Below are 576,716 nucleotides of genomic sequence, written 5' to 3'. Positions count from 1 at the left end.
CAAGAAAAAATATCTAATGAAAATATTTGATTTGTTTAAATCCTGTAATGGACTGATAAATAATTTTTCGCGGGGAGAAATCCCAGGCGAGAACCAGGGTTCCATAGAGAACCCTTTACAAGTTTTAATATTTCACCTGAACAACTCATTTACGAAATTTTCACATGAAAATGTGTTTTTGTTGATTGAGTGCTTTACCCCAAGGCTCCCTAATATTTTAATCATATTTGAAAGTAACTGGTATTAACGTTTATTCCAAAGCAAATGACCGTCATTAAATTCTAAATAAACACAATGAATAGATAAAACACCAAAAAGAAACAGTTTTTAATCTAAAGAATGTTGTTATTGATGAGTTTCCATTGACAGGAATGGTAATTTGTCATTCTCGATAACGCTTAAACTTCCGGAGGCTTCATCCCCGCTAATCCACTACCAACAGGTTATTTTGCCTGGATCCGCTTGGGCCTTCAGGTCCCTCAACAAGGTTCGGGCATACACGTAAAGATGACCTAGCTACGCCACTGATAACATTAAAATGACAACATAATAATACAGGACTACAATACAAATAAGTAGGAGAACGTATTAGGTAAAGAAACACATGAATAATAGATAACAAAAGGCATCAGGTTTAAAATTAAAAAAACAAATATGTCAAAAACGCGCCTCGTCCACACAAGACTCACCAGTGACGCCCAGATATAAAAGTTCGAAAGTCAAAAAAAGGGTACAAAGTTGTACAGCTCTGAGGATCAAAAGTTGAAAAAGGTTGTGCCAAATACGGCTAGGGTTTTCTGCTTGTGATAAGAACATCCTTAAGATATTAGTGTGTTCATGTTGGTCATTGCAGAATTTCTTATTTGTCTGTATTTTTCATGATGGTATACTGTAGGAATTAAATCTTATTAGAAGTGCTACTGTTGATTTAGTACTTTATTTTGTTTTTAGTAAAAGAGGGACGAAAGATACCAGAGGGACAGTCAAACTCATAAATCGAAAATAAACTGACAACGCAATGGCTAAAAATGAAAAAAGACAAACAGACAAACAATAGTACACATGAAACACCATAGAAAAACTAAAGAATAAGCAGATCCTGCTCCACATGTGGCACCCGTCGTGTTGCTTATGTGATAACAAATACGGTAAATAGTATAATTCGGTAGGTCACATTCATGAAAGGAAAGGAGATTGTAGTTACGACGTAAGTAATATATCCGATATCATTTGTGAAACGGTTATTCCATAACGTTTAACCAACTCGTGATGGCGTCCGTAACATTTACGAAGGGATGATTTCAACTTCACCATTTGAAACTCTTGGTTTAATAGCTTCCTTGTGAGCAGAAACCCTCTATCAAGAAAATCATGATAGGAAATGCAAGCACGGGAATATCGTATCAATTGGGAAATATATACCCCGTATGCATGTGCTGCTGGAATGTTGCTACTTAGAAATGGAAAGTTCACAATTGGAAAGCTGAAATCATCTCTTTTGTGGTAATGTTTTTTTCAACCGCCCCTCATTGTCAATTTCTAGATGTAATTAAAGATACAATGCCGACTTAACTGTATCTGTAGTATCCTTTATCTGTAGCTCGATGGGGTAGATGTGTTCAACATAGTCACCAAATTTTGAATTATTTAGTGAGAGAACATCATCTATATAGCGGAAAGTAGAGTTAAAGGATATTGCTAACTTCTTGTCCTTCTTCCTAAGAAATTCCTGTATGAAGTTAGCCTCATAATAGTAAAGAAACAAGTCGGCAAGATGAGGGGCACAATTTGTACCCATTGGGATGCCGACAGTCTGTTGAAAAATACGTCCTCCGAACGTAACAAATATGTTGTCAATCAAGAAATCAAGCATCTTGATAATGTCAGTCTCAGAGAATTTTTTGTTTGAATCAGAGTGATCCTTTACAAAGCAGGATTTATCCCTCCCTAAGACAAGATATATACTTGTATCTACGTTGGCCTTTCTTTTCTATGAAACAAAGCAATACCAACTCTTTCAATTTGTCTTTTAGTTTGGAATGTGGGATACTTGTGTAAAGTGTAGAAAAGTCAAATGTTTTAATACTATTACAAGATGAAAGACAGTTAGATTGTATGTACTCTAAAAGATCTTTGGAATTTTTAATTATCCACATCTGATTCACGCCACCTCTAGAATAGGCAGTTTCACAATAACTTTTAAGCCCGTCTTTGATTGCTGATAAAATAGATGTTAATAATTTAGAAAGAGGTTTCGTGGAGCACTTGCACCCAGCAATATACCGTTGTTTGTAAGGACACTTATGTAGTTTATGTATCCAATACAGTGATGGAAGATCCAGTTCTTAATCTTTGGTTGAAATTCCAAAGGAACATAGAACAGACCTATGATTATCCATGATTTCCTCTTTGGTAAGTGTCGTGAGGGTATATGTTGAGTTTCCAAGTGAATTGTCAATACCAAATTCGTTTATCAAGCAGTTAATGTAATGAGTTTTACACACAAAAGCGATGTTGTTTGGGGCTTTATCTGCGGGGACAACAACTTATTTGTCATGTAGGTAGAATAAGTGTTTTGCAACATTTTGGTCTTTAAAGATTGACGTAGCATGGGCATCGATAGACCCATTCAGTTTCTTAATTCTGATTTGTATCAACGACCTCACTGCCTTAATCTATTCTGAAAGAGTGTCTACGTCTTCCTTCTTGTGCTTAGCCCATTGCAGGCATAATCCTCGACTGAATCCATCAAAATTTTAATTATATTTCCAATTGATTGATTAAGGCTCACGATATTTCGGACCTTTTGATAACACATTTCGTAGGAAAGTGTTATAAACAATGTTTAGGTCACCGGTAATAACGTGGCCAGCCGGAATATATGTGAATTGGGAACTAGCGCAAGTGCAATCAGGAGGTTTAGACTTGAAATCGTCAATATTGAGATCCTCCAAAAACTGAAAATTTAAGTTGCAATAGGTTTGGTATAGGTAAAAGAAATGATTGGTACAGACTGATCTTTGAAATGAGGAGGTATTTTCGATTGAACTAATTTATGATGAAGGATATTGCCTAAGTTGACGCCATCGAGACCTTTGTTGGCAAAGGAAAGATTAAGGAAAGATCTTTTCTCTTTTTCATCTTTAGTAAGTGTTCTTTGGTGTGTTGTATTGTGTCACTTTTTTTCATTGTCTATGATACCGATTTGAAGAGAGAAGTGTTGATTTCATGACCTATACCCATGGCCGATAAGTTTCAAAGTTCTCACAAGAATGGTTTTTATGAAAATGAGATCAAGGTCAAATAAAACCTGCGCAACTGACATATAAATCATAAAATGTTTCTATACACCAATTACAGTTGACCTATTGCATATAGTATTAGAAAAAAAGACCAAAACTCAAGAACTGTGAAAATGATGTCAAGGTCAAATAAAAAAACCTGCGCAACTGACATATAAATCATAAAATATTTCCACAGTTCATTGCTCAGTGTAAAGTTTTGGTCTTTTTTCCTAAACTATAAGCAACAGGTCAACTATATTTGTTGTATGGAAGATTGTTAGCTGAACATTGGTCAATGTTTAGTTTTCTTGGTTAATGTTAAGTTCATGTGACAGTCTAATAAAGCTTTATATTTAGGACTATCAACATAATATCAATGATTAGTAAAGAAGGCGAGACATTTCAGTGTGTGCACTCTTGTTTTATATTTGCTTTATATTGTTAAGTGCAAATGACATATTCGAACTTTACAAACTTATTATTTCTTTTCAATTATCTTTTTACTTCTCGTTAAGTGCTAAAACATTTAAAACACAATAAAGGTAAATATGATAGGATATTTGTATGTCAGTTATATATTTGTTCACGTGCCGATTTAGAAGTATAAATTAACTACGATGAGTTTATTTATAAATTCTGTAAATTTTCATAAAGTGTTCTTTAAAATTTGATTTAAAAAACTTTTTTGTCAATATAATGGAATTTTGTGTAACTGTCATACAAGTGAGAGGTTTAGCTACCTATAAAACAAGGTTAAATCTACCTTCTTTTACAAAAGAACATGCCTGTACCAAGTCAGGAATATGACAGCTGTTATGCAATCGTTTAATGTGTTTGAGCTTTTGAATTTGCCAGTTGATTACGGATGTTCGAAATGTGCTCAGAGTTAAGTATTTTTGTGATTTAACGTTTTAGTGTTATTGCCAGTGACTAGGATTACTGATTTTTATCGAGACAATTCAGGTTCGATCCTGTCAACAGAGCCTTTACTTCATCTCAGTTTATACAGCTGTACGTGTCATGAATTGCTGGTAACTGTGGGAGGGTTTTTCACTTGAAATTACTCCATCAACGTTTCAAGTCAATACATTACTCATGTAGTTTGTTTCCTTGTACGTGGGTGCTACTGTTCCACGCTGGTTTGTATATGCGATTATGGGTCCAAAGACGTTCGAGGCTCATATATCCGAGATGTTGTACAAAAAGATTTTCAAAGATTCCTGAAGTTATCTCCGACTCTGTCATTGACTCATTCTACCAGTTTGCTTCAACGTGGTTAGTGACTGCCAAGCTGATTACCGTGACCCCTAAAATAGCCGTTTTTAAAATACCGACAAGGGGGGTCGAAGATACCGTGCTTTTGATTTGTAGCGCGAGATGCGTATTTCGTCTTCATAATATTTATCAGTGGAGCTCGAATCAAAAAGAGTTTAAATGTCGTATCAAACATGAAGCTGAAGAACCTTGCAATCCAAAGATATAGACAAGTAGTGCCAAATACAACTGATGGCGTTTGTGTTTCTCAGTCAGTCCTTAGTTTTCAATGTTGTTGAGTTTTTTTGTACTAATGTTTGTATGTTGGTCTTTTTCTTTTTAAGCCGTAGCGTTGTTTACATTTATGAGTTTGAATGTCCCTCTGTTATCATTTGCCTTTTTTTAATTATCAAAATGAAATTGATAACTGTCCGACTTAGAGGATCGGGTTAATGTGTATGTCGTTTAACAATCCTTATCGTCAAGTATCTGGTTATCTGGTTAGGCAAAAAGTAAAATCACAAAAATACTGAACTCCGAGGAAAATTCAAAACAGAAAGTCCCTAATCAAATGGCAAAATCAAAAGCCAAAACACGAATGAATAACAAATGTCATATTCCTGACATGGTATAGGTATTTTCTTATATAGAACATGGTGGATTGAACCTGGTTTCACAGCTAGCTAAATCTCTCACTTGCATGACAGTGAGAAGCAACAGAAGTTTACCGATTTTCGAATCTCATAAATCGACCAAGAAGATACAAATAAATGAATAAAGGGAAAGTTCGGTTTAATGAAAGTACGATTATGTCATAGATACCAAATGCTGTCGATTTAAAATATTTTGTTTGCATTACATTGTGCAATTTATCCTCACGAATGAATGACAAAATAGCCAGAGTGTTGTAATGATGCTTGTCATACGTATATAGAATGTCTGTTATGTCCAAGAAAAATGCCACAACCATATACATTTTTCACAATGGTAACATTATAAATTCATATGTATGTCGTAAGTTTGAGAATTCTAATACATGTAATAAAAAGTATATGGGCCTAAGCAAATTTCTTGATAACAAGCTATTATCCAAACAACTGTTGAAACTTGAATAACAAGTATATATATAGGGAAGAACAAAAAAATTGCGAAAGCAAATTTACAGATCAAACATCGTTGGGATGATGTTTAGACGAGTTATATATACTTGTATATATATTATGATGTGCATCTGACCATAAGTGTTGTTATTTTTATTTTATCCCTTATTGTTTGATGCTCAGGGGTTCTAGGAGCAGAATGGTGATTGTCATTCTTGAATTCCTCTCCGACACCATATAAAGTAGGACTACTAGTATATGATTGTCTAAATTTTTACTTTTCGAAATACTTAGGGTTTTGTACCCGAGGAATAGATAATGGTCCTCAATGTTCTTCAAATTCGCACTTAATATAATCCTATTTACTGCTTTGTAATCAAAACGCGCGTCTATGATGAAAGTGTTTGTATATGTAAGTTTTTTGGATTGAATTAACCAGTGAAGCAAAACGATTCTGCTGTCAGATCAGCCTTAAAGTTCTTTTGCTAAAACTGAAGGTTTCCTTTCGAACAAAATTTAATTTGGAAGTGGTGTTTACCATCTACCTCAATATGATTAAAAGGATAAAATAAACATCTCCAGATGTCGGTCGAATATGTTCTCAAAAGCATTGAGTTCGTCAGTAAACGAAAAAGGTTCTTGTTTTCCAGATAAAAGTTGATAAAAAAAAGTATCTTGAAAATATTAGGAAAAACGAGGTGCATGCAATCATCGAATAAACTTTGATTTTAAATGTTTATCGGCACATGCTTTTATTCGTCTGAAAGGTTTTTCAGTATCCAGGGAGATTTTATTATTCTTTCATACTCGCAAAAAGTTTGGGACGTGTCTGAAAAGATAATTTTAAGACTATTGAAAAATCACCAATATGCTTGTGTTTTTTCGCCTTAAACAAGGATTTACTACCACCTTCAATCAATGATTCTCTACTTCACTGATTATTCTTTAAAATAGTTTTTAGTTGAAAGGAAATAATTTAAAATTCTGGTACAGATGTTTCACACCTAATGATCGTAGCACTTTCAAACTTAAACGTGTCGCCGTAAATTGATGACTTCTATTATAATGAACAAATTGAGTTTCATAAAGCGCTCCATCGACCTGGAAAGTCACTCATTGACACTAACTTCAATGGATTAGCAGGCCAGACTTCGCTTTCTTAGCATGACTTGTTTCTATATTAAGGGTAATTCTAATACATGTCAACGCCTGTTTTAGACATAATAAATCCATTGAAGCGATATACGAAGACGCCTTTTCTCGATTCTACAATGGATAGTATCCGATACAGACTTGATCTCAACCTGATTGGATGCTTTTTTTGACCAATTGTATTCTACAATGATTCTAAAAAATCATCAATCCCCAAATGGTTATAATCAGAAATTGGGGCGTGTTGCTTTTGAATAATTTTGTCGAACAATAGTTACTCAGCAGTGAAAAACCCATATTCACTGTATAAGCTGACAGTTGCTTTAAATTTGCCCTTGTGATTTTGAGGGCTTTATACAATGAATGTGGAATTTGATATTTTTAATGATATCAAAGCCTCTTTTGTGCTTAAACGCGGATATGAATTTAAATTAGTGTGAATTTGAGTCGATAATTTTATGTTTACGTATGGTTGTCATTGTGCTGCCTGGAGATTACAACCATGAGTGGCATTCTCATGGAAATAAGTAGGCGAATCGTTTTTGAAACTAAATATTCAAAAATGCTTTAAAAATATTTGTATACTGTTCAAAGTAATACAACATTAAGTACAATATATAACATGCACTCATACACCTTCCAGAATCTCTCTCACTCTCTCTTTCCCGTGCACGGCAATAAATCAGGGAGTTGATTTACAAATACAGTTTTAAAGAATACATTTACCTTTGCAATTTCCCAGCAAATAATTTTGTTCAAAGAAAAATCGTTGGAAGTGACATTTCAAACATCTACTAACTGCTGAGAACTAAATGTGTCTTGTCTGCAATTCAATGTATATTGATTTTATTTATTAGTTAAACAAAAATGCAGTAGTCATTTGATGAAGGTAATGTATGAAATGAACTTCGAATACTCGAATTTGTACAAAAAGTAAAATCACAAAAATACTGAACACCGAGGAAAATTCAAAACAGAATTTCCCTTATTAAATGACAAAATCAAAATCTAAAACACATCAAACGAATGGACAACAACTGTCATATTCCTCACTTGGTACAGGCATTTCTTAAGTAGAAAATGATGGAGTAAACCTGGTTTTACATAAAGCTAGATATACCTCTCACTTGTATGACAGTCGCATAAAAAACAGGCTTATAAAAACAAAAAACTCAACTAAATTTCTTAACTCAACTTATTTAAACATATGTTACTTCTGTAGTATGTTTTGCTTAAAATGATTGATAGAATATTCTTCTGTAAGTTCCTTTGTTATTTTGTATTTACATACATCGATTGATCCTGAGGTTAACCTGTAATTGTTTATTAATCTAGATTCTAAGTCCTTGAGTAGGTTGCTTTCAAATAAGCTTAGAACGAACATGTTTGCTTTTTTCTCGTCTCTATATTATATATTCGTCTATATTGGTTTATATATCTTTATAAAAGGAAGTGATTTGTATGAAAGTCACATGACTTCGTATTAACGCGCTTATTTCATTCAATGAAGTCATTCTGATTCTTTTGTGGAAAGCAATTGTTTTGTCAGAACATGAGCGGAAATTGTCGAGAAAGAAGAGAATCCTATTATATGCAGACATGAAAATCAAATTATAACCTTGCATTTGCCGCTAATTCAAAATTCAGTGTTTGGCAGCCGACAGGGAAAATCGATGAGGCAATTCCAAAGGATGAAGTACAATTCACAGTTCAAATTTGTAGCTGAAGTGTGTTTCTTCTATTGCATGAATCGATTTTAGCAGATGTAATATATTTCTAGCACTTAAGGGCTTTCCAACATGAAAGATTTACGGCAATATTGAATTAGATGTTGATGGCGGGTTATCCAATCCTCTTATGACCATTTTCACCTCCAGCGTTGGAGAGTGAAAGTGGATTGTTATGTTGACTTTTGAATCATCAATGGCCCTCGACAAGATAATTACCGGAAGACTAAATACTTCAATTGAAAATTGGATGTCGGGTGAATACAATGAGGCTAAACTTAAAGATTTGCTATTACTGCACTGGCGTTGATGGTGTGCTTGAGATCTGTAAGGTCATCGGTGATATTAGGGCTATATGATAGTTTGCGATCTTTTTTATATTGATTTAGCAAAGCTTGTCATTACAATAAATATGCATATTAAATGCATAAAGGTGTAAGAGTTACTTAAAACAGTTGGACGAAACTGGCGATGGTATATCATACGCCACGTAATTGTTGACCAAGGATTCAGAAATATGAAATGATTAAACACGCCCAAATAGATAATAGATTAATTTTGTACAAAGAAACTAACTTGTCCTTCATTTTTCCTTAGACGCCAGTAAAGAAAATGCATAAACCAATAAGAACGTTCGAATTATTTCATTTTGTGGTGCGAGAAAAACCATCCAGGCAAAGCACAGGTGTTTGAACAAATTTGCTCCAGGTAACAATTGGTTTACCTTAAAGATTTTATTGGGGTTATTTGATCCGACTTAATGGGACGTCATGGGTACTTAAATACAACTTATTAATTGCAAAGATGGATTCACACAGCTCTTAAAAAGATAACAGAGTCTGCGTAGTGCCTCATGCGTAACCACCCGAATCCAAATAGATTTAAATTACTTCTAGTTGACGGTAAAAAATTATATGCTATGATAAGTATTTTAAATTATGTAAAAGCACCGCGTATTTCTGGCGTGTCCAAACGTTTCATTTCATAGTAGAAGGCTTTAATTGACAACTATTATTTGAAATTTCCCTAGTTTCTAGTCACATTCGAATGACGGTAGATTGGCTAAAGCATACACAAATGTTGGTTATCTTCTCAACCATCAGTCTGATATTTCACAGTATATTTCATTTAACAACCTGCCAACTACAGTTTTATTAGAACAGTGATCATATCGATTACAAAATACTTTCTAGTTTGATTGACTTTAGTTATATATTTTCTCCAATATTATTACGAGATTTCTTTACGCAAGTACATGCACGGACATTTTCTAGCTTTAGATTTAATATGACATGTAATACTTTCTTAACTGTATTGTTTATTGTGTAAGTGTCAGATTGCAGTGCAATCTACGAAGAAATTGAATGTACGACTTTATTTAAGTTGGCATTAAAATTGAGCGCCAGTGAAATTCATCCGGCGTCAGACTTGTACCCAGTGGTATGACATTGGACTGAACATGCCTTTTGTTGTACACTGTGAAGTTAATTGGTCTGAACGCTATCTGATTGTTAGATAAATTGGTGTCGAAGGTATGGCGATTGATTAGCTGAGAGATTATTCTCTGTTATATTAGATGGTATCCTTAATTGACAATGAAATGAGAGATTTGCATTACTTCTCATAAAACTCTTGGCAATAAATTAATTTTCCTTTTCTATTGCTTAGAGACTTGTAGACGAACTCTAGAGTTGAACTCTCATCGATTTCTGTAATTACACGCGGTCATATCAGGACCAGGTTTCTGTATCTGGGCTAAACATATAAATTTTGTTCACGTTACACAGGAAATGTACTTTCTCTTAATACAGACTTCCAATTCTTTTCTTCAAATATTTAGAATCTTGTAAAGGTTATTCTAAAGATAATTATTACTACTGGATCGAATGCAGTGGATGTTGACTATGAGTTCCTTACGGTACCGTTAACCCTTTGATTATCTCTTCACTGACATGATTGAAAGCGAATATATAGGTCTATGTATCAAATTTTCAGTTTCATACAGTAGCTGATCTTTTTAACCTCTCAGCACTTATGGGATTGCAGCTCTTGTAATAGTTAGTTAATTCGGCTTCCTCAGCATATGGTCGCAACTCGGTTAAACCAGAAACACATATCATATGCACTGAAAACAATCACACATTTATGATAACCATCAAATAAATATGTTTGTCGAAGGATATTTCTGATTGTAGTCAAAGCTCTCTGCAAGCAAGACAATAAAACTTCTGTCTTTAGGTGGATTGCTCATCAGTGCAGACGCTTAAGTTTATGAACGTAGCCAGCAACATAAGGGTGGAGCAATGGATTTTCTGATTGGTCTTTCGTAAAGCTAGTTTCATACAGACTGAGAAAATATCTATCAATCAAGCTAAGTGATTACTGTGGCGTGCTTTAAACATTTTCCCATATCTTTGATTTTCTCCTTCTCTTGATTAGATCAAATATGAGTCAGATCGGACATTAAAGAAGAATCAACGAAGCCAGAAAATGTCTTTTGTATGATGACAACTGTGATTTTTATCAAGCTGATCATATAATGATGACGGATAAGTCATCAGTGTAACACAGACAACAGTTAGCTGTCGTACCTATCATTAAAGTTTCACAAACCTGTGTTTTCGTAGTGAATAATTTACAATTCACTTTGATTAGTTTCTTGATTTGAGAAGATATAATTTCACTGAGAAATTGAGTATGTTGAAGCGATTGTTGTAAATCAAAATGGAGAACCGGTAACATACAGTTTTTATAAACAAAACTTAATTCTGTTTGCTAAAACTTTCTTTGAAGAACCGTTGATCTAGTTTAACTGACGGGCTGTTGGTATTCGTTGTATAGACAAAACGTTGTATGAAGCTAATATTTGTTTCAAATGACAGTGAAAAAAGTTATGTTAATTTCTGTTTATCATCTTCTTTAATCACTTAAGGGAATTGAATGACGGTAAAAGAAAGAGCTCCCAATAATAAACTGAATGTTTTACATTTTGTATCAAATATTCACGTCGAATATATTTTTAAATCTGTTCAATCCAAAATCGAAGGAATCTCTAATTTTAACAGGAATTGTCACGAATGTTAAATATGCTACATCTGCAGTCTCCTGGCGTATAGTGCCCATGGATGGGCTGAAACCAATTACAAACAACGGTATATTGCTGGGTCTTCCAAGTGCTCCACGAAACCTCTTTCTAAATTATTAACATCTATTTTATCAGTAATCAAAGCAGGGCTTCAAAGTTATTGTGAAACTGCCTATTCTAAAGGTGGCGTGAATCAGATGTGAATACTAAAAATTCAAAAGATCTTTTAGAGTACATACAATCTAACTCTCTTTCATCTTGCAATAGTATTAAAACATTTGAGTTTTTTACACTTTACACAATATTCCACATTCCCAACTTAAAGACAAAATAAAAGAGTTGGTATTGTTTCATAAAAAAAGAATGGCCAACGTAGATACAAGTATCTTGTCTTATGGAGGGATAAATCCTGCTTCTGATTCAAACAAAAAATTCTCTGAATCTGACATTATCAAGATGCTTTTTTTCTTGATTGACAACATATTTGTTACGTTCTGACCCGTCCCCACTGGGGACGTGTTTTTCAACAGACTGTCGGCATTCCAATGGGGAAAAATTGTGTCCCTCTTCTTGCCGACTTGCTTCTTTATTAATATGAGGCTGACTTCATACGGGAACTTCTTAGGAAGAAAGATAAGAAGTTATCAATATCCTTTAACTTTACTTTCCGTTATATAGATGATTTCTCTCAGTAAATAATTCAACATTTGGTGACTATGTTGAATGCATCTATCCAATCGAACTAGAGATAAAGGATACAACAGATACAGTTAAGTCGGCTTCATATCTTGACTTGCATCTAGAAATCGATAATGAGGGTCGGTTGAAAACAAAAATTTACGACAAAAGAGACGATTTCAGGTTTCCAATTGTGAACTTTCCATTTCTAAGTAGCAACATTCCAGCAGCACCTGCATACGAGGTATATGTCTCCCAGTTGATACGATATTCCCGTGCTTGTATTTCCTATCATGATGTTTAAGATAGAGGGTTGCTGCTCACAAGGAAGCTATTAAACCAAGAGTTCCAAATGGTGAAGTTGAAATCATCCCTTCGTAAATTTTACGAACGCCATCACGAGTTGGTTGACCGTTATGGAATAACCGTTTCACAGATATATCGGATATGTTCCTAACGTCGTAACTACAATCCCCTTCCCTTTCATGAATGTGACCTACCGAATTAGACTATTTACCGGATTTGTTATAACATGAGTAACATGACGGGTGCCACATGTGGAGCAGGATCTGCTTACCCTTCCGGAACACCTAAGATCACCCCCAGTTTTTGGTGGGGTTCGTGTTGCTTATTCTTTAGTTTTCTATGTTGTGTCATGTATACTATTGTTTGTCTGCTAGTCGTTTTCATTTTTAGCCATTGCGTTGTCGGTTTATTTTTCGATTTATGAGTTTGACTGTCCCTCTGGTATCTCTCGTCCCTCTTTTATTTGTCCGAGTATACTGATATCGGCTGTTAATTCCGATTGAATTACTCGAAATGTTGCTATAAATAGAAGAATTTATTTCCATTAAATGGGCTTACAAGCAGCAATAGTAGTATACATACAAAGAAAAGAAAATACGCAGTTTAAACACCATGAACAACACATATATATAAATATGCACGGAAATGCAGGTGCTGGACGATGATTGACATTGTTGATAAACCATGATTAAATTTGTTGAATTGAATAATTGAAACAGTTGACATTTTTTTCCAGTTGTTTGATGTTTTCATTGAAGATAATTGAAAATACTGTTGAGTGTCAAGTTGGTTTTGGTTTAAAATCCCTTAAAGGAAATGTATGTTGATATTTTGTCAGGATTGATAAAAGATTTGAACAAAAATTAAACCAGCCTAGATTAACGGCCATATGTGACAGGGTTTTCACATTAAAAAAAATTAAAATATAAATATTAAAAAATTATACTTACCTGAATCCTAATATCTGAGGTTTATGTTAAATAGATTATTATAATGTCACATGACCTTTTCCCTCAGTTTTTTCCATATCAAACGATTACATCCCTCAACCATGCACGCCCAGAGGTGAGTAACCAACCAAAATGGAAAAGGTTGCATTAAATTGTATTTATCAAAACAGGACGTTTTCATCGACTTTGGTCCATACCTTGTCTATAATAAAAAAAACTGAGCTCTATTACAAAGTCGATCATGTTCTATTGAAATATTAAAAGTGTAGCAGTTTTCATGACAGCTTTTTTTTTTATACTTGGACGTTCATTGATCAATTCTGCTGTCAGATATCCACTTCGGCATTATATGTTTACAACCCCGGTCTTTGCTTGAAAAAAAGTATAAATATCCCGATTTAGTTTCTACCGAAATTTCGCCATAAATCCTAGAAAGTAAAAAAAAATTGCTTGTCATATGAAGTAGAAAAATAAGTCTACAAATCATTTGGTATATTGTTCATTTCAGTCTACAAATCATTATGTATACTGTTCATTTCATTAAGGATGTCAGGTTTTGTTCTTTTTTTTCTCTGTTGAGTATAAAGCCCTTCCCACTTATTTTCACAGTTTGTTCTCCTAAGAACTATAAGAGTCAGTGATTTATCCAGCGGTTTGACGCGGCGACAAAAATCTAAAAAAGTTAGAATTATCAATATTATGTAAATTTATGTATTTCATTATAATAATCAATGATATCAAATTGTTATTCATATAGTTTGATTGATTCAAATATATAGGAACTATACAGTAGTATACCAGATAGAAAAAAAATTAAAATAGGTACCAACACTATTGATAAATGAAAACCCACAAAGTACTAGTAGTGCATACACATTAGTTGGAAATGTTGTACACTTTCCCATAGATGCCAACTGTGCTCCTCTTCTTGACGACTTGTTCCTTTATTGATATAAGACCGACTTCATACATTGAGAATGAAAAGAAGCTAGCATTCACGTTCCGCTATATAGATGATATGCTCTCATTAAACAACTAAAAGTTGGTGACTATATGTTGAACAAATCTATTCCATCAAACCTGGAATGAAGGATATATCAGATACTTGACATCTGCCTCATACATTGATTTCAGTGAGGTTCGGTTGAGAACTAAACTTCACAGCAAAGGAAATTACTTCAGTGCTTCCCTATTGTTAACTTTCAATTTCTAAAAAGCAACATTCTAGCAGCGCCTGAAGTAAATATTTCCTAATTGAAACGATATGCATAACATGAGTTTCCTATCATGGTTCCTTGATAGAGCATTTCTGTTTACAAGGAATCTATTTAACCATGGTTTCCAAGAGGTGAAGTTGAAGCCATCCCTTCGTAGATTTTATCAACGCCTGCGCGACTTGGTTGATCATTATGGAATAGCTGTTTCCCAGATAATTGATTTGTTCATATTGTTATAACCATAACCCCGTCGCATCTTTTCTTGATTGTGCCATTACCGATTTAGAGCTAGGGTCTGTTGATTTTTCCGGAGCACCTTAGATATCTTTGGGTTTGGTGGGTTCCACTCTTTATTTTTCTATATTAGGTAAAAACGTGTAACAAAAATATCGAACTCCAAGACAAATTCAAAAAGGAGCAAGTCCATAAAAACTGGTATTATCAAACGCTATCAATCAATCAAATAAAGGAACATGTGAAAAAAAACTGTCTTATAACTAAATACAGCAATTGTTATTATTAATTATGCAAAGTGAATCCACTCAGCAGTTTGGTATGTGCATGTTTTGCTGCAATTCAATTTCAGTTTATGGGCATGGAGTTGTTATACAAGTTTTATTTATCAGCGTTTTAGTCTAAATTTGGTAGTATGTTGTCCTAGGACACATTTATCTCAAAATAAGGTTGTATTTTTGTTTTATTTCCTACAAGGTTCTAGACTAGTAATTTGATAACATCGAATTAAGTAATGTACATGCATTTCCAATGTAGAATGTAAATTATGATGCGGAAACCTAGATAACACAGTTACAAACACTCATTGTAACTTTGCATGCATCTATATATGCGTTCACATGCACCTATATATGCGTTCACATGCAAAGTGTATACATCTAAATGTATTTCTGCATATGTATTGAAATCATGTGCTTATAAGTGCATTGAACGGGGCCTTAAAAATTTATAAAGTCTCGTTCATAGAATGCACATGCATAGGTGATAATTCGCCTTTACATGCCCTGTGTGCACATGGTTTTAATTCTAGGGTGTATTTAAGTTATAAACCCCATTAACATAACAGATTCTGTATTTTCAAAGATTAAATTCAATAATCGAATGATGGAAGGGGCAAATTTCGCCTTTGATACTGTTTTATCTTTTGCACTACCTCTTGTCTTGTTCAAAGAATTGGATTTATAACATGTCATACTGTATATATATTAAATGTCACTTGCCAGGATGACAAATATATATATAAAGGCAACAGTAGTATACCGGTGTTCAAAAGACATAAATCGATTGAGAGAAAACAAATCCGGGTGACAAAATAAACCCATGGGAAACACACCAATTATATAAGAGGAAAACAAAGGAACAACAGGAATACTGAAGTGCAGCAAAAACAAACGCAAACGTACAGAGAGAGAGAGAGAGAGAGAGAGAGAGAGAGAGAGAGAGAGAGAGAGAGAGAGCGATCTCACGATATATGAAATTAACATGCACAAGCAAGCTCTGGAATAGTGTATACCTACTGGTAGAAGTATACTACACATGCAGGAGCTACTGGATTGTTGCTACACAGAAATGGAAAGTTTTCAAAAGAAAATTGAGATCGCCTCTAGACCTTAAGTAGTAAAGTTAAGTCTCAGCCGGTCATTATGGTCATTTTCTAAATGCAAGTCAAGATATATGACGCAAATTGTATGATATAGTCTTTATCCGGTCTTTTTTATTGATACAATTAATAACAATAACGGTACCAATTTTTCTGCACCAGATGCGCATTTCGACAATACATGTCTCTTCAGTGATGCTCGTGGCCAAAATGTTTGAAATTCTAAGCTTATATAAAAGATAAGGAGCTATAATCCAAAAGTTCCAAAAAGTATAGTCAAATCCGTGAAAGGAATCAGAGCTTTGCATGAGGGAGATACATTCCTTAATTTATAATAATTTCTAACATTTTGTAACAGCAAATGTTAATAAAACAAAAAATCCGTATTTTCATGCCAGTACCGGAGTACTGGCTACTGGACTGGTGATACCCTCGGGGACTAACAGTCCACCAGCAGAGGGATCGAGCCAGTAGTAGTAATAACAATAACGGTACCAATTTTTCTTTTTGTAAAATAGGCATTCATTCATCTGCGAATCATTCGTGCAGTGAAAGAGCGTTCTTTTGTTTTGAGAAGTGTCTTCGTAAATGAATTCTGGCTTATAAAAATAAAGGATGAAGACGGAAAACAGAGGGCCAAAGATAATTAAAAAGTATTTAAGAGAAAATATAAGAAGAATATGTCCACGTAATAACACCCATGCTTGTAAATATGCATGCCTTATAGTTCTAATTCACACCTGCTGTCTTCTGAATGGTGAAGGTGGTGCTTTCTAAATTAGAACTAATTTCACCTGTCCAAACTAAAATAAACATATCAATACTAAGGGGCAATATCACACAAATCGAAGAAAAACGCAACATCGTGACCAAAAGAATAACAAACATGAATAACTCTAAAAACTAAAGATTGAGCAACACGAACCCTGGCACAAACCCTGGGATGAACTCATCATTCTACCCCAGCACAAACCCTGGGCTGAACTCATCATTCTACCCCGGCACAAACCCTGGGATGAACTCATCATTCTACCCCGACACAAACCCCGGGATGAACTCATCATTCTACCCCAGCACAAATCCTGGGATGAACTCATCATTCTACCCCAGCACAAATCCTGGGATGAACTCATCATTCTACCCCGGCACAAACCCCGGGATGAACTCATCATTCTACCCCGACACAAACCCAGGGATGAACTCATCATTCTACCCCGGCACAAATCCTGGGATGAACTCATCATTCTACCCCGGCACAAATCCTGGAATGAACTCATCATTCTACCCCGGCACAAACCCTGGGATGAACTCATCATTTTACTCCGGCACAAACCCCGGGATGAACTCATCGTTCTACCCCGGCACAAACCCTGTGAATAACTCAATCATTCTACCCCGGCACAAACCCTGGGATGAGCTCATCATTCTACCCCGGCACAAATCCTGGGATGAACTCATCATTCTACCCCGGCACAAACCCTGGGATGAACTCATCATTCTACCTCGGCACAAACCCTGGGATGAACTCATCATTCTACCCCGGCACAAACCCTGTGAATAACTCATCATTCTACCTCGGCACAAACCCTGTTAATAACTCATCATTCTACCCCGGCACAAATCCTGTAAATAACTCTTCATTCTACCCCGGCACAAATCCTGGGATGAACTCATCATTTACCCCGGCACAAACCCTGGGATGAACTCATCATTCTACTCCGGCACAAACCCTGTGAATAACTCATCATTCTACCTCGGCACAAACCCTGTGAATAACTCATCATTCTACCCCGGCACAAATCCTATGAATAACTCTTCATTCTACCCCGGCACAAATCCTGGGATGAACTCATCATTTACCCCGGCACAAACCCTGGGATGAACTCATCATTCTACCCCGGCACAAATCCTGGGAAGAACTCATCATTCTACCCCGGCACAAATCCTGTGAATAACTCATCATTCTTCCCCGGCACAAATCCTGGTTTCAACTCATCATTCTACCCCGGCACAAGCCCTGTGATGAACTCATCATTCTACCCCGGCACAAACCCTTGGAAGAACTCATCATTCTACCCCGGCACAAACCCTGTGAATAACTCATCATTCTACCCCGGCACAAATCCTGGGATGAACTCATCATTCTACCCTGGCACAAACCCTGGGAAGAACTCATCATTCTACCCCGGCACAAACCCTGTGAATAACTCATCATTCTACCCGTGCACTAATCCCGTGATGAACTCATCATTCTACCCCGGCACAAATCCTGGGATTAACTCATCATTCTACCCCGGCACAAACCCTGGGATGAACTCATTATTCTACCCCGGCACAAATCCTGGGATAGACTCATCATTCTACCCCGGCACAAATCCTGCGATAGACTTATCATTCTACCTCGGCACAAACCCTGGGATGAACTCATCATTCTACCCCGGCACAAACCCTGGGATGAACTCATCATTCTACCCCAGCACAAACCCTGAGATGAACTCATCGTTCTACCCCGGCACAAACCCTGTGAATAACTCATCATTCTACCCCGGCATAAACCCTGTGAATAACTCATCGTTCTACCCCGGCACAAACCCTGGGATGAACTCGTCATTCTACCCCGGCACAAATCCTGGGATAGACTCATCATTCTACCCCGGCACAAATCCCGTGATGAACTCATCAGTCGACGTGTTACTCCTGGCAAGTATGAATATGCGGCGATAAGTCTCGTTCGCTGACAGATGGCAAAGTGAAGGACAATAAGACGGGAGTGCGTCAACAAATATTCACTCGGCGGTTAATAACGATTTTGAAATTGTAACAACTTTTTTAAACTATCCTGTAGTTTTACCAAATTTGGACAGAAGCATGTTTGTTATCATAAGATAGTATCCAGAAGTAAATTTAAAAAATAATTCCTGTTTATCCGTATTTTTGAGACAAAGATGCTGTGAAATGTCTATTATATCATGATAAGTATGTTGCTGTTTCTGCGGACAAAGCTTCAAATAATATTTCTGTGTTATTATGTTAATCGTACTACTACGTGTGTCTTGTAAAAGAATTAGCACTATATAAGGTATTTCCACGTACAAAAACATATCATTTAACAAGGATGAGATTTTGGCGAATCATTAGTCCTTCATTGCTTCAATGAACATTACATTGAACAACAAATCGGAGGACTTGCCATTTTTTTTATTGACTACCTAAGCTTCACAAAATTCCGCAAAAAACAACGGTACATTAGCGGTTCATCTGCATGTTCGACTAAAGAATTGGCCATTAGATTGACAAAAATTATGTCCGCAGTGAAAGAGGGTCTTCATAAATACTGTGAGAAGTTAAGCAATGCACAAGAGGACAATGATTGTGATTTTGTAGATGTTGATAGAAATACTGTTACTAATCTGAATATTAATGTAAATGCTGTTATCACCGAAAAAGAGGTTGAAAATGCAATTAAGAATTTGAAAAATAACAAATCATGTGGTACAGATTTAATTTTGAATGAATTTTTAAAGTATTCAAGCCATAAAATGCTTCCTATATTTGTGAAGCTGTTTAATATTATTTTTGAAGCTGGTATTGTGCCAGACTTATGGTCGATTGGTGTTATATGTCCAATTTATAAAAACAAAGGTGATGTCACTAACCCTGACAATTACAGGGGGATTACAATACTTAGTTGTTATGGTAAACTTTTTACAGCTGTACTAAATAACAGACTTAATGTTTATCTTGAAAATATGAATGTTCTCTGTGAAGAACAGGCAGGTTTTAGAAAGAATTATGGAACTTATGATCATATATTCAATCTTAAATGTTTAATTGATTTGTACTTACACAAGAATAAACCACTATATTGTGCCTTTATTGATTATCGCAAGGCTTTTGACTCCATTAATAGAACAGCTTTATGGAATAAGTTACTGCAAAACTGTATTGATGGTAAAATGTTTAATATTGTACATGCTATGTATGAAAATGCTAAATCTTGTGTACGACAGGGTAGTCAAATGTCAGATTATTTTCAAAGTAATGTTGGTGTTAGACAGGGAGAAAACCTGTCGCCTGTACTTTTTTCGCTGTTTCTTAATGATTTAGTCCAGTTTGTATCTAATGCATATGATGGGTTGTCAGATGTTTGTAATGCTGTTCATACTGCTCTTGATACTGATGAAATTTCTGTCTATTTAAGATTGTATATATTATTATATGCTGATGACACTGTTATACTTGCTGAATCTAAGGTTGAGTTACAAGCTGCACTTAATTCCATGTATTTATATTGTAAGACTTGGAAACTTGAAATTAATGCTACAAAAACAAAAGTTGTTGTATTTAGGAAACGTAAATCCCCTGATAAACCTGTATTTACACTGAATGGGGAGGTTTTGAATATTGTTGATGATTTTGCTTATTTAGGTATTATATTTATGTATAACGGTTCCTTTAAAAATAACCAGAATAAATTGTTAGAACAAGGTAGAAAAGCCATGTACAGTATGTTAAGAAAATGTAGAAGTCTAGGATTGCCTATTGATTTGCAATTACAAATGTTTGACACAATGGTAGCACCTATATTGTTATATGGGTGTGAAGTGTGGGGTTATAGTAACAATAATACTGTTGAATCTTTATTCTTACAATTTTATAAGATTATTTTAAATGTTAAGAAGTCAACTCCAAATTGTATTATATATGGAGAACTAGGTAGATATCCTATTGATGTATTTATTAAAAGTAGGATGATTGGTCTATGGAAAAGATTCATGTGTAGTAAGCAAGATAAGATTTCATCTATTTTGTATAAATTGTTATACACCATGCATAACAGAAATATGTACCATTCAGAATGGATACGTTGTGTTGAAAATACTCTAAATGAATGTGGTTGTTCTGAATATTGGTTAACTCAAAATGTGTCTAAATCTGTCAACCTAGCTAAGATTGTAAAGCAAAGGTTATGTGACCAATTTAAGCAGAAATGGTGTGCTACTGTGTATGAATCACCTAAATGTCTCAATTATAGAATTTTTAAAAGAAAGCATTGTTTTGAAAAATATTTAATAGAACTTCCTACAGATTTAAGGAAATCTTTATGTAATTTTAGATGTGTTAATAATAAACTGCCAGTTGAAAAGGGCAGGTTTTGGGGAATAGCAAGAGATGATAGAATTTGTGATATTTGTGACTGTAACTCATTAGGTGATGAATTTCATTATTTATTCCAATGTTCTTATTTCAAAAACGAGAGGAAAATGTTATTGCCAAAAGAATTCACTACAAATCCAAATGTTGATAAATTTCATGCTTTGTTTAACTCAGACAATTATAATGTAATATTCAAAGCTGCAAAATTTTGTAAAATCATACTTTCTTTAGTAAAATGATTGAAGTTACTGTTTATATAATATGTTCGTCTTCCATATATTTGGAAATGTATATCATGTATATATGTTAACTTGTTCATTTAATCAACCTATTTTGTTATATTGTGTTAAATTGTATTCAATTGTATTTGTTCACATACCCTGGTTAAGGGTCTTGAGAAATAAAAAACTTGAAACTTGAAACTTGTGAAACTGTTTACTCGCCTATAGTGGTATTAACCATATATATATATATATATATGTGGATTCTAAAACAATCTAAAGAACTTTTTAAATCTCGATGTTTTTCGGAAATAGTTCTGTCAAAACTTTTGCTTTTTTCAACCATGAACAGCGCAACTCCCAATGTGAATTTGAAAAATCGACTGAAAGAAATAATCCGTGACAATGCTTTTCAACATAAAAATGGTAGTATACGCTATAAATTTATCACTTTGTGATACCACACTTCATAGTTTGCTAATATATTGAACAAATAGGTAAAACACGCTACACAGAGCAACAAGTGATCAGTATGTTGGAGTTTCTTATTCATAACATACTTGTTGGATTTGCCTCTCCTTGCCGACCTCTGTTTATTTTCATATGATTGGAGTCCCTTCAGACAATTTTCAAAAACAAAAAGATCCAAGGTCGTTTAATTTCACATTCACAAATATTAATGATCCTCTTTCCATTAACAATCCAAACTTTTCTGATGGGTTCCATTAATGTGTCCCATGGATTTAGAAATTAGATAATAAACAGACCCGGCTTCATCCGTCTCATTTTTAAACTTTGAATTTGACATACACTGTCATATCAGTACCAGAATCTATGGCAATGATTATCAAAGGTGCCAGGTTTATGATTTGATATGCCAGACTCGCGTTTCGTCTATTTAGATTCACCAGTGACGCTCAAATTCAAAATAGTTAGAAAGCCAAAACAAGTACAAAGTGGAAGAGCATTGATGACCCAAAATTCCAAAAAGCCGTGCCAAATACGGCTTAGGTAATATATGCCTGTGATAAGAAAATCCTTAGTATTTGAATAATTCAAACTTTTGCAAACAGTAAATTTATAAAAAAAAAATAAATACCATATAATTGCTATTCATGTCAAAACCGAAGTACAGACTACTCGGCTGGTGATACCCGCGGGGACGAAACGTCCACCAGCAGTGGCATCGACCCAGTGGTGTTAATGATTATCAGAGGTACCAGGCTTATAATTTGATACGCCAGACGCGCGTTTCGTCTACTAAGATTCATCAGTGACGTTCATATCAAAAAAGTTAGAAAGCCAAAACAAGTACAAAGTGGAAGAGCATTGAGAACCAAAATTCCAAAAAGCTGTGCCAAATACGGCTAAGGTAATATATGCCTGGGATAAGAAAATCCTTACGGTATTTGAATAAACGAGACGAATTTAATTTTGAAATTATTAATTTCCCCCATCTTAGTAGCAATATACCAACTACACCTGCATATGTGATATCATTTCCCAACTTATTCGGTATGTATACAAGATCTTGCAGTTACTACTCAGACTTTGTAAAACGTCACCAGTGTCTGAGTAGAAAGTTGTTGAACCAGGGGTATGTCAAAAAACGTCTCGTCCTTTTTATATAAAAAAAAGTTCATCGGAAGGTACCCAGACCTTGTTGATAAATATTCCGTATCAGCTTCACAAATAATACACGAGTTGAACTTAAGTATAGAAATTTTCGTTTAAAAAAATAATCGTCCTTACTGAACGCAAGCAAAAAGTACAAACCCTGCTAAAAAAGAAATAATGTTGCCAAAACAGTGATCTCTGTAGCCTGCATGGTATCCTGGCTCACTGCTCGACAGGACTGATGGGAAGAGAAGGTTTGGCCAGAACGCTAAGCTACTATCTGAACTTCCGAGTAATGCGGCAGCTGTTTCTAAATAAGTGATTTGGATTTTTTTTTCGTTTAGGTATATCATTGGTATGCAGCTAAAGACTATACTTAAGACGTCTGCTACAATGGGAGATACTAGAAACCAAATATAAGGTAAGCTGAACACACATTTACAGATTTACTATACCTAAATTGTAGTCTTGAATCATCTATCATATAACATGTCTGTGTATGTTCTTTTTAAATTAACACTAAAAAGAGGATTGTGGTTGGTTTCTTCTTGTTATTCAGTTCTGTTTTTTTTTTATAATTTGAGTTTTCCTATAGAAACAAACATATAAAAAGGATAAATTGTAATTGTTGTTTTTATCAAAAGTGAGACGGTTTTTTACTTCGAACAGTGGAGATTCGAACGTGCAATATCCGCTAGTGTTAGTTGTTTCCTTTGTGACATTGCTCTTAAACTATTCAACTGAACCCAGGTAATACTATAGTGGTCAGACTTACATGTTGTGCAATGCATATATAATTTTAAAAATGTTCACAAACTTCAGATCACATCATTATTTTGTTCACATGAAATAGTATGTACCCTGCTACTATTCTTGCTGAAAAAATAGTTTTATCCTTCCAGATGCCTATAATAAAACCAAAGAGAAGTTGGTCCATTCCAATTTTACCGATCAATTCATCAGATAAACCAAAAAGCTATATTATAAGAAGCATTGGAATATCTTCATATATATATCCTTGACCATATTTTTTTTAATTTCTGTCAATCGGGAAAAGTGTAACTCGTCTGCGTTTGATTTATGTGGTAGATTTCTATTTCTTTTTCTTATGTAGTTGTGTTGTTTCCTTGCAGCAATCTCTTGAATTACTAAGGGTTTTCTACATCAGGAATAGATTACCTTAGCTGTATTTGGCAAAACTTTTAGGAATTTTGGTCCTCAATGCTCTTCAACTTCGTATTCGAGCGTCACTGATGAGTCTTTTGTAGACGAAACGTGCGTCTATATATCTCTATTCTCACAAACCAAATTACAAATGTATAGAGATAATTATACATATCTGGCGTAAATACAAAATTTAATCCTGGTATTTATATGATGAGTTTATTGTTTACAACAATCCACAACAATTTGAATGTTTATCCTTTGCAAAAGCCTACCTTTTTTCTATTTTTGTTAATTTTATATCTTTCATCAATCGGACCATATTGGGTAGTACCAGAGACATAAAATACATGTTTCTAGTAGTATTAAGTTTATAAGCATAAGCATATTAAATTTAACATTAAATGTTTCAGGTTCCGTCAATCAAGGATTGAAAAGTGAAATAGATAAGATAAGATATTTTTATTCCAATTAAAGGACCCATGAAGAGCAAAGCGATTTATTACAAAGATTTTTATAATTGTAACAATAATGAAACAATAATGACACAAATCATAAACATGAAATTAACTATTTCTTAGATGTTAATCTACAACCAGATCAGAGCCATGTACATGAAAATATACAAATTCCTGCGTTAATTTACATAATTTATTCACACAAATATGATATTTTTTTTTATAATAATTTTCGTCAGATATCAAACAAATGCAAAATTAAGATGACAAATATAAGAAATATCGCTAAACTGAATGAATATAAATCGTCACGTGGTAAGAAACGCCCACTTCTGAAAGTTTTTTTATCGTTTCTTTTTTTTGCGGTCTTTTAAAATGATTCCTTAGTCGCCTTATATTTATTAGTATATTTGACAATTGAACGTTGTTTAGTTTTAACTATTGATGTGATATGTCCTTGAAATATTCAGTTAGGATTTTATCAATTTGAAGCACGTGGGTTTACTTATTTGATTGACAATATAATTTCTGCTAGGATAATTAATTATTCACATTCACTCATTACATATGCACACTTGAGGCGGGATGGATTTAAAAATGAGCATCGATTGGATAGTTAAAGTGTGAAAACTTTAATAATCCATTAAGCACGTGGGTAGTTAGACAAGAAATATACCTCAGTTCAACCAATCACAGTCATCCTAATAAGGCAAATGCTTTGGCAGATTGTGTAGAATAATAACTTGTGTTCAATTGTACTGTGTGTGGCATTTTATATGGGCAGTTCACACGGATCTTGCAGTGGATACAAAAATACAACGTTGAATTCTGTTCTAATTTCTATTTTGATTATAAAATTTGAGGTTTTCGCCTCCTTGGATTAAAGACTTTTGCTTCCAGTGTCTTGTTGTGCATGTGGGGATTGAAGGACCAGTAATATTTCACTAGAAATGGAATGTAAACATTAGACTATGAAGTTCGCGTCAGTACAATAGGAATTTCCTTTGTGATAAGTGTGTCTTGTTGTGTCACCGACTTTTTACCTAGGATTAGATTTACATAAGCCTCCATTCTGGATCTTAAAATGTACCCTAACAGACATCCTGTAAGTCCATGTTTTAGTTTTCTTTGTCTTATACTGTATAACCACTTGAATATAATGGCGGGTAAACTATCAATTCGAAGATTTTATGATTTTCATGGAGCCTTGTCTCCTGCTAAACATGTTTTAAAATTGTTTATTTCTATTTTTTCCTAGGGTCCACACCAGACGGGGCAACCTTTCAAATTTACAGTGTCTGAATCTTGCGACAGAATAAAGGAAGAATTTAGCTTCCTACAGGCTCAATATCACAGGTAACATAGCTAGGCTATTAAATCTTTAATGTCAAATTTTATACCAAAACGGTAATGATTTTGTATACCATGATCAGTAGACCGTAACATTTTCTGACAGTAATTTTATGATAATGATTTATGTTTCAATTGTAACTTGTTCATATTCATATTGTTTTATAGACAAATAAAATTGTTTATTATCCCATTCAATCAGTTTGCATTGACAGCAAATGTTTTGGTCTTCTGTTTATTTTGGTATTTTAAAGTAATGGATTTTTTTTTACAGCTTAAAAATGGAATGTGAAAAACTGGCTCAGGAGAAAACAGAAATGCAGAGACACTATGTTATGGTGAGTGACTGTTTAGTGATGCATGAAATTGACAGGATAATTGAAATTGCATTGATTATGAATTATGAATGTAATTTAACAGATGCAATATTGGTGATTAGGATAATTTCAATGTGTATTTTTATTTGTATTCACTTGTCACTCAAACTTTTACACTTTACACTATGTCATTATCATGTGTAACTTATATCCATGAAACATTATAATGCTTTTCAATTATTTTTTTTCAGTACTATGAGATGTCATATGGACTTAATGTAGAAATGCATAAACAGGTAAATAATTTCCATTTGACATTTAATTTATTCTAAACTTAAATTTGATAATTTCCTTGACAGTACAATGCAGGTGTATTATCACCCTTTATACCTACAGGATATATATATATATCATAAACACACTAAAACATGATAATATGTATATGGTAAGGAGTGGGGGTCAGTTAATAGTGAGGGTCACACATTGAATGATATTAATGTTGGGAGGTTCTACATATATTCTTCTAAAAAAAAACTGAAGTCTCAGCAGTAACATTCAAAATAATAGTACTAAGACATTCCGTGTTCTTTGCAATGACCCTAGAGAGGAAACATGGTCATATTCTACGAGATATGAATATCTCCAAACAATACAGTATCCATCTATGACTTTTGGAAAAGAATAAGAGAATCCTGAATACAAATAAGTTAATTGTTTTATAGTTTGAGAAATCCATTTTACATGATTATCTTCTCAGATTTGTCAATTTTTTTTATGGTGAAAAATGCTTATTTGTCAAAAGGATCAAATATCTATAAAATGTGGATCATCAACTGTGGAGTCTAATGAAAATGGTGTCTTCTGATTGGAATGTCAATCTTGCAGAAATACTGAATAAGCCCCTCCCTCAATTGAAATGTAAAAATGATGGACATTGATAAGTAAAAACCTGTAAAGATTTATATTTTGATTGGGAGTTGATGTAATATCTCCAGTATTAAATTGGATTATGTCTTGCAGGCAGAATTATACCTGAAGCAGTGTTATATTGCTTTTGGCAAAGTGCCAACTCTGTACTGAATTAAATAGTTAACAACAAGCACATTTTTGTGTATAATAGTTCTGGGGCTAGTAATTACTCACTGGTAAATAATTGGAGTGAAAAAAAGCCTGCTGTTTCACATTTATGAGCATAGAATGGCCTAAAGGTTATAGCTTTATTTGTTGTCAGAAAATTAAAATACTTGCAAGTAGATTTATGGATGAAAGGTGTCTCTAATTTGTTTTAAATGATAATTATCTCACTTTCTTTTCTTCTCGTTTATGTTCACAAAAACATGTCAAAATCATTTGAATTGAAAAGATATTTGATAACATGAAACTATTAAAAATTTATAACATGAATATCTTTAACTTTGAGACAGACAACTTTTATATATTTGCATTATTTATCAACATTGTTTTTGACAGAATTTCAATTTTCTACAAATTGCTAGAAATGTGTTCTCCTCTTAAGTTGAAATACAATTAGAGAACAGAGGTTTAGTCTTCTCATAGTTAATAAAATCAACCTTACCCAATCAATATAAATAAATACATCACTTTGAACCAAATTGATAATCTGTTCAAACCAAAATACTGTCACCATGGAAACTCTTTAGACAAGAGTCTTAGATGATGATCAGTGTTGGGAAAAGAAAAAAATCTCTTCACAATGATTGTAAGAGAAAAAGCTTTTTGGTCAATAACTTTATTTAATGAAACTCTTAATGGATAATCAATAAAAGTTTATTGCTAATATGCAATCCAACTTGCTCTGAGTTTGACATGGCTTTGTTGAAGCATACATTGGCAAACACTTGAGACAAGAAGAATAGTGATAGGTTGGGATCAATAGGAAAAGAAAACAATGGGGAATCCTTTATCTTATTGTTAACTCTTGCCACTTTTGTTTACATAGTCAACAGAAATGAAAAACTGACAGTAAATATAATCATGTTAATAAATGAAGGAAATCAATATCAATTGCTGTAATTTAATAAGTGGTAAAAACAGAAAAAAATCATAACAAATTGTTTTGAAAAGATTGATTGAATAATTTTCCTCAACTTCTAATTGAATGTTAACATTATAAGATTAACATCTTCAGATTACTTAAATCTTCCTGCACTTTGGATCTTAGATTGTGGATTAAACAGAAAACTACATGTAATGTATTTTGGAATTATCCACTAGGTTGGCTATCCTATTGATCTTTGCATCACAGATTATGAAACTAAGGCATATTTCATTTGTAATTGAAGAATTAGAAGTTGATGAAAATTATTCAATCAATCTTTTCAAAACTACAATCCCCCCTTAAATGTTAGGTGTATATATATGTGGGAGAACAATCGACAGACGACTGAAAAAATCTAGTATACACCTAACGTTTGAGGGGGGATTGTAGTTTCCTCTTTTTTCTGTTCACTGTCCTCCCACCTATTCACCTCAGTCTCTGGTACCCTGACATGTGGGGGTTGGGGGGTTGGGGGGGTAGTGTACAAACTAGTTTTCTTCTGTTGTCTTTTGACTGTTCTCATACCTATTAACCTCAGTCTCTAGTACCCTGATATGGGGGAGGGGGTGTAGAAACTAGTTTTCTTCTGTCGTCAGTTGACTGTTCTCACACCTATTCACCTCAGTCTCAAGTACCCTGTCCCCCATCACTCATAAAAGGTGATATAAAGCTACACCAGACATCCTTATATTTACCAACTGAAGAAAGTGTAGCCAGATGTAATTTGTGTCTATGCTATAACTGACAAAATATGTTATAAAAAATAAGGTTAGCAAAGAGTGAAATGATATGCATGTTAATTACCTTGCCATATGTTGTCGCTTACCAAGGATCGTTAATTAACTTGGAGAAAGGGAAGTGTTTTATAGGAATACCAGATGATGTGAGAATAGGACATAGCATTTCTTTGTAATCAGTGGAAAATAGAATGTTTGATAGCAGTTAAGGGTCTGTGAGGAAGATTGATGGACATGTTTAACATATAACATTAGATACACATATGAGGATTGAAATTCCATAAAGTTTACTTCACACTGAGGTCCCCTTGTGAAGGAACTAAAAATGTTATTTATAAGGACCAGGCAACTTTACCAGATGATTTTTGTCACTGGCTGTTTTACTGCAGTTTTCTGTTTTTTTTTTTTTGTTGTGTATAATTTTGTATATGATAAGAATTCAGCTCCTAAAATTGGCTTTCAGATAATTATTTGTCTTTGAGACTTCTTGATCTCACTGTTGTGTGTACATGTATCTTTTAACAGTATTTTTTTATGTGACCTTGTAGAAGTATAAATATATGTTTTAATTGTTGGTTAGTGTTATTATGATAACTTTTTTCCTACATTAAACCCATATCCTGTCTTTCAAGGAAATCTACATCAGATACATAGAGCTTATCAGATTTTAGGTTATTATTGTACATAATTATTTTCAAATTGGTCTTCTGTACTCAATTTCACAGAATTTCCTCTAAATTAAAACCTGCTTTGAAAATTATAATTGCATTCTATGAATGTACAAGTGTGTTTTGACACTAAGCTGGAATGAAATTTTAGAAAAGGGTATATTAATACTAACAATTATGATATGTAATGCTTAATCATGTAGCCTTTGGAAAAAGATACTTTTTACAAATATATATATACAATGTAACAAATATACACGTAATCCATAGAAATATATAAACTTTCATTTTTATTTTCAGACTGAAATTGCCAAAAGATTGAATGCAATATGTGCTCAGGTCATTCCATTTTTATCACAAGAACATCAACAACAAGTTGCAGCAGCTGTAGAAAGAGCAAAACAAGTAACAATGACAGAACTCAATGCTATTATAGGGGTAGGTGTCAACATGAACAAGAACTCTATTATGGGGGTAGGTGCCATCAAGTATAAGTATAATATTGTCTAATGTCAGCTTCAGTTTTAACTTTAAGTGTCATTTGGTAGTTATGTTTACAGTATCAATTTTCATTTTGATTTAAATTAAAGATTTTTGTTTTTAGTTCTTATTGTTGAAAAGGGAGGGAAGGAGGGTGGTAGTCAAAGCAAGCATAAAAAAGAAGTACATACAAACATGCCAACAAAAATATTTTGTTATTGAGAAAAAATCATGTATGATGAAAAACACAGCAAAATTAAATAAAAAATCTAGATTCAACCTGTCACATGTACATGTAGCTATAAAGTGTTGATATTACCACAACCTGACAATCATGTGATAGTTGTACAAAGATACACCATCTGCTTTTATCAGAGGGGTGCATTTTTCTTTTGTTTAAAACATCCCACTGCTAAAGAAAATCCCATTGCTTTGTCAGGTGTCCAATTAAATGTAATACCAAAAGATTGTGAATTTTTTTAAAACGAAGGTAATTAAATACTTTGTTTATTTCACATTTCCCAAAGATAAAAGCAGTTGGTAGACCACAATTTGACAGGATTACTCAAACTTATGGTTTTATAAATGTATAGCCTTACAAACCACAAAATATTAATTTAAAACCAGTCCATCCACAGATTACTCACACCCATTACATTGTATGTATCACCTGTATATAGGTGAGAGCAAAACAATCATCTCACCTGTTACAAACTAATTAGTAGAAATTATTTTACATCTGGGAATGCTTAAAATGTTTATAACCTGTAAATAGTGTAGAAGAATAAAATTATTTCAAACTATGAAATAAGCCTTTAGATTTCGCTTTGAAATTGCAGATCTTCTTTGATATTGAAGAAAATACAGTTTATTACTTTACCTAAGAAGAGTTCACCCATACATCTTTGACAGAATTTTATTAATCAAATTCATCATCATGCAGAAAATTATTAAGGCTTCAGGCTCTACTTAAACCTCAAATTGAAGAACCTGTGGCAAATAAAGACCATCAATTTTATATATATGTATATTTGTCGAGAGGCATTTTTGCTGCTAGTTAAGAACTTATAAGTAGCAAATTATTAATTTCTTTCTTATAGTATCTTATGTAGACATAATAAGCACTTCCAAACACTGAAATATCACAAGTGTGATACTTCAAAAATAGTCATTAATAAAACCTTTGCCAAAGGACATTGCCTCATATAAAAATGAGTCACCAAAACAACTTAATCCACATGATGAATTTCTTTTTTATAGCAACAGATGCAGGCAGGACAGCATTTAGCTGGGGCACATGGACATGGTGCCCCACCCTTCCCCATGCCTCCTCATCCTCCAGGCTTACAACCCCCAGGGCTGCCAGTATCAAGTGCAGCTAGTTTATTAGCACTAGGTCATGGACTTGGAGCCGGTGGTCATTTACCTGGCCTTAGTAAAGATATTGAAAAAGGTGAGAACTGTCTTCATTTTAAAATTAAACTGTTGTCTGACATCTGTCTCCATGTCAATCAACAATTAATATATATACAAAAATTAGCCATTATATATGAGCGTTTATTTTGGTTATACCTTGGGTTTAGTAAATTTCTCTTCTTGCTCTTTGAATCCATAAAAACCTTACAGAAAATACAGTGTAATTGCTTTTCAGAAATGTATATTGCATGGTACAATTTTTAAAATGTCACATGTTTAAATTAATTTGACAATGGATGACACAAGTATTGAATTGAGAAGTCCTTTGTTTGGAGAGACAGTGGGCTCTTTATATTTAGTGCGATATTTAGTTTCAAAAGACAATGACCTTAACTGAATCATGATTACATACTTAAACTGTTAGTTTTCCCTATTGAAGACTGTACCTTGACCTATAATGGTTTACTTTTATAAATTGTGACTTGGATGGAGAGTTGTCTCATTTGCACTCATACCACATCTTCCTATATCTATTAAGTAAGTAATCAAACTCATGATTCAATAGGGAAGACTTATTTTTGCTAATTAAAAATAAAGTGAATTACAGAGTGATAATTTAACAAGTCACAAAATCTGATAAGACATAGTCATTAATCGAAAATTTGAAATGTTCTCCGTAAGAAAATTGTTTGGCTGACGTAACTTGTTTTCTACTATTCTAATTCCGCTGCTATCAGTTGATTGAGATGCATTTCCTGGCTCTAAGAATTTATTTTTCTCCGATATTGATTTTACATTATTTCGCATGGAAGCGATTAGATTTATTTTACTCTCGGGTCAAAACTTCCATTTCTTATGGGTAAACTATCCAGATTTCATGTATTCAGACAGTTTTATGAAAAATTAATGTCTGTATTGATTTTCCCTCCCTTCAGTTGTTTCAACAGAATTGTCTAATCAGAGGACAATGTATTATAGTCCCAGTGTTGTATGGAGAATTCTGAATTATAGATGTACAAGATAATGATATTGACAAAAAACATTTCTATATAGTATGGTGTCCAAACTGATGGACTTAATTAACAGTGTTGGAAAATGTCCAGATGTTTAAATACTTTTTCTACTGGGGAAAAATATCGTATGGAAATCTATCACTAACTGAAACATAAAATAATGAATTAAACAAACACATTTCCTTTGGCTACAATTTAATGACCAAATCTTATAATTTCTTTGTTTCCTTTTCTTTTCATATATGGTTACAGAAGAGAAAAATGTAAGTACATGTACTATAATTATATAATTGTTGAAATACTTCATAGATTCAGATGTTTTTGGAAGGGTTGCTATAAATTAAACACTACTTATGCCACATCCTGCCATCCACATGCTTGTTCTCAACCTGAACAAAAGAGTATACAATAACATGACCACAAACCAGGATTCACTTAAAACAAATAATTTCAATGTGGTTGATTATTCTTTTATACATGAATATTTTGTGGTTTTTGATCCATGCATGCATGCATGTACATATGAAATAGTATTGTGTAGAACACTTCAATTCTTAAGTTCACTTTTTTATAAAAAAATCTCAGAAAATCTGAAAAAAGGTTATAACTGCTTTTCTTCATGGTCAACATCTTTATAATGCCCCTTTATTAAGGTCCTCTTGTTTATCATGTTTCTGTAAAGCATGTGGTTGTTGTCAATGCTGACATTTTACAGGTATAAAATTTCAAATGGTCAACCAATGAAAACAAAAAATCGTAAGTAGGGGCAAGAGAATTTGAGATGGGAAGTGTATTATGTTACAAAGATGGATAATGAGATCTTGTGACATGTATAGACCTAAGCTTGTTCAAGTAGGTATTTGTGATCACTGAGGCGAGGAGAAAGTTGTTAAAAATTGTTGAATTGTACTTAAACATGTTAAACTCATTTAAACACCATTGTTGATCTTACTGTCGAAAAATCTATCCATTAGTCATCCCCATTATCACCGGAAAATGCAGTCAGCCAGCAACTTTATACCATCCATATTAAAGGAGTTGTGTTTAAACATCATTTTTAAGTTTGAATTTCAATCTAACGTCATGTAAAAAAAAATTAAAATCTAATGTGGTGAGATAAATAGATCATTTTTTGGCGACATAAATTTTCATGATCGTTAATTTAATTGTGTTTAGGTTTTTCCCATACCTTTACTGAATATATGTCTATTTTATTGATGTGGTATAGGATTTTGTGGTTTGAATAGGTGTGAAAATGTTGATACATTGTACAGAATTATCTATTTTTGTCTCTGTGTCATACTGTTACCTTCAAAGAACAAAAGTATATGGAAACCAGTAGTCCACATGAATTCTTTATTAACAGCGTTTATTTGAATGGGGGCTAAATGACGGAAGTTCAAATAAATAAAAGCAAACCTATCTTTCTATTGTAATGAAGATAATGCTGTCTTCCATTGTAATGAAGATAATGCTGTCTTCCAAATAATAAAAACGCTGTACTTCAAATTCAACATGTTTAAGTTGTTTGTTGTTAAAAAGCTTGCTACATTTACTCTAAATTAAGATAAATCAGAAACCAAATGAATCCAGGTGTATTCAGATATAAGTGCTAACAGTATTGTGTCTACCTAAAATAACCCTATATACATCTGCAAGTTTACTATTGGTAATGCAAATAGACTAGAAAACTTGAAAATGCACAGTTTTTAGAGGTTATTGAGAATTCCAGGGCAGCATTTTATTTTTACAGTACTGCTACAAATTTCAGATTCATTAATAATACATTTTCACATATACCGCAAGCTATTTCCTCACTAAATGAAGCTAGAACTATATTTATTGGAGATTATGCCTTAAGTAGTATAAAAACCTTTGAGGAATTATAAACGCATGAGAAAACCAAAACACTTTTGCAACCCCGATTTTAATTTGATCGTAAAATGTCAACTTAGCCATAAAAAGCATACAGTAATATTGTTCATGTAGCTTAAAGGGCGACATGCAGATCGGATCAGTTCTTATCATTCAAATGGAATTGATTCGGTTTTAAAGTAATTCCGGGATTAGAAGAGATTTATTTAAGAAGGAATTCTTACTGTTTTTATGCTGTGATATTGGGGTTGTTGAACCGTTAAATACATTCAGATATCTTTTTCAGCTTTATGTTTTCAGTGTGCGAGTTCAGTTTTTTGCTTCAAGTCTCAGACAAAAATATTTTAATCAGTATCAGAAAAAAACCTGCTGAGGTGTCCTTTCTTAAGCCGCTTCAGTTTTGATCTTTAAGTAGGAGTATAAAAAGGTCATTTTGGGGATATTTTTACATGTTTTTTCTTTTTAATAACTTTATTTTATTTTCATTATCAATGATCAGGAAAAATTGAGGTATTTAACTGAAATGTGAAAAAAGGTGAAGTACTATACCGGTACATTATATCTATACACCATATTTTGTGATAAGGTTTCGTGAAAACAATTCCATTTAAAAAGCATTGAAAACATCCTTAAACTGTCTTCAACACCCAAGAGTAAGATATAAGGTTAAAGGTCAAAGATTAAATAGCAACCTAAGTGCAAATTGACTTTTTTCTCAACCTCTGGAACTTTGTAGTATAAAAATCCATCATTTGAATGTGTGAAATACAAACACAGACAGTGGGTAATATAACTTTGTGATGGGATATTAGCTACTTGTCTTCATAATGCTTTAACAATATTTACATTTTATAATATTGAATGTTAGCCCATGGATCATAATATTTCAAAAGCTGTTACTCAGAGGCCGTAGAGCAAACACAAATATATTCATCATTATTTGTCCTTGTTTACTTCTGCTCTATGAAAACACTAGTTAGTGTTTAGTTGTAAATAAGTGTATTCATATAGATTTTCCAAGTCAATTGAGAACTTGTGTACATTAGAGTCTCTGCACACACTATTAATGGATTGCTTCAGGGTTAAAAACAATATATTGTTGACATAGTAATGTTTCCTTCTGGGGCTTTTTGAAATTACGGAATTTTTCGTTGTTTAGATTGTTGAGGAAAAATTGTTTGATCAGAACATTGAAAGTGGTTCTTCAAATAAATGTTTAGAATTACTTGGTGTGTCAACATAAGAAGATAAAAATCAATCTTAAGAAGAAATTTTTATCAAGAAATTCAAAGATTTCTGTTTGTTGAAGTGAACCTCATTTTCTCCAAATGACTTTTTTCTCGCCATGTTTATTGAGTTCAATGAGTGAATCAATTGTAAATCTAATGACATGTGCCTTGAAGTCTAAACCATCCTGGCACTGGGTGGAGGATACAAAGTTTCATTGTGAGCAGGACATTGAATTGTAGATTGAAAAGTTTTCAATGGTCAAAAATCAAGACTTCACTCATCTGCACTTTTATCCTTGGTTTTCTTAAAACTTAACTTGAAATCTTCTTGAGATAAGACATTTGTAAGAAGTAAAGCTTTTAAATTCTTTTAAAATAATCTGTCAATGAGAAATGTGTTAATACCGATAATTAATTTAATTGGCAAATTAAGAGACGATTAAGATATTAGGATTATAATGTGTTGTAGGCTATATTATCCTTTAGTAATAAAATGAAATTAAAATTTTAAGCTTATTATAGATTTTAGCAGGATTTTCTAATATAAATTTTAATCTAATAACTAAATAATTTAAATCTGAGGGTTTGCAATCTTTTACTATACTGTAATGTTTGGCAAACTGACAGTTGAACTAACATAATTCTCAATGGATTATCTGATTATATTGAGAAACTTTAATATTATTTCTTTGCACATAATAACTTTAACAGCCTTGGGATATATTGTTTAAAATGGTCTATTACAAATGGATATTGAAATCCAAAGGCACAATATTAAAAGAATAAAAGAGTGTTGTGATTCATAACTTGAGAAAAAACATCTTGTTATCGTTCTCTTGTCTCAGTGGATTGACAATTTGACAAAATCAGGCATGAAATTTAAATGATGTAATTGGAAAAAACTGCAGACTTTATTAATAATTCTGACACAGAAAGACAACAATCTGGCACTTGAAAAACAAAATCGTCAAAAGAAAATTAAAAGTTTTTATTCAGAACATCTTCTTCCCCAATTAGCAAAGAATATCTAATAACCAAAAATCAGAATTTTTAAAAATGCAATTATACCATCATGCAGTCATTGATCTTTGATATAATTCACAAGTTTCCACATGCTTAACTTTGAATTTGAATTGACTGAAAAGTGTTTTAATTTCATTGATCATGTTATATAGATACTTCTTTATCAGTGTTCAAATTGCATTGAATCATTTTGTGTAAAAGGATATTTTGCTTTTATGCCTTGTAAGCAAAATCTCAATAACATGCTACATAAAATCTTAGATTTAAATTTTACTTTTAGAGAAAAGTGTAAAATATCAATTTAAAACTGTAAATTACATTCATATAAATGGCTGGTTACTTCCATTTTGCATAAAAAGCATAAAGAAACCATATTGAGTATCATTTAAAACAGTTTATAAAGGCAAAAATAACATGCTTTTAGATATTTTCCAAATGTAATGGACTTCTATTTTTCACAATTTAATACTTAGGTTTCTTGTTTTAAAAGCAGTTGTAAGGTTTCTTCTGTTAGGTTTCTTGGGTTAAAAACAGTTTTAAGGTTTGTTCTTTTAAAAGCTGTAGTAAAGATTCAATGTCTCAGATCTATAAAGATAAGGAGGAATGGTATGATTGTCTATATATAGATATACATGGAGAGATAATAGACTTTTAGATATTGGGTTTATTTGTTTCATTGATTTTTAATTTCAGTTTATTTTAAATTAAAAATAACCTTTTTTTTTAAACAGAGGTCATCAGCATCTCCTGGAGATAGAGAAAAATATGAAAAATATTCCTCACATCCTCACAGAATACGAACTCCTGACAATCCTCCAGAATCCTCAAAGAAAAGACCAAGAATGGAGGAGAGCAAAGCCAATGTTAGCAGTATACATGAGGTAAGAATCTCTAATGTTGGAGTGTTATAAATAAATTAACAATGTCACTCTTAGCATAATGTCATGTAAATCACAACATCCTGTTTATGCAGATATAGAGAAGAGAATATATGTGTAGGAGGTACAATCTGGTATTGTTATCACTGTTAGGTTAATGCATCAACTCTGTGGATCATAGAAATAAAAGCCTTATTTTTGTGAAAAATAACCATTACAGAAATAAATAAAGGGAAATGCAGTTTAGAAATTATTAGGATTGTGATATTAGTCACTGACTGACTACTCATATGCATGTTGATACAAACACTTCTAGCTAAATCTTTCTTTTAACTTGTTCTTTTCTAATAAATAAAATTTTGACCATTTCCAGAGCAGTGAGGGTGAGAAATCAGATCAAGACGAGCTTGTGGTTGATGTCGGTGAAGATGCTACTGGACCAGCTGTTAATGGAGATATGTCTCCAAGAGAAAAATCCAAAGATCTGTCAACAAAGAAAGATGAAAGAATTAGTCCCAGAAGTGACGCTTCATCTCATGCTAGTTCTACATCTCACAAACACAGAGAGGTAATGCACACACTAAATACATATCCCGTCCTTCAAGACAGGACAGGACACCATTAAACTAGTGTCCTTTCTTTAAGAACAAACAGAAGACATGACACCATTAAAAGAGGGATCCTCCTTTTAAACAAAAGACAGGACACTGTTACAAGTGTCCTTCCTTAAAGACAGGACACCATTAAAAATAGAGTTTTTCTATCAAGAACAATCACAAGATATGACATCATTAAAACAAATTTCCTTCCTCCCAGACACAAATAGAAAGAGAACACTATAGAAACAAATGTATCTTCTCAATGACAGAGGCACAGGAAGATTAGTCATTGTACACAAAATAAAAATAATATTTTCAAGATTACATATAAAAAGTAAGATTCCTGAATTTCACCTTACTTTTCTGTATGTCAATCACACCTGGAAAAGTTCTTAACTAGAATTTAATTAATTTTACAGTTTGTCAAATTGAAATAGAGTATTTTTTTCATTTGCATATTTATAGGTAGGGTAACTCTATCAGCTTCTTTAAGAAGCATCTTTATTCATTTTCACTGTTGAAATTTCAATGCAATGGTCTTATTTTTTAGTCATTACAAAATGAGAAGTCAACAACTCCTGTGTCAAAACCAGCAACCCCTACTAGTTCAGGAAACACAACTCCGGGTCCCTCTAGTGGTAGTGCTATGAAAAATCCAGCCAAATATCCTTTAGGTGGTAAGTGTCTCATTGTGGTGATGTTAGGTTTTATTGATGTCTTATAATTGCTTCTTACTGTTCTTCTTTGGAACAGCTGCAGTATTATATTATATTCTGCATCAAATATATATATATATATGTATGTCTGTCATAGAATTTTAGGTGAAGCTTTGGGTCTTTGGACTTAAACTTGCTAAATAATAATAAAATATGTCTGTAGAAATTTAGTTTCAAATTATTGATATGTTTTCCTAATGTAGTTTGTATTTGAAAAGTGGGAGGTTTAAATGTGTGTAGGTGTTTTAAATAGGCAGGATCATTTTAACAGTAAACCTTTTGAACCATAAATTATTTAACTGTAAACTAAAATTCATTTTAAATGTTTAATTTGTTTACAAGTTTTAAAACAATGTAGGCTAGATGTAACCAGAAATTATTTACGCCCAATTTAACCACATCCCTTTTAACATGGCAATCCATTTCTGTCAAAAAAATTTATAGAAATTAGTTCATGACCAAAAGTATTCATACTTAATTTGTGGTTTGTATGACTAATCGTTCTACTTTTTTTAATGCACCACAAGTTTTTTTCACACAGAAATCATCTCATGGATGAGTAAATTTAATCAAAAATGTTATAAAATTGCTTTTAGATATGTTGTATAATTTATTTTAGATGTAAGCATGTTTAGCTTTTTTCATTTTATTTAGCTTTCATGGGTTTGCAAATAAAATGCCAAAAAAAAAATTGTTTACGATGTGTATTAAGACATCTATTAAGAATTTGATATATAAGGTATATACTGAACACCTGTACACAAGGTAAAAGGTAATTATATAAGGAACTTTTTTTCCCCATATAAGTGTTCATTTTCCGAATTAATTTCACAGAAGATTTAATAAATATGCTATAACTTACGATACTTGTCATTGATAAATTCATAATAAAACCAGTCATTGAAGAAACCTATTGAAATACATGTAGTTCAAAATGAAAGAATTAATATGACAATCAATTATCCCATCAAAATTTTTTATGTATGTATGTTTTATCATACTAATGTTGATGTTGTGGACTAAGGAAATGATTTTGCAAGTTTGGACCTTCCCTTAAAAACGGAGTCTTTAATAAACATTTTTAATTTGGAAAGTGTTTAAAGTTTAAACTTTGGTTCAGTGTATAACTCAAATTTTAGGAATCTGCTTTTATTATCTCATTTTATACTTACAATTCAGATTTTAGCTAGTTTGTCACTATGAAAATCACAAATAAAATTATCATTAAAATAGTTCCATGCATGAACATATTACTGGTTCATTGTACAATTTATTTTAGCGAGGGGATGGGGGTAGGGATGGTTGGAGGGGTTGAAATTTGATGTTGTTTGCATTGCTTTTGTTGTAAACCTGTAATAAAAACATAACATACTTTCTGTTGTATAATGTACAACTTAGAAATCATGAGTTATGTGTGTATTCAATTAAGTGTTGTGTAATACACATTAGATGTTGTAGAACACGTAAGACTTTGATGTTGTGTAATGCCTGATTACAGGTGGTTATCCTCCCTTTATGCCTCCAGGAGCTCACGGATTACCAGCAGAGGTCCCTAGCAGTGTATACAGTAATGGTATGCCCTACAACAACATCTCACCTAATGCTATAAATAGCTATAGATCCTCCACCAATCCTTTGTTTGATCCACATGCTCATATGAGATCAGGAGCAATCGGAAATATTCCTGGTGGAAAACCGTAAGTATTTATATGATTAACGTGCCATGCAGTGTTTATCAAGTCTATCAAACTAAAGCCTGAAAACATGAAAGAAAAAGTTCTGTGGAATAGTCTATTTACCAATAATAGGAGTTGTTTCCCTTAGAAGGGGCATACATTTTCAGTGCCATAGAAAAGATATAACAAATCTGCAAATGGCAAAATAGACTACTGCAGTCTTATACTTCATTACATTTCTAGTTGGGCATCAACAATTGGTAGGCAAAAAATCTGGGAAATCTGGTACTCCTCTGAAATTTGATAAATTTATTGACACATTGCTTCACTCTGTGCCATGGGTTTTTTAATTGTTAATTAAAATTGCCAAGTAGAAGCTGTCACAAGTAAAAAAAGGTTGAAATAAAATTCTCACTTACAAAATCTTTTGTTACAAGATTTAAAGATTTAAAGATTTTTTTTAATAATTAAAAAGTTTATGAAGCCGCTGTAATAGTAGTTTATGTAAAAAAAAACTGCACTTATACAACCAAAAGTACTTATATTATAATGTCAAACACATTATGTCTTCAATATTATTTTAATCTGAAAACTTTATTCAGGTTACAACATCTTTTTACTTATTAAAGATGCATAAAGTATAGAGAAAAACATATCATAGTACATGATGCATTGTTAACATGGAAAAATTGTAACACATGCATTGTTAATTTAACAAAATATGTTTACATCAATATGCTTATAACATACATTTAAAATCGATAAAACTTAAAACTACATTTTAAGTTTTATGTTTTTGCACTTACATTACACGAAAGATACATCAAATAACACACACACTTGTATGTTAATTTTCATGTAAACATTGTAATTGTTTTCTCACTGCAAGTACGTTTAATGTGCCCTAAAGCATTATGGGTAAAACAACGCACATTATGCATGTTGTAAAACATCATTTCCACTGTCACGAAGGGAGTTACATGTATAACATATGGTTAAATCATGTAATTATCAATGTCAAAAGCAGTTAGTATTTGGGAATTATAAGTCATGTTGTTATCGTTATACAAACATAACAAGTTCGTTCCTCCTTATTTAAATGGCTACACATAAATGATAATAATTGGATGGATAACGTAACTGTATGGTTATAAATAATTGTTGCATGAATTAAGCAAAGATAAAAAACAGATCAAACACATGCAATTTTTTGTAAATTATAGCAGTTCTGGTTTTAAGTCATATGATCCTTCAAATTTAACAAAAAAGAGGAATATGATTTATATAGTTGAATGGCTAATTATACGTTAAAACATGTGTACAAAACCTGGCTAATTATACGTTAAAACATGTGTATAAAACCTGGCTAATTATACGTTAAAACATGTGTACTAAACCTTTCTTTATAATCCATGGCTAATTATACTATAAAACATGTGTACAAAACCTTTTTTATAATCCATGGAAAACATCAAAAAAACCACTACTTCACATCATTCTATGGATGAGCATGCAATCAGTTTTATACCCTTTTCTGATTGGTCCCTATTCATGGTTTGTTGATTTTGTAAACAGAGCTTACTCATTCCATGTTAGTGCTGATGGTCAGATGCAGCCAGTTCCATTTCCACCAGATGCTTTGATTGGTCCAGGAATTCCACGTCATGCTCGACAGATCAACACATTAAATCATGGAGAAGTTGTCTGTGCTGTAACCATTAGTAACCCAACAAGACATGTTTACACAGGGGGCAAGGTCAGTAATATGCAATAGTCATATGTAGAAAATCTATAGACACTAAAATGAACTAAGAAATAAGTACATGTGTTCAAAAGAAGAAAAAAACTTGAGTAACCTTATTTTGCCTAAAAATTCCAGCAAGTTTGAAAATAATAATTTGGTGCAGGGTATTTGAGTTACATGCACTTTTAATTTCTTTAATTTAACATAGATTTTAGCCTTGTTCAAATTTCTTGACCAAATATGTGTCTTTATAGACATCTTTTCCTCTTCTTATAAAACTGTTTACCATTTGAATTTAATATGAAAAAAACAGATACATTTGATCAAACATTATGAATAATAGTATCCATGTTTTGTAGGGCTGTGTAAAGGTGTGGGACATTAGTCAGCCTGGTAACAAGAGTCCAGTTTCACAACTTGATTGTTTAGTAAGTATAACTCTCCAGCATCAAATTTATTGTTACTACTAATCTGAATAAGAAAATTATGAATAATGGTCAGTTGAATATGCAAAGCAATTTCACAGAATGCTATTCAGACAGGTTTAAATTGATGGTTCTATTTTGGCTTTGTTAGGTTTTGAATGCACTATATTTTAGAACAACTGTATTCTTAAGGCAGCAGTCCGTTTAATACAAGATATGTCAAAAGAGAAGAAAATAGAAGCTTTTGCTAATTTCGTTTTAGCCACATATGTTGTTGACACAGTGCTTTGTTCTCACCATGCGTATGAACTGTAACTATCTACCCCAAGACGTACCAGTAATGGAGCAGAAGCATTCCACAGGAATTATAATGAACTATTAAATGCATTTCATTCTTCAATGTTTGTGATTTGGACATTTGCTGTGTAAACTGTCGGTTCCAAGTCCGAATAAAGGAATAGGGAAGTCATTTTTCTTCTAATTGGCGCAAATGATACCATGCAATTTTAAAACAAGTGGCGCAAACATAGCACTGGAGGCGCAAAAGGACGCATTTTTGGCACAAACAGATCTCTCCCATTTTTAAGACCCATCATTGAGTGTTGTTTTTTTTCCGGTATGTATATTATTATGGTAAGGATGAAGAGATATGTGATAACTGTTCTTAGATGGCAGATTCCTAAAAATGATTATTTTTTTATTTCAGCAAAGGGATAACTACATTAGATCAATCAAATTACTACAAGATGGCCGAACTTTAATAGTTGGAGGAGAGGCCAGTACTCTATCTATCTGGGATTTGGCTGCTGTAAGTAATCCAGTCAGACATTTTAAATGGAATTTGTTGTCACAGAAAATTTGTTGTCATGTTATTTTTGCTTAACAGTCTCTTTTCTTGTGCTTGTTGCTTAAAAGAGGGGCAAAAGATACCAGAGGGACAGTCAAGTGCATAGATCGAAAATAAACTGACAAAATCTGGCTAAAAAAGAAACAACATAGAAAACTAAAGACTAAGCAGCACTAACCCCACCAAGAACTTGGGGTGATTTCAAATAGTATTTCCTTCTTAGAACCAAGTTTTCTTAACACAATAAAAAGTTTTTTGTGAAGTATTCAATGATAAATTGATCTATTAAATAAACATGATAAATAGTTAATAGACATATATTTATATAATGCAAATCTACTAGCACTACAGATCGACTATGAGCTTATTCCAAGCATATTTCTTTTTGTATCTTCAAGTATGATTTTGGTTTGTGTGAACTTGACTGATGGAATTATTTATATAAATTTGTGTAGTAATATCCACGTGTATTTGATCACCAGGCTCCTACAGCTGTGACTTAACAAATCTGTTATATAATAAGGTGAACTTTCAGCTCAGTAAATTTATGCATACTTATGTCTTTTTATCATTTGTCATCCATTGTAACAGCCTGGTGTTTTTCGAAGTAAATGAAACTTTTTATTAGAATATTCTCATTTGTTCTGATGTTCTGTTTCTTGATATTTTTTAACCATCAAAGTGTACATTCCTGTGTAATTTTCTATAATAGAGACCGTTTATCATTATAAACATTGGAACGAAAGATATATTTTATTTTACAGCCAACACCTCGTATTAAAGCAGAATTAACATCTAGTGCTCCAGCATGCTATGCCCTAGCTATCAGTCCAGATTCTAAAGTGTGTTTTAGTTGCTGTAGTGATGGTAACATTGCTGTGTGGGACTTACATAATCAAACATTAGTCAGGTAGGACCATTTACATGTATATTTAATGATGTTATATTCTAATAGAAAGGGGTACTGGAAAAATAAGCTTATTTGTTTGATTTCATTTTTTTGTCCAGGGGCCTTGGTGGCCAAGTGGTCTAAGTAGTAATTACTGTAATCACTAGCCAGTCAACACTCAGGTTGTCAGTTCAAACCCTGCTCTTGCAGGTGCACTCGACTCCCATGTTCACTTTCTGGAAACGTCAGTTTTCCTATTGAAGGTCGTTGGTTTTCTCAGGGCACTCCAGATTCTTCCCCAAAATAAAAACTGGACAACCCTAAAGTGGTGCTTAAAAGTGGCGTTAAAACACAGGAAATCAAATCAAATCAAATCATTGTTTGTCTCTTTCCCATTTTCTAACTCAGTTGTAAGGAAATATAGTTTTATCAACGTTCCTGCTTTTGTTCTTTTGATTGGTTAAAATGTTAGTGAATTGAGAAATCAGAAGCCTTTATAAAGCTTGTAATAAGGTTGAACATTTAAATTCATGGTTTATGTATACCCAGGAAATCAATAAAAATTGGTACACCATAAAAAAATAAAATGTTTTTTAGAGAGATTGAAAGAAAGGGGAAGATGATTTGGTATAAATACCTTATTATAACCATAATATCTAATTTATGCATTTGACTTTCAGACAATTTCAAGGTCACACAGATGGTGCAAGCTGTATTGATATCTCACCGGAGGGTACAAAACTGTGGACAGGTGGATTAGACAATACAGTTAGATCATGGGATCTCAGAGAGGTATGTTTACATGGTTATAGATAAGTGGATAAGATATGGAAAATAAATATTAAGGGTGTCACATGTTCAATTAAATACACAAACAAAGTTTATGTACATACAGTATATAGAAGAATTGCTACATAAACTTTCAATATATCTTTCTTATAAATGTTTTTTTTTTTGTCAATGTGTAGACAGCTTGTTACAAAAAAAATGAATAATTATCAGATTTATGTTAATATACACAACTTAAATCAATTCTTGGTTGAACAATTGGGAAGAATAGAGATTGATCAGTGTGATTTCTGAAATTGCTACATATAAATAAAATCAAAATTTTGATAGTTAATTTCTATACAATGCAATACTGGCCTTGGCAACATATTGTCAGTAACTGAACTCCACTCAAAATATGAATTAACAGAAGCATATCTTAGATTGTAATATTGAATCATGTATTTTGTAGGGAAGACAGTTACAACAGCATGACTTTAGTTCACAGATATTCTCTCTTGGTTATTGTCCCACTGGGGAGTGGTTAGCTGTAGGGTAGGTATTTGAACAAAGTTATGCAAATACACACAGGTAACAAGGTTATTATTTGACAAATGTCTACCCAATGAACAGAATTGATAGCAAATTTTGGAAAATTGCAGAAAAATATCTCCCTTTGATGGGCCGGGCCGTTGACCATCTGCTAAACTTTCAATTTTCTACCACAAACTTAAACATATTTCATTAAAATTATTTTTAAAAAGTCCTCTATTTTAAGGAGATTATGCCACACAGAATGTTTTAAAATACATATCTACACATGATTGTCCTTTATCTTAAGCAATAAACATGTTAAAAACACAATAAATTATCACCTTTAAATGACACATAGGCTTAACAAAATGATAAATATTGTTTTCTGTGAGGAGATTGGAGGTACATGTAAAATAACATCAAATACCATCTTGAGGGAGTGTTAATATTGGTATGTCCCAGTGTTTAAAGGTCGTATAGAAAGATCATCATCAGATGGTATGTTTTCATACCTCCAAAGGCTGTGATCTCCTCGAGGGAAATGTTTCACAGTGAGATATGTGGAGGAATCTATTTTCATTCACATAAAGGTCTTATCTAACTTTTATATATGAATCAAGTTAAAAATGTTGCATGGACTTTGACATTTAGTAAACAAACAATATCGAACAATAATTTGTCGTGTGTGAATACTTGTGAAAGGAGGCAACTTTTAATTAACTCCTGTTCAGTAAGGGTGCTTAATTTACAAAATGTGCAGAAAAGATACCATGAATTTTTCAACAAACTCTTTTAGGACATATCTTGATCTAATTATCTCAATTAAATAAAGTTAGTGTTAATAAAATATAATTTGATATATCACGACTTTAAGAATGTAAATAATTTGTGTTACAGAATGGAAAGCAGTAATGTTGAAGTGTTACACTGCAGTAAACCAGATAAATATCAGTTACACCTTCATGAGAGCTGTGTTCTCTCACTTAAGTTTGCTTACTGTGGTAAATGGTTTGTCAGTACAGGCAAAGATAACCTCTTAAATGCTTGGAGAACTCCATATGGTGCTAGTATATTCCAGGTAAGGCTTAGTTAATTATATGATTTGTGTCATAAAAATCCTGGTACCAAAGAAAACAAAAATTCAAACTTAATATCCTTTCTGTCCGTTTGTTTAATTTTTTTGTCTGTTATGTGTTACATCAATGTGTGAAGCATTTATGTAATAGTTTCTCTAAAGGAACAGAAAAAAATGACAAAAAATAAAATTTCAAGCAGGGTAAAAACCTGAAAAGAAAATGAGAAATATGTCTATAATTACTTCTTCAAAAGTTTTCTTGATTAATACTGCACTAATGATAAATGCAAGTTTACAAACTTCTTATGTTATATTATTTATGAAAAAAAAACACCAAAAAAACACCATTGAAAATGCTAATAGAGTTACATGTTGCAATACAACATTCTTTCATGTGTATTTTTTATTTGTAGTCAAAAGAATCATCATCAGTTTTGAGTTGTGACATTTCTACCGACGATAAATACATTGTGACAGGATCGGGAGATAAGAAGGCAACATTGTACGAAGTTATCTTCTAATGAGACACTACCGAAATACATGTGAGGATGAAAAAAGTTTATGTATGGAATAATTAAGAGAAAGATGTTTTTACGTAAACAGAATTTAATTCTCTTGTATTGAAAGGGCTATTCTGATCGGAAAATTGTACAAACTGTCAAAGGATAACCTATGTTAGGTAGTGTCCATTGGAAAAAGAAGGTTGATGCAAGATTGTTTAAGATGCAGTTGCATGGAAAGTCAAATATTTAGTGTTAAATTGTCTTCGTAAATATACAATTAACACATAGGGTAGTTAAAATGGCAATTACATTTCTCAGAACCTGTAAATAACGTGTAAATTATGGAGGGCAGATGCAACATTCATTCCTGGACAAGTTACAAACTAGAAAATAGACTATGCTAGTCTGTAGCAGATCTGAGGAGATTTCAGTGCTAATGTGTCTCAAAGAGTGAGACTTTAATCCAACTCTGTGAAAAAGATTGTGTAAATGGAACTTGTTTATATGTATATAACTGTAGATAGATGTGTGAAGTGTTGTTTAATAGTAGCAAAGAAATACAATTTCTTGCCCAAGTTAGTCCCTGTGATTTTTGTTTCCATGGAAATACTCCAATTATCTATTCAGGGTTTGAGTTTTATGGTATGTAAATTTCTCATCTCATTTCCTGACTATAAGTGAATAACTTTGGGAATCTTTATGTTTATTGCTGCCATGAATGTAAACATTATATGACCCACAAGATTTTTCACAGTGATCATTTGATGTTACAAAATGTGAAGCTAATCATGTGATCAATGTCATGTGATCATCATCATCAAATCATTATAATGGTAGCACATTTATATGTTGTGTGTTTCCTTGGATGTATACTAGTGACTACAATGTGAAGTTTACTTTACACAAATTACATAAATTGTTTATCTTTATCATGTGTTTCGAGTTTTTATTTAAGTGTACTATTACAATTTAGTTTCAGATGCCACTATGGTTATCTGTGTGATTTCTGTTATATATGTACTAAAGCAATTTCAAATGTTCATTTTTCGGATAATTGTGTCCCCTTTCTGATATGACATCTGAGCATGAACATGAATGTGCCACTTGACACAAGCAAATATATACATTACATCACCTGACATGTTAATACAATCATATAAAAAAAGTCTAAAAATAGATCACAGTTGATATGTATTTCATTCCAAATTCTGTGCTGCTTTTGCCTTATTGAGAATGCTTCCTCTTAGTTTCTCAAATAAAAACATTGGGCAAAATTTGTGCACCTCTTTTCACAAAAATATTATAGAAATACATTAATTTACATGCATGACTTGCAAGTATTTTTCGCTTTGTGAAAAGGGTAACCATGTTAACTGTAATTTTTTTTTATTTTGAATATCTAATAAATTTTAAAATAGTCAAAATTTTCTGCAATATCTCTTTTATTATATTCAGTGTATTTCTTGTCCTTAAACATTCACTTCTAAGATATCATAATGTAAAGAGAAGATGTAAAATAAGGAGATGTGGTATGGCTGCCAATAAGTAGACTAGCAACAAGATATTAACCTAGAATTGATAGACTACTGAACATACTAGAAATACTCAAAACTAGAGATTCTAATGAGTATGTAGACTGGTAGAACTCTTTTATGGAATTTTAATCATTCGATTTGGTGTGAGCATGCATATGTTGAACTAATGGCCTTAAATCAAAATAGGTGACTGTGACCAACATTTTATGAACTCAGATTTAGTTTAATGTAATGTGTGATTTATAATAATAATCTGAGTATGAATCCCCCCCTTTGAATAAAATGTGACAATCAAAATCCATACAAGTTGAAGAAAAATGGACAACATTCTGGAACCAGTCCACTAGTACTACACAGAAAACTGAAAATGAGAAACAAACAAACCAGTCCACTAACACTACACTGAAAACTAAAAATGACCAACATCAATTGGAACATTAGAGAAAAAACACACAAACCAGTCCACTTATACAATACACAGCAACTAAAAATACCAACATCAATTGGAACATGAAGAAAAACACACAAACCAGTCCACGTACACTACACAGAAAACTAAAAATCACCAACATCAATTGGAACATAAGAGAAAAACACACAAACCAGTCCACTTATACAATACACAGCAACTAAAAATACCAACATCAATTGGAACATGAAGAAAAACACACAAACCAGTCCACTTATACAATACACAGCAACTAAAAATACCAACATCAATTGGAACATGAAGAAAAACACACAAACCAGTCCACTTATACAATACACAGCAACTAAAATTACCAACATCAATTGGAACATGAAAAAAAACACACAAACCAGTCCACGTACACTACACAGAAAACTAAAAATCACCAACATCAATTGGAACACGAGAGAAAAACACACAAACCAGTACAATAACAAGACATGTACACAGAAACTAAAAATCACCAACTTCAATTTTGAACATGAGTGAAAAACACACAAACCAGTCCACTAACACTACACTGAAAACTGAGAATGGCCAACATCAATTGGAACATTAGAGAAAAACACACAGACAAGTTCATGTACACTACACAGAAACTGACTTAAAATCGCGAAAATCATTTGGAACATCAGAGAAAACATACAACATAGCCCTCAAACACTACTCACAGAAAACTATAACGATGAAGATTTACGTCTAAAGATTAGTTTAGGAATCTAATAGACATACAGCCAAATCACTGCTTCCAAAAAGAAAAAAAAGTGATTAATTTTTGACTGGGTCTATACATGTGAAGTTTGAAAATATTTGATAATTCCAGCTTTGTAACTTGATGTAAAGATCAAGAGAATCAGAGCAGGCTCCTGTGTCAAGTTTGTCTCTGGACTGTTTTGTCATAGATTAAGTTGGATCATGAAAAGGACAGAAAATGTGTTGACCTATTACAGTTCATGTCTTTTCTGTTTTTGTCTAGGAGACACTTATACATGTGAGATGTTTTCAACACCTTATTTGAAGTTTCCCGATTAGATCCATACCAAAATAAGTGCCTATTATACGTCACTGAAATGTATTTGCATGCAGTGTATTATGTATGCCCTTTAGCAAAGTTTCATGTCAAATTTTGTATTTCGAAGTTTAATAGTACAATGTGTTTATGAAGATATTTTAATGATATAGTGTATGTTGTTGCATCAGAATCCTTGTAAATCAGTTACAGGAACAATTGGACGCTGTTCCCCTTGGTCGTGTTTCAGAAACTCAGAATTTTACGTGGTTTTAATTTATTTCATTTGTTTTATTATGCAATGTGTTCGCGGTATTTGGTTTGACATACAGACTTTTCTAATTTTTAAACTTGAATACGTGTTGTATTTTTGTTTTTTAACAAGAACGTATTTACAATTATTTTTTGGGTCAAGTGCATGATGTATTGACATTATTTTGTAATTGCATCTAACATACTTTGCTTGAACATTACCTTGAAATAATTCAAAACAGTGCAACAGACGAAACCATTCAGTGTGTCAACTCATCTGGAGTCAACTCGTGCGATTATACATATGAAGTATGAACAAACACTTCTGTTATTAGCAACAGCCGTCCCCAACGTATTTTAATGACAAACATTGCTGGGGTATGGCTTGTCACAACCTTCCATTATGTAGAGCGAACGTCTTAAAACAAGGTGATCGTATCAGAAATTGGAAAAAAGATTGTCCCTATCCTGTGAAAAGAGCCTGTGAATGATCAGTTCTCTCTTATTAAAGAATACATTTAAATGTATGCTAGTTTGAGTTTTATTTTTTCGATGTTGTGTTTCGTGTACTATTTATCTGTTTGTCTTTTTCTTTTTTATAAATTGTATATCAGTTTATTTTCGATTTATGATTTTGAATGTCCCCCCTGGTATCTTTCGCCGCTCTTTCAAGAACGATATTTAAGAAAAAGATCATCGGACGGCTTTCGACAACGACCTAAACCCATCCAGCATAGTCAACGATAAAAGACTTGAAAAAACAAATAAGACAGACAGCAACCGACAATCACTGAATTATGATAAAGGCACAAGACTTGGGGAAAAGCAATGTATAGAAAAAATAATCCAAATCTGACTTTAATCTAGGTTAAAAGACCATAGAAGTTTGAAATTGCAGATTTAAGCAAGAAATAAAAGGGCTTTTGAGAAGGCATACATCCGCTTGATTCGTCATGTATGAAATAAAGCAGGAATAATAATAAAAAAAGAACTACATTGCGAAATTACCCTAACTTATACAAGACTATATATGATGCCATCTTCAAGAAGAGATGTTTTACCTTATAAATACGAACTAAATTGGAATCCAATTCAAGGCATGTTTATTGAAAAAAAATACAATCTAAAATAACAAATTAGCCAGAAGATCTTAATGGTTTTACTGTCGACGGATGAGAAACTGCAATATGCCTAATGGGGTTCCGTAAATGCAGCTACCATATTCATCAAACATACAAATTAGTCCATGTTTATAAGTTCTAGAGTTATTTAAAATTTGCAGATGGCGCATGGTACTTGTGTGATAAGATTAATGTGAAGGAATAACCATGCTTTTAAAAAAAAGAAAATGTTTTTAGAAAGTGGCCTGACAAGGCAGTGGGATTTATAGATGAACCAAGAGGGGCTCGAAACAAAACCTTTAATATAAGACCAGCAGCTCAAATACACTTAGTTGCTGTGGAGAGAAGCTCTACCTTATTTTCTTCACTAGTGATGTTTATAAACAAGAGAAATGACATTTCCATTTATATCTTAACAAGATCGAAATTTGCAATTTTCCAGGAAAAAGATATACGACCAAGATAAAAATATAACAATAAAAGTAAAACAATGCAACCCAAACCAAATGCGATTGAAATATTCCACTAGACGAATAACTGTCTATGATAAACATCTGGAAGCATTTAATAAAATAACAAGTAGAAACCCGACAATATTGAGTTTAATACAATAAATCCAATAAATTAGCAAGATCAGAAATTATGGAACAATATTATTGCTTTGTCAGATTTGTGATAGATTGCAGCTGTCCTAAATTGGCAAGAAGTCACAGATTCCAAAGACATCCTTACAGACTTTACAGAATAAAAAAGGGGAGCATCAGTCTAGACCTCTCACTTAACTCAAGAGATATAAATCAATAAACCAGTGATAGAATCAGTTTACTAGCAGGTGGTAAAAATACAAACAACTTATGATAGGAATGACATCCATAAAAAAATGCCTAAAAAACAATGAGCAGGGTAGCGAACAACTTCTGGAATGGCGAAAGAAGCGATATACTATCCTTCCTTTGAACCGAGGTTTGATACTTGTGCCACAGATGGGTCTTACATTTATGCTTGTGCAAAGACCATCACATTTAGACAGCTCTTAGTCAAGATATACAGCACACACGAACAAAATAGTGACATTTACATCCCGAGAGATAGGCTTGTATATGTTATACAAAAAATGTTCTGCAGCTCCAGTATATATATACAAATTCCATTTTTTAGCGGGGTTAATCCAATCTTACTAATCTAACTTCCACCTACCCTTGTCTTGGAGTTCTACATAACAGAGCACATGTACGGGGCATCGGATTTAAGATGTCCATTCTGAGTGGACGTGACAGCGTATTTCTATATCACTCTCGGTCAAACGGACGCCTGTGATTCGCATGCATGGTTTTGACTGGCGTTCTGTACTTAGTCAACCTATGCAATAAAACCAACAAAGAAACGTAAAGGCAGTTAATGGAGTCAAGGGAACATCAACATTCAGGAAAGATGGACCTGTATGTCAAAAATGTCCTATTGAATATTGAGTTTACCCTGCATATACATAGTTATCAAAAGTACCAGGATTATAATTTAGTACACCAGACGCGCGTTTCGTCTACATAAGACTCATCAGTGACGCTCATATCAAAATATTTATAAAGCCAAACAAGTGCACAGTTGAAGAGCATTGGGGATCCAAAACTCCAAAAAGTTGTGCCAAATACGGCTAAGGTAATCTATGCATGGGATAAGAAAATCCTTAGTTTTTTTTCGAAAAAATCAAAGTTTTGTAAACAGGAAATTTATAAAAATGACCACGTTATTGATATTCATGTCAACATCAAAGTGTTGACTACTGGGCTAAAAAAGTGAGGGAGGTACAGTTGTTTTATGTATAGCTAATGCTTATTGGAAAATTTGTAATTTTAGATTTTAAACTAATAAAAAGTAAAATATCAAAAATACCGAACTCAAATGAAAATTCTAAACAGAAAGTTCCTAAGCAAATGGCAAAATTATAAGCTAAAACACATCAAACGAATAGAGAACAACTGTCATATACCTGTCTTGGTACATGCATTTTGGCTTTATAGCCAATTTTTACAGTATTTTTTGTTTTAATCAGCGGTACAAACACACATGTACACAAAATCCCGTTTGTAGGGTCAGATATTTCAATGACACAAATTCTGTAATGTGTAATTGTCTAGTTTTATATCAATATTACTGACAATATAGGTGGAATGTTGTTCTGAAATCCAGTAATCCGATAAATATAAGAGGACTTACTTTTAAGTCCCTCTCGGAAATGTAATTGGGTGGACATTTTTTTTATTTAATATTGAGTAAGGACAACAAAAGTTTGTTGAATGTTTACATTTCTACACAAACACAAACATTGCTTACTTAGTTTCTTTGTTGTAGTTAAATATTAGTTTAAGCTGGATCCCAAGTTATATTTGCCTATATTAAGGTTCCGTTTGTACAAATGCCTTTTATCTGTTGAATCATGAAAAGAGAAAAAGATAGTAGACGATCTATGTTGACACAAACGTCCGAAATTCACAACTCTCTTATCATTTTACAACAGATAGCGTTTTTCCGGACGTCTCTTGTGTAAACAAAATTAATTAATTTGCTTTAAAGTTAATAACTAATTTCGCCTTGTTACATAGAAATTGAGATATTTTATTAAATGACCATTGATAAAATTTGTTTCGTTCAAAGGTTATTAATTTCAGTATCAAAGACGGGGATTAAAGTTATTCAAACACAGTTTCTAAAATTTTACTAATGTTTCTTGTGTAAAGAACTTGGGAAGTAAATACAGTTTTGTTTAAATATTTACATAAGGTTTGGAAGTTTTTATCACTAATTGTATAACAAATAGCGTTGGACGTATCGTTATTAAACACGGCCAACGGAGCGACATAATTTTTCCGACGCTGCACTCGTTTCCGCTTTACTAAGCTACTTATGCCGATATTTCAATAGTCTAAGTACCTTTTATCTGACCAGAAGATCCATTTATTGCTGGGTTATTGTAAGATTAATAAATATTCCAAACTTTCATACCATATATCATAAATAGTTTACAATTGTTTGCTCAGAATGTCAATAAATCTTTACACAGGCTCTTTTAATTTTAAACAAAATGATATTCACTGAATTTAATGAAAATTTATAATCATCGAGAAACGAAAAAAAAGATAAAAAGATTATTTGTATTTTTGTAAGGAGAGATATAATCATTTTAGACGGTACATCTATACAAATAAAAACATAATGTAGCAAGAAAGTATACGTGAGCATGTGACAACACCTCACTCAGTGGTGGATCCAGGATAGGGCGTAGAGAGCAAACGCCCCCTTCTGAATCGCATTTTTTTTAATCTCCTGTTTCTCATCAGTTATTGAATTCTAATATAATATCGTCAATCTTTTTGATATCGCCTAGATCTATCCTAGCTCTAATCTGTTTTTTTTTTTCTGGAATTTCGTCCCTTTAAAATCCTGGAGCCGCCCCCTGTCGCTTGCAACGCCTCTATTTGAAACAAAAAAGTGTATTCAAATCAAAACAATAAAATGCTTAATTCTCAATAACATAAAATAAGCTTTTACATAAATTAATTCCAACTTTTTCAATTTTGGAATAAGAATAAAATATCTCTGTATCGACTTAAAACAATTCCACCATGGCCAACACCTGAACTAAAAAGAGATATCAAAGAACTAAAGGATATTTCACCTGTTCCAATAGTCTTGTCTTGATTGATCATAATGAGGAGAATATCAATGCAGGATTATTTGGCTTTAAGTTGACTTATCAATATTTTATATATTCACCTTTTGTACCTGTTCAATTAGCCTTAGATACAGGATACGAAATACAAAAAAAAAACATCACAGACATTGGTTAATTTCGGTGCAGAAAAATAGCTAAATGCATTAAAAACATGTACTAGAGTCTGTGGTATTTCCAAGCATGGATTCATTGGGAACGTTAATTTAAAGGTGTTGGGTAAATAAAACTAAAATTGCAATATTTGATAGCAAAGTTCGATTGCCTATGTCAATATTAACAGATCGAGGAATAAATTGATCGCCTGTTTAATCAGTAAATGACAGTCACTAATAACGATGTCAAGTTCAAAGTCTGTCAAACATAAATATTTACCTGGCAAATATATACATTATTGGATAAAAGTTTGTAATTATAGAATATTATACCAGTGAGAGAATCAAAGATTATTGAACGATCTTTGTTTGAATATTAAATTTGGAAAAAAGACAGGTGCAAACAAAACGATTTTGTTTGTTGCAGTTGACATATGAAATTTGCGAAAACCCGAACAAACTGAAAATCTCATGGGAAATGCATGAGTGGCACGTCTAAGACCAAAAGATGGGACAATATTTAATATATGTCACATGTTTAATATAGAAGAAGAAGAAGATGCTTTATTTCCATAGAATGGGCTCACAAGGAGCATAATATAATATCATTATAATATTATTATTTTCAAATATAATAAACAATACAGTATAAATAGTTACAAACACAAATAAGAAACAACAGTCTTCATGTAATATATGTCTAATACAAATTAAAATTGATGGTCATGAGCAGCCTTCTTCGATATTCAGGACTGTGACTTTTAGGACAATGAAGCTCCTAAAGTAGAAACACTTCTCCTAGTTTTCCAAATGAAATGTCAACATCTACTGCAAAAGAATTCATTATTGACAGATGTCGGTTTAACTGTATTAACCAATAAACGCACGACTAACACCATTGCCGGTCAGCAGCAACTAGCGTTTCGAGTTTGACTACAACCAATCAAATTCCTTGCTACCCTGGCAATCAGCTACAAAGTAAATCAAATACTGCATGCATAATACGGATCATTAGGACTGATGAACGCAAATATTGTATTTCACATCCGCCTGCCGCTAGCAGACGATCAATAAGTCTGTACACAAAGGAGTTTGAAACGTTAATCTAATTTTCGCCACATGAGATAGGACTCCTAATTAGAGGCAGACATCGACGTGTTATATTTATTATTCGTTACTTTCTGATGAACTGTGAAAACAAATGTTGACCCTTCATTATCCGCGTTTAATTATAGCAGTTGCATATTTAGAACAGAATGTTTTAGATAAGTTTGTATGGTAATGGAAAACTGCTATTGAGTGAATCACAGCTCTATCGTTTTAATTATTGAAACATGGACAGTGTATTCACACTATTTATTTGTTCGATGATTTTCTATTTTCATCATTTTCCATGAAAAAAACATTTTGAATTTCCGCATGACACTTACGGGAAGGAAATGCTATGGGCGCCCATGCAGTGTACACACCTAACCTCGTGCAGCACGTGATCAATTCCAAAAAACTGACAATAAATTTAACAATTGGCCTATAAACAAGCGGGTGCATAAATAAACGTAACATACGCTAAAAAATCTTAAATAATTTAAACAGAATAAACGCGTAATTTCAATCATCTGTTATCTGTGAAATATCTCAATTTATAATAACTATCAGTGTTTAAAACATCTGCCTTCGGTTCATGTTTCTTCAGTCAAGTTAGTTACGAGCAAAGCATAAATCAAACAACCCATGTAACCATCGATTATATCAAAAGCAAGAGTTATATCATTTATTTAGAACAATCCATCGCATGACAAAAAGAAGTGTGTTTCAAGTTCTCAAAATTGATCCTTACATTCATTTAATTTGAACTCTACAGAAAAAATGGTTATTAGATGTGGTTCGAACTTTCTAATGCGGAAAGCAAGAACTCAACAAAACACGTTTGTTTGTGTTTGTGGGATAGGGGCAGCTTCTATTTAATATTATCTACAGCAATAGAATTACGTATTCCGACGAAAATTCAAAACGGAAAGTCCCTAATCAAACGGCAAAATCAAAAGCTGAATTACATTAAACGAATGGACAGCAACCGAAACAATTAAGTGACTGGTGGAAAATAAGAATAATCAATTTCTTGAACCAATGCATGTATAGATCATATGTCATTACTAAATCTTCTGTGCACGATTTTATCATTATTTACGCATCTATATCGTATATTCGTCAAATTGTGTTTTCACTCGGTCTGTTTAGATATGAAAATAGTGTTTGAAGCCGAAGTTTACCGATTGCCCCCACCTCAGTAAACAATCAACAAAGAAGCATAAACATAAAGGTCAACACGTGTAAAAAATGTACAATAAGATTAGTTTATTTCGATGACGATGATGGAGCGATGGGTATTGCGATCGCTAGAATTTTGCGAGAAAGGTCATGCTGAGGTCACTGCATACGGAAAATAGGTCGGCGAATTATTGTCTGGTAAGCCAATAATTCAACAAAAGTAAATTTCTTCTAAATTCGGACAAATTTAACCAGAAACATATACTGCATAAGTTACTACTTTCTCTGGTTCATCATGTATCTTCAGTTTGTCATATGGCCTATCTAACATATAGGTATGGTCTAGTTTCATGAAAAAATGTCCCTTGGCAATAAGCTCTGATAAGATTCTCATTTAATAGGACTTTCGTGAAATTAACAGGCTGCCGTTTCAATTAGAAACCTATATACATTTTATATTCATACAAAAAAGATTATATTGATCAGCAATTTGGTGTCAACAGGCCAGAACAATAAAGTTAATATTTAAAGGACTAGCAATCCATAAAAGCAATGAATTGATATTAACTGTGTGCATGACAAAAATTGGGATGTCACATAAAAGCACAATTTCTATTATATCAGTAAGCCATTTACCCAACACGTGCATGATGATAATTCACTACACGTGCCAAAAGCAACGACCAAAGCTAAGCACACGTCGTAGTTATATTTATAGCAGAAAGCGAAATTGCAAGTCGTTGATAATTTATAACACAGCCCTTATTCATTTGTTTTCCTTTTGCGACAGATGATAAGATTTTCTCTTTCTTTGTTCCATGTTTTGAAAGTCTTATTAATAAATAATTTGTAATACAAATGTGACCATCACGCTGCGTGTTCTAAAAGATGTCCACAGTTAATCCTAGTAAATGTAACGAATTTTTCATTATTGTATTTTCTTTCTCTCTGCACTTGACATTTTCCGGTACATACTATGCAAGCGTATGCCAAAGTCATAAGTAATTGGTGAAACTAGTAGCCAGTTCTGCGGTTTAACCGGTACTAATCAACATTATCTGACTATGAGGTGAAACACACTCATGTCTTATATAAACCGTTGTATGGTTGATAAAATTGAGAAAAAAATCAAAACTTAAATCAAACGATTTTGAAATCTGTTGGTATAAATCAACTTCATCAGATAAAAAGAAGGGAAATAATAACATGAACCAATGATCACACTGAGTACGTCTATCACGTGACGTTATTTCTTCATCTCGACATAATTGTCACTTATCAGCTGACAGGAAACGATGCGAAAATAATAGTAAATTGATTTTCTTTTAGCGATAAAATGAATACGCGGCTGACTCTACATGTATTTATTTCTGCATTAACGGTACAAACAATAATTATATTTAATGCACTTGAATAAACAATTGCTTGCTGGTAAAGATAATTGTAGATGCCGAGGTGAATTTATTTGGCAGAAAATCAACTTGTGTTTTCTTCTGTCTTTATAAATGACAGATGTCCAGGTATCTTCCATCAATCAACACATTTGTTTGTTTAAAATGAAGGAGCAGGAAATAGATGCAAATGCTAGTATTTATTGCAATCGATGTTTTTATTTAAATACACATTATGTTTGAGTTTATGCACAATGGTGCTTCCAATGAATTCGAAATCATGAATACAAAATCACTCAGTTGATAAAGTTGATGCATCAGAGGCGCTTTTCTGGATCTAGCTTCATCTGGAGCAAGATAAGAACACTGGTAACCCTGATCGACAACAGTAAAAGTTTCTTCAGGACGACAAAAACTTAACGAGGGAATTAAATAGTACCAATGATCAAACATATTGGCTTGTGGTTTCACCCTTTTCCCTTTACCATTTCATTGAGTCAATTTTCACTTTTAAGTTTCAAACGAAGTTTATAGATATAAAATTCATAGCCAATAAACAATATAAACGAAGGGATCAATGTTTCAACAAAAAAGTATATTGTTTGATATTAAACATTCAATAACTAACAACATAATAACTTCCTCAAATAAAATGTAAAAATAATGGTCCGGCATCCGAATCCCAGTCAAATGAACAATGACCGTCACATACGCCTAGCCGCTTGGTGCTGGCAGTTTGGTGCTGGCAGTTTGGTGCAGGCCTGAATTGCAATGATAAAGTGGTGGTTTGAACTAGGTTTTACAACGTGTTAAACCGCCCACTAGTATAACAGTAAATGCGTTCAAATTTATTCATGTCCGTTCGAAAAAGTCGGACTGAGTTTATTAAGTTAATATCAATTTTGTTTTCCCTTGTCTCAAAAGTGACAAACGGTGTTGAATTTGACATCCATATAAAGAGAGAATAAGAACACGGTAATGCAAAAATTAAATTGAATAGATTGTAATTCCAGTGAAATGAAAAATAATTTAGCTTCTATAGATAAATTGGTGGGAGATTGCCTCCACTGACAATACTTTAATATCAGATTATTCCCTTAACACAAATATTTGACTAAATTGTCAATTGTTATATGATTTGTATGTACAATATTGTCTCAATCGATACTATTATTGATATAATAGGGCAAAGGTAATCAACCTATCATAAATTAATAGTTTTAATCAATAGAATCAGTTATACAATGTTTACTTTTTGTACCTTCAATCTGAAGAACGACCGTTATTGTTTACAAAATGATCCGATTTCCGGTATATGATATTACAGAAGCTGTATTTTATATGATAAGGGTAAATTGATTATTTTGACAGTTTTCTGATTAATTACAAACAGACAACATATAGATTAGTTGTCATAGCAGATACTTGACACACTGATCACGTTTCTAGATCAGGTGGAAATCATGTGCTCCAAATTACTTAATAGTTAATTACTGATCATCATCAGAATTACTTTTACTTTGATCTTTTTATTTTTTTTCCAAGAAATTTAGGCGTAAACCCAGAAAACTCAAAGTCTCTGTTTACATTGTTTATGTATCTTTTTTTCTTATGTACATAACTCCACGGTCCTCCTAGCTAAATGTGTATTGTTCTTTAACAACTGTTACCCCGATTTTGTTTTTTGTCCATAGATTTATGAGTTTTGAACAGCGGTATACTACTGTTGCCTTTATTGATCTTTATTTGTATATAAATATTTGTAAATATATGCATATTTCAAGTTGTAAATATTTTACATCTTCTCTGTACCTATATAGGGTCATATAAACTCATTAAAGATACCTGGCTTAAAATGTTGTACGCAAGTTTCGTCTACAAAAGACTCCTCAGTGTCTCTTAATCAAAACCAAATTACATATGCAGTTGAAGAGCATCGAGGACCCAAAATTCCGAGATGTTATGCCAAAAACAGCTTTATTTGAAAGAAAATTCTTTATATTATCCACATCTTCAGAGATGTGCTGTTATCTTATTAATGTCTTCACATAAATTCTTCTGTTAGATATTCGGCAACCTCACAGCAAAAGATTTTTTTTTAATGTTATGACAAGGTTGTTTTCCATTCGTTTAACAAATGTCTGTTGAGTTTGAGCTTTTGATTTGCCATTTGATAATAATCAAACTTATGCATAGAAATAGATACCAGAATTCAATTTTTTATTTACGCCAGACGCGCGTTTAGTCTACAAAAAGACTAAATAAAGTACGAAGTTGAAGAGCATTGAGGACCAAAATTCCTAAAATATTTGCCAAATTCAGCTAAGGTAATCTATTCCTGAGGTAAAAAAGCCTTAGTATTTAAAAGAATTAAAAAGTTTTGTAAACAGTAAATTTATAAATATGACCATATCAATGATGAAGGACTTCCATATATTTATTTTCCATCAGTATTTTTGTGATTTTACTTTTTAAGATTTTATATCTCCGTTCTACTACAGAAATGACCTACTGGTTATGCTCCTTCTTGTCTAGTATGACGACAATCACACTTGATGTTCATTGACATTAAAAGATCAATGTTCAACAGCTGCAGTTCAATTATAGGTATACATATATTGAGATAATAATTAACTTATATGGCATCATGAATTTTAATGAATGCAATTAAACTGTATCAGTCACTAAAGATGTGTTTATTGTTCGCTAGTTGGCAGTCCCCTGTTGATTGTAAGTTATAACTAATGTTTAACATTTTCCTATAGTCAGATAGTCAGAAGTTTAATTTGAAAACTAAAAAAATAATCAAGGCAAAAGGCAAGACAAGTTTGCGTTATGTTGTTTTTTCTTAAACTTCTGGAAAAACATTGGATCCTTCTTTTTGTAGGACATTTAAATGTTCTTTTGAAGGAGTAGAATACATGGAGTATTTGTATATAGTTGCCTTTCTTTTTTTATTTAGCTTAAATAAATTGATTGCAAGATTTTACTCTGTTCCTCATGGTTTCATATCCAGCATGGTTTATTCTTTATATACTTAGTTTTTTTCCTTTTGATATTAGAAGATGAATAGTTTTTCCCAAAACCAGATGAAAATGTAGAATATTCGGTCCTTTAAATAAACTCATCATAGATACCATGATTAGTTTTTGTATTTACGCCAGACGCGCGTTTCGTCTACCAAAGACTCATCAGTGGCGCTCAAATCCAAAAAAGTTAAAAAGATCAAAGTACGAAGTTAAAGAGCATCGAGGACCAAAATTCCTAAAAGTGTTGCCAAATACAGTTAAGGTAATCTATTCCTGAGGTAGAAAAGCCTTTGTATTTCAAAAATTCAAAAGTTTTGTAAACAGATAAAATGACAGTACAAAACAAATTAAAAAAATCGACATGCCCCAATGTGCTCAAACCCAAAACCTACAAAATCAAATTGCAGTTCTCATACGTTTAAAAAAATGAACTTTGATTATAAACACGGGTATGAATGCCACCTTCATCGTTTTTCATGATTCAGATGACGGAGACTATTAAAGTAAGTTTATTAGTTTTGTCGTATTGAAAAAAAATATACACTCAGTTACATTTTAAATATCTTAATGATTAACACCATCTTCATTTGCAGGAACTATCTATGCACAAAGCATTCAATTTATTGACAGTCATACCTTATAAAGACTATATTTCCAGACTTTCTACAAACTAATGATTATAATTAAATATAAAAGATATGAATCATGAAAATTTCTCAAATTTCCTTGTTACTTTGATGTGCATGAACTATTACTTTTTTTCATCTTATCTTTGCTTTTTCTCCCTGCAGTTCTAATCTTCTTATGTTTCTTGATGCATATGACTTGTTAATTTCTTGATAAGAAATTAATGATCTCTAGAAGAAACCTTATCAAATAATCTGTACCATTAAATCTTCTAAAATCGATATGAAGAAATTACAATAATTATAGCATAGCAAATTCCCTAAGGCATGGCAGGAGTACTTATTGTTTTGATTCATACGCCATTGAACAGACTTTTATGAAGACACAATTTGCGTCGGGCGAACTAAATATAAAAACTCATCAAATATACCACATTTATAACTTGACATACAAAATACAAGCGTTTCTTCTACAAGACTCATCAGTGGCGCTCAAATCAAAACAGCTATAGATGTCCATATCAAATACAAGGATGATGTTGAAGTACATTACAATAAAATCCGAAAAGTTGTCCCAAATACGGCTTAGGCAATCTTTCACTTGGGTAGAAAAACCTTGTAGTTTTTTCGAATAATCTTACTATCTATTAAAGAACATTTACAGAAAATGAAAATTTCAATGATATTTCATATCAACACAAGGGTGCTGACCTGTGTTAGTCAGTTGACATACATGGATCGGCCCTAAAACTCATAAAAGTTTTCTTTTGCTTTTGGAATACATGAAACTAACTAGAGAGGCGAAAGATACCAAAGGGACATTCAAATTTTTAAGTCGAAAATACACTGACAACGACATGGCTAAAACAGACCTACAGACAAACAATAGTACACAAAACATAACAACTCAAAAACTAAAGACTTAACAACTGGAATCCTTACAATACCTTGAGATGATCTTGGTTTTGTAGCTTCCTAGTGAGCAATAATCCTTTATCAAGAAAAACATGATAGAAAATACAAGCCTTGGAATATTGTTTCAACTAGGACATATATACTCCGTATGCAGGCACTGCTTGAATGTTGCTACATAGAAATAGAAAGTTCATAATTGGGAAGCTGAAATCATCTCTTTTGTTGTTACGTTTTGTTTTCAACCGACCCTCATAGTCAATTTCTAGATGTAAGTCAAGTTATAAGGGAGACTAAACTGTATCTGGAGTATCCTTTATCTAAGTTCGATAGGAAAGACGCGTTCAGCATAGTCACCAAATTTAGAATTATTTAGTGACAGAACATCATCTATATAGCGGAAAGTAAAGTTAAAGGATACTGCTAACTTCTTTTCTTTCTTTCTTTCACAAAAGTTCCTGTATGAAGTCATTCTCATATGAATAAAGGAGCAAGTCGGCTAGAAGAGGAACACAGTTGGTTTCCATGAAAATGCTGATTATTTGGTAAAAACAGGTCCTCCAAACGTAAAAAATAAGTGGTCAATAAAAGGTCAGTTTCAGAAAAAAAATTATTTGAATCAATTGTGTTTTTAAAAAAATGGAGCAATTTTCACTAAGACAAGATACTTGTATCTATTCTTTGGCTATTTTTTTGGACACAAAGAAGGAGCAACTCTCTCAATTTGGTTTTTTTTTAGTTTGGAATGGAGAAAACCTTTGTACAGTGCAGACTACTTGTAGTAAAATATTTAAATATTATTGCAAGATGACATAGACTTAGACTTTATGTTCTCTTTAAGATCTTTGAATCTTTTTTAGTATCCGAATCTGGTTCACGTCACCTCCAGAATAGGTAGTTTCACAATAACTTTGAAGCTCGACATTGATTGCTGATTAAACTTATGTAAATAATTTAAAAAGAGGTTTCGTTGAGCTCTTGGAATCCTGCAATTTGTAAGGATACTTATGTAGTTTAGGTACTAATATCTAATGCAGTGATGGAAGATACATTTCTTCATCTTTGTTTGAAATCAGAGGAACATATATAACATTGCGATTAGCCAGAATTCCTCTATGGTAAGTGTGTGGGGTTATATGCAGATTTCCAAGTGTATTGTCAATTTCGAATTCATTTATCAAGCAGTTTATGTAACGTAATTTACATACACAAAAAGTTATTGTTTGGGCTTATCTGTGGGGACAACAACACATTTTTTACGGAGGTAGAACAACTGTTTTGCAACATTTGGGTCTTTAAAGATTGACGTAGCTGGGTATTCTGATTTGTATCAATGACCTGACAGCATTATACCATAGGAAACTACGTCTTCTCTCTCGCTTTTAACCATTTGCCATGCATAATTCTTGACTTAATTCATCAGTAAGTTGCGTTTCATATCGATGGATTTACGATAACGATATTTCCTTTGGATAACACATTTCGCAAAGAAATGTTAATGTAAATTTTTTTTACCAAGTCAGGAATATGACTGTTGGTATCTTATAATTCGTTTCTATGTATGCTGCATTGTCATTTGTGTTTGGTTGCACTTCAGTGTTCTGTTGTTTCGTAGTTTTCCTCTTATAGTTGATGTATAACCCTCATTTTAGTTTGTTACCCGGATTTGTTGTTTCTCTCAATCGATTTATGACTTTTGAAAAGCGGTATTCTACTGTTGCCTTTATTTAGGTCACCAGTAATAATTTGCCAAACGGATCATATGTGAATGGGGAACAAGCGCAAGTGCAGTCTTGAGGTTTTAGACTTGAAGTCGTCAACATTGAGATCCTACAGCATGGACGTGTTTGTAATTGAATATTTTAGTTGCAAATGGTTTGATAAAGGTATGAGAAGTACGGACTGATCTTTAAAATGTGTTGGCATTTTCGAGTGAACTGGTTTATGATGAAGGATATTGCCCAAAGTGATAGCACGAAGACCTTTATTGGCAAAGACAAGTTTAAGAAAAGATCTTTTCTCCTTTTCACCTTTTCCAATGCGAGATGATTTGAAAACTCTGTGACTTGCAATATCAGAAAGCATATAGATGTATGTTTATATTGGTTTGAATGAGGGTTTGTAACATTGGTTTTCTAACAAAAGTTGTACAGAGAACGAGGTTTTGAAAGGTGTAATGAATAGAGCTTCACGGGAATGTGATGACGTGCGGCTTTTGTATAAATGGCAGCAGGTCATGAATAGAGCATAATGGGGAGAAGGTGATGTATGATAACGATGACCATGTCTACGTCAAGGAGAAGAGTAGAGTTGAAAATGTTCTTGATATTAACCGAGCTACAAGAACTATATGCAACATACCTATATCATTCATTTTGTCATTAGAACACATATGGTGTCGCAGTTCCAGTAGTCTTCGTTGTATCTATAGAGTTGTGGCTAGATGAAGATTATTAGTCATGTGGTATATTTCATGCGTTTGATGATTCGAACTTGCATAGAAATGATTGAATTATCAGGCTGGTTAAAATGCAAGCATAAACAAAGTCGCTAGCTTTGTTGTTGATATTCTAATCTATGGCCTCAAACATTTATTTAGAGTCCTTTCGTTTCACCGATCAGATTAACCTAGCTCTTTTATTTAAAAGATAATTGTCTTTGGTCAGGATGGTCTTTATTTGCAATTGAACCTAAAACTTCTAGAATTTTATACAAAACTCCTAAACTAAAAAACAAGAATGTGTCCATAGAACACGGACGCCAAACACGCACTCTCATTTTCTGTGTTCAGCGGAACGTGAAATTGGAGGGAGTCCAAAACCTTGTTTGTCATTAAATTCAGTAAGATCATATTAAAGGGAACATGTTTAATAAGTTTCAATTTGATTGTTCTTCGACTTCTTTAAAACTACTTTGACAAAAACTTTAACCTGAAGCAGAATAGACAGACGAACGAACAGACACACAGACCGAAAAATACAATGCGCCTAAGTGGGGCCTGAAAATAATATTATTTGGATCTAAATTGTGATTTACATTGAGTCAACTTATTAGAGATAAGTCAAGACTTTGTCTGAAAAGAAAGTTTGCTACAAAATGTATTTTAAAAAGATGTTTATGAGTGCATGTATAAAATATTTTTTTGAGTATCAAACCTTCGGTAAAATCTTTTGTCGCAAAATGTACGTGAAAAATGATTTTTTTTTCTCAAATATAGACTTAAGAAAATGTGATTTGAGTGCCAATGAGATAACTCTCTATCTAAGCCACAATTTGAAAAGTAAACCATTACAGGTCAAAGTATACGGCCTTCAACACTGAGCCTTCGTTCACATCGTACAGCAAGCTATAAAGGGCCCTGGAATTAATGAGTGTAAACCATTCAAACAAGAAAACCAATGATCTACTAAATCTATATAATAACATTAGATGTATGTTTCATTATAATACGTGATTCTGATTGGCTACTCTGCAATCTCGCGTTATTCCTTAAGTAACTTCATTGCACAATAAAATTTATCATTCATGATGACACGAGGTCCCACAATAAAGTGCACAGGTAAATTAAATAAAAACTTGATAAAAACCATGTTTTCATGAATACTAGCTAAAAAAATGTAATTATAAGTATTGAATGCTTCTTTTTGTAACTTCATAGGGTTGTAAAAGCGTTAACCGTGCGCACATTTTTAGAACGATGTGCTTCCGCGCTTCATACAAATGTACTTCGGTCAACACTTTTACACTCCAATGAATTTACAAAAAGAAGCATTCAATTCTTAAATAAAAACTGAGAATAACGTAACATTATCCAACAAAGAAAGACACACTATAAAGTATCAATTGAAATGGCTTAACTCTGCATGGGAACAGTATATCTAATATATATATATATATATATGTTCCTGCTTAACTTAATAAAAAGACATATTAACAAAAACTAGTGAACATACACTGAACGAATAAATGTTTGAACGTTGTTTTCAATTTAGACTTGTTTATATGTTTTCGTTTGGGCTTGTATTATGCTTGCCTTCGGGTTTATATGATATTTTCATCTTATTTCGATTTTTCGAAATTCAAGAGTCTATTCTAAATGAGGGAAATTGTGTGGCCTTTCAAACTGTTTCGATTTCTAACACCATTGAAGAGATTGTAGGGATCCAGATATGTGTACTAATGTTTGCACCTTTTGTTTGCGGTATACAATCTTTTCCGAAAAGTTATTGTTTTCTGTTAAGTATTTAATTAAATCGCTGAAGTGTTCGCTTTGCATGTTCTTTGTGGTATCTGGTTACTATCGCATTGATGAATATTCCATTATTCTATTGGAACATATCATCATTATTTGCCGCTTTCCTCTGTATATTGTTTCTATTCGTTGTTTTGTGTTTTCTTGTATATTGTACTATTAATGGTCTGTTATAGTGAGATATCTTTTTTTTTATATATATAGATAGGATAACGCAATATACGGAATCCAAACCATGTTAAAAAAGAGTTATAAGGTTCTCATTCCACCATACAGATTATACCAACATTTTGCTTATAATAAATGTATTTGGCACCAGCAAAAAAAGCTATAGACATTCTTTTAAAATAGATAAGTATACATTCGATATCACAGTTATCCTTAAAACATACATTATAATGTTCTTTGGTCAGCCATCCCCTTTAAATACGGATGGTTTACATTGAGATAAGTTTGCTTTAATAGACTTAATAAGCATAACAAACATCCGAATGAATGATGCTTTAATAGACTTAATAAGCATAACAAACATCCGAATGAATGATGGTACTGATTGCGAAACGAAGGAGGACCAATTCCTGTACACGTCCCTAGTGAATCAATAGTACAGAAAATTACGAGAGCATTGACTAAAATGCATGGCTTATCGAATACATACGATAAAATGAATTTAACACCGAAAAGATTTAAATTAAAGTGATAAATATAGTTTCAGTATTTCAATCTTTTGATTTCCCTGCAGAGTTTTAGTTGTGTTTTCGTCATAAATTAGGTATTCTCGAATGGCTGTTATAATGAAGACGCGACGCTGTAGTCAGTTACAATAGGTGTCTCTAGAGATATTACGAACTGCTGTAGATCTGGAATAGCAATGGGATAGATATACGCAAATCTATTGATTACTCCGTACCATCAAGCCAACAGTTTTTTGGTTAGGATCGTAAAGTAGTCATTTGTATATTTGTATGTTTGTTGCTTCATATCATATAGAGTACACAGGACACGGAAACGGTTTCTTGCGTTGCAGTCACTTTTAGCAGTGTCAAATCCAGGGGAGGGGGGTCCGTGTATATGGACGATCAATGCATTTGAATGGGGACATAAGGTTGGAACCAAACCTCCACCCCAACCCCGCTTATCCTGGGTTGGAAAGCTCTCCTTTTTAAAATGGGTGGACCCGTCCCTGTTTAGAATATATCATTGAAAAGGAGAGAAACAACAAAACAATGGTTGAAAATTAAGTATTCGCGTTATGAATGATATAACATACATTTCCAATCGACCGGTCTCTATATGAATGCACATAGCGCAGGTGCTTGCGACGGTTTTATAGGTCTAATATGATATCATTAACCTTTTAAAAATGATACGGTATTTAGATATCGTGTTTAAATTTTCATCTTTTTATTTCCGAGGGTACCTGTAAAAAAAGTCATTAATGATTGTTCGTGTGTCTGTACCACCGCATTGAAATATAAATTAATTATAAAATTATTATTAAAATATGAAAATGAATTCTCATATCATTAAAAGATTTCAAATAATACGACAATAATGTGTATGACAACCATGAAATATCTGTTTATTCTCATTTACATACTTTAGTATATTTGAAGTCCATAAAATATCTAGTTTCGTGTTAAAGTTATAACATTTATTCTACTCTCAAGTTTTTAACACCAGTAAAGTTGTAAAAGGAAATGTTTACACATTGTTGTTATATGTATTATTATCATTATCTTCTTATGTAAAACACGCACGGCTAAACGTTCCACTGTATTAGACTGGCCAGAACTGCTCCTATGTCATTATTATTGGTAATTTTTTCTACAAAATAATGGAAATCTGGGACTATTACACTTACAATAGTATAATGGTCCCAGTGGAAATGCATATGCAAATAATCAATACATATAGTACTTGTCAACTAAACAAAAGGTGCTAGGAATGCCCAATAGACTTTTTTTATATTACCAACTTATTTTACATAACACTGCATAGCTCACTTATAAATGACCAACGCGAAACCCAACTAAAGTCGGATGTGACCTAAGGTGCTACGGAAAGGAAAACAAACCCTGCTAAAACAATTGACAAAACTGTAATGAAATAGAAGTTCTTTCATAATATAAGTTCCAAGTGAAAACAATATTTTGTTATAATATTTCCACTGGAACAAATATTACAGTATTTGTTCGTTATGGAATAAGGAATGTAGAATAATTCTTTCAACAGTATGCATCATATATTATATATGGCATTGTTTATATAAAGTTTTCATGGGAACTTCTTTAAGATGAAACAATTATACGGCAATGTTTAAATCGAGGAAAAGAGGTTGTTATTGTGGCTACTTAACTGCAACATATCTATGCTCATCTGTGATATAGACATTACATAACGGATTGGAAAGGGGGAAATGTTCGGCCAGTAATGAACTTTTATATCATCCCAGTAGCCATTCCATCGGTACTGGCATGCACAAATATACGGATTTTATGTTATTGAAATTTGCTGTTACAAATTTTTTGAAATGTTTTGAAATTAAGGAATGTATCTCCCTTATGCAAAGCTATGATTTCTTGCCTGGATTTGGCTATATTTTTGTCCTTTTTGGTTTACAGCTTTTCATCCTTTAAATAAGCTTTAGATTTTCAAATATTTTGGCCTCGAGCATCACTCAAGAGACATTGATTGTCGAAACGCGCATCTGGTACAATAAATTTAGTACCGTTTATGTTATTACTACCACTGGGTCGATGCCTCTGCTGTTGGACTTGGAGTCCCCGAGGGTATCACCATTATAGAAGCCAGTACTTACGTAATTTGTGTACCGTTTTTGTAAATATAGTCCTTGAAGAAAAACGCTCAGCTGCACCTGTTTGGGGCTTTTGTTTGCGGCGTGTGTGATAAACATACACACAAACTAAACATACGCACAAACACACAAGCACACAGATATTAGATGACAAACATTCAATATTTAATAAGGGTTAGAAGGGCAGCGGGACTTCTTTTCGGATCACTTAAGTTTCATCTATTTCTAAGCATGCTTATTTTTCGATTGGCAGCTCAAAATTTTATTTGCAGTTTTGTTCTTTTGATTGAATCCTACATGTCGTGTTGCAAACTACCAGTATTCTTGTTTATCTGTCTTGTGCATGGCAATTCATTTTCAGCTTTTCAGGTTTTAAAAGGCAAGGATATTTATTTTACATCCCAACCCACCCCCACCCCCTTATCCCCAAAAAATGAAATGGTCATATTTTCAAGTGCTATGATTAGGATAAAAAACGACCTGAGATACTAAGTGAACCTTAAAACTCATAAGTTTAAGAGATACTGACAAGGCCATAACAAATAACAAAATTCGAAAAGTAAAAAAAAAAAATCCACACACCTCTCTATAAAACTAAAGACTTAGTAACACGAACCCAACCAAAACCCGGGTGATGAACGTATGAATAAAACACTTAGTATTATATTTTTCGTAAATTCTTCACTTTCAACGTATTCAAGTGAAATTTAATGGAGAACTAAAAGATTGAAAATCCAGCGGTTTATCAATATTATTTTTGAGCTCCCATTGCAGCCTTTGTGTAGTAAAATCCGGATGTTATAAGATTAATTAAATCTTTTCTAAGAAGGTTTGAATTCATTGAAAAGTTTTGAAATATTGCCTTGTCATGAAGTAGATAAAATTTATCCAGCTTATAATAATCCATTTCGTTTATTACATGATTAAATCGGATGAAATAGTAAGCTTTATATATACTGTTGACCAAGATATATTATATATACTGCTAAGAAGGATTACCCCATATTATCATTGAGTGTGTGGCTGACTCCCGGGATTGACACTATTCAAGGCAACTGATGTACCCACGTGGATCATTTGTTATGGTTGATCAAGTGTGTACCGCAACCAATCATAATTCAAATATTCATTGATAAGCACATAAGAAATATCGCTGTGCATAATTTTCTCAGTCAGTCACTAAGAGCTGTAAAAGAAACGCCCATAAACGTTCGTAGCTTCGTATATTTACCAGAAGGAACCACGCCGCCTTATCTGTCAATCATTATAATTGACAGTCGTGTTTGACAGATGTTTTATACCTAAGAGAATCATTTTATCGCTTGAGTTGGCCTGTTGTTAAGATAGGTATGTGTGTGTATCTGATATTGGCTAGATAAATAGTTGTGGTATCTTTGTGGAATTTCAGCTTATGCTGATCAGATAACCCAACATAGGCGTAAATAACATGAAAATGATGGCGTTTCTCCATATCCCATCCTATCTAATTCGATTTGTTAGATACATCAGCCTCCACAAACATTGTTGCAAATGTACAGGCACACATTTCGGTTGAAGATCTTAGAAGATAAATGTAAGTTACTACTTTGACTGCCATGTAGGTTGTTGCGAGGCATACGTGAATGTATAAACACTTGAAATGATCTGAAGATGATAGACCTTTAACACACCAAAGATATTATACCGAAAAAGATAACACTTTAAATGTATTTTTATAGATGTCTAATTCACCCTGAACTTCAACAAGATCAGTCAAACGACGATATTTTCCCCGGGGATCTGTTTTCTTGTGTCGGCTGAATGCGTATGTCAAATGAAAGAGACAATTTTGAAAATGTATTACTGAGATAGGGGCTCTGTAATGAAGCGTTAGCAATCTTGCTGAATATCTAATAGCAATTTTCTATAATAGCTATTGATTTGTGGTCAGACTAGCCTACGGCTGGATCGATTTTCCTGCACATTTCTAATTAACAAGGACCTATAGATCTTCAAGTACATGGAAAATGTAGTTAAAGGCAAAACTATCAATTATGACATTCTTTTTACGTTTGTGTTGTGGATGAATAATTTTAGAAACGCACTCAGTCGTTAAAAAGCTTTCGGGCCAAATCGGTGAGAGTTCTTATCAGTTTGTAGTATGATTGGAGAACATCAAGCCAGAAAATTATGGCAAAGAACGGAATATGCCCCGCCTTTTGTGCATAATGGCTTGTCATGATAATGACTGACAGTATCAGCCACATGACGATATTCTGGATTTGTAATACGAAAATATATCCAATATTTAAATCGGTATGTTCGCATTTTAAAGAAGTGAAACTTCGTGCAAAGATTATGCGTATTGAACAGACTTTTGAAGGTCAAATCTTTTATTTATTATTCATTGAAATCAAAGTCACGACCAGAGCTTGGCATAGCAATACAATTATTGATTGGAAACCAATCAAATTACCCAAATATTGATTGCAGGACTGGCGTCTTCCGTGCGGAATTATGAAATTTAAGTGATGTGGAAGCAGACTTTAGTTAGTAATTACTCCCAAGCACGGTACATCTTTTAAATAAACAAGAAATGAAATACAGTTTTTGTTAGAATTGTAATTTAAGTATTGCATGTTGTATGGTAGAAATTCATACTTCATGAAGATCAAAATAGATGAAGGAAGCAATTTTCTTAGGCTGTCTTGTGATAGGAAGTTGGAAAATAAAAAAAACTTTTATGAACGCATTTGTGCTGACAATTTTAAAATTCTAATTGACAGAAACATAGTTAATTGGGTTTTACATAAGATTGATCACAAAGACACAAGTTCATTATTTCAGGAGTATAACTTGTTCGAAGTAAAACGAACAAATATCCATTCATAATTTTACATGGCTTCATCATTTTACATTTCATATCACCACCAGTGACTTATTTCACAAAAAATCGACGAGAACAAATAATCGTAAGTCACGAGCATTTTATATATATGCGTAATACTTTTTTTGAAAAAAAACCCTGTATATATATATTGTATGATTGTAGTCATCATATTAACGTCTGAAAGGCAAACATATGGATATTCAGCAAATAGTACATTTCAGTGCTATAACTTTCTTAAACGGCTACGTTGAAGTTTATCTTCGAATATATACACACAGATGCAATTGTAAAAGACAGAAAATATATATATGTCATAACATGTTGATATCATTTAGTATTGTGTTTATTATGTACCATTAATGGAGAAAAAAATGCAATTATACGTATTAGACATACAATGAAAAGTACCGAATACCCCGGCTTAGCGATTTATATTATACATAAAACTTATAATATAAAGAATCAAGGTTACAAAAGGAGCTTTATACAATACTGTCGATAATATCAGTAAAAGGCCTATAAAGAAATGCATGTCAAATGTGGCGTGCACCGAACATGTAAGGTGATCTGAAACATAACACTTTAGGCGTCAATTCTTTCTATTTGATTTGCTGCATTAGGTACCATTGATCGCGTTAACGTGCTTTATTGGTAATTTAGTAATCACGTGACAGGAAAATAATTGTCCATCTGGCAAAGAAGTAACGTGCTTATTACTAGACTTTTCTTTCTAATGTATACATCGAGAATTATTAACCGAGATAGGATTTTTGACAATTTGATTATCAGGGAAAAGGTATTCTTACATAAATTACACATATATATATCTACTGATCATATGGCCTACTCCTGCACGTAAACCCAAAGAGCACAACAACATTATTTTCCCAAGAATATGGAAATTTGCATTGCGTTGAGTTGCTTCTTAAATTCATGTATAGAAAAGTAAAACAGTTTCTCATAGTTTCGTAGAGTAATTTGCAATTTATTTATTTTTTAATATGCACAAAGTATATGAATGTCGTACATTTACATGTACTAAAATTTGATTGATGCTTTTGCAACTGAAAAGTATAATCCAATGTTAATTTGGCATCGTAAGCATATTCTAACATCTCGTGCTTCAATATATTCTGTCTTATAAATGCAATCCTGCAAGTGAGGGTTAGAGAATGTTCCGGAAGAATTTAAATCAAACTATAGTTTTGCCTGTCTGAATACTATAAAGACTATATAAGCTTGGTTGTGCCAATATACTTAATGCAATAAATCTAAGAGTTTTACTTTATATCTGTCAATGAGCCATCATCATTGATTTTTTTATGGAAGCGAAAATACGTTACTGTGTCCGTAAATGACTCTGTTTATTACAGTCTTTATTGTAATGGCGGATGGCTGCAATGCTTCCCGCAAGTTTCAACCAGGAGAGGAAGTTGTTCGCACGCCATGGAATCACGGATAAAAGTTGAATGCTCCATTAATTCGTTGAATATCAATAATGAATGACCAGCAGATTCACATAAAGTAAAAGTATCAAGTTATGAATTTACAGGGAAATCAAACACAAAACGGCACCATAACACGTGCAAAAATGAAGGACTGTCAATGTTATTTCGAAATTAATAATACTGAGTGTTACCGAAAATCGAGACAAACTTTTTTCATAATATCGAACACAATTAGCAAATGTATGCGACAATAGTTTCCGGATGTTAAAATTAAGAAGACAAATCGAGAAAACAAACAAAATTTTGCATATAATCCAAAAGAAACAAAGCCATTTTTATATATGAAAAAGAAGCCTATTACAAACAAGGCAACAAATGTTTTCGTATACGAAATGACAGAAAATACAAAATAAAAGAAACAATGATCCAAATGTTACGGTAAAAAAGCAAAAACGTACAAATGCATGCACAACTAATATAATGCGAAAGAAATGATTAAAACGATTCTACAACAAAAAATATACATAACAAGAACCATCATAATTTGAAAGTATTCAACTTTTTTGCGATTTCAAGGACAAAAATATAATTTGTGTCTTTGGAAAGCCAAAGTTATAAGAAAAGTGGCCATGATAATTGCATCACTGACGAAAAGAATACGTTTTTAGTCCATATAAGATACGGTTTCATATAAAGAGATAGATTCACTTTTATCTTATCTACAATTAAGAGCCTTAAAACAAATGAAATTTCCTAGATAACCATATAATGTGTCCAACAATCACCTGCTAACAGCTACTGATAATCTAAGATATTGCTCTGCTGGTGGACTGTTAGACCCGAGGGTATCACCAGCTCAGTAGCCATTACTTCGGTACTGGAATGAAAATACGGATTTTTTTGTGGTATTAAAATTTGCAGTTACAAAATGTTAGAACTTATTATAAATTAAGGAATAAATTAGGGAATGTATCTCCCTCATGCAAAGCTCTGATTCCTTTCACGGATTTGGCTATACTTTTTGAACCTTTTGGATTATATATATAGCTCTTCATCTTTTATATAAGCCTTGGATTTCAAATATTTTGGCCACGAGCATCACTGAAGAGACATGTATTGTCGAAATGCGCATCTGGAGCAGGAAAATTGATACCGGTAATGTTATTATATTGTTCATCGAGTCAGACATATCAATAAAACTATGACTATTTTGTACGTTACTTATAAGTATATACAGTCATCTGGTGCAGCATTTGCTTGAAATCTAGCCAAGACAACAAATCAGTCTAGAGGATTTACAAATGTCAATGGATTGCTTTGCTTTCCAAAAATAACCACAAAAACGTTTCTCATGATCGAATTATGTCTTAGAACCTTAGCTTAAGTTAAGACCAGAGCTGGGTTATTTTTTCTCTCTCTGAATTCTTGGCAGTAAAACGTACCACTATATTGTTGTTAAGTCCTGTGGGACTTCTTCAGCCGAAGTAAAATTGATTTGTTATATCATAAAAACATTATTATAATTTTATCACAAAATGTTCGAAGTAATGGGCAATCGGTTGGCATCCCATCCATTAATCCCTCACATGATAGCAATTCAATGGTGGATTAATAACGCCAAAGTGCGCAACTTTATTAATTTTTCTACCAAAATGTAATTATTCCATAAAGCGAAACGGAATGTGTATATATAAAATAGATTTTATTAGGTCGTTTCACGTCATAAAATTTGTACAGATCAATAGGACGAAAGATCAAAAATGCATACCTGCGATTTTATGCAGCATATGCATAACTACACAACAGAGATCATTCCGAAATAAAGAAAAGCGACATTTTAATTGCCTTCGGGTCTTCCTAATTTTTGTTGTCATGGCGGAAATGATCTGACGGAGGCAGATGGGAAACAAGAAAAGTTACTCTGATTAGAAGAAGCCATCGATTTGTATCAGAAAATATACTGTGATTAACATGTTCAGGCGTCTTGTTATTGGAAAAATTCTATGTCGGTTTTTGATAACATTATTCAAGCTTGACAAGCTTCTAAAGAATAATTATGCAAAAATAATGGATCGAATAATCCGAGAAAATCCTCTTAGAATTTCAATAGTAAATGGCTTGCAAACTAAGTACATGAACAAGATTATTGGAGGAACACGGGGAAACTAAAGCACACCCACTTCCATTCGAAGAGCTTCGATTCGTTAGTTCTGAAGAAAATTGATTCCCGCCTACCTATTGAAGATAACGAAATCCATTGATCATCCTGGCGTGAAATTGATATTAGCCTGTTTAAAATGTATCTATTCATTAACATGGTTCGTCAAGTAGCGAGACCTGAGTTTATCAGTCAATATTCACAAGGGAACAATAACTTATCAGATAGTCGGAAAGGCGTGACGAAACATAAATGTCAGCCATTTTTATTTTGTGTTTGTATTCTTAGCGGTCACCTGATACGTGTCCTCGGCTCTTGTTATGTTATGAATCTTTTTAGAGGTGAATAAGTTGACGTCTTATGCTTTGAAGGGTTTGATAATTGTTTCTGGTCCGTGAACATGGCTTTAAGCACATAAGCGTTGAAATGTAAATAAAGACTATCTACGGATGTCGTTCAGGTCTGAAAATTTGTGCCATGAAAATAAATTAACATTCCTGAGGCCTTAACTGTAGTTTAAATTAGCTTTATCATACTCTAGTGTTTACGTTAGTCATCAATAAAGCTTTAGGTTTTTAAATCATTTTTATTCCATTTGGCAAGGCAATTAAACCGTACTAAATACAAAATTGGTGTAAAAGAACCAACATGTGCAAAGGCCATGTCACTGAAAGCGTAACTTTAAAAGGGATAATTTAAAAACACAATTATGTATCGTACTTGGTACATATTTAAACGATTTGCGGTTTATTGAAAAGGATTAATTTTCCGTAAATCCTTCACATATTGATTAGATATTACACATGCTGGAAACTCGAGAATATATATTTAACAGAAACATGACTTAATAGTGAGGTTCAAATTCACTTTTACCCATCACTGTCTTAGATCAGTGGCAACTTATGTTCTGCCGTCTTTCTATTTGATGACTTTGGTTGAGGGATGTCTAGAGGAATACAATTTCTTAAACTGGCTCTTTAAGATCATGCGAGGATACATGTGGTATAATACATTGTCAATTGATAAAGTAAATATTCGGTCATGGAAAAACCCTCTAATGATGATTAGAATTTCTTCGATTCCTGTTCGATTTGTACGGGTATTATAGTCCTCTGACAATGAATTTTGAGAAGACAATTGTAATTAGGGTGTAATTGTTGTAGTTGTCAGAGAGTATAATAATGTTTTGTTGCCCCTTTTTAGGCCAGGAAGGCGAGGGGTTCTGCAATGCATTAAGGCCACATAAAAGGGTATGATGTATCCAACAAAATCAGCACACACAAGAAAAACCCCAGCAAATCGAGAAATAAATCTGACCTCACTGCAAGTTATTTTTGATAACCAGTTTAAGCTCGATAATTAAAAAAACTCAAAACAATCAGAGGAAAAAAGTAAAATATCAAAAATACAGAATTCCAAAGAAAACTAAAATGGAAAAATACTTTATCAAATGGCAAAAGGAAAAGTGGAAACGCACCAAACGATTACTTGGCAAAGGCATTTACTTATGTAGAGAATGGTGGATGAAATGATATAGCTCCTCACTCCTAAAAATACAAAGAATAAAATAGATAAATAAATAAAAAAATACTCATACATCTGAATATCTATATGGTTGTGTCTGACAGGATATCGCTGACACCAAGCAAAGAACAATAACTCGTCGTCGACTACAGTATAAATGTCTTCTCATTTGTCTTTCTTTCGATATATCAAACAAGCTTCAAATTTGATCAAAATGAAAAGTACAAACACATCAAACGAATAGAAACCAGCATTCATATTCCTGACTTTGCACGGGCATTTCTTCATGTGGAAAATGGTGGATGAAATGATATACCTTACTCTTTACTCATAAAAAACCCCAAAACAAAACAAAGAAAAAGAAGAGAAATACTCAGACATTTGAATATCTATACCCGCTCCACTTTCTACAAACTCGGATGGTTTATTGACTGGATATCGCAAATATCAAGCAAAGAAAGATAACTCGTCATATACTTCATTGTGAATGTCCTCTCAGTTGTCTTTCTTTTGATATATTTTAAATCAAACCAGACATTTATTCATATTGGATTCACATTGATTTTTTTCAAACAACACCATTTTTCCATCAAATAGTTTCATACAAGTTTTTGAGAAAATTACATTGGTTTCCTGATTCAGTTCCCTGTTTTCTTAGTAATTCAATTTTTCCATTTGAAATTAAAAGTAGTTTAATATTTTGCGTATACTTCAACAATGCAGTTAATATAGTATTACATTTGCATGATTAGTGAAAAGTTCATTTTTTATATTCTTGTACATGTATATGTATTTTATGTTTATTGGTTAACCCATATGGGTGCAATTTTGCAATAAAGATATCACTATATGTTGCTTTATTTTTTAATTGCCCTAATTCAACGAAGCTTGTTTCTGTGTTTCGAACTGTCCAATAGTTACCATTTACATCACCTTTTACTTATTCACAATAAGTTATTTAGCTAAATTGATGCCAGCTTAAAGGAAACGGTGTTTTAAAAAAAAAGAAGATGTAAAGCTCGAAACCTCGAAAGAACTTCGAAACACGGAAAAAAATAGTCAGTTGAATGGAGATAGATCGATTTGGATTGCAACAAAGTTCGCTCTTATGAAGAATACGAACGCTCAACCGTGTTCATTAAAAACAACTCTGAAACGTGTCAAAATGAGAACGGAATGTCTACCTTATATAAACACTCAATCGTGTCCATATTTTGAAATGTAAAATATCGAATTTCAAGGAAAAATGTCAAGCAAAACCCCCCAACATAAATAACGATCAACACAAAGGCAGGATGTATAAATAACGATCAACACAAAGGCAGGATGCATAAATAACGATCAACGCAAAGGAAGGATGTATAAATAACGATCAACGCAAAGGTAAGATGTATAAATAACGATCAACGCAAAGGTAGGATGTATAAATAACGATCAACGAAAAGGTAGGATGTATAAATAACGATCAACGCAAAGGCAGGATGTATAAATAACGATCAACGCAAAGGTAAGATGTATAAATAACGATCAACGCAAAGGTAGGATGTATAAATAACGATCAACGAAAAGGTAGGATGTATAAATAACGATCAACGCAAAGGCAGGATGTATAAATAACGATCAACGAAAAGGAAGGATGTATAAATAATGATCAACGCAAAGGTAAGATGTATAAATAACGATCAACGCAAAGGCAGGATGTATAAATAACGATCAACGAAAAGGAAGGATGTATAAATAATGATCAACACAAAGGTAGGATGTATAAATAACGATCAACGCAAAGGTAAGATGTATAAATAACGATCAACGCAAAGGCAGGATGTATACATAACGATCAACACAAAGGTAGGATGTATAAATAACGATCAACACAAAGGTAGGATGTATAAATAACGATCAACGCAAAGGAAGGATGTATAAATAACGATCAACGCAAAGGTAGGATGTATAAATAACGATCAACGCAAAGGCAGGATGTATAAATAACGATCAACGCAAAGGCAGGATGTATAAATAACGATCAACGCAAAGGTATGATGTATAAATAACGATTAACGCAAAGGCAGGATGTATAAATAACGATCAACGCAAAGGCAGGATGTATAAATAACGATCAACACAAAGGTAGGATGTATAAATAACGATCAACACAAAGGTAGGATGTATAAATAACGATCAACGCAAAGGAAGGATGTATAAATAACGATCAACACAAAGGTAGGATGTATAAATAACGATCAACACAAAGGTAGGATGTATAAATAACGATCAACACAAAGGCAGGATGTATAAATAACGATCAACACAAAGGTAGGATGTATTAATAACGATCAACACAAAGGTAGGATGTATAAATAACGATCAACGCAAAGGAAGGATGTATAAATAACGATCAACACAAAGGCAGGATGTATAAATAACGATCAACGCAAAGATAGGATGTATAAATAACGATCAACACAAAGGTAGGATGTATAAATAACGATCAACACAAAGGTAGGATGTATTTTATCAACGCAAAGGTATGATGTATAAATAACAATCAACACAAAGGTAGAATGTATAAATAACGATCAACGCAAAGGCAGGATGTATAAATAACGATCAACGCAAAGGCAGGATGTATAAATAACGAGCAACGCAAAGGCAGGATGTATAAATAACGATCAACGCAAAGGTATGATGTATAAATAACGACCAACGCAAATGTAGGATGTATAAATAACGATCAACGCAAAGGTAAGATGTATAAATGACGATCAACGCAATGGTAGGATGTATAAATAACGATCAACACAAAGGTAGGATGTACAAATAACGACCAACGTAAAGGTAGGATGTATAAATAACGATCAACACAAAGGCAGGATGTATAAATAACGATCAACGCAAAGGTAGGATGTATAAATAACGATCAACACAAAGGTAGGATGCATAAATAATGATCAACGCAAAGGCAGGATGTATAAATACCGATTAACGCAAAGGCAGGATGTATAAATAACGATCAACACAAAGGTAAGATGTATAAATAACGATCAACGCAAAGGTAGGATGTATAAATAATGATCAACACAAAGGTAAGATGTATAAATAAAGATCAACACAAAGGTAGGATGTACAAATAACGATCAACACAAAGGTAGGATGTATAAATAACGATCAACACAAAGGTAGGATGTATAAATAATGATCAACGCAAAGGAAGGATGTATAAATAACGATCAACGCAAAGGCAGGATGTATAAATAACGATCAACACAAAGGTAGGATGTATAAATAACGATCAACACAAAGGTAGGATGTATAAATAACGATCAACGCAAAGGAAGGATGTATTTTATCAACGCAAAGGTATGATGTATAAATAAAAATCAACACAAAGGTAGAATGTATAAATAAAAATCAACACAAAGGTAGAATGTATAAATAACGATCAACGCAAAGGCAGGATGTATAAATAACGATCAACGCAAAGGCAGGATGTATAAATAACGATCAACGCAAAGATAGGATGTATAAATAACGATCAACACAAAGGTAGGATGTATAAATAACGATCAACACAAATGTAGGATGTATTTTATCAACGCAAAGGTATGATGTATAAATAAAAATCAACACAAAGGTAGAATGTATAAATAACGATCAACGCAAAGGCAGGATGTATAAATAACGATCAACGCAAAGGCAGGATGTATAAATAACGAGCAACGCAAAGGCAGGATGTATAAATAACGATCAACGCAAAGGTAAGATGTATAAATAACGACCAACGCAAATGTAGGATGTATAAATAACGATCAACGCAAAGGTAAGATGTATAAATGACGATCAACGCAATGGTAGGATGTATAAATAACGATCAACACAAAGGCAGGATGTATAAATAACGATCAACACAAAGGAAGGATGTATAAATAACAATCAACGCAAAGGCAGGATGTATAGATAACGATCAACGCAAAGGAAGGATGTATTTTATCAACGCAAAGGTATGATGTATAAATAACGATCAACACAAAGGTAGGATGTATAAATAACGATCAACGCAAAGGTAGGATGTATAAATAACGATCAACGCAAAGGTAGGATGTATAAATAAAGATCAACGCAAAGGAAGGATGTATAAATAACGATCAACGCAAAGGAAGGATGTATAAATAACGATCAACGCAAAGGAAGGATGTATAAATAACGATCAACGCAAAGGTAGGATGTATAAATAACGATCAACGCAAAGGCAGGATGTATAAATAACGATCAACACAAAGGTAGGATGTATAAATAACGATCAACACAAAGGTAGGATGTATAAATAACGATCAACACAAAGGTAGGATGTATAAATAACGATCAACACAAAGGTAGGATGTATAAATAACGATCAACACAAAGGTAGGATGTATAAATAACGATCAACGAAAAGGTAGGATGTATAAATAACGATCAACACAAAGGAAGGATGTATAAATAACAATCAACGCAAAGGCAGGATGTATAAATAACGATCAACGCAAAGGAAGGATGTATTTTATCAACGCAAAGGTATGATGTATAAATAACGATCAACAAAAGGTAGGATGTATAAATAACGATCAACAAAAGGTAAGATGTTAATAACGATCAACACAAAGGTAGGATGTACAAATAACGATCAAGACATAGGCAGGATGTATAAAGGCAGGATGTATAAATAACGATCAACGCAAAGGAAGGATGTATAAATAACGATCAACACAAAGGCAGGATGTATAAATAACGATCAACACATATATATAAATAATTGACTAAAAAGTAAAGGTAAAAAGGACAAATAAAAACAACATTTTAACACGTCATTAACATGACAACCAACGTCAATACTAAGAATAATCATGCTTTATTTTTGAAGTTGATACGAAATGTTTTTCAGCAAGGTCTTTGTACCATCCGATGAAGTTTTTCAGCAAAAGGATAACTTTATGCCCAGATACTGATAAAGTCTGAGTAGCAGCTGCAAGCTCTTGAATAACGAGTGAGTTGAGAAATGTTTATCCCATATGCGGGTATATAAACGGGTGAGTTTGGTATATTCCTGCTAAGGTTGATATTTATAATTCAAAATTAAGATCGTATCGGTTGTCATAGATTCTGGTACTAAGATTACCACTTAAGTCAAATCCGAGGTTCACGTCTAAAAATGAGGCAGAGGAAGCCGTGTCTTTTGTTTCTTTAATTTGTAGTTCTAGAGGATATATTTATGTAACCCAATCAGAAAAGTTTGAATTGTTAATGGAATGAACATCATCACAAAATCTAAATGTGAAATTCTCCTTGTTTTGACAAGTGTCTAAAGGAATTCCAACTTTAAGAAAATAAGAAAAGGTCGACAATGAGTTGCACACAGTTCGTTCCCATGGGAATGCCGACGATTTGTTGCAACAAGTCTACCTTCAAATTCAATAAATATGTTGTTCATAAGAAACGAGTGAATTCCATACTGCATAAGGGTATGTCTCAACTCAGTATTGCTGTCTTAGATGTTTAGAATCCAGAATAGTCGTCTGATTTGTAGTTTTACCGATTCTATCCTATTCCTGATTGAGACTTTTTGAATGAGTGTGGAGTCACATGGCGTATGATGCATACACAACAGGTGACGATAACCATGTTGGCAAATCCCCGCTCGCTCCTTGTGATGTTCATACAATTCATGTAGTTATTGTTTTTTACCTTCAATTTATCTTTGTAATCGATTTCTAAGATTTAAACATCGGTATACTACTGTTGCATAAAAAGTAAAATTATCAAACATACCGAACACTAAGTAAATTCAACTAACGGAAAGTCCCTAATGGCAAAATCAAAAGTGCAAACACATCAAACGAATGGATAATATACTGCTGTTGGAAATAACCATTGCTGAACAAATTCCGAGCCATGTGAATTTAATTATAAATATATTTTTTATTGAACCTTAAATTTTCGATTTGACGGAAACGCCTTAAATATATTCTATCATAATAGTAACAATAATAGATTCATTTTAAAACATTTTTTTGGAAGTATATATGTTATACTCAGATCGACGTCCGGTCTCTAATATGCGTCTGTTCCTAAAATCGACGTTCAAATCTGACGTCACAATGAAATGACTTTCCAAATCAAATTTGTAAACTTGTAGTTATATATTGATGAAGGTAAATCAAAAAAAGCGCTTCGGATGTTTTGAATTTTTAACGTGTCATTTTCATTTTTTTTTCTCACAAAAAAAAAGAAAAAAGATATAGATAATATTATATAAACAACGATCAATTTAAAAAAAAAATAATTCAATGAAATTTATAGACATCGCAATGAGAGGAGACTCTCATCGATCAGATGTTGTTTTAATAATCCTTTCCGTCACGCTGGACGTCGATTAGAGGGTAAAAATAATGGACATTGATTTGAGAATGTTACGTCAGATTTGGACGTCGAATTGAGGAACGGACGTCGATTAGAGAACGGTCGCCGATCTGAGTCTAACATATATAAGAAATAAGGACACAGGGGGGGGGGGTAACTTCGATATTTTTTTGGTAGGGATGTGCCATTTTTGCCTCAAAAAAAGTACCCATTTTAATATAACATTCACTGAAATTCAGTACCTATAGTTATATAAATATTTAAGAAAGAATGACCTATACTTATATACAATATTTAGAATATGACCCATTGCTTAAATATAAGCACTAACTCAGCATCACTCATAATTCATATATATACCAGCTACCCTTAAGTTTTTATATATGAATTGACATCGTTTGGTGCACATATAGTTTATCGTTATATATTGACATTAATAATGTAAGATTCTCAATAGCATATTTATATATGATATGTAGATCATACCCCAAATCAATATACAGTTATCAACCGTAAATACATTTTAATATAGGATGTCATTAAAAAGGAGGGTCATTTTTATATAAAATCTCGCAAAATTATGACCCATATTTTTGGCACAACCCTGTATACCCAATAATAGGAAGTTACCCCCCCCCCCCCCGTGAATAAGGAGATATGGTATGATTGCCAATGTATATATGTGTATGAACAAACTCATCATAGATAACAGGATTAAAATCTTATATTTACGCCCGACGCGCGTTTCGTCTACAAAAGAATAGCACACATTGTTTGCAACGTTTAAAGAGGGGGATTAACACTGTACTTTGATTTTCAAACATTAAAATGTCAGAAACTTATTTGAATAAACTATAAGTACTATAATGCTTTTTTAATCATGTGTTGAGGGGCCAGCCGAAGTACGCCTCCGGGGTGTGGGATTTTCTCGCTGTATTGAAGACCTATTCGTGGACTTATGCTGTTTTCTGCTCTTCGGTCGTGTTTTCGTATCTTTGACACATTCTCCATTTTTATTTTCAATTTTAGTATCTCGTTTCACTCACAAGTTTACCCTCGTTGTGAATAACCTTTGTCGACTAGTCGTGTGTACCTCAGGCACTTCTAATTGCTAGCTGGACTAACAGGATCTTCTGAAGTCCAAAGGTAAATGACGCGAAAACGTCGGTCTTCGAAGGTATTAGTGTATAAATAGTTATCAAAGGTACCAGGATTATAATTTAATACGCCAGACGCGCGTTTCGTCTTCATAAGACTCATCAGTGACGCTCATATTAACATATGTATAAAGCCAAACAAGTACAAAACTGAAGAGCATTGAGGATCCAAAATTCCAAAAAGTTCTCAAATACGGCTAAGGTAATCTATGCCTGGGATAAGAAAATCCTTATTTTTTCGAAAAATTCAAAGTTTTGTAACAGGAAATTTATTTAAATGACCACATTATTGATATTCATGTCAACACCTGTGAGTTGACTACTGGGCTGGTGATACCCTCGGGGACGAAACGTCGACCAGCAGTGGCATCGACCCAGTGGTGTAAATAGTTATCAAAGGTATCAGGGTTATAATTAGATACGCCAGATGCGTGTTTTGATGTTTAAACTAAATTTGATGTAATATCTTGTATTCTAGTTTTCTTCTTTATTTGCGTCTGACTTAACATTGCCATAAACACGTCTTACTAGTATACTTAGTCAGGAAAATAGCAGTTGTTATTTTATAGTTCGTGTCTGTGTGTGTTACATTGTCGTTTGGTTTTGGGTTGCACTGTTTTTTCTGTTGTTTCGTTGTTGTTCTCTTATAGTTGATGTGTTTCCCTCGGTTTTAGTTTGTAACCCGGATTTGTTTTCTCTCAATCGATTTATGACTTTCGAACAGTGGTATACTACTACTTTTGCCTTCATTTGACATAAAATTCAGCGAAAAAGATTGAAATATGGAAAAAAACATTTTTGTATTGTAATTTTTTGTAGTGATTGTAAATTGTTTTCCATGTCATGGCTGCTGTTTTATCATGTTCGTGGATTTTGTGCAAACTGTATTATCAGGAACATAAATAAGTACAAGTAAATATTATTTTTGATTGAAATTCTAGAGCGTGAGAGAAAAAGGTGCAATATATGCATTAGCTGTGGATAAAGAAAACTATACACATGAAAATAAACTTTCCATTTCAAGATGAAAATTAGTTTAGTATTGGCATATTTTTTCAAATAATGACTTTCTTCTTAATAGACTATTAGTATCAAATATATGCATGTTAAAATTTGCTGATTGGCCATAGTTTCAGAGAATGTATATCCATGACATAATTGGTTTGGGACAATGGTATTCAGTTTATGCAATTAAATATATAATTGTCATATAATCAATTTCACTCATTAAAATTCACATTAAAGCTCAAACAAATTCAATGAACAGAATCAATAAAACACTTTGATTTATGTTTGTACAAGTCAGTCGGCATATAAACAAAGCAAGTATCTGTAACATTGTAAGCAATACATTGGGTTGTTGTCTCTTTGACACATTCCCGATTTCCATTCTCAATTTTATTTTCAAATAAGACGAAACATGTGTGTTGAAAAAGGCTGAAAATCACTCCTTAGACTTGAATTTGTTTGTAGATTTTACAAAGTAATTGACCTTAAGAATTTTCTTTCTCATTTTTCTCCTATAAATACTTGCAAATATTATCAGAAGAATTGGAATTAATAATATATTTTTTTCAAAAGAAACACTGAAGTTCGTAGAATTTGTTTGAAACTTAACTCTAAGCATTATATGTGATGCCTTAATGAAAGAACAAGACTGCAGTTTTGTAGGACATCCCCGGATTTGCAGATATTCTATCATGCATAATCTTCATCGCATTTCCTATTCTGATATTTACGTTTATAATAAAAAGAAGTTTGTTCAGTATCTAAACATTGTGAATATTTCAGTCGTATTAAGTAGATTAATTTACTTTTAGATTTCTTGATACTATAATGGTTTTAGGTTAGAATCAGAAGACGACATGAGTCACAGGGTGCCATTATTAAACTATTCGTTGTTAATATAATTTTATACTTCGATTGATTGCTTTATATTATTTTTTCTCATGATAATGACAGTATTATATTGATATTATAAATGAATTTCATTGTTCAACTCGCTGAGTTGTACAGAGACGAGAAACGGTTTCACACAAAATCTAGACACTAAAATGATGATTAAAAAATACGTAGAATCTTTATGTTCAAGCAAACTTATGAAACAATAAAAATAAATCAAAAGGTTTTATATCATATTATTACAAATATCACGCTTACTACACACATACACACATAAGAGTATGAAATGACGACTATTACTCGTAGAAAGCATGGTCCGGCTGTTTGAAATAATGAACACTAATTTTGCCGTCTTTGCTACCTATCCATAAAAGACCATCCCGACTTATTGCAATCGACCATGGTTTATAAATGCCATCATTGGTTGTCAGTACCTCATGTAACTCGCTGTCGTTGTCCCGAATTTTTAGAATTCTACTGTTCATATAATCTGCTAAATACAAACTTCCATTTTGATCAGTGCAAATACCACGAGGACATATTTTATCCTTCTTGTTATCAATTCCAGCAAAGAAATACTGCTTTTCAACATAGCCTACTTTGTTTAAAATTGTCAAACAGTTTCGTTTCCAGTCAGAGACTGCTACCAATCCATCATTTTTAATCACAACTCTGGCAGGATATTCAACTGTTGGATTACCAGCATATATTTGAATATCAGGAATTTCATACCTTGCTCCTGTCGGCATGATACGAACAATTTTATTACTGTGTGTGGAATCATGATCAAAGAAAGCGTTTTTCTCCGTCAAGCATACGTATATTGAGTCATCATTCTGATCAATAGCAACACCACGACAGCAAAGCTCTGTGTTAATGGAAGCAACTTCTTTTATATCTCTGTCAAACACTTTAACCATCTTTGACGCGTTTCCACTTATGATGATGTGTTGTTCTGTTGAAATGATATCGTCGGCTTGAATTCCCACACTGACCTGCTTATGAACTCGACCAGAAGAGTCATACAGTTTCATATCCCCTTCTCCGTCTATCACCCATAACCTCTCATCTTCCAATGGAATCATTGATAAAATAGTAGTGCTTTTCTCTGTATAAAAGTCATATATTGTTAGGTTTGTTTCATCGTCGAGCCCATCGCCCACATGAACATCTCCGAAAAAAGGTAGAAGTTGATCGGCCGTTGCTTTTCCTGGTTTGAATACTGGATATTCATAAATATGAGATAATTTAAACTGAGCGTCATCTTTTTGATGTTTTAAACTCTCGAGAGATCTAGTGAGGAGATCACATGTATTTACGATTTCAATATCATCTGCTTTCTCATAAAGATTGCGCGAATGAAGTAAGAGCTCGGCGAATGATAGGATGTACTTTTCAAAAACCTCCATCTTCTGCTTTAATGGTTGGATCTGTTTTTTTGTTATGTCACGTGTTCTCTTAAGAAGTATATTTTTTATTTCCTCGACTATTGCTATAACTTGGTCTGCCATTTCTGTTACTTTCTTTACGGTGCGCTTTTCGCATTTTCTATTCTTTTCTATTTCATTGTTGAACATTTCCCTCCTCTCTGCTAGCCATACGAGATAGTTCTTATGTTCTCCGTGTTCTGATTTCCTTTTAAGTTTGTTTCTTAATTTAGATGCTACTTCCGATGCGTGTTTAGATGCATGATTTTTATGAGCTGTTAAATTACAGTGTTTGCAAATAAGTTGATTACATTCAACACAGTAATATACCATTTTCTCCTCAGGGTGAACTTTACAAAATAGATCCCTTGATACTCTTCCTGGTTTGCGTTGCTTATCGAAATCAACCAGATGGTGCTCCCTAGTGGTTGTGATTCCACCATGTGATCTTATACAACTTCTACAGAAATCTTGGTCACATTCAATACAGTGAGATTTGGCAAATTCCCTCTCACCACAAATTGAGCAGTGAGTGCCAAATTTAACAGCAGAAAAGTCAATATAAATATTCTTTTTTAGATCTTTCACTTTTTTTGGTCTTTCTGTTTTTTTATCACATAATGGACATTCAATGTGTGTTTCCTCGAATGTTTCAGTATATGCTTCCAAACAATCCAAGCAAAATGAATGACAACAGTCTAACAGTCTTGGATCTTTAAACGGTTCTAGACAGAGAAAACATTTCACATTCTTCAATAACAACTCCGTTACACGATCTCTAGCAGACATGGTGCCTTCATACACAAGTTAACACAAATGACAAAATTTTCTTATTATTCATTTTCATTTTCATTTTGGTTGCTATCATCTGTAATCAATGACCATCCTCTTTCCATTTTAAAGTAGGATGGTTAAATATTTAATATTTGATCTTCAAAGTATGTAAATATGAACTCGAATTTGTTCTATTTGATGAAGGGATTGTATTTCAATTGTCCACATGAATTCTCTACGAGGAAAAAGTAAACATGGTCCGAATTTATTCATCTGCCACTGTTCCTTTTTTTAAATCCATAAATTCACATATATCGTGCTACTATTTTTCGTAAACTTCCAAAAACTTCCGCTTAATTAGTCTGTAAATCATATTGACTGAAATTTTTTATCATTTATTAAACAGAATTTTCTATTTTAAATGAAATAGGCACGTTTAAATTGTTTACAATCGATGTTACCATGGACAAACAATATATCTGGAAAATAAATGCACTTTTTTATATGATATTGCAATACAATTTCGTTGAACAAATATGTCAATTATTCATTTCAATGGATTTTTCGCCGTTTTTAATTAATTGATGTTTTATTTTTCATATAAAACCCTTTCCCTTTGTTATACCTTTTCAACATCAGCGTTTGTTTCATAAAATTTGACCCAACAATTGTTTTATTGATGTTTTGATCTAATTTGAAACACATTTTAGATCGTTGTTGTGGTTAATTAATTCATTGTGATATAATTTGATTTTCATCAGGAACTATAATCAATAATCAGACCAACAGACTTTAATATACTTCCTCGTATACTTTCATTTGATAATGAGGTAGTATGTATGTTAGTTGTATTCCCTGTTCTAAGAATCTTCTGAAGGAAACGAAAGTTTTTTAAACAGTTAATTTATAAATATGACCATATCAGTGATAATAGTTATCAAAGGTACCAGGATTATAACTTAATACGCCAGACACGCGCGTTTCGTCTACATAAGACTCATCAGTGACGCTCATATCAAAATAGTTGTAAAGCCAAACAAGTAAAAAGTTGACATACGCAAGAATGAAGGACATTTAATTTTTTACATTAATCAGATCACGTGATATCTCATTGATAAATCGTGGGGCGTATGTCATTTGCGGCGATTTCATTTTTTCATTTGCGCCGATTTTATATTTATATAAATAGTTATCATTGATTTAAATGAGAAACACTTATACCCTGTTATAATTTGTAATATATCTTTTTTACCTTAAATGTGATAAAAAAAAATTTCCATAGCAAATGAACATTAAGAAGGACTCCAAATATTATTCTTCAAAACAAATAATTTTAAGTCAGCGTTTACTGTTGTCAATGGCCATTTGAAAATAGCATATATATGTTTTTCTTTTTCCCCTATGTTTCCTTGTGGTTATTGTACTTTTGACTTTAAAAAAAATAATTAAAATTTCATTTTTCGTCGCAGTTAATTTTTCCATAGCAGATAAGATTGAAAAATGATGAGACAATCTAATTATCAAGACATTTCTTTTTTAAATCAATGTTTCTGTTGTCAACTGCATTTTGAAATGTATATTCCAAACCTCCGTTCGACAGATGTCGTATGTACATTATACAAATGGATCGACATAATAGAAAGGTTGACTTTAAAAAGGTTATTTCTTTGCCCACTTTCATTATTTAGAAATAAAAAGTTGTAATTGTTATTGAAAGTTCCATCGAATTTAAGAGATTTAATACAGAAAAGTGTATCAAAATGACGTATTTTGTTGATGAATTTGATATACTGTGCCGGCCATGATATATTTCGATAAATATTATAGAATAACACAGATCACTGAAAACCGAGGTTATGTCAATTTACCAAAATTATGCAGACTTAATTAAAATACACATACGAGATTTCATGTGTCATAATAAATTATGTCTCGGTTAGCAATTTAAAACTATCAGAGTCAACAAATCTTAAAAAACTTGGGTTATCTCGCTTGGAAATGTCCAATATTCTTGAACATGAAAGCATTGAAGACACAAAAATCCTAAAAGTTGTGCCAAATACGGCTAAGGTAATCTATTCCTGGGATAAGAAAATCCCTAGTTTTTGAAAAATTCAAAGTTTTGCAACAGGAAATTTATAAAAATGACCATATAATTGATATTAATGTCAACACCGAAGTGTTGACTATTGGGTTATTCATGTCAGCACAGAAGTATTCATCCAAGTGCACTTTCTCCTCTCGCTGTAACTTAACAATTTTTTTTTTAATTCTATAGTATTCCGTGCACAGAAAACCATAAAGAACTTTCTTTCATTATCATTGTCTATTTTCACTATACATTTGCTCAACGATTATTTTTTTTGTTAATATGTCTTTCGATAAAGTAAAGCCATTTCAATTGATATGTATTTCTACATGTGTTTCAGCTTTTGATTTTGCCATTAGATTAAGGACTTTCCGTTTTGAATTTTTCTCGGAGTTCGGTATTTTTGGTAATTTACTGTTTTCTATGTTGCTATATTCCATTCGTGTTTAAATTGGGTGAAGGTTGGTGCCTGTTAATAAAACTTGCTGCATTTGTTTGCACCTGTTCTACGTCAAGAACACTTGTTCAGTGGTTGTATTTTTTGTTGGTGTGGTTCATATGTGTTTCTTGTTTTTTACATAGATGTCACCTTTGGTTTTCAAATTTGAACAGTTTCTATTTCACAAAAGTTCATCCCACCGATTTTTTTAGCAAATTGACCAATAGTTCTGAGAGTATGAATCATTATTATATGACTGTAGAAACTTTTCTCTTGCATTTTTCAAATTTTGACGTGTAACATGTTTAACAAAAATCAAAATTTGGATTGACACTAATCAGACTAATCGCGAGTTTTTGAAAATCGGTGTCACATAAAACTGAAAGAGTAAAATAAAGCTACATGTTTGAGGAATGCATTTTTAAATGTTTTATTCAAACATTACGAAATGGAATTTGGAATACGGCGCGTTCCTACAATTGAAAAAATAGAATTATACAAATTTTGTTCTTTTTTTAAATGACAAAAGTGTGGAATTCCTCATCCTGTCATATTATTAAATCAAAAACTGTATCGACATTTAATTATTCTGAAGACTATCAGATTCGTATAAAGTAAAATCACAAAAATACTAAACTCAGAGGAAAATCTTATCGGAAAGTCCGTAATCACATGGCAAAATCAAATGACAAAACACATAAAAAATGAATGGACAAGAACTGTCATATTCCTGACTTGGTACAGGCAATTTCAAATGTAGAAAATGACGGATTAAACCTGGCTTTAAAGCGCTAAACCTCTCACTTTGATGACAGTCTCATCAAATTCCGTTATATTTACTATAATGCGTGAACTAAACAGACATAACAAATAAAATAGTCAAAATATGGGTACAGCAGTCATCATCGTGTAACAATTTTAAAAGGAATAATTTAACAGAACACAAAAACATCTATCTTCATACACATTCATTGATTCGCGTGTCTGACGTCAGAGAGTTGTATACGTCTATTGGTGTCTGTTACCACTACACATATGTATATTTTTGAATTGCATGCACAGGAATATGTCATTAAAGTGAGAGAGTTAGCGCTATAGAACCAGGTTTAATCCACCATTTTCTACATTTGAAAATGCCTGTACCAAGTCAGGAATATGACAGTTTTTGTCCATTCGTTTTTGATGCGTTTTGTTATTTGATTTTGCCATGTGATTATGGACTTTCCCAATTGATCTTCCTCTAAGTTCAGTATTTTTGTGATTTTACTTTTTGTTTCATATTGTGCATTGAATATTTTACGTTAAATATTTAAGCCTTATCAACTATTGTAGAAGACGTACCTGAATGATTAACTCACTTTAGATTAATATATTGTTATTAGAATTAGTAAAATCATATAATAGTTATTATCCTTTTTCACTCAGAACTCATGTAAAAACCGTTAGTTATGACAATAATAATATGTTTGTTTGCTATTGAAAAATTCGAACTCGAAAACAATGAAAACAAAAATATTTTTTACCAAGTAAGGTTTGGCTAGCCACATAACCAGGTTAAACCCACCATTTTTTCTTAAAATGTCCTGTACCAAGTCTGAAAAATGGCCATTGTTATGTTATAGTTCGTTTCTGTGTGTGTTACATTTTAGTGTTGTGTTTCTGTTGTGTCGTAGTTCTCTTAAATTTGATGTGTTTCCCTCAGTTTCAGTTTGTAACCCGAATTTGTTTTTTTTCTCAATCGATTAATGAATTTCGAACAGCGGTATACAACTGATGCCTTTATATATGGCAGTTGATTTGATCGATAGCATTGGTCATTGTGGACTGATTTGATCGATAGCATTGGTCATTGTGGACTGATTTGATCGATAGCATTGGTCATTGTGGACTGATTTGATCGATAGCATTGGTCATTGTGGACTGATTTGATCGATAGCATTGGTCATTGTCACTGGTGATAAGCGGATGGTCGTAACTAAAAGTTACGACCATCTGAATATGGGAGACAACTCTAGGGATAAGTTTTTCTTTTCCGATTTTCGTGCAGTAAAAGGTTCATTTGAGTAAAACCGCTTGTGTCATATACCCATATCGTGAGTGCGTTGTTTTTGAAACCAAATTTGACGCATAAAATCATTCCAATTTTCGTAAAATAGTCATTCAAAAATTCGAGCATGATGGTCGTAACTTTAACTTGTGATGGTCGTAATGTCAACTATAGTATTTTGGATGATGGTCGTAACCGACAAAAGATTGTTGTAACTTTGAAAGATGACCGTAACTCAAGTATTTAGACGAACTTTTATCAAATTATTTTAAAAGTACTGTGCACATGCATAACCATGTTAATAAACTCAGTTGTTATATAAAGTTTACTACAAAACATATAAATTATTGAACGTACAATTTTTTTTATTCTAAACCAATAATTAGAACAAATATCAATGATATACCGCAAGATCGTCATGCAATCGATAAAAAATAAAGACAACACGTTAAAAACACCAGGCATTTGTGGATTTTCATTAATCATGATTCACCAAAAGCCAAATATTTGAAAGCCAATGGTTTATGAAAACTGCAATAGCTGATTAAAAATCAAAGAAGATTGTTCAAAATTGTACGTTCAATAATTTCATCTGCCGACATGGTTGCCAGTAATAAAAAGTCGTAAATAAAAAAAAATCTGAAAGCAAATATTCAACAATTTTATGCCTTAACGTATAGTAAAAAATATATTTTTAATTAATACTCAACCCTGACATACTATTTGGCTTAACGCGAGTTGATTAGTTTTCAATGTTTCTCCTAAATTATGGTCGTTTGGAACATATCAAAAATGCATGTTTGATAATTCTTTAACTTAATTTCTGAATACCATTATCAGAGTAACAAATGAAATATATATGTTTTGTAGTAAACTTTATATAACAACTGAGTTTATTAACATGGTTATGCATGTGCACAGTACTTTTAAAATAATTTGATAAAAGTTCGTCTAAATACTTGAGTTACGGTCATCTTTCAAAGTTACAACCATCTTTTGTCGGTTACGACCATCATCCAAAATACTATAGTTGACATTACGACCATCACAAGTTAAAGTTACGACCATCATGCTCGAATTTTTGAATGACTATTTTACGAAAATTGGAATGATTTTATGCGTCAAATTTGGTTTCAAAAACAACGCACTCACGATACGGGTATATGACACAAGCGGTTTGACTCAAATGAACCTTTTACTGCACGAAAATCGGAAAAGAAAAACTTATCCCTAGAGTTGTCTCCCATATTCAGATGGTCGTAACTTTTAGTTACGACCATCCGCTTATCACCAGTGACAATGACCAATGCTATCGATCAAATCAGTCCACAATGACCAATGCTATCGATCAAATCAGTCCACAATGACCAATGCTATCGATCAAATCAGTCCACAGTGACCAATGCTATCGATCAAATCAACTGCCATATATAAAGGCATCAGTTGTATACCGCTGTTCGAAATTCATTAATCGATTGAGAAAAAAAACAAATTCGGGTTACAAACTGAAACTGAGGGAAACACATCAAATTTAAGAGGAGAACTACGACACAACAGAAACACAACACTAAAATGTAACACACACAGAAACGAACTATAACATAACAATGGCCATTTTTCAGACTTGGTACAGGACATTTTAAGAAAAAATGGTGGGTTTAACCTGGTTATGTGGCTAGCCAAACCTTACTTGGTAAAAAATATTTTTGTTTTCATTGTTTTCGAGTTCGAATTTTTCAATAGCAAACAAACATATTATTATTGTCATAACTAACGGTTTTTACATGAGTTCTGAGTGAAAAAGGATAATAACTATTATATGATTTTACTAATTCTAATAACAATATATTAATCTAAAGTGAGTTAATCATTCAGGTACGTCTTCTACAATAGTTGATAAGGCTTAAATATTTAACGTAAAATATTCAATGCACAATATGAAACAAAAAGTAAAATCACAAAAATACTGAACTTAGAGGAAGATCAATTGGGAAAGTCCATAATCACATGGCAAAATCAAATAACAAAACGCATCAAAAACGAATGGACAAAAACTGTCATATTCCTGACTTGGTACAGGCATTTTCAAATGTAGAAAATGGTGGATTAAACCTGGTTCTATAGCGCTAACTCTCTGTTTTCTATTGAGTTTCTTCGAGTTTGTACCCAATGGATAACGGGCTTTAAAATTGTAGATTTTAAATCCTTTTATCCTCGAGGCCCAAAACATAACAAATAGATAATAAGGTTTTGGCAGTATTTGGCCACAGCTTTATCTTGAATAAAATATAACATATATGATATATAATATGTATTTAAATTGGCAATCTTGCTCTGAAATATATTTATCAATGTCTGTATTTAATATATATGTAAATTATAATGTGGCTACCGCAAATTATGGCAGACCACTAATATAAATATATTTAAGTAATATGTCTGGTACGAGAAGTTGACTGATGAGCCCTGGACTAATCAGAGGCTATCATTACTGTTCACTGAATATATGAATGTTAAATCCAGCGCAGCGAAATGTGCCAAATTGTCCGATAAGATCAGGGTAACAACTTGATCTGATTGGACAACCGCCACTGAAAAGAGGGGGTGTAGCTGCGCGAAGCTGTGCCAAATACAATTTAATATATTAACTTTCAAGTTACTTCCTAGTAACTTACTTGAAACGTCAGATATAAAATGTTAACATAACAGTTGTATCTAATTACAGTCGGGGAAGGTTAAATTAATGCCAAGATTCCTGATGATCATTTCTAATCCTCCCTGGAGGGTATTCAAAAAAATGTTATTTCCCAAAGACGTCAAATGCACTCCATCTTTCATTAAGAATAATTCATTAGCCTTTATATCAGGATAACGGAGGTAACAACCATCTGTTTTGGTTAACATATTTATCTTGGAAAACAACACAAACAAAAGACAACAAATGCTGAATTATATCTTTTACTATATACAAGATAATAAATTCAAAATGTTAAGATGGAAATTTCTGCACTACATTTTACCAACCAAACAATTACTTTTCTCTTGGAAAATAACTAAAACTCCGCTATGTAATATTTGTGATGTCATCGAAGATTAAAGCACTACTTTTTAACATGCAAATTTCTGAAATCATTTTGGAATCAAATAAAACTTTTACTTGATAAACTTAAAATAGGACATCACATCATATCAATTAAATCACTTTTGTACGGATACAAAATAAACGATACAAGTTACTACAGTATTAATGACTTAATTACAATTATTCTTTTTACTGTATACAAAGGATACTATATATCCGAACAAAAAACAAAACAAATTAATATGTTTGAAATTTTCAAAAAAGAATTTCTTCAATATCATGAAATATTGATAAATAAAGAAGGCAAATACGAAAAATTCCATAATCTGGTTGCAGCAAAAATTAAATTAATTTCATAAATTAGAATTTATTATACATCATGTTATCATATTTCTATTCAGTTACATACATGTCATTATTACTATATATACATATTGTGCACTAACAAGTACTAACTTATCAATAAAATGCTATATACTAATGTAAACGAGGCCGGGATAAGGTACGGTACTTCTTGTATCTCTAACAAATGTAAAATTCAAATAAAATATTATAACATTTAAAAAAAAAAAAAAAAAAAAAAAATGATGCTATAGAGGTATTAACCCTCATTCTACATTTTTCCATGGCATTAATATTGTCAGAGTAACGCCAACTTGATCTCGGAATAATTTGAGACCAGACAAAAACTGTGTCCAACATCAGTTGACGCATCCAACTGAACTGTTTCCTTATTAGTTCACAAAGAGTTTTTGCACTTTTTCCCCCTATATCATTGCCTCCAATATGTAAAACTAATATAGTTGGCGGATCTTCATATTTTAACATGGTTCTTATTTGTTGTTTCATGTCCAGCACTTTACCTCCACATTTTCCCTGCCACCAAATATTTACTCCCATCCTCTGCAGCCCCAAGTTTACCCCTCCCGGTCTTCCTCTGGCTTCCCCAAAAGGCATGCTTAATAATCGAGGATCCAACGATCCAAACTGTAGCATGTCCTGCAATTCTTAGAAAGCAATTATTACTTGCTTATATTGATGCAGGACATACCATTTATTTACATAATACAATATTATTTAAATGCCAGCTCAAGACTGCATTACAAAATAAGCAAATATAGAAACATATTTACACAAATAAATGTACATATATGATGTTCAGGCATTTAAATCCTAATGTAACGCAAAAAGGCCTGTGACTTCCAACGTCCCATTTCTTTAATTTGTTCATCAGAAATACCTTCTAATGCGCATGTAGTTGCCATGCCAATTCTAAAGGAATGGGACTTAAATCCATTGTTTTCTATACCAATTACTGACAGAGACCTTTTTAATAATGCTGAAAACTGGTATCTTGTAAGGGGGGGGTCCATCAAAATGACAAAATAAAGGTCCCAGATAAGGTGGGCGAACTTTAATAAAATTAGCCATTATTTGTACTGGACATACATTTTTGTTTTTCTGCTTAGAAATAACGATTGTTGTTCCAGAACCAAACTGATCAGTTTTAGATGACGTCAATAAAACCTCTAATCTTGCATCACAAAGCTTTATATTTTCAAATTTTACAGTATGCATCTGCTTATTTTTACAATCAACTGTTATTTCACCTACTCTCATAAAACCATGAAAGGCTAGCGAAAATGAAGCCATAAACAGTTTTGTCTCATACCCGTTTTTGCAAATCACCGCCAGTGACCTCAATAATTTTTCCAATATATCTCTCGTTATGGGTAATCTAGTGTCCTTTTGATTTGGGCCCCCCCAACCTTTTTATTCCTTCAATCAATTTTCTGACAACAAATTTCTGTGTATTGTCTTCTAAATTGTTGATTTTATTAAAGTAACTTAAGCCTGAAATATAGCCAGATACTGTTGAGTGGGACAATTTCTTTCTAAACATATAAACAATGAATGATGTCAAGTCATCAAGCGGAATAGGCCAGACATCAGAAAAACCATGATTTTCTCTGAATTTAACAAATATGTCCATGCTATGCAAATATGCTTTCTGTGTACTGGGTGCTAATGAATTTATAAGTAAATGATTCATTTCAGTTCTGAAATCATCGACAGGAATTCTTGTGGGATTGCTGCTGGAGAACCGTCTGCATTCGGGACCAAGTCCATAAAACGTTGTTCCTGAAATCGAGAAAGAGCATCTGCGATTGCATTATGCTCACCCTCAATATGTTGTGCCCTAAATTGTATGTTATTGTTCATAGTGAGAAAAACTAGTTGTCTTATCAATATCATAACTCTCTTTGATTTTGATGTTCTTTTGTTCACAATGCTTACTAATGCCTGATTATCTATTCTCAACAGAATCTTTTTATTTCTAAATGAACGACCCCATATCATGAACGACAGCATGATGGGAATAAGCTCCAAACATGTTATATCCAATAAAATGCTAGTATCAGCCCAACTACTTGGCCACTGGTATTGTACCCAGTGACCTTGAAAATAAGCTCCACAACCTAATAAAACATTACCTGCACTATCAGTGAATAATTCCAGACTTTCATTAGTCGACCAAAATCTATCAGGAAAATAACACTGACCATTGAATTGATCTAGAAAATTTAGCCAAACTCTAGCATCTGCTTTGACCTCTGAATTCAATCTGACAGTATAATAAGGCTTTCCATTCTTAACTGAAGCTATCAAATCGTAAAAACGACGAATAAAAGCACGGGCTGATATAATAGCCCTTGAACAAAATGCCATTAAACCAGTAATTGATTCAAGTTCCTTCAGTGCCATTTTCTTTTTCGACAAGACCTGATCAAGCATAAATTTAAGTTTATCCAGTTTTTCAGGGGGGATTCTAACCAACATAAGTACTGTGTCAATTTCAAGGCCTAAAAATGTGATACATGTGGTAGGACCTACTGTTTTATTCTCTGCTAGTGGAACACCTAGCTGCCTACATACTTCATTAAAAGTGTCCATCAAAATGGTACAATTATCCGTTGAACTTTCACCAGCAAAGAAAAAGTCATCCAAATAGTGGTCTAAAGTCTCAATGCCAGCTTTCAATGCAACTGTTTTATGCAAAAAAGTGGCAAATTTTTCAAAGAGGGCACATGATATAGAACAGCCTTCAGGCAGACATTTATTAATATAATATTTCCCATCAAAGAAAATTCCCAGAAGGTCAAAATCAGCTGGGTGAACCAATAAAATTCTAAAGGCCTGACTAATGTCCATTTTTGCGCAAAGCACGTTATTTCTTAATTCAGAGATCATCCCAACCACTTTATCAAAAGAAGAATACTTTACTTTACAAATTTCTGGATCAATGAAATCATTCACACTCCAGTTTAGAGGATATGACAAGTGAGTTATAAGACGCCATCCACCGTCATTTTTTGAAACTACCCCAATAGGAGATATTCTTAAAGTTGAAATTGGTATTTTTGAAAAGGGGCCCAACATTCTACCAAGATGCACTTCTTTTTGTAATTTTAAATTCGTTTCAGTTTTGTGAACTTCTGCCGAAATGAGATTGCTTGCAAAACTCGAGATCCTTGGACCAGTATAGTTTAATCTAAACCCCTCTATAAATCCCAATAATAACATTGCTGCATCAGTTTTGTTTTCATAATTTGACAGTAATTCTCTTAAAGATTTAATTTTGACTGGGGTTTTGCCTTTGTCCCATAAATGCTCCAGGAGAACGGAATCTTGTGTTATTTTGCATTTGCCTAGGTGCAAAGGGTTGAAAATTAGATGCTGTTTTTTTGTGGTGCTTGAGGCCGGGCTGCTCTGAATCTCTGAACAATCCCAGGTGACTGAGGATTATTAGAGTTAGTCACTTTGCTATTAGTGCAATATATAACCGGATGTACCCCACTGCATTTTAAACAAGCATGTTTGTATGTGCAATATTGTTGGGTGCACGTCCCATTATAATTATATGCATAGCATTTAAGAAAATTGTTTGTTGGTTTTTGTGCAATATTGAACTCTGGCCCATTAATTGGACCTGCTGGTTGCATATACAATAACCATAGCTCAGTGTCTATGACAGACCAGGATCCAGCAGGCTCCTGTGATCTACGTAGTCTAAACTGTTCATCATACAATTTCCATCCCAAACCTGCATAGCGTTTAGCCCCTAACCTGACAGTTTGCATATACTTCAACAGTTCTTGGAACTGAGATGTATGTATAGTACAATAAATACTGATATATATTAAAAAGGCATCCGTCCGTATACCTATTGTGTTAATTCTTGTATCCTGTTGCTTAGGTTGTAATATAATCTGTCCCTGATTAAATGTAAGTGTTTGATTCACTCCTGTTATGTTTTGTGAATTATTTAACAAACTGCCCATATCTACATATTCCCCATTTATTACTTTTTGTTTGACATTTTGCGATACGTTTCGCGCTATGTCATCTGACGCCTTAACCGTTTCAATGGGTAAGGCATAACCTGTGTTAATTAGGGGTTGGTGTAATGTTGTATTACCTGGAGCAGGGTAAATTGTTTCTGCTGGCAGTGTTGCTGGGATCATTATTGGACTGTTTGGTAGTACATTAGTTGTCACTGTGTTTGAGCCGAGCTGTACAGGTGGTGTTCCACTTGTTCTAGGTAAATTCCTAGGTAATCTATCTGCAATATTAGCAGTCGCCTCTTCCTGTTGCTGTTTCGACTTCTTTGCAGCAGCCGCTGCGCCTCCATTATTTGCCCTGCTTGTCGGCACCCTTTTTCTGCCGGACCTCCTATACATGATCTGAAACTTAAAGTGTATGTGTTATCTTCATTCAAATAAATACATGTGCTTTACCTTATATATATATATAAAATATTAAAAGTGAATATCCAAAAACATACGTATTTCACAAATCTCTCTCCGATTATATGCCTATAGTTTGCTCTTTCGTGTTATTCTCAGGATATATAACTAAGAATCAATTACTACTTACTAAAATGATTGTTTTGCCATTTGTGCAAATCCGAAACATACGAGTTTATCAAAGCCGGTTCCGGTTTTTATGCCCACCGTTTACCGGAAGTTTGTCATTACAAGTCAATAAATAGAGTCGAAACACTGAACTTTTTGCTCATTTTTGTCCTGTATTTAGATGAACTAAGTTATCGATTTCATCAATTTATATGCTGACAATAAACTATTTCAAAATTTCATTGTGAAAATAATTGGTTGATTTGAAAACCCTTTATATCACTAAAGTACGGCAATAACAGTTATAAATTCCTTCACATTTTCAAATTGCATAAAAATATAATGTCTAACACAATCTTGGTTTGATTTATTTTTGGCTGTGACCGTTTACTTAAATTCGACATTCATTTGCACATTAAATTTTTGTATGTTTTTAAATGTCGTTTTTAACTAAAATTTCAAGACATCGGGATTAAATCGATATCAATCCGTCTTTATCGTATATCAAAATAAACTTATAGCCCTTTATCAAACCTATTTCAGGTGTTATTTCAACTTTTTTAAGAAGATTATTTTCTCGTCCAATTTTCGTCTGCTGCAATCTTGCCGACGTATTTCGAAAAGACCAAAGCGAGGTTGCGATCAAACTAATCAACACAAATGTTAAATACCCAACAGTGAACCACCACCTGCCCAAATTAAAATCTTCGAGTTTGTACCCAATGGATAACGGGCTTTAAAATTGTAGATTTTAAATCCTTTTGGCAATCATACCATATCTCCTTATTTTTATATATGTTAGACTCAGATCGGCGTCCGGTCTCTAATCGACGTCCGTTCCTCAAATCGACGTCCAAATCTGACGTAACATTCTCAAATCAATGTCCATTATGTTTACCCTCTAATCGACGTCCAGTGTGAGTGACGGTATGGATGATTGAAACAACATCTGAACGTACGGTAAATTCCTGGTAAACATGCGTTTACATGCGTTGCAATTTTGCCTGTGATATAGTAGGCTTTTAACGCCTTATCCTAAAATTCTCTCCGAGCGAAGGAAAAAAATCCAGATGCACTTAAAGTTATTCCTTAATATTTACAATGTTGAGCACAATCAATAAGTCTGTTATTAAAATAAAAATCATGTTTGATATGTCTGCCTGTCTTGTTAAGTGCAAGCACCTTGGTTTTAATGGGATTCATTTTCAAACACCGATCTTAATCCATCAAGTTTATTTTGAAGTCCTTTTGCTGAAGTTGAAAAAATGGCAATATCATCAGCATATATATATAGTAAAGAATAAACTGGTCGTGAATAAACAACAGCCTGATCAGGGGAACTTTTAATACAATCAGGAAGTTCATTCAGTATACAAATTTTAAACAAATTTGGAGTCAAATTGTCTCCTTGTTTTACTGCAACTTTAGTTCTAAAAAGATCTCTTACCATACTCTTTAACTATATTCAATAGCTTAAGTTTTATCCCTGGGAGAATGACAGTATCAAAAGCCTTTTGAAAATCAACAAAGCAGGCAAACACTCTACCTTCTTTTGTATTACAATACTTATTAATAATAGTTTTTAGAATGAACATGTGGTCAGGTGGTCGTGTTTTTTTTTGGTAAACCTAATTTGGCTATCACCAATTCTATGATATTTATCCAAGAATTTACAAAGATGTGTATCTTATTAAAAAAACTTCCCCAATGAATCAGTAATTGTAATTCCTCGATGGTTATTAAGATCGGATGCATCATTCCCTTTGTGAATTTGGAATAAAAAAACCTGTGGTCCAGGGTTCATGGTATTTTCCATAAGAAACACAAAGATGTATAACGGATAGCATGGTACCAATAGGCGTATTCAGAAGTTAACTTTCTAAAACCACGGGTAATAATTATACCTGAACTTCGAAATTGCACCTTATAATCAGCTTGACTATATACCAAATGACAATACGACTTCTCAAAATCCAGACTAAGAATAAGATGTACATGTATGTTCTTTAATTCGATTACGGACCTGTGAATTCGCGGATATGGTCTTGTCTCGATAACGACCCCCATACCATTATTTTGATCCCTTACTTATGCTATCTCGACTTAAAGTATCAATTTTAAATTGTCGATTTTTCTTTTGAATTCCACCTAGTAAGTACATACTAGTTTTTAAAAAAGTTTATCTTTTCAATACATGCAAAATATAAAGAAAACAAATCAGGATACTGTTATTTCATGTGATGTCAAATTTGTTAAAAGCGCCTTTTCTTAATTCGTAACTAAGAATGATCATAACCAGAGCTGTGTTTTAAAATGAATTCTCCACTTTTGAGAAATTTATATTGTTATTAAACTTTACCGCTTATAATTAGTTGCCTCTTGGTCGATTTTATACATTATATTTTTAAAAAGTAACAGTGACTGGTCATTTCATTTTGTATCGGTTTTTTTTTATTCATTCCAAATTTCTTTCCTTTCGCACTTTACAGGTATCCCTCTCTTCAACCCTTTTAGTTTTTATCATTTAGTGAAATCAACTTCACAAATATATCATATAATATATTCATATAACAAAAGACACATTTAAAACTCTTGACTTGTCTTATTCGGTCCTATTTAATAAAGAGTAACGACCATCACAAGTTTAAGTTACGACCATCCTGAACATTTTTGTTTTTTTAGTTACGACCATCGTGCTCGAATTATTGAATGATCATTTTACGAAAATTGGAATGTTTTTATGTATCAAATTTTGTTTCAATATCAACGCACTGACGATTAGTATGTATGAGACAAGCGGTTTGACTGAAACATTTTTTTTTACTGCACGAAAATCGGAAAAAAAAATTTATTACTAGAGTTGTCTCCCATCTTCGGATGGTCGTAACTTTAAGTTACGACCATCCGCTTACCACCAGTGATTGTGGACTGATTTGATCGATAGCATTGGTCATTGTGGACTGATTTGATCGATAGCATTGGTCATTGTGGACTGATTTGATCGATAGCATTGGTCATTGTGGACTGATTTGATCGATAGCATTGGTCATTGTGGACTGATTTGATCGATATCATTGGTCATTGTGGACTGATTTGATCGATAGCATTGGTCATTGTGGACTGATTGGATCGATAGCATTGGTCATTGTGGACTGATTGGATCGATAGCGTTGGTCATTGTGGACTGATTGGATCGATAGCATTGGTCATTGTGGACTGATTGGATCGATAGCATCGGTCATTGTGGACTGATTTGATCGATAGCGTTGGTCATTGTGGACTGATTTGATCGAAAGCATTGGTCATTGTGGACTGATTTGATCGATAGCATTGGTCATTGTGGACTGATTTGATCGATAGCGTTGGTCATTGTGGACTGATTTGATCGATAGCGTTGTAGTTTAGAAAGCTTTAATAATAGAACGAACGGATATTCTATCTATAGATAAATATGTTCTATACCAAAAAAGGAAAGGAGCAGTTTTAAACATTTGTCAAAATACAAAAAATATCAGAAAAGAACTTTATTTTAACGTTTGAACCGAACATCTTAGATAGGTATCCCAAAGCTCAGGTATATATAAATGGATTTTCAGTAGAAAGAAGCACAGACGTCTATACAACTTACATAACGCTTGCTTTCAAGTTTATCTCTTGTAAAAGTAAGGAGTAAATTTAAAGGAAACAAAAATAAAAACCTGAGAAAATCGTATGATGTTAAAAAGAAGCAAAACCATATGCGTCTACCGTTTAATTATCTCATGCTATGCATGCATTACCCTCCGACGTGAAACAACATTATGTCAAAGATATTAAAACATCAAATGTATGCAGTGTTGATTACAGTAATTCTTCATCACAACCCTGTAGGGTCAGTTAGTTTTATAGTCAGTAACTTTCTTGTTTAATATAAAAAAAAAGAAGATGTAATATAACTGCCAATGAGTCAACTCTCCACAAGAAACCATAATGACACAGACATTAACAACTATAGGTCACCGTACGGCCGTCAACAATGAGCAAAGTACATACCGCATAGTCAGCAATAAAATCCTCGAAATGACAATGTAAAACAATTCAAACGATAAAACTAACGGCCTTATTTATGTACAAAAAATGTAAGTCTCTTTTGTAGAAATATCTATGGTATCACTGTTGGAACAAAACAACAACCAACGTGGCTCCTAACCACCATCATTAACCTTACTGAAAGAAAATTAAAATAGATGATATTACCTTAGCCGTATTAGGCACAACTTTTTTGGAATTTTGAGTCCTCAATGCTCTTCAACTTTACACTTGTTTGGCTTTTTAACTATTTTCATCTCAGCGTCACTGATGAGTCTTATGAAGAAGAAACGCACGTCTGAAGTATCAAATTATAAGCTTTGTACCTTTGATAACTATGTACTCCAACACATGAAAACGTTCAAAATTTCAAGGATAAGCTTTCTTCAATACTTGCTATTATGACGAAGAGGAAAGAGAAACTTTGTGACCATGAAAATAGGAATTAACACTACACAACCTGTAAGCACAAATTACCGTATATTCATGCAAAGACACAATGCATTTCTCATACTTACACTATCAATAGTAAATATTGAATATATGGCAAGTTTACACCAATGCCACACAACTGTTCTTTCTTATAGGTTACACAACCAATGGTCGAATGCTTGTCTTCAGTAAACAACAAATCCTCACAATTTCGCTAGCTGCAGTAGACATTATCTATTGTAAAGGTCGTTCCATGTATGTCCAATACTATTTTACCAGGCGTTCACATTCATGATATTGTTGCATGTTGATGTCCTTTATTTTTCTTAGAAAAGGTTTATAAAGTGTTTAAACATTTGAATCATAGAAAGCCTTAGCCGTATCAGGCATATCTCATAGAAAATGTTGGCTAGGCAAACCCCTCGCGTATATGGCAATGTTAGAATACCGCTTAAATGACAACATTACGTGACAGGAAAACAGTAAAAATAAACGAAAGAACACTCAGAAGATAAAATTGAATAAATAAATAATATAAAAGTACATTACAACATGTAAACAACAAAATAACAACGGATACCTTCGATTAGTTTACAATAGTTATCAAAAGTACCAGGATTATAATTTTATACGCCAGACAACAGTATTCCAGTACACCAAAATAGAATTATGAACTAAATAATAAGACTGAAACTTTACAATTTATGGGATCTTGAGTCCATAAAATCAAAAAAGACGCAAGAAAACAAACTGACATACCTACGTTGTTTTATATTTCTAATATTTCCAAAATTGAATAAATCTTTGATTATAGATATTCTTAGTTATGGAATAATTCCTCAGTTAGACACACGAACATCATATTACTCATGTATATATTATAGGATTGACATTGAAGCTTCATCTCCAGATGAAGTTAGTTTTTCAAATACTGGTCAACTAATTCGTGATGACGAATAATCGTATTGGTTTGCCTTTCTCTTCAGTTTAAAATCATTTTGAATAGTTATAAGGTGCAAAACAATATTTATATTTACTACATAGTCGACATTGTTTATACAATAAATTGAATATATCTTCCAATAACAGGATAATAAAGGCTCGTAAAAATTATATACATTAAAATGTAAATAACTAACCAATACTTCTGAAATAATATTTTTAATCGTTGACGATAAATTCGGGGAGACAACTACGTTCTAATCTAAATTGGATTTCATAGTCAAAATTATAGTGTAAAAATGAGATTATGATTGATATTGTTGTAACATAATTTTTACCATTTAACTGAGGTAAATCTAGGCAAAAAACATTAAAACAATACTGCGTTCAATTTAGCAGTGCATGGTAAGCCTGTATGACTGACAGTAATTGAATATTATACTAATATGTATTTGATATATACGTACAGGAAAACGTAAAATTAAAAAAATACCGAACTCTCAGTGATATATTGCATGAAAACAAGTATACCACTGTTCAAAAGTCATTAATCGATTGAGAGAAAATGAATTCGGGATACAGACTTTCATTCATTTATTAATTAAATTTAGTTAACACTTGTTCCATAGTATGATTTCTGTTCTAAATGTTCTTCACATAATTTGCAACATACTTATATGAAAAAAAAACACATTCAAAACTTTCTATCTTTTGATATACCTTGTATACAAATCTGGGGTGATCAGATTTTTTTTATTCCAATTTGCTTTTAGAAGACGGAGCTCGACAAATCTGTAAAATTTTGTAAACAATCATATGCAAAATAATGTTCATGCATATCAAAGACAGCAACTACAAAATATTGTATATAAACATTTAGTTCAAAATAATATCAAAGGTACTGAAAAGGTTTTATGATTTCAGTCACCAATGTATTAAATTGCAAATGTATGAATTATTCGAAATAATAAGGATTTTCTTATCCATGGCATAGATTACCTTAGCCGTATTTGGTACATCGTTTGGCAATTATGGGTCCTCAATGATCTTCAACTTGGTAAGTGTATTAGCTTTCTAAAAAGTAAAATCACAAAAATACTGAACACAGAGGAAAATCTAATTGGAAAGTCCATAATCACATGTCAAAATCAAATGACAAAACACATAAAAAACGATTGGAAAAGAACTGTCATATTCCTGACTTGGTACAGGCATTTTCAAAAGTAGAAAATGGTGGATTAAACCTGGTTTTATAACGCTAAACCTATCACTGTGATGACAGTCTCATCAAATTCCGTTAAATTTATAATTTAACTTATTCGATCTGAGCGTCACTGATGAGTCTTATGAAGACGGAACACGCGTCTAGCGTATCAAATTATAAGCCTGGTACCTTTGACAACTATTTACACCACTAGGTCGATGCCACTGCTAATGGACGTTTCGTCCCTTAGTGATCACCAACCCAGTTGTCAGCACTTCGGTGATTTTCTTATCGCAGACATACATTACCATAATCGTATTTGGCACAACGTTTTAGAATTTTGGGTCCTCAATGCTCTTCAACTTTGTACGTGTTTTAGCTTTCTAACTATTTCGATCTGAACGTCGCTGATGATGAGTCTTACGTAAATAAAACGTGCGTCTGGCGTATCAAATTATGAGCATTGTACCTTTGATAACTATTTACACCATTGGGTCGATACCCTGCTGGTGCACGTTTCGTCCCCAATGATATCAACAGCCAAGTAGTCCGCACTTCGGTGTTGACATGAATATCAATTATATGGTCATATATGGTTTTTTTTAAATTTATAGTTTGGAAATGTATGAATTATTCGAAATGATAACGATTTTCTTATCCAAGGCATAGATTACTTTAGCCGTATATGGCACATCTTTTTGCAATTTTGGGTCTTCAATGCTCTTCAACTTTAATTTGTAAGAGTTTTGGCTTTCTAACTATTTCGATCTGATCGTCTCATATTCCTCTTTCCTGCAGCATTCTCCAGAATAATCTATAAGTTTTCTTTTACCACTATTCCTTGTATGTGGTCTTAGTCCAACCAATAACCAATGTCTATTTTGCTTAACACATGGACAACAAAAACATTCCTGCATCGTTGAGAGAATCAGAATGTGTATTTATTGTGTTTTCAATTATAAGAGCATTTTGAGAATTTAAGTAGAAAAGAATAAGCACCTAAGTTACAAGGATAACAGAAGATTCACAACCATTCGTCCAACGAAACTGGAACAATCCTTCATCATTTTAACTATTTGCTGTTTCCTTTGACACCAGTTTAGGTCCTGGCCCACCACCTGTTTGCTTTGAATATGTTTTCTTCATCACCATAATGCTTTTTGGCCTGTGTTTGTAAATTCTGCCATTAGTTTTAACCTTTTTGTCTGTTCGACAGTGTAAACTTAGAGCATTGGTTTGACATGGTATGCTCTTCCAGACCCCGTTCGTCTTTGAATTTGTCACAGAATTTGTAAACTTGTTTCTTAAGATGGATAGGTTTTCTTGAACAAGTTGCTGCAGTAAAGAAAATTCTGATGAATTCCAGTTTAATGATATTTTTTTCTTCCGGCATCTACTTGGTTCTCCATTTTGAATCTGTACAAAATTCGCCAAAATGCACGTGAATGAGAGAACGGTATAAGAACAAGTTGATTCTGGATTCAATAATACTTAAAATTGTTAAATGACACTTAATCAAAAGTGGGCGTAATCAAGCTTTGAGCAACGGATTTTAAACTTTTGTTTAACTAATTAATATTTAAGAAGTTAAGTATCATTTATCTTTTAAATAACGTTTAACTTTAATGGCGTGTGTGCAACCCAGTCTTGGTGCATATCTTTATCATTGAATTAATTTCCAATACTGTGTTGGTCTGTCCCGATTTGACCATGGAGCTCAATTTTGTCGGTTGGGTTTAGGTTGGTTTCTGCATTATCATCTAAATAAAGTTTACAATAAGTATAGCAGGTACTTGGTGACGATATTTCATTAAATTCCAGATCAAAGTATATGAATATTGTATTTATTCATTAAATAATATATAAAATACTGTTTTATGCTTTAATGACCTAGTTGACTGGATTGGCGAAAGTTCTACATTCTGTAATCTTTTTTAACATTGTTGCAACTCTTTGGCCAACATTACCACCAGTTGTATATCATGTATTGAAGAATGTATAGAGTTAATGCATCACAAACGCTTTTGTAAATTGATAAAAAGAAATGTTTAAAACAGGCTTATAATTTTGTGCGCTTATTGAGGATCAAAAATTCAAAAGGGGTTTTAAAAACAAAATTTCCTGCTATTTTTGTGTACTTGCCTTAATTAGTTTAGGTATTCGTTCTTATTATCATTTATGTGATTATCATGTCGGAATGTACTACTATATTATTTATTTATTATCAATTCAAATTTAATTTATTGATATTGATTTCCATATAAATGATTAGACTCGTCAATACATAAGTGATGTCTGCTAAATAAAGGCAACAGTAGTATACCGCTGTTCGAATGTCATAAATCGATTGAGGGAAAACAAAATAGGGTTACAAACTAAAATCGAAGGAAACACATCAACTATAAGAGGAAAACAACGAAACAACAGAAACATTGAAGTGTAACAAAAAACGACAATGTAACATACACAAAAACGAATTGTAAGATAACACCTGCCATTTTCCTGACTTGGTACAGGACATTTTAAGAAAAAATGATGGGTTGAACTTGGTTGTGATACCCTTGGGTAGAACCTCGACAAGCAGTGGAAAAGACCAGTGTGTATCAACAAATTAAAAGAAAATTGTAATGTTCTTTAATCAAATACGTGTGTAAATACCAACTGCGAAATCAAAAATTCAAAAACTGATGGTTCTCAAATGTTCTGACACGTCATTATATAACAAAAGTATGCTTTATGCATGATAACTTTTACCAATACCATTACCATACGGAATTGTGTTAATGTATGTATACAAATATTGTTTAATATAGTGTATGGGATTGGTAATGTTTAAATGTACTTGTTTGTAATGTATGAAGAAAGCCATCAGAGGGAGACTGTCTGAAAATGTTTGTAATGGAAATAAACTCATCATAGATACCATTCAGGATTGGAATTTTGCATTTGCGCCAGGCGCGCGCTTCGTCTACAAAAGACTCATTATTGACGCTCGAAATGTGTTCTCTCAAAAGATATTATTATCAGTACACAGGGAACTCGAGACATCACTTTTCTCAGAAGTTAAAACAAATGACAAAATTTTCTTATTATTCATTTTCATTTTGGTTGCTATCACTTGTAATCAATGTAGGATGGTTAAATATTTAATATTTAATCTTCAAAGTATGTAAATATGAACTCAAATTTGTTCTATTTGATGAAGGGATTGTTTTTCAATTGTCCACATGAATTCTCTACGAGGAAAAAGTAAACATGGTATGAATTTATTCATCTATCACTGTTCCTTTTTTCAAATCCATAAATTCACATACATCGTACTACTATTTTTTCTTAACTTCCAAAAACCTCCGCTCAATTTGTCTGTAAATCATATTGAGTTATTGTTATTATTTATTAAACAGATTTCTCTATTTTAAATGAAATAGGCACGTTTAAAGCCATTACAATTGTTCACAATCGATGTTACCATGGACAAACAATATATCTGGAAACTAAATTAACTTTTTTATATGATATTGCAATACAATTTTGTTGAACAAATATTTCAATTGTTCATTTCAATGGATTTTTCGCCGTTTTTAATTAATTGATGTTTTATTCTTTATATAAAACCCTTTCCCTTTGTTATACCTTTTCAACATCAGCGTTTGTTTCATAAAATTTGACCCAACCATTGTTTTATTGATGTTTTGTTCTAATTTCAAATACATTTTAGATCGTTGTTGTGGTTAATTAATTCATTGTGATATAATTTGATTTTCATCAGGAACTATAACCAATGATCAGACCAATAGACTTTAATAAACTTCCTCGTATACTTTCATTTGGATGATGAGGTAGTATGTATGTTACTTGTATTCCCTGTTTTAAGAATCTTCTTAAGGAAACGAAAGTTTTGTAAACAGTTAATTTATAAATATGACCATATCAGTGATAATAGTTATCAAAGGTACCAGGATTATAATTTAATACGCCAGACGCGCGTTTCGTCTACATAAGACTCATCAGTGCACTCAGAGCAAAATAGTTATAAATCCAAACAAGTACAAAGTTGAAGACCATTGAGGACCCAAAATTCCAAAAAGTTGTGCCAAATACGGCTAAGGTAATCTATTCCTCGGATAAGAAAATCCTTAGTTTTTCGAAAAATTCAAAGTTTTGTAACAGAAAATTAATTAATGAAAATGACCATAGGTATACCAGGCTTATAATTTGATAGTTCTACAAATAATATGTATGCGTTTTTACGATGTATAAAATTTATTTTAACCAACATCTTTAAAGATTGATTTTGCTATTGGCTGTTTTTCATGTTTTCAAATCATATGAAAAATATATGTTAAACATATGAAAAACATATGTTAAACGTATGAAAATATATGTTGCAATTTTTCCTTTTGGGTTCACTTTGGGTCTTCTTTAGAATTCAGTTATCGTCGCCACCATGTGTTGTTATACTGGTAACATTCCTCTGTTATTTATCTATGAGCTGAAACATAGAGATCATATTTGGGAACTAGTACGTTAACAAAACAAAATATCTATGACTATTATATATATATATATCTCCCCAAAAGAGACGTGGCTTGTGAAACAGCTGTAACAAAGTGTAACCTTACAAAGTCCAAATCCTGAACTTCAAAAGCAGTATCAGGATACAAATAAACCAATAGAACGAACATTTCACTGGCTCTTTCTTGCTAAATAATTGCCTTTATTTATAAACCAAGAATGAAAACATAAACATCTTAAACAGCTACAATAGTATCAGAATTCAATAATTGTCAACAACCGGTAAATAATGGATGCAACAACAACTACTCATCTGTGTACTAAATAAAATGTATGCCATCAACTAGGAGACAATCAATCACATTACCAACGACATCAAATGTGAAACAACATCTCACTATACTTGTACCTATACTAGCAGGCTTTATTGAACTAAACCCTAGACCTAAACGGAAACAACTATGAAAGCGTGTACCCATGCAAATAATGCTATTGCTAAAACATGAGAGTGCGATGGTATGGTATATAGAGCATCATAGATCATGTATTAAACTATGTACAATTGATAACAAACTCATTCAGAGATCAAACATACAATGACTCTGCTGAAAATTCGAGTGCATAAATGTGTCAACATCGAAATATGAAATGCCTTGATGAAATACATTTTTTACACATGACAGCAGGTAAAACAAATTTATTAAGCTAATTGCATACATTAACAGCTCAGATATACACTGGAAATCAATGTCAGTATCAAACAACACAAGCGACAAGGAAATCCAAACTAAATAAAGGCAACAGTAGTATACCGCTGTTCAAAACTCATAAATCCATGGACAAAAAAAACAAAATCGGGGTAACAAACTAAACCCGAGGGAAACGCATTAAATATAAGAGGAGAACAACGACATTTGGGATAGACAAGAACCGTAACACGTCTTATAGTAATGCGAATTCACACTCAGCAAAACAGTCACAATCGGGAATAAGTCACGTTTGGTAATTAAAAAAATAGACGACATAATGACAAACCACAATCTACCATGTGGTAAAAATCGTGAATAAAATGCATTCTTAAAACTCACTATACTCACTGAATTACCAATAAGAAGAGACTACCTCTTTGAAATGGTGTTGGCAACAAACCCATCACTGGTCAAAATATCGAAAATACACACCTGGAATATCACAGTATGAAATGTTTGTCACCAACTACGACACTAAACCATACTGCCAACATAGCACACACCGGAAGAGTTAATTGAACAGCGATATACTACTGTTGCCTTTATTTACTCAAAGGCAAACTGGAGCATCATAACAAAAGAGATTAAAAATAACGAAATCAGTAAGATGGCATCATGCAGGACAAAGAAATAAATGTACAAGAAATAGTGAAACCTTCATGAAAACACGTTTTCAAAGCATGGACAAACATATACAATCTAAAGAAAACGCTCCAAAAACAATGTATTTTGGATAAGCCATAAAAAAAAATACATTTTCCTAGCATTAGGTTGGTCTTTTGTGTACCCAAGGCAGGTGAAGGAATTCAACATAGGAGCGCTTTGCTAGGATCTAGAGAGTGTAACTTGATGCACAAAATGCTACATCATGATCACAAATAACAAGAGCCAGAGATTGTATAATACGAGCAATGGTGCCCATGATATACTCATCTAAATTATATGGTTCAGATAAACAATCATGATACTACTTGGCTTCAATGTATGAAACAGAATAATGAATGTTAATACCACACATAACTGTTTTGTCCAGGTTTTTATCATAAATAGTGGTAAACTTAAAAAAAATGCTAGTATTGTCGCCTATGGCAGAATAAATAGTACCAGGGCCGTAACTAGTCTCTTTTAATAGTGAGGCAAAATATATAATAAAAAAATTTCGGCGATGGGTCTGGGGACCGCTCAAGGCCCCAGAAGCTCTGAGAAAAATAACGCAAAATCGTGCATTCTGAGCATTTCCCGGACTATTTCTTACATAGAAACGCAAATAGTTTTTAGCTATTTTTTCGACAATATTCTGGTCAAATCAAAATTATAGATTTATTGTAATTTAACATTTTTTTCGGTTTTAGAGACAAGATTAAAAGACAAATATGTCGGCTAAAGCAAAAATCGTAATTCTCATAATCATTAATACCGGTCTGTCAGTTCTTTTTTTTGTATTGTGCTGACTTTGGTGATTTTTTATGACTAGATTTAAATATATTGAGAGGGCACTATTATACTTTAAGTTCTAGTCCTTCTTAGGTTGACACTATAGGGACCATATTGACACTAGGGACCAATTGTTAAACGATGATGACTGATGTACCCATATTTTGACTATTATATTTATTGTGTCTGTTTATTTAACGCATCAATGTAAAAATATCGGAAATTGATGAGACTGTCATTAAAGTGAGAGGGTTAGCGCTATAGAACCAGGTTTAATCCACCATTTTCTACATTTGAAAATGCCTGTACCAAGTCAGGAATATGACAGTTTTTGTCCATTCGTTTTTGATGCGTTTTGTTATTTGATTTTGCCATATGATTATGGACTTTCCCAATTGATCTTCCTCTAAGTTCAGTATTTTTGTGATTTTACTATTGACCTTGTTTTACGGTATTAATGATTCTTTTATTATTGAAGACCCTTCAACAACTATCAAGATGGAGAACAGGAATAAAAGCTTTGACCATTGATTTGTATTTTTTCTATGCATTGACTCTGTGTGCAATTAGGTTCCGTGCACGTTTACTCCATATTCCTTTATTTTCTGTTAAAGGGTCTCAACACGACTTAATGCAAGTTTCACCCTCCAATGTAAAAGGTCATATGCCAATACATTGGTATTTTTTTCAAATGATTTGATACCGGAAAATTGGTGGTCTTACTTTAATTTAAACCATGGCAGCTGTCTAGTTTTATCCCTAGGCACATGGGTATATCGGCGTTTTGCATTTGCGCCGATCTGCATTTCATTTGCGCCGATTTTTTCTTTCATTTGCGCCTATTTTTTTTTCATTTGCGCCGATTTTTTTTACAGGTAAATAACAGGTAAATTACAGGTGAAATGATATAAGAAGATGTGGTATGAGTGCCAATGAGACAACTCTCCATCCCAGTAATGTTATTTTCATTTATCATTAAAAAACTCTTCCGTTAGCCAGTTGTACATATGTTATGAATTGTCAATCATAACATGTATATAACTTGTCTCCTGCTTAAAATCAAGAAATAAAAACCTAAGATAAAAGCACTTTGTTTATACTAAAATGACGAATTAAAAATATATGTACCGCATTCAAATCCATAAAAACGGAATACACTTATGATTTCGTCTCTTTTATATTTGGCGTAATTGTCGATAACGAAGGCCATCTTTTCTTTGTCTGGCATACGTACTGGTGGGGGCATTTCTAGAGTTCGCATTTTCTCGCAAGGAAGCTATTAAACCAAGGGTTCCAAATGGTGAAGTTGAAATCATCCCTTCGTTAATTTTATGGACGCCATCACGAATTGATTGACCGTTATGGCATGTGTACTTGAACGTTGTTTAAGAATATATGACATTTGTCATCAGAAGGAGCGTCAGACAATGTCAAAAGTGAAGCAGTTATCGACTTCATTTAGGGAAAGGAATGGTAACCTGAAACATTGGGATAGCCATTTACCAATTGCAATGTTACTTGATTTGTCTTTATACTCTGTGATCAGTCAATGTAAAAGTATGAATTTACCTGTAACTTACCTGTAAATCCAATTAGGAAAAAATATAAAATCGGCGCAAATGAAAAAAATAAAATCGGCGCAAATGAAAGAATGAAAATTTTCAAAATCGGCGCAAATGTCATACGCCCGGGTATATGATACAGATATTTTTTTTAATTTTTATTTTGCTGATTAAAATATTCGATATTTATAATACATATCTATCACTTCTGTGCATCTCTCGCCTAGTTTCGAGTGATTTAAACGACTCAGAGAAAATACCCAATTTTACAACCCATACTAAGAAAAATTGGGTATTTCCTCTGAGTCGTTTAAACCCGGGACACAGAAGTACATACAATAGACCATCTACTCTGAAAACCAAAAGTAAATGAGAAACATGGATCACGAAAAACATGCAGGGCGACACCAGAGAGTGGAGAGAACTTGCTTCTTGCAAGACACTTTCCGTGTAAACAATTTGATATGAAGACAATCTTTTGTTTCAGTTTTTTTTTTTTTTTTTTTTTTTTTTTTTTTTGAAATTTCCAACATGAGGCATTTGCCTCATTTGCCTCAATGTAGTTACTGCGCTGAGTACCGTTTTCCCTGGTAAAAGAACAACACTCCGAAGAAGTTTAAATGGACTTAGGAGTCCGACAATGAAGAGTACTGGGACCGTAACTTTTTAATGACCTCTTAGACATCGTCAAATTATAACTATTGCTAGCCTGCTCACTGATGACTGTTTACTATTTACTCTACAGAACACTTGAAAAGAAAAAGCCCCCAAAACACTGCAAGGAGATTTTGTAACTTAGAAGTTTAGGCAAACAACTAGAGAGTCAAAGCGGCAACTTCATGCAAAAAACCGCAATTTTTATACGTGTGCATGTAAAACAAATTTCGTTGTAGAAGGGTCTAAAAACAGCACAAACAACATTTTCCAAAAGACCAAAAAAGTGAAAAAGTATATTTAAACAAAACGCATTTGACTAACAGGTCGAACAACTGATGTTCTTTAACCCTGCTGACTGCCATTGGCGATTGCCAAATAACATTGATCACAAGATGTAACAAAATGGATCTTAATAAGATAATGTAAGATAAGAATGTTATTAATCTAATCAAGAACCCATAAAGGGCATCATTTAAATATAACGTAACGGTACCCAAATTGCACCTTTTTAGCGAAAATAGCAGCGGAAATCTTACAAGATTTAAACAATTTGTATTTTATAATTAATTTTGATACTATGCACATCTTTCAACATAGGTAAAAAAAAATTAGATATGCACAAATTGTTCATAGTATTTATCAACAGATGAAGTGTTTACTGAAAAAGCAAAATCTACTCAAAACGTCATCTTTAAAATGAGCAAATACAATATGTTACAAGTATCATTTTCTTAAAAAACGAAGAGTAAGCCAATTGTTCAAAATATTTGGGAAAAATTATACAAAAGCTCTGTTATTATACTTTTGACGATGCAAATTTAAGCATGGATGCAATTTGGGTACTCCTCATTTCAGAATCATTGATGGTTTGGAGGTCAGTTTAGACCAATTTGTCTATGATTCCATATGGATTCAAAATTAAATTGGTAAAACCATATAATAAATAATGATACATCTACAAAATAAACATATAATGAAAACTTTTGTCTGAAGTATAAATAAACGTAGGTTAAAAAACTGTCAAAATAGTCAAGGATTTGTATAGTCTTACTATACAAATCCTTAATTGAAATAGTTAAATATAATATAAATTTAATACTAAACAGAAAAACATTTGTTAACTTGTGGCCACAATATAATATATAATATGTGGTCCTTGTCAAGTCTTTTCTTATTTGATATGTAATTTTGATAATTAATTTCAATAAAATTTCAATAAAATTTATAAAATTTAAAATTTAACAGCCATTCTAGTTTAGATTTGTGTCCCTTGGGTGAAGATCACTCTATAACTTCCTAATCTTCTTTTGCAACAGTATTCTATGTGTATGTAGTCCATAGCATAGATCTCTGCTAAGATTTTTTATTTCAGTAATTGTCTTTGGACTTAAGTTCATTATATGATGGCGACGGCTAGATTCTTTTCGGTTCTTTGTGATATCGAAATGACAAACGCAACTAGGGTTTCACTCCCTTTTCCTAAAAGTACCCTTTTCCAACGTAACAGGGGAAAATAGATTTATAACTTTTCCTAATGGAAGAAGAAAACTTTGTAGAATCTCTTTTTGAATTGGCAGACAACTTAGAAAAACCAAAAATAAACAAAAGAGATGTTTGTTCTAGATGCAGGTAGAAATATATTTAAAATCACATCACATTTGAAAAAGTTAATTTCTGGAACATATGTGAAATACTTCAAATACTAACTTCGTCACCTGACGTTGAGCTAACAACTAGCTGCGGAACCGTAGACGTAGCTTTTAGGTCCTCAAAATTGTCTGCAAATAGTAAAAAAATAACATAAGGACCTAAGAGCTACGGTTTCACAGCTAGCTAACAACAATCAATCAATTCTTTTTTCTCTCTAAATTTATCACACATTCAGTAGATTTTATTTTTTATTTTGGTTTCTTCTCGACTCTTGAGTACAGGTAATTAGCATTTACATTTAATTTGTCCAAATAATTATTTAGCTGTCTTTAAAGTTGAAACATTTGAAAGGCTATTTTTTTTGCTTTGACACCTTTAATACTGCAACTGTGTATACGTAAAAACATTGGATTTATTTGTGAAATACTAAAGGAAATTTTATTCTAATTGTGAATTTGCATGTAAACTGGTGTTTTTGTAACAATCTTAAATTTAACTGGTTATGTAACTATGGTTAAGGATATTTAGTCAGTCTCAATTAATTTAGAAATTGTTTTATTGATCAACTTATAACTGCAAATATGTTATGATGTCATATTGGCCCAAAGAACCTACCCATGTTTTATATTAAAAAAAACCCAAACAGTTGAGATTTCAAAAGACTACAAAAGTCTCCCATTGATATGTGTAAATTACCCTTCCTTGAAGGGTTCACACAATAGACAGGCCACATACTGTAGCCAGGAATTTCCAAGGGGGGTTATTTGGACCCACGAACTCGACTTTAACAGTCACAATTCGAACAGAATGTTTACTTTAACAGTGCTTATTTGTTTTCAAAGGGGGGGGGGGGGGTTCCTCCGAACCCCTCGAACCGCCTGGCTACGGGTATGATAGATGCAAAATTGTTTAAAGGTTACTGGTTTTATTTTGAAGTTATTAAATATCAATATGATTTATAAGGCATCTTTGGATCATAAACCTTGGCTAGCATAGATGTTTATGAAGTTGCTAAGGATACATGTAGTTTTAGTAAATGACAGAAAGATTCATATTAAACATGTTCAAATGTAAAACTAAACATGCTAAAAAAAAGCTGATTATGCACAAAAGGATATAAATAGTGCTGACATAGCAAATAGATATTGGGCATGATTTACAAGTACACAAAACTTGAAAATGCAAAAAGAAAAATATATTGAATCAGATTAGGTGGATTCATATCTAATACGGTGCAGTCCGGTGTATCCGCGCACCCAAGACTTATGACGTCACTTCATTCAACTGATAAAACCAATATTTGGATGATTTAGTGTGAACACATTCATAATATACTTTTATTTTATAAAATCTTCTGTTTGTATGGTTTCATCCTCTAGATTTTGAGTAATATGTGTCCAAAATTAGGGAAACCCGTGTTCTGAGAGTTCCTCCAATGTCCGGTGATTTCGCGCATGCCTTCCAAAAAAAGCTTATTTGGAATAAAGGAAAGATTTTATACTACGAAATTTAGCTCAGTTTGTACCAAACACACTTTCAAGGATGCAGAGCAAAAATTATTTCAATCTGATATTAATTTGACTTAAATAAAACTAATTTTATCTGATGATGTAATTTTTTTAATGGAAATTGGCCAAATATGGTAAATCACAGGATTTCAGTTATTAATTAATTCTTGAACTTATCAATTTTATTCTTTTTTATCCCTTCGGAAGGCTAAAACAATAACAAGAACGATTTTGTATGTGTAACTGTGTTGATATGACGAAATCAGCTAATGCGCGATAACACGGGCCGCGCGGACACCGGGGACTCCACTGTACTTTTCTAAATTGTTCAAAATTGACCAAATATTCTTATCTTGAGATCTGATATAAAAATAAGAAGATGTTCTGTTGTAAGATTGCTAATGAGACAACTCTACACACAAGACTAAATTACACAGAAACAACTGGTCACTGAACAGTCTTTCAAAATTAATAAAACCAATACTGCATAGTCAACTACATGTACATGTATAAAAGCCCCACAAATGACAAATGTATAACAACCAACAGCATGAATGTACAATATAATGATTCAAATGAAGTACAAATATGTTACACAGTCAAAGCAAGCATTAATAGCTTTCCCATGTTTTGGAATAGAGATCTTATAAATGCTTATTTATGAATATTGCCAGAAACAAATAAATGCAAAAAAATTGTGGTTTTGAAAACAAAGAAAAAGAACAATAAAGTAAGGTCCAATATTTTCAAGGTTTTATCAAATGTTTGAATTATAATTTCAGGAGACCAGCCACTGTTTGTTGGTGTCCATTTTTACCATCAGAACCTATACAAATATCAACAACAGTATTTATTTTACAACACCCATTTGAGGTAAATTTTAAAGATATGAATGTTTTTTTTAAATTAAATATGCTTGAATGAAGATAACTATTTTAAGAGAGTGAAAACTGTACAAGACTTGACAACAGGTATTTTTCTCAACACCTCATGAATTTTATACATGAGCTGTAGAAATGTAGATCTTCTTTCACCAGGTCTGCAAATTTTCAAAAAAATATCATAAGGAACAATAGAGCTACGATCCTGCAGCTATCTTTTTATATAAAATCTTTAAATAAACTACATGTACTAATATATAATACACATATGGTGACTTTTTTTTAATCAGTTATAACATTTATTCCAGGAATCAAGAAATTTAAAAACTGCTCCAATGTTAAATCTGAGTCTAGCACCAGAAAAGTGTCATTTTTACAGATCCAAAAAATTTCCAGAACACAGGTAAAATTATATTGAATAAGTTTATTCTGACTTTTATACATAAATTGTCATCCAGCCTTTTTTTGCTAAGTTGCTCATCCTGCTGTGCCTTTTTCAAATTTCATCCAATATCCCCCCTAAAAATTAAATGGTATCTCCCTAAATCTAGTTTTGATGTCATTTTCATTGCACTGATTTTTGTCCAAGTGCCCCCCCTAAAAATTAAATGGTGTCTCCCTAAATCTAGTTTTTATGTAATTTTCTCTCCACTGATTTTTGAACTGATGCTGTTGTAAAGTTAATGACACATTTGTTTCTGTGGAAACTGAGAGACTAAGAGCTGAATGTAAATATGTACGTACTTGAGTACTTTTTAGTAAATAAAATTGTAAATGCCATATTTTTTTTTGTAGATTTCCAGGACTTTTAGAGCTAATGAAACAACCCAACACCTTACTACTGTTTCCAGGCCCTGGGGCTGTTGATATATCTGAGTTACCACCAGTAGGGGATGATGTGTCATATAACTTGGTGCTGTTGGATGGAACCTGGGGACAAGCAAAGAATATGTTTATATCAAATCCTATATTACATTTACCAAAAAAGGTAACATTGGGATGCAAATGTATAAATAGTTGTAAAGTTTGGTTAAATTGTTGCTACTTTGTATGATTGTTCACTGTAACTAAGGTACATCAATCAAAAGGTTGGGATTTCTAACTTGATTGTCAAAGTCATAAACTGATTTAACATAGCAGATCCTAGCTGCGGAACCGTAGCTCTTAGGTCCTTATGTTATTTTTTGACTATTTGCGGGCCATAGAGCTACGGATTTTTCCTATTTCAAAACGTTCGGATTAATTGCGACCCAGGTTGAGGTCGCACTTATTTCTCAAAAAAATATTGTTTATAATCCATGCAAAACTTGTCAATATGTATGGTTCGTTTCGTTAGATATTTTTCTAGGATATGACGTACCTATTTATGTTTGAATATTCATTTCCTTAACACTATTATCTAATTATTTCCATTTGTATACATTCTCCGCCTATTTTATTCGGCCATATTGAATCTCGTCGTGACGTCACGAGAATCAAGAAAAGATAACTCAAATGTCCTCGATCTGCTATGTTGGAGGTGAGGAACGCCCATGAAAAACAAGAACAGACAACTCTTTTAGAAAAACACGTGTTGGTTTGTTTACTTATTTCTAAGCGAGAATCGAGTGTTTTCAAGACTTTACAACATTAATTCATTCGAAATATTTAAATAGCTTGAAAGATTTATTATTTCCATTAGTATTTAACCTTAATTAAACGTACTTTCATTAAAAAAGTCATGAAAATAAAATAAAAGACTACGTAAACAAACCAACACGTGTTTTCCTATAAGAGTTATCATTTCTTGATTCTTGTGACGTCACGGCGAGATTCAATATGGCCGAACAAAATAGGCGGAGAATGTATACAAATGGAAATAATTAGATAATAGTGTTAAGGAAATGAATATTCAAACATAAATAGGTACGTCATATCCTAGAAAAATATCTAACGAAACGAACCATATATATTGACAAGTTTTGCATGGATTATAAACAATATTTTTTTGAGAAATAAGTGCAACCTGAACCTGGGTTGCAATTCCGAACGTTTTGAAATAGGAAAAATCCGTAGCTCTATGGTCCGCAAATAGTAAAAAAATAACATAAGGACCTATAAGAGCTACGGTTCCGCAGCTAAGCAGATCCTGGCTTCTTAATCACATAATTTAGTGTTGCAGACAAAACTTTAAAATTCATACTTACAAATGTCACATCATATTCAGTTCTGATGTCAGTTTTGGAAAAAAGAACTGAATACTCTTGTTTGGGTCATTATAGACTACTATCTAAAGAAAATCAGATTAATAATTGAAGTTTTCTAAACTAAAGTTATTTAAGTGACAAGATAATTGATAAATATAAGCATGGTTAAAATCTTTAATTCATTGTAATAGAAATATTGTTCAAGAGATGCAATAGTTCCAATTTTGAATATTTTCACACAAAAATTACTATAATTTACTAGTGGAAAATTTTGAGCACATACATGTACATGTATCACAGAATATTTACATGAAAAGTCTGTTCATTAGACAAACATTGTGGTAAATATTTAGTTGGTACTTGCAGGTGCTCTACAGTTACAATCAATAACAAACATAGTGGAAAGTAAACAAACCTTGGGAAAACTAATACCTCTTCTTTTTCTTGCTGATTGTACTCAGTAATCTGCACCCTTGTTGGGTAGGTTCAATTTTGTAGAATAAGAACTTTACAAGCCTGAATTTGGAAATAATGTCATCAAATACAAAAAAAAATGTTTGAACATATCCCATCACAATAATAAAAACCTGTAAAATTAATAGAATATGGATTTCATTAAAAAAGATAACAACTGCAACAAAACCAACAAATTTAAATGCCACTAGATAGGTTTTAGACTGGACAAAAAATGGCATCTTCATGATTGCTCCTGGTAAAAAGAAAATCAAGTTGGCCAAACCAGCATTTTTATTGTTGATCCTGACTAACATGACTAAGGTAAAAAATTGAAAAAGTGAAAGAAATCATGTTTTTTTGTAGCTTCTTATTTTTCTTTATTTCAGGTGCAAATAAACTCTACTATAAAAAGTAAATATGTGATACGTACTCAGCCAGATGATGGTTCCCTGTCTACCCTGGAAACAGCAGCTTTTGCTTTATCTGTGTTAGAACAGATTCCAGACTTATTTGATGTAAGTACTTTGTCAAATTTGTTATAGCGGAATGAGGTCTTAAATACAGATGTATCTAATGCATCTTTAAAGGGCAAGATATTATATGAACTAGGCGCTGTCTTCAAATGAATTACCAGCTGTGTGGGTTGCTCAAGCTAATTTCTCCATTGAGCCACGAAATTGGTATAAAGTTCAAGTTTAGGAAACACAATAATATAAAAAACATTAAGTGTCATAATGCTTAAAGAACAAGAAAAGAAAGTCTTCTTTAAGAAGATATTTTCCATGTACATTAAATGGCTGTTTTACCAATTCACATGCAACATGAACACATTGAATAATGAAGTTGATGCATAAATAAAAGTGAAATGTGAAATAAAAATTACAATCAAGTTGCATGAAAATAACCCTTTACTAACTGCATTATTTATGGATTTAACATGATATTGACTTTTAATTGTGTTTACAGGTATTGACCAAACCTTTAGAAGCCTTGTGTCAGTTCCAGCTAAATCATGGAGCCTGTACTCACCACAGTAGATCATATAAAATAGAAAATGGATTGTGGAAGAAAAAACTGTCTAAGAAAGCTATAAAAAGGCTGGAAGAAAAGAAGAACCAACAAACATCAGATGGAAATCAGCAAAGTTGACAAACATTTTTTTATTTTATTTATTTTAGTGTATGCAGAGATTTATTGCTTTATTAAAAATTGTACATGAACAACTTTATTTCTTTCAAATCAAAGATATTAAAAACAAATAACTTGTCTACATGTCTGTCAGACAAGGTTCACCTGACCTTGACCTCATTTCATGGATCAGTGATGATTGTTTAAGTTATGTAATTAAGGTTAATTTCTTAAATACTATAAGCAGTAGGTCAACTATAAGTGGTGTATGGAATGATTGTATGGGGAACAATGTCATCCTGCATGTTTAATCTGACATTTACCTAATTTTTATGATCATTGGTAAATTTTGATTTCTTTTGTGTTTTCACACACGTAGCCAAGGGGTGGGGTTTGAGTGGTTCGTATGAAACCCCTCTTGAAAACTAATAAGCATTGTATAAGTCGGCGCTCTGTTTGCATTGTAACTAAAGTTGAATAGGATTGTATCGAACCTCTCCTTCCTCCTTGGAAAATGCTGGCTACAGGCCTGTTTTCAGTCTGTTTTTCAAGTACTGTAAATTTAGAAATTTTTGAGTGCGTTCAAAAATAGACAAAAATGATAGATTATTTATTGTGATTTAAGGGAAATCTGCATACTGATATATGTACAAGATATCAAAATGCGATTCCTTATTATTCTGATACTCACCCAGTCAAATTATTTGCATTAATAGAAAGCTCGCAATTATTTCAGAATTTACAGTACTATCAGCAATAGTAAACTATATTTGGTGCATTGAATGATTGATAGGTGAATATGTCTGTCTGTTATATCATCTGACCTTGACCTCATTTTTATGGTTCATGAGTCAATATTAAGTTTGTGTATTTTGGTCTATACTAAAAGCAATAGATCAGCTATATTTGTTGTATTGAATAATTGTAAGGTGTCCATGTCCGCCTAGCAGATATAATCTGACTGTGACCTCATTTTCAGGGTTCATTGGTTAATATTAAGTGTGTGTGTTTTGGTTGGCTTTTTATTTACTATAAGCAATAGGTCAACTATATTTGGTGTATGGAATAATTGTACAATAATTAAATGTACATGTCTCTAACAAGATTTTTCTGACGTTGACTTTATTGTCATTGATCTTTAAAAAATGTTTAGTTTGTGTGATACTTGTGTAAAACCTTTATCTTAAAAAGACTTTCAACGTAAAATCAATGAACAGGTAAGCAGGCCATGCACTCTTGTTCTGTTTTAATACAACCTTGAGAGGTGAACATTGATCAAAATGTATTTCTTTGTCATTCAATTGTTACCTTGTAATTACAGCAACCCACCCAAGCTGACAGGTAAGATTTGATTGTCTTGCTTGGGAATTATAAACTCATTCAGTTATATCTCATAATTTTTGGCAAGGGACACTATATATTTGAAAAAAAATGCTGTGTCAAATATGAAATTATTTTCAAAGTAAAATTCTTCATGCAGCAATTAAATGGGTAAGTTGAAAGATAGACAACTCCATGGCTATAGAAAGGAATTGCCAAAAAATAATAAGTTTTTAAAATTAAAGATTGGGTAACACCAGAGACATATAATATAATACAATATTGTATTAAATCCCACCACAGATACTTGAGGACTTAAAATCATTTGTTCCAAGATGTACAGTCATATGGAGATGAAATTTTATTGTGAGTATTTTTGCAAACTCCAATTCAATAAATGTATATATTTATTTTTATTATCACATGGTTGTCAACTATCGTGTCTATAAGGACGTTGGTTTTAAGCTATAACACGGATTATCTCCACTTTCTAACCGGAATTGTTTCTGTACTCTACAACTTTCAGGGGGAAATAATCAATACAATTTCTGCAAAATTTGCATGGTTCATGATATTTTTATGTCAAAAAAAGTTCTTTATGTCATGCTTTATTTAATATACCTTGGTGTGTGCACTCACATAATACACATAACTGAAATATTTGGTGTTCTCTTACATGACACCTTTCATAACCTGAAATATTAAAACATTCGAGAAAAGTCAGAAAAAAATATTTCTACTCTCCCACCATTGGCACCAATCATCTGAACATTTAGAGTAACTTGTTCAAGTAAGTTGCTTCTATTTTCCTTTTAAAATATCTTTCAAAAGGTTGGGGAAAATCTCTCAAATGAGGGATAGCCCTTCAATTTAATGACTATCCATTTTATGAGGCATATTTCAAGTGATAAATTTTTTTGGTTTTAAAAACCACCTTTTTGCATGTTTAGTACGAAAGAGCACATATTTATATTATTTAAAGTAACTTTTTCTAAAGAACTATACATTTTCTGGTATTATATGGTCAAATCATGTCCAAGAATTTTTTTAATATTCCTGGACCTATATGATATCTTCTTTTATATTAGTAAAAATAAGTAGACCCCTCTTTTAGAAAAGTTTCTGTAGTGTTATGTTGATTTTCAAGGGCAATAAAGCACGTTATAAATATTCTAAAGCCTGGTATTTCTTAATTGCCTTGATTTCCTTGTGTATTCCTATGAGTAGGTAACACCTCTCGAAACAAAAGCTGATTTTTATCAGCTATAGTTAGAGGAGGGGATATGGTGTTTGCGCAGTGCTAGGGGGTAATGTCTTAGAAGTATGAAGTGAAAAGTACAGGTTCCAGTCCTGGACAGGGATGAAGTTAAGAATCAAATCTACTCTAACATTGTTATGTTGATTTTCTAGGCACTTTAACCCTTTCCTCCATAATGACGCTGACCCCTTTACTTAATAATGACGCCTTTTGACGCCTGTGTAGTACCTCAGTTGAAACATCATGTCTTTGAAAATTCTGTATCAGACTAAAACAGTTGTTGGCATGACACGGGTTATGTTCTTCTCATATATTTTATGATAGTATGATACTAAACCCCTAACGGGAGGGATTGTGCCTGATATTCATATCGTCGCTGGGCTTCCAAAATGTTGTATATGACTTTTTTTGGCTAAAAATACTTTTTGACACCCATGGTCTGGGCAGGAGGAAATCTTTGGTATTACAAAGTAGCATATAGTTAGACCAATTTATTTTCTATTGTTACATCTTCTGACATCGGACTCAGACTTCTCTTGAACTGAATTTTAATGTGCGTATTGTTATGCGTGTACTTTTCTACATTGGCTAGAGGTATAGGGAGAGGGTTGAGATCTCATAAACATGTTTAACCCTGCCGCAATTTTGCGCCTGTCCCAAGTCAGGAGCCTCTGGCCTTTGTTAGTCTTGTATGATTTTTAAGTTTAGTGTCTTGTGTATAATTCGGAGTTTAGTATGACGTCCATTATCACTGTACTAGTATACATATTTTTTAAGGGGCCAGCTGAAGGACGCCTACAGGGGGTGCAGGATTTTCTAACTACATTGAAGACCCATTGGTGGTCTTTGGCTGTTGTCGCTTTGAGACATTCCCCATTTCCTTTCTCAATTTTATTAGTAAAATTTGTATCTAATATAAAATGGATATTCATGAGAATATCTGACTGGAATTTTATTGATGACATGTTTGTTTTCACAATGCATTAATACTTTAAACCTGATGACTTTTTTTTATTGAAAAATCCTATGCAACAAAAAAAATGTCCATGGAGGAAAGGGTTAAACATATTCTAAAGCCTGGTATTTCTTAATCATAAGAAGTTTTGATGAACAAGGTATTATTACATTTTTCACTACGCATATGCTGACATATATATATATATATATATATGTGTGTGATATATATATATATATATATATATATGTGTGTGATATATATATATATATATATATATGTGTGTGTTCTGTATTTGGGTTGTAAAACACAGCTAAAACTTAGTCAATTGTATTTTGTGAACATTTTTTTTTAGGTTGATAAAATGAAGGTTAATCAGAAGAAAGCAAATTCAAAAGGAAAGGGTAATATGCAACCCACACCTGGTACTCAAACTATAACTTCGATGTTCAAGAAACAACTAGCTTCAACAATGAAAAAGGATTCAAGTAAGTTTACAATGACTCAAGAAGAAGGTATGACTTCATTCTTGATTTTAAAAGTACTTTAGAATTTTGTTTTTTACAAATTGTCAGTAGGGCATCAAACTGTTTGCATAGTGCAAAACAGCAAACATTTTTCTCATTTCAGATTTCAGAAATTAAAACGAATTTTTCTACAAATATTTTATTATGAGGGGATTAATATTCAACAGCATAGTGTATTGCTCAATAGCAAAAAACAAATTTTTAAGTTCATTACACCACATTCATTCTCTGTCAGAAACCTATGATGTTTCAACTACTTAATCACAATCCAAATTCAGAGCTGTATCAAGCTTGAATGTTGTGTCCATAGTATAGTAAAAAAAAAAAAAAAGACTGAAATCCCAGCAAATCATTTCGGTCTTCTGAGTTTCCAAATCGGTCATGACTGGCATATATGACCGTTTCCTGACCCTTGGTCCATACTTGCCCCAACTGTTCAGGGTTTGACCACTGCCGTCGTATAAAGCTGCGCCTTGCTGTGGAGCATCTGGTTTATATACATGTAAAATATCTTTTCAGTGAAGCCTTTGCTCAAATATATATTATGAACAATGCACTAAATACCAAGACATGAAACAGGATACATATCAGCAATTTTACAACTGATAAGGTGGTACCTAACACTACAGGGAGATAACTCTGTAAAATCAGCTAAACGTTTTAATTACATTGTGTTGTTAAGGGAATACTAAGCATCTCAATGATCAAAATTAGTGTTTGTCAAACTGCTATACAACCAGTGTAATTTTTCTGATAAAATGGTTGGTTCAATTTTTTGAAATTTTTATATTTTTGCCATAGGGTCAAAGTAAATACTTTGTTAAAATTCTATGAAAATTAAACGAGCCAAATTAGTTTTAGTGAAGGTGTTGGGTACCACCTTAAATGTGTCAAAATCAATTATAGCTCTGTGTGGCTACAATATTAGGGGGCAATGTGTTCAGTATATTATGCTCAAAATCCCCAAAGTCTTAAAAGTGGGAATCTTTAGATTAAATAGAGACTTAAAAAATTAGGAATGTTTTCAGATTGCAGTCCAGCAAAGACATCAAGCAGTGAAGATGATGTTATGATTGTCAAAGTAGAAACAGAATCGTCATATTTCCAAAAAGGCTCTTGTGATGGATGTGAGGGAAGTAGAGTTCAGCCAAGACGAAGATTAAGTCTAAAGAAGTCTGTTAGTGCTGGAAGTTCAACAGCTCAAACAAAAACAGATGTTAAATGTTTAAAGAAAGAATCTGATAATAAGGGTTCACAAGAAATACCTCCTTTGACTGAACCTGATAGTTTAGATAAAATTTCAGATAAAAGTGATACTAAAGGAAGTGCTCGTAAATTAAACTCCAAAAAGTCAAACATTGTCAGGGTATCTGAAGATAAAGATATTGTTACGGGAGAGGATGGAGATGACATGGGAGAAGAAAAAGATGAGTTTGTAAGGGAATCATCACAAAAGGAAAACCAAAACAATCCTGACAGCTCTAGAAAAACAAAAAGAAAATTAAACCTCAGGAAGAGAAAATCTGATACTTTGTTGGAAGAAGAATCTAGTAAAATAAGTAAAACTGAAAAGAAAGGAGAAAAATCTCATACGAACAAATCACAGGATCAGCATTCTTGTTCTCATGACAAACATAATTCTGATGATGGTATTAAAATGGAAATTACTTCTGAAACTTGTGGTCAGGGGGAGTGTTCTTTAGAAAATAAACACCCCTCAGACAGAAGAGACTTCAAGACAGAAAATGGTCACATGTTGAACACACAGCCATTTCAATCAGTGAAAGAAGAACCTTGCACTACTAAATCTCCAAATCATAAATTGATCAAATCAAATTCTACTGAATCAAGTGTTGTTGACGAAAGTTCTCAACAGAATGAAGATATAGACATTGATGAGGATAAGAGTTCAGAATTTAGGACACCATACTATTTAGAGAATTTTAGAACAGTATTAACAACTGTTTTTGAAGATGAGAATAATATAAAGTTATACAATAGTGAGGATATGGATGTTATATCAACATTTAATGAATTATCTGGTAAAAAATATTTATTTTGAAGTTTCTTTAAATCTTTTGTCTGATCCCATCGTTATAAAGGTATCCCACGCTCTTCATTGGTTAACATTGGTATAAGTTAACTATGGTTAAGGTTGTACATATAGAGCAAATTTTATAATTTCAGAAAAGAACATCCAATTTTTTGTAATTTTTGCAAACATTTTTACAAATTTTTATACAATAAAATTAGAATTCAAGTATATGTAATAGCTTTGGAAACATTAACATACTGGTAAATCAATATTTACATTAGTTCCAGAAACATCAAGGAAACAGGATATGAAATTGTAGAAACTAATACAGATTGGCAATATTTTAAATGATTAATGTTTTAAAGTCTACAATTTCAAAAAATGAAAGTCATGTTTTTTTAAAAGCACTTTTAAGAGGGGGGCAAGGGGGGTCCCAATAACAGCAAAACAGCAAATTGATTTGGCTCATAACAGATAACAAGGAATTAAAATGGACAAAAACAGATAACAGTAAATGAAATATTAAAATAATTCGGTCTTTGACAAATCAGTATTTCTTATTACGGATATAATCCTTTGTAATGCATTCCATTTTCTATGACTTTTCTAGAATGTGTTTAAATTACTACTCAATATATTATAATATTTTTTATATGCTCGTTTACGGAACGTATTATGGTATACAGTAGATTCCGGTTATTTGCATAGCCTATTTGTCAGACAAAATTATGCAATAAAGCGGAGTATGCTTATATCCGAAATGCCAAATGACAGAGTCAAATAACATCGATAGAACAGATCAGTAAAAGAAATCCCTGAAGAAAGATGAACGTCTGTAATCCACATACAATATACTGAATGATGATTTATTCTAATAAAAATTTTATGTCTACTCTAGTGTCATATGTGTTATTTTATTTTGTTTCTTTAAAATAGTATGTTAATAAAGATTATAAACACATTTGGTTTTAGTTTATTTGCATTCAGACTTTCCTTTACCTGGGATACGAAAATAAACTGTTCTAAAAATAGATTTGTTTCTATGACCCATATGTACAATGTACATTGTTAGGCTTTGATTAAAATAAACTTTTAAACAATACTTCACAGTTTATAATTATTTTAACAATAGATGTGTAATGAATTGCTGTTGATATGCAGTTGGGCACTGAAGTAACAACTTGTTAGTTTCGTATATGCAAAGCAGTAATGATGGGGCCCTGTACGGGTTAATTGCTGGACACAAGTATTGAAAGTGAGAAAATATAATAATTAAAAGTAAATGCTCTTTTCATAAAATATTAAAAACAAATGATTGATGTATAAAATTCTTTAACCATATGTAAATGCCCTATAATATTAACATTAATACAGATCACCCCAAGCCCAATAGAATTCACATTGGTTATGATCGATAATTAGCAGGAGTTTTTGTTTTAAAAATTAACCCCAAATGTAATCTATGGACAATTGTTTAAATCCAATCAATTATTAACACCCTTTGAAGTAGAATGGTCAGTGTTTTTACAACAATTATCTGTTTGACATTTTTATGACCTCGAGGCTTAAAATAGAACATGGGAAACTTTACCTGTGTAGACATCGAGGTTTATTTTTATATCAAATTCCATAATATAAACACGAAAGAAACTGTTTTAAAACTTTATTTCAATAACACAAAAGTAAATATGAAATAATAACGAAAATAAGGATGCATTCAAGAAAAATATACTTACCAAATGACCGTTTCCGGTCAAAAATCTCGTCAGTTTTAACTAAGCATATCTAGACGGCAATAATTTTCTATGCAATAAACCGAAAGGCCACTTGTAGAGCTATGCATATAACCGGACAATTTAACATTAGATGAATGGGAAATGGTTTTGTGCAGGAGAAAACTATGCAATTAACCGAATTATGCTATTAAGCGGTATGCAATTAAGTGGAATCGACTGTACTGTTGTCCGTCTGTTGTCAATATTTCGGACATTAACTCAAAAACTCTTTAACCAATTTGCATTAAACTTTGGAATATTGTTTATATCTATTGACGTGAGCTCCTTTTTTTTTTTTATATAAATTTTAGATTTTAAGTTTCTGCGTAATGGGTTGTTTATTCAATAAAATTGGTGTTTTTTTTTCAGTTTTCAGATAATATCTCAAAAATACTTTCACAAAGCAAGGAATTTTTGTGAATTGTTTATATCTATTAACATGAGGTAACTTTCAATTTTTTTCAATTTTAGATTGTAGTTTCCGAGTTAACGGGTTTTATTAATTGAAAAGGGGGGATTTTCCAGTTTTCAGACATTAACACAAAGAATGTTTTCAGCAGTTCTCATGAAACTTTGCTGAAATGTTTATATCTATTGTTGTAAACTCCCTTTCGATTTTTATTAATTTTAGATTTTATGTTATTGAGTTAAAGGATTTTATTCATTAGAAAAAGGTGGTATTTCTAGTTTTCAAAAATAACACAAAAATGCTTTCAGCAGTTCTCATAAAATGTTGGTGTATTGTTTATATATATTGACTGAAGCTCCTTTTGTTGCTAATAATAAAAAATGACCTAAAAGAGTTTGAATATTCTGACTTTTTCTAAATGACCATTTAATGAGGTGTGTGAATTTTTCTTAATAAGACTATGAGGCAAAGTGGTATATAGGGTAGAAAAAACAAAAGCACCAATTATAAGCATGCAATTTATCAAGTACTTCGAACGAATTTTGACACTCCAAAAGCAATTAATTCCACTATTTTCAAATGCCTTATTTGAACAATTTTTTATCAGCTGAGGTTTTTGATTGTACCAAGTGTACTTGTAAGTAGAATAATAGTTTAGTAGGGAAACAATGGCTTGAAACAAAATAAATAATTGTTTGTAATGAGTTATGTGCAGCTTCGGACCCAAGTACATGGTTGAAACTTTCATTGTACAATGCATTTGGTCCTGCTTTGAAAAGAATCACAGAGCTGAGTCTATGTACTATGTTATATAAAAGGTTAAGTGGTTGTTAGGACCTAGTCCTTAATTGAGATCCTTGTCAGATATTCCTGGCCATATGTTTTCCTATTTGTCATATTAAGAATTGTTTTAATTTCATATGTTCGTACGTGAAACCAGGAACATTATTCTCATACAAAAAATTAAGATAGTTCTAAATACACATTCATAAAAAAATGGAATTTATTACAAAGGATAATCATAAGATATACTTTAATTGTCCTGGACCTCCCATGATTTCTGAGATGGGTATATGTTAATGGAGTCCTTCTCTGAATACGGGACATTTAACATATTAGTAGTGGTAGACCCCAATGTCCAATGATCTTCAATTTATACCGAATATTGACTGTCAAAAAAAAATGCTAACATTCCAATTTTCAATAACAGTTAACAGCAAATACAAATATCACAATAACAGATAACAAAAAAACTAAAAGCCAAATAACAGCTAACAAAGAATAAGACAATAACAGCTAACAGCAAATATCTTTTCAAAATAACAGGTAACAAAGAATTAAATTGCCCATTAACAGCATAACAGTTAAACCCCTTGCCCCCCCTCTTTTAAGAATGAATAAGGTATTTTTTTCTCTCATTCATATGACTTTAAAAGATTTCAGAACTGTCAAAATACTTTGTTTAGGATTATCTGTATCAAAAATAATAAAACAAACATTGTTTCTTTGTGTGTATATATATCTGACATTTGTAATTTAATAATACATGTACTGCAATTCCTTGAAGAAGGTCCAGTTATAAGTATCTCAGATGTTCTAAAAATAGTACTGGCACATGTTAATTAATTTACTGTCCTTTACAGAAACAGCACAGAAGTTGTACCTGAGATTGTTCTGCAGAAAGTGGGTGTGGCTACCTTTAAGTAAGATAAAATATCCAAAGATTGCAGAGGACTTACAGCCTGTTGTTGAAGAACTTGTGGAGAAAAAAATGTTAACTGAAGGTAAGCAGATAGACTAAGGGACGACATCAAAAGTTCAATGTAGGATAAAAAACTTAATTCATATAGTTTTTTCACTGACCCCCCTACCCCCCCCTCTTAACTTAATTTGGAAAAAATTGATTGACCAATAAGGATATATATAAAATCAATGTCAATGAAACAAAACTTGAAGCAATTTTGACCCCCCACCCCCAAACTATTTGAATTAAGTTTTTTATCCTTTATTGATTTTTTGACATCTTTTGGAGCCAATAATCAATTTTCATAAGACTTGATAGCTCTTTTAATACTTGACAATTTCTCTGTAACATTAAACGTACTGACAAGTGCGGAATAAAAGGAATAAACCTGGTGCTTTATAATCTTCATCTATTATTCATTGTACATTTCTTTTAAAACTAGCAATTTATTACCTCTTTAAATTTAATAGTTATATTTGAATAATTTAATTTTGGATGTATTACATCTTTTGATTGGCTGAAAGTGTTTTTTCTATCAGCTCATAGACACACTGTTGTTATGTGACGGCGGCATCATTTATACTTTTTGTTATTATTGACTCCTTTTTAGAATTAAATTATAAGGAATTACTTTAACTTTATTTCTGTCTATTAGTAATAACATAAAAAATATTGTTTCTTTAAGAAATTTACTGATGGAAACTTGTTACACTGATCTTTTTTTTCACAGATAAAGAGTTAAAAGATCTGAAGATAGCTTTGAAATTATTATCAGGAGGAGATACAAAGACTTTAGCAAAAATGTACCACATGAATACTGCCAGTCAGAATAAAGTTGATATAACAGACCTTCTGATGAAAAAGACAAAGCAGAATACAATCGGTTCTATGTTCAAAGTTGCAGGGAATTCTCCTGAAACTCTTATGTTGAATAGGTAATTCTTAATCTTATTTTGTTTTTATTTTTCATACAAAGGAGATATTCAAATCATTTTTTATTATGCATCACAAATAACCAAATTCATGATACTTAATGCTGTATTTAACCAGTAGGCTTTGTCTTTCACAATACAGTTTGCCTAAAAATAATTTGACATTTTAAACTATGAATTTCAGCCTATTGCTTGCTATGAACATTCTGAATTCATAATATGAATGGGAGATAACCTTGATTTTGATGAAATATTATCTCCCTTTGATATAATTTAATTAGAGTAAATATAGAGGAAAATCAATAAGTGTGCAATAGTGTTTTGTTCAGAAAACAAAGCAACAATCTGAAACAATGCTAAAACTTATTGATTAGAGTTATACCATTAAAACACACATGATACTCAGGGACGGCACTTTCAAAATAGGTTAATCACTTATAAAGGCAATTTTAGAATTTTGCTTATATTTCAAAGTACATATTAAAGTATGTGAAATATTCACATTGGTGAAACATATCTGTAAGTAATACAGAGCAACTATTCCTAGCCAGTCATCTAATTTGAGCCAAACTGAATAAGGGAGATGTTTTAAATGCATATTTAATATTATAGAAATTAGAAAGTAACACATGGTAATTTTCCCATTTCCTTTAGAGCCAAGAAGTTGTTAGGTACATGTATATGTGTAGCAGAGGAACCAAGGAAGGTGTTTGCCAGGACATTGATGCTGTTTTCTTTGACAGATACTGTACTGGATGAGGACAGCTCAGGACAGTCACTTCAATTGTATGTATTTTGTTGATACTAACCATGCCAAATTAAATTTACAAAGCATTTATTTTGAACATATGTGCCATTGAATGAACCATGGGCTTTCAAACTTTCAGCATCATGTACCATATGAAGTTAACCACAAGTTAAAGCGTGTTATAGGTAAATACTAAAAATAATAAAGGTGTAAGGATATGCAGAATGACTCTTTTTAATTCCAACACATGAACCTGAAATAAAATGCAAATAAACTAGAAATTGGAACTCAGGACACCATTTCTCTTACAACTTTTAATGATATCTTTCTGCAAAAAGGATATCATTCTACAAAAAGATATCATTCTACAAAAAGATATCATTCTACAAAAAGATATCATTCTACAAAAAGATATCATTCTGCAAAAGATATCATTCTGCAAAAGGATATCATTCTGCAAAAGGATATCTTTCTACAAAAGGATATCAATAGGCATGATAGATATAGAAATAAGAAGATGTGGTATGATTGACATCTGTAATGTTATTATTTTGTAGTGATTTAATTACAGGTTTCAGATGTTAAGAGTAAATATTGGACAAGTTACTTACCCTAAATTCACAGTCAACAAACAGACAAAGATCTTTCTTGATAGAGAGGCTCTGCTGAGGTATTTTGTTTAAGTTTACAATAATTATAGAATGTCTAATTTTGTTGAGACATTTGCAGCACACACAGTTTTAGATTAACATATCTGAAGCACATTTAAAAAATTAAGGGCAATATGGACCATAATTTGCTATTGGGCTCCGTTTCCTATAACTATAGAAAAGTGATAAAATGTGAATTACTGTAAGAAAAGTTGCAACTACATCTAAAGATGCCATTATTTTTATCAACATACAAGTGTATGCTACTCTTCCCTAGAAAAAAAATTAAAATATACGAATTTCAAAGATTCTACAACCGTATTTTTGTGTCGTTTCTCGCGTTACTTATTGCTTCCGAAGAGCATAACGCTGACTGATTTATAGATAATCGTCACCAGCAAATTCGTAACTTTTGCTTTCAAATAACAAAGAACATCGACCAATAAGAAAAGTGAGAAGAAAATGCCGAGAACTATAAGTATTTATGTAGCAGATGTAAGAACAGTGGCGTGATTTTTGAGTCCGATTTCGTAACGCAATTTTTAGATGATGTAATCTGCTTTGTTGTAATAGAATTCTTAAAAACAATATGCAAATATGAACTCTCGCGAGATGTTCAAACAGGTAAATCCGAGATAATTTACATTCTTGTCTTGATCTTCGTAATAATTAAGTAAGAAAATTACGTTGTCGTTATGCGTTACATTTCACACGAAACAGAAGTCCAGTTATTTATTAAAATTTTTTTTGTCCTTAAGTTCTAACCATTTCCGGTCATACGTGAAACATGTGACTAACATGTGATAACGCCATTACGGCCGGATGTACGAAATACTAGGTCTAAACATTGTTTTTGTTTCCAACGGGATGTTAGCAAACATAATCTCTAGACTTGTTTCGTCTTGTTTAAAAGAGGAAAATACAATTGTCAAAGAGATTGCGCTGGTGGTCTGTTATTTTTCCTATGTGCATAATGTTACATACGATCCTGTGTGAAAATAAATGCCCAATGACTTGACAAAATCGATTTCATATTTGACAGACGTTAGAACACACTTCGTTTCCCGATAATGACGTGAAGAGTCCTTGGAAAAATCAATCGAAATTACGTCTCTTATCATTGTACCAATGCTCGTTGGATTGATTTAACTTCAGCAGTAAATATTACTGGATATTTTAGGTGAATAAATATAATTTAATAACAAATACATGTTAATATACCGTTACACTTAGAATGTACAAAGTTGGAATCCTGTCACAGTTTTTAATTAATATTTTTTATTCATGTTCTTCAAACACTTATCAGAAACGCAATAAACTTGTCAAAGGAGAAGTAAACTTTTACCATGCATGACTTGAAAGGAAGTACTTTATTGATTTTAGCCCACTAAAGTAGGTTAAAATTTGGAAACCATGTAGATGGTGTACAGGTCACAAGTATCACATTGTGCCTATTTTAAAGATTTTAATTCCAAGTTAAAAGTTTTTTTCTTTACTTGATTTAAAGAATGTTACATTGCCAATGATTTGGAATAAATTGTATATAACTGGAATATCAAAACCAAATATAAATACATTTTTTTTGGCTTAAACATCAAGATACAACGATTATGGTATCCTGTATCAATGGAGAAAATATGGAAAATTCTGAATAAATTGTACTAATTGTTTTCAAAACAAGCACATATTTAGGAGTTTTATAATACTGTTACATTTAAGATGGATTTTAAGAAAAAGTATACTGTTCAGATTATTTTAAGCAGATTTTGCAATAAAATAAAACTAAAAAAATGCTTTCGGTTTCTTATGGTTTCCTGTCAGGTTTAAAAAAAACTTTAATATAATATTGAAAATAGATTTTAAATATTAACATGAAGCAAGTAACACTAGTAATGGTGTTTATTTATGCCTTTTGAATTATATTGTGCAAAATAAAGAAAATAAAGATTGGTTTCCTGTTTGGTTTCATGTCACGTAAACGGTGAATCAAAATGTATTAATTTTTTCTCGAAAAACTCAATTGTTCCATTCATACTATTCTAACACCAACACAACCCACAAAATAAAAGTTAAAATTTTAGAACTTATAAAAAAGGATACAAAAAGAAACCAAAGGCCGAATACCAAATTATGGTCCATATGTGAACAGTGTATTTTCAATCTTCACCATATTCATCCTATTAATACTGCCAAGACAAAATTTGAAAATTCATTATAAAGATTTATACCCTCTGTCCATCATTCTAAGTAATTTAGCAGTTTGAAGCTTGTCAGTCATAGTATGCATGAGTTAATGCACATTATGCATCACAGGAAACTATAAAAATACACATACTGAGTATCATCATGTAGAAATAGATAATTGGTTGTAAATATTTCACACTATTTTCCACCAGGAACACATATTCTTTGCTGTTTTTTTTTATACTGGAATACAATTAACAATGAAGTATTTTCACAGTTGGAAAAGAAATTCCTTTATATTTGATCCAGTGAAACATATGATAGAGACAAACCATTAAAAACTAGGCATTTGCAAAATTAATTTGATTAAAGAAATATGCAGAACGTCAGATATATATTACAATCATTTATGGTTTGGTTTTGCATTTTTCTTTGTAGATTTTGTGAAGCTTCTCTACTTGAGTTTGAAATTCTCACTCAGATAGAAAGGAACAAATATGCAGATGCTTTTATTATTTATGAGGAAGCTGTAAAACAGTATGAAAGTTTAACCAAAAACAAGCACATAGTAAAGTGAGTAAAATCTAATCAAGGTGAATTAGAACTGTCTTTTATAATCTGTGTAATCTGCAAGACTGATATTTGTTTTACATTCTTTGCTAATTTAAATTATGCTTTCAAACTAATTTCTGTAAAATGATTCATTTTCATCTTTTCTTGTCTCCGAATTTGATGTTTTGTGAATTTTTCATATTTGTGAAATTAGGGAAAAAACAATCAAATCTTTTTAAACTTTACTGTTGATATTTTATGTTTATATGTTATTCGTAGAACTCACAAAACATTGGAAATTTTAAAGGTATTTCCCTTTTCCTTTTAGATTTGATAAAAAGCTACCAGTGTTTTTACGACCATTCACTGCCTGTGGGGTCTACACAAGGGTGTTTAACCAGGGAGTAGAGATCTTACAACGGAGAAAAGATTACACAGCAGCTGTAGATCTTCTGAAGAAACTTCTATCACAGGGATGTTATTGTCAACATTATAGAGGTCATTGGTGGGAGAGACTGGCATTGAATTATGACATACATCTTAAAAAACAAGATATGGTATATACATTTTGTCATATTCTTTTTTTTTCCTTAAATAAGAAATATGTATATCTTGAAATTTAGAATTAATTTATTTTCTTTTTAATAGTAATCAAACATTCTTCTACAAGCTTAAACATTAACTTTTGTAATGTATTCTTATTAAAATAGGTTTATTTGGTCAATATTTTCAGGCCCGATTGATATGATGAATTAAAGATATTGATAGAAAGAGGAATAAATCAAGAGTGATTAAGAACTTTTCCAAGTTATAAACTTATACTTTTTTCTTGCCACCTAAAGAAGTACACTACAGCTTTAATATTCCTATATTTAATTTTACTTGTCTCAAACAATCCTTCAACTGCTATTATTTTACTTGTCTCAAGCAATCCTTCAACTGCTATAATTTAACTTGTCTCAAGCAATCCTTCAAGCTATTATTTTACTTGTCTCAAGCAATCCTTCAACTGCTATTATTTTACTTGTCTCAAGCAATCCTTCAGCTGCTATTATTTTACTTGTCTCAAGCAATCCTTCAACTGCTATTATTGTACTTGTCTCAAGCAATCCTTCAACTGCTATTATTTTACTTGTCTCAAGCAATCCTTCAGCTGCTATTATTTTACTTGTCTCAAGCAATCCTTCAACTGCTATTATTGTACTTGTCTCAAGCAATCCTTCAACTGCTATTATTTTACTTGTCTCAAGCAATCCTTCAACTGCTATTATTTTACTTGTCTCAAGCAATCCTTCAACTGCTATTATTTTACTTGTCTCAAGCAATCAATCCTTCAACTGCTATTATTTTACTTGTCTCAAGCAATCCTTCAGCTGCTATTATTTTACTTGTCTCAAGCAATCCTTCAACTGCTATTATTGTACTTGTCTCAAGCAATCCTTCAACTGCTATTATTTTACTTGTCTCAAGCAATCCTTCAACTGCTATTATTTTACTTGTCTCAAGCAATCCTTCAACTGCTATTATTTTACTTGTCTCAAGCAATCAATCCTTCAACTGCTATTATTTTACTTGTCTCAAGCAATCCTTCAGCTGCTATTATTTTACTTGTCTCAAGCAATCCTTCAACTGCTATTATTTTACTTGTGTCAAGCAATCCTTCAGCTGCTATTATTTTACTTGTCTCAAGCAATCCTTCAACTGCTATTATTTTACTTGTCTCAAGCAATCCTTCAACTGCTATTATTTTACTTGTCTCAAGCAATCTTTCAGCTGCTATTATTTTACTTGTCTCAAGCAATCCTTCAGCTGCTATTATTTTACTTGTCTCAAGCAATCCTTCAGCTGCTATTATTTTACCTGTCTCAAGCAATCCTTTAACTGCTATTATTTTATTTTACTTGTCTCAAGCAATCCTTCAACTGCTATTATTGTACTTGTCTCAAGCAATCCTTCAACTGCTATTATTTTATTTTACTTGTCTCAAGCAATCCTTCAACTGCTATTATTGTACTTGTCTCAAGCAATCCTTCAACTGCTATTATTTTATTTTACTTGTCTCAAGCAATCCTTCAGCTGCTATTATTTTACTTGTCTCAAGCAATCCTTCAGCTGCTATTATTTTACTTGTCTCAAGCAATCCTTCAAGCTATTATTTTACTTGTCTCAAGCAATCCTTCAACTGCTATTATTGTACTTGTCTCAAGCAATCCTTCAACTGCTATTATTTTACTTGTCTCAAGCAATCCTTCAACTGCTATTATTTTACTTGTCTCAAGCAATTAATCCTTCAACTGCTATTATTTTACTTGTTTTAAGCAATCCTTCAGCTGCTATTATTTTACTTGTCTCAAGCAATCCTTCAGCTGCTATTATTTTACTTGTCTCAAGCAATCCTTCAGCTGCTATTTTTTTACTTGTCTCAAGCAATCCTTCAGCTGCTATTATTTTACTTGTCTCAAGCAATCCTTCAACTGCTATTATTTTACTTGTCTCAAGCAATCCTTCAGCTGCTATTATTTTACTTGTCTCAAGCAATCCTTCAACTGCTATTATTTTACTTGTCTCAAGCAATCCTTCAGCTGCTATAATTTAACTTGTCTCAAGCAATCATTCAAGCTATTATTTTACTTGTCTCAAGCAATCCTTCAACTGCTATTATTTTACTTGTCTCAAGCAATCCTTCAGCTGCTATTATTTTACTTGTCCCAAGCAATCCTTCAACTGCTATTATTGTACTTGTCTCAAGCAATCCTTCAACTGCTATTATTTTACTTGTCTCAAGCAATCCTTCAGCTGCTATTATTTTACTTGTCTCAAGCAATCCTTCAACTGCTATTATTGTACTTGTCTCAAGCAATCCTTCAACTGCTATTATTTTACTTGTCTCAAGCAATCCTTCAACTGCTATTATTTTACTTGTCTCAAGCAATCCTTCAACTGCTATTATTTTACTTGTCTCAAGCAATCAATCCTTCAACTGCTATTATTTTACTTGTCTCAAGCAATCCTTCAGCTGCTATTATTTTACTTGTCTCAAGCAATCCTTCAACTGCTATTATTTTACTTGTGTCAAGCAATCCTTCAGCTGCTATTATTTTACTTGTCTCAAGCAATCCTTCAACTGCTATTATTTTACTTGTCTCAAGCAATCCTTCAACTGCTATTATTTTACTTGTCTCAAGCAATCTTTCAGCTGCTATTATTTTACTTGTCTCAAGCAATCCTTCAGCTGCTATTATTTTACTTGTCTCAAGCAATCCTTCAGCTGCTATTATTTTACCTGTCTCAAGCAATCCTTTAACTGCTATTATTTTATTTTACTTGTCTCAAGCAATCCTTCAACTGCTATTATTGTACTTGTCTCAAGCAATCCTTCAACTGCTATTATTTTATTTTACTTGTCTCAAGCAATCCTTCAGCTGCTATTATTTTACTTGTCTCAAGCAATCCTTCAGCTGCTATTATTTTACTTGTCTCAAGCAATCCTTCAAGCTATTATTTTACTTGTCTCAAGCAATCCTTCAACTGCTATTATTGTACTTGTCTCAAGCAATCCTTCAACTGCTATTATTTTACTTGTCTCAAGCAATCCTTCAACTGCTATTATTTTACTTGTCTCAAGCAATCAATCCTTCAACTGCTATTATTTTACTTGTTTTAAGCAATCCTTCAGCTGCTATTATTTTACTTGTCTCAAGTAATCCTTCAGCTGCTATTATTTTACTTGTCTCAAGCAATCCTTCAGCTGCTATTTTTTTACTTGTCTCAAGCAATCCTTCAGCTGCTATTATTTTACTTGTCTCAAGCAATCCTTCAACTGCTATTATTTTACTTGTCTCAAGCAATCCTTCAGCTGCTATTATTTTACTTGTCTCAAGCAATCCTTCAACTGCTATTATTTTACTTGTCTCAAGCAATCCTTCAACTGCTATTAGTTTACTTGTCTCAAGCAATCTTTCAGCTGCTATTATTTTACTTGTCTCAAGCAATCCTTCAACTGCTATTATTTTACTTGTCTCAAGCAATCCTTCAACTGCTATTATTTTACTTGTCTCAAGCAATCCTTCAACTGCTATTATTTTACTTGTCTCAAGCAATCAATCCTTCAACTGCTATTATTTTACTTGTCTCAAGCAATCCTTCAACTGCTATTATTTTACTTGTCTCAAGCAATCCTTCAACTGCTATTATTTTACTTGTCTCAAGCAATCAATCCTTCAACTGCTATTATTTTACTTGTCTCAAGCAATCCTTCAGCTGCTATTATTTTACTTGTCTCAAGCAATCCTTCAACTGCTATTATTGTACTTGTCTCAAGCAATCCTTCAACTGCTATTATTTTACTTGTCTCAAGCAATCCTTCAACTGCTATTATTTTACTTGTCTCAAGCAATCCTTCAACTGCTATTATTTTACTTGTCTCAAGCAATCAATCCTTCAACTGCTATTATTTTACTTGTCTCAAGCAATCCTTCAGCTGCTATTATTTTACTTGTCTCAAGCAATCCTTCAACTGCTATTATTTTACTTGTGTCAAGCAATCCTTCAGCTGCTATTATTTTACTTGTCTCAAGCAATCCTTCAACTGCTATTATTTTACTTGTCTCAAGCAATCCTTCAACTGCTATTATTTTACTTGTCTCAAGCAATCTTTCAGCTGCTATTATTTTACTTGTCTCAAGCAATCTTTCAGCTGCTATTATTTTACTTGTCTCAAGCAATCCTTCAGCTGCTATTATTTTACCTGTCTCAAGCAATCCTTTAACTGCTATTATTTTATTTTACTTGTCTCAAGCAATCCTTCAACTGCTATTATTGTACTTGTCTCAAGCAATCCTTCAACTGCTATTATTTTATTTTACTTGTCTCAAGCAATCCTTCAGCTGCTATTATTTTACTTGTCTCAAGCAATCCTTCAGCTGCTATTATTTTACTTGTCTCAAGCAATCCTTCAACTGCTATTATTTTACTTGTCTCAAGCAATCCTTCAACTGCTATAATTTAACTTGTCTCAAGCAATCCTTCAAGCTATTATTTTACTTGTCTCAAGCAATCCTTCAACTGCTATTATTTTACTTGTCTCAAGCAATCATTCAGCTGCTATTATTTTACTTGTCTCAAGCAATCCTTCAACTGCTATTATTGTACTTGTCTCAAGCAATCCTTCAACTGCTATTATTTTACTTGTCTCAAGCAATCCTTCAGCTGCTATTATTTTACTTGTCTCAAGCAATCCTTCAACTGCTATTATTGTACTTGTCTCAAGCAATCCTTCAACTGCTATTATTTTACTTGTCTCAAGCAATCCTTCAACTGCTATTATTTTACTTGTCTCAAGCAATCCTTCAACTGCTATTATTTTACTTGTCTCAAGCAATCAATCCTTCAACTGCTATTATTTTACTTGTCTCAAGCAATCCTTCAGCTGCTATTATTTTACTTGTCTCAAGCAATCCTTCAACTGCTGTTATTGTACTTGTCTCAAGCAATCCTTCAACTGCTATTATTTTACTTGTCTCAAGCAATCCTTCAACTGCTATTATTTTACTTGTCTCAAGCAATCCTTCAACTGCTATTATTTTACTTGTCTCAAGCAATCAATCCTTCAACTGCTATTATTTTACTTGTCTCAAGCAATCCTTCAGCTGCTATTATTTTACTTGTCTCAAGCAATCCTTCAGCTGCTATTATTTTACTTGTCTCAAGCAATCCTTCAACTGCTATTATTTTACTTGTCTCAAGCAATCCTTCAACTGCTATTATTTTACTTGTCTCAAGCAATCTTTCAGCTGCTATTATTTTACTTGTCTCAAGCAATCCTTCAGCTGCTATTATTTTACTTGTCTCAAGCAATCCTTCAGCTGCTATTATTTTACCTGTCTCAAGCAATCCTTTAACTGCTATTATTTTATTTTACTTGTCTCAAGCAATCCTTCAACTGCTATTATTGTACTTGTCTCAAGCAATCCTTCAACTGCTATTATTTTATTTTACTTGTCTCAAGCAATCCTTCAACTGCTATTATTGTACTTGTCTCAAGCAATCCTTCAACTGCTATTATTTTATTTTACTTGTCTCAAGCAATCCTTCAGCTGCTATTATTTTACTTGTCTCAAGCAATCCTTCAGCTGCTATTATTTTACTTGTCTCAAGCAATCCTTCAAGCTATTATTTTACTTGTCTCAAGCAATCCTTCAACTGCTATTATTGTACTTGTCTCAAGCAATCCTTCAACTGCTATTATTTTACTTGTCTCAAGCAATCCTTCAACTGCTATTATTTTACTTGTCTCAAGCAATTAATCCTTCAACTGCTATTATTTTACTTGTTTTAAGCAATCCTTCAGCTGCTATTATTTTACTTGTCTCAAGCAATCCTTCAGCTGCTATTATTTTACTTGTCTCAAGCAATCCTTCAGCTGCTATTTTTTTACTTGTCTCAAGCAATCCTTCAGCTGCTATTATTTTACTTGTCTCAAGCAATCCTTCAACTGCTATTATTTTACTTGTCTCAAGCAATCCTTCAGCTGCTATAATTTAACTTGTCTCAAGCAATCATTCAAGCTATTATTTTACTTGTCTCAAGCAATCCTTCAACTGCTATTATTTTACTTGTCTCAAGCAATCCTTCAACTGCTATTATTTTACTTGTGTCAAGCAATCCTTCAGCTGCTATTATTTTACTTGTCTCAAGCAATCCTTCAACTGCTATTATTTTACTTGTCTCAAGCAATCCTTCAACTGCTATTATTTTACTTGTCTCAAGCAATCTTTCAGCTGCTATTATTTTACTTGTCTCAAGCAATCCTTCAGCTGCTATTATTTTACTTGTCTCAAGCAATCCTTCAGCTGCTATTATTTTACCTGTCTCAAGCAATCCTTTAACTGCTATTATTTTATTTTACTTGTCTCAAGCAATCCTTCAACTGCTATTATTGTACTTGTCTCAAGCAATCCTTCAACTGCTATTATTTTATTTTACTTGTCTCAAGCAATCCTTCAGCTGCTATTATTTTACTTGTCTCAAGCAATCCTTCAGCTGCTATTATTTTACTTGTCTCAAGCAATCCTTCAAGCTATTATTTTACTTGTCTCAAGCAATCCTTCAACTGCTATTATTGTACTTGTCTCAAGCAATCCTTCAACTGCTATTATTTTACTTGTCTCAAGCAATCCTTCAACTGCTATTATTTTACTTGTCTCAAGCAATCAATCCTTCAACTGCTATTATTTTACTTGTTTTAAGCAATCCTTCAGCTGCTATTATTTTACTTGTCTCAAGTAATCCTTCAGCTGCTATTATTTTACTTGTCTCAAGCAATCCTTCAGCTGCTATTTTTTTACTTGTCTCAAGCAATCCTTCAGCTGCTATTATTTTACTTGTCTCAAGCAATCCTTCAACTGCTATTATTTTACTTGTCTCAAGCAATCCTTCAGCTGCTATTATTTTACTTGTCTCAAGCAATCCTTCAACTGCTATTATTTTACTTGTCTCAAGCAATCCTTCAACTGCTATTAGTTTACTTGTCTCAAGCAATCTTTCAGCTGCTATTATTTTACTTGTCTCAAGCAATCCTTCAACTGCTATTATTTTACTTGTCTCAAGCAATCCTTCAACTGCTATTATTTTAATTGTCTCAAGCAATCCTTCAACTGCTATTATTTTACTTGTCTCAAGCAATCAATCCTTCAACTGCTATTATTTTACTTGTCTCAAGCAATCCTTCAACTGCTATTATTTTACTTGTCTCAAGCAATCCTTCAACTGCTATTATTTTACTTGTCTCAAGCAATCAATCCTTCAACTGCTATTATTTTACTTGTCTCAAGCAATCCTTCAGCTGCTATTATTTTACTTGTCTCAAGCAATCCTTCAACTGCTATTATTGTACTTGTCTCAAGCAATCCTTCAACTGCTATTATTGTACTTGTCTCAAGCAATCCTTCAACTGCTATTATTTTACTTGTCTCAAGCAATCCTTCAACTGCTATTATTTTACTTGTCTCAAGCAATCAATCCTTCAACTGCTATTATTTTACTTGTCTCAAGCAATCCTTCAGCTGCTATTATTTTACTTGTCTCAAGCAATCCTTCAACTGCTATTATTTTACTTGTGTCAAGCAATCCTTCAGCTGCTATTATTTTACTTGTCTCAAGCAATCCTTCAACTGCTATTATTTTACTTGTCTCAAGCAATCCTTCAACTGCTATTATTTTACTTGTCTCAAGCAATCTTTCAGCTGCTATTATTTTACTTGTCTCAAGCAATCCTTCAGCTGCTATTATTTTACTTGTCTCAAGCAATCCTTCAGCTGCTATTATTTTACCTGTCTCAAGCAATCCTTTAACTGCTATTATTTTATTTTACTTGTCTCAAGCAATCCTTCAACTGCTATTATTGTACTTGTCTCAAGCAATCCTTCAACTGCTATTATTTTATTTTACTTGTCTCAAGCAATCCTTCAGCTGCTATTATTTTACTTGTCTCAAGCAATCCTTCAGCTGCTATTATTTTACTTGTCTCAAGCAATCCTTCAAGCTATTATTTTACTTGTCTCAAGCAATCCTTCAACTGCTATTATTGTACTTGTCTCAAGCAATCCTTCAACTGCTATTATTTTACTTGTCTCAAGCAATCCTTCAACTGCTATTATTTTACTTGTCTCAAGCAATCAATCCTTCAACTGCTATTATTTTACTTGTTTTAAGCAATCCTTCAGCTGCTATTATTTTACTTGTCTCAAGCAATCCTTCAGCTGCTATTATTTTACTTGTCTCAAGCAATCCTTCAGCTGCTATTTTTTTACTTGTCTCAAGCAATCCTTCAGCTGCTATTATTTTACTTGTCTCAAGCAATCCTTCAACTGCTATTATTTTACTTGTCTCAAGCAATCCTTCAGCTGCTATTATTTTACTTGTCTCAAGCAATCCTTCAACTGCTATTATTTTACTTGTCTCAAGCAATCCTTCAACTGCTATTAGTTTACTTGTCTCAAGCAATCTTTCAGCTGCTATTATTTTACTTGTCTCAAGCAATCCTTCAACTGCTATTATTTTACTTGTCTCAAGCAATTCTTCAGCTGCTATTATTTTACTTGTCTCAAGCAATCCTTCAGCTGCTATTATTTTACTTGTCTCAAGCAATCCTTCAGCTGCTATTATTTTACTTGTCTCAAGCAATCCTTTAACTGCTATTATTTTATTTTACTTGTCTCAAGCAATCCTTCAACTGCTATTATTGTACTTGTCTCAAGCAATCCTTCAACTGCTATTATTTTATTTTACTTGTCTCAAGCAATCCTTCAGCTGCTATTACTTTTTTGGTGGTTCCTTTTCATGGATTCTTGATTTTGTGGTTTTGCAAAGTTAATACACAAACCTATAGTAAATTTATATTTTGTTGAACGTATAAGTATATTTCTGTATATAATTTATTTAAAGATAGATCTTTTTAATCAAAGGCACTACAAGCTGTTGAGGATGGATTAAAAGATAAGTTATGTAAGACTGGTAGAAGACTTGCATTGTACCAAAGAGCAGAAAAGATTTGTACTACTGCTAAATCTAAATTTAAATCTAGAATGAAAGATTTCCATCATGAACAATTGTTGGAACTACCAGTGGTAAGTTTTAATCTAATCAAATTAAACAAAAACCTAAGAAAACCTTAAATCTTTAAATTAAACACACATTCATAATAATAGTATCCAATATTTTCATTTTGAAAGTATATCTCAACATCCAGTCATTTATTATATACTTAGTAGTAAATACAGATAAATTGTATGTGTAATACAATCAATGGCAAGTGTGCTGTATCAGCCACCCATGATGATATCGATATCAGCACGGTTGCAAAAGCTTTATCACACCTTAAATATGTATGACGTCACGTCATCAATTGCAGTCACTGTATGAAGTCATGTCACATAAAAAACATCTACTTGAGATATATGTATATAATAAAGTGTATATGATATGGCTTTTTCAATATCACACACCGTATCAACCCTCAACCAATATAATCCCTCGAGCAGAGCTCTTGGGATTATATTGGTGTCTCAGGTTGATACAGATGCGATATTGAAAAAGCCATATGATATTCTCTATTTATCATATGTATAAATATCAATTATCTTTTTTTTATTGGAACTATAATTATATCTAGTTATTCAGCAAATGCAAATAATACCCTTATTTGTTCAAACATGTTGTTGAAATAATCAATTGTATCAACTTTACAAGACTGAAAGTTAAGGCATATCATTTTACATTGAAAGAAGGATACAAATTTAAGTACTTTTTGTCGAGCCTATGACTTTTGTTGAAAAAGCGAGACATAGCGATCCTACATTCCATGGTCGGTGTTGGCGGTGGTGTCCACAAATATTCACTCTGTGGTTAAAGTTTAAATAATTTTAATAACTTTCCTTAACTACAAAAACTTTAAAATGTATCCTGGATTTGTACTAAACTTGGGCAGAAGCATGTTTGTGATCATAAGATAGTATCCAGAAGTAAATTTTTGTAAAAATAAAATTCCATTTTTTCCATATTTATTTACTTATAAATTGACTTAGTTTTTCTGCCAGGAAACATTACATTCACTTGTGGTTAAAGTTTTTAAAATTTTTATAACTTTCTTAAACTGTACCAAACTTGGACAGAAGCTTGTTTCTGATCATAAGATAGTATCCAGAAGTAAATTTTTCTGTATTTTACTTATACATGGACTTAGTTTTTCTTCCAGTTAACATTATATACAGTCTGCAGTTAAAGTTTTAAAACATTTAGAAGATTCATAAACTATCCTGGATTTTTACCAAACTTGGACAGAAACTTCTTTCAATCAAAAGACAGTATCCAGAGGAATATTTTTATTGATTTTTTTCTTCATTTTTGTTGAGTGTGCAATTAACAGAAAAAGTAGGCGAGAATTTATTTTGATAAAAAATAGAACAAAGAGCTAGATCTATTTGTATATGTTTTATATATTATTTTGTATACTGATGTTTGTCTTTTGCTCTTTTTTTTTCGTCATGAGTTTGTCAGTTTTTCATTTAGTTTAAACATATTTATTTATAGTGGATTGGGAAACAAGTTTTGCAACTTATATTAATCCCTACACTTTGCGGGTGCGAGTTCTGCCTTGTAGCGGCATTAGCCTGCTCTTTTTCGAAATCTACAAGGGTGTCTTTAACTTGCAAGAGATATGGCTCTCTCTTAAGACGGGTCAGCCATTTATCGTCCCCTTCCGATGGACTATCATCGTTTCCTCAAGACCATACTCGCAAATGGTGTCAAGGGAGAGCCGAAAATTCAGTTCCTGAAATTTTCATCCTAGACTGGAATCGAACCAGGAACCTTTGTGTTAGTAGTCCGATGCACTAACCACTACACCACGTCTCTCAATTATTTTCATTTCATGAGTGAATGTCCCATTGGTATCTCTCCCCTCTCTTGTAGGTAACAATAGAAGGCCAAACATTATCGGACAATATAGAAGGACAGAAGTATAAGTTTATGATCCAGTACAGTCAGGGTACCAGTCAGACAGATACTGATGATATAGCATTCTGTTGTGTAGAGGAAGTGGTACTAAATCACTACAAGCACAATGGATTTCCTGATGGTATGTATTTATATAAAAAAAGTCATTTGTTTTGTCTTCTTGTTTTTGCCATACATGAGGAAAAAAAACATAAAAATTGTATCCTAAAAACCATGCATTAAAAATTGTACTGATTGCTGTTCTCTTCCTGTACAGTTGTATGAAGAGCTTCAGATGACACCTTACATTGTAAAAATATCTGGCCTGCTTCAAGTTAAAAAATAAGTGACATAGGTGTTTGAAAGAACATATGTGAGAGAACCGTTTTTGAATAACTTTGCATTTGTATGAAAACTTGAAGGTTCTGTGATATCTATTTTGTTTTGATACTTTTAAGTCTACATGCTGAAGGTTATGTGATATCTATTTTATTTTGATATTTGTAGGTATACATGCTGAAGATTCTGTGATATCTATTTTGTTTTGATATTTGTAGGTATACATGCTGTAGGATTGTGTGATATCTATTTTGTTGTGATATTTGTAGATATACATGCTGAAGGTTCTGTGATATCTATTTTGATTTGATATTTGTAGGTATACATGCTGATGGATCTGTGATATCTATTTTGTTGTGATATTTGAAGGTATACATGCTGCAGGATTGTGTGATATCTATGTTGTTTTGATATTTGTAGATATACATGCTGAAGGTTCTGTGATATCTATTTTGTTTTGATATTTGTAGGTAAACATGCTGTAGGTTCTGTGATATCTATTTTGTTTTGATATTTGTAGGTATACATGCTGAAGGTTCTGTGATATCTATTTTGTTTTGATATTTGTAGGTATACATGCTGAAGGTTCTGTGATATCTATTTTGTTTTGATATTTGTAGGTATACATGCTGAAGGTTCTGTGATATCTATTTTGTTTTGATATTTGTAGGTATACATGCTGAAGGTTCTGTGATATCTATCTTGTTCGGTCTGTTTTTCTGGGATATTATGTTTATGGATGTACCAGATGTATTCCACAGTCCTTACCAGACACACCCTTTAGATCTTCATAGAGAAGAGTTCTACTTTAACAGAAAGAAACATATAGATGGGCGACTTGATTTAATACAAAAGAGTTCTGATGAGGTATGAAAACAATAAAATTGATTTGTGTTGAAAAGGTACAATAGTTTGGTTTAACATGTTTATTTATAGTGTATTGGGAAACAAGTTATTACAACTTTTATTAATCCCTTTCCACTTTGTGGGTGCAAGTGCTGCCTTCTGCAGGCTTCTAGTGGCATTAGCCTGCTCTTATTCAAAATCTACAAGGGTGTCTTTTGCATGCAAGAAATATTGCTCTCTCTTAATACGGGTCAGTCATTTATCATCCCCTTCCAATGGACTATCATTGTTTATCAAGACCATACACGCAAATTTCCTCCCTGGAACGGGGATCGGACCAGGAACCAGTGTGTTTGTAGTCGGATGTGCTAACCTCTACACCATGTCTTACCTAAAAAAAGTTTACTGATCTCATTGTTTTCTATCTAAGAATCTTATCACTAGTTGTAAATGTCTCTTTATGGTTTTTGCTGTCTGTTTTGGGGGTTTGAATTGGGATTTTGTCAGACCTTTTAGTATCTCTGTTAAGATCATATATAACTTATACAGAAATAGGATTTAAGAGTGTGTCATATGGCTTGTGTATGTGTACATCATTTGAAACATTGTTATGATAACATTGTTGTGGGGGATGTTTACTTGCCGTTTCATGGATAATTGACAAAATATATTATATCTAATGACTCTATATTTTTGACACAGGAGTTAAATGATATTGTAGCAAAGACTTGGGAAGAACATGAAGGTACCTTATGTTCCGGTCTGAACTGGGAAAGATTTAATAATCTACAGCATGTACAGGTAATGGTTTTAATCTAGATATGTTTATTATTATTCTACACCACGGGTATGGTGTAGAAACTAAATGGCTTATGAACTAACATCATCTAAGCATAGGGTAAAAAATTGGTAGAAATGGTTGTAAATCTGATAAATATTGTCACACAATATTGCTGAACATTAATATTGCAAATGCAATAGGTAACAGAAATAAAAATCTACTGTACATAATTAGAATATCCATTATATTGCAGTGGCTTTCAGAACAGCAAACACAAATCTGCTGAAAATGATAACAAAAAACATTAGTGTTTGATGATAATCAGGGAAAAAGATCCTATTGTATATGATGTAGTTTTTGTAGGTAATATGGTGTGTGTGCATGGAGGTGTCTTAATAGTCTGATTATATTTGGTAGTTTTTGATAAAAGTTAAACAAGTATTTCAAATTGAATGTCATAATTTGATTACTTTTTTCATTTGAATTTCATAAACATTTAGTATTTGAAAACAGAATACTGGATGATTGCACATGGCCTTAAACGAGTGTGAAAATTTTATTATTGATAGGGTTTGGTTGAATGTATTGGCGGTAAGACATTGTCTGGAATTCTGGGAAGATATGCGAAGGATCCTCGTCACACAAGATCTGGTTTTCCTGATCTCACCTTGTGGAATACAGAAACAAAAGTTTTCAAGGTACAGGAACTTAATATAAAAAAGATGTGGTATGATTACAAATGAGACAACTCTCCACCAGAGACCAACATGACACAGAAATTAACAACTATAGATCACTGTATGGCCTTCAACAATGAGCAAAGCCCATACCGCATAGTCAGCTATAAAACGCCCCAAAAAGACAATGTAAAACAATTCAAATGAGAAAACTAATGGCCTATTTTATATAAAAAAATGAAAAAAAAAAAAATGTGTAACACATAAACAAACGACAACCACTGAATTACAGGCTCCTGACTTGGGGCAGGCACATACATAAATAATGTGGCAGGGTTAAACATGTTAACGGGAGCCCAAATCTCCCCTAACCTAGGACAGTGGTATAACAGTACAGCATAAGAACAAACTATAAAAATCAGTTGAAAAAGGCTTAACTCCTCAGATGAACAAAAATACAAGTGGACGTGGCCAGGTACTTGTACATCGTAACAACAAAAAGACACTAGGAACAGATCTGAGAGTACTAGCAGTTCTAACAACTAATTAAAAAATCATGCATCTAAGACTAAAATATCAATCTGTATACATCCAACATCCAATGGATTTAGTGTAAAGACGTAATAAACAGTCTGAGAAAAACATGACCTTGTGCAATGCCAAGATACAGGTATTGACAGATTGCAGATCCATGAATGTGTATATGTATATAGCATACTAGTAATATTTAGTTTGCTTTTAATTTACTGATAACAAAATCAATGTTTATACCAATAAAAACAATATTCAATGATTTTATTACAGTGTTGAATTGGTAACCTTTTCATTATTGACACCATGTATGATTGCAATTTTAATAATTAAAAATTTATATCCATACTCACTCATTGACATTTTCAGAACAGGTTTTTCTTGACATAACAAAACATAACACATCAAAAACTCAAATTAGTAAACTCATTAAACAAAAGTACACTTAAGACATTTGGTTTTCAGATATGTGAAGTAAAAGGGCCAAATGATAAGCTGTCACATAAACAGATCATGTGGTTAGACTATCTACTGAAGTTAGGGGTAGATGCTGAAGTCTGTCATGTAAAAGGTAGATCAATCTTTAGTATAGACAATTAAGCAGGCTAGGGGTTGATACTGAAAAGGTCTATCATCTGAAAGATTTTAATTTTAAAATTAAAACACTGAAGTAAAGTAATTAATACCTAATAAACTAGGGGTAGATTTGTATGAACTGGAAAGAGTTAGTCAGAATTTGCAGTTGTTTGTGGTATCTAATAATTACAACACTTGTTTGTTTCTTCAGAATCTATACTTTTGATCGGATGACAATAATTGAGAGGCTTTTGTAACATTTTCCCCAAGGGGAGGGTACATAAGTCTTACTTGCTTATATTAATTTGTCTGTTTAAAGTAAAAATAAAATAGAAATTATATCAAACTATTCAGTTAATCAGAAGTCTTTGTAATCAGTCCAAAACAACATTTTGTAATATAAAGATCATTCTTTAAAGTTTCTTTATATTTCTTTTCAGCTGTTGGAAGTAAGAAATTGAAGAAGATTCCTAGTACAAACTGATGTGTACTGGTGTGCACAGATGTGTACTGATGTGTACAGAGTGTACAGAATGTTATATGTGTCATGACAATACCTCATTTAACCAGTGCTATGTAAAAGGGCTTTCAATTATTTTGCTATATTTTAATATAGATTTGTATTAAAGATTAATCTTCTAATGACTATTTTGTTTGTTCTAAATTACAAGTGTACAGATTGAACAAATAGCATAGTGAATCCAAAAAAAAACAAATTATTTTGTATAGCTGTTTTGCATAGTGTAAATGTTAAAAAGTATTCACATTTTTATTTCAAGATTACATAAGATGAGCTATATCCCTTTGTCAACAGTTTCTGATTATGAATATAAAAGAGAACGTGGAGTCTATATCATGAGACAGAAAACCAACAATCAAATCACATAATTTTGATTAATATTGAAAAATAAACTTTTCTATGCCTTCATGGTGAAAAGTCAATATAAGAATAAAAAGATGTGGTAGGATTCTCCACGAGAGACCAAATGACACAGAAATTAACAACTATAGGTCACTGTACAACCTTCAAATATGAGTTAAACCCATACTGCATAGTCTGCAATGAAAGGTCCTCAAATGACAAATATAAAACAGTCTAAATAAAAAACTAATTAACCATATTTTTATGCCCCACCTAGGGGCATTATGTTTTTTGGTCTCTGCATCCATTTATCCTTTCGTTCCATTCTTCTATTTTTACTTGACATGTTTTGTTCGTTGCCAACCTGTAGATATTTACATCCTTGTCATTTGCTCTCTGGTAGATAGTTGTCTAATTGGCAAATATAACATATTATTATTATATAGAGGCTCCAAGAAGCATTAATCGCTCAACTGGGTTATTTTGATTGAAAAGGATATTTAAGACAGCCAGACAGCTAGATACAAAAATTCAAAATCTTAACTTTGACCACTGAACCATGAAAATGAGGTCAAGGTCAGATGAAACCTGTCAGCTAGACATGTACACCTTACAATCATCCTATACACCAAATATAGTAGACCTATTGCATACAGTGTAAGAAAAACAGACCAAAACACAAAAACTTAATTATAACCACTGAACCATGAAAATGAGGACAAGGTCAGATGACACCTGCCAGTTGGACATGTGCACCTTACAGTCTTTCCATACACCGAATATACTAGACCTATTGCTTATAGTATCTGAGATATGGACTTGACCACCAAAACTTAACCTTGTTCACTGATCCGTGTAATAAGGTCGAGGTCAAGTGGAAACTGTTTGACGGGCATGAGGTACGCACAAACCAAATATAGTTATCTTATTACTTATCATAAGAGAGAATTTAACATTTCAAAAATCTTAACTTTTTTTTCAAGTAGTCACTGAACCATGAAAATGAGGTCAAGGACATTGGACATGTGACTGACAGCAACTTCGTAACATAAGGCATCCATATACAAAGTATGAAGCATCAAGGTCTTCCACCTTCTAAAATATGAAGCTTTTTTTTAAAGAAGTTAGCTAACGCCGCCGCCGTAGCCGCCCTGTCGCCGAAGGATCACTATCCCTATGTTGAGCTTTCTGCGACAAAAGTCGCAGGCTCAACAAAAACTATAAAAGTAAGGTATAAAAACATTTATTTACTTAAACATTTAACTATATAACATGATGTGATTGCACAGATTTTGATTGCATGGATGAGTTAAAAAATATATCACTAACATTGAGATAAAACAATGACAAAATAAAATAAATATCACAGAAAACATGACTAGATTTCATAAAATATATATACCAATAAATAAAAATATAAATGAAGTATTGCTTAGATCTTCTGTATTATGAACATAATGGCACAAATGAATTATACAAAAAAGTTTTCATGTAAAGTTCACAAAGCATCTTGGAATGCAATATTTTTGGTAAGAAAAGTTTCCAAAACTTGCAAAACCTATGTATTACATGTACTGGTACTGATAATAGCAAATTCTAAATTTATTAAATTTTGATTTAAAATTGATAGAAACCCAATTAAGAGTTAAAATATATCTCAGGAAAAATGTTGATCATTACAACACCTAGTGAGAATTATTTGTAAAATAATATATTGATAACTGTAAACTATAAATGTGTATCGGCTATAGAAATTCTCCTCAATTCATATTTGTCAACTTTGCTTGAAATGTCTGATGTTTTCCCTGAAGCTATGCTTGATGTTTCACTAGGAATAAAACTATCATTTTTCAGTGCAAATAAAAGTTCGTCTAAATCTTCATCCTGGTTATCATCTGTTATTGATGGAATAAGAACTGGTGGTGTGACATATATGTTACGGTTGAATGGAAGAGTACGCTTGACCTTCATAGTGCTCTTTGTGTTTATGGAATCTTTTTCCCAGCTCTGAAAAATATATTAGTCAAAACGTATGTTACTTTTTATAAACTCATTTTTTATTCAATGCCTATATATATATTGGAAGAAACAAAATACCCTCATTTTTTTAATTTACCAGGTAACTATAAAGGATATTGATTAATGACGAAATAAATATTACTGATAAAATGTACACGGATTACTGTAAATTCAGAAATTTTATATAGCAATAATTAATCTCAAATTTGTCTCCATTGTTAAGAAAGGCAAAATATAAATGCATTAAACAATATCTGAATTTTCAGCATTAAGGTTCAAAAGATGATTATAAATGCAACAGATCTGAAAGACAATAATAACTACTGTGGATTCAGTTATTTTCGTTGGTACCAATTTTCGTGGATTAAGGAAGACATACATGTTCGTGGATATTTTATTTCATGGTTTTGTCAAAATTTGCTCACAAGCCAATAAAATATTTAGTATTTGTTAAACACTTTATTTCATGGTTAACCTGTTCCCACGAAAATTGGTATCCAAAGAATAATAATGAATCCATAGTAAATACTCATATAGATTACACAACTGCAACAAGTGTATAACGATATTTCTCCCCTTAAGACAGTTAAATTTTAATAATTAAAGGGTGAGGCTTGCCGAGCTTTTAAAACAATTAAAATTTAACTGTTGAGAGTGGAGAAATATCGTAATACAAGAGTTACAGTGGTGGAATCTGTTTCTCTTATGATTTTTATCCTTCCTTTTCAAAGATTTGATGAAAGTGGTGTACTTTTCATGTGACGTCATCAGGCATGGTCGTCTTTTTTCATGACGTCACAATAAGAAAATTCAGAAAAAAACAAGAAAATTTAACATCACAATTGAATTTCAACCAATCATTTGCCAAGAACAGATTTTTCACTAGTGAGGAGATATATTTTTCTCTCACTGGTCAGGAAATGTGATAATAGCACAAAAATTAGAGAAAAGTAGATCAGCAATTGATTAATTTTGCTCTCATACAGTTTGATATAGTTAATGGTATATACTTACCTCATTAAGTACAGAAGCTCTTGATCCCTTTAGACTGCCAATGTCTAGAATGTTGTTTGTATGATGTGATGGTATAGGCAAGCCATCTCCACCAGAAGTCACTGGATAGGCAGATTTCTGTGGTCCAAAACATTTCTGTATCCAGGGGTTACGGAGAATGGTGTACAAAACTAAAGCCATTACACCCTAAAATAATTTTTAAAGTTGAAATATTTATACTATATATATTAAAATTTAAATAGAAATGAAAATTATATATTTATTTTTTTTATTCTAATAGAGTCCAATGCAAGTGCTGGCACTCAAAAAAGAAATCACCTGGGCTTTGATATACAATATAAATGATACCTGTGGATGGTGCAATACGACTGATAATTGAACATTACACTGACAAAAAAAAAAAAACGGTTGTCCAAAGAACTTATAAATTATTTTACACATTTAAGTTCAAGTTTTATAAAAATCACGTTTGTCACTAGGAAAAGGTCACACTCAAATCATAAAGTCCTTCAAAAGTAAAGAAATCCTTGTGATAAAAGTTAGAATTATGTAAAACCAACCTGTATGATGTTGAATATACAGAAGAGAATAAGCATCCATAACTGTCCATAGGCCAGATGTAATCCTCCCCAGAACCATGTCAATGTTATCACTCCCCAGAATGACATCAGAGTACGAATCTCTGAAATGCACAACAATTATATTTATACATTTTATTAATGTAAATTACTTCTCAAATTTCAAATTTAAATGTCATATCTTCCAAAAGTCTTGTACATTTTGAGTTTAAAATTGTGTATCTAAAAATGACCTAACCCATAATGCTTTGGTAACTATCAGCTAGTATCTGTGAAGCACCTCAGGATTTTGTTTGGGTTCGTGTCACTCATTCTTTAGTTTTCTATGTTGCAATTTGTATGCTGTTGATTTTCTTTTTTACCATGGCATTATATATATGTCAGTTTGTTTTTTAATTACGATTTGGAATAATTTCCTTCTGGTATCTTTTCCCTCTCTTTTGTAACTGAATTAAATACTACATTCTGTATAATAATTCATAAATTGAATGTCATTTTTCCTTAGTAATGCACTCTCAAGATTTTAATTTCTTTAAAGCTATGATTTGAACTTTTGTACTATATTTCAAATTCGATCTTAAATACTACAAAATAATTTTAGTTTTCTCATGTGAATTGTTTTACATCTGTCTTTACATGGCCTTTTATAGCTGACAATGTGGCATGGGTTTTGCTCATCGTTGAAGGCTGTAGAGTGACCTCTACTTGATAACTTCTATGTCATTTGGTCTCTGGTGGAGAGTTGTCTCATTGGCATTCATACCACATCTTCTTATTTTCATACTGTCTTTTATAGGTACATATAAAAAAGATGTGGTATGATTGCCAATGAGATAACTGTCCACAAGAGACCGAAATGACACATACATTAACAACTATAGGTCACCGTACAGCCTTCAACAATGAGCAAAGCCCATACCGCATAGTCAGCTATAAAAGGCCCCAACATGACAATGTAAAACAATTCAAACGAGAAAACTAACGGCCTTATTTATATAAAAAAATGAACGAAAAACAAATATGTAACACATTAACAAACAACAACCACTGAATTACAGGCTCCTGACTTGGGACAGGCACATACATAAATAATGTGGCGGGGTTAAACATGTTAGCGGGATCCCAACCCTCCCCCGTACCTGGGACAGTGGTATAACAGTACAACATAAGAATAAACTATAAAAATCAGTTGAAAAAGGCTTAACTCATCAGATGGATAAAAATACAAGTAGACATGGCTGGGTACTTATAAATGCCTGTATTCCTCAATAAACAGTGGCGGATCCAGAACTTTTCCTAAGGGGGGGGGCCCGCTGACTGACCTAAGTGGGGGCCCGCTCCAGTCATGCTTCAATGATTCCCTATATAATCAACTAAATTTTTCCCACGAAAGGGGGGGCCCGGGACCCCCCTGGATCCGCCTATGATAAATACTACTTACCATTAATATTATATCTGCCTCTATAAATGTCATCATAAGCCTGCCATTGTGGTGTCACCTGGAATGCCTTCATGAATATTATACCTACCATGATCAACATCAATAGAACAGGTACTATTATACCTCCTAAACCAGCATAGGCATTCACAATAAAACATCTACAAGGTAAATCATCAGATACATGTACATATTTATTGCTAAGAAAATATCACTTTTCCCAAGAATCATTTGTTGTTTATCAAGGTATTTATTTTTTAAAACTTCAATAAGATTAAAAAACAAGTCAATTATGGTCCAGAAAATTAAAATGGCAATTATCACTCATTGTAAACTAAAATCAAATGTACATATATCAAAGTCATTCAAAGTTTATTCATCTTTGTGATTATTCTAGGTAATTTTTTGTCTCAAGTTAAATTTGCAAAAAAACAAATTTTAAAAGTGCTGAGTTTTCAGTAATAATTTTCAACTTTATATGACATCCCTAATTAATGAGTTGAAGCACTTACATTTGTCCATTATTGTTGACGTCACCATAGATATGGTCCACAGGAAGGTCATATACATATTTATATAGGTTATATGTGATTGTATAAAATATGGCTAGAATTACAGCAGGACTTCCTGAAAAATAGAAGAAATATATTAAGGAAATCATTCATGAAAGTAACAACAAATTTATTTCAAAAGTACCACAATGTTTCAAACTGTTTTTAGGTTTTTCTATATTTTTTGCATACAAGTCTAAATAAAATTTACTTTATTGAATGTTTAAAATTAGTGGTAAACTTTCCCATGAAATCAAAGAAAATTGATATTGACCGAAAAGAAATGATTCCAAATTACATAGGTTAGCTATTAAGAGAGAGAGAGATATACTAACCCCAGCCTATGAGAAAGAAGAAGACATATTTTCTGTCTGTATGTTCATCATTCATTACCAAGATCTTCCAGTAATTGATTGCCTGGAAAATAGTTGAAAGTATTGATGCATCTGTACAAGATTGGGAACTATAAAGATGCATTAATGGAAAGACATTTTGTTTTGACCAGGAATTAAAATATATTGTTTTGTCACAGCCAAAAAAAAGAAGAATAAGAGTTATATTAATTTTTTTCTTCTTCAAATTATGACACAAATTAGTATTATTTTAATACCATACATATCTGGTGAATGGCTGCTTTTTATTATTTGTACAGAAATTGACAAAATTTATCTGGCTGAGAGGTATGAATCAGGGTTTAATCAATGGGCTATTATTCTTTTGACTTGTGAGAAAGAGCAAAAGTATATAAATATGATCAGCCATATAAGTACTCCATTTAGTTACCTGAGCTAATATCCATGTAAACTGTGTCAGAAAGAAATAATGTAGAAACAATCCCATGACAATACATCTATAGTTACTCTCTATCTTGTTGTATATCAGTATCTCAGTGGGACTACCATAGGCTGACACTATATAACACAGCTAAAATAAACACAAAATTATTAATGTTTGTTAATTTGTTTCATCTTTCATGTCCAGGTTGAATATGGGGGACTCAAGAGTAATAGAAGAGAGCCACAACCGCTGACTAAAACTATGTCACACCATTCAATAAACAATTCATCAAATAAAATTATTGATATGGTGTCTTTTACCCCAAAACATGCTTTCCCCTCTTAAAACATAGTGATTTAAAATACAATGAACTGTGGTAAGACATAATTCAGAAAAATTTGCAATGTTTTCATTATTTCAATAATTGAGACAGGATAACCCTGCACATTCTTTACTTCTTATTTTCAAAATTCATGGATCTCCGTTGGAAAAGCCTATATTTTAAAATTTGTTCATCTTTAAGGATGAATTGATTTTTGTTTGCTTTACGTCCATTGGTAAATATTTCATGCATGGTCAGGCGATTATTTCAATGATCCCATTTCAGTGAAGCAGAAAATTCAGATCATCATATAGAAGCTTACCTGTGTTGCAAAGCAAGCAAAACACATGTGCATGAGTAAATTGGCTGAGAACATTGCATGTAACATAGAACATATGTGGTGAACTAATATAGCCAATGCCATGCTCACCTGCAATGAAAGAGAATATACTTTATGACGCATGGTTAACAAGTGAAACTGCGAGCTACTGCTCATTGATGATACCCCCGCCGCAAGTGGATAATATTAATAGTGTAAAAATATGCAAGTGTTCGGTAAACAGGAAGTTGTCGAGTGATGAATCTGAAAACGCATCACACGGTATAGCTGACTTATATAAATCCTGAAACCAAATTTCAGAAATCCTTGTATTGTAGTTCCTGAGAAAAATGTGACGAAAATTTTCAACTTGGCGATCATGTGTAAAATCATACAAGTGTTCGGTAAACAGGAAGTTGTCAAGTGATCAATCTGAAAATGCATCACACGGTATAACTGACTTAGATAAACCCTGAAACCAAATTTCAGAAATCCTTGTATTGTAGTTCCTGCGAAAAATGCGACGAAAAATATTCATGGGACGGACGGACTGACTGACGGACTGACGGAAGGACAGACAGAGGTAAAACAGTAAAGCGGGGGTATAATTACATGCATCTTTTTCTTAATTTTGTGTAAATGCATGGTACAATATTATGTTATACTATTTATGTAATGACTGATATTTCAAGTGTTTTGTTATTAATATCGGTAATCTTTGCATTGCTTGAAAAAAGAAAAAAATCTTGCAAATGTATATCACTTTTTAATCCTTGAAATTGCAATAATCCTAAATCATTTAACAAATAAGTCTTTGTCATAAATTTTCTATAGTTTCATACTTATTGCTTTTAAATCTTACCATACAAAAGAAGCAGGCAACAAAGAACCAGGATGAATATCCCACAATTCCAGCATCTAAGGCTGTTGCCTTGACAGCATAGTGTGTTAAATGTTTGCATGAACAATCAACAAAGTCATCCTGGCCTGTTGAAAGGTCATTGGTCACTTGACACCATCCAGACGGATTGACCCAATCTTTACTTCCATAGTCATAAAATACACATCTAAAAATTGGACAAATTACAATACAATAAGAACTCTAATTACTGGACAAAAAAGAATTACAGACATTCTACATTGAATGAGAAGCAATTTCTTAGATGACATCATATCAATATAGTCCAAAGTATTTCTGGATGGACCTTTAGATTTATGGCTACAAGACAACAAACAAAGACAAGTAAAATAAAATATTGAAGTTCTGGATATTTAATGAACCTGTAGCTTTATAGCTACAAAACAACAAACATAGACAAGTAAAACAAAATAATGAAGGTGTATGTATAAGTGCATTCTAATTTTCTTTTTATGTAAAAATTGTTTATTTTGACATTATTGCCATAAATTTGAGAATGGATATGGGGAACATGTCATAGCGACAACAACCCAACCAAAGAGCAGATAACAGCAGAAGGCCACCAATGGGTCTTCAATGCACAACCAGAGGTGGGCATCAGCTGGCCCCTAAATAAAATTATGTCCTAGTTCAGTGAAAATGGACGTCATACTAAACTCCAAAACATAAATGAATTAAAATTAAAAAACACACAAGACTAACAAAGGCCAGAGGCTCCTTACTAAGGACAAGCACAAAAAAAAAATGCAGCAAGTATATATACAAGTAAACTATGTTAAGTCATGTAACACTTACTCTGCCTGGTTTGTAGCAATCCTACTGTCTGGTGTATGTATCTGATATACTGCTGGCTTGTTAGTGTATGCAGATGGTCTGCCTTTTATACCAAAATTAATTATCTGAAAAAATAAACAAGAATATGTCCATAGTACACAGATGCCCCATCTACACTATCATTTTCTATTTTCAGTGGGACCTGAAAATGGATTAAAATCTATAATTTGGCCTTAAAATTAAAAAGATCATATCATAGGTAACATGTGTACTAAGTTTCAAGTTGATTGGACTTCAACTTCTTCAAAAACTACCTTGACCAAAAACTTCAACCTGAAGCAGGGCAGACGGATGGACAAAGGGATGAACAGACGAACGAACAGACTCACTGACCAGAAAACATAAAGCCTATAAATGGGGCGTTAATTTTAATTTTTTTTTTCATACAAGCTTTTAAAGATTTTTAGTGGACATTTCTCGAGGTGATGATTGGTGAAGATTGTTTAAACTGGTATTTTAGAGATTATTTAAAATAATAAGATGCTTGATAAAACATGTAGTACAAATGCAAACTACAGTAATACAAAGATTACCCCCAAAGAAAATAAAATACAAATTTACTTTTTTCTGGAATTGCAGTGATGTTGTAATTTTTTTATGTTGATACATTTTAATGTTAAATGGGACAAATGTTTCTCCCTTAATCATTTATAATAACTCACCTTATTACTCAGTAACTGTGGCTGATCACTCGTCATAAACCATAGCTCACTACTGTACTCTATCATATGGAAATCTACACACTGAAAATACATTTCATATTTTTACAATGGAATATATATGTACATTGATAATTGTGTATAGTCTTAGATTCCAGAACCAATAATCAATGGATAATACCAATCTGACATAAAAAATCAAGAAAATAAGAATACACAGTTTGTTTATCTGAGTTTACTCAAAACAAGACCCAAGTATTTATCTAAATCATGGTCCATACGGATTACTGTAAATTCAGAAATTATTGCATGCATTCATTATTGCGATTTTGTCATTTTAGACTAAAATCTGATGTTAATTATTGCAATATTGAGAAAAATCCTGTTTAAGGTGGTACCTAACACTACAGGGAGATAACTCTGTAAAATCAGCTAAACGTTTTAATTACGTTGTGTTGTTTAGGGAATATTAAGCTTTTCAATTATCAAAATAAGTGTCTGTCAAACTGCTATATAACCAGTGTAATTTTTCTGATAAAATGGTTGGTTCAAATTTTTTGAATTTTTTTATATTTTTGTCAAAGGGTCAAAGTAAATACTTTGTCAAAATTTTATGAAAATTAAACGAGCAAATTTAATTTTAGTGAAAGTGTTGGGTACCACCTTATATTATAATTCATACAAAAATTTCAAAATGCAAGTTTAAATTATTGCAATTATTTATAACCGTCACATTTTTCGCAATAATAAAAACAATGCAATAATTTTTGAATTTACAGTATTATTGTGTAATCGTTCTGTACAATGTATTGCAAGAGGGATATAGATCAAATGATAAAGGACGTAAAGTATTTCTACCATGAATCTCTATCAACAAATGTACACTTACAGTGTCTACTTGATTGGCTGGATGATCATCTATTTCGTCTGGTATCGTAAAGGAATCGTCTCGTCTGAAAATTACAACAGTAAATATAGGTTTTATTTTTCTTAAATCTTAAAATCAATACAATGATTTTTGTGAGGTTTGTAAAGTCTGCAATATGCAGAATACTGTGAAATCCATTCATACAAGGAAAAAGAAAATTGCTTGATTCACATTATGGGGCACCAGTCAGGTAACATCCTTAGGAAAAAAGGTCCCTTTTTCAATCGCATCAGATCACCTGGTCTTGTGGTCAAAAACAATTTGAGCAGCAAATTAAAGTAAATCTTTACAATAAGGTTTTAAACAATTTATAGGTCACAGGTCAAAACTTGACCATATTATTATAAAACTTTTCAAGGAAAGAAACTTATTTAAAGGATTATATTTGTGTTTGTTGCTATTGTAAGAAATCATGATACTTTGAAAACATTCTGACTATCTTATAACCTACTTACTGTGCTTGGTACTTAAAGTTTAGTATTTTCTCCATTGGCCATCTTGCTGCCGAGATTTTTGCATACAAACAATACTGTAGTGTTGACCTAAAAAACATTGTATATAAAGGGATATTAGATTTTGTTATTCTTAAATTAATAAAAAAAACATAGCGAAAAACCATATAACAAAATAACACACTGGACTTTTCCTATCAAGTTTTGTATAAAAATATACAATGAAATACAGTAACAATAATAGTCGAGGTGACTTCATGACACTCATGTGAAATTTACTTACCCTCTATGGATCCATAGGGAGTTATGATGAGATGGCATTAAACTAATCACTTTGTCACTAATTCACCCAAGGTGTGAAAATGACCCATGTGTTGACATCTAGATGTCTTCAATTGTGCTTTCTTGTCATTGGGGTACTGTCTCATTCATGTATAGCATACCTCTCCTTATCAAAAAGCTTGCAGTTTTCTTTATTTTTCATAATGAAAACGATTCAGAATCTATATCCCCTTTTTTCAAACTACTTCACCTTAAAATAACTTATTGGTCACCTGACTTACATAGTAGGATATTCTGGGGTAGAACAAGGCTTTCTTGTAAGTTTACTATATGCCAACTTTTCCATTAACAATCCAAGTGATGATCTCCCTTTAGTAGCATCTCGTCTGCTAGGTTTTAACATTCCACATAAAATATTTAGTAATCCATTTAAAATCTCTTCAGGCAATCTGGAAAAATATAAACACAGAATATTAAGAGGTCTATTCTTATTGAACTCCTAAAAATACACTACAATTATATAATTTAATTACATATAACTCATCTCAGGAAGTGATAAATTTCTTAAGCTTCAATCTTCTATTCGGAACTGAATAGCACATTCTCTAACTTCCAATCCTAATAACACTAAAAATTATCAAATCTTAAAATCTACTCACTCTCTTATTTGTCCCTCATCTAAAATATTTTCCAGAATTTTTTCAACCAATGTCAGTTCTGTGTTATCAAGATCATCCTTTACTATAAGATCTAGTTTCACTAGAGTTCTGAAATATATTAAAAATAAGATGAATCTGTTTATTAATTCATTTCAATCTCCCTTCAGAATTATTTTCATTGTTTTTTATTTGGTACAATGTGTTCAGTTTTAAGCATTGATTTATGTTACCCGATATGCTAAATTGTATAATGCTCATTCTATATGTTGTAAACATTGCCCTCTGAAAACGTTCTTTCTGATTTTGTATATAATGTTGTATGTTTATTATTATTGATGTTGCTCTGCAGTTTGTATTAATTTTTTCAAGGTAGTTGTGTGACTCTTTCACAGGTGCCTTCCAAAGCATTGCAGTGTAGGCAATTGTAAATATTCTATTCTGCTTTTTCATTTATTGCATGCTCTACATACAAATATGTTATATAAGTATAAAATAGAGAATGGAAATTGGGAATTGATGTGTCAAAGAGACAACAATCTGACCAAAGAGCAGAAAACAGCCTAAAGCCACCAATATATGCCTTTTGTATTATTTTACTTTTATATGTTTATAATTCAGCTCTCAATAGTGGGTCTCATTGGGGTCTAAGTGTGAGGCGGGATTGCCGATTTATTGTAAGCGTGACACATGAAAGTCAAATTATTGTGCCACGAAAACAGGAAATGAAGTCTAGCGGGACACAGGAAATTACAAAAAAATGAAAAATGCTTACTTACATAGTGTAAGCGGGATACAGGAATCTGACAAAACAGTAAGCGGGATCCGGGATCAGAACTCCCCAATGAGACCCCCTCAATAGCTTTCATTTACTGTTGCAAATTATATTGAACTGCGCTAAAAAAGTCAATCATTTATGCAAACATTGAGAAAGTAATACCTACTTGAGTATATCAGTATTATTCTTTACTGATCCTTGGTTGATCACAGATTTCCAGATCTCTATATTAGATTCCTCAACAATTAGAATGCTAGCTTTAGAGAATGATGTATCTGGATGAACACTAGTAATGTAAAATAAATTTCTAAAATCAAAACTTTAAGTAAATAAAATCAAACTAATTATTGACAAACAAGACTAGGAAAAGTGGTACATGAACATTCATTTTCATGTTTAAAGTTAATGTTATCTTCCCTGAAACTCTGCTTAATACCTTGAGAATTATAATATAAAAGTCTTTATGATTAAAATGTTCATGCTTTATTTAATAACACCTGTCCAAATTACTATTTGTTACTCCCATTAACCCTAATTGCATGTTTAACTTTATGTTAACAGTCATCTCCCACGATATTGCATTGTCTCCCCTTAATACCATGAGGATGATAATACCAGCTAGGTTCTATTGTTTTGAATTGTTTCTCATTTTTTTGTGCCAGTGCCCTTTACATCTTGACTTATTTGTTATAGATTTCCCGTATTTTGAATGGTGTATAGTGTCTAATACCAGTAGTAGTTGTTTACAATTGTTGTTTGGTTTCTGGTGGATAGTTGTCTCATAGGCAAATATAACATATTCTTATTATATCTTCATAGTTAACATGTCCTTACCTCGCACCATTGTTTGGATTTTTCAATAAAACTTTGAAGAGTTTAGGATATGGATTACCCTCACTGGCTTTCTGTGGCGTTAATATCACATCTAAATGTTTGATTTCCTGTGAATAAATAAAAAAAAAATTCATACAACATTGTTTTGAAATACACTGTAAATTACATGAAGTGTCCTTAAGAAATGAATGATTGTCTTAATAGAAAAAAAAACATCGGCAAAAGTTTATAATTTATCATTTTACCTAATAATTCAAAAAATTAGAGGATAAATTTTAACTTATTAAATGGCTTAAAAAAGCAATTGCATCCCTAATTTTTATCAATATGCATTCATTTTGATTCAAACATTACCTGTGTGTTTTTCAGAAATGTTAAGACTCCAGTCTTTAAGTTGAAGGCATAATTCTCCAATGCTGGGTATACGTCTATCTCTTGTATTGTTATCTGACTGGTTACCTGTTCTGTTTGAAAACTGACATCTACGTCATAGTTACGACCTTTAACCCTTTCAACATTTAATGTCACTGTTGCTTCATTTTTATGTATTACTTTAAATCTGAAAAAAAGTATCATCTTATGACTTTGTGAATTAAAGATCAAAATATAAAATAACAAGAATGTGTCCATAGTAAATGGATGCCCCACTCACACTATCATTTTCTATGTTCAGTGGATAATGAAATTGAGGTCAAAGTTACAATTTGGCATTTAAATTAGAATAATTTTATCATAGGGAAAATGTGTACATAGTTTTGAGTTGATTGGACATCAACTTCATCAAAAACTACATTGACCAAAATTTAATGTGAAACAGGAGAGACTGAGGAACAGACGGATGGATGGATGGACAGACTAACCAATGAATGAACGAACAGATGCATGAAAAATTAAATGCCTCTTAAGGCGGGGCATAAAAATGCAAAGGGTTCAATAGAAGTCTGTGCACCATCTATAATTGCCTTTGTCTTTGTAAAATGGTAATGTTGATTGTAAAAAGTAACTCCATTCATCACTTAAATTTACAGAATTTTTAGTTACATATAAACCTTTAATATGAGGCCCAACTTCTGTGCAAGTTTCATTACAATCAAAAAAGGTTTACAAATTTATCATGTAAACTTTCATCATTTTGTCTGGGAATATAGCTTGTCTCCATTTATAGCTTTTAGCAGAATGCATTGAATGCCATTGGGACTAAGGTCTGTTTTTATCAGCAGTTATACTTGTATTGACCAGCACTAGAACCTTATGTTGCTATAGGACTTACCTAGAGTCCTCAGTAAACTGTAGTAAACCTCGAACATAGTCACTACTTAGGACTGTTATGTTAGCTGTAATACTTTTATAATCCAGTTCAGCATCCTTTCCAGCACTGGTAAGTTGTATGATAAACTTCAATTCCTCTTCTGGTTCCTGTAACAAACACCAATTATTTATAACTCATATAAAAATCCACAATACTGTCTGTCATTTGAGATCAAACTTAATTAGTTCTAAAAAGACAGTTAATATTACAGAACTATAATTCAGCTTTAATGACAAGAACAACTAATTTAACAAACTCTAGATCTGTTATGCCCGGTGACAGATCACATTTAAAATTATTATGGTAATAATTGTAATAATAGGGCAAAACATTTTTAGGAATTTTGGGTTGTCAATGCTCTTTAACTTTGTACTTGGTTTGGTCTTTTAACATCTATGATTTGAGTGTCACTGACTTGTCTTTGGTAGATGAAACATGTATCTTGCATACATATTTATAAGGGCTGATTCAGGGTGTGCAACCCTGCAAAGCATGGGTTGTTCTCAGCTTAATAAAGAATATTTCAATAATTTTGCCTCCCTGCCCTGTACCAAAATTTCAGTTTGCACCACCACCCAACCTTAATTCCTGGTTCCGCCCCTGATTATAGCCTGGTATACTGATGACTTTTATAACTTAATGTGTCCTTACCTGGTCATCCTTCAATGATACTTCAAATGTACATGATGATTCCTGTGCTGGACATACAGCTGTCCCTGCTGTCTGCATTAACTGGTTCCCTAACACAGCATCTTCAGTCTCTGTACTGGTAAGTGATGCTTTGGCTTTCCATGATACCTGGTCAATAGCACAACCAATGTGATAAGAGATATGTTATGATTTGTCTGAAGATTTACAAAACCATTTAATAGAAATAATATCTGCCTTGAAAATAATTTGAAAAGAATAGAAAATAACAATAAATTACACTAGTATCACTGTATAAGGCCATTCCTTTTGTTCTATGTATGGTATTGATCTTTCGCAGTCAGAATTAATATAACAGAAATATCATAAATGTGAGACACAGTAAAAGCAGTTTTGAAATTCCAATCAGGAGAATTATCTTTATATCAAAAGCTTCTCATATTCAATCTACAGAGACTTTTGATATCAAGTGATGCCAAACCAAAAATAGTGTATCTTTTGTGTAAAAGGAGACAAATTTGTAATATCAAATTTGCTTGTTTCTGAATCCTTAACATTTATTGTATCATATGGTTTTATTAAGATTTATCTGAATAAATATTGTTTAAAATAAAAATAGACTACTGTTAAAAATGGATAGAAAAAAATATTACAATGATTTGTAATAAAATCTTTTAGTACTTGTTGTTATATTGTACCTCAACTTCTCCAAAGTAGGCATTTATTCGTGACAGCTGAAGACTAAATGTTGGTGATGTGTCTTCATTCACTATTACAGATTTAGAGCTTTCAGAAAATCCAATTATTCCATTGGACAAGTCATTCTGAAGTATAGTTATTATAGCAAAACCCTGAAAATATAAAATTAATAACACAATTAAACTAGATTGAGTCTTTAAAAGGTCAGGGGTTCTTCCACATATCATGCAATTATAATTTTTCAGATAAGAAAGGGACATTACTCTTTTAAAGCAAAATTAAACTCTGCAATAATAATGAAAAAAAGCTATTTGGTGTTGATAATCCCTTTAATATTCATGCACATAAATAGACACAGGAAAATTTTGAAGTTGACATATTTGTATTTGTAAAGACTCTTGACCTATCTATTGTTGACCTTAAGCTATCTTCAGATATTTTGCTTTTAGGTTGCTGTCTCATAAACATTTGTGAAATATTTGATATAAAATATTCATAAACAAGAATGTGTCCAAAGTACACGGATGCCCCACTCGCACTATCCTTTACCATGTTCCATGGACCGTGAAATTGGGTAATAATCTAATTTTGCATTAAAATTAGAAAGATTATACTATATGTACTAAGTTTAAAGTTGATTGGACTTCAATTTTATCAAAAACTACCTTGACCAAAAACTTTAACCTGAAACTCCCACTTTCATTTTCTATGTTCAGTGGACCGTGAAATTGGGGTCAAAAGTCTAATTTGGCTTTAAAATTAAAATGATCATATCATAAGCAACAAGTTTACTAAGTTTCAAGTTGATTGGACTTCAGCTTCATCAAAAACTACCTTGACCAAAAACTTTAACCTGAAACTCCCACTTTCATTTTCTATGTTCAGTGGACCGTGAAATTGGGGTCAAAAGTTTAATTTGGCTTAAAATTAGAAAGATCATATCATAAGCAACAAGTGTACTAAGTTTCAAGTTGATTGGACTTCAGCTTCATCAAAAACTACCTTGACCAAAAACTTTAACCTGAAACTCCCACTTTCATTTTCTATGTTCAGTGGACCGTGAAATTGGGGTCAAAAGTCTAATTTGGCTTTAAAATTAGAAAGATCATATCATAAGCAACAAGTGTACTAAGTTTCAAGTTGATTGGACAACAGCTTCATCAAAAACTACCTTGACCAAAAACTTTAACCTGAAACTCCCACTTTCATTTTCTATGTTCAGTGGAGCGTGAAATTGGGGTCAAAAGTCTAATTTGGCTTTAAAATTAAAAAGATCATATCATAAGCAACAAGTGTACTAAGTTTCAAGTTGATTGGACTTCAGCTTCATCAAAAACTACCTTGACCAAAAACTTTAACCTGAAACTCCCACTTTCATTTTCTATGTTCAGTGGACCGTGAAATTGGGGTCAAAAGTCTAATTTGGCTTTAAAATTAGAAAGATCATATCATAAGCAACAAGTGTACTAAGTTTCAAGTTGATTGGACAACAGCTTCATCAATCAAAGAGCTGAAAGCTCTGAAGAAAAATGACGCCACTGTCTCTAATATTGGGATAGCTTTTATGCAAGTCTTGATTTTCACATACCGTAATTAGTTTAACAATGCAACATGTATCGTAAGCATATAATTGATATTCGTATGTGTGTGTGTGTGTGAAGTGAAGGTGACAACTGGCTGGTTTTTTAAGACAAATGAATAGGTCAAGACTAGCTGAATTGTACAAATAAATACCGTAGAAAGGCTTGTATATTTCTCACTGGTACATAGTCTGAATCTGAGTCCGTTAGCTTCCATTCACGTTTGCGCCCACTCATTTTCACCCCTTTCACTTTCACACCCTACATGTTCACACCCAATCTTAATTGGTTTTGTGTTTAATAACTATGTAAGCAAGTGTTTTCTTATAAGTATAATTGTTGTCATTGTCTCAAAATAAAGTGAGACAGCAATTTTTTTTTTGTGTTGAATAAATCTTAATTATGTTTTGGATAAGGTATTGCTAAAAATAATAATAATCCTTTCTAAATAAAGTGGTATTTTGTCAACGTTTTATTTTGTGTTGAATAACTCTTAATCATGTTTTGGTTAGTGTATTGCTATAACTTGTTTCATTGACTTGTTTCAAAATAAAGTGAGATTCTGACTATGTTTGTTTCTGCGTGTTGAATAAATTTTATCATGTTTTGGTTATATTAGTGGATTGCTATATTTTGGTTTCTATGTTTTATTGTTTCGTTGTTTCAGATCAATGGGACCAAGCTGTTAAAAACAATTATCTTTTGTGTTTTTTCCTTTAAAATCTTCAATGTTTTACTCCTACCAAGCTATAAATACATTCAGTATTTACACCAAAGCAATTTAAAACAACAACCATAATTTTCCAATTATTCAACTTGAATTTGAATTAAAATTGGGCGTGAATGAGTAGAGTGTGAATGTGCAAACGTGTAGGGGGCGAACGTGTAGGGGGCGAAAATGTATTGGGCACAAACAGACCTGATGCCACACAGTCTGAACCCCCTTCTCCCACAAAATATTAAGTAAATAATCTTTTTGTTACTGCTATCAAAGGTCTAATGAAACTCAGATAGTTTCAAACATTTGTCAAAGAATTCTAGTCAAACTGGCACCTAGTTAAATTGGCACCTGAACGTCGTAGGAAGGCGTCCCAGAAAAATAATAAAATAGCCTTGCCAGACGTCATAATTATTTGGACTAATACATGAGACATTGTGTATTTTTCTGCATTATTTTAACCAGTTGAGCATTTTACAGGATTGTTGGTTTAATGCTGTTTAAACTTTACTGAAAAACAAACACCTTAAATTTGCTAATTATTTGGCATGAAAGTTTGATTTATTGAAAAGGACTCATAGTTTTCCATTTTATTTTAATAATTGACTTGTTTTTACAATTACACAAATTGTCTAATTGTTAAAACAACAGCTTTGGTAAGGGCTTCGATGTTTACCTTTATACACTACATATTCACTTTCGTTTCGTGGTTTACCAAAATACACAACAACATATTCACTATGTACTTGGTAACAGTAATTAATTAATTGAATAGAAAATATTATATCAAATATTATTGGATGCCGAATTGACGTCGAATAGGTGCCGATTTGACTAGATGCCAATTTAACCAGGTGCCGACTTGACTTGTACGTTTCAATTCCTCTGCGATCGTTTGCGGTATTTTCTTGAGAAAACCTATTTTCCATCATCAAAGAGAAGAAGAAACTGCTTTAAAATGATTCTGGAACGCTTCATGATTGTTAAAATAAGTTTAATTCACTCAAAAACAATTTTAAAACTTGCGATTAAACAGGAAGTTTCCAAAGCACGTGTAAAAGAAGAAATTAACCGGTGAGAGTGGAAATCCGTACATGACAGATATCCCTATAGTACGACTTTGAAAGTAAAACAGTTCAATCCTTTTGTAAAACAATCTTTAATATACCTATCACATTAATGTTTGAATGGTCTTAAGCTTATTCAAACCATATAAGTCGGTATGAAACACCAAAACGGAATGAACAATAACCGATTACGTTTTGTAGTTTACAAATTCTAAAACTGGTTCCCGTCAAACTACAACACTTTGTTCGAGTGTAGTGGAATACAAGCCAAAACCAGTGTAAACTGGGTCCTGGCTGGTTTAATACTACACAATGATGCATAATGATAACACAAGCAGATTCCAGTTTGTTTGGAAAATAGGAAATACGAAACCAAGCGCGGTAGGCAGAGCAATGTAATGAAGTTCAGGTCGGCAGTTATGGAACAATGACTGCGTCATTTTCCAAAAACTACCTTGACCAAAAACTTTAACCTGAAACTCCCACTTTCATTTTCTATGTTCAGTGGAGCGTGAAATTGGGGTCAAAAGTCTAATTTGGCTTTAAAATTAAAAAGATCATATCATAAGCAACAAGTGTACTAAGTTTCAAGTTGATTGGACTTCAGCTTCATCAAAAACTACCTTGACCAAAAACTTTAACCTGAACGGACGAACGGACGGACGGAGCCACAGACCAGAAAACATAATGCCCCTCTACTATCGTAGGTGGGGCATAAAAATGCATAACTAACAATGTTTTTGTTTTATAACTGCATGATGTTAATTAGAAGCATCTGGTCATATCTGACCTAGACACAAGCATCTTATATTACCTTCTTGCCACCATCAGGTGATCCCAATGCTATTCTAGCGCCCCCTGTTGGCTGTGTAAGGTAGATAATCATGGTTTCATCAGGCTCTGCAGTATTGTCTGCTAGTATTGTCACTGACACAGATTTACTAACTTCTCCCTGCTGGAAGGTGACCTTGGTATCAAGGACTTCATAATCCTGCCCACCTGTTGCTATGTTGTTAATGTTCCTGTTGCCAAGGGCTTGTGTTATGGTATTGTTTATGTCAGATGATTGAGCCACTATCTGTGAAGTCCATGCCTCACCTCCACCAACAGATCTGACCACAACACTAATTGTTCCAAATACACCACCTATTCAAATATTATGTTTTTATAGTATCATTTGAAATAAAAGTCATTTATTTGTTCATGGCAAATTTTCTTTTCTCAGTCAATTTATGACTTTTGAACACCAGTATACTACTGTTGCCTTTATTTATAGTGGTCATCATTTGTAACAAACAAAATGTTGGAAAAAGTCTAAGGAATGACCACATAAAACATCACTTGTCATAAAGATATGTAGGAAGTTTTATCAACCAAAAATGAAATCACATCTCCTTATCCAAATTTCAAAGAATTATACATGTACATGTCTCACAGTGATAAAATTCGATTGATCGACTTTTTGGTTTATTTTTGTCTTGTGTCAAATAAATCAAGAACATTGAGAATTACATAGAACTATAATATAAAGATATTCTGTTTTTTTTTTATTATACTGACATTTCTAGTCAATCAAAAGCTCACACATGTAACAGTTTACAGAAAGATAAGTTATCCTCCCTGGACAGGTTATTGTCATCATGAACTGTCTAGTGTTAGCAGTCAAATCTATTTTAAAGTCTATGATTTTGAATTGGACCTGCTGCACTCGTGGTACAAAATACTACAACAATATCTTCAAGGCTTTTTTTTTTTTAAATTTGAAGAAAAACACTCAAATAATTATTCCGGATTGTAACTTTATTTCTTATTTTGCTGAGTAGCAACCTAGTTATAAAAACTGACATACCCGTCCTCTGAATATTGAGTGTGACCTGTGTATATGTCTCCTCTACAGATATAGTGAGTGGTTCTATACTCAGTATACCATAGGGATCATTACTTTCTTCAATTATCACTAATGATGTGGCATGTAATATGCTCAGTCGAGGAGATATTTCTATAAAAAAAATATGATGTATCAGAATTGTAGCAAAATTTAAAATGCTGTGAAGAATAACAAAATATATACAAAAAGTTAAAAGAAACATCAATGATACATCAACCTAACAACAACACTATAAAACAAGAAATCATATAGAGGTCAACAAGGGATAAAAGAATCGGTGAAGAAAAATCATATAACTCGTAAAAATAACAGATATTTGTAAATACAAATGTTTTCGATAACAATTTAGTCATTTTTCCCCCTAATTAAGCCCAACTTTTGTATTTTTGATAGTGATACATTCTAATTCATTTAATTTCATTTAATTTACTTATCAGTATGATTTGTAGTAGTGATGTGAACATATTTTGTTAATTACTAATTTACTTGGAACTAGTTCTGTAGGATATTTTTCCACATAGGTCAGGTTAATGTGAAAACTTTCTTCCTCCTCTGGATGGTTATCTTGTAAAACCTAAAAAAAAAAAAAAACCACTTATAAACAATAATAAACTGAAACAAGAATGTGTCCAAAGTACACGAATGCCCCACTCGCACTATCATTTTCCATGTTCAATAGACCGTGAAATTGGATAAAAATTATAATTAGGCATTAAAATTAGAAAGACAATATCACAGGGAACATGTGCACTAAGTTTCAAGTTGATTGGACTTCAGCTTCATCAAAAACTACCTTGACCAAAAACTTTAACCTGAAACATGCACTTTCATTTTCTATGTTCAGTGGACCGTGAAATTGGGGTCAAAAGTTTAATTTGGCTTTAAAATTAGAAAGATCATATCATAAGGAACATGTGTACTAAGTTTCAAGTTGATTGGACTTCAACTTCATCAAAAACTACCTTGACCAAAAACTTTAACCTGAAGCGGGACAGACGGACGAACGAACAGACGAACGAACGAACAGACAGACAGACAGATAGACAGACGGACGAACGGACGCACAGACCAGAAAACATAATGCCCCTCTACTATCGTAGGTGGATCATAGGTGGGGCATAAAAATACATTTGGCATTCATGTAAAAACAATCATTTACATGTTTGGTTATACTGAGTTATTTACCCTTTAATTGTCATATAGTAACCTATTACAAAGGACTTTATAGATTCAAAATATTAAGACAAAGGATATTGGAATTTGTTTGCAGTTGGATAAAAGGAGAAGAAAAGAAATTGTCAAGATATACAACTCATTATCAGAGCTTCTATGGGTCTCAGCTCCATTATTCAGCATTAGTTTGTACTGTAATGTTAACATACATTGCATGTTACTGCAACACAACTGGATAATATTATCAGAGAAACTGATACCCACCTGTATCATTATGAGAGCTGATATTTCACCTGGTTCCATGATGATAGCATTGGTCTCTGTTGTAATGTAATCTAGGCCTCTGTCAGCACTAACACCTTGAGATCTGTATGTTATCTCAATTTTTCCTTGGGAACCATAAAATCTTTGTACCAATAAATATGCCTTCAAAATATTAAATAAAAACAATGAAATTTAACATTTTTTCATACATCTAAAAAGTTTCAAGGCACCAAAAAATTGGTACCCACAAAAATGAATGATTCCACAGTATTGCAACATAATAGACCACTTTCGAGTGTGTCATTCAATAGAAAAAAATGACACTTGTCAATTATGCACGCCTTTATGACATCATTTACCAGCTAGAGGGGATCGCCTGTTTCCCTGTACTATTAAAGTTCATCAAGCGTCTTTAGTGATTGTCATTATGCAGGATAAACTAGATATATGGTTTGTTCTGTAGGTACTTAATCACAATTCCCTTATGACAGCAGCGTTGATTGTCAATTATGATAATTCAATTTGCCAAATAATTTGTGCCATATAGCATCATAGTTTTCCAACCACTCGCTCAACATGGGAACCGAAGTGACAATGCCCCTAAAAGCACAAATGATTTTGCATGGAACTTGTAGGTTGTCTTTTACTTGATCCAAAAAATATTTGTTTTTTTTTTCTGACTGGCAAAGTACATTCTTAAACTTTTAGATATACCTTTTCTGTTAGTTCAGAAACTAAAGGATTGGTAGAATTATCTGCAAATCTGACTACACCATATGGTTCTATCTGTACAGTGGTTTTGGTAGGGTCCAGTTGAGTTCCTCCTGATACTGTGGTAGATGGGATGTGAGGTAAATGTATCACAAAATACTCTACTCGTCCTGGTAAAGCTGTCACCTGAAAACAATCAATAGAAGAAAATCAGAATATTTCACAGAATAGCTAAAAATTAATAAATACTATTTTTGCTGAAGTTTCCATCACAATGATATTCTAGATCTTTTTAGCTAAGCATTCAATTCATAACATCTTGCTCGACAAACACGGTTTTGTAAATTCAGAAATTATTGAAAGGTTTTTATTATTGCAAATACTATGATTGGATGATTATCACAATAATAAAAACTTGCATTCTGATGTTCTGATCTGTATGCATATTTTCCTGAAATCCAAATGATTAATCTCTCATTTTTGTCCATTTTTCAAAACTCGCAGTTACCGGTATATATATGTAACAGCCGGTATGTTCCGTCAGTTACTTTGTTCCAGCGGAACTTTTCAACTAGTTATTTCGTTCCGATGGAATTTTCCAACTAGTTGTTTTATTCTGAGTGCAGTCGAAAAGTTCCGGAAAAAAATAGCTAGTTAAAAAGTCCCGTAACAATGTATCTTGTTGAATAGTTCTGGCGGAACAGAACAACTAGTTAATTCGGTCAGAATGTTGCCTTCATAACGGAATAAGTTGTAATTCATTGGTATACATTAATCTGAAATTGATATTTTTAAAAGTACCCACATGAGGAGGAACTTTTGGGTTAGTTTGTTAGTTCCGGTTTTGACTAATTTGCAAAGAGGAACTTTGTGACTAGTTGATAAGTTCCTTTTGACTTTTGTAATCAGTATCTTGGTTCCCCTTTGAAAGGTTCAAATATAATATGTTACACTTTTACTTTGCATCAATTCTCTAAATGGAACTTTGTGACTGGTTGATAAGTTCCGTTGGAACTTTTGGGCTAGTTTGTTAGTTCCGGTTTTGACTAATTTGGCAAAAAGGAAATTTCTAACTAGTTGATATGTTCTGTTGGAACTTTTGAACTAGTCACTTTGTTCCGGTGGAACTTTTAAACCAGAGAAAGAACAAAGTAACTAGTTATTAAGTTCCTCCGGAACTTTTCGGCTAGTAAGTTCTTTCCGCCCGGAACTTTCCAACGTCGAAACAAAAGAGCATTTACATATACACACCATAATTTCTTCATTGCAATGAAAAATATATCAAACTTTAGTCATCTTGTTTGAAAGAAAAATAAAACTGTCTGAGAATTCTTCTAAGAATTTTATTAAAAAGTGAATCTTAAGTGACCAAACCATGCAGTTTTGAGGTATAGACTTACAGTAACACTGAAATCTTTAGTGTCCACACCATGAGGTATAGTGACGGTCCCTGTCTGAGGAGTTATGCTTCCTAAAACACCATCCCCTGGTTCCTGGCCAGAACGATATCCTATTTGCCAAGGAATGCTTACAGGTCCATAGGTACCAGTCCTGAAAAGGGTCATTGTAGCTGTGTTTGTTTCTGAAAAAGGAAAGGTGCAAATGATAAGTGATTTAGAATTATCGCATGATGAAACACAATCTTTCAAACAAAGCAATTAGATATATCAGATAAAATATGTTTTAATCCATATCAAACTGAAGATTTTACTCAAATGAAAAAGGTTTCCAATTTACATAGGTTAAATTGTTGGAGAAATTTTCTAGATTTGTTCTTATACAAGATGTCAGTGGGATATTTTTTTCAAGTATACTATACACAAGATTTAGTTTGGATGGACTTAAATATACCAGGCATATTGTTATTATAAAAAAAAGTTGAAAAAGCATGTATATATGTTAAACGTAACATTAATAAATATTAAAACATCTTTTAAAGTATTGACAAAAATGTATAGTATTGCCTACCTTCATTAATACCAGCCAATAAATCTCTGAACCCTATCACACTGTTAGCTGCTTCTGATGGCACTGTTATCTTGGCTTCTGTTTCTAGTGGCTTTAATGCTGGTGGCTCTGTCACTAGAAGTGGAGACAAGTTAAGTAATCATAATAATCATAAAAATAATATTCTTCAGTTTTATGAATGCAGTTTAAATAATTTTAAGTATTTTATTTATGTGTTCCTTTCAAAATTACTATAGTGTCTAGTTGCATTGTTTGCAAAAATATCACAAAATACAATTACTTCAAAGTATGAAGTATATTTGTGTTGTTAGAATGTTGTTTCAGTTAAAAGCAACCCCAAATCTCCTGTCATTTATATAAAAACTTTGTAGAACTTTTGCTAATGTAATTAATAAGTACACTTTTTTTATTTTTTATTTAAGACTGCAGTTCTTGCTTTTGATAAAAAAATCATTCTTTTTTTACTGAATTTTTCAATCTCTGTTTAAAGCTTAAGTCAGATATATAAAGATTTTGTTTTTGTTTTGTTTGATACTGTTCTGTTTGAAATCATGTTTATATTAAACATAAAAATATTAAATGTCTTAATATACCTCCTGCTTCCAGATAATCAACTGCTTTAAGGGTAGCTGTAAATGTTGTGCCAACAGCCAGAAATCCATTTCCTTCTATTGCTATTGTAACCCTTACACTTGTCTGACCTTCATCAAACTTCACTGTACCAGTAGTTTTTGAAAGAACAATACCAGACTGAGGCTGCAATACACAAAATGTTATTTATGGAATTTTGTTTCAGATTCACATATTCGTCACATAGACGACAGTCGTTTCCTGGATTATTGAATGAAAGTACATGAATACATAATCAAAGTTTATGTTGATAAATTCCAATATACTGTAAATTAAAAAAAAAATTGTACTACTCTTATGATTAACAAAATTGTGTATGGATATATTTCACAAATATGAACTTCCATTTTGAATTTTGATAGCATTATATGTAAGCAGCATTCCCTGAAATCATATAGTAAAATATTTAAGCATAATAATAGTTAATAAATGCACACAAATATTTTCTAACTTTATAGTACATGATAACAATTTTTTTTCATTAATGAAAAGTAACAAATAACAAATATTTTTTTTGGAGGGGAATTTTAAGAAATCAAAGTAAAATAATCAATAAACCATAACATTATCAGTCCTACTTACGATATCATATTTTAAGGTAAATGTCAGCATAACTTCACCGAATGTTCCTTCATGTCTAGTGAAATTCAGGAGTACAGATCTTACTAAATCTGAAGGGTCCACATTTATCACTTGTTGTGACTGGATTAGTCCAAATAATCCATGGGGGTGGTCATTGTATCTGAAACAGAACGTATTTTTAAAATTCTCACTATATGTTCAAAGTAATGCGTGAAGATGTTCATGCTAAAAAAAATTAATGAAATTTGATAACAGCTTCTTTTTAAATGAAGATTTAAGCCTACAAATGAAATGATTAAACATCTAAGACTGTACTTTTACTTGAATTTAAGTATGTCAGTAGGGTTCTCTTGTGGTGATTATTACAACCAAGTACAATATAAAATCCTTTGCTGGTTGTACAGGAACTGCTTATTGTTCAAGGGCACCTGCAGTTATCTCTAGCTATTTCAGGTGTTTGTGTTCATTTTACTTAAGTACTGTTAGCCCCTAGGGTTGAACAAGAAGCATTTAAAACCAATCTCTTAATCTGTTATAAATCATCAAAGTTTCAGGAGTTCTAAGACTGGTGAGTATTGACAGTGGTGCTACTTCCTCCAGAGAGCATCAGTTCTAAGACTGGTGTGTGTCTGCAGTAGTTCTGCTTCCTCTAGAGAACATGAGTTCACCCTTGTTTTTGTTGGTTTGTGTTGTTCAACCTTTCTTTTGTAGTCTTTTTATAATCTAAGAATAATATTTTGTGCATACAGTTTAGTTATGCATGCAAGGGAATTGGTGTAAATAATATAGCATATACAAACCTTATGTGAAACACAGCTTCATTATTACTGGTATCTATCTCAGCTCCACCTTCCACAGAGGTTAGGATGACCTTGAAAGTTTCTGTTAATTCTGGAAGAGTATCTGGTAATATCTGAATGTTAAAGCTGGCATCTCTCTGTAAATTAGCTATATAGACTGAACCATTCCTGGGTTGGAAATCTGTAGTGCTATCAAATGGTCCTGTTATCTCCCAAAATACCTGTTACATAGTATGAAAGAATCTTATTATGTACTGTCGAATAATTTATTCTAAGGACGTTTTCCAAGACATTTTTTTTTCTTACAACATCATATTTAATTTTCAGCTCATACACTCTTGCTCTGATTCCAAATAAGACAATTTAAACTTTTGATCAAACACCACTGGTAATGCCTAAAAGTGAATTATATTATTGTATTGAAAGGCAGATGTTTTGGGTGTGAACCAACTAGAAATTCAAAGTTTGAAATTAATATTTTCACTATGTTTCAATACCATCTATTCATACACGAACATAAACTATTATAAATTTGAAGGTGCAAAAATAAGTGAAGGATAAGATTAGACTGACTTACAATTCCAAGTGAACATACCAGGCAAAATTTCAGATAATAATTACTTTTTGGGCACCATTTTGGTGCTTTCAGTTATATGGATGTCTATTTTTATAAAGTGCACACAAGCAGTGAAAACAATTTCATGTCATTTGTTTTTATGTCCTTCAATCACTTACCTGTATGGTTCCAACCACTCCTGTGGATTCTTCCCTTTTGATTGGAAACTGTAACTGAAAAGGATTTACACCTGTTGGTTCATCTACTGTCCTCTCTGCCAAAGCTACACCAGAAAACTGTATTATACCACTAGGATCTCCATTCTTCTCAATCTGTAATTATTTTGTAATCTTCGTTAAAATCGTTAATAACATAAGAAAGGTGGTGAGTTTATTTCTTCAATTCAACTTTAATTCGATTCAGTGCTTAGATGGAAGGATGGATGGCTGGCTGTTTAATGTCCATTGGCAAATTAAATGCATCTTCAGGACGAGAGAACATGATTATGTGAAATGAAATATAAACCCTGTTTGCGCTATAAGATCAATACTTTAAGTTCAAACAAAAATAAAACATATTTTAGATGTTAATTCATGCAATTAAAACGATAACTCTGTCTGAAAAATGGTTGAACTTACAGTGACTGAAGCTTTGCCAGTATTTGGTCCTATCTCTCCATCACCACTTGATTTAGGGTAACCAGTAATTGTGACAATCTCTACAATAAATATCTCTTGTATTTCCCAGCTAGAGTAAGGTTTGATATTGAGGGTAATAGTCTTAGCTCCTGATTCCCCATCAGACCATACTAGATTACCACTAGTGCTTTCTTGGTTGTTGCTGATGTAGAAGATATCATTGGTTTCTAGCAGTACTCTCTGTGGGTTATTTGGTCCCATCAGTCTCCAATTAACCTTTAAAATAAATGCAGTATGAGTATTGAGACTAAGAAGCTAGTCCAAGGACCTCATTTCACTTACTAACAATCTATATATGCTTTATATCATGGGTGACCAAGCTAACTTTGTTTCTAACAAATTGTTCAAGAGTTTATCTTCTGAATTTTAGTTCACAAATCTTTCATTCAATGTTATAGTGACCATGATGGTTCAGCAGCCAGGATGTATGGTAAAAATTCCAGATATAGATATAAGAAGATTTGGCATGAGTGCCAACAAGAAAACTCTCCATATATATATATATATATATAAGTAAACCATTATAGGTCAGGGTACAGTCTTCAACATGGAGCCTTGGCTCACACTGAACAGCAAGCTACAAAGGGCCCCAAAAAATTACCAGTGTAAAACCATTCAAATCGGAAAGCCAACAGTCTAATGAACGTATTTAGCCTTTAAGCTAAGTTCAACTAAAATCTAAGATTTTACAAATGTTTTGAACCTTAATCCATGAAAATTGATGTCCACGAAACCACAGTATTGTATATCATTAACAATTCAATTCTAAGAGCTCTCTAGTTTGACAACAAGAACAAACAGTTTTTAAAAATACTTTTATCATGCCTAATCTTTCACAAGCAGCTACATTTCCTAACTTTAAAATCTTAAAACAATTATAATATCACATATATGTATCTTACTGTTTGTTGACCTTTTACACCTCCTGACCTTTCAATGGTCAAGGTTGTTTGTACTTGTCTGGCTGGATTCACCATGACAATTTTCAGAGGACCTTTGAATCCAAACATTCCATTTGGATAATCTGATTTTGCAATGGTAACAGTTGTTGTAGAAATAGCACCAAGCTTGGCACCACCTGTAATTATCATAAAACCATGATGTATTCCTGAATAACTAGAAAACACAATTAAAATGATCAGACAGCATTCATTCATAAATTGGAACTGCCTGGTTGCAAATTTACAGTGAAAAAGCCAACATTATAAGATAAGTGGTGATTAAATGAATCAGTTGTAAACCTCAAATTTTCCTTTTCAGCCACCCCAAAAATAAACGTATGTCTGAAGGTCATCATGGCATGCTTTCTACTATCTTATTTAAGAACAACGGACAGACCAGGAAAACATAATGCTCCTGTACTATCCTAGGCTGGACATAAACATAAATTTGTGTTATCAAAAATGACTAAAAAACATATGGTCTTGTATTCTATTTTTTCACCAAGCTTAACTTTCCCAAGGACTAAGTTTAAAAAAAAATTCTATAAGTCATTTCTGGAGGATAATAAAGTATTATCACTATCTTCCCGTAACAAATGGGAAATAGACTTAAATATACAGATTGAAGATTGGAATGCTATTTATTCCATGCCCTTCATTATAACCAGTAATTCGTTTTTACAAAATTTTCAATTTAAGATTGTTCATAGGATTTTACCATGTAATTCCATTTTATATAAATGTAAATTAAAAGAAACTGAACTATGTACATTTTGTTCAGATGTTAGAGAAAATATTTTTCACATTTTTTGGGAATGTAATGTAACACAAAACTTCTGGTTTTCCATTTTAGATTGGATTAGAAATTATGACATCTTCTTGCCTTGCAAAAGAGGTCATTTTAGGTGTGTCTGAGGATTTTGTCAACAGTAAAACAGTTAATAATATCTTGTTGTTACTTAAATACTATATATACAAATGTAGATGTAAGAGTATATTGCCCACAAAATATGGTGGGATAGAATATTTAAAGTATTGGATTAAAATAGAAAAATACTCTGTATGTTTCTTAACCCCTACATAAAAAATAAAAATGGATCAGAAGTGGTAATTGTTAGGACAGCATTGACAAAATGAATTGTAATATTTATGTCTTATTATACCATTATGATTTAATCGATCTTACAAGTGTTAATTAACTTTTTATACTTTGTGTCTAATACTGTATTATGTAATTTCACATGTTTCATCTCGAAAAATAAAATAATTTCAAAAAAAAAAGAAGTTTAAAACCATGTTAAAACTTACCTATAATACTGTTAATGGTAATAGTGAACTGTTCAGCATACTCCATTATAGAATCATCTTGTAGAACAATATCTATTGTAGCCTCACTTTCACCATCCTGAATCATGACCTCTGTGTCAGCTATCACATAGTCCACACCAGCTGTAGCATTTATATCAGTAACAGTAAATCTCACTGTCAATCCACCATAATTACCTCCCTTTCTAACAACTGGTATCTTAGCAACACCCGACTCTTCCAGCACTGAAAATAGAAAATATAAAAGTAAATTTACAGTAAAATATATATGTGTGATATATGTATCTTGTTTCATACCTTAAGCTACACTTTGAACCATTAAAACCAGATGGTCTATTTCAATTCATCATTGGGATGTCTTTTGCATTCATTCAATGTTTAATCTACTTTTTTATAATCTATGGCTGCACACCAGAAAAACACTTCTTCCATGGTAACACCTTCATATAATTCATTTTCATGTATAAAATAAAAATTATTTCTCAATCAAGAAGGTGAGAAATGTGAAACAAGGACTGAAGAAACATCTAGATTTCTTAATGCTTTGGAAAGATTATTCAAGTCAATATGAGTTAGATGTATGTATTTCTCATTTAAATATATATTATACACTATAAACCAAGGTTGTTGTTTTTTTAATTCTAATTGTATCTTAATTGTGTATGTAAATTTTATGTATCTATGCTAATCAATGTTCTTTTTCCTTATACTTGAATTCTCTTTATGGACATCTGAACCACATTACAGTTAAATACTTAATTGGTCCTTATTTTTGTCTGAATCTTCATCTTAGCATAAAATGTATCAAAATGTTTGACAGGAAGTTGAAAAGTTACAAAAAACAACTTGACTACCTGTAAACTTGTCTTCTTTAAACTGCACATTTCCTTCAGCATTGTCATTCTTCTCTATAAGTATGGTCTTTACATTGAGGGAACCAATAGCTGGGGCCATATCTAATTGTAGTCCATTTATAATGGTATAGTTATTGTTACTGCAATATAAGAAATTTTCTATAAGCCTACTGTAGATATTTGATTTTATATGAATTTGGTTAAATATACTTACCATGAAATTACATTTATATTATATAGAATATGTTTGCTTTCACAACATGTTCTCATCGCAATTAACTAGGTGATTAAAAATTACATCCATGAGATGTACTCACCTACGTCATAGTTCACCTGTGTAACATACACTAGCTTTAGTTTTAATTTTTGCGTTCAAGAGAACGCATGTTTCTCGTCGACAAGAATTTTTAACAGTTTACTGTTGAAAATCCTTATGTTTTATAAAAGACATTATATGTTTTCGGAATATCGGTATACGATTAATTTAATGTGAATCAGAATACAGCGATTCTGTCGTCATTTTTACAGCTTACGAGTCTGGAAATACGACGACCTAGAAAATGACCTTTGTTTAGCCGCCATTTTCAAACATTAAATCGGGTCCGAGGAAAGGCAGAATTTAGCTGTCAAAACCGGACATGTTACGTGAGTGCTACGTTTTTAAAAAAGATATATATATAAACGGATGTTTATTCATTTATTTATTTTTTCACGCTGGCCGGATTTTTCACTGCATTAGAGCAATGCTACGAAACGGGTCGAGTGGAAAGTTTGGATAAAGTCGATTGTTTACAATTTGCAGTCTGTACACGAGACTGTGTAAACACATCATTATATTAAAATCAGAATAGGTATTTTGACCAGATCTGATTATTTTAATGTGGAAAACGTCCGTATGGGAGCGTATACCACTATTGTCACTAGAACCTCAGTTGGTTCAGTCGATTGTTTACAAAAGGATTTAAAATCTACAATTTTAAAGCCCGTTATCCATTGGGTACAAACTCGAAGATTTTAATTTGGGCAGGTGGTGGTTCACTGTTGGGTATTTAACATTTGTGTTTATTAGTTTGATCGCAACCTCGCTTTGGTCTTTTCGAAATACGTCGGCAAGATTGCAGCAGACGAAAATTGGACGAGAAAATAATCTTCTTAAAAATGTATGATGAACAGTTTAGACTACGTAGATCACAGGAGCCTGCTGGATCCTGGTCTGTCATAGACACTGAGCTATGGTTATTGTATATGCAACCAGCAGGTCCAATTAATGGGCCAGAGTTCAATATTGCACAAAAACCAACAAACAATTTTCTTAAATGCTATGCATATAATTATAATGGGACGTGCACCCAACAATATTGCACATACAAACATGCTTGTTTAAAATGCAGTGGGGTACATCCGGTTATATATTGCACTAATAGCAAAGTGACTAACTCTAATGATCCTCAGTCACCTGGGATTGTTCAGAGATTGAGATCAGCCCGGCCTCAAGCACCACAAAAAACAGCATCTAATTTTCAACCCTTTGCACCTAGGCAAATGCAAAATAACACAAGATTCCGTTCTCCTGGAGCATTTATGGGACAAAGGCAAAACCCCAGTCAAAATTAAATCTTTAAGAGAATTACTGTCAAATTATGAAAACAAAACTGATGCAGCAATGTTATTATTGGGATTTATAGAGGGGTTTAGATTAAACTATACTGGTCCAAGGATCTCGAGTTTTGCAAGCAATCTCATTTCGGCAGAAGTTCACAAAACTGAAACGAATTTAAAATTACAAAAAGAAGTGCATCTTGGTAGAATGTTGGGCCCCTTTTCAAAAATACCAATTTCAACTTTAAGAATATCTCCTATTGGGGTAGTTTCAAAAAATGACGGTGGATGGCGTCTTATAACTCACTTGTCATATCCTCTAAACTGGAGTGTGAATGATTTCATTGATCCAGAAATTTGTAAAGTAAAGTATTCTTCTTTTGATAAAGTGGTTGGGATGATCTCTGAATTAGGAAATAACGTGCTTTGCGCAAAAATGGACATTAGTCAGGCCTTTAGAATTTTATTGGTTCACCCAGCTGATTTTGACCTTCTGGGAATTTTCTTTGATGGGAAATATTATATTAATAAATGTCTGCCTGAAGGCTGTTCTATATCATGTGCCCTCTTTGAAAAATTTGCCACTTTTTTGCATAAAACAGTTGCATTGAAAGCTGGCATTGAGACTTTAGACCACTATTTGGATGACTTTTTCTTTGCTGGTGAAAGTTCAACGGATAATTGTACCATTTTGATGGACACTTTTAATGAAGTATGTAGGCAGCTAGGTGTTCCACTAGCAGAGAATAAAACAGTAGGTCCTACCACATGTATCACATTTTTAGGCCTTGAAATTGACACAGTACTTATGTTGGTTAGAATCCCCCCTGAAAAACTGGATAAACTTAAATTTATGCTTGATCAGGTCTTGTCGAAAAAGAAAATGGCACTGAAGGAACTTGAATCAATTACTGGTTTAATGGCATTTTGTTCAAGGGCTATTATATCAGCCCGTGCTTTTATTCGTCGTTTTTACGATTTGATAGCTTCAGTTAAGAATGGAAAGCCTTATTATACTGTCAGATTGAATTCAGAGGTCAAAGCAGATGCTAGAGTTTGGCTAAATTTTCTAGATCAATTCAATGGTCAGTGTTATTTTCTTGATAGATTTTGGTCGACTAATGAAAGTCTGGAATTATTCACTGATAGTGCAGGTAATGTTTTATTAGGTTGTGGAGCTTATTTTCAAGGTCACTGGGTACAATACCAGTGGCCAAGTAGTTGGGCTGATACTAGCATTTTATTGGATATAACATGTTTGGAGCTTATTCCCATCGTGCTGTCGTTCATGATATGGGGTCGTTCATTTAGAAATAAAAAGATTCTGTTGAGAATAGATAATCAGGCATTAGTAAGCATTGTGAACAAAAGAACATCAAAATCAAAGAGAGTTATGATATTGATAAGACAACTAGTTTTTCTCACTATGAACAATAACATACAATTTAGGGCACAACATATTGAGGGTGAGCATAATGCAATCGCAGATGCTCTTTCTCGATTTCAGGAACAACGTTTTATGGACTTGGTCCCGAATGCAGACAGTTCTCCAGCAGCAATCCCACAAGAATTCCTGTCGATGATTTCAGAACTGAAATGAATCATTTACTTATAAATTCATTAGCACCCAGTACACAGAAAGCATATTTGCATAGCATGGACATATTTGTTAAATTCAGAGAAAATCATGGTTTTTCTGATGTCTGGCCTATTCCGCTTGATGACTTGACATCATTCATTGTTTATATGTTTAGAAAGAAATTGTCCCACTCAACAGTATCTGGCTATATTTCAGGCTTAAGTTACTTTAATAAAATCAACAATTTAGAAGACAATACACAGAAATTTGTTGTCAGAAAATTGATTGAAGGAATAAAAAGGTTGGGGGGCCCAAATCAAAAGGACACTAGATTACCCATAACGAGAGATATATTGGAAAAATTATTGAGGTCACTGGCGGTGATTTTCAAAAACGGGTATGAGACAAAACTGTTTATGGCTTCATTTTCGCTAGCCTTTCATGGTTTTATGAGAGTAGGTGAAATAACAGTTGATTGTAAAAATAAGCAGATGCATACTGTAAAATTTGAAAATATAAAGCTTTGTGATGCAAGATTAGAGGTTTTATTGACGTCATCTAAAACTGATCAGTTTGGTTCTGGAACAACAATCGTTATTTCTAAGCAGAAAAACAAAAATGTATGTCCAGTACAAATAATGGCTAATTTTATTAAAGTTCGCCCACCTTATCTGGGACCTTTATTTTGTCATTTTGATGGATCCCCCCTTACAAGATACCAGTTTTCAGCATTATTAAAAAGGTCTCTGTCAGTAATTGGTATAGAAAACAATGGATTTAAGTCCCATTCCTTTAGAATTGGCATGGCAACTACATGTGCATTAGAAGGTATTTCTGATGAACAAATTAAAGAAATGGGACGTTGGAAGTCACAGGCCTTTTTGCGTTACATTAGGATTTAAATGCCTGAACATCATATATGTACATTTATTTGTGTAAATATGTTTCTATATTTGCTTATTTTGTAATGCAGTCTTGAGCTGGCATTTAAATAATATTGTATTATGTAAATAAATGGTATGTCCTGCATCAATATAAGCAAGTAATAATTGCTTTCTAAGAATTGCAGGACATGCTACAGTTTGGATCGTTGGATCCTCGATTATTAAGCATGCCTTTGGGGAAGCCAGAGGAAGACCGGGAGGGGTAAACTTGGGGCTGCAGAGGATGGGAGTAAATATTTGGTGGCAGGGAAAATGTGGAGGTAAAGTGCTGGACATGAAACAACAAATAAGAACCATGTTAAAATATGAAGATCCGCCAACTATATTAGTTTTACATATTGGAGGCAATGATATAGGGGAAAAAAGTTCAAAAACTCTTTGTGAACTAATAAGGAAACAGTTCAGTTGGATGCGTCAACTGATGTTGGACACAGTTTTTGTCTGGTCTCAAATTATTCCGAGATCAAGTTGGCGTTACTCTGACAATATTAATGCCATGGAAAAATGTAGAATGAGGGTTAATACCTCTATAGCATCATTTTTAACCAAAACAGATGGTTGTTACCTCCGTTACCCTGATATAAAGGCTAATGAATTATTCTTAATGAAAGATGGAGTGCATTTGACGTCTTTGGGAAATAACATTTTTTTGAATACCCTCCAGGGAGGATTAGAAATGATCATCAGGAATCTTGGCATTAATTTAACCTTCCCCGACTGTAAATAGATACAACTGTTATGTTAACATTTTATATCTGACGTTTCAAGTAAGTTACTAGGAAGTAACTTGAAAGTTAATATATTAAATTGTATTTGGCACAGCTTCGCGCAGCTACACCCCCTCTTTTCAGTGGCGGTTGTCCAATCAGATCAAGTTGTTACCCTGATCTTATCGGACAATTTGGCACATTTCGCTGCGCTGGATTTAACATTCATATATTCAGTGAACAGTAATGATAGCCTCTGATTACCAGGGCTCATCAGTCAACTTCTCGTACCAGACATATTACTTAAATATATTTATATTAGTGGTTTGCCATAATTTGCGGTAGCCACATTATAATTTACATATATATTAAATACAGACATTGATAAATATATTTCAGAGCAAGATTGCCAATTTAAATACATATTATATATCATATATGTTATATTTTATTCAAAATAAAGCTGTGGCCAAATACTGCCAAAACCTTATTATCTATTTGTTATGTTTTGGGCCTCGAGGATAAAAGGATTTAAAATCTACAATTTTAAAGCCCGTTATCCATTGGGTACAAACTCGAAGATTTTAATTTGGGCAGGTGGTGGTTCACTGTTGGGTATTTAACATTTGTGTTTATTAGTTTGATCGCAACCTCGCTTTGGTCTTTTCGAAATACGTCGGCAAGATTGCAGCAGACGAAAATTGGACGAGAAAATAATCTTCTTAAAAAACCCACCACCCTCCCAATGTAAATTAATTTTGTGTTACATGTGTATTTGTTCTGAATGGAAGTAAGAAACCAGATACTGCTTTTAAGTTTATATTTCAGCTTAATTCTGCTAATGGTACTGAGATGGGAGAGTAGGAGACAACTAGTGAACACAATGTAGATGTAAAAGTGGACATTGGCAGAGCACATTTGGCACATTTCGCTGCGCTGGATTTAACATTCATATATTCAGTGAACAGTAATGATAGCCTCTGATTACCAGGGCTCATCAGTCAACTTCTCGTACCAGACATATTACTTAAATATATTTATATTAGTGGTTTGCCATAATTTGCGGTAGCCACATTATAATTTACATATATATTAAATACAGACATTGATAAATATATTTCAGAGCAAGATTGCCAATTTAAATACATATTATATATCATATATGTTATATTTTATTCAAAATAAAGCTGTGGCCAAATACTGCCAAAACCTTATTATCTATTTGTTATGTTTTGGGCCTCGAGGATAATGTACAGTCTGTGCACGAGACTGTAAACACATCACTATTAAATCAGAATAGGTATTTTGACCAGATCTGATTATTTTAATGTGGATAACGTCCGAATGGGAGCGTATACCACTATTGTGACTAGAACCTCTGGTTCAATAAATTTCAATCAGAAAAGGGAATCTGCCCATTTCTGATTGTTTTATTTGGATAACGTTCCATACAGGGAGCGTAGACCAACAGTGATACTGTTTTAACAGTTGATCCATACAGGGAGCGTAGACCAACAGTGATACTGTTTTAACAGTTGATAAATACATCACAATCAGAATAGGGATTTTGCCCACAACTGATGATGTTTATTTGGTTAACCTTCCATTCAGGGAACATAAACCATATTTATTGAAAATAAAACGTGCTCAATGGATCACTATAGAATTAAAATAGAATAGGGATTTTGCCCAAGTCTATTTGATTAATGTTGACGTGTTTCATACAGGAAACATAGGAACTAGAACAACATGCATGATTTGGGATCTGTAAGTTGCATTTTTTCTACTAAAATACAGATTTGATATCTTGCATAAAATAAATTACAATCAGACTAGTGAATTTTAGTCCAGGTCTATCTGACTTTTGTAGACATCCTTCCATCCAGGGAACATTATGTCTACTTTTATTATATTTTAAAACAACACAAGCATAGCTAATATTAGGTTACACATTGTTTTTTGTGATGAACCAACAGTTCAGTCAATTTACATATTTGCTCATATTGATAATATATTGAAAATGTGTCTGGAAATAGTCAAGACAGATATTAAACACACTAAAATAATACATTGTTATCTAGTACAATACAAATGTGATTGCAGTTTAAGCATACCAATACATACTTCTTTTAAATAATTCTCCAATTCTCTAACAGACGTGGAGTCAGTAAGAATGGAACACGTTTCTAAATACAGTTGTAGCTTGTGACAACTCTTTTTACTAATATTTAATTTTCATGGTTAGTTTACTTATGACAAGAAGAACATGAATATTATAAGTATGAACTGCTTTAACCAATTGTTTGTTTTTGTCGGCAGTAAGGAAACAAAGACTTTTATATGTTTTTATGTAAACATTAGATTGTCTATTAAATAAAGAGTTTAGGGGATGCCATGATGCATTTCACAAAGACTCATTCAAGGTAATGGCTTATATTTTGATTACATAATTCAGAGTGTACATTGCCAATGCATATAATATAATATGTACTAATTCTGTTTTGTGTTGAGTACACAAAAAAGAGGTGATAACATAAGACTTAAGGGACTATTTTACCCTCACTATATGGGAATCACTGTCAAATTATACATATATCTTCCAATCATGAAAACGAAAGGAGTTTGGATGCTCTTTTAAAGATAGAAAATTATGCCTTAATTTACATCTTAAGTTTTCTAAGCAATGCCAACAGATGGGCAAGTTTCTGCTATAAGGCATTCATTCATTGGGTCTGTTTTATTCTTAATGTGAGATTGGTAGAACCCAACAGTTTATGCAACGGCTACTCATTGTTTTTTTCCTAGAGTTACATATTGATTCAGAATTCTGAACTATAGAAGACTCAAATATGCTGATTTATAGAAACAAGATTATCATTAATTTAGATTTTGTAAAAATTAGTTAAATATTGATAAAAAAAAAAAAAAAAAAAAAATTTAAAGCATTGTGGATGCAGTATTTATTTAAAATGCTAGACATGGTCTAAGAAATTGAAGTAGTTCACAAGATTTGAAAAAATGAACTATCTATTATACATATCTTTATATAAACCTTTTATTTAGCCAGTCTTTACGAGATGCAGAAAAAAGAAGAGGTATTTTGGGAGTAACACATGATGTACCAATATATACATATAATATATATACATTTCAATTGGTTCTCAAATTTTAGCACCAGTGTAGAAGCAGTTAATCTAACAGCAGAATGCAGGAAAAGCATTTTATTTAAAAGACTGATTAATAGTTAGCAAATAACTTTTCAATAGTCTTATAGTACATGGAAGTAAAATATAATATGATAATTCCATGATTATATCAAATCGAATGCGAGACATTTTCTTAATACCCAAATTTAAAATATCACTGTTTATTTTTATTTTTGCTTATTATAAGCATTAGTTAAAAAAAAAAAAAAAATCTAGTCTGGTCAAAGTCAAGTTGTGTCTTATCTACATGCAGGAAGGTTTCCGAATGCATGTGATTTTAATCTCGGAATTGATGGTATTCACTATTCAATTTTCATATCACCAGCCAATTATCAAACAATATTTCTTAGTCCGTTTTCTGCAGAACTTTGCAGAATAATATAAATATATAGCATAGAGTTAGTATCTTATGCAAGAATATGCTACACAAAATTGAAATGTGTTTATTTTAAACAATTACTTTGAATTTTGATTCAATACTGTTTTGAAAGATGTGATTATTTAAATCACATTAATTTTGTTTTTGTCAAATCTGTGGACAAATGCAAAATTCTTTTGAGTGACTTTTAGTTAACCAAATGACTGGGTTGAAGTCACAAAATACTACCAAAAGCTTTTTGGTTGATATATATTGAATCATATCAGAATGTATAGGATTCAGATGAGGTGAACCAAGACAGAAATAAAATGAACATTTTTGATGGTGAAACCATTTCTGAAATAACTAAGAACACTGAAGTCTGCAAGTTAGTACAAGTGTTTTCCATATTGCCAAACAAGTGTTTTTCTTTAAATACAATTATAGAACTATATTTGACAAGTTGCATGTTAGTATTTCTGATAGCGAAATAATTTCTGAAACAAATAAAAACAATTGTCAAGAGCAACAGTACAAGAGTTGTTCATTATGTCAAATTTTTGTTTCTTTAAATTTGGAACTGTACATGGCAAGATATAATTTATAATTGTTTTAATTCTAGACAGTTAACCATTGTGAAATGTTAATTAGAAATATCAAAACATTTTTTTTTTTTAGACAGATTTTTCATAGCTGGAGAAAATCATCTGTTAGCATTCTTTTTGGATTATAAGGACAACAATCAATGGTTCCTTATTTTATCTGTATCTGTTTGTTCTATTCTACTTCTACACACCTTGGTATGCTAAGTCTAGCAGACGTCAGATTAAGATAGAACATCTCTGGACCTTCTGGTAAATCATCCTGTTGTATGGTGATTTCAACATTCCTTTGTTTCTGTTCATGTTCAAAGGTCAATGTCCCTGATGTTCCGTAGAAATCTTTATTGACCTCAGCTGTTCCAGGTGTGGTTGTGTACGTCACCATTACTCTGTTGATCCTACCATATTGACGTAGTATAGGGATACTGACCTGTTCAATTAAAAATAACAATCAATACTTTTTTATAACTTAACCAGATTGTACTTCTTTAGTAACTAAAAATAACTTAACAGTGATTGATCGAGGATTTTCAGATAGGGTCCAGATGGTTTATTTAAAAAAAAAAGTCAAAAACCAAAACAAAATTCCACAAAACCACCTGGACACATTACAATTCAATATTTATGCAGCCATTTTTTCACAGAATACGAATGTGTACATAGCACAAGGATGACCAACTGGCACAATCATTTTCTATGTTCAGTGGACCTTGAAATTGTTAATAAAACTCTTATTTGGCATTAAAAAACTTTAACCAGAAGTGGGACAAACAGACAGATGAACAGAAAAACAGATGGATAGACGAATAGACAAACAGAAGCACTGACGGAAAAACATAATGGTGGGACATAAAAAAATAATTTGTGCATTCAGATTAGATCATTTCAAAAGTTTATGTAAAACTAACAGGACCTTTACACATTGCAAAATAATGTAAATAATTATGAAGTCCTACTTTAGCAGTATCCTCTGTAACACTGGTAATTTCAGGTAATGTGAATTCAAATAGTCCATGTGGGTAGTCACTAGCAACATATATAATATCAGATTTAAATGTTCCTGGCTGAGTAGATATAGTGGCGCCACCTGTAGCAGAATTAATCTGTAATGTATAGATCCTCCTTATTTCTGCAACTGTGTCATCTTTTGTCTGAAAAAATTAAAATACTTGACTAAATATAGGTATTTGGATATATAATAAAAATAAATGATGTTGAATAACAACAATAATATAAATATGAAATGTAACTGTAAAACTAGTACATTGATTGCAGATTTTTCCTGTAATAGTTTATTGAATTATAATGGCTTGTTGTAATTTCTTCCATACAAGCTCTATCTTCTTTATTTTTTGTCACTGTCTGACATTTATTTATGATGTGAATCTGCTTTGTGTCATACAAATTTTGTAATTAAGAGGATAATATTTTAAAGCAATCATGACTTCTACAGAATTATACTAAATATTTAAAATTTTATAAATCCATAATCAATACACAAATTAAGATAAAAAGGCTGATGATTGGAAGGAGATCATGTGTGTTGATAGGCAGTTGGTGTTTCTGGACATGCAAAAACATTTAAGCAATTCCCCTGCCTTTTGAAATCAGAAAAATAATGTTTTCCACACAATAGTGTGGTTGAATTTTTGTGCTATAGATATATCATTATGACCAAAAAACAGTTAATATATAAAATCATAATAGAATACCTGTAAAGTTATCTTAGCAGTTTGCTGAAGATCCACAAACTGAACAGTTCCCTCTACTTGCATGAAAGCCTCTAAATCTCTTGGAGTTAACACCCATGTCACAGCTATATTGCCATATATACCAGCTCCTCTAGTCAGAACAATCTCTACTTGGCCATTGTATGTAGAACTGGACTCTCCTGGTTCCCCAATATAGACAGTGTTATAGTCAGGTAAAATTCTGACTGTACCAGCTGATCCAAGGTCAGGAAGTAGGACGACTGAAGCATCCCCTCTTATGTGTGAGATATCAGCACTATTATCAGCAGATATCAGGGAGACTCTGAATTTCTCCTCACCTTCTAGTATATTGTCCATCTTAGTCTTAAGAGTGATACTTTCAATAACATCTCCCTACATAAAATTACATACATTGTTTTATACTTAGTTTAGCACTGTAAGGCAAGAGACCTACACCTTTCAAACTCATCTATGCAGTAGCTCAAAGTGAAACATTCATATATTATTGTATTGTGAACTTTTTATTTATGGAATTTGATGTTGATGGCTGATCTCTCATTTCACACTTTTCAACATTTAAAAAGCACATTCTGGTATATAGATAACTTTTGAATTTTTATGTCCTTGAGTCACTGTCTCATCCACTTAACTCCTTTTGCAGACAAGTTAAAAAATAAATAAAACTAACTTAGTGTTTTTTTTTATTGTTGAAGGCTGTATGAATGCCTTCCACTTTATTTTAACTTTGTTAGATAGTTGTCTCATTGACAATCATACCTCATCTCCTTGTGTTTATATAAAGACAGTGGCGTTAAGCTAATGAACATTAACCTGTGCAAAGACAACAGTTCCAGCTATAGGTTCCATGAAATCATTAACAGCTTCAGCATTGAGTCTCCATTGTACATTAACTACACCTTCCATCCCTTGTATTCTCTCTATATTTAGTGTTACTTCTCCATTAGGGTCATCTACACTGGTAGACTCCTTTACAGATACCTTCAATAAAACATTATATCTAATTCATGAAAATAACATTGCATTGTGCAGTAGAAACTGTTTGAGAGACAATTGCATTTTTGACTCCTTAAAATTGACTTACAGATAATGTTTGTTGTCCCTTGTCAGGGTCAACTCTATCATTTTTTTAAAAAAAGATTTAACTACCCTTTCCTCCATAATGACACCTTTTGACGCCATCCCCTTTCCTCCATAATGACACCTTTTGATGCCACCCACCCCCTTTCCTCCATAATGACACCTTTTGACGCTACCCCCTTTCCTCCATAATGACACCTTTTGATGCCACCCTCTTTACTCCATAATGACGCCTTTTGACGCCACCCCCTTTCCTCCATAATGACACCTTTTGATGCCACCCCCTTTACTCCATAATGACACCTTTTGACGCCACCCCCTTTACTCCATAATGACGCCTTTTGACGCCACCCCCTTTACTCCATAATGACACCTTTTGACGCCACCCCCTTTACTCCATAATGACACCTTTTGATGCCACCCCCTTTACTCCATAATGACACCCTTTGACGCCACCCCTTTACTCCATAATGATGCCTTTTGATGCCTGTGTAGTACCTTAATTGAAACACTTTGAATACAAAATGTCTGCATCAGACTTAATAAAATATGCATCTAATATAAAAAGGAAATTCATGAGAATATCATGACTGGAATTTTATTGATGAAATATTCGTTTCACAATGCATAAAACTGATGATTTTTTTTATTGAAAAAATCCTATGGGAATAAGTATTTAAAAAAAAAAGTCCCATGGAGGAAAGAGTTAAGGGCATACGATACAGTTTTGATCCTATATTGAAATTTTTCTAACAATTTGCATGTAGGCTAATTTTTGCCTGATTAAATCAAATATGTTATAAAAAAAAAATAAACCTTCATGTGCTACTTTCTGAGTAAAATGAGGTTCAAATTTTATATACTTGCTCAAAATTTGGATTTGTGGAGATATTTTTACTTTCGTCAGAAATACATAACTTTTTTGTTTTAAAAGATAAACAAACACATATGCTGTTTTTTGTTAAATTATTTGAAAATTCTGTTTTATATAAATGTCCTTTAAATTTGTACAATTTGTTTTTCAAATAACTCGTATTTATCAAATGTACACAAATGTACTAAAAAAACATAATTTTTTGCTGCATATTTATCAAATGTACACGAATGTACTAAAAAAACATAATTTTTTGCTGCATATTTATCAAATTAAAAAAAAAATGGCACTATTTACGTTTTCATGAAAATTGGCATACATAATCTTCTTATTTAAACAAACCAAATGGCATTTCTAAAACAGAGGGGTTCATAATCTTTTTTTCAAGTTAGATAAGTTTGAATGATAAAAATCAGTCTAAAACTGAATCGTTTCCCGATAAGTCATAGTTTGACATCACAAAATAACAATTTACGTTAGCAACGTCATTACCTTCCCTGTAACTGTATTGTACGGGAAGATAAAAGGCTAATATTTTAAAAATAACATTGACTGTACACATTCAGTATAAAAAAAGTGTTTAAAATTAAACAATTAATCTTACAATTTACTAGAATGCCTTACTTAAAAATTTTAGCCTTAGAAGGTTGTCAGCTGATGTGGGTTATAACATTTTTCCAAATTAGAAATCTAGAGTCGGTTTTACCAAAAAAACTTAGGATTTAGATTGATTGTAAGTCATAAACAATTCAGTATATATTGTACTTGCAATAAATTTTAGTTGTAAGTTTTTTTGTGAAACCGACTGCATGTATTAATTCTTAAATTTGCTATCTAATATGAACACTGTGCTTTTCATGAGTGTGTATAGCACACATTTTCTTCTACCACTTAAGATTGTTTAACATTCATATAACTTCAATATATTAATATGACCTCACCAGATTCTGAACAAATCTAAACAATCCATTAGGAGAATCATTTTTCAGAATGGCTATCCTCACTCTGGTATTTGGTCCTAGGGCAGATCCTCCTGTCACTGTTAAGAGTTTGATATCAAAAGTCTAAAAAAAAAAAAAATTATACATATATATATATAGTCAATTTCTAAAAGTGGTTTTCATAACAAAAACAAGTCTCAAGAGATAAAAATTTTGAATTCTAGGTATAATAAGAGATCCTTGATTCAATACCTTATAAATAAGTATGTTTAAACTACCTAAGATTTTAGAAAAAGATGAATTTGCAGATAATTCAGAATAAAGAATTTTTTTTCATATTTTTTTTTTCATTTCTTAGATATTTTCGGCTTGAAACCCAAATTAATGATGTTCGTATTATTCAAAAGTTCATAACTTGTTCGATAAATATCGTTATTACTGTATTATTCTGGATTTTATACACTTTTACAGACTCCCCCTTTTCAATCAAATCATCCGAAATCGCTTTCTCTGTTTATTTCCCCCAAGTTAACGGACCTAAACGCTTTGAAAAAGAGTATGAATAACCATTAAGGCAATTGTTTGGTACAAATATTACGCAAAGTATAAAAAAAAATTAAAAGGACCATAGAACATGTTGAAGCTGAGATGTCAACGTTTTTTCTTGGTAGAAAACCAATATCGTATTATTCTTAGTCAATTTGCACTTACAAAGGCAGAGATTATGAATAACTATTGAAAAATACTTCTTTCTCAATTGCAACGAAAAGTACGCAAAATGTGTCAAATCTGATATTTTCCCCATGGACTTGAACCTGAGATATGTCCACCTTTTAAATTTCCTACAGTTTCAACCATCGCATACGGTAGACTTATTGATGGTGCAAATTTGGTCAGTATTTAGAGGAAACATAGTGTATGTGCTAGGGCCACATCAAGAGCCTGTATGTTGACATGCTATAAATACTTTAATATATGGGAATATCTATTCATTCAGTTGACAAATTTTGAATTCTTCGTAGATATTTGAAATACAATAAATGTTCTACCTCAGGCGAATATATATTACATATTACCTAAGCCGTATTTTAAATGGATTACGTGTTTTTAAATATTCTTCGAAGTTTTACTTGGTTCGAGCGTCTTATGTAGATGAAACGTGTTTCTAACGTAAATAATCGATCGTATGTCTGATATCTTTCAAGTTGATTTGTTATTCATAATGGTTGTGGTTAGTTGCTTTTTATGGTTTTTGCTTTTGTTTGTAGTTTTGAGCATGAATCAAGCTTTTGGGTATCTAATTAAAATTGTTTAAGAACCTTTATAGCTTATTATACAGTGTTGGCTATTGCTTCTTGTTTTAGGCTGTACGATAAGCTATAGTTGTTTACCTCAAAGCATTTAGTCTCTGGTAAAAAGAGATCATAGTGTAATTTTGATCATACTTATCAAAGGTACCGGGCTTATAATATGATATCATCAGGCTTCTTATTCTAAATACGGATTAACAATTTAAGAGGAATAATGTCAGAGGGTCAACAATGACCGGACACTTCGTTGTATTCTAGACATGGAACAACTGTGTGCTGTTTACGAGTTCTATAACCAGTGGGAATTATGGTTGGCGATGCACCATGTTTATTGTGCATGTATAGTTTCTTTTATTAAATATATGTACCTTTACCAGTAGTTCATGCTCTTACAGGTTCTAATAGCTTATTATCTATCTTTGTTCCTAAGAAAACTCTCTTTTAACACTTTCGAAATCATCAATAGATGACGGGTCTATCACAAATTAAACAAAATTCATATTGACACGTAAATCGGTGCTGCAAGAAAACTCTAAAGTGTCCGAAACCAAAAATAAGTATGTATAAAAGTCTAATCAAGACGATTTGAGCAAGCTACATAATATCAGACTTCCAACCCAAAAGATTGCCATCGTGTCACGCCTACCACCAAGTGCATCCTCATTCAAACTACATGTTCTGAAAGCTGGCAAACAAAGACATGGCGTCATAACAAACAAATATGGCAGTAGCTTTACCCAAGTATGAGTACGAATGACCAAAGTGGTCTCAATACGTCATACTTTCTTCAGGGTTTGATAAATTTGTTCTTGTGAAGGAAAAATATATGCATTAGGGAACTTGTGCATGTACTGAAATCCTTGTAAGTATCTGTTACACAGAATTATGTCAGTAACAGCCAAGTATCAGGAATTGTGCGCGGCCAGTAAAGCAAAACCCTCACAGGCTCAGTTTTAAAATATGAATTTCGACTGTCTTATAGTGTTAAAAATCACAAAATAGAAAACTGCATTATTTGTAATAAATAAGATTTATTTCGTTTCTTTTAAAGAAATAGACTATTCACAGAAACTCCTCCAGAACGACAAAAAAGCCTATACATAGGTTTAGCCGAACTATATCCCATAAATTCATATTAGTTGATAAATATCTATATATATCTAAGTTTTGAAAACTGGTAAGACATTAATGCTTGCATTTTTAACTGCAAACCTTTTAACTGCACAAATGTGAGTGAAAATAAATGCAGTCGTAATAAAAAAAATACGTTCAGAAATTAAAGTGTTTGTAAAGTATATAATTCCAAATGTAAAAATAAAGGTCACCGTGGGACCTAACTTTAGTTTGTAAATCACCGCATTCTAATTTTGCATCTGGGGGCAGTTTTACAACAAATCTTACGACTTAAGCTGGTCGTAAGTCATGAATAGTTCAGTTTACTTACGATTAATCTTGTCTTAAGTTTTTTTGTTAACCAACTTCTGTATTTGAAGTTTGGTAAACCTTAGTTTTGCAGATATATATGTCGTGGGCAGGATTCCATTATGGTTGGATCCATATCATAGTGACCTGATTTTAGTTTATGACCATCCCCTATTATATGATGTATATGCATACTTAGTTTGGAAAACCCAGGTTCAACGGTTCTAAAGATATGGACCAGACACAAACCATACAAGCACGAATCAAACAAAGTTTGGAAACTTGACGGCTCAAATGTCAATTTCAATGTCAAAATGAACTGCTTTAATTTATGAAGAACCACGTACCATCCCATAATACATCTCTGAACTAAGTGTGTTTAACATCAGTTCTATAGTTCAAAGCAATGCATTTTATATTTGAAACCATTGGTTTTGAATAAACTGTATATCTGTATACATGTATAAGTTACCTGATTTAATTCGACACGGGCCGCAAACAAGTGGGAACTGACGGACGGACAGACTTAAAATGCGATTCATATATCCTCTTTAACTTTGCTTGTGGTTGTATCAAACATGTAAGATAGTGATTTCCGATCTTGACACGTTGTGTAGGCTGTTTACAAACAGGAGACTATTGTCACTGTTAATGTGACAAAGACGTCTACTTTTTACTCTCTTTATTGCGTTGTTTTCTCTCCCTTTTACTCTTACAACTTACAAATATTTCATCATCTTTTTTTATTTTGCATGGCACACCATCAATTATAGTAAATATTAACACATTTAAGGTCAAATATTTGTTATTATACGTCGTTTTTGTAGAAAGTACCGTTTTACCTTTAGCAAAGTGAAAACGTCAAAATGACGTCAATTATCGCCAAACCATGATCGATATGCAACTAAGAATCAGAGAGATGTTATCATAGTATCATGTAAAGTAAAATTTGAATTAATATATTACCAGCTGCTTCAAATAAGACAATAACACTACAAAAGTGTTATTCTTTCATTTTTTTATGAATGACCTATGACCCGAATTTAAAAACAAATGCACCATATTTCACTTTTACGACCGGGAAAAATGGAATCTACACATTTTTTCCTTTCGAATGATACATAATATAGCTGTGTGTTAGATAGGTGCATTAAAAATATATTTTAGGTCTGAATGTCACTCGCCTAATACTGTATACCAGTAGTCATATATAAAAGGCCCTGACATGAAAAATTTAAGTATATAAGAAGAATTGGAATATAATGTTCAGTACCTCCATCTCTTCTGCTATGGTGTCATCAAGTATAGTTATAGTTATCTGCCCTGATTCTTCTCCATCCATTAGAGTAACACTACCACTAGGTGGCTGGAAGTCAGAGAATGAGGCCTCTTTTGTTTCAGCTTCCCATGAGACAGTCACAGTACCCAGTAGACCAATAGTCCTCTTGACTTTCAGTGATATAGTACTGTTTTTACCATATTCTTCATAGGTGTCAATTCTTCCTTCAATATTCTGTAAATAATACCAGATATTGTGAAAACAAATTTTTGTTTTATCATACCCAATCATGATGAACAGAATTATACTGCACAATAAATATCTCCATTTATTACCAGCAGCAGAGAGATATAGCACTCGAATAAACAATAATGACTGACAATGAACAAAAGGCAATTAACATTTTTTGCTTTGAATCGCTAAGTTGATTTAATTTGCAAATAGTACAACTTGTGTTTTACTTAGGTCATGCTTCAGATATGATTTAGTTATTTCCAAAATCTCTAAAAGCTGAGGATTAAAAGATCTATGGAGATTACCTGTTAATTCTTGGAAATACCCTATTACCTTATCAACATAAATCCTACATCTGGCATTAGGACTGATGACAATGGTATCTTGAGACCCTATTACCTTATCAACATAAATCCTACATCTGGCATTAGGACTGATGACAATGGTATCTTGAGACCCTATTACCTTATCAACATACATCCTACATCTGGTATTAGGACTGATGACAACGGTATCTTGAGATCCTAGTACCTTATCAACATAAATCCTACATCTGGCATTAGGACTGATGACAATGGTATCTTGAGACCCTATTACCTTATCAACATAAATCCTACATCTGGCATTAGGATTGATGACAATGGTATCTTGAGACCCTATTACCTTATCAACATACATCCTACATCTGGCATTAGGACTGATGACAACGGTATCTTGAGACCCTATTACCTTATCAACATAAATCCTACATCTGGCATTAGGACTGATGACAATGGTATCTTGATACCCTATTACCTTATCAACATAAATCCTACACCTGGCATTAGGACTGATGACAATGGTATCTTGAGACCCTATTACCTTATCAACATAAATCCTACATCTGGCATTAGGACTGATGACAATGGTATCTTGAGACCCTATTACCTTATCAACATAAATCCTACATCTGGCATTAGGACTGATGACAACAGTATCTTGAGACCCTATTACCTTATCAACATAAATCCTTCATCTGGCATTAGGACTGATGACAACAGTATCTTGAGACCCTATTACCTTATCAACATAAATCCTACATCTGGCATTGGACTGATGACAATGGTATCTTGATACCCTATTACCTTATCAACATAAATCCTACATCTGGCATTAGGACTGATGACAATGGTATCTTGAGACCCTATTACCTTATCAACATAAATCCTACATCTGGCATTAGGACTGATGACAATGGTATCTTGATACCCTATTACCTTATCAACATAAATCCTACATCTGGCATTAGGACTGATGACAATGGTATCTTGATACCCTATTACCTTATCAACATAAATCCTACATCTGGCATTAGGACTGATGACAATGGTATCTTGAGACCCTATTACCTTATCAACATAAATCCTACATCTGGCATTAGGACTGATGACAATGGTATCTTGATACCCTATAATGGTATCTTGATACCCTATTACCTTATCAACATAAATCCTACATCTGGCATTAGGACTGATGACAATGGTATCTTGAGACCCTATTACCTTATCAACATAAATCCTACATCTGGCATTAGGACTGATGACAATGGTATCTTGATACCCTATTACCTTATCAACATAAATCCTACATCTGGCATTAGGACTGATGATAATAGTATCTTGAGACCCTATTACCTTATCAACATAAATCCTACATCTGGCATTAGGACTGATGACAATGGTATCTTGAGACCCTATTACCTTATCAACATAAATCCTACATCTGGAATTAGGACTGATGACAATGGTATCTTGATACCCTATTACCTTATCAACATAAATCCTACATCTGGCATTAGGACTGATGACAATGGTATCTTGAGACCCTATTACCTTATCAACATAAATCCTACATCTGGCATTAGGACTGATGACAACGGTATCTTGAGATCCTATTACCTTATCAACATACATCCTACATATGGCATTAGGACTGATGACAATGGTATCTTGAGACCCTATTACCTTATCAACATCAATCCTACATCTGGCATTAGAACTGATGACACCGTACCTTGAAATCCTATTACCTTATCAACATCCTACATCTGGTATTAGGACTGATGACAACGGTATCTTGAGATCCTATTACCTTATCAACATAAATCCTACATCTGGCATTAGGACTGATGACAACGGTATCTTGAGACCCTATTACTGTGAAAGTACTTTTATTCGTGGGGTATCAATTTTCGTGGTTTTCGTGGATGACTGTATCCACGAATTTAAGTGTCCAACGAAATAAAACAACCATTGTCCAAATCAAGACATGGAAAGATCACCATCGGTAGGTTTGACTACTGATATGATCTAGAGAATATATTGAATATGCAAAATCTGAGATTACTTTAATGGCAGTCACAGAACTACAACCGTATGCAAGATTATACCCATTAAATCTTTAATAACCAAAACTGTACAACTTTTCATCTTTTAATTCTCATAAAAATTATTTTTGATCAGTAAAAGTCAGATTTCCGGTATTGATATGCTAGTATGATAAAGTGTTCATTTTATATCCTCATACTTCTCGTACATATGGGAAATAATTATTTCATGCTAAGCGTGATTTTGATAAGAATTATTTAACAATTCAAGATACTGTGTATAGCATTTGTTTATGTTACTGTTTTCTTAAGGTGACATGTTTATGGCCTAATTAACACCTTTGATGGTCTTAAATCTGTTGATCACTTTATCATGAGTTAATTAGTGTTATCACTACAATTTACACGGTGAATGCTGACTTTGCAATTTCCTTCAATCCAGACTATTTGTAAATTTCGTTTCTATAATTTTTCAATTATTTTTTTTTTTTGAAAACTAAAATCCACGAATTTAAAAACCCACGAACATGTAAATATTGCTCAAACCACGAAAATTAATACCCACGAATTAAAGTACTTTCACAGTACCTTATCAACATAAATCCTACCTCTGGCATTAGGACTGATGACAACGGTATCTTGAGACCCTATTACCTTATCAACATAAATCCTACATCTGGCATTAGGACTGATGACAACGGTACCTTGAGACCCTATTACCTTATCAACAGACATCCTACATCTGGTATTAGGACTGATGACAACGGTATCTTGAGATCCTAGTACCTTATCAACATAAATCCTACATCTAGCATTAGGACTGATGACAACGGTATCTTGAGACCCTATTACCTTATCAACATAAATCCAACATCTGGCATTAGGACTGATGACAACGGTACCTTGAGACCCTATTACCTTATCAACATACATCCTACATCTGGTATTAGGACTGATGACAATGGTATCTTGAGATCCTATTACCTTATCAACATAAATCCTACATCTGGCATTAGAACTGATGACAACGGTATCTTGAGACCCTATTACCTTATCAACATAAATCCTACATCTGGCATTAGGACTGATGACAACGGTATCTTGAGACCCTATTACCTTACCAACATAAATCCTACATCTGGCATTAGGACTAATGACAACGGTATCTTGAGATCCTATTACCTTATCAACATCCTACATCTGGCATTAGGACTGATGACAATGGTATCTTGAGACCCTATTACCTTATCAACATAAATCCTACATCTGGCATTGGACTGATGACAACGGTATCTTGAGACCCTATTACCTTATCAACATAAATCCTACATCTGGCATTGGACTGATGACAACGGTATCTTGAGACCCTATTACCTTATCAACATAAATCCTACATCTGGCATTAGGACTGATGACAATGGTATCTCGAGATCCTATTACCTTATCAACATAAATCCTACATCTGGCATTAGGACTGATGACAATGGTATCTTGAGACCCTATTACCTTATCAACATAAATCCTACATCTGGCATTAGGACTTAAATCCTACATCTGTCATTAGAACTGATGACAATGGTATCTTGAGACCCTATTACCTTATCAACATACATCCTACATCTGGCATTAGGACTGATGACAATGGTATCTTGATACCCTATTACCTTATCAACATACATCCTACATCTGGCATTGGACTGATGACAATGGTATCTTGAGATCCTATCACCTTATCAACATAAATCCTACATCTGGCATTAGGACTGAGGACAACAGTATCTTGAGATCCTATTACCTTATCAACATAAATCCTACATCTGGCATTATGACTGATGACAATGGTATCTTGAGACCCTATTACCTTATCAACATAAATCCTACATCTGGCATTAGGACTTAAATTCTACATCTGTCATTAGGACTGATGACAACGGTATCTTGAGACCCTATTCCCTTATCAACATAAATCCTACATCTGGCATTAGGAGTGATGACAACGGTATCTTGAGACCCTATTACCTTACCAACATAAATCCTACATCTGGCATTAGGACTGATGACAACGGTATCTTGAGACCCTATTACCTTATCAACATAAATCCTACATCTGGCATTAGGACTGAAGACAACGGTATCTTGAGATCCTATTACCTTATCAACATAAATCCTACATCTGGCATTAGGACTGATGACAACGGTATCTTGAGACCCTATTACCTTATCAACATAAATCCTACATCTGGCATTAGGACTGATGACAATGGTATCTTGAGATCCTAGTACCTTATCAACATAAATCCTACATCTGGCATTAGGACTGATGACAACGGTATCTTGAGATCCTAGTACCTTATCAACATAAATCCTACATCTGGTATTAGGACTGATGACAACGGTATCTTGAGACCCTATTACCTTATCAACATAAATCCTACATCTGGCATTAGGACTGATGACAACGGTATCTTGAGATCCTATTACCTTATCAACATAAATCCTACATCTGGCATTAGGACTAATGACAACGGTATCTTGATACCCTATTACCTTATCAACATAAATCTGGCATTAGGACTGATGACAAAGGTATCTTGAGACCCTATTACATTATTAACATACATCCTACATCTGGCATTAGGACTGATGACAACAGTATCTTGAAACCTATTACCTTATCAACATAAATCCTACATCTGGCATTAGGACTGATGACAACGGTATCTGGAGATCCTAGTACCTTATCAACATAAATCCTACATCTGGCATTAGGACTGATGACAACGGTATCTTGAGATCATATTATCTTATCAACATACATCCTACATCTGGCATTGGACTGATGACAACGGTATCTTGAGATCCTATTACTTTATCAACATAAATCCTACATCTGGCATTAGGACTGATGACAACGGTATCTTGAGATCCTAGTACCTTATCAACTTCCTACATTTGGCATTAGGACTGATGACAACGGTATCTTGAGATATATTACCTTATCAACATAAATCCTACATCTGGCATTAGGACTGATGACAACGGTACCTTGAGACCCTATTACCTTATCAACATACATCCTACATCTGGCATTAGGACTGATGACAACGGTATCTTGAGATCCTAGTACCTTATCAACATAAATCCTACATCTGGTATTAGGACTGATGACAACGGTATCTTGAGATTGTTTTACAAACTTACAGTATTAACATCAAATTCCACAGATCCTCTAGCATTGTCATTCTCTGTTATAGTAATGGTGATGATATTCCCAGGGACCTTGACACTAGGTTCAGCACCAGGTGGAGGGGTCATCCCCATTACTGCAACACTGGTTATGTTCACAACAAATGATTCATCTGCTTCAGGAATGTCATCCTAAAAATAGAAAGTATGAATGTAAATACCCTTGATATTTAAAGAATAGTTCTATAGGGTCTAGGTCCAACTGATAGGGGCCGCTTATGCTTACAGGAAGAAAGTCTATTGTTACTTTTTAACACTAAAACCCTTTTTAAATATTGGAACAAGAACATGTTCATAGTAAACAGATGCCCCACTCAAACTATCATTTTCTATGTTCAGTGGACCATGAAATTGGGGTAATTTGGCATTAAAATTAGACAGATCATATCATCGGAAACATGTGTTTCAAGTTTCAAGAGATCAAAAACTACCGTTACCAAAAAATTTAACCAAAAACTATAACCCGAAGCAGGACAGATAGACAAATGAATGAACAAATAAATGGATGCACAGGCTGAAAAAACATAAAGCTCCTAAATCAGCATGAAAACTTAGAGCAAATTATAACATCTATAGATTCATTACTTCCATTCCAAATAAAACACCTACCTGTTTAATAACTAGCTGTACTGGTACCCTGGTTACATTCTCTTGCATGATTACAGTATTTATACTGGCTACATAGTCTTCACCTGATACTGCTTGTCTGTCAACAGGGTAACCAGTTGCTATTCCTGTCCTACAATGGAATTATCTCCCTTTTCAAAATACTCATACTTAAATCAATTCTATCATACATAAGTATTGTTGAAGCTCTGGTTTTAACAATGTTTTGTCTCTGACAAATTATAAATAAAAGTTTTCAGTAAAATGAGAATTCAAATACTTTCTGAGACAGCAACCCTACAAAACATTTTTCAGAGATCTGTTTTTCTATTCAAACTTAAGTTTCTCAAAACACTAAAAAATTTAACTACATCCACAGTCAAAGAAATAACCTATTTTTTCTAGTCTGTCAGGTTTATACAAAGGTCTTTTTATTGTAATTTAAAAATATTAATTTTATACATATGACCTAAAAAGTCATGGATTCTCTCAACATTATTTTCTTCAGGTGGACAGTAACTATATAAACATACTGGAATGACACTTGAAGTTGACCCATCATGCCTTGCTGCCTAGTGATGTATACTTCCTGTGTCAGGTCAGTACCATCAGGTTCTGGTAAGGTAACTGACTCTCTTTCCCAAAGAACTACACCATAAGGGGAATCATTAGCTTGTACAATTAACTTGGCTACATTGTTCTTTCCTGAAATGAAAAAAAAAATATTTTAGATGATATCGTTATATCAGTTTAGTTTAAACATATTTTATTTGCTGAATTAAAGCAAAATGGATTAGACACAAGTAAATCATACTTATGAAGTCTTCTCCATAATACAATATAAGGTTACAATTATAGTATAATATAATGGACATGCATATAAAGCAAACAGTTTATACAATATAATACTAGCTTTCATAGGTGAAAAAAGAGGAGAGAAAGTAAAAAGAAAGTTTGAAAAGTCGTATAATTCTGTGACGATGGCTTGTGAATTGATGACGACGATGACGTTCCGTGCCAGTAATAATAACTCTCTATAAAGGCATAAGAAATCTGTTTGACCTTCAGTTTCTATATAACACAAGAGCCAAGAAGACTGGAAGTGCTGTTAAACTCAATCAATTAATCAATCAATCAATTAATCAATCAACCAATCAATCAATCAATCATGCATTTTAACATTATTGTTAGTATAATTGTAAACTATATATTTAATTTAGTATTGTACATTGATTTGAAATTTACATTACAAATTAGCATTTGAATCTTTTTCAAAAATATACAAGTCAGAAACATTCCTTTGGGTCACTTCAACCAAAATATAAAATGAAACAAAAATGTTGTAAAACAAATTGTTGTGGATGTAATTTCATGTTACTTAACTTGCCCCTATTACATTAGAACTTGTTGTTTATCCTTATCAAATAATTTAAAAGAAGGTTAACAGAGAAGAGACATGGATAATATAAGTATCTGGTCACCAAGCTTACCAATAACAGCTCCACTTGTAGGATCTGTGGAACCTGATTCTATGATCTCAGTTAGACGTATATAACTTATCTCTGGTAATTCTGCTAGGTTGTCATTCAGAATAGTTATTCTTATATTGGCAACAGAATAACCATTGGGAAACTCAATCTGTAATTTACGAAGTATGTATCAAATGAAAAATCAAAATTAAAGATCAGCAATAAAGTGTTCAATTATAAGCATTTACATTTATTATATTCATAATTACTGAAAACAACAAGCCTGTCCCTTTATTCATTGTGACACCTATCACTGACGATGAACTTACCATGAGCAATGTAATGGGTGCTACTATTTAAGCAGGATCTTCTAACCCTTCTGGAACACCTGAAATCACCCTTGTGCTGCTCGGTCTTCAGTTTTCTATATATTGTTTTATGGATGACTTAATTTTCTTTTTTTGTCATGGCGTTGTCAGTTTCCCATAAACTTATGAGTTTTAAATGTCCCCTTGGCTTGTCAAGGTACTACAGTTCAAATAATGTTTCGAAAACACTTCAATGTAAGAATATTTCACTGAAATACTACATTTCCTTAAATTTGTCTCATAAACACTTACTGTTCCCTGTAGAGGAGTTAGATCTGACAGTCCATTCTGGTCCCCTGTTATAGACCACCTGACCACCACTCTACCAAAGAAGCCAAGTTTTCTCACGACCTTGACTTCTACTGTATTATCTTTGTCATCCTCCTCTATAACTAATTTCTCCAGTGATTCCTAAAACAAGACAAAATATGTCTATTCTCACACTCTTCAGCTCATCATGTCAAACTGCTGGCCAAATATGAAGCTATTCTGTTCAAAAATTTCTGATAACAGTTATTTATTAACAATGGTTGATATTCAAACTTGATCCTTTCAGAGAGAATAAATATCATAGTTTCTAAGGTTAAGTGGTATAGAAGTTTTTCAAATAATTTATTCTCTTGCCCCAAATAAGAAATGATATATTTTTCATACTGTAACAATAACATAACAAGTGAAACTACAGAAAAGTTACAATCATAAATATAGATTTTTTATGACTAAAAATCGTGGTCAGCATATGACAGAAAATAAAATAACTTGCTCTATTAGCATTAAAATAAATAGGGCTTCCAAACACAAGTATATTTCCGTAGCATATGTTTTTCATTAAGAAACTTACATACCTGAGGAAATTCTATAATTCCATTAGCATTGTCATTGGACAAGATATTGACTGTAATAATATTGTGTGGACCTATCTCAGCGCCACCTGTAGGGTCGCTAAGGGTTACATAGAAAGTCTCTGTTTCCTCCGGCTGGTCATCTTGTATGATGGCAACAGAGGTATGCAAGGTCTTCTGACCAGGTTCAAAGGTCATTGTGATAGTTCTGAGAGAAAAATATGAATCACTTTAATTTCTCAGTGTTCAAAAGCCAATTTTCAAAGTATATGGTAATCATGATAAGACAAAAAATTAAAAATTAGAAAATATAATTCTGCAATAAATTATAGGGTAAAATCTAAAATTGGAATACAAATAAGCTCTCCCTTTTAATTACAAAATATCTGATCTGCCATTTTGAAAGTAAGTAATCCAAAACACTGGCATTAATATGTCTCTATAAACCATTAAAACACAAAATTCAAAATTTGATGGAAAATTTAAAAAAAAGTGTAACAATAACTGCATCTTACCTAGGGGAGAAGTCACTGTCTTTTATTTTCACAAATTGATATACAGTGGTGTTTTCTGTGGATCCTATGCCACCTACAGTCATAACAGCTAGGGCACCAGTTGTCTGTGGTATCAGTATAGGAAACATTGTATTCGCAGGGGGACCAGTCCATACTGATTTAAATTCTTTATCATGAATGTCCCAGGAAAATATCTCAGAATTTCCTATGCTGTTTGAAAATACCAAATAGGCTGAAATTCAGAAGTCAAATAAACAATTTGGTCTGAGTTAAACATACAATAACAGCCATTAAAAAATCTAAGGTACTATATTATTGTAAAAAACTTTTTTGAGGGGAAAATACCAGAAACAGTAGGATAAACAGATTATATTTTGTTCTGTGTGTGTATGTTTAAACAAGAATGTATTCACAGTACACAGATGTCCAACTTGCACTATAAATTTCTATGTTCAGTGGAGCATAAAATTGGGGTCAAAACTCTAATTTGACATCAAAATTAGACAGATTATACCATAGGGAACATGTATACTAAATTTCAAGTTGATTGGACTTCAACTTCATCAAAAACTTCCATGACCAAAAAATTTTACCTGAAGCAGGACAGACAGACCAATGGAGATACAGACAAATGGAGGCAAAGACAAATGGAGGCAAAGAATGAAAACATAATGCTCCTAGTTGAGGCATAAAAAAAAATTGGCTGCACACAAAGTAAAGCTTTTTTTTACTCATTTGTAGAGCTCACTTGCCAAATAGAATCACAATGTGGCTCATAGCTGATAGTTAAAGACATCAATGTGTAGAAAACCTAATAATCTTTACAAATATCTACCTGTATTATCTGGGCCAATAAAAGCTGATGTTGTTTCTACGCGATATGTGTTTAAATCACTATGCTTGAAAAACATCTGTGTTGTTGAGTCCCATCTATAGACCCAGGATTTCTGGGGACTGTTGACAGAGTCTCCTCTATTGTTAGCAAATACCAATATATTAAGAGACTGTATGAGTAGGTGTGTGACGTCTACAGCTCCCTCAGTCCTGATTCTCTGATGCTCAGAAAATTTTGTATCTGCATTTAATTTATATATGACTGAGCTGAAATATAGAAAATAGTATATAAACAGTGTTGACTGATCAAAAACTTTTGAAGTATATCTAAAAAACAAATAACTATGACTTTAAAATTATCAGAAAGCTTTTGATAATTTAAAATCAGTATGATTAAATTTGCATTTTAAAAAGTGTAACTCATTGAACAAATTTAGGTTAATTCCAAGGTCTCAAGCTTACAAAACCTCAAGTTTTCTACCTTAAAATAGTTCCATTTTGAATTTCGTTCTTTTCATTCCAAGTAACATAAATATTGATTTAAGACTTACTCAACGATATAAGTAGTTTGAACAGAATTATAATTATTAGCCACTGCCATATAAACAACTCCCTCCATCTCAAATACAGCTACTGCTTCTGCACCCTGATTGTCTAGAGATTGCCATGCTGCAAAGGTGAACATTCCTATAGACTGGTCCCATTTGTAAATGTCAACAGGAACCAGTGCGTTACCATTGTTATCCTTGGAGTTAGCAAATACTAGAAAGTTGTCTGTTCCTGACGTGAAGGATTTAACATCTTTTGCTCCTGATGTAGGTAAATCTTGAATCTGTACGGCAGAAAAAGCACAAAAACTGTAGCAATTGTCAATAAATTTGAATAACATTCCAACACTTTGCATTATGAATTGCTTGATTCTGTTTCGTTTTAGATTGGGTAAAAAAAAATATTTCATGCATATTGAGGATTAAAAGAAATTACATTTAACAATAATTACTAAAGGGTAGAGTTATCTATCCCAATAAAGGTTGGAAAATTGAAAATGACACTGGAAAAACATATAAGCACACATTTCATTTTTTCCAGAAATAAATCATTATTGAATATAAATTATGATTATTTTGTGAATGTGCCATAATGTGTTTAATTGACCTCCTGTAAAAATAAATTATTTTAATACATTTTAAAAGAATACTTACTACTAGTAATGTTCCATTTGTATTGACTTTGTAAATCCTTGACTTGCTCTGGAACCTTCTTACATTTCCTGTGTTACTGATGGCCAGGTAGGTGCTGCCACCAATACTGAATGACACAGCTGCAGAGGCAATATCTGTTTCTATTGTCTGAAATTAAACAATCTAAATTATTGAAAAACTGTTCTATCATTATTTTGAGACGATAGCTGAGAAACTTCCTTGAGTTGAAAGACCATACACAAAAATCTGTTTATGGCTATTTTCCCAAGAAATGTGAATGACTTTGATATAAAATTTCTTTGTGTTGTCGGTCTATTGGACTGAGAAAAAAGCTTGATAAGGGAAATCATCACTAAAAAGGTTAAAATAATTTAAGAAATTATAACAATCATCTATTTTAGTATAGTTACTTTTTCATTTGGAAGTAAACAAAAGTACTACTATCTCCTTAAATCATCTTAACCCTGAAACCTGTGATAAAATTCTTAAAAAAATATTCCAAAATCTCTAAATCCCATTTATCCATACCTGTAATGGTATCATTTCTCCCTGCCATTTAAACAGAGTAGAATGATACAATCTGTCAACATTTATTGTTCCTGCAGATCCATCACTACCAATGGCAGACGTTAATTCTCCCACTCGGAAATTTGTGAGCATGACAATATACACCATACTACTGTATGTGTAACTGTACCAGTTAACCACCTGTATAGAGGGTATTGACTGTAAGCGTGTCAAGGTCACCAAGGAAAGGTCAGTGTCAGTAATGGCTGTTCCAGGTTGTGTTGCCATGTCAACAGATATTCTACCATCTGTTCCCTGGGATCTCTGTATGTCAAAGAATATCAAACCTACATTTTCATCCACAGTAATTGTCTTGTTGCTGAAAAATAAACATATTAAATCTTCATTTTCTATTTACCAATAATTGTATGTTATTTCAAATCTATACATTAAAAAGACTTTTTGTTTTTCTGAATCTAAAATATTTTATATACTAGTACATTGTATTCTCTGCACAACAAATTTTGTTTGTACACTGACTGTTGCAACATTTCAAACTAATGGCTGCATGACAGATGTAAAAATTGCTTACATGCTACAACTCAACACTATCAATGTGTAGATCAAATACAAAATTTATTCCCTTGTGTAGAAGCCAAGAAAAGTTTAACAATATTTTTTCTTGTTAATTTCTAACTGCTGCATAACAGTAACAGTTTGTAACGACTATGTGGGTGCATGGCAGATTTGTAAAAATTGCATAACCTAAACATTATCAAGCTGTAGACCAAATATAAAATCAATCCTTTTCATAGGAGCCAATAAAAGTTTGACAAAAGTTTTCTTCACAAGACTTTTGTATGAATGGACAAAATGATGGAACAGTGACTATATACCAATGGTCAATAAAATATGACAAGAAACTATTTGTCATAACCAGTTTAAATGCCAAAAAGTATTAGAAAATAAGTTAATGAAGAATAACTCATTCTTAAAATACTGTTAAAATTAAAAAAAATTGCATTGCATAAAATTCAGTAAAAGATATACTTACGTTGTTCCCCTGGCGTATATTTGTATAAGTCCATTAGGTGAATCGTTAGGGTTTATAATGACAACTTTATCTGTATGCTGCCCCAGTAATCCCCCATTACTTGGTTGTAATAGTCTGACAGTAAATCTTTCTATCTGTTCTGGCTCACTGTCATCCACTGCCTCTAGTTCTAATATAGCTGAATCCTAGAAAACAATCAAACAACAAGAATTTTATTTTTCATGAAGAAATGAAAATAAGATGAACATGAGGAATTGCATTAAAAAACTAATGAAATTAAGCATTATTTCTTGCAAAGTAAAATAAACCATTGATCACATGAACATATGATACCCCCTTTAATCACCAGCTCATTTTCTTAAAATAGAACTCAATTCTGCATCAAAATCAAATCATTCAAATACCTCAAAGGACTGGTAAATTGTAATCTAACACATGTGCCTATTCATTTTTAAGTTCCTTAATTCTAAAATGGTAAATAGGGAAAATTAAAAAAAATCACAACATGTGAACAATATCAATTTTAGGTTAAAATTTCATGAGATTTGGGCAGACTTAAAAGATTCTTCCATTTTTAATGCCTTTTGAGTCGAAACTTTCGATGAATTACCTGTTTATCTTGGAATACAATAATACTCTGCATAGGTGACAGATCATTAACATTAGATACTTGTTCTGGTATAACCTGGTAGGGAACATTGACCACACCATAAATCCCTGGTCCTCTGACTACCTTTAACATGGCCACACCCTTCACGTCACCACTGGTTTCCTCAACAGTCACTGCTGTGTCAGTCTCAAAGCTAAACGATCCACTAGCATCATCATTGGCTAAGATTGTCACATTGGCTGAAAATATTTAAACATGTAATTACTTATTTTCTAATTTACAGGTATCTTGTTCAATATTTTGTTTGTTCAAGACAGTTATTCAAAAGAGCTGTGTAATTTTACTTGTTGACCTTCATTAGAAACACCAGAATCTGAAAGTCTTTCAGAAAAAAAAGAAAAAAAAAATAACATCACATTGTGTATTAAACAGGGCTACCACGAAACATGTGATTCCTTTAATTGCAAGAATACTTTAAAGTTTTGTTTGTTTTTGCTTTTTGAAACAGATAGGATATAATTGTGTATGTGTGAGTTTCTAGTATAGCACCATTTAGCATACCTCTACTAGGTGTCCCCAGTATAGCACCATCTCTAGGATTAGCCAATATGACTTCAAACATTTCATCCGGTTCTGGTGTATCATCATTGTTTATCTCTATCAAAATATACTTCCTATTTTCTCCTTTCTTGAAAGTCACTTCCTGTTAAAGTTTAAAGACGAAATGGCTAATAGTAGTGCATATGATTTTATGATAGATTATAACTTTAAAAGGGCAGACGGATTCAAGGATTTATGACAATTGACAGCCATATACATGAACTACTCTTGCCTTTATTTAGAACAAATTTTACCCATCAGTAACAAGTTAATGATTTTCAAAAGAGGTTAAACATCTGTTCCATGATTTAATTTTTGAAAAAATTATCCATTTTTTTTTGTAACATACAATCCTACTTGGATGGATGGATGTCAAATATTACAAGTATCTTAGGACGAGAAAATCTGGTAAATGATGATCTGATCAAATATGAAGTTCATTCTATACTAATTTATCTCCATCTGGTGGAATTTTCAATATTATATTTTGCATGAACTGTAAAAAGGCAACCCTTTACAGCTGAAAATGACTTTGATAAGCAGTAAAAATTAACACAGTTGCTCAAATCAACATTTTCAAAAGTGCTTTGAATGAACAATTTTCATTTGAACAGACTTACACTACACTTTTTTTTGAACAGGTTTGAAAAAAAAACATACACAATCTATTAGCTCCATAATGCTAGATAGAGGTTCACTATTATGTAGATACACATCAAAGTTTATGGTATAAGAAATTATAAGAATAAATAATATAAGCCAGGTTCATACACATATTCTTACACAAAGTAATACATTAACCATATCTTTTGAAATTTGTTTGCTATATCACTCAGGTTCCCTTTTTCAAATATAAAATGCAAAATACTTGTTAACTGATCACAAATGTAAGTGCATTGGTTATACATTTATTTAATTGTGAGAAATTCCCAACATATCAAAGTTGTAGCCCTCATAATTCAGAAAAATTTGGTAGCCTGAAAGGAAATTTTCTAAATACAAATGTAAGGATGTGTATAAAAACCTGCAGAGTAAATAAACTTTAGGAATATCTCAAAGCACATAAAAAATGGCATATATACAGCAATGGTAACAGCTTTACCTGCATGCTGGAGATCCCTCCACCTTTATTCCTAAATAAAAAGTGACATGTGAATCAAAGAAATTAAACTAGAGGCTCTAAAGAGCCTGTGTCGCTCACCTTGGTCTTGTGCATATTAAACAATGGACACGGATAAATTCATGACATAATTGTGTTTTGGTGATAGTGATGTGTTTGTAGATCTTACTTTACTGAACATTCTTGTTGCTACAATTATCTCTATCTATAATGAACTTGGCCCAGTAATTACAGTGGAAAATATTTTCTAAAAATTTACAAAAATTTATGAAAAATGTTAAAAATTAACTATAAAGGGCAATAACTCCTTAAGGGGTCAATTGACTATTTTGGTCATGTAAACTTATTTGTAGATCTTATTTTGCTGAACGTTATTGCTGTATACAGTTTATCTCTATCTATAATAATATTCAAGATAATAACAAAAAACGGCAAAATTTCCTTAAAATTACCAATTCAGGACAGTAACCTAGCAACAGGTTGTCCGATCCATGTGAAAACATCAGGGCAGATAGATCTTGACCTGATAAACAATTTAACCCTGTTAGATTTTCTCTTAATGCTTCCGTTTTTGAGTTATAAGCCAAAAACTGCATTTTACCCCTATGTTCTATTATTTGCAGTGGCAGCCATTTTGGTTGATTGGCCAGGTCACGCCACACATTTTTTGAACAAGTTACCCCAATGATGATTGTGGCCAAGTTTAGTTTAATTTGGCCCAGTAGTTTCAGAGGAGAAGATTTTTGTAAAAGATTACTAAGATTTACGAAAAAATGGTTAAAAATTGACTATAAAGGGCAATAACTCCTTCAGGGGTCAACTGACCATTTTGGTCATGCTGACTTATTTGTAAATCTTACTTTGATGAACATTATTGCTGTTTACAGTTTATCTCTATCTATAATAATATTCAAGATAATAACCAAAAACAGCAAAATTTCCTTAAAATTACCAATTCAGGGGCAGCAACCCAACAACAGAATGTCCGATTCATCTGAAAAATTCAGGACAGATAGATCTTCACCTGATAAACACTTGTACCGCTGTTAGATTTGCTCTAAATGCTTTGGTTTTTGAGTTATAAGCCAAAAACTGCATTTTACCCCTATGTTCTATTTTTAGCCATGGCGGCCATCTTGGTTGGTTGGCCGGGTCAAGCCACACATTTTTTAAACTAGATATCCCAAAGATGATTGTGGCCAAGTTTGGATTAATTTGGCCCAGTAGTTTCAGAGGAGAAGATTTTTGTAAAAGATTACTAAGATTTACGAAAAATGGTTAAAAATTGACTATAAAGGTCAATAACTCCTAAAGGGGTCAACTGACCATTTTGATCATGTTGACTTATTTGTAAATCTTACTTTGTAGAACATTATTGCTGTTTACAGTTTATCTCTATCTATAATAATATTCAAGATAATATCCAAAAACAGCAAAAATTCCCTAAAATTACCAGTTCAGGGGCAGCAACCCAATAACGGGGTGTCAGATTCATCTGAAAATTTGAGGGCAGATAGATCTTGACCTGATAAACAATTTTACCCCATGTCAGATTTGCTCTAAATGCTTTGGTTTTTGAGTTATAAGCCAAAAACTGCATTTTACCCCTATGTTCTATTTTTAGCCATGGCGGCCATCTTGGTTGGTTGGCCGGGTCACGCCACACATTTTTTAAACTAGATACCCCAATGATGATTGTGGCCAAGTTTGGTTTAATTTGGCCCAGTAGTTTCAGAGGAGAAGATTTTTGTAAAAGTTAACGACGACGGACGACGACTACGGACGACGGACGCCAAGTGATGGGAAAAGCTCACTTGGCCCTTTGGGCCAGGTGAGCTAAAAATGTGAATGAAAAATGTGAATACACTACATGCAACTTGTATGTATGTGAATTAATTTTTCTTGTAATAAAACATATGTAAAGGTGAAAAAGTAAAACAATCTTAAAGCCTAAGTTGTGTATACAAATGTTTGTTTCCAATCCAAACAATTGATATTATTTATTTGGACCTTTCAACATTAAAATACTCATCTTCAAATTGAAAATTTCATTTCAGAAAGATACTGCGATGAATCAAAGATAATTTTTATTTTCAAACTTACACCAAGATGTAGTTAAATGAATTGGACACCCTATATTTATCATGCTTTTTAACTACATATTTACATATGATCAAATGGTTGAAAGTCACCCACCTCCTAAATTATTGATCATTATCATTCTACAGTGACAATAATATCTTGATGTAAATAATTATTATTATCAAGCACCTTCACAACTAAATTATTTTAAATATTTGTTCACCAAATAAATTGTGAAACAATTCAAAAAATGATAATTTTAAAAATACTGTTGTTTCCAATAATAGTTGATCAGACAGATTGATACAACAGTACAAACATAGTACCTTTGGATCAAACCGAAAGTCTTGTCCTTGTGTAGTCCCATCAGTAATACCCTGGGCATAACAAAACACTGTCACTTCCCCAAATGTTCCTTCATCTCTCATTATAGTTAGTGTTATATTCTTTGTGATTTCATCTACTGCAACACTGTTAAGAAATATGAAATTAAAACCAAACTTTCAAAGTATTTCTAGTTTTTAAACTATTTGTTTTTTCTCTGAAAATTGCAATATTTTTACAGGACAAAAATTTGTAAAGAAACAATGGCAGTACAATAATAACATGATAAATCACATATATTTCTAAGATAATTATCTAAATACATTAATTTCTTTTTTTAACTTGCCTCTTATGGCACAACAGAGTCTTCCATTCAATAAATTATGAATTTACAAACAGTTGTCTGTACGCATAGTTTTTTGGGGTTCTTTCTTACACAAATAACATATGAAGTTCACTTATACTGTTGTATAAAAGTTCTTAGATAAAATCTAAGCTTTTTCAGGTCCATTCATATTAATTTAGAAATTTCATTTTTTTATGTATCGTTATTTGTATTGCCTGTCAAAATTAAAATAATAGCTATACCAACAAGTCCCTAGATAAAGCAACATATTGTAATCATTGAGTACATACCTGTGGGAATCTGATCCAAACATTGAGTACATACCTATGGGAATCTGATCCAAACATTGAATACATACCTGTGGGAATCTGATCCAAACATTGAGTACATACCTGTGGGAATGTGATCCAAACATTGAGTACATACTTGTGGGAATCTGATCCAAACATTGAGTACATACCTATGGGAATCTGATCCAAACATTGAGTACATACCTGTGGGAATCTAATCCAAACATTGAGTACATACCTGTGGGAATCTGATCCAAACATTGAGTACATACCTGTGGGAATCTGATCCAAACATTGAGTACATACCTGTGGGAATCTGATCCAAACATTGAGTACATACCTGTGGAAATCTGATCCAAACATTGAGTACATACCTATGGGAATCTGATCCAAACATTGAGTACATACCTGTGGAAATCTAATCCAAACATTGAGTACATACCTGTGGGAATCTGATCCAAACATTGAGTACATACCTGTGGGAATCTGATCCAAACATTGAGTACATACCTGTGGGAATCTGATCCAAACATTGAGTACATACCTATGGGAATATGATCCAAACATTGAGTACATACCTATGGGAATCTGATACAAACATTGAGTACATACCTATGGGAATCTGATCCAAACATTGAGTACACACCTGTGGGAATCTGATCCAAACATTGAGTACATACCTGTGGGAATCTGATCCAAACATTGAGTACATACCTATGGGAATCTGATACAAACATTGAGTACATACCTGTGGCAATCTGATCCAAACATTGAGTACATACCTATGGGAATCTGATCCAAACATTGAGTACATACCTGTGGGAATCTGATCCAAACATTGAGTACATACCTGTGGGAATCTGATCCAAACATTGAGTACATACCTATGGGAATCTGATCCAAACATTATGATTCCTTTAGTTCCATCATTAGCTGATATAACTATCTCAGAGGTTGTGTCCTTTGTACCTGAAAATGAAGTTTAATAATTTTTATTTAAACACTTTGATTAATAAGGGGAGATAATTGCACATTTTTTTTTTATATATATAATATGCATTGCATTTTTTTTTTTAAATGAACGTAAAAATACTGAAAATGAATGAATCCTTAGAAAGGTGAACAACCATGATTTTTACAAATAAGTACAAACTTCAGATGGCATAGTTCTCAGTATGCATTCTTAAAAAAAAAACCAGCTACACTACGAGTGCCAATAAAGCCTTATTGTGCATATTGAAATTTTTTAAGAATAACTAGAGGCTCTAAAGAGCCTGTGTCGCTCACCTTGGTCTATGTGAATATTTAACAAAGGAAGCAGATGGATTCATGACAAAATTGTATTTTGGTGATGGTGATGTGTTTGTACATCTTACTTATGAACTTGGCCCAGTAGTTTCAGTGGAAAATGTTAGTAAAAATTTACAAATTTTATAAAAATTGTTGAAAGTTGACTATAAAGGACAATAACTCCTTAGGGGGTCAACTGACCATTTCGGTCATGTTGACTTATTTGTAAATCTTACTTTGCTGAACATTATTGCTATTTACAGTTTATCTCTATCTATAATAATATACAAGATAATAACCAAAAACAGCAAAATTTCCTTAAAATTACCAATTCAGGGGCAGCAACCCAACAACAGGTTGTCAGATTCATCTGAAAATTTCCGGGCAGATAGATCTTGACCTGATAAACAATTTTACCAAATGTCAGATTTGCTCTAAATGCTTTGGTTTTTAAGTTATTAGCCCAAAACTGCATTTTACCCCTATGTTCTATTTTTAGCTGTGGTGGCCATCTTGGTTGGTTGGCTGGGTCACCGGGCACATTTTTTAAACTAGATACCCCAAAGATAATTGTGGCCAAGTTTGGATAAATTTGGCCCGGTAGTTTCAGAGGAGAAGATTTTTGTAAAAGATTACTAAGATTTACGAAAAATGGTTAAAAATTGACTATAAAGGGCAATAACTCCTATATGGGTCAACTGACCATTTCGGTCATGTTGACTTATTTGTAAATCTTACTTTGCTGAACATTATTGCTGTTTACAGTTTATTTCTATCTATAATAGTTTTCAAGATAATAACCAAAAACAGTAAAATTTCCTTAAAATTACCAATTCAGGGGCAGGAACCCAACAACAAGTTATCCAATTCATCTGAAAATTTCAGGGCAGATAGATCTTGACCTGATAAACAATTTTACCCCATGTCAGATTTGCTCTAAATGCTTTGGTTTTTGAGTTATAAGCCAAAAACTGCATTTTACCCCTATGTTCTATTTTTAGCCATGGCAGCCATTTTGGTTGGTTGGCCGGGTCACCGGACAAATTTTTTAAACTAGATACCCCAATGATGATTGTGGCCAAGTTTGGTTTAATTTGGCCCAGTAGTTTCAGAGGAGAAGATTTCTGTAAAAGTTAACGCAGGACGACGACGACAGACGCCGGACGCCAAGTGATGGGAAAAAGCTCACTTGGCCCTTCGGGCCCGGTGAGCTAAAAAGGGATATTTCATATATAACCCTGGAAAAACAATCCTAAAAATTCCAAACAATGAAACTTCTTTGTTTTGACACCACAATCCATACAACTTTTATTTGTTATTCAGATATACTGTTTTATTAGTGAGTAAGATTATATATTACAAATATTTACCTAACTGAGGTGGCATGTTGGACACTTGTGAGTTATTCAGTAGAATAACACCAGTCAGCACTACTATAAAGACTTCATCCAGCTCTGGTATACTATCTTCTTTAACTCTAACTCTTATTGTAGCATAGGAGATTCCATTACCAATGTCAACATATCCCTGTAAGGCCTCAAAATCATCCCCAGCAGTAGCCTTAAGGAGGTCCTCTGACAGGGGAGTCACAGAACCCTCTTTTATTTCATATGATACTCTTATATCACCTGATGATAAAGTAGCAATAAATCATATCTCTTATAATGCAAATTACTAACTCTAAGAGGTCATGCATGAACAGTTTTGTGAATAATGTCTAGTCAGTGAATTTATTAGGATAAACTGCTAATATATCTACAATTTGCCATTCCTACTTCTACAATAACATATAGACTTTTATTGGAAGTCATTTATGTACTTTTTGGTGAATACTAGTAATCGTGGTCAAAGCATTTGTTAAGATAAAATGCTAAAATAACTTTGCCAATCTTACTGTTTTATTTATAAATAAGTAATTTCGAGTTAAAACTTCAATTTGAGTAAAATGAAAGACTTTTGTCTGATTTTTTAAATAGAACGTCTTGTTATAATATTTGAAATACCTCTCACCATGATATATCCTTTTTGTTCTGATGCAGCACCTATCAATCAACCAATTTGACTACTTGCAGATATACAAAATGACTTAGAAATTAAAAGAAGAAGGTATGATAAAAAAAAAATCTCACCAAAAGTAAAATGAATATAATTTCAACAAACCTATATTTCCAAATTTTCTTTCTATCTGTAGATTGATCATGACATCTTGTTCCTCTTTTACAATCTCTAAAGATGTCTGACTAAACTGTAATAATCCATGGGGATAGTTACTACTGTTGATAGTTATGGTGGCCATCTTTAATTGTGGATCTATGATGGCTGCTCCTGTGGCTCCAATACCTAATATATAAAACATTGTTAGTCACTATTGTGATTGACGTGACATTTGTAGATGAATGTTTCATTTTGCAAGTTTCTGTAAAAATTGTAATCTTTCAATTTTCTAATGAATGATAAAAAAAACCACCACTGTAAGTAGTAAAAGTTTCACTTTAACCCATTGATACTTATATATCAAACAGAATTGTTTAATAATTTTTTTGCAGAATATTTTGTTTGTAGTTAAGGTTTAATGCCCTTGTCACTTTCATATTTGTAATGATGTACTTACCAACTGTTCTAATATTAGACAGAAGGACTTGATATTCTTCATTTACTTCTGGTGTGTTATCATCCAAAATACTTAGTATCACATCTTTTGATGTATCTCCCTGCAATAAGGAACAAAATTATTATGCTCAAAATATACAGCTTAATAGCATTATAACTAACTCGATATAAGGAGACAATGTGTATGCATTTTACATTGAACAAATTGTTTTTTATCTTTTTATAATGTCTACCTGCAGAACAGCTTGTAACTATAGAGAGACATATAGATTCCACAACTGCAACAAGTGTGTTACCATAATTCTCCATTCGAGACAGTTAAATTTTAATATTAAAGTGTGAAACTTGCAGAGCTTTTTAAAAAATTAAAATTTAACTATTTGGAGTGGTTAGATATCATAATACATGAGTTATAGTGGTGGAATCTGTTTCTCTAATGTTTTTTATCCTTCTTTTTCAAAGATTTAAAGAAAGTTGTGTACTCTTTATGTGACTTCATCAAGTATGGTCGCCTTTTTCAATGAAGTCACAATAGAAAAATTAAAAAAAAACAAGAAACTTAAACATCACAATTAAATTCCTACCAATTATTTGCCAGAACAGATTTTTCACTAGTGAGGAGAAATATTTTTCTCACACCAACTAAGAAATGTGAAAATAGCGCAAAAATTAGAGAAAAACAGATTCAAAATGATTATTTGGAATATTATACACCATACAATTAAAGGCTTGGAATTGAATATAGTTCGTAAGATTTCGAGAATATTTAGCAAATATAATTTAGTGGCACATAGAACTAACTGTGACCACAAACGATTTCCAGAACAAAAACCTGCAAAATATTTAGCAGCATTATAATGAAAAAGCAAGCTAGAACTAATTAAAACATTCATCAAACATTTTGACTGAAGACATAAAAGAGTTACACTTAAATTGAAATATTTTTACTGGTATAGTATTCTTTATTGTGGCTTGATATAAGAAGATACATAGTTTTACAGGGTATTTTTGTCATTCAAAAGACCTTACAGGTAAGAATACAAGTGTTCCATTGACGTGTGAGAAGCCTGTAACTGGGTCTACTCCATTCAGTCCATGTATCCTCCACTCAACCATTACGGTACCAAATGATGATCTGGCTCTTGTAATACCCAATGTTATATCACTACCTGAAAATACAATATATCATCTATATATCCAACAATAAAAAAGTTTCTACCGACATACATTCATAATATTCCTAGGGTTATGAAATATGAAAAAAATATTAAAATACATATCATTATTAAAATAAAAACATCACCAAACAGCTTCATTAAAAGTAATAGTCGAATTACAAATACCAAATTTAAGAATTTATTTTTCAAAAGGTTTTGAGGCAATTTGCAGTTGAAAGCTTTTATTGATAAAAAGCAAAAGAAAATATTCAAGGGAAATAACCTACAAACCTGTCAAACTAAAATAGTGAAACTTTGGTGAGCTAATTAGGTATTTAGTTTCTTGTTTGTATTGTTTATCATTTGTCATTTCAGGGCCTTTTATAGCTGACTATGCATTATCGACTTTGCCCATTGTTGAAGTTCGTACAGTGAACTTCAGATGTTGAGTTCTGTGTCGCTTGGTCTCTTGTGGAGAGTTGTCTCATTAGCAATCATAGCACATCTTCTTATTTTCATATGTCAGCAAAATGATCCTCTGTCATCTGATTCAATAGTTTGACACAGAAACATAATTTTTAGGGGGTAGACATGCCTGTAAATATAATTTAGTCTTTACCTTCTTTTCCAACCAAAGCAGTTGTTCCAAATCCTATAATACCAGCAATATTGTCATTTTCTAATATCACTATGGTTACCATTGCATCTTGGGAAAGTTCTGCACCACCTTGAGGGTTTCTCAGTTTAACTATAACAGTTTTATTATGTTCTGGTACAGTATCATCTAAGATGGTTACTGTGATTACTAAAATGAAAAAAATATGATTTGCATTTATGTTTGGCTTTACATTTATTTCACTTCTGTTATACAGCTTTTGTGATAAATTGGGATTTTATAAGTTGATAAACAATAATTTAATCTAGAAATAAAAGGGTTTTGATTGGAATATTGACATTTTTTTTCTATCAAAATATATCAGATACTTCTCTGTAACACACAACTTTTTTTTAACATCAGGTTTTCTTCTTCTTCAAAAACGAAACAAACTTTATCTTACACAAAATTCTTGAAATATCAATCTTTTTGTTTTACAAATGTATATTTTTCTTCAAACTGTGACTATTCAAATTCAATAGTTATAATTAGGTAAGTAATACTTACATTTACTTGCCACACCAGAGGTGAACTGTAGTGTAGCCCCATCCCCTGTGTAATCCACACCATATGTAGCAGTACTCGCTCCTATATCTATATACCAGTCTATACTAACATCATCTAAATTACCTCCTAAAATAGTTCATATTCTAATGAAACATGTGGACTCTGTTTAAATGCATTTTTATGAAAAATTATTACTCTGTCTCTAGAAGAATTTTTTTTTTGCAATACCCCCTTTATCAACTTTCTGTTATGAAGACATCTACATTTGGTTTAGAGGTCAAATTCACTTTAAATTAGTCTGTGTTAAAAAAAATTCATAGTATGCACCAAGCATGGTCTAAAAGGGTAGTAGGTTGCCCTTCTACCTATACGTTTGTTAAAAACTTCGAAACTGTAAAAATTTTGTTTTTCGAAAAAATTTTCATGAAAGGTAATAACAAAAATATCACATCCCACCTAAAATCTAATCTTTTCAATAGACGTTTAAGATTTATCTGAGTACTCAGTACTTTGCGAGTATCAAGACCGAGTATTCGACTATTAAATTTCAGATCTCTTGACATCCCTAGTAAAAATACAATTACAACCACTTGAAACCAAGTTTAAAAAAGAAAATCCTAAAAGAACTGTTTTTACTGGCTTATCAATCTTCCTTTCTTGTGATGTAATTGAGTATTACTTGTGATTCTTCTTCATAGTTTGAGCTTTCATTAGGTATTACTTATATTTACCTTTCCTCTCTACAACTAGATCCACGGCAAACTTGTGTCTCTCTTCCACTGCAATCTGATGTCCTCCTTCTATGGCCGTAGGATAATCACTAATCAGATTAAATTGACCATAAGCATTGTCATTCTGCTCTATGACAATGGTTGCTGTGGTAATACTACCCAATGTAGGTGGATGTTTTGTGGATGTAACACCAGATACTAACTCAACAGAATTAAGCTGGATAAGAAATTTCTCATTTATTTCGGGGAGATTATCTCCCTTGATGGTAACAGCAACATTTCCTGTGTTCATGCCTTCAGGAATGAAAGCAAAACCATTATTTATTATTGCATAATCAATTCCTTCAGTAGCCCTTCTTGAATATAAGTTGTTCACCTGCAGAAAAAAATATGATACAAATAAAATTATTTTCACCTACCTGTAATTAACTTTATGTCTATGCAACAATATTCATAAACTTCTATTTATTGTAAAATTGTATGGGTAGATGTAAATAATAGTTTTAGTAAAAGTAGGACATGTACAACAAATTGAACACATCTTCTCCCCCACAACACCTGAATTGCATTAGTTATTTATGTTATATTCTGTGAACTAAGGTTGTGTGTTGCCAAATTCCTTCTAAATTGGTCCAATGCATCTGTTATTGAAGGTAAATACCCTAAAAATCTCTGTTCCATATATAAGTGTTTTCTTACCTTTGAGGTAAGCTTAATATAATATTGGTAATCTGCTGTGTTAGACAAGGGTGTAGACAGACTTGTAGAATACCAGGCACATGTCTTCAAAGAGACAGACACTTCAAAAGCTACACAAGCCAACTCCCTCAAACACACTTTTCCACATGCCTAGTAAAAATATAAGTTTATTGATAAGACAGAAATTAATTTTTTGAACTAAACTGAACCTGATCTCATTGAATTCATTACATAATTCCCTTGATTTTAATAGTAAACTAATTTGAACTAATTAAATAATTCAGAGTTCAACTTTTATTTTGTACTGTTGTCATGAAACATTTTCCCATCTTGCTGCCTCAATTCCCTCTGGGTCAGATAGTTTAATGCTGATAGGAGAACTACAAATATGACCGTATTGGGGTAAAACAGAAAACATATAACACATAACCCAGAGATTTTATATGTTTTCACTCTTCTTTAAAATGATTAACGGTGCAGCAAATGATGTATGACAAGAAAAATAAATTCTATAGACAATTCAAAATCTGCTGTTTACTTTTTATAATACTTGAAATATAAACATACATCTGGTTGATTGGTTTCTGATGAGATGTCAACCACTTTTCCTGTTAACCCTCTGCTGCCCCCTAGTGGTGGATTGTAATAACTAAGGACACTACTGCCATCTTTTGTAGCTTCAGTAATAATGTCAGTCTGTTTGGTGCTGAAGGAAACTCTAAGCTGTCCAAATAATCCTCCTCTGAAAATGATAACATAAGTGTTCTGGCAAACTGACAGACAGAGTAAATACTACCATTCTTCTCCATGAAAGAATGAACATAGAAATAAAATTGAGAAAGGAAATGGGGAATGTGTCAAATTCTTGTTACATTTGACCTTAAGCTAGACCAAAAGTTAGCTCGTCCCTTGGTTAGCAAAGCTAAGTGAAAGAGCATCAAACTTATGAGCTTGTCAAACTTATTCAGTTCCCTTGTTTTATCTTGTCATAATGTTATATCTAATGACAATGTTGCTATTTGATGTCGTATTAACAGTCAATTAAGTTTCATTATGATGTGGCAGGATTGATCAATTTATCTCTGTTTGTAAAGCTAAAAATATGCAGTTGCGATTCCAACCCAAGTCCCCCCCTCACCCTTTTTTTTAAGGATCAATGCTTTTAAATGGGGACATATGGTTGGAAATTGGAACACCCCTTTATGATGGCTGAAGTGGCGGCTGAATATGTCAAATAAATCTTAAAATCTGATCATTCTATACAATTAAGAGAAAGAGTTCAACTTGAAGCATTCAGAATATTGGTATTTAAAAAAAAAGAATAACAATACCAAACTTACGATCTACTAAGTGATACTAGCTGTATACTATCTCCTTGAGCTTCTTGTAGTGTGAACATATTCTGTGAAAACTGTACAGTACCATGTGGGTTATCATTGGGAAGAATGGATAGGGTGAACTCCTTACGTAGACCTATGGTTCCACTATTAGAGGCTGTTAGCAAGGTAAATATTATATCCTGAAAACCAGTGTTACAATATATAAAAAGATGCAACAGTGCTAAATTAAAAATCACAACAATGGCCATGGAAAAAGAAAAGTTAAAGTAAATTAATACTTTAGGTTATATTTTAAGAACATACCTACGAAATGATGTGTGAATAAATTTTTATCAGATTTACAGTAAATGTAGGCTTATAAGATGTCTATCTGATGTTAGAAAATAAGTGATACAATGAACCTGGATTCTACCTAATATATAATTGACTGAGGTGTGTTCATAAATATGAACTATGACATTAAATCATAACCTTAGAAGATGGATGCAGTTGTCCTACCTCTTGACCTTCTGGGATGTTGTCTGGTAGTATCTGTATTGATATTGAACGTCTAAGTTCATTACTAACAAAATAAACTGATCCAGATACTGGACTGATATCACTTGCTGCACTGCCACCTACAGATACAAAAATTTAACAACAAAGGTATTAGTTAACAAACTATAATCTACTATTAAATCTACAGCTAAATTTCTGGTACTGATGAAGGAAATTCTGATTATTTTTCACATCTTGTTTAGATATGAGGAAATTTTGAAATATTGTATTCCAGACTTGTGAGTATCTGAACCCATGCAATCCACAAAAAAATGTAATAAAGTTTTAAAAATCAATATTAGATATGACTCCTTTTAATTTTGTTCTAAATCACAACTATATTTACCATTCAATAATGCAGTCCAGGTGATAGTGACTACTCCTAAAGAGCCTCCAGTCCTAATAATAGTAATATTTGTTGTCACTGGCTGTCCATTCTCTGGTTCTTCTATTGACAGTCCCTCAATCTCAAATTCTAAAATAATCAACATTGGAATGTGAATGCTTGATTAATGATTTATTGATATCTAATTCAAAATTCATAATCATTTGAAAAATTCTATGCTATTGATTAAAGCCAAAACAAAAAGAAATAGTCTTCAGCAACAAATTGTTTCAGTTCTCCTATATATGTGTGAACCGAATCCTATCACAAGAATCCAGGAGTAAGTTTTTTTTAATTTTACAACTTTGAATAAAACCTTTCTAAAGCAAAGCTATACTAACCAAATGCTCCTTCAGGGTCATCTGATGCCAGAATGTGTATAACAGCCACTCGGTACTGTTCAGCACCTAACACTCCTCCCCCAGTTATCTGATTTAGTAATTCAACATAGAATATTTCCTCAAGTTCAGGAAGATTGTCGTCAATTATTCTGATTGGCAGATCAATGCTACTGGCGCCATCTGGTATAACAGCTGTGTCAGAAATGGTTTCAAAATCAGAATGTTCAATGGCTGTTCCATTCACTACTCGAAACTTTACACTGACCTGCAATAGATATATAGTTCAAACATCATTTACTAATTTTAAATATTCATAATAAATGTAAGTAATCTTCCAAACTGACTTAATCAGACAACAGAAAAGCAACACATTAATTCATAAAACTGTAAATAATGGTGCACAATATTCATATTTATTTAACATTCAAGAAAGTCTTATTATGATATCTTCTATTTTCTATAAGATATGATCTGAAATAAAATTTCTGAAAGATTTCACAGTTTTTTTTAAATATCTTCCACATGATATCAGATATTTTTTTCTTTGAATTTAAAAATATCAAGTTTTACCTGCCCAAACGTGCCTCCTCTTCTTAATAATTTGACTCCAACATTTGTTGCACTTTCCAATATTTTTACAGAAGTGGGAGACAACTCTAGGGCACCATTAGCAATATCATTACTAGTTATCATAATCTGAGCTAAGGATTCAGATAGAAGTCCTAGTCGAGGAGAGTTAGACACTGAAAAAATAATCAAAATTATTACACAGGCTATAGCTTAATTCACACTAATGCACATTAATTCAGTTAAAAAGACAACGAGAACTTTTAATAATTACATAACTTCTTATTAGAACAGCCAAATTTAGAAATTCAAATCTTTTTCTCTTAAATGACATATTGTGTCATCTGAAAATCCATGTAAATCCATCAAATCAGTTACAACTTCTTTTCAATACGGCATCACAAGTTCTAACTTTGTATTTTAAACTTTAAACTTAATGTTTATTTTAGCTATTTCTTAGATAAGATTATTTTTGAAATATTTTTGTTGAATCTTGTTACTTTCTTGTCATTTTTATAAGGAATCAGAATTAAAAATATTTGTAAGTAACATCTTTTTAATAAATTTGATACCTGTTCTTGTTTGAGCAGGAGTGTGTAGTGTGGCATTTATCAGGATAACATAAAAGGACTCATCATTTTCTGGGTCGCTATCATCCATAACTGTAACAATTATTGGCTTCTGTGACTCTGTAGTTCCAAATCTGACCATGCCTTCTGTTGCTCTGTAATCATTGACTCCTGCCCTGTTTACTGTAACTGGAACCTGTGGATGTAACTCTGCTGGGCCTAAAGTTCTATAATAAATATCCACTGTACCAAAAGTGCCTTTAAGTCTGTTTATGCTCAGAGTTATATCTAAAATAAACAGAAAACAAAAAATATGTCTTACATTGAATTTTAAATTTGCTTTTGAATTCTTTTTATCCACTTTAAATGAAAGTTTATAAAACAATTAAACTCATTTAAAAAAACTATGAAAAAAATGTAAAATATCAGTAAACAGATTATTTACAATGATAATTGACCAATATCCAGATTCTGTTGATTCCTAATTATTCGTTGGATACCAATTTTGTGGCTTTCATGGGTACAGTTGAACCACAAAATGAAATGTTCAACGAATAACAAATTTTCTATAGGCTTGTATGCAGACTTTGTCAAAACAATGAAATGAAATATTCACGAACATAAAAGTATTCCTTAATCCACGAAAATTGGTATCCACAAAAATAAATGAATCCACAGTAGAAAGAAACCATTATATTTACTTTTATAAGTTTCTTCAACCTGTAATGGTCTTAATTGACTAGGAAATACAAACTCTCCATATGGATCATCATTTGCCAAAATGGTCACACTGGATACTAATCTATCTCCAGCACCAAGTTCTCCCTAGAAAATACATAATGTTAATTTTTTTCACTTTTAGTAAATGTATCTATCCAACTACTTAGTGGTTATAAAATTCGATGAATATCAAAGTTTTTTTATATTTGGTAAATTCATTGAAATAATGGATACATAAAATCAAATATACCCATGAATATATGTCAACAGTCATTTTAATATATATTTACATCCTTAGCTTTTAAACATTGGCTTTAAGTGTCCCTGATAAAGCTAAATAAAATAAACAGCTGTGCCATGAGCGCATGATACGTCCTTCATCTTGTTAGAGAAGTTTTATGCAATAATAATAAATAGTTTCAAAGATACAGCGCATCATGTGAAAAAACTCTAAAAATAAAATTTCGAATCATCACCTAAAAATATACAGATCTAAAGATTAATATAACTACATGTAAGAAGTGTGTAAAGTTTTAACCAAAAGTCATAAATGGTTTTTAAGATAACTAAGAAGTGTGCTTATTTTACAAAAAACTCAATAACTCTAAAATAAAATTTCGAATCATCACCAAAAGGTATACAGACCTTTGGATTAATATAATTAAGAAGTGTTTGAAGTTTAAAGCAATAATCAGAAATCGTTTTTTAGATGCAGCGCGACATGTGAAAAATAAACACCCCTGTTTTAGTTATAAAATCCCGTAACTAAAAAGTTTTAATCCTATTTTCACCAAAGAGTATACAGATTATTTGATCATCATAAGAAACAACTATATTAATTTTCATGAAATTTGGATAAGCGGTTCTCAAGGTACGGTGCCACATGTGGACGCCGGACAGGACAGACAGACGGACAGGACAGACAGACGGACAGGACAGACCGACGCCGAACATTTGTAAACCATAGTACGTCCCGTCAAAATTTTGACGGGTGTATAAAAAACCATTTTGGACGCATGAAATCTATATCCTGCTGTTTTCATTTCTTTAAGAGTTCTTGAAATTTAAGCCAACACAGTGTATCTTCCATTTGTATCAGATAAAATCATTTGCATTATTTCAAATATTCATCTGATTCTGGAACAATATATGTCTGTTTTGACCTTCACTTACCGGTTCAACTGTTGTTAATTTAACTTGGTAAGTTTCATCTAATTCTGGAACAGTATCTGCTCTGACCTTGACCTCTAAGTTCTGACTTGTGTCTCCATGGTTGAACACTATTATGCCATTCAGATCTACAATGTCATTGTCTTGGTTTCCGAGAACTTCCCAGGTGACTGTTGATGTTCCTATAATGCCCTGCAGTCTATCAACCTAATAAATTAAGTACCGGTCTTTGTAAGAATCATGCAGGTTCCTGTTGATGGGCGATTCTGATGAAGGTATGGTATGAAAATAAGTTTTCTGAATTAATTTTTTCTTTTCAACTTTGGTTGCCATGGAAACCATCCTTACAAAATTTTGCCTAAATACGTCCATAAGTAGCCTTTGAAAATTGAAATATAATGGATTTTAAAGAACCATAGAAATAAAGTTAATCAATACAAACAATATGTATATTTACAGTATTGACAAACACAACCCCAAACTATACAAAAACATTAAAATTTTGAATTTACTAAATGGTTTGTTTCCATAGCAACCATTTAAAAATGTGTTAAAATTCGAAAATGAAAAATTTCAAAAACTTTAAAATTTTAAATCTGTTTATCTCCCAAGACCAACAATACCATGACATGTCATTGACAAATTTTGAAAGACCACATTCTATATATTCAGAAAATAAAAAGAAAGTCGTGTGTTTTTTTTTTTCTTTAAAAAAAAAAATTTAGTCAAAAATTGTCAATTTTCACCAAAATTCAGATTAACAATCAGATGAATAATCAAAAATTTTGAAATTAAAAAGCTAAAACATTCCATTTATATGTGCAATTCTGACACACATTTGTTAATTTTAAAGGAGAATATATGATAAATGAAGATATACTTGTACAAAATGAAAAATCATCACTCTGGGTATGGTGCACCACCCTTTTTTTCGATTTTTTTTTTTTTTTTTTTTTCAAAATTATAAAATTTGTGGAAAGAAATATGGTATCTCATTGTGTTTACTTGTGAACTAAGTATTTTAAGAATTTAAGCATAACACAACTTCTAAAGTTGAGGGCAGCATATGTACCCCCTCCCTTCAATCTTATATGTAAGATTTCTCAGAAGTTTAAAAAAAAAATGGTAATACGCATAACCCGTTGTCGTGTCTAAGACTGATGCTGTCAGTGAAAAAGAATAAAGTTGAATACCATGACATGTCATTGACAAATTTTGAAAGACCACATTCTATATATTCAGAAAATAAAAAGAAAGTCGTGTGTTTTTTTTTTCTTTAAAAAAATAATTTTAGTCAAAAATTGTCAATTTTCACTAAAATTCAGATTACCAAACAGATGAATACTGAAACATTTTGAACTCAAAAAGCTAAAACATTCCATTTATGCGTGCATTCCTGACACAAATTTGGTAATTATAAATGAGAAAATATGATTGATAGAGATATTTTTGTAGAGAAGGACATTTTTTCTTTCTGGGCATGGTGCCCCCCCCCCCTTTTTTTCAAAATTCAAAAAATTATTAATAAATTTAAAAGATGGAATTCAATTGTGAACATTTTGAGCATTAAAACATGAAATTTCTTCAAAGGGTGAGGGCAATAATAGAACCCCCTACACCATTTTTATATATTAGATTTTTTTTTAGAAATGGGGAATGTGTCAAAGAGAGAACAACCCAAACAGAAATTTAAAATCTTTAGATTCTATTTCATGGTCTTTAAAATTGACTCTAAAGAACTTGAATCGATCACCTGTAATTTTTGGTTAAATCTTGCATCAATGATTATTTGTCCCTTCAATATATATCAATGAGTGGCTTAACAATTCCATTTAAATGTTCTTTGTATCTGTCGTTTTTTCTTCAAAAGCAAAAAATGAATTTTACCCCTATGTTCCATTTTAGCCATAGTGGCTAAGTTTCTTGAAGTACAAGGAAGTAAAAAACTAAATTTATACAAGATTATAACTCCCAAGTTGGGCTGAAATTGTTTAAGCATATTCAATATCAAAAGAAGATTTTTTTTTTAAAGGAAGCAAACTAGATGAACAAATTGTGAAAAATATCTTTAAAGGGCTATAACTCCATACGGATTCAATTGACAATTCTGGTCTTATAAACTTATTTGTAGATCCTACTTTGCTGAAAGTTGTGCTGTTTACAGTTTATCTTTGTCATTAATAATATTCAAGATAATAACCAAAACTGCAAAATTTCCGTACAATTAACAATTAAGTGGCAGCAACCCAACAATGGGTTGTTAGATTCATCTGAAAATTTGCTCTTAAAAGGCTTTAGTGTTTGAGATATGAGCTACACACTGCATTTTACCCCTATGTTCTTATTTTACCCATGGCGGCCATGTTTTTTTACAAAATAGAAAATAGAACACAAACTTAATTCTAGATATCCTAAGGATCATTCAGTTTATAAGTTTTACTGGAATTGGTTAAGTAGTTTCAGTGGAAATGTTTCAAATATTTTACACCGGACAGACGACAACGGAAGCAAAGTGATGGCAAAATTCACAGTTCCTTTGAAACGGTGACCTAAAAAAAACTATGTCCGTTCTATCAGAAATAAACTGAAAATAAAAAATAAAAAATTTGTACCATCGAGAGCGCTAACAAGGCAACTTTCCATAAATTTTAATATTTTTAAGGGTCATTACTCTTTTAAAAAAGTCAATTGTCCATGATTATAGAACTCATCCGAGATATTGTTGATATTAATCTAGTGTATAAGTTTTATTAAAAATCTGGCAAGAATTGTACCTGTGGGAGCGTTAAAGGGGCTATTTTCCATAAATTTATTATTTTCAAGGGTTATAAATGTTTTTATTAAAGTCGATTGACCACAAATATCTAACTTGTTCGAGATATTGCTTATAATAACCTAAAGTATTAGTTTCTTAAAAATCTGACATAATTTGTACATGTGCGAGCGCTGCAAGGACAGCCAGATGGACACAAGTACGGATGGCAATCAAAATTTTAAGCAGACCATATTTAAACGAAAAAAATTAAGTTCTAATTTCGATTTTTATTAATTGAAATTTTTTGGTCGCATATTGGTATCACGTTGGCGTCGTCGTCGTCCGAAGACATTTGGTTTTCGCACTCTAACTTTAGTAAAAGTAAATTGAAATCTATGAAATTTAAACACATGGTTTATGACCATAAAAGAAAGGTTGACATTGATTCTTGGTGTTTTGGTCCCAACAGTTTAGGAATTAGGGGCAAAAAAGGGCCCAAATAAGCATTTTTCTTGGTTTTCGCACAATAACTTTAGTATAAGTAAAAAGAAATCTATAAAATTTTAACATAAGGTCTCTATGACCACAACAGGAAGGTTGGGATTGATTTTGGGAGTTTTAGTCCCAACAGTTTAGGAATTAGGGGCCAAAAACAGGTCCCAAATAAGCATTTTTCTTGGTTTTTGCATAATAACTTAAGCATAAGTTATTAGAAATCTATGAAATTTTAACACAAGGTTTATAACCACAAAAGAAAGGTTTGGATTGATTTTGGGAGTTTTGGTCCCAACGAATTAGGGGCCAAAAGGGTCCAAAATTAAACTTTGTTTGATTTCATCAAAAAATTAATTATTGGGGTTCTTTGATATGCCAAATCTAACCGTGTATTCAGATTCTTAATTTTTGGTCCTGTTTTCAAATTGGTCTACATTAAGATCAAAAGGGTCCAAAATTAAACTTAGCTTGATTTTAACAAAAAAAGAATTCTTGGGGTTCTTTGATATGCTGAATCTAAACATGGTCATAGATTTTTGATTATGGGCCCAGTTTTCAAGTTGGTCCAAATCCGGGTCCAAAATTATTATGTTAAGTATTGTGCAATACCTCTGCGGTCGTATAAAGCTGCGCCCTGCGGAGCATCTGATTTATTTATAAAAATACTATTTTTAATATCACAGAAATAAAAAAATAAAATATTTTTTTTGTCTTAAATCAGTGGTTTTGATAAGATAATGACAAATGGGACAGTTTTAATCTTGGTACAGTGTTTCCAATTTCATTATCTATGGAAAATACATTGCCTTGCATCGTTTCTTTTGTGGACTAGTATACTATTGCACAGAGTCAGATTATGTACACATAATGGCTGTTACTATTTACCTCCCATGTAAATCGACATGTATCGAAACCTTTATGCAAACACTTATTTGTCACTATGTCGATTTAACTGTGCTAAAATTGAAATTAAAGAAGAACTACAGAACCTTTCTTTTTATTCTAATATATAATAATCTAACTTATCTAAAAGATTTGAAATAAATGCGGAATGTTTCCATTGGACACAGATGATGCTCCCGCTTCCATATCATAAAAGTCATAAACGGACATGACTGAAGACACTTACCAATTGTGTACTAACTTTTATGGTGATAAGAATTGTGTAAAAGTTTCGTAACATTTGGTTGAGGCAAACTAAAGAAAGAAATACAAAACAAAAAATTCAGCAACTTTTTCCCTCTATAAAGACGCATTGCATAGAACAGTGAAAGTTACACCACCAAAATTCAAAGTTGATTTGCATTTGGTGGTTTTAAGCATTGTGTATAATTTTAATAACATCTGGTAAAGACAAACTAAAGTTAGAGACGTACAGAAACGGAAATTCAGCAATATTTCTATTTGTAAAGGGGCATAACTCTTGGACGGTTTAAGTGACACCACCAAACTTAGTGTTGTTTTATGGTAATAAGCAATGTGATTAGGTTTCATAACATTTGGTTGAGTCAAACTAAAGATAGAGAACAGAAACCAACGTTGGGACATACTGACGGACGGACAAGGGTTAACCTTAATGCCCCCTCCGCCACTGCGGGGGCATAAAAATATGTAAATATAACAATTGATTAAATTAGGCAAAATTCAAGAATGGCCATTGCACATGGTTGTCATAAAGGTTTGAGAATCAAAACAGTATACAATAGTTCGGACCAGCAAATTTTCCTCAGGGCCACAAGGATAATATTTTTGAGAACCATAAAAAAACGCGATTATTCTGGGTATACAAATAATAATTCAGTTAGGTTTTAAAAAAAATAATAGACAAGCTGTCCTTTTCCACCATATACAATAGAAACATTGACAAATTCTTGCACAATTAATGTAGATCGTTGGTATATATTTCCTCAGATAGAACATGTAGAATTTGTATGCCCCCACTGTAGCAAAGGGGGCATTAAGTTGTACCCTTGTCTGTAAGTACGTCCGTTCCAGAGTTATACCCTTATACAAATGGAAAAAAAATGCTGACTTTTTTGTTTCCGTTCTCTAACTTAAGTTTGCCACAACCAAATGTTTTGAAACTTATACACAATGCTTATTTCCATAAAATTCAGAACAGTTAGAATGTTATTGGTGTAACAGGTACTGTCAATAAGTTATGCCCCTTTAAAAATGGAAAAAATGCTGAATTTTCCGTTTCCGTTCTCTTTTTTTCGTCTGTCTGACATAGTTCATCTTACCCTGACCTCATTTTCTTAGAACATTGATAATGTTAAGTTAATATGATACTTGTATTAAAATCTTTACATAACACTTACAGAGTTTCAAAAGTAATTCAATTATAAATAAAACCAACCAGACATTTCAGGGTGAGTCTTCTTGTTTAGCAGATCTTAGTCTAGGGTTAAAGTTTTTAAAGCATCAATCTGTTTCAAAAACCAACAATGAGTTGCATTAAATTGTTACTGTAACTTCTTTATAGCCATTTTGAAAGAGAAAGTATCCTGAGCTATTTTTTTTAAATGTTCATTAAGGGGTCATCCATAATTGTCAACCATTTTCCAAAGTGTACAAAACGTACACTTGGGGGGAGGGGGTTAAAAAATCAACATTTTTACCGTACGCTTTTTTTTTATTTCCGGAATTTATATCGTTTCCGTGAGAAAGTCGATTTATAAAATCGAGAATAGGCTTGGGTGTGTTTCTCTTCTTATTTTATCTTTATTATTTTCACTTGATGATATTGATTTCGATATCATAATTCTACTCAATCGGGATTGAACGATTAAAAGATCATATCATATGAAAACTAAATCTTTCAAAAATATGAACTAGTATAAAATTATTTAAACAAAAAGTTTGCAAGCATTTCTCAGTACCCCCGATTGTCAATTTCACCTGCTTTATTATTGATCGATATCGTTTTACTCTGTTTAATAAACAAAATTGATGGAAACACTAAATTCTTTGAATGTTTTGATTTTGACAAGACGCCATTTTGTGAAAAGATTTTAAACTGGTCCTTCGATTAATTTCCTTGTAATGCATTCCAAAATAGTAAACCAGTAAACCGGAAGTAAACTTATTTTTCTTAGTATAAGCTTCTTTTAATTAGGAGCACCTCCATATGAAGTTTAACCTTAACTTAAAAAATATCCAATATATGTATACGTTACAGTATATATACATTAACGATAATAGTGCCATGAATGGTATATTTACAGAGACCTTTTAAATAGAAATACAGGCGGGAAATTTAAAAACTCAAAATGTTTTTAAAACATTACACTGTTATTGATTGCTGTCTTGAACTCTGATTCCATCAACAACTGTCAGTGCATACTTTACAAATGCAATATAACCATGTATTTCCCTTTCTTTGATTCTAAGCATAATTTATGTGCCCTTTTGTTAATCTTTTGCATGCTCTAGGTGCCTTTTTTGATTAGAGTTACCATCATCAAGTTCCCACTGTGTGATACGGGAAACACTAATCTTTGTACTCTTTATTCTGACAAAACACAAGCATCACAGATAGATGTCATCAAATAAAACAGTCAGATATGTTTTAGTTTTTTTTCAATGCAAATTTCTATATTAAACTAAAATATAATAGACAGGATCTTCTTTCTATTAAGAATGACTGATTCTTCTCTTGAAATCTGAAAATGGTTGATGTACACTTTTTGAGGGAGGGTGGGGGGTCTGAAAAAGTGTACGTTTTGTACACTTTGGAAAATGGTTGACAATTATGGATGACCCCTAAGATTTGTTTTATAGATAATCATGTTATGCTCATTGTTGAAGGATATACGGTGATCTGTGGTTGTTTATTTCTATGTCTTTGCTCTCTCTGGTTGAGAGTTAATTGTCTCATTGACAATTACAACACATCCTCTTATCTTGATACATAGACTTACTAGTAATTAAGTTTTGGATTCAACTTTATTCTTTTTCACTGACAGCACCAGTCTTAGACACGACAACGGGTTATGCGTATTACCATTTTTTTTTAAACTTCTGAGAAATCTTACATATAAGATTGAAGGGAGGGGGTACATATGCTGCCCTCAACTTTAGAAGTTGTGTTATGCTTAAATTCTTAAAATACTTAGTTCACAAGTAAACACAATTAGATACCACATTTCTTTCAACAAATTTTATAATTTTGAAAAAAAAAAAAAAAAAAAATCGAAAAAAAAGGGGGGTGCACCATACCCAGAGTGATGATTTTTCATTTTGTACAAGTATATCTTCATTTATCATATATTCTCCTTTAAAATTAACAAATGTGTGTCAGAATTGCACATATAAATGGAATGTTTTAGCTTTTTAAGTTCAAAATTTTTGATTATTCATCTGATTGTTAATCTGAATTTTGGTGAAAATTGACAATTTTTGACTAAATTTTTTTTTTTAAAGAAAAAAAAACACACGACTTTCTTTTTATTTTCTGAATATATAGAATGTGGTCTTTCAAAATTTGTCAATGACATGTCATGGTATTGTTGGTCTTGGGAGATAAACAGATTTAAAATTTTAAAGTTTTTGAAATTTTTCATTTTCGAATTTTAACACATTTTTAAATGGTTGCTATGGAAACAAACTATTTAGTAAATTCACAATTTTAACGTTTTTATATAGTTTGGGGTTTTGTTTGTCAATACTGTAAATATACATATCCTTTGTATTGATTAACTTTATTTCTATGGGACTTTAAGTTCCCTTATTTTATATTTTCAAAAAGGGTCTTTTTCACATATTCAGGCAAAATGTTGATTTGATGGTTACCATGGCAACGGGCATAATACAGGGAAAATAAAGACAGAATTTTGACCATCTACCAAAGTTCTTATGATATAGGGCAAAAAAAATTACTTCTGTGACATGCCATGAATCACCTTCTGCATGATTTTTACAAAGACCGGTACTTAAATATATAACAGCAATGAATTAGAGAGCCGTGGTGTAGAGGTTAGTGCATTGGATCACAAAGGTTCCTGGTTCAGGATGAAAATTTCAGGAACTGAAATATACTAAGGCTTTTCTACCTCAGGCATAGATTACCTTAGCTGGATTTGGCAAAACTTTTAGGAATTTTGGTCCTCAATGCTCTTCAACTTCGTACTTTATTTGTTTTTTGTTTTTTTTAACTTTTTGGAATTCGAGCGTCACTGATAAGTCTTTTGTAGACAAAACGCACGTCTGGCGTACATACAAAATTTTGTCCTGATATCTATGATGAGTTTATTTGACACCATTTGCTATTATGGTCTTGAGAAAATGATGATAGTCCTTTGGAATGGGATGATAAATGGCCGACCCATGTTCAGAGAGAGCCATACACGTTTTATATTTTCCATTGAAAGAAATTAACTAAGTTTCATAGTAAATACCAGTTCCTCAGGAGTTGACCTATAAAATTTATTTGAACGCTAGCAGATATTTGTCTCATTGACAATTCTATTATGTCTCCTTATTTCTATGAATAAAAGAACCAATTAACAATATAATAATAATTACCCTTAAGAAGACTGATGTATTGCCAGATTCTCCAAGTTCATTAGTTTCTACATTGAGGGATGAATCACTGAACTGAAATTTCCCAAAAGCCCCATCTGATGCCCTTATCACCACAGTAACAGTGGATGCTACATCTAGAGTGGCTCCCCCTGTTGGATTAAGTAACTGGACATAAAATGTTTTATCATCCTCAGGGTCAGCATTGTCCATAATGTTTATATTGATGAAGTGATACATCTGACCATCATTAAATTCAAGCTTTCCAACACCAGCCTGAAAATAAAAAAACAATGCATTACATATCATATAGATTGGATATAATACTATACAGAAAAGATCTACAGATATTTTTCCTCAAGAAAATGACACAAGTCAATTTTGATATGCACTTTCCAAATACGAAAAAGAAAATATACAATCGTTACTTACTTTTTAAGATACTTTAGTGCGAAATTTGCTTGCTCATGTAAAAACACAAACTATCAGTTTTCAATACTTTTCTGGAAAAATTACACAACTTTCAAAGAAATGATTTCACTGTTGTTAATTTTTTTTTAAAGCGTCCTTTAATTTAAAGGCCATAAGATGTTCATTAACATGCACTCACCAGGCTGACTTTGAACAAAGTATTTGTTAAATCATAAAATTATTGGTAATAGGAAGATGTAGACGAATTTCTTATCAATACAATTGGATATTAAAAAAAAACCAGTTATGTACCCAACAATAATTGTTTATTTTCCTTTGAAAAATACTTTAAAATTCACTAAATGAGACTTGATGATGGTAGTCATTTTCACAAAGTTTTGGATGCTTATCATAAATTTAACAAATTCACAAAAACACCATTTACTTTGAGTTATATTTTTATATGTAATTCAACTGCCCACAAGTTGATTGGAAAAAAGTGAGAATATCTTCTGACTGATTTATATTCATTTGGATTTTACAAGTTATAACAGTCAAAACTTGTATCCAATCATGGCAGTCTTGATTATCCTCTTTATATGAATAATGACAGAATCGGAATTATATCAGAAGTTCTTTCATTTTTATAAAAATTCAATTAAAGCAAACAAATCTCAAATCTCAAATCTAAACATGAAACTTCAAATAAATTAAACTGACTTCATTTGAATAAAACTTGAACAATTATTGAGTTTCGGAGCCCTGTCATAACTTAATCAGAAATTCAAGGACAATCTATTATCATGAAAAATAAACAGGAGAAATTTTTTTAATTTTGAAAAAGATGGCAATGCAGAAATCAATTTTAAAATATAAAATTAATCAAACTGAAACAAACAAAAAATTCATCTTTAAAGTACATCATTACATGAAATATTTGTTTATGTTTTTTTCTCTCTTGTTTTGAGTCCAACCAATTTATACTTAATTTCTCCTCTACATCTCCTACATAAATCAAGGGTCACATAAATCATTATTGCAAAATAAATTTCAAATATTATAGCCCACATGTTGAATGATTTTAGAATTTTACACATCAGCCCATCATACAATATCTATCAAAGGACGTCCTGAGATTAGCCACGCTTTTCTGAAGAGTTATGTAAAATAGGAACTTCTGGGGATTAAATCTTCCCTTTGAAATCTGTAAACAACTTACTAACAATCCAATAAAATTCATAACTTTAGCCATAAATCAAAGTGATTAAATTTTTGTTACAATTATTATTCTGTAGTCAATATTGTATTAAACCTGCTATTCAATAAAAGGTCGTGAAAAATTGTAAAAGAACATCATTTGGTTAAGGTATTGATGAAAGCTTGTTGATCGTAAGGCGGTATTGTGTCTAAATGAGAGGAAAATTATATCGTTTACATTTTTGAAGGTGATCAGTGACATTCTGTATGCATATTTAAGTATTATGAAAAATATGCATTTAATCCATTTGAAGTTAAAACAGCAGTATGAAAACATGTTAAATTACATGACTGATTTTTAAAATAAAGTGATCTTACTGATACTAGAAGATGTCTGATAAATTCTGGACGACTTATTTCATTACTTTCATTCTGTTTGTCTTTATAAGTAAAATTGATGGATTAAAAAGTGATTCAGCAAAATGTTTTGTCAAAATGAACAATTTCACTTATGAAATAAGTATCTTGGAGAAGCATGGGTTAACCCCAAAACAAAAAGAAAATTTTGAGGAATGGAGTAACAATAAAAATGAAGAAAAGACTTCGAACTCAAAAAGTTATCATTCAAGATATAAAAGATCAACGACTGCTGGGGAATCTCAGGTTTCAGATCTTGAAGTCAGCAGACTTAAGAGGAAAATAGGCAGACTAGAGAAAAAACTATCAGAATCTATGGACGACCTTTCAAAAGAAGTAACAAAAGGTTTCAGAAGAATAGAAGAAAAAATAAGAGACATTGGTACACCAGGTCATTCTAAACGTGAAGTCAGATATTTACCGTCTCAAACCCCATGTCCACAAGACTTTCACCTTATTGATATAGGGAAGCTTCAAACCTGTTATTTATTGTCTAATTTCAATACAACTTGGTATGAAGCTAATGAGTATTGTACGGCTCTTGGTAGTGATCTGGTTGCCTTGGAATCAATCCAGGAACATTACGTGCTGACATACATGATCAAAAATCATCACGGTAAGTAAGATTGTAGCAACAAACTTTCAGTCATGTCACTTATTTATAAGAAAGTTTTTTTCCCTGATAGATATTGATTCAGTTTATATATATTTTAGAAACATTTGATTTTCTTATATCATTTAGAAAAGGGGTGAAACATACAAGAGGGACATTTAAATTCATAAATTAAAAATAAACTGATAACATCATGGCTAAAAAAGAAAAAGACTAATAGACAAACAATATACACAAAAAAACAACATAGGAAATTAACGACTAAGCAAAACGAACCCCCGCCAAAATCTGGGGGTGATCTGAGGTTTACGGAAGGGAAAGCAGATACTGTTTCACTTGTGGCACTCATGAAATTAGAAGGATGCGTTGATCAGGGAACAGTCTTTATTTTCTTATTAGTGGATTCAGTATAATTCAGGGGATATAAATCTTCTAAGATTTTGTGGGTTAATAGATGAACAAAGAATTTCAATGTTAGACTAAGTACAAATTTTATATAGGCTTGTATGCAGACTTTTAAATTAGCAGAGCCACAATTTCCTATACGTTTTCCTCAATTCTTGAAAATTGGTATCCACAAAAATTAATTCATGAATTTCATTGGTATAGGTAAACTATTTATGTGTATTTCTCTGGTATAGGAATACAATGACTTTAAATTTCCAAAATAGTACAATTTTGTATAGGTTTTATGTAGGAAAAACCACAAGAAATAAGTTATCCACAAAAATTCAAAAAATCTTTAATCTAAAAAGACTGATAACCATGATAACTATGAAATTAGTTCACAGTAAATCAAATATGATATATCAATGTACCGGTCCTACTAAAAAGCGCCCGGGAAAAGAAAAAGCGCTCGTAGAAAAGAAAAAGCGCCCTGGGAATAAAATAAAGGGCCCGGGAGAAGAAAATAATAATATTTTATAACAATAAATGTTTTCCTGGATTAAAAAAATCAAAAAAATCATTGCTTGTTTTGTCTACAGTGTGTAGATAGTGGTGTTGCCCTTTTACATTTTAGATTCCAAAATTGTATATATGTAAGTAAGCCATAAATATAAACAAGAGTATATAGAAGAATCATGAACGATATTGTCCTCAATCAAAATGTATATTTCGTTATTAAAAAAAAATAAGTGTCTGAGGTCTTAAATTCGCAACTGCACAGGTGAACACTCTTCAAAGTTTTGTGTTTTATTAAACACATCGATGCACTTGAATTGACATTGGACAATCGTGGAAGGGTTTCAACATGCCTGTCAGTACTCACTAAGAAAAGTTAACCCCACTGCTAAAGCAAATATGATATTCTGGCCTTGTGGAATATACTGTAAAAATTGTAAAATTTATTATATTTTTTTTTTATAAAACCAAAACTGTTTAAACCGTGGCTGCTTATCGGTGATTCAATGTTATTTGTTTTATACCGAACACCTGCTTTTAACATGCATAGTATAATTGTTTTATTTGCTGATGCTGATGCTGATATACATGTGCGTGTCACTTTTACCGTTCTTAAATAATGTGTAACTCTTTTAATTTTATAAAATTAATATGTATCTGTGAATTTAAGTTGTTTTGGCATTTTTCATTTTGATGTCATTTTTGAAAAACATGTCTTTTGATGTCTAACATTTTATAAATCTTCAGCATAAGCTGTGATCCATTATGATCTGTCTTTCGAAATAGTATTCATATATTATTGTTTAAATTGAAACATTCATACTTGTTTTTGTACTTTATTACAAATGTCTATTATCTGAATTTGCAAAATACTTGTCTAAAATATAAAAAAAAAATAGTGTGCATAATAACTTATTTCATCAACACAAAGTTGTCTCATGCCAATACAATTTCTATATATTTTCCCCGGGCGCCTTTTCTTTTCCCCAGGTTTTTTCTTCCTCCGGGCGCTCCTGGGCGCTTTTTAGAAGGACCCCAAAGTACACTTATTTCTAATCATATGGTTATATCCTTGCATTAAAACTCACATTTATTTAAATCATAATGAGAAATAACTGTGGTGCTTTTACTTTTGAAGGAAAAAAACTTTCACTTTTTTTAGGCAATTAGATGTAATAAAATTCTGAAACCATTTATGATTTCTTTGACGGAGTTTTAAGAGACTATGAAATGAAATCCAAATTTTTCTTTTGAGTTTATTAGGAAGAAAAGAGTATAGTTTATATGTTTTTATAACATAGAACATCTGTAAAAATTAGGTATTGGTCTTATAATGTGTTTTGTGCTGATAAAAAAACATTCAGATTAAATTCAGAGTACTAGTATATCAGACTTTGCCACAAAAAAGTCCCATTTATTCTATTTCAAAATAATCCCTAGAGTAAATAATATTTTGCATCTAGAACTAAACAATGACTACTAACTTTCCTTTAAAGGCCTTGGTAAAAAATTTCAGACAAATTCTAGTCAGAACTTGTAAAATTGCTGAGAAATCACATTAATCTAACAAGGATATCTAACCTTACAGTAATTTTTTACATTTAATCATCATTTAAAAGACGTTTTAGAGATTATTGAATTAAAGAGGAATCATTCAAATTTTGTTAAAGTGATAATTTGATGTTAAAATACAATGAATAAAATGAGACTCCATCCAATTGATGTTACCAAGATAATTTAATTGAAAATACAATTGACAATAGAATTGAATTTATTTCTTAAGGTAGAACATTTCATCCTTCTATACATTGATAAACTGAAAGTGACATTTACCACTCATCTTTTAACACGCAAAAATTCCACTTGATGACTTATTCATATAAAATTTGAAGAAATAACACATTTAAAAATATGTCTTTTCAAATAATCAAATGCTTCAATTCTAATCCTCAAAGGGAAAAGTTTATAAATAAAGACTTCTGAGTGTCTTCTGACAGTGTCTGAAAACAAATTCTGTGGTCTTTTTCTCACAGCTAATCCAAATAATTTATGTTTAAACGTGCTTCATGCAAACGTTAACCATGTAATTATGATTAATTAATTCTACTGGGAAGTTCATACAGTTCAAATAAGTGCAATCTACTTTTGATACCAATATTTTTTCCTTCAAATGACGATTTTTAAATATTAATTTTTCTTGGCACAGAATTAAAACATCAACCAAAAATGCTTCATCATTCAATTAAATGCAGATTTATTCATATATATGTAAAGACTTAACCTGCAATGAATTTGAAAAGAAATACACAACTAGCAGTGTGTGCAAAAAGAGGCTCCTGGATTGCTCAACTGGTATAGATATGCAATTAGGACTATTGTTTTAATTTACAACAGTTTTAAATTTAAAATCAGATATAAACAAAAATGTGTCCATAGTACAGGAATGCCCCATCCGCACTATCATTTTCTATGTTCAGTGGCATTGGCGGATCCAGGGGGGGGGGGGGGTTGGAACCCCAACTTTTTTTTGGCCGATCAATGCATTTGAATGGGAACATATAGTTGGAACCCCCCCCTTTGTCCTGGGTTGGGAACCCTCCCCCCTTTTTTAAATGGCTGGATCCGCCACTGAGTGGACCGTGAAATTAGGGTAAAAACTCTAATTTGGCATTAAAATTAGAAAGATCATATTATAAGGAACATGTGTACTAAGTTTCAAGTTGATTGGACTTCAACTTCATCAAAAACTACTTCGACCAAAATTTTTAACCTGAAGCGGGACAGACAGACGGACAAACGGACGAACAGACAAACAGACGGATGAATGGACGCACAAAACAGAAAACATAATGCCCATAAATTGGGCATTAAAACTATAAAAATAAAATTCTTAGCTCAGAAATGGTGATATTGTATACACATAATGATATGTTTATGCCTTACCCTGAAAAGAGCTGCTAGAAATCTGAGAATCAGGATTTATGACTAATTTGTGTCATCTTCAGTAATATAATTGAAACACTTTTTAGTTCATTAATTTTTTTTATATTTGTACCATATATATTATTTTACATTATTTGTATCATATATATTATTTTACATACATATATATATATATATATATTCTGAATATACGTTTAACAATGTGACAGCAGATCTTATTTTTTAATACCACCCAATCAGGGAATCCTTTTCAGGTTCATGTGATTTACTCATTTGAACATTGGTAAACAACTGTTGCCTTAAGTAATAGTATACTAAGAGGTAATGAAAAGAGGGTGCGTATTATACATAAGTGCATACTATATATGACCAAATACGGTACCTAGAATGTTTACCTACTGAGGGTACTGAAAAGGTAATATATTATTGAACCTATATCTTTTACAGACCACAGTAAGGTAGAAGGATGGTGGACCAGTGGTATGTTTATATCTAAGACTAAACAGTGGATGTGGGCCACAGATATCACAGTAAACAAACCCTTCACATTCATCAGATGGGCTTCAAACCAACCTGATGATGATTCCTCTAACTGTGTGTATCTCAGACGAGATGACGACCAACTGTGGAATGACGAACTCTGTACCTCAAAGTTTAACTTTGTCTGTGAAACATGCTTTGGCTGTCACAGACATAATGGCTATTGAAGAATATTTTGTTGTTTCTATTGCTGCTTTACAATCTTATATCAAACTACGTTAAAGACAGCAATATTTTGAAAGACTTGGTTAAAGCCAAGTGAACTGTGGACACACAGCCAGAAAGTGATTTAGAAAAAGAATTGATTTACTGTTGATAGCTTATTTTTAAAATTCTATTTATTTTGTCTTTGCTTTGAATATGTATTGTCTTGTGCTTGGCAGAATAAAAAATATTCCATGCATAAAAAAATTTCATTTGAAAGTTAAACTTAGAATTAACTATAACAGTCGATCGTCTTGATTGAAGCTTAATGTAGTAACAATATGTTGACAAAAGAAATAAAAATATCTTGCATACAAAACATGTTTTATAGCTAATCAGGACCTGCTCATGTATAAACTCTTCTCATATGTATAAACTCTTCTCTTAGGACCTGCTCATGTATAAACTCTTCTCTTAGGAATCAAGAAAACATACTACAAACCAACTTATTTTCAAGGAAAACTTTGTTACGCTTTCAGCTCTTTCTAGCCAACTTTGCAGCAATTTAATTTCACAATTTAAAAATTTACTTGATGTAGGTTTAAAGAAAGATTCAAGTTTTTTAAATTTTTGTGGCAACTTATACGAAAAATTGCGAAAAATAAATTGGCAGCAAATATTAGTTGGTTTACAGTAAATATAATAATGAAATTTTTGTTTTTGACATTCACTTTATGAGCAAGAATATCAGCATGCAAGCCTGGAATGTGAGGATCCCAGAAATATGATTGCCCTGATAAAATTAGACTATTGTAAACATATTAGCAGATCATATGACTGGCAAGACCAAATATAAAATGAAAGAAAATTTAAAAAATTGTTTTGAAATAGTTGAAATAGAACTTATACATAATGTTAAGAATTTTATGACAATGGTGGAAAGCTATCACAAACCATTCACCAGGATTATATTTTATAAGAAACACCATTTCAATATATTTAGAAACCTAAGATTGACAATAGAACTGTTAGAAACATACCTGATAATCTGGAGTGGAAATTCCTGAACTTTTAGCTGTTCCATCAGTTGTCCGCCACTCCACTGTAACAAACCCAGCAGTTCCTTGTGCTCTTACAACCATTAATGCAATTGTTCCTGCCTCTTCATATACTTTTATCTATGAAATTTTTTTTACATTATTTTCACAACATTCAATAATTTTTTATTTTTGATGTAGCATTTCTTCTGATTTGCTGAATATTTTTTGTCTATCAGCTCATATACATAATTTTGTCATGTAACCGTGATGTTACAAAGTTTTTGCATGATTTACTCCCTAAAAACAGAATTAAATTACAAGGACTGACTGCAATATTTTTTTCCTGTTTATTCTAAAAAACCTGAAAAATCATTTTAAATGTGTTGCACATTCTTAATAACTTGATTCCTATTGCAGGTCTTATGTTATTGTTTAAACTTACAGTTGGTTCTTCTGTAGCTACAGGTAGAATTCCTTCATCAGGAGAAGGGGGGTGTGTCCTATTACTGAACTGTAATACTCCATTAGAATGGTCATTCTTTACAATAGTAAACACAGAACTAGATTTGGACAGGTCTATACTGGCTCCACTGGTGTTAGTAGGACCCTGTGAACCATCAGTGCTGGCAACAGTCAACAGTCTGATGTGAAATATCTCATCAACTTCAGGGATATCATCATCTTTGACAGTCAAGATGAAAGTCTGGAGAAAAATGTATAAAATTAATATAACTATTAAACATGTGGCACAGGAATAAATTTTTCGATGTGTTTGTCAATTATCATAAGATATATGCTTATTTGAATAAAGGTTGTTCTAGGAAAGTTGTGTAATATACAGTATGGGTTTTTCTCATTGTTGAAGACAGTACAATTGCCTATAATGTTTTCTCAGGGAGGTCTTCATACTGATGACCATTGTCTGATGTTTGCCTAAAAACAAACTGAATTAACAAATAACCAGGTCCAATTTAAATAAAACATGAACACTTTACCTTAAGTCTTTCTCCAGCATTAAACACCATCATTCCTTTACTTGCTATGAAATCATCTGCAGCCTCTACTTCTCCTGCACCTAGAGACTGGAACACACCCCATGTCACATTCACATTACCATCATCTCCCCTTTGTCTATCCACGGTACAGGAAACAGTAGTGGTTTCCGTGAGTGCCTGACTGGGACTACAAGTACGTATACTAAATACACCATTAGCATTGTCACTCTTCTCAACTGGAAATAAAATAACTTAATTCATTATTTAACATTTTAAATTCTCTAAATTCTTAAAAATCTTTCAAAATAAAAATTCACACTGGTTGTCAATCAATATAATGAGGATAACAGATGACCTCGATTTCAGCAAGAGACTAGGTTAGGCACTTGACTTTTTAGCTATTAAGCACTACCTACTGTAAATTTAGAAATTATTGCAATGTTTTAATTATTGCAAAAATTGAGACAGGGTTATAATTGCAATAATTTAAAAAAACATTTTGAATTTTTTTATATGAATTAAACAGCATTTTTCTCAATATAGCAAAAAGTAAAATTGTATTTGAGTCTAAAATGACAAAAAAGCAATTATAAATGCACGCAATAATTTCTGAATTAACAGCATATCAACTATAGTAATGAATCTTACTTGTAATCCTAGAAATGCGATCAGTCGTGGACAATGTTCCACCATTATTGGCTGTTAATAACATCACTGTGAACATTTCATTGTTTTCTTCCTCCAAATCCTGAGTTGCTGTGACAACAATCGTCTGCTCTCTGAGTGCTTCATGGTAGGAAAGATATCCAGATACAGGGGACAAGTCTGTCTTTGATGGGAGGTTATAAACCTCATTCATTTCTCTATCAATATAAAAAGGAAGAACATAGCAGTGTGGTCGTACGAATATGAATGGTCAATATGATTATGAACAAGAATATCAATAATTTATTAAATTAATTATAGACCAAAAAAAGGCTTGCTACATACTGTGAATTCAATTATTTTCGTTGGTACCAATTTTCATAAAATGAAAAAACCTTGCATTTACGTGGATATGTGATTTTTGTTGTTCTGTCAAAGTCTGTCTGCATACAACTTTATAGAAATTTTTATATTGTTGAACTCTTAAATTTGTGGTTCACTTGTATCTATGAAATCCACGAAAATTGGTATCCAACGAATAATAATGAATCCACAGTATAATCATTGCAAAAAGACCTGTTTTATCTATGGTCGGATTGTTGTCTCTTTAACACATTCCCCATTTCCATTCTCAATTTTACTTTAATGATAATGCTAAAGCTTCTGATAATATGGATTCAACTGTAGCAGTGGTTTTCTTATTGTAAACAGTTATTACAAATCAAAGCATATTTCTTTATGTTTATAATAGAAAAGCCAAACAAATCTATTTTCAACATTTGATATTGTAAAATTATAACATACTTCTAAAGCAGAATTTTACATCATGCTGACTAAATCTCAGAAATAAAAATTTGGAAATCTTATAACATGGAAAGATCTAATGCATTTCATACATGTGTGGTTTCCTATAGCAAAACATAGGTCTATTTAGGAAATTAATTTACAAATCTTACATGGCAGTTAGTTTTCTAGTATATATTCTAACATCCTGCAAATAGCCAATAAACATCTCATTTCCAGGTGCAATGGCTCCTACATGTAACCTTCCTGTCAAATCTATCAAGGGTTGAGAATTTAAAAGTCTGCAATACAAATATTATATATGTAAAAAACACAATATTATCACTCAACACAGGGTCAGAAATTGTTATCATTATTTTTGTTATTTAGTTTTGCCATTTATATTATGATATTAGATATTTATAATCAATTGTATAAAAGTCGTTCTTAAAACCTAGAGCTGCATCTTGGTTTTTAACATAACTAAATATAAGTTATTCATATCTTCAGGATACAAATAAAACTGTCAAACTGCATGTCATAATAAAAAATAATTTAAGATCTGAGTACACATGTATCTTAAAGTTGCAATCACATGAATTCAGCTTTTGGTTTTCCTGTTTGCATGGTTTTGCACATGTCAATTTTGGGGCCCTTTATAGCTTGCTGTTTGGTGTGAGCCAAGGCTCTGTGTTGAAGACCATATTTTTGACCTATAATGGTTTACTTTTACAAATTGTGACTGGATGAGAGTGTTTTCTTATTGGCACTCGTCTTCTTATATCTATGTCTACGGAAAACTGGACAAGGAAATAAATTTCTATACACGAAAACACAATGAAATTATTATTACAGTCATATCAATAAGTTTAATCAATCTGAAACAAAAATCTTTTGACTTTGAGTAAAAAAATCTTCATGTAGATAGAAGTTTCCTAGTTTTGATGCAATACTGTTTTAATATGAAATTCAAACAGACACCAATACAAATATACTTACTTAGTACCAAGGACTCCACCATCTAAGTAAAATGATACAGAACTACTATCTACTGTAACTAAGATATGATGCCAGCCACCATCTTTTATGTTAGTATTTGTTGTAACTGATATCTGCTGGTTGTTCTAAAATAAAAGGAAGTTAAAAGCATCTAACTATCTGTTCTCTGATAATACATTTAATTCTATTTCCTTGTGATTTAATTATACATATTTCAGAGTCTGAAGAGTATTATTTTTTATGCTGATTCTTGTTGTGTTTGGTGATATATCTGTTTTGAAACATAATGGATGTAAAAATACTTATCACTATACCAAGAGTGAATGCTCTTTTATGTCTCAACTGCTGCAATATCAAGTTATAATGACATTTGTCAGATAGACATTTAAACATGTTAAACAACATCCATTTAGATTTGGTAATTGTGGGTAAAACTGAAGATCAAATATCAGGGGATCCAATATAGGTATTCTTTAATTTGTCAAGATCAGTTGCATAAAAAGTTCTACATTTGGCTCTCCCAACTTTCGTCACAGGCAAGACAATAAAGAACAAGTAATATTATTTGATAACAAGTGACATTACTGAAACAGATAATTTTTTTCTATTTTCATATCAATTCGAAGGTGTAGGTCCGGTAGGGGCGATTTTGGCCTCAAATTTCAGGTTCATCTGACAAAAGATTTGTACACTTTTTAAACACTTCAGTGTCTATTTCAGTTGATTCACTTAGTTTTTGTGAAAGATTTTAACTGATTTACCGGTACTCATTCAAGCTCTGATTCAAGCTCAATTATGAAAAATCTATCAAATATGCCAAAAAATGTCACTTTTCAGATGTTTTTTGTTAAAATTGAAAGTGGGCGCATCCGTGTTTATCCTCAACCTTTATATATGTTATGTATTATCATCAAATACAACATACATTTCAATATTAAGAATGAACACAAATGCCACCACTTTCATTTTAGACGGAAACCGTCTAGAATTTAACTAAAATTGTGAAGATTTCAGTAATTTAGCATGACTTAATGATGCTAGTACCCAATATATGTGCATTGTATTGTCAAAAACAGCCCATATTTATGTAACACAAGCATTCTTCTTTCAAAAAAATAACTTAAAGTTGACATTTAACAATTTTGTAAAACTGCCATATTTTGGGGCCTACTCCTTTCAGGATAATAGATAGTATCTCATACTGAACATTTTCTTTACGAGAATTGTGATTTAAAAAGGCAAAAATATAGTTAACTAGATGTGTCAAAGCAACACGAATGGCCCCGTCTCAAATTGTTAAAAAATCTTCAATTTCTGAAACATATGTGGACACAAACATGATGGTAGTCTCACATGCCAAAAATCATCCCAATATCTGAAAGCATTTAGAAAAAAAGTCCATATAACTGTGAATTCAACAATTCATCAAAGTCCAAAGCCCGTAATTTCGGCAAAAATTAGCAGAGCGGAACAAAATTTAAACTTGATCTGTAACTCATCATAGTTAACTCACATACCAAAAATCAGCCCAATATCTGAAGGCGTTTAGAAAAAAACTGTATAATGGTTTGTTGTGGAATGACGGAATGACGGAATTTCGGAATGACGGACAAGGGTATAACTATATGGCACAGACAACTTCGTTGTGGGGCCATAAAAAATCATTTCAACTCTCCACTTACACTACTTCCTGAAACAGAATAACCAAACAAGAATATGGCACCACTGTTTCCTGTAGTGACCTTGAGTGTATAGAAAAACCTTGACCCATCATCTGTGGTCTTGGCAACAATGTAACTGTTAAGGTCAGCAAAAGGTTGTATCCATGCACTGATTGTGTATCCATTCTTTAGGTCTTCTGGTGGTGGCTGACGGTCACTGGATACTGTCAGATAGCTGTCTATAAAAACAGATACACAAATATTTAAAAAGAACTGCATTAACCTTCTGATTGGGTCTGTCGTATAAGCCTTAATTGTCATATTTCAAAAGCTTTGAAAATTTACAGCTGGTGCTTTTATATTCAAAACACTTGTTTTTGGTAATATGAATATTTTTATTTTTGTTATTTTTTTTTAAGCCCTACACCTAAAATGCCCTATCTCTATTTGTGACAGTTAATTTCATATTAATTTTCTCTTGTTTCGGATTATCACATTTCAAAAACATTTGAAAAGGGAAATCATTCCATTTCTATTTGTTTTGTATTAAAGATAAAATTTAATGGCCAAATTTACTTGTTTAAAATATAAATAGTTTAAATATAAAAGCCATAGGCAGCAGACACCACTATGGTCACTTTTTAGGAAAATCAACATCTTTAAGAATTAATGATAATTCCTGTTGAGTATATTCCATAATATAAAAGAATTTGATGAGACTCAACAAAGTGAGAGGTTTACCGCTATAAAACCAGGTTTAAGCCACCATTTTCTACATTTGAAAATGCCTGTACCAAAAATTAGTCAGAAATATGACAGTTCTTGTCCATTCGTTTTTGATGTGTTTTGTCATTTGATTTTGCCATGTGATTAGGGACTTTCCGAATTGATTTTCCTCTGAGTTCAGTATTTTTGTGATTTTACTTTTCACAGTGATCAATTCTAAAGAGGTAATACAGGAAAAAAGAAACAAAGGGGAGACAATTCTAAAGAGGTAATATGGGAGAAATAAAACAAAGGGGAGACAATTTTATCATAATTGATTTTTATTACTGTGATTTATATACACTTTTGTCTCTGTGAATGGTCTACAATTTCCCTGTTTGTGATTCTAAAAAATGGGGAAAGGTGGAGAGACAATCAATAAGAACTTAGCCACACCTTCAAGGAAGTTTATTACTTACTGACAGCCCCATCGAAGTACATAACATCTGTCCCTGTGTATGGTCTACGTTTCCCTGGAGTTTTCCCCACATCTGATGATGGTTCAGCAATAAGAAGTAAATCATAGACAGATGGCATAGTCACTGCAACCTGATATGTATAGATCTCCCATACAACCTGGAAAACATCAGTAGAAGCATTGAATAACATACAAGTTTATTCTTTATATAATCACAATTAGCTACAGTAAAGTAAAAAACATTGAGAGGTTTTTACATACATGTGAAACAATGCATTCATGTGAGTAGCCCAATAATACTAACTAACATTCAGTTATCTGATATTAACATTCCTGTAATGATAATTATTAACCCAGCATTTTTGTACATTTTTTAAAAGTCACATTAATAAATGCATGCAACAATTTGTGAATGCGCAGTATTGATATCTCTTCTTATCAAAAGAAGAGAACAAAGTCACACTAAAATGTTTTTTTCTAAATGCTCAACCATGATAATTAAGGAACTGACTTTTTTGTTGAAACTTGTTTGTGAAAGGTCTACTACAGTTACTATAACAACCATATACTCCATCAAAAACCATGAAAAAAGAGGTGTAGGTTGGTTGAACCTGCCCAGCTGTATATGAAAACCTTGAAAATGAGGACTAGGACTACAAATATATACAAGACAGACAAAAACACTGTATATTTTTGAAAGTGTTTAATGGATCACTAATGATGAAAAAAATATCAGAATGTAACTTATGGGTCTAGTGAACATTAAACAATAATTTATACTTTTTAGTATAGTGCTAAAACAATATTATAGTCCTAATACTTACCTGGACATTCCCAAAACCTTAACAATATTATAGTCCTAATACTTACCTGGACATTCCCAAAACCTTAACAATATTATAGTCCTAATACTTACCTGGACATTCCCAAAACAATATTATAGTCCTAATACTTACCTGGACATTCCCAAAACCTTAACAATATTATAGTGATAAAACTTACCTGGACATTCCCAAAACAATATTATAGTCATAATACTTACCTGGACATTCCCAAAACAATATTATAGTCATAATACTTACCTGGACATTCCCAAAACAATATTATAGTGATAATACTTACCTGGACATTCCCAAAACCACCCATCCTCCTCTCTACCACAAGTTTTGCCTCAGTTTTACTCTGTTCTCCAGGATAATAATCTTCTGCTATGGTCACTTCTGTAGAATTATAAGCAAAGGCAAATCTACCATAGGGATCATCACTCTCTTCAATGGTCAAGGTCACTTCTAGGTCTGTACCAGCCAATGAGGCTAGCTCTACATCTGTTCTGCCAACAACAACTGAAATGATATAATTATTGACTGTCTAGTACTTGATACTCTGTAAAGTAAGTAACAATCTGAAAATACTGATTCTAAGTGCATGTTTGCTGACAAGGATCTGACACAGGCTGTGTAGTTAGAAAAGAGTGCATTTTTGTAGGAAATATGACAACATGCCCTTATTGATATAACATAAAAGACAGCATGTTATTCTTCGGTAAATAAGGTTGCCTGAATGATAACAAGAATAGAACCAGCCTTGCAATTATATTAGCGGTCATAAAACTTAGTACTAAGCATAAGGTAGTTTGATTTTTGTATTCAGACTCAGAATTCAACCAATCAAATAGCTGGATTTGGTGTTTCAAGAACAAATTTTGTGCTCATAGTACTGAGTAAAGTTTTATGACTGAGAGACAAACAGATCTAAATATATCTATACCAACAAAAACTTACTTAAATGAGTAAAGTCTTTTAAAATAAACTTAAATTACCTTCAATATCATGTAGTCTCACTGTGTATACTCTTTCTTTCTCAGGTGCCAGATCAGATCTAGGGAATATTGTAAAAGTCTGTCTATGTAATCCTTCAGTAAATAGTACTGTTCCATTGGATTTGTCAAACTGACTGCCATCTGGTGGCATTTTATTGGTCAGTACATCGATTATCTCCCATGATACCTCTATTTCTCCATATACACCACCATCTCTCAATATTCTATATGAAAAATGTAAATATACTGTAGAAGCAGAAATTTTTGTTGAGGATTAAATTTCGTTTATTTCGTGGAAAGAATATATTCACAATATTAAAACCCCCATGAAAATTTAACATTTATATAATATTACTTCCATTTATTTGAATCCACGAAATTAAATCCCCATGAAATCTTATAAAGACACAAAAACACGAAACTTTAACCCCACAAAAATTAGTGTTTCTACAGTAATTGAGATACTACACCAATAGCATATAATTTTTTGGTAGAATATATCTTTTTCTTTAGTAAATCAATGCTTGATAATAATGCAATGTACTGATAATCGTATATTAATTTGTTGAGATATTTGCCACTGATCTTCATTCTTCAACAATTAAGCAGTATTAAATAGTTGACAAGATGTATTCAGTCTTAATCATTTGCACTTTACACATCAAAACCTCTTAAATTTTATGGAGGATACAAAAAAGTTTAGTTTAGAAAAAAAGATATAAATCTATAAGAAAACTATATTAGTGGGATGGCAAAACAATGCACATGTGTTCTTCAGATATAACAATGAAAAAACAAAATGAAATATTTACGTAAGTTCCAGGTGACTTCCTTCTTCCACTCTGACTGAGAAAGGAGGTGACAATTTAAATATTCCATAGGCATTGTCATTGGCAAGAATAACTATACTACAGTTAGATCCTCTAGTTGTCACTAAATCTCCTGAAAAATACATAAAAAGTATATAATTAACCTGCAATTCAATAAAACTTAAATCGACTCTTTTCTAGTATGACAAGTTGCTAAGAACCAAATCAGAATCATATAAGGAAAAAATAATCAGAAAGTACTAAACAATGCCCTACCATATAAAGTATAAAAGTAACAACCCGAGAGAGGTCAATAACATAGCAATTTTCCTGAGACATTAATAATATGATTTTACAACATGGTTATGTTTGATATACAATGTGTTTTATTGCCATTGTTTTACTTAACTATTTTTTTCTAATTCATGCAGTTGATTTCATTTAATAACGACAAAAAAAAAAATTAAACAAAAAATCTTTACCCATTATTTGGAATATTTCAATAAAAAATGTCTCATTTCCTTCTGGTAAAGTATCTTCATTGATGATCACTTGAAAAGACACATCAGTCTTTCCCACAGCAAATACAGCATCCTGATTGGTCAGTTTGTTGTAGTCACCAACCAATGCTGTGCCATCTAGAGTTTTGTACTTGACTGTTTCCTGTTTACTTGCATCTCCTTCTCTATGTATTGTTACTGTTAACAAAGATCCTTCTGCTACATGGTAGACTGACTCTGGCAAAAAATAAGTAAAGGACCTGAGGAAAATGTCCCAAAACAGAAGAGAACAAAAAAAGTTTCAAATTGTTTGCTGACAACTTGATTAACAAGTGAAACTGCGAGCTACTGCTCACTGATGATACCCCCGCCGCAAGTGGATAATATTAATAGTGTAAAAATATGCAAGTGTTCGGTAAACAGGAAGTTGTCAAGTGATGAATCTGAAAACGCATCACACGGTATAGCTGACTTATATAAATCCTGAAACCAAATTTCAGAAATCCTTGTATTGTAGTTCCTGAGAAAAATGTGACGAAAATTTTCAACTTGGCTATCATGTGTAAAATCATACAAGTGTTCGGTAAACAGGAAGTTGTCGAGTGATGAATCTGAAAACGCATCACACGGTATAGCTGACTTATATAAATCCTGAAACCAAATTTCAGAAATCCTTGTATTGTAGTTCCTGAGAAAAATGTGACGAAAATTTTCAACTTGGCTATCATGTGTAAAATCATACAAGTGTTCGGTAAACAGGAAGTTGTCAAGTGATGAATCTGAAAACGCATCACACGGTATGGCTAACAGATATAAATGTTGATACCAAATTACAGAAAGGGTGGATGTGTAGTTCCTGAGAAAAATGTGACGAAAATTTTCAACTTGGCTATTATGTGTAAAATCATACAAGTGTTCGGTAAACAGGAAGTTGTCAAGTGATGAATCTGAAAACGCATCACACGGTATGGCTAACATATATAAATGTTGATACCAAATTACAGAAAGGGTGGATGTGTAGTTCCTGAGAAAAATGTGACGAAAGTTTCATGGGACGGACTGACTGACGGACGGACTGACGGACGGACTGACGGACGGACTGATGGACGGACTGACGGACTGACGGACGGACTGACGGACAGACAGAGGTAAAACAGTATACCCCCCCTTTTTTAAAGCGGGGGTATAAATATAAACCATGGTTTATTATGGTGTTTTTTACTGTCTATACTTTAAAGAATTTGTTTACCTTTTTTTATAAACTTAACATGATCTAACATTGATATGCAGTTTAATTTTACTGATTTATTCTTATTAAAATGCAAAAGAATATTCAGAGGCTGGTCCTTATATGTAATATAATGCAACCATTTCTGAAATATCACTGCAAAGACCTGTGCTATTTTGTCAAAATACTAATGATGTACAGTCAAGCAAATATCTTTCATTTATGTAAATTCTTTGTTCTCTTAATATCTTTTCATTTAAATTTAGTATCTATAAGGTTCAGTCTGCATTAAAAATAAGAGGGGAACATGCTGATTCAAATGAACATTTACCTAGAGCTTGATAACACTGAATTATCTCCCCTGACTTATAGCTTTACAGTGCAATGTGTCCAGGTTTTAAACGATATTTTCTTAGCTATCTCCCATGTGTTTAGAACTCATTGCATGACAATCTTATCCTCCTCATTACTGCCTAATCTGACTCAAAGTAGCAGTTACATGTTTTGTGTGAGAGTTTTATATGGGTTTATTGATCACAAGTTTATACTTTTGTTGGTATTCATTTGATTAATGATGAAAAACGTAAATGACTTTTGTTTAAAAATATTTGATAATGTGATAACAATTCCTGCAGATATAATTTGTCATTAGATTACTGCTATTGTTATTTGGCGATTATGCTATTTCAGGATACCACTAGTGCAACAACTATATCATATAAGAATATGAAACTAGAGGCTCTAAAGAGCCTGTGTCGCTCACCTTGATCTTGTGCAAATTAAACAATGGACACGGATAAATTCATGACATAATTGTGTTTTGGTGATAGTGATGTGTTTGTAGATCTTACTTTACTGAACATTCGTGTTGCTACAATTATCTCTATCTATAATGAACTTGGCCCAGTAATTACAGTGGAAAATATTTTCTAAAAATTTACAAAAATTTATGAAAAATGTTAAAAATTAACTATAAAGGGCAATAACTCCTTAAGGGGTCAATTGACTATTTTGGTCATGTAAACTTATTTGTAGATCTTATTTTGCTGAACGTTATTGCTGTACACAGTTTATCTCTATCTATAATAATATTCAAGATAATAACAAAAAACGGCAAAATTTCCTTAAAATTACCAATTCAGGACAGTAACCTAACAACGGGTTGTCCGATCCATGTGAAAACATCAGGGCAGATAGATCTTGACCTGATAAACAATTAAACCCTGTCACATTTTCTCTTAATGCTCGGTTTTTGAGTTATAAGCCAAAAACTGCATTTTACCTCTATGTTCTATTATTAGCCGAGGCAGCCATTTTGGTTGATTGGCCAGGTCACGCCACACATTTTTTAAACAAGTTACCCAAATGATGCTTGTGGCCAAGTTTAGTTTAATTTGGCCCAGTAGTTTCAGAGAAGAAGATTTTTGTAAAAGATTACTAAGATTTACGAAAAAATGGTTAAAAATTGACTATAAAGGGCAATAACTCCTTCAGGGGTCAACTGACCATTTTGGTCATGCTGACTTATTTGTAAATCTTACTTTGCTGAACATTATTGCTGTTTACAGTTTATCTCTATCTATAATAATATTCAAGATAATAACCAAAAACAGCAAAATTTCCTTAAAATTACCAATTCAGGGGCAGCAACCCAACAACAGGTTGTCCAATTCATCTGAAAATTTCAGGACAGATAGATCTTGACCTGATAAACACTTTTACCGCATGTCAGATTTGCTCTAAATGCTTTGGTTTTTGAGTTATAAGCCAAAAACTGCATTTTACCCCTATGTTCTATTTTTAGCCATGGCGGCCATCTTGGTTGGTTGGCAGGGTCACGCCACACATTTTTTAAACTAGATATTCCAAAGATGATTGTGGCCAAATTTGGATTAATTTGGCCCAGTAGTTTCAGAGGAGAAGATTTTTGTAAAAGATTACTAAGATTTACGAAAAATGGTTAAAAATTGACTATAAAGGTCAATAACTCCTAAAGGGGTCAACTGACCATTTTGGTCATGTTGACTTATTTGTAAATCTTACTTTGCTGAACATTATTGCTGTTACAGTTTATCTCTATCTATAATAATATTCAAGATAATAGCCAAAAACAGCAAAAATTCCCTAAAATTACCAGTTCAGGGGCAGCAACCCAATAACGGGTTGTCGGATTCATCTGAAAATTTGAGGGCAGATAGATCTTGACCTCATAAACAATTTTACCCCTGTCAGATTTGCTCTAAATGCTTTGGTTTTTGAGTTATAAGCCAAAAACTGCATTTTACCCCTATGTTCTATTTTTAGCCATGGCGGCCATCTTGGTTGGTTGGCCAGGTCACGCCACACATTTTTTAAACTAGATACCCCAATGATGATTGTGGCCAAGTTTGGTTTAATTTGGCCCAGTAGTTTCAAAGGAGAAGATTTTTGTAAAAGTTAACGACGACGGACGACAGACGACGGACGACGACGACGGACGACGAACGCCAAGTGATGGGAAAAGCTCACTTGGCCCTTCGGGCCAGGTGAGCTAAAAATGTAGATACCTTGGAAGTAAACAGGGAAATCATTTTGGTTAATAATGATAGTGAATGTCTGTCTAGAACCAAGCTCAGCACCTCCAGTTGGATTATTTAACTGTATGGTGAAATTTTCTGCTGATTCTGGTATCTACAATACAGGAAGTTAGAATCAGAAACTATAAATATCAATCATGTCGGTAACAAACACTTTGGGAAAAAAATAACATACAAAGCTTTTTATTAACCATACTATTATTCCATGATATGCTTTCAATAAAAGGGAAGTCATATGTCTATTTCTAAAAAAAATCAAAGGTGAATTAGACTTAACAAGAATGTGTCCCCAGTACACGGATGCCCCACTCGCACTATCATTTTCTATGTTTAGGGGACCGTGAAATTGGGGTCAGAACTCTAATTTGGCATTAAAATCAGAAAGATCATATCATAAGGAACATCTATACTAGGTTTCAGGTTGATTGGACTTCAACTTCATCAAAAACAACCTCGAACAAAAAATTTAGCCTGAAGCCGAACAGACGAATGAATGAACGGACAGACAGACAGACAGACGAACGAACGAATGGACGCACAGACCAGAAAACATAATGCCCCTCTACTATTGTAGTTGTGGCATAAAAATCAGCAAAGCTTTCAATAATCTGTTTTTGTCACATATACAAAAGAGGTAATAACAACAACTAAAATAGTTGTTATATAATCATTTTTAAAATATTCTTTCAAACATGAATTAGACACAATCTATTTATTGTTTGTCCTCAAGAGGGCAATCTCAAACATAATTCAGTCACATTAAATCTCTTTTGACAGCAGCCCAATATGATTCCACATTAATATTCTTAAAAGTTTGATCTTTTTCTTCTGTAAAAAGCCTCATCCCATCTCTGATAAAAAGACTTAGGGCTTTTGACTTCAGCTTTTTATACACACTAAGCTAGAAATCTAACTCAATGAAACATATATCTTATCATTAGTCAAATTTGTTTTGAAAACACCATAATTTTGTGATATAAAAAGCTAATTATTTAAGTCATAAATCTTTCCTTTTTGTCTCCTCTCATAGACTTTGAGATTGTATACTACCATTTAGGAGTACTGAGTAGCCCATGACAATGCCTAATACTCTTAAGATCTTCAAGGTGGAACAATCGTATTGCCTATATTAAATCAAAAGAAACAGACAACTGATTATCGCTATTTTAAAAATTTCCTTTGTTTTTAATCTTACTGACTGATAATAATTTTTCTCAGCATAGATATGAAAAATTGATGAAATTAATGAAATTAACAACATTGTCATAGGTATAATAGCGATAAACAGATTACCGGTATCATTAGTTTTTAATTGAGGGGTTCGTACCCCTTACCCCCACCCCCACCCCACCCCTTGAAAACAAATAAACAAATAAAGGCTCAAGAAAGAAAAAAATAATCTCATTGAGCTGACCAAAGATAATCTATAATTATGTTCCTTATCTAGAATGTAAAGCACATGTATTAATTACATCATCAGGAACTGTGGTGATCTGTATTGTTCCTTGACCTTGACTTTCACCAAATGTAATTGACCCTGACAAAGGAGTCAAATCCTGCTGGTTACTAGGTATAATATCCCATGCTACTGTAATACTGCCAAATGTTCCCTGGGTTCTCTGTACTGATATCAAATTTGTAACAGTTCCACTCAGGGTACTCTCATCTAAAAAGATATTTTTACTAATATAGTACATATATATCTATTACACCTCTACCCAGGGGGTTTGAGAGGTTCATACCCCTTACCCCCACCCCCACCCCACCCCTTGAAAACAAATAAACATTGTTAAAGTCCATGTTCTCTTTGAATTGAAACTGTTTAAGTTGAGTATGATTGTATCTAACACCCACCCCCTTTGGAAATTTCTAACTACAGGCCAGTCTAATAAACAATATTCAAACATTTGAAATTATATACTTAAATGTCATTCAAAGTAAGTGTGAGTATGAACATTACTGTATTGAGTTGAAGCCATTATCCTTAATATGAAAAAATAATCAACGAACAAGGTGATTCAATGTTCATTTACAGACTTACATGGTTAAATTGTGTTCCAAATAATGTCACAACTTCTTTTAAAACTTACTTAATTAATAATTTTTTATTTTAAATCTAATAGTTACCCATATAAAGAACTGGAGGATCATCTTCAAATTGGATAAGCCCATAGGGGTTATCATTCTCAAGGATATCTATAGTTATCTGTGACCTTGACCCTATATCTGATGTACTGTTACCATAGCTGTTTAATGTCAAAGTAAACCTTTCTTCTTTCTGAAATAAACAAGTGAAATTGGTATTCTGTCAAAAATAAATAAACTTCTTCATTCAATCATTCCCTCCCTCTCCCCTAAAATAACAAAAAGACATCTAAAGATCAACTCAAGTCATGTACAATTTATAAGGGTATATAAGTCATGTCAAATTCCAAATCATCCTAATTTAGACAAGTTGTGAATAAAATGAATAAAAATTACCAAATATCTGGAGATGTTGGGGTTAACTCAATGAGATGGCAACTCAATAACACAAATTACTAAACACATATCAAGTCCTTCATTCACCAAACCTCTTTCCTTGAAATTCCCCCAAAAATTCCAGGAAACTTCTTCTATAGCTTACATTAAAAATGACATACCTCTGGAATGCCATCAGCTATAGGTAAAAGGGCAGCAGACATCTTGATGATACCAGGTTCAAACTTGAGTACATTAGTATAGCCATAGAATTCTGCTGCTCCATTAGGGACAACTGTGTACTGTACATGTCTAGTGACTAAAGAACCACCATTTCTGTCAATAACTATATCTATAGGAGAACTGCCTTCCTACAAGTATGTGAACAAATCATTCAATTGTTAAACTTTGTTGTTACCTTACTGGAATGATACAGAATTTTAGTGTTTCTACTTGTAGCAAGAAAACAAGTTTTGTCACACCAATTTATCTTTTTATCTTATTAAGGCATGTTATAAAACCTATCTTCTCATTTTTTATTTCAAAATTCTATCCCAATGATTTCATTTTATGCACAAAAATGAGTTTTTTCATGAAAAATCTATACAAATTTGGCAAGTTTGCATGACTTCAGTTTGGAAAATAGCACGGTGACCACTACTTTTTATCAAATTTTTGAAAAAAGCATAGTAAAATCTTCCTTTTGGCAAAGTATAAGAAAATTCCATCTGAGAAAATATATACTGATGATCCATAAAAGCAGATGACTTCATGCATAAACAAATAAAACTTGAGATATTAATTGGCAAGAGATAATAATAAATAAACTTACTTTAACTTGGTATGAATCTTGCATATCTGATGAAAACTGAAAAGTTCCTCCTGGGTTGTCATTTTCAAGAATTATGACCTTGACTTGTGTTGCACCATGTTTTAAACGCTGTGTATCAGATGGACTGACATAGGTCAAGGTCACTGTCAACTCTTCATTAACCTCAGGTAAATCATCTGGATTAATCAGAATGGTAAAGTCTGCCTCTGATTTGTCTGCAAAGGAAATATATTATTATGTATAGTCTGCTACTATGACAACAAAACCAGATTTGAGATCATTAATTTATAATCCTGATTTTCTCAATCATCATTGGTTAACCTTCAATACTGTTGCCCAACTAAATACTAACCTGCTTCCATGACAGCAGTACCAGAAGTGGGACCAGTATCTTCCTGGGTTACTGAGGCAGCATTGGGACCAGATCCAGCTAATGACCAGCTTATGACTGCCTGACCACTTGTTCCTTCTCTGCTCAGTTTAAAATTAACCTGTAAAATTATTAGAGCTATAGTTATGTCAGTATCAATTATAATTACTTAACTCTAGTAACTAAAAAACACCAGACACTTTCTTTTGTAAAGGTAGCATAGCAGATAATATCATAGACGAATTAAATTAGTGCATTTTGCAGTTTTTACTGATGACAGAAACAAGACTCTAATATCTACATTATGACTGGTGATAAAGTTCAATTATCTGTATAAGTAAATGCCAATCAGCTGACTAGACCAATTAATCATTAAGACCCCTTTTAGAATTCTAGGCTCAAAAGAGTGTACAAGAAACTTGCTCAGGCTTCAAATATAAAACATGTAACTTTAATTTATAATCTTACACTGGAACATCAATAAAAAGATGAAAATTGTAACCTAATGATTACTGGATGATAATTTAATTGAAGTATAACCATGTTTTTTAATCCTTATATTGTAATCACAGCTATAACTTACAGAGTATGGACTGGTTTCTGGTTCACTAACAGTAACAGTATAAGTGTTCTGAAACCCTATCTCCCCATTGGCTTGTTGTATAGTGACCGGTATCTCCACTGTTGTTTTACTACCTAGCTTTGGAGTGTTAAAGGCTCCTAATGGTGGATCTGAAAGAAATATAGTAGAACTGTATTGGAATAGAAGTTATTTGAAAATACACGTGCAATGTATCAGTTCCAAATGATATACCCATACATTGTAATTCAGATTTATTTTTTACCTTAATTTCATCAGACTGAAAAAGTTATCATAGTTCATTGAAAGAAAAAATAACATTTATACATTCTCTACTTGAGTAACATTTGTATAATTAAATAAAAAAAATATGTCATTTTATTTCACATTGAACAGGATTAGAAACATTTATAAGAATGCTTACGAAAACAATTGAACTATTTGGATAAAAACAAAAATAAAATTGAAACAAAAATGGTATTTATATTAACAAACCATAATTAAGACCAGCATCAGATAAGGTTGCTGTAAACTTTCCACCAACTTGTAGGAATGCAGAACCATTAATTGGAACTTTAAAAATCTGGCTACTGATTCCTGTAGTTAATATTGTCTGCCACTCTGATTTCTCTATAACATCTGAAATATCATTATTAACTGATAAAGGTATTCTTCTGATAGGCAAACTCAGTAAAAAAAAATATTTTGAACATTTTTGAAAAAGCTTAAGGATTCTTTGACATTTGTATATTAAACCTTAATTTTGTTAGTATGTAAACAGTTTATGTCTCAAATTTTCTGTTTTCAAATTCAATATCTGGCACCTTTTTGTTAACACCACTGAATATTTATTTGACTATCTAATGATTACTTCCTAGCATGACCCTCAGCACATCACCATCTAACATTATATGGTGACAACTACCTGGTACAATTATGTGGATTCCTTTTGTTGTTTGCTTGCTGTTACATTGACTATTTTTACAGATATAACCAATAATATACCTTCAGTATCTCCAGGTCCTGTATAGACTACTGTTAGGTTGACTTTGATGGTTCCCTGGTTAAACCCTGTCCTAAGTATTGTTAATTGTACATGTCTTGGATTGGATACCTGTAGAATAAATGAACTAATTAGGTCTTTCCACTTTTCGTGGAAAGAACTTTTGTTTTTCTTCTGATTATTTTTTAGGTCTTTCCACTTTTCGTGGAAAGAACTTTTGTTTTTCTTCTGATTATTTTTTTTTTTTTTTCTTCTGCCGTCTGAGATGCTTTTTTGTCTTATAACATATCGAATGGATTTTTTGACCAATGATGTTGTACAGTAATGGGGGTTTCAAAACTCACCCTGTGTGACCGAACACTTATTCTTATAGGAGTTATCTCCCCGCGTCCTCTTTTTCTTGTTATCGCTATATCTCTAAAACCGTAAAAGATTTTAGCAAACTGTTTTCACCAAATTGTTCATCTACTCTTGAGAATGATTTGGTTTATTTTGACTTCAGTGATCGGAAGACATCTATAATATGGGAGTTATTTCCTTTTGAAAATTTAAGATAGGCGATTTGTTGAATCAATTCATACGTTATAAGTCGTAGAGGCCTACAGTCTTTTGATATGAAGTCCTTGGTCCATTTGAAGGAAATTGAGGTCAAGGTCAAAGGTCAAGGTCATGTTCTCAATTTTGAATTTTGCTTGTTATCGTTATACCACAGAAACTTTGACAGTAAATGATATGATGTGTTTGCCAAATAACTGTTTACAATAAGGCGCAACTTCAACCTATTTCAGTCAAAGTGTTTTGGTTAACCCTTATAGGAGTTTTCTCCCCTTATGTATTTCAAATCAATATTTCTCCACAACCATACAAGTGATTGACCTCCGGTCTTCCGTTTTGTGTTCACTGACCTATGACCTTGAAATTGAGGTCAAGGTCAAAGGTCAATTTGACATTCTAGATTTTGACCTTTGCTAAAAATTATTTCAAGTCTTCTGCATATACCTATTAGTCTTATTTTTTATATCAATTTGAAGAACCAAATAACATCAACAAGGAGTGACATTTTCTAACATCGTTTTTTAAATTTCATTCTTATTATCGAGGTGGAAAGACCTTCAATTGTTCTCTGAAGAATTGGTTTTTAATTAACTTTTAGGTTTTTTTAACTGTGACATGTCTGTATACAAGAGACCTTAGAAATTTTTTTGGGGTATATCTGAGCAACGCAACTTAAAGATAATGTTCAGTTATCATTTTGGTCCTTCTGAGTTTTCTTTAAGGAAACTGGAGTATTTATAAACAGCATAAACAGCATTAATTAGTTGTTAGTATTTAATCCTTTTTATTTTTTCTTAAATCATTTTGATAAAAAATTCCTTTCCAAGACTTTTAAGTCAACATTGTTATAACAATATTCTAATTATCATAATTTCATAACCATCAATTTTATGACACAATAAATCCTTAATGTTTTCTATCATCAATTGATGATTTGATGGACAGTGAACAGATTGCAGTTTTCCATGTCTGATTGTGACAGCCAACTCTCCTTGCAACCATAGTCAACTGTTTGATTGAGGCTGGTAAAACATAGCTAGCTATCTTCTTAATGTTATTTAATAACAAGAAGGTTACAAATTTTATCATGAAACCAGCTTTTAACCTCATATATATGTATACCAAAGATCAAATTCATTCAGAATGTTAACTTTTGTTTACAAAATAAAATCTAGTTGAAAATATTAGCTGTTGAAATTTTAGCCAAAAAAGTATGCTAAACTCTAGTGGTTTTAACTGACTGTCACAAAATATTTGGTTTGAATAGTAATAGTTAAAAATATTCTGAATATAATTGATCGAATAAAAATAGTTAAGCATACCATTTATACTTCGGATTCATTATTTTTCTTTGGATACCAATTTTTATGGATTTCATGGGAAAAGGTAAACCACAAATTCAAGTTTTCTATGTAGTACAATTTTCTATCTGCTTGTTTACAGAATTTGACGAAATCCACAAAATCAAACATACATGAAAAATACAAGTTTTTCTCAATCCTTCAAAAAACAGAAATATATAGATTCCACAACAAGTGTATTACAATATTTCTCCACTCGAGACAATTAAATTTTAATATTTAAAGCATGAGGCTTGCCAAGCTTATTAAATTATTAAAATTTAACTGTTGAGAGGGTAGAAATATCGTAATACACAAGTTACAGTGGTGGAATCTGTTTCTCTTATGGTTTTAATCCTTCCTTTTCAAATATTTGAGGAAATTTGTGTACTTTTGATGTGACGTCATCGGGCATGGTCGCCTTTTTTCATGACGTCACAATAAGAAAATTTAACGTCACAATTAAATTTTAACCAATTACTTGCCGTGAACAGATTTTTCACTACTGAGGAGAAATATGTTTCTCACACCGGTCAGGAAATGTGAAAATAGCCCATAAATTAGAGAAAAATGAATCCACAGCATATAAATATATCTAACTGGCCGCCATGATAATACTCCTGAATATCTTTGATTTGAATATGTTTCTACTGTAATCTATAAACCAAATCCCAACAAATATTACTTACCTCTGTTGGTATAATTTCCTGTTGTGTTTTATATAATAAATTGGTGTATGTAAATGAAAAAAAATATTGCAAAAATAAAAATAACATGTATTTCATAGTGATACATAATGTGACCAAAATTTACTTTGTAAATATTAAATTTGGTTTACAAGATAAAAACATAATTCTTACAACTGAACTTGTAATAGTGAAAAATATCATTATCATCTTTGTGGATGTTTTTTTTTCATATTTCCAGGGTAATATTTGTGTTTTCTACAGATTATAACTACTGTCAGCTGGTTCAGAAAATGTTGTGATTGTTTCATTATTGACACAAATGTGAGTTAATTTATCTCAGGAAATTCTGTATACATGTATAAATAATATTGCTATCAAAATATAAAATATAGTTCATATTTTTTGCGACACATATCCCATCTGAATTTACAGTGTGTGAGCCAGTGTTCAACGGTCACAACAACTTTTTATGATGAAAAGGAAATAATTTCAGAAACCACTTACCACAATGATTTGCTGTTCAGTATCATCTCCAAACTGTACAGTTCCATGATAATTATCACTATCCTCTATAAGTATTAATCCATTGATAACTCCGTCAACTTTAGCTCCATCGTTTACACTGCCTGGTAATAACTTGATTACAAACCGTTCAGGTGGTTCGGCAACAGAATCCTGAATAGCGGTAACATTGATTTTAGCCTGAGACTGTCCTGCTTGGAATACAACACTTCCCTGTGTACTTAGTATATCCCCACTAACCCCTCCAGAAAGGGTATCATTTCTTTGTATCTCCCACTGAACTGTCACAGTACCAAATGTACCTGCAGTTCGTAAAACTGTAAAAGTTGCTGAATTTATTCCATCTTCATTTAACTGGATTAACGGCAATGAAACACCATCACTTCCTGGGCTGAAACTTATCACACCATTAGGATTATCATTTCCATTAATAAATATAGTTGTTTTGATTGGAGTTCCTGAAATGACATCTCCTACTGCATTTGACAGTAAAATTTGAAAACTTTCTTCAACTTCTGGATCACTATCATCTAGTATTTGTATCTGAATAAAAGCTTGTGTACTACCAGGACTGAAGACAAGCTGTCGATTACTTGGTCCTGTAAAGTCTAATCCATCGGACGCAGTATCAGTCAATATGACAAAGTCTACGGTGGCTAAACCATTGACAGATCCTATTCTACTCTGTCCATCACTTTTTAAACCTCTTAATACTGGAATCTGTATAGTCCTAGTACCTGGCCCTTCATCAAATCGGTATTCAGCCTACAAAAAGTTGAAAATTTTTTACTGTTTGCTGATAACATGCATGCATATAAAAATTAAATAAAAAGCATCAACACAGTACATGTATTTTTGTAGCAATTAAATCTACATCACATCCACATATTTCAGCAGGAAAAAACCAGTTGGGTATAATTTAAAAAAATAATTAATCCTTAAATGATAAAATGCCTTGTTTTGTTTTTTCTTTTAATCAAAATTTGAAACACCTGTTAAGTGTAATATTATTTGTGCATCCTGGTTTTGTATTATATTGTATGAGAACAATGCTTTAAAATGATAAAAATAATATTAAACCACATGACCTAACTGCTGGATCAAATTGAGGCACATGACTTACCTGTTGGAATCTGATTGGAGCATCATTGGCCTGTATTATCAGAACCATTTCTGTGTCCAGTACCCTTGCTCCCTGTGTAGCTCCAGTTAATGTTATTATAAACTCTTCATTGTTTTCTGGTATCTAAAGAAAAGTAGATTAGTAACCATAGGTGAATAGTTCTTGTCTAGAAGGTACCCTGTCCAGACAATCTGTTTGGACTTTATGCAATTCCCATTGCTTTCATCCCCAATTTTGGTCTGTTTTACACATTGACTTACCAGATAATGAGTGCACATAATTGAATTTACCCAATATTTAAAAGAAAAACTGAAAAATTTGGACCACATCTCTTTTGGCAAATATAATAGCAAGAATTATATCTTGCACCAAGATTGTTAATTTTAACAAGCTACCTAGACCATAAAGGTAGCAAGACCCAAATTAATAATTGGAAACATAAAACAATGAATATGCATTTAAGGAGAAAATATATTTTAAAATGCACATCTAGATACATTTTCCCAGTTGATTTTATCATATGAAGACATTTTTCAGCTTTGTCAAATTACTGTAGAAGTTTTAAATATTTCTGAATTTCAAAAAGGTGTTTGGCTCATCCATTCTTAAATTTGGAATGTAATATATATAAATACTATATATAGTTTGATTTGGTTTTATTATTCTTTCTTCCATAAAATTTAAGTTTCATTTCAGTTAAAGATAATTCATAGATTCAAATTGGAGTATAAAAAAATAATCTTTAGATTCTACCAGATCTGAAATTTTTCACCAAATGTGTTTTAGGTCAATATTGTTTTTATAGTAAGAAATATCATTGATATTGCCCATCACTATTTAATAATCAAGTGTATGACAATGTTACCATGTATTACACATCAGATTTATCTAACTATTGGACAAGCTGTTACACATATGTGTTGTCCTAACATTTGGTTTATAACCTTTTATGTTGTGATGTACATTTAAAAAGCATTACATATGTAATCTATGGTAAAGTGAATACTATGAAACTAATTTCAGCTTCAAGGACCTGGTTCCCTCTTAAAACCTGATCATGCATGTCTGTAATAAAATATGTCACAAAAAGTAAAATCTTATTTACATTTGGTTTTAGATGCAATCAATAATCAATGACATATCACTGGAGCTTATAAGTAAATAGAGTAAAATTTTAAAGATAAATAACTCAAGGAAATATAATTCAGCAACAGTTGCTTAGACGATTGCTTAGACGCGTGTCATTTTGGGGATAGTTGTCATATTTTGGAATGGCAATGTTTATTTTTCTATATCGACTACAGAAACTGCAGAATCTGAGAAGAGGAATTGAATATCAATACTCAAGGGAAAAACAAAGTCTAACACTTAATGATTAATGTAAATTCCAAGAATGTTTACACTATTTCTATCTATACATTATGTCAACCTCTAAATCATCTGATCCAACCCAAAATAATTAGGATTAAATAAAAATCATGCACACAAATATAAAAGAAGAATGTGTTCATAGTACACAAATGCTTAACACACCATCATTTTCTATGTTCAGTGGACCGTGAAATTTGGATCAAAACTCCAATTTGGCAATTAAATTAGAAAGATCATCTCATAGGAAACATGTGTACTAAGTTGATACTTGAACTTCAACTTCATGTTAATCGAACTTAAAATCCATCAAAAACTACCTTGACCAAAAACTTTAACCTGAAGCAGGACAGATGGACAGATGAACAAATGGACTAATGAACAAACAGAATGACAAACGGATGGACGCACAAACTAAAAAACATTATGCCCCAACATCATCAGTAAAAAATGACATATAACAGTATATTTACATTGTCATCTTTGATTTGAACATATAGATAAGTCTGTGCTTCACCAGCTTGGAACACAACAATTCCAGATTGAGGTGTAATGTCTACTCCTGGGACGGCATCTGCTTGGGTACTGTTAACCTGTTGTAATAAACAAAAATTCATGAAAATCTATCAAAAGTAGAAAATTTTATTCTCTAACGACTGAAAATGTATTAACAGAGTTTACTAATGCACTGAACTTGTAAAAGAACAAGAATGTGTCCAAAGTACAAGGATGCCCCACTCCCACTATCATTTTCCATGTTCAATGGACCGTGAAATTGGATAAAAAATATAATTAGGCATTAAAATTAGAAAGATAATATCATAGGGAACATGTGTACTAAGTTTCAAGTTGATTGGACTTCAACTTCATCAAAAACTACCTTGACCAAAAACTTTAACCTGAAACATGCACTTTAATTTTCTATGTTCAGTGGACCGTGAAATTGGGGTCAAAAGTTTAATTTGGCATTAAAATTAGAAAGATCATATCATAAGGAACATGTGTACTAAGTTTCAAGTTGATTGGACTTCAACTTCATCAAAAACTACCTTGACCAAAAACTTTAACCTGAAGCGGGACAGACGGACGAACGAACGGATGAACGAACGGACGGACAGACGGACGGACGAACGGATGCACAGACCAGAAAACATAATGCCCCTCTACTATCGTAGGTGGGGCATAAAAATCCTTTAAATAAAATATATTTTGGTAAGCAACATTTTGTTCATATTGTATTGTAATTTAAAAGACACATGTTTTGATTAATTTTCTTGTATAATGTCAATTCTATTTTAATTCAATACCAAAAATTTAAACCAAAAATATGAGCAGAGGAACAAAAGATCCTCATGTTAAAATTCTCTACTTTCCATCATGTATTTCCTTGGATTTTTAGTTGGCAACTTCACACATTCAAGGTTTCGGCTGAAAATAATTTGTAGTGTGTTTCCCTCTAGGACAATTAACCATACACAATTAACAGAAAAACTGACCACAAAAGTGACTGTAACTTGACCATTTGTTCCTCTATCTCTGCCGACACGCAACTTGACTGGAGTTATAATGTCTGCTTCTGTTACCAATGTATGAGAACTCTGGAAAATATTTAAGTTTAAAGCAAAAAATAAAGGAAGCCTTTTCAAATTTGGTAAACTTAATTTGTTTTCTGCTTTCACATTTGATGGAGGGAGTAGAATGTACATTGATGAATGATAGAAAGATTAACTTAATGCTAACAAGAAAACTATTATAAGGCTCAACACTGAAATTGTGCATGTCTACCTATTTGCATAAACTATTGAGAAATATAGATATAGGTCATTCAGCATGATTATCTGTCAAACATGATGTACCCACCTTCTTATCTTATTCAGGGGGATTGCCAGGATGTTTGAAGTAGGTGTCATTCCATAAAACCTAATATATACTGCTGAGCAAAGCAATGTTCAAAAGATATTGCAAGAATTTATGCAAAAAAAGAATAGAATCAGGATAAACATGAGATTTTTTTTGTATGGTTGGTGATACAGGGGTTTTATGGAAAAAGATATTTGCTTTTTTAATATTTTGTCAAATCACTAACTTAAGATGGCATAGGAGCAACACTCTTTTACTTACATCAAGAAAGCTAAATACTCCATAAGCATCATCATTGGCTGAGATTGTTATAGCTGCAATGTATGGTGTATCCACAGTAACACCACTACTAATAGCTGATAGTTCAAAGGTGAAGGTCTCTTCAACCTCAGGAAATGAGTCATCCGTGACTGTGAAGGTCACAGCCACAATATCAGGACCTCCTGGATAAAATGATCCTACCTGACTACTTCCAACAAAATCATTTCCTGTATCTAGGGGACTCTTTACCTGATAACAAAAGAAAATATGCGATTACAATTTTCATTGCTAACTCTGTATTGATTAAGGATCTTAAAAAAATATCGGTGACTGAGGTATAAAAGTATGGTTACTTGGCCATTTCCCATTTGATAGCAAGATAAATATTATTATTTTTTTATAATAAGGTTTTAATGGGGTTTTTTAAAGGCTACGTTCACCATTTTTTATCATCCTATAAACAAAAGAGAAAGATTACTTTGAGAATTGTTTTCCTGATATTTTTTCATACTTACTGACACTACAGTATTGATGACAGAGGTTATGAGTCCTGTTTTCTGTATTCTTATTTGGAACTGCTGTCCTTCATTTACTAACAGAGCTGTATCTAATAGCTTGACTGTTACTTGTCCATAACTCTGGACAACTAGTACCAGAATCCATATGTATCTTATCATTTTATGGTCTTGTCATTTATCTGAAAATATATCATGTTCGAAATAAAAAACAAATAGTATGTTGACCTCTAGACCTCTTCTGCGGCTTTTGGTTTACATATTTATGTTTTTTATATAAAAAAAAAATGTGCCTTTATTGTCTTCCAAACCTTTGGTTTTGATAGTACTTAAAATGTTATTTCTAACCATGTTGTGAAAATTGTTATTAACTATGGACAAAAATGGACATTGTACATGATACATATTGGTAGTAAACAACTACAAGAAGTTTATCTATTGCTGTATTTAGTCTTCGAAGATTGCTGTGTGATCAATTATAAGATGTGCATTAATTAACTAAAGACAAGTCTTAAAGTTTAAGTGGCATTTTCATTAGGCATCAAATATTGTTTTAACTGATGGTAGACAACTGAATAAAAGCAATCACGTCATACTTTGAACCACACTATTATTTTATTTATTATTATTACTTTAACTGCTAAGTCAGTGTTTGTTATATCTATTTTGCGTGACTGTATTTATGCATCCCGTCATACTTTGAACGACAAAATTATTTCATGTCTACCTGTGCGAATTTCAAACGCGCAATTTTACACCAGTACCCATACCCTCCTTCCTTGATGGGTGCATTTTACATAGACAAATATAATCGTATAATATAATCAAAATGAGGATGTTAATTTGATGTATGCCTTTTTGTGCTTCTTCGTTACATTTGTTGTTTTTATAGTGATTAAGGTGATAACACAATGTTGACTGCTGTACCCCTATTTTTGACATTTTTACCTATTATGTCTGTTTGTTTTGTTCACGCATCGGTGACTATATAATGGAATTTGATGCGACTGTCATACAAGTGAGAGGTTTAGCTAGCTATAAAACCAGGTTCAATCCACCATTTTCTACATTTGAAAATGCCTGTACCAAGTCAGGAATATGACGGTTCTTGTCCATTCATTTTTGATGCGTTTTGTTATTTGATTTTGCCATGTGATTATGGACTTTCCGAATTGATTTTCCTCTGAGTTCAGTATTTTTGTGATTTTACTTTTTTCATCTATTAATGTATAATGTGTATTGCATGACCATAAAAGAATTGTATGTATTAAATAGACTATATCCTTGACATATGGGGGATATTACACAGATTTAATGGCTTTAGATGTTGATTAATCAATTTGTGTTTGAACAAAGAATTGATTACTATTTATTTCACTGTTATGAAAGTTTATCATTTCATTTGTGTTAAAACATCTGTTATCCTTATAGCTATATATCAATAGGAAGTTAGACTTTGCCTAAAAAATGAGCTGTTTAATAATTACTGCCATTGAATGTAGTTCAAACCCAAACATTATACAAACCCATTGGCAATGACTTAGACTTTTTGAAACGCTGTCTTGGTATAATTCAATTTAATAAAGACATTGGTATAAAAAAATCTCCAAAATAGTTTTAGCACGTATTATTGGATTTATGAATAAGAACTGTTTAAGTCTTAATAATTTTAGGTAGAGTTAAAGCAGTATAATTTTGGGGCCCTTTACAGCTTGCTGTTTGATGTGACCCAGAGCTCTGTGTTGAAGACTGTATCATGACCTGTATAATGGTTTACTTTTATAAATTGTTACTTGGATGGAGAGGTGTCTCATTGGCACTCATACCACACCTTCTTATATCTATATAGGGGCCTCAGTGGCTGAGGTCTATAAGTTGTTACTACTGTAATCACTAGCCAGTCAACACTGAGGTTGTGGGTTGTGGGTTTGAACCCGCTCTTGCTTGTGCACTTGACTCCAATCTTAATTGACTAGGATTGCCAGTTTTTCTATCGAAGGTCCTGGTTTTCTCCGGGCACTCCAGCTTCCTACACCAACAAAAACTGACTGCCACGAAATAGCCAAAATGCAGTGCTTAAAAGTGGTGTTAAAACCCAAAAAACAATCTATCAATCTTATATCTATATAAGCTGGAACCTTCCATGAACTGTCAAGATGAATAAAAGCAAAGTGATGTCCTCTAAAATGATAAGAGTGAGTTTACTGTCACGGAATAGAAGTTCCTTCATAATATAAGTTCCAAATGGAAACAATATTCTGGAATATTATTTCAACTGGAATAAATATTACAGTAAATGTTCCTAAAGGAATAAATGATATAGAATATTTGTTCCAACAGGAACAGATATTATGACTGTTAGCCTTTTCTGCCGTATTGTTTCTTTATAATCCAAAAATTTTCAGCATAAATCTCATTAATTTATGTCTTCAAAGAACATTAAGTCAGAGGCATGTCGGGTATTTGAGAGATTTTATAATCTACTTCTTATTCAAGAACACATAATTATTATGTTGTGACTATCTATGACAAATGCTTAGAATGCAAAACAAAAATGTTTAGTATGTATTGGTGAAGGAAGCCTAAAAGTGTCTGGAGAGAACCATCGAAGTTGAGCAGGAAAACTAGCAACCCTAGTGAAAGGTGTGAAATGTAAATGATATATCACAATAGGGCACGTTTCAGAGAGATTGGTATCAAATTTAGCACATTTTGGTGAAATGTAGAAGGAATGTTCCAGTGACTAGTTTTTACAGAAACATATTGGATATAACCAAAATAAATCATGCATAACAAGAATGTGTCCACAGTACACAGATCCCCAACCTGCACTATCATTTTCTATGTTCAGTGGACTGTGAAAGTGGGGGCAAAACTCTTAAATTGGCATTAAAATTAAAAAGATAATATCATAGAAAACATATGTACTAAGTTTCAAGATCTTTCAAGTTGATTGGACTTCAACTTCATCAAAAACTTCCTTAACCTGAAGCAGGACAGACAGACACACCGACAAACAAGATCAAGACCTTATTTCAAAATCAAACCAAAACCAGTCATTTGTAAAATGAAGATCTAGTGTGGACCCTTAGTCACTAAACATGATGTTTCAAATGATAACAAATTAATCCTCCATGAGTGGTATTTGCTTAGATCTAAACCTTAATGCAAAATCTAACCAAAGCCTTTGGTGTGAAAATTGATGGCCAAGGTGACCTTATTTCACAGTGGACTTTTATCATTATAATTATGATGCACAAACTGCAAAAGATTATTCCTCTCTGATGTACATTTGCTTAGATCTAGTCCTTAAGCATAATGCTTAACCATATGGACAAATGAAGGAACAAAGCACTGCATTTCTTCTCAACTTGCCTGAATATAGTTTTAATGAAAACCTTAAGTCATTAAAGGTTCTTGAGGTACTATGGACACAAAATTTACCAAAATTGTTAAATTCTTACAAGTAGGAAAAAATGGATTTGTACTATACATAAAAATGGCAAATTCACCATCATAAGTGGAAATTAAAGTAAACTGGAATAAACAGGTATTTGCATACATAGAGTTTGAGTCACATGTATGCCTCATCCATATTCCTGGCAAAATGATGGCAGAAATAATTGGCAAATTTTGAGGTAGGTCAGAATTTGAATTTGAACCTAAAATTCAGCTGAATTAGTTTTATTTGAAGAAAATCTAGAAAAAGCTTATTGTTCTTCCTTTTATCTTTATCACTCCACTTAGTCATTAATCCCCTCTCACAGATTTTAAAGTGAGCAAAGCAACATCTCATTATGGAACATGTCTGAGGAGAAGTTATCAGCAACTTCACAATGTGTGGCAAGTCCTTATTGGTCTAACTTTCATCAAGCCTAAAAGTCTCTGAAGGAAAGGGCAACGAACAGAATTTGCAAGATAAAGAGATTATCAGATTTTCTGCATATCCATATCGTAAAATATCAGTGTGTTGCAAAACCTGACATATCAGTTGAAAGGTTAATATTACTTACCTAATAATGATGTAGACAAAATTCCGTCTTCAAATTTTTACATATGCTGCTTTAAACTCATAGAAGTCTTGAAAAAGTAAAATTGTACCACACCCAATGATATAACACCTGAAGTATAAAGATATACCTTATTATTTACCTGGTCAGGTAATCAACTAATTATTGAGACAATTTACTGGCTGCTGTTTGTAAATTATAAATGAAATCCACAGTCTAAATAAACTAATTTTCTGTGGTAGTTAATTATTCATGGTAAGAAACCAAACATCAATCTGGTGGGGTTATTACAACATTACATGGCATTTTATAAATTTTGTTGTATACAAAGGTACTACCAGAGAAATTAAAAAAAATATTTAACATTAGAAAATTAAAAAAAAAATTGTATTATTTTTTTTTGGGGGGGGGGGGGGGGGGTAAACTGTTAATAAAATTGCTTAACCATAAATGTTTTCTCAATTAATTGAATAAATATAAATTTGGATTCTCCCCAGGCTAAATTTAATCAAACAATTTCATTTTCAATTGTTTTTGTTTAAATTTTATATTAATTCTTATATGTTGAAGTCCATCAGTTCAATAATTCTAACCACTTACTTTGATCTTAATTTGCTTAAAAAAAATCTTTTCTTTTTGAACTACAATTAAAAATAATATGATGATTATTTTGTTTATTCCAACTTCAAGTTGCTTCATTAAAACAAACTCAGAAGCTTGATATATAACACTATTGTAATTAATAAAACTAAATTTGAATGTAACATATATCTTTATTTAGGAAAGATCTAGTCCTCTATTTTATAACAAATAAAGAACACTTTTTTATCATTAAATCAATAAATCACTAAATTAAAAAGATATAAAATAATGAAATAAAATATTTTTAATAAAACTTCAGTTTTTATAAAAACAAGGGGACATAACTAAGAATGCTTCTGATAACTCTACAAACCTGCTTCTTATTCAATTAGCTTTATATAATCAGTTTCTATTTACTACATCCACAAGTTCATCACCTTATGTGCTTAAAAAAACTTTCCACTAAAAAACATTTGTGAATATCATCCTGAATATTTTTCTACTTCGATGAATTTTCACTTTTTATAAATTGTTTAACACTTCTAATTTTAAACTAATAATCCAACAAACAATAAAATATTTGTAAATTTGTGATAAATTATTTTAATCCAGTAAATCTTATGTAAAAAGTTGTGTAATAATAATGTGAAACGCCTTTATTGATTTCGGATGGGATATTTAGTGAAGCAGATCCAGAAGATACTATGACATACAATACTTTACTTTGTTAACAATAAGTAAATGGCTGTAACAGCTGGCCAAACATATGTTTGTACTAATGTGTGGCTAGTAATTGTTAAAAGATGTCATATAAGGAAACTATAGATTAATTGGCTCTATTAATGAACTATTGAATACTAAAATATTTAATAATTCTTATCCAATTAAATTAACTATTAATTTATTATTTTTTAAATGAAAACTGTACAGTGTGAGCAAGGGCCGTACTTAGACCTATAATGGTTTACTTTTATAAATTGTGACTTTTATATCATGGATATGACCTTTTACTTGAAAATATGAGGCAATGAATGACATTGATTTCAGTGACACTGATACTTGATGTCATTCATTGCCTCATATTTTCAGGTAAAAGGTCCTATCCATGATATAAAAAAAATATTAGGCAGAAAGATGAAGGGGAAAATGAAGAAATTGCTAGCAAACCTCAACTACGTCACCAAATGAAAGATACATTGTTTTAACTCATTAGATTAATGCTGTGTCTGTTGTTATTCTGTGGTTTACATGTTGTAATGTACTTTTATATTATTTTACTTCTGTATTTCTCTGTCCCGAGTGTTCTTGCGTTTATTCGTACTGTATTCCTGTCAGGTATTGTTGACGTTTTGATATAAACTGGAGGTATAGTTAGCGAAAAAAAACCAGGTAAAACCCACCATTTTTTTCTTAGAATGTCCTGTACCAAGTCAGGAATATAGCAGTTGTTATCACATATTTCATTTCTATGTATGTTGGCATTTGTGTTTGTAGCAGTTGTTATCACATATTTCATTTCTATGTATGTTGGCATTTGTGTTTGTAGCAGTTGTTATCACATATTTCATTTCTATGTATGTTGGCATTTGTGTTTGTAGCAGTTGTTATCACATATTCCATTTCTATGTATGTTGGCATTTGTGTTTGTAGCAGTTGTTATCACATATTTCATTTCTATGTATGTTGGCATTTGTGTTTGTAGCAGTTGTTATCACATATTTCATTTCTATGTATGTTGGCATTTGTGTTTGTAGCAGTTGTTATCACATATTTCATTTCTATGTATGTTGGCATTTGTGTTTGTAGCAGTTGTTATCACATATTTCATTTCTATGTATGTTGGCATTTGTGTTTGTAGCAGTTGTTATCACATATTCCATTTCTATGTATGTTGGCATTTGTGTTTGTAGCAGTTGTTATCACATATTTCATTTCTATGTATGTTGGCATTTGTGTTTGTAGCAGTTGTTATCACATATTCCATTTCTATGTATGTTGGCATTTGTGTTTGTAGCAGTTGTTATCACATATTTCATTTCTATGTATGTTGGCATTTGTGTTTGTAGCAGTTGTTATCACATATTTCATTTCTATGTATGTTGGCATTTGTGTTTGTAGCAGTTGTTATCACATATTCCATTGATATGTATGTTGGCATTTGTGTTTGTAGTATTTTAGTATTTCTATGTTTCCATTGTTTTCCTCTTATAGTTGATGTTTCCTTCGGTGTTTGTTTGTGACTAAGATTTGTTAAAGTTAAATTGATAAGAGACCATTGAATAGCGGTATACTAGTGCTGCCTTTATTTTGCATTTCAATCATTTCTGGTAATTATCAAGTGGTAATTTAACATCTTAGATTTCGGTCTGCTTAAAACATTTGAAGTGAAAAAACTTGAATGAGTTGCTTTATTATAATTAGTGACAATGCAGCATTGTAATTACTCGAGAAATGCTTTGATACTATATATGCCCTTGAATTTTTACTAGATAACATTTTTGTTCGCTTTGGGGATTCCGTATATCGTCAGATTATCAGAATTCCAATGGGGACTAACTGTGCACCACTTATTGCGGACCTGTTTTTGTATTGTTACGAGTTACAATTTATGACAAAAATAAGCAAAGACCCATCGAAACAACATCTGATAAACAAATTTAATAATACTTTTAGATATTTGGATGATATTTTGGCTCTCAATAATGACGACTTCAGTATGTATATTAATGAAATTTATCCTGTTGAACTTACTTTAAATAAAGCTAATACTAACAATGACCACTGCCCTTTTCTCGATCTTGATATCTATATCACTAATGGAAAGCTGAATACTAAAATTTATGATAAAAGGGATGATTTTTCATTTCCTATCGTTAATTATCCGTTTTTAGATGGTGACGTTCCCTTGTCACCATCTTACGGTGTTTATATATCTCAACTTGTACGATTCGCTTGTGTATGTAACAATGTTTTAGATTTTAACGAGAGAAATTTATGTATTACTGAAAAATTATTACACCAGGGTTTTCGATATCACAAACTAGTCAAAACATTTACTAAATTTTATCATCGGTATAAAGACATCATTCGTAAATATAGCTCAACATGCAGACTTCTAATACGTTCAGGTATTTCACATCCAATTTTTTATGGAAATATTCTTTATAAAGCACAAAGGTGTCAGTATTCACCTCAGAAACTTACAAAACCTTTGAATAGACTTATTAAGAAGGGATATAATTACGATACTGTTGTCAAGTCATTAAAGATTGCATATTTTGGTGTTAATATTGAGTCACTGATAAGGTCTTTGCATCGGAACTAAACACATTTATTCTAAAAACAGTTGTTGGCATGACACGGGTTATGTTCTTCTCATATATGTTATGATGGTATGATACTAAACCCCTAACGGGAAGGATTGTGCCTGATGTTCATATGATGAAATCATAATCTTTCAGTCAGTTTAATTGAAGTCTGGAGCTGGCATGTCAGTTAACTGCTAGTAGTCTGTTGTTATTTATGTATTATTGTCATTTGGTTTATTTTCTTTGGTTACATCTTCTGACATCAGACTCGGACTTCTCTTGAACTGAATTTTAATGTGCGTATTGTTATGTGTTTACTTTTCTACATTGGTTAGAGGTATAGGGGGAGGGTTGAGATCTCACAAACATGTTTAACCCCGCCGCATTTTTGCGCCTGTCCCAAGTCAGGAGCCTCTGGCCTTTGTTAGTCTTGTATTATTTTAATTTTAGTTTTTTGTGTACAATTTGGAAATTAGTATGGCGTTCATTATCACTGGACTAGTATATATTTGTTTAGGGGCCAGCTGAAGGATGCCTCCGGGTGCGGGAATTTCTCGCTACATTGAAGACCTGTTGGTGACCCTCTGCTGTTGTTTTTTTATTTGGTCGGGTTGTTGTCTCTTTGACACATTCCCCATTTCCATTCTCAATTTTATCTTGCACTAATGAACATTGATAAATATTTTGATCTTCAATTTTTGGCAGTAGTTGACAATTCTAATAGTATTCAGAAATGAAATGATCAAAAATGACTTAATTCATTCATAATAAAAGTTGTATTTATAATTGAGAACTTAAAAACATTACCTTATGCTACAAATGAACTCTTAAATTGTCTATTTGTAGTCTTCCTCCACTATATGATGATGCAAAAATTTAATATGGATTGCCACGTACTATTCTGAAATTGCCTGTCCTAAAGGGTTCTGTCACTTCTATTGGAACATGGTGATTATTTCCTTCATGTGGAGTTATGTTTTTAGAGTTTATGTAACAATTGCAAATGATTTTAAGGTTTGTTTTTTAAAAAACCACAGCAGCACAACCAGATATCAGACATTACGGGCATGACTCATTATGTCATAACCTGTACTATATCATCATGATAAACTAAACATATGGTCTAGATAGTGGTTGGGGGGTGCTTGTAAAACTGGTTTAACCTTCCACATCGTGAGCCATTACAAACTCAGACTTTCTGGACCATGTTTTGCTTTCTGCTTTATAATTGTGTGTCTATGATTAAACTTAGAGTAGGAGCTTAGTGTTTGATGTGGTCTGTTATACAATGTGGATGAGGTATGTTTGATGTGGTCTGTTATACAATGTGGATGAGGTATGTTTGATGTGGTCTGTTATACAATGTGGATGAGGTATGTTTGATGTGGTCTTTTATACAATGTGGATGAGGTATGTTTGGCATACAGTGTTATAACAATGAAAAGAAAGAGATCACCAACAAGTAAATGTAGTGTACTTGTATACAGAACTAAATAATTCACCTCAACCAATATTTAAGTCAGTTTTTCTCAAATTATTTTGCAGTTCAAAGCACCAGAAACTATTTTAGCAAGAGCACGGAACATACAATAGGTAGCAATTCCTTACAAGAAGCAATATTCCCAGATTATTTCATAAATGTCTATTGACTACTTAGATATTAAGTGATCACAGAGAGGAGATAAAAGAGTTGTGGATAAGGAATTTAGATATGGTGTCACTTGACACAGAGAGGAGATAAAAGAGTTGTGGATAAGGAATTTAGATATGGTGTCACTTGACACAGAGAGGAGATAAAAGAGTTGTGGATAAGGAATTCAGGTATGGTGTCACTTGACACAGAGAGGAGATAAAAGAGTTGTGGATAAGGAATTCAGGTATGGTGTCACTTGACACAGAGAGGAGATAAGAGTTGTGGATAAGGAATTCAGATATGGTGTCACTTGACACAGAGAGGAGATAAAAGAGTTGTGGATAAGGAATTCAGATATGGTGTCACTTGACACAGAGAGGAGATAAAAGAGTTGTGGATAAGGAATTCAGATATGGTGTCACTTGACACAGAGAGGAGATAAAAGAGTTGTGGATAAGGAATTCAGGTATGGTGTCACTTGACACAGACAGGAGATAAAAGAGTTGTGGATAAGGAATTCAGATATGGTGTCACTTGACACAGAGAGGAGATAAAAGAGTTGTGGATAAGGAATTCAGGTATGGTGTCACTTGACACAGACAGGAGATAAAAGAGTTGTGGATAAGGAATTTAGATATGGTGTCACTTGACACAGAGAGGAGATAAAAGAGTTGTGGATAAGGAATTCAGATATGGTGTCACTTGACACAGAGAGGAGATAAGAGTTGTGGATAAGGAATTCAGATATGGTGTCACTTGACACAGAGAGGAGATAAAAGAGTTGTGGATAAGGAATTCAGATATGGTGTCACTTGACACAGAGAGGAGATAAAAGAGTTGTGGATAAGGAATTCAGATATGGTGTCACTTGACACAGAGAGGAGATAAAAGAGTTGTGGATAAGGAATTCAGGTATGGTGTCACTTGACACAGAGAGGAGATAAAAGAGTTGTGGATAAGGAATTCAGATATGGTGTCACTTGACACAGAGAGTAGATAAAAGAGTTGTGGATAAGGAATTCAGATATGGTGTCACTTGACACAGAGAGGAGATAAGAGTTGTGGATAAGGAATTCAGATATGGTGTCACTTGACACAGACAGGAGATAAAAGAGTTGTGGATAAGGAATTCAGATATGGTGTCACTTGACACAGAGAAGATAAAAGAGTTGTGGATAAGGAATTCAGATATGGTGTCACTTGACACAGAGGAGATAAAAGAGTTGTGGATAAGGAATTCAGATATGGTGTCACTTGACACAGAGGAGATAAAAGAGTTGTGGATAAGGAATTCAGATATGGTGTCACTTGACACAGACAGGAGATAAAAGAGTTGTGGATAAGGAATTCAGATATGGTGTCACTTGACACAGAGGAGATAAAAGAGTTGTGGATAAGGAATTCAGATATGGTGTCACTTGACACAGAGGAGATAAAAGAGTTGTGGATAAGGAATTCAGATATGGTGTCACTTGACACAGAGGAGATAAAAGAGTTGTGGATAAGGAATTCAGATATGGTGTCACTTGACACAGACAGGAGATAAAAGAGTTGTGGATAAGGAATTCAGATATGGTGTCACTTGACACAGAGGAGATAAAAGAGTTGTGGATAAGGAATTCAGATATGGTGTCACTTGACACAGAGAGGAGATAAAAGAGTTGTGGATAAGGAATTCAGATATGATTTATTGATTGATTGTTGGGGTATACACCACTTTCAGCACAAGTGGCGATAATGTGTCATCCATTTTAGATTTGTTGAGGAAGCCACAGTGACAATAAAAAACCAAGGACTATCAGCAGGAAAACTGTCAGTACTAGTCAATTAAGATTAGAGTCGAACACACCTGCCATGTGCAGGGTTTTGAGCTCACAACCTCAGTGTTGACAGGATAGATACCAAAAAAAGATATTCTAAGACAACTTGACACTCTGTGGTATCAAGAAATAAATGTTTTAATGATTGATTTGATAACTTGAAAGTAAGAAAGATGAACTTTCAAATGGAGTAAGACTTTGCAAGAAAGCAGGAACGGTGATGTTGACCAAATCTGTATATGTTTTTTTCTTCTTATTGAAATCATTTTGATGTAAAACATTTTAGATATATAGCCTATTAATGCTGAACAAGTTTGTTGCTTTTTATGTAATATATGTCTATGTAGTGCAGTGTCTTATTTTGTCTACTAAGAACTTGTTTTCCCTTTTTTTAATTTATGTTACATGTTGAGCTGTATATCTTTAAATCAATTTACAATTTCAATTTTTTATGTCTTGATTGTTTTGTAGTTGTTTTGTTTTCTGTTATTTAATTTTATAGAGAAGCCTATTTTGTGTACTCTTTTTTTTCTCAATTTTCACTGAAAATTAGTATACCTAAAGGATACTTGATTGTTTTATGTCCTGATAGCAAGTGTTTGTTTTTTTAGAAGAAGAGTTTTGTTTCACTGTATATTTCTGATGTTCATTACTTTTGATGATTGCTAAAAACCAGAATGGCACAGGTTTTATGTTCCTAATTAACAATGCAAAATCTTCAGCTCAATGTTTGCACAACAACATTATTCAAATTTGCATTACTGACATAGTAAGTAACTTATCACAATGTGTAGACTATTGAAAATATTTCCCTTACTGTTCTGCATTTGGATATCATCAAATCAGTGTACAAACTGATTGGTCAATGGTTTCCCCATTTACACAGTCTTCCATTTTAAGCATGTCAACACAAATATGAATTCTGATTTTATTAAATAAACCAGACCATTATGTATACACATACAAGTAATAGGTTCTCATGAAGTTACAAATATTGCAAATAATTCAATGTATATACAACCTTGTTTTGTAAATTAAATATAAAATGTCTGTAAAATTTTGTCCCAGTGTCATGTTATCACTTTCAAGAATCTAAGGTTATTCTTTTTCTATACTATCTTTAAAAATATTTACACAGTAAAAATGTATCTAGATTTGAACAATCCGAAATATTCTAAATTGAAATCCTGATCAATTCTTATATAATTTTTCTCCAGTACATAAATTCTATTTGTTATATAAGTTCTAAATACAAAGTACTGATATTATGAATAAATTAACAGACATTTTCTTCAAGTAATCAGAAAAACAAAATATCTGATAAACAACCATATAATTGTAATGCAGAAAAATTGAATTTTAAATTTTTCAACACAAAACAATAATAAAATAAGCACTTCTGATACTTTTATGGTAAAATATTAACAAAGCCGTTATCTATCACATAACATTTAATATTTCAGTTTTATACAGAAATGTTGCATAACAAATTAAATGATACCGATAAGCTAAGCTCATTCTCCAAAAAGCTTTGTTCAACTACAAGAAATAATGCCCTACATTTGTGTCATCATATTTTCAGTGACCTAATTTGTTACAGTTAACTAACACATTTCTGATAAACTACCCTGACTAGACCAGATAATGAAATGTAGGTTCTTAATTATAGCAGCAAATCTAATTTAATCTCATGTTTAACGAAAATAAATATGTCTTGAATCCATAGAAATGAAAAATTAGGAAAAGTATTATTCAAATATGAGTTCGAAATGTTAAATAAGTCTGTGTGTTTTATCATTGCCAAAAACTTGGAGGATTATATTTTCTGAACTTTTTGTTCTTTATTTAATTACAAAAAAATTAGTATTGTGTACAGATAAATATTTCACAAAAGCAAGTTTATGGACAATTTTTTTGCTGGTAAAAAAATGTTGTCAGTTTTAGCAGCCCTATATTAAGGCATCAACAAATACAAATTAAACAAAGCAGCTGCTATAGTTTCATCAATTGTTACCTCACAAAAACCTACAATATTCACTTCTGAAGTGATTTGTCAAAATATAAATTACAATAAGAGAAAAGAAAGTAAAGACAGACAAATTACATTTATAACATACATGTATCTTAATTCTCACTTCAGTATTTTCAAAATTAATTAAGAAATTTAATATCCATTGTCCTAAATTATGTTGTGCAGTTTCAGTGCTCTTCTTCATTAGGACATTTATTAAACAATGTCCAACACAAAGAGGTTCCCATAATGCAATACCATTTCAGAATGATGCCATTTATAATATACCTGGGTTGTAGCAGATTAGTAGACTATAAATAAAATATGTCTTAAAAAAATATTCATAGAAAAATACTCTCCTAGTTTAACCAAATTGTGTTTAAAAATAAAACTTCCATAACAGCAGTAAACTATGGCAATATTTGTAATGATATACGAAACATGTAGAATGATTTGGTGATTTATTGTATTGAAATTAGACGGCTCTTGTTTAAATAAATCACATTTACTGATCAACAGCAAAATTGTTAAACAGATATAAAAGTTGAAGTACAATGTGGTGAATGTACATGGTTTTAGTCACGGTGCTGATTTAATGAAATTAATAATCATTTTAAATCAAAATTTTACAGTTGTGTAAGTGCACATGTGAAAATAATAGCTAAAAACTAAAAACTGACCAGGTCAGGAAGCAGGCAAGGTTGTGCAAAGGACTAAAAGATATTTAAATGTTAAAATCTATAAAGATTCTTCACTAAGCAGCAATTTGTAAAGTTTATCTTCACACCCAAAAGCAGGTATATAACCACGAAAATTTAACATTCCTTTGCAAAGCTTTCTCACATGTTAATGAGTGAATAAAATCCATCATTTTTTTTTCATAATTATTTTTTTAAATGTTTTTGGGTTTTTTTCCACACAGGAACATTTTTCTTTCAGAGGGCATTTTAAATAACATTTTTAACAATTTCATATAAAACTATAGCTTCCATTTCAAATTTTTTCTGACAAAATGTTCTGCAAAACAGGTCCATCAAGGTATTTTGGTAAAATGCCTGCCAAAGTGAGATCTACTGATATATTGAATATTGACATTCTACTATTATAGTGTTTACATTTTATCCTCATTTCTACTTTCTGTTTATTCAGATCCTTTTGTTAGAAGCTATTTTTGGAATCAAACAAATGGAATTGTGGAAATTTTTATTCCTCATTGTAAATCTCAAAATCAAAAACTGGTAATGAACTCAATGTATAAGAAAATGAGTAGCAATAAGGAAAATTTAAAACAGTTGAAGCAGGATAGATCCACACTGCAACAAAATGAAGATAAAATATATTGTACGAAAATAATATTCAAATTTTCTACCGCAAATCATCCCTGTTTTTTTTTTCAAGTGAAACAATGATGACTTGTTACAGAAACAGTAGACCTATCACACAAGGTGCTCAGAAAATGTAAGTTATCTATATAATGTACAGGCAGAAAGAAATACATAACTGTGTAAACAAATGTCTTCTGTCAAGAATAATCTTTTGTCGTGAATAATGCTACTCCAATTAGGGCTTTCCCTATTTTTGTTGTTGACAAATAGTAAGCAACTCGAGTCAGACATTTCTTTTATAAAAAAAGTTATGCAACACTTGGAGATATTTACTTTAAACAAAAGACCAAGTAATAATTTCACTTACATGTAAAGACGTAAATGAATTCCACAAATCCTTAACTCCATCAAAGCCAACAACTCCGTAAAATCCTCAACTCTATCACAACTGACAACTCATCAAGTAGACACCAACTGACTTAGGCCAACTGACCACAACCAATCACATTATAGGTTACTAGGATGTACATATAAAAGCTGACTGAGGTAAACTTCTATCTGACAACCTAAAGATAACGTACCCAATATATAAATTGCAGTACATGTATAATGCCAACATCTGATCAATATTGTGTAGATACCCAATGTAAAGGACTCTGTCAAAGTCTTAGTAAAGACTGACTTCAGATCCAAATTGTAGCGGTATCCAATATTAAAGTCTTGAGCTAAGCAAAATCTTTCCTATGACTGCCAACTGCTTCATCCTTTCATCACCTCTCAATGTATTATATAGACTACATGTGGGGCCCAGTAGGGGAAACTTATCTTTCAGGTACATGTGATGTACATATCAAAATTTAAATTATTCGGGGAGTTCCAATCTCATTACTATCAGATCTCCAACCTTCTAGATTTGAATAAATCATCCATAATGTAAAAAAACATATGCCAGCTTTAATCACGAAGACATTAATTTTCTTTAATCAATACCAATCCAACATCTAAATTCCAAACCTAAGTTACAAGTTTTCTGCCTCATACTTTATATAGATAAGTTATTAAACTAAAAGTTTTCTGCATATGACAAATTCTAACTTAAAATATAAATAGGCATGCATGCAACTAAATAAAAGAAAAAAACATTCTGCATTTTATATTAATTTTAAAGGCATCTAATGCATATATTTTCTTGGAATAACATCATCTTTTCATTATCCGCAAAAGCATAAATGATAAATTTGAATTTAACAAAAATAACTCACTTTATAATGAAATGCAATAAAGCATACAAGTCAACAATGTAAAATAAAACAAATTGACCATGTTGTCTCCCCTAACCATTTTAAGCATAAATATTGGTTGTTTACTTATCACCATGAAATATTTTGTTAATTTTACCCTTAGCCTATCTCTCTTATTTGAAGTATTGATGTTTGAGGAAGTATCCAAACACGGAAGGTCGAAAGAAAATATAAAAGATTAGTCAAAAGATAACAACATATAGAATATAAAATTAAATGAACAATTTTATCATTTCTCCTGGTACAAATATTTGGCCTCAGTAAAGAAGATATATATGTATACATAGGATAACAACTCTATAGACATGATTCTATAAATACATTATTGCAATCATAACAAAAGTAAAGCAACAACAAATATAAAATAATTAAAAATACACTATTTCATATAAAAAAAATACCAAGCTCATTAGATGTACAGCAAGTAAAGGTTTATACTATAAAATGATATGTATATTCACATTGCACATGGTTAACAACTATTTCATAGATCTGTGCTTTCAACATTTTTGTTCATAGAATTTTTTTTGTAAATTTAATTTGAGACATTTTTCTGGATCTAATTATCTAAACCTTTGATTCCCAAGAGACATAAAAATCCAAAGATTAAATATATTATGAATCTGTAGACAAAGCGTCAAGGTGCAATATCTCAATTCCCACTAATTAGTGGTTTAATAGACAAATAGTTACCATTTAAAATGCCATTAGTATGGTTTTGGTTGATACGGTAATGTCATATGATTTGAAAGCCTACCTTGCCATTTGTTTGAGGTAATCAATGGTTAAATTTCTCTCCAAAACTAGCCATGCAAATGCATTTAGTACAGTTATACAACAATAAATGCCTTTATTTCCTTTAGATACTAAAATCTCAGAAAAATACAACCCTTTTTTAGTACAAACAAAAGCTTTGCTTCTTTTGTGTTTGTTTTGTATATAGGTTAAAATTACCTACAATATTCAAGTTGAAGCGTTTTAGAATAAAATCATCAAGCCATTTAAATTAGCATAGTACTCTAATAATATTTTAATTTTTTTGTTTAATACACATATAATCTATAGTAACCTTCTAAAACATATGAATAAAGCAATATCAATTTTTTTAACATGAAAATGTTTGAGTACATATTTATGCGTGTAACAAAATGCTTAAAAATATACAGATCTTTTCTCCTATTTTCTTCAATGAAGCAAAATGACAATATTTGTTCTTGCATGTTTACACATTTGTATAAAAAATCTTAAGCAATGATGTTTAGGCACCTTCTTCCTGGACAAATTAATGTATAAAAATCTCCCGCAACCATCATATGTGAGGTCTGGATCATTTAGGACTTTTTTAAAATGGCATGAACTTTGTGAGTGATATAGTCCCTTACAGGATCAATAAATTTAAATTGTTTACGAAGTTCACTCACCATTGGGTGTTTTATGTTCGAGTTCAAGATAACAATTAAAGTAACTGCCAGTGTCACTAAAATAAAGAATAATGTGAAAAATAAGATTTTACAACAACCAACGCCTCCGTTTTTCGGCTTTTCTTCTACAACCTGATTGGCTGGTTGAGCTGTGACAGGTGAGACGTCATTTTCTTTCTGTGCAGGCGGTGCTGACTGGTTACGGTTGGACTCAACTGGTGCTACTGTTTCCTCTATGACTGGTTCCTGCTTGGTGACATGGTTAGACTGTTGGGGCTCGCTATCTTTCTTAATGATGTAATCCTCTAGATCCTTGATCTGGTCTTCTAAACTAGACTTCGTCACATCTTCTTCAGTATCATAGGACTCGTCATATCCTGCCAAATTATTAATAGAATCTTCTAGAATTGTTTGTTCAGGTTCATAATTAGGCATTGAATCAAATGTTGTTTCTAGTACATGAGTTGGAACAGACCCATTCATTTTCTTAGGGGGTTCAGATTCCACCTGAACAACTTTGTTGTGTTCAATGACTTCGTCCAACGAGCTATCTTCTGAGGCAGCCATGGGTGCAACAACAATAGGACTGGGAGCCAGGTTAGTGACAGGGCTACTCTTTTCCTTGGTTTCTTTGTGAGTTACATCTATTGGGGTTTCTGTAAAAGAGGATTAATATCTTAATAATAATCTGTACATTGTTTTTCTAATGCATGTCTATTTTTTATTAACTTACTTTTTATTTCCCAATTCTATTTGAAATTTGAATGACTAAATTCTTTCCTATGACTTTGTATCTTATATGCCATGAGTGAAACCCTATTTAAATCTTAGATAAACACCTTGAAAGGGAACTCTAAAGGACCCTTTAACATTTGGATATCACAATTTAAGATAATGGAACAGAACTGGCACCACTGGCATGTTGATAGCCACAATGTGTGTGGGGAAAAAACTGTACATGACACTGCTATTGGAGTTGTCAGTGTAAAAGTAAATCTATTTATCAGTAATATACAGAAAAAAGAAGAAAACAATATAAAATTTGTTCGTTACTGTCCAAGTTGCATAATGTTCCATAAAGGTTTTACAAAGTAATTGACATATTAATCCACAGACTTCATCTTAAGTAGGACCTCTATGTATTAGTGCCCAGACAATAGGTCACAGGCTCAACAAAAAGAATGAATCAAAATAATTTATGTGTTTACAACTTTTTCTTAAGCTTTCCAAACATTTTTGGTGCTACCTATTTTTGATATTTTAGTCACTATGTTTAGCTATACACAGCTATACCCTGTAAATCAACTAAATGCATTAGTAATAAGTACTCAGATGTTATGCTAGAGCTACCAACACAATGTGCAAATGGTATTAGTAGAACATAGGATACTATTAAGGAGAACCTTTTAACTATGAAATACAAATTAAAACATCAATATCTATTTTTTCTAATGTTTGCAATTTGAATATATGTATATTTGTTTAAAAAATATGCAACTTTAAAAATTTGAATCGACTTTTCAAAATTTTAGAAAATATCATTTACCCATGAAGTTCCTATGTACCAGGATATAATTATAATACTGTTATTTTCGTTGTAGTTTTGTGAAAGTAGCAAATACTGTCTTAAAAAGAGAACCTTAATTCATGCAAAATAAATCAACAGAAATGCATTCCAATAACACTGAAACAAGAGATATGTACACATTTAGCTAGGTCCTATTATTGCAATAGTGTAGAAAGAACGCCTACTATAATCAGACATAAACAAAAGGACATGTGAAGGAAACATCAAATGGATAGCAACCAAATAACACTAATAATCCTTTTTTATCTCTTAATAGATGATACAATAACTTGAACAATTGCCAGGCTTTTTTCAATCCAATTTAACATGAAAATCTTAGTGTCAGTCTGACTGAAACTACCACATCCTATCTATAAACTATAACCAAGGACAAGCAAATTTTATCACTTTCAAGATATGTACAAATTCTCCTTTTTGCCCATTCATAGAGCAAGATATATTTGTGAAAGGTTGAAGGTATATATTCTATACAGCTTTAATAGTTACTTCACCAAAACATTATTGCATGATAAAGGCCTTATTTTTTCACTTATTTGTGACATGATGCTGTAATTGAAACAGTTAATTAACTTGACAATAGAGGCCAGAAATAATGAAACTAACCCAGACTTAGTCTAAGACTAATACTTCATATAATTTTTTTTAGATTTTAGGTATGAACACCCCTAAGTAACTTGACCATAAAAACCAGCTCTGATCATCTTAGTTGATAAAGACTGATAAAATGTATTTTTGAGATATCATGTATGTATACCGCTAAGTAACTTGACCATAAAGACAATGATCTAATTGACCAAGACTTGACCATACATATCCATGTTGATCAAATTAAGGTTCTCTATATAAGTGAATCAACCTCACAGTGGCATACCTGTCTATAAATAGTCACAAAACATACAAAGCTAAGTTGGTATTGAAAACAGTTAAGCAGGAATTCAAATTTATATTTCAAATAAACGATCTTTACATTTTCTCTTTAAAAGTTGAATGGTGAAACTGACACCTAAATGTACCAAAAGGTTTGATACTTTAACAAAATGTTCTTTTCATTGAAAATATTTCTTTTAAGTTGTATGAATTACAATTATTATTCAATTATAGAGTTATCAATCCTTTTAAAGCTAAATGTACTGTTCAGAGATATTGCTTCTTTTAAAAATAATTGAATGCAAGTTTCTAGCAGAAAGGGAGAGCAAAACTAAATTAAATCGCCATTCAAAAATTTCATGTCATTACTATAAACTGATTACTGTAATTGTACAAAAGCCAGATAAAAACAAATTTTAGGTAGCTTATATTATACAAAACATTGTCAGCCAATCAAACTGTCATACAATAGGTAAAACTGTAAAAAATGTCAAATTTACATCACAAGATCAAAGGTCAAAGCAGCCAGGTATGCACTGTGCAGGTGAAAATAAACACTACAGCATTTAATTGTACCTCTACATGCCTGGAATATGCTCAAGTAAAATGTATTTTTGTAGAAGGTTGCTGAAAAACTGAATAAGTATCAAACAATAGCTTGTCACTTAGTTCCTCTCAAATCATATCAGGTCTGATTGGATCTGTAGACTTATAAAATGGATTCACTCTTGCATAAAAAGTAGGGGATGGCTTTGTATGACCTTTCTTAATCAAAAATATAAGTGATTTGAAAAATATTATGACTTTGTGATTTTAAATTATTGGGTATGGATCTTATCTCAATTCATACCAGTAATTTATTTGTTGTCACGTTTTGATGGGATGAAGATCAAGGTTGCCTTATTTTTGTATATCATTCATACTTCAATTATATGTTTAACTCAGACTACAATTATATGTTTAACTAAGACTACAATTATATGTTTAACTCAGACTAATCAATTATATGTTTAACTCAGACTACAATTATATGTTTAACTAAGACTACAATTATATGTTTAACTCAGACTACAATTATATGTTTAACTCAGACTACAATTATATGTTTAACTCAGACTAATCAATTATATGTTTAACTCAGACTACAATTATATGTTTAACTCAGACTACAATTATATGTTTAACTCAGACTACAATTATATGTTTAACTCAGACTACAATTATATGTTTAACTCAGACTAATCAATTATATGTTTAACTCAGACTAATCAATTATATGTTTAACTCAGACTAATCAATTATATGTTTAACTCAGACTACAATTATATGTTTAACTCAGACTAATCAATTATATGTTTAACTCAGACTACAATTATATGTTTAACTCAGACTACAATTATATGTTTAACTCAGACTACAATTATATGTTTAACTCAGACTACAATTATATGTTTAACTCAGACTAATCAATTATATGTTTAACTCAGACTACAATTATATGTTTAACTCAGACTACAATTATATGTTTAACTCAGACTACAATTATATGTTTAACTCAGACTACAATTATATGTTTAACTCAGACTAATCAATTATATGTTTAACTCAGACTACAATTATATGTTTAACTCAGACTACAATTATATGTTTAACTCAGACTAATCAATTATATGTTTAACTCAGACTACAATTATATGTTTAACTCAGACTACAATTATATGTTTAACTCAGACTACAATTATATGTTTAACTCAGACTACAATTATATGTTTAACTCAGACTAATCAATTATATGTTTAACTCAGACTACAATTATATGTTTAACTCAGACTACAATTATATGTTTAACTCAGACTACAATTATATGTTTAACTCAGACTACAATTATATGTTTAACTCAGACTAATCAATTATATGTTTAACTCAGACTACAATTATATGTTTAACTCAGACTACAATTATATGTTTAACTCAGACTACAATTATATGTTTAACTCAGACTACAATTATATGTTTAACTCAGACTAATCAATTATATGTTTAACTCAGACTACAATTATATGTTTAACTAAGACTACAATTATATGTTTAACTCAGACTACAATTATATGTTTAACTCAGACTAATCAATTATATGTTTAACTCAGACTAATCAATTATATGTTTAACTCAGACTAATCAATTATATGTTTAACTCAGACTAATCAATTATATGTTTAACTCAGACTACAATTATATGTTTAACTCAGACTACAATTATATGTTTAACTCAGACTACAATTATATGTTTAACTCAGACTACAATTATATGTTTAACTCAGACTACAATTATATGTTTAACTAAGACTACAATTATATGTTTAACTAAGACTACAATTATATGTTTAACTCAGACTAATCAATTATATGTTTAACTCAGACTACAATTATATGTTTAACTCAGACTACAATTATATGTTTAACTCAGACTAATCAATTATATGTTTAACTCAGACTAATCAATTATATGTTTAACTCAGACTACAATTATATGTTGAACTCAGACTACAATTATATGTTTAACTAAGACTACAATTATATGTTTAACTCAGACTACAATTATATGTTTAACTCAGACTAATCAATTATATGTTTAACTCAGACTAATCAATTATATGTTTAACTCAGACTAATCAATTATATGTTTAACTCAGACTACAATTATATGTTTAACTAAGACTACAATTATATGTTTAACTCAGACCAATCAATTATATGTTTAACTCAGACTAATCAATTATATGTTTAACTCAGACTAATCAATTATATGTTTAACTCAGACTAATCAATTATATGTTTAACTCAGACTAATCAATTATATGTTTAACTCAGACTACAATTATATGTTTAACTCAGACTACAATTATATGTTTAACTAAGACTACAATTATATGTTTAACTCAGACTACAATTATATGTTTAACTCAGACTAATCAATTATATGTTTAACTCAGACTACAATTATATGTTTAACTCAGACTAATCAATTATATGTTTAACTCAGACTAATCAATTATATGTTTAACTAAGACTACAATTATATGTTTAACTCAGACTACAATTATATGTTTAACTAAGACTACAATTATATGTTTAACTCAGACTACAATTATATGTTTAACTCAGACTACAATTATATGTTTAACTCAGACTACAATTATATGTTTAACTCAGACTACAATTATATGTTTAACTCAGACTAATCAATTATATGTTTAACTCAGACTAATCAATTATATGTTTAACTCAGACTAATCAATTATATGTTTAACTCAGACTAATCAATTATATGTTTAACTCAGACTACAATTATATGTTTAACTCAGACTACAATTATATGTTTAACTCAGACTAATCAATTATATGTTTAACTCAGACTACAATTATATGTTTAACTCAGACTACAATTATATGTTTAACTCAGACTACAATTATATGTTTAACTCAGACTACAATTATATGTTTAACTCAGACTAATCAATTATATGTTTAACTCAGACTACAATTATATGTTTAACTCAGACTAATCAATTATATGTTTAACTCAGACTAATCAATTATATGTTTAACTAAGACTACAATTATATGTTTAACTCAGACTACAATTATATGTTTAACTAAGACTACAATTATATGTTTAACTCAGACTACAATTATATGTTTAACTCAGACTACAATTATATGTTTAACTCAGACTACAATTATATGTTTAACTCAGACTACAATTATATGTTTAACTCAGACTAATCAATTATATGTTTAACTCAGACTAATCAATTATATGTTTAACTCAGACTAATCAATTATATGTTTAACTCAGACTAATCAATTATATGTTTAACTCAGACTACAATTATATGTTTAACTCAGACTACAATTATATGTTTAACTCAGACTACAATTATATGTTTAACTCAGACTAATCAATTATATGTTTAACTCAGACTACAATTATATGTTTAACTCAGACTACAATTATATGTTTAACTCAGACTACAATTATATGTTTAACTCAGACTACAATTATATGTTTAACTCAGACTAATCAATTATATGTTTAACTCAGACTAATCAATTATATGTTTAACTCAGACTACAATTATATGTTTAACTCAGACTAATCAATTATATGTTTAACTCAGACTAATCAATTATATGTTTAACTCAGACTACAATTATATGTTTAACTCAGACTACAATTATATGTTTAACTCAGACTACAATTATATGTTTAACTCAGACTAATCAATTATATGTTTAACTCAGACTAATCAATTATATGTTTAACTCAGACTAATCAATTATATGTTTAACTCAGACTACAATTATATGTTTAACTCAGACTAATCAATTATATGTTTAACTCAGACTACAATTATATGTTTAACTCAGACTAATCAATTATATGTTTAACTCAGACTAATCAATTATATGTTTAACTCAGACTAATCAATTATATGTTTAACTCAGACTAATCAATTATATGTTTAACTCAGACTACAATTATATGTTTAACTCAGACTACAATTATATGTTTAACTCAGACTACAATTATATGTTTAACTCAGACTACAATTATATGTTTAACTCAGACTACAATTATATGTTTAACTCAGACTAATCAATTATATGTTTAACTCAGACTACAATTATATGTTTAACTCAGACTAATCAATTATATGTTTAACTCAGACTAATCAATTATATGTTTAACTCAGACTAATCAATTATATGTTTAACTCAGACTACAATTATATGTTTAACTCAGACTACAATTATATGTTTAACTCAGACTACAATTATATGTTTAACTCAGACTACAATTATATGTTTAACTAAGACTACAATTATATGTTTAACTCAGACCAATCAATTATATGTTTAACTCAGACTACAATTATATGTTTAACTCAGACTACAATTATATGTTTAACTCAGACTAATCAATTATATGTTTAACTCAGACTAATCAATTATATGTTTAACTCAGACTAATCAATTATATGTTTAACTCAGACTAATCAATTATATGTTTAACTCAGACTAATCAATTATATGTTTAACTCAGACTAATCAATTATATGTTTAACTCAGACTACAATTATATGTTTAACTCAGACTACAATTATATGTTTAACTCAGACTACAATTATATGTTTAACTCAGACTACAATTATATGTTTAACTAAGACTACAATTATATGTTTAACTCAGACCAATCAATTATATGTTTAACTCAGACTACAATTATATGTTTAACTCAGACTAATCAATTATATGTTTAACTCAGACTAATCAATTATATGTTTAACTCAGACTAATCAATTATATGTTTAACTCAGACTAATCAATTATATGTTTAACTCAGACTACAATTATATGTTTAACTCAGACTACAATTATATGTTTAACTCAGACTACAATTATATGTTTAACTCAGACTAATCAATTATATGTTTAACTCAGACTAATCAATTATATGTTTAACTCAGACTACAATTATATGTTTAACTCAGACTACAATTATATGTTTAACTCAGACTACAATTATATGTTTAACTCAGACTACAATTATATGTTTAACTCAGACTACAATTATATGTTTAACTCAGACTACAATTATATGTTTAACTCAGACTAATCAATTATATGTTTAACTCAGACTAATCAATTATATGTTTAACTCAGACTAATCAATTATATGTTTAACTCAGACTACAATTATATGTTTAACTCAGACTACAATTATATGTTTAACTAAGACTACAATTATATGTTTAACTCAGACTACAATTATATGTTTAACTCAGACTAATCAATTATATGTTTAACTCAGACTAATCAATTATATGTTTAACTAAGACTACAATTATATGTTTAACTCAGACTACAATTATATGTTTAACTAAGACTACAATTATATGTTTAACTCAGACTACAATTATATGTTTAACTCAGACTACAATTATATGTTTAACTAAGACTACAATTATATGTTTAACTCAGACTACAATTATATGTTTAACTCAGACTAATCAATTATATGTTTAACTCAGACTACAATTATATGTTTAACTCAGACTAATCAATTATATGTTTAACTCAGACTAATCAATTATATGTTTAACTAAGACTACAATTATATGTTTAACTCAGACTACAATTATATGTTTAACTAAGACTACAATTATATGTTTAACTCAGACTACAATTATATGTTTAACTCAGACTACAATTATATGTTTAACTCAGACTACAATTATATGTTTAACTCAGACTACAATTATATGTTTAACTCAGACTAATCAATTATATGTTTAACTCAGACTAATCAATTATATGTTTAACTCAGACTAATCAATTATATGTTTAACTCAGACTACAATTATATGTTTAACTCAGACCAATCAATTATATGTTTAACTCAGACTACAATTATATGTTTAACTCAGACTAATCAATTATATGTTTAACTCAGACTAATCAGTTATATGTTTAACTCAGACTACAATTATATGTTTAACTCAGACTACAATTATATGTTTAACTCAGACCAATCAATTATATGTTTAACTCAGACTACAATTATATGTTTAACTCAGACTACAATTATATGTTTAACTCAGACTAATCAATTATATGTTTAACTCAGACTACAATTATATGTTTAACTCAGACTTATCAAACTAAAGTATAATAGTCTCAGATTCAAATGATCAATAACTTTTAAGTGTTTGATGTAAAGGTATTCATAATAGGTTTTCAAGAAATGTAATTTTCATATCAATGTTTCTCCAAATAATCATTTGTTATGAGCATATTCTGTTTGTGAAAGATACATTTTCTTTCTCACTCATTCTAAACTCACCTTGATATCTTTTCTTAGTTTTATCTACAATAGTGTATAAAATATAACATGCAAAAACAGATACTAAGCTAGGATTATAAACAAATGATAAAAACATGCAAAAAAGTCATGAATGAAATGTATTTGGACTATTCTAACTATTTTGTTAAGGTTCCCATGCAAACCCAGTGGGTATAAACTGATTATCTTCTAACTGATCAAAACATTCAAATAGCTGAAGGAATTTTCTAAGAAACTGATACATATTGAATTAAATTGCTGAGTTAGAACTGACTTTATGAAATATTTAGAATATAGCAAAGTGTTCTCTATCAATGCTCTAGCTTAATCCTGAAGAAAGAGATATTTTCTTACATATACAAAGAAAATGATTTTCAACTGAGTGATTCTTCTCATAGACATTTATTAAATAGCTCCTGTAAAAAATTATCTTGATTTGGTCAGATATAAGATTACTGGGTTTGCATAATAACTGTTGATTAATTGTTCGCCTAACTAAACATGACAAATTATTTTTAAACAAACATCATAGCCGTTATTGACAATATTAATGCAAAGTTCTTGTTAACAGAAAACAACAAACAATCTGGGTTGTTATAAATTTATCTTTAAAAATAATTTAACATTGAATTTACCGAATTTACTTCATAAGGAATACGAAACTTTGCAGTGCTTTAATATTTCTAGGATACACTCATTTGATGTAAGTCAAAACTTTGCAATGAATAACAAAGAGGATTTACTGTACAGGCAAAGTTGTTTAATGATATCTAATAATTTTTATTTCATAAATGACAAAAATTATATGATATGGAAAACATACTACTTTCATTCATGATAAAATAATAAAAGATGACAAATGTGTACATGAATAGAAATGAGAATGAACCTCTCCATATGGAAATTGATGTGGTTTTTATTATTTAGTGTATCATGGGAGAGGTTACAAACCAAACAGTTGTAATATTTATATTTTTAAATGGAAAAAAACTGATAAAACTGACATTGAATATTATAAAACAAAACATGTTAAAGATGGAAATGTAAGGCTTTTTCTCTTGCATGACATTTTTTTTTAAAGATGAAACAAATATGATTCATGTAAGTTAAAAACAGACTGTTCATCATAAAGAAAGCTCCTGAATGAATTAAAGCAGCAATGCTGCAACGAACAATGGGCCATAATTAGAGATACAGCATTGCATTTGAAGATTTGTGACCATCAAATGATGATTTGAATGTTGCAGATTGTGTTTACTGGCAACGAGTCAGCAAAGCTTCAAGTCAAGTTTGGTTAGATGTGTCAGCATAGAATTAGTTTTGGAAGCAACTCTACCAAATATTCTAAATCTTCTTTTCTAATTTTATTTAAGCAAAGGATAAGGGCAAGAAAAAGCCTCAGTGGCAGGACAAATAAAGCACAAATATGTATACATGGTGAAATATGAACAACATTATAAAATATACAAACCTTCTTTGATGGCATTACCATACCCAATCGTATTAAACTTATTAATATTTGGTCGAGAATCCACTTTTCTTGCGTAATTAGGTAATGATGATGTCCTACAAATGAAACACATTCTAATGTAATTATTTATTATTTGATTTTGATTGGACAATATCATATACTTCAAGAAAGTAGATTCCATGGGCTACAAGTCTGTTATAAAGGGGAGCTGCTATTTTGATTCTAAAATTTATAAGTGATTTTCACTCCAAAATATTGTTTTATATTGAATATCTATTAGTACAAAATGTATTGATATTAAAAATATGAGGTAACTGTATTGTATATTAAGGTGGCCTTAGTATAACTCATATACAATACATTTTCTCAAAAGTTAAAACTATTTTATAATTAAGGCATATTCAATATCCAGGAAAGTTGTTTATAAATATTGATGTAGTCATTAAAAGACTTCTGATATCATGTGATGCAGGCATAATCCTATTATGCATTTTTTATGACATGAATTCACTCAAGGTTTAAATATTTATTCTGTGAAATGTTTTACAAAATGTATCTTTTCCTTTTCATCGCTGCTCTTTTGTCATTGTTTTGTTTGTCCATCAGTTGTTGATTTTACTTTGTCCTGTAGCAATTTTCTAATTTTTTTCTTGGTGAACATTTATAATTATATTTATATAGCAGCTGACAAAATATGAAGTCATTATGGTCAGTGGTCTCTATAAAAAATAAGAAGAAAATGTTCGATCTACTAAAGAACAGAAAAACAGGCCTGATGGACAAGGTGATAACAATATAATGTATATCAAAATTGTACCTCACTAAATCCGGTTCACTTCTGTCAATTTTTTCACTGGCTGTGTAAGCTTCTTGTTGACATCGACCACTAAAAGACATTTTTTATATTATTACAAAGGTAAGTTCAGAATGCAGAAAATAACTCATATATAATGCAAATAGAATGTAAGAAATAACCATTCCGTCATTCTAACACATGGTCATATTTTTACTCATCTTAAATCATTTGAAAATATACTATAAACATTATTAGAATTACACAGGAAATAAATTGATACTGATTCAGTAATTAAGAAGTAAACATTTTCCTATGCTTTTAGACTCTTGAAGCTTTTTGTCGTATGGCATGGAAATTTGTACTCTTATAAACAAAAAATTCAATGGTATCCTCTAGATTTTTTTTTTGTTAACTTGTGCCGCTTGGTTTCCGATTTGTTAACCATATTATCAATTATTCATATTTCTGAATATAGAAATATAAAAATACTTTTCTATATATAAATAGTACAATGCTTCATCAAAAAGAAAGGGACTGACTGACAGATCATTTATAGCAAAAAGAAGTCTTACTAATATTAAAATATATCTATCTTAACACAAAAACATAAAAACTCTAGTATGAATGTCAATATGACAGCTATCAATTGAAGGACAAAGGTGTTGACATCTAGAGGTCACTGTATAGCTGTCAAGAATGACCAATACCTATACCATCCATGGAACAGTATAGTAACTAGAGGTCACTGTATAGCTGTCAAGAATGACCAATACCTATACCATCCATGGAACAGCATAGTAACTAGAGGTCACTGTATAGCGGTCAAGAATGACCAATACCTATACCATCCATGGAACAACATAGTAACTAGAGGTCACTGTATAGCTGTCAAGAATGACCAATACCTATACCATCCATGGAACAACATAGTAACTAGAGGTCACTGTACAGCGGTCAAGAATGACCAATACCTATACCATCCATGGAACACCATAGTAACTAGAGGTCACTGTATAGCGGTCAAGAATGACCAATACCTATACCATCCATGGAACAGCATAGTAACTAGAGGTCACTGTATAGCGGTCAAGAATGACCAATACCTATACCATCCATGGAACACCATAGTAACTAGAGGTCACTGTACAGCGGTCAAGAATGACCAATACCTATACCATCCATGGAACACCATAGTAACTAGAGGTCACTGTATAGCGGTCAAGAATGACCAATACGTATACCATCCATGGAACACCATAGTAACTAGAGGTCACTGTATAGCGGTCAAGAATGACCAATACCTATACCATCCATGGAACAGCATAGTAACTAGAGGTCACTGTATAGCGGTCAAGAATGACCAATACCTATACCATCCATGGAACAGCATAGTAACTAGAGGTCACTGTATAGCGGTCAAGAATGACCAATACCTATACCATCCATGGAACAGCATAGTAACTAGAGGTCACTGTATAGCGGTCAAGAATGACCAATACCTATACCATCCATGGAACAGCATAGTAACTAGAGGTCACTGTATAGCGGTCAAGAATGACCAATACGTATACCATCCATGGAACACCATAGTAACTAGAGGTCACTGTATAGCGGTCAAGAATGACCAATACCTATACCATCCATGGAACAGCATAGTAACTAGAGGTCACTGTATAGCGGTCAAGAATGACCAATACCTATACCATCCATGGAACAGCATAGTAACTAGAGGTCACTGTATAGCGGTCAAGAATGACCAATACCTATACCATCCATGGAACAGCATAGTAACTAGAGGTCACTGTATAGCGGTCAAGAATGACCAATACCTATACCATCCATGGCACAGCATAGTAACTAGAGGTCACTGTATAGCTGTCAAGAATGACCAATACCTATACCATCCATGGAACAACATAGTGTCAACTACAGGTCACTGTATAGCGGTCAAGAATGACCAATACCTATACCATCCATGGCACAGCATAGTAACTAGAGGTCACTGTATAGCTGTCAAGAATGACCAATACCTATACCATCCATGGAACAGCATAGTAACTAGAGGTCACTGTATAGCGGTCAAGAATGACCAATACCTATACCATCCATGGCACAGCATAGTAACTAGAGGTCACTGTATAGCTGTCAAGAATGACCAATACCTATACCATCCATGGAACAACATAGTAACTAGAGGTCACTGTATAGCTGTCAAGAATGACCAATACCTATACCATCCATGGAACAGCATAGTAACTAGAGGTCACTGTATAGCTGTCAAGAATGACCAATACCTATACCATCCATGGAACAGCATAGTAACTAGAGGTCACTGTATAGCGGTCAAGAATGACCAATACCTATACCATCCATGGCACAGCATAGTAACTAGAGGTCACTGTATAGCTGTCAAGAATGACCAATACCTATACCATCCATGGAACAGCATAGTAACTAGAGGTCACTGTACAGCGGTCAAGAATGACCAATACCTATACCATCCATGGAACACCATAGTAACTAGAGGTCACTGTATAGCGGTCAAGAATGACCAATACGTATACCATCCATGGAACACCATAGTAACTAGAGGTCACTGTATAGCTGTCAAGAATGACCAATACCTATACCATCCATGGAACACCATAGTAACTAGAGGTCACTGTATAGCTGTCAAGAATGACCAATACCTATACCATCCATGGAACAGCATAGTAACTAGAGGTCACTGTATAGCTGTCAAGAATGACCAATACCTATACCATCCATGGAACAGCATAGTAACTAGAGGTCACTGTACAGCGGTCAAGAATGACCAATACCTATACCATCCATGGAACACCATAGTAACTAGAGGTCACTGTATAGCGGTCAAGAATGACCAATACGTATACCATCCATGGAACACCATAGTAACTAGAGGTCACTGTATAGCTGTCAAGAATGACCAATACCTATACCATCCATGGAACAGCATAGTAACTAGAGGTCACTGTATAGCTGTCAAGAATGACCAATACCTATACCATCCACGGAACAGCATAGTAACTAGAGGTCACTGTATAGCTGTCAAGAATGACCAATACCTATACCATCCATGGAACAACAACTAGAGGTCATTGTATAGCGGTCAAGAATGACCAATACCTGTACCATCCATGGAACACCATAGTATCAATCTAGCATTTCACAATTTCAAAAGGATTACATTAACGTATTATTATTATTTGAATGACATAAGACTCTCTAAAATGCAAATAAAATTGAGAATGGAAATGGGGAATGTGTCAAAGAGACAACAACCCGACCAAATAAAAAACAACAGCAGAGGGTCACCAACAGGTCTTCAATGTAGCGAGAAATTCCCACACCCGGAGGCGTCCTTCAGCTGGCCCCTAAACAAATACATACTAGTCCAGTGATAATGAACGCCATACTAATTTCCAAATTGTACACAAGAAACTAAAATTAAAATAATACAAGACTAACAAAGGCCAGAGGCTCCTGACTTGGGACAGGCGCAAAAATGCGGCGGGGTTAAACATGTTTGTGAGATCTCAACCCTCCCCCTATACCTCTAACCAATGTAGTAAAGTAAACGCATAACCATACGCACATTAAAATTCAGTTCAAGAGAAATACATGTAATTTTAATATGCATGAACCAGATATTCTTTTCTCTTACCTGAATCTGAACTTTGACCCTCTGGAGAAGATATTTCCACCTGACTTCACTTTTGGAGGAGATAGAGAATTAGCTAACCTGTAAAATAGATTTTACAGCTATATACAAAATTATGAATCACATTAATTTGTGATTTGCTTGCTTCTAATATCTGTTTAATATGCAGGTCCTATTTCTGCTACTTTTTAAGTTATTATCTTTAGTTTGATCTTAAGTTCATTTATTTTATGTCCTCCTGAACATGCATACAATATTTTCACTGAAATATATGATGTTGTCCAATAAAAATTGAGATTACAAAGTATTCTGTTCTTTAGTCCAACAAATATTTTTCTCAGAAACTATTCAATCAATCATTTAATTATGCATATGATTAAAATGTATTTGAAAAAATATTTGTTTGTCTCCTAAAAAATTTGGTATTGAGATTACAAAGTATTCTGTTCTTTAGTCCAACAAATATTTTTCTCAGAAACTATTCAATCAATCATTTTTAAATTATGCATATGATTAAAATGTATTTGAAAAAATATTTGTTTGTCTCCTAAAAAATTTGGTATTAATGGCAGAATTTGAATAGTCTCTGATAATTATAATTCACAATTTGTCAAGATTCTGGGTGATTTCTAGCTTGACATAATCATGATACAGACACTAAGTCTTGTCCATTATTATAAACTGTATGTTGTGTTGAGATATCTTTTCTGTTTCTTTCTTTGTCAGGTTACCGACTCATTACCATGTAAACATATATCCCTTCATTCATATGCTAGTGTATCCCCTATAAATTTCTCCAAGCACTTAACAAACCTTTCTAGCCCCTATATTTATGAAGGAAAATCTTTCTTACTTTTTCGGATAGTGGTTTTTTTAACATGGTATAATGACTGAGGTGTCTAATGATTTTTTTATTTCTTATTCTGTTATTCTAACTCACGTAAAGAAGAGTTGTTGTTCTACGGCACATCTCCACAGATATTTACATGCAGCTGCTGTGGTACACTTGTATCCGACTGGAGCCTGTTTCTGAAAAGATTCATATATTTATTTAGTTTAACAAATCTTACTTTACAATGTATTCAAAAAATAAATATTTGAAATTGCATTAACTGTTCCTATCATTTCTAAAACAATAAACTGAAACAGACATCATAAAAAAAATAACAAAAGATTAAAACATGTGCTATTGAAATAATTAAACATAGCCACATTCACATCTTTAATAAAAAACAAAATAAAACAAACAAAAAACCTGCAGTGTCGTTTGACTCTGTCTATATTTATGAATAAAATATTCCATTTGTCCAATTGAGAAAATATTGTAATTAAGGAATGACTGTAATATTTTTTCTGTTATGAAGAAATAACATAAAAAATGTGGTGCACACTGAATAACACGCGTAGCGGGTTATTTGACAGTGAGCACCACATTTTTTCTGTTATTTCGAATAGACAGAAAAAATATTACAGTCATTTCTTATAATTTAATTCTAAATTCCATTTTAAACCGCAGAAAACCATGAAAAAACGTTGATGACGTCACGGTCACATGACTAAATTTTGTCTATGGGCTGATAACGAAATAACGTCAGCCAATCAGAAGACGCGTTACATCCAAAATTAAATTATTAAGAAATAATAAAAGCTAACAAATCATCTATACACTGAATAATTTAACCCTTCAACAAATCAGTAATTTATTCTCAATGAATTATATACTCCATATAATACAAATACATTTGACTTTTTGTATGCAATGTTTAGGTGAATGAGCCATCATGTCACCCTGTTGTCTCATGCTTTGGCTAACTATAAGCTTCATGAAATTTGTGATTAGATAGCACTTATCAATTGTATTAGAAATATAAATAAGCTAACAGACCATATGACTATACTATTGATGATTGAACTGTTCAGCTAGAAGCTTACTATAAACTGTTAGATCAGCAATGTTTCAGATTAAGACAATAGTTTGTCTAGACTCTCTTTTAATTATTTGTACATTAAGAATTTTATATGACATCAAATCATGAAACTCAAGTTTTGTGGAGTACGGACATTTTTAAATAATTTATCATACCACAAGTATTTGTTCATCGTCTGTATTGTAAGCAATATATTACTTGTTGTGTACATGTATGGTTTGACTGCGCACTGTTTAGTAATCTAGATATTTTGTGAGTTTGTGTTGTCTATATGCATGATATGATTACTGTATTATAATCAACATCTAATTTTTTGTGTATATGTGTTCTTTGGTTGCTATTGCAATGAACACCAGATCTCATTTATTTTTCATCAGATTCCTAGTAATTCAGAATTTGCCTGTGTTAAAACTGGAAGTTCTTTGTAAATTGTCTGCTTTATCATTGTGCAGTATCTCCTGTACTTTGACCTTTTTTTAAGTGCAAATAGACCAGCTAAAAGTTTATTTCTAGTAAGATGCCAAATGAAAGCTTAGCAAAGAACTTCTAACTGTTTGCTTTTACAGTAAAATGTCATGCAAATGTGTGCCTGAATGAATGAAATATTCCCTGCAAACTACATAAAAAAGAAAGAAAATGATAAAAGTTCATAGAAAAGAAAGTCAATTTAAGAATACAGACAGAATATTTCCAGCTTTAGAAATCTAATGTTTGCCCATAATGATGTAATGATATTGAATACCAAACTTCTGTTTAGAAATGTGTTGTTCCAAACAATAGTTATCATCAAGAGGCTCACTATTCACAATATTAAACTGATACTTGTAACATGTGCATGAATGTATACATGAAATTACAGACTATATCAAGCCATAAAGGTTATACAAAAGCTATCATGTACATTGTAGCAAAAATTACCGTCTTTCTGCCCAAACTGTATCTCTATCAACACAAACGTTATATAATTAATTACTTTTTAGAAGAAAAAAATGTAAAACTTTAAATTATCTGCAACAAAAATTGGATAAGCATAGTACTTCCAACAAAAAACTACAATTTCTACAGAGTAGGAAGATTCTGCTTGTTACTGTTGGGTCCCTGATCACTGCATGCATTTTTTTCAGTCCTAAGCTCAATATAAATTTTATTGAAAATAAGCTGAGAAACATGTGTATCAGAATTCTTGAAAAAGTGTTAATAACTTCAGAAGAAATTATAGGGCTTTTACGTGCATTTTCAATTATCATAAACAAATAAAAAATGTAATGTAAAAAATATCTGATTCTTATCATCAAACAGAGAAAATGTTCCAAATAATAAAAAGTTTTTTGTTTTTTTTAAACGACATATTTCTTCATTCAATTATATATTCAGTGAGAGATATGACACATTAATGGATGGATCAAATAAAAAAAATGTTTTATGAATTTACATAATGTATCAATATCAAAAACGTAATAAATGAATTAACATAATGTGTGGAAAAAATAATTTATGATCCAAATAATGAATGGACAAAAATGGTGAAAATAAGTTATGAGCTCCATAATATATGGTAGAACGTAATTTATGAATTCCCATTATGTATGAAAAGCAGTTTTTGATTTTCCATAATGTGGATAAAAAGGCACCAGTCTACAAAAATTAGAAAAAAAATGCTGATATTAAACTGATGAGTTTGTGGTTAACTAGATTGATGCAACTGTTTAGTTTTTCTTATGAAATATGGATGTACATAATGAGATTTAACAAAAAACATCAGTAACTATCACATTTTTTTAGGCAAGATAAACTAAAAATATTTTTTTTTTAGAATAAAGCAATTAAACCATCACAAAAATCAGCATAATTAAACCCTGTTTACAAAATAAACCACAGGGTAAATCCTGTTTATAAAATAACCCATAGGAGAGGTACCAAAGGAAAACATGCAAGAAAATTGATTGGTGACAAAATTATAATTTACTTCTGTTGGCCCTGTACAGAGATAGGCATTAGTAGTTAGCTACAAATAAATACATTAAAGTGTTAGTACGAACAACAGTTATATTCTCACACAAAAGGTTTATATATTGCTATATTTTAATAATAGTTTATAAAGTATTATCTTTGTTTTACAGGACTGAGAAAGGACACACAGTTAAATAATTATAGATTATTGGTATATTTTCTTAATCAGCACTGATATCCTTGGCTCTAATATCTGACAGGGCTTTATGCTGAGGTCCAATATCTGTTGAAGAATGAATAAGGGCCAATATGGAAAATTCATTTAATGTAAGCATTCTATTTATCAAATATACAGCCTAGTCATAGGAGATTGGGAAGGAAGAAGAAAAAGTAAACTGAATTACAATTAAGGACACTGTATCAGGCATAAATTTAAAAACGGTTGACACTTAGTCTGTTTTGATAGCATAATGAAAATATAGAAATTCATGTGGTAAAACTGTACGACTGTCTGCAAAAGAAAAAGTAGGATATCCCCAAAACAGCAAAACATACCACATCGCTTATTTTAGTGTTTCCCTTTTAATTGGCCTTCTCACAAACTGCAATGGAGTAGACTTATGATATCATACATTCTTTTTCTACATAACTGAGAAACACACCAATCAATCAAATAGCGTGGCATTAAATACCATCACAAAGCCAAATTTCAGAAAATAGCAATAATACAATCTTTTTTGTATAAATGCCAACTTATGGAACTTATGATATGAAAGAAAATATATAAACCTTCATAGAAAATAGTTCTATTACATCAACAATAAAAGCAAAATAATATAATAAAAAATCTTCTTTTTAATAAATAATAAATTTAAAAACATACAGTTATGTTAAAACTTCCAACAAGGACTTTTTTCATGCCTTTTTAAATTCAAATGCTTATCTATGCAGGGTTATATTATAAGCCTGCTACAGCTGATCAGTTAAGTGCTCCCTTCCCTCAATACAACGGTAACTAGCATTATTTGGGCCTAGTTAATTGCCCATTTCATGCATCTGAGAAAATTGTTAAAAACAAAACATTTCAAACTTGCCTCACTATGTTCCTGTGAATAGTATTTGGTCAATGAATACAAAATATCCTTTTTTTTTTATCAACAATATGCTGAAGATAGACAGGACCTTGCAACAATCTAAAGGATGTCCTTTGCACAAACTTTTTTAAGCATTTACTTCTGACTAACATGATGATATTCTAAATATTCAAAGCTTCAAACTTGATTTCTTATGGCTATGAGCAAGGCTTATAAACATTAAAAAAAACAGAATTTGTCTGTGCATTATGCAAATCTGATTTACAGTAAAACATTTCCAGAACATTTGTACTACATCACTTTCAACAGATCATATATATATATATATATATATGAATACCTGTATCACAATAAACTCTTTTCAGGGGCGGATCCAGCCATTTTAAAAAGGGGGGTTCCCAACCCAGGACAAAAGGGGGGTCCCCATTCAAATGCATTGATCGTCCAAAAAAAGGGGGGTTCCAAACCCCGGACCCCTCCCCTGGATCCGCCAATGCTTTTCAGCAGGAGTACCAAACTAAAATTTTAGTTTTGGTCTGGCAATTAGTATCTCTGATTATACACTGACAATGGATAACAACATTATTTATCAATATCAATTTTTAACATGCACTCAAAATTCAAAATAAGTAAATGCGATATTAAATATCAAAATGTTTCTAAGATTTGGACCTAGTTTTTATATCTTTACCAGGGAAACAAAATTCATATCTGACAGAGTTTTGTGTAAATATTTACCTCTACTATATGTGTTTTATACAAAGTTTCCTAATAAATATTTTGAATAAATAATCCAGGACTATTTGAGAGAGTCTATAGCAGTAAAATATAGACAAAGCCATTAGTAAAAAGAAATTATAACAAACATTCACCTTCTTTGATTTATCTTGATCTTCATCCTTAAAAAAATAAAGTTATAACAATACAGACAAGAAAAGCAATGACATGTAAAATAAATATCTATGCTCATGCTTTTCTCTCTATTGTCAGTATGTACACAAGCTAATGGAAAAAAAAATTCTAAAAGTGTCAACAATCAAATCATATCTTGCAAAACTTTCTATACTTGTGCATATATACAACATGAAAATATTGTGAAAAAAATATGTGTGGTGTATACAGGCCAAGAGACTTCAGAACGTGATGTTATGTAATTGTTTCCCGGACTTTCACACACACTATATAACATAACGCTATTATCACATATTTAGGTATCTTAGTATAGTAAAGCATCTCAACTAGCAAGATCTTGTTTTCTTTTACAAGTCATCAACCTACAAGAAAATATGCAATAGTTCTCTAGCTTTTAAATTTTGATGGAATCTTATATGTAGGGAATTGTATGTGTTAAATTATCAAGGGATTAAAGCTTATACTTTAGCGCGTAGCCTTCAGCTAGCTATAGCCTTCAATTTGGGGTATAAGTTTGCAAGTCTGGTTTAAAATCTCTTACCTCCGTAGTGCTGACATGTAAAATAAACATCTTCCCTTCAAAAATAATTCTCTTTATCTGTGGCCTGTAAAAATGGAAAAATATTGATAAACAATATTGTTACATTAATTTATGACAGTCAGACCTTTATGATCATTTAGATTATGTCCATACAAGGGCAAATTGTAGAATATACATATTAAGTTGTATTTCAAAATATTGAAGAATGATGAACTAGTTTCATGCAATTATAAAATCATATTTGTACAAAAATCAATGCTTTTTATTTGATGTCTTCAAATGTTGCAGTTATTCACCATTTCCAAAATTTTTTGTAAATAAACATGCAATTGAAGTACAATTTCAGCTATTGCTTTGAACAATTAATTAATTTACAATTGCTATACCAAATTTATTATTTAAGTTACAAATTACATTTTATCATGAAATATCGTCTCCAGTTAGCACATCAAATATGTGAATCAGATAACAGTGTTTTCAAGTAGATTAGCCTCCCTTTTCCTAAGCACTGCATTTATTAATCATCATTGATTTTTAAATGTTGAATCATTTAGACAACATCTGTTGGATCATCTCCATACAATACTACATATGTTCTTTTAATTACAGATTATGTGGCCAGAAAAGCAGAATACCAAATACCAGTTGGTATAATATTCTTTTTAAATGTCGCTAAAAAAAATTTCGTACCATTTATACAACTGTGTACGTCTACTGCCATGGAATGTCATGATACCTTGGTGTGTGACACCAAGATAGAGTGATGTCCCCTTCTGATCCTGAAAAAATGAACATGGTATGAATATAAGGGTATTTAACATTAAAATGTATAACTTAATCTTTTAGGATTTTTTCTGATGAGTACTTTTCAAGTACTATATGAGATGTTAAATTTTAATTGTGATTACTTTTAATTCTTGTTTCCCCTAAATTCTGTAAATATAAAATGGTACAGGTATTGCAATAAAAATGCCCATATCAGAGATAAAATCTCTCAATAGTAAATTTTCATTATGAGCTGTGACTGTGAAAGTAATAAAAGAATAAATGGGGAATGTGTCCATAGGACACAGATGACCCCCCTGCTTGCAACAATATATAAAGTTATATGGGACATAATTGAAGAACCGTAAAAGTGATGCTACCCAAATTTGTATTTGATCTGTATTTTGTTGTAATAAGTATTGTGAAGAAGTTTCATAAAATTTTGATAAGGCTAACTTAGTTTAGAGAACGGAAACAAAAAAAATCAGCAATATTTCCATTTGCAAAGGGGCATTACTCTAGAATAATAAAAGTGACATCTCAAAAATTCAAACTTGATCTGTATTTTGTGGTAATAAGTATTGTGTATAAGCTTCATAACATTTGGTAGAAGCTAACTTAAGTTAAAGAAATAAAACCAATTTGGGATGTACTGACAGACAAGAGTAAAACTTAACGCCCCCCTCCAGTATGACAGGGGCATAAAAACAATAAGCAATTTTCTTATTTTTAGATGATGTTTCAGTCTATTACAGATTTTGGCCCTAGTCAGTATGGTACCTTGACTTGATGTGGATCTACACCGTATGTATCCAGAGTGGAAGCTTTCTTCAGGAAATTAGACTCGGCCTCTGCTGGAACTTGTCCACTGGAAAATAAAATATACTTTTGATAAGCTGAATACTCTGTAACATAGGTTTAGGTCATTCCTGATCATTTATAACATCTATATATCTTTTAAAATATGATAGAAATAATATCAGAATGTAAACATGAAAATTCTGATGATATTCTTTCATAAGTAACTTCTCCTTCCAGGAGAGTGTAGTGACAAGTGGTCAAGTTTGGACATGTTGGAAAATGTTATTTCATGTAACCATTTTTATTGCAAAACGCTAAAGATTGGCCCTTCTAAGCTGTCTGACAGGCTTGTGTAATAATTGAACCAGATAGGGGTCAAGTTCTGAGATCAGGCTGGAGACACACTGGTTTGTGGTTTTATACATATGACATTGAACATGTCCTATCAAAAAACTCTTACAGACTTCACAAATGTATTTTCCAAGGACTGTACATAACCTGTCTTTGATGTTTTAATTATATCAAGTATTCAAGTACTATCTTAATAATACATTCTATAAGAACTCCTTGTGTTATTCAACCACTTTCTTTAGATTTTTTATGATATTATCTCAAAGTATGAAAAAGTCTCATCATACTTTATTACCTTGTTACAATCATGATATACCCAAGTGCTACATAAAATTCCATAAAATCCTTAAATCAGTTTACGTTGTTATTTTACCAAATTCCACAATAAATCTTGCTGTAATACTGTACCTTCGCGTTCAAACATGTTCCTTGAAGAACATGCTTTATTTTACCAACATTTTCTATGAAGTTCCATAAAGAACCTTACAATAATTTTAAAGTTTTTGATAAGTTCCATAAAGAACCTTTTTTGTAACTTTCCTAGGTTATAGTTGCCTTTTTGACATTGTTTTACATATCATAAGTTCATATTGTGTCATAGATCAAATTTATTAATTCAGTGCATGTTTACTTGTTTTGTTAATATTTCTTTTAGATCTAGTTAAGCCATTTCAACTGATATTTTAAAGTGTGTCTTTGTATGTTGAAATGTTATACTACTGCTTCATCTTAGGGTGAAGGTTGGCACTTTTTAAAACATTTAAACCCTCTGTATTTGTTTGAACCTGATGTTCAGTGGTTGTTGTTTGTTGATGTGGTTAATAAGTGTTTCTCATTTCTGTTTTTATATAGATTAGACCATTTGTTACCTAAGTGTTTTATGTAGTTCCATGATCTGTTCTTCTTGTCTTGAGTTCTGTTTAGGTAACATTTTAAACTCTGTAACATATCCTTGTGGATGGTCCTGGGGATCATAATCTCCAACTTCAGCTAATAAAAGAAAATAAAAACCATATTATAAGTCATCTAACCATCTGAAATCATTTAAAAAAAAAAGGATTAAAGTGACTGCATGTTATAACAGTTGTTTTAATGGTCTGCTTTTAATTTCTTGTCAATTTGGGAATTGTTAAAACATGTTTAATGTTGAAGGACAAATGCACAGACTCAAAGATCTAATGACCATTTACAATCACAGGCAGGGCTATATATGAGCTTCAGAAACTATAGTGTGTGTTTGTGGGGGAGAGGCAGTTTCTACAATTCTACCTTTAGAATTTTTATCAGCAGTTTTGAAACTCGTGAGAAAACATCAATGTAAAATTGTCTCCATCTCATTGCAAATTTGTAGAAGTGGACACTACTGATTATTTCGCCCAACCCCTACAAGTTTAGGCACCCCAGTGAACTTATTCTTACTAACTAATCCTCTTTTTCAAGCCAACGAGTGAAAACTCTACCCTGGAAATAAACTTTTAGACTATCAATACTTAATTAACTTATTAAAATCAATAAATATTGTACTGAATGATCTATATACCCCCTGATTAACAAGTACAGATACGCGTTACATTTACAAATTACTTTCCACAAAAGACAGCACTTTTACATTGTTAGTAATTATTACAATTTTACGGCTGTAATAAACATCTACTGTTTCAACAACACTTGTATTGAGCCATATAAAGCCAATAGAAGCCACAAACGATGATAACCAATAAAGCAATCATTTGTATTTTTCCAGAGACAGAATATCAATACAAAACTGTTTGAAATGAAATACACAATTATAATTGATCCATATATATTTATAGAACTGATGTCAAGGATATCATTCATACAATAAATGTATCATTTAATACAAAATAATGGCAATTGACTTCAAAAACAAGGCATTTATACCAATATAATTTATTTCTTTTAGATTTGGGTATTATAAGCATTTTCAGGCCATCGAAGTAATGATTTCATGGAATAAGTCGCTCCATTTCCTTGCAACTGATCTTAATCAGCCTCCAAGTCCGTTCGGTATGTTGAAAGATAATCTTATGTTCAATGAAAGAGAACAAATTAATAATGAAAACTTTACAGCAGTCTGGAATTACAATCGACCATTAAACATGTTAAAGTTCTGAATCTGGAGTATGATATCACACCAGCCAGATACAAGCAGAACTGCGCCAAGCATCAATATATTGAGGCCAATCAGTTTGAGGATTTAAAAACAAATTGTCATAACTTTCAGCAATCTGTCTAATACAGCTGAAATGAGATCATGAAACAGTGTGACAGAACCTGATATTTTTAATACATCCCAAACTCTATTTTGACTTGCACAGCAATGACAGACATTCTCAGATTACAAAGAGCAATAAAACATGAACACTTGCCTAGTCAAACATCATTCAATCAGTCAGGACAACATGAAAATGATTGGACATTCATTCAGTGGAGACAATATAGCAGCCTACCAAGGTATACATTACCAAGGTATATATTACAGCAGGGGGGACCTCAAAGACTATTTATTGCCTATTGGTGGAGGGGTACACCTCTAGTTATTGTCAACCTGAGAACCTGACAATGACTGAAACATGCTACTGTGCCATGTTCTTCCATTTATCCAAAACCAAGAACACCAAGTGAAATAATGCTAGATATGACATGCAGCATGTGTTTGTAATGACTTTCAAAGTAAATAATTGGTGCAGCCATTACTGAAATTATGCCTTATTTGTCACAGACTGATATGTGACTACCGTAAATACTGTAGAATCATTCATTTTTCATGGGGTTAAAATTTTGTGGTGTTTTCTCTATGTAAGATTTCATAGGGATCTAATTTCGTGGTTTCAAGTGAATGGTAGTGATATCAAATGTAGGTTAAATTTTCGTGGGGTTTTTAATTTCATGGATATAATCTTTCCCCGACATAAACGAAATTAAATCCTCCACGAAAATTTCTGCTTTTTCGTAGCTACATGCATTGCTTAGACGTGTCAACCATGAGGACCTAATTGCATTAAACTATCAATTTTCTCCATTTATTTAACTGCTAATAGACCTAACTTAGCTCATGTTTTATTAATACATGTAATTTATCCCAGCTATGCAAGGAAGAACATCTTTATTTACACGTCTGTCTATACGTAACAAGCTTTAATCACGATTTAAACAGGTGAACAAGCATGATCAGAACATTTTATATGACAATCAAATAAATTAGTTCTAAAAGCATGATTTTAAAAGGGACTTTCATTTAGTAAATAAATGTTTATTTTAGTAATTACTAGCATATTGATTTTAAAATCCAACAAAAGTATTTATTTTAAAGTAAATATGAGAATAAATACCAATGATTTATTGAAGCATCAATTTGGTTTATTATCTTTCAATTACCACCAAATATCAAAAACCTTCCAAGGCTTAATGTAAATGTATTATAAGATATTAAATAACTGTAAATGTATTATAAGATATTAAATCTTGTGAATACTCATTAAAATATTTATATATGTTCTTATAAAACTTTCATTAAATGCGTCTCTCCAATTATGGTTAGATTAAAAGGATAAAAAGAAGTCTTGATATGAAAAGTAATAACTTTTACAGAATTCTTGTTTCACAATGTCCAGATATGCAACATGAAGTTAAAGGGAAAATTCGCGATTTTTTTCTTATGGTTTAAATATGTTCATAATGACATAATATATATATTCACAAAGTTTTATCGCTAAATGTGCAGTAATAAAGGAGAAATTCAATAATTAATGAAAAAAATATTAACTACTTCCTGTAGGTCGTGACGTTTTCTCCTGGTTTTTGCATGCCGGGATTTAAAATACAATCATTAAAAGTCTTGGTTTTTAATCATATTTTAACGTAATCGTAAGCGCGCCGATGACTTATGCTTTATCTAATAACCAGCCGATAATAAGAAGATAAAACGCACAGACGTGCAATTGTACACATTCATGAGATAAATTTTCTATGTTAAACATATATATTCGAATTATTTTTTAGACAACACAAAAAGTTGTAAAATAATTTTTAATTAATGCATTTTCGGACTGATAAGGTGGACAAATTAAAGTACAATAATCTGTAAAGACAATATGTTGGTGTACTCTTATTGACCTTTTACTATCTCTGCTATGACTAGGTTTATACGATGTGTGTATTCACGGTTCTGTGGCAATACTCGAAGATGGCTTGTTTAAAGGTAAATTGTTATTTGCACTTCGGTATTTAACCACGCCTCTAGGGCACACCTTGCCAGGTGTGACTGTCTATTCGGATCAGTGGATTATAAAACAAGGGAGCATTTAATACACACATTAAAAATACAGGTGACAAATAAAAATAGATCGACGTGGAATTATTTAATTATATTTGGTGCAATTATTTTATTTGAATTCAAATAAATTAATTTACTAAGAAATAAACAGTTTTCGGTAAAAGACGGGAAACTTAATTCATGTGTCAGAATAAAATGATAAACACCTCTAGTCCTTGATTTAAGTCCCATAAAAAAGGGGAACTTAGAAATTAGAAATAGCTTTACCAAATCATTTTGATTGTCTTTATTAGGCAAAAAAATGTACGCGAACACTTACATTTAGACTTTTGAAACCCATGTATTAATTAATATCTGAAACTATCTGAAGATAACTCTACCGAAGCGGAATATAATTGTACGAATAAAGAAAAAAAATGTTTTTAAATCTTTGCACATTTATGATTAATTATTGTTATCTATTGTTCATTTAATTATACTTAATTAGTACCTTAAATATGTCTACCGCTCGGCATTAAATCTTGGTGTGGTAGGAAGGGATTAATACATATAGATTATATTATTTGGATGAGGATTTGAGCTAGCCTATAAAAACACATTAATTAGTTAACATACATTCGAGACCAAAGGATATTAACTTTGCTAATTCAATTAACTTTTACTCACATATATTTCTCTCATGATTTGTGCGTGCTTGTTTCTATAGGACAGTGTATATATTGTCCCAAAATTAATCATAAAATCGTAACTAAAAATGTCTTGTTCGGAGGTTGATAGTAAAAAAAAAAAAGAGGTTGATAGTACTAACAGTGGTTCCAGTCCGGTCAAGAGAGGCAGATTTTGACGAGTATGGTCTATTTGGGTACGCACTAGAGCCAGAGTATACCGAAGAAGAGCTCCATAAAATGGAAGCTGCAGAAAGTTCCCGAAATCAAGATATCCTTAGCAACCCTTGCCAGTTTAACACAGCCGGATTGGTGTTCGTGTACTAAATGCATAGTTATGCCGTTATTGACGGAATGTCTTTGTTGCCCCGAATTTACTCTCTTTGATGGCAATATTGAATTGGGTGAATGCATTAGTGACAATATCGATTTCAGAACAGTTTGTCTGAACCCGGTTGTTCTTGAAACAAGCTGTATAAGTTTTCCGAGGTACAAGCGCCATAGAGGGAGAGCTCCAGACGTACTAACTCACAGCCATGTTCACATTTAGTTGAATTATACAATATACTTTTAATTTTGTTCACTGTTGAAGGCCATACCGTGACTTATATAGCTGCTTAAGTCCACTTCATTTGGATAAGTGTCTCCCAAGTAAACAAACCACAACTTCTTATTTAATCAAATGACTTATTTTTTTGCGAAAGTTCCGTAACTTTCTATCCAGGCGTATAAACGAATCGTCGGCAAATGCGTACATTTTTTAAAATCAATATTTCTGGTATGTTCCAATCTGTCCTTTACTATTGACAACGAGTTTATATTACATTTTCCAAAATTAACCCTTGGAAAAAATATGTAAATAGATTTTTATTTCTTCAAATCTTTTTTTTATGTATTATTTATATTTTTATAAATAATATTCTTTACATGTACCAGAAATGTTATTTATAAACAAGCGTATGAGTTAAGTAATGACTAGTATATTATATCACTTTCGGACACGCAAGACAGAGATGTATATTATAAACCTGATAGTTCAAAATGGAAAGTTATAAGTTATCGGCCGTGTACACCGATCAATACCTACAGAAGTGAAACGATGCATGAACTTTCAAGCCCGACAGGAAATCGCTTTAATACCTGGACGTGTCACCTCACAATACCTTTGGGAGTAATACCTTAAGCCATGCTGGTGATCAGATGAGGGAAGATCCGAATTTATTTGAATAAAGTTTATTACTTTGAAGAATTATGAACGAATTACATTTTCGAAAACAATTTTCACGGAACACTTATTTATGATTTGAACTTTGACTTTTTAATTAATTCCAATATTAACAGTTTAAAAATAACAGACTATGGTTATTTAAAAAAAAAAAAAAGAACATTTTCCATATCAAGTTAGTTAGTCAGATAAAACAACCGTACGATTGACAAGATATCGACACGCAATTACGACTACATCGGTTACTGTAGTTTTGGTCCTTTGTGGTTTATAGACATATCGTGATTTTTGATCGTAGAAGATGACAAAATGGCGGAACGCAGAGAATTGATACTCAAAATTTAAAATCGATGGTGATCTCTTATCTAGCGGAATAAAACTTTAATATCTATAAATTTGAGAATTTTTATACAGAATGGACATAATATCAATTTTTGATTTTTTTGCGAAGTTTCCCTTTAAGTCATATCTGGTTTCAAATGCAAACTCTATCAATGAACTGTCATTGATATTTTTTTTGTGAAATATTATTCACAATCTAAAGGTAACCAGATGCTCCGCAGGGCGTAGCTTTATACGACCGCAGAGGTTGAACCCTGAACGGTTGGGGCAAGTATGGACACAACATTCAAGCTGGATTCAGCTCTAAATTTGGATTGTGATTAAATAGTTGACACAGCATAGGTTTCTGACACAGAATGAATGTGTTCTAATGAACTTAAAATTTTTGTTTTCTCTTAGAGCAATTCACTATGCTGTTGAATATTAATCCTCTCAAAAAAATGTTTGAAGAAATTTTCTTTTTTATTTATGAAATTTCAAATGAGAAAAATTGAACCCAATTTTTTTAATCACATCCCCCTTTCCCTTATTCCAAAACTAATCTCAATTAAAATTTCTAATGGAGTTTGCAACAATAACTACTCATTTAAATACATCATAAAATATTAAGATGTAAAAAAACTGCTTGTTATCACTGAATGGTAAAGATTATTTTAATTTATCAGTTGGTAGTAAAAAGTGAATATACATTGTTTATTGTATATAACAAAGATTTAAGTTGATTCTGGACAAAGAAAGATAACTCCAATTAAAAAAAAATCTTGCTATTGCACAATATTTTGCAATTAGATATTTCTTGCTTACTATTCTGGACAAAGAAAGATAACTCTAATTAAAAAAAAATTTGCTATTTCACAATATTGTGCAATTAGATATTTCTTGCCATTGCGCAATACTGTGCAATTGAAAAGACTTGCTATTGCACAATACTTAATATAATAATTTTAGATCCTGATTTGGACCAACTTGAAAACTGGGCCCATAATAAAAAATCTAAGTACATTTTTGGATTCAGCATATCAAAGAACCCCAAGATTTCAATTTTTGTTAAAATCAGACCAAGTTTAATTTTGGACCCTTTGGACTTTAGTGTAGACCAATTTGAAAACAGGACCAAAAATGAAGAATCTACATACACAGTTAGATTTGGTATATCAAAGAACCCCATTTATTCAATTTTTGATGAAATCAAACAAAGTTTAATTTTGGACCCCGATTTGGACCAACTTGAAAACTGGGCCAATAATCAAGAATCTAAGTACATTTTTAGATTCAGCATATCAAAGAACCTAACTGATTCATTTTTTGTCAAAATCAAACTAAGTTTAATTTTGGACCCTTTGGACCTGAATGTAGACCAATTTGAAAACGGGACCAAAAGTTAAGAATCTACATACACAGTCATGACAGTTAGATTCGGCATATCAAAGAACCCCAATTATTCAATTTGGATGAAATCAAACAAAGTTTAATTTTGGACCCTTTGGGCCCCTTATTCTGTTGGGACCAAAACTCCCAAAATCAAACCCAACCTTCCTTTTATGGTCATAAACCTTGTGTTTAAATTTCATAGATTTCTATTTACTTATACTAACGTTATGGTGCGAAAACCAAGAAAAATGCTTATTTGGGTCCCTTTTTGGCCCCTAATTCCTAAACTGTTGGGACCTTAACTCCCAAAATCAATACCAACCTTCCTTTTGTAGTCATTAACATTGTGTTTAAATTTCATTGATTTCTATTTACTTAAACTAAAGTTATTGTGCGAAAACCAAGAATAATGCTTATTTGGGCCCTTTTTTGGCCCCTAATTCCTAAACTGTTGAAACCAAAACTCCCAAAATCAATCCCAACCGTTCTTTTGTGGTCATAAACCTTGTGTCAAAATTTCATAGATTTCTATTAACTTAAACTAAAGTTATAGTGCGAAAACCAAGAAAATGCTTATTTGGGCCCTTTTTGGCCCCTAATTCCTAAAATGTGGGACCAAAACTCCCAAAATCAATACCAACCTTCCTTTTGTGGTCATAAACCTTGTGTTAAAATTTCATAGATTTCCATTCACTTTTACTAAAGTTAGAGTGCGAAAACTAAAAGTATTCGGACGACGCCAACGTGATAGCAATATACGACGAAAAGTTTTTCAAATTTTGCGGTCGTATAACAAAAGACTGCTAAAGTCAAACGTACTAGACACAAATGGATATTCAGTAATAATAAGTTTTCTGAAAAGATTTTTTTTTCATTCACCATAGAACTTATTAAGATTCTGTTAAGATCATAAAAAATATTGAATAACTATATTTTTAAGATGATGAATAGCAATTAAAGTTCTGTTCTTTGACTCAGGGTTTTGTCAATTATGGCATGTGTAGAGATTTTGTGTCATGAGATCTGCAGTGTGTTTGATTCCTTTTTTATACACCTGTTTATGGAATGTATTATGGTATACCATTGTCTGTCTGTCAGTCCCTCCGTCTGGCCATCCATCGGCAACATGTCAGACATTAACTTAAAATTCTTTAACAAATTTGCATAAAAATTTGGTGAATTGTTAATATCTATTGACCTTAGCTCCCGTTCCCTTTTTCTAAATTTCAGATTTTACAATTCTGAGTTATGGGGTTTTATCAAAATACTTTGATCAGTTTTAATTAAGAGCTTCGGTGACTGATTTATATCTATTAAGATAACCTCTCTTTAGCTTTTTTATAAATTTCTAATATGGCATATGGAAGTAATTGAACTCAATTCTTTGAAATTGCTATGGGCGTATCATGTGCTCATGGTACAGCTATTTATTCAATTTCTGAAAACACATACAAATTTAAGAAGTGATCAAAGAATTCTTTTCCTGATCAATTTTTTTTTTGTATCAGTCTTCCAAGTTTATTGGACCCTTTCCCTCAAGTTATTCATGCTCAGACTGGAATATAGCGGATTCAGTGTGGTACATAGTGTAACTTCCCCAAATGCCACCATATACTTATAATCATTATTGTATCCAAAATGTCTATAAATTGTTATTTATTGATTAAATTGATCAAATATGTAAGCACATAAAAATAAAACTTCTGTTACATGCTGATCCCTATACAAAATATGATTGGATTGTGTTTTATTTTATATCTTACGTAATTGTACATACAACAAATATTTACTTATAAAACTTGGCTTAAATAAGATCATTAATACCATATTACCTATATTTTTTGCATCATATGTACTTTTAAAGGTATGCCAAATATTTGATTTTTGAACATTTTTGATGAAGGTAAATCCATAAAAAGGCCTGAGACTCATGAACTTTATAAAGATTGTTTTCATTTATACATTTGTACTTAGAACTACAATGTATACATAGATCTCTTTTTATAACATAGGAGGTTCAAAGGAAAAATACTTTACACCTTGAGACAGAAAAAGTCCCATCTCTGTTCAAAGTTAGGATACCAGTGCAAAAAGGTGTACCTAAGTTCATTAAACTTAGTATAAATCAGTAGATATTTAAAAATCTGTAGACCATGACCTTAAAATGACTCTCATAAGCTGGTACAACATTTATATTAACGCTGCCCTTAGAAATAATTTAGACAGACAAACAAACACAACACTGTGATAACAGTCAGTCAGGAGGATGACCTTCACCTAACTAAGTAATTAGAAAATGAAGGACACAACAGCATTTGACAATTAAAGCAGCAACTAGTAAAACTGGTACTGGTCTGAGTTTAAGGTTGTGTGGTAAACATCATTGAGACAGCAACCTAAGGCAAATGCCCAAAGAACATACAGTAAGACACTTACACTGCACAATATATGTAGCCAACAGATTGGCGTCTGCTGGTGAACACAACAGTCTACCATGGTGAAGATCTCTTCTGAGCTGTAGAAACAGATGGTATCTGTAAAATAAAAGCAACATAAGTATATATAATCAGACATTTTAATACCTCTGTATTTTTGGATATCTGGTTGGGTTGCCTGATTTAGATATCTTTTTTTAAAGAATAATCAATATAAAACTTGCAGGTTTGTGATACATGTATCAACTTTGATGTTTCAGCAATCAGTGAGAAATAAGACACATAAAAGAAAACTGTAACTCTTCATTTTTTCATTGTCTTCTTTTTCTCATTGTACATGCTGCCTTATTGACTTATACAGATCTCAAGATACATATATATATACTGCACATTTACATTCATATATAAAAAACATGTTTACCCTTAGGACAGTTTTCAAATTAGCCTCTTACACATAAAAGTGAAATGAAATTAGCATATTTATTAAAAATAACTTTCCCCTCTTTACATAATCATTCATAATAAATTCAGCCTATTAGTTGTAACTTCAGCCTACACAAGTCTAGTCAAAGTAAATATGACCTTAGGTTAAGTACCAACCTTTTATTGTCAAACCTGACTAATTTAAATTACAAAGTATTTTTTAATATAAGTATACACCCTGCAACATTTTTTACCTATATAATAATGTGAATTTAAACTTTGATTAGATAGGTATGAAAACTTATGTTTACTTTCAGGACTAACATTCCTGTTCTGAATACTTAAGATAGTATTTGTAAAATTATTCATAAATTTGTCCTTGGCAGTTGACTGGTAGTAGTAAATAGAGCAATGTAGAGTTAACATTGATAAACATTTGATAGTACACCTTAAAGCATTTTACAACATGTAATGCTCAAAATATACTAGCAAAACTGCTACTGTAGATTTTATCTTAGGCATTATCTAGTAATCAAATGTAGGGGCAAGCTATTTTCATACATGCATTAATTTCTACTGTTTTTATTGATACATGGATGATGATTTTTTGGCAACTGAACTAATCATACAGCCTTGAAAATTACTTTTAAATTTTGTAGACCCCAGAATGGCACAGTGAAAGTTTTTTATGTTCTAGTAAACAAATTAGAAAACTATTTTCAGTATTTTAATCTAGAAATGTCTGTACAGTGTATTAATTGAGCTGCTAATCTTGTCTTGACAGATTAGCATTGGTTCTGCTTTAGATCTAATATTGGGAATTCTTCCTATAAAGTGGCATGTGGTAATATTGTATGTATAGCTTTGTAACAATTTTAACTTCCAGAGGTAGTTTTACTACTACTTGCTATTTCAAAAACATAATTTTATTTTTTATTTTTTTTATAACTCAAATGAGTTTGGCGCTCTACTCCTTATAATTCACCTAAGTCAATTTATCTAGTGAAATATCTTTGTAGATCATGCAACCTGTATTATCTTGGTTTGTGTCTTTAACAGTCAAACTTAAGAGTTTAAAACTTTATCCTGATGCTTCTCAGTCAGGCATACAGCTAAAGAAGTAGGAATTATAGAGACTCAAATTAATGTTTTTATTAACGAGTAGGGTAGATAGAGATCTGACTCAGTGTGACAGACTGGTACAATGTATCATGCATGCTATTGTCCTCAATGAGACTGAAATATTTGCTGCTGGAAGTTTAAATATCATCCACCCATCAATCAAACAATTATTACCACAACGGGGGTTTTGATGACCTTGACTAACCACAAGGGTCTCGCTTGGTTGGTTTAATCAATTAAAATAGTTTTATTTAAATCCATGTTTGATTTTTACCTAAATTTAACCTTGGAAACAAAAGAAGTAGAAACTGAATATTATAGATACATACAGAGGGAAGAAGTTATCTAAGGTTTTATAGAATTGCACCAGACATGTTATATAACTTGAAACCAACTTAAAATCACTGAAGTGAAACCGAAAACTGAATGAACAGAGAAGTTAGTTTGAAAGAAATCAGTCATATGATTTAAGCATAAATGCAGTCTGGAGATATATCCTATTCATGACTGTTCACATACATCTCTAAACACTCCAAATCTTATATACCTCCAGTTATTTCAAGCTTGATGTAAGATTATAGTTTGATTTTCAGACAAATAACTAAGCTACCATAGGAATGGTAATTACTACTCATAGCATTATCATTTCATTGCAGTGTCAGATGTTATACATTAAAGGAATAAAATATTTGATGTGATGGCTTGCTTCAATTAATAATTAAAGATTTTTACTTTGAAGTTAACACTTTGACATTTTCTACAAAAACAAAAACTGCAATTGATCAAATTAATCAATTTCCTTCCATGTCCATGATGTCATGCTATTTTGTTGATGAGAAGTGGATATAACATGTAAAGAAATGTAAAAGATGCATTTTCCTCTTTTCCTCAATGAACTGAACTTTTTTCTTCTTTCACAAAAAATGTTTAAAGTATTTGATGCACATGTAAATGTCTCAATAAGAAAAGTGTCACAATTACTAAACCCTATAGAAAGTTAAGTTCCAAGATGATCCTACATGTTGATTTCATACTGCATGCTGTCAAAATACTTTAAACAAAAATTCATGAAGGATCTGGTACCATGTTGTCAATAGTTCACAAACTAAACCAATGCCAAATATGTGCTTTTACAATCACAAACTAAACCAATGCCAAATATGTGCTTTCACAATCACAAACTAAACCAATGCCAAATATGTGCTTTTATAATCACAAACTAAACCAATGCCAAATATGTGCTTTCACAATCACAAACTAAACCAATGCCAAATATGTGCTCTTACAATCACAAACTAAACCAATGCCAAATATGTGTTTTCACAATCACAAACTAAACCAATGCCAAATATGTGCTTTTACAATCACAAACTAAACCAATGCCAAATATGTGCTTTTACAATCACAAACTAAACCAATGCCAAATATGTGTTTTTACAATCACAAACTAAACCAATGCCAAATATGTGTTTTTTCCTCTTTTCCTCAATGAACTGAACTTTTTTCTTCTTTCACAATAAAATGTTTAAAGTATTTGATGCACATGTAAATGTCTCAATAAGAAAAGGTTCACAATTACTAAACCCTATAGAAAGTTAAGTTCCAAGATGACCTACATGTTGATTTCATACTGCATGGTGTCAAAATACTTTAAAAAAAAATTCATGAAGGATCTGGTACCATGTTGACTTGTCAATAGTTCACAAACTAAACCAATGCCAAATATGTGTTTTCACAATCACAAACTAAACCAATGCCAAATATGTGCTTTTACAATCACAAACTAAACCAATGCCAAATATGTGCTTTTACAATCACAAATTAAACCAATGCCAAATATGTGCTTTTACAATCACAAACTAAACCAATGCCAAATATGTGCTTTTACAATCACAAACTAAACCAATGCCAAATATGTGCTTTTACAATCACAAATTAAACCAATGCCAAATATGTGCTTTTACAATCACAAACTAAACCAATGCCAAATATGTGCTTTTACAATCACAAATTAAACCAATGCCAAATATGTGCTTTTACAATCACAAACTAAACCAATGCCAAATATGTGCTTTTACAATCACAAACTAAACCAATGCCAAATATGTGCTTTCACAATCATAAACTAAACCAATGCAAAATATGTGCTTTTACAATCACAAATTAAACCAATGCCAAATATGTGCTTTCACAATCACAAACTAAACCAATGCCAAATATGTGCTTTTATAATCACAAACTAAACCAATGCCAAATATGTGCTTTCACAATCATAAACTAAACTGTGAATGCAAAATATGTGCTTTCACAATCACAAACTAAACCAATGCCAAATATATGCTTTCACAATCATAAACTAAACTGTGAATGCAAAATATGTGCTTTCACAATCACAAACTAAACCAATGCAAAATACATGCCCTTACAAATTCTTTTTAGTGAATATTTTTTCAATAAAAAAAACATTACTGAAAGTGAGCCTATTTCCATAATTTTGCTGTTACACAGCATTGCTGACGTTTCTGACACATTTTTGTTTGTTTGAAAACTTGAGTTTCACCATCTTTACAGTTTATGTTACACTTTCTATATGTACCTTGTGATTTCCTCATGTAGCTTCATGGGATCTGCGGGATAAAACTTCACACGAAAACATAGCACTGTTGGATTTACACCTGAAAATATATATACATTTAGCACAAAGCAAAAGTAGTATTTTAATTATATCTGTCATTTTCTTACTTTATAAAAGACATAATATATAGAAAATATTTTACTAATAATTGAGGGAAGTACATGTATATATAAATCATAGTTACAAAACCATTCTAGGGTACATGGTATACAATCTTCTAGACAGAAAACCACTTTTTCAAGGCTGCTATTCATCTCAAAGTCATTCAAGTTCGTCATTGATGAGTACATGCTTATGCACAAGAGCAAGTTCAAGAGTTTCTTAGATGTTGAATTGTTTTATTAAGAAAGTGTTACGCAGAAAAATACCATGCTTTTATTGTCCGAAAACTGGCGAAGATCATGCCAATAATTTCATGCCTATAGAATAGAATATCATTAACTGAGTGTTTGGCATTTCTTTTTAATATATTAATAAGCAAAATTGAATAATCTTGACAGAATCGGGAGAGACAGGATGTGCAGCTTGACAGAATCGGGAGAGACAGGGTGTGCAACTCATACAAATTGGGAACTGAACTATAGTCATACCTATGAAGTCCAAATCGGTCCTTTTTTAGGCTGAAGTCTAGACTGCACTTAACACTGAATATTGCTATCATTCAGTGGGGGTAAAATACCTATATATAAAGGAGGGATTCTTATCGTATATTTCTCATTGATGATAATATAATTATCTATAATTCACACATATAAACTAACATTAGATAACACAGATATACCCCAGGGTTAACATTTATTTGTCTTAGATAGCTAATGTAAACATTTCGCATTCTAACACACATCCTGAAAAATCTACCAAATTACAAAAGTTTTTCAATATACAAAGTATAGAATCTTTCACTCTTGTTTTCCCCATACATTCATAGACAGTTACTAAGAAATTTACTCTGAACAAGAATTTGGTCGTTAAAAATGTAGCTAACATTATGATAATGGAATCTGAGGGAAAAACTGACAAAATAGCCAAATACATTATACTAGTGTAGTTTCTTGGTGAAGGAAGTATATTTTTCCAATTGACATTAAAAATTTTGCATTTCTTATATAAAAGATGTTTATAATATTCAATTTTGATATATAATTTTTATTTAGTTTACACTCATGTCAAAGAATATTTCCTCTGACTCATCTCTGAATCAAATCCCCTTAGACATAAGGAACACAGCAGTCTACATCTTAGCAATATTCCAAAGCTTTGATTTCTGGCAGAGATTGCATGTCTAATTTGTATTGAAAACTTAAACTCGAAATGCACTGGTTGCCTTAGTCCACAATTTACTGGAAAATAATACCAATCAAATGATATAGACATTTTGACTCAATAACAGAGGCTACAGAGGCTAAGTCAAATTAGTTACTGTTGTAACAAGAGTGCACACACTGAAATGTCTCGCCTTCTTTACTAATCATTGATATTATGTTGATAGTCCTAAGTATAAAGCTTTATTACAACTGTCACATAAACTTAACATTAACCAAGATAGCTAAACAAAGACCAATGAACCATGAAAATGAGGTCAAGGTCAGATGAACCATGCCAGGCAGACATGTACAGCTAACAAAAGTTCCATACAACAAATATAGTTGACCTATTACTTATAGTTTAAGAAAAATAGACCAAAACACAAAAACTTAACACTGTGCAATGAACCGTGCAATTGAGGTCATGGTCAAATAAACCTGCGGGACTGACATATAGATCATAATATATTTCCATACACCAAATATAGCTGACCTTTGGCATATAAAATTAGATAAAAAGACCAAAACTTAAAAACTTAACTTTGACCACTGAACCATGAAAATGAGGTCAAGGTCAGATGACATCTGCCCGCTAGACATGTACACCTTACAATCATTCCATACAACAAATATAGTAGACCTATTGCATAAAGTATGAGAAAAACAGACCAAAACACAAAAACTTAACTATAACCACTGAACCATGAAAATGAGGTCAAGGTCAGATGACACCTGCCAGTTGGACATGTACACCTTCCAGTCCTTCCATACACCAAATATACTAGCCCTATTGCTTATAGTATCTGAGATATGGACTTGACCACCAAAACTTAACCTTGTTCACTGATCCATGAAATGAGGTCGAGGTCAAGTGAAAACTGTCTGACGGGCATGAGGACCTTGCAAGGTACGCACATACCAAATATAGTTATCCTATTACTTATAATAAGAGAGAATTCAACATTACAAAAATTCTGAACTTTTTTTTCAAGTGGTCACTGAACCATGAAAATGAGGTCAAGGACATTGGACATGTGACTGACGGAAACTTCGTAACATGAGGCATCTATATACAAAGTATGAAGCATCCAGGTCTTTCACCTTCTAAAATATAAACCTTTTAAGAAGTTAGCTAACGCCGCCGCCGTAGCCGCCGCCGTAGCCGCCGCCGCCGCCGCCGCCGGATCACTATCCCTATGTCGAGCTTACTGCAACAAAAGTTGCAGGCTCGACAAAAACTGATTTGAAAATATAGACAAGCTATCTGTTGTTCTTTTCTGATCCCATTAATTTACATGACAAATATTAATATACCATTCAAACACAGCTACATTTATTTCTTGGTTTCATACTGGGAAAATAAGCTGTTTAAATTCATGCTGGTTTTAAGTAGAAAGCTCAATCTGATTTCAAGTGACTTAGAGGAAAATTGTATGTCACCTTTTGACAGATGCATCCATGTCTTTACATGCTTAATATACTAGGAATTATTGAGAGAAAAAACACTGGGCGTAGCCTGTTTGTGAAGATTTTTCACCTTGGTAGCCATAGCAACCATAATACAATCATGTAAAATAACCACAGAAAACATACAATATGGTATGCTTTAAGGAAATTTATCAATAAAATGTGCTGTCTGATATAAAATCTATAGTAAAAAAAATTATCATCAAATCGACAAGTTCAATTCACATGTACAATTATGTGTTATGGTATATTGTACACTCTTACATACAAATGAATGAATAATTCATAATTTCCATGATGGAATTGTGAATATTTTTACAATTATTTATGGGATTACACAAACATAAAACTATGTTAAAAATCCTTGACATAATATTCCCTTGCAGTATAAATATGGAAGTTTTATTCAAATTTAATTCACTTTAGTTTAGTTGATGGCTGGTTGATGTCTAATAAACAAAAGGTATTTAAATTTTGACAGATTTTCAGTTACTAGCTACAGTATAGTAATTTCATAAAAAGGTAAGACAACAGAGTTCAGATGGAAGCATTTCAGAAGCTCTTAAAACTAAACAAGAATGTGTCCATAGTACACGGATGCCCCATCCACACTATCATTTTCTATGTTCAGTGGACAGTGCAAATGGGGTTAAATCTCTAATTTGAAATTAATTAGAAAGATCATATCATAGGGAACATGTGTACTAAGTTTCAAGTTGATTGGACTTCAACTTCATTAAAAACTACCTCGACCAAAAACTTTAACCTGAAGCGAGGCAGACGGACGAACAAACGATCAGATGGAAGGTCAACGGTATACCATAATATGCTCTATAAATAGCGTATAAAAAGTATAGAGGAGTAGCATCAACACTGACATATTTGTAGAAAAAAAATGATAATTTTGTACAAGACCTTGACGTAGAAGCCATTTCTTCCTAAAATAAAAAAAAAGGTCATTCTATGTATATATGTGTCTTCACTTGACTGTTACTTTCTAAACTACTCTTCCCAAGTAAACAGTCCGCAAGTCTAGTTATATCAAACTCTAAGTGTTGATGGTATCCCATTGTTACAATTGTTCATAATTTGTCTTTTTGTTGACCTTTGGAGGTCTTTTTGTTGACCTTTGGAGGTCTTTTTGACTTTTATGTGTTGTTGGGTTGATAATGTTTATCTTACAACTTGCTTCATTCATACATAATTAGGTGTTGATGTCGAAAGATAAACAAAAATCCATTCAGTAGTTATAGGAGGGGCAATGGGCTGAAATTAGCCTGAAAATATTAGTGCCAATTTAAAATCAAATAAAACAGCCTACCCATACTGTTCACACATCAATGATCAGTTGTAGTAAGCTTAAATTATCCATGCATGAACAGACAAGCCAAAAAATCTACTTACAAACTTCCCCTAAAAAACAAGAGTGGGCACATTGAAATGTCTTGCCTACATAACTGCATAATAAATGTCAAACTACATGAATAAAACCCACAAGGGGGCATCACCATCATCTGACATGTATTAGTTCTATATATAGTGACATGTACACCAGGTCACCTTACCACAAACAGTTGGCAAATTTCTTACAGTAAATGAAAAACAAGCAAGACGACCATGATCAATAAACCATGCAAATAAGGTCAAAATCATGTGAACCTTGGTCAAAACATACATGTAGGTTATTGAACCTCAGAATTGATTTGAAGGACAAGTGACTTGCTTGTATTGTATTGTATGGTTTGGTTTGTTTACAGTGTACCACCAGTAAGCATATTGCAAATAACTTACATTTCCAACTACATAAGATTTGTATACATGTTTTGCCTATTTCAATATGGATGACGGGCAAGACAGAAAGAGTTAAATAATAGGACTCAGCCATCTCAACACACTCCTGGTTTGTGTAGCTGAGACAATGGCACAATTTATATTTACACAAAGAACTGAAAAAAGAATATTTATATATAATGGTTTAAACAAAAGATTAAAATCACAGTTGAAGAGTGTGGATATAAAGATTTAAGAGTAAATGTTTCAAAACTTTTAACATATTTGTTTTAATTTAAATGTGTGCCTAATTTAAAGATGAGATAAGGTTAATTTGAATAAACATGAGTTAATGAGAAGAATCCATGCAATAGTAAAGTAAAGATAACTGTAAAATGTCAAAGTAATCTACTCTTTTAAATCTATATGTAGATAAACTAGTTGCTCGTGAAATAGACCTTAAATCAAATAAACTTTAATGGTACAATGTTAGGGTTTTTTTCCATTTAACATTGTGCATCTCTGTCTGTAACATGCTTCACAGTCATTGCAACAATATGGGGATTAAAGAATTAAAATATATTATAATAAATCCAATAAGTTTAATTTGACAGTTCAGTCTATGGTTTTGGTTACAAGTTGTGAAAAGTCATGTTTATTAAGAGTTATAAATTAGCAAACTGTGAGAGAAAATGCATCTTTTTTTTTGTTTTTTGTATCATTTACAAGTACATTGTAAAATAAACATTGTCATCTTAATTAAAGAGAGATATATAAATTCACTAAAAAATAGAAAAAGTTTATGTTGAAATTCAGAGACAGATTTATTAATGCCTTACCCCAAGATTCAGTGCTTTGTCTAAGAATATCTGAAATGTATTACACATTGACACCAGCATTTTTGAATTTTGCAACCACTGTAATTTTAATTTGATGTATCAATTTTATCAATCAAGATATTGGATATTAATTAAAGTCTACTTTTAATACAAGCACCAAAAATTTATAAGATATCCTCCATCAGAACTTTTAGATATACACTTATTACATGTATATAAGTATATAATATCCTCCATCAGAACTTTTAGATATACACTTATTACATGTATATAAGTATATTATAAATAAATATGATATACATGTACATGGGGTGTTAAGACTATATATATATTTAGATAAAATAAAAGCTAAGAAACAAACAAAAGCAAACTAGAAGGGGGTTTAACTGTTTTACTTGTTTTAATTTGATTATGTTGATTATAACTTTTTTTTTGTGAAATCGCTAGATATAGACGCCAATTTTTTATTTTTTTTTTCTGTATGCAAGACTGGCCACTGACTAAAAATAAAGATGGTCACACTAATTAAGGACAGTTGACTTTTTATACACATCTTTACAAAAATGTTGAAAATGAAATGCTGCATGTAAAACAAGCAATATTTTCTATATTTGAGGTAGAACAAATGTACCAACCGGTTCATCTAACATAGAAGTGATTGAAGCTTGGTGCTTTTTTCTGATACATATGGCACTAGAAAGTTGTATTCCCCATACCAAAGATAGAGGAATAAAAAAATTAAAGCTTAAAAAAATCCCTACAAACCAGCATATTATCATAGCAATGAGCTACCCACCTTTCAGCTGTTTATAAACGGCCTTCAAAGGATCTAACCAATGCTGAAAAGAGAAAAAATAAGATTAAATTAATTACAAAAGGTATAAAAAATGAACTAACATTACTTTGACACACAATCTCCATAATTATTTCTGCATTTATCTCACAGAATCAATAGTTGAGCCATAAAAATAGCAACACTGATACCACCATCATATTTTATGTAAAAGTTTGGTGAGATGAGAGAGTGAATAAAATGTAAATAGATCTAACAAGTAAATGTCAAGTGACCTTTATATCACAGAGAACTATTTTTAGTTGACAGCTAAAACTTTCTGCTAACATGGCTGATAATTCTGTAGTTTGCGTCTTTTTTATCATTCTTTTTTTACAAGTTGGTGCTTATGGACATGAAATGGAGGATGTAGGACCTTCCTTATTGTATCCTTTATCTTAAAATTAAGCCTCCTTTTTTTTTTTGCCAATTTTTTCTTTTCTTCATATTTTAAAATCACATTTTTTTTTTTTTTTTTACTACTTTTTAAGTTCTAGTCTATTTTTCTCTATTCCTAAATTTATTTATATGGAACCTCAAATATGGCCTTAAGATTATTGCTTAAGGTAAACAAGCATGCATATGGACCCTCAAATATGGCCTTAAGATTATTGCTTAAGGTAAACAAGCATGTAATTTAATTGTAATCTTTCAACTCAAAAATAGTTTGAAGGTTATAATCAAAATACATTTTAAATCAATAAATATAATGTAGATAATGTCAATCAAAACATATATTTATCTGTTTATAAGTCTGTTAGGTTAAAAAACAATTTATATTAGATTCTAATACTGCATCGTTTTAAGTTAAAAGAAGCAAGCAAATATACTGGTAAAGATAACACTTTTGCTAGATCTGCAGAAGGTCCGAGACATAGTACATTTCTTTTAGACAATAAATGCAAATTAAAAAAATCCCACCTGCGCTTTCTCAATAAAATTTTCACAGTGTGTTATACTTCTTTCGGGACAAATTATATCAAAATTATAGAAAACGTCATTGGCTCTAACTCAAAATATGGACAATTTTATGTTAAGGGGGTCTTGAAATCTTTTGACAGCTTCCAAAGTGCTAATTTTTAACCTTTTTCAACTGGACCAAATCACTACTTTACTTTAAAATTCATGACCCAAATTATTTGACAGTGTCATTTCATCCCTTGACTTGCTATTTGGGGCATAAAACATGGAGAAATACATTTGGAAGGGGTATACAAAAAATTGGCAAGTAACACACTGTCCACACTAAGGACTACATTCGTGGACAACAAAAATCAAGGGACGACAATTGTGGTCTCGGACCAGAAGACAGTCAACACTTAGTAAGACAGAAAAATTATTTTCTCCTTTACCATACTTTGCTGTCACCTTGACTATAAAAACATTGTATCTTGTCAAGGTGTCTTGCCTTGATGTTGAGAAATAACACTTGATAGCATTGTTATAGTACATTAATGACCTTAGTAGCTACAAATAACCAACAGCCTACTAAGAGATAGATCCAAAGTACTTTTCTGTACTTAAGCCTGACAGACAAGAATTCAATAAGTAGTAAATCGAATTGATTTTGTCTGCATGTTTATGTCTGCTAATACTATCTATCATCTTATTCCAGAAGCAGGATGCATGTATACCTGCAGATAAAACCTGATGTTCAATGGACTGGAATTACTTTTATGTTAGGAAAATAAATGAAATTGAAATCACAAACAACAAGAATGCAAGTGTTGTCGTTCTAAGCAGATCCCACTCGTAAATCAAAGTATTGGAAAACAGGAAGAAGATGTCTGACAGATCTGAAAAGCTCTCAGAAGATGCTGACTGAATATAAAGTCCTAATGTTCTGTACAAAAAATGTAATGCTTGAGAAAGGGGTGATGAAAAATTTAAAGTACATTCTGTATGTTGATAAATTCAGGCAAACAGGAAGTAGGTGTCGGACAGAAATACAGAACAGTCAAATGTGACAGAAATGAGGAGCATTCAAATGTTACAACGAAACAAGTTTCTGACTTAATATAAAGACTATCAGACTCTACTTAGTAGTACATGTACACATAACAGTGTCACAATTTAGTAGTACAAGTAACAGTGACAGTGTCACAATTTAGTAGTACAAGTAACAGTGTCACAATTAAGTATTCAAGTAACAGTGTCACAAAACAATTGGTGAGATGAATGGATAAACAAACAGACAAGGTTATGAACTATAACCCAGCCCTAGGATTGGGGTATTTTAACATTTTACAGAGATGTGCTCCTAAAATGCATTAGAAAAGTTCTAAAGTTATTGTTCTTCGTCCCATTTTTACAGACCTATTTCAATTAAACAGACTATGAAAGAGTCAATGGGATCAAAAAGTAGTAAGACTGCCTTTTCGGCACTGGGAACCCTTAGTCTGCTACATGTACTGCTATCTTGAAGGTAAATGGCAACACAGAGATGTACTGCTTTCATGACAAAACTTTCAGTAAGATGTTTACATGGTTTAGGCAAATATCTCATTGGAGGATGGCTCTTGACTGAATTCAGCCCTTCATGAGTGTTGAGTCAACCATCAAACTATTTTTGGACAACAAAATAAACTGCCAAGGAGATGTGTATGTCACTTTTTTTGCTTTTCATTAGTTGACATATTCTTATGTGTTGGCAAAACTTATTCCAATCTAGTATAATTAGATCATGTATTTTGTTTCTCATATGTTTATAAAATTCTATCAAAGCTAAATAAAGGTTTTATTCAGAGACTGAAAATGAGTTTTAGCATCAATATCTACATACTTTAGCATCCTTTTTTAAAGTAAAATTCTCAAGATCTAAGTGAATTTTTAATGTAGAAATGACATTAAGTTGTTGGATAACTGCCTAAGATCTGTTCTCAGGTACAGGTGGTTATTGAAGTATGACCAATGACAAATTTCAATGTTTTTGATGGATGTTTTAAGTTTTATTTTACAACCAAGTACAATGAGCCTCCCCTAGGAGTTGGACAAACTGTCATATAATCTAATGAATAATGTGTATTGAAAAATACCTTGGTATACCATACACCATGCATGACATCTATATTTCAAATTCATTGATGTTTTCAAGTTTTAACTTCAGGATGGAGTGTGGGTGTTGACAAAAACACTTGAAACATGTGAATAACATTCATACATATTATTTTAGTTGTATTTATGAATGGTGTTTCAAAACACAAATAAAAAAAGTTATGATTTTTTTAAATGATGGCTTTGCCCATTTTTTAATCCCCAAAGTTAAATTCCCATGGCCATGGCCAGTATTTAAAACCCTCAACTATATCATACATGTACATGATAGAAACCCTTGTAGAGAGTGCATAACAAGCCAGAGCACTAGAAAGAACAAGTTGCAACTAAATTACCAGAAAAAAAGATCATATACATTCTACAGCAGCACATAACAAGATTGTTTTTCGCATATAAATCAGTATTCAGTAAAAATTTCAAAAGAGAGTAAGAACAAACACTGCTGTCTTAGGACAATTAGAAAATAAATATGTCACTTTTTTGTGAGCCAGTGGAACATTATGAAAGATATCATTGCCTTGACATAAAAGATAAAAATGTTTGCACAAGTGAAAACCACAAGCATGACAACACATTGTAAGTCTTATGTCAATTTTATGCAGACACATGTAAATATAAACATATGCATAAGTAATCACCACATTTCAACTGTGTTCCACATGAAAAACAATTTGTAAAATAAATCAATATATGTGTATGACGAATTATAATACTATCCATATTTTTGCATTCATATATCTTGCTTTTGTCATGACTATCCATATGGATGGTTTTTAAAACTTGATAAAAGAAACATAACAATCTTACATATTTGGAAACCTTAAGATTACAAAAACTGTTTTTGGAGATTTAGGAGTAAAAATAAAACAGAGCTAGTCATACAAGACCTGTACAGAAAAAAGAACAGACATTCTGGTATTCCGTTATAAAGAATTCATTCTCAAACCAGACCCATATGGAAAATATTCACAGATTCTCTAAAAATTCATCATCATTCATACAACATAACCTCAATTAGGAACTATAAGAATGAATGAAGATAAACCTTGTTATTCAGCAATCTGCAAACAGTTTACATATATTCAGCGTATAATGATTGAAAACATTAAAAATATTGCAAGGTCATATTAAAAAGGTGCTGCAAGGCTTTCTGTTAAAATCAACAAAATACTACAAGTCTTTTGAAGAAAACAACAATACTACGATGGAACACTGTCACCGGGGAAACTGGGTGACTTGTGAGGTTGTGCAACAAGAGCCTGACCGAATGGCCTCTTGTTACTGAAACTGTGTGATGCACCTGATCACACAACGAATGATTGCTGTGAATAGCAATGAGAACTCTGAGACTGAAACTCTGGTGAAACCTAACTTCTGAGACTCTGGAACTAGCGACGAATAAACCAATAATTCAGCATGGAATACTAATACTTTTATTACAGATGGACTGTGTTCAGTGTAAAGTCCTGAGTCCAAATCTTGCTTATAGAAATTATAAACAAGTATTTATACACAATTGAATTAACAAGTATAGACATAACAAATAACAGTTAATTTGAGTAATATTGGTCACAATTAAGAACATACATTATGAATAAGGTAAAATGTCACTAATTAGCTAACAGATTGAAACATGTCACTCAATGTCCAAACTAAGAATTAAATTGCACATCAAAGCATGTTGATTTTAGGTCCTGGATATGAAATGTAAATAGAAACGAAACTATAAAATAATATGAATTATAAAACACAATGAATTAAAGTCTAAAATTTCAAAATTGAGAATTTTAAATTAAAGTCCAAAATAATAAACGAAGCTGCTTTTTGCACTGTCACATATGCCTCTCCTCCCAATTAAGTCCGTCCTCGGACTTAGCACTATCTATATCGGCCGCCTCTTCGGTTAGAGAATTTTAAATTAAAGTCCAAAATAATAAACGAAGCTGCTTTTTGCACTGTCACATAATGTATGACAGAGTTAAAATGACTTTCAAATGTGTTTAGGTTTTTAATGTTAATGTTGAGACTCAAAGAATTTATCATTAATTATGTTTTATATTATATATTCTACTTGGACATAAGTTAATATATATCTAATTGATAATGGACATTTTACAATCAAAGTGACAATAATGCCTCAGGGCTTAATCCTTTATCCTTCTTAAATTAGAGACATTGCTAAAAGAGTTGTATTAATTATTTATCTTTCTTTATCTGGATAATAACTTGTTTATATTTGTCAACACATTATTATGTAACAATTGATCTTAGCTTATTGTTTAATTCTCATATATATATATTGTACTGTATTGTAAAATAGATAAGTTTGGAAGTCACAGGCTTGGTGACAAGTTCCAGTCTTGGAAATAAATTATATACTAAGTGGAATTAATCTTCTGTGTATTACTGCTAGTTTATGGTGCATGGTTATTTAGGTTTAACATTTAGTTGTGACCGAATCCTCATATCAGTCTCCTAGTTATAGACTGTTGGATTTTCTTGGTTACACATGGTGGAGGACCGCCTTTTCCGGCAACCTCAGCAGCACAGCGAGTTACCCCCCAAGAAGAGAAACTTCGTTTAATGACAATATGAACTACTCATTCCAACCACAGTGGAGACAATGGAACTATTTTCCTTGCCAGCTACCAACAATGCCAACATGTGGAAGATGTGGAAATAAACATTTATATAAAGTATGTTATTCATTAGCTAGGAGTTGCTATAAGTGTAAGAAAATAGGACATTATGCAAGGATGTGCAAAACTAGTGATAAACCAAAATTGGAACTTAATGCATTGAATTCAAAGCAAAAAAGCAATAGGCAAATTCAAAGAGACAAGAAGAGAATGGACACATACATTCAGAACAAGAAAACATGTCGTGAACTACCATTTTCGAACTTAAAGGATGCAAATTTTGGAAAATATTTGGATGTAACATGTGTGATTAAAACAGAACTGAAAAATGTTAAGCAGAAATACAAGGATAATCAAATTGACCAGCAAAATCATGTGAATGAATTACAGTCTCAATTAGAAAAACTAGTAAATGAAATAATTCAAGCTCGGCAAATAATTACCAAATTCATTGACCAAACATCAGATTTAAAGCAGGAAAATGAAAAACTCTCAATAACTGTAGACCAAAACAAAGTGTCAGAAGCTGAAACAAATCAAATACTGGAAGAACTTATAAAAAAGAACAGTGAACTATCAGAGGAACTAGAGGAATATAAAGAGTTCGAAGAAGAAAATACAATGTTTGATTCTGACGGTGAGGAAACATATTTTATTACGAACAAAGATGTGGACAAAATGCTGGAAGAACAAAGTGACACTCATCTAAAATTAGTTTCAAAACTTGAGGATGAAAATAGGACTCTAAAAAGTAAAATGGAACATCTGACATCAGTTCAATGTGCAAATTCAACCATCGAGAAACAAGAAACTAGACTTAATACAGAGACACGTATGTCTCCAATGGATATTGTTGACAAATTGATTCAAAACCAAAATAAAAAACATTCAACCAAAAGAAGTTCAAAGAATTCAAAACGCAAATCTCGTGTTTCCAAAAATACATCTTAAGATTTAAGGTGTTATTCAAAAACATGTGGAAATGTTTTAGTCGGACAGGGAGAAATGTATGACAGAGTTAAAATGACTTTCAAATGTGTTTAGGTTTTTAATGTTAATGTTGAGACTCAAAGAATTTATCATTAATTATGTTTTATATTATATATTCTACTTGGACATAAGTTAATATATATCTAATTGATAATGGACATTTTACAATCAAAGTGACAATAATGCCTCAGGGCTTAATCCTTTATCCTTCTTAAATTAGAGACATTGCTAAAAGAGTTGTATTAATTATTTATCTTTCTTTATCTGGATAATAACTTGTTTATATTTGTCAACACATTATTATGTAACAATTGATCTTAGCTTATTGTTTAATTCTCATATATATATATTGTACTGTATTGTAAAATAGATAAGTTTGGAAGTCACAGGCTTGGTGACAAGTTCCAGTCTTGGAAATAAATTATATACTAAGTGGAATTAATCTTCTGTGTATTACTGCTAGTTTATGGTGCATGGTTATTTAGGTTTAACATTTAGTTGTGACCGAATCCTCATATCAGTCTCCTAGTTATAGACTGTTGGATTTTCTTGGTTACAACACTTACATGTGTAGACCAACAGAGTTGGACAGTTGAGAACTTAACTCTTAAGAAAAAAAAGATGATTTTGCAAGGTTCCATTCAAGCAGCACTTGAATATAAAGTTTTTACATTATTTGATAACAATATCCATGGCTAGTTTCCTTGATAGAGTCTGTTGGATACAGCTTATACAATCAAGCTACTTAAGTTTCAATGGTTATGATGAAGTCATCACATTGAGAGCTTTACTCACACCATTATGACCATGATGACTAGGTTGAGAATGACTGTTGTGAAACATCAGCTGTAAAACATAGATGACTACAGATTCCTGTATGTTCCACTTGGTGAATGTGTCACTATCATCAGTATATATAAACTAATCACCAAAAATATGACTTTTTCTTGGAATTTTTAAATCACAAACAAAATCACTTATTGTTGGAATTTTTATTGTCAACAGCAACAATATCACTGGTGTCATTGGTTCAAAAGGACCTGGTGCCTATTCTGTTCATCACTAGTAATCTGTCAATCTTATTTTGATCATAGTCAATATTAATGATTCTTAAGACTTCTGGCTGTGCAGTGTTTTGTCCTTTCATCTTTTTCTTTTGATAATGGTGTGTGCATTATTCTTCAAATTAGTTTTTATAATAGCCAGTTGATATCTTTTTATTTCATTTTCAATCAAAATCTTAAACTGATAAAGAAACAGAATATAAAGAGTGTAAAGCTCAATATTTTGCTACAGGAATACTGCATGAAATATACTATTCACCTTTATTTAACAGATTCTTTTCATTATTTAACGCCTTTTTTTTTTAAATTATAATAATCAATTGACAACCCACATTCTTAAATTTACTGTGACACAATTACCATATTTTCTTTTCATAAATATATAACTAAGAGAGGATCATCATGAAACATCAAAGACTACAATCTATAATTAATGAAATGAAATTAACACGTAAATTACAGGTAAAATCATCAGGTATAATTCAAAGGTAACATCAAGGCAAAAGGGTATTTCAGGTGAGAAAATGACAAGCTGAGTCATCTAGATTGAAACAAGATGTTTCCAACAATCACTGATCGATGCTATATTCAATCTGTTATAGAAATTTACTATTTTTACAACAAAGAATGTATGTATGTAACTTTTCCATATAGGTATTGAACGGCAGAATACTTGCATAAATGTACATATATATATATATATATATATATATATATATATATAAATATACATGTATGTACAAGTATCAATGGGCACATTCTGTTCAACTGTATATTTGTTCCTACATTCTTGGAACTTAAAAATGACCAATATAAAAAATGCTTCAAAAATACCTGTTAATTTTGTTTAGTCTGTTTATTAATGTTCTACAAGACACATGCATGATATAGTGTGTCTTTCCACGTTGTGATGTTATAATATTGTTTCAGAAAAGGGAGAAGGTTTGGTACCATTAAAACGTTTAATCCAGTTGCAAATGTTTGCACCTGTCCTAAGTCAGGAATCCGATGTACAGTGGTTGTCATCTGCTTATATAGTTCTATTCTGGTTTTAAATAGATTAGACCGTTGGGTTTCCCAATCGAATGGTTTTACATGTACATTAAGTAATTTTTGGTGCCCTTTATACATGTAGCTTGCTGTTCGGTATTAGCCAAGGCTCTGTGTTGAAGGCCATATGTTGACCTATAATGGTTCGCTTTTATAAATTGTGACTTGGATCGAGAGTTGTCTCATTGGCACTTATACCACAGCTTCCTTTATCTATATACTAATATTTGATGGGCGGGGTAGATCCAATATTTATCATCAGCACAAAACTGTAACTTCAATTCCTGCTATCACTGATTTCTTTAATTTTCAAGGGTACCATGGCCAATTTACTATATTCACTAGCCAGGGGTTACAATTAGACCTATGTATACTCCTCTGCACGTCTCTGGATGTAACCCTTGGTAAAAATTTAGATCATATGGTCTTTACTTGGTAGTCCTTTAAATTTATTTACTTTAATAAATCCATTTACATAAGCTTAAGGATACATTAAGGACTAATAAAGATTATTTATTTTGTGTTCCCTTATTTTTTGTAGCATGTACTCCAACCATACTGCTCCAATGCATACTGACAGCTTATATCAATTACTTTTATCATGTTTAACCATTTAAATACAAATTTATACAATATTTTAATAAAAATATTAAAATCTTGTTTAAATGTAAAAAGAAAACATAGATGTCCTGAAGTCATTTGTAGCTTTTTATTACGATATTAAAGGTTACTTTAAGATAACATATGATTCAATATTATTTATGTTATAAACATTTTTTAAATTTCATTCTATCAACAAGGAAATCTATGTTTTCATTTAAAAATACTTCAGATTAAATGATCCAATTCATGTATTATATTTATCCCACCTTTTTTTTATACTTTTTACTTGACTGTATTTTATTTTATTTGCTAGAAGCTACTAGTTTTGCTGTTTCCCTTATATATGTTAGTAGCAATAAGAGAAATTAGGCATTTAGCTTAAATCCTAGGCAATAAGCTTATTTCCTGAAATCTGATGATGATTTTTTTATCCTATTGCCAAACATAGTTTTAGGCAATAATTAAACTCTTGAATTTATGCATATCAGGTGATTGGTCCTTGATATTAAATCTTTTCTTAATTATATTTCTAATATTACATGTATAAATATACATTCATTTGACAGATCTTAATTTGTTATTATTATTTAGAAATTTAAGCAGTCAAAAAAAAAGATTTAACTCGTACTTTTTTCATGTCTCTGTGGTATTACAAAATATTAAAAAGATTTAAAACAAGAAAGTGTCCAAAGTACACGGATGCCCCACTCGCACTATCCTTTTCCATGTTCCATGGACTGTGAAATTGGGTAATTATCTAATTTGGCATTAAAATTAGAAAGATCATATCATAAGCAACAAGTGTACTAAGTTTCAAGTTGATTGGACTTCAGCTTCATCAAAAACTACCTTGACCAAAACCTTAACCTGAAACTCTCATTTTCATTTTCTATGTTCAGAGGACCGTGAAATTGGGGTCAAAAGTCTAATTTGGCTTAAAAATTAGAAAGATCATCTCATAAGCAACAAGTGTACTAAGTTTCAAGTTGATTGGACTTCAGCTTCATCAAAAACTACCGTGACCAAAAACTTTAACCTGGACGGACGAACGGAACCACAGACGGACGGACGAACGGAGCCACAGACCAGAAAACATAATGCGCCTCTACTATCGTAGGTGGGGCATAAAAAAAGTTATTGGGTCCAATTAAAAATTCAGAATAATGATAATTTGATTTGGAAATTTGTACACTTCACTAGTCCAGCTTGTTTGAACTGGTCAAAAGAAGACAAAATTAAGATATGATTTTTTGCTCACACCATTTAACAATTTTTTATTTATTTGATAAGTAAATTTTCTTTGTTTAAAAGAGGGACGAAAGATACCAAAGGGACAGTCAAACTCATAAATCTAAAACAAACTGACAACGCCATGGCTAAAAATGAAAAAGGCAAACAAACAAACAATAGTACACATGACACAACATAGAAAACTAAAGAATAAGCAACACAAACCCCACCAAAAACTAGGGGTGATCTCAGGTGCTCTGGAAGGGTAAGTAGATCCTGCTAAGGTTCCTCATCTTGTGATAACAAAATGATTTTAACACAAATTTCTATCAAGTTTTCATATCAATAACATAGTTTAATAGTGATTATATTTCCGGTCTCTTGTGGAGAGTTGCCTCATTGGCAATCATACCACATCTTCTTTTTTATATTAAGGATGAAACTTGGCCCTGTAGTTTTGGCATTGGTAAATTTCGATTATTTTCTCTTGGTCATAATAAAACGTATATTAATTGCAGTAATAAAATCAAATAGTTGAATTACTTAGTATCTATATGAAAGATGTACGAAAGTTGCTTTTGAATTTTAAGTATGAAACCGTGACACTTCGAATTCAGCTCACTCAAAGCATAAAATGATTTAACCGATTATATATTTTATTATAACTATTTACAATTAGTTAGTTTACTTCTAATTACGTTTTATTTTTTACTTATCGTGTGTTTTGTGTCAAAGAGTTTAAATGTACTATTATAATATCAAAATTATTTGTTACATTTAATTCAAAACTTATAATTATTTTCTAATAATTTATCGATAATTATTTTCTAATAATTAATTGGTTTTTAAAGTAAAGTTGTTGGTTAAATTTGATACAATATTTCAATTTTTTCATTTGCTTTTTTTCTCTTCCTTTACGCCAATACAGCTTTGATGTGCATGCTGACACATGTCGTAAGTCGGCCATAATTACTTTATCATAATTTCTGTCCTAAGAATATCTTATAGGACCAATCTTAGGACAGTTTCGATAAACAGGCCCTAGTTCTCATAATGTTATTTTGTAACAAATTTATTTTTATTTAAATGAGTAAATGTCTTTCATTTACTCGAATTTGTATTTTAGGCATTAAGCTTAATGCCTGCACACATTTTTCAGGATTTAAGACTAATGCTTTACATCATTTAGGCAATAGACTTACTGCCTAGGATTTAGGCTTAATGCCTAATTTCACTAATTGCCACTAACATATACATGTAGCTAACATTGCAATTAATAATTAAGATTTAGATAGATGAAAAACATATGTTAATAAGCCTATTTCTATTTCTGGTAACCTGTCTTATGCTTTCCATTATTTCCGGGTTGACCTATAGCTAACTAGGGATATTTGATATAATGACAAATAAAGTAATAAATCTATTTTAAGACAGTATAACTGTGAACAGTATACCATAAAGCAGCTTTGAACAGTAATTGGATTCTAAACAAAACATAATAAATGTAACTCAACTCTTAGGAATTTTATTTTTAAAGACTATATACAGTACAAAGAACCATAGACAATGCATCTGTCATGTCTGTCAGAGTGAGACTCCAAACATGTCAATTATTATTACCATATACATAAGTATGAAATTTTTATGGTCAATCATCATTTCATTTTGGAGGCTCCCCTGTACAAATGTACCTTTACCTTTCAATTGAATAAGAATTTAGGATAATAGACAATCATGGGTACTAACAGAACTCAGATGTTTATAATCTATCAGCCTTATGTCAGGAAGAGCAATTAATACATGTACAGTCTGCACCGTTAGCCACTAGTCTGATGCCCTGGACTAGTGAAATATGATCTGTTAGCCACTAGTCTGATGCCCCAGACTAGTGAAATATGATCCGTTAGCCACTAGTCTGATGCCCCGGACTAGTGAAATATGATACAGTCTAGTATGTTTAGACACATAAGAAATATGTTTGAATATATATTGGTCTTCACACCAGTAGTCAGTAAAGATTGCATGAAGGTTGTATCTTAAGAGTTTATAGCTAAAAATAGATACATTTGTACATAAAATTGAAAATGAAAATGGGGAATGTGTCAAAGAGACAACAACCCGACCATAGAGCAGACAACAGTCGAAAGCCACCAATGGGTCTTCAATGCAGCAAGAAACTCCTGCACCAGGAGGTGTCCTTCAGCTGGCCCCTAAACAAATATGTACTAGTTCAGTGATAATGGACGTCATACTAAACCCTGAATTATACATCTGTATATATGTATATTTCCACAAAAATAATACTGGATTCAGATTTTTGTCTTCCGAGTTGAATTCTTTCGACTGTTCCACACTTTGGCTAATTTAGTTTGGTTTATACAATATGTAGCATGGACACTTATCTATCATGCCAGTTTGTTTGTAGACTTAGATTCTTGTCTTATTTTGGCTTAATTATGATGTTGGACCACTGTTTTCCGGACATTTACCTACTCGAACTATCTTATGCATGGCCATTGATAACTATACTCACTCTCTGTTTATCAGCATCCACATATCTAAGTCCAAAGTAATCCTTTTCAACAAGATTTAACTTAGCACACACTTGGTCAAACAGAGAATGTCCCAGTGTATCCTTCTGTAAACAAAAAATAAAATAATTACAGATACATGTTGGAATATATACGAACTTATAATATCATATAGTCTTCCTTCCTTTTACTATGTATACACAATGATAAAATATAAAATGTGTTTATATTGCATGATGCTGGAGATTTATACAAGTGACAATACCTTGGCTTACAAAACTTTAATCTGTCTGTGAGTGAGTGTCAATATATGCCAACTGACAATGAAACTCACCAGTAAAAGAAACATTTAACTGAAACAAATGTGATTTGTATGACTACTGCTTAAAAATACTACTGCAAAATTTGTCATTTTTTCCCCTTTTTCGGATTATTGTGGGTGTATTATATTTTCTATTTTTTCAATTTATCTGTGTTTTCAAACCTGGACATAAAATTGTGAATGGAAATTGGGAATATATCAAAGAGACAACAACATACATTCTCCCTCTTTATTTTTTTTATTTACAATTAAAGTAAACACCTCCAAATTATATATACATCCATTTAATGTGTAATGTTAATCAAAAAGACATATTTATCAGGCCCGTAGCCAGGAATTTCCAAGGGGGGGTTCGTTGGACTCACGAACTCGACTTTAACAGTCACAATTTGAACAAAACGTTGACTTTAACAGTGCTTATTTGATTTCAAGGGGGGGTCCTCCGAACCCCCCGAACCCCCCTGGCTACGGGTATGTTTATCATGTACATCATGTACAGTATATAACTGAATTAGAAAGTTATATAAAATGAATTGTTGAACCATTCACGTCCATTGTATAAAATACACCTTACACTTACTTCTGAATAACATCAGGTAAGCAAGTGAAATAGATATCACATATTAAATTCATAAAAGGCTTAATGGAATGTCGATAAACTCTACCACTGACCCCTATACAAAAATCTAACACCCAACCATTTTATAGTTGTTAATATAATATAGTCACCAGAGTAAACTTGCTCCTTAATGTGTACATCTCTATATATAGATACAGATTGTATTTTGAATTCTATGAATATTCACAGATTGTATTTTGAATTCTATAAATATTCACAGATTTTATTTTGAATTCTATGAATATTGTGAGGGGTGATAACTGTGAACAAGTTTTATATTGTAAATGGCACCACAAGCATTAGCCTTTCAAAAAGGGCTAGTCGACTCTTAGCTGAGGAAAATGGAAAGTGCTCTTGCTTTGTAGATTAATTTAATTCATTTACTAGAATAGCCACGTGCATCAATCAAAAAATTTTACCACACACGTGAGGTCACACGCATGATTAATGACCAGGCAAAATCTAATTGCTAAAATAGAGCGGACAAATCCGATACTCTACGGGATTGAAGGACATTTACTAGGTTTGGATTGGCCTAACCAATCAATAAACTTTGATTATTCACGTCTCGTAATATCTTCCAATCAGGTAGCAAGAAAAATTCAAGCACTAATTGTCCATCGTTCAATTCTTAATATCGACTCCTAGGAGTCAATAATTACACATCACATACTATTGAATAATCACAAGTCATAATTTTGCATACATGTATCAAACAGTATCTGCTATCATACTGAGGGCAGATGCTCAAATTGTGGCTGATAAACATGCTACAAAGATGATGGATATGTAGATTTATGCATTATCTATTTATTCAGTGTACCAGAACAAAAAATGTAAGATAAGCTACATGTATGTCACAGTATGAATTCCATATAGATAAACTGTAACTTGTAAACATGTTAATATAGAACTTTATATACATGTACATGTATGTGCAATATGCATGTATTTTTTTGTGACATTGAATAAAGTGTGTATTTTTTGTGAATTTCACCAATTTTGCTAGCCCCCCCCCCCCCCCTCACAAAAAGTTGATTGCAAAAGTAAATGGAACTGAGACCATTAACGGCAGTATTACACACAAAAAGTAACCTCACCAACAATATTTTTTTTCTAGAAATAGTGAAGTTCATATATAACATATATATTACATACATGTGTAGCTGCATATATAAATAAACCATTTTACAGCATTTCTAATTTACTTTTTTTGTATATACATGTATGTTTGTTACATCAACTGATCATGAAGTCTTCTCCATGTAAGAAATGTCGGAAGTTGGCCAACTAGTGACTAAGTTTTTGACATTATATATGCACCTAGACAATTTCAAGGTTTTACACAGATTCAATTAGAACCATAGAGCTGTAATATAGCTAAAATACTTAACATTCATTTTCTTATTATGATTACAGAAAAATGACTCACACAAAAATATGTTACTAGTCAACAGCTTGATGAAGAAAAAATTGATAAGTATAACAGAGTGATTCAATATATATTGTAGTATATCTGACTGGGTTATACATATTCTTTGTAAAAGGTCACAATCTTGAAATCTTGGTCTCACCCAAAGTTTCTGAGTACTCCTAGCATTTAACCCAACAATATCCTTATTTAATACCCATCATGTTTGATTACCAAGTATCATAGATTAACATGTAAATGGACTAATTACAATCACATAATGCAGTGACCAGATGTACATAAATCACCTATTAGTGAGTGGGAGATTAATCAGTAACAAGTCTATTAGTACTGATTACACCTTAAGTGATGACCATCGTGTAATCTTATAACCATCAAATGTCATTCTACAATATATCATCTCATTTCTTAGTCAACTTTAATAAACCATGACAATATTGGTGGGACATCAATTAATGTTTATGTAAGTTTTTTTTTAGCTTACATTGTACATTATATTTGACAATCAGAGTTACATCATAACATGTACCATCTACAATATCCATTAAGAGAAAAAAAGGCTTTTAGTTGTTAACTGAACCTTTTTACTGCTTCTATATGCACGATACAATGTATGTACATGTACAAGTTCATTTATGGGAGAAACAAAACCTGTATAGGTATGATATTAAAATTAAAGGACAATTTTGTTTGAATTAACAGAATTCATCCTACAAAATAGTGAATTCATGGTCATTGAAGGGCTTTTTCATAGGATGAAGAACAAACAGTAATGATATTTAAAGAACTTACTTAAAGTAAAACATAAATGCATATATGTATGTGGTACTATGCGGTCTATACATGTATACATGTACATGTTGATGGCCTCATTGAGATGAAAAATTGTATTAAAAGTGCTTATTGTTTTTATGCATTTACTGCTTTTGTGTCTGGATGCATGGATACTTTCTATTTTGTATGTTACAAGCTACTGTTGTTCACTTAGTTTTAAAGTCAATGCGAACTTGCTATTGTGTGAATCACTGTACAACATGTACATGTACATTTGTACACTTGTTTGTTTCTATCTGAGATTCTGATAACTGTAAATTTATACAAACCAAAATACAAATGTATTTGATATGATGTTACCATACAGTACATGTATGCATTTCAAACCATTGTGACATCAGTGGATTGTGCAAAATTAATCTCCCAAAAAAGACAAAATAAAACATAGAAACTTACTCTATACCTACACGTACAGTCTTACATTGTACATGTACATGATGTATCAAATTATCAATACTGTTTTGATTATTGCCAAATAATTGAATAAACTAAAATCTTTCCTAAACTGTATGAGGACGGGTTTCAAAACAAATACTTAACCTGATAGATTTAACACATTATTATACCATAATTATACCTTATATAGCCAGTAATCAATCACATACAATTCAATTAATTCTACTAAAATATCTGTCAGCTAGCAATTAATCAGTCTTAATTTAACATAATGTCCCCAACTTGTTAAAGAGAATGACCACTATACTACAAATGTATTGTAAACAAAAAATAACCGGTTGATATACATGTACATGTCGTTCCCTGTACAAGTGAACACATCTTAAACCTGCTTTTAATGGAAACGTATATACATACATTTTGTAAATGTATGATAATGTGTGGTCTTTTAATTGGTCATCCAATATGGTCATGTTGGTACATATTAACCTAAACTGTGCAGATTTTCTATTTTTGTTTTTTTTATCCGGACTGACAAATCCAGATTGTCAAATAAAAGTTCTGGGTCGGTTGGATTGATCAACTGCTATTTACCAACTTAAAAGGTTGTTGCAGAAACTCGCCTGCATCTACATTTTGTACATCTACATATGATCTACATGTATATTCTACGTTGAACTGTCAATGTGAACGCTTCCAGTAAACAAGAAAAAGAGTAATTTTGTAGTACCAAAAATATACAAGTGAGTATAAAGTACATGTATGGCAGAAAAAAAATAAATTAAATTAAAAAATAAATAATTACTAAGCAATGTATAATAAGAGGGGGGTTCCAATTTGCTTCCCGTTCATCTGGCTTAAACCAATCAGGCTTCTGGGGCAGTACCAGGGAAATAATCCCTGCTGGCAAGGCTCAGAGGGGTCCTGAACCCAAAATCCTGGGCTTAAAAACATGAAATCCTGAGGTCCCAAATTTATAGAAATTTAAATCGTGACATCCTGAAATTTGAATAAAGAATTCCCAGATTCCAAAAGGATCAATCCTGAAATCCTGAGCTTAAAAACACCCTATCTAGACGTCCCGAAAAAGGTCCTGCCCCCTCTCTATGATTATAATACTAAAGAGGGGATTCAGTGATTAATAACAATTGTCAAAGAACGAGATATCTTTTATCTTCATAGCCATTGTGTTTTCATTAGGGATAATCATTACGAATAACTATAAAAAGTTAATTACAAAAAGTTAAGATCAAGACTCGCTGTCACAATATGGTGTATCGATAAATTGCGCTGGTAAAGTCTCTTTCAAATGACCATGATGTTGATAATTTTTTCACTGATTGGTATATCAGTTTCCAGTCCCGTTAGTATAATAGTCCCAGGCTACATGTACAAAAAATATGTACATGTACATCTCTTTTCTATTTTAAAAAGTCTCATTGAAGTACATGTATAAACATATGCAAAGAAATGTATGTTTTCATGGAAAATAGTCTTAATTGAAGCATGTTCATTTCAACAGGATTCGAGGGGATACAAATTATTTTTCACTTGCTGAGTTTTATCTGCAGCTTATTTTGCATGCTTGAATAGTTGTGTTGAACAAACCTTGAAAAATAATTGAATCGGTTCTGAATCATCCAGGAATCTGATGGTGCACTGATATTCCACTTGTGGGTCACCTTTTTTACTGTTCTTTCGAAACATCTCAAAATGCAAATAAAATCCAACCGAAAAACCTTAAATGTTTATATTTGCACTTTTGATATCCACATCAATGCAAAATGGAGAAACAAACCGGCTTGGTCACATGACTTGAGGGCAAGGTTATAAACCGGAAGTTGTCATCTGCTTCGAGCACCTGTTCAACTTGTCTCTCTATCATATTTTGGCATGATTTTGATTTTAATGGGAGTGTGTGGTTCTGGAAAGTTAGTTGACCTTTCATATTATGCTAAGCTGCATGTTTAAACTTTCTCTTTCTATGTTTCCCTCCAAATGTTTCATGGGAGGCAACTGTTTAGTTTTAGAGAAGATATTTAAAAAAATATATTAGAGTTAATTCCCCTTACAATGTCCAGTTGCAAATATTCCATGCATTACAAAAACTTGGTAAGAGTTCTTTATGGCACCCTGTAATGCTAAATAGATATTCCATACATGGCTCTCTTAAAATTTAATTTATTTAAAGAAATTTTTTGATATAGAATTAATTAAATATTGGATGGTATTAAAAAGTAAAGGCAAGAAATGAAGTAAAGTATAGTTTGAGACTAATATAACTGTGTTATAGTTATAGTAGTCTCAGGTATAGTTAAGGATTATTTAATGTTGAAATGATGAATAAAAAGAGCACTGAGTTAACAATACAATAAATATTGTATTTGTACGCATAATATTTTTCTTTTGAAAGCTCATAATACATCTGACAATTAATCACTGATAAATCATCTTTTAATATAATTTACAAAACAATTGTATTAAGTAAGGAAGAAGAAACTTAACCTCTTTAATTTGGTGTTGTAAGAGTCCCATTAGTTGATACTGATGGAATGCAGTGAGATTAATGTTTTGTTATGATAAAAGGTACAAGTATCTAAATAATGTTATTGTTGAATGCTACAAGAAAAAAAGTGTCCAGTTTTGTTTTTATTGCAAGATTAGAAAAAATATACTTTTTGCTGTTTGAGATCAAAAACACAAAATACTTTCAAATGCAATGCAGAATTCAACATTTTTTAAATATATATTACAGGTTATTCTTTTACCTTTTTCATGATTATTTTGTAGGACTGTAGTTGGAGAAGCATTAGCAAACGAGGTGAGTTAAAAGAATACATTAGACCTGTGTATAAAACTTGTACCTTGTATTTAATGTTTATGCATTTTTTTATGCTTCTTTAGAAGTTGAAATAAAAAAAAATATGCCACCCTCAATGTAGCAATTTTCTTTAAAATGTCTACTGATATTCTTAAAATGAAAACAGAATAAAATCCTTTAGATGGGTAGAAACTAAAATTTAAATATAATTTTTAAATGCTACTAAAGGAAATTTTGATGTATCAGAACGAAATGATAGGAATGAATGGAGAACAGTACGTGGAAGGGACACTCGTGGTAGAGGTGGTCAAGGCCTGAGTCCCTGATATTAGGATTTACGGCTTAATGTCTGAAACGTTCGTGAATGGTCAACACGCCAGAATGACAATATTAGTTTGAGAAAACTGATATTATATAACTTTAATTTTGATATTTTATGTCTATGTGAAACTTTTTTGAGGAGTAAAGAAAACCTTGAAATTGAAGGGTATAAATGTTTTTCTAGAAATATAGATTCAAAAAATGTAAATTCCAAGAGAGGTTCGGGTGGGGTAGCAGTATTAATAAAAAATGTTGTTTTAAAAGATTTTAAGGTAGAGATTTTAAATGACGATATACAAGGTATCATGTGGTTGAAATTTAGTAATAACGAAGATGTTTTTTATTTATGTATTTGTTTCTTACCCCTGGAAACAGGAAAACGGTGAAGTTAAAAATGATACTGATACCGTGCTTGAAAGGTGGAAAACAGAATATGAATCGGCATTCAATAGCTTCAACTCGTGCAATAATTATGATGATACGTTTCTAGCAAATATCAAAAACAGAGTGCGAAATGAAAACAACTACAGAAACAATATCGATGTTAGTGGATTAAACCGTGAAATTAGTAGAGAAGAAGTTAAGGATGCAGTGTATAAAGCAAAGCTAGGTAAAGCCATTGGTATAGACGAAATACCCAGTGAAATATTGTGGAATGATAATTGTATTGACTTGTTACAGAAACCCAAAATGGATATGTTAAACCCGTTAGAATACCGTCCCATTTCAATTATATCCATACCATACAAAATATATGCAGATATATTAAATAAACGACTAAATTTTTGGCTCAAACAAAACAACATTTAGTGGAAGAACAAAACAGTTTGCTGAAAAAACAGAAGTTGTTTAGATCATCTCTATGTGTTACAATCTATTTTAAAGAACAGAAAACATAAAAAGAAAGACACATTTGTATGTTTTATAGATGCAAAGAGGGCATTTGACAGTGTGAACTGTGATATGTTGTGGCATAAATTAATGAGTATAGGCATAAATGGGTTATTTCTAAAGGCTATACAATCCTTATATGATGCTACTAAAAGCTCAATGAAGCTAGGACATTATTTGACTGATTTTTTTCCTGTTAATTTTGGTTTGAAACAAGGCTGTAAAATGTCGCCTTCATTATTTTCTATTTATGTGATTGACCTAGCTGAAGACATACGTGCTCTAAATATTGGTGTTGACATTGATGATTTGAATGTTTCAATTTTTCTATATGCTGATTATATTGCACTTATCGTGCCAGACGAAAAGAGTCTTCAAAATATGTTAAACTGTATTCATTCTTGGTGTATGAAATGGAGAATGGCTTTAAATGAGACCAAGACCAAAATTATATATTTTCGTAACAAAAAGGCTCCAAGATCAGACTTCAATTTTAAATGCGGTGATATGTCTATTAGCTTTGACAATGCGTACAGATATTTAGGATAACATATAAACGAATTTATGGAACACAAATATACGATCCGAGAGATAACAAAATCTGCAAGCCGGGTGCTTTCTGCAGTATACACTAAATTTTTATCATGTGGAGGGATGTCATATGATGTTTATACAAAACTTTATAAAACTCTTATTGAACCTGTGCTATTACATGGAGCCGGATTATGGGGACACAACAACTGGAGAGAAGTTCAAACAATCCAGAACAAGGCATGTAGACTTTATGGGAAGTTCATCAAATGCTTCGAATATAGCTGTTTTAGGTGATATGGTTTTTAAAACAACAAAATCAGCCAAACTGTTAGAAACGTACCATCTATTTTTGAGAGTGCGATATACGTATGACTATAGAATTACACACAAGGTCCATATGTGGGGTATGAATATTTCTCGATCATGGGACAAGAAATGTTGTGAAATAGCTCATAAACTTGGTATATATGATATCATTAATCCAATATTCCAACAGACATAAAATGTACAATATTAAAACAAAATTGTATGAAAGTGAAAAACAAGAATGGGTTGAAAAATTGTATCAAGATCAAAATGAACCAAATGGTAACAAGTTACGTACTTATAGACTTTATAAAAATGTATTAGAAACACGTTCATATCTCAAAAGTGTAAATGATAGACAACATAGACGTATTTTTATCTAATTTTAGAAGTGGGTCTCTACCTTTAGCTATAGAGACAGGTCGTTACACCAAGTCAAAAACTCTTCTTAATAACAGAAAATGTAAATATTGTACAGTTGATTGTGTAGAAGATGAAAAACATTTTTTAATGCATCGTGAATTTTATTCAGATCTGCAATATGGTCTATTTTTGAAAGTAAGTTCAATTAACCCAAATTTTTACGATTTTAATCATGACTACAAATTTATTTTTCTGATGTCACATGACTGTATACAACCCTTTTTAGCAAAATCTGTATATTTTATGTTTAATCGCAGAAAATATTGTGTATAACAGTATGTTTTTTTTCTTTAATGTAATGTAAAAGTTTTATTTATTCATTTGTAAATGATGGCTAGAATAAGTTTTAAAGCAAAAGTGTCTCATAAGTCAGTCATGGCTGGACTGATATTTTAACTTCGAATTAAATTCTTATTTGTATTTTTATACTTATATTATGATGTATGATATTGTTCTGTATTGGTATGTGACACTATAATAAATATTCTGTCTGTCTGTCTGTGTTTAATTAGAATTAAATGGGTTGAAATTAGTCATTTTTATAGATAGGAAAATCATTCTTTGATAACTTAATTAAAGCTAATCAATACTTAGGGTGCATATTTATGTTCATTGTTATTTGGGGATAGAAATGAGTGTTCCAAGCTATTTCACAAACAATCATGCCAATTGAATTATTCCCCCTTTGTTTAACACAGAAATGTTCAAAAGTTATCTCCCCTGAAAAAACTACAGATGTTTTCTTTCAGGAATAATTCAATTGTTGATGTATATTTCTTAAACCATAAGATTTTAAGCTAGTGATTTTTTCTAATTTTTAACTTTTGTTTTAATGTTTGCAATACATATACAATAATACTATACTGATTAAAAAAAAAAAAAAAAAAAAAACTGTTTTTATTTTAGCTGTCTGTTGCAATATTTTAACCACTAGATACTTTGTAGCTAAAAATATGTTCCGCATGTTTAGGTTAGCCTTGATTATTCTTTGAGTTGTGAGTCTTTGTATTTGTCATTGAAGTATTATCAAGATGAATTACAGCAATGAAAGCACTGTTCCTTTGACAAAGGTATAGACATGATTGTCACTTTCTACATATTTGACGCAGCAACCAAACAAAAACAAAAAAAATCAGAATTGACACAATATCTCCAACAATAGAAAAATTATCTACAATCATGCATGTCAAGCAACAACAATATTGACATAAGAAAATAATCAGGAAAGATCATACAAATATCAGTAACAAGGGCTAAAGGCATACATAATATACTTGCTTATTTAGTTGAAATAGTCTTTTGTTTGGTAATTAGTCAATTGAATTTTTATGAGACTTGGTTGCCTTGAGCAGCTTTATCAAATAAAATATTGAATTGAATCAAACTAGCAGATTAGGCTACCTTATTAATATGTAGATACATGAGAACCGAGCACATTTGACCCCGTTTTCCAAAATACCTGTATGTGCCATCTTTTTATCCTTGCCCAAGTTATTCATCATTCTGGTGGTTTGGGGTTCCAAGGGGTATGCTGTTAAATGTTTCAAATCTAAATGTAGCAACAAATGAACACAAAGTACCAAGTCAGGAGCCTTTAATTCAGTGGTTTTCGTTTGATTATATGTTACATATTTGTTTTTTGTACATAAATAAGGCCATTAGTTTTCTTGTTTGAATTGTTATACATTGTTATTTTGGGTCCTTTTTAAGCTGACTACGGGTATTGGCTTTGCTCATAGTTGAAGGCCATATTGTGACCTATAGTCAGTGTCATTTTGGTCTCTTGTGGAGGGTTGTCTCATACCACATCTTCTTTTTTTATACAAAGAATTGTAGAGTCAAGGGCAGTGATACAAATAAAGTTATAATTATGGTTTAATTGTTTATAATTTGCTGTTTGAATTTGTATGATATACTGCATGTTTGATTGATATTCAGCTTTAATCTTATTTTTTAATTAAAAAAATGACTTTAAATTTAAAGAGCAGTTTAAGAACATTAAACAATTTAAAAAAACATCCATTGCAAAAGAACATTCCTCCATGATTATTTTTTTTACATGTTTGACTTGCATAGGATTTTTTTAATAAAAAAATCATGAGCTTTAAAGTACTAATGCATTGCAAAAACAAATATTTCATCAATGAAATTCCAGTCAGATATTCTCATGAATATTCTTTTTATATTAGATACAAATTTTATTAAGTCTGATACAGATTTGTTTATAGGCAAAACATTTCAACTGAGGCATTACACAGGCGTCAAAAGGCGTCATTATGGAGTAAAGGGGGTGGCGCCAAAAGGTGACATTATGGAGGAAAGGGTTAAGTCTTTAGATCAAATTAAAAACAAAATGTTTCTGCTTTCTCTTTCAGTTGAATATTGTGTTTCGTGATGCTGATGAATTTCACTCTGTAGAAAATAAAAACAAGATGGCACAGAGTATCCCATTAACAGATGAGGTAGGTTCTCGATTTTAAAAATATGTTATTAATACATGTATCATGTTCCATCAGGGGCCTCAGTGGCTGAGTGGTCTAGGTTGTTCATACTGTAATCACCAGCCAGTCAACACAGAATTTGTAAGTTTGAACCTTGCTAGTGGTGGTGCACTCAACTCCAATCTTAATTGACAAGGATTGTCAGTTTTTCCTATCGAAGGGTGTAGGTTTTCTCCTGCACTCAGGATTCCTCTTCCAATAAAACTTGCTGCCACGAAATAGCCCAAAAGCAGTGCTTAGGAGTGAAGTTAAAAGGAAGAAAGAAGATGTTCCATTAGTACATGTACATGTACAGTACAATAAATCTTTGAGGCACAAGAAATATTGCATTTTATTTGAAAAACGCATAATATTTTTGAGTCCTAAACTGACAACAAATTTGTTGATTTCCCTAATTATGCATTTTATGCATAAAGGAACCCATTATGAAAAAAATATCCTATTCTAACATTGTGTCTGAATGACAAGAAATAGACATTTCACAAATTTTGATGTTTGTCAAAATATTTATTATGGAAAACCTTTCAGATATTAAATAATTTTGAGTTAATACTAGTGTGGTACAATGTAGTTTGATTAAAGTCCAATTTTTTTCTCAATTATTAGTTAGCATTTTTCTTTCTGTGAAATAATTTATGACCATACCTGCTATTATTGCCAAATTGTCCAAAACTTCACAACTTTTACAGTTTAACAACTTCATATATCTCAGGCTTTAAAGGTGTAGAACAGTAAATAACAGAATTACAAAAAAAATGAAATATACATGAAAAGATAATGTTTAACAGTTTAAAGTAAGTTAAGATTTGGTTGGAAATTTGGGTCTTTCATCGTAAAAAATTATAGTATCAGTACACATTTAAATGAATTGTAATTGGATAGCTTCCCTTGCAATGTAGATACATAACCAGTTTTGAGTACTAGAAGAAATCATGTGATTTTCTATTAGAAAGAATCATTTTCTCTATTCACATTTTGTGTCCAACTAAAAAATAAAACTATGATTAGAGAAGATGGTATAATGACTCTTGAAGTGGAAGCAGTATGACAGGATTGCTTCCCTTGCAGAGAAGATACTTTGCCAGGTGTAAGCAGTTGAGCTAGTGCAGAAATTAAAGGTTTTGGGTAAGAGTCTCTGAGGAGATAATGCTATTTTCTAGTAAGAATCAGGCAGTCTCAGGTTACAGACTTAAGGAAAATGTTTAATCACTTTAAATAACCGTCTGATAAATTATGTATCCCATAATTATAGTCACATTATCAGTACTCAAGTTAATCATGCATTATAAATTGTTGTTATATATTTTGATTTTTATTTCAGGATAGGCTGCCATGGTTACAAGCTATAAACAAGTATATTTTAAAGTAGGTATAAGCACTATGCAAATTTAACATTATATATACAGTGAAAATCATATTTTGCATTAAATCCAAAGGGAGGATCTGTAAATTTGATCCACAGTGACAAAGGGATTGAAATTTTTTTCAATAAAGTTTATAGTTTTAACTTTAGAATTCAGTTCATGTCTGTATTAAAGCTGTAATTATGGTCAAAAACATGGTAATAGATAGGGCTGTTAGTTTTTTTCCTTAAATTTTTTTACATTGTCATTTCAGGGCCTTTTATAGCTGACAATACAGTATGAGCTTTGCTCATTGTTGAAGGCTGTACAGTGACGTAAAGTTGTTTATGGCTGTGTCACTTTGGTCTCTTGTGGAGAGTTGTCTTATTGGAAATTATACCACATCTTCTTTTTTTATATATATTGTGTGAATTTTTTTTTCAGGATGATGGAAACAGGAAACTCTGGTGTATTAACATGTTCAGCACTGAAGAAACAATATCGACAGATTCTCTTAGATAACTGCACCCATTCCTGTTCAAATGACAGTAACAAAGTTATGATCATCTATTTAAAGGGAAGCCAGGAATGCATCCAAAAACGACTGGAGAAAAGAACTGGTCATTTTATGCCACCAGCTTTACTCAAGTCTCAGTTCTCCACATTGGAAGAACCAACAGCTGATGAATCATTCTGTGCTACTGTTGAAATTGATGAAAAATCTGTATCAGAGATAGTAAAAAACATTTTAGGGATACTATGATAATGGATTAATTATTATTTTAGTGAATATTGGGGGTTCAGCCTTACAATGAATTTAATTGCTCAATAAAAATCAGTTATTTTATATGATTCTATACAGATTATGTATAAACTATGAAATCCAGATTCCTCAATCAATAAAAATTGGTGCCAATCAAAAACAATAAATGAATTAACAGTTATATAACACAAACTTTCTTAATAATTCATCATTCAAGTTCTATTAATATTTCAAAAATTAGTATCTAAATTGGATCATAAGCACAAAAATCTGACAAAATTTCAAAAAAGTCAAATTTCTAGTCAGAGAGATGTTGCATCTGTCAGTTCTAAATTGATTATTTAGATGTTACGTTGATGTATTTTTGCATTTTTTGCAAAAACCATAATAACAAAATTCGAAAAAAGCAAATTTGTCCAGGAAAATGAGGTCTACTAATAAATCATAATGAACTGTTACATTAACCCCTTATATACATTATTTTCTTTGAAAGATGGTTTAATCCTTTTGATGCATTTTTGCAGGAAACAATAATAGATGGAGAGAAATTGTAAATATCAAAGATGTTCACCTCAATAAGATCTACAAATAAGTCAAATTAGGTCAAAACTGTTGTATACTCCTCATAGGAGTTATTTCCCCTTAATAGCCATTTTTATCCATTTTATGAATATATTGTAGAAAATATAATGAATTGAGAATAAGGATAATTATACTGCAAAAATGTTCAGCAAAATACGATCTTCAAATAAGATTGTCAATTGACAGATGAAAGGAGTTATATGGATCAATATTTCACCAGCACATTTAAAAAAAATGTTCCTAAAAATCAGTCCCATTTCTTTTCATTTATGACACATTTTTTTATTTTCATGAATATTGAAATTTAGATTGATAGTCAAGCAAACACCTTCTTCTTAGAATTTCATGACCCCCTAGCTCATCTTATAAACATTTTTATGTAGATGATACAATTTATAAAGAAAAAAATTACATTTGAGCATAAAAGGAACTCCCTCCTTTGAATCGTTCAAATGCAAAATGTAAATCTGGGGGGATTATTGTATTTGTGAGGGAAAATATATATGAAAATGTTAAAGTGCTGCATAGTTCATGTGAAAATGTATTATGGTTTGCTGTAAATGATGTGTTATATAAGAATGTTCTTTTCGGTTCTGTGTATATACCACCAGAAAATAGTAACTATAGTAAAATTGACATTTTCGATGTAATAGAAGCCGATTTAATCCGCCATACTGCTGAGAAAGACTACAACGTTTGCCTGCTGGGAGATTTCAATGCTCGTACGGGCATTAAGTCTGACTTTACTCTGCTGGACGGTTACGTGTGTAATTCTGTCCAGTTAGAAGACATTGTTGATGTTGTAAACTTGGAAAATTTTGATGTAAAAACTTCTCGCTATAACTTTGACAAAAATGTTAATAATTATGGTAATAGACTATTACAATTATGTAAAAATTTTGAAATTCTTATAGCAAATGGTAGATTAGGTACAGATAAGGAAATAGGAGCCTTGACATGTAAAAAATGTTCTACTGTTGATTATTGTATTTTGTCACCTAATTTGTTTTCCTTTGTTTCTGATTTTCACATTTTACCTTTTGATCATATGATAAGTGATGTGCATAATGCTTTACACATTGAATTACTATGTAATCCAATTGTTACATGTGACATTGAAAATTTTGATAAAAACAATATTGTCAAACCTAAATGGGATAATAATAACTGTCAACTGTTTAATGATGCTTTAAATGCTGATAATATCAATGACTTGCATGAGCGACTTGATTCACTTGATGTTACATCTGTTACCAAAGATATGATTAATGACTTTGTTGTTGAATGTAATGATATTATTATTCATGCTGCTACTGATAGTAATATGTTAAAAGAAATAAATGTTAGTGAGAAGAAATGTAGAAAAAAACCTAAGTGTAAGGTTAATAAACCATTGTTTAAGGCAGATTGTAAAAGAAAAAGGAGTGATTATCACAAAGCCAAATGTTATAATTGGCGTGTCAAAACTGTTGATAGCATGAATAACTTAGTCAGATGTAGTAAAAATTATAAAAAGGTATTGAATTGTCAATATAATGAGTATAGACGAAACTTTGTCAAGAAACTCCGAAATCTTAGTCTGAATGATCCAAAGTCTTACTGGACATTGTTAAATAGGTCAGGAAATTGTAATGGTAAAAATAAGGTACTTGAAAAAGTGTCGAATGAATGTTTTTTTGAGCATTTTAAGAAGTTAAGCAATGCACAAGAGGACAATGATTGTGATTTTGTAGATGTTGATAGAAATACTGTTACTAATCTGAATATTAATGTAAATGCTGTTATCACCGAAAAAGAGGTTGAAAATGCAATTAAGAATTTGAAAAATAACAAATCATGTGGTACAGATTTAATTTTGAATGAATTTTTAAAGTATTCAAGCCATAAAATGCTTCCTATATTTGTGAAGCTGTTTAATATTATTTTTGAAGCTGGTATTGTGCCAGACTTATGGTCGATTGGTGTTATATGTCCAATTTATAAAAACAAAGGTGATGTCACTAACCCTGACAATTACAGGGGGATTACAATACTTACTTGTTATGGTAAACTTTTTACAGCTGTACTAAATAACAGACTTAATGTTTATCTTGAAAATATGAATGTTCTCTGTGAAGAACAGGCAGGTTTTAGAAAGAATTATGGAACTTATGATCATATATTCAATCTTAAATGTTTAATTGATTTGTACTTACACAAGAATAAACCACTATATTGTGCCTTTATTGATTATCGCAAGGCTTTTGACTCCATTAATAGAACAGCTTTATGGAATAAGTTACTGCAAAACTGTATTGATGGTAAAATGTTTAATATTGTACATGCTATGTATGAAAATGCTAAATCTTGTGTACGACAGGGTAGTCAAATGTCAGATTATTTTCAAAGTAATGTTGGTGTTAGACAGGGAGAAAACCTGTCGCCTGTACTTTTTTCGCTGTTTCTTAATGATTTAGTCCAGTTTGTATCTAATGCATATGATGGGTTGTCAGATGTTTGTAATGCTGTTCATACTGCTCTTGATACTGATGAAATTTCTGTCTATTTAAGATTGTATCTATTATTATATGCTGATGACACTGTTATACTTGCTGAATCTAAGGCTGAGTTACAAGCTGCACTTAATTCCATGTATTTATATTGTAAGACTTGGAAACTTGAAATTAATGCTACAAAAACAAAAGTTGTTGTATTTAGGAAACGTAAATCCCCTGATAAACCTGTATTTACACTGAATGGGGAGGTTTTGAATATTGTTGATGATTTTGCTTATTTAGGTATTATATTTATGTATAACGGTTCCTTTAAAAATAACCAGAATAAATTGTTAGAACAAGGTAGAAAAGCCATGTACAGTATGTTAAGAAAATGTAGAAGTCTAGGATTGCCTATTGATTTGCAATTACAAATGTTTGACACAATGGTAGCACCTATATTGTTATATGGGTGTGAAGTGTGGGGTTATAGTAACAATAATACTGTTGAATCTTTATTCTTACAATTTTATAAGATTATTTTAAATGTTAAGAAGTCAACTCCAAATTGTATTATATATGGAGAACTAGGTAGATATCCTATTGATGTATTTATTAAAAGTAGGATGATTGGTCTATGGAAAAGATTCATGTGTAGTAAGCAAGATAAGATTTCATCTATTTTGTATAAATTGTTATACACCATGCATAACAGAAATATGTACCATTCAGAATGGATACGTTGTGTTGAAAATACTCTAAATGAATGTGGTTGTTCTGAATATTGGTTAACTCAAAATGTGTCTAAATCTGTCAACCTAGCTAAGATTGTAAAGCAAAGGTTATGTGACCAATTTAAGCAGAAATGGTGTGCTACTGTGTATGAATCACCTAAATGTCTCAATTATAGAATTTTTAAAAGAAAGCATTGTTTTGAAAAATATTTAATAGAACTTCCTACAGATTTAAGGAAATCTTTATGTAATTTTAGATGTGTTAATAATAAACTGCCAGTTGAAAAGGGCAGGTTTTGGGGAATAGCAAGAGATGATAGAATTTGTGATATTTGTGACTGTAACTCATTAGTGATGAATTTCATTATTTATTCCAATGTTCTTATTTCACAAACGAGAGGAAAATGTTATTGCCAAAAGAATTCACTACAAATCCAAATGTTGATAAATTTCATGCTTTGTTTAACTCAGACAATTATAATGTAATATTCAAAGCTGCAAAATTTTGTAAAATCATACTTTCTTTAGTAAAATGATTGAAGTTACTGTTTATATAATATGTTCGTCTTCCATATATTTGGAAATGTATATCATGTATATATGTTAACTTGTTCATTTAATCAACCTATTTTGTTATATTGTGTTAAATTGTATTCAATTGTATTTGTTCACATACCCTGGTTAAGGGTCTTGAGAAATAAAAACTTGAAACTTGAAACTTGAAACTTGAAACTTAAATAACCATATGTTGAACCCCGGTTTACAGGCATAATGTATTTCAAACAATATGCATGAAGTGAATATTATTTTTTGTGCAATATCAGATGTAATTATTTTAAATGTAAAATTTTCACTTGCAGGAGATGTAAAGGTTCAGGGTATAATCATATTCATGATTAACCGTTTTCAGAAAGTTTTAAAGAGATGTGCATTTATTTTTATGTATAATTATTTTAAAATCAGATAATCCAGATTTTACTATACATTTGTTGATAATCTACTGTTAATTGTTAGTTATATACAAGTTTAAATAAAACATATAAACACATTTGTTTGTAGTTTTATTATTGACTAGAACACACCTGCGAAATCGCAGGCATATACAGCTTGTAAACTGTTGTAGGATGGATTTTTGTAAAAGATATTATGACTGAAGAATTGCATATAAGCAGAGACATGTATTATATGTCTCTGATATAAGATATCAATAGCCCTATCCCTTTTTTTCCAAAGTCCGTTATGTGTTTCCTTTCTGCATACCTGTCAACCTGTGACGATGAAAATGCAGGTCATGACCTGCATTGAAGAATCAAATCTCAGGTCATAACACATACGAACTTTTTCGAGCTGAATTTCAGTATTTATGGTACATTTTCTTATAATGTATATCAAAGATACCAAAACATCAATGCATGTTCACTTTGTTAAGTCATTTTAAATCTTATTAAATATTATTTCATTGCACTTTTAAAGATTTTTATAAATTTGTGTAACTCAGTCTTATGTGCTTTACTTTTTGAGAATAAATACTACAATAATTTAATGTAGTACTTAAATGTTTGACACTATTGACTATGTAGCCTTTAACCATAATATTTTTCATTTATATATATGGAAGTTTTTAACGACCTTGACTGGCTATACAGCCCTTGCATGGTCGGCTTATTTTTTCATTTAACAAGGAAATTAGACTATGATAAAATATAGTAATACAGTTGTTCCAGACCGTATGAGTATTTGGACCGTACGCGTACCGTCTGGACCGTATGCGTACTTTTTCAAAATGGCACACGGTCGGACCGTACGCGTACGGTCCAACTAATAATAAGAAGATGGTTAAGTTTATCAAATACAAATGTAAATAACAGATAAAAAAATCTTATATCTCAAATTAATATAAAAAGTTCAATTGATATTGAAATGAAAACTTAATATTCTAACTTTTTAAAAAGGTCACGCTAGTTTAATCTGTTAATCTCCTGTAATTAGCATGTCAGTAATTAATTAAAGGCCAGTATGCTCATTGAAATTGAGGTTAACGGATGTAAACAAAACGTACAAGGACAATTGTTTTATAATATTTGTGAACTTTAAAAAAAAATGCATGCATATGCAAAGGAACATGAATGGACCGCAAACATGTAAATGTAAATTAATAAAAAACATAACATTCCTTGTGATAGTTAGTGTCAACTGGAGCGGGAGTACAAAAATGGGATTCAGATATAGAATTAAACAAACATTTAATTTCAATTGTACACTTATTCACTTACCCATCTGATGTAAAAATAGCATCTTGGAGAACTAAAGCTACAAATTTTTGGTTATTGTTTATTTTTTTTTATTTAACCCATATGATACCAAAACATGTATGGTCAGCTGGACCGTACGAGTATACTCATACGGTCCGACCGTACGCGTATGGTCGGACCGTACGAGTATACGTATACGGTCCGGACCGTACGCGTACGGTCCAAATACTCGTATGGTCTGGAACACAGTTAAAGGAAGTATAAATGTAAAAAATAATTTTCAACTTTTTTTTAAAAATTGTATAAAGGTATAAAAATAATGAAAAGTTATTTTTCAATATGTATTTGAATTTTATATTTTTATGATTTAATCTTTTTCACCCATAAAACGTAAATATAAGGAATAATTTTGAATGGTGACAAATAAGGGGAAGTAACTCTAGTTCAGTTTGTAAACCAATGGTGCAATTTATTTACGACCTAAAGCTAAGGTAATTTGGTGTTAATTAACAGTGTGTTTGACACCAAAGCTGTCAAGTGAAGCCATGCACTTAATGGGTCACTTAATTTGACAGTTTACATAGCTAGATGAACTTCCTGTTCATGGAAGAATTACGAATTTGCCGGTATTTCAAAGGAATATTACTTATGAAATTAATCTCAAGGCTAAGAAATACGGGTGAAATCGGGTCATTTTCTGAATTCCCGGGTTATTTCAATGACCCGGCGGGTCATATAAGGCACAAAATGTGCACCATAATTCAGTTACCTTGTTTTGTAACCTCCATTGACATAATGGTTACATTGGTTACATTGGTTACACTCATACAAACTATCATAAATCATCATATTCAGACTTCTCAAATCCTGGTACACATTTGTAACTTTCATTGACCTAATGGTTACATTGGTTACACACATGCAAGAATCCCTTGTAGCCATCATGTTACCATGGCAACCCCATTATTCATGGCTGTGAGGTTACATAAGTTATTTAGGTTACAATGATTTTGGGATTTATGGTTACAATGGTTACATCCATGGAGAAGTCAGGTTACAATGGTTAGATACATGAAGATGCAGGATTACAAGAGTTACATTCATGGGGAAGGAGGGTTACAATGGTTACATTCATGGGAAGTCAGGTTACAATGGTTACATGCATGGCGAAGTCAGGTTACAATGGTTACATACATGGAGAATAAGGTTGCAATGGTTACATGCAAAGGAAATCAGGTTACAATGGTTACATGCATGTGGTAGTCTGGTTACAATGGTTACATACATGGACAATCAGGTTACAATGGTTACATGCATGGGGAATCAGGTTACAATGGTTACATACATGGGAAATCAGGTTACAATGGTTACATGCATGGGAAATCAGGTTACAATGGTTACATGCATGGGGAATCAGGTTACAATGGTTACATGCATGGGGAATCAGGTTACAATGGTTACATGCATGGGGAATCAGGTTACAATGGTTACATGTATGGGGAATCAGGTTACAATTGTTACATGCATGGGGAATCAGGTTACAATGGTTACATGGGTGTGAAGTCGGGTTACAATGGTTACATGCATGGCGAAGTCAGGTTACAATGATTACATACATGGAGAATCAGGTTACAATGGTTACATGCATGGGAAAGTCAGGTTACAATGGTTACATACAAGGGTAGGTCAGGTTACAATGGTTACATACATGGGGAAGTAGGGTTACAATGGTTACAATCATTATGGTTACATACATGGGAAGTCAGGTTACAATGGTTGCATGCTTTGGGAAAGTCATGTTACAATGGTTACACTACTTGTGACTTTATCTTTTTATTGGTGGCCATAAAACTATGTCTACCATGATGGCCCTATTAATCAAAAACTAGTCACGGGTAAAGGGAAATCATGACTGCATTGAAGTGTTAAAATTACATAACTTACAGGTAAAGTGTCTCAGGTAAAATATATGGGCCTGTCAAATTTAATTACTGTGATTATGACCAAAAAAAAAAAAAAAAAAAAATGAAATAAAAAGTAGTTGAACCAAAGACATATAAAACAGATTATATGTCTATGGTTGAACATATAGCCTTTTTTGTGACTTTGTTTTGATGTTAAATATTTTTTTTAATAATTCTATCAATTTATGTTATTTTTTACATGTGCTTTTTGACAACTGAAGGTAAAATGAATGTCATCTTCATATATAATGCCAACTTTCACAATGCCTGTCCTTTTCTATGATCCTCTATTGAAAAGGCAGTGGCGTAGCCAGGGTTGAAATGATGTGGATGCCTTTGTCGAGCGGAGCGAGGCGAATTTTTTTTAGACAATTTTATGCAGAAAATTATATTTTTTTTCAGACATTGTTCCTGTAAGCACATGTACTCCCCTAGAATCCGACAGTGATTAGATTTTTGTTTAATTTCAAAATACCCACGAATTCATATAATTATATTTCAAACAAAATTTTAATGTTTTCTCGAAATTCTCGAAATTGAATGTAATTCATAATTTATTTATTTGATGTAAAAGTTTCCCACCAATCTTATATTTGACATCTCATAAACGGCCCCATCACAGCGGCACTTCTGTATAAAGGAACTGAAGGGATCCCCTTTCCTAGCATTTCTCAAAAAACGGCCCCATCACAGCGGCACTTCGAAATACAGGAACTGAAGTGATTCCATTAACGCGTCGCAGGGAACATCATCGAAATTCCTGGTGTTCGTCCATCCGGTCTTGTTTGCACTCTCATGTGTACAATTCTTGCCAGATTTTTATATCATCAGCAATGACAATTTCGAAAATAAGTATAAGCTTTGACCTTTTGAAATATAAATTATACGGAACTCCCATTGCATTTTCTCTGAAGCTTTTATTTCTCCATTAAAAATAAAAGGAAAAGGAAAAACATTATTTTTTATTAGTTATTGCCCTTGTTCCTTGGTTACATAAAATATGTGCAATACAGGGGACATAGGAATTTTGTTCTTTTATTGAAAATAAAATTAATATGTGGACCTAGATAGAAACTGGAATTTACTGATAAGCCTAGGAATGATCACACTCTATTATAGATTCGTTTTTTTTCACGTCGTCTTTCATGTCACAGGAAACGATATCAGGATATGGTGGTTTAATTGTCAGTTATGTTGTTAGTCAGTTGTAGAAGCCATCGCTCCGCTAGGCTCAATTTCAGATGAAACATGTCCGAGGATCTGTGCATCGTCCTCTGCACTTTCCGTAGCCGACGACGTAATCTTTTCACAAAAAAAAATCGAGAACACTTTTCTGCGATTTATCCATCTTGTTTTATTACATGAACTAAATTATCCAAAAAGACTTCATCGGAAATAATTGGATGTTAACCCTTGTTACATACGGATACCTCCGAGTTTAACTGCTGCGAAAATATCTTTATTTATAATTTTTTTCCTGACAAAATGATGTGGATGCTTAAGCATCTGAGCATACATGCAAGCTACGCCACTGAAAGGTGTTTCTAAAATTAATTTTCTAAAGTCAAAATTGTTTATACTTAGAGAGACTGATCTGCATTCAACATTGTTTAACAAATGTTTAAGATAATATCTTTAGGACGTATTTTAAATAAAATTTAGGCAATTCATTATTTTTCTATTGAATAAATAAATATATTCAACCAGAGACATATTATATGACATATATTCAAAATTCATTTATTATAGCAATATTTTTTATTGTCATTTTTTGTCTGTGACTTTCTGGTAGGCACTTAAAGTTAACCATCGAGGGACGTTAACTACCGAGGGTAGTAATGAATATTCATCTTTACCGGATGATTGACAGCGATGTAAATAAAAACATGAGAGTGATTACCGTGTGTCAACGTCATATCAAATTAATTCAATTTAATTGTTAGAAATACTGTTTTCTTCTGAAAATTAAAAAATAAATAAAATTGAATGGAATGGAATGGAATTGAGCTATGTACAATACAGTAAATAATAGCAATTAGAATTAGACGGTAGACAAGCATATTTGGCCTATTGATTCTTTTTTGCATGCCTATTTGGTTATATTATAATGCACTAATTGTCAGTTTGATACTGTTTAATGTTTAAATAAGACCCATATGTGAACCATTTATGCACTTTTAATATAAAGATCAGATTCACACAGGATCATACAGTTCGAGCTAACTATTTTATGTACGAGAGCTATTACTAATGTAACGGTGATGCTGAGATAATCTCCATTTGCTAGAATATGGGATGACGCAAAATGAACTATATCACTGTGCAAGAACGGAATAGCAAAGTGAATATATAAATCAAACTGTATTGGGATGATTTGGTAAACGTTTATCCAACTTACTGGATATTTTATGAAAGATTTTGCCATTTGTATAGAGGAATTATACCTTTTCAAATAAACTTGGGAGAATAATACACTAATTATAGAATTTTTGGCAATTTAAACGAACTAATCTTGTCAAATATACATCATATTCATAGTCTTTGAATATAAATTTGTTGCGTGCAATTGTTAAATATTTAATGCGATGAGTGTCATTATAGCCTGAAATGAGATTTTGATTACAACGATTAAGAAAAAATCCTGATTAATTCAAACGCAATACTTCAAAATGCGAGTCTTAATTATTGTCGCAATAATAAAAACCTCGCATTAATTTCTGAATTTACAGACATCTGTACCGTCAGCGTACCGTGATCTGTTAAAGGTTTTTTTTAATAGTTAATTCCGGTGTCACTTTGTCTCTTTTAGAGAGTTGTCTCATTGGCAATCATGCCATATCTTCTTTTTTTATATAATAAAACAAAAACCTGAACGACTTTACATTATAAATTAAAATGCATCCTAGTCCTGATGGAAACAGAGTCAAATGAACAAATGGACTAGATGAAACTGAACGAAAAAAAGAAAGAAAACACCAATTTGATCTGATAGGGGTGAATTCTATTCTTTATTCAAACTCGAGTTTGGTTTGGAACCGTATCTATTGCGATTATTACCCAAGGACAGATATTACATATCTAAACTTCGATGCTCGAATTTGAAGTTACCTATTGAGACGGGTAGATGGGCGGGGATCGCGAGGGAAAATAGAATATGTACATTATGTAGTGAGGGAATAGGGGATGAGTTTCATATATTGTTTACCTGTAAAAATGCTGATGTTTCTGCTCTTAGATCAAAGTTTGTACCAAATTACTATGTAATGAATCCATCCAAGCAAGAAGAAATTCTTTGGCTTGTTGTCTATATGTAACGTACAAGTTCAAAGGAAATTATCAATTTTCGTGAAGAAAATCATAAAATACTTAATCTAATTATACCAATTGTCTTTTAAAATATACTATGTATTTGTGTTTCGTTTGTCCTGTCTCGCTATGTATTATCTTAATATGGTTGTATATATTATTGTCCTCTTGTACACAAGTATGTGTCTGAGGTTATGAATAAAATCTTGAAATCTTGATACAAGAAAAGATTATATTTGCTTCGGCTTTTTCCATTTGCGCCAATCTGCACTTAATTAGCGCCTATTTTTTTTATTTCTTTGCGCCAAATTTATTTTCTTTATTTGCACAAATTAACAGGTAAACACAAGTCATGAGGCATATAAGATGTATAGAATTTATTTATATAATAACAAAAATATTCCTTCTGGCCTTTTGCCACCTGCCACTTGCTCACACGTGACGGGGAGGAGGAGGGGGATTGAAAGCAGGATAAGTTTATTGCAAGTGTACATCACACTTGAAGTAGCACTTTATAAAATAAGATTGTAACAGTTTGACATAAAAAGCACATTTGCATATGCACAAATCTTTTTTAACTGAGTATTGTCATGCAACACTTCTGTTGAACTGCAACCTTGTGATATCTTCCCTACAATAAAGCATCCCCTTTTTTATCAAAATTTTTATAAGATAAAGCCTGTTTTTTTTCTTTATGGCATCGGTTCCATATATGAAAGTAAATGTTCGGGTACCAGAACTGTGATTAAATGATGATACCCATGATCTCAACATGTGTCTATACACACATTTATCTATATTGTAGCTTGTGTTCATTGAATTGCTGCGTTTGGTTAAACAAGTTTAATTTTATCATCTAAATTTATCAGACCTAACCTTTCGAATCAATTTGGCGCAAATTAAAAAATATCAATGTGCGCAAATGAAAAAAAATATGCTTTTTCAAAATTGGCGTAATTGTCATACGTACATTCATCGATCATATATTACTGGTTAGATTAAAAAATAATATATTATTTAGATTAAGAAGTACTTTAAGAAATTGATTGCTTGTTGTTTGCCATCAGTACAGCCGCAAATATTTCAGACAAGTTCAGGGAGAAAACTAAATAATGAATACAATAGGGAATGTTACTGTTTAAATAAATGTCATCGGTCATTCAGAGTGAAGTATAGATACGAAACTTTGGACCGTCGATTGAAAATAGTTTGTTTTGATAACAACCGCCGGTAGGTATAGACAAATACGGTTGATAGACGGTATATAGGAGCACTAAATTCTATGTTAACCACCGACAGTAGGTATAAAGAAATACTATTGAAAGACGGTATATAAAGGAACACTATATTTTACGTTAACCACCGACGGTAGGTATAAAGAAATACTGTTAATAGACGGTATATAGGAGCACTATATTGTATGTTAACCACCGACGGTAGGTAAATTCAGATACTTTTGACAGACGGTATATATGAGCACTATATACGGACCATATAATACGTTATAGTGACCATCGACGGTAGGTATAAATGAAAACTGTTGATAGACGGTTTATAGGAGCACTTTATTGTATGTTAACCACCGACAGTATGTATAGACACATAATTTTAATAGACAGCACTATATTTTACGTAAACCACCGACGGTAGGTATAGACAAATACTTTTGATATACGGTATATAGGAGTACTGTATTGCTTGTTAACCACCGATGGTAGGTATAAACAGGTACTGTTGATATACGGTATATAGGAGTACTATATGTAATGTTAACCACCGACGGTAGGTATAGACAAATACTGTTGATATACGGTATATAGGTGCACTGTATTGCATGTTAACCACCGACGGTAGGTATAGACAGGTACTGTTGATATACGGTACATAGGAGTACTGTATGGCATGTTAACCACCGACGGTAGGTACAGACAAATACTGTTGATATACGGTATATAGGAGTACTGTATGGCATGTTAACCACCGACGGTAGGTACAGACAAATACTGTTGATAGACGATATATAGGAGTACTGTATGGCATGTTAACCACCAACGGTAAGTATAGACAAATACTGTTGATAGACAGTATATAGGAGGACTATATTGCTTGTTAACCACCGACGGTAGGTATAGACAAATACTGTTGATAGACAGTATATAGGAGGACTATATTGCTTGTTAACCACCGACGGTAGGTATAGACAAATACTGTTGATAGACGGTATATAGGAGCACTATATGGTATGTTAACTACCAACAGTAGGTATAGACTAAAACTCTTGATAGACGGTATATAGGATCACTATATTGTATGTTAACTACCAACAGTAGGTATAGACTAAAACTCTTGATAGACGGTATATAGGAGCACTATATTGTATGTTAACCACCGACGGTAGGTATAGACAAATACTGTTGATAGACGGTATATACACATGTAAGAGCACTATATTGTATGTTAACTACCGACAGTAGGTATAGACAAATACTGTTGATAGACGGTATATAGGAGCACTGTATTGTATGTTAACTACCAACAGTAGGTAAAGACTAAAACTTTTGATAGACGGTATATGTAATAGCAATATATCGTATGTTAATCACCGACGGTAGGTATAGACAAATACTGGTGATAGACGGTATATAGGAGCACTATATTGTATGTTAACTACAGACAGTAGGTATAGACAAATAATGGTGATAGACGGTATATAGGAGCTCTATATTGTATGTTAACCACCGACGGAAGGTATAGACAAATACTGCTGATAGACGGTATATAGGAGCACTATATTGTATGTTAACCACCGACGGTAGGTATAGACAAATACTGTTGATATACGGTATATAGGTGCACTATATTGTATGTTACCTACCGACAGTAGGTATAGACAAATACTGTTGATAGACGGTATATAGGAACACTATATTGTATGTTAACTACCGACAGTAGGTATAGACAAATACTGGTGATAGACGGTATATAGGAGCACTATATTGTATGTTAACTACCGACAGTAGGTATAGACTAAAACTCTTGATAGACGGTATATAGGAGCACTATATTGTATGTTAACCACCGACGGTAGGTATAGACAAATACTGTTGATAGACGGTATATACATTGTAGGAGCACTATATTGTATGTTAACCACCGACGGTAGGTATAGACAAATACTGTTGATAGACGGTATATAGAAGCACTATATTGTATGTTAACTACCGACAGTAGGTATAGACAAATACTATTGATAGACGGTATATAGGAGCACTATATTGTATGTTAACTACCGACAGTATGTATAGACAAATACTGTTGATAGACGGTATATAGGAGCACTATATTGTATGTTAACCACCGACGGTAGGTAAATTCAGATACTTTTGACAGACGGTATATATGAGCACTATATACGGACCATATAATACGTTATATTGACCATCGACGGTAGGTATAAATGAAAACTGTTGATAGACGGTTTATAGGAGCACTTTATTGTATGTTTACCACCGACAGTATGTATAGACACATGATTTTAATAGACAGCACTATATTTTACGTTAACCACCGACGGTAGGTATAGACAAATACTTTTGATATACGGTATATAGGAGTACTGTATTGCTTGTTAACCACCGATGGTAGGTATAAACAGGTACTGTTGATATACGGTATATAGGAGTACTATATGTCATGTTAACCACAGACGGTAGGTATAGACTAAATACTGTTGATAGACAGTATATAGGAGGACTAAATTGCATGTTAACCACCGACGATAGGTATAGACAAATACTGTTGATATACGGTATATAGGTGCACTGTATTGCATGTTTACCACCGACGGTGGGTATAGAAACAGGTTAGAAACATAGTGTTGATAGACAGTAAATAGGAGCACTATATTGCATGTTAACCACCGATGGTAGGTTTAGAAAAATACTGATAATAGACGGTATATAGGTGCACTGTATTATATGTTAACCACCGACGGTAGGTAGAGAAAAATAGTATTGATAGACGGTATATAGGAGTACTGTAATGCTTGTTAACCACCGATGGTAGGTATAGACAGGTACTGTTGATATACGGTATATAGGAGTACTGTATGGCATGTTAACCACCGACGGTAGGTACAGACAAATACTGTTGATAGACGATATATAGGAGTACTGTATGGCATGTTAACCACCAACGGTAGGTATAGACAAATACTGTTGATAGACAGTATATAGGAGGACTATATTGCATGTTAACCACCGACGGTAGGTATAGACAAATACTGTTGATAGACGGTATATAGGAGCACTATATTGTATGATAACTACCAACAGTAGGTATAGACTAAAACTGTTGATAGACGGTATATAGGAGCACTATATTGTATGTTAACTACCAACAGTAGGTATAGACTAAAACTCTTGATAGACGGTATATAGGAGCACTATATTGTATGTTAACCACCGACGGTAGGTATAGACAAATACTGTTGATAGACGGTATATACACATGTAGGAGCACTATATTGTATGTTAACTACCGACAGTAGGTATAGACAAATACTGTTGATAGACGGTATATAGGAGCACTGTATTGTATGTTAACTACCAACAGTAGGTAAAGACTAAAACTCTTGATAGACGGTATATGTAATAGCACTATATCGTATGTTAATCACCGACGGTAGGTATAGACAAATACTGGTGATAGACGGTATATAGGAGCACTATATTGTATGTTAACTACCGACAGTAGGTATAGACAAATACTGGTGATAGACGGTATATAGGAGCACTATATTGTATGTTAACCACCGACGGTAGGTATAGACAAATACTGGTGATAGACGGTATATAGGAGCACTATATTGTATGTTAACCACCGACGGTAGGTATAGACAAATACTGTTGATAGACGGTATATAGGTGCACTATATTGTATGTTACCTTCCGACAGTAGGTATAGACAAATACTGTTGATAGACGGTATATAGGAACACTATATTGTATGTTAACTACCGAAAGTAGGTATATACAAATACTGGTGATAGACGGTACATTGGAGTACTGTATTGCATGTTAACCACCGACGGTAGGTATAGATAAATACTGTTGGTAGACGATATATAGGAGCACTGTATTGTTATTGGTTGCTGTTTTTGATATTGATTTTACGTTTATCGTTTCAGCATTAATCGGGCTGTTATTTTTCGTTTTTCGTCACATCTAGTCAGGAATGGGTTTGAATAGCATTTTACATGAATACATATGTGTAACTCATGGCTGATTCACATTCGTTTGTCTTTGGTGGATAAGTTCCCATTGGCAATATTACCACATATCTTCTGAATTTTCATTGCATCATCTAAACATGTAAAATTCGTATATAGAAAATATATACGTATAGATAATATATATATAATATAAAAAAGTAGATGTTGTATGATTGCCAATGAGACAACAGTAGTGTTTGTGGGACAGAATGACCCCCATTAAGGTGGACGTTGGACGCTGACGCCATATTCGAAAGTTGGCGCAGACGCCGACGCCATATTTGGGCCTTAAAGCGGACGCCATAGTCGACCCTGAAATCAAGACGCAAACTTCGGGTTGGGACCATGTTACTCGGACATCGAGACGCCGACGCCATATTTGGGCTTAAATCCTGGACGCTATATCTTAATTATTGACCAGGCTACCCTCCAGGGTGGATACTTTTAGTGACCCTAGAAAGTGTTTTTCAAGACTTGAAACCTGCTATACATCCATGTAGGTGTTTTAAGATTTTTTTTTCTTTTCTTCTGTTTTTTTTTTCTTTTTTCATTATTTTTTTTTGTATCATTATTTTTCATTTAACCAAATAGAGCTACGAGTTTACTGTCATTCTGAATCGTGTCAGTGGATGAAAAGTTGTTGATAATGTCCTTCATCTCGAGTCCCGACATCTCAATTTGACGTAATAAATGCAATACAGGCCACATGTATCTGAATCATTGGGTTGGATTTGATTGCAAACCACACAGTATTTCGGTCCATTGACGATGAGTACATTTCTGAAATAGCGTTGGTACTTTTCCGGTAATCGTTCTAAGGAGTCGAAAAATTCTGATGGACCCGATGCGGGGAAATGAAATGCAACCCAATGACCCCCCTTTTGATCACAGTTGTCCGTATTGACCACAAACCTTCTACGCCTGTCGCTCACATATCTAGGCAAGTCTTCTGCACAGCAAACGGTCACGGGCAATCCACTCAAAACATCCTCTACATCTTTCCCGGTCATCGTTAAGGGCAATGCCGTTTTTATTCCCACAAACTTGCTGACGTTGGGCTTCTAATCCACGTAGGTAAGCAAACACTAAGTACTCCACAATCCTGACAGGCGATGAGATCTTTCCGTGTTTCAGCATCCTCTGACGAACTATGTGTTGTCTCGTCGGCAATATCTTCGTCTGATGAGACCGAACTATCGTCTTCAAAAGTATTCGAGAGACGGTCGTCATCCCTCTGTCCGTCTGGTGTCTCTCCTTGACCGACCTGCAAGACCTCTGTGTGCAATCTGGAGGCTTCTGGGGTTCTAGCTTTTAGGTCAACAAGAAAGTACACGAAAGGTGTCCTCTTTGCCTCTTCAAATTTCCGGAGAAAGAAGTCCCCTCGAGAAGGATACATCTGTCGGCCAAGAGTGACGATGGGCTGTCGATCAATGGGGTTATTAACGAGAATGAGATAATGACAGTTTCGTCTCTGGGTGGGGTCTTTGCCAAAGTATAAATTCTGATTAAAAACGACGACCGATAAATTCCTATGGTGACACCCTTCCGTAAACAAATCATTTATTCTGGAGTCTTTGTCCGATGTCGACATGAGGTCATCTAATAGGATCATGTTTCGAATGTTGGGATCGAAAAAATCGACCCTTTCGAGATCAAAAGGAATTCCACCAATGAATTCAACGCGTGGAAGCACTGCATGTTCGTTGTATTTCCTCGTAAATAGGTTGCCACCTTTTATACACCCAAACGATCCTGTCTGGACTAGGACTTCACAGTTTTTTTATGTGTTGAAACAAATAACATAAAATAAGTTTTATCGCAGGAGGTTGGACCGGACACAATCATGGTAGAAGGGTGTCTAAACACGAAAGCCTTCTGCTGCTGCTTTTGCTGCTGCTGCTTCTTTTTCTGCTGCTGCTGTTGCTGCTTTTGCTGCTGCTGGGTAACACCTGGGTGGTATAGTGGCTCATCGGAAGAATGCTTACTTCTTATATGTCTTTGAAGATCGTGCGGCCACACATACACTTAACAGCAAATATTGCAATTAAACATACTCGTAATTTCCTAAATGACAGTGAGTAGTTTCCTCTTATAGATTTACTTCACTTCCTTCGAAAATATAGCAAGAGAAATACATGGTCATCTTTTAGACGACATATTTGAAGATGATCGTATCTCAAAACAAATTCGATGTGATACAATTCATTCCTGGTTACCGTGAAATAGACTGGTTTCCCAAACGTCACGTCCGTAATATCTTCATTTAATCGTATCGACTGGAGAATATGGAGAGATTTTCCCTAACGTACGACTGGTGCACGAAATCGGAACAGAAGTACATACGTCTCGTTTAGGCTTCTAATTCCGGTATGAACGACACCTTTAATGAACATTCCCACGATCCATCCAACGTATAGCGTTTTGCAAGGCGCACTTTGAAATTGCCACGTACGTTATTTTCAAACGATGGATGAAAGCGAGTTTTCGCTATTAATAAATAAACAAAACTCGTCCATAGTGTTAATTCCAGTGAAACCTTTAGTATCTCTCTTACAGCTTTGTTATACTCAAAGCCGTATTTAAGGAAATAAACGGAAATAGTAATTGATTGCTTAACGTCCAGTGGCAAATAATTCATGAATGTTTAGAACACGTTACCATAAATACAATAGGTATAGGTCTTGTAAAAGAGGCCACCCCGCGGGATAAAGGGTATATTGGATAGGAACATAAATTTTGCCTTGCAATAGGCTAAAATGTGTTGTGTATAAGTACAGTAGACTAATTTCTTCTATACGGTTGAAATAATTATTATAGTCAATACAATTTTTTGTGTTTCTGTATAATTAATGAATCCTCCTGATCATCTTTCTTCCTTAAGCATTTAGTAATCTTCATCATAATTTTATGTTAAGGACTATATAGACATAAAACTTGTTTGATTGGACCGTAAGCTAAGAGCCGGCCACCTACAGAGCCAGAATCATCTCATTTATACCGGTTCAAACCGGTTCTTGTTTCTCTGCACGGACATAATTCTTGCACGTGCACAAACAAACAAAAAATGCTACTGCAATTATATACTGTAACAGTCGTATTTGTTTGTATTCCTTTATAATTTTTTTATAGTTTAACATCCCATAATTCTTAATTCCTTATATTTAAGCAGCCGTATATTTCTCTATTCGATATATTTTACCAGTCCCTATTTCACTATTCTTTATATTTATTTTGGTCATATTTCTTTATTCTTTATTTTTCTCGCCCATATCATTCTTTATTTATTTTTTCGTCCATTATTCTCTATTCTGTAAACCCAATCCAAACTCCTTGTATACAAATATTGATTGATTAAATATACTATCCGTGTAATTTTTGAAGATAAAAACCAACTACGACCGTGGAATTTTCAAATATACTAGAACACACCCGTGATATCACGGGTCCGTGAATGAATTAAAGTATATAACTATGCGCAAGCCTTATTTTAGTATTAGTATTGTCATCTGATAAAGTCATGTCGATTATAAGATACACAGTTTTTGTCTGCTTTCAAGTCTTTCTGTTTGAACCCGTTGAACTGGAACTTATCAGTTATTGGTAATATTAATTATTTGGAAAACAAAAGGTCCTGGAATGGAGTATTTTTTAATCAACAGCATTGTCCTATATAAGTTATAAATAAAGTTGAATTCTTTGCTTTGCTGTTTTACGTCATGCCCACTAACAAATTGAAAACTGTACCTATACGCCTTATTTTTAGTCCAGATTTTTAGTATTCGTATTGTTATCTTAGAAAGTCTTATTGATTAAAATACTACAATAGGTAACAATTTGACAATTTAGTAGTGTCAACCCTGTGGTTATGACCCGTGTATATAGCATATTAGTCCTGAATACAACGTTTGGTGGTGCGCCTGTCAGATGCGGAACGTACAGATAAGGTAATAGGTAACAGGTGAATATACTATTGGTATCGGTAGCGGACTCGACCCGGAACTTCTTAATTATTGGCAATATTAATTACGTGGAAAACAAAAGGGCCTGGAGTGGTGTAATTTTTAATCTACATCTTTGTACTATATTAGTTATATATAAAGTTGAATTCTGTGATTCGTCGTTTTTACGTGATGACGGCTGACAAATTGGACCTCGTAATTTTAGTATTATAGATAGTTAAGATTATGTTAAATGAGAAACAATTTTAAATGACCAGACGTGGTTTCATTTAATCATTTGGGTTGCAATCCTAATCATATGATAGTAATTATATGTGGTTGAAATGAGTTGGAATGCAATACTACTCAATGTTTACGGTTGTCATGCTTATCTAAAAGATAAAGATAATTATTTAATGTCACAGACTATATTTTTATAATTGGTGTCCGTTAATTAGAACCAAATAAAAAAGTGTACACCTGTAAACATGTTATTGAAAGAAAGTGTATAAAGATACTTATTTTTAATCACCAGATTTGCTTTATCTCTTAATCTAATTATTTGAGATGTCATGTTAAACAGGACCATAGGATATTAATTAAGTGGTTCAAATAAGTCGGAAAGCTACGGACGCCCATAGGACCTCCCACAAATATAATTTGAATTCGAAATCACGAATTTAAATCGTTATTACGAATTTTATAATTCGTTACTGGTATAACATTAAGGTATAGCGTCCAAGCCCAAATATGGCGTCGGTGTCTCGATGTCCGAATCATACGGTCCAACCTCAAATTCGCGTCCCGATTTCATGGTCGACCATGGCGTCCGCGTTAAGGCCCAAATATGGCGTCGTCATTCACACCCAGGTCCAAATATAGCGTCAGCGTCCGACGTCCACCTTTATGGGTTCATTCTGTCCCACAAACACTACTGACAACTCTCCACAAGAGACCAAAATGGCACAGAAATTAACAACTATAGGTCACCGTACGGCCTTCAACAATGATCACAGCCCATACCGCATAGTCACCTATAACAAGTCCCGAAATGACAATGTGAAACAATTTAAACGAAAAAACTAACGACCTAATTTATATACAAAAAATGAACGAAAAACAAATATGTAACATATAAACAAACGACAACCACTGAATTATAGTCTCCTAACTTGGGACAGGCACATACATAGAGAATGTGGCGGGGTTAAACATGTTAGCGGGATCCCAAACCTCCAATAACCTGGGACTTTGGTGTAACAGTACAACATAAGAACGAACTATAAAAATCAGTTGAAAAAGGCTTACTCATCAGATGGAAAAAATACAAATATATAAGATCCATACAATACATACAGACCATATATCGAAACCAATATATACTAAGCATTCAGCCAATCAAACAAAATGCATCTTAGAACCAAAGATCATTTTCACACTGTATATGGGTTAGAGATCTTAAAACAGAGTTTTTTTGGACACTGTATATGGGTCAGAGATACAGTTTGTATACAGACTGTATATAAAAATTAGACCTATAGATAAAGCATACAGAAAATGCATACAGACTGTATATAAGAGCCACAGGCAGTGCACACACTTTATCTTGCAGTAACAGGCAAAACATACAGACTTTTATTTCAACTTGGAACAACTTTGCATACATACTGTGTCTCTGATCCATAGACAGTGTTAACCGACTAAATCTAAGATATACCGACAATAGAAGTATCTTAGACTCATAGTCAAAGCATATAAACAATGTATAAAGACTAAGAACGACGTACAATACATAAACTTAATTTAATTTACAACAAAGAAAATGCATACAGACTGTATCTGGGAAGCACAGACAATGCATTGACTGTGTGTAATCAAAGAACCTTTGTGAGCACGCTCACATACTTTACAGCCCGACATTGTCACTAAGCAAACACAATTTCAACAGATTATTTAGTTCAAACACGCATGAAATTCTGTTGTGTAATTTCAGAAGATATGCAGAAGTATATTTAGGCCGAAATTCTAAGTTCAGAAGGCATAGTTCCTAATTCCTAACAAGAGTACACACGTTGAAATTTCTCGCCTTATTTATGTTGATAGACCTAAATATAAAGTTTTACTACAATTATCACATAAACTTATTAATAACATGACCAAAGAAAATGAGATCAAGGTCATATGACCAAAATGAGGAATACATTTACACCTTACAATCATTCAATACAAATCAGGTCAAGGTCAGATGACACTTGGCACAAAAACTAAACACTGAACAATGAACCTCGAAAATGAGGTCAAGGTCAAATGAGACTTGCGAGACTGACATCATAAGATATTTCCAGACACCAAATAAAGTTGACCTATTGCATATAGTATTAGAAAAATCGAACAAAACTCAAAAGCTTAACTTTGACCATTGAACCAAGGAAATGAGGTCAAGATCAGATGACACCTGCCAGTTGGACATGTACACCTTACAATCCTTCCATACACCAAATATACAAGACATATTTCATATAGTATCTGAGATATAGACTTGACCACCAAAAACTTAACCCTTTTCACTGATCCATGAAATGATGGCGAGGTCAAGTGAAAACTGTCTGATGGGCATGCTGACCAAGGTACGCAAATACTAAACATAGTTACTCATAATATGAGAGAAATTACAAAAACTCTTAACTTTTTTTCAAGTAGTCACTGAACCATGAAAATGAGTTCAAGGACAATGGACATGTGACAGACGGAAACTTCCAAACTTAAGGCATCTGTATTTAAAGTATGGAGCATCCAGGTCGTTCGCCGTCTAAAATATAAAGCTTTTAAGAAGTGAACTAACGCTGTCGCCGCCGCCGCCGCCGGATCACCATTCCTATGTCGAGCTTTCTGCGACAAAAACAAGAATGTGTCCATCGTACACCGTTCCCCACTTGCCCTATCATTTTCTTTGTTCAGTGGACCGTGAAATAGGGGAAAAAAACCTTCTTTGGCATTAAGCTTAGAAAAAAACATATTATTGGAAACATATGTACTAAGTTTCAAGTTTATTGGACCTGACCTTCAACAAAAACTACCTTGACCAAAACATTTAACCTGAAGCGAGAAAACGGACGAAGGAGCAGACGCATAGACCGGAAAACTAATGCCCATTTACTATCGTAGGTGGGGCATAAAAAAATTAATCATGATTTTCTGCCAATATGCACATTTACATAGCATGTCCTAACTATCTAAAAAATTCATGAAACTCTGTTGTGGTCTTTAGACAGATTTTATGACAAACTGTTGTAGGAGTATATAGAAAATCAATGAATTGATAATTTCATAATTTCCTCATTATCTACAAAAATTTATAAAACTCTGTTATGTGGTTTCAGAGGAGTTGCAATAACGAGAACAGGACTGACAGACCGATGGATCAAAAACATTGTACCATAAAGAACTTTGTTTGGTTTGGTATAATAAAGGGTCTGCTAAATAATGTAAGGCTGAGATAAATTAGTCATTTGGTCACACCAGTTTTTTTGGCGAGGTTCGTTTTGTTCAGTCTGTGATGTTCTTTGTTGTGTTTTGCATTCTGTTGTTGGTTTTTTAATCTTTCTCTTTTTTTGACGTGGTTTTGTCAGTTTATTATTGACTTATGTGTTTGAATAAGCCTTTAGTATCTTTCGCCTCTCTCTTCGGTCAATTTGATTATGTGGGACATACAGATTTAGACCCAAACTTGTCTCTGATTGTTTCGTGATTATTGCAGATGTAAATCATACTATAAAATTGAGTATGGAAATGGGGAATGTGTCAAGGAGACAACAACCCGACCATAGAGCAGACAACAGCCGAAGGCCACCGATAGATCTTCAATGTAGCGAGAAACTCCCGCACACGGAGGTGTCCGTCAGCTGGCCCCTAAACAAATATGTATACTAGTTCAGTGATAATGGACGTCATACTAAGCTCCGAATTATACACAAGAAACTAAAATTATAAATCATACAAGACTAACAAAGGTCAGAGGCTCCTAACTTGGGACAGGCGCAAAATTGCGGCGGGATTAAACATGTTTTTTGAGATCTCAACCCTCCCCTATACCTGTAGCCAATGTAGAAAAAACAAACGCGAAACAATACGCACAGTAAAACTCAGTTTAAGAGAAGTCCGAGTCCGATGTCAGAATATGAAACAAAAGAAAATAAACAAAATGACAATAATACATAAATAACAACAGACTACTAGCAGTTATTGACATGCCAGAACCAGACCTTAATTAAACTGATTGAAAGATTATGTCTTCATCATATGAATATCAGGCACAATCCCTCCTGTTAGGGGTTTAGTATTATACCGTCATGAAATATACAACCCTCTTATTTACAATATCATTTGATCAACACCTATTTACAAGGGTCTATTTTATATGATTTTTCTCATTGTTGAAGGCTGTATGGTTGCATATAACTGCTTACATCCACTTTATTTGAACTTCAGTGGATACATGTAGGCGTCTCATTGGCAATCATACCACATCTCCGTATTTTTACAGTATTGTATCAGTACTGTTACCTAATAACAGGACAAAACAAGACAGCAATTTGACAAAACTAAAGACATACATACTTGATTTTACTTCTCTAAAGATATAAACAAAATTTTCATAGTTCGTATCTGAACATGTACACAGCCATGGGAATTTTAAGGGACTATATTTCAGTGTGCATATATTTAGTAGCTAATCTGGCTACTTCCTGTTTATCAGACCGGTACCTTAGAAAAGAATTGTGACAATATATCCAATCTTTTAAAAAACCAAAGACTAACGTCACTAGGAGCAGCAGTTAGTTGTCATAGATACTCTAGATAGAAAGATAATCTGCCACTTTTATAAAAGGGACTACACATAGTTTTTGAAAGGGTATAATCGGTTTGTGCCGAAATTACTTTCTTTAGTCCAGAAACTCATTTGTGCTAAATGGTAATCTCCACCCACATTTAGGACTGGCAGTTATTTGTAGTTTTTATCAACAGCTTGCACTTTTTCTAAATTATATTTGCTTCTTTTAAGACTGACCAAAACTGTTTTTTTACCATTGTGGTTTGATTAAGGTAGTGTATATCAAACAGCTGTTGGAAATATTTTGGACAACCCTCTTATTTACAATATCATTTGATCAACACCTAGTGGTCTTTGGTGGTATCTCGCATAACATTAATAAGGTCTTTTTTAAAAGGCAACTTGAAATTATTGGTCCCATATTTATGTGCTATAGCAAATGTATGGGCTGCTGATCTGCAATATTGCAATATATGATAGCAATATATTGTTATGTTTTCAATGACCCCTTATTTCTTCACTCCACTTTATAAGATAGAAATAAATGTTATTCCATATTTTATTGTTTTTTTTAAAGGTATCATAATTTAGACATAAAGACAAAACTAAGCACAGTGAAAAAAGTCTACTCTGTCCTGTAAAGTTTGAGATGTTTTTGTTGTTCAATCTTTATCACTTGTATGGAAACACTAAATCTTGATAACCTACAACAGAAATATTATCACTTTTATTTCAATTCAATTGTTGCAGTTATCATGCATGTAATAGAGAAAATGATAAATTAGAGGCTTCAATGAGCCTGTGTCACTCACATGATACTTTTATTTACAATTGATGCATGATACAGAAATTGTCCATACCAACCGTCAGTGTTTACCATACAATACAGTACTTCTATACACTGTCTGTATACAGTATTTGTCGGATTTTGTCCATACCTATCGTCGATGTTTGACATAAAATATAATACTCCTATATACCGTATATCAACAGTACTTGTCTATACCTACCGTCGGTGGTTAACATACAATATAGTGCTCCTATATACCGTCTATCAACAGTATTTGTCTATACCTACTATCGGTAGTTAACATACAATACAGTCCTCCTATATACCGTCTATCAACAGTATTTGTCTTTACCTACCGTCAGTGGTTAACATACGATATAGTACTCCTTTGCACCATCCATCAACAGTATTTGTCTATACCTACCGTCGGTGGTTAACATGCAATAAAGAGCTCCTATATACCGTCTATCAACAGTATTTGTCTATACCTACCGTCGGTGGTTTACATACAACATAGTGCTCCCATAAACCGTCTATCAACAGTATTTGTCTATACTTACTGTCGGTAGTTAACATACAATATAGTGCTCCTATATACCGTTTATCAACAGTATTTGTCTATACCTACCGTCGCTGGTTAACATACAATATAGTGCTCTTTGATACCGTCTATCAACAGTATCTGTCTATACCTACTGTCGGTAGTTGCTCCTATATACCGTCTATCACCAGTATTTGTGTATACCTACCGTCGGTGCTTAACATAAGATATAGTGCTCCTATATACCGTCTATCAACAGTATTTTTCTATACCTACCGTCAGTGGTTAACATACAATATAGTGCTCCCATATACCGTCTATCAACAGTATTTGTCTATACCTACTGTCGGTAGTTAACATACAATATAGTGCTCCTATATACCGTCTATCAACAGTATTTGTCTATACCTACCGTCGGTCGTTAACATACAATATAGTGCTCCTATATACCGTCTATCAACAGTATTTGTCTATACCTACCGTCGGTCGTTAACATACAATATAGTGCTCCTATATACCGTCTATCAACAGTATTTGTCTATACCTACCGTCGGTGGTTAACATACAATATAGTGCTCCCATAAACCGTCTATCAACAGTATTTGTCTATACCTACTGTCGGTAGTTAACATACAATATAGTGCTCCTATATACCATCTATCAACAGTATATGTCTATACCTACCGTCGGTGGTTAACATACAATATAGTGCTCCTATATACCGTCTATCAACAGTATTTGTCTATATCTACCGTCGTTGGTTAACATACAATATAAAGCTCCCATATACCGTTTATCAACAGTATTTGTCTATACCTACTGTCGGTAGTTAACATACAATATAGTGCTCCTATATACCATCTATCAACAGTATATGTCTATACCTACCGTCGGTGGATAACATACAATATAATGCTCCCATATACCGTCTATCAACAGTATTTGTCTATACCTACTGTCGGTAGTTAACATACAATATAGTGCTTCTATATACCGTCTATCAACAGTATTTGTCTATACCTACCGTCGGTGGTTAACATACAATATAGTGCTCCTACAATGTATATACCGTCTATCAACAGTATTTGTCTATACCTACCGTCGGTGGTTAACATACAATATAATGCTCCTTTATACCATCTATCAACAGTATTTGTCTATACCTACCGTCGGTGGTTAACAGACAATATAGTGCTCCTATATACCATCTATCAACAGTATTTTTTCTATACCTACCGTCGGTAGTTAACATACAATATAGTGTTCCTTTATACCATCTATCAACAGTATTTGTCTATACCTACCGTCGGTGGTTAACAGACAATATAGTGCTCCTATATACCATCTATCAACAGTATTTTTTCTATACCTACCGTCGGTAGTTAACATACAATATAGTGTTCCTATATACCATCTATCAACAGTATTTGTCTATACCTACCGTCAGTGGTTAACATACAATATAGTGCTCCTATATACCGTCTATCAACAGTATTTGTCTATACCTACCGTCGGTGGTTAACATACAATATAGTGCTCCCATATACCGTCTATCAACAGTATTTGTCTATACCTACTGTCGGTAGTTAACATACAATATAGTGCTCCTATATACCGTCTATCAACAGTATTTGTCTATACCTACCGTCGGTAGTTAACATACATTATAGTGCTCCTATATGCAGTCTATCAACAGTATTTGTCTATACCTACCGTCGGTGGTTAACATACAATATAGTGCTCCCATATACCGTCTATCAACAGTATTTGTCTATACCTACTGTCGGTAGTTAACATACAATATAGTGCTCCTATATACCGTCTATCAACAGTATTTGTCTATACCTACCGTCGGTCGTTAACATACAATATAGTGCTCCTATATACCGTCTATCAACAGTATTTGTCTATACCTACCGTCGGTCGTTAACATACAATATAGTGCTCCTATATACCGTCTATCAACAGTATTTGTCTATACCTACCGTCGGTGGTTAACATACAATATAGTGCTCCCATAAACCGTCTATCAACAGTATTTGTCTATACCTACTGTCGGTAGTTAACATACAATATAGTGCTCCTATATACCATCTATCAACAGTATATGTCTATACCTACCGTCGGTGGTTAACATACAATATAGTGCTCCTATATACCGTCTATCAACAGTATTTGTCTATATCTACCGTCGTTGGTTAACATACAATATAAAGCTCCCATATACCGTTTATCAACAGTATTTGTCTATATCTACTGTCGGTAGTTAACATACAATATAGTGCTCCTATATACCATCTATCAACAGTATATGTCTATACCTACCGTCGGTGGATAACATACAATATAATGCTCCCATATACCGTCTATCAACAGTATTTGTCTATACCTACTGTCGGTAGTTAACATACAATATAGTGCTTCTATATACCGTCTATCAACAGTATTTGTCTATACCTACCGTCGGTGGTTAACATACAATATAGTGCTCCTACAATGTATATACCGTCTATCAACAGTATTTGTCTATACCTACCGTCGGTGGTTAACATACAATATAATGCTCCCATATACCGTCTATCAACAGTATTTGTCTATACTTACTGTCGGTAGTGAACATACAATATAGTGCTCCTATATACCATCTATCAATAGTATATGTCTATACCTACCGTGGGTGGTTAACATACAATATAATGCTCCCATATACTGCTATCAACAGTATTTGTCTATACCTACCGTCGGTAGTTAACATACAATAAAGTGCTCCTATATACCGTCTATCAACAGTATTTGTCTATACCTACCGTCGGTAGTTAACATACAATATAGTGCTCCTATATACCGTCTATCAACAGTATTTGTCTATACCTACCGTTGGTGGTTAACATACAATGTAGTGCTCCTATATACCGTCTATCAACAGTATTTGTCTATACCTACCGTCGGTGGTTAACATACAATATAGTGCTCCCATATACCGTTGATGTCTATCAACAGTATTTGTCTATACCTACCGTCGGTGGTTAACATACAATATAGTGCTCCCATATACCGTCTATCAACAGTAATTGTCTATACCTACTGTCGGTAGTTAACATACAATATAGTGCTCCTATATACCATCTATCAACAGTATATGTCTATACCTACCGTCGGTGGTTAACATACAATATAGTGCTCCTATATACCGTCTATCAACAGTATTTGTCTATACCTACCGTCGGTAGTTAACATACAATATAGTGCTCCTATATACCGTGTATCAACAGTATGTGTCTATACCTACTGTCGGTAGTTAACATACAATATAGTGCTCCTATATACTGTCTATCAACAGTATTTATCTATACCTACCGTCGGTAGTTAACATACAATATAGTGCTCCTATATACCATCTATCAACAGTATTTGTCTATACCTACCGTCGGTGGTTAACATACAACATAGTGCTCCTATATACCGTCTATCAACAGTATTTGTCTATACCTACTGTCGGTAGTTAACATACAATATAGTGCTCCTATATACCGTTTATCAACAGTATTTGTCTATACCTACTGTCGGTAGTTAACATACAATATAGTGCTCCTATATACCGTTTATCAACAGTATTTGTCTATACCTACCGTCGCTGGTTAACATACAATATAGTGCTCTTTGATACCGTCTATCAACAGTATCTGTCTATACCTACTGTCGGTAGTTGCTCCTATATACCGTCTATCACCAGTATTTGTGTATACCTACCGTCGGTGCTTAACATAAGATATAGTGCTCCTATATACCGTCTATCAACAGTATTTTTCTATACCTACCGTCAGTGGTTAACATACAATATAGTGCTCCTATATACCGTCTATCACCAGTATTTGTCTATACCTACCGTCGGTGGTTAACATACAATATAAAGCTCCCATATACCGTTTATCAACAGTATTTATCTATACCTACTGTCGGTGGTTAACATACAATATAGTGCTCCTATATACCATCTATCAACAGTATATGTCTATACCTACCGTCGGTGGTTAACATACAATATAGTGCTCCCATATACCGTTGATGTCTATCAACAGTATTTGTCTATACTTACTGTCGGTAGTTAACATACAATATAGTGCTCCTATATACCATCTATCAATAGTATATGTCTATACCTACCGTCGGTAGTTAACATACAATATAGTGCACCTATATACCGTCTATCAACAGTATTTGTCTATACCTACCGTCGGTAGTTAACATACAATATAGTGCTCCTATATACCGTCTATCAACAGTATTTGTCTATACCTACCGTCGGTAGTTAACATACAATATAGTGCTCCTATATACCGTCTATCAACAGTATTTGTCTATACCTACCGTTGGTGGTTAACATACAATATAGTGCTCCTATATACCGTCTATCAACAGTATTTGTCTATACCTACCGTCGGTAGTTAACATACAATATAGTGCTCCTATATACTGTCTATCACCAGTATTTGTCTATACCTACCGTCGGTGGTTAACATGGAATATAGTGCTCCTATATACCGTCTATCAACAGTATTTGTTTATACCTACTGTCGGAGGTTAACATAGAATATAGTGCTCCTATATACCAAGAGGGATAACGGATCTGCATCTAGAATTTATCATGCTGCCCTTTTTTTGGATTTTTAAAATTCTTGTTATCCCTCAATTTTTACATTCATCCCAAATAATACAACAGTAGTCAATTAGGGGCAGAACACCCATTGTATTATGTTTTCTTGCAGTTATATAAATAACTAGAGGCTCTCAAGAGCCTGTATCGCTCACCTGATTCTACTTGGGTTTTTGAAATCATATAAAAAAATATAAAATTTGGCTAAAAGTGACAACACAACCTCATTTATAAGGAAAGGAACATGTTTAATTTCATTCAAAAGTCCCCCACTGGCGGCCATCTTGGATGACGGATCGGCTACAAAGTAACAACACTTGGTCAGCACCTCATAAGGAACATTCATGCCATGTTTGGTTTTATTCCATTCAGTGGTTCTCTAAAAGAAGTCATTTGTATGCATTTCCCATAGGGTCCTATGTCAAACTAAGTCCCCCGCTGGCGGCAATCTTGGATAATGGATCAGCAACAAAGTAACAACACTTGGTCAGCACCTCATAAGGAACATTCATGCCATGTTTGGTTTCATTCCATTCAGTGGTTCTCTAAAAGAAGTCATTTGTATGCATTTCCCATAGGGTCCTATGTTAAACTAAGTCCCCCACTGACGGCCATCTTGGATGATGGATCGGCAACAAAGTAACAACACTTGGTCAGCACCTCATAAGGAACATTCATGCCATGTTTGGTTTCATTCCATTCAGTGGTTCTCTAAAAGAAGTCATTTGTATGCATTTCCCATAGGGTCCTATGTTAAACTAAGTCCCCCGCTGGCGGCCATCTTGGATAATGGATCAGCTACAAAGTAACAACACTTGGTCAGCACTCCATAAGGAACATTCATGCTATGTTTGGTTTAATTCCATTTAGTGGTTCTCTAGAAGAAGTCATTTGTATGCATTTCCCATAGGGTCCTATGTTAAACTAAGTCCCCCGCTGGCGGCCATCTTGGATGATGGATCGGCTACAAAGTAACAACACTTGGTCAGCACCCCATAAGGAACATTCATGCTATGTTTGATTTTATTCCATTCAGTGGTTCTCTAAAAGAAGTCATTTGTATGCATTTCCCATAGGGTCCTATGTTAAACTAAGTCCCCGGCTGGTGGCCATCTTGGATGATGGATCAGCAACAAAGTAACAACACTTGGTCAGCACCTCATAAGGAACATTCATGCCATGTTTGGTTTCATTCCATTCAGTGGTTCTCTAAAAGAAGTCATTTGTATGCATTTCCCATAGGGTCCTATGTTAAACTAAGTCCCCCACTGACGGCCATCTTGGATGATGGATCGGCAACAAAGTAACAACACTTGGTCAGCACCTCATAAGGAACATTCATGCCATGTTTGGTTTCATTCCATTCAGTGGTTCTCTAAAAGAAGTCATTTGTATGCATTTCCCATAGCGTCCTATGTTAAACTAAGTCCCCCGCTGGCGGCCATCTTGGATGATGGATCGGCTACAAAGTAACAACACTTGGTCAGCACCTCATAAGGAACATTCATGCCATGTTTGGTTCCATTCCATTCAGTGGTTCTCTAGAAGAAGTTCAAAATGTAAATTGTTAACGACGACGACGACGGACGACGACGACGGACGACGACGACGACGGACGACGGACGACGGACGCCAAGTGGTGAGAAAAGCTCACTTGGCCCTTCGGGCCAGGTGAGCTAAAAATGTATTTAAGAAAGATGGTATATTCTGGACGATATATTAGCACAACCTTGGTCAATTTGATTTCTCCAGTTACTTAGTGGGCTGTCAATTTTGAAACTAATATTTTTTCACATGAAGATTTTTGTAATACTTTAATTTATTATCAAGTTTGGTTGAAAAGTCTGAATAGTTTCTGCTTTGTTCCAGTAATCAAACATTTTGTTTCATTTGCATCTATGAACATGTTATTCATTTTACACCACTCTTCAACCCTGTATAAATCTTCTTGAACATCATCATTTATATTTTCTAGATGTTTCCCCCTGATTTATGAATAGTGGTGTCATCAGCATATACAACGATATAGGTCTGTTTCACAATTTTTAATGCATAAGGGAAGGTCATTTATAAATAGCACAAACAATAGAGGACAAGGTATAGAACATTGGGGAACACCAAATTTTACATGTTGTTGTTCAGAGTTAACATTACAAATGTATACCTTTTGTTATTCAGGTACGACTTAAAAAAACTAACAGTAGTCTCACTAAATCCATACATGTCGAGCTTTAAACAAAGAAAGTCATATTCTACCAAATCAAAAGCTTTTTTTTAAATCTTAATAAAATTGCTAGGTTTAAATTACCATCTTTCATTTCTTGCAACCATGTGTCAATGATATTAAATAAATGTCAAGCTCAATCCAGTATATATTCCAAGTTATGGACAAATGATAATGCTATTAAAAATACCAAATCATAACCAGTGCTTTTCTCTTTTTCTATTTACAGTATATGACTAGGTAATAATGATTACTTTTTTCAACTATTTTCATACTTTTTTGTTTCCTCTGCTTTTGTATCAAGGGCATAATTGTTTATGGCAAACTAAGCATCTGCATAATCAAACTATTCCTAACTATACTCTACCTCAAATTCTGGAAACTGCAGAATTTTTGTCATAGCAGTCTTATGGTAGCTGAACTATTTCTATTTTTTGTAAATCTGGGTTAATAAGTCTTTTGTCATATTCTGGGGCTATAGAAAAAAAACATTACAGAATTATCAAAATTATGTGTGTATAATGTTTGTGTACAGTCATTCAACTAAAAAAGGACAAAAATTATTTTTTTGTGTATAAATAAATAATTGTGATTTTAATGTCTTAATATTATAAAAAAAACTTCAAAAGATTAAATTTAAATTATAATCTAAACATGAAAGAGCACATATAAATCAACCTTTTACTCAGATTTATATCTAAAACCAGTTATAACTAGCTATAATATCTTTGACTTCACAAATATCATCATCTAATTTTACAAATCAGTATTTATTTGGTGGCACTTCCTGCACACTAAGTATGTTATGCCTTAGGTTTAATTTTGATGCAATCACATTTCAGAAGGTACATGTCTTGAACTGTTTTAATGAATAAATTACAGTTTTAAACTCAGTTTAGGCTGACCTGAGGTCAATAGTCTTAAACAATGTCATCAAACTATCAGTTTTACTGTAATATATTGATATTGTGACATTTATGGGAAAGAGCATATGAGTTAGTCATATTGGTCAATACAATGGAAAGTTTATAGCTGAGACTACTATAACACTATGTGTTATACTAGTAGTCTCAGTTTATAACTATGTTAATGTTAATTATATACATGACATAATAATTAAATCATTTAAAAAACTATTCCAAAGATTTCTCTCAAATCATATTTACATTTTTTTAGAGAAGAGTCTGTCTGAAATATATTCAGGGGTAGTCCAAATAATTATGACTTCTTAAAAAACTATATTATGGGGAAAAAGGGGGGGGGGGTCTATTATGTTTTTTTCATACAGGAGGAAGACGTCAAAGCAAAAAAAAAACCCAACAAAACAAAATAAAATAATAGCCTGTCAAGACGTCCTTATATCATAATAATTTGGTCTAATTTTGGGATAATACATTTAACTTCCTTTGATGTCGGGGAGGGGATAAGTTTTGACGATTAATTATTCTTGAAACTAACAATAATTATTTCTTATTGTTACTTTGTTAAGCGAGCGCGATGTGTGGTTCTCGAGTTATTTAAAAAAAAGGGGGGGGGGGTGTTACTATATCAAATTTACCCAGTTTGGAGACAAGAAATATTTAAAATCTAACCATAAACTCCAATGTTCCTGCTTTTTTTAGCAGAACAAACACGATGGCATTCTCGTCTCTGTTATAATCAATAGTTAACTCATTTCTTCTTCCAGGTTATTTCTTAATCAATTATGATTATCAGCTGTCTATCTATTTACCATGTTTATGTTAAACTGGTCCGTAATTCCATCGTAGTGTATCGATAAGTGAACACAACAGGGATCCAGTTTATTAAACGTCTGTAAACCGAGGTACAAGGTTCCTGAGTCAGTAACCGTAACTATCACCGTGCTTTGTGCGCATGCGCAATAAACACCAACAACAAGGATAAAACATGGTACACAGTTCCGTAATTTCGTATATTTTTCTTATCTTCATGCTAAAGAGCTCCAAAAGTAGGCGTGCTTAGGTGCACTGGGCGGGTCTAAAAACCGACTCTCGGTGGTTAACGTCTCTCGATGGTTAACTTTAAGTGCCTACCTGACTTTCTAGCTGTCCTTCATTCATATAATCTTGCATATCCAACTAAGTCAGACATCACGTGACTTTTGTGACGTATACAAGCCGCCATTTTGAATTATTTTGCCCCATATTAAATGCACAGGTGCTTCAATAAAGATTAATTTTCTCATTAACCTGACCCGTATTCTTACTTTTGCAAATCAATCCTTGATATTCAATCATATTTCTATCAAATAATGTTGGTCTTAACAGTTTAATTTTTGATTTAGTTCGGTCATTTTAGCCTCGTAAAAACATGTACTTTTTCTCATTTTTCTCCGTTGACTCAATGCTAAATGTACCGATACCCATGACACTTGATCAACAAATACAGTAATTCCGTAAATAAAATTAAAACTTTGCAAATCGATTAAGTATATTTAAATATATATCTGGCGAAAAATACTAGTTAAAACAGTTTAATTTCAGGTTAATTTCGGTCAAATAGCGACTTAAAAAAGTGTTTTTTTCGGGATTTTCAAAATGGCGGACGGCATCTACACTCAATGGGCCGAGTTGGTCTTTTCATATAAGATAAAGATATATAAGATATATTTCATGCATAACTTGGTCGGTTTCTGCTGTCTTACATATATAAATTTGCATGTGTTATTGTTTTATGCTGATGTTCTATTTAAATTGCTTGGTGGCACTGTCCATCCGTCCCATTTGTGTTTTAAAAGGGGGGGGGGGAGTTTGGTTCTTGATTGTTGTATCAGTTTTTTTCATTAATTACATAGTTTGCTTGTTTGAATGTTATTGTAAAGATGTGATTAAAATTCTAAAGAAAATCTCGCACTTGGAGGTGGTTTTCATGTGTCCCTTAAATTTTCTAAAAATATAATAGCTTAGAGAAATGGAAGTCAAGTTATGTACATGATAAGTAGACATTGGCTTTGATCATGTTTAATCCTGTCATTTTTTTCTTTTCGTGACGGGTCCAGGTATTTATTGGTAGTTCAATATAGTCGGTTAGCTGTAAGTCTTATGTTTGCTTTTTGGTGACTTGTTTTCATCTTAATCAAAAAATTGATTGTTCTTGTTCTCTGTTGATATATTTCTCTTAAACATCATATCTGTGGACAAAGTAAAGTGCTCTTTGAGAAAGGCCATATCAAGTTAACAACACTAAAATTAAATTGAACGGTTATTTTTCTTTTAGTAGATGATATTTCCACAAACAAATAATGTCTCATTTTTAGCACGAGCCACTTGTATTTTTTGTCTATCTGATGAGGCAGTACGGTGACCTATAAAAATGTTTGTCTTTTTGTGGGTAGTTGTCTCATTGGCAATCATACCACATCTTCTTTTTTATACTATGTATGGCCTTCAGCTTTGACTGAGTGACTTGCATATTAATGCTTGAGGGAAAGCATAAAACTGTGTATGAACCTGACCATAATGATGGAATTTCCCCAAAATAATCTCAACAGAAACCAGTTATCATTATATCAAGAAAAAAAGCACCAACAAGTCTTTCTAATGTGAAAAAGAATCAAAAGTTGAGACCTTCATCCAATTAATCAAAAGATTCATACGAAAATTACATATCAGCTGTTTAACTGTTTCTATTTTAAGTTATAGACCTCAATTGATCCAGCAATATGTATTTTAAACCCGCTGCATATATTTGCATCTGTCCTTAGTCAGGAATCTTATATTAAGAAATGTTGACTTAGCCAGGACTCAGTGTTGAAGACTGTACCTTCACCAATAATGGTTTACTCGTATAAATTGTTACTTAGATGGAAAGTTCTCATTGGCACTCATACCACATCATCCTATATCTATTGTATGGAGAGTTGTCTCATTTAAACTCATACCACATCTTCTTATTTTTGTTACAACCTTGAGTGCACATTTAAGTTTGCCTAATTCTACCTTCATGACCTTGATTGATCTTGATGTTTTTTGAAAATGTAAAACACCTGCTCATTGGAGTTCATAGACCAAAGCAATAGTTGAATAATACCTATTACATAGTGTAAATGATTAAATTTGGTGTTGGTGTTGGTGTAGTTTCTCATTGGCGATCTACCCATATCTTACTATAATATTAAAAATGTATCAAGGTTGAAGTTCAAAATAGAAGATAACAAAAGAACAACTTAAGTCACTAGTGAGAAGGAAATCATCACAAAAGCCGAAAAAACAACAAGACACTGTAGTCATCATGGTCATTTGCCGCAAAACACAACAAAGATAATTGTTTACCAAATTGTATCATTTATTATATCATACATGTATACATGTTCAGTACATGAAATTCATGACATAAGTATTGCTTTCATTCATATAAATAATATTAATAAAAAAAACCTGAGCATAAAAAAAAGCAATGAATGTAAAATATATATATATAAAAAAGTCAAAAATAAAATATCAGAAAACTATCTTAAAGCACCATTATAACACTATCTTTTATAAGTCATCACAAGTTTGTTCTTTCAACAGATAACACTATACAATATTACATAAAATAAATTTTATTGTTTCAACTTTATATCAGGCTTTCAGTCACATAACTGAACAAAAAGTAAACAAGCTAAATCATGAAAATTGACACTTTTGAAAAATGTCTCACCAAAATCTTCTTTAATATAGTTATGTTAGTTGACTCAGAACAACAACATAAAGATTTCTTTGAGGATCTGTCTATCAGTTTTAACTCATCATTTAAGCAAATAAAATGTTTGCCTTTCTGATTGCTATTATCCTCTTATTTATAGTTATATCATTATTTGAATTTTCACCAATTTGACTCAAATGAAGATTCAATTTTCCATTGATTATCTAGAAAAGACTGAAAGCCTGTTATTTTTTTCAACCACAGTATGCATATTCATACATGACTAGTTTAAAAATAACACAAATATTATAAATAATAACAAAATCATGTCAACAAATATCTACACAACCACTAAATACACAAATGTAACAAATTTAACACATGTCTTTTATTGCACTAATAAGTTTTTGGCGGTTTCGAATGCGAGTTTTTTTCTTCATCATTGTTGAAAGCATGTCTTGAAGTTCAATATCGGTCAAATCATCTAAATTTAAATTGTTAACTTGATATGCGTTGTTGTGAGCCTCTACGATTTCTTCTTGAATTTTTTTCTTTTTCTCATTTCTTGTTTGAAAAATGTCTTTTTCCCACCAATCTGCTGATTTTTTAGAATAAGGTCGCTTTGGTCTAGCAATGTTTTCAGTGTTGGCATATTCAAGTCTTTTTCTCACTTTAAGAGCATCACATGGACCGTCCCATTTACAAGATTTGCGTTGGTGTATAGTTTTTATAATGTCATTATTTTTTTCCACACCTTGTCCTGAAAACTTTTTCAAGCAACCATAGTTGGAGATAAAAAACGGAACATGAAACACTAAACAATGCATGTATGGCGTTATGTTGGATTTAAAAAACCCTTTTCGAAACTCTCCTAACTCTAAAAAATTTGATATCCAACCTTTGACCCTCAAAAATATCTGGTCAACTGTGCAATTAGCACTTTCTACACTTGTAATAAAAAGATACAGTTGATAAAAATCTGTCCAGAGCTTGACAACCTTATCTACTGTATTTACATTCAAAACACAACTGTCTTTTAACTTTTCAGGCAGATTTTTTAATACTTTTAACTTTTCTGCACCTGCCAGACTTGTCCAATCAAGTTCTGAACTACCTTTTGGTACCCAAATATAAAAAGAAACACCACAACTCTGAATCACTTCTACTAATTTTTCCAGATTTTTGCCATTACTTTTAGTTTCTTTTTTATATTTATCATCTTTATCTTTACTATCAAAAATTAAATTTCTCAAAAGGATGTCACTTATTCTTAGCAGGAGATGAAGTTCATCGGGGACATAATGATTTACGCTTAATTCAAGCAGAGGTTTGTGTTTAACACCAAAATTGTTTTTAGACAGACATGACAACTGACAAATTTCCTCATATGATCTAAAAAGTTCTGGGGTATGGTAATGATTCCAACACTTACTAATGTCATGTCTGTCATTTTTATGAACTTTACACCAGGGACATGCAAAATCACCTACTGAACTGCCTAAGCCTAAAAGAATCTGTAAAAACTTCATGTCCCCTCCTACAAAAATTTCAATTTCATAAGACTTATCATTTATTTTTACAAATTTATTTTTTACTAAGTTATTTAATTGATCAAAAAGTGGTTTACAAGTTTCCTTTAAATTTTCATAATTTTCATCACACTTTACTATGGCAACTGTACTTAGCTGATTATAGGAGAGATTTATATCATCATTTAAAATGGCTAGTGAAAAAATTACATAATTAGAAATTTTAGAGACTCTAGCACCATCACCGGAAAATTTAATTTGAAATTTATCTGAATTTTGGCCCTTATTGATTTTATCTTTTATAAGTCTTTCAATATCCCTATTTAAGTTTATCATTACACCTGGTTTGTTTCCTGGAAGTCTTTCTATATGATAAATTTTATTGATGTCTTCCCTACACTGAACTACCAAATATTTTCTGGGAAGATCATCACATATCATGGAAAACTCATGATATGCTGCATCACTTATGCAAAAGTTATCAAGTAAAAACACAACCTGCTTTAATAAGTCTTTATCCTCATCGTTTAGATTTGCATAAGAAGTTTTATTTTCTTTCTCTGCTGTATCTTCACCTAATACAACAGAGACCAATTTACCCTTATCAGATTTTAAGTCTATTTTAAGTGGTTTAAGTCCAAAAGATTCAGCAAATGCCAAAGCTTGCTCAGAAAAAGTAGTGAATGTTTTTAATTTCCTAAATTGCTGCCTTTGATGAATTTCATCAAACTTTTTTCCTTCATTTTCAAACTTTTTAATTATTACATTGTCAATATATTCTAAAAGTGATTTATTCCTAGTTTTTAAGTATGTGTTTTCTTCTTTTAATGTGGTGACCTCATCTTCCAGACTATTGTTTACACATTTAACCTCGATCAAATGATCAAATAATTCTTTACATTTCTTTTCTAAAACAACCTGTTTGTCATTAAAAGACGTAACTTTAAATTCTAATTCTTGAACATCATACAACTCATTTTTATAAACAACAAAATTTATTTTCTTTTTTAACATACATTGTCTCTGTCTACCACCTATACACTTCTTTTGAATACTGATTACTCTTGAGCACTCAGATTTAAATCTGGCCTCTAACCTACTACATGTTTTAAGTTTTAAAAATGAAAACTGTGTATTAAACACTTCAACAAATGAAAGGTCATATGTATATGTACATTTTTGAACATTGATTAAAAAATCACAAGATATATGTAGTGTCAATGCTATAGCAGTTGTATCTATATGTTTCCTGTTACTAAAACAAGGACTAAGATCAGTTGAAAGTCTAACATTGTCTTGAAATTTAAAATTATCAATTGGTGACAATATGGAAGACATTGTATAAACCCATATACATGTAAAAATCTTATACAGCATTAACATGTTTAAAATACATACTGATATGGTTTTTTTAAGTATAAACGAACAGTCAAACACTATATATATATATATATACAACAGTAGAATCTATCAATTTCTAGTCTTTAAACATACATTTATATACAACAGTAGAATCTATTATTTTTTTCTTTAAACACTATATACAACTGTATCTGATGTTATCTGAAGTTTTTCAGACGGTACCTTCTTTTTCACAACCTTGTTGTCTGATAAGGTGAAGATGGGTTTTTCTCGGACAATGCTATGCACACGTACTGGAAAGTTAAGTTTGGTACCTTGACCGTGGCAGTTAAGTTTTAAATACCAGTTACTACTTAAAGGTAGTTTGCTAAAATCTTCTAGGCAAAGAAGGGTGTTGTTGGCATCAGCACCGAAGACATACCTATATACGTCTGTAGGGAATGAAATACTAATCCTTGAGTTTGTCGATGAAAGGCGATGTTGTACAGCCTCCTCTAGAATACTAGCATATGCAGATAATTGGCCAGCACAGACTTCTGGTTTAATAAATAAATCCAAATCTGGTTTGGGAATGTGAGTGATTGGCTCCCAGGTACAATCAGTAAGTTGATAGCCTTTCCATTTTACCAGGAATAGGGTTCCCTGCAAAAAAATAAATAAATTTACTTACAAGTATCAGGACAAGTCTCGCTTAATAAGGTGGTGCAATGAGAATAGGTTGCTAAATATTTATATAGATACATGCAACAATTGTTCCTAAGTTATATGTGCTAAGATTGGACATGAAGAATGCATATATACAAGTGCTCATGTAATTATATCATCATTACATACAGGAGCGGATCCAGCCATTTTAAAAAGGGGGGTCCCAACCCAGGACAAAGGAGGGTTCCAACTATATGTTCCCAATCAAATGCATTGATTGTCCAAAAAAAGGGGGGTACCCCCCCCCCCCACCCCCCCTAGATCTGCCACTGACATATGGTGTCATATGTGCAACCTTATTGTTTATTTTAGAGGAGGAAGCAAAAAAATATATAATATATATAGTAACTTAGATATGTTTTCACTAACACATCACAATTTTTGGAATTGTAATAAGAAATAATATTAAAGTAATATAAAATTGTAACTTACTGCAAGTGTTTTTTGTATAAAAATAACCAGCTCTAAATTTATCAAAGGAAATGAATTTTTCATACTATATAAATAATACCCATTTATAATTGTGACTTTTTGTTTGTTTACCTAGTTTATTGATGCATATTTATTTTTGTGGTTAATTCAATCATAATTTCAAAATGTTATATTTCCTAGCCATTCATTGCCATTATACCAAAAAATTATTATTACTTGTCCCTATAACATAAGAACACAGGTTAAAACTCAGGTAAGGTACAAAGCATGTAAAATTAAAAACCCTCAGGTGTAATTCACATCCTGTGTACCCTCATAATACACGGGACACAGCAATTATCAAATTGGGACTCAGACATTATTTAACAACACCATAAATAAAATGAACAAAACCTCATGAAAGAAAAGTTCATATTTATTTGTATACTGCTCCATTTCATTTCCTAATGGAAATAAAGTGTGTTATTGACTGTTTTGATAAATATTATAATTTTCATTTTTCAATTTATAAAAATCTATAATTCTATATTCAGTGTTAAATGTGATAATTCATAGTTATCCAATACAACCCCCTTTATTTAATGATCAATGCTTGCAATAATTTCAATGTTTTTAATGCTAAGTACTGGAAAATTACCAAAATTATATGGTTTAGTCCATCTTTTAAAATACCTAGGTTCATTGTTATACTAATATTTGAGATAAATGACTGAGCTTGCTGTTCACTGCATTTTTAACTATCAAATGTGAGTAGAGGCATAACATTAGTTTATTACTTGCATTTTATGATTAAGTTTAAGTTCACGTTATTTGATCAGAAATTTTACTAATTCAGTTAATATATTCGAGACAATTTACTTTAAGTAACATTAAATCAGAGACAGCATTAAGTGTGGTTTATAGTAATACATGTACATAGATCAAGGAAGATGTGGTGTGAGTGCCAATGAGATAACTCTCCATCCAAATAACAATTTAAAAAGTAAACCATTATAGGTTAAAGTAAGGCCTTCAACACGGATAAATGACTATGAGCAATTTGACTTAAACACTGGCTGTCAATACACTGTAAACTATATTAAATAAGGAATGTGTATCTTCATACTAATATATAAAATTCAAAGTGTAAGGGATGTTTCAAAATTCATCCACAAGAGACAGTGATGATAATGCAGACCACTGGCCCGGCACCTCTTAGCTGACACTCATGCTTTAAAAATGTCCGACTTTCTAAAAATTGTGACACTATTCTTATAAGAAATCAATTAGGCTAATTTATGACGCATATTAAGCAGATATAAATTTTACAGGGTTACATCTATAAGGGACTACATAAAGAGTTTGATGAAGGATAGAAAACTTAATTGGCACTTTTTTTACAGACCCGCATCCCCCCTTAACTTAATTTGGGAAATTTATTGCCATATATGGATATATGTAAAAATTAAGGTCAGATAACCAAAACTTGCAGCAGTTCAACCCTCTTCCCAAACTTTTTGATTTGATTTCTGTTTTTTTATCCTACATTCAAGCAGGCAAACAACTTAACCTAACATGTTACAATTACAGCTATAAAGACAATAATGTATCTTATCAGCTTATTGCTATCAATTAACTTATAATAACTTGATACAACAAAATAAATCATTATAAGCCTATTTATATTAATCCTCATTGACATTGAATCAGCTGCATTGAATAAAAGAAAAAAGAAAAGAAATCAACACATGACCCTTTTTTTACCAGAGTCAGGATAGAGATTGCTTAACAAATTGTGTTTCATAAATCTTACTTCAAATATACTCACTTAATAAAAGTTACTTTATCATAGGTTTAATTGGATCAATGGATGGGTTTACAATAATTCCAGAATTTATATATATTAAACAGTTACAGTTTAGTGACCCAAGAAAATAGCACAATTCTTTTTATCAAATCAATAGGAATGACCATACAATATATCATCCTTTAAATATAGATGTTGATTGTTGGAGTTTAAACAATTTCAGCTATGAAGATTTTTATTAAATAATAACATTTATTACAATTATTCAAAAGTCAAAATTACATGACCCAGTGTGCCTGAAATGAGATATTTATACATTTAAGGGAGTACCTTACATACAGCCAATTTTAAGTTTTTAGATATTTGAAGCATTTATTATTCAATATAATAAAAAAAAAAGTAACAAAGGATTTCATATGAGTATATAACTGTCCATGTAAGACTAAAAATCATTTAGGCTGTAGTGTGAGCAAGTATCTATACATAGAAAAATCACAATAAAATTAATGTCATGAATGTAGGAAAAGAAAGTCACTGACAAAAAGTCACAATTCATTTTTCCTGATAAGTTATGTTTAATAGAAAATGCTTGTTTCTATTGTATTTAAACCAACTATGTAAACAAAATTTATCATAAAAATATCGAAGTTGATCAAATAATTGTTAAAATACAGAATGTCACAGTTGCTTGGCACTTAAATGGCTTCATGGATACAAAAAATATATCTTTTGCATGATTAAAATTAAATACATCTTCATTTTTCAAACATAAAAAGTTATTTCTCTTAAATATTCAAACGATTGTCAACAAATTATTTGTGACTTTTTGTCCTACAAAATTTGTGACTTTCTGTCCATTTACCAATATCATAATTTGTTATTTTTGCTCTTTTGGATGCAAACATGTTAATTTGTTATGATACTTGTAAGAAGTTTGATTACAAAGGATACAATTTTAGCATTCATTTTTTGGGGAAGCTGCTGACAGCAGGGTCTGATGCAAAGTTTTTCTCTCTTTAATGTAGTAAAACTTGCATGTAGTTATAAAAGTCTCAACTGACATATATTTGAACCATGCACTTGCTATATCTCATATATATTAATATATACTATCCCATAATAAGAAACTTTATTAAATGCTTTTTTTACCAATGCAATATTAATGATGCACTTTTAAGTACTAATAGGCTCAGCACATTTAACATACAGGATATTCATGATAAACAGGCTGTTTGAACAGGGCCATTATCACAAAACATTTTGTCTTTTTTTCTGTGACAATCAACTTTCCCTAGATTCTAAGTTCTCAAATGGTGAATTCAATTTCAATCAAGCCTATTATTGTTTCTCATTTCTCTTATTTATATATATAATTCTTATATACATAGTTTATTTTTATAAAACAATGCAAGTACAAAGGTTACAGAAGTTAGAAATTAATATACTTTAAATAAAATATCTATTAAACACAAATATCAAAAGTTTTTTGATTAAAATCATATCAGGCAGAAAGAAAGTCAGCTTGCCTATTAAGGCTTAATAATTGTCATTTAAGCAGTATGATGCCAAACATGGACTTATAAACACAGTTTCCATCATATAAAAATTTTCTGAACTTTAAATGAGTGACCAAATGAAACAAGCAATATTCAGTTAAGTAATAGGGTTGAACATCCATGCTTATGATAAACCTTTGAAGGGGGTGGTTAACATGTCCATAGTACTTAAATATTTATGACTTACATTGCACTTGTCTTTGAAGAATCTTCAGATGGATGAAACAGATTTCAGTAAAGCTTTGTTGCACTACACAAGTTTTTACACTTTAAAGGCATTTATATTATGAACTAAATATATTACTAAAAAAATCTAATTACAACACTCTTTTCAAATTGAGTGGCTAATTCAGAATGATAGTCATTTTAAATTTCAAAGTCTTTATATCCTACTTGGGGTATTGTGAAGGATCTCCTGACAAGGGACCTGTCAGCTATGGCTTTTCTTAAGTAGGGTCTTCACAATACACTTTTTATGCATGTCAACCATATATGTACTTCTTGAAAATACAGGTGTACAAACACCTAGATAAATACCTACATCTGACATTCAACAAACATTCCAATATATAAAAAAGAACTAATTATGAATGGCTTCAAAGGATACCCCTCTAAATAAACATTACCTACATGTATATTACAACATATTTTATGTTAAAATTAAAAAAATGAATGTGTCAGATACAAATTATGATTTCAAAAATAACTTAACATATTCCATAACTAGTTAAAAGTCTTTTATGAACTTTCCTATTATAACATTTATTATTATAAGTATCTTTATTCTTCATTTTTGTTGATTTAGTAAAAGTCGTCTTAGTTTACTTGATTCTAAATTAGGATTTAAATTCCATTTAATTGATTTTATTATATAAATTATTTGGGTCACATGATTCAACTGTTCAGTGATGCTTTAACTGTTTATTATTATAAAATGTTAGAATTATACATGGATGCCTTATATTTGTAAATGTAAATTTTTAAGTAATGTACATGTTTCTGTAACTCTTATACCACAGAATAATAAAAAGATTCAATTTCTTTATTAACATGCGCAGATAAATTTGTTATCACAATTTATATAAAAAGACATAATTGCAGTATCATACTTAGTTTATTTCAGCTTAGTTGCATGGACATTTTTTCTATAAATATTGCACACATGGCAAAGGTTTCACTCAACTGCTCATACATGTATGAACAATTATCAAATAGAAAATTTGCAAGATACATGTTTAGCACAAGAAAGTTACATATAAATAAAACAATAACTTTATTAAAAAGTTAATTAATCAGTTTTTGGCTGTGTGGAATAAATCACCTTATTTTGGTGCTTTGGTATATTGATTGCTACAATTTTATTTCATTATTTCAAAATAATGTGAGATCAAAGGGGCCAAGCTGTTGAAACAATTATCTTTCATGTTTTTTGTTTGAAATCCCAATGTTTTACTCATACCAAGCTATATATACATGAAGTAATTACATCAAAGCAAGTTAAAACAACAAAGATGATTTTAAAACAAACAACAATAGAATGAAAAAAGCTTTGTGTAGATTACAATTAGCAGTAATCATAAATAATTAACTTTTAAAAATCATCAAATTTAAAAAAAAAAAATTCATAACCCCATGCAGTTTTTATTTGCAGAAAAAAATTCTAATAATTCAACTGGAAAGACTGTGTGCAAACATAATCAATTGAAACTATCTGGGCCATGTTTAAATAATATATCCTGCATGCAAGTTTTCAAAGCATCATGTTTAGAAAGAGGACTATATAAATCTAAAATGTTTATCTTGACCCTTTGTCATTACTGATGCCCTATGTTTTTTACCCTTTAAGTAATGTTTTTTTAATTTCAATTATGTTAAATATATGACCATAGGCACTAGACATTCTGTCAATTGTTATAAAATATGGACCATGGTTAGACCTTTATCCATGAATATGACTGTAACCGTAACATTAAGTGTCTTAAGAGTTTGTCATTGGGCCTGATAAACCAGAAATAATGTTTGTTCTGTAGATGGTCAATTTCATTAAAATGTAATTTACTGATTATTCGTGCAATATTTCTCATATGGCATCAACCCTGACAATATTGAAACAGAAGTTATCACACACTATAATACATGAGTGTTGATTACTTAAACCAAACTTTTTGACAGAAATGCATCGAACACGAATTTTGTCTATTAAAAATAATCTTTTGTGCTTTCATGCCCAACATTTAAGGGGTCAAATATTATAAATAAGAGCCTTTTAAGAGTTTAAGACCATATAATTATTAGTTCAAATTGTTTACTGTTTTAATTTTATATATAAATGTAGTAACCAAAACAGAGACATGTAAAAAAAGAAGATGTGGTATGATTGCCAATGAGACAACTATCCACAAAGACCAAAATAACACAAACATTAACAACTATATATAGGTCACCGTACGGCCTTCAACTATGAGCAAATCCCATATCGCATTGTCAGCTTTAAAAGGCCCCGATAAGACAATGTAATGCAATTCAAACAAGAAAACTAACGGCCTTATTTATGTAAAAAAATAAACAAAAACAAATATAAAACCCGACAACCACTGATTTACAGGCTCCTGACTTGGGACATTAGACATTATTTTATTAAACCTTTCATGGGCCCTTGTCGGGCAAGATACAAAAACATCATAATACAATGATAATATAAACATTAGTGAACAGACACATACATAAATAATGTGGCAGGGTTCAACATGTTAGCTGGATCCCTACCCTCCCCCTAACCTGGGACAGTGGTATAACAGATCAACATAAGAACGAACTATAAAAATCATTTGAAAAAGGCTTATCCATCAGATGGACAAAAGTACAAGTGGATGTGGCAAGGTAATTAATGTCAGTACTGACAGTAGACAGTAAACAAGAATTTGTTAAATTATCTAAGACTGCTGACTTGAATTATCTAACATTATTATATAACATATATGCCTGTTAAATTGTTGATATTTGCCGTCAACTTTGATGTGATTTTAAGTTATAAGACTATATATAGTTATATTAAAGATATATATTTATATATATAATTACCTCATCTGGACACTGCTTTTGGGATATGATTCTGTCAATCTGGTATTCTTCTTCCAAGACCTGTCTCATGACGACTTGCGTGCGCTTTTCTTTTGGAAGTGGTTCACCACTATTTAACAATTGCCAGTTACGATAACGAGAGGGACGGAGATTTGTTGCATACATCTTAATACTTTGATTATTTTTTTTGCAATAACATGTGTGCGTCTAATCAACGGAAGTTTGTAAATACACCGCGCCACCTAGTGACAATTATCTCCCTTTTCCCCGCGAACTGGTATTTACAGAGTTACTGTTCTTAGTCGAAATATCTATACAGAGTTATCGTTCATAACCATGACCGATATAGTTGGGTATGGTATACATTTGCCAAGAATATTTCACTTAAATCCAGACCTTTTAGATAAAGTTAATAATTGCAGTGTATTTGCAGTGCAGTCCAGCAGTTTCGACAATATAATACACAGAGAAAAAACGGTGATTTTATTGATAGACCATAAAAATGTCACAATCTATAGACATGATAGAAGTGTACTTTATTATATTAGTTCTTTTATTATTTAGTTTATGCCGTATTTGTTGTTTGTATTTTCACTTGGGACATTGTAACTGTTACGACTATCCTAAGACACAAAATTTCAAACATATCTTATTTTAGAAGACTTTTGTAAGCCAGACTTGAGACTAAGATGTGACCTATAAAGACCAATTTATGTATACCATGTATACAGGCTGAGCATATATATGAAACCACAGCATGTTCTAATTTTTTTGTTTTTTATATGTCTTGTATTTTGTTTTAAAAAAATCAAAAATTGGAATACAAACAAACGAAAATGTAAGGAATAAAATTGTGCTTTGGATACATATATTATCTTTTGATCAGACGATTTTTATCATAAAAAAATAAGCTTCATAAAATTCCACCTAGGTTTGAAAAAAATTGTTGATCTTAGTAAAATAAGGACAACTGAAAAATCTAGTCTTAAATATCTCAATATTATATTATACATGTATATTGATTTTAGTGTATACAGTTTATATTGGTAAAAGGAAAAAAAAAAGACTCATGAAAAGTAATCACACATTTTGTAGGATTATAACTCAAGAACGGTAAAAGTGACACCACCAAATTTCAAACTTGATCTCTTTTTCGGTGGAGGACATTTTAGCGCATTGATAGGACATTTTAGGGAAAAAAATCTGACGTTTCAGAGCCAAAGTAGAAGCCTTTTAAGCACCAGATTTTTTAACCCATTTTAGCGAAAAATAAAATTGTCAATGCCCATTTTAGAGAAATGTTCTAACCCATTCTAATTAATTATATATGATCAATAAAAAACTCGAACAGACTCAAGAAAGCACTATAAAACATATCTTGTCCATTGAAATACAGCACTAATAGTCTAAAAGATATAATTCAAATGTTAAAAGTTAGTTCCAGTCTTGAATTTATATTCCAGATTAAATACAGCACTAAAAGGTTAAATCAAATGTTAAAAGTCTGTTCTACCCTGGTATTTATATATCCTAAGAGAATGTACGTAATGGGCTCTGCATGGATATACTCCCTGTACAATACTGTTCATAGAATTGCATTAGGAATTGTTCTTTCTCTTTATCTTGTCTAGAATGTGGTGCACATTTGTCTATACTTTTTAGTTTTAAATACGTTGTTTTTTGCAATTTAATAATAGTATCAAGGAAAACATAAATAGCTGGGTGACAACTATAAAATTGCTCATTATAATGGGCATGGAAGGACTCTGGTCGCTTTGAATTACACTAAACTTCTGCCAAAAGCTTAATAGTCCAGTCAATCTAGCATAAATTTGACCCTAACCTTGAAGCAGTTGCAACAGAAGATTTTTATTTTTAATCTTTAACATTATACCCTAAATATACACAGAAAAAAGTCCCATAAAATCTAACTTGGGGAAAACTAAAAAATCATGATTTCAAAATTCCTATGGAGATTTGCATTGATATGGGAGATAACTCTGCCTAAGAAGGCTAAAATATAAATAAAAATTGATACAAAATTATAACTTTACCTCTTTTATTAAACAGATTCTTGATATTTTAGCTGTCTTTAGAGTATAACAAACAACTCTTAAAGTGTTTTCATATCTTTTATCAAGCTACAACCTAGATTTCTTAATTCATTAGTTGACCATTTATTAGATTTTTCAGCATATGTCAAGGTAAAGAATCTCAAATTGAATAAAAAAAAATTAAGCATATATTCTTCTTTTTGTGGTTAAAAGTTACTTTAAAGAAGGTAGATGCTGAACAAATATAATATACAGATATAAACAATACCAAATGTTCACATTATTTTTTCAAAATGGTCTCAATTAATGCCATAAATTTGCAATTTCTTTAATAAAAAATGTGCCAAAAAAATGAAAATACCTAAAATACTTCCGTTTTGTACATTTCAGGAGCAGAAAATTATATCATATAGTAAAATACGAACTTATAACCCCATCAAAGTATCATATTTTACATGAATTTTAAGAATATCAACCAAAAACTGACAATAAATGAGTCATTTTTGCGGAGTTATCTCCCTTTCCAATGTTAATTTCCATAAGAAATTTTCCTAAAGTTACATTTTATGGGACTTTTTTTCTGTTTATATTTGGGGCTTAATGCTATAGATTAGAACTAAAACATGTTCTGTTGCAATTAGTTGGAGGTTCAAACTGAGTTTCACTGGACTATAAGTGGGATATAGAATCTTCAGTTACATAGTATTCGGTCAGATAATCTGCAAATTCGATACACATTTTGTATTTCCATGATGAACATATAAACAACTTAAACATTAAACCAGTATAAATTACTGTTCATGGTTACAGCGAGGGGAGTATTATTCATCCAGGTCAGTTTTCGCTAAAATGGACTATCCAAAATACAGGTGAACGGAATAATCCTGCTCTAAAATGGGCTCCAACGTTGGCACTTAAAATATCCCCATGTAGTTTAAAATTTTTCGCTAAAACGTCCTGTGCCCAAGCCTGTATTATGTGGTAATAATATAAAAAAGAAGATGTGGTATGATTGCCAATGAGACAACTATCCACAAAAGACCAAAATGACACAGAAATAAACAACTATAGGTCACTGTACGGCCTTCAACAACGAGCAAAGCCCATACCGCATAGTAAGCTATAAAAGGTCCCGATAAGACAATGTAAAACAATTCAAACGAGAAAACTAACGGCCTTATGTATGTATACAATAAAATGAACGAAAAACAAATATGTAACACATAAACAAACGACAACCACAGAATTACAGGCTCCTGACTTGGGACAGGCACATACATAAATAATGTGGCGGGGGTAAACATGTTAGCGGGATCCCAACCCTCCCCCTAACCTGGGACAGTGGTATAACAGTACAATAAGCATTCTGCATAAGTTTCATAACATTTTGGTTGAGGCAAACCAAGGATTTTAGGCAAACTAATGTTACAGAACGAAAACAAACTTACAATTAAATACTTACAAAGGAGTAGGTCCGGTAAGACCCCTTTTTGGCCCCAAAATATAGAAGTTTTACAAAATTGTTAAAATGTAAACTTTTAGTTATTTACTGGAAAGTAGAATGCTTCTGCTACACAAATATGGGCTGTTTTCGACAATAAAATATGCACATATATCGGGTACTAGCATCACAAAGTCATGCAAAATTACTGAAATCTTCACAATTTTAGCATTTTAGTTAAATTTAAAGTTGTCGGATTTGTGTTAATTCTTAATTGGAATGTAAGTTGTATTTGATGTAATACATAACATATATAAAGGTCGAGGATGAACACCATCTGAAAAGTGACGTTTTTTTGCATATTTGATAGATTTTTCATATTTACTTGAATTGGAGCGTTTTTCATGACAAAATCAGTTAAAATCTTTAATTCACATTAACTAAGTGAGTCAACTGAAATAGACTCTTAAGTGTTTAAAAAGTGTCAAAAATCTTTCGTTATATGGACCTGAAATTTGAGGCCAAAATCGGCCTTAATCGGACCTACTCCTTTGGATTTAATGTTACTTTAGAGGGATGCCTTATTTATAACCCCTGGGACTATTATACCAATAAGTATAATAGTCCCAGATAACCCAATTTGGGTCAAAGCCATTCAGTGAAGTCAATAACTACCATCATGACCATTAAATTTTCAATTGTTTATTGGATTTGGTCAGTGTGTATATATGTCTCTGATATGGTTGATTGAACATGATAATTTGCAATTTGCACAAAGTCATCAGTCAAATTTGCTTTTTGTATATTTATCTAGAATATTCCGAAACAAAACTCTCTGTCATGTTGTTATGACATATTTATTTTAAAGGCAATGAAACGAGTCATTTCGAATATCGTTATGAAAATGATACTGTTCTATGACGGCTTTAATTTATTGAAGGCACTAATTTATAAAATATAAAATTATTGTATTTATTGGCTCTTAGTAATGTTCAATAGCGTATTTGAATAAAATTTCAAAAACTTAAATTTACTACAATACAAACAATTTTTAGCTCTATTTTAGAACATGTAATTAAAATTGTTGAAATGAAGTTAGTTTAAAATTTGTCAAAGTAGCTTTAAGAATTTCTTTTTTTTAGATTCGTCTTTTAATTTAGATTTATCATGCATGTCTCTAATCATAGTATGCGACGCGTAACAGTTTATAAGTAGGTGTTCTCATATATGCATTTGATACGGTGCATTTATTACGGATATATTTCAGACTCCATTTATGAAAGAAAATTTATGAAGCAGAGCATTTTTTTTTTGTAGCTCTATTTTAGAACATGTAATTTAAACTTGTTGAAATGAAGTTAGTTTAAAATTTGTCAAAGTGAGCTTTAAGAATTCCTTTTTTTAATTTAGATTTATTATGCACGTCTCTATACTTAGTATGCGACGCGTAACAGTTTATAAGTAGGTATTATCTTACATGAGATCTTGGATACGGTACATTCGTTAGGGAGATATTTCAGATTTCATTTATGCAAGGAAATATATAAAGCAGAAATTTGATTTTTTTTTTGTATCAATTCAAAATGGTAGATTCAAATATTTTTCACTTCAAACGATAAAGTAAGACTTCTTCAAAACTATATATGATGTAGTTCGGCGTCAGCAAAAAAAAAGCCAAGGAAAGTGTTTATCTCTTCTTCACAAATACATATTTCTTTGAATCTCGATATTAATCATGTTTATAATTTTTCTAACAATGACATTCTACCTCCATAAGCCTCCAAATGTCATGGCGGGTCACATATGTAACCATTGTAACCCAACGTCCCCATGCATGTAACCATTGTAACCTGACTTTCCCATGCATGTTACCATTGTAACCTGATTGCTAGTAGTCTGTTGTTATTTATGTATTATTCTCATTTTGTTTATTTTCTTTGGTTACATCTTCTGACATCAGACTCGGACTTCTCTTGAACTGAATTTTAATGTGCGTATTGTTATGCGTTTACTTTTCTACATTGGCTAGAGGTATAGGGGGAGGGTTGAGATCTCACAAACATGTTTAACCCCGCCGCATTTTTGCGCCTGTCCCAAGTCAGGAGCCTCTGGCCTTTGTTAGTCTTGTATTATTTTAATTTTAGTTGCTTGTGTACAACTTGGAAATTAGTATGGCGTTCATTATCACTGAACTAGTATATATTTGTTTAGGGGCCAGTTGAAGGACGCCTCCGAGTGCGGGAATTTCTCGCTACATTGAAGACCTGTTGGTGACCTTCTGCTGTTGTTTTTTTCTATGGTCGGGTTGTTGTCTCTTTGGCACATTCCCCATTTCCATTCTCAATTTTATGTAACTATTGTAACCTGATTCTCCATGCATGTAACCATTGTAACCTGACTTTCCCATGCATGTAACCATTGTAACCCAACTTCCCCATGCATGTAACCATTGTAACCTGATTCTCCATGTATGTAACCATTGTAACCGATTCCCCATGTATGTAACCATTGTAACCTGATTTTCCCATGCATGTAACCATTGTAACCAATTTCTCCATGCACGCAACCATTGTAACCTATTGCTCCATGCATGTAACCATTGTACCCTGACTTTCCCATACATGTAACCATTGTAACCTCACTTTCCCATGCATGTAACCATTGTAACCTGATTTTCCCATGTATGTAACCATTGTAACCTGATTCTCCATGCATGTAACCATTGTAACTCGACTTTCCCATGTATGTAACCATTGTAACCTGATTCTCCATGCATGTAACCATTGTAACCCGACTGTCCCATGTATGTAACCATTGTAACCTGATTCTCCATGCATGTAACCATTGTAACCTGATTTTCCCATATATGTAACCATTGTAACCTGATTCTCTATGCATGTAACCATTGTAAACTGATTTTCCCATGTATGTAACCATTGTAACCTGATTCTCCATTCATGTAACCATTGTAACCTAACTTTCCCATGTATGTAACCATTGTAACCTGATTCTCCATGCATGTAACCATTGTTACCTGACTTTCCCATGTATGTTACCATTGTAACCAATTTCTCCATGCATGTAACCATTGTAACCTAACTTTCCCATGTATGTAAGCATTGTAACCTGATTCTCCATGCATGTAACCATTGTAACCTGATTTTCCCATATATGTAACCATTGTAACCTGATTCTCTATGCATGTAACCATTGTAACCTGATTTTCCCATGTATGTAACCATTGTAACCTGATTCTCCATTCATGTAACCATTGTAACCTAACTTTCCCATGTATGTAACCATTGTAACCTGATTCTCCATGCATGTAACCATTGTAACCAATTTCTCCATGCATGTAACCATTGTAACCTAACTTTCCCATGTATGTAAGCATTGTAACCTGATTCTCCACGCCTGTAACCATTGTAACAAAATTCTCCATGCATGTAACAATTGTAACCTGATCTCCAGGCATGTAACCATTGTAACCCGACTTTCCCATGTATGTAACCATTGTAACCTGATTCTCCATGCATGTAACCATTGTAACCTGATTTTCCCATGTATGTAACCATTGTAACCTGATTCTCCATGCATGTAACCATTGTAACTCGACTTTCCCATGTATGTAACCATTGTAACCTGATTCTCCATGCATGTAACCATTGTAACCCGACTGTCCCATGTATGTAACCATTGTAACCTGATTCTCCATGCATGTAACCATTGTACATAACCTGATTTTCCCATATATGTAACCATTGTAACCTGATTCTCTATGCATGTAACCATTGTAAACTGATTTTCCCATGTATGTAACCATTGTAACCTGATTCTCCATTCATGTAACCATTGTAACCTAACTTTCCCATGTATGTAACCATTGTAACCTGATTCTCCATGCATGTAACCATTGTTACCTGACTTTCCCATGTATGTTACCATTGTAACCAATTTCTCCATGCATGTAACCATTGTAACCTAACTTTCCCATGTATGTAAGCATTGTAACCTGATTCTCCATGCATGTAACCATTGTAACCTGATTTTCCCATATATGTAACCATTGTAACCTGATTCTCTATGCATGTAACCATTGTAACCTGATTTTCCCATGTATGTAACCATTGTAACCTGATTCTCCATTCATGTAACCATTGTAACCTAACTTTCCCATGTATGTAACCATTGTAACCTGATTCTCCATGCATGTAACCATTGTAACCAATTTCTCCATGCATGTAACCATTGTAACCTAACTTTCCCATGTATGTAAGCATTGTAACCTGATTCTCCACGCCTGTAACCATTGTAACAAAATTCTCCATGCATGTAACAATTGTAACCTGATCTCCAGGCATGTAACCATTGTAACCCGACTTTCCCATGTATGTAACCATTGTAACCTGATTCTCCATGCATGTAACCATTGTAACCTGATTTTCCCATGTATGTAACCATTGTAACCTGATTCTCCATGCATGTAACCATTGTAACTCGACTTTCCCATGTATGTAACCATTGTAACCTGATTCTCCATGCCTGTAACCATTGTAACAAAATTCTCCATGCATGTAACCATTGTAACCTGATTTTCCCATGTATGTAACCATTGTAACCTGATTCTCCATGCATGTAACCATTGTAACCTAACTTTCCCATGTATGTAACCATTGTAACCTGATTCTCCATGCATGTAACCATTGTAACAAAATTCTCCATGCATGTAACCATTGTAACCTGATTTTCCCATGCATGTAACCATTGTAACCTGATTTTCCTATACATATAACCATTGTAACCTATTTCTCCATGCGCGTAACCATTGTAACCTGATTCTCCATGCATGTAACCATTGTAACCTACCTTTCCCATGTATGTAACCATTGTAACCTATTTCTCCATGCATGTAATATTGTAACCCAATTCTACATGTATGTAACCATTTTTACCTGATTTCCCATGCATGTAACCATTGTAACCCGAATTTCCCAGACTTGTTACAAATTTTTACTGGATTCCCCATGCACAGCCACCATGTACAGTTTGCAACATATAAAGCCACTATTGCATATCATTTACGTAAGGTACATGTGTGTAACCAATGTAACCAATGTAACCATTGTTTCAATGGGGATAACAAAACAAGATACCTATATTCAGGTGCACATTTTGTGCCATATCTACGGCAGGTGTTCCGGGTGATCCCTCAGAATTGTGAAAATCTCGGGTCACACCCGCAGAATACGGGTCAGTTGACAGGTATGTTTCTGTTAAATTCAATTAATTCTGGCCTTATACCACAATTATTCTTCCCCTTTGCTACAATGCATTTTTTGGTAAAAGTCAAATTAAATTAAAAATTTGCACCGCTTCAAACATGAAATAAATGAAACTGCTTATAGACCATCATCATTCTAATGAAATGTGCTTCTAGGACAATCCATAAGTGCTTTTCCTTTTGAGGGCCCTATTAACATGCCAATGACAGGATTTGAATCTCGTTTAAATGACTAAGGCTCATTTGAGGGGTAGTCTGAGGGGCCCTGATCCCGAAATTGGGCTTAAAAACATGAAATCCCAAGGTGCTTTTTTTAACGAAATTCATATCCCGACATCCCGAAATTAAAAAAAAATTATTCCCGCATCCCGTAAAGATCAATCCCGAAATCCCGAGCTTAAAAACACCCGATCCCGACGTCCCGAATAAGTCTTGCCTCCTTCTAATTTCTACCCTACTTTCATTTTGGCCAAATCACTACTTTCACTTTGAACAATAAATTGTTGTTCCATTTATGGGAATTATATTTTCTAGTCTGTTCATCCGTTCGTTCGTCCGTCCTTCTGTCCGGCTTCAGGTAAGTTTTCACTTTCAACAATAAATTTGTATGCCCCATTTATGGGAATTATGTTTTCTAGTCTGTTCGTCCGTTTGTCGTCCGTCCGTCTGTCCCGCTTCAGGTTAAAGTTTTTGTCGAGGTAGTTTTTGATGAAGTTGAATTCCAACCAACTCGAAACTTAGAAATATGTTCCCGCTAGCTAGGCCTATGATATGATCTTTCTAATTTTAATGCCAAATTGGAGATTTTACCCCATTTCACGGTCCACTTAACATAGTAAATGATAATACCGATGTGGCATCCGTATACTATGGACACATTATTGTTTCCACAACTGGTATGACCCCTTAGATAGTAAATATTTCAGAAAAAAGTAGACAGAATACAGAGAGTCTCTGTATATTCAATATAGTTGTATAATCGTATGTTACAGGTAGGAGGTATAACAGTTGTGGTTCTTGCGATCTAAAAACCATGATATGGAGAACGCTCTGATTGGCTTATTTATTTTTCATTTTTGTAATCTATCATACGATTGGTTGTTCTTGTGCCAATCGGAACAACTCGGCCTTTCTGGTTGCACGAAGAAATCGGAACAACTCGGCCTTTCTGGTTGCACGAAGAAATAACCTCGTATGCATTAGGCGGAGGAATCATTGTCCGGAAAATTTTCCGATTCGATTCAAAATTATATTTTTTCGACTGGACTGGTACATTTTTTTTTTACCACTACTGATTTAACTTGCTCCTGTCCGGAAAATTTTCCGATCCGATTGAATTTTATATTTTTTCGACTGGAATGGTACAAATTTTTTACCATTACTTATTTACTTTGCTCCTTCTTTCGCGCCAAAATATTTGGCAGAGTTAAAGTTCTTGATTACTCTGTGATATGTAACCAAATTATAGCGCCACCTGGAGGATAGAACTTCTTTGTGTCGCGGATCACTACAATTCCGGCCAACAATTTAAGAAGAATTTTCTCCGTAGTGCATACGAGGCTATTGTACTGCGTAGCGAGAATGGCCGAGTAGTTATGCTATTGTACTGCGTAGCGAGAATGGCCGAGTAGTTACGATTGGTTCTTGTGCATGTTTAAAACCGGAAGTCTTATCTATGACTAAAAGTCAGTCTGATAACGGAAACAATATCCGGACACCTGTTTTGTCGTTTTTCTCCCAAAATAACTCAATCTGAATAATCATAAGAATGGATGACAAATGCGACTATGCATGTTACCTATAGAACACAGAGGCATGATGATTAATGTATTGTGGAAGGAAGAGAAGCGACACACAAAATGAGGTCTTCTCGTTTAATAGTATAGATAGAAGATTTCTATATAGTAACTGAGCAATACTAATACTGTTCATTGGTCAATTTGAAAATGTTCCAGTGTAGGTGCTCAAATGAACTCAGATGGTTGGTAATTGATCCTGGGAATCTTATCAAATTAAGCTTTAAGAGTCCATATAATGCATTAAAGATTTTAAATGAACTATATATTTTTTTAATTTTTGAGAAGGAGGCTCAGGAGGCTCAGGTGTCTCAATATATTGATGCCTCTATAATGATTTGTCTAACATGCAAAGGATGCCACAGAATGCAAGACACATGAAGTACGGGGACAATGGGTACTATTTGTATACAGCTTATTATTCAGAAGTAAAATGAGCTAGGATATTCATATTTTGTAAATACGTTGTTCATGGTCACAAGTTTCATTTTACATAAGGGTTCCTAGTTGTATAAAGTTGAAGTCATCCCTTCAAAAATTTTCAGACACCATGACCAGTTGATTGACCACTAAGTAACATCTTTTTCCAATATGACGATGGAAATTGTTCAGTTGTCACAACTACATTTCCATCCTCTTTTCATCTTTGGCATCGAAATTAACCTTGGATGAACTAGATCAACACCATAACAGGTGTTACATGTGGAGCAGGATCTGCTTACCCTTCTGGATCACCTAAGATAATCCATAGATTTCTAGTGGGAAATGTGTTGCTTTTGTCGCAATATCTGTCAACTTTCTATAAACAAGGGTGACATGCCTGCATTCTGTTGGAGATGAGGTAGATAGAACGACAGGATGTATTTTGGAGTTGTGATGCACTGTTTACTGTTTTGAAGACCATCTTGAGCTGATCCAGTTTGATTAAATCTCTCCGAAAGGCGTTACATTGAAATCTGGCAATCCAAATATATAATCCTTGGTGAATCAGGGTCAAATCTGTCGCTGTTATCACTGTATTAAATGTTGTGGTTAGTAGACTGTTGTTTGTCTTTGATTTTTCACTGACCATGACTTTTTCAATTTGTTTTCTACGTATGAATTTGAATCCTGATCCCTGTGTTATCTTCCGCCTCTTATACATTTGAATACAGTCAAGAATTTAATTCATAAAACTCATTCAATAATAAGACAATGAAACTAAATAAAATTGTATTAAACAATAATAAAATTTTAAAATTACATAGCACTTTTTCAGTTTCCTTGTTTTTGTCACTGATAAATAGGCTGGCATCATTGCTCAACCTCCTCGCGCGTTAGTATGCAGTGAGCCTGGATCCCATCCTTACTGATAAACGACTATTCCGTTGTCATTGATGGATGTCATCTGGATCAGGGACTTATTATACTAGTATACACTGTCCCTGTCTGAATTGGCTATCTATGGTCGGATTTCTCCTGAGGAATTCGTGATGTATCATGCTTGTCCTTTGCTGTAATTGCCTGTGTGATAGACATAAATTCAAACTTTTTGAAAAGGTTGGAAAATTTACAAGCTAATAGATAATCTGTTAAAATATTGAAATAATGAATACTATGAAAATTATTCCATTTATAACAAGGTTTAATCCACCATTTTCTGCATAAGGAAATTCCTGCACCCAGTCAGGAATATGACAGTTGTTTTCCCTTCGCTAAATATGTCAGAGCTTTTGATTTCGTCATTTGATAAAGGATTTCTTTTTAAATATAATCAGTCAACAATTCTAAATTTGTTGGTTAAGCTTAAACATATGAAAATTGGATAATGTGTCAAAGAGGCTAAACGAAAGTACATTATGGTCGATTTATTCCATGTAAACATATTAATATATGAGCTCTGAAATTTCCATAAATCTCAGTTTATCATTACCAAGTTTTTGAGTAGTCTTTTTATCCCCATAAGAGGATCTTTCTATGTGGTTCTGTCTTCTTAAAACCCAAACAATCGCAATGAGAATAAGATAAGCCACTATCCCTGTAATTGCTACAACAATCGTTTCTTTAAAACTTTGATCTGAAATAAAATACAAACATCATTTCAAAAGTTTCACGATTCTTTGTCTCCATAAAAAGGATATCTGAGTGATATACATATAAAGGCTAAGATTATTACGATCCAAGATTACAAGAATAAAAATCAAGTAAACATGCATCATAGTGTCGCCAAAAGTACTGTAATAAAACCAGGGCAAATGTAATGGAATTAATATCAGTTTTCCAAGATATTCAAAAATTCGTTTTAAATCAATATATAACAAACGTTATTTCCACAAAGCCTTTTACCATTTAATTCTGATATTGGTGAACAGTTCCTTAAAGTATTCAGAATTTCTACTAGTATGTTTGCACGACACATTAGAAAAATATGTGGTTTCAAGTAATTTATGTTAACAAAATCCCTTACTTAATAAGAGATGATCAGGGACACATCACTAATAAAGTAAAGGACCACTAAATGTTATTCATATTAGATAAATTAAAGTTCCGTAGATTTTCCACTTTAAATTAGAAAATTCTTGATTTATCATCCATTCATTATGCAAAATATTATCTTATATTTGCTAAGTTGTTTTATAAACTTTATACCATTTGGTAAGGTTGTATACAATTAAGGCTCCGTGTTGAAGACTGTACATTGACCTATAATGGTTAACTTTTACAAATTTTCACTTGGGTGGCCTGAGTTGTCTCATTGACGCGCATACCACATCCTCTTATATCTATGTGTAAAACGTACAGTGGTAAGTTCTAACAGCTTTTATATGTAAATGGACTAATCCTTGTGGGTTATATCCATTTGATGTAGTCAGTTCTACATGTAAGAATTCCCTTTCCTCTGTACACCATTCCTTTAAATTGTCATCGGAATTTCCATTCAGTGTCTGCAAATATAAAACACATTCTACCATTCAACTTCATTTCTTATAATGACTAACTGTTGCCTATCGTTGCTTTTAGTATAGAACAGTATTTCTGTGAAATTCTTCTAGATTGAAGACTGCTAAGATGCGTATACAATCGTAAGGGATGATATACAACGATTCACTTATTTTGAACAGATTAAAATACAATCTGTAAAGGAAACATATTTTTTTTTAATAGAATACAGTTTTAATGATATTGACACGTTTTCAAACATAAAAAGAGAAACAAAACAGAAAAAAAACTTATGAAATAAAAGATATCTCACTTTTTATACTTTGGCAGAAAAATCCTGAATCATTTATATAATTAAGTGTAAAGCGTGTTAATCATCGTCAAAGCGCTGAAATGTGCAGATAATTTTGTACGATACTAGCTGCATCTGAATTTGTAAAATGAAAATGACACGTTTATTTGTCCATTTCTAGGAATATAATAAACAAAGTCACAAAACAAAAAGGGTAAAGAATGATCAAACATTATTAGAACTGCCTCAGTGTGGCTAGATACCTTGAGCCTCAATTTGATGCAATTACACGGGTCCACGATTCGCTTAGTTTCAGTTCCAAATGAATCACTATAATAACACGAATAACAATTCTAAAAAGAGTATGAGAGTGTACAATGTTCGCTTCCTCTAGGTTTCAGACGAAAATGACAAGTAAGAATAGCATACCTTTTTATAGTGTGCGCTTGTTCCAGTTCCAGTATAATATTTAACGGAAATACCAGCTACCAATACTATCCATTGCTTGACTTGAATGCAGATTTTGTACCTATCCTGAGGGCTGGAGGAATCAGATCCAAAAAACGTAACTACATTCCTTTTAAAGTGTCTTTGGTCATTCCAAGTCAGTGTATAGGAGTGGTCCCTGTTAACACTATAGACAAACTCAGTTTCGCTAAAATATACTAAAAATAACCGTAATAAGTATATGTGATTGTTTTTACAATATGAAACAATAATGTGTCCCCAGTATACGGATGCCCCACTCGCACTATCATTTTTTTTAGTGGACCGTGAAATTGGACTCCACTTGAAATTCATCAAAAGCTACCTTGACCAAATTTTTTAACCTGAAGCGGGACAGACGCACGTACGGACGCACATAACAGAAAACATAATATCCCTCATTTATCGTAGGTGGGGCATAAAAAGAAGATGTGGTATGATTGCCAATGAGACAACATAACACACTCTTTACACGCTCGTTAACAGGAATTTCTTTAATCCTCTCTCTGCTTATACCTATGTGTAAGAGTTTAATTCGGAGGAAGTTTTACTTGTAAAAAAAAATCTTTTATCGTCAACTTCATCAATATTATGGGTGGATGTTGCAAATACCATGGAGTTGATAAAGAACAGACGGTCTGGTGAACTTCCTTATAATTGATATCAAGAACATGGTATAGGTAATTTTCATTACATTTGACAAACCAAACCCCCTCTAGAATACCTCTTGCGTCCTCCAATGTAAAACATATTTTGGTTAATATGCGATGCTGGATAAATGTCTCGTTGTCGTTTACCCCTGTCCTTGCAACACGAGATCATCTTCAATGAGTTTCAAATAGACACATTGTTATCTAGACCTGCTTTTGAATGAAATACATGAAATTACTTACAATTCTGCTCCCACCCATTCAAAAACTTAAAGCAAAATAGCACTGCTGCATATACCAACATTCCAAACAAGGTCCAGTTATTCTGTAGATATATTAAAGAAATAATCTTAAATATTTTTTAAAATATGGGATTTTTGAATTAGTAACTCATATTGAATAAAAATAGATGAATTCGAAGCATCCATAGATACGTCTTCACATTGAATGCGTAAAAGCTAACAGTTTGACCATCCAAACACGTAGGTATCTAAGTAACAAGAATAGGCCTTCAGGGAAAGGTGGAAATCAACTTTGAATGAATAAAGTGGACCTAAAATTTTATCAAAACTAGTAATGACCAGGCCTATAGTACATACAATTATTTAATGAAACATTACTTTATATGAATATAAAATGAGCGAATACTTGCGAAATCGACGTGTTTATAAAACAAACTTCAATATTTGCACTAAAAAAAACATATTTGGATTTTAGAATTAATAATTAATAAACATTTAACATGTTCCCTATTGAGAAATTAAGAAAGTATTAAGAAACAGATCTTCTAACTCCCTCAGGAAAAGTTGACCTCATACTCATTTGGATATAATTGTTAACCCTTTTTTATTAAGTTTCGTTTGGTTATACAGTTCCTAGTGTTTCTGCATCCATGGCTTTCAATGGTTTAGGTTTTGAGCGTTCCTGATGAAATTAAATCTAGAAAAGCGTTTTCGCTTCGAACCGGAATGAAATTTATAAGGTTCTATTTTCATTCAATTAAAAGGTGTTAACTAAAATACTTGAAACTTGAATTAAAACTGAATGAATGAATGACTGAATGGTCTTTATTCTCAAAAACAAAAACATATACAAAGTTACAGAAGATGATATTACAATGAGAACAAATATTGAATAAAGTATGTGTGAAATACAAATGACTGTGATATAATATTATAATACATATTTTGACAAAAGTCAATTAATTTATAATTGTTTTTAATCAGGAGGATTGACTTTCACAGAAATAAATCTACAAAGTTTTTCAAGCTCAACACAATTTCGATTTAAACATGCTTGTCTTTAATTAAATTAACTAACATTTATATCATTATTACAATATTAAAGTAAGTATTTATTTCTTCATATCAATCTATGAACTAATTACATGACATGATATAATGGCATTCGTCATCGATGTCAGTTGAGTCGCAACGGTGACACAATCTATCAGATCTTGGTATGTTATGCCACCTTCTCGTTTCAACTGTCAAACGATTTTTATCTATCAGGTTATAAATAAATTAAATAGTAGTACTGACTTATGGACGTCAAGTTGGTTACTTATACCCTATCTACCAATATGTCTCACCAAGACCCTGATCCAAAGAAATTAGTATTACAGAGCATTGAAGATCAAATTATGTAATGGCCTACCCAAAGACACTTTCGTTACCCGATTGGTTCTATTTTGTGACAATGATGCAATAGCTCTACAGCAACTACGATTACAATATTTTGTAATGGCAAAGCAAAGACCAGAATTTCCGTTTGCATCCGTAATTTTGAAAAAACGCATGCAACCAAAAACAAAGAAAGGCGAGCCATTGGTAAATAAGCTTGGTCGTGATTGCTTTTCCCTCCATCTTGCAACTAAAGGCGAATTTTGCGATGATTTAAAAGAAGCTCTAAGTATTAAACCATCGACAAGGGACACTCCTTGTGTGGATGACTTTATCACATCTACCCCGCAGTTGTATGTAGATAGTTCCATTAGAGACACTTTGATACATGTCGAAAGTTCAATCATTGAATTAAAGATTGCCCGCGAGAACGACAAGTCTGCTTTACTGTGTAAAATTGATAGTTTACAAAAACAAAATGTAGAACTTAATGATGATTTCACTAAGCAAAAGGAGCGCATGAATAACATTCAAAATCAATTAAACTTGGCCAGAACTGCTAAAAATTAACTAAATGATAATTTAGCATGTGTTAAATCTGAACTTAAAAGTGTGTCACTAAAGCAAGTAGATTTAGCTAACGATAACTCGAATACCACGGAAACAATGCGCTCAGCAAACAGCAAAATAAAAGAAATCGAACTTGTTATTGAAAACATCACAACGGCTGTTTCGAAATGCGAAGCTAGAATCTCTAAAGTATCTGTTGTGGCAAATGAAACAAAAACCCGTTTGAATTCTGAAGCATCACGCATCACAAACATAAGTGATATCCGCTCAACTGGAATTTGTAGTGTAAAAAGTAAGGTGCTTCTGTTAAGCGACCAAGTAAAGGACGTCAATACCGCTTTAGAGGATTTTCAGAAAAAATAATTCATCTATGACATCCACTAGTGAATTACGAAGATGCGTAGTTAATGTCGAGAAGAACGTTCAAGCGAGTAAACGTGAAGTTACGACCTACGCAGCAGCCGCAGTTCAGACAGCAGATAAATCTGTATCTGTTGTACCATTGGATTCTCCGATTAGGTCCGAGACACCTCGCACTTCAACTTCATGTCCGACATTACCTGCACACGATCGAATTCATGTATCTCAAGAGACAATATCTAAAACGGATAATCAAGTTAGAAACATGTCAACTTCATCCAAAACAACGAACATCCAAGCAAATGACACAAACAGTATTTCGGTACATTTTCCAAGACCAGTATGTAACCAAAAAACCTCGGATTTTAAAGGTTTCACTCGTAAAAGCAAACGTGTTAGTCGTTTCTATATCGGCGGGATCGATAAATCATGTAGTTCTGAAGATAATATGCGATATTTTCTTTCCGAGCGGAATATACGTGTGACATTTTTAAGATATTTCAAAAACGTACTGCCGCCGCTCAACTCAATATTGTAGCAGATGATGAACATCTGATAACTCATCCAGAATTTTGGCCCCAAGGTATTTACATGAAACAATGGTTACCGTGGAAGCAATTCGCCAGTGAACATTCTATAAACCCTTCATAATGACTGTTGCTAAAGAAAAACTTAATTTAATGTGTTGGAATTGTAGAGGTGTTTTTTCGTGTATACCATTCCTAGCTGAAAGTCTTCGGATGTATAATGTAAATGTATGCGCCTTATCAGAACATTGGCTACGTACTTTTCAGTTACATGTTCTTGGTTCGATTGATAGGAATTATATCCCAATTGTAAAAGGGACTGATGAATTTAATCCTGAATTACTCACCTGCAAAGGACGTTCCGGGGTTGCATTACTCACATCAAAAGACATTTATCCGTTTACATCTTTAATTGAGGTTAACAGCGACAGAATTATCGGTATTGAAATAAATATACCAAACAGTGAAACGTATTATGTGTTCTCTTTGTAATTACCTGCAGTAACTCAACCGTACGAATATTTCCGTAACGAAGTAGATTTGCTGTTCGAACTGTCTTCCGTCTACGAAGAATTTGGTTCTGTGATTTTAATGGTGGACTTCAATTCGAAAATAGGCGGCCCGAGGTGTAAAATAAAATACGACGAAAGAAGTAAACTTTGTAAAACTTTGATGTCAACTCACAATCTTTGTTCAGTAAATATGGAATTAATGTGTAAAGGTCCTGTTAATAAGTTCCAATCTAATGAAGATGGTCCTTCGACTTGTATTGATCACATCTTAATTAACCGTACAAAATTGCAACACGTTAAACAAGCTAAGGTTATTGACAATCATTCGTTTAGCACGTCCGATCATCACCCAATATTCGACTCCTAGGAGTCAATATTAAGAATTGAACGATGGACAGTTAGTGCGTGAATTTTTCTTGCTACCTGATTGGAAGATATTACGAGACGTGAATAATCAAAGTTTATTGATTGGTTAGGACAATCCAAACCTAGTAAATGTCCTTCAATCCCGTAGAGTATCGGATTTGTCTTCTCTATTTTAGCAATTAGATTTTGCCTGGTCATTAATCATGCATATTCATGATATTGGTACACATGTAACTTTTATCTATAAATAGTCGAATCTTCTAGAGTTTCGTAAACAACAACGTAAACGATATAGACTACTTCATAACGTGTGACCTCACGTGTGTGGTAAAATTTGTTGATTGATGCACGTGGCTATTCTAGTAAATGAATTATTCTACAAAGCGAGAGCACTTTCCATTTTCATCAACTAAGAGTCGACTAGCCCTTTTTGAAAGGCTAATGCTTGTGTACCTTAGAGTTAGAAACGGAATCTTCATCATCCACAAGAGACTAATGACTAGTGACCCAACTGTATCTTGGGAACGCGCACGAAGTACAAACTCTATAGAGGATTACACTTTTGCAGTATCAACAAATCTATGGACAGTAAATCTCATTTTCAAAATGTATTTTCTCCGTCGACATATACCGACCCGAAGCGTGAAACTGAAATTACCGAAAAAGTGTCATCTATTCGCAAAATTGTCAACCAGGATCAGAACAACATTACATTTAAATTATCAGATGTAAGTGAAATTTGTTCAAAACTAAAGAACAACAAAGTGTGTGGCCACGACAGCTTATTTTATGAGCACACTGACGGTATGGCGGTAAATTACTTATAAAACACTTACATCACCTCTTCAACTTGTGTATCAAATGTGCGTACATTCCGAACGACTGGAGAAAGAGTATGATAATACTTCTTTATAAAGGTGGAAACAAACCAAAAACAGATACAAACTCATACAGAGGCATCTCGTTAGTGCCGAGTATCACAAAGATCTTCGAGAAGATGGTCGACTTGCTACTTACCTTATAGCGTACTGACTTCCCGAATGTCCGACAGGTAGCTTACCAAAAACTCCTGTCTAGTTTAAATGCTTCATTCAACCTTCATGAAGTAACTTTTCATCACATAAAAAAGAACGGAACAGTTATAGTTGTTTTATTAGACAGCACTAAATCATTTGACACAGTACCTCCTGATGGATTACGTATTAAACTTTTTGAATATGGTGCGACCCGAAAATTATGGCTACTATTAGATAACATGTAAACAGATTTATCAAGTGCTATTCTGTCTGGTGGAAAACTTTCGAAATGGTTTCAACTGAACCGTGGTGTGCGCCAAGGTAGTGCGTTGTCTGCCAAGTTATATCTGATCTTCATTAACGATTTGATCAATGAACTTGAATCTAGCAACACAGGAGCATTCTTATATGACATTAATAGTAGTTCTCCCGTCCAGGCCAATGACATTTCTCTCATTGCCACAAATCATGAATCCGCTCAGAAAATGGTATCAATATGTGAACAATATAGCGAATCATGGAGTTTCTCCTTTTCACACACGAAAAGCAAACTTCTTCAATTCGGCAAAAAACTAACAGGTCCAGATATATTCCTATACAACGAACCTATTCTATCAGTTAAAAGTGCAACACATGTTGGTATTTCACTAGACACTTCGATGAAAACAATGGATCGTACATTAAAAGCGTGTCGAACATTAAGAGCAACCACTTCGTCTGTGATTCGCTCTGGTATTCATCCTGCTGTTCTCAACCCTATAGTATGTGCAAAAATTATTCGCCAAGTATGCTACCCAAAAGCTCTTTACGGATGCGAGATCTGGGGCAAGCTGTCTAAAACAGAAACACTTATGTTAGAACGAACGCATCACTATGTTTGCAAGTTCACTCAAGGATTACCTAGGCGGACAAGAACTGATATGTGCCTTTCTCTCATTGGTTGGTTAAACCTAGACAGTTTTATTAATGAACGCAAGTTACTGTTCTTTGGACGAATTTGTAATTTACCACAAAGAGCAATTTCATTTCGTATTCTCGTACGTAAACTTTTTGAACTCAAGTATTTCAATCAAGAGTACACCAACTATGCATCGGATTTTTCAAAGGACTGTGTGGATATACTCTACAAATACCATTTATCGGACTATTTATCAAAGTTTATGGATAGCGGTTATTTTCCGTCTCACAGATCTATTTTTGAATATGAACTTAAGGAATGGAAACAACGTATAAATATAGATAGTGACTTTAACATTTTCAAGAAGATACATAAAGTATTTCAGCCTCATCCTGCATGGACAGTTGCATTAGACTTTCCGTATTTGCGTAAACAGGCAAATTACATAGTATCCCTGTGTTGTTTGGTCCACAATACGAACAGTGATAGTATTTTATGTGATAAATGTGGTAAACGTTTCACCGACCCGTGTATTCACGCAATTTCGTCGTGTGACTATTTATCCGACATTCGGGATGAATTCTGGTGCGAGCTACTATGCTTAAGCCCAATAACTTTCAGTGCCTTTCTTGGTTCCTTAGATGATGAAAATTTCTGTTACATTTAACTCTCATGCGAAACCGAATTTGAACTAGACTGTGAGCAGAAAAAACGTTATCAATTTTTATGCGTCAAATATGTTTACAGATTTTGCAAAACATTTTCTCATTCCTTATTGACAATATGAATTAAGTTCAAAGTTTTTTCTCAATCCGAATTAACAATGTGAATTAAGTCGAAAGTACTTTCAATAATTATTATTTTTTTTTTTGTCTTTTTTTTGTTTTGTTTTTTTGTTTTGTTTTTTTCCCGTTCGTGTGGGTTTTTTTTCTATTCAAATTTGTACATATTGTGTTATGCAATACTATTGTATTGGTATCACTATCTCTCCTTAGGGAGGCTAAAAAAGATATATATGTACATAACATCTGCCTGAAATCAAAGAAAACTATTGGGTTTTTAAAATGAAATCTTAACATCAGCAACAAACAACTGAAAGAAAATGCATACAAGTCATTAGTCTGTCAGACCAACACTAGAACATGCAAGCGCAGTCAATCAACAAAACAACGAGAGAAAAAAATTGAGATGGTACAACGCAGAGGGGCTAGGTATGTTACCAACAAATACCGTAACACATCATCAGTAGACGCCATGATAAAGCAACTCAAGTGGCAACAACTAGAGGAGAGGAGATCAACAACAAGGATGTGCATGATGTACAAAATTACTAACGGCCTAGTGAATATAGATGCAACATCTAGGCTTATTCCAACAAGCCGAGCATCAAGAACAACTCGGACTGGATGTTTCCAGGTTCCTCTTTGTAGAACGGATATAAGGAAAATGTCATTCTATCCAAAATCAATACGGGAATGGAATGCCTTACCACTTTCCACTACCACCGCCCCGAGTCTTGAATGCTTCAAGGCTCGGCTAACAAAATAGACATGAACACTTGTTTTTAATGAGCACCTGTATGTAGGATTTTAACTTTCACAGAATGTAAATATAATTAAATTTTCTTTGGACTTTCATGCGCAACGCACAGTGGCAGAATAATCAGACAGTTGATTGCGGCCGCTTAACTGGAAGAAGAAGAAGACTTATTCCTTACTGATTTACAGTGTTCAAAATAAATTAAAAATAATGCAATCTGTAACAGAGTCCTTTAGGCAAATTGTCTCAGTTGACCATTCTTGAATGAACAGGCCTCTTAATCGTAAGATGAGCACTCGTCACGACCCCGTTCGAAGATATATTTGATATATTCCGTGACAGTCAGAACAAAAATCTTGATAAATGACAACCATGGTCATAACCATAGTTATTGAGATTTACATACAACAGCTTATATAATAAACATGATATTTGGCTCTCTTTTCCTTCTTTTAATTTGCAAGATATACGCTATTTTTTTTCGCATGAAATGTGCTCTAATGGTAAATTTATAATTCGGATTATAACCAAGTCTTGAGCTACCATAATTACAATTGGAAACACATTTACAATAACAATAGAATAATCTAATGAAACAATATACATACTGTTAATTTAGTTCTAGATCTGGCTACCTTCATGACTTCGATTTTTCAAAATACAAAACTTGTCATAAGCGGACGAATAAATAACTCCATCTACTGCTATTTAAATGTATATAATATTATTCAAGTACAAACAATCAGTATACCAGTAGACAGTACAAACAACCTAAAATGACATTTACTTAATTTAAAAAGTTAAACAACTCAAAATATAAACACTATTTAATCTTTAAACTAAATATGTTTTGCCATGGGCTACGACGAGAGAGCAAACTTCTTTACTTTAGTGTCATTCAAGTTACTATCTGGTCAAGAAGGTTTTCCACGTTACTCCTCAATAAAATACGACAGTTTATCACAGTGCGTAATGCTAAATCATATAAAATTTTGTGAAGGACAATGTTCACTTTAGGCCAAATATGGCCTTGAATTTCAACTTCATCTTAAAATTTCAAAATCGCCATAATTTGGTCCTTAAATGGATATTTTTCTAAATATTTACATCTATGTTAAAAGATATCTGTTCTTAAGTGTATATGTTTCAAAATCAGCACATTTTGAATATATTGTAAAAATTTATGAGGAATTGGGCTTTTTTTGGGGCCTAAAAACTTAAGAAAATCCTTGGCCACTTCCTAGGATCCAAAATGTTCTGTAACCAAGAGTTGCCAATGATGATATTGAATCCCTTGACACTAAACTTTTTGATCTTGGGTGGCGGACAAAGTAAATTACGCAAAAAACTTTAAAAAATATTGAAAATATGACCAAAAACGGACGTCCACTCTGTTTTTTTGTTATATGTATTTCTATTTGTATCCATCTGAGGAGATAAGCCTTTCCCAACTGTTTTTATAGTTCGTTCTTATGTTGTTCTTTTACACCACTGTCCCATATAAGGAGAAGAGTTGGGATCCCGCTTACATGTTTACCCCCCCCCCTTCTGTACGTATGTGCCTATTCCAAGTCAGGAGCCTGTAATTCAGTAGTTGTCTTTGTTGATGTGTTACATATTTGCTTTTCGTTAATTTTTTGAACATAATTTTTTCTCCTTTGAATTGTTTTACATTTGTCACTTCGGGGCCTTTTATAGATGCCTATTCTTTATTGGTTTTGCTCATTGTTGAAGGCTGTACGGTGACCTTTAGTTGTTAATTTCTGTGTTATTTGGTCTCTTGTGGAGAGTTGTTTCATTGGCAATCATACCACATCTTCTTTTTTTATTGTTACAACTCAAATAATGCATACATAAACAGTCATTGCTTTGATAAGTTTAATATGATGTGCCAAAATAAACTTATTTTGTAACAATAGTATTAGTAATATCATAACTATTTCTATGTGAAATTTGTAGTAGTATGGCCCGATTTAAAAAAAAAACACCATCAAAATCTTAATTATTCATGAACTTACTCCTTTCCCGAAGAAACTTGAGAGATTATTTTTTTTGTACTTATGTTTTGTTATTTGTTATACCTACAAAATGTATATAATTATTTTAGAGTAAAGCTTTATATACTAGTATGTGTTTGAAGTAATTTGTCAGACTTCGAAAATCTTTTATTTTGATATAAAAAAAAGTGTCCCTGGGTAAATATTTTAAATGCCTATTGCTGTCTTATCTTTATGCGCATCTTCTCAGCATCATCAAGTGAACACTTCCAAGTCTAAAGTTTGAATACAGTGTATGTTTCACTTATTGTGCATTCGGAGACCACCATCAAATTGATAGATAATTTCATGTTTTCGTAATCTTCAAATGAACTATATTATACTTGAAACAGTTTTAACCCACGTTTAATCAAAATGGAAACAATCTCCGAATTTGAGCTGCTTCCATATAAAAAATTCAAGTTTCAAGTTGCGTGCATTTTCGCCATGGTGAAAACAATAATAAACAAAAGCTAATTTGCAGTATTGTAAGTACAAAATGTTTAATAAACTTCACCAATAGGAAATCATAGTTTAATAGCTTCATTGTAACAACAAACCTTTATCAAGGAAATGATGAAAGGATATGCAAGCTCTAGAATATCATATCTACTGGGTTAAATATACTCCCTTTGCAGTTGACATAATAAGTTTTGTAAGGTCAAGGAGTTTTTGCTCCACGGTGCCCCTCGTATAGCTCATTGCAAATAAATAACCAGTTTGAAGTCGCATTTGGTGATATCATAAAATGAGATACCACTTGATTAATTTCGTGTATGCTGCGCTTTTCTGGATTCACCCTTATCAGAAACACTCAAAACTAAACATTTCCATTGAGGGCTAAAATACGCAAACAGGTTAGAAAGTGTATTATTCTAAAACATAATAGGCCAACAGAAAAGTCTTAAGGCATCTACGGTTAAATGTTCTTTCGGGAGTTTGAACTTTAGTTTCCTAACAAATTTAACATTTTTACCGCGGAAAAACAATGAAAATATGATTGTGATAATAATAAGTGTAGGATATCAATGGTCATCAGTAACAAAGATATCTAATAGCGGTCAACCAACTCATAAGTAAACTGCGCCCTTTAAGCTTTCTTGATTCCCTCAATTATATACCCACCAATTGTTCAATATATTACCTATTATCAAGTATTAAAATAAGATTGTATACACCTTTAAATACTAGTATACTCCATGTAGTCCTCAACTGACCCTTTAGGTGTAATATAATGTAACATTTGGTTAAATAGTAGTTTTCAACCTTGGATCACTTCCAATATGAAGATGAATCAAGCGGTATTTTCTGTTCATGAAATTCATCTATGTATGTGTTTATTTTTATGTTTCATGTCGATCTTATGAGTCAAGCACAAGTCTTATTTTTCGTTGATGTTAATTTTGTGACACCTTGAAATTGATTGGGACTAGGTAGATGGTGGCTTAAGATATCGAATTGCAGTTTGCTGGAGCAGCAGTTTGGGGCTTCTGGCGCTGAATTCGACAGGATATAATCACAAAATGAAATGATTGATAAGACCCTGGAGTTGCAGTTTGCAGCTCCTGGTACATCTTTCATAATTTCCAAAATACAAAGGATATAAAAAAGAAGTACTAAAACATTATTGTTAGAGTATATTTACATTTTCTCGAAACACCCGTCAGAAATTGGCCAAACAGACTTGGTAAGTCATGGTATTAACACTGGTAATGAATCTGATATTAAATAAATTAAATAAAACCAAAGGAGGATCCCACTCATATGAAGCAGGAAGTTAAAGAAGTATAATTCATGATAATTATGTTGGAACGTAAGGTGATAAGACCATCTAGTAGTCCATGGTCTCTGCCCATTGTGTAAGTGAAGAAGAAGGACAATAGCACTCGTTTTTGTGTGGACTTTCGGAAGGTAAAAGAAATAACAAAAAGATGCATACCCGATACATTTTATACACTATCTGGTTCTAGATTCTTTTTAGCTCAATATTTGACCACGCAAGTATAACCTTGACAAAAAGTGAAAGAAATTATTGTGTAATGAAAAAGGAAATGTTGGCATTAGTGTATTTTGTAAAAGAATTTAGGCGTTACCTTCTCGGAAAGAGATTCAAAGTCAGAGCAGATCATATGAAATTATTGTGGCTCTGGAACTTCAAGGAACCGGAAGATCGTAATGGATCAAACCATAATAATGAAGATGGCATGTCTAGACGGCCAACTGCACAATTAGATATAGAAGAAAAGGGATGACTGAATAACAAACGATAGTGAGTTTTGACACCCCTCTGTTAAATCAGGAAGAAAACACAAACATCATCCGTTGGTGAAATTTTTGGCGTCAGAACCGGAGATTGAAGTTCAAATCAAGGGGAATAGAAATATATATAACAGATTGAAACAAATCGGATCCTAATAAAATCATGGAGTCAAAACGCTGACACTGATGATGTTGAAAGCGAAGACGGGGAGGGAAATTTAGTTCATGAACTTAGCATTTCAGAAGATGAAGATAGTATTGAGGAAAGAGTCGATAGTGTTAGTGAAAACATTAATTTATAAGCAGGAGAAGAGGATGATCGTGACATTCATGTTCATCCACAGAGAGAACGTCGACCACCTGCTTATTTGCAGGATTTTGAAACTGATATCTAAACATTAGATTAAAGACACTAGGGCGCGTTTTTTAGAAGGGGTATTATGTGACACATTGAAATTAGTCGAGACTAGGTCGATGGTTTTTAGAGGTTTGAGTAGAGACAAGTGTTTCCAGCAGTGTGCATCGTAAAGATGGATATTGTGATTACGGATATTAACAATAGTGAACTTTGTAAATAAATACTTTTATGTTGTATTTGTGGTAATTTTTCTTATTAAAACACTTCATAAATCATTTCTTAAATATTATAGGGTTACATCTTTTGCCCCGTTATACCTTAAGTTTGCTCATTATTAAAGACCTTACATTGACATAATATAGTAGCTTACATCCTCGTCATTCAGACTCTGTTGGATAGTTGTCTTGTTGGCATCATAACACAATGGCATCTTCTTATGTTATTCATCTTTTAAAAAAAGCCTGACAAATAATTGTTTCGAGATTCATAAACTATAACAAAAAATGTCGTCCTGTCATAATACTCGGAATATATATTATTTATTAAAACATGTAAAATAGATTAATGTTCAAAAGAATCCATACTAGTATATTTTGATAAAAAGCAACATATTAATCTCTGATAGTTTAATATTGCAAGATAATCAGTGTTTTGTTGTTGGTCTTCATGATGGATAAGGTTGGGGTGTAGAACTTGGATAAGGAGGTGGTTGTTGGCCACTTGTTGGATATTGTGGCGAATTCTGGTATCCCTGTGGTGGAGCATTGTAACCGGCATTTGATGGAGGATAATACGCAGGAGGAGCCACTGGACCAGATGGGTATCCTGGATTGCTGTAACCTGAAGAATAAAAATAGGTAAATTTATACTAAAAACATGTCGATTCTTAGTTTTGTGATTGTCAAGTTCATGTATCGATTTTCAATCATTATTTATTTCGCAATTTTCTGTCTTTTTATAAAATTGATAAGATTTTGTTTTATTGCATTGTGGGACTCATTCAGGTTCTCCCGTGCTAGATGTGTATTTTCACATTTTTAAAGTAATTGCGTATTTATATGGATATAATCATAAGATGTGTACTACCGCTTTTTCGCTTTTTCGACCAGTTTGTTTATATCGATTTTGTCTACAAAAGACTCATCAGTGACGCTCGAATAGAAAAATGTTAAAAAGACCAAATAAAGTACGAAGTTTAAGAGCATTGAGGACAAAACATTCCTAAAAATACAAAATACAGCTAAGGAAATCTATTCCTGAGGTAGAAAAGCCTTAGTATTTCAAAATTCAAATTTTTGTTATCAGTTACTAGTAAGTTATAATTAGGAACATAAAAATGATAACTCAAGTCAACACAGAAGTGCTGACTACTGGACTGGTGATACCTTAGTTGAATAAAAACACCACCAGCACCGATAGTAAATATCTTCAACTTGCTCATGGATGCGAGCTTTTTCTTCGTCTTCAAATCCTTAGTATGAGTTTGAGATGAAGGACAGCAATGCAAGAGTTGTATTGATTTCGTCACAAATGAATAAGCCATATCCTTTCTTTTCTATTCTGTTTCCTTACACATGTGTGTTGTTTTTCGCCATGAAAAGACGAAATATGTATACAAAAAAAAATCATGACAAATTGCGGACGTCAGACACTACAAAACTGATTAACGAAATCCCTTGCTGCAGTAATAGTTCTTGTTTTCTGTTAAAGCAAACAAACACCGTGGCTTACCTCCCATTTGTTGAGACCCAGACTGTGTAATAACTGTGGAAGCTGGAGTTGGAGCTGTATATGTTGTTGTCCTAACATATCCACGTCTTCTACAAGCAATTCCAATAACAATACATACAGCAACAATAACGATAACTCCACCAACAGCGCCACCAATCGTTCCTCCATAATTATAATCTGTTTATAGAGATAAAACCGATAAAACTATTATTGCATATATATTTTACACTTTCAATGGAAAATTGGGGTTTGTATAAATTCATCCACTAATTGAAATAGTCTGCTGCTACATGGAGCTTATAGACCATTCACTGTTCGTTGTGTAGTCAAGACTTATCCTGTCATATGAATCAAACTCATTTTATGAAGACGTACTAGAATTTTGTAAAAAACAAACTTTATTCTTGAATAAAATGATTCAATTGAAAGTTTTTTTCCATTATAACTTGTTGTCAGTAACTACGGGTTCTCCTAGATCGATACTTTTTGTCTTTTATCTTTCGCTGTTTCGTCCGTACTCCGTGTCGATCTGACGATTTAAAACATTTCCAATTAATTTGTTCCGTTTGTTCTGATATTGTTATGTTACACAATTGTTTCAGGCTAGAGTCGGGTTAAGCGCCCACAAACTTGTTTGGCCTTACCACTTTCTATATGTGCCTTTCAAAAGTCAGGAGCAATTCAGTGAAATCGATGGTTGCTGTCTGTCATAACTATTTTTTATGTATTATTGTTTCATAAATCAGGCCATTGGGACCTCTATAGCTGACGTATAGATTGTACCCATTGTGGAAGGCCGTAAGGCGACATGAATTAATGTTTACCAAAAAAATGTGGTATGATTGCCAATGAAGCATCTCTAAACAAGAGACCAAAATGACACATACGTTATATGTCACCGTAGATCTGCTCATTAACTTTATGTGTAAATGATACAACATGTCCGAACACATCATTTGAAGTAAGTAGTATATAGGGTTTTAATTTGACGAAAATTTGGAAAATTGACCCAATTTATTGTATAAATGTATTGCAGGAGTAAATATGGTAGTATTGACAATCAGTTATCTTTGCATCAACGACTGTTAAGAGTAAATATATCTACATGAATTGTTTGTAAATCGTTTTATAGTTATACCGCATGATTTTATTGTTTAATAAGAAATCTTCTATGAAAATGAAACTTACACGAGTATGTCTTTACAGCAGTAACTTCCAAGGTTATCTTCCCTTGATATGAACTGGAAGAAGGCGTCGTTAGCATTATATCTATATAGTCGTTTGGATCTGAACACCATTTATATGTTGGATCACCATAACTTCTAGAGAATGTCTGAAGCAGATAAAGTTTGATAATTCAATAAAACAATACTTCAAGTACATAACACAGAATCATAGAGAGCATATTATTAAATAAATAATTTAGACTAAGCAACATGAAATCCTGCTCCACATGTGACATATTATGTTGGGGTGCACATTTGAAGATGTCACATTAAAGGTAATGAGGACACTATTGTACTTAAGGATGTTCGCTTGTCATGTTTTTGAATTTTTGTCAGATCTTCGGAATCCTCTGGTTTTATCCCTTTGAATGCCTTAAAAAAATTTGCCCGTTGACCCCTATTTTCTTTTTATAAATCTTTTGCATGTATAATTATAAGCCATCTGTAAAAGTCTTATAAAATCTTATTAAATTTTTAATAGTTTTTGCGAACTTTAACTTGTCAATGATAAAGCTATGAAAAATCAAGAGAGTATTTCCCCGCCAAAACTTCAATGGCTAATATCTTGAAAACAAGCACATTGACCTCTATATATTTTTTGCTTTTTTGATTCCTTACTTAATCCCCTATCAATATATACTACTTTTATGGAAAGCTATTTATAATTATAACTGAGTAGCGAACTTCCTTAAGTGCACATCTATATTCCACTGTGGTCAACTAATTCGGTGATAACACATAGGAGGCGAAAAATACGGAAATCGTCATCAATGAAACAAATATCGATCAACCAACTCGTGACTGGGTGGTAAAATTATCGCCGGGATTCGAACTCATACTATAAGGATATCGAGACAACACCGCCTGCATTGTGTCAAGTGCTCTAGACTACAGGGCCACCTAGATTGAACAGCCTGTTCTGGCGGTGTTGTCTCGATATCCCAATACAATGAGTTTGAATCCCTTTGAGGGAAGATCAAAAATTTTCTTCCGCATATTTACAGTTTTTAACCTGTTCTGCTGATATTTAGAGTAATTATAAATAATACTATTATGTGTTTTCAGCCGTGTATCACCTTCACTGATGACCCAATTGATGCATCTGTCATAGAGTTGTCAATTGTTTAAACGTACATATATATATATATATATATATATAGAAACTTGAAGTTAAAGAATAGATAGTTTCCTTAGAATTATCAGTCTTGATGAGAAGCCCCTGTATGAAATCTGCCTATTAAAGGATCAAATAGACAAGAAGATGTTCTCAAGGGAATCTTAATCGTCCCGAATCAGAAAAAGTTGTGAATAAGTTATGCCGAAACAGATGTGTATATAAAGACAACAACAGAGAGAAACCAAAGCCGGGTTAGAAACTAAAACCGAGGGAAACACAACAACTATAAGAGGAAAACAAAGGAACAAAAACAAACGCCAACTTACATAGAAACAAACTATTCGACAATAACTGCCAAATTCCTGACTTGGGTACAGAACATGTTAAGAAAAAAAATGGTATGGTTTAACCTGGTTTATGGCTAGCATAACCTCCCGCTTTATGACAATGTATAAGAATATCGTTAAAACGACAACACTAAGTGACAGCTATACAGCACAAACACACTCAAATAGTTATCAAAGGCACCAGGATTTTAATTTAATACGCCACACGCGCGTTTCGTCTACATAAGACTCATCAGTGACGCTCAGATCAAAATAGTTGTAAAGCCAAACAAGTACAAAGTGGAGGAGCATTTCATTGATGAACCAAAATTCCAAAAACATGTGCCAAATACGGCTACGGTAATCTATTCCTGGGTTAAGAAAATCCTTCGTTTTTCGAAAAGTTCAAAAACATTCATCACAGGAAAACGTAAAAACAAAAAATATTATGCACAACATGTAAACCACAGAACAACAACGAATATATCCCACCAACGACATACACCACAGGATATCACAAAACTATGACGCACTTACGTAACTTACATGCAATCTTGATCTTTATACAATTATTTCCACTATTCCTCTTAAAAAATGTCATGACAATGATGGTATGGAAATGCAGCTTTATAGTTATTTGGACTACAAACGATAAGACAAAATACATAACCATCCGAAACCAGAACACAAACATAAAACATAAAAGATAAATACATGAATGTTGGATGCAAAAAATACCGAGACAAAACGCATAGCAATGCAAATTTACACTCGGAATAACAAACTTATTCGAAAACATGACAATGATGGTATTTAACGCAATTTTATTATTACTTTGACTACAAACGATAAGAGATAACACATTATCCAACCGAAACCACAACAGAAACATCAGAAATAAGATCTGCTATTAATACAAAATCTTTCAAATACTAGTTACAAAAAAAAAAAAACATCTTAAGATACGACACAGGACAACAACTAACGACGATTAGGTAGGCACGAACATACATAGTGGGATTAAACCTTTTTTTAAACTTCCCCCATTTGTAATATAGATTGGTGCACATGTGCATACAAAAAACTTATTATAAAAATTTGCAATGGTAAGGCTTTTTATGTATTTTATTTGGATTGTAAAATAAGGTACTAGTATGTGAGGGTTTAACTATCGAATAGAAATTTACACACAACTCGTCAATGTAGGTTAAGGTCATCATACATCATACCTTTTCTAGATAGGTGGCCAAACTTCCGCTGTAATATTTCAGAGTAACTCCGGAATTTACAATATTCCAGTCTGTTGCCTTTACACATATTTTAAATTCGTCAAATGGATTATCCGAATCATAACCATGGAAAGAAACCTTACACCCGCTGAAGTGATTATAACCGCCCCATGACAATTGGTACGAGTGGTCATCGGTTACGTCATTAACAGTAAAACAATCACCAAAGTCAACTGGAATATAAAATTTAACCCTGTTTAAGGCTTTTGTTATTAAATTATTTCAAACACTGATGACATTTAATTAAAATTTTCATCTTGTTTTACTAGTACGTTACATTACGATTTTATTTAATTATTTTACAACTAATGATAATACAAAAGAACTAGAAATAGAACATCTATGCGTGGTTTACATATTTGCAAATTTGACATGTCAACATTCCTTTTGAATTTATTTTTATATTAACTTAAATTAAGAAGCAACTTGTTGAGTGTATATGCCACTGTAGGAACGATATACTAATTTCCCCCTTCCAAAAGCTACTACATCAGTGTATAATATGTAGAAAATCTGATGATTCGCACACATATACCATCCCCAAATTGCTATCCATACTATGTTAAAAATATAGATTCAGCTGATGACGTAGGCATTTGTTGAACATTATATTCTGTCAATTGTCTTTGGCATTTAAACAGAGCATGTACTATTGTATGTGTTGTCAACAGTTTGAATTCAACTGCAGGAATGATACACATTTGCAAATCTTACATCTGTTTATGGAATGATTCAACTTTGAAAATCATCATTGTTTCGCTGAAATTAAGAGGCAACAAATATGTATATGTTGAAATCACTACCTCTGATATCCAATGTTTAAAATGTTTTGTAGAGTTGTTAGGCAGATAGAGGTTCATTGTTGTTATCATGTGTTATTGTTGCTTGTAAAACATTTCGAATGTTATATACAAGATAAACATTATAGCATAATGTAGGAAAAAAAACAAATCCAATTTATTGTTTCTATCTGGTGTAATCTTTAGGATGCTATAATGAATTCTAATATCTTTTTATATATATTTTTAATTTTTTCTTCAAAATCTATAAATCTTGTCAAAAGACAATAACAATCAAAACCAAGGAGTAAACAAAGACTCACAAAACCAAAGGACATTTACATCAACAGTTATAAATAATAAATAAGAAAAACACGAACTCCACTAAAAACCGGGAGTGAAAACAGGTGCTCTGGAAGGGTAATAATGATCATTATACAAATAAACTGACAATTGCAAGATAAGAGACAATCAGGCGAGACAGTGATCCTGAAACCGACAACGAGATTAAGTGGTTTAATCACGGTCTTCACTGAAAGGCAATTGTTGAAACCATGTCAAACTGTAAATTACCCCCAATCTGCATATCTAAAGTTTGAAAAATTTAACAAAACCTTCAGAAGATTTATGATCATTTATATTATTTAACTTACCACTATAATCAAACCATGCTGCGACATACTCACAAAGAACAAACATTACTAATAAGGTAGAAACTACTCTCATTTTTAAAGCTGAATTCTTGCAAAAGACAAAAAAGTAACACATATAATATAATTAATTCTTTTTTTTGATATAAATAGGAAACACAATATGAAGTGGATATCAACGAATCATGATAAACTGTGAATAAATAAACATTTTAAAGGAACGCGTTTATTGTTGTTCTTTATCTGGACGTATGCTGGTACGGCCTCTTAACATAGCTAAAATAGCGAACTTAAAAGGTCACAACTAAACGATTTTTCTGTCTTAAAATATGTGAGAAACCGTGAACCAAAATTTCTCTTTTATTTCAAAATAAACGTTTACACTTATACACTTAATGATTTAGCCATAATCTGTTCGTTCTGGAGATGAAATAAAAATAAAAGGAAAATACTTCTGCCTGTGTATCTAAGCATCGTGAAATTAGATGAAATACCTGTTTTTGAACAATCCTTTAAATAAACTGCAATGATTTTACATGAATTAGATTGAAATATGTCTCACATTTAAAATATTTATTTATATATAATTCTACTTACGACAAGCTAAACTAAGCAGTTTTATCAAGTACACACTATTTGTGTATGATAACTTTTAACAAGATAACTTATATCATGATTGTATTGGTCATGTCACATGCATAATATTTATATATAAAGTAAACAAAGGTGACAGCAATAGGTTTTTCTGATTTTGTTTAAGTTCATTTTGAAAGTCTACAGTTGAGTAAAGAAAAAGCCACCATCAGCTCCACTCTTAGAAAATTCTCTAAAATGTAGAAAATTTCGTATTAAACCTGTTTTTTTTTTTATTCATGTCACTTTTTTTTGGTGGCAGATACAAACATTACCGATTTTAACAACAAATAACTGTATATCATGAATGACCTTACCAACGAGACGTAATCCTGTACCATTCTATATAATTCGTGAAGTAATATGATTGTCAAAGATACAAACATCCACCAAATTTCAAATGAAGTCTATATACAGAATGAATTAAAAAGTAATACTGTTTTTTGTAGTTGATTTGGTTGGTTTTTTTTGGTACTTTTTGTACAGTGATAATTGTTCACCCATATAAAAAAAAAGAAGTGTTGTAGGATTGCCAATGAGACAACTCTCCACCATAGTAAAGATATCAACAACACAAATAGATACCGTATAAAAAGGAACATACATATAAATTGTGAAACGACAAAAAAACGGCCTAGTTTATAAAATACAATTTACGAAACCCACATATATGATAGACATGAGCTAATGAAAACCACATTGATGAATTACAGGCACCTACATAAAGGTAGGTCGACAAAGAACATGACTGGGAAAATCTCCATTCTTCTCTACCATTGTTAAAACACAGCTTAAAAGCAAACTGTAACAAAATCAGTAAGAAATGGCATGACTCGTCTATAGACATGGAGCACAAAAAAAAATTTTAATACATAGATACAAAAGAAACAAAGTGTTAGTTTTTGTTTCATTTGATACTTCTCGGAACGTTAGTGTTCAGGGCACAACATATTCGCTTTAAGATTCTGTCAAAATAAAGAATGAAGAACTACATCACGTTGAATTTATTAAATTCTTTAAAAATGTTTCCTGTGGATACGTGTCGAGTGCAATGAATTAGTTAAACTGGTTTATAATACACTGTCACATTCAGAACTAAACAAGACACTCTTTTGAAAACAATATATTGAAAACTGGCCATTTTGATGTTTTCTCATTTCTGTCATGAATTATATTAATTTTATAAAGAATAATATGTTAGAACACCAAACTTAACCCTTAACACTGTGTTTCGTTAGATTTTTTTCTATTTGTATCCATTCAATGATTTAAGCCTTTTTCAACTGATTTTTATAGTTCGTTATGTACTATTACAACACTTTCCCGGGATAGGTCGAGGGTTGGGATCCCTCTTACATTCTTTACCCCACCACATTCTGTATGTAGTTGTCTGTCCCAAGTCAGGAACCTGTAATTCAGTGGATGTCGTTTGTTGATGTGTAACATATTTGTTTTTCGTTCATTTTTTGTATTTAAATTTTGCCGTTAGTTTTCTTGTTTGAATTGCTTATAATTGTCAGTAAGGGGACTTTTATAGCTGACTATGCGGTATGGGCTTTGTCCATTGTTGAAGGCCGTACGGTGACCTATAGTTGTTAATTTTTGTGTCATTTGGTCTCTTGTGGGGAGTTGTCTTATTGGCAATCATACCATTCCTCTTTTTCTTTTTTTATATCAAACTCAATTTCATATGATATCAAATACATTTAATAGATGTGTCATCACAATCAATGGACTTGACTTGTCAACCTAAATAGGTAATGTCACTCATCCTATAAAGTTCTTATTTAGTCGATATTGAGTAAATGATAATTAAAGAGAATAGAAAGCAGCTTCATTTCTTTAGATAATGTAAAGGTTTTAAAATTACTATGTTTTAGATAACTTTCAATTTAAGTGAAATTGGATTGTTGTTTCTTTGACTAGTTCCCAATTTATATTCTCAATTTTAAATACAAGATCCTCGCTTATAGTTCAAATATAAATGCGTTATTGTTTTATTTATGGGAATTTAGTGTTAAAGATATAATCTTGATTAGTTTTCTAAAAGTTCTCAACCATTAATTGTAATACCTTAATATTTAGGGGCCAAGGTTTTATCTTTTTAAATTCTTTTGGCATCTTCCGCATCTTCCGTTGATAATTTTTACCACATCATATCGTGAAGAACTAATATAAAGCAAATGTGTATAAATCAGTGGCGGATCAAGAATGTTTCATAAATAGGGACCCACTGACAGCTCTAGAGGAGCCTGCTCCAGTCATGCTTCAGTGATTCCCTACAAATTCAACTATTTTTTTTCTAAAAAGGTAAGGAGGTGGTCCCTCCAGCCCTCAAATTATAGCTCTGTTAATGTTAATATTTGTGAAGTAAACATTTCATTTAAAGGAAGTCATATTTTATTGTCATGCCTTCTAACTATGACTACCTCTTGTGGGCTTTGTTTCATTTTGGAAGTCTTACGGTGACGTATAGGATTGCTTAAATACGGGTCATTTGGTCTATTCTGGAGTGTCGTGTCATTGACAATCATACCACTTCTCATAGGTGTATGTATTTTGTATTTGTTTATTCACTCAGCCTCACAAGAGGTTTTGTAACTTTCACTTGATGTTACATTCCCAAAACCTCCCTTTCTTTGTATTGTAACATGTTTTTTATTTTATTTTCTAAATATATTATGACACTTAAACATCGGTTAACGGCTGTTGCCTCCAATCTTTTGTCAATAAAAACAACTTACAAGAGTACGTCTTTACAGCTGTAACTTCTAATGTTATCTGACCTTGATATGACCTTGATATGAACTAGCATACATTTTTTTTAAGGGGTCAGCTGAAGGACGCCTACGGGTGTGGGAGTATCTCGCTACATTGAAGACCCCTTCGGCTGTTGTCTGCTCTATGGTCGGGTTGTTGTCGCTTTGACACATTCTCCCCATTTTCTTTCTTAATTTTATTTTTATTGAAGAAGACGTCGTCAGCCACGGGGGGGGGGGGGGGGGGGTGTGTTACTTCGATATTTTTTTGGTAGGGGTGTGCCATTTTTGCATAAAAAACGTACCCATTTTAATATAACATTCACTGAAATTCAGTACCTATAGTTATATAAATATTTAAGAAAAAATGACCTATACTTATATACAATATTTAAAATATGACTCATGCTTATATAAGCACTAACTCATCATCACTCATAATTCATAAATATACCAGCTACCCGTAAGTTTTTATATATGAATTGACATCGTTTGGTGCACATATCAATAGCATATTTACATATATGTAGATCATACCCCAAATTAATATACAATTATCAAACGTAAATGCATTTTAATATAGGATGTCATTAAAAAGGACAGTCATTTTTATATAAAATCTTGCAAAATTATGACCCATATTTTTGGCACATCCCCGTATACCCAATAATAGGAAGTTACCCCCCCCCCCCTCCTGTGTCGTCAGCATTATATCTACATAGTCGTCTGGGTCCGAACACCATTTATATGTTGGATCAAGATAACTTCGGGTATATGTCTTCACCCTAAATCCATTGGGTATTGGATGTGCACTGGTTGCTATATTAGTCTTAGATACATTACTTTTTTCATTAGCTGTTATTGGTATTTAACTAGCTACCATTAAATTCGGGTACTCACAGATATGTACTTAGTGTCTTTTTGTTTTTGGATGTATAAGTACCCGTCCGCGTCTATTTTGTGTTTTTGTTTAATGTATTTCTATTTGTATTCCTTTGATAAGTTAAGCCTTTTTAACTGATTTTTATATTTTGTTCTTATGTCCCACTGTTACACCATTGTCCCAGGTTAGAAGTAGGATTGAACACTTACAAACATGTTTAACTCCGCCACATTATTTATGTGACTTTCCCATTTCAGGAGCCTGTTGTTCAGTGGTTGTCGTTGGTTCATGTTTGACATATTTGTTTTTCGTGAATTTCTCAAGTTTTATTATCTGAACAGCAATCGCATATTATTTTAATCAATTTTGTGTGGATAGAATTTCGGGAAATACTCCGCAATAATGTACACTTTGCCTTTGATAAAGTATGTGGTAAATATTGCGCTTGAAATTCATCTTTTATAAATTTTACATGTATGTTTTTTTTTAGGACACTGTATAGCTAGGTCTCAATTTTCTTTTTAATTTTGTGTTTGCATATCCTGTTTGACATTTTGTTCATTACATTTAATACTGTAAATTTACCAAATGCTGTCAATATTTTTTATCTTGATTTGAATTTTTTTTTAAGTACTCTTAATCTACAAATTTAAGCTATATCTAAGGATATATAATTATATTTTTTCTTTATGTGAGTTGTTTAAGTGCCTCGTACCGATCTATTAGGTTAAGCCAATTACAACTGATTTTTATAATTGTTTCGTACGTTGTGCTGTTTGTAACACCACTGTCACATGTTAGAAAAAAGTAAATCACAAAAATATTACTCCGAGGAAAGTTCAAAACGGAAAGTCCCTAATCAAATGCTTAAACACATTAAACGAATGGATAACAACTGTCAAATTCCTGACTTAGTACAGGAATTTACTAATGTAGAAAATGGTTGATTAAATCTGTTTTTATAGCTAGCTAAACAATTCACTTGTATGTTAGGGGAGGGTTGGATAGTTGTCTCATCAGCAATAATAACACATCTTTTTATGTTATTCATCCATAAAAAAAGGCTGACGAATAACTGGTTTGCGATTGACGAATTATAATAAAAAAGTCGTCCTGTCATAATACTCCGAACATATTTTAATCGTTAACTAATGTGATATGAATTAAGTTCACAAAGAATCAATGCACATGTCATTTTTCATACAGTTTTTCAAACAGCAACATAATAATCCTTGATAGTCTTATATTACAAGATAATCAGTGTATTGTTATTGGTCTGTTTGGAGTTTGCAGTGTAGAACTTGAATAATGAGGTGGTTGTTGACTACTGTTGGGATAAGGAGGGGTTGTTGACCACTGTTGGGATAAGGAGGGGTTGCTGACCACTGTTGTGATATGGAGGTGGTTGTTGACCACTGTTGGGATAAGGAGGTGGTTGTTGACCACTGTTGGGATAAGGAGGTGGTTGTTGACCACTGTTGGGATAAGGAGGTGGTTGTTGACCACTGTTGGGATAAGGAGGTGGTTGTTGACCACTGTTGGGATAAAGAGGTGTTGTTGACCACTGTTGGGATAAGGAGGTGGTTGTTGACCACTGTTGTGATAAGGAGGTGGTTGTTGACCACTGTTGGAATAAGGAGGTGGTTGTTGACCACTGTTGGGAAAAAGAGGTGTTGGTGACCACTGTTGGGATAAGGAGGTGGTTATTGATCACTGTTAGGATAAGGAGGTGGTTGTTGACCACTGTTGAGATAAGGAGGGGGTTGTTGACCACTGTTGGGATAAAGAGGGGTTGTTGACCCCTGTTGGGATCAGTAGGTGGTTGTTGACCACTGTTGGGATAAGGAGGTGGTTGTTGACCACTGTTGGGATAAGGAGGTGGTTGTTGACCAATGTTGGGATAAGGAGGTGGTTGTTGACCACTGTTGGGATAAGGAGGGGTTGTTGACCACTGTTGTGATAAGAAGGTGGTTGTTGACCACTTTTGTGATAAGGAGGTGGTTGTTGACCACTGTTAGGATAAGGAGGTGGTTGTTGACCACTGTTGGGATAAGGAGATCGTTGTTGACCACTGTTGTGATAAGGAGGTTGTTGTTTACAACTGTTGTAATAAGGAGGTGGTTGTTGACCACTGTTGGGATAAGGAGGTGGTTGTTGACCACTGTTGTGATAAGGAGGTGGTTGTTGACCACTGTTGTGATAAGGAGGTAGTTGTTGACCACTGTTGTGATAAGGAGGTTGTTGTTGACCACTGTTGTGATAAGAAGGTGGTTGTTGACCACTGTTGGGATAAGGAGGTGGTTGTTGATCACTGTTGGGATAAGGAGGTGGTTGTTGACCACTGTTGTGATAAGGAGGTGGTTGTTGACCACTGTTGGGATAAGGAGGTGGCTGTTGACCACTGTTGGGATAAGGTGGTGGATTTTGACCACTGTTGTGATAAGGAGGTGGTTGTTGACCACTGTTGGGATAAAGAGGGGTTGTTGACCACTGTTGTGATAAGGAGGTGGTTGTTGACCACTGTTGGAATATGGAGGTAGTTGTTGACCACTGTTGGGAAAAAGAGGGGTTGTTGACCACTGTTGGGATAAGGAGGTGGTTGTTGATCACTGTTAGGATAAGGAGGTTGTTGTTGACCACTGTTGGGATAAAGAAGGGGTTGTTGACCACTGTTGGGATAAAGAGGGGTTGTTGACCCCTGTTGGGATCAGTAGGTGGTTTTTGACCACTGTTGGGATAAGGAGGTGGTTGTTCACCACTGTTGTGATAAGGAGGTTGTTGTTGACCACTTTTGGGATAAGGAGGTGGTTGTTGACCACTGTTGGGATAAGGTGGTGGATTTTGACCACTGTTGTGATAAGGAGTTGGTTGTTGACCACTGTTGGGATAAGGAGGTGGTTGTTGACCACTGTTGTGATAAATAGGTTGTTGTTGACCACTGTTGTGATAAGGAGGTGGTTATTGACCACTGTTGGGACAAGGAGGTGGCTGTTGACCACTGTTGGGATAAGGAGGTGGTTTTTGACCACTTTTGTGATAAGGAGTTGGTTGTTGACCGCTGTTGGGATAAGGAGGTGGCTGTTGACCACTGTTAGGATAAGGAGGTGGTTGTTGACCAGTTGTTGGGATAAGGAGGTGGTTGTTGACCACTGTTGGGATATAGAGGTTGCTGTTGACCACTGTTGGGATAAGGAGGTGGTTGTTGACCAGTTGTTGGGATAAGGAGGTGGTTGTTGACCACTGTTGTGATAAGGAGGTGGCTGTTGACCACTGTGGGGATAAGGAGGTGGTTGTTGATAAGTTGTTGTATTCTTGAATCCCTGTTGTGGAGCATTGTAACCGGAATTTGATGGAGTGTAATACGTTCCCGTACTTGCATTTCCTATCATTATTTTCTTGATAGAGGGTTGCTGATCACAAGGAAGCTTATTAACCAAAAGTTCCACATGGTGAAGTTGAAATCATCCCTTCGTAAATTTTACGGACACCATCACGAATTGGTTGACAGTTATGGAATAACCGTTTCACAAATGATATCGGATATGTTCCTTACGTCGTAACTACAATCCCTTCCCTTTCATGAATGTGAATTAGATTACCGGATTTGTTATTACATAAGCAACACGACGGGTGCCACATGTGGAGCAGGATCGGCTTACCCTTCCGGAGCACATGAGATCACCCCTAGTTTTTGGTTGGGTTTGGGTTGCTTATTCTTTAGTTCTCTATGTTGTGTCATGTGTACTATTGTTTGTCTGTTTGTCTTTTTTCATTTTTAGCCTTGGCGTTGTCAGTTTATTTTCGATTTATGAGTTTGACTGTCCCTCTGGTATCTTTTATCCCTATTTTATAGGTGGCACGGTAGTATTACAAGGCCCATAAGGGATAATGATAGCGTTTTTAGAATTTTCAACACTTTCTAACACTGCAAAAAAATCGTCATTCACAGTTAACTGAAGTACTTCCTCTTACTATTCAGAAATGAATTTGAATGTGTATCATGACCGTTTACTATTTTTGCTATTTTTAAAAACCTAAGGCCACTAGTGCGTTTAGGTCTTTTATCATGCAGTGAATACACAATTTAAAAAATTTCTCAAAAAACAATTTTCATCTGTTTTTAAAATATATCATAGTTTTCTACATCTGATTCATCCCTCAGTTTGGGAAAGTATGTTAAGTTGATACTGTATTTTTTGTCCAATAACACTGTTCAGATACATTGACTTAGGTAGGGTTCACAAAAGAGGAACCTAAATTCTGGAATGTAAATACTACCGTGCCAGCTATAGAAGCCACTTGGTCTGATGAATATCCTGGATTGTTTTTTCCTGAAGAATAAAAAAATATTACTGTTATAAAGTCAAATTGATGCGTAAACCAATACTTTGATCCTTGTCAAGTGCATGTATGGATTTTTCATCGTGTATATTTTCACCATTTTCTGTCTTTTTTTATATAAAAATAAGAGTTTGTTTAATTGGCTTTTGGGATGTTTAAGGGTCTACCGTGCTTTAGGTGTATTTTTACTTGTTCACACAGGTATGGCGTATATATAGATATATAATTATATTATATTTCCAGTGGCTGTTTAATGAATTGAATCATTATCCCATTCCACGCCTTCCGTGAAAAGGTAACACTACGACTATTGAAGTTATATTTTATATAGTGGATGAGGTCGAGTGGTCTAGAACGCTGGACATGAGGCTAAGCGATTTGTGCTGACGTGTATAAAAGGTGTGAGTTCAAATTCTGCTGATTGAAAAACAAATTTGTCAGCATAAAAAACCATCTAATTCTAACACTGTTTGGTGTAATGTTCAGACTAAAATAATTCTATTGACATACATATACGATGTACTACCGTATTTTCTCTTTTTTGATAGGACTGTTTTTTTTATTAATTTTATGCATACATTGTTTCTTGCCAAGCAATCTAGTATATAGAAATAGGAAGATGTGGTATGAGTGCCAATGAGAAAACTCTCCATCCAAATAACAATTTATAAAAGTAAACCATTATAGGTAAATGTACGGCCTTCAACACGGACCCTTGGCTCATACCGAACAACAAGCTATAAAGGGCCCCAAAATTACTAGTGTAAATAGTCATCAAAGGTACCAGAATTATAATTTAGTACGCCAGACGCGCGTTTCGTCTACATAAGACTCATCAGTGACGCTCATATCAAAATATTTATAAAGCCAAACAAGTACAAAGTTGAAGAGCATTAAGGATTCAAAGTTCCAAAAAGTTGTGCCAAAAAACCCTTCAAACGGGAAAACTAACGGTCTTATCTATATAAAAAAACGAGAAACGAAAAACACGTATAAATTACATAAACAATTGAACGACAACTACTATACATCCGATTCCTGACTTAGGACAGGTGCAAACATTTGCAGCGGGATTAAACGTTTTAGTGTTACCAAACCTTCTCCCTTTTTCTGAAACAATAGTATATCTTTATGTACGCCGTAAATGCTTTAATGTTTTGTATTGCATTTGAATTGATGTGAAATTACCGGGTAATTTATGGCAGTAATTGTTGTATTTCTTTCTAAAAACTTAAACAGTTCATGATTATTCGTTAATACCCTACAACTGTAATTGCAAAGACAGGTGTAACTTCATCTTCAGGTTTCAAAACGTTCAGTTCAAACCAATGCTAGGAAATATCTTAATCTTGCACTAAAATTCAAGCTTTTGCTACATCTTGAAGGTCTTATTATAACGTTGAGATGAAAGTCAGCAATGCAAGCGCTATTCCTTTGCTTTTGGTTTTAATAATTGTGTGTAGGGATTTCGTCATTAGTGAATAAGGCCATATCTAATTATTTCCAATCTGTTAATACATATGTGGGTTTTTTCGTCATGATAAGACGAAAATGCGTAGAAAAATTGACAATTAGCAAAAGCAAAACATGAAAATGCAATGGGAAATCGATTAAGTCCCTTGGTGCATAATAATTCAAATTTTACGTTGAAGCAAACAAACACCTAGGCTTACCTCCCATATTTTGAGACCCAGACTGTGTACTACTAGCGGAAGCTGGAGTTTGAGATGTATAAGTTGTTGATCTTACATATAAACGGCTTCTAACATGTCTAAAAGCGATTCCAATGACAACACATACAACAACAAGGGCGATAACTCCACCAACAGCGCCACCAATCGTTCTTCCATAATTGTGATCTGTTGATAGAGATAAAATCGATAAAACTATTATTGCATATATTTGATAACGGTTTCAATGGAATAAAAGGTGGTATGTTTATACTCATTTATTTATTGCAATAGTTTGCTGTCAAACAGACGATAATTGCATGGATCTTGCTTATGGACCATTAAATTTTTATGTTTTGTCAAGACTTATCCTTGCATATTAGTCAAACCTATTTAAAGAAGATGCACTTGAATTTTGTTATGTTATTTTTTGAATTGGTTCACAATTCATTAAGTCAGGCCCTTTATAACTGACTTTACGATATGAGTTTTGTCCATTGTTGAAGGTCACACGGTGAACCATAATCGTTTAAATCAATTTCATTTGGACAAAAAGTTAATATTTTGTGATAAGTCGCATTTGTTTATATCCCAGACAAAACAGGGGACAACAATTAAGCAACTCAAATATTGTATGAATGGTCCAACCATGATCAGTTTTATTTTTTTCTGTGATACATTTACTTTGAAAATATACATCTGCACGGTTAATTTATCATAACTGTGATTTTTTTAGCATGTTTGATTCGATCGTCACTGACCAGACTTTTCAAGACGAAAAGCGCGTTTGGCGAACAAAAGGTAATGTCTGGAATGTATGATGAGTTTATTGAAAGACTAGACTGCAAAGAATTTAAATAAAAACTTACACGAGTATGTCTTTACAGCAGTCACTTCCAAAGTTATCTGACCTTGATATGAACTTAAAGTAGACGTCGTCAGAACTATAGCTATAATGTCGTTTGGATCTGAACACCATTTATCTGTTGGATCACCATGACTTCTAGAGTATGTCTGAAGCCGGTGAAAATTATTAATATAGAAGAAACAAAAATCAAGTATATAGCACAAGATTAAATAGAACATATTATTACCAAAACGTAAAATCACAAAAAAAAACTGAACTCCGAGGATTTCAAAACGGACCATCTACAATCAAAAAGCAAAATCAATGCTCAAACACATCAAACGAATGGCAAAAACTTTCATATTCCTGACTTAGAAAAGGCATTTTCTCATGCAGAAAATGGTGGATAAAACCTGGTTTTATAGCTAGCTAAACCTCTCACCTGTATGACAGTCGCATCAAATGCCATTATGTTGACAACGATGTGTGGACAAAACAAACATACATAATAGGTTAAATGTCAAAAAGGATAACAACAGTATTATAATCCTAATCACTCGAAAACATCAATGACTGAGCAATATGAAACCCGCAGGGTTAGTAAATCCTGTGGAAAGTTAACCGCCTGTATTATGCAATTACGGTAAACGAGGATTTCACGGGAGGAATAAAGTAGAATAAAAGATAAAATGTTAATACATGTATACAATCATGTCCACATGTAAAAAAAATCAAAGAGCACCATCTCTCATTTTTATGCAGCTGTAATCAAAGACAGAGATAGACACTAATGCATGTAGATAATCTAACAGGAAAACGGTACTATTTATTCTGCCATAGGCGACAATACTAACATTTTCTAAATTTACCAGTTTTTATAATAAAAACCTGGATAAAACAGTTATGTGTGGTGTTAGTACTTTATTACTCTATTTGAAAAATTGAAGCCAAATAGTATCATGACCAATTTAAAATTATATTGTACCCTTACATCCAATCACAGCCCTCCTAAGTTGACTTCCTTCACCTGTCTTGGGTACACAAAAGGCCTTCCTAATCCTGGAAAAATGTAATAGTACCGTTTTCCCTAAATTATCTTCTCATACTAATTTGTAAATTCTAAACTAGCTATCATTCCGCGTCAACTAGACCATCAGCGAACTGACCATCGGACTTCAGCGTAGACTACACACTTTAGTGTGACCATCGCAATTCACCTCCGTGTCCTATATATATACAACTCGTCTAAACATCAACCCAACAATGTTAGATCTGTAAATTTGCTTTCGCAAATTTTTGGTTCTTCCCTCGCCGGGATTCGAACCCATGCTACTGTGATATCGTGACACCAAATCGCCTGCACTGCAGCCGTCCCGCTAGACCACACGACCACATGGGCTCTCAAAAAATGAGCTTTTGCTGGCCGTGTGTTACCTTTCCTCGTCAGTTTTAATCTAGCGGCGTACTACAGTACATGATATATAAGGCATGAAGATGTTATTGTTACAGATCAGCTAAATTATCTATAGTAAAGGATCCTACAAATTAATGTAAAATACAGTCACAGGAAATAATTATATTTATAAGTACGTCTGAGCCATTGACAACTCTACAACAGATTTGTCCATCGGATCACCAGCAGCGATGGTGATACATGGATGTGTACATCATCTATATACAACTCGTTTAAACATCAACTTAACAATGTTAGATCTGTAAATTTGCTTTCGCAATTTTTGTTGTTCTTCCATCGCCGGGATTCGAACTGAGATATCGTGACACCAAATCGCCTGCATTGCAGCCGTCCCGCTATACCACATGACCACCTGGGCTTCATAAAAATGAAGCTTTCGGTGGCCGGGTGTTACCTTTCCACGTCAGTTTTAATCTAGCGTCGTACTACAGTAAGGCATGGAAATGTTATTTTAACAGATCAGCTAAATTATCTATAGCTAAGGATAAACTAATGTAAGATACAGTCACAGAAAATAATTATATTTATATTATATACACGTGACGTTATAGAATGATAGATAAAACAAGATGTTATGAGTATCAAGGAATCAACTCGCTATCCAAGTCACAATTTGTTAACCATTATAGGTCAATGTACGGCTTTCAACACGGAGGCTAGGCTCACATCGAACATTAAGGTATAAATAAGGGCTCCGATATGACTTTTGTGAAATGTATAAGATCTGCCCTTAACTCCAAATATTTCAAATACTAGTTTCACGAAGAAAAAACACAACACCATAAGACATAGGGCAACAACTGAAGAAGGCTTTTGACAGTCACGAGAATATATGATAAATATCGATTGGTGGACATATGCATAAAAGAACATATGATAAAAATCTGCACCAGAAAAGTCCTTTAAGCCTTTATGTATAAAATAGAAGATGTGGTATGATTGCCAATGAGACAACTCTTCTCAAGAGACCAAAATGATCTTAAAAAAATGTATGTGAGGCTGTTACTATCGAATGGAAATTTACAAAACACTGTTCAATGTAGGCAAATATCATCATACGACATACCTTTTCTAGATAAGTGGCACATTTTTTGCTGTAATATTTCAGAGTGACTCCGGAATCTTCAATCGTCCAGTTTGTTGCCTTTACGCAAACTTTATATTTGTCCATTGAATTATCCTAATCATAACCATTGAATGAAACCCTACAACTGCTAAAGTGATCATAACCGCTCCAAGATAATTGGTAGGAGTGGTCCTCATTTACGGCATGAACGCCAAAACAATCACCAAAGTGAACTGAAATAAACATCATAACCCTTTATAATTTGTTTATGTTCAAATGATTTCGAACACTAATGACATCATATCTATTCAAAAGTTTTCATCATATATAAAGTAAATTTAGGGCTTTATTTCACCCCCCCCCCCCAATTATCTAATGAGCCGATTAAAGAACCAGACATAGAACATCCTTATGTGTTTTAAAACTTTGATATTTCTGCATTCCATTTGCTTTTATTTGTAAATTAATTTACAAGAAGGAACTTCATGAGTTCATGTCCCGCTTCAGGAAATGTATACCATTTTTGCGCCTGTCCCAAGTCAGGAGCCTCTGGCCTTTGTTAGTCTTGTATTATTTTAATTTTAGTTTCTTGTGTACAATTTGGAAATAAGTATGGCGTTCATTATCACTGGACTAGTATATATTTGTTTAGGGGCCAGCTGAAGGACGCCTCCGGGTGCGGGAATTTCTCGCTACATTGAAGACCTGTTGGTGACCCTCTGCTGTTGTTTTTTATTTGGTCGGGTTGTTGTCTCTTTGACACATTCCCCATTTCCATTCTCAATTTTATTATTTATCCCTTGTTCCAAGCCTTACGCCAGTGTCCGTTATGTAGAAAATTTGACGAACTACACTTATATACCATCCCAAATTACTTTTCACACTACTAATTTCTCACAGTGTATGCATTATTGTGTGTGTTGTCAACTAATTGAGTTCCGCTGAAGGAATGATACAAAGGAGTGGGTCCGGTAAGGGCCGATTTGGCCGCAAATTTCAGGTTCATCTAACGAAATATTTTGAACACTTTTTAAACGCTTTAGTATCTATTTCAATTGATTCAATTAGTTTATGTGAAATATTTTAACTGATAAGGTAATTAAAAACGCTCCGATTCAATCTTAAATATGAAAAATCTATCAAATATGCAAAAAAATCGTCACTTTTCAGATGGTTTTGTGTCAAAAATGAAAGTGGCCGCATCCGTATTCATCCTCAACCTTTATATATGTTATGTATTATCATCAAATACAACTTACATTTCAATATTATGAATGAACACGAATGCTGCCACTTTCATTTAAGACGGAAACCGTCTAAAACTTAACTAAAATGCTAAAATTGTGAAGATTTCAGTAATTTAGCATGACTTAATGATAATAGTACCCGATATATGTACATTGTATTGTCAAAAACAGCCCATATTTGTGTAGCAGAAGCATTCTGCTTTCCAATAAATAGCTAAAAATTACATTTTCACAATTTTGTAAAACTGCTATATTTTGGGGCTAAAAAAGGTTGTTACTGAACCTACTCCTTTGCAAACCTTACTTTTTTTTTTTATCTGAAATTGAGACGCAACAAATATGTATGAGGTTAGAAATGCCTTTTACCGCCAGGCGTCAAACAGCCGTTTTTCTCTACCGTTAGCGTCAAAATAGCTAATATGTTGTTGTGAATCGTCAAAATATCTTTATCATGATTTGCCCAAAGTCTATAAATTAATCGGTATCAAATTTTTTTTAAGAATTTAACGTGATTTTCATTTTATCGTCATGAAAAATAGTAATTACTGTTAACGTTTACCGGTATTTTTCATGAAAGTACCCCTCTCTACGATCCTCCTATATTACATATTTTGAAATTACTGTCTCGGCTATCCAATAGTATAAATGTATCGTAAAGTTGTTAGCCAGATAGAGGTTCATTGTTTTACCAATATAGTATTTTCATCAGTGTCATGTTATCTATAAGACAGACTATATAGCATAATCTAGAAAATCAAAGTAATATTTATTGTTTCTAATCGGTGTCATTTTCTTTAAGAATGCTAAAATATCATAGATTTCATATATATCTTAAAAAAAATATTTTTTTGTCAACTTTTCTTCAAAATCTATTTATCTGGTCAAAAATATTGCTGATAATACATATAAACGAACAATTGTAGCATTAGAGACAAGCAGACTGATGAGATAGTGATCCGTAAATCGTATAACCCGGTAAAGAGATTTAAAGGTTAAAAAGTGGTCTTCATTGAAACGTCAAAACCATGTCAAGCGGAACACTCCAAATCTACATTCGTTGTTTCTATATTTTTAATGAATTCAACAAAAACTTTAGAAGATTACTATGATTAACTTACCACTATTGTCAAACCATGCTGTGACATACTCACAAAGACCAACCATTACTGATAAGGTCAAAACTACTCTCATTTTTTAATGCTGAATTCTTTCAAAATAAAAAATAAAAAACCCACATAAAACAATATCACAGAATTTAGATTTTTATGCTATTTTATTTTTTTCAATATTCATAACATCTCTGTGACGAAAATATAAAAAAATAAAAACATTATGAATTGGATATCGATCAATGATGAAGTACTGGAAATAACAAACAGTTTAAAGTAACAACGTTCTTATTGCTTATCTTGATTTGGAGATATACTGGTAATATAAAAAAGAAGACGTGGTATGAATGCCAATGATACAACTGTCCACAAGAGACCAAAATGACACAGGCATTACCAACTATAGGTCACCGTACGGCCTTCAACAATGAGCAAAGCCCATGGTAATGTCCCATATAGTAAACTTAAACGATCACAAGTCAAGTCTTGTGTTTTCTTCAATTAATACGGTTGAGAAACAGAAAATGATAGTATCCCATAAATAAATATTAAGTTCTACACTAAAACCAATAATTAAATCATGAACTTATTTGTTCTAGAGATGAAAATGAAAACGAAAAAGGGAAAATATTACTGACTATATCTAAACATCGTTACATTAAATGAAAAACCTGTTTCTAAACCAACCTATACATAAACTGCAATAAGTTTTAATGAATAAGTTTGAAATGTCCTACTTATCAAGGTCCTAGATCTTATTTTATAAAACTATATTATTGGAGAAAACCTTCTATGTATAGATATATACAATTAATGAGTTCTAATAGTCTTAGAAAATTATGTAATTTGGGTAAATTTATATTTCGTGCACAAAAATTAAGATCTAACATGCTGTAATATGTTTCACATTACCTTCTGCTATCTATGTATACTTTGTGTAGTTTATATGTTGTATGCCTTACGTTGTTATGACTTTGGTAAATAAAGATATATTATGAAATATGTTTCATATTAAAACATTTCTTTATATAGAATTCTACTTACGAAATACTAAATAATATCAGTTTTATCAAGTACACACTGCATTTGTATTTGTGTAGGATCATTTTTACCGAGATAACTTAGATCATAATTGTATTTGTCATGTCACATGTAAAGGTGATAGTAATAGGTTTTTCTCAATTATATTGTTCATTTATTAGTTCAATCCTAACGTCAATAGTCGAGTAAAAAAAACACACACACCACCAGATCAACTTTGTTTAAAGAAATTCAGAGTAACTTTCATAAGAACAAATAGTAAAATATTTAAAAAAAATGCAAAATCAAAAGCCAACACACATAAAACAAATTTTATAACAGCTATCGTATTCCTGACTTGGTACAGACATTTTCTTTTGTAGAAAATATTGGATTAAACCTGTTTCTTTATTCATGCCATCTTTTTTCTTAAATGATACAAACACCACCGATGTTTTTCACTATGTATATATATATATATATATAGTTTCTGAGATCAGTTTATTGTATTCTAGGCATGACCCTACCTAGGTGGGTTTAGTTCTGTAATATTCTATATGAAATAGAATTATCCACCAGAGTTCAACGAAAGTCTATATACAGAACTAATTAAAAAAAGTGAAACTGGTTTGTTTAGGTATTACAATGTTTAAGAGGTTTTTTTTTTGTACAAAAGTTTACCTTTTAGTGATAATTGTCTATCCATGTATAAATAAAGTTGGTTGTATGATTGCCATTTAGACAACTATCCACCAGTTTAAATGGTGAAGATATGAAAAATTATTAGTTACCATATAGTCTTGAACAATGCGAAAAAATAGAAATCGTATAATTAGGCATCGACATGTAATTTGTACAACAAGTCAAAGATAAAACCAACGACCTTACTCATTACAATACAATTTACGAAAACAAATATGTCAGACATGAACCAATGCAAACCCAAGGCATCTGAAATAGGTTGTTTAACAGATAAAGAATAAAGCGAGGTTAAACATGTTTGAGAATATTGAACCCTTCTGTTATATTGGAGAGTGGCGTAACACACAACATAAGAACAAACTGTTCAATTCAAAAAAAAGATCAATTGAAAATAGCAAACATCGTCATATTGGCATGAAGCACAAAATATAACTGACACTTATAAAAAGACACACATTGTTGATTTTTGCTTGTTTTGGCACTTATCCGAGCGTTAGCCGGGTTTGAATGTTTAAGATTACTTTCTCGTCTATTCATCTCTAATGCTACAATTACCCGTTTATTTGTATTATTATAGTTATTTTCTTTACAGATTTTTATATTTTGAATGCAAATTGAAAATAAAGTTATTTAGCATCCTAAAAATTAAGAAAAAGACTGATTAGGGACAATAACAGTTGTCAATGCACCATTTAATCGTTTTAATTAAGTTTAAGTGATTAGTATTCTGGAGTTTCTCATTGACAACATATTTGTTGAATTTGGCATTCCTATGGAAACAAACTGTGCGCCTTTCCTTGCCGACCTCTTTTTATTTGATGTGTCGGAGTTCATTTAGACACTTGTCAAAACAAGGAGATAAAAATAGCTATATCATCTAATTTCAAATGCAGATATATTGATGAAAGAGGGGCGAACGATACTAGAGGGAGAGTCAAATTCTTGGATCGAAAATAAACTGACAATGCCATGGCTAAAAAGGAAAAAGACATATAGACAAATAAAAGTACACAAACACAATAATCAAAACATCTCTGATTGGGTTCAATTAATAGATCCTCCAGAACCAGAAATCAACGAAAATAAGGCTTCCTCTATTTCATTTTAGACTTATATGCTCAGTGTGAGCACAGGCTCCGTGTTGAAGATTGTAATTTGACCTATATTGGTTTACTTTTACAAATTGAGACTTGGATGTAGAGTTGTCTCATTGGTACTCATACCAGATCTGCTTATATTTATATATACGTATTTCAAGTGAAATTATGATAAAGACTATTGTGATGACAGCACTGTTTCATGAATTACTCAAACATACATTATTTGAACAGCAAAACCATATAATTTAATCAATCAATGTTTAGAAGATAGTCTAAGAATTTCGGGAAATACTCTGCAGTTATGTACATTTCGCCTTCGATGAATAAAGTAGTATATATTGAGTTAAGAAAATTAGGATAATTTTTACTTGTTTTTTGTAGAAAGTTTTTGCACATCTATATTATTTGTGTAAACTTTTGGATAATTTAGTCAAAGACACTATATAAACTATTTTTTTCGAAATTGTGTATATGTTCCGGACCATATGAGTATTTGGACCATACGCGTATGGTCATGACCATATGCGTATACTCATATGGTCCGGCCATACGCGTATGGTCGGACCATATGAGTATAATACTCGTTTGGTTATTAACGGGCCGGACCATATGAGTATTTGGACCATACAGGTATTCTTTTTAAATTACATTATAAAATTTCAATAATACATAAACTTTATCTAAAAAAAAAATGATTGTTACATGACAATGTATTATGTTTATAATTGAAATACTATGTACTATGTAAAATCAAATATTGATGCCATAGTTAGTTTTCATCTCTTACTACATTCTTGCATGTAGGCTTGGGTGACATTTACTTCCACATGGTATCATAGCTTTTTTGCATTTGCAAGTCTTGGTTGTGCACGATCTTTTTCATTTACACCTTTTGTTAAAGTCGACCTAATTGCCATTCACTCGTAATAACAAATCGGTAATGACCATCGGTAATGACCCCGGTATAAAATGTTAACTATGTGAAAATTCTAATTTTTATTAAGCTAATCTTTTTATTATAATATATCAATAAAATTACCTATATGATAGCGTCTTTTTAATGAACGGTCATACCATATGAAGAGTTTAGAAGTGTTAAAAGTAAACTGTAACAGAGTGTTAACTACGCGTATGGTCCAAATACTCATATGGTCCGGATCATATACATGTCCTGTTTGACATTATTACTCTGAATTTGTCAAATGCTATCAATGTTTTTTGTCTTGAATATTTATGACTTTCTTTGGCATTTCCCCCCTAATGAACACCCTCAAGTTGCAGGTTACAGTTTTAATTAGGGATTCATAATTTATTAGCTTCACAAGCGTCCATCCAAAATAGATCGAAGTGAGGCTCTACTACATGCCAAACCATTAACTTTAACCATCAGATAAGCTCAAAACTATACATAAGTAAATTATTAGTGCAGTTAAAACAGGAAAATATTAAAGTTTCAGGTCCATCCACGTCAACATAATCCCCTTTTCCGTCTTGGTTGACTTATTCACTTGATCAAAGTCTTAAAACTCGCTGGTTTAAGTTGAAACATTGACTTGTAGATACGCCTCACACGGCATGGTAGGTGGTGGCTTATGCTTTTGAACGCAACACGTGCATTCGTCTACACAGAAATTGGAGCCTTGAGGGTTAGTTACTAATTTAATCACTACCTAGTCAACAGTGAGGTTGTGAGTTCCGAAAATAAAACACAAAGTCAGAGAATAATACAAACCAAATACGCCCAAGGCTGGTTAAACCTGAGGAAAATGACACCGTAATTTGTCGCAAAATAATACATTTGTACAGTAAAAAAACTTTAAAATGCTCACTACTGGGTTGGTAAACTAGAGAAGAGACTTCCATCAGAAGGGATTCGACCCACTTGTAAAATATCGTCAAAGATACCAGACTTATGATTTGATACAACAGACACGTGTTCCCATAACATACTTCTTACAAAACAATTGCAATGCCATCTTCTTCTAGTCTCCGTATGAGCATCTTTTTAAGGATCACCACCATGAGTTATGGCGTATAAAGGAGGACATTTGGAGCCTGTATCGGTACAGATTAATGTGAGCATTTGCCTACCCAATTCCCCAGCCAGGCCGTGACGGGTCTTATTACCAGAAAGTTAACCTTCCCTATACATAATACAATGTAATAAAATAAAACATAGCAACTCACACACTCACCTGATTCGCTCAGTCCTCAAAGTATAAAAAGTGTATTTTTCTATGTATCAAATATCCTTTTTTAAATATGTGTGTTTTAAATGGGAAAGGTTCACCCCGGATGCCCCACAAATGCCTTGGCAAAATACGTCAAAGGTATTAACGACGAATCGGTTAGGACAAAATCTACCAAAACAGACACTACCAAATGCCCTGCTGTATCAACGGTAGAGGAAAGCCGAAAAGCCTACTGAAAAGGATCTCGGAAAGGAACTAACGATCCATTAGGAGAACAGCAAGAACTCTTAGACTTTAAATCATAGGTCTGATAGTTTCCATTGGAAACTACTAATGGATCCCATATGGGCAGAGAACAAGTCTTTAACATACCTGAAAATATCTACAGAGGTTTTCCTCAACAAGAAGATAATGACCGAAATTGAAGGTATATAATTTATGGATGATAAAATGCATACAAGAAAGCAATTTATTAGACTAATTTGGATGATGTTGATGAAAACTCTCTGCAAAAATTCGTCCGTTCTCATCGACTTCCAACGGCTCTCACTATCTAAAAAGACAAAGTTGAAGAGCATTGAAACCTAACCCCCCCCCCTAAAAAAACGTATCGATCATGGATGATATAAGACATAAGCATTTAATAATGAAGAACAGTTAGTTATACGTTTGGTTTTGCTAGAATTCTTTGAAATACCTTTGATGAGTTTTTAAACAGAAATAAATCAAAATGTGACATTCAGTATATCTATTATGGCAATATATTTGATGATCATGGACATTTGTGTCTAAGAATGATACAAAGCGCAACTACATATGCACTTTAAAGGTTAAACTATTGATGTAAAATATTGTATTTGTTATCCCATAATATCATCAGGTTATGTCAATCAATAATTAAAGTTCTCTTATTTTAGTGATTTGTACCATTTGATAACCAAATCATAGACATATTTCTTCAGTATCAATACAAGTATACATAACGTACCATGGTATTGACTGAAGTATTAGAATTGTATATATTTTTATGAGATGTAAAGTTACTTGAATTTTTATTAGAATCAAAATCAAATCAAATTCCATTCGATATATTCGAAAAAAGAAAAACTATTAATTTACAATAGTATGACATCCAAAATAATCAAGTCATGTATTATGTAGCTGGTTGTCCCGCTACCGGATAAGGAGGTGGTTGTTGTCCATTTGTTGGATATTGCGTCGAGTTTTGGTAGCTCTGTTTTGGATCAGTGTAACCGGTAGTAGAAGCAGGATAATAGGCAGGAGGAGCCGCTTGACCTGGTGGGTAACCCGGATTACTGTATCCTAGAAAAGCGACTGATTATTATTAATGAAGAGATAAACATGTTCTACTCAGATTTATACCTATAACACAAGCTGTAAGAACTATAACTGTCATTTAAACATGATATAAACGGAATGTGGTATAATATTTTTGTTTTATGTTTAACACGAATATGAGTAAATAACGATTGAATTGAAAATACATTATTTAGAGAATAAATGTTAAAATTTATATTTATTGTTTTGATATCTCGAGAGGTTTCTCGTCACGCTATAATAATAAGAATAAACACTCTTTCATTTGGCAATTTTAAAAAACCTGAAAAATATTGTACGAAAAAAAATGCTGTGCTAACCTTATTATCATAAATATAAAAAAGAAGATGTGGTATGATTGTCAATGAGACAACCATCCACAAGAGACAAAAATGACAAAGAAATTAACAACTATAGGTCACCGTACGGCCTTCAACAATGAGAAAAACCCGTTCCGCATAAATGGCCCCGAATTGACAATGTAAAACTATTCAATCGAGAAAACTAACGGCCTTATTTATATAAAAAGAATGAACGAAAAACAAATATGTAACACATAAACAAACGATAACCACTGAATTACAGGCTCCTGCATTGGGACAGGCACATACATACATAATGTGGCGGGGTTAAACATGTGAGCGGAATCACAACCCTCCCCCTGACGTGGGACAGTGGTATAAGTTCCCTACAATATAACAGCAATTGAAGTAAACAATAAAGTTGCATACCTCCCTGGTATTGAAAACCAGATGGTGCAGTAACAGAGGTAGCAGGAGCTCCATATGATGCTGTTTTTCTCACATATGAACGTCTTCTACATGCAATTCCAATGATAATACATATAGCAACAAGAACAAAAACTCCTCCGACAGCGCCGCCAACTGTTCCTCCATAGTTGTAATCTATTGGGAGAGATAATAATAATTGAACTATTTATTAAATTATTTTTATTTTAACTTTGGTTGCCTAAAAATGAAAAAAAAAAGAACATTTGATAAGTTTGGTACCTCCAGATAACGCACAAAGCCAGGCAATTTGAAAGCTAACTGTGTTTAACTTCTTCAATATGTGACCGAAATGGACCTGCAATGGATGACAAAATCCAATCATTGGTGAACTTTACCTGATGAATACGAAATCTTAGTTTCTAAATAAATCTAAGGATGCACTTTGATGAAATGAAAAAAAAAAATTAATCAAAGAAACAAAAAAAAACTATATATTTGTTTTTCATTTAAAGTATTGTAACCAATCAGACCGTTGTTTTTTTCTTTCAAAAGAAAATACAGTTTATCGTCAGTGCCTTCTGAATAGTCTTTATTTCTTAATTTTGGAGGTCTTGTGATGAATTAAAGTTGATGTTTTTGTGTTCTGTTAAATTGTTCCTTTTAAAATTGTTAAACGATGATGACTGATGTACCCATATTTTGACTATTATATTTATTGTGTCTGTTTATTTAACGCATCAATGTAAAAATATCGGAAATTGATGAGACTGTCATTAAAGTGAGAGGGTTAGCGCTATAGAACCAGGTTTAATCCACCATTTTCTACATTTGAAAATGCCTGTACCAAGTCAGGAATATGCCAGTTTTTGTCCATTCGTTTTTGATGCGTTTTGTTATTTGATTTTGCCATGTGATTATGGACTTTCCCAATTGATCTTCCTCTAAGTTCAGTATTTTTGTGATTTTACTTTTTGGTTAAATCCGGTCCATTTTGGACTTATCAATCAATCAATAACTTCAAGATAGAAGTAACTAAATTTAAACTAGAGTAGAAAAGATAGTTATCCACTGATCTGGGTGTTTCATGTAGCATGAAAATGATGATCAGTAGTACGACTCGCCATCAGACAAGTCATACGAAAACATTGAACCTTTTATTGGATGTTTCATTCCCTTAAACCTTCATTTCCTGTATTGTAACATGTTTTTTTACCTTCTACATATATAATGACACTTGAGCATCGGTTAACCACTGTTGCCTTCAATCTTTTGTCAATAAAAAAACTTACAAGAGTATGTCTTTACAGCTGTAACTTCCAAGGTTATCTGCCCTTGAAATGAACTAGACGAAGAAGTCGTTAGCATTATATCTACATAGTCGTCGGGGTCTGCACACCATTTATATGTTGGATCACCATAATTTCTAGAGTATGTCTGAAACAGATGAAGTTTGGATATTTTTTTCTTCAAATCTCCTACCATCCTATTTCAAAGTATCATGTATAAATCTTTATAACCAAAGCAAGTATCAAGATAAAAATTTGAAAACTTTTTTTTAGAAAAACATATTTTATAAATTTTCGAGATGGAAGAATGTATTTGTTTCGCAGTCATCTTTTGCAAAATGATAATTGAAAGTTTAGAATTAAGATATTTCATTTTTTAGTATTTCATATAATTTTGCTGTTTTAACGGAGAAAAAAAATGAATTCTAGCCTTCAGTATAAGCATAGTGCAGTATCTTATCGTCAAATCAATGTCATTTGAATATTTTTAAGTAGATTTGTCTGATTTGCATTCATACCGAATGTCTTTATTCTAAAATTCTAATCATACCTTTTCGATAAATGTAGAGGTGGAAAAACCTCCGCTGTAATACTTCAAACTAACTGCAGAATTTACTATATGCCAGTTTGTTGCCTTTATGCATACTTTATAACTGTCTAAAGGGTTTCCCGAATCAAAACCGTGGAAAGAAACCTTACAACCTCTAAAGTGATCATAACCGCTCCAAGATAATTGGTATGAGTGGTCATCAGTCACATCATTAATGGTAAAACAATCACCAAAGTGAACTGAATTATAACATATGATAATATTTAGGTTTTTTTATAATTATTATTACATGACTTTAGACATTTAAAAAAAATTAAGCCTCAAAATTACTCTATGTCTAAAAATCCTTTGTTATTATACTTGTTTAAATTGATAACGGTGTTAGTGTCTAAAAACTAAGAGCAGTTTGCAAAGTTCGACCATCTCTGGGTTTTTTTAACATTTGAAATATTGCTGATGTAGATATTTCGAAGATAATTTAATAAAGTTATAAGGTTCACTGTTAGTGTGAGTGCGTTTGAGAATGATGGCAAAATTTTAATATGAAAAATAGTATCTTTGCAAAATGATTTATGAAATATACAAGGATACTATTTAAGACTTGCTGCAATTACATTTTGCCTTGCTTATATGAACATCAACAATACGTGAGCTACTATTTTGCTCCAATTCACAAAGAAAAAGTATGATTTTTGTTTTTGTTCCTTTTTCTTCCAGTTTAGTGTTTTTTTAAATTCTTATATGCAATGACAGGTTTGGTTTAGATATGCAAGGTATAACATTTTTGGTCACAAAGCTGAACGAAAATTTTAAATATATTTTTTTGAATATTCTTGACATCTTGGGAGCTTATGATTATAAAAACAACATCTATAGCATGAAGCAAACAATAAAAATCTTGAATAATACGATGTAAGTGCGATATAAGCGCTGGTAGTATAAAATTATATCATTGATTTGCATTTAAACAAGATTTTTTTTTCAAATCTCTTTGATATTTATGATTTTTTTTTATATTAATAATAATCATATAATAATAAATTTAATTTAGGATGTAACGCGTCTTCTGATTGGTTGACGTTATTTTGTTATCAGCCCATAGACATAATTTAATCATGTGACCGTGACGTCATCAACGTGTTTTTTTTATGGTTTTCTATGGTTTCAAATGGAAGTTAAATTAAATTATAAGCAATTACTGTAATATTTTTTTCTGTCTATTCGAAATAACATAAAAAATGTGGTTAACACTGTTAAAAATAACCCGCTATGCGCGTTATTCAGTGTGCACCAAATTTTTTATTTTATTTCTTCATAGACAGAAAAAATATTACAGTCATACCTTAAATAATAATAATAATAATAGAAATAGAATTACAACAATATTAATAATAAAAATGATAAAAAAAACCACTGCATTTTTCTTGAATTCAACAGATAAATTGTAATAATTTTTTCTGGATTATTTGTATAGATTAATCATAATTCTAAGTAAATACAGAAACTTTCTTCAATACAAAGACAAATTGTATTAAACACATTTGATGTTAAGCCGCTGTTTTCTTCGAATGTCATGTCTTAACCTGTTGTCAACCTTAAATTGCCCAGAGAGAACATGTCTTAAGTATGAATAAACTTCTTTATCAACTTACCACTATAGTCAAACCATGTTGCGACAAACTCGCATAGAGCAAACATTGCTACTAATGTCAAAACTACTTTCATCATTCAAAAATGGATTCTTGTAAAATAAAAAGAGGAAAATATAGAGATTATTCTGGAACCGTCAATAGTTTCAATGTTTTCAAATTACGTATTACTTTCTAAAACATTAAACATGACTTTCGTGATAAATATATGAGTGGATGAAATATAACTGGATTTACTCTAAACAAAGTTGTAATGAAATACATAGGTGTAAAGCAATTGATCAAAGTAATTGTGATGTTTTGCTGGTGATCTTGTTATACTTACACATACAATATTTTTTTTAAAGGATAGAGCGATTCCGAAACCAAACTTTTTAAATATACACAGGTATTGTAACATTCATTTACCATTATAAGAAAGAAATTAAAAAGTTACAATTATATGTTATGGGGAAAATACAACTAGAAACAAATACCATGGTTGTATTAAGAAATCAAAAATTAAAATTGAACATGAATTTTCACATAATATCAAGACAATTTATTATAAATTAACATGTAAATATGAGTGTTTCAAATTCAAAATATTCATTTACAAAGAATTAAACATACCAGCACACAAACATATATCATAGGTTCATGTCATATTTGTTTTTGATAACACTATCTAGATTATCTCGATCATGATCATAGGGTCATGTCTCAATATCTTATGATGTCTGACAAGTATACAAAGGCGCTCGTCATAGGTGTTAAGTTGTTATTTCATCATGTCATAGTTTTCTCAATTCAACAAGTCATTGTTTGACAACAAAAATAGTCTTGTTTCTTCACTACGATACTCTATCATTTTGTAACATATAAACTAACCCACTACTTTTTTCTAATTTCGGATGTAACAAGTTATTCAAAGGTTATTGAACAGAAAAAATAGCGATTTTACCAAGTCGAAATTATTTATCACCTGTGACATAAAAAAAGATAACCCCATGCCGAAAAGAACAAATCACTAAACAACAATAACATTACAAAACATAGATAACTAATTATTGGTATACAATCCCAACTCAAACTGAGTGTTCATTTTAGGTCATCATAAAGGATCAGCATATTCTGCTTCGTCACGTTTCTGGTTGCAAATAGAAAAAACTTTAATAAGTAGAAGTCGGTAATATCTCAATCGAAGAAAATTAGATAGGTTTATGGAACACCAAATGTAACATATTATTGGTAATATGTAATAAATTCGTTCCATAACTATCAATCACAAGTAAGCTATGACGGTGTTCTAATGGCTTCGAGTGTATCATTTGCAAACTCGATGTAATAAATTCCTTCCTGCAACCCTCTATAAATAAAATCATTATAAGAAACACAACAAAACACGATATACCATCTCAACTTGGAGATATATATCCTAAACGGTAGTGTTGTGGGCATCTTGCTAAACAAAAGGAAAGTTCACAAGGGTGGAAATTGACATATTCTCTTTTTTGTTAACAGTTTAGTTCTTAACCATCCCTCATTGTCAATTTCAAGATGTAAGTTAAGATACGAATCAGACTTACCGGAATTTGTGGAATTATATATTTCAATTTTACGTTAACATATGCAATTAGCAAACTTTGAATTATGAAGTGAAGGTAAATCATCTACTTAGCGGACCGTGATTTTAAGCCTGTTATCAGCTTCTTTCTATGTTGGTTGAGAATCTCCAGAGTCTTTAGGCATAAAAGAGCAAGTCAGTAAGTTAAGTTGGAATTGCATTCCCATAAGAAAACGTATCTTCCAAGCGTAACACAAACAAAACCGATATAAAAATAAGATTTCATGATTGTCATTTATTTTACAGACAGAATCTGACTTTTACGTAACAATTCCTGGGTCGATGTCACTGCTTATGGTTTGTTTCCTAAGGTATCATTAGCCAAGTAGTCCGGACTTTTGTGTAAAGACATGAAATATCATTGATGTTCTTATTCTGTAAATAACTGTTATTTAAATATATTAAATATTCCTCGAAATACAAAATTTTGTTTTCTTCCCGGACATTAGATTGCCTTAGATGTAGTTTAAACTTTTTAGAATTTTAGGTTTTAATGCTCTTCTATTTTGTTTTAAATTTAGCTGTCCGACTTTTTTCACCTGAGTTCCACTGCTTAATATTATTTAGACGAAACGCCCGTCTGGTGCAGCAAATAGATGGGGGGTAATCATGCCTTCAGGGGTTATCGACTTTACGTTTTGTATTTTTCACGGAGTTTGGTATTTTTGTGATTTTGACTTTTTTCAGTTTATATTGTTTATTCATATTCTTTGAGTGTCTCAGGTTTCTGCAATTAGTATGATTCTGGTATATTGTGACGTATAAAATTTTCTGACGTCAGACACGTGAATCAATGAATGTTTTTGTAGATAGATGTTTTTGTGTTCTGTTAAATTGTTCCTTTTAAAATTGTTACACGATGATGACTGCTGAACCCATATTTTGACTATTGTATTTATTATGTCTGTTTAGTTTATCATTTTAAATATAACGGAATTTGATGAGACTGTCATCAAAGAGAGGGTTAGCGTTATAAAACCAGGTTTAATCCACAATTTTCTACATTTGAAAATGCCTGTACCAAGTCAGGAATATAACAGTTCTTGTCCATTCGTTTTTGATGTGTTTTGTTATTTGATTTTGCCATGTGATTATGGACTTTCCGATTAGATTTTCCTCTAAGTTCAGTATTTTTGTGAATTTACTTTTTTTTTGTATATTTCTGATACTTATGATGAAGACATAATCTTTCAATCAGTTAAATTGAAGTCTGGAGCTGGCATGTCAGTTAACTGCTAGTAGTCTGATGTTATTTATGTATTATTGTCATTTTGTTTATTTTCTTTGGTTACATCTTCTGACACCAGACTCGGACTTCTCTTGAACTGAATTTTAATGTGCGTTTTGTTATGGTTTACTTTCCGCATTGGCTAGAGGTATAGGGGGAGGGTTGAGATCTCATAAATATGTTTAATCCCGCTGCATTTTTGCGCCTGTCCCAAGTCAGGAGCCTCTGGCCTTTTGTATTATTTTTAATTTTTGTTTCTTGTGTACAATTTGGAGTTTAGTATTGCGTTCATTATCTCTGAACTAGTATATATATTTATTTAAGGGCCAGTTGAAGGACGCCTCCGGGTGCGGGAATTTTTCGCTGCATTGAAGACCTGTTGGTGACCTTCTGCTGTTGTCTTCTCTATGGTCGGATTGTTGTCTTTTTGACACATTCCCCATTTCCATTTTTAATTTTATTATGTATTTGTAGACAATGTTGACTGCTGTATACCTATTTTGACATTTTTATCCATGATTTTCATTTTTGTTCACACATTGTTGTCAATGTCAATATAATGGAAGTTTATGCGACTGTCATCAAGTGAGAGATTAAGCCATTTGAAAAACAAGATTTATTCCACCATTATTTAACAAAAGAAAATGACCGTACCAAGTCAGGAATATAACAATTATTATCAATTCGATGTGCTTGAGCTTTTAATTTTGACATTTAATTAGGAAATTGTCGTATTGGATTTTCTTCACAGTTCGGTATTTTTGTTATATTACTGTTTGTTACAAACTTTAGAAGGACTTTACGATGAATCAGAAGTTTATATTTTATGGCAATGCAAATCTCATTTAATTAAACAAATACCTTATGAAGCACGGTAGAGACCAACTTATTGTATTTCAAATTTTAAGGACACTAGTGTTGCTCTTGTTTAAGCTTTAGGTTTTGTAATTTGAGTGTTTTTTTTAATGTCGGTGTTGTTTTTTGAGTCAACATTCATGTCTATCCTTCGTCCTAAAATATGTATCAGTTTTAAAATATCACTTCGGAATGGTCGACTCCGAGAGTTGACGGTGAAAGCTTATCAAAAAAGCACTTCGAACACCAAAATATATAAATAAACTCATATGAGTTACCAGGCATCAAATCCTGTATGCCAAAGGTGTGTTTTGTCTACAAAGCGGTGACTCTAAAAAAGTTCAAAATGTCAAATAATGTACGAAGTTGAAGAGCATTGAAGACCCAGTGTTCCGAGGCATCATGCCCAAAACAGCTATTATAATTTTTCCTGAGGTAGAAATATCGTAGTACTTTTAAAAAATTAATGGTTTGTAAACAGTTGATTTTTTATTCTGACCATATCGATGAAATTTCATGTCTACACAGAAGGGCTGACTACTGGGCTGGTGATATGAACAAACCGTCGCCAGTAGTTGCATCGACCAATAAGAAGTAAATGGACCCTTGAAAGATACCAAATTTGAAATCTTGAAATTATAGAATAGATAATCGAAGAATTCAAATAGAGAAAAACATTCAAGGAGTGACCGAACAACACATCAATTCACGAATGTGCATTACATTGACACATGGCTTTTTTCATGAAGAAAATCTATCATTTTCTACGCATTCACTATTCGTTTTGATCCGACGTTATCGACGTCTTAAAACACCTATTGTTTAATGACGTCAGTGGAGTGAAATAACCACGTGAAACTATCGTTGTTTTTTGTTGATTTCAATGGGTAAATCATAGCAACTAATTTTATTATTATTGTTCAGTGTTTTTACGGTGAAGGGTGTGGTTGGTTGATAATTGAGAAAAGTTATAAAACTGTAACCAATTATCTACATAATGTTTTGTGACTGTTTTTTTTTGCAATGTCATCAGTTTTATTATGAATTTTTGTGAATTTTGAATGTCCCCATTGCAACTTCCACCTTTATAATTCTTATCTGCATACTGGTCACCACTATGATAGTTCATCTGAAATTGTGCCAGTCTTTGATATTATGGCAAACACAACATTGAAGGGAGATTTTTGGGTTGTCAAGTTTCATTACGACCATATTTAAAGCAGTAATTATATTTCATTTAGTGGCAATACTTTGGTTTTCTGTAATTGTTTTATTTGAACCGGTGTGGGTGGTAGACGATGACGTTGCTTTTACGGTTTTGATGCGAAGATTCCCGATGGCGCAGACGTAGACTGTTCTGAGTCTGTGTTAGTACTAAGGATGTTAAAAAACACCTTTTTTTTTTTATATTATACTAAGTAAGGATGATTAATTTTAATGTTAATGATTGAATAGGAAGGTGGCTGTGCTATATACATTGTATATGTTGGTCATTCTGCTTTGTGATACAAATATTGACAAATTCTTTCAACTTGCCTTTCGTTTAAAGAGGGGAATACTCGTGTAAAGCAAGGAGAAATTTGACGATTTATATTATCTATGCACGAGGAGAGGAAGATTGATTGTTTTACTTCTATTAAACCATGGTTAGTTTACGCCTGCCAAACAATATGTAATCTTACAGTAATTTTAACTCCCCAATGTATTGTTGGTATAATAAATGTTTAGAATAGAACTCTAGGAAGAAGATTCGAGGAGTATTTGAGAGATCTACTGTTGATATGAGCTATTAGGAAATAATGTTAAACTCTGAAAGGGGATCTTTTAAAGGTTTTGCTCTTGAGTGACAAGTGATAATCATGGGATACTAATTATTTTTAGTGAAGCAGTCATGATAATAGAAGGTAGAAAATACGAACAATTTTAGTTATTGGTGAAGCTTGAAACAATGTTATCAAATAATTCATATCAGCGCCTCATACCTTTTAAAAGAATAAATTAAACAAGAAATATGGTTGTGTATTAGTATAGTATTATTGCCATGATTCCTTGTACAACATGGGTTAAACACAAAATAATAATTAATGATTGACATATGTTCTGGCAGATACGTATTGATAATATGATATGAAAGACAAAATATGAGGTAGATCAAACTTTTCTTTTCTTTCATACAATGCAGGCCTTGAAAATATACATAATTGACGCAAATGAGTTTCATAAGATACGGTAAACGCGTTGAATTGTCTTTTTTTTTTTTTTTAACACTTGAATATAAATTTATTGCACTAAAGCTGTTAACAATGACCTTACCGCTACAGCTTTAACTGTAAGGTACCCTGAAATAGTTAGTATCTATAAGAACAGGGTTTCATATAGATAAGTATTTTTTCTTAAATTTTATATTAGTATATTACAATTAAATACAATGTTCAATAATAATGTAATACAATTCAGTACCCTGATCTGAAATAAATGATATATTTTCCTTCTATACATGTAATCAAATTAAATAACGCCCATTTAATACTCTTATCCGAAATTGAATGTTTGGTGTCAATTATCTCGTTTAAAAATTACATGATTTAAGAGTGTGTGACATCGATTTTCTTGATCGGAAGGTTTACCTTGTTTACGCGTTGAATTGTCTATTTCCTAGCACCTTACTGTTTTCATTACAAGTCGTTTAAGGATTATTAATAAAAAAAAAAGGTGAAATATGTTTTATTTTCAATAGAGTACCCATTATTGGCAAAATCAGTACATGATCAGCAATAAAAGCAATTTACAATATTCATAAAAAAATGTTTAAAACATTTGTATTAACAAAATTTCTACTCGTGGCTCATGCACATGAACAAGAACAGTGAATCAAAATACAGGATTTACCAAGGGTAGGTATAAGAAATGTTTATTAACAAAAAACAAATCAGTATAAAAAATAGTTCAGGATGGATATTTCAAATTCTGTAATAACCGGATTTGTACCATCAATGCAACCAATCTATTAAAAAAGCGTGCAATTTATTTTCATTCTTTTGAGCGTCACTGATGAGTCTTTTGTAGACAAAACGCGCATCTGGGGTAAATATAAAATTTTAATCCTGGTATCTATGATGAGTTTATTGACTTTAACATATAAATGTTAAAAATAATGTAAAATGACAAATTAATCAGTATTTTGTTTGTCCTCCTGCTGGATACTGAGGCTGGCCTACATTAGTTTGTGCATATGGAGGAGGTGGATACTGTTGTTGGTTAGAGTAGACTTGTTGTGGAGCAGGATTACCAGTATTTGAAGGAGGGGTATACGGAGGAGGAGACGCTGGACCAGTTGGATATCCAGGATTGTCGAATCCTAAAATATAAGACTCATCTTCAATTAAACTGTTACCCATAATGATAAAATTATGTCACTTATTTCAGCAAGGAAAGTTATAGGATTAAAGAATGTTATATTTGTTTTTACTTGCTCAACATATAAAAATAAGAGGGTGTTTTTGTAGAACTCTATTTAGCGTGAACAGATTGGCTACGGTTAGTAGAAATTCTATCTACCAAATTATGTAATCGATTATTATAGTTGTTTACTTCTTATCAGTTACTAAGGCAATACTAAAAAGGTTTATAGGACAATTTCCCAGAAGAAGGCATAGAGAATTATACTTCTACACGACATGATTCCACCTTATTCGTTGCACACATATTGAAAGATTACATATTTTTTGTAGTATCGTCAATCCCAGGTACCTGTCAAACTTACAGGTTGTGTGTGTTCTATAGACTGTATGTCCACTGGAATTTAATGTATTTCTTTTATTTGTTCCAAAATTCTGCAAGCCCTCCATTGAAAATTTAAATCATTATTATGATGTATTTGCAGTCAAATCTTTCACTGTTATTCAGATGGTATTAAAACAAACCTGTTTCAATTCCTTTATATCATTCAATGTTTTAAACAGGGTGTTCCAAAATCTTACCTCCTACTTGTCGTGAAACAGACATGGACACGACAGTGGTAACCGAAGTTCCAGTGCCAAATGTTCTTATTGATCTGGCATATGCACGTCGTCTGCAAACAACCACAACGATAACACATACAATTACTAGGAAAAGAGCTCCTCCCACTGAACCGCCGATCGTTCCCGAAAAACTAGAATCTGTAGAAACTAGAAACAGAAACAAACACAATAACGCACCAATGTCTTCCATATTGACTTAACTACTTGATCTACTGGACATTTCATTCCCTTTTAGAATTCCCCCATTGCATATATATACAACGTATTTGATTTTAACGAAAGAAACCTCTGTATTATTGAAAACATATTTCACTACGGTTTTCGATTTCACAAACTAGACAAAACTTTCTATAAAAATGTTATCATCGGTACAAGGACATCATTCGTGGATATAAATCAACATGCAGACATCTTAAAAATTCAGGTACTTTACATCCAATCTGTTATGGTTATATTCTTTGCAAGGCACAAAAATGTAGGCATTCACCTCAAAGGCTAGCAAAATCTCCAAACCGACTTATTTAGAAAGGATATAGTTACGACACTGTTGTCATGTCATTAAAGTGGCATATTTTGGTATTTATGTTGATTCACTCATGCATCGCACAATAAACAAATTTAATCTTACACCAGTGTTTAACATGATAAGGGTGAAGTTCTGTTCATATATTTTATGTTAGTATGATTCTAAACCCCTAACGGAAAGGATTGTGTTTGATTTTCCTATGATGATGAAGACATAATCTTTCAATCAGTTTAATTGATGTCTGTAGCTGGCATGTCAGCAACTGCTAGTAGTCCTTTGTTAATTTATGTAGCAACGTTATTTTAATTAGTTTCTTTTGTTACCTATTCTAACATCGGATTCGGACTTCTTTTAAACTGAGTTTAACTGTGCGTATTGCTGTATGGTTTTTTTTCTGCATAGGCTAGAAGTACAGGGGGAGGGTTGAGATATTATAAAACATGTTGAACCTCGCCGCATTTATGCGCCTGTCCCAAGTCAGGAGCCTCTGGCCTTTTTCAGTCTTGTATGATTTTTAATTTAAGTGTATATATATATTTTGGAGTTAAGTATGGCGTCCATTTACATTGAACTAATACACATTTTGGTTGAGGAGCTAGCTGAAGCACACATCCGGGTGCGTGATTTTCTCGTCGTGTTGAAGACGGATTGGTAGCATTCGGTTGTTTATATCTCTTTAGTCGGGCTGTTGTTTCTTTGACACATTACCCATTTCCATTCTCAATTTTAACTTGTTTAATACGTAAATAAGCTTTATAGTTACAGGTAAATGTCTTCACAGCTGTGACATCTAATGTTATCTGCCCTTGGTTGGAACTGGTAAGAGATCCTGTACTGAGCTCAATGTCAACATAATCGTCTTGGTCTGAACACCATTGAAATGTTGGATCACCATCATATTTTGTATATGTCTGTAATATCAATATAAGTTGTTGAAAACAGGTAGTTACAAAACAAGTTATAAGATAAAGCAATGATTGTTTTAAAATATGCTTTTTTTGCAAATGACAAAATCGGTCAACTTTTTAAATGAAAATATGCTTGTCACATATTAATGTTCAATAACAAGTCAAAAATCTCAAAGGTGGTGTATGGTTGTGTGTTTTGTCTTTATAGAATTTGTTGTGAGCAACGAATCTTATTCATTCACGTGTCAACTAAAAAACATTAAAGTCGACATATTATAGTATAAACACGTATGTATTGCTTGTTTTTGGAGGTCGTTGTCTTTCTGATTATCTTTCAAGATATTTAATTTTCTCATTGACATAACTCCAAATATGGTTATATCTATAAACATGTATAAAAATGAATAAATATATGACACTTGACGCTCGAGTTTAAATAGTCAATTAAAAACTGAAATTTACAGTTTTGCAAGTGCATTTTCAAGTGCATGATGGTTTGTACTGGTATTTAAATTCACAGATAATTGTTAAAAAATTATGGTAAAAAAATAAGATAAACATTTCCCTTAAAAAAAGAATAAAAAATGTGAAAACTTATCGTTTAATGGTCTATATGCTAATAGTCTACTTTAACTTTTGGTATGGACTCATATTTATCCCAATTAAAAATAAACGAATGAGATATATATATAAAGGCAACAGTAGTATACCACTGTTCAAAACTCGTAAATCTATGGACAAAAAACAAAATTGGGGTAACAAACTAAAATTGAGGGAAACGCATTAAATATAAGAGGAGAACAACGACACAACATTAAAATGTAACACACACAGAAACGGACTAAGCATTAGACAAAATCCGATGAGAATAACAAATATAACATCAAAACCAAATACATGAATTTGGGATAGAAAAGTACCGTGACCTGTCTTATAGTAATGTGAATTCACACTCAAATATAAGAGAAAACAAACGACACAACGGAAACACAACGTTAAAATGTTACACACACAGAAACGAACTTTGATATAACAATGGCCATTTTCCTGACTTGGTACAGGACATTTTTAAAAATAAATATGGTGGGTTGAACCTGGTTTTGTGGCATGCCAAAACTCGCACTTTAATGGCAATGTTAAATTTAACATTGAAATGACAACATAATATTACAGGACTACAATACAAATAAATAGGAGAACGTATTAGACAAAGAAACACATGATTAATAGATAACAAAAGGCATCAGGTTTAAAATTCAATACGCCAAAAACGCGCCTCGTTCACACAAGACTCACCAGTGACGCCCAGATATAAAACATCGAAAGTGAAAAAAATTACAAAGTTGTACAGCAATGAAGATCAAAAGTTGAAAAAGGTTGTGTCAAATACGGCTATGTTTTTCTGCTTGGGATAAGAACATCCTCATTATTTAGAACAATTTATGCTATTGCAAACAGTAAATTTTATCAAATAAATATAAAAGATATAATAATGAAACTGAAGTATTAACTAATTACAGAAAACAAAACCCGAATACATAATACAAGGACCAACACAGAAAAATAGACACACCGACTTAGTCCAGGCCTCAACGCAAAATATCATAAAAATGACGTCACATACGAAGTGGTAAAAAGGCACAAAAATTACGTCACATTTGAATTTATGAAACAGCACAAAAATGACGTCACATTTGAAAAACTATATCTCAAAAGTAAGATAGAATTAGGATTGATTTAAGATTATAATAGAACTAAATACTGATATTACATTTAAACACAATGCACATTGCAATACTTATTAATAGCAATTAACTATATTATATATATGTCCAGTTTGTTTTGAATCTAACTTCAAACGTAAAACATACAGATTACGTTGAACAAAATCAAATCTAATAAATGAAGGCGGTGATTAATTTTCTTTACCATAACACATGAATATAATAGAAAAGACGTCAACAAATTTGACAAAATCCGATGAGAATTAAAAATATAACATCAAACTAAATACATGAATTTGGGATAGATAAGTACCGTAACACGTCTTATAGTAATGCGAATTCACACTCATCAAAACAGTCACAATCGGGAATAAGTCACGTTCGGTAATTAAAAGATTAGACGACGTAATGACAAACCACAATCTAACATGTGGTAAAAATGTCCTTAGCTAGTTTGGTCAAAGACACATCGTATGGATCAACTAATTCGTGATGGTGTTCATAAAATTTACGGAGTGTCAATTTTAATCTGTCCTCCTCATACCTTTTGAATGTATGTAGAAAGAAAACTACTGCCACTGTAATATTTTAGAGTAACACCAGCATCCTTAACATTCCAGATTGTTGCTTTTATACAGATTTTATATTCATAATGACCGTCACCATAACCGTGAAATGATGCCCTACATCCACTGAAGTGATTGTCTCCATTCCATGACATTTTGTACGAATGATCTTCAGTAACATCATGGATTGTCGAACATGCTCCAAAATCCACTGGAATTAGTAACCATATTCATTTGTTGTTAGAGGATTATGTACATGTTAATTTATTTCTCTAAAAATCAAATATAATACACAAAATAGTGATGGTAAAAATAAATTAGGGCGTGATTGCTTATGAGACAGTTAACTATCAACCAGAGATCAATTGTCATTCTTTTTGTTAATGATGAGGTATTAAAAAACCAACGCTGGATTCATAACATTGTATTTATATCAAGATCCTTTTTGAACAGTAAATTATGCGAAATAGTATGTGGCGTCACTGACATGTCATAATTACCGTACATATTTGACAAATATCGCGTTTATTAACGAACATTAAAAATACCCACAGGATACATGTTCATCGGAAGGTATCAAGACCTCGTTGATGAACATTCCGAATTTACTAGAACAATAATACACGATGGTTTTGAAGTGTAGATTATGGGTACTGGCATTGATTTTCAGTTTGATAACGTGATACAATAATCTTTTTTTGTCTTTGATACATATGAGTTATTGTACTATTGTAAAACGTTATGTATGTCTTGTCCATCATTTATTATATGTTCTTTGTCTATATGCCTTTTTTGTGCTTCTTTGTTACATATTTGTATATCTTTTTAGTGATTAAGATTAAAACAAAATGTTGACTGGTATGCCTCTATTTTAAACATTTTTACCTATGTTTGTTTATTATGTGCACACATCGTTGTTAGTATAATGGAATTTGATGCAACTGTCATACAAGTGCGAGGTTTAGCAAGCTATAAAACCAGGTTCAATCCATAATTTCCTACATAAGAAAATGCCTTTACCAAGTCAGTCCATTGTTTGTGATGTGTTTGAGCTTTTGATATTGACATTTGATTGGGGACTTTCTTTTTTGAATTTCCTCAGGGTCATTTTTTTGGTGATTTTGATTTTAGACAAATTTTAAATCTATTTACCTTATTACTGTTCTTTAACAGACTATTGCCTCTTATTCATATGGCTTAGATTTGTGATACATGAAGGGGCTAAAAATCTCGTCCAAAAATTTCAAATTTTATAAAATAATAACTGCTTCTTTAAATAATACATCGCCATATCTTTTTTTCCTTACCAGAATCATACCACGCCGTTACATAGTCTGCACTATTGAAAAGTGCTAACAAGAATAAAACTACTTTCATCGTCAAAGTTGGGTTCTACAAAAATTACAAAAATAAAACATTAGTTTAATATAATCGTGTAAACTCAATTCAATTCATTTCATATGTACAATAATTGAGCAATTGTTACTCGACGCCCCCCCTCAAACAGTCGAAATAAAACAACAAGTTTGTCGAATGTGTAAAAAATAGAAAACAATACGTTTATTTATTTTTTGCGTCCTAAGCGCTTTTCTGGGTGTATCTTCATCAGGAACGCTCAAAGCCAAACATTTAATATCCGAAGATGTATAAGTACCGATACCGTTGAAGAGCTATATGTCAAAAATATCTAAAATAAATAGCCAAATATATCTAAAGCCAACTTTGCCTGAGGGAGTTACTGGATAATTTATTTTAAAAACGGGCAATTTTAGTATGGTTTGTTAAATCATGTCAGTACCAAAGTACTGACTACTGAGCTGATGATACCATCGGGGACTAATAGTTCACCAGCAGAGGTATCGATCCAGTGATGTAAAAAAATGAAAACAACACGTTTATTAATTTTTTGCGTCCGAAGCGCTTTTCTCGATTTATCTTCACCAGGAACGCTCATAGCCAAACATTTAAAATCCGAAGATGTATAAGTACCGTAATCGTGTAAATGATGCATTCACTTGTACAATCCGATTCACTCTCTATATAAAAGTATTGTTCATATGTACAAAATTTAAGAAACCAAGGCTCCAATTCATTCATGCAAAGTTGAGTGAGATACATTAGCCGATTTTGGGTCTATTAAGTTTATATAGTTTCTCACGCATTAAATGATTCTCAACTATTAGCTCAACTGACTTTTACATGGTTTCTTCAGGTTTTTAACAAACACTGATATAAGTCAGTTATGTGGCAATGTCCAATACAACTTAATTTTATATTTGCGAGGGGACTTGATGAATGTTGTCGAAAAAAATCCGTTTGGGCTCTATGAAATTACAAATGAGATTTAATATTTACGAATATTCTGCTCCATACATATGGTAATATTAAGAAACAAAGAGATATCGATGAGACTAAAGAGGTGATATTTTTTTTAGATAAAAACCTTTCATTTTTTTATGCAACGACATACCAGTAGTAGCTCCTTCATGTTAATTATTCCAGTTGATGCAATATTCAAAGGCTTGTGATTTTTGCCATTTCCCTTGATAGATGATTGCTTTTAGCAAGATACTACAAGTAATAAACCATTGATTTTGAATGATAAAGTGGACGCCATCCATTCAAAAATTTTACCATAACTAAGTATTTGTATTGCAGATGACTATGGAATTTCCAACTTTAAGTCGTTATCCTCTGTTCATCGATAGTGACATAAACAATACAACTACCTTTCTTTAAACCACCACCGGTTCTTGGTGAAATTGATTGTATCTTTAGTTTTATATGCAACTGGATCACATCCGGGAAATCACGGGAATTTAAATTTAAGTAAGTTTGCCTAAGATAGAGTTGGTCCGATAACTGAAAATACTCATTTCTATATATGCGTAATGAATGAATAAAAAAAGTCATATAATTACATAGATAAAATTAAACATTGATTTCTTTTGTTATGGCCCCGAAACGAAGTTTTCGGTCCCATACAGTTTTACCATTGTATGCCATTTCGTCATTGCGCAACAAACCATTATAAGGCCTTTTTTTCTGAACGCCTTCATATATTTTGGTTTTTGGGATGTGAGTTAACCATGATGAGTTACAGATCAAGTTTAATTTTCGTTCCGCTACGATTATTTTTGCAGAAATTAAGGGTGTACGACTATAAAAATTGTTGAAAATCACAGTTATAAAGACTTTTGGTAGGATGAATGAAAAGTACTGTCCTCCTATCATTTTTAGTTGTATTGTCTGTCCTGACTTTTAATTTTTGACTCTTCGGTCCTGCCTTTTATTTTTTTTATTATTTTAGCCTGACTTTATCCTGTCTTTTTTTGGCTAAGTTGCTTATCATCCCTTTTTTACTAAAAATTCTTGTTCTGCCTATTTTTCTTCAAATTTCATCATATATCCCCACCACATACATCCCTATCCCTTTCCCCCTAAAATTCATCCGATAGTTCCCTATAATTTCCAAAAATATAAAAAAAATCTTAAAGTCCGTCCGATGACGTAAACAATATCTGGACGACTTTATTATCGTTTTCACTCAAAATAATCCAAACAGAGTTATCACACCCGCGAAAAAGCGGACATTTGGAGCTTCGTTGAAAGTAGGTAAAAACTGTTGTGGGGTGAATTTTTGTAAAGGATTTTATGTCAAGAGTATTTAAGAAAAGGTATCAAAAGTCATAGGTACTTGGAGACAGGACAATTTTTTAAGGTCTCTCCCTTTTTTCCAAAGTCCGTTATTTTTTTAGTTTTCTGTTAAATTCCATTATTTTTGCATATCTGTATATATATTATGAACATAAAATTGAGAAAGGAAATGGTGAATATGTCAAAGCGACAACCACCCGACCATAGAGCATATATGACAAATAAGGTGTATTTGCTATTAACTATTAATCAGTCCAAGTTTCTTCTCCACGGCGATCACTACTATATATAGAGAGTCTCTACGCATCCGTGTTCATTATTATATTGAATTGAAATGTAAGTTGTATTTGATGATGATACATAACAGACATTACATATATGAAGTTTGAGGATGAACACGAATGCGGGCACTTTCAATTTTGACAAAAATCATCCGAAAAGTGACATTTTTGTGCATAATTAATAAATTTGTCCAATTTAAGCTTGAATTGGAGCGTTTTTAATGACCTAATCAGTTTAAATCTTTCACATAAACTAATTGAATCAACTGAAATAGACACTTAAGTGTCTAAAAAGTGTCCGAAATCTTTTGTCATATGAACCTGCAATTTTAAGCCAAAATCGCCCCTTACCGGAACTACTCCGTTGTTGGTTAGTTTAAGTAAACAAGGACATCAAAAGCACTATTTTGTGTCAGAGTAGGGCTACTTTTACATACGTTCTACATTGGAGGGAGTAATTGGCGGTCTGACACCTTTATTTTCGTTTTTCTTCAAAACTAACCCAAACTGAATAATTTTAAAAATGGATGACAAATGCGACTATGCATGGTGCCTATAGAACACAGAGGAATGATGATTAATTTACTGTGGAAGGAAGAGAAGCGACACACAAAATGAAGTCTTCTCGTTTAATAGTATAGATGTATTGTGGATTAATCTTTTTGTTCATATGAAGATTTCTTTTTGATATGGTGATGACTGCATTTTCTTCTGCTTTTAGTTTTCAATTTTCTCCCCTAGTATATTTCCAACGTTATTGCAAACACTGAACAACTTTAAGTGTACCTATCGTCAATGATTGTACATATATCTAAAAAAAATCGTCTTTTCGCCTTCGCCTCCAATTGGCACACAAAGGGCCGTTAGATTAAACCGTTGGTTTTCCTGTTTAAATTGTTTTACGCTAGTCATTTTTGGAACCTCTATATCTTGCTTTTTGGTATGAGTCAAGGCTCCGTGTCGAAGGCCTTACTGTTTACCTTTGGATCGAGCATTATCTCATTGGCACTCGAACCACACTTTCTTATTTCTATCAAAACCTGTTTCAAAATTTATTATTATATAAAGGCAACAGGAATATACTACTGTTCAAAAGTCATAAATCGATTGAGAAAAAACAAATCCGGGTTTAACACTAAATAAACGAGGGAAACATATCAACTTTATAATGAACACAACGAAATATCAGAAACACTGAGGTACAACAAAAACAAACGCCAACTTTCAGTGAAATGGACTATTAGTTATATGCTATAATCCTGACTTGGTACAGATCATTTAAAAAAAATGCTGGTTTGAAACCGTGACTGCTGATCAAAAGCACTATATTGGGCAAATCTATGTTTCGACGATTTTGTTTACTGTTTTTTTTTAGTCTCGTTTTTTTTTGTTGGTTGTCACAAATGCTTTGTTTATTTTGCGATTGTCGAGTGTTCGTTATAAAGGTTTCCAAGAGCATGCGGCATACGCACTGATCTCATTTCGATTGTTTCTCTATTCATATTTGTCGTTTGATATACACTGACTTTGTATTAATATGATACATATTTATTGTAATTCTTAATTAATTATATAAATGTTCTTAATTAATTATATAAATGTTCTTAATTAAAGTTGCAACTCCCATGCACAGGCTAATTTTAACTTGAACGATTTTAGTCCAAATTTATTTAATACTGAAATACCTAAATTTATTATTGATCCCCCTATATACCGCAGGTACAAGAGGCAAAAAAAAAAAAAAAAAAAAAAAACACACGGTGATCTGATATATACACATATAACTCGAGTCTTTTTCTGCGTTATCAATAGGGACTTTCTCTGAAGGTAAAGGAACATAAAATTTAAAAAGGAAAATTAATAGCGACTTACCACCATAGCCATATATGAATAGATATCGAAACACAGATATAAGTATGTAATATTTAGTTTTAAGTTATCAAGGTAACCAACACCACACCGTCGAATTGATTTATTTAACACTTTAGATGTTGATAATTGTTTCAGTAACTGATATTCTTTCACAACCCGGACTTTATCTTTGTGTAATCCGTGTATCATGAGACGTCAATCCTCACAGATAACTTATGATAAACTTTTCCGATTATACAGGTTATTGTTACGATCGGGTTTTCCAGAAAAGAGGGACGAGAGATAATAGAAGAAGAGTCAAGCTCATAGATTGAAAATAAACTGACAACGCCATGGCCAAAAATAAAAAGACAAACAGACAAATAATAGTACAGAAGCAACAAACATAGAAAACTAAAGACACGAGTGAGCAACACGAACCCCACAAAAAACTGGGGGTGACTATAACCACAGTGGTTGCAGTAACTTTTTGAATTTGACCATGATTGATTACCGTTGCTTCAGTGGCGTCCACGCCAGCAGCAACCCCTTATCAATAATATCATGATAAGAAATACAAGGTCAAATAAATCTTGCAGATATTTCCTTTATATGCAGGAGATTTTATATTGTTGGTTCAAATAACTGGTAGTTACGAAATGAGAAAATTCAAGTCATCTTTTTTGTCTTTAATCTTAGACCTCAACTGATCCTCTTTTTTAATTTCTATATTGAAAGATATGATGCAGATGAATGGGTCGAAAGATAACAAGCAAATGATTATACTCATACGTCGAAAACAAACTGAAACTACCAAGACAAACGAAAAAAAAACGAAAAACAACCAAAAGATAACAACAGTATACAAAACACAACATAGAAAACTTAAAACTGGGTAACACTTAAACCTGTTCAAACGACGTCATCAACGTAGTCACCAAACATTGAATTGTTCAGTGAGAGAACGCCATCAACATAGCCACCAAACATTGAATTGTTCAGTGAGAGAACATCATCAACATAAACACCAAACATTGAATAGTTCAGTGAGAGAACGTCATCAACATAGCCACCAAACATTTAATTGTTCAGTGAGAGAACATCATCAACATAAACACCAAACATTGAATTGTTGCAATGCAACAGTTTCGGTACTTATACATCTTCGGATTTCAAATGTTTGGCTTTGAGCGTGCCTGATGAAGGTAAATCCAGAAAAGCGTTTCGGACGCAAGAAGACAATAACAATCAAGACCAAGGAGTAAAAAAGGACTCACAAAACCAAAAGACATTTACATTAACAGTTACAAATAATAAATAAGAAACAACACGAACTCCACTAAAAACCGGGAGTGAAATCAGGTGCTCCGAAAGGGTAAGCATTTCCTGTACCGTATACGACACCCGTCTTGTTATTTCTTTGTTCAGTTCGGTAATGATGGAAGGTTATTATGACTGAGGAGGAATATCAGATATGATTTCTGACACACTTATGTCATAATGACCAATCAGCTCATGATGGCGATCGTAAAATTTCTTGAGTGATGACCAATGATAATCATGGGATACTGATTAATTTTAATGAAACAGCCATTATGATAGAGGGTAGAAAATACGACAATTTTTGTTATCCGAATAAAGTAAGCAAGAGATATGGTTGTACAATTGCAATGATCCCTTTTACATGGAAGAATTTGTAACAGCGGAATTAAGCAAACATGGGTTAAACAATAAATAATAATTAGTGATCGCGATATGTTCTGGCAGATACGTATTGATAATATGATATGAAAGACAAAATATAAGGTAGATTAAACTTTTATTTTTCTTTCATGCAATACGGGCCTTTAAAACATAAATGGTAAATAATTGACGCAAATGAGTTTCGTAAGATAGGGTTAACGTGCTGAATTGCAAATTTCCTAACACTCTCTTGTTTTCATTTCAAGCCATGTCGGGATTAGTAATCAACCAGATAAAATGATTATATATTTGTCATTATGAATTTAAAAATATCTACCTCAATTAAACATAGGTCAAATATGTTTCATTTCAAATAGAGTACACATTACGAGCAAAATTAGTCCAATGATTAGCAATATAAGCACTTTAAAAAAAGTGTTATTAACACAAATCCAATCATTATAGATTAAACATGTTAAAGATAATTCAGAAGGGATATTTCAAATTTTTACCATCAATGCGATCATTCTGTTCAAAACAAAGTGAAATATATTTTCATTCTTTTCAATATAACATATAAATGTTGAAAAAAAACGTAAAATGACAAATTAATCAGTATTTTGTTGGTCCTCCTGTTGGATACTGAGGCTGGCCTACATTAGTTTGTGGATATGGAGGCGGTGGATACTGTTGCTGGTTGGAGTAGCCATGTTGTGGAGCAGGATAACCAGTATTTGGAGGAGGGGCATACGGAGGAGGTGACGCTGGACCAGTAGGATATCCAGGATTGGGGAATCCTGAAAAATATGACACATCTTCAATTTTTCTGTTACCATAATAATAAAATAATGTCACTTATTTCAGCAAAAAATTCCATATTTAATGTTATAGTGTTCTTTTATTTGTCTTTGAAATTGATTACAAAATTCCATGTTTAGTCATATCCGTAATATTTGGTAATATCTGTTTAGCTTGTGTCTGCACTTATGCATCCCGCCAATATGTAATGGTTGTGCTGTGGTCGTGTTTTGTATTCTTGTCACTCGTTTTGCTTTTGTGCTTTATCTATATGCCATTTTGTGTTTCTTTTGTTGACGCAATTGTTTATTTTTTATAGTGACTAAAACTTTCTGTTTGCATTATTGCATTTTGTAAAAAAAAAATGGACAGAAAAAGTCCTGCAGAACTATACGTCTACACGACATTATTGCAGCTATTCGTTGCACATATACTAAAGGATTACATATTTCATGTTCTATAAACTGTATGTCCACTGGATTTTAACGAGTTTCTAATATTTGTTCTAAAATGCAGCAAGCCCTCCATTAAAAATTCAAGTCGTTATAATGATGTATTCGCAGTCAAATCTTTCACCGTTATTCATAGGGTATTCAAGACAACTGTTTCAATTCCTTTATCTCTTTCAATGTTTTAGATAAGATGTTCCAAAAACTGTTTCAATTCCTATGTACCGTTTCAAAAGAAAAATCAATAGATATTCTCTTACCTCCCATTTGTTGTGAACCAGACTGGGTTATGACAGTGGTAGCCTGATTTGGAGAGCCATATGTTGTTATTGATCTTGCATATACACGTCGTCTGCAGACAACCCCAAAGATAACACATAAAACAACAAAGAAAACAGCTCCTGCCACTGAACCGCCGATTGTTCCAGTATAACTATAATCTGTTAACAGAAACAAACATACTTAAGCATCATTAAAAAGCTTTAATCAGAGTCTGTTTACTTAAATGGGAAGTAGATAACTGGTGTATTGTTACAAATCGTCTTTGTTTAACACCAAGAAGAAGGTATCCCAAGGTGTTTGCTGATTGCAATCATTATCGCCAGCAGTACATATTATACTTACGTTTTCAATGTTTATTTTGTGATATTGACACACAGTTTATGGGAATTCGTAGTTTTGGTTTCGAAATATGGAGGATTTACTAAATTTAAAACATGCCAATACGAGGTTATCATTCCATGGTGTACTAACTCTTGTTAGGCTTCCATTTGGTTATGTGACTTAATTATTCATTTTTATTCATTTCTGTGGTTGCTCAAACATTTACTTTGAATGTTCTTAATGAAGCGCATTTTAAGTAATGAAGAGCATTTTAAGTAATGAAAATTTACGTTTTTTTTTTATCTGAGCGTTATTGATGAGTCTTATGTAGCAAAACGCGCGTCTGACGTATTATATTATAATCCTGGTACCTTTGATAACTATTTACACGACTGGGTCGAAGCCACTGCTGGAGGACGTTTCACCAGCCGAATAGTCAGCACTTCGGCGTTTACATGAATATCAATGATGTGGCCATTTTGATAAATTTCTGTTTACAAAACTTTGAATTTTTCTTTATTCCAGACATAGATTACCTTAGCCGTATTTGGCACAAGTTTTTGAATATTTGATCCTCAATGCACTTTAATTTGCTCTTGTTTGGCTTTATAACTATGTTGATATGAGCGTCACTGATGAGTCTCATGTAGACGAGACCCTGGTACCTTTGATAACTATAAACATGAGATGAAAGCCTTATTTTTCATTTGGCCTTTGATAGATAGTGCTTCTTTAATAAAATTTGATTTAAATATCATATATTTATTGAGAACTCGTCCACTTCTTAATAGTCGTTAATCTATAATAATAATAATAATAATAATAATAATAATAATAATAATAATAATAATAATAATAATAATAATAATAATAATAATAATAGCAATGATAAATGAAGTAAAATATCTATTTGAAAAAAAACCCAGCGTCTTCTAACTGACTGAAATGCCGGATTCTTCTGGATTTCTAGATCCCTTTTTGAAATGATTATTCCCACATTAATATACAACTTATTAGGTATGTAAATAAGCTTTATAATTACATGTATATGTCTTCACAGCTGTGACATCTAATGTTATTTGCCCTTGGTTTAAGCTGGTAAAAGATCCTGTACTGAGCTCAATGTCAACATAATCGTCTTGGTCTGAACACCATTGAAATGTTGGATCACCATCATATTTTGTATATGTCTGTAATAATTATTGATGAAAACATAGAGTTACAAAATACAAAACAAGTTATAAGATGAAACAATGATAGTTTTAAAATATGTTTTTTATGCAAATGACAAAATCGGTCAACAGTCAAAAAGAAAATATGCTTGTCCCTTGTTAATGTTGAATCACAAGTCAGAAATCTCGTAGGTTATGTATGCTTTTTGGCATCTCAGCATGTATAGTTATCATAAAATTTGTTGTGTGCAGCAAACCATTGGTAAACTCTTGTTCATTCACGTGTCAACTAAAACAATTGAAGTTGACGTATAAGAGTATAAAGCAATGTACTGCTTGTTCTTTGAGGTCGTTGTCTTTTTGATTGTTTTAAAAGGTATTTTAATTGTCTTTAGCTTGACATAACTTCAAATCTGTTTATATCTATACACATGTATGGACAAAATGACTAAATATATGACACTTGGCGCTGGATTTTAGACAGTAAATAAAAAAATTAACATCTACATTTTTTGCATTTTCATGTGCATGATGGTTTTAAGTGGTATCTAGGTCTACAGATATTTGTTAAAATTTTATGGTTGAAAATAAGATAAACATTTCCCTTTAAAAAGAATAAATGTGTTTTGAAACTATTTTTTAAAAGGCTTTATATGCTAATAGTATACGAACTTTTGATTTGGACACATATTTATCCCAATTAAAAAATACACGAACGATATATGTTTATATCTTTTGAATGAATGTAGAAAGAATGGTACTTCCACTGTAATATATATGTATATACCATTTGAATATATGTAGAAAGAATACTACTTCCACTGTAATATTTCAGAGTAACACCAGCATCCTTAACATTCCAGATTGTTGCTTTTATACAGATTTTATATTCATCAAGATCGTCACTATAACCATGAAATGATACTCTGCATCCACTGAAATGCGTGTCTCCATTCCATGTCATTTCGTACGAATGATCTTCAGTAACATCATTGATTGACGAACATGCTCCAAAACCCACTGGAATTAATAATCATATTCGTTTGTTGTTAGAGGATTATGTACACATGTAAACCATTTTCTCTAAAAATCGAATGTAATACACAAAATGATGATGGTAAAAACATCAGTGTGATTGCTTATGAGATAGCTAGCTATCCACCAGAGATGAAATGTCATTCACTTTGTTAAGGATGAGGTAACAAAAAGACTTTGTTGATAACTATTCCGAATCAACTTCAAAAATGATACACGATGGTTTTGAAGTATAGATTATGAGTACTGGCATTGTTTATCAGATTAAAAACGTGTTATAATATTCTTTTTATTTGTCTTTGTGATTGTGTTATTGTTCGATGATAAATTTTGTATTCTTGTCTTTCATTTTTGATAAGGTGCTTTGTCTATATGCCTTTTTGTGCTTCTTTGGTACATAGATCGTAGTTGTATTCTTATATATCCTGTCATTGTGTTATTGTACTATTGTAAAACACTTTGTAATCTTGTCCATCATTTTTGCTTACTGATCGTTGTCTATATGCCTTTTTGTGCTTCTTTGTTACATAATTGTTTGTTTTACAGTGATATAGATTACAACAAAGTGTTGACTGATGTACCCCTATTTTTTTGACATTTTTGCCAATAATGTTTGTTTATTTTGTTCACACATTGTTGTCAGTATAATGGATTTTCATGCGACTGTCATGCAAGTGAGAGGTTTAGCTAGCTATAAAACCAGGTTTAATCAACCAGATTAAAAAAATACAAGTACCAAGCCAGACTGCTGTATTCCATCCGTTTGATGTGTTTGAGCTTTTAATATTGACATTTGATTAGGGAATTTCCTTTTTGAATTTCCCTCGGAGTTCATTATTTTTGTGATTTTAATTTTAAACAAAATTTAAATCTATTGACGTATTACTGTTCTTTAGCAGATTATTTGCTCTTAGTCATGTGGCTTAGAAAAGAGGGACGAAAGATACCAAAGGGACAGTCAAACTCATAAATCTAAAACAAACTGACAACGCCATGGCTAAAAATGAAAAAAAAACAACAAACAACAGCACACACGACACAACATAGAAAACTAAAGAATAAACAACACGAAGCCCACCAAAAAACTAGGGGTGATCTCAGGTGCTCCGGAAGGGTAAGCAGATCCTGCTCCACATGTAGCACCCGTCGTGTTGCTTATGTGATAACAAATCCAGTAAATGGTCTAATTCGGTAGGTCACATTCATGAAAGGGAAGGGGATTGTAGTTACGATGTAAGGAACATATCCGATATCATTTGTGAAACAGTTATTCCATAACGATCAACCAACTCGTGATGGCGTCCGTAAAATTTACGAAGGGATGATTTCAACTTTACCATTTGGAACTCTTGGTTTAATAGCTTCCTTGTGAGCAGCAACCCTCTATCAAGAAAATCATGATAGGAAATGCAAGCACAGGAATATCGTATCAACTGGGAGATATATACCCCGTATGCAGGTGCTGCTGGAATGTTGCTACTTAGAAATGGAAAGTTCACAATTGGAAAGCTGAAATCATCTCTTTTGTCGTAAAGTTTTGTTTTCAACCGACCCTCATTGTCAATTTCTAGATGTAAGTCAAGATATGAGGCCGACGTAACTGTATCTGTAGTATCCTTTATCTCTAGCTCGATTGGATAGATGCGTTCCACATAGTCACCAAATTTTGAATTATTTAGTGAAAGAACATCATCTATATAGCGAAAAGTAGAGTTAAAGGATATTGCTAACTTCTTATCTTTCTTCCTAAGAAGTTCCTGCATGAAGTCAGCCTTGTGATACTTGATGGGGCTAATCGATGTACCATTATCTGTATTTTACTTTGTATTTCGAACGCAATCGCATTCAACTTTTAAAAGGCTGATGTCATTGTCATCAGTTCAAAATGAAGCTTTTCATCCAAGGGAAAACTTATACAAACATTATGCGTAGTCCCTTACCAAAATCATACCACGCCGTTACATAGTCTGCACTATAGAAAACAGCTAACAGGATTAAAACTACTTTCATCGTCAAAGTTGATTTCTACAAAAATGAAAAATAGAACATCAATTTTTTATAATCGTGTTAACTCAATTCAATTTATTTGATGTGTACAATATTCTGGCAATTGATACTACGAGCAGAACAATATACGACTGTGCCACCGCCTTCAAACGGTAGAAAAAAGGACCGAATTTGTCGGATGTGTTAATATGTATTGACTTATCAAATCTGATTCGCTCTCTAAATAATGTGTACACAATTTAAGAAACTAAGGCTCCATCAGTAAGATACATTTGCCGATTTTAGGAATAAGGGGTCATATAGTTTCTCACGCATTTAGTTATTCTCAACTATTTGCTCAACTAACTTACACGTGGCTCTTTAGCCTTTTAACAAACACTGATATTCAGTCAGTTTGTAATGTCCGATACAACTTTGGCCGGAAAAGTCTTTCTTACAAGATTCAAACCCTGTTAGGAGAAGTTCCTTTTAGTTTTGATGGTCATACTTGCTTTGTATGTAACTTAAAATATGTTGTCGAGTGGACCCACTCGACCTCTATGTTATTGAAAAAATTCTGTATGGGCTATATGAAATTATAAATAAGATAGACAACTTACGAATAATCTGCTCCATACATTTCTTAAAATTAAGAAATCGACAAAGAGATATTAATGAAGCTTATTTTTTACAAAGAGATTATTCATTTTTCAGATTGTGAACCTTCCATTTGCATGCAACCTAACATTCCAGTAGTAGCTCCTGCGTGTGAATTATCCTCGTTGATGCAATATTCAAAAGCTTGTTTTTTGTTATATTTCCCTTGATAGATGATTGCTTCTATCAAGAAACATAATATAATAAAGTAATGATTTTGATTTTGATTCGTGCGTCACTGATGAGTCTTTTGTAGACGAAAAGCGCGTCTGGCGTATATACTAAATTTAGTCCTGGTATCTATGATGAGTTTATTTGAATGGTAAACTGAACGACATCCCTTTCAAAGTATTAGTTACTTTGTATATGCATTATTTGCTTATGACTAATGAATTTCCCACTTTTTGTGACATAAACGATGCGACTAACTTGCTATAAACCATCGCCGGGTTTTGGAATTGATTTAATCTTTAGTTTTATATGTAGTGTATTGTGGACTTATCTTTGTTTTTTTGAAGATTTCTTTTTGACATGGTGTTGACTGCATTTTCTTTTGCTATTAGTTTTCAATTTTCCTCTCTAGTATATTTCCCTCGATATTGCAAACACTGAACAACTTTAGGCTTCCCTAATGTCATTGATTGTACATATATTTGTTTTTAAATCGTCTTTTCTCCTTGACCTCGAATTGGCACACACATGGCCATTGGATTAAATGTTGGTTTTCCTGTTTAAAGTTTTTTACGCTAGTCATTTGTGATACCGTTATAGCTTGCTGTTCGGTGTGAGCCAATGCTCCGTGTCGAAGGCTGTACTTTTCACCTTTTACATATTTGTAGCTTGGATCGAGCATTGTCTCAATGGCACTCAAACCACACGTTATTATTTCTATTAAAACCTTTTCTTCAAAATTTAATTTTATATAAAGACAACAGTAGTAAACCGATATTCTAAAGTCATAAATCGATTGAGAGAAAAACACTAAAAAACGAGAGAAAACATCAATTATAAGAGGAAGACAACGGAACATCAGAAACTATGTAATGCAACAAAAAAAAAGGCCAACATTCAAAGAAACGGAGCATTTGATAACAACCGTCATATTCCTGACTAAGAACGGGCCATTTTAAGAAAAATGGTGGCTTGATCCGTGACTGTATAAAAATAAAAGTATTTTGGGCAAATCTATGTTTTGATGTCATGATTTTGTGTACTATTCTATTTAGTTCTGTTTCGTTTTGGTAATCACAAATGTTTTGTTTATTTGGCGATTGTCAAGTGTTCATTATAAATAGATACAGGTTATTCTAGAGCATGTGTCATGAGCTCTGATCTCATCCCGATTGCTTTTACCTTTATATGTGTCATGTGATAAACACTTCCTTTGTATAACATGATACTTTTTTTATTGTAACTTTCAAATCTCAATTTTATAATTGTTCTTAAACTAAAGTTGCAACTCCCACAAGCTAATTTAAACTAGGATGATTTTAGTCTTAATTTATATATAACTAGTCAACATAAATTCGTTATTGATCCTCCCATATTCCAGGGTACAAAAAGCAAAAAGTACAAACACGCAGTAATCTGATCTTCCTCTGATATATACACATATAATTCGAGTCTTTTTCTTCATTATCAATAGGGACTTTCTCTCCTGGTGAAAAAAAGGGGAAGTTCAAAAGGAAAATTAACATTGACTTACCGCCATAACTATATATGAATAGATATCGAAACACAGATATAAGTGTGTATTTATAATTCAAAGCTATCAAGATAGCCTACTTCATATTAGCGAATGGGAAATATTTAACACTTTAGATGTTGATAACTGTGTAATTATCTGATATTGTTTCACAACCTGGACTTTATCTTTGTGTAATTCTGTGTATCATGAGATATCAAACCTCAAAGATAACGTATGATAAACTTTTCGTTTTTACAAATTGGGTTTTCCATAAACGACTAGCCAAAATCACCGTGGTGGTAGTACTTCTTTGAATTTGAAAATCATTTGATAACCGTTGCTTCAGTAGCTTCCACGTCAGCAGCAATGCCTTATAAAAAATATCATGATATGGAATACAAGGTCATAATATCTTGTAAATATTTGCTTTACATGCAAGAGATTCTATATTGTTGCTTCAAAGAACTAGTACTGGAAGTAGAGAAATGATAAAATTCAAGTCATTCCTTTTGTCGTTAATCTTAGTTCTGAACTGATCCTCATTTTTAATTTCTATATCGTACTATATGAAAGTGGAGAAGATACCAAAGAGATAATCAAACTTATATTAAAGTCGAACACAAACTGACAATAGCATGGCAAAAATATACAAAAAAACGACCAAACAACAGTATAATAAAGACATTATAGATAACAATAAACTGGACAACACAAAAACCTATACAATCAATGAGATCAACATAGAATTAAACCTCGGACAAATATAAGAACAATTCGAGAAGATCAGCACAGTTGGTTCTTTTTGGAATTCCGAATGCTTTTTGTAAAAACACGTAAAGGTAACATAACAAATATATTTTCAATATAAATATCAAGTATTTTGATGATTTCAGTTTAAGAAAAACAAGTGATTAAATAACAGTTCTGGATTTTTAAAAAATCCCTGAAATAATAATACATTTTATAAAATAACTGAAAATATTGCTAGGGACTTTTTTGTTTGCCGAAAATACATTTTCACAGATACACAGAAGTGAGTGCTGGAATCAGTGATTTAAACTGTGTTGTAGTGCTCACCTAACAAAATGCTTTGTAAAGTTGGCATAGAGTAAACTGATATTGTGTCTTTGGCATAGAGTAAACGAATATTGTATGTTTGGCACAAAGTAAACTGATATTGTATCTTGGCATACAGTAAACTCATAGTATATCCATGGTAAAAACTATACTGATATCGTCTCCTCGGCAAAGAGTAAACTTATATCATATCCTCGGCATACAGTAGACTGGTATTATATAGATGGCAACAAACTGATATATCCTTGGTAAAAAATATACTGATATTGTTTCCTCGGCATAGAGTATACTGATATCATCTCTTTGGTATAGAATATACTGATATTGTATATTTTGAAACAGAGTAAACTCATTTATATCTCCGTTATCGAGTGTAATCTGTTACCAGAACTATATCAATAGCATGTAGTAAACTGCTATGATATCCCCCGACAGAGCGTAAACAGATATTATATCCTTGATGATGAATATTGTGGATCCTCTTTAATATATATTTCAGAGTAAGCTGGTGGATTATCATAATTCTGTAAGACACTATCATAAGGAGGTGGGTCTGTTGGTTCTGTAAAATGTCCTGGATTACTTAAACCTGAAAATAAAACGTTATTTATATTTTTCACTGTGGCACTCTATTAATATTTTATGTGTCTTATATGAATGTCAGGTAAAATACTGTATATTGTAAAGATTATAATGTTTTTATATGTGTAAACCCTCCTGAGAACCTAATTTGAAAAATAAAAATATCATATCTTATCTTGTCTTTAATACTTGTTTAAAAAACTGTGGATCGAACAGCCAGCTGTGGCGTGTCATTGTATACAGTAAATCGATTAAAAAACCTTGTGTACAATCATGTATCTCTAGTTAAAAGGCCGCAATAACAACATTAGTTATATTGCAACTAAACACTAAATGCCCTTGTAGTCTTTTAAAAGTTATGAAATTTATGATAAAAATAAAGGACATTTGGAAATACTTCAACAAAGCAGCAACTTATCGACAAACTAAAAAGTTTTCTCTAGTGCAAAAAGTAAAATCACAAAAATACTGAACTCCGAGGAAAATTCAAAACGGAAAGTTCCTAATCAAATGGCAAAATCAAAGGATAAAACACATCAAACGAATGGACAACAACTGTCATATTCATGACTTGGTACTGGCAGTCTTAAACAACAGACATGTGTCTATATACAATTGGTAAAGCTCTAAATCGTACCGAATCTAAGATTGTTTTACATCTGCAAGTTGAATATTATTTTCATACTTCAGTTAAAAATTTCTTTTTTTTAATTGTGCATATGGTGAAGATTAATTTTGATATTCTGTTAATAATATGTCTACTATAATTTTTCTTTTTGTGTCGAGCCAACTTCTGGTGTGCACAAGTTATCGTATCAATAGTATGTTTGTCTGTGTTAATTAGGGCATTTTGATGTCTTTATTTGGTTACAAAGACTATTAACGAATCCTTTTTAGAAATGCGATGCACTAAAAATTATGTAAGGTCTTAACCAAAAGTAAGTTTTCATATTACCGACTGTTTACTATATATTTTTCGACAGTTACCTTCTTTATCATATGGGTCTTCTAAGTACTGTCCAGTAAGAGCAATTTAAAGAAGTATTATCAAGCTTACAATCGGATGAAAAAGCTGTGTTTCGTATAAGGAAACAGGAGGTAGTTATTTGTCACAAAATGTCATTGATTGATAGCTTGATTATTTATACCTTCTTGATTGATAGCTTGATTATACCTTCTTGAGTCGCTTTTACATGTCTTACATGGCAGTGTTCCATAATGTATCAAAGAGTTCACGCATGTAACCAGTCGATCGAATAAATACATTGTATGTACTAGTAAAAAGTCGGTAATATGAAAATAGATTATTGCCTATATTATATTCCTGAAAAATACCTTCTTGTTGTTGGTGTCTAGATTGTACTGTGTATATTGCTGTATCGTTTGACCTAGAATTCATAGCCGTTTTTTTGCAATAGTGCCCCCATCTCATACAGAAGACAGCTATCGAACAAAGAACGACAACTCCTATGATTCCGCCTACGACGGCACTAGTCGTTTCTCTGTCGTTTACATCTGTAATTGAAACATCAAACTAAAACATGTTAAAGCAAATATCAAAGTCACACAAAAGAGCTAACAACAGCAATGAGCTGACAACATCTGGTAATGTTAATCGTCGTGTTTATTATAAGTTAGAACAATAAAGACGCTGCTGTTAATGTACATATAGAAATGCCGTGATCATTTCAAGCACATCTTATTTTACTGTCTCAAAGTTTCATATAATTATAATTAGTTGTTGCATTACAAAATCAAGAATGATAAAAACTAGATGTGTCGAAACGACACGAATGACCCCGTCTCAAAAAGTTGAAAATCAGCAATTTAAATAACACATGTGGACACAAACATGATGGTAGTCTAACATTTCAAAAATCAGCCCAATATCTAAAGGTGTTAAGAAAAAAGTCTGTATAACTGTGTTTTTCAACAATTTATCAAAGTCCAATGCCTGTAATTTCGGCAAACATTAGCTGAGCGGAACAAAACTTAAACTTGATCTGTAACTCATCATGGTTAACTCACCTACCAAATATCAGCCCAATATCTGAAAGCGTTTAGAAAAAAAGTCTGTATCACTATAACCGTGATTTTCAACAATTTATCAAAGTCCAAAGCCTGTAATTTCGGAACAAATTAGAGGAGCGGAACGAAACTTAAAATTGAACTGTAACTCATCATGGATAACTCATATACCAAAACAATAGCCTAATATTTGAAAGCGTTTAGAAAAAAAGGTCTGTATAAATGATTTTCAAAATTTTATCAAAGTCCAAAGCCCGTTTTTTCGGCAAAAATTAGCGGAGCGGAACAAAACTTAAATATGATCTGTAACTCATCATGGTTAACTCGCATACCAAACATCAGCTTAATATCTGAAGGCGTTTAGAAAAATAACTCCGCATAATGGTTTCCGGAATGACAGAATGACGGACAAGGGTAAAACTATATGGCACTGACAACTTCGTTGCGGGGCCATAAAAATAATATTATGTAATAAACTTCAGTACCAAAAAGAATGATAAGACTCACGTTCGAATGTCCTCGAAGCAGTAACCTGTACATTTATATAACTTTTCATTCGGCTTGATCTAGTCGTCTTCAGTAAAATATCGACAAATTCATCCTGTTCTGAGCACCACTGTTGAACTGGATTATCACTCTGCGTATATTCCTATAAGTTGATGATATCTATTAGTCGTGACTCTGTACTTAATTATCCCTCATTCTGTTAGTGATCTAATAATTGTTGTATTCTTGTCTTTCATTTTTGCTAATGTTGTTTGTCTAAATGCCTTTGCGTGTTTTTTGGATACGACGTGGCACTGTACTTATACATCCCGTCATTGTGTTATTGTTCTATTATAATTTTTGTATTCTTGTCTTTAATTTTAACCAATTTGCTTTGTCTATATGCCATTTTGTGTTTCTTTGATACATATGGCGTGCCTTGTACGTATACATCCTGTCATTATGTTATTATGCTATTGTAAATTTTTGCATTCTTGACTTTCATTTTTGTGCATGTGCTTTGCATATATGCCTTTACGTGCCTCTTTGTCACAAATTTGTTTACTTTTATAGTGATTAAGATTATAACAATCATATATAATACATATCCTTTTATGTATCACTACTGTTTCAGCTTAGGGTGAAGATTGACGCCTGTTAAAACGTTTTAACCCGATTCATTGTGCAGTGGGTGTCGTTTTTAATGTGGGTCATAAGTGTTTCTCGTTTCTCATGTTTTTATATATCGATTAGATTGTTGGTTTTCCTGTTTGAGTTGTGTTATGCTAGTCAATTTTGGGACATTTAGAATGAGCTTGCTGTTCGATGTGAGCCAAGTCTCCGTATTGAAAACCTTACTTTGACCTATAATTGTTTACTTCTTAGACGCAGAGTTGTCTGTCTGACACTCAAAACACATCTTCGTATTTCTATAACGTAGTTATCAACTTTACCATTATAAAACATGCATGTTAAAATTACTTTGGAAAAAAGAAAAGAATTATTTGCTGAAAGCAAGTTGAATATAACAAGATAATTGGCTTTATAAAAATAATCATATGTGATTGATTTATTTACATATAACAGATCAGTCTCTAGACTCTGTAGAATAAGAAATTAAAATACCTTCTTAAGAACTTCTTGGTACATCCCTCTACCTGAGTAATATTTCAAACTGAGTTCAGAGTTCTCAATAGTCCAATTAGTCACTGTTATACATAGTTTATATTTATCTTCCGGGTAAAACGAATCGTATCCGTGGAAGGACACCCGACATCCGGTATAATGACTGTACCCTGACCAAGACAGCAGGTACGCATGTCTTTCAGTTACCCTGTATATATTGTAACAGTTGTCAAATGTCACTGAAAATAGTATTGCTACACAGTTTATAAATGATATAAAAAATTAAAGTCATATGATGCTTCAAATTTAAATAAAAAGTTGAGTATGTTTTATAAAGTTATACTATACAACTAGTGTACTTGAAATTTCTTGTAAACGAAAATCCTATACTTATATAAATCTTCAGAAATGTACTATCATTGAATATTTGTCTTCCAGTACTATAATTCGCCGATATTTATTCGTATACTATGACCTTAACTACAACACCTCTCATTAGAACTTCGGCCCGGCACAGCGCAAGTACGAGGGAAAACCTGGGAGGAAAGAGTGTAAACAAATGTGCACTGGAAGGCAAATCGTAATAATTAATTTTGAAAGAACAAATTAAATACACCAAATCATGTAACAACTGGTGTGGAAAAGTTTAAATTGATAAAATGGAACGCATATGGGGGGGGGGGGGGGGTTGAAAAATAAACATCGCTCTATTGGTCAGTTACTTAATTTGTTCACGTGCTTCATTATTATATATGCTTTAATTGTTTATCAATGTCACGATCAATTAAACTTCTGTAAAAAAAAATACCTCGAAAGTTAATTAGCTTGCGATCAACTGTCACTGAATGAAATATTATTAGTCGATTATACGTTGTAGATTCGTAATAAATGTACAATACTTGCACAGATGACTTAGTTTAGTATATAAATGCATGCGTTAGTTTAATAATTTCCTTAAAAATATAATCACCAGAAACTCGTTTCTTAGGATTTTAAAGATTTGTAAATATGAACATTTCAAATCCATGTTTTATCGTATTACTTTTCTATATTGTTCATGCAGGAACAAGGAAATCTTTTTGGTTCCTTGTCACGTGCTAATTATATCATAAGGACACAACAATTTTTCAATATACTATATGCGCAGTAAATTTTATAATCCGAAAGCTATAGCAATTCATTAGTTTATGGCTTAACTTTGGAGATAAGGTCAGCAGATGTCGGTAGCCATATACATTTTGTCATTTTGTCTATGCGATCTCCGCATGGAGTATATGGGAGCCCTTCAATTATCCGTAGTCGCCACTGTTAGAAATACTTTGATTGCAATCGTAATCAATATAGGACTTAAAAAAATTGACAATCAATCATTTATTGTTTATTAAACGGAGTGTCTATTCGTCCGGCTAGCCGGACGAATAGTTAAAAATCTCTATTCGTCCGGCCATCCGTCTGCAGATGCGCAAACCTTTGATATCAATAAAAGTGTCAAGTGACTCGGAAAGTGTCCCGGATGAGGTGTCGGATAACACACGCGGTGTCGGATAACACACGCGCGTATGCAATGGACGTTTTGAGAATTGGAGATCGTGATTTATATTTAGAGATGTCATAGAGAAAACCAGAGAGAATGTGATTGCTTTAAACAAATGTCTATAGGAGTGATTCCGGAACAATAGCGTATACATGTTAACAAGGAATTGTATATTTAAATATACAATTCCTTGATGTTAACTGTGAGGAATAAGCCTGAGATCAAAGTGAAATTGATGATTTACCCCCATTTACCTTATGGACGCATTCGGAAAAAAGTACTATATCAAACTTGCTTGGATGCATTATTTTCAGTTATACTACAACGGAGATATATGAACATACTGATATGCCTGGACTGGGAATAAGACACCAGGGTTGGGGAATCCCCCTTTTTTTCTGTTGTATCTAATACAAAAAAATCTTATCGAAAACACAATCCTACTTTTGGGGACAGGTTACACGTGCCTGACATTTTCTCTAATTTCCTATGAAATAAAAATCGCCGAACAATTTAAATGAAGGATCGTGCATAATCATATGAGGACCTTACTTTAACCAAACTTCACAGAAACAATAAATTCAGGATTTTTTGGATTCAAAGATGAAGCCAATAATGATTGGCTCGACTATTTGCTTTACAGGAAATTCATAGGCAGAAGAACAAAAGAGAGAATCATTTCTGCCCTCCCTAACCCAAGTTCCTTTAGAATATTAGAACAAAAAAATCTGAATCAAATGTATAGTTTTTTTTATTATTAGAATGAGATCTTTTTCATAAAATGATGTTAGCTAATATATTTTGAAACAACTCGTGCTTTATTTAAAACCTTCAAAACACGATGTTATATCTTCATCATTATATTTTTGGCCGGACAAATAGCGAAAACCCGTACAAATGCTATTTGTCCGGCTTGCCGGATGAATAGACATTTTTGACTATTTGTCCGGCTAGCCGGACGAATAGCCACTGCCTTTATTAAAAGACTTACGATATTCCTGCCATGCTGTAGTGAACTGTGTTAGCAAACATAGTCCACAAATAACAACCCGTGTTATATATCCCTTGGTGGACATCAACCTGTAAAGAAAATCACCGTTGTCACGCTCGTATACTTAGGTATTCACTTAAAAAACTTTCGAACTGACAAAAGGAGGTATATAATTACCCCCATATAAAATTATTTTTATCCGATTATCAGAGACATATAATATACTGTATTATATGTCTGTGTTATTTTTAAATAATTAAATATGTGTACCACCAAATTGGTCATTCATACACAATGTAATCGTAACCTAAATACTGATATGAGATAGCGTTTCTAAGTTCACGCAGGCCATAGTTATCACTTTAAAGAACATACATATTAAAGATTCAAAAATAAAAAAAGGTAAATAAATGTATCCTGTTTGAGACGTGGGGTCGATCACTGTAAAGCATCAGCACCGGATAAAAGTACACCCGGAGAATCAAGCAAAGACACGATAATAGCAAAAAGAACCTATTCTAATTCCCCTACAGTAACTAACAATATTCGCCGTACAGTTTATCCGCTTTATTTACATGCATTTCACAAAACTTAACTAATAATAAAAAAGAAGAATATAATGAAAATAAGAAGAATTTGACCATACCTGACTTCTCATTTGTGTTTCCACCACTTAGGTTGTACCTATATCTGGTGGTGTTGCTACACAGTGTTGGTGTACCTCGAACCTCTTTTTCAAATAAATTGATAAAAACAATAAAAACAATAAAAACATACAGATATACCAAAATGTACTATTTGTTAAAAACGTATTAATCTCATTCAGAAATAAAAATTGCTATAAAGATTTTAGAAATTGGTAAAAGTTACACGTTAACTTTGTCTTTCTCGAATAAAAGAATGTACTAGTATGTTCATTTGAAATAAAAAAAAAAAAAAAAAATAACCAAAATAAATAATATAGCTATAAAGTTGATTTACCTATTGTCGTTACATGAATTTATTATCTCAACAGGTCATTTATGTGAAGGCGATTTTAACGTTATGTAAGCTATTGATAATTACGTAACCTATAGTCTAAATATGTAGACATACATGTATGTACAATTAAGTTTCAAGTTGAAATTGAGATAGCCAATGAAGCATGTCTTCCGATTGCGGACAAATTAGTCGGTAATTTTTTTTTCTTGTCATGTCTTGTCCTATTTACACCGATTGAATAAAGCTACTGTAGTTTGGATCACTTCGATCATCTTTTCGTAACAATCAGATTATTAAATTTGTCATAACTTTTCTGTAACAGTTCTACCCTACAACTAAAAAATAAAGGATCTCTCAACGATCATGAGTGTAGTCGGTATTATGGCTTAAGTTTTTTTTTTTATGGTATTAATTTTTACACCTTTTTTTTGTTTATTCTGGAGTTTTTTCCCTACTTTTTCAACACCGTCTTTTCTATGTAATGGTAGATCTAAGTACACAGTTATCGAATAAAGTGGACAATGTGTTACTTGCCATTTTTTTATACCTCTTTCAAATTTATTTCTTCATGTGTTGTGCCCCAAATAGCAGGTAGGGGGTGAAGTTACACTTTGAAAAAAATTGGGTCATGAATTTGAAAGTCAAGTAGTGATTTGGTCCAGCTAAAAAAGGTTGAAAATTAGCATTTCGGAAGCTGTCAAAAGATTTCAATACCGACATAACATAAAATTGTCCATATTTTGAGTTAGAGACGATGAAGTTTTTTATAATTTTGATATAATTTGTCTCAAAAGTAGTACAACACACTGTAAAAATATTAATCAGAAAGCGCAGGTGGGATTTTTTTTAATTTTCATGTATTGTCGAAAACATATGCACTACAAAATAACTGTGGTCTCGGACCAGTAATGGACTTCAATTCTAAAAATAAACAAAAACGTACATTTAAACAAAGGAATTGGACAAAAGGTAAAGAATATACAAATCCGTTCCCATACAAGATGGATGAATTAAATAATTGGATGGCATAACATTTTTTCTGATAATTCATAGATAGTTCATTATTGTAGTGAGCCAGGGGAGGCAACTCTTCATGTGATTTGTTTAATAGAAGCAAATATTCCATCCATTAAAATCAGACAAGTGTCGGATGTTTGCATTCAGTAAGTTACTGTTAATAAAAATTAAATTCAGAAATGAATAATAAGTGACTAAAGTGGCAACTTTCCTTTTTTTGAATGGTATAGGTAACGTAATAAGACGAATTATTGTGTCAAATTTTGGATTATCATGTTAGATCATTTTGAAACAACAATTTTTTCTTCAGGTAAACAGCCTTAACAGGTGCGGATCCTGCCGGATGTCGAAAGAGTTTAACCAGAAGACTGGCTACTGGAAGGACGAAGATAACGAGATTTAACACGACTGGTTGCAGAGGTTGGCGATGCCAATGATACACAATGACTGAGACCTAGTCACTTGCCTGTTAATACTCAGTCACAGTAAACTCCACTGGTCAGTAGAAGTAGACACAAGTCATATGCAGTAGTAGTTAACAATTAAATGATTTTAGGATGTAATACACGTAATTTTACAAACTGACGGATGTTGTTAATTTGACTGCCTGATTATCACTGAAGTAAAAACTAACACCTTTTAAGTAAGAATTTTGTTAGGTGACAATCGCATAATAGAAACAGGATTATAGAATGACAACTTAACAAAAATACATCTAGCACTTAAAGTTTTATATAAAAATAAGAAGATAATGGACGACGGATTAGACATGTTTGTAATAAGTATTTCTTACATAATAGATAAAGATAATTTTGATTTTGAAAATAAGATTATTGGTACTTGACTGAAATATTTAATAAAAACGATTTACAAAATTCATATCGAGTAAAAAAATAACTTATTCAAGTAAATACTGTTTTTTATATGATGCTGAAGCTGTATTTTAGTTACTATTAGATAACAAATTCCCTCCTGATGAAAAAATAATTCGTTGGAAGCCAAGTGAACTTTAAGCTTGACAAAAGTGTTCCCTTGTTCAGTGAACGTCGTAAAATTTCAAACTATCGGCAAACAGACAGTTGATACATGGTTGACGTAATCATTGCTTGCACGGTACAGCTCAGAATTATTAAGCTGAAGACCAAATATATAATCATTGTCTTCCATAAAAGCCAAGAAAAGTTTGACGATATATTCCTTGTTGCAATGCATGAGTGTTGTAAAGTTTAGAACTATCGGCAACTGAAAGTGTCTGCATGTCTGATGCAAAAAATGCGTAAATAATACAGCGCAACATTATCAAGCTCCAGACCAAATATAAAATCCTTCCTTTCAAGACAAGCTTAGAAAAACTGGACGAAAGTTTATCACTCAAATTATGTCGGAAGGTCAACCGAGTAATGTGGTAACTAGAGTAAGACGCTATTGACGCCGTTGACGACGCAGGTAAAAATACACAAAGGATCTTGTAGACCTTCTTGCGGCCTACATGTTTCAACTTGAAGATGCAATAAACCAGCTCTGAATTGGGACAAAAAACGTCAGTGGAATCTATTTTTTAAGAACTTTACAAAAGGCTCCGTCCCTATACTCAGTGGCGGTTCCAGAAATAATTATAAGTGGGGGCCCATTGAGTGCCTATGAGGGGCCCGCTCCGGTCATGGTTCAGTGATTCCCTATATAACCAACCAAATTTTTCCAAAAAAGGGGGGTTGGGCTCCCCTCTAAATCCGCCTCTGATACTAGGTTTAAACAATAATCTATTATAAAATTTCAATTTATTACCATTGAAATTTTTATTATCATTCTATAATTATTGTTGATAACTTCTAGATTTTCGTACAAAATCCTGTAAATTACTCAAATTAATAATATATTATACATGTTCAGTCTTTAACTGTAACACGCTAAAATCACATAAGGATTTTGATCTACAGGCCTATGTTTGAACAATTTTACCTTTTGTACTTGTATTGTCACTTTTGCTGACTATTTTTTAATTATGCATTTAAATTCCTAACAACAGAAGCATAAGTATAAATGTGTTTAACTAAAGTTAAATATAGTTTAATAAAGAGTGACAGAAAGAGTCATACAGTCATACAGTAAATTTATAGTCATGTATGTTTAGAAATTTACTGAATACATCAAAATTCACATCACAAAAATTTGCTTCAATAACACTAAGTGATCTATTTACAAATTTATACAATTCTTTAGCAGTAATTGATTAATTCGGAAAATTCATTCCAAATTACACCAAGATATTTGTAAAAAGTAGGAAAATCAAAAACATAATTATCATGGCACCTTTAACCTGAAAAATACTTTTCAGAATAGATTTCATAGAAATGAAAGAATAGAAGAATGAAAAGAACCTTTTCTGGATCCTAAAATTCATGATATATCATCAAACGTTTTAAGATTAGATTTTATGCGTTTTAGAGTGATATATAGTCAGGACTATTTTGAACACTGACAAAATGCCAGATATAAAAATACTGTGACGTAATACGCATATTGGAAATACCACAATGATTTGACCTTGAATAGAATATTGCACAAAGGATTTTGGCGAAATTTGATATGAAACAAAATAAAAACTCGTTTTTTTATTTCTGCAAGATTAACACATTTTAATGTTTCACGTATATAATCAAAACATTTTGGTTGGTCAAAAGATCTGAAACCTTATCACAAGGTATATTGTAATAGTAAATTAGAGAATTATTTCAACCTCAAGACTGACTTTGTAAAGGAGGCCTATTTATCAATTAAAGATTTTAGTATAAGAAGAGCTATATGTAAAATGAGAATAAGTGCTCATGATCTTAAAATTGAGAAAGATAGATATAATAAAAAAAATACATAGATAGAACTCTACGTCTATGTCATCATTGCTTATCACATGGATCAAATTCTATTGAAGATGAGACCCATTTTACAGTAAATTGTCCATTATATGATGAGCAGAGGAAATTATTATATGATAAAGTTATAACTTTTTGTACTAATTTTAAAGAACTACCTAATGATAAGAAATATTTCTGGCTGTTCACAAATGAGCATTTACCAACTCTCATGTGCCTAGGAAATTACATTATTAAAGGGTTAGAAATAAGATCCAGATGTAAACAAAATATATGAAGTAATTTAGTATTTTATTGTTTTAAGATTTAATATAATAGTTATATAAAACACATGTTGTGTTAGGCTCTGATCCTGTTCATAACGTTAAAGTATGTATTAGTTTTCTGTTTTGCTTTTTCCAATCATATTGTGTTGTAAAATGATGCCCTTTATGGGTTCTTGATTAGATTAATAAAATTCTTATCTTATCTTGTATGACAGATTGTGGTCACCTAGAGTTATTTCTCTTTCCTCAATATACTTTCCAATGAGTTAATATCCTTACAATCGAATGGTCTATGTATGAATTCATGTAATGCATACATTTCCATACCATAAAAACGAAGCAGTTCGGAAATAAATTGAGCTTTCCTCTAAGATTTTCAAACGGTATGCAATGTTTAAAAAAGTTTTTTTTAACCGCCTTTCTGAGATCGGTTGAAAGCTGTAATTTGACCTTCAGTTGTTACATCATCTTCTTTAGGTATTTTTCTTGTACATGTGTATATACGTTATCTTTTGGCACAATGTTTGGTTCGACGGCAAGTCTTCTTAATGTTCTGTAACCATATCTAGTACAAAGCAGGGTTTCATATCTCCTGCAAATGTTTTCATCTTTCATATACATTTAAAGTTTACCACATCACCATCGGATGTTTATCTTCAATCCACCATCATCATCTTCTATATATCTTACGATAGATAATTTAGCTAATCTGCAATCATTTCCACCTTCATGCCTAATATGTCATATTTCATTTTTTTTTCATTTTTTATTTTATACATAACTTATGTCGATTATTTTCTTCTTTGAATTTGTTATTATATTTATTTGATATCTGAGCCTATATAGCTTGACTATGGCAAAAATTAAATAGTATAAATACCAACAAATCAAATAAAACTGATGCTGTTAAAATTGAAGACTTATATGAACATTTTAAACGTCTAAGCCAAGATGAAGTCATTGAAGACAACTCAGACATAGATTTAACAAAGGTACCACCAGAGAACATCAACATAATTTTAAATTCTCCAATCACAGAAGAAGAAATTTTGAATGTCGTAAAAAACCTTAAAAACAATAAGGCTTCCGGATATGATGGTATTGTGAATGAACATATTAAACATACGGTTAAGGAAATGTTGACCATCTATCACAAGTTATTCAATATTGTTTTAAATACTGGGAAGGTACCAGATTCATGGACAATGGGAATTATTCAACCTATCTTCAAGAATAAAGGCAATATATATGATCCGAGCTCGTACAGACCAATAACATTAGTGTCATGTCTTGGGAAAACTTTTACATCTATCTTAAATAAAAGACTTGGGGAACTGTCAACTGAGGTCAATCTGATTTCCGAGGCTCAAACAGGTTTCAGAAAAGGTTATAGTACATTGGATAACATATTTGTATTACATTCATTAATATCAATTTATCAAGCACTTGGAAAAAAACTCTTTTGCACTTTTGTTGATTTTTCGAGAGCCTTTGATACAATCTCCCATACATCTTTGTGGATTAAATTACAAAAGGCGAATATTTCTGGGAAAATTTTTAAGGTAATATATAGTATGTATAGTGATGTTAAATCTTGCGTAAGAAATGGGAACGAAGTGTCAGCCGTTTTTAACTGTAACATTGGAGTGAGACAGGGAGAAAACTTATCCCCCTTTTTATTTGCTGTTTATCTAAACGATCTGGAGTCTTTCTTTGCTGATAATGATGTTCAGAACTTGCAAGTTATCGAAAATATTTGCCACAATCATTTACATATATATATTAAACTTTTCGTTCTTTTGTACGCCGACGACACTATAATTATATCTGAAACGGCCGAATCAATGCAACACGCCTTAAATGTTTTTGAAAGATACTGTGTCCGATGGAAGTTGAACGTTAATTTATCGAAGACAAAGGTTGTTGTGTTCTGCAAACGGAAATCAAGAACATTACCAAAATTTCAAATATTTAACCAGTCCATTGAAATCTAGGATTCATATCCATATCTAGGACTAACTTTTAATTATAATGGTTCATTTGCAACAGCAAAGAAACGTCTTAGCGAACAAGCGCAGAAAGCTCTTTTTAGTCTCTCTACAAAGATACGTAACCTCTCAATACCTGTCGACTTACAATTACAACTGTTTGATGCACTTGTACTTCCAATTCTGACATATGGATGTGAAATATGGGGATTCGGAAACAATCACATGTTGGAAAAAATCCATCTACAGTTTTGCCGGAATGTGTTGAAAATTAGAACGTCGACACCAAATTTTATGACATATGGAGAACTTGGTCGTACACCAATAGATATCGTAATATAATGTAGAATGGTGTGTTTTTGGAACAAACTTCTCACCAATGAAAATAAACTTAGCAGTATACTTTATCAAATTATGTTCAACTTAAAAGATGATCACACTTTCAAATGGATGGATTATATTAAATCGATCCTAGACAATGCCGGACTAAGCTATGTTTGGACTCAGCAATCACCATTAGATATACATCAACTAAAAATCGTACTGACAGAAAAAATAAAAGATTCATTCATTCAACAATGGCATAGTCAAATTGACAACTTATCCAGAGGAGAATTTTATGGACTTTTTAAAACAATCTTTGGCTTAGAAAACTATCTTTTAAAATTAACACCATTCGAACGTAAGTATATTTCAAAATTAAGATGCTGCAATGTAAAAATTCCAGTAGAGCTGGGAAGATGGTATAACATTCCAAAAGAAGAGAGAACATGTAATTTGTGTTTAACTGCAATTGGCAATGAATACCATTATTTATTTGAATGCAACTCTATATTAGTAAAAAATATCCAGAGTACTATGTGAAATATCCGTGTGAAGCAAAAATGAAAGGACTACTGTCATTGACTAATATTAACGTACTTAAAAATGTGTCTTTATTCATTTCAAAGTTAACTAAAATATTATAATATTAAAATACTATAATGTAAAGTAAAGTAATATTCTATATATTACATTTCTTCTAAGTTGTTTTATTTATTTCTTTAATTGTATGTGATTGTATTTTGTATTTTTTGTAATTTACCTCTTGTTTCACATGTCAATGTGACGGAGTGTTTTTGAAATAAAAGCATATTGTATATATTGACTATGTGGGATTTAATTAACTCGTTGTTGAAAGTCGTACGGTGACATTTCGTTGCTCATACATACGTCATTAAGTCTCTAGTACTACTTATATGGTAGATGGTCTCATTGGGTGTGCATCTCCCCGTCTTGTAACATAGACGTAACTCTTTCATACAGCTAGTCATCCCTATATTCACATTAAAGTCTTATTCTTTTTAGTAAAGAACCATCTAAGCATTGAGTAAAACTAAGAGGACAGCTGATAACGCCGATGGTAAATATATCTTTAGAATACAAGAACATTACAAACAGGCTTCAAAGATACATCTGGATGTCTCAATACAATACATTTATGTTGCAATTCAGTCTTTTGCTACTTTAAGAATCAAAAGAAAAAATGAACATTTTACAACTATCAAAGGGAACACTCTATTATAGGTTTATGCTCTTATAATATACTAGATTATGGAGTGTGTGTCCGAGCGAGAACTTCTCTAGTTCATTACTTTAGGATAAACCCCTAACGGGAAGGACTGTGCCTGATATTCATATGATGAAATCATAATCTTTCAATCAGTTTAATTGAAGTCTGGAGCTGTCATGTCAGTTAACTGCTGCTAGTAGTCTGTTGTTATTTATGTATTATTGTCATTTTGTTTATTTTCTTTGGTTACATCTTCTGACATCAGACTCGGACTTCTCTTGAACTGAATTTTAATGTGCGTATTGTTATGCGTTTACTTTTCTACATTGGCTAGAGGTATAGGGGGAGGGTTCAGATCTCATCAACATGTTTAACCCCGCCGCATTTCTGTGCCTGCCCCAAGTCAGGGGCCTCTGGCCTTAGTTAATCTTGTATTATTTTAATTTTAATTTAGTATGGACGTAACGTCAAATATTGCTACTACCACGAAAATAACACTAAGTAAATATTTGATAAGAAAATTTTCTTAGAAATGCTGGAATAGATATTTCAAATTATATATGAAAATAAAGATTGCGTCTTAAATTTTCACATTATGATAAAGAAAGAATAAAAATATAATATTCATAGGCTTCGGAAGACACAGATTATTAGCAAAAACGTTTACTTAGCGTTGTCCCATGTAACAAACTCGAAACATAAAACTCGAACCATTTGCGAAATGTTCACCCAACTCTTCGACATGATTTTGTATGAATGTTCTATGACGTGATATATTTCAGTATTGGTTTACATGGCCGTCTCCATATAAAATTTGAATAGGTATTTTGAAAAGAATATGAATAAATGACTGTCCCAGGAGAAATTTAGTTTGTAAACTTGAAACATTTCAGTTAAAAAAATTTTAACACATAAGTTATTAAATTGTAAGCACGATCGTTTTGTACTAAGTGTGAGCTCCAAATATTCAAATTATTAAATAAATTGAGCTACATATTCAATTCAAAACAATAGGTTTGCAATGTATTGCGGAAATGTCCAAGTTAAACTTTCATGCCTTCACAAAACTTTCATGCCTTCACAAAACTTTAACGGCAAAAAAAAAGAAGGAAATTTGATTTTGTGAAGATTATATTTTGGCTTTGATTACTATACCAATAAAAAGTACTTTAAAAGTTGAAGATGATACTTCAAATTGAATTGAGATTACAGGGTTATCTATAAAAAATAAGGATTAATGAATATGTCTTGCAAGGTTGTCCGTTAACATTATTTGACGTCGCCACAAGCGTAATATGGGACGACAGGAACTGCATTCGCTGGTTCCTTCCTCCACTTTTAAATATAAATGTCCTACTTTCAACAAAACGAAATGATGCACATATTACAAAAGTACACATCTATAAGACGATAAAAAAGTTAAGAAAACTTCAGTGTCATAAGTCTATAAGCCATTTAATTGTCTCTTGTTCCACTTGCTTGAATGAAATCATACTCGGGTTGTTTATATAATGCAGCAATATTCCCCCAAAAAACACATAGTTACTAGAAGTAAAATGTAATAACCTATGTAAATTATAAAATCATATTGGATTGGAATATATATTGGAATATCTCGGCATTTCTACTTGTGTGTTATACTTTGCATTTACCCAACAGGTAAAGCAGGAAAAACTTGATAGTGCGCGTTTCTAATTTAACGTTATTTTTCTGTTACACTAAATGGAAGCATTACCACTGAATCAAGTATATATTTAATTAGGGGCAAGCTGAAGGACGCCTCCGGGTGCGGGAATTTCTCGCTACATTGAAGACCTGTTGGTGAACTTCTATTGTTGTTCTTTTTCTGTGGTCGAGTTGTTGTCTCTTTGACACATTCCCCATTTCCATTCTCAATTTTATCTTATTAAGATATAGACCTCTGATTTCGTTATGCCCATATGTCTGAGCGTGCTGATTGTTATAGATTTGAATTTTGGCTTTATAAATATTTTGAGCGTCACTGGTGAGTTTTATGTAGATGAAACGCGCGTCTGGCGTACTAAATCATAATCCTGTTACCTTTGATGACTATTGATCTAAGAAGATATCAATGCTTACTATCATTTCTATGTCTATAATTGTGTCCATATTAAGTCTCGAAATGAACATTGTTCATAAATATAAAACAAAGATAGGAATCCCAGACATACATGTCACATTAATGTTATAAGAATTGAATGCAGTGTTTACTGTTGATTTTATAAATTGTTCGTCAACTCTTTTTGTAATTCAAAAAAGGTATTCATTATCTAAAGTTCTGTGGAAGCATTTAATAAGCTATGTTACTTTTAGGTCAGTTTGTTAGCCTACGGTTGACAGTAATTTCTCATCAAGATATTTCAAACTTTTCATCGGCAATGTGATGTCCTTAGGGCCTTCTCTGTCTTATTAATATATATTCCACATCGTCTTTTAATCAATAACGCTTCAGTTTTCTCGTAAAAGTAAGTTCGCCAGGTAGGGGTTAAAATAAGGACATGGAAATTGGTAATTGATGTTTTCTGATAACCATGCTGTTTTAAGAGGAATACGACTGGTACCTCCGGAGTCAGTATTATGTTCGACCTGTTTTCCTGAACTATATATTTAGCACGTTAACAAGCGTGTTTTTCTAGCGCATAGCATGGTTTATATTTATTCTTATTCTGATATATATATGTAATATTTGCAACTGGACGTTTTTTGTCACAGATCCAAAAGCACTATTTTTTTAATTCATATTCAAGATTTTTTTTAACATATAAAGGGCGAAACATGTATAAATATTAAACCGGTACATCTCAACGAAAAGTTATTTCTGCAAACTGTGACACGCCTTCATCAAAGTAAACCACAAATATAAGAGCTTGTATGAAGGTTATTATTACCAAAAGTGTAATTTCCAATAACCAATATATATAAAGATAAGGTCGTACAAGCATCAAAGAAAAAACCAAGATTTCGGTGAATAAATTGTATTTTAGTCTTAGACATATGATTTTATTTAATAAGTTGTTATTGGCTTTGATCTAGCTGTCAACATAGACATTAAATCTATGCTGTCAGCAACTGTGAGTACTCTCAGATTTGTACTTAATGCCTTTCTGTTGTGTGGATTTATAAGTACCTGTACATGTCCACTCTGTTTTTGTTAGATGTTTTTCTATATATATATCAGTCTGATGAGTAAGGCCTTTTTCAACTGATTTTTATAATTTGTTCTGTTGTTGTACTGTTACACCACAGTCTCGGGTTAGACAAACGAGTTTAACCAAATTCTATATGTACATGTCACAACTCAAGGGCCTGTACTGGCTGTCGGTTTCAAGTTTCGGCCGTTTCGCATATATGTTTTTTGTTTCTTGTTTTACATTGTTTGCTCTTATGTTGTAACGTTACACCACTGTTCCAGATTAGGAGAAGGGTTTGGCGCCAACATACTATTTTAAATTTTGAATGTTCCTGTCCAAAGTCAGGAGCCTGTATTTCAGTTGGTGTCGTTTATTGCTGTGGTCAGTGTTCAATCGGTCAGTGTATTTGAACTGTGTTATTTATATCTAAGAAATTTTATCCACATTCCCCGTACTTTTTTTTGCGTGATGTAAGTATGGTGCTGCCAGTGATATTAATATAGTGTAATTTCCCCATTTGTTTTATGTTAATTTACGTTTTTCCGATTTCAAAATTTAGAATTCTGAATTTAGATCTTATACAAAAAAATGTCATTATATAATGTTATATTTAATTGAATTTTATTGTTTATGTTCATTCATTCAGGCCTGATCTTATCTGAGTTTTTTTCCATCTATGTATATACTATATGATATAGTTTAATACATCTCCACATTTACAAACGTGTCTCGTTTTGGGAAGTGGCCAACAATTTTTTTTGCGTTCGGAAGGGTACGTGAATCAGAGGCGAGGTCTTTGGTGGCCTTTAATCTGGAGGATCCAATGTAGTGTCCAGTTATAGAGGTTAAGGAAGGTAGGAGAAATAGTCAGACATTTCAGGGTGTGCTGTTTTTACTTCTCAATCTTTCTTGTGCATGTGCATAATAAAATTTCAACACATGAACTTCATATTTCTTTAATGTTATCACAAATTATAAAACATTAATAGCTGTTGAAAATAAAATAAACAATTTAGGGAGCGTGGCTTTTGTGAACAAACAAGTTTTCACTTGATTAAGATTTTTCCTACAAACGGGCAGGTTTCCTCAAGCGTAAGCACACAGAAAATTGAATAATGATATGTAGCGTCAAATAATCAAAGAAAGTAAATAGCACCAATTTGTTAAAAACAATCAGACACTTCGGTGAAAACATATCTTTCTCCTTATTTAATATCATCGTTGTCCAACAGAAACAACCATTCTGATATTTCTACCCCTGGTGAGTTTATACATTTTTCCCACATGTCAATCTCGCCTTCTTGAACCGCACCAACACCAAATTTTATTTGTCCTATCAATTCGTCACTTCTCAACTTCTCATGATCGTAAGTGGCAATGGTAAGTGTTGTATAGGCAAGATCATCCATTTTTGGCGATATTGAAAAATTGAATGTTTCATCATAAATCGGATCAGATGTGTTTTTCTTAGTCTTCGTCTGTTTTCTTGAGACTGACCGGTTTGGTTGGCTTAGCTCCACCTTAACATAGGGATCTGGAATTGAAATATTATAGACTAATTATATAAAACAGGAAATCATTACAGTGTAATGAAAAACAATTTTACTTGTATCATGTTCCTAAAACTTACAATTAGTTTTTGGAAGATTCATTTTGTAAATTGTTTTTCTGAAAGTTTTCTTGATTTAAAAGTTTGTTTGTAATTCATAAACCTATAGAATGTATGCATATGCTGTTCACCCAGGGTCGTTTCTTTATATTCAAGACTATACATTATAATCAAAATACAATTTTTGACAAGAATTGTATTTGAAACTGTTCCCTAAAAACCAAATGGAAATTTAAAACATTCAAAAATTATTTTAGTTGCACTTTTTATGTGTGTTGTGTTTTTTACACATATCTTTATAACATAAATTTACAAACACAAATGGCTGATGCGTAATTAAATTTTCAACTGACACCATGATTGATAACATATTAAACTTCAAATTGCAAATTCAATATCGCACATTGCATTAAAGATGGACAAGATATATCAACAGTTATTTCTTTTATTTCTATTATTCTAAGTATGGGAAAATTTCATTTCACGAATTATTTTTGGCAAGTCGTGTAGTCAAGTAAACCAGGCGTATGAATTTGTGCGCTGCGGACGATCTTTTCATCAACATAAAACTTATAAGAGGAAAGAAAGCAGAAGGTACAGAGGGGACATTCGAAAGTCAAAAGTCAAAGAAAAATGGAGAGTATCATGGCGCCCACAAGCAAAAGATTTAAGACAGTTGTTTTTCCATTCGTTTGATGTGTTCGAGCTTTTGATATTTTTTGTTAATTTACTTCTTAAAATGGTCTTGTAGTAAAATAACTAGAAATGTCGGTGTAATCATGTAAAAAGAAATAAAAAAAATAGATGTGTGTTTTTCATAAATGTCGTTTCTTTTAATGAAAATAAAAATGGGAAATAACTGTTAAGTTTTCCTTTGATATGGCTTCAGTATCAATTTTCTAGTAATTTCATACTTTGTCTAGGTACCGAGGTTTATGTGTTAGAAGTCTAATCAGGTTGTTTTGCGATAGTTGTCACGAACAATTCCCATTTATCTGATTACGTCTGATACTTTACGCATACTAAGAAAATATCCATATGGTATGTTTACATGAATATTTTACAGTTAAGAACTAAAAATACCTGGCTTGTGAATCTAGTACGGTTGAAGCATAAACATGTTTTGTAAACTCTTTAATATATATAATAAAGGCAGTAGGCAACACTTACTTAAAATGGACTCGTGAAAGCGAGACCTTGTAAATGTATATGTTGTAGATGACACATATATAGTGTAAATTTTAAATAAAATTATCTAGTTTTGTGTTTTGGGTCCGTTTGAAGTAAATTCAGTTTAAACTTCGTGAGTATGTTTAGTATTCAAAATGACATATATATAAGGTACCTTCATATGTACTATGCAAAACAAATTCGTAACATTGAGATTGTTTCCAATCATTTATCCTTCATGGAATGTATTCGAAGCCATACACGTTAAAACGAAGGATATCGCACTACAAAGGTGTAAAAACCAGTTGTAGCCAGATCATCCCTGGTTTTACTTGACATATATTAAGAATTGAATGCTTCTTTTTGTAAGTTCATTGGGGTGTAAAAGAGTTGACCGATGTACATTCTAAAAATGTGCGCACGGTCAACGCTTTTACAACCCTATGAAAATACAAAATGAAGCATTCAATACTTATAATTACATTGATCTACATTGTTTAGCTAGGATCATGAAAACACGAATTTTATAATTGTTTTATTTAATTCACATGTGCACTTTATTTTGGGACAACATGTTATCAGGAGTGAAAAGTTTTATTGGACATGCAATTGCTTAAGGAATAACACGTGATGTGCTGTTAGCCAATCAGAATAAAGTATTATAATGAAACATACATCTAATGTAATTATAAGATGGTAAAACGTGCATTTTAAGATTTAAATCCATACGAACTGCAATCAATGCAAATAAAATGCAATAAATATTAGTCATAATTGCAGAAGTTATGAGGATGTCAAATCGTTGTTGCTAGATGAATAACACAGGGTTTTTTTTTTATTCGATGGTAATGTTTCCTTTAATAGTTTGTAGAATCACCCTTTGAAATTATATAAAACATCCAAAACAAACGCCCTTCAACAAGACTATACACATAACTGGAATACTACGTCACACGTATCATTCGTTTCCAATAAGTTCATTGAATACCCTTTGGGTAAGTTGAAACAGTTTATACATCTTTTAGTATCATTCCTCAGGAAAGCTGATTACTGCGCACTATTTTTATATTCGACTTCTGCTTATTTTTCAGATCCTATTGTAATTTCATGGGATATCGTGATGGTAAAACGTAATTGTATTAAGATGTTCGAAATAACTCGTAGGAGATTCGGTGACGTAATATCTTACGTCTGGTGGGCGGGTATAAAAAGTATATACAATGTGTACAGTTTGTTAGGGTGAGTGGAGTGCAAACTAGTAATTTTGTATTTTCAAACAATTTTTGTTAATGTCTTTCTGCTCCACGAATAACCATAAGATTACATAAACATAATCACAAATTCAGAGAGATTAATGTACAATGAGCATAAAACGATACGAGTCCCTAAAGCTCCTAATCAAATGGCAAAATCAAAAGCTCAAACACATCAAACACATCAAACAAATGGTTAACAACTGTCATATTCCTGGTTGGTATATAAATATAACAAGATGGGGGTGGGGGGGTGGGGGGGGGGGGGCGAAATACATCTGAACTTACACCCAGCCCAGCCCTATAAAGTATACTCCTAACTTCATTACAATGTGATATATTGAGAACCTTAACTCAGTAACCAAATACTAAACTACTCAACAACAGAACATAATCTATATAGTTGAAGGAATGGATGTTGTGAGCGATAAAAATGTTCGTTCTTTAGAAGCTTTAATACTATTACACGAGCAAAGTAGATTACACACCTTACAATAACTTTGTACTTAAATAGAGCTTTGGAGGATTTCCATTTCCATTTGATTTTCATTGCCCCAAGAGTAAGTCATGATTTTCACCATTTGATGCGCAGTTTTTATTGTGGTTATATATTTGTTAATTTTAAACAGTTTTAAAAAACAATTAGGTACCAAAGATAAGTATTACAATGTACTTCTTTAAACGTTGCGTAGACCACGTGCTAATAAACCTCTAAAAATGTAGGTAGTCATGTCTCTTATCAAACGTTTTGTTTAATTGTAGTTCCGAATATAGTTTAACAGATAATGGATGAAACTTGAAAGTACATTAACAGCGGAAAACATGCTTTTGAAATCACTTTGACGTTTATGTATATGACAGAAACTAATTTACAATCACGCAAACATTCTATAGATATTCTCGTCAAAATACACTCGTACCCTTAATTGAGTACCCCTTTTAGACAAAGAAATATTAGCTTTCCTACTTGTAATGTACAAGATAGAACCACGCTGACGTTCAAGTACTAACGAGTACTATCCCAGTGAATTGACTAATAATTAGTTTTAACTTACGGGATTCCAGGCATTGACATGAACGTCTTGATGGTGATTAAGTGGTTTGTCTGAGGTATTGAATATTTAATCATTAAGTATTTAGGATGTCTGTTTATCCTGTACTCCGAATGGACCAAGTTTCCCTTCGACTTATAAATAATTATCGTCCTTTTTGTCTTGCGGCGCCTCATTTTTTGTAGTTAAGAAAATGAAATATTAAGCCAACACGTACCAAGTTTGATATGTGGATATCTGAATTAACCCACTTGCCCAGGTTTTTGGGATAACTAAGGTATAAATACATGGGGGTGTAAAAACCTAAAGAAAATAGGCCTTTGTTATTTTTTAAGCAAGTAATAACACAGGCACTTGTTTCTATCCATTTGAAGACCCACTATCAACGTATATTTATGATATATGAGTGGGTCTTCCAATGGATAGAAACAAGTGCCTGTGAGTAATAAATCAAAACTATATGTTACACATCATGATGGACAGCGACGCATAGAATACTGATGTACTCTTCCCTAATGTCCAAACCCTTAGATTAATGACAAAATTTAATAGATCCACTTCAATATACGAAAAAGATGAAATCAATAAATAACAACAATAATATTCTAGAGTATTCGTGATCCGGGTACTTATACGAAACAAATTTTATCTACCAAGTTTATCCGGAATTGATTTACTACGCATATTTCTATAAAAACACAGCTGATGAATAATACCACACGAGGGTTTATAGCTTCTTAAGGTCAAATTCACTATATAAAGGGATGTTTAGTAGTTGTCGTTTGTTGATGTATTGCTGTAATTCATAAATGTTTTCCGTTTCTCGTGTTTTATATAAAGACTAAACCGTTGGTTTTCCCGTTTAAACGGTTTTACACTAGTCATTTTATGGGTCCTTTGTAGCTGACTGTTCGGTGTCAGCCAAGGCTTCGTGTAGAAGACCATACTTTGACCTATAATGATGGTTTACTTTTACAAACTATGACTTGGACGGGGAGTTGTCTCATTGGCACTCATACCACATCTCCTTCTATCTATTGATTATAGTTTTAGATATCTTTTAGGCAATTGAATCCCTATTTAGGCTCTCCTACCGTTTTGATTATAAAAGATGAATAAAACATTAAAGAGAAAGTTTTAGACAATTAATCATTTCATTTGACTAAACCTCTCATTTGTATCAAATTGATTCTTCACATTCTAGCAGATATTTAATTGGACTGTGACCTCGACATTTACGATTATTAAAATACCACGATATATCATAATGTCATTTTGAAACTAAAATAATAACCTACGAAAGACAAAGGCGCAATTTAAGATGTCCCTCTAGACTATAACAGACAAATGATTGTTATTACCATTATGTTACAGCATCTCTAGAGCTTACACAAAATATTTTCAAAGGCTATAGTTGACATGGTTGTTCTGGTATACCGAAAGCATAACACAGACAGTCTACACTGTTACTGATACAGCGTGTATTTTCATTTTTAACTCGTCATCATGTTTGACATTTTTTTTTCTATTTTGTTGAAATTGTCCAAGGCCTCAGTATTTGGAAACAGTAACATTAAAGCATATGCTAATATGATAAATTGATGCCAAACGTTTGAGAGCAATATAGATAAATGAAAATGTATTTAGCTGGTCATTAAGTCAAGGTTCGAATAAAACAAAATTCCAAACTAAGCGAATCATATTTGATAGCTTGTTGAACAAATCAGATATCCCGAGGGTATCACCAGCCCAGTAGCCAGTACTTCGGTAAAATCCGATCAGATAAAAAAGTTTGAAAGCCAAATAAGTACAAGGTTGAAGAGCATTGAACACCCAACATTCCAAAAAGTTGTGCCAAATACGACCAAGGTAATCTATTTCTGGGATAAGAAAATCCTTAGTTTTTCGAAAATTCAAAGTTTTGTAAATAGAAAATTTATAAAATGACCATTTAGTTGATATTCATGTCAACACCGAAGTTCTGACTACTTGGCTGGTGATATACTCTCGGGGACAAAACGTCCACCAGCAGTGGCATTGACCTAGTGGTGTTAATAGTTATCAAAGGCACCAGGATTATAATTTAATACGCCAGACGCGCGTTTCGTCTACATAAAACCCACCAGTGACGCTCAGACCAAAAAAAGTTATAAAACCAAACAAGTACAAGAATTGTCCAAATCAGTTCTAGTTGTAAAACTGTCAACAGAACTGACCGTCACCAAATCAGTTCTAACCGTAGAACTGTCAGCAAATTTGGTCAGTTCTAGGTAGAACTGTCTAAATCAGTTCTAGGTAGACATGACCAATTCAGTTCTTGGTTATAACTGTTCTAGCTAGAACTGTCTTAAAGGTTCTACATTTTGTCCTAGAAATGTTCTCCTGACATATTCTGAGAGATTTGAAGATAGGTTAGAAGTGATCTCCACTGTATTTTATAAAGAATTTTGTGAAATTGGAATTGATGTATATTGATTGAACTGGATGAAGTTTCCTTCTTTAGCTGTTCGTGTATTGACGAACATATTTAAATCTTCGTCAATTTTGAATAGCTCTGAATCATTTACTGAAGAAGGTCCCTCAATAAAACATATCAGTTGCTTTTCCGTTTGAATGTTGTTATCAAAATCTGTCTTTCTAGTTTCTGAGTATTAGTTTTCTGTAAAGAAAATCTAAAAGCCTAGTACAACTCGATTATCTGTACATCTCCATCTAAGTTCTCTAACAATTTCCTGACGAAATATGTGCTCTTCGATAACGATGACCGGTTTCCTCTATCAGACTCTATTTTCTCAAATGATATATGATCAGAGATATCTTTACATGGGTAAAACTATTCTATATTCTAACATTTATATTTATTGGTGACTTTTCTCAATTTTTGTCGAGACAGTGTTCAGTTTAATCTGTAGTGGCTAGGTTTACTTATGTATATGATCTCATCATAGATACCAGGAATAAAATTTGATATTTACGCCAGACGCGCATTTCGTCTACAAAAGACTCATCAGTGACGCTCGAATCAAAAATGTTATAAAAGGCCAAATAAAGTACGAAGTTGAAGATCATTGAGGACCAACAATTCCTAAACGTTTTGCCAAATACAGCTAAGGTAATCTATTCCTGCGATACATGTATATGTAACATGTAGTATACATTTGTTTAGGGGCCAGCTGAGGGACGCCTCCGGGAACGAGAATTTCTCGTTGCATTGAAGACCTGTTGGTGACCTTCTGCTGTTGTCTGCTCTATGGTCGGGTTGTTGTCTCTTTGGCACATTCCCCATTTCCATTCTCAATTTTATGATATAGGTAAATAATATACAGGTACATGTTCGCAATTTTGATTCCAATTATTGCCATAAGAAAAATAGAGAGAACGGTGCAATTGATAACTTTTTCAAAAAAAAAAGTCAGGATAAACTAAAAAAAAAAAAAAAGTTTTGCTTATATGAGGCAGGCATTACTTGTGAATGGGGACGAAGTCTGTATGAATTATTTTTTTTGTAACTTAAATGTTTTGAGTTCATTAGTAGAATGAAAAGTTCGGGAAATTTTCCCGAAATGATTTTTTTTCATTATTGATTTTTCTACCGTAATTGGGGACTTCGTCATGACTTCGTCCCCATATTAACTGTACCTGTATTTAAGTGTTTGCGTCATAGATGCATTTTTGTGAAACAATGCCTATCACATTTTCCAATTATACCAGTGTAAAAACTAAAGTTAATCGTTAATTTTCTGTGTTGCTACATAAAAATCAAAACAAATCAATTGAGTCGTCTATCATCCGTCTATTATCAGAATGGCTATAGTTCACTCAACCTACTAAAGTGTCTTGAATTACATAACACCTGATTACCTTTTGAAAAGGATGGACTAATTAATATAAAATCTTATCAGAAATTGACCACTTATGTTCAGTCTATTAACAGTTATAAGAGACCAAGCGTCAATTTCCTTCTACTATATTAATAACATAAGAATAACGTGCATAGTTCATATTTTTAACTGATATCTTTTAAGATAATTTAATGGTTAAATATAAAAGATTGCATATGTATAAGAAGAGGTAGTACATTAACAATTTAGGAGTGGATTAGTTTTAGTTATGTAATAAAGATATGAATTTAAGTATTATAATTTAAGGTATACCGGTGCCTTACAATAAGGAAGGGTTAATATATTTTAAAGCTTTTATTCATTCATACAAGTTTTTAGTAATAGAAAGTACTCAAATTATATTCCCATGTTAACAAAAGTATGTATTTGTGTTAGATAAGTTGAACTACTATTGCATATAACTCACTAAAACGTTTGCATGCTTTTATCCACTCACAAAAACGACGGTATCTGTAGTGTCCCTTACTTCCAAATCTACAGGGTGGAAGTAATAATCCGACTAATAAAAACAACAATAAAGTCATCAATATGAAGAACACCAATAGATTCGTATCATCCAAATACTTCAAATGATCCTCGTCACGTTCCCCCACTCCGAACCCCCTTTTCCAACCAACATTACCAACATGCAATACAGATGTTTTAACAAGACATTGAAACAAACTAAAGGAGGTCATTTGAAAATAATTTGCAGAATAACGTTTTAAGAGCTTATCAATTGGTTTGAAAATATAGCCCATCGTTGAAAGATTACTGGATGATGATGGATCAGTGTAATGTGATGGATGTGTTATAAGGGTGCTTCTTTTAAACGCTGGACAACTCTCTATATATTCAGTTTAAAATTCAATAAAATTATAACGTGTGCAAGATGTTGTCTTATAAGAACACACAGAAATAGATTCACAAGACTATAAAAGTGAATAAATATATCTCCAATCGGTAGCTTTATGATGGAATTCATCATTGATTGCCTAATATGTATAATTCTTATATGATTGACATGTGTACAAAAAAATGAAAATCGGATTTGTCAATTATACTTTTTTCCATTTGTTTTAGAACGATTTGACAAATAGTTATCTTTGCCAAATAGTTATCAAAGGTACCAGGAATTTAATTTAGTATGCCAGACGCGCATTTCGTCTACATACGACCCATCAGTGACGCTCAGATCAAAATAGTTATAAAGCCAACCAAGTACAAAGTTGAAGAGCATTGCGGACCCAAAATTCCAGAAGTTGTGCTAAGGTAATCTATGCCTGTGATAAGAAAATCCTTAGTTTTTAGAAAAATTCAATATTGTAACAGGAAATTATATAAATGACCATATAATTGATATTCATGTCAACACCGAAGTGCTGACTACTGGGTTGGTCATATCCTCTGGGAAAAAACGTCCACCACCGAATCTATTTTGGAAACTTCATTGTGATCCAGTCATGCGCGATATTCATGCATGGGATCCAGAGGTCATTCGGGCTTTTAGTCAGTTCGTGAATAATCCCCCCACCACACCCAAGCTTACACACCAATAATCTGTAGAATCCTACAGTCAACTCTTCAAAGAAAACATGTTGAATTTTTAAAAACATTATGTCAATCAAAATATGCTTATCTTTTGGAGCACTGGCAACATTCATACTCCCCTAGAAGTAGCATCCACATATATTTCAATCACAAGAACGGATATGATAATCATAAAACGGTTTGTTTATGATAAGATCATGTCGGTATGTTTCATTTGTCTTTTCAACATGTATGGAACGCCATAGCTGTCTTATGTGGTATGCGTTATTATATACTGTTGATATTTCATTATATGACGGTGCTTTTACATTATATGATGGTGCTTGTTTTATTATGCGGTGGTGTTCCTTATACTATACCAACCTGGTGGTCCTGTGATTTGGTGATGAGGGAGACCTTTAGCTTGCTTTACTCCAACTATTAAATTTCCTTCACGTGGCAAAAAATTCAGTGAAACTTCCAAACTTCCAATATCCTATAAATACAAATACATTATGAACATTTAAACATAGTACCATTAAAGTTCAAGATGTGTGTTTTTACTTGAAGCTGAACACCATTTTTTTTATTTCCGTTTATTTTAGTGACGCATTGTATTTCATTGTTTGAACACTGGCATAGCTACTTTTTTAAGGAAAAAATTACAAGGTACAGTGTTCATTTTTTTTGAATTTCAAAAGAATGTCATTCAATTCTAAAAAAAACAGTAGTAAATGCATTTATTGCAAACATCTTTTTTTATTTTAATTTTTCATCTTTTTCAAGTTGATGCATTTGTTCAATTACTAATTGAACAGAAAACTTAATAAAATCCAAGTAAGCCACCAATACTTAAAGGTTACGTTTTTTACTTGTGTTTTATCCTACAAAAACATCTGTAGCATATTGCATTTTGTGCAAGTATAATCATTTACTCCTTTTACAATAAGCTATAAAATATATCAATGTAATTTTATCATGTATAATCATATGTCAAACATATAAACTTTTAAAGTTTTTAAATGATATTTACAGAAATTTTCTTTAAAGCTTGGCTTTGAAGATCCCCTTTCTTGGTATATTTAATAGTAAACTAGAAGTAATCACACTTCAGTTTAAATAATATATGATTTATTTCTATAAATGAAGAAGTCATCAGTTATTCGACATATACAAGTGTAACCTATTATTCCATATTACAATCTTTGTCATAAAAGGACATGTATTGATTCAGTCTTTTCAACGAAGATTTTTTGTTGGTAATGGGATAAACCTTTATAAAATCAGATTTTTGTATGTTTTCTCTAAACGAAATAAAATCGATAATCATACTTCATATCGCGTACAATTGAAACATCAGAATATAAGCAGGCAAATCAGACAAAAGTCGTGATTAAATCCTGAAATTTATGTTCTTTCTTTTATCAGAAATAATAAAAAGAAGGTCTTCTAAGACCAGAAGCAATTAATGGTATTACAATCGGATCTCCATCTCAGAAGCAAGCCGAATTTGAACAACATAAGACATGCGTGATTTTTGAATGCACTAAATTTTATAAAACAGAAATTGTTTGAAAAACATTAGCAGATTAAATAAAACAACAAGAAAACAACGTATGGTGTTTACCATAAGTTTTCATATTCGACGCAAAAAAACATAAAAAAAAACCATTTGAGGCTGTTTTGTGTTACTCAAGAATATAGTTATCACACCTTTAACTACCACGTAGTGTTGTCATTTTAGCGATATTATTTTTTACATTGTCATGAAGCGGGAGTTTTGACTAGTCATTAAACCAGGTTCATTCCACAATTGTTTTCTTAAAATGTCCTGTACAAAGTAAGGAATGTGGCATTTGTTATCAAATAGTTCGTTTCTATGTGTGTTGGTGTTTATTTTATTGCACGCCGGTGTTCCTGTTGTCCGTTTGATTTCCCCAGAGTTGATGTGTTTCTCTCGGTTTTAGTTTTTACCCCAGATTTGTTTTCTTTCAATCGATTTATGACTTTTGAACACCGGTATACTGTTACGCTAGGTATAAAACCTATTTGTTTTTTAAACTCATATAAATTAGGGAAAATATAAATGTGTACAGCACAAGCACAGCGACACAAAACAAAAAATCAACAGGTATTTTGAAAATAATTAAAGCTTAGGTTAAGTGTTATTTCTATAATTTGCAAAGGTCGTTATGTCGTTAAAAACGATAACTCAAAATGGAACGAATGTTGATCTGTAACTCAAATGAGATACCTTTAAACCAAAATTCTTCTGTTAGCTTTAAAATTGAAAATTGTAAATCGAAAATAGTCGTTTTTTGAATTACCGATTAATGAAAGGACATCACAGGCAATACTATACTTCCGGGTTAACAAATAAAATACATAAAATATATTCTATCGTGGTTGTAGCACGAATAAGAAAGTATTTCAAAGTTGATTAAGAGGGTCATTCCAAATTAAGCATTCATAAAGGTAGTATTTTTTCTAAAAAAAAATTTAACTATACGCATGTTTTGTTTTTTTGTGAAGTGGGGCCACTGTTTTATAGAAGGATAACTTACATGTCCTTTAACGCTTAAAAATAATGTATATAATAAAAAATACCTCTCTTTCTTTTTTTCCATCAATATCTTTCCACATCCTATTTTCTGTCATCAAATCAAAGTTGTCCAAACTTACGTCTACATGACCAAGAAATTCTGGGAGTTTCAGGTTATGTGCTTTGTGTAATATTTTTATCCTTAAAATCATTGAGTGTAATTGCTCAAGTGTAAGTGAATGAAAAGTCAACTCATGGCTAAATATTGGATTTTTGGTATGTTTTATCATGTCCGTTGTCTGCTTTTGAATCTTTCCAGGCATCAGATATACCTTACAGTATGAATTTATATTATATTCTGTTTTCGCCACACCACCAAGATTTTCAGCTTTGATTATTGTAACTTTGAACAACCTTGAAGCTGCTAAGAAATGAAACGCAAATTTTAATTCCCCATATTCTGCAATAAACTGGGTTCTAGGAATTTGATTTTTTGTTAAGGATCCACACGAACTAGATCTCGGTTTTTGCTCCATATCTGTAGGTGGTTCATCCTCCAGAAGCTGAGGAGAAGAATGGCGTTTTGTAGAAGGAGAACCTGATACTTTAGCAGGCTGAAGGCACGACGTCGGTAGACCATTGTCGTCGGTAAAAGAAACGTTTTCTGGAATGGATTCTTCTGAAGACACCGGCGAGTCTTCTAATCCAACTAAAGATGAACGACGTCTGAAATATTTCTCTCTTCGGCCAGTACGTACTTGCAGACAATTTGACCTTGGTGAAGGTGAAAGATGACTGACGTATAAACGTTCATATTTCGGTCGATTTACGTTTGAAGAAGGTGTGACAACTACAGAAGGCGTACCCGACATTTTTGATTTTTGAAAGGCTTCAAAATCCAGTTTTTCAAAATCGTTCAGAACTTCTGATTTGCATCGTACTTTTAATGCTTCCAACACTGATAATCTATTCCTGTCACCTTGAGATAGCAATCCTTCACTTCCGGTGTGAAATAAAGATTCCTTTCGACGAGTATGTGGACTCTGTGATAATGTAGTAAACCCAAATGAAGTTTTCGCACGGAAATGTGGAAGAGACATGGCAGCTATCGATAAAGGATCAGCATTCGTTTCAGAAGATATATTTTCTAAATATCCCATTGATTGTGAATTGTCGTTGTACGCTATAATAGGCGTAGATTCATGTTTTGGGGAAACTGGGGCGGACCGACATAAATCCGTATTTTTAGGCACTGAAAGTCCAGGTATAGAACCGTTTATAGAGGTTCTTGGGCTGGATCTACAAGACGCAATACTACTTCGTTGTGAGCTTGACCTGCAGGAGATGTCATCTTCAAATAAACCAAGCTCTGAACTAGGTCTCCTTGAGCTTTCTCCAGAGCCTGGAATTACAAAATCTGGAATTGTTTTAGGGGTCATTCCTCCAGGGAATAAACTTTCACTTGCATTTGGCATATTTTCGTTGTTGTTACCATTTTGTAGCAGACGACATTTTTGTAAGAACCACTCCTTTACTTCTTTCATTGATTCCATCACATGACTGTTTCCCTTTGAATTATTTAAATTCTATTTTATTCGAAAAATTTCTCAACTTCTTGGCAATCAGTCTGAAAAATAGAATTTAAATCTCTACATTTGCTATCAATAAAAATGAAATGATACATTATCTATGGTATCTAGAAAACATTATAACAAAACATTGTCAAACATTATGTCTGAGCAGCGCTTGATGATTTTTGCTTTAGATCAGTAATCAAATAACGTCTGTATTACTTGTTGCTAAATTATTTTGTGATTTACAGACTAGCCATAATAAACCATGAGAAGTAAATTACGAATCCAGCATGAATATCAATACCTAACTATGCCTCGTTTATTTTCTGTAAATATGTGAAAAGCAAAACACAAATTAACAAATGAATTCTATTAAAAACCAATAATTAAATTGAATTAATCTATTCTATGTTATCTCATGGAATATCATGGTAAACATGATTAAAAGTCATCAATAAATTGAAAATTTGAGAAAGCTTCAGATTATAGTTGACATTGATGGTTCCTACGAGTATCATTAAATATTACTACGTTGGATTATTGAATTTCATCAGATTTAGTTAACAATGAGATGATTTCCTTCATCAATTAGTACAGATACTATGTGTATATATCAATGCAACAGAATGAATAATGGTCTGTGGTCGTCACACAGAAACAAATTGTCAATCATGTTGTATTAAAGGGCATCTTTTGTACAAAGTTTCCAAGTATTTCAATGCTATTTTGAGTTTTCAATATATTGAGGACTTTTTATCTTCAAGCAGAGTTAGGTTTATTTTGAACTTATTGAGGACTTAAAGTCCTTTATCTTCAAGCAGGGTAATGTTTATTTTAAACTTTAAGGGAAAGTTACCGTTAAAGTATAATTTTTTTTTACAATATTTAGAATACTATTGAACAGATTCAGCGCAACTTTATAAATCATTATTATTTCAGTCAAGAAAATACTAACTTTTTCCGACTTTTATATTTCATTATGCAATGCTATTTTATTAAATTAATGTATATATGGTTACCTTTATTAATTTAATGTGTCAGAAAACACAAGATAAAGATCAGCAATAAAACAGCATTGACTAGTATATAAATGAATTTTTACCAATGTATTCTTAAAATGAAATAGTTCTGATGTCTCAGCCTATATCCAATATTCCCGTATTTTGTTTAGGAAAAGTCCAATACATTTGCTTTGTATATAAAAAAAATATAGACAGATGTCTGAAGATTAACCATGTTAAACGGTGTCAGACCAGAAATAAAGTCTGCCGTTTCAAGATTAACCTTGTTATACACATCGTTAAACAGAAAAAGTATTAAAACAAATACTACATATTTTACAAAAAAAGTCATGTAAAATGATGTCTTACCTTACAGAAGCTATCTAGTTTATGAATGAGAAACTATTAAAGCCTATCAACATATTGATTGGTGAAAACTTTTCTGTTTTCTATCCTCGTCATATGTGGTATATGGCATTTGTTATACGACAGAAGAAAACCTACAATAATTACTCCTACTTATAGGTAGTTCCTAGCTGTCGTGATCTTCACAGACACGTGTCATCCGAACTGTCATATGACTTACATACTGTAAGAGTTCTAAGCTAGGTTAGGGAGAAGTACATCTTCATCATTCTATCATTAGTCGATAGAAAGAAGTGGTAATGGTATGAGTATCACATAATTGTCCAGGTAATATTACAATAAATGCTTAACAGGTAATATACCAATAACAAGCATTAAAGGTATCAGCACATTCAATGCAATACTTTAAAAGGACGGATATCTGAAACCACTATATCTTTTACAAAATCTTTTCTATCTTGTCTTGAATAACAAATAGTCAAATTCAGATAAAACATGTCTTAAGGACGAATTCAAGGTTTAATGATAACATATTTTATACAGTATTTTTAACGAACAGAATGCGACAAAAGTTGTGAGAAACAAGATATTAGGGCTTGGTTTTTCTTATTAATGTATCATTTTAAACGACCAAACGGAGTACACGTGTGTGACTTGTTTACAAACACCTTACACAGTATTGAATAACTCTTAACTGCAGGGTAAAAGAAAATGAAAAATTGTACTGTATCAGACAAATATACTTTGTATATGTCAGACCTATATCAGACTTTCTAACCTTCTGAATCGATTGATGTGATTTGAACGGTAAAGTATTGTTGCCTAAATTTATCCAATAAGACTAGTCTGACAAAACAAATGTTATGTCTTATCAAATTTTATACTTGTGTATATGGATATTAGTAAGTGCGACAAGTTTTGCTAGTAATCATAAAGAAAGACTACCAACATAACCACTGGACTGATAATTGACTATAATTTACTTCTGTTTGTTGCTTATAATAAAACCAAACCAGGCAATCTTGTTGTACATAAAGCGTTACTAAACGAACTTGTGAAGAATAGAGTAATTAGCAAAAGTATAGTCAATTATGAATATAGTGCTTATGATTGTACTCTTTCTATACGACTTCTAGCTTGACTTAATTGTCACAGTAACTAAAGAATGACTGTAATGACAAGAGACATCTTATTGAGGGGAAAAAATATGATGTGTGATGAAGCAGTAACATCTGACGAGAATAGGGACTTGCTCAGTACGAATGGTGAAGGGAGCCATACTCTTGCACGTGTTTTTGAGTGACAGTCAATATTTTCCACTTTCATTCCCATTAAACCGACTATTTTATATATGTTAGATTGTTCTTATTTTGGTAAATAAATGACAAATTGACCACTGGATTTTAAGGAATCAATTATTAATCAAATTTGATAAACCTATGTAATGATGCATGTACTATAAAAGCTTTTTTCAGTTGCATTGCGGCGCCATAGCGAATGGAAAAATAAACAAAACTGATATACGCACCTTTGTGATATGTTCCATTTATAATAAAAAAAAGTAGTATGTCTGAATAAATACGATATATCAATAATTAACTAAAAAATGTCATTCAAAATTGCCAGCTGAAGCAAATAATTCGACCTTTCCATACAGTCTAGATAAAATTCTGTCATTGAATACCAAGTACAACTATTCCAAAAGATAATACAAGTTTTCTTTGAGATAGTGCAAACCGAAAGAAACAACGGAGATAAAATTACGCAATCAAACTTTAAAAATGTACGATGTGTATGCGCATACCAGGCATTAAATTAGAACAAAAAAAGCAGATCTCGCGAGAAGTTTGTAGGAGGAAATAATTAAAATTCATAAAACAGCTACTACAGTTGTCCATTTAAGCAATGTAAAGAAATCACCTCTTTGATATGTATGGTGCATTTTTATTTTCTTAAAGTTATGGAAATACTTGTTAAATATAACAACAAAGTAGGTATTGAAATCATTCCTGACAAGGAAAAGCAATTTGAACATTTTAAAAATTATTAATTTGATTAAATAATTAAGTGAATAATGTAATATGTTTTCTTTGAACATAACTTTTAAGTTAAACTTTTCCACTAACTTACAGAAAAATAATACGAATTCTTAATTTGGTTATTGCAAGAGCATTTTAAAGTTCTACATGTACCTGTAAGTATAAAAGAAATATCAATCTATAGGAAGTGAACTGATTAAATAAAAGACGGAATTTGCAAAAAGCCGTAACCATATTTTTCAGTTTAATAAAATCAAATTTGATGTTATTTTATAAGTACATGTATTAACAGTTTATGAGATAAAACTGCAACCTGTAAATAACTATAGACAACCGCCAACCATTTGACAAACGACTCATTAATACAAACGCACGAAGATAGTAATGCCTGTAATTAGCTACCGAAATTAAAGTTAAGTGTTAAATGGTAAACACAACAGTAAGAAATCCAGAAATAGCTATGATTGTTATGTTTAGTATTGGTAAGATCGAGGATACATATGACATGTAATGTGTGGTTCGGATAAAAACGACAGTCATTCTAAGCTTTGTTCCTTTTTGTTTTTATGATTCCCACCTTAATTATCTATCAATATAAAACATCCATTGTCAATCTAACGACATTTTTTCTTTCATTATATTGGAGTAATGTTCAGGTTCTGATTAAACGTTGGGAGGGTAAAAAACGTTATGAACCGTATATTATAATATATAAATGAGGAGATGTGGTAAGATACCTAATGAGATAACTATCCATGAGAGTTAATGAGGTGAGAGTATAAGCAATACTATGCCATTGTACGTTCGGTCTTCAACAATGTGTAAAACCGTAACATTTAGTCGGCTATAATTAAAAGGCACCGACATAAAGAATGTAAAATTATTAAAACGAAAAAATTAACGGCTTATTTATAACATCGAAACAATGTACGAAAAAACAAGCATATCAAATATAAGAAGATGTGTTATGAGTGCCAAAGAGCCAACTCTCCATCCAAGTCACAATTTATAAAAATAAATCATTGCTAGTTAATTGCATGAAATTAACAACATACGACTGGAAAGTATCATCGTACCCTAGACAACCATATAAGTCAAGTTTATCAGGACAGGGAAACACAGCTAATAATGGAATAATTAATTATTTGATTGAATGATTGAACAAGATAATCAAGCAGTGTTGCTGTGATCAAAGTACTGGACACAATATGTGGTCTGTAATACCTAACATAATAGTTTAAACATACTATTATCTATATATATGCTGCAACCGTAGTTGAACTTTTTTATTACGACGTGTGCATTTTTACGATTTTATGTTATAGTTCAACGAGCCAAAGTAATATGCTAAATTTTAATAGATATTTATCAATGAGTTATGATTTGTGCAGTTCTGAAAAATGTATGAATGTAGATACCCAATAACCAACAAAAAACATGGAAACACGCAAAACTCGAGTTAACACTCTTAAGAACAAGACGAATCTGCATAAATACGAAAAGGCTAATCACAGTTCTATGTTTGTGTTCGCGTAGTGTACTAGTAATCTGTTTTAAATTCTTCAAACATGTATGCATGGACAAGGCTTCTTCTTTAATCATAATATCGGCTAGATATTCTTATTGGAATTTGCATTTAGTAAAAATTTTTAATTAATTTGGAATGTTATTTTTCTTTACGTTTGTTTTTAACTAATATGTAATGTCTTTGAACAGTTGCTGTAGTTGTTAGGCCATGATAAGTATTGATTTAATAAACCGTGCATTATGGCATGTTATAGAGGACGACATGAACATTAGACGTCATAATTAAACTTTACCAAAGAGAAACCACACGTCAATCATAAAAAAGAAAAGAATCAAAAGATCGAACTCAAATTTAGACCAAGAACTACAGAAAATTATTATAAAGCGACAATAAGAATGTGAAGGGCAATGAAAATAACATGAGTCGATCATTTAAACTGAAGAAACAACGAAGAAAAGACATGTAAAAACAAAAGGTTTCCTCATGTGCCCTAGGCGGTCAACAATGATTCACTAGTTGAACCTTTGTGTTTCTCCTGGTTTAATAACTGAATTAGTTCATTTTATGTAATACATGTAATGCAAATACACTGATTGAATAACTGTAAATGCTTTACCTTTACACTTGACCAAATGTTCAACTTTGAAATGCAAACATGAGTTTTCATGCTGAACAAAGGCTAATAGACAAAAGTAATGGATTATCGAAATAAAAATATTCAAATCAGTACAAATACAACACTGAAAACTATAAAGGGAAATCAAGACAAACCCCTTTTAAACAAAACTTCTAACTCGAAGTCGCTTTCATTACAATACAGTTATTTAACCTTATGGATAACCATATAGTGAATTTGTCATTTCTCATTCTCATTAATGCTTGAATGCTTTATTTATAATTATCAATAATAAATTTTGAATTTTCTAATAGTCGTTACAAGTTTCCTATCAATTTTTATTTTGGGTGTTCTATCTGTATTTATCAAAATAAATGAAGCTTCAAACAAAATCCGTCATATTTGATAAATCATAAGCTAAAAATTACAAAGATTACTAGTAATTCAAAATATCTCGCACTTCGTTAATTCACTGACAAATACTTTAAGTGTAAATAAAAATTACTTTCAGTTATTTATCTAACTTACGTGGCAAAATATGTTTACAACGTCACATATTATTAATTAAAAATAGTATTTACTGTCTCCACAATCAAATCGGATGAGAACAAACATTATTACGATTAAAGTAAACAGATTTATTTGACTTGATATTTTATCTCTATCATAGCAACATGAATCAGCTAATTTAGTCAACTATGAATAATCAAAATCCCGCTTCAAAAACTAAAACTCAAATTAAAAATATAGGTTGTAACCTAATCATGTGACCTACCAAATTATACCTTCACTGGGTTAGTACTTACATGGGAAACTCTTGTGACACAGGATCTGTCTATCGTCCCGTAACACATGAGATCATCCCTCGGTTTTGGTTGGGTTCCTGTTGCTCTGTCGTTTGTTTTCTGTTGTGTTTTGTGAAAAAAAGTTGTTTTTAGTTTTTTTGCCATCAGTGTCAGTGTGTTGTTTGTCTTTTGGTCATTTTAAGTGTTTTGCCATGGCGTTGTCAGTTTGGTGTTGGTCTTTTGGTCGTTTTAAGTGTTTTGAAATGGCGTTGTCAGTTTAATTTTGGTCTTTTGGTCGTTTTAAGTGTTTTGCCATGGCGTTGTCAGTTTGATGTTGGTCTTTTGGTCGTTTTAAGTGTTTTGCCATGGCGTTGTCAGTTTGATGTTGGTCTTTTGGTCGTTTTAAGTGTTTTGAAATGGCGTTGTCAGTTTGATGTTGGTCTTTTGGTCGTTTTAAGTGTTTTGCCATGGCGTTGTCAGTTTGGTGTTGGTCTTTTGGTCGTTTTAAGTGTTTTGAAATGGCGTTGTCAGTTTAATTTTGGTCTTTTGGTCGTTTTAAGTGTTTTGCCATGGCGTTGTAAGTTTGATGTTGGTCTTTTGGTCGTTTTAAGTGTTTTGCCATGGCGTTGTCAGTTTGATGTTGGTCTTTTGGTCGTTTTAAGTGTTTTGAAATGGCGTTGTCAGTTTGATGTTGGTCTTTTGGTCGTTTTAAGTGTTTTGAAATGGCGTTGTCAGTTTGATGTTGGTCTTTTAACATTTTAGATGTTATTTTCTAACATTTACCTTTGGTATACCATTTGGTATTTATATTTACATGTATCATCTGAAAAAAAAACACAATATAGGCCACAGTACAGCCTTCAACAACTAATAAGCCCCATACCGCGTACTTAAATCTTTAAAGGGTCAAGAAATGACTTTAAAACAATTCAGAATAAAAATATGGTTTGATTTATATACAGCACAAAAACAATTGTGATATACAGTAACTTTAACAAAAGACTATATATATAAGCAAAGTTACAATTATATATCATAACATATAAAAACTAATCTTCTTTTACTGCTAAATTAACTGACCAATACCGCAAATTAAAAGATTGTTTTCAATTTTACTAAACAGATGCATATACATGCGAATTAAAGACAATTTGTGATATCGTATTTAGATGTTTCGTTCATATTGAACGTTTTACTATGTTCGTAGAACTTGCACCATACAGACAGTTAAACAGTTATTAAGTTTTAAGCTTGTCACGATCAGTATATCTGTATAAAATCTGTTTATTTAATGTTAACGGATAAATACAGATCGTTTAGTAGCTAGACGTTCAACTTAATTATCAACTAACTACAGAAAATTGTTTCTGTGTTGATAATAATTTGTCTGCGCTTATTTCGTCTATTATTTTACCGAAAGCAATAGAACTCCCTGCACTAAAAAAACAATAAATAAAAAACTATCTTCCATTAAATATGTAATATACAGTACCGACCTACTTTTATTAATAGTATCAATTAATGAAGCGATGATAAAACAAATTTGATTTGTACATGCAATAAAAAGGTTTAGAAATTAATTGTATTATTCTAGAGAAACAGTAATGATCAGATTCAGTAAACATTTGACTTACATGTATGGTCCATATAGTCCTATTGCAAACCGTTAAATTATTGTGATACTAGAGCACTTTTATAATTCACAATATTTAAATGTATATCAAACAGTATAAGAGAGTGACATGCATCTTTTACATACGTAATGACATTTAAATCGAATGAATAGAGAGAGTTAAAATGTAAAGAATTAATTATTCTTAACAGTTTTGATTAAATACAAGAAATGTTCCATATCTAATACTTGAGATTTAATACAGTTGAGGATTCAACAATTTTGATTTTAAAGTATCTTAGCTATTACAGCTCTATTATATTTATTGGTTTTATAATTTTTGTACCGAGCGTCACTGACGAGTCTTCTGTAGACGAAGCATGCGTCTGACGTACACAATTTTAATCCTGGTATCTATGATGAGTTTATTCATAGTTGAAGAAGTTCAAGAGTGACTGGAATATATATTGATTGCTATCCGAATTCCTTACAGTAAGCAGTAACACTTTCGATCAGCGAAGTGTCCCTTTTCCCGGATGTATAAACACCGTACCACGTCCGAAAGTGTCTTCCAGATTAACAGTTTTAATATTAAGAGCAATCTGCAAATAACCTGATATAAAGATAAAATTCTGTCATACTTCCTGCGTCCTCAGTTAAAAGTTTCATTCTAAAGCATATGTCCACAAAATGCCAAAACATACCAATTAATATGATGTTGTTAATAATTTATAAAGATATTTTCAGCAAATTACAATCAATTAAGATAAGAAATATAATGTATAGATATATAATTCCTATATTTTTTTCTGAATTAATTTACTCACGATGTGTTTGCCACTGGGAAACATACAACTATTATGATGTGTTGCCCATATCATGTGTTTATATGAGAATCAGTAATCATATCTGTATCACTATTACATTTTGAACAACGTAAATACTGCGTAAGATATTAAATCGATGCATTTTAAATGGTTGCATGCATGACGTTCTTTATGTAGCAAAAATGATAAACAATTTTTTTTTATATAAATATCATAATAAAACACTTAGATATATCTATGCAACGATATTACAGCATCATTTCATAAATAAAGGCAGTACAATTTGGTGATATTTGAGTATAAGGGATAATCAATGGATAACATATGCTACATGTAGCTCACCCTTATTCAACCCAAATATTGATAGTGGTTACGGACGAGAATGTCATTCAGAACAGATCGTCAAGTTTTAACTAAATTAACTTCCGTATATATATGCTGTAAGCGCTCCTGAATGTCTAAACACATACATATATTATCTTCAGACTAAACAACTTGTAGCTTATTATGGCACAACTTTTTTCGAATTTTGGATCCTCAATGCTCTTGAACTTTGTATTTGTTTGGCTTTATAACTTTTTTTGATATGAGCGTCACTGATGAGTCTTATGTAGACGAAACGATCGTCTGGCGTACTAAATTATAATCCTGGTACCTTTGATAACTATTATTAGCTTTGTCCCGAGAATTTCATACATGGAATGACACTAACTCTCTTATATTGGGTGTGTTAGTGTCGGTATTGGCTATTGCAATGGTTTAATTTCTGTTTCAACAAATCTGTTATAAATATATATTAATGCTTTAAAAATTTTGATCAACGGTTCTCGCCCGGAGGTAAGTAACACGCTGCGGAGTCTTGGTTTTCGTTGAATCTTATGGCAATCTTGCCCCTCCCCCTCCAAAAAAAAAATCCAGCACAAAAAAAAAACACCTGAATTTTGGAAGGAAACATTATTTAAAAAAAAAAACATATTAATTCTAATGATATTTTCAAAATTCCAAGATATATCTGCCCAATATAAACTTGGATTTTTCGTATATCGTATCTTACATTTTACCAAACTATTTTCTGATGGCTAATGCTTCAATGGATGCAATATCGACGTTTCATTTACTAGTTCTGTTTTTGTTTGTTTGGTGATTCGAAAGTTATAGCGACCATAGCGATCTGTTTTTCATCTCAAATAGAAATGGCACGTTCTTTACAAAGGCTATTAATATTTGCATGTGTTGATAGAAGATCATTAGTTACTTATTTTCCCAATTATAATCTCTAACAATAAGGTCCGCTCACATTCTGTCACTTTAATTATTTTACATTTTACACTTTTATCATATATCAGCAATATACATGTACTGTAAACATGAATCGGGATATTTTACAGTCGTAATTAAGCCATTCCTTTCAAAAGAAGACCACCTAGTTCAGTTAATAATAACCATTAAACTACTATACCATATATATCAAAGAAGATTTTTTTTTTAAATCAAGACATAACTCATTAAAAGATAATCAACTTATATATGTATATGAAAACTTATATCTAATTATAATATACATTAATTTTGATATAATTTCAGATAACGCGGCTCTTTTTTTCAAGGCTCAAAAGGCACGTATATCTATATACATTTGAAATGATTGATGTGACGAGAAGATGAAATAAAAAGAGATTAATACATGGCCTTTTCCATATCAGCCTGGGTATCATCCCGAACCCCCATATCAGCCCGAGACGGAGTCGAGGTGCTGATATGGGTCGAGGGATGATACCCAGGCTGATATGGAAAAGGCCATGTATTAATCGCTTTATCATATACTTCCGACAATAGTTTTATGTAAGGCATATAAACAAATGCAATAACTAAAACAGTCAAAAACTTTATAAAGAAATTGAATTATGAATCAAATACATTGTATGTATAGATTATTACATGGCATTTTTCATATCAGACCCTTTATAGGCCCAAGGTTTTGATATCAGCCCAAGAGCCGAAGGCTCGAGGGTTAATATCACGAACGAGGGCCGATAAAGGGTCTGATATGAACAATGACATGTAATTATCTTTTTATCATATACTTCAGCAGAAGCAATACAGACAAGAACAACTAAAATTTAATTTTGTTTGTCTTTGCACTCTCAGATAATATTTACAGACAGCCAAAAAAAAATCTTAAATTTAATTGTTTTTATTGATATTACAAGCATTTTATTTATCTTGTCACAACAATTATCATATGTTCTTCAATTATATTGTTACCTCATTTATGTCTTTAAAACATTTTTGCTCCTCAACCATTTTGTGAAAAGTCGTATCACTTGTCGTTTTCCGCGTTTTGTTATCGTTTTTAATCAAATTTCCGGAAATGCACGAAGTTGCATGTGATAAACGTCACGGAAATTAACGGAAAGGCATGTGATAACATTCCGGAAGCAGTCAATAAAGGTACCTTTATCAGCCCGCTTTGGAAGTTCTTAGGAATCTGGTCAATATACTTAGTAATCCTTTCATAGCCTTTTAATAATTTCAAATGTTATTGAACTGTAAAATTTTAGTAATATTGTAACGGTTTATTTCTTCCTCCGTGATATTTTATCCTGAAGATAATTTATCACGGTAATTTTTTTCCAGGCATGGTATTTCACAGGTAGAAATTTTCCGGAGGAGTGAAAATCTATCTGTGTTATGCGGATAGTATGTACCGGTATATATTTGCCGTATCATATTTCACAGAACCTTGTGAAATATACTCCCAATAGCTAGTTTGTAATTTACTCGCAATCAATATATACCTGACTTTAATTATAAAATGTTTCACAAAGGTAGAACAAATTTGCATAATTTATCAAAGGGAGGTAAATATGAGCAATTTATATTTTTAATGATATTCAATATAATGTATTCCGGAATTTATTTCATCATGTTCATAGTGAATTTTTTCTTTGAATCTTATTTTCTATATATTCATTTATATAACAAGATGACTTACAACATAAGTTTTTAATAAGACAGATATTATTGCACAGGTAAATACTATCCAGCTGTTAAAATTGCTTTTGTGCCAATATATTGTTTATGCTATAATTTATCTGAATTCCATATGATCAACAACAACATCATTATCCCAGACTATTTATATAGTTAAAAATATTATCATAATCAAATTCTTCCATTACTGTTAACAGTAGTAATGCAACTATATTTCTACCTTTACGTTTTAATTTATATTTGTTACTGTACTGAGATCTGAAAACAACTCACTTTTACATGTATTTCACTTACCTTATTTAGTCATGATATTATTTCACAATTACGATCTTTGAAATAATTTCTGGTTTTCTTTCTTATGTTTAATGATAATTTTCTTTTTGAAAAGAATGATTTGTACTTGAATTTTTTTCAGGAAATGTTTTCAAAGATTATTTGTGAAATAATTCTCATTAAAATACATATTTTTTTTTACAAAATAGGTTTAATTCAAAAACACTTTTATTATTTCATAGTATTTGTAAAGGATAAGTTTGTTCTAATGACTATTCAATAAGTTAACCACCCAGATAGAATTTCACGGCAAAGGAAGAAATATCCCAGGGAAATATTTTCCTCCGGATAAAAAAATAACAACAATTACTGTGACATTTTTTCCTCCGGATCAAATTTCACCCGGATATAATTTTGCTTTACAATATTGTATACAAGTATATGATAAAAGTATATAATTGTCCAACAACAGCAATATACTACCTCCATATATATTTATGGTAGCATGTTCTAAAGAAGCATTTTGAAACATTGACAATTCGGAAGAGTTTTATGATCATTATTACTCCATGTTTGTTGTACTATGAAATGATTCATAATTGTCAATGGCATTTGTTAGCAGCCAAGTACTTTTAACTATCCCCACAAAAATTCCCGTAAATTTTGACATCGTCATAAAAAAATATCTGACGTCACAATGGAAAAGTAAACAACCGATACCGGAAACACCGGAAGTAACTTGCACGAGAGGCACTATTATGGGTTTTGTGCACGAGATGCACCTGATATGGGTTATCAGCCCGGGTGGGAAATTATGACTTGTGTACTTCCGCTCATTACACATATGCAAAAACTATCATATCAATGCTAAGTATATGATAATAGATTATATAGACCAACATTTCCGAGTATAGTAACTGGTCAGTTGTTTATGTTGAGGGTGCTGGTCACTATGAAGAGGTCACTGATATTTTAGTTAACTAAAAAAGGTGTCAACAAGTGACTGAGTCAACTGACATAATTGCGAGAGCATGATCTTGTTTAAATCACCGTATTTTAATTTCTGTGCATAGATTATTATAATATTTTTTTATCTGTTTTCTTTTTTCATAAAAAGACTTTCCGCTTTTTTGTCTGTTAGGGACACTCTTTTAGGGTTGAAACATTGTTTGCTCAGAAAAAGGCAACGTTCAGACTTATAATGTACCGTCATATTAGATAGCACATGACTGATAGCCAAAATGAAAACAAAAATTCACAGATACTACGAAAACTGTTAGTTAGTGAATTATTATGATAAAAATAAGTCGTATTGGTCATCTTTTCGGTACATAAAGGAGCACTTGAAACATTTTATCGACGGTTCCCATGTTGTGTTTTGCATGACTTAAATTTTCCCCCATTTTTTGCAGTGACAGTCCGCCCATCATCCCAGCCACCCCACATCACAGAGCTTACTGTTAGATTCATTTCTAATTTGCCCTTGCCTTTAAATACATGGAATATTCTTTAACCTTACTGCTCCAGCTCATACATACAACACATGTTTGCGTCTTTTCCCATGGTTAAATTATATTTTGATCAGTAAACAATTTTTTTTTTAAATTGATTGAAAAATATTTGCTCTTTATAAATGTCAAATATTAAAAAAGAAATGATGTTTTAACTAGTTAATGTTATCAGTATCATCAATATATATTCTACTCAATCTAGCAAACAAAATTTCCGCTAATAAAGCCTTAACGATGATATCTTTGAAACATATTAAAAGCTTAAATTAAAATTATACCGAGTAATATTAAAATAACGCTTTTCAAACTATCACATATTTCCAATAAAAAGATCACACAAATAAATCATAATGGAAAGGACACCGAACTATGGATAATAGCTAATGGGTATTTTCATTTTTTGTTTGTTATATTCTCACATGATGAAAAAGTTGAAGAAACCTAGGAACATGGAGAAAAAGTATATACACCATATACAATACACAATGAAGGAATTAAGCAAGCAATAGTCGAGTACACATAAATACAGAAAAAAAGAAACTTAAAACAACAACAACAATAAACAACAACAACAATAAAACATCCCCACCTCACACACTCAAAATAAAGAAAAGAAAATGCAAACAAAGGAATAAATGACGTCGTGCTAGTCTCATTCGTTGAAACAACAAAACTTTATAATCTATATCAGATGAACAGTGCAAAAGCCGGAGTCCCCGGAGAAAACCATCGGCTTCGGGAGGAATACTTACAGATATAAATAAAAAATTGTAATACGAGTGTAAATGAAACAACTCTCCATCCAAGTCACAATGTGTAAAACGTAAACTGTTACAATATGGCATAACACAGAGCCCTGGCTCACACCGTACAGCATGCTATAATATGCTCCGACATGACAGAATGCAATACAATTCATATATATAACCGGAAGAAAAGTGACATTAGGAACTTTTACAATAATTCACAAAGTGCTTTATTTGAACTCTCGTTTTGAATTGAATACTTATATGAACTCTCGTTTTGTACTGGCCTGACCAGTGAGTGTAACCAAGACGACTGGGTTTAAGTAAAGATAAAACAATCAGGAGCTGACTTTTATTTCACTACCAATCCAAATGGTGAAAAACTGAAAATACAAATATAAATACAATTTTACAATGTGTTCAATGATAATTAAAGTCCATTAAAAATACGGATAAAAGGTTCGTAGAAATATAAAGCTGTTAAGGTTCTTTGTAATTATAAACGGATGAATATTCCTGAACACGTCGGGTTCTGTCTTGGATTAAATTGTGTTATTGCAGATACGTACAGTTTGAACGGTTAAATGTTCATAGTTTCTTTATAACATATGAAAATATATTAAAACAGTTTGTCGCTGATGTGAATACATAATTTGTAATGTTTTGAAAGTAACTCACGCTGTGGTTAGCCACGAATTGTTCTTTTGGACAACGTGTCCGCTGAATGTTCTTTGCAGTTGTGCACACGACTCGCTGAGCAGTTTTCTCATTACAAGAAAGGGGAAAGTAACGCGGATTCCTACACTGTCCTTTATAAAACTCCTAAAACTGGCGCACATAAAGAGATGTACGGAATGAAACGTTAACAATATAAAATGATGATCACATGAAGAATAAATGATGAATGAGTTCCAGAATACTCCCCGTCTGAGGTCTATTTGACATCACTATTCCATTATCGAAAACAAATAAAATGTTAAATATATAACAACGGTACAAATATTCACTAAGAAGTAGTCCAACGGGAGGCTGGGTATTTCACAGCTTCTATCCTAGATATGGCGGTGTTTCCGACGAGATCGCGGCGATCTAAGATCCAACTCCATGGCTGTAGTTCTGATGGAAGAATCTCCTTTCGACACGGATATGCGATCTAACGAGGACGTCTTGCGAGACGGATGCTTTCCTTGACGTTTACGGCGTACAGTAGACCATCCGGTACCATGTTCCTTTTCTCTGTGACTTAAGTTGGAATTGGTTATTCTGCTTTCCTCTTGTCCTTGAGTATTCAAAGGCGAATTGAAGCTTTCCATGGAAATTGAATGTTTACGGATGTACTTTTCTTTGTCGGCATTCACTTTTGGTGGCGTTGCTTCCGAAGTGAACTTTTCGGCTTCTGCAAATCTGACGATTGAAGTCGCTGATTTCATTTTCGGTTGCCCATGTAAACGGGGATAAAGTTTAGACGAATCAGTTTGAATTTCATTTGACTGGGTGTTGGTTTTATTACACTCAGGTAATTTTTTTGTATGTGGTTTCACAACACTGCAAGTTGGATTTGTTTCCTTTTTAGTGAGTTCAAGGTGAACATGTTGCTTATCGGAGCGTATTTCTCCAACGATAATCCAACCCAGGTTTAACTTTTGCGCAAATGGAGCCTTTGGTGGTCCTAGACGTTGATCAAGGACATGATGTGCCTCTATAAGGTCTCTTCCAATGAGCAATAGGATTTTGCATTTTCCATCAATCGGGAGGATATGATTTTGTAGTTCTTGCAAGTGTTGATATTGCAATATATCCTCAGGTGTAGCAATTTCGTTCCGATTATTGGGAATGTTATCGCATTCAATCAGTTCAGGCAGATTGAATCTAGTATTGTCTTGTACAGACTTCACGACAAAGCCGTTTCCTCGTCTACCGGAAGTAACCTTGCTGCCGGAGCATGTGGATAACAAATAATCTTTTGTTTCTGCTTGTACGTTGAATAGGCTGAAGAATTTAGGAGCCACGAGAGACCGGTTGCTTTGGTCGTCAATAATTGCATACATGCGAATTACTTTGTCCTGATTATCTTTGTGAAAGACATTCACAGGAAGTATCTTGGCACAAGATTTAATGCTGTTGCCGTCTTTGGAGATATCTGTGCAAGTTGAACTAACAGAGGTTAGCTTGGTTTCAGCTAACTCAAGTTGCTCCCCGCCGTCGACTGATCTAGGCGGTGAAGGCGGTGCAACTTTGTTTTGGTACACTCGATTAGTGTGTAATGCGGTGGTGTGTTGTTTACTTCCGCATTCATTGCAACTGATACTCGCGTTGCAATCACGACTTCTGTGCATAGTCGAATCACAGCATTTGTAGCAAAGATTGTTTTGCCTCAACAGTTCCTTGCGTTCCTCTATAGTTTTGGCTCGGAATGCTCGGCATTCATTCAAGGTATGCTTTGTATTGTGTATGATACACAGACCTTGTTGTTGACTGCTGTCTTCAGTTTGCTGTTCAACAGCCGTCTTATGGACGTTGACTTTAGAGTACGTCTGAGGTGTGAACCTTGGCGTAGCGTCTTTTGTATTTGGTGTTACCTTTGAACCAAATATGAACCCAGGATCGTTCTTAATTTTGCTCATTTCCCTGATGAAGGCAGAGAATTCTGTAAAAGGTGGAAAGGCAACTTCATATTTAGACTTGTATCTTGAAGCCCTTGTTATCCACTTTTCTTGGAGTCCGTATGGTAGTTTTTCCACAATAGGATTTACCCCCTTTGACGAGTCGAAGTAAGCTAGCAAACATCCCAGCTTGGGATTTTCTTTGTGATACTCTATTTCTGAGATAATGTCTGACAAATCGTAAAGGAGTGAGTTGTCTTTATTTGTCAGTGTTGGAAAGTTGTCAAGTTTGTTGACGAGAGACGTCTGCAACATTATTGGAGCACCATATCGATCGTCCAGTCTTTCCCATAATCTGTGTAGGCCTCTTGTTGGGTTGTTGGCATTTGATGCCCTTATACTCATGGCATGTTTACCTGACTCTGGTCCAAGCCATTTAATAAGTAGGTCTATCTGTTCTGAGTCTGAAACTTGTAGTTCGTCTATGACATTTTTAAAACTGGCTTTCCATGTATGAAATGATTCTGCCTGGTCGTTAAAGCTTGTTAGCCGGGAGAACAGCAAGTCCTTGCGAAGGAGAAATCTGGTTATCTCTAACGTAGGATTGTTTTGCTGCAGGTGTGCAGAAGGGGTCTCTTCTATTATAACTCCTTGTCTTAGGTGTGAGACAGGGATCTCTTCTATAATGCCTTGATTTTGCTGTAAGACAGGGATCTTTGCTGAAACGCCCTGTTTTCCTATTCCAGTTACTGTTCCCAGATCTGGGAATACATTAACATCTGGTGACTTAGCACGTGTAGGCAAGACCTCAGGTGTTTGTGGTGGCAAGTTCAGTGCCACAGATGGCACGAACGCTGGTGCTTCATGTCTCAGCTCAATTTTAACAGGAATTTGTTCTTTCTTTTGAGGTCCTGTTACTTCCTTTACAACAGTTGATACAGGAAGTTTATTGACGAAATCTTGCACACGCTGGAGCGGGTCTTCCTTTTCGGCAGGGAGATCGCTAACCGCTTGGCTGTCATCGTATTCCAGGATACGAGCCTCGGCTTCAGCGGCTGCAGCTTCTCTCTGTGCTTCAAGAAGGTTAAATTTGGCTTTCAGCTCGGCTTTTCCCCGGTTTACTCGTGCAACTTCTTGTTGCATTTGAGCCTTTCTGCGCATAGCCTCTTGTTCTAATTGCGCTTTTCTGTGAGCAGCCTCCTGTTTACGTTGAACGACTTCTTGCTCCATTTCTGCCTGTTTACGACTGGCTTCCTGTTCCATTTCATTTTGTCTGAACAGGGCTTGTTCTTCTAACATTGCTTCCTGTTGTAGGATAAGGGCATGTTTTTCGACAAATGCTATCTTAGACTTTGCAGCCTCTGCCTTGGCTCGCTTTCTCCGTGCCAGGCTTGACATGTCTGACACGTTAGAGCTACCGCTGTGCGAGCTTTTCTTACCCTTTGAGGTCTTTGTTCTAGTGGATTTAGCCTGTGTTAGGGCGAGGCGATGCTCGTGTAAAGTCTCAATTGCCAGTTCGACTTTAGACAATCGGATATCCGTTGAGAATTTGCACATATCAATGTCTTGAAGGCTGTCTAATGTTTTTGTATTTTTCAGAAATGTCAAGTACTCGTCTGTGAGCCTGCGATACTTAGTACAGGCTTGTACAATTTTATCTTGTGCTGTTAACAATTGCTGGAGGTCGTTGGGAGGCTTGGTCGTTTCTAATAACTGAGAGTCTAGGTTTGACCAAAGGGCCTCTAAGTCGTGATAGAACTTGTCACGTTTTTCTATAAAGGCTCCCTGTCCCTTTTCGGTAAGTTCACGCACTCGCCTAGTCTCGGCATTTTCATCTACATTTGTTGTTTTAGACGGATTTTGTAATAATTCTAGATCTGGGACATTTCCCTCTGGGGGCTGAACCTCTTCTTGCTGTTCCGCGTGACTGGGATCCATGATGTAAGTTGGCAATGTTTGTTCAACGTTGTTGGTTTGCTGCCGAGTACACACAAGATATGTAGTCCACTGTCAGTGTAAAGGTATGTACGTATGTACGTTGCTACGTTGTCGTTGAAACTACGTTGTTGGTCTGTTGACTGTCGTGGAGTGGCGTACGTTATCCAAGAAAAACAACAGGCAAGTTGTAGCTTTTTCACTGTACTGGCCTGACCAGTGAGTGTAACCAAGACGACTGGGTTTAAGTAAAGATAAAACAATCAGGAGCTGACTTTTATTTCACTACCAATCCAAATGGTGAAAAACTGAAAATACAAATATAAATACAATTTTACAATGTGTTCAATGATAATTAAAGTCCATTAAAAATACGGATAAAAGGTTCGTAGAAATATAAAGCTGTTAAGGTTCTTTGTAATTATAAACGGATGAATATTCCTGAACACGTCGGGTTCTGTCTTGGATTAAATTGTGTTATTGCAGATACGTACAGTTTGAACGGTTAAATGTTCATAGTTTCTTTATAACATATGAAAATATATTAAAACAGTTTGTCGCTGATGTGAATACATAATTTGTAATGTTTTGAAAGTAACTCACGCTGTGGTTAGCCACGAATTGTTCTTTTGGACAACGTGTCCGCTGAATGTTCTTTGCAGTTGTGCACACGACTCGCTGAGCAGTTTTCTCATTACAAGAAAGGGGAAAGTAACGCGGATTCCTACACTGTCCTTTATAAAACTCCTAAAACTGGCGCACATAAAGAGATGTACGGAATGAAACGTTAACAATATAAAATGATGATCACATGAAGAATAAATGATGAATGAGTTCCAGAATACGTTTTAAATTGAATATTTCTTGTTTTCGGTGTTCCCTTTTCTTAAATATAATGTTTCTTATTTCAAATATCCAAAGAGATTTTACATGTGAATTAACTATTTTACAACTTAATCCGATGGCTGTCAAAAGTGCGAGATAATACATGTATCTAAGGACGTATGACATTTGCGCCGATTTTGAAAATTTTCATTCTTTCATTTGCGCCGATTTCATTTTTTCATTTGCTCCGATTTTATAATTTCTCCTAATTGGATTTACAGGTGAAAATAAGTTAATACTTTAACATGTACCCCTTGAAGGAATATTAGTAAATCTGGTTATAAATGTTGTTCACTTATGTTTAATAGATATAGGAAGATGTGGTGAGTGCCAATGAGACAATTCTACATCCAAGTAACTATTTATAACAGTTAACTATTTTTAAGTGTTTTTTTTTTTATTCATATTGTTCTAAAACACCATTGTAACACATGGACATATTGTACACTTAAACGATCCAAGGAGTCAATTCTTTAATCATTGACAGCCATACATATCGGAAGGTTAACTTAGTGTCCTGAAAAATAACATATCTTAACGATGTACCATTTAATCGTGTAAAGCCAGAATCACAACGGATTCTAATGGGAAGACTATTGTCAAAACACAGAAAGAACATAACCATTGTGCAGTTGATCGAAAGACCGAAGCCGAAGAACTACTGGGACGGTCAAGGAAAAAGTCTGGAGATGTATCGAGTAGGCCTTCAAAGACTGGGATGAAGAGTTATCTCATTGACACTCATACCACACCCTCTAATATCTATTCACCTGTATTTACCTGTAATTTACCTGGAAAAAATATCGGCGCAAATGAGAAAAAAAAATCAGCGCATATGAAAGAAAAAATTGGCGCAAATGAAATGCAGATCGGCGCAAATGCAAAACGCCGGTATCTAACACTTGAACTACAAAAGCAATTATCGCTATTTTATAAAGTTAACCGGAGGACAATAATCCTATTATTATTACAAAACAGTGGACAATTATATTTATATTTTATAAGAACCTTTTATAATGTTTTAATACCCTTATCTTTGAATTAATTTATGTTTTGTAAACTGCTACTTGGGCAGTCTTCCCCTAGCTTTCAAGCTGTAAACTTGTGTTAATAAATTTGTATATATTTTATACGGTCTTGCGTTTAAAGCAGCCAAAGTGTCAATTATAGACCTACAGACTTTAATGTAACCAGTGCCGGAAGTCACGGGGTTATATATATGCTATTGGCTATAAGTTGCAGCTAAGAGAAACAAAATTTCAAGTCTTTTTTTTAAATGAAATAGACAAACATAAAGCAAATAATGCGCAGTGGTTTGTTTTTAAAGTTGAACGAGAAAATCTCATTTTCTTTGAAATATATACTCTTAAGAAGATTTATACGTGATGCAGCTGGTATCGTTATATTCCCTTTCCTGAAATCGTGCAGACTTTTTTCTTGAAAACTAAGTGCCAGATTCTTCTTCAAAGGATTAAAGATATCTTTACAGCACATATCAGTCATGAAATGGTTGTTTTTAATGGAAGAAAAGTCAAAGAGGAAGAAGACATGATCTTACCCTGAAGGAGGATTGATGTAGTGTAGTGAGTGTAGATATCAAAACTTTGGTTAATGCCCGCGTCACACTGTCCCGATTTTTATATACGATGGACACCCGAATGCGAAAATTGTAAGTTCGTACGAAGTTGGTCCCGATCTCGTTAAAATACCCAAAAGTGACCGAAGCAAGTACGATGAATAACGAAGTCTATACGAGGGTGCCGAAAGTATATACGATAGCAAAAGATGGACATACGAAGGTTAACCGAAGACGATATTTAAGCTTCATATCTCAGCCGAAGCCTACAAGATGGATCACGAAGGCTACACGATGGATTACGATGATGGCGCGATGGCCATACGATGTCTAAAAGACGTCGTGTACAGCTTACGATGCATTTAAATTATATGCCGAAGGAATCACGCGTTTTAAATTGTTTGATCAATATTGAATATACATTATATTGTACATTTAATTTTTGATTTAATCATAAGACGGAAGACCGTGGGTATTTCCAGTTACTGAATAATTTGGTTGATTTCTAAAAAAAATAGTTTATGTATCATGTATCATTATGTAGTGTCCATATTTGTCCCCAATATGTTACATACGAGGGGATGCCACGCTCGGCATTGCCTTGTTTGAACTGTAAAATGTGTGCATAAGTCTGAATAATTACTCATAATTATGCCAATGTTTACTGATCTATCTTAAACGTAAGGTAATTAGTTCGTTGATCCCTTTTATCTAAAAAGAGCTCTTTCCAGGAGAATATCATAATAATATAGACTAAAGGAAGGATGTGGGGAAAGCAAAAAATGCGGCAAAATATGACATATAGAAAACAAAATGTTTATGGAGTAAACATTCGTGTAACAACAACTCAGACGATACATAAAAAATCAGAATAATGAAGAAAAAGTTGGTTTCCCTATATACGTGTACCTGCAGTGTTGGTATACGAGGCGCGTTTATGATTTTTATTATGTTATTTGATATGAAAAATTAACAAAAAATAATGTTTCATTTGTAAAAGTAAATCCTGAGCCTGTAATACCTGCTCTTCTTGTTCCGTTTGAATTAATAGAAACAACGCTGTCGCCTTTCTTGTTCTCATAGAATCATATGATATGAGGTCCATGTTTTGTGAACGTCTTTCTTAACTGTCGTATTAGACTGACCAGTGCATATCGCGCATGGCACTTTTAAGCGCGAAAATTAACTTACATTTAGCTGGATTTATTGCCGTCGTAGTTCCATCTTGTCACCTTCGTACTTTTATTCGATGGCATCACGACGGGATTACGAGGTCTTCACGAAGTCGTGTTGCCATCGTAAGACCTTCGGTTAGCTTCGTGATTCATTCGTGTAAACATCGTAATGTCAAAACTGCCCGATGGAAACGATGGAAACACGAATGCAATACGATGTTCAAAGATGCATTCCCGGTGACATTGCGATGGTGAGGATGGTGATACGAACTCAATACGAACCCTAAACATCGGACGCACCTTCGGGGATTTTTTAACATGTTAAAAAATTTAGAACCCTTCCCGAAGTTGTCCCCGAAGGCTAGAAAAAGTGGCCGATGGTTCTACGATGGTTAAAGATGGCACTACGAATAGCCCGATCTGGATACGATCAGTCCCGATTTTGAAAATTTCCATAATCGTGTTGCCATCGGCGTAAAAATCGGGACAGTGTGACGCGGGCATAAATAAATAATAAAAAAAAAAAGAATCTGCATGCACATTTTATTTCATCTGAAAAGTTTAACATTTACACATTGCACGATCGTTAGTCTGTTATCTACACGTTATACAAATGTTTACTGTGCAATATTTACACCATACGTCAATAAGTCTAACTAATTATTTAAGATACATATTTAAATTGATACCCAATAATTAATTATCAACCATTAAGTTAACACAACACTGCGATGTAAATCAAAAGTGAGGCGAAATATACCAGAGGTACATGTACTTTAAAAATTATAATTCGAAAATAAACTGATAACGCCATGGCTAAATAAGAAACAAAGTGACAATACCATGTTTTCTGATGTCTATCTTTACCTTCAAAATGAACGCTACGGAATATATAAATCATTAAAAATAATCGTAATTCCTTTATGCCCGCGTCACACTGTCCCGATTTTTATATACGATGGACACCCGAATGCGAAAATTGTAAGTTCGTACGAAGTTGGTCCCGATCTCGTTAAAATACCCAAAAGTGACCGAAGCAAGTACGATGAATAACGAAGTCTATACGAGGGTGCCGAAAGTATATACGATAGCAAAAGATGGACATACGAAGGTTAACCGAAGACGATATTTAAGCTTCATATCTCAGCCGAAGCCTACAAGATGGATCACGAAGGCTACACGATGGATTACGATGATGGCGCGATGGCCATACGATGTCTAAAAGACGTCGTGTACAGCTTACGATGCATTTAAATTATATGCCGAAGGAATCACGCGTTTTAAATTGTTTGATCAATATTGAATATACATTATATTGTACATTTAATTTTTGATTTAATCATAAGACGGAAGACCGTGGGTATTTCCAGTTACTGAATAATTTGGTTGATTTCTAAAAAAAATAGTTTATGTATCATGTATCATTATGTAGTGTCCATATTTGTCCCCAATATGTTACATACGAGGGGATGCCACGCTCGGCATTGCCTTGTTTGAACTGTAAAATGTGTGCATAAGTCTGAATAATTACTCATAATTATGCCAATGTTTACTGATCTATCTTAAACGTAAGGTAATTAGTTCGTTGATCCCTTTTATCTAAAAAGAGCTCTTTCCAGGAGAATATCATAATAATATAGACTAAAGGAAGGATGTGGGGAAAGCAAAAAATGCGGCAAAATATGACATATAGAAAACAAAATGTTTATGGAGTAAACATTCGTGTAACAACAACTCAGACGATACATAAAAAATCAGAATAATGAAGAAAAAGTTGGTTTCCCTATATACGTGTACCTGCAGTGTTGGTATACGAGGCGCGTTTATGATTTTTATTATGTTATTTGATATGAAAAATTAACAAAAAATAATGTTTCATTTGTAAAAGTAAATCCTGAGCCTGTATTACCTGCTCTTCTTGTTCCGTTTGAATTAATAGAAACAACGCTGTCGCCTTTCTTGTTCTCATAGAATCATATGATATGAGGTCCATGTTTTGTGAACGTCTTTCTTAACTGTCGTATTAGACTGACCAGTGCATATCGCGCATGGCACTTTTAAGCGCGAAAATTAACTTACATTTAGCTGGATTTATTGCCGTCGTAGTTCCATCTTGTCACCTTCGTACTTTTATTCGATGGCATCACGACGGGATTACGAGGTCTTCACGAAGTCGTGTTGCCATCGTAAGACCTTCGGTTAGCTTCGTGATTCATTCGTGTAGACATCGTAATGTCAAAACTGCCCGATGGAAACGATGGAAACACGAATGCAATACGATGTTCAAAGATGCATTCCCGGTGACATTGCGATGGTGAGGATGGTGATACGAACTCAATACGAACCCTAAACATCGGACGCACCTTCGGGGATTTTTTAACATGTTAAAAAATTTAGAACCCTTCCCGAAGTTGTCCCCGAAGGCTAGAAAAAGTGGCCGATGGTTCTACGATGGTTAAAGATGGCACTACGAATAGCCCGATCTGGATACGATCAGTCCCGATTTTGAAAATTTCCATAATCGTGTTGCCATCGGCGTAAAAATCGGGACAGTGTGACGCGGGCATTAGAAAAGACTCAACAGTGACGCTCGAATCAAAAAGTCAAAAGCCAAATAAAGTATTATATTTTTAGAAGTATACTTACTATTAAAGGCACTTTGCTTAAGAGAGTTCAGATGTGGACCGGTAGTATTTTCTATGCAATCGGATTAATGTAACCTTTTTACCTTTCCTTGCAATTTGGTATTGTTTGTCGCAAGAAAAATGAGCATCTATACAAATTACTCTAACAAATCTCAGAACCGATTCACACGTGTCAATTTATTGGAGTTATTTCCCTTAGATGACGAATGTTACGAAATAGCAGATGCTTGATGTAATCTTGAAATAAAACGTGGATAAAGAATTAACTTCACCAAAAACCAGATCAATACATATAATATTGTGAAAACTAATACAAACATATTTTTACACTGATTTTTATGCTCAAAGGGGGGAGACAGTTATGGCATTGCTTTAATACTTAAATGCACACGAGAAGCTGTTCATATGAAAATACTCGTGATCCCTCGCAGTTTTGAGATATAATGACACCAGTTGTAGGAAAGAAAACACAGCCTTCCACATGAAACTGTTTTGTTTTGCTTCCAATACCGACTTCATCAATTTCTATGCTACATATTTATTATAAAAAAGAACCCATGTGAATGCTCTGACTACTGTTAAATAGAATTCTGTGAATTAAAATGATAAAGGATCTTGTCAATGAAGGAAGAAAAAAAAAGTACGTTCAACTGGGGTAAGTTATTTCATGAATAGTAACGTCTTAGATTTATCTTGATGATCTATGGTCTACATGCATATTGTATACACGGTTCATGTAAGATGATCTATGGTCTACATGCATATTGTATACATGGTTCATGTAAGATGATCTATGGTCTACATGCATATTGTATACACGGTTCATGTAAGATGATCTATGGTCTACATGTATATTGTATACACAGTTCATGTAAGATGATCTATGGTCTACATATATATATTGTATACACAGTTCATGTAAGATGATCTATGGTCTACATACATATTGTATACACGGTTCATGTAAGATGATCTATGGTCTACATGTATATTGTAAACACGGTTCATGTAAGATGATCTATGGTCTACATGCATATTGTATACACGGTTCATGTAAGATGATCTATGGTGACGTCTACATGTATATTGTATACACGGTTCATGTAAGATGATCTATGGTGACGTCTACATGTATATTGTATACACGGTTCATGTAAGATGATCTATGGTCTACATGCATATTGTATACACGGTTCATGTAAGATGATCTATGGTCTACATGTATATTGTATACACGGTTCATGTAAGATGATCTATGGTCTACATGTATATTGTATACACGGTTTATGTGAGATGATCTATGGTCTACATGTATATTGTATACACGGTTCATGTGAGATGATTTATGGTCTGCATGTATATTGTATACACGGTTCATGTAAGATGATCTATGGTCTACATGTATATTGTATACACGGTTCATGTAAGATGATCTATGGTCTACATGTATATTGTATACACGGTTCATGTAAGATGATCTATGGTCTACATGTATATTGTATACACGGTTCATGTAAGATGATCTATGGTCCACATGTATATTGTATACACGGTTCATGTAAGATGATCTATGGTCCACATGTATATTGTATACACGGTTCATGTAAGATGATCTATGGTCTACATGCATATTGTATACACGGTTTTTGTAAGATGATCTATGGTCTACATGTATATTGTATACACGGTTCATGTAAGATGATCTATGGTCTACGTGTATATTGTATACACGGTTCATGTAAGATGATCTATGGTCTACATATATATTGTATACACGGTTCATGTAAGATGTATTAAATATATCTATAATATGGGGACGAAGTCCCCTATTACAGTAGAAAATTCAATAAAAAAAAAAAAAAAAAAAAAAAATCGGGAAAATTTCCCGAATTTTTCATTGTACTAATGAACTCAAAATCGTTCAATTTTTTTTTGTCGCGTTTTTTAATTTCCGGATCTGCGCAGAACACATAACTCTACTTCCTTCTTCCGGTCTTGTTGTCGTGAGACTTTGATTAGTCTAGTAAAATATAGGAACTCAAGAAACACAATACCAATATTTCATTTTTAATCATTCTTTGTCTTTGTTATGAATAAACGTTAGGTCTACCTGATGCATTGCGTTTCTTTGTTTACATTGAACATGACGTCATAACTTAAATAACGTCACAAGTAAAATCCCTAACAACAGAACCAAAATCGGAAACGTTACGGTATTTCCGTATCTTTTTTTTAACAAATATTTAAATTGCAAAAAAAAAATTTAAACAAACTTCGTCCCCATTCACAGTGATGCCTGCTCATATTATGGGGACGAAGTCCCCAATAACAGTAGAAAATTCAATAAAAAAAAAATAGGGAAATTTTTCCGATATTTTCATTGTACTAATGAACTCAAAATCATTCAATTTTTTTTTGTCGCGTTTTTGAATTTCCGGATCTGCGCAGAAATCTACTTCCGTTTCCGATCTTGTTTGCATGAGACTTCGAATAAAATGTATATTTATCAGTCTAAGAAAGGAAATCAATAGTAATTCATTTTTAAAAATTGTTTGTTATAAAAAAAAAACGTTACCTGATGACAGCGTTTCTTTGTTTACATTGAATTTGACGTCATAACTTAAATAACGTCACAACTAAAATCCCTAACAACAGAACCAAAATCGGAAACGTTACGTTCTTTGTTTACATTGAATATGACGTCATAACGTCACAACTAAATCCCTAACAATAGAACCAAAATCGGAAACGTTACGGTAATTCCGTTTCTCTTTTTAACTTGTTTGATTTATAAAAAAATCATAGACTTCGTCCCCATTCACAGGTTATGCCTACCTCATATTATAATGTACAGTCGAGAGCAAAATGTTCTGAACATAAACATTAACATAGACTCAAGCTGGTAGCTTCTTTCAGAACACATAACATACATGGCGACAGCATAGGATATAATTTAATATGTCAAGATATAACTTGTATACAATTAAAGTAATATCATACAAAAAAAAAATCTATTAAAAGTTAGAGAATAATCCCTCTCATTGAAATAATAAAATTTATTCTTGTATCACGTCAACCAAAGACTGACAAATTACTGTGAATCAAATATTATTAAGCCAACGGGTAGCTTACAATCAAATATCATACCTATTTAACACAACATAACTTTGAATTCTTAAGACTTTTTTTATTAACTTCGTAGTTATTGAATACATTTCCAGATACTAAGTTTTACTTTCAAACAAAGAATCTATCATATATATTAAATTTAAATGTTACAGATTACAACATTTTGTCATACAAGTACAGGTCATGGGTCATATAAGTTCTACCCAGCGATGTCAACTGATTTATGAACTTAGTCTAACTAAATATGTATATGATTAAATCTTTTAACTGTCTGTTATTAGTTTGTTTAATGAGATTGGGAAATTAAATTTTCAAATAAAAATTACATTTCTAAATTATGAACAAAACATGTGTTATATAAATATTAAAAAAGGCTATTTAAAATATTTATGAGGGTTTTTAAAGTGAAGATTCAAGAGTACAGTGAATGTGAGAAAATGATTTAATATTATATGTGATACAAAACAGACCAACTTAACCGAAAGACGATATGAAACCAAGTGCATGTGAACTTCCATCCCGATAGCCAAGGCTTACGATCCAGTTTCCCATGGCTAGTGAAAAAAGTGAACTACAGGGTTAATTAAAAATAAATTACCAGTATAGGCGAATGCTCGAGATATGCAACTTACAAAGAACATGCATATTCTCTCATACTTCTTTATAGAATGGCACTTGTACTTTAATTTGTAAAATTACTATTTTATTCGATGTATATATTATGTTAATTGTATTATATGTATTACAAGAAGTGAGACTCTAATGAAATATTGAATCACAATCTGCAATGTGTATCAACAAACAAAAATAATACAAACAATGAGAATCTTAAGTTTATTTGAAACATGTTGAAGAACTTAAAGCACCGAATCTATGACATTGAACCAATTAGTTGAAACAAACTTTATATAGAGCGGATGTCAGAGTTGGCTATATAATACCTGGACTGAGCTGTTTATGTGACAGATACTTCTCTCCATGGGAAGTTACTGTAACCCGAGGTTCTCTTGAGAAATGAAGTAATTGTGATGCAATGCATTACTATATCGTCTGTAGGTTATTTTGCATATTTCTGCAAAGTATCACTTTTCTATACATTTTTCTTTTCAAATTTCTTTTTTGGTGATGTTTTAAAGTCCATGTGTGAAGATGCTAAGTGTATATTAAAGTTACATTTTAATTTAGTGGGACCAATGCTGTTTCAAAGTTTTCTTTATTACTGGTTTAAGATTGTTTTCAAAGTGATTGCATTTTTTCTCTACAGCAGCTTGACCATTAGAGTTAAGACAATTTGGGTTCAATAATTATAGAAATCTAATAGAAAAAAACAAATATATATTTCAAGCATATAAAGATTTTAAAAACTACGAAGTCAAATACAGGGAAAATAGTTAAAACAATGTGCCGCTCCTCTTGTATTAAAAGCAGTAAGCAGTATAGCCTAGAAATTTGGATGTTCTGGATGAAAAGTCATAAAATTATGAACTGTTAGATCCAAAATATTAGCTTCATATATTTTTTTTTAACTATAATCCCATGTCAGTATAATAATACAACGATACTCAATGAAAGGAGTATGCACCAAGAGGTAAAAGTCCAACAAGAAAATTGTATATTCCGACTTCAACAACCACTTCTCTAAAGAACACTACCAAGACACAACCAATGTCACCCATGACAAATTTATTATTTAGAACTGTAAAATGCGCATATGACTGGATACATGTTTCTAGTGCTAAACCCTATCAATCTTAATCTCCATCAGTGTATGTTCGAGAGAAGCGACTAACAAACCCTATCAATCTTAATCTCCATCAGTGGATGTTTGAGAGAAGCGACTAACAATTAGGAACGAGAGGCACCCTATCAATCTTAATCTCCATCAGTGGATGTTCGAAAGACGCGACATATGGCTGGATACATGTTTCTAGTGCTGAACCCTATCAATCTTAATCTCCATCAGTGGATGTTCGAGAGAAGCGACATATGGCTGGATACATGTTTCTAGTGCTGAACCTTATCAATCTTAATCTCCATCAGTGGATGTTCGAGAGAAGCGACTAAGGAACGAGAGGCACAATAATCAAGATGAAGTGAAATGAACCATAAATACAAATCAAATGGCAATGAATATGATTATGATTCAGATGAATTAACATAAATGCTTTCCTCCAACGAAAAAAGTTAAACAAAAATTGTCTTATGACATTATATTTATCAATATACAACAAGAATATAAAAAAAACAAAATCATTTTAAAAATGACTTACCGGATGTCTCCTCATAAGTTCAGAATTTTTAAGATTTGTGATGTATCCAGAAAAATAAACAAGGGTAGAATACGAATCAGTGACTGTTTCTCGTCATGTACAACGATAACATTTACTTTACTTGAGGATATACATAGGACAAATGACCCCACACTTTATAAGTTGTTAAGATAATAATTTAAATGGTCAGATCTTAATGAACCATGCATGTCATAGAATTTTTATTGATTTTATTTTTTCAGCCGGAGATGATTGAATTTTGATTTTTATCAGAAATATTACTTTTTAAATACCCAGAAGAATTTCAGATTTGTATAATTTAAAACGTAGAAGAGTAAGATAAAGCACATTCAAATTAAAAGGCATACACGAATAAGCAGGTTAATCGATTTACTTTAGGGCAAATTTGGGAAATTAAAACACAAAAAGAAACATCATGTATGTTTACTTACAGAACAGACTTGATCCGGTTGTAAACTGCAAATTTAAAAGATTTTGGCAGTATTTTATTATTTATTTTACGAAAACATGTTATTTACCAATGTTTTTTTTTTGAATTTGTTGTCAACAGATATGCATAGCGGTGATTACACTTTTCCTTCTGTGAATATGTATGGCCTCGTTGAATTATTTTATCATTCATTATTTACCCATTTTAATATTCATTTCCAGTGTTTCATCAACTTTATGATTTGAACTCACCAGTGAAACAAATTCAAAGGGAAATTTTTCATACAGAACTAAAGTTTTTCAAGATTTATATATTCTTATCATTAGAAGTGTATTTTAAAATTTGTGAATTTGATAGTCCAACTGTATTTATTGATTGTCGGCAATGTTGTAAAATATCGAGGCTTCTGATTTTGGGAACGAACCATTTTTTGCTGATAAGGAATATCGTTACCCTACAACCATACAGAAATGTTACCATAAAAATCAGACAAACTTTATTTCATTTTTGTCTTTATTTTCCACAAAAGTGGATGTTAAGGGCTATATACCCATAGGATATAGAACTACTGAGGGACAGTAGAATGATAGTGTAGACTTTGAACTTGACCCGTCGTTAACTATACTTATTGTTTGGTTTTTTTTTTCTGTAAATATTGCTTTTTGTCTTACATGTATTGTCGCGGTTTTCTTTCTAACCACGCTATTTTCAGTTTTTTACCCAAAAAAATCTTGACTTACATTTATGAAAGGACAATGAGGTTCAGAACAAACTTTTGAAATATTTTGTATTGCTAATGTGCTTTGTCAATATGCTTTTTTCTTTTTCTTTATTGACACGTACCCCTCGGCTATCATTGACATTTTTGCCCTTTATGTCTGTTTGATTTGTTCACACATTGTTGTCAATATAATATAATTGTATGCGACTGTCATACACGTGAGAGGGTTACCTAGCTACAATGTATAAAACAAGTTTAAATCCGCCATTTTCTACATAAGAAAATGCATGTACCAAGTAAGAAATATGACAGTTGTTATCCATTTGTTGAATGTTTTTGAATTTCGATTTAGTCATTTGCTTAGGAACTTTCCGTTTCGAATTTTCTGTGGAGTTCGGTATTTTCGATATTTTACTTTTTACAACCAATCACAGACGAATAATCTGGTCGAATATAACCAGTGCGTCTTCAATTCCTTGATTGTTACAGCATCGATTGTGACTTATCTCCGGATTTGTACTTGCCATACGCAACAATACTTCCACCTGCGATTATTCCCTGTTTTTAAGGGGTTTGGATCGCTCGTTTATTTTTATTTGTAGATATAGTTTTTGTCTTTCTGACCACATTATTGTCAGGACTTTATGACTAAAATTCATCATTCGCATGTACGAAATGATTATGAGCATCGGCTGAGAAGAAAACTTTACGACAAAAGAAATGCTTTCAGCTTTCCATTGGTAAATTTTCTATTCTTATGTACCAACATTCAAACAGCGCCTGCATATGAACTATGTCGTATATCTCCCATTTGATACACTCTTCCAGAGTGGTTCCCTTTATAGTTTCCTTGATACAGGGTTGATGCACAAAAAGGAACAATTAAAACAGGGATTTCGAGTGGTGAAGATGAAGTCATTTCTATGAAATATCTAATGACACTGTTGTTTGTCTTTATCTGAGTAATACCATCATTGCTTTGCCCTATTAGTTCTTGTTCAATTGGCCCTTTCAAAAAAATGTGTATAATTTATCTTTGTTTCAAATAAAGAAATACTTGGCATGAGTAAAGTTTTATACGGTTAATAAGAAAATGGGATAAACGAGGCAGCGATATAACAACAACATCCCCCAAGGAAATAAGACTTCTAAAAACCACCATACGATTTTGAATATAGATAATCGTTTGCGTCATATAGTTTAACGTCAATTGTAATGTAAACGGACAAAAATAAGAGTATAATGATTTTTATTTATTTCATTAATCATGTTTTTTTTTTAAATAAACTTTTGTATACATATTACATAATATATGTAACATTGAAGGTACTAAATTATTGCACCAGATGCGCAGTTAACAATAAATGTATCTTTAGTGACATTTCTAGATAACATTTCGTTTATTGATGTTTTCGATTAATCTACCGTTAAAGACTGATGTGCAGTCAACGACAATAACAGAGACAAATAAAACATGAAAATAACTAACAAAAAAAAAAGAGAAAAATCTAGAGGTCGACACAGGCTTTTAAACGATAGACGGTTGTCTGTTCATTATGTGAAGCTCATAAAAGAGGGACGAAAGATACCTAAGTGACAATCAAACTCATAAATCTAAAACAAACTGACAACGCCATGGCTAATAATGAAAAAGACAAACAAACAACATCACACATGACACAACATAGAAAACTAAAGAATAAACAACACGAACCCCATAAAAAACTAGGGGTGATCTTAGGTGTCCATAACCAGCGAGAGTCTAAAATTCTGTTAATAATTTAACAGAGAACATAAACATCGGATATCAACCTTACTCAATATCACGCGATCAGCAACATATTTCTTTCAGGACAAAGACACATTGAGATGATCACATCGCTCCTTCGTATGTAATTTATATTCAATCGATGTTTGCTGTTTGTAAAGGCCACAATAGTATACCTCTGTATAACATTCTCTTTATTTTAATAGACATAATATTTTATAGTTGGAAGCTGTTAAATCAAGAATTTCAACACAATAAAATCGCCAAATCCTTTTTTGTCAATTAAAAGAGCTTGTTGTAGAAGTATCCGTCAGTTGTAGAAATCAAGTCTTCAGCCTCATTGGTTACATATTATATTACCTACAAAGCAAACTAGTTCAAATGTGGTCTTTAAAATCTTTTACAAAACATTTTTTTTTTACCACAGGGCATAGTTATTCTTTAGTTGTTATTAAACCCTAAACCTTAATATTTATGGCAATGAGTTTTAGAATCAATATTTAAAACTTTAAAACATTCTGTGAAACATTATGGTACGTGACATATTTTCATAAACTGTTTGTTGTAATAACAATTTGTCTATGACACTGCTCTATAAAATTTTACTCTCAATTAACAATTTTTCGTTTATAACATACTTTTCATCACCTTTTTTTTTTTACTAATTTCATATGTTACTTGTACAGACTTTTAATGCATAAGCTTTATTACGACATTATAAAGTAATGAAATAACGCGGAAATACCAGCCGGCTGTTTCCTTATCTTTTCGTAAACGACAGTAACACAGCTCAAAATCCGTTAAAAGCAGGAAATTTCAATTTCACATTTTAGTGTAA

The 576,716-nt window shown here is 32.4% G+C and overlaps 14 protein-coding genes and 5 long non-coding RNA genes across 36 annotated transcripts; 4 read left to right on the top strand and 15 right to left on the bottom strand.

Moving 5' to 3' along the window:
• Positions 1-25,763: 25,763 nt before the first annotated feature.
• On the top strand, positions 25,764-48,004 carry LOC143071274 (transducin-like enhancer protein 4). The gene is made up of 19 exons (XM_076245480.1): positions 25,764-26,090; positions 26,244-26,341; positions 26,610-26,673; positions 26,904-26,948; positions 30,417-30,554; positions 31,857-32,049; positions 33,278-33,288; positions 37,884-38,033; positions 38,404-38,598; positions 39,180-39,306; positions 40,844-41,042; positions 42,597-42,777; positions 43,125-43,193; positions 43,897-43,998; positions 44,802-44,947; positions 45,607-45,718; positions 46,167-46,249; positions 47,126-47,306; positions 47,717-48,004. The coding sequence occupies exons 1-19, from the start codon at positions 26,070-26,072 to the stop codon at positions 47,822-47,824; spliced, it is 2,223 nt and encodes a 740-aa protein (XP_076101595.1). The 5' UTR covers positions 25,764-26,069; the 3' UTR covers positions 47,825-48,004.
• Positions 48,005-89,033: 41,029 nt separating this feature from the next.
• Positions 89,034-91,297, bottom strand: LOC143071273 (uncharacterized). Its single transcript, XM_076245479.1, has one exon. It carries the CDS (start codon positions 90,975-90,977, stop codon positions 89,058-89,060), a length of 1,920 nt encoding a protein of 639 aa, XP_076101594.1. The 5' UTR covers positions 90,978-91,297; the 3' UTR covers positions 89,034-89,057.
• A 10,756-nt stretch (positions 91,298-102,053) lies between these two features.
• On the bottom strand, positions 102,054-104,292 carry LOC143071272 (uncharacterized). Its single transcript, XR_012976847.1, has 2 exons — positions 104,070-104,292; positions 102,054-103,370 (listed from the first exon to the last, which is right to left on the bottom strand). It is a non-coding gene; the product is annotated as an uncharacterized LOC143071272 (long non-coding RNA).
• Positions 104,293-120,561: 16,269 nt separating this feature from the next.
• Positions 120,562-127,002, top strand: LOC143071271 (tRNA-uridine aminocarboxypropyltransferase 2-like). The gene is made up of 6 exons (XM_076245478.1): positions 120,562-120,727; positions 123,039-123,129; positions 123,446-123,540; positions 123,933-124,125; positions 126,166-126,294; positions 126,746-127,002. Exons 1-6 carry the CDS (start codon positions 120,633-120,635, stop codon positions 126,926-126,928), a joined length of 786 nt encoding a protein of 261 aa, XP_076101593.1. The 5' UTR covers positions 120,562-120,632; the 3' UTR covers positions 126,929-127,002.
• A 1,759-nt stretch (positions 127,003-128,761) lies between these two features.
• Positions 128,762-157,881, top strand: LOC143071270 (fanconi-associated nuclease 1-like). Of its 2 annotated transcripts, XM_076245476.1 has the most exons (16): positions 128,765-129,017; positions 130,796-130,928; positions 131,996-133,009; positions 136,830-136,970; positions 137,661-137,865; positions 138,517-138,648; positions 139,182-139,280; positions 141,883-142,017; positions 142,325-142,553; positions 151,461-151,622; positions 153,466-153,631; positions 154,499-154,695; positions 155,377-155,475; positions 156,025-156,153; positions 157,129-157,234; positions 157,680-157,881. In XM_076245476.1, the coding sequence occupies exons 2-16, from the start codon at positions 130,805-130,807 to the stop codon at positions 157,721-157,723; spliced, it is 2,982 nt and encodes a 993-aa protein (XP_076101591.1). In that variant the 5' UTR covers positions 128,765-129,017; positions 130,796-130,804; the 3' UTR covers positions 157,724-157,881. The 2 variants fall into 2 exon arrangements, with proteins under 2 accessions (XP_076101592.1, XP_076101591.1); XM_076245477.1 differs by lacking the exons at positions 154,499-154,695; positions 155,377-155,475; positions 156,025-156,153; positions 157,129-157,234; positions 157,680-157,881 and adding an exon at positions 154,349-154,405 and having other exon boundaries at positions 128,762-129,017.
• Positions 157,882-159,328: 1,447 nt separating this feature from the next.
• On the bottom strand, positions 159,329-287,160 carry LOC143071269 (adhesion G-protein coupled receptor V1-like). The gene is made up of 105 exons (XM_076245475.1): positions 287,067-287,160; positions 283,054-283,235; positions 282,539-282,787; positions 281,914-282,015; positions 280,891-281,010; positions 279,050-279,172; positions 277,909-278,691; positions 277,405-277,422; positions 274,823-274,931; positions 274,313-274,456; positions 273,821-273,969; positions 273,220-273,358; positions 272,868-273,082; positions 272,218-272,406; positions 271,703-271,853; positions 271,048-271,241; positions 269,546-269,669; positions 265,754-266,008; positions 265,275-265,404; positions 264,463-264,686; positions 263,766-263,986; positions 262,645-262,801; positions 261,482-261,699; positions 259,800-259,924; positions 258,974-259,102; positions 258,021-258,235; positions 257,373-257,608; positions 256,820-257,080; positions 256,378-256,515; positions 248,173-248,445; positions 239,400-239,603; positions 238,208-238,331; positions 237,510-237,794; positions 236,941-237,113; positions 236,371-236,635; positions 235,991-236,119; positions 235,606-235,724; positions 235,108-235,286; positions 234,335-234,509; positions 233,768-233,917; positions 233,069-233,444; positions 232,338-232,463; positions 231,795-231,980; positions 231,048-231,187; positions 230,020-230,119; positions 229,569-229,748; positions 228,779-229,036; positions 227,003-227,087; positions 225,485-225,629; positions 221,918-222,059; positions 221,357-221,595; positions 220,747-220,931; positions 219,714-220,071; positions 219,186-219,332; positions 218,535-218,815; positions 217,985-218,250; positions 217,150-217,381; positions 216,638-216,842; positions 216,045-216,203; positions 215,446-215,593; positions 214,489-214,660; positions 213,959-214,088; positions 213,305-213,481; positions 207,499-207,738; positions 203,494-203,616; positions 201,412-201,579; positions 200,581-200,973; positions 199,825-200,019; positions 199,063-199,298; positions 189,874-190,013; positions 189,002-189,244; positions 187,655-187,830; positions 186,693-186,968; positions 186,234-186,386; positions 185,499-185,719; positions 184,699-184,858; positions 184,080-184,242; positions 183,487-183,600; positions 182,919-183,100; positions 181,522-181,704; positions 180,808-180,969; positions 179,857-179,944; positions 179,332-179,481; positions 178,297-178,628; positions 174,117-174,269; positions 173,422-173,568; positions 172,732-172,877; positions 171,816-172,020; positions 171,462-171,568; positions 170,794-170,913; positions 169,853-169,960; positions 169,475-169,642; positions 168,915-169,001; positions 168,421-168,484; positions 167,535-167,615; positions 166,834-166,937; positions 165,982-166,186; positions 165,123-165,230; positions 164,485-164,625; positions 164,037-164,118; positions 163,663-163,777; positions 163,154-163,311; positions 161,695-161,816; positions 161,135-161,320; positions 159,329-160,108 (listed from the first exon to the last, which is right to left on the bottom strand). The coding sequence occupies exons 2-105, from the start codon at positions 283,213-283,215 to the stop codon at positions 159,830-159,832; spliced, it is 18,777 nt and encodes a 6,258-aa protein (XP_076101590.1). The 5' UTR covers positions 283,216-283,235; positions 287,067-287,160; the 3' UTR covers positions 159,329-159,829.
• An 8,160-nt stretch (positions 287,161-295,320) lies between these two features.
• Positions 295,321-363,435, bottom strand: LOC143071266 (FERM domain-containing protein 5-like). 8 transcript variants are annotated; one of them, XM_076245466.1, is made up of 18 exons: positions 363,217-363,435; positions 358,008-358,112; positions 344,809-344,851; positions 344,013-344,042; positions 338,594-338,672; positions 334,454-334,551; positions 324,987-325,107; positions 323,746-323,833; positions 322,891-322,979; positions 322,201-322,264; positions 321,620-321,646; positions 319,670-319,708; positions 316,716-316,804; positions 315,779-315,856; positions 312,115-312,183; positions 311,298-311,392; positions 309,827-309,850; positions 295,321-301,120 (listed from the first exon to the last, which is right to left on the bottom strand). In XM_076245466.1, exons 1-18 carry the CDS (start codon positions 363,313-363,315, stop codon positions 300,375-300,377), a joined length of 1,983 nt encoding a protein of 660 aa, XP_076101581.1. In that variant the 5' UTR covers positions 363,316-363,435; the 3' UTR covers positions 295,321-300,374. The 8 variants fall into 8 exon arrangements, with proteins under 8 accessions (XP_076101581.1, XP_076101582.1, XP_076101583.1 ...); XM_076245467.1 differs by lacking the exon at positions 319,670-319,708 and adding an exon at positions 318,622-318,645; XM_076245468.1 differs by lacking the exon at positions 309,827-309,850.
• Positions 363,436-363,441: 6 nt separating this feature from the next.
• On the top strand, positions 363,442-371,511 carry LOC143071268 (putative gluconokinase). Its single transcript, XM_076245474.1, has 5 exons — positions 363,442-363,539; positions 364,399-364,429; positions 369,280-369,366; positions 370,727-370,770; positions 371,193-371,511. Exons 1-5 carry the CDS (start codon positions 363,502-363,504, stop codon positions 371,509-371,511), a joined length of 519 nt encoding a protein of 172 aa, XP_076101589.1. The 5' UTR covers positions 363,442-363,501.
• A 25,894-nt stretch (positions 371,512-397,405) lies between these two features.
• LOC143071265 (uncharacterized) lies at positions 397,406-406,907 on the bottom strand. Its single transcript, XR_012976843.1, has 3 exons — positions 406,666-406,907; positions 405,441-405,548; positions 397,406-397,568 (listed from the first exon to the last, which is right to left on the bottom strand). It is a non-coding gene; the product is annotated as an uncharacterized LOC143071265 (long non-coding RNA).
• Positions 406,908-409,357: 2,450 nt separating this feature from the next.
• On the bottom strand, positions 409,358-420,381 carry LOC143071264 (uncharacterized). Its single transcript, XM_076245465.1, has 2 exons — positions 420,172-420,381; positions 409,358-413,253 (listed from the first exon to the last, which is right to left on the bottom strand). The coding sequence occupies exon 2, from the start codon at positions 412,630-412,632 to the stop codon at positions 410,095-410,097; it is 2,538 nt and encodes an 845-aa protein (XP_076101580.1). The 5' UTR covers positions 412,633-413,253; positions 420,172-420,381; the 3' UTR covers positions 409,358-410,094.
• An 11,556-nt stretch (positions 420,382-431,937) lies between these two features.
• Positions 431,938-443,219, bottom strand: LOC143071263 (uncharacterized). Of its 2 annotated transcripts, none has more exons than XR_012976841.1 (6): positions 443,109-443,219; positions 435,334-435,415; positions 434,384-434,619; positions 433,523-433,667; positions 432,656-432,799; positions 431,938-432,246 (listed from the first exon to the last, which is right to left on the bottom strand). It is a non-coding gene; the product is annotated as an uncharacterized LOC143071263 (long non-coding RNA). The 2 variants fall into 2 exon arrangements; XR_012976842.1 differs by lacking the exon at positions 443,109-443,219 and adding an exon at positions 440,065-440,951.
• A 4,446-nt stretch (positions 443,220-447,665) lies between these two features.
• On the bottom strand, positions 447,666-454,931 carry LOC143071262 (uncharacterized). Its single transcript, XM_076245464.1, has 6 exons — positions 454,869-454,931; positions 454,275-454,362; positions 452,783-453,015; positions 450,073-450,217; positions 448,885-449,061; positions 447,666-447,993 (listed from the first exon to the last, which is right to left on the bottom strand). The coding sequence occupies exons 2-6, from the start codon at positions 454,345-454,347 to the stop codon at positions 447,818-447,820; spliced, it is 804 nt and encodes a 267-aa protein (XP_076101579.1). The 5' UTR covers positions 454,348-454,362; positions 454,869-454,931; the 3' UTR covers positions 447,666-447,817.
• A 6,445-nt stretch (positions 454,932-461,376) lies between these two features.
• On the bottom strand, positions 461,377-471,396 carry LOC143071261 (uncharacterized). Of its 3 annotated transcripts, XM_076245461.1 has the most exons (6): positions 471,213-471,335; positions 470,310-470,398; positions 467,945-468,177; positions 465,427-465,571; positions 464,561-464,746; positions 461,377-462,877 (listed from the first exon to the last, which is right to left on the bottom strand). In XM_076245461.1, exons 3-6 carry the CDS (start codon positions 468,047-468,049, stop codon positions 462,774-462,776), a joined length of 540 nt encoding a protein of 179 aa, XP_076101576.1. In that variant the 5' UTR covers positions 468,050-468,177; positions 470,310-470,398; positions 471,213-471,335; the 3' UTR covers positions 461,377-462,773. The 3 variants fall into 3 exon arrangements, with proteins under 3 accessions (XP_076101576.1, XP_076101578.1, XP_076101577.1); XM_076245463.1 differs by lacking the exons at positions 467,945-468,177; positions 471,213-471,335 and adding an exon at positions 471,345-471,396; XM_076245462.1 differs by lacking the exon at positions 467,945-468,177.
• A 4,953-nt stretch (positions 471,397-476,349) lies between these two features.
• LOC143070477 (uncharacterized) lies at positions 476,350-481,547 on the bottom strand. The gene is made up of 6 exons (XM_076244752.1): positions 481,481-481,547; positions 480,872-480,960; positions 479,220-479,458; positions 478,673-478,817; positions 477,384-477,557; positions 476,350-476,637 (listed from the first exon to the last, which is right to left on the bottom strand). Exons 2-6 carry the CDS (start codon positions 480,945-480,947, stop codon positions 476,468-476,470), a joined length of 804 nt encoding a protein of 267 aa, XP_076100867.1. The 5' UTR covers positions 480,948-480,960; positions 481,481-481,547; the 3' UTR covers positions 476,350-476,467.
• A 6,115-nt stretch (positions 481,548-487,662) lies between these two features.
• Positions 487,663-498,279, bottom strand: LOC143071259 (uncharacterized). Its single transcript, XM_076245460.1, has 6 exons — positions 498,114-498,279; positions 493,611-493,695; positions 492,282-492,514; positions 489,869-490,016; positions 488,538-488,726; positions 487,663-487,915 (listed from the first exon to the last, which is right to left on the bottom strand). The coding sequence occupies exons 1-6, from the start codon at positions 498,123-498,125 to the stop codon at positions 487,731-487,733; spliced, it is 852 nt and encodes a 283-aa protein (XP_076101575.1). The 5' UTR covers positions 498,126-498,279; the 3' UTR covers positions 487,663-487,730.
• A 1,615-nt stretch (positions 498,280-499,894) lies between these two features.
• On the bottom strand, positions 499,895-517,061 carry LOC143071258 (uncharacterized). 2 transcript variants are annotated; one of them, XM_076245458.1, is made up of 12 exons: positions 516,967-517,061; positions 516,632-516,715; positions 515,986-516,074; positions 513,461-513,699; positions 512,357-512,498; positions 511,157-511,336; positions 508,181-509,828; positions 505,773-505,857; positions 503,585-503,817; positions 502,668-502,815; positions 501,283-501,462; positions 499,895-500,572 (listed from the first exon to the last, which is right to left on the bottom strand). In XM_076245458.1, the coding sequence occupies exons 7-12, from the start codon at positions 508,184-508,186 to the stop codon at positions 500,388-500,390; spliced, it is 837 nt and encodes a 278-aa protein (XP_076101573.1). In that variant the 5' UTR covers positions 508,187-509,828; positions 511,157-511,336; positions 512,357-512,498; positions 513,461-513,699; positions 515,986-516,074; positions 516,632-516,715; positions 516,967-517,061; the 3' UTR covers positions 499,895-500,387. The 2 variants fall into 2 exon arrangements, with proteins under 2 accessions (XP_076101573.1, XP_076101574.1); XM_076245459.1 differs by lacking the exons at positions 516,632-516,715; positions 516,967-517,061 and adding an exon at positions 516,256-516,276.
• Positions 517,062-528,751: 11,690 nt separating this feature from the next.
• On the bottom strand, positions 528,752-573,059 carry LOC143071257 (uncharacterized). 6 transcript variants are annotated; one of them, XM_076245452.1, is made up of 5 exons: positions 572,939-573,059; positions 540,914-542,475; positions 538,691-538,802; positions 537,204-537,296; positions 528,752-529,345 (listed from the first exon to the last, which is right to left on the bottom strand). In XM_076245452.1, the coding sequence occupies exons 2-5, from the start codon at positions 542,399-542,401 to the stop codon at positions 529,017-529,019; spliced, it is 2,022 nt and encodes a 673-aa protein (XP_076101567.1). In that variant the 5' UTR covers positions 542,402-542,475; positions 572,939-573,059; the 3' UTR covers positions 528,752-529,016. The 6 variants fall into 6 exon arrangements, with proteins under 6 accessions (XP_076101567.1, XP_076101571.1, XP_076101568.1 ...); XM_076245456.1 differs by having other exon boundaries at positions 537,234-537,296; XM_076245453.1 differs by lacking the exon at positions 572,939-573,059 and adding an exon at positions 551,197-551,284.
• Positions 557,059-560,529, bottom strand: LOC143071256 (uncharacterized). The gene is made up of 2 exons (XR_012976837.1): positions 557,399-560,529; positions 557,059-557,103 (listed from the first exon to the last, which is right to left on the bottom strand). It is a non-coding gene; the product is annotated as an uncharacterized LOC143071256 (long non-coding RNA).
• LOC143071255 (uncharacterized) lies at positions 561,522-562,105 on the bottom strand. The gene is made up of 2 exons (XR_012976836.1): positions 561,862-562,105; positions 561,522-561,566 (listed from the first exon to the last, which is right to left on the bottom strand). It is a non-coding gene; the product is annotated as an uncharacterized LOC143071255 (long non-coding RNA).
• Positions 573,060-576,716: the final 3,657 nt, after the last annotated feature.

Source organism: Mytilus galloprovincialis, chromosome 4 (assembly GCF_965363235.1).
Source record: "Mytilus galloprovincialis chromosome 4, xbMytGall1.hap1.1, whole genome shotgun sequence".
In the NCBI taxonomy this organism is placed as follows: domain Eukaryota; kingdom Metazoa; phylum Mollusca; class Bivalvia; order Mytilida; family Mytilidae; genus Mytilus; species Mytilus galloprovincialis.
The sequence above is the reverse complement of the archived record's forward strand: the minus strand, read 5'-3'. Positions and strand labels throughout refer to the sequence as shown.

Coding starts and splice junctions, on each gene's coding strand:
- LOC143071261 (XM_076245461.1), bottom strand. CDS start 468,049: ATGGACAAATATAAAGTTTGCGTAAAGGCAACAAACTGGACGATTGAA. Junction 465,572..467,944: donor GTGCCACTTATCTAGAAAAG/GTATGTCGTATG, acceptor CACCGGCTTCAG/ACATACTCTAGAAGTCATGG. Junction 464,747..465,426: donor TGCTGTAAAGACATACTCGT/GTAAGTTTTTAT, acceptor CTCTATCAACAG/ATCACAATTATGGAAGAACG.
- LOC143071257 (XM_076245452.1), bottom strand. CDS start 542,401: ATGGAATCAATGAAAGAAGTAAAGGAGTGGTTCTTACAAAAATGTCGT. Junction 538,803..540,913: donor ATGGAAAAAAAGAAAGAGAG/GTATTTTTTATT, acceptor TTGTATTTATAG/GATATTGGAAGTTTGGAAGT. Junction 537,297..538,690: donor CCAAATCACAGGACCACCAG/GTTGGTATAGTA, acceptor TGTTTTTATTAG/TCGGATTATTACTTCCACCC.
- LOC143071264 (XM_076245465.1), bottom strand. CDS start 412,632: ATGTTAATGCTGTATAAGATTTTTACATGTATATGGGTTTATACAATG.
- LOC143071259 (XM_076245460.1), bottom strand. Junction 492,515..493,610: donor AACGGCGTGGTATGATTCTG/GTAAGGAAAAAA, acceptor TACTAATTCCAG/TGGATTTTGGAGCATGTTCG. Junction 487,916..488,537: donor TGTTTCACGACAAGTAGGAG/GTAAGATTTTGG, acceptor CTTATATTTTAG/GATTCGACAATCCTGGATAT.
- LOC143071262 (XM_076245464.1), bottom strand. CDS start 454,347: ATGAGAGTAGTTTCTACCTTATTAGTAATGTTTGTTCTTTGTGAGTAT. Junction 453,016..454,274: donor AGCATGGTTTGATTATAGTG/GTAAGTTAAATA, acceptor TTTATATTCCAG/TTGACTTTGGTGATTGTTTT. Junction 450,218..452,782: donor TGGCCACCTATCTAGAAAAG/GTATGATGTATG, acceptor TATCTGCTTCAG/ACATTCTCTAGAAGTTATGG.
- LOC143071270 (XM_076245476.1), top strand. CDS start 130,805: ATGAAGGTTAATCAGAAGAAAGCAAATTCAAAAGGAAAGGGTAATATG. Junction 130,929..131,995: donor AACAATGAAAAAGGATTCAA/GTAAGTTTACAA, acceptor GAATGTTTTCAG/ATTGCAGTCCAGCAAAGACA. Junction 155,476..156,024: donor ATAATCTACAGCATGTACAG/GTAATGGTTTTA, acceptor TATTATTGATAG/GGTTTGGTTGAATGTATTGG.
- LOC143071268 (XM_076245474.1), top strand. CDS start 363,502: ATGATTTTGATTTTAATGGGAGTGTGTGGTTCTGGAAA. Junction 363,540..364,398: donor GGAGTGTGTGGTTCTGGAAA/GTTAGTTGACCT, acceptor ATTATTTTGTAG/GACTGTAGTTGGAGAAGCAT. Junction 364,430..369,279: donor GAGAAGCATTAGCAAACGAG/GTGAGTTAAAAG, acceptor TTTCTCTTTCAG/TTGAATATTGTGTTTCGTGA.
- LOC143071271 (XM_076245478.1), top strand. CDS start 120,633: ATGGAAGAAGAAAACTTTGTAGAATCTCTTTTTGAATTGGCAGACAAC. Junction 123,130..123,445: donor TTTTACAACACCCATTTGAG/GTAAATTTTAAA, acceptor CATTTATTCCAG/GAATCAAGAAATTTAAAAAC. Junction 124,126..126,165: donor TATTACATTTACCAAAAAAG/GTAACATTGGGA, acceptor TCTTTATTTCAG/GTGCAAATAAACTCTACTAT.
- LOC143071269 (XM_076245475.1), bottom strand. CDS start 283,215: ATGATAAGATACATATGGATTCTGGTACTAGTTGTCCAGAGTTATGGA. Junction 236,636..236,940: donor GAGGAGGCACGTTTGGGCAG/GTAAAACTTGAT, acceptor TATCTATTGCAG/GTCAGTGTAAAGTTTCGAGT. Junction 169,961..170,793: donor AATAATACTGATATACTCAA/GTAGGTATTACT, acceptor AATATATTTCAG/AACTCTAGTGAAACTAGATC.
- LOC143071258 (XM_076245458.1), bottom strand. Junction 503,818..505,772: donor AACGGCGTGGTATGATTTTG/GTAAGGGACTAC, acceptor TATTAATTCCAG/TGGGTTTTGGAGCATGTTCG. Junction 500,573..501,282: donor TGGTTCACAACAAATGGGAG/GTAAGAGAATAT, acceptor CATATTTTTCAG/GATTCCCCAATCCTGGATAT.
- LOC143071273 (XM_076245479.1), bottom strand. CDS start 90,977: ATGTCTGCTAGAGATCGTGTAACGGAGTTGTTATTGAAGAATGTGAAA.
- LOC143071266 (XM_076245466.1), bottom strand. CDS start 363,315: ATGTTTCGAAAGAACAGTAAAAAAGGTGACCCACAAGTGGAATATCAG. Junction 323,834..324,986: donor GAACTACATAAAACACTTAG/GTAACAAATGGT, acceptor TTTATTTTCCAG/TGGACAAGTTCCAGCAGAGG. Junction 319,709..321,619: donor ATCAAGATAAATCAAAGAAG/GTGAATGTTTGT, acceptor ATTTATTTGTAG/CTAACTACTAATGCCTATCT.
- LOC143070477 (XM_076244752.1), bottom strand. CDS start 480,947: ATGATGAAAGTAGTTTTGACATTAGTAGCAATGTTTGCTCTATGCGAG. Junction 479,459..480,871: donor AACATGGTTTGACTATAGTG/GTAAGTTGATAA, acceptor GTTATAATTCAG/TTCACTTTGGTGATTGTTTT. Junction 477,558..478,672: donor AGCTGTAAAGACATACTCTT/GTAAGTTTTTTT, acceptor CTCTCCCAATAG/ATTACAACTATGGAGGAACA.
- LOC143071274 (XM_076245480.1), top strand. CDS start 26,070: ATGTACCCTAACAGACATCCT. Junction 43,999..44,801: donor CTATCTGGGATTTGGCTGCT/GTAAGTAATCCA, acceptor TTTATTTTACAG/CCAACACCTCGTATTAAAGC. Junction 44,948..45,606: donor CATAATCAAACATTAGTCAG/GTAGGACCATTT, acceptor TTTGACTTTCAG/ACAATTTCAAGGTCACACAG.